General features: G+C 29.4%; 16 protein-coding genes, 3 long non-coding RNA genes and 4 other non-coding genes across 35 annotated transcripts; 13 read left to right on the top strand and 10 right to left on the bottom strand.

Annotated features, from left to right (window-relative positions):
* Positions 1–24,032: 24,032 nt before the first annotated feature.
* Positions 24,033–25,892, bottom strand: LOC149056261 (uncharacterized). The gene is made up of 3 exons (XR_016191428.1): positions 25,689–25,892; positions 25,452–25,620; positions 24,033–24,488 (listed from the first exon to the last, which is right to left on the bottom strand). It is a non-coding gene; the product is annotated as an uncharacterized LOC149056261 (long non-coding RNA).
* Positions 25,893–26,181: 289 nt separating this feature from the next.
* Positions 26,182–36,903, top strand: LOC107161499 (uncharacterized). The gene is made up of 3 exons (XM_015507930.2): positions 26,182–26,824; positions 30,767–30,895; positions 34,853–36,903. Exons 1-3 carry the CDS (start codon positions 26,704–26,706, stop codon positions 35,389–35,391), a joined length of 789 nt encoding a protein of 262 aa, XP_015363416.1. The 5' UTR covers positions 26,182–26,703; the 3' UTR covers positions 35,392–36,903.
* On the bottom strand, positions 36,897–38,600 carry LOC149056260 (uncharacterized). Of its 2 annotated transcripts, none has more exons than XR_016191429.1 (3): positions 38,445–38,600; positions 37,265–37,464; positions 36,897–37,191 (listed from the first exon to the last, which is right to left on the bottom strand). It is a non-coding gene; the product is annotated as an uncharacterized LOC149056260 (long non-coding RNA). The 2 variants fall into 2 exon arrangements; XR_016191430.1 differs by having other exon boundaries at positions 37,282–37,464.
* A 31,333-nt stretch (positions 38,601–69,933) lies between these two features.
* Positions 69,934–73,608, top strand: LOC107161479 (uncharacterized). Its single transcript, XM_015507899.2, has 6 exons — positions 69,934–70,353; positions 70,439–70,871; positions 70,931–71,164; positions 71,246–71,377; positions 71,447–71,733; positions 71,806–73,608. Exons 1-6 carry the CDS (start codon positions 70,343–70,345, stop codon positions 72,374–72,376), a joined length of 1,668 nt encoding a protein of 555 aa, XP_015363385.2. The 5' UTR covers positions 69,934–70,342; the 3' UTR covers positions 72,377–73,608.
* Positions 73,609–74,002: 394 nt separating this feature from the next.
* On the bottom strand, positions 74,003–79,593 carry tos (Exonuclease tos). 2 transcript variants are annotated; one of them, XM_015507905.2, is made up of 10 exons: positions 79,246–79,593; positions 78,078–78,197; positions 77,472–77,733; positions 77,192–77,407; positions 76,863–77,129; positions 76,579–76,792; positions 76,252–76,501; positions 75,837–76,188; positions 74,284–74,450; positions 74,003–74,218 (listed from the first exon to the last, which is right to left on the bottom strand). In XM_015507905.2, the coding sequence occupies exons 1-10, from the start codon at positions 79,404–79,406 to the stop codon at positions 74,194–74,196; spliced, it is 2,034 nt and encodes a 677-aa protein (XP_015363391.2). In that variant the 5' UTR covers positions 79,407–79,593; the 3' UTR covers positions 74,003–74,193. The 2 variants fall into 2 exon arrangements, with proteins under 2 accessions (XP_015363391.2, XP_089081664.1); XM_089225538.1 differs by having other exon boundaries at positions 78,078–78,132; positions 79,246–79,384.
* Positions 79,594–79,800: 207 nt separating this feature from the next.
* mRpL12 (mitochondrial ribosomal protein L12) lies at positions 79,801–80,939 on the top strand. The gene is made up of 4 exons (XM_015507900.2): positions 79,801–80,046; positions 80,116–80,335; positions 80,406–80,537; positions 80,602–80,939. Exons 1-4 carry the CDS (start codon positions 79,988–79,990, stop codon positions 80,716–80,718), a joined length of 528 nt encoding a protein of 175 aa, XP_015363386.1. The 5' UTR covers positions 79,801–79,987; the 3' UTR covers positions 80,719–80,939.
* A 6,724-nt stretch (positions 80,940–87,663) lies between these two features.
* On the bottom strand, positions 87,664–113,126 carry LOC107161482 (proteolipid protein 2). The gene is made up of 4 exons (XM_015507903.2): positions 112,764–113,126; positions 90,593–90,760; positions 89,949–90,065; positions 87,664–89,136 (listed from the first exon to the last, which is right to left on the bottom strand). The coding sequence occupies exons 1-4, from the start codon at positions 112,914–112,916 to the stop codon at positions 89,035–89,037; spliced, it is 540 nt and encodes a 179-aa protein (XP_015363389.1). The 5' UTR covers positions 112,917–113,126; the 3' UTR covers positions 87,664–89,034.
* Positions 113,127–117,300: 4,174 nt separating this feature from the next.
* Positions 117,301–120,394, top strand: cathD (cathepsin D). The gene is made up of 9 exons (XM_015507898.2): positions 117,301–117,612; positions 117,693–117,816; positions 117,885–118,008; positions 118,082–118,200; positions 118,751–118,950; positions 119,071–119,193; positions 119,422–119,569; positions 119,631–119,723; positions 119,834–120,394. Exons 1-9 carry the CDS (start codon positions 117,521–117,523, stop codon positions 119,993–119,995), a joined length of 1,185 nt encoding a protein of 394 aa, XP_015363384.1. The 5' UTR covers positions 117,301–117,520; the 3' UTR covers positions 119,996–120,394.
* A 1,257-nt stretch (positions 120,395–121,651) lies between these two features.
* Positions 121,652–123,442, top strand: Xxylt (Xyloside xylosyltransferase). The gene is made up of 4 exons (XM_015507911.2): positions 121,652–122,260; positions 122,329–122,555; positions 122,616–122,856; positions 122,928–123,442. Exons 1-4 carry the CDS (start codon positions 121,898–121,900, stop codon positions 123,129–123,131), a joined length of 1,035 nt encoding a protein of 344 aa, XP_015363397.1. The 5' UTR covers positions 121,652–121,897; the 3' UTR covers positions 123,132–123,442.
* A 5,822-nt stretch (positions 123,443–129,264) lies between these two features.
* LOC107161497 (uncharacterized) lies at positions 129,265–142,764 on the bottom strand. Its single transcript, XM_015507928.2, has 5 exons — positions 142,460–142,764; positions 141,993–142,160; positions 134,842–134,892; positions 134,549–134,730; positions 129,265–131,488 (listed from the first exon to the last, which is right to left on the bottom strand). Exons 2-5 carry the CDS (start codon positions 142,147–142,149, stop codon positions 131,156–131,158), a joined length of 723 nt encoding a protein of 240 aa, XP_015363414.1. The 5' UTR covers positions 142,150–142,160; positions 142,460–142,764; the 3' UTR covers positions 129,265–131,155.
* A 5,829-nt stretch (positions 142,765–148,593) lies between these two features.
* On the bottom strand, positions 148,594–149,479 carry LOC107161474 (zinc finger BED domain-containing protein 5-like). The gene has a single exon (XM_015507895.2). The coding sequence runs from the start codon at positions 148,986–148,988 to the stop codon at positions 148,608–148,610; it is 381 nt and encodes a 126-aa protein (XP_015363381.2). The 5' UTR covers positions 148,989–149,479; the 3' UTR covers positions 148,594–148,607.
* A 16,655-nt stretch (positions 149,480–166,134) lies between these two features.
* On the bottom strand, positions 166,135–267,005 carry LOC107161473 (growth factor receptor-bound protein 10-like). 5 transcript variants are annotated; one of them, XM_089226438.1, is made up of 11 exons: positions 266,875–267,005; positions 211,187–211,307; positions 210,630–210,786; positions 210,422–210,543; positions 210,241–210,300; positions 208,185–208,316; positions 207,778–207,840; positions 168,601–168,801; positions 168,160–168,518; positions 167,996–168,089; positions 166,135–167,919 (listed from the first exon to the last, which is right to left on the bottom strand). In XM_089226438.1, the coding sequence occupies exons 1-11, from the start codon at positions 266,988–266,990 to the stop codon at positions 167,761–167,763; spliced, it is 1,584 nt and encodes a 527-aa protein (XP_089082564.1). In that variant the 5' UTR covers positions 266,991–267,005; the 3' UTR covers positions 166,135–167,760. The 5 variants fall into 5 exon arrangements, with proteins under 5 accessions (XP_089082564.1, XP_089082567.1, XP_089082568.1 ...); XM_089226441.1 differs by lacking the exon at positions 266,875–267,005 and adding an exon at positions 246,995–247,270; XM_089226442.1 differs by lacking the exon at positions 266,875–267,005 and adding an exon at positions 235,304–235,442.
* pico (ras-associated and pleckstrin homology domains-containing protein pico) lies at positions 257,064–303,051 on the top strand. Of its 4 annotated transcripts, none has more exons than XM_089226436.1 (9): positions 257,064–257,579; positions 284,186–284,321; positions 296,071–296,191; positions 296,528–296,626; positions 296,766–296,816; positions 297,544–297,656; positions 297,923–298,148; positions 298,239–298,414; positions 298,805–303,051. In XM_089226436.1, the coding sequence occupies exons 2-9, from the start codon at positions 284,193–284,195 to the stop codon at positions 300,296–300,298; spliced, it is 2,409 nt and encodes an 802-aa protein (XP_089082562.1). In that variant the 5' UTR covers positions 257,064–257,579; positions 284,186–284,192; the 3' UTR covers positions 300,299–303,051. The 4 variants fall into 4 exon arrangements, with proteins under 4 accessions (XP_089082562.1, XP_089082563.1, XP_089082561.1 ...); XM_089226437.1 differs by lacking the exon at positions 257,064–257,579 and adding an exon at positions 259,407–259,426; XM_089226435.1 differs by lacking the exon at positions 257,064–257,579 and adding an exon at positions 269,047–269,204.
* A 3,899-nt stretch (positions 303,052–306,950) lies between these two features.
* LOC107161472 (uncharacterized) lies at positions 306,951–322,840 on the top strand. The gene is made up of 7 exons (XM_089225254.1): positions 306,951–307,375; positions 316,463–316,626; positions 316,694–316,812; positions 318,148–318,294; positions 318,446–320,169; positions 320,259–320,382; positions 320,451–322,840. The coding sequence occupies exons 1-7, from the start codon at positions 307,200–307,202 to the stop codon at positions 322,383–322,385; spliced, it is 4,389 nt and encodes a 1,462-aa protein (XP_089081380.1). The 5' UTR covers positions 306,951–307,199; the 3' UTR covers positions 322,386–322,840.
* Positions 322,841–328,063: 5,223 nt separating this feature from the next.
* On the top strand, positions 328,064–344,240 carry LOC107161471 (protein hobbit-like). 3 transcript variants are annotated; one of them, XM_089225253.1, is made up of 12 exons: positions 328,064–328,530; positions 340,057–340,243; positions 340,315–340,505; positions 340,577–340,694; positions 340,827–340,969; positions 341,033–341,176; positions 341,253–341,423; positions 341,510–341,629; positions 341,696–341,885; positions 341,967–342,108; positions 342,174–342,338; positions 344,140–344,240. In XM_089225253.1, the coding sequence occupies exons 8-12, from the start codon at positions 341,590–341,592 to the stop codon at positions 344,197–344,199; spliced, it is 597 nt and encodes a 198-aa protein (XP_089081379.1). In that variant the 5' UTR covers positions 328,064–328,530; positions 340,057–340,243; positions 340,315–340,505; positions 340,577–340,694; positions 340,827–340,969; positions 341,033–341,176; positions 341,253–341,423; positions 341,510–341,589; the 3' UTR covers positions 344,200–344,240. The 3 variants fall into 3 exon arrangements, with proteins under 3 accessions (XP_089081379.1, XP_089081377.1, XP_089081378.1); XM_089225251.1 differs by lacking the exon at positions 344,140–344,240 and having other exon boundaries at positions 328,067–328,530; positions 342,174–342,950; XM_089225252.1 differs by lacking the exons at positions 340,827–340,969; positions 344,140–344,240 and having other exon boundaries at positions 328,067–328,530; positions 342,174–342,950.
* A 45-nt stretch (positions 344,241–344,285) lies between these two features.
* Positions 344,286–356,044, top strand: LOC107161487 (uncharacterized). Of its 2 annotated transcripts, none has more exons than XM_015507910.2 (5): positions 344,286–344,609; positions 347,778–347,941; positions 351,379–351,763; positions 353,721–353,929; positions 355,735–356,044. In XM_015507910.2, the coding sequence occupies exons 1-5, from the start codon at positions 344,437–344,439 to the stop codon at positions 355,839–355,841; spliced, it is 1,038 nt and encodes a 345-aa protein (XP_015363396.1). In that variant the 5' UTR covers positions 344,286–344,436; the 3' UTR covers positions 355,842–356,044. The 2 variants fall into 2 exon arrangements, with proteins under 2 accessions (XP_015363396.1, XP_015363395.1); XM_015507909.2 differs by having other exon boundaries at positions 353,718–353,929.
* Positions 356,045–358,772: 2,728 nt separating this feature from the next.
* On the bottom strand, positions 358,773–361,869 carry LOC107161470 (protein LZIC-like). The gene is made up of 5 exons (XM_089226451.1): positions 361,445–361,869; positions 360,814–360,964; positions 360,516–360,674; positions 360,276–360,400; positions 358,773–358,848 (listed from the first exon to the last, which is right to left on the bottom strand). The coding sequence occupies exons 1-4, from the start codon at positions 361,540–361,542 to the stop codon at positions 360,293–360,295; spliced, it is 516 nt and encodes a 171-aa protein (XP_089082577.1). The 5' UTR covers positions 361,543–361,869; the 3' UTR covers positions 358,773–358,848; positions 360,276–360,292.
* Positions 361,870–364,387: 2,518 nt separating this feature from the next.
* On the top strand, positions 364,388–367,610 carry LOC149056259 (uncharacterized). The gene is made up of 4 exons (XR_016191792.1): positions 364,388–364,634; positions 364,771–364,936; positions 367,134–367,256; positions 367,332–367,610. It is a non-coding gene; the product is annotated as an uncharacterized LOC149056259 (long non-coding RNA).
* A 1,528-nt stretch (positions 367,611–369,138) lies between these two features.
* alpha-Man-IIb (alpha-Mannosidase class II b) lies at positions 369,139–529,820 on the bottom strand. Its single transcript, XM_089226720.1, has 6 exons — positions 529,100–529,820; positions 479,144–479,245; positions 432,989–433,161; positions 388,359–388,492; positions 373,111–373,400; positions 369,139–372,989 (listed from the first exon to the last, which is right to left on the bottom strand). Exons 1-6 carry the CDS (start codon positions 529,460–529,462, stop codon positions 370,611–370,613), a joined length of 3,441 nt encoding a protein of 1,146 aa, XP_089082846.1. The 5' UTR covers positions 529,463–529,820; the 3' UTR covers positions 369,139–370,610.
* Positions 424,573–424,645, top strand: TRNAV-UAC (transfer RNA valine (anticodon UAC)). Its single transcript has one exon. It is a non-coding gene; the product is annotated as a tRNA-Val (tRNA).
* Positions 427,769–427,841, top strand: TRNAV-UAC (transfer RNA valine (anticodon UAC)). Its single transcript has one exon. It is a non-coding gene; the product is annotated as a tRNA-Val (tRNA).
* On the bottom strand, positions 436,482–436,563 carry TRNAS-UGA (transfer RNA serine (anticodon UGA)). Its single transcript has one exon. It is a non-coding gene; the product is annotated as a tRNA-Ser (tRNA).
* Positions 443,646–443,727, top strand: TRNAS-UGA (transfer RNA serine (anticodon UGA)). The gene has a single exon. It is a non-coding gene; the product is annotated as a tRNA-Ser (tRNA).
* Positions 529,821–548,781: the final 18,961 nt, after the last annotated feature.

Raw genomic sequence — 548,781 nt, 5'->3', positions numbered from 1 at the left:
CTGCCTCTGACGTGTGGTTCCACAGCTCCTGCCGGCTGCCACTTAAGCAAAGTAACCTCCCGCTCCTGCCTCTTGATGACTGCTACCGTCGTAACTTGCCGTCCTCGATTCTAAACCGTTCTTCGGCCAAAAGAGACATTATGGTACCTACCTATTTACGATTTACCAATGTTTCAAAAGCCTTTAACTATAAATTCTAATACGTCAATATAATATATATTATAAAACGTGTATAATAGTCCATAGATCTCAGATTGTTGTGGGTAGGCACTTATTAAAATTATACAGCATTTATAATTTACAGAATCTTGAATGTATAATCAATCCTTCGGCCTCTCACACTCACACATATATATGTCATACTTAAGGTTTACTTAAGTATTGGTATACCCAGAATTCGTTTATTTTAAACTTCTAAAGCCTTAATCCCTCCACCCTCCGGTGGCATGAAACTGGAAAATGGGTAAGTAGAGATGCATAAAAAATAACAAGATTTTCAAGAAAAAGAATTAGATACATATCGACTGAGAATAGTTATAAGTATCGACTCGTATCGAAGTCTAAGCCCCATAAAGGTCGGTACGCATCGCTTGTATATTGAACGAGTAACTTCTTGAGCATTCAAAATTAAATCGATACGTATCAATACACTCCAATTTCTTCCTTAAAAATCTTGTAACTATTATATAATCTTGTCGATAGGTCCGATCTATACTTGAACAACTAAACACGATAAACACAGTAAAAACACGAATTGTTATTTTCAGAAATATTCAAAATAAAATTAAATATATAGTTACCTACAAATCTACCACCAACCTATATATTTATCAACTGATTATGAAATTTTTTAAAAATGATTTTCTCTGCGATTATGCATTGAACTTTTTCTTTCAAATCCTTTAGGGGAAACTTAGTGTTTTAGATTCTGAACGGAGTGATGAATGTATTGATTTTACAATGATGTGTGTGTTTTTTTTTTTGTATGTCTGTGTACACTACTGTACAGCATAACTAGTCGAAATAATGCTTCAATTTCAAACTTTGGGGGTGGTTTCTGATGTAAAAGTAAATATCCTTGGTGCCTTATATAGGTCAAAAGTAAACATTTTCCAACGGTTTTCAAAAAGATCGAGAAAAACGGAATAAAACAAAAAAAATAATTACAGAAAAACGGGAATTTTTACGCAAAACCAGTTTTCGACCAAATCGATTTATTTATATGGTTGTAATTCAAAAACTAATCACTGTAAATACTTGAAATTTTCACCAAATGTTTATGTTAGTGTTAACTATATACAGTTTAATTTTCTTCAGAGAATTTGTTTTTTGAAGTATCGGTAAAAAAATTTTGGATGACCTTAAAAACTTAAAAATGTAATGCAAGGTTCCTTATGAGTTGTTCTTATTGTAGCTAAAAAAAAATTAAAAATCGTTAGTCACAATTATTTTTTATAAGCGTTTATAGTTCAAATTTTTACGAAATCTGTCGAAAACGTGAAAATTTGCAAGTAATTTTGAAGTTGAAAAATCATAAAATTTTTTGTGTTTATAACTAAGAATTAAAAATACAACACTAAGTTTTCCTTCAAGTAGCTATAGAGAAACTCAAAGCGTCATTATAGGAAAAATGTTTTGAGCGTTTGAGTTTTAAATTTTTATGAAATCGCGTAATGATAACGATTTATCCTCAAACCAGGTATATGATGTATATCTATGATAATAAAAGGTATTATGAATTATGATAACTACATGCAATGTTTTTTGAAAAATTGATTAACCATGCCTTATGCAAAATGCACCCTAATTGAAAAATAAAATATTTGTTTCAAAATAGAATATATGACAATATTTAAATATAATATATCCTAGACTGACAAATCATCTCCGTTCGGAATCGTTTTTCGTATACAATGATACCTATCATTGCATTCAAATCTAACCTACCCTAGTAAGAGGTCCACCCCACACCTAATGTACAGCAGAGCGATATCCATTTTTTATATTTTTAATTATAAGCATAGTTGCAAAATGATTAAATATACTTATAGGCGCACTTATACTTAATCTTAATAGCCCATAGGTATCTAAATATAGATATATATTATACCTAATAGGTATTACCTATAAGTACATTAATATTATACTTATTTAATTAAACTATTTGGGGTGCTAAGCAGTAATATCAAAAAGTAATTATAAGTATCTAAATATAATATACCCATATATCAAATTATCTAAATCCATTCTCTTACCTAAAAAATGATTTTGTTTTATTAAAATAAGACCGAGACGTGTAAAGTACTTACATTTGTACCAATTTATTTATAGATAACATAGGTTTATGTGATAAAACTATCAAAGCATAATCTGTTCAAACTTCTATATATTATGTTTATTCCAAAATAATGGAATGTGTTTATTAAGTATTTAAGTACGAATTTTAAAATAAGACTTTGAATTTCTTCAAGTGTTTGGTTATAAATAACGAAATATGCTGATATATCACATTATATTTTCAGCTGCAGCTCTGTCATGAAATTGTGGTATATCTATATCATACGATCAATTCGCTTTACAGCTGTATTGCAGCCTGCAGGTAAGTATCGAGTGTATCTATCATCATTCGAGTTTCAACAATTCTACGCTATAATTATATATACGTACAGTACATTTTTAAATTGATCAAAATTATGTCGGGCAAAGAGGTGGCAAATCTATGGCATCACGCGTAAAGATTTTGAGGGTACGCCAAATGTTAAAATATGTTTATTGCATATAATATATATTCCAATATTATATAATTACCATTCTTTAAGAGGACGCCACACCTGCATGTGTTGTCTCCGTCGTACAATTGCGTAGCATAGCAAATTTTACGCTCAGCAGATCACGTTTATGTTTATCTCCGTTAATTTAAAATTTAGAGTGAATTGGCCTGTTATAAAAATTAAAGGCAAGATTATTATCGAGGGCATCTCATGGGCTTTTTATTATATTTTAATTTTAAAGCGAGTTATGAGTATTTTAAAATTGTAAATTATTTTTAAATCTAAAAATATTTATAACTTGGTTTAAAATTAAAATATAATAAAAATCCCATGAGATGCCCTCGGTAATAATCTTGCCTTTAATTTTTATAATAGGTCAATTCACTCTAAATTTTAAATTGAAGGAGATAAACGAGATTTGCTGAACATAAAATTTGTTATGCTACGCACTTGTACGACGAAGACAACACATGCAGGTGTGGCGTCCTCTTAAGTATTAATGAAGGATCATTCTTTGCAGCAACTATTTTTCCAATCCAATTTGTATGTTTCTTCCCTTCGATTTTTGCTTGCTTAATATTTATTTCTTTGATATTTATCATTGTTAGAAAAACCTTTTTTTCTTTTGAGAAGACTAATACACTCGTTGTCTGAACTCATATTTTAAAGTTATACAGGTTATGATCGTTTGTACACGACCACGACATTTCGACCAGTAGGTAGTAGGTACAATCTTTATTCACTGATAATCATTTTATTTTATAAGTAGGTATAGAAACGTTTTCACCATTATAATCTTTATTTACTGATAAACAACTGTACAAAATTAAATTTATAAATAGAACAATATTACATGTCATACAATAAAGTGATTTCACGAAGTTTAGGTCCGATAATATTACTAAAGTATAATTTTGATGCAAAAAGGTTACATGTCCAGGACATGTGCCTTTTCTGCACAAAGCCATGTAATTATCAATTTGCAATAATTTTAAATTATTTTTAACGGTGATCTATTTAATAGGACATGTGCCTTATCTGCTCAAAGCCATGTATTTATCAATATTAAATTAGATATGCAATAAAGTGATTTTTGTGAAATATTGGACATGTGTCCTTTCTGCATTTAGCGATTCATATATATATATGTATTGGTAGCGGACGTTACTTAAAATAATTTTTTCCTATAATATACACCATATAACACATATACATTACATTTTTTATGGCACGCTCAAAAAAAAAAAAAAAATGGTAGTTTTGGGCTCATAGAGTTCAAATAATTCCTCCCCCCCCAGTTATAGAATAACTGGTCATAGTAAACAATTTTATTTTTACCAATTGCTATTATACTTTATCTGAAACTGATGGGTAATATGTATACATTCCCGCACTCATTGCACAATGCCTGATTATCAAACTCTGCCGGTAACATTTATAATAAGTTTCCATTTAAAGGTAACACAAAATATTTTATTCCAGTGACCTCAAACTTATGTGATGGGGTTTTTGGATAAGATACAGGGAATACAGATATTCAATTTTTTTGATGAATTTAAAATGTTTGATTGTTTGTGTTTCTCGTGCGCAAAACAGCTTGCATTTTTATAAATAGCAACCAGTGTTTTCAATATACCTAATTAGGGTAGACGACATTTTTTTAAGTCATTTTGATTCTTCTGCTGTCGGTTTAAACGGACAAAATAAAAAAAATCATTTTTATATCTTAACCATGACCTTAAGACTAATAATAGACTAAATGTTAACGAGTTAATATTTTAATTTAAGTCATTGCATTTTTCACGATTATTCTATGATTTTGAAAAAAAAAGCACAAAATTATTGTAAAAAAGCAAAAATGAAGCATTTTTATTTTTTAAAAAAGCAACAAAAAAAAGCATGACTAAAAATTAATAATTTTATAAAACTGAATAAAAAAAAATTTTAATTTAATTTAAGTTAAAAAAACAATTTACTACCATGTATTTAGCTAGGTTTTCATTACTGAAACTGACTCTATTGACCGATAGGATGTTTTTATTTATAGAAAACGAACGCTCTACATCCAATGAAGTGATCGGTGCATACTTCATGCAAGAGGTTTCGTTTAAATCAAACCCATGATATTTAATTTCGTTTGATGAAACGCCACACAGTTTAGTATTAATGTCCAGTAATTGTTTCCAGCCTTTGTTTTTCAAAAGAACACGATTTAGTTTACTCGAAATTGCAGTTGTAATATTTCCACTATCGACCCTTAAACTGTCTGTACTTCTGTAGATCGATAATTATCTATACGTTTAAGATCGTTTCACACTAACGATACCGTCGCGGTCCTGCGATGGATAACATTTAATATCTATATTTATATTATAAATTATTATTGCTGGTTTTCACATTTCTTATTAATTAAATAAACATTTTTTCCATTATTATGGCATAAGAAACATAGGATAAAAATTCCACAGCTATAAAAACTGAAAAAAAGCAAAAATAAATTCGTTTATTTGGAATCAGAATGATGTGAAACGAATTTATATGTAAAAATTAGATTTATATCTTATATATATATATAAAGAAGCATTTGCTTTAAAATCTTAGCCCTACTAATAAGTAATAACGATTAGGTATAATGTGATAAATAAAATGGACAATAGTTTAAGATTATACTGTATAAGGATACAATATACCTAAAGTATAATTTTGATTGTTGTGACAAAAACACTTGATGAAGATAACACTTGTTTTTCTATAAAGGTTTAGTTCAATTCTATTTTTTTAGAAGGATTTATTTCTCCCTATATTGATACAGCATAATATATTAATATGTATGGTAACGTCATATAAGTAATTATTGATACCCATAGATAAATATACATACAATTTAATCCGGATTAGACATTAAAAGATAGATTTTAAATCGTATATATATTGTATTAGTTATTGATCAAGTATTTAAATAGGCACAGGTAAATTTTAATTGTCTCGTATTTAAAGTTTGAACAAAAGAAGATGGATATTTAATATCTATCATTATTGATGTAATGATAAATTTAATGATAGTCAGAACGTAATGTACGCATTTGTATAATATGTACCCTTTAAGATTAATTACTTAATTTTAAGTGTCTATTATAGCTAGCATTCGTATTTATACAATATTTGCTATACGCCTATAATTATATGTAGTATTAACTTTACTATTAGTACGTATTATTAGGTATTACAATTGTACCAAATATTAAGACAATAGAACGATTGCGAAACCTATACTTAAAATAATATTTAAAATGACTACAAGCCATTCGACATTTGAATTTTAGTGGTGGGAAATTAGGTATATAGGTACCGTTTTGCTGTAAATTAAGCGTCTTTTGGGTCACTGACCACTGCATGTAATGGATGATGACGTGTAAGTGTTGAATTTGAATTCTATGATAAAATAAATAATTGTATACGAAAAATGATTATGAGCGAAAACCATCTGTCATTCAATACTACTATAAGTATACTTAATGTTATTGTTGCTATAGAAATAATTTATTTAACGATTATAAATCATAGGTAAGCAATACAACAAATTGAATAAATTTTTTTGAAAAACAAAATTATTATTTTTAATGTCATAATGGTGTGTATAAAATATAATAATTTAATATAGCCAATATAGGTACCTACATGATAAATATCATGTGCCCAATAATAATATTTTCAAATTATAAGAAAGTAACTAGCATCGTTATTCTTTATTTAAATATTAAATTTCGTCCAAATTTGAACTAAAAATAACTATAAAAATAAATTTTCAAGATTTATTGGTTAATGTACCTACCTACGTATAATCTGTTTATAAGAAACCAATAAATTATCTGTTATATGGGAATTGGGTGGAAAATATACTTTGTCATTTTTTTATAATATACAGGGTGTAACAGAAAGATATGACAGATTTGTGTAAGATTTACATGTAAATCTGTCATATCTTTCTGTTACACCCTGTATATATTAATATGTTTAGGTATATTATGTTTAAATTGAAATTATAACAGCAATTATGTACCCATATTTGAAGAGAACATTTTTTTGACATCAAATAGACAATAATAAGCCTAAGTTGTAGCTTTTTTTTTGGTGGGGGTATTTCGATATTTTTAAATTTGTTTACCTCTAGAGAATATATTTATTTACCAATGTGATATTTGCTAGTAAGAAAATTATTTATACTCATACACAATAACGGTTCTGGATATACAATTATGTGGTATACGTGTGATTATACATGTCGTTTAGTGTTCGTAATGCTTCTAAGGCGATTATAACGGGATATTGATAATATATCTAACAGCCGTCTATCCTCTTATGATTTTTTAATCTAATTAGTAATTATTATCTTAGTATCGTATATTGAATAAGTGTTAATATACAACGAAAATATGTTATTTACCGTTTTTTGTTATGAAGATGCCTACGTGCTACGTAGCTACGTTACTAGATAACAGGAAACCCGGTGGTAGTTTCCCAGGCCTCATCACTGTTTAGCCGTATTCTCGATCGATGACCCATTATTAAGCATACTCATTCTGCATGAAATTATATTATGTGTTTATTTAAATAGGTACCTACTGATTTTCGAAATCGTTATTATAGGGCATAGGCAGTTGAACTGTTCCTTATATATGATTTACTTTTTCATTTACCTTACAATCTGCAGTCGTGACTATAATATTGTTATCATTAGGGCTAAGATTTCTATGCATTTGCATGTTTTTTTCCTCGAGTCCAAATTGATTAGTTATCACTTATCAGATATGTCCACGATTTGAATTATTTTCGATTGAATAGAACAACTTTAATTTTGCATATTGTGAACATAATATGCATACGTATAATCCAATAATTATTTTGATTTTTGAAAATCTTATAAATTTCAAATGGTATTAAAATGGAATCGGGTCATTTGTAGAATTGTCGTGAATTTTCATTTTTTGGTCTGACGACCTTCGTCGACTGATAAGGTTCCCTATCCATTATTTTTGTTCTAATTAGTTTCCAATCACCGCGGCCATTCGTATTTTTTATAAAAACTTATTAGATTTTTTTGACTCTTCTAGAAAAATCTAAAATAATACCACTGATGTAGATACTTACTAAATATTTTATTTGATCTCCCTCGTTTGAGTCGCAAAACAATAATCAATTTGTGACTAAGATAATAAAAATAAAAATATATAAGATGTCATCAATTTCATTGAGATAAAAAATGTAGGTGAGAATACAGAAAATTTTCGTATTTTATATTTATTACAAGGATCCTGTGAATAATATAGGTAAAGTTAGATGACTGATTTGACGCACCGTCTAGAAATGTTATCTTACCGAGACTCGTAAACAACGCATGTCTTGCTTGTGTAATAACGACGAGCATGGCTAAGATAAAGCTTAACTTTACTAAACACAACTATTTGTCTATTTTTATATTATCTATTAAATATGTCGTGGTTAATATATTTATGAACAATGATTCACAACATAATAATCATAAAATGCACATTTCAGTGCCTATATATACTACCTACCCAGGTCACCTATTCCTCAAAGATACCAATTAAAAAATACTAATAAAAAGATACTAATTAAATACCATTTAATTTATTTAAAAGCACAAATCTTAGTAAATATAGCTTCTCAAAAAACCTTTCGTACACAGCCTCGCCACTTCGGCATTTGTTGAACTGGTCCTTATGCATAGGTTGTATTATGTAATATAATGTAAATTTTATTTAAGTACTTGAGTTGAAAACTTTTGGTTTTAGAAAATTCATTATTTTTGCAACATATTGTGAAATCATTTTAATGAGTCGAACTGTTGAAAGTAATTGTATACTTAAAAAGTAAATGTTTTATATTAGGTATTTATTACTGTAATTTACTAATTTATAAGCATACAAATATTTGAGTGATCATCATACTTAAGAAATTACCATGTAGGTATGCATATAAAAACTTATTACTATTTAAACCTCTTGATTGAGTATCTACATACAAAAAAATGTATACCTGCATCAACATCTATCGTTTATCATTTCAGTGTAACAAACACAATATTTTTACCAACGTCAATGGATCAATATTATATTAGGCAATAAACTATATATAGTATACACTGCCTGTAATAGTAGTATCGTGAAGTTTGGCATGGGTCAAAATATGTATAAATGAGACCAGTACAGCAGTATACCTATCAGTGCATTGTTTTCATTTATCATTAGTAAGTATGTATCACAATAATAAACTAATTAAACATTAAATTACATTAATTTAACGAAAAATATTGCGCACCATATACCTGCAAATGCTATATTATATCATTATTTATTGCCTATGTTATTATTGTGTATTTGTGTCCCGACGACAACCATATAGTACCTATATATATATGTATACACTGTAGTGCCTTTTTGGCTACTACAGTATTATACTACCCAGTATCGGCAGTATCTATACATTATCACTATAGCTATAGATGAATATAACAATATAAGTACTTATTATACTATTATAGTATTGTGAACTTAATATTATCGCGTAGCTGTCTTAAATATTTGCGACAGCAGTTCAAGACAACATTATGCAACAGTTGAAGAGGATTTCAATCCCGCCCAACCGTCGGTAAAAAAACAACCGGCGACGTGCTTATCTGTATAATATAAGTATACGTTTCTTAGCACACGTCAAACGATATGGTTTGACCGAGTTTTATCGCCACTTAAGTATAAATTGACCAGCTTAAGATCATCCAACACTTCAAACTAGTATCCGTTAATGTGCAGCTATCATATTATATTCGTAAATGTATGTGCAAATCGAACTCGAACCGATGATGGTATAACAATTGATTGAGTTATAATTTGAAATCGACGGACATCAAATTATTCAAATTACAAATGAATGAATTATAATTCGTAAATTGCATTGTTTAGTAATATATTAATATTATATTGATATTATACCACCTAATTCCTAATATAGCTAATAAAATCGTTGAACTTATGACAACACTATACAACTTAAAAAAATCTACAACAATCAACAACTTTAGTCGTATTAATTGTGTATATGCTATCAAGTGGACGCCACACCTGCTGTGTATTGTTTCCGTCTATACGAATGTACAACATACCTAGCAAATTTGTGTTCAGCAGATCAAATACCTATTGTGTAGTAATAGCTTTAAATGCTTTAATAATAGAGTGAATTGACCAATTATTATAGTACGATTAGTACGTAAAAGTAAAAGATTAGAAATTCATCTCTATTTTTTCGTGTTTTTTACGATTTTAAAATTTTTAAGTGAGTTATGAGAATCTTTAAACCTTAATATTTTATAAATACTCATAATTTGTTTGAAAATGAAAAGGTTGTAAACGACTGGTCGCTGATAAGAAAGCACAAATAATATTCTTAACTTGACATTTGATAATATAAGTTAATACTCTGCAATTCCCTATATCATCAAAGATTGGTTACCTATTAAACAAAATTGGAACTGCTGAACACAAATTTTATAGGTATGTAAGTTTGTAAGACGGAGACAAATAGACAACATAACATAATATACAAGTGTAGTGGTCTCTTGAAATTAAAATGTGTTTTTACAAAATATAGGATACGAATCAACTACCAAAACACAAAAACTTTTTAATTTATTTTTTAATAACTAATACGTATAAAAGTAGGTAGATACTATAATATATATATATATATATAATATTCAAACTATATACGAGTTGTCTTTTAAAACAATATAGTACCTACCTACTACCTACTTTATTGCAATCGTGATATTGTAAATTAATAGCTATAAAACGAAATAAATAAAAGAAGTGGACAAGTTGGCACCATCACTCCGTTAAACATAAGGAGTTGCGTGGGATCACTGTAATTGTTAATGGATGTGTTAAATTTTAATTCAATGGTATTAAATCAATAAATCATTGTATACGAAAAACGATTCTGAGTGAAGACAGCCTAAATAGGTTAACCTATATATTACTAACAGTATATTTTAATTGCTAGGTATTAAGTTATTTATCTTAAATATAGGAGCCAGAAAGTTAAATTCATTTTTTCCGAAAACATTGCATTTGAAAATATCATTGTGTGTATATAAATTATAATAATATACTTTCAAAGTTTCAAGTTGTTCAATAATATTTTTAAATTACAACAGACGAATTTGGTACTGTGCCTAACTAATTTAAACTGAATTTGAATATCTGATTTCCGTTCAGTTTTACTTCTTAAATATAATTACTAATAACATCTTATTATACAAGGAATGTTGAATAAAATTTCAAGTTGTATAAGCTGTAACAGAAAATTTTTTTATTGGAAGTTTCTAATGCTTTATAAATAACTCGAAAAGATTTAAAGTTTTATCATGCATGGAAAATTGTCAGATGAGCATTTGGTGAAAAATTGATGTAGTTATGGTTATTCGTTTTTGAGTTATACCAAAAAACAAAATCTATTTTGTAAAAGTTTTGATTTTTACTCCTCAAAGTAACAATTAGATGCACTTTCTTAACAGAAAATATGCTGAAGTAAAACGTTGAAGTATTTTTATTGTCCCAAAAGATGATGACAGACACACTAAAATAAACAACACTCATTGTAGATTCAATGAATTTATTATTCCGTTCCGCTCCGCTCCGCTCAGAATCTAGAATAGTATATATAATCTAAATACCTAATATCTTGGTACCTATATAATATCATTTATGTATATATATTAATAAAATTAATTGTTTTTGCTTTAATACTTTAATCCTACATTCTTACTTCTATGATTTACTAAAATAAAAATTTACATTATTAATTACTAAATATTTAATTATTGTGACCATGATTTTAGATAACAATATTTTATATCATACATTTATATGTCCTAAGTCTTATAACTTATAATTAATAGACAATATTTATGCATATAGGTACTTGTAAATATACTTCTTAAGATAACTAGATACTTAGTACTTACTAAAAAATAAAGGATAAAACCATAAAGGTACTGGTTAAAGGTATACCTAGGTTAAAATAATAATTATGCATTAAATATAAATTTCAGAAAATCCATGTAGCCATACATAAACCTATGCAATATGCATAGTATATATTATATATTAGTATATTAATTTAAAATACTTTTATAAACAAAAACAATATACATTACATAATGCGACGATATGACTTATACCTAAATGATTACTTCTGCATTGTTAGTTTGCAAAGTAACAACTATTCAAGTATAATAAATTATAATTTGATTTTGAAATGAATATTAATCATACCATTTATTTGTTTGTCATAATTGACTCAATTGTCAGTTAGTATTAATAGGGTTATATACCTGCTTATACATGTTATAACAGGTTATTAATATAATAATTTTTCTGGAGGACTTTGTTCAATAAACTAATACTAATAGCCAATCGGTATTTTAAAATTTTTATTCAGTGTGCAGTATGATTATATTTTTTTTTATATTTAGAACTTATCGATTGTATGCATATTGGCTTAAACAGTAATACATAAAATATTGGCATATTGATTTTAAGTGCATAAAAATGTTAAATAGATAAAAACTATCTACTTATATACTTAAGTATAAGACTATAAGAGAATATTAATCTTTATCCAAATTTGTGACATTTTAATAAACGAAAATATATTGATAATAAATTTAAAATACTATTTGTAATTTATCATGTAGCATTGGCCAGCAATCAAAAAAATCATAATACATTAATACCTGCAGTAAGCATAAGTATAATAAAAACAAAGTTATAAACTTAACTATCTTGTGAATATTTATAATACAGAGTAAATGTGATGTATTGTCTTATATAATTTCATTATTTTTCTCGATATTTCTTCATATACCACCTATTTTAAAAATGTATGTAATCAAACTTGGAAGACAAAACTTTGTTTGAATAATTTATTTCATAAAAACAACTTCATAAATTATTGATTTGTTTATCAAAATATTCGGTTATTATTTTTACTATAAAAAATAAAGTTAAATAGTAAAAAGTTAAAAATTAAAAATAGTAAAAATAGTAAAAAAAAAAAAAGTAAAATAGTTAGTAAATATATGTACCAACTACCTACTATTTTAGTGTTATGATACATTTCATAAAATTATGATTTTTTTTTTTTTTATTAAGAATAAGCCCTCGCCGACATCGGCCATTGAGAACAATAAAATTACATTATTTACGTCTATAATTTACAGTATTTACATTTTAATAAGTGTACATTTTTTTTTTTTTAATTCTGTTTTGAAGTTCTGCCAATGAAAAAAAATTATAATTATTATTAACCAATTACCAATGTACCTATTATATTTAATCAATACTATGACAGTATAACCTATTATAATTATTAATTAATTATTATACATTTGTATCAATTGTATCCAAAGGAAAGTATCCATTTTTTTACTATTAAAAAGATATTATTAAGCTAGGTTTATATTTAAAGTAGTTATATGTTAAATATTAACAACAAATAAATAATTAGGTACTAAGTTATATATAGGTTCTATAATTTTCTACCTTAGGTAGGTTGGTATAGTAAATATATATATATACCTTTATAATAAATTTACTAATTAGCAGTTTTTAGTTTTGATTGTTGCCCAAGTATAATATGTAAAATACTAAAATTATTGCTATTTGTTTTGACCCTTGAAATGTATACGCTATCAGCTAGGTGTTTCTTTTTGATTAAGAATAAATTTGCATAATTAGTTATCAGTACTAATCAATTTCCTTTTATGATTCAATTACAGACTTAACTAACAATAATAAACGAATACTTTAGGATGAAATATGCATAATAAAAATAATCAAATCATAAAATATGTTTAATTTACCTACTATTATTTTGTATGGGTATAAGCAAATATTGAAATGACTCAATGTTAATAATATGCTTGACTAATAACTGATAGGTAATCAAAACTATCACCATTTAGGTACTGTTTTATTTTTAAATTTCTTAGATGGAACTTATATTATGATATCGACATAGGTGCTGTTTTTGTTACACGATAATTAACATAAATCGTTGAAACGTTTTTATATTCATTATTTAAAACTCAAAAGATATTTAACAACATCAACATCAATATCAACAAAATATCACAAATAATAATATAGGTAGGTACACAACACAAAATAAAAATGTACAATAAGTTCAGACAATTTGTTTAAGCATAATTTAAAGTACTAGAAGGATGAGTACATAAATTCTAATTTCTTATTATACCAGTACAATGATTGATTTGAGTAGGTAAACTAAAACGATTGGGCATTGAGTGAATGTTTTTTTTATTCTGCGAAACTTGCATAAATTACTTTTTTTGAAATATAGAAATAATATTATATAAATGGATTTAGCACAATCCCATCGAATAACATGTGATGATACATACTGTATTAATATTTAGCAGGTAGTAAATATCTCTTGACTATAGCTAAATTAATTTGCTCCCTCAATCGCTAAAAAGAATCATAGTTAAAAATGTAAAATTATGTAATTATAGAAGCATTTATATTGGAAATATTAATAACAATTTCTTTATTTTGTTGTAAATTGTAATGCATATCTGAGACACTACTTATGTAAATTTCCCATTACGCAATGAGGAATTAAAAAAATATGAATAACTCGCAGTCTGATTTTATTTATATAATAATAAACTGATCGTTGCTCCATCGTATCACTGTATCAGTGACATGTTGGTAAGTTCCTACCAAGTTGTCAGCAAGTTCCTATTTAAATAAAAAGCAGACATTTAAGTTATTCCCCAACTACTTAAAAGTCATCGCCATTTTCAAGTCCACAGTATACTACGCGTAAGTTAGAACATATATATAAATTATATATACTGTTTTGAATAATTAACAACCAACAGAATTTATTACTGATGAGGATTATAAGAATTTACATGGCTCATGTCAATGGCTGTTTATATTATTTATATATAACAATATAAATGTTTTGATTAAAAAAATATATGCACCTAATAATTTGTACCTATCATATATATATATAACTATGTATAAGCAAAATATGTTATATATCAATATATCCCAATAAACCGACCGCCATCATATGATAGAGATAAACCATAGTCCATAAGCGTGCCGTATAGCTGAGAAGATCCAGGGCGCCTGAACTCCACCTCTCTCTTAACCAACATGGGGGGGGGAGGCTGATAAATTTTGTACACAGTGGTGCATTAAATTTCTAATAGCACGGCCGAAGCTATTGAAAACTAATAAAATAAAAATGATAATTTAAAATTAGTAAAATACAATTTAAGACTTTTTGAGTGAATATCATAGACCATTAAAATAATTTTTGAATTTTCTTAAAATTTAGGGGGGGGGGGGCTGAAACCCCCTCAGCCCCTCCTGGCTACGCAATTGTATTACTATACATAATAATTGTATCTTAGATCAGTGCCATCGTTTATAGCCTATGATATAAATATGAACCTATTGGTGTTACTTATTTTCAGGCTGCTAGTCATAAACTGTCAATACTCAATAGTATTTCTATAATGGTGGCCATAGGCACAAATCACTCAAAAATATTAAGGGGGCTTAAGCACCCAAGAAATTTTAGAGGAAGCAAAACCGTAACGGGCTTAGTATTCTCCTTAAATGCCGATACTTCTCCTTATATCCGTCGCATTTGATAGATATCTCTGTAAATAAATTATATTGAAGATTTAAATCAATATTTTATAGGGCTGTGAATTTCTAGGAAAATCTATTTATTTTTTAGATTATTGTACAACATAACTTTCTTAACTCTGAGCTTAAATTAAGTACAAACAAACTTCATCTGAAATCTTTTTTTAATTAATTTTTTTTTTTTAATTTTAGGTCTTTTAAACATTTTTTAGCCAATTTTTTATCTTTTAATACCTACTTTTTTTATATTTTTACAAATCCTATTTATTATAAACTTTTAACTCGTATTTGTTAATTTTTGTTTTATAAGTTTTTATAAATGGTTAAAAATAATTAAATTTATAATTTTTTCTTAACACATCTTAACAGGGGCGGGTTTAAGGGGGTGGCTAAGGGGGCAATAGCCCCCCTCCCCTTGGAACTAAGTTAACTATTTTACAAAGCCAAGTATTATGATATATTGATATATGTATTAATAATTATTATGAAATATCGTCAATCGTCATTGATGAATATGATTATTAATTGTGGATATTAGAATATTTAGGCTTCAAGCTATTTTTAGATTGTTTTTCCAATCTATACCAATAATGTTGTTTTTACCAATAATGTAACTATTTAAAATTTGTCACTATTGTGAAAAAACAATGACTTACTTATGAGGGTCGAGGGAATCAAAAATATAATCTATAATTTTAAATTTTATATAGACTTAAAAAACAACTAACTAAATTTTTGAACCTCTATTAGCCCCCCCCCCCCTTGGTGAGTGATAAAACCCGCCCCTGCATCTTAATAGATTTGTATACGATTATATTTCGAATTAATTTTTCAAGATACATGACTAGTGGATTTATTGAGATTTTAAATATATCTTTTAAGGCAGTGCTTCTCAAGCTTTTTTATTATAGGGCCCCCCAAATTTAATGTAAGAAATTTCAATGTAATTATACTAGGAATATTTAATCACACTGGACATCTATTAAGTACTGCCTTTCTATATCTCTTTCCTTGTGAATAATTGTTATGTCGTATATAGACTATCTTCACCCGGTAGAACTACATGTTCATGAGTGTTAGTTATAATTTAAGATAATCACGAGATTCAGGGTATTAGCATTAAAATTCAGGGTGCTAAGTGTACTTGCATCTTGCTCTTACAAGTGTTTTTTGTTTTAAAAAAGAATGCAATTTATATACACTTAATTCCTATTATAGATACTTGATTTGTACTTACTAAATTGTTCAAAATATATTAAATATTTAAACTAACATAATTTGTAATATTATAGATTATAAACAAATTATTATATTTTTTTAGTGATTTGAATGCATCTTGCTATTTCAAATAGGTAATAGTACCTATTTAATAATTATTCATATTCCTATTACTATGAGTGTATTCACCATTTATAATTAATTATTACACATTTATACTATGTACTTGAAAATGTTATTATAGAACATTGTACATACTTATCCACTTTCAAATAATTTTAGCAATTAAAGTTTATAAATAAACTGTACCTAAATTATAGTTTTCATTAGTAGTATTGTAGTGTTATTCTCGTAATTTATTGTAATACGTAATACTGTAATATTAATATGCTAACATTGCTAAGTATAACTGAAAATAATAATTAATGTTATTTATATACTGGCAACTGGCGTACATACAATAATTATAATATTAGTAACTAACCTAACCTATTAAAATATTATAAGACTTGGAATATTATATTTGCCATTTGGATAGCTTTAAATGTTAATAAATAATACTCACTTCAATGAGTTTATGTCACGTGAATTTTTCCTGAAAATGCTAGAGTTGGGCAAATAGTTTAATAGTTTAAATATTGTGTAAAATACGAGCTCCAAAATACATGATGCTTTGTTATGAGAGGTAAAAAAGTAAAATAAATAGGAATATAGGTATATTTTTATTAAAAATAATTTATTTTTTTTATGAACGTTTGAATAGCACCGCATTCATTTATACAAATACAAACATTTACCTACCTTCTAGTGTATATTATTATGGTGTATGTATGGTGTAGGTACATTTTATAAGCTATTAAATATAAGTATTAAGTATATTTGATTGTAAATCACCAATGACATTACTTTCGTACAACAATAACCTATATTCAAAATTATATTCATATAAGTCTTACACTAGTTTTACATTAATTGTGTTTGTTTTTTTTATTTCCCGATGATAATGGAATTTTTAGATAACTACTATTCAAAACTATCACTTTTTAAGATTTTTCTATCATTCTTGAATCTATTCTATAGACTGTGTTATTAACTGTTAAACACTCAAAATTGCATTAAACCACTTATGTCTTTACTGATATTATGTGGTCACACACTTAAACGCGGTTGCAATACAGTTTACCATCAGTCATCAACAAATTGATAAATCATAGTCCTTATATTAGGTACCTAATGAAAAAAAAGTGTTCGGCACACTCCACAACTCCAATGTTCCAGTTTATTATCTTCTTGGTTATATGTGATCCATTTGACATTTCAACATCGTATGATATATTTATTGCGTATATTACACTATTAAGACGTCATGATACGATATTTGGTACGAAATGTAAAACATAATTTGTAATCATTCTATTGCACTCAAATACTCAATATTAATCGTTAATACTTCGTATCTCTTAATTTGACATACAAATTAATAACTAGTAATGCATATTAGTTACTGTTATAATCTTTAAATGTAAGAAATTATTGCTATCTTAAAAATTCTCTTCTTAATAATCTATTAAATTAGGTGATCACATTAAGTATTTATAATATCTTATAGATGATGGTAGCTTGTGGTTACCTACACAGATATATTATAGGTATCTACAGACTACAGAGTGATCCATTAAACATATCAACTCTCTTGTTCCCTTTAGTAATGAATTTATTCAAATTCCAATTATTGAAATATTTAAATATACTTCAAAGACCATATTATTTTAAAATTTTTAGGATGTTATGTATACTTAAACTTCTGAGGTGATAACAACTTCAAATTTTTTTTATGACATATCGCTTGTTTACAATCAATAATTTAGCAATTAATTATAATTTATTCAAAAAAATAAATACTAGATAGTAGATGTCTAGATCCAATATAATAATATATTTTTTATGTTATTGTAAAACTAGGCTACTATCTACCCTTATATAATATAATAATTGAAAAACTAGGAACTCGTTCGAATTTTGAATTAGATAAATCAAAATTGTCAAAAAATTATCCAGTAAAAAATAGGGTTTATCATTTGCAAAGTATATGTTAATATTACTGCAACTTGTAACAGACTTTTTAAATAGCACAACAAACCTAAAGAATTTTAATGTACGTTCTTTAAGAATATTTAAAATGTCAAAAAAACTTAAATTGAGTAAATCATAATTAAATGAAAAAATGTGAATGAGCATACAGTATATTATTATCCATAATTTTAGCCCTCACTCATATGTATTATATATTTATATTAATATATTATGTATTATATCCTATTCAACACATAAAAAGATTTAACTATACATTTTAGATTTTGAACGAAACTACGATGAATGTAATGGACAATGGTTATCTTTTAATTTTGACAAAATTCAACCACGAGACTGCAAATTATTTTGTTATTACAAATGTAAAAATGTTTCTATTTTAAATTTTAATAGCCAAGATTTTAACTTTCAATCCAAATCAAAAATCGTTCCCTCATTATTACAGTAACCTCGATGTATTAAACCCAAAGACATCACTACTCATTAGTGACAAGACTGAAATACGCATTTCTATGAAATTATAATTTTTTTCACTTAAGTTCGGTAGATTAATTAAATAACTTAATTGCCTTAATTGATAATTTTAGTTATAGAATTTGTGATTAAAATTAATATTATTTGTAGAACATGAATTTTTCCACGATATAAGTATATAGTTATTTAATTTTTATTGATATTTTTCTTTATAAGAATAAAAATATTGTATTAACCGGATAATAACGAGACTGTATTGATAGTAACAATAACAATAATTAATTTGATGTTGTTATTATTGAAAGGTTTATCCCATACTACAATCATTAAAATAGTCAAATTAACATGCAACCAAATAAATAATTAGCTCATGTAGAGTTGTAGACCCAAAACAACAACTATTTACGCCGCTGTAACGTAAACATGTCCTTGATTGCTGTCTACCACACGTTCTATATGTGTATAATGAGTGTATAATGTATATTATATAGGTATTTACTATTATGGCTATATGTTTATATGCATAATATATAAAACTACATACTATAGTAGGTTCTCCTTCATATAACATTTCGCCTTGACGAAAAACCAAAACACCCTACTAACATTTTAGAAAACAAAAACAAAATAAATAGGTAAATAGAAAAATAAAAGCAAAATTAATTATTCATGTACAATATTATTCTAACGCTTAGGTTTGGAAAATCATGTTTTGAATCTGTAAAATATGTTTTGACGTAATTTATTTCTTCTTTGAAGTTATGAAATATTAATTTAAAATATAATGTATTACAATAACAATTCTATGAATATTTACTTATAGATGGAAGTCCAATAAAGGATTCTACTCCCTAGAAAAGAATCGGAGTTCAATTTAAATTACGAAATCAAATTGTTTACCAATTTAAATTTTCAAGTATTATTTTTTTTATTTACTCAAATTGATATTTATTAATTTATTGTTATTTTAAATATTTGCTATTACTGTATTGCAAAATAAAAATTTCGAATAAAATGAATGTATTTCTGTTCAACATTTTTCATTTTTCATTAAATAGTAAATATCTAATTATATCTAATCAGCATTTATTAATATTTTCACAAAATTATGAATCATTTTGCTTATATTTTATATCCTTTATACTTCAGCAAAATCAGCGCACAACTCATAAGTGGTGAAAAGCAAATTCGACATTTTGAATTATTATTTATCTAATGACAAATGAGAATTTACTTACTGAATTGTAAATCATTACCATATAAACACTCAAATTAAAAATGAGCTAATATGTAAAATATAATCATGATATATAACATCATATAATAATTAATATGACACCAATATATATATATATATGTGTGTGTGTGTATCTTACTAATACGACAATAATTAACGATAACTATAAAATTCTAAAGTGTTTCAAAACTTACAAATACTGCGATTATGTCATCATTATCCTAATTTGATGATGATAAAAGATTTAAATATTGTAAGAAAAGTCAGCTATAATTTTGAAATTGTTGTGACAAAACATTTTTTCAGTTTAAGTATATATTTCTTTTTTTATGAAATCTACAATCTATACCACTTTGGCACAACAAGTAAATGTGAAACAGTTAGTTATATACAAATTATTTAAAAAAATACATCATATCCTTAATAACAGTTTAAATATTTAGAATGATATTAACACTACCTATATATTGGATAAATTCTTTAGATTGTTTGTTTTTCACTTTTTCCTTTTTATTATAATTACTAGAAAATTCAAAAATTACAATCGGTTTAAATTTCAGTATGTTGTGACTATAAATGTTAAGTACAAGTGACTTGATTTTTTTTTTTATCATAGAAAGTGTTGAACAAAGAGCAGGTCGTTATTATAATAGCAGGACCACATTAACAAAATAATATTTTACTGAATTTCCTTTATATTTTAGCTGATGTAAAATGTAATGTGAGTAAATACTAACCATTTTTCAGAACCATATCTTAGGAATGCTTTTTTCACAATATTCTGCCACTGTGCTTCAAATTTATGTTTGACTTTATATGTAGGACTTAGATTGTTATTATCGTCACTATAGTTAAAATTGTATATATTATACATAATATCAATCGCGCGCCATTTCCCATGACCCCTTAAAATTTTTATAAGACAACTTACCTCTCTCCTCTTTACACAAACTCACAGAAAACTAGCACCAAAGCAATGCAAAATTAAATATGAAATTTTAATTTTAAAATAATATTAGAAGAATTGAATGAAGAGGTACATATAATTTTAATTTTAATTAATAAAACTATATATTTACCTTCTAGGATATTTTGATATAATTTTTGTGAGTCAATTAAAAGTGGTAGGTTTTAAATTTGGAACAACAATCAGTAAATATTCTTAAAAACTCAATCTTGGTTCATACTTGTTTTTTTATGATGACTAGAGCAGAAAGCGTGGACCCCTAAAATAAGCTAAGGCAAATAGAAGTAGAGTCAATATTACTTATCTTGATAGTTCTAGGTATTATAGGTTTAATGGAAATCTAAAATGCATCACTTAATATGTAATTTTTTGAATTTGTTACTTAGATTTTAATCGTTTAAAAAATTAAATTAATTCATCGGTCATTTGTATACTTAAATTTGGATTTATACATCATGAGTGTTAGAAATATGGTTCTGTTTCAACATAATATACAGTATAATTATATATGTTTTCATAATTTCATTAACTGTTGTATTCTAATCTCTTATTACATTTTTGCGACCTCCAGGTTATACATACTAATATACTATTATATGCTATATTATGATCACTAAGTATTTTAGATATATAGATCCTATGTATAAATATTATAGTACATATATTTATATATCTGTCATAATGTAATAGGTAACAATATCCAGTTATGAAATTATATGTATGATAAGTATAATGCCATAAGGTCATCACATAAATATTTTGTATATTTAACTATCAAACAATACCTTCCTATCGACATTATAATTAATAACATATAATCTGATAAGAACTAAAAATAATACTAATATAAATAATAATAATAATTAATAATCTTAATATATTATATTTAAAAAAAGATAATTTTGGTTTTTATAATAATTATTGGAACATTAGCGTAGGCATTCCAAATAACGGTTATTGTAAATGCCTTAAAGCAGTCAATATACGTGTTGGACAATATGCTTCCATTTTTTAACAGTATTAAGATTTTTTTTTGATTTATTAAAATTAAAATGTTTCAGCATATTATAAATGCTATTACAAGTTTTTTAACGTTCTATTTACAAATGACAATTACAAATTGTGAATTTTGATATTATTAGTTAGTTATTTAGTGAAAATGAATTAAACATGCTAATATTAGAATAATTATTTTTAGTGGTAATTTAATTTTGGTCTTCGTCTTCGCTTGATTGTGATAGAAGAATATCTTGAGGTAGACGTGGTTTTAAAAAATAAGTTTTTAATATACATTGAATACAATATTTTGTCATTAGTCATTACTCATTAACCTTCCGTATTCAAAATTACAACGATTATATTTTATATAGACTATTTTATTTATTTTGTTGTCTACATTGACACATTATACCTACTATTGAAGATATTATGAACGTTTGCATGGTCTTAAGTTACCCTGTCAACCTGTCATCAGTTAAGAATAAAAAAACGGTTAAGTAGTTAGTTGCCTACCTAAACTAACGCATTAAAATGTAAAATGTTTTACTATAATATTCTGTCTGGATATTATTTTTATAATTTTACACTTATCATACTACATAAATATTTTTTATTTTGAGGGATGTGAATATTTCGATACTGTTAGTTTTACTCAGATAAGTTTTATTCAGATAATTTTTATTCATTCGCATATTGTCATCAAATTAAACATACATTTTAATTTCAAGGTTACACTCTGTTCACGGCTGAACAATTTTTTTCGTATTGATCAAGGTCAAATAATAACTTAATTTTTTTTGACTTGAAATAACTATTTATTTGATTTTTATATTATAATCGAATAATAATCGAATATTATTTTTACTCAATTATATTCGATAGTTTTATTTTACCGTCTTTATATGACTTCATATTACAGTTAGTACAATAGCTATTTTTCAATTTTCACTTTAGTTAATTATTAGTAATAATATATATAAATAATATTATTAGTTTATTTAATAGTAAAATGCAATTAATATTGAATAAAATATACTACAAATAATGGTAAAATTACTCAAACTTCAAATAACATTTTTATAATAAAAAATGATTTATGCTTCGGTCTTCGAGACAGTTTTAAATTTGTCTTACCATTCTTTTAATTAATATAACTATAACGAGAAAGCACTTCCATAAATGGTGCATGAGTATGGTACTGCAGTAAAAGAATAATTTAAAAACTAATCAATCCACAAATAAAACATTTTAGTTTTAATAAAATGTTTGTCTACATCTATAAAATTGTAACAACAAAACACTTCTATATATGGTGTATGAGTATAACATTACAATGAAAAAATAATATAAAAACTAATTAATCAACAAATATACGGTATCTGTAGGTAGGTACATATTTAATTCACCTATAACTTCAATCTTGACCTGAATAGAGTATATAGGTAGTTCAGTAGTCGTTTCGTATTGTAGAAACTAGAAATCTTTAAATATGTGTAATAGATGTATACATATTATATATTATGTTTTATTTAATTTAAATTATACATTTAAACTGAATATAATGAAATTTTTACGGTTTTCGTTAACAATATTATTATAATTTAGTTATATTAATTTTTTTAAACTGGATAATCAAATGCATAAATCAACAAATCGAAAAATATTGTAACGTTGGCGTATATAGTTACAGACTACAGCATACATTTAAAATTTTCATTTGCAGGTGTATCCCTAGTTAGCTTTATTGGATTAAAATATTTTGAAGCATACACATAAAATAATAACTCAACTGCAGTTTTGATAAAATAAGTTCATATACTAATTATACAAATTAAAAACATCAATCATGATTGATTCAATTTGCACTGTTAATAATATCAAACGATGATGAAAAACAAATAAGCAAATGATTGAACACCATTACACGATACTTTTGGAATTAATCTTGATCTTGCAGTATCCTAAACAAATACATTCATTAAATCTATAACGTTTGATGTAGAACAAAAAAAAAAAAAAAAAAAAAAAAACAAATAAATAAATAACAAATTACTAATGGGCTATTTCTATATAAAATCGTTTAAGTAGATCAGTTCAGAACGTTGGCTATATACGAATATACACTATAGGATACTATGCATATTACAATTAATATTATTATACTAATATAGTATTACTATACTGTTTAGTGTTTAGCATAATAATTGGAAGAAATATATGCAAAAATGATCTTTCTAAACTCGAAAACCGGTAATATACCTATATTCCATTATACGTTCTAACGATATTGTTTGGCCTATTTTTTTTTTTTAGCAACAGTCTAAAATTCCAAAAGATATATGGGTAGATAGAAATATATACAACTGTGGCAAATGGCACGGAAGTAAAATACTGCTCAACAGAGTGTTATTAATTTATAAAACTTCGACATCGAGATGAATAGTATACAACCAATCGGGTGGAGGGAGATAGGGATAGAGGATTCAAGTCTTCAAACACACCACAAAGCATTTTTTATCAGCTTAATATGAGGAATAATTCACCGTGAAACCGAAAGTATTTCTTTTTAATCCCTTTTTGAATCTACTACAGTAACGTCAAAATAATTAAATATTTAATGTAATATTGTACATCCGTGAGTGATTCTAACAAATTTAACCAACGTCGCAGTAAAATTGATACAAAAAAATCCAATTTAAATATTAACCCCCTCAATATAATATAAAATATATCACATTATAATATTATATACATTCGAGGTGTGTGCGTTATGAACCCTGAAAATGTCCTCACCCGCGGCTATATTTGTAGGTAGGTACTAGGTATGTATATTTTATATAACGTTATAGGATGTAAAATATTTTTAAAAACCAAGTCACTTTAAGGGTGAACGATGATGGAAAAAATAATTATTAAATATTCACTCTGTATATTATGATGTGAAACTTCTTGGATGTGCGTAGGGTAGGTCGGCAGGTGTAAACGATAAAGGTATGTTTTTAGGCTATCGTAAATCGCAAGCGCGTTTCTCCAGTTTCCAATGAGCCGCCACGTGCGGTATACAAATCTTGGTTACCACCGGTAGGCGACCACCTAAATAATACACATTAGTTTACCGCAAAAAACATAATATTTTTCATATTATCATTAATATTGCTTACCCGTACATTGACAACGAAAATAACGTCAACCACAACGAACGTACCTAATAAATAATATTATATTGCAAGTTATTATCGGTAAGATTTCAAATATTATTATACCATAATATGAATATTTTACCGCACGCGTCACTGTCTCCACGACGGAGGTATAGGTACGCCGCCGCGCGGTAATTACCACGTGGTACGCGTACGCGCGCCGACTGTAGTAGTGCTTGGCAGTTGGCACGTCGTCGTCGTCCCGGGTTTTCGACTGGCTTATCTGTTTAATTTGTTCGTACGCCGCCGCTACCCTCCTGATCAACGTGGGCGCGCGCGCGTAAGCCGTACTGAATACGCGTGTACAACCCGCCGCAGCCGCCGCCGCCGAGATAATACACGCGCGCACCTTTCCCCGCGGTTCGTCGCCGCCGCCGTCTGGTAATACAATATATAAGATCCGTTACGCGCATTCACTCGTCTCATAGGAACGACAAGTGCCCGCCGGCAAAACAGTTCTGTTCGTACGCCATAAACATAGTATATAGATAATATATAACGTTTGCGTTTTTCAAGTTAGTTTGGGTCGAGTTCGAAATCGAAACAACCGTTCATTTTGAATAAAAATTTGAGCAATTTTTTTTGTCGTAATTTTCCGTGGACGACGCGCACTCGCAAGCGCCCGAAGTGATTTTTTTTTCGTCGTAACAATAACAATATTGTAACCACGGTTCATACTGATTACTGATACTGTATAATATACGTACGTGTGTGTCGACGACGATTATCACACACATACGCGCACGCAGTGCAGCTCACGACGGACGCACGCACACACGCGGGCGCGCTCCGCGTACTATAGCACCGGCCGTAACGACTACTGCTGCTGCCGCTGCACTGCGACTACGACTACAACTGTTGCTGTACAGTACAAGCCGACACACTGGTGGTGCGACGACATTCGCTCGCCGGTAACGACCATCAGCGGGCATCAGCCGCAGCCGCCCACCTCCGCCGACGATCAGCCCGTCCGAACATGACGTCGCCATCAGCAGCTTCCAGCGCGCGCTGTTACGTGCCCAGATCCGTGATCGTGGCCGTCGCCGCCGCACTGGCGTCGTGCACCGACGCCGCCACAGTGATGACCAGAATGAAAGGTGAGACTCGTTTTTCGATCATCATTTTTCGTACGTCCGTCCGCGTCCTACCTCAACACGTGTTCGTCCGCCGCGACCGGTACGAAAAAAAAATAGGCATAATACTGTATGCCTATTTATTTTTATAATATATAGGTACTTGTGAATTATAATAGGGAGTTACGTAGATACCTATGAAGTTATTGGCTGTACCATTATTCTGTCTTGCTCACCCCGATCGCCACTCGCGGGTCAGTCTTTGCTTGGACAACAACAAATATATTATTATGTGCGATTTCACGAAAACGATAGTAATTGTAAAGGGCTATTACTACGAGTAATTGCATCATATTTTAAATAAATAAAAAAATTCATTAAAAAAAAAAAAAAAAAATGTTTTTTCACACGTCTATCGCCATATTAGTGGACGACATATCAATTTACCTTGGACGATCCAAGTATACGTTCAAGCCGTTATCTGCAGTATCGGCGTATATTCTTAAACTGTACGTGACCGTAGAAGCGTTTTTAGAGTTTGAGACAGTCACTACTGTCTTCGTCGTTTTGATAGTACACAACAGTATAGTAATATTAAACATTACTAAACACGTTATAGGTACGGTCGTCGGCGGTAAAATATTTATAATATTATCAAATAATACGTTATTCGCGTATCAGTCATATTATATTATTATGGCCGACCGGCGCTCGCATCGATAAGAATAATATTATTATCGCCGAATTGAATCGCACGCGTACGGAGAGTTCTTCTGGTAAGCCGAGTGGGCTTGCGTAGACAGTACCTAGTCCGGTTACACGCGTATAAAATTATTATGTTGCAACGATAAAGCGTACCTGTGTACGTGCATTTACAACCGATCGTCGACGGTGGTCACTTTCGCGTAAAATTTTACCGTTTGCCCTAAATCCGAGACGTGTTAATTTTTTTTCGACCGCCACGTATGTGGAGTATGGTGTTTTTTGCCATAACGACAATGGTATGGATATAAATGGGACAAACTACCTTTAATCCAAATCGAACAAAATTTTTTGCCAAGCCCCCTCTCACCCCCACTGACAATTGCAGTAGAGTTGGCGGCAGATTTGGTCCCATTTATCAGTGTTGTTCGTAAAGGTCATAATATTATTCTCATCTCGTCATCGCACATTAATAATATTATATTTTGTTCGAAAAATAAAACAATTACAGCTATACGATAAGAGAACTATACTATTATTATTTTCGCTTCTCGTTGTCAATTAAGCTTTATAACATACGTGCCGAACACACGAGCCTATAATAATACATCGCAGTAGAACAATAACAATAATTGATGCGACACATGTGGCAAACACACAAGCTGGCTATTAAAATTGTGGCAAAAAAAAAAAAAAATGAACACGCTACGACCGCACGAAAACAACCAAACTTTGTAATACCTATACGTCAGCACGAGCGATCGGACGGCGATGGTGCGACATATATTATTACAATATTATAATACTATATTATCGTCAATAGACAATAACTACTATTTTTTTTTGGTGGTGGCACGATCGCGTAAAAAACACGTTGGCTTGTACACTTTGTATGAACGAAAACAACTCTACTACGACATATGATATTGGGAATAACAACAAACAGCATTATTATTGTTATAAATTATAATTATTATTACCTCCCGTGCTTTTGTTTTGTTTTGTTTTTTGTTCTTCAAACAATCAGCGCGGTAGTCGCGTATTACATTATGAGCCCGTATAGTGCATTGGCGCCGCCGTTCGCACGTGTAACGAGGACGACAAGCGTGCGATTGCTATTCGGCCTATATAATATAATTATTTATTATAACGCATGATATACGACTTACGATAATATTATTATTATTTATTCGTGGTGTTATCAGCTATGCGTTTCGAAATCGGTGAGAAAAATTTAACCGAAATCACTCTCCGTCGATCGGCGACGAACTGTTTTATTATTATTATTCCGCGCTCGTTTATGGATCGTCGGGAAGGTGTAAGTTTTGTTGGTACTTCCGGTCGTCGTGTTGACGTGTTGTACGTGATAATAATATCATTATGCGATGTAACTAAGTTATATTATAGAGCTAATACGCCAATACAAGTGTAACACTACTGCACTTTGTTCGAAGAATCGCGTGGTCGCGACATAATAGTAATAATAATAATAATAATAATAATATTACAACGCGGTTGGTGTACGTGCGAGAAAACGAGTTCCGCTTACCCACATCTCGCGCGGTTTGCTACTGAGTGTGTGTGCGTGCGTGCTTACTTGCTTGGTTAGGTTACTCAGCCGAAATCTTCGTTTCTCCATAATAATATTATTATTATCATTTATCATCATTCAGTTTTAAACCGTTCCCTTTTCGTAAAATAATGATTGCGACATAACATTATGATGATATCGTTGTTGTCGTCATCCGTCTGGCGTACCAGTACCATGTGCTTAAAAGTTCCAACATCGTTCACCCTCGTGCCCCATTTATATACGTGGTGCTCGAGCGTCTACGATTTCCAAACGAAACTACCGAGATGATCATAATGTTGACTATAATTTTTTGCTCGATTTCCGTTCGATTAATAGGCACAATACAACGACGCTGATCGAATATTCTCGGCATCTCATGCCCCGCCGATGGCCCGATTTGTAGACATGTAGTATTATTATTTTCACATCGAGCATGTCTTCGTTTATAATAAACTAATACTATAATACACGGGCAATGTACGGACCATAATACCTATTATAACATGTACGGAATGCTTGCTTACCCATCGTGTGTGTATAATGTATAGATCGGTAACGGAATTTCTCGGTTAGGAGAGGCGAAAAACAATCTCATCTACGAAACGAAAAAGTTCCCCTCACACTCACTCTCTCACACTCTCTCTCTCTCTCTTCTCATAATATCTCTCTTTCTCACACACACACTTTTCCTCTCTTTTGTGTCCTCCATAGCTAGGTCGTCGTACCCCTCTCCTTACCCTCGACCAATCCTAATAGACGACGGACAACGCACGTGTCAGCACACGCTGTAATAATATTTTCATGATTGTGAATTAATATTTAACGAAGGGAACAGCTAATACGATATTATCACTGAGATGACTCCATTTTAACAATCCTAATCATAAACATTGAAGTGTGTCGAAATGTGCGGGCTCGACGTCGGAAACAACAACAAAAATCGCTCTTTTTATCGGCGATGGCGTAAAAACGACGCGTCGAGGTCGTCGCATAAACAAACTGCGCGTAGTGTTGTATTGTAGCCGTGCCATATGATGATGATAATATTATTATTGCGCCCAAACCGATCGTGGTCGCAAAAACAATAAATTAATATTATTTTCCAATAAACGGTTCGTTGGCGATACGAGAAACGTGACTGTTGTTGTTGTTATTATTATTCACACCATCGCTGTTGTATTATTATTTATTAAATTTATTTATTACAATATTTATTTACGATATTTATGTTTTTTGTCGTAGATCCCGATCCCGAGCCGGACAAAACGACGCGTACACGCATTCGTCGGTCGCGCGCGCGCACTCGAGGTCGGCGACCTTTGCGAATGATTCACAATAACCGTGATGAACCCCTCTCGCCCCCCCCCCCCCTTCACCGAATCACAGCTGATGTTCAAATAATAATAAAATATCATATCATAGGTATAGCGGTATCTTATAATTTTCGATTGATGTAATAATATAATATTAATAAACAATTATAGTTAAACTATGACGTTTCTGATATTCAACATACCTAATATTAGTAATATTATGTTATTGTTGCGTATCGTGCTATTATAAACATTAAATATTGTTTGTTTTCCGCGTTGACGACGTAACCGTCGTAATCATAATAATATATAATGTGACGTATACTCACGTGCATCGATCGGTTTTACTAAATCGTCGACATTTTTTCTTGTTCGCAGACACTTCGATGTTCAGGTCCAAAGGAGCCATTGACGTGGACGGAAATGCCCCAGCGACAGCCATCAAAAACAACGCCGAAACGTACAACTTTAACGCTCAAAACTACACAAATTCCGCCAACATTACCGGTAAGCATCATCGCGATACGATTATTGTGTAATTGAAGTCTGTATAGGCGGGTGGGCTCGCACTTAGGGCAAAACGGGTGGCGGGAAGAGGGTGAATAAATTAATTTCGGGAATTTTTTCGTGAATATCGTGCGGTGACAACAGTAATCGATTGGAGGTGTTATCCCACCCCTTTGCCTGTCATAAGTCGTTTGATTTCCGCGACATCGTTGTAATTGATTCGGTTGAGAATTGTTACGTTATGCATGGGTATAATGGGTATATATAGTGAACATCGTTTGCACCGATTCCGTGTTATTTCGTTGATTCTCTCTCTTGGAATATCTCTGATATTTACCACGTCATGACGTTTAATATATTATTTATATATTATATATATATATATATATAGACACGTCGTTTTTATTCGATAATTTATGTTTTTGTCTTAAACGCCAAACGGTCTCTAGCCAAATCGTTTGCCTATTAAATAAACCACCTCCTCGGAACGAAATAATAAACAACGGTCAACAAGTGTCAAGCAGCTATCTTACACACACACAAATATACACATGAATGAGTCGCGCGAGGTTTGCGAGCATACCACGTGCCGAAGTCGCGTGTATACAATAACGGCGGAGAATTTTCCTAATTACTTTTTCCGTAGTGAGTACTGTTATTTCTATTACGCCTTTCTACGAAATTATTTTAATGTAATTTATTAACTCTTTTATAACGACGGTCATTTATCGTTAATAATAATAATAATTATTATAACATACATTTTTTTTGGCCTTTAAATCTGACGCAAGTAATAATAACAATTGCCTACACAGTTACTAGGTACACGTTTATTTCATATTACGTTTTTGAAAGAAATAAGTTAATAACTTTAATTGTTATTATGAGTGTGTACCGCGGGTTTACCGGCATGTTTTACTAGTGTCAATAATACCTTTGAGATCGCATGGCATGTGATTTGCGGTGTATCTATATCATTATGATTTATGACAATAATAGTGACGCGCGTGCCATCTGATAATAACAAGGTGACGGTAGTAGGTTTTTTTTGTTCGCAACATACGCAGATTGGTTGACATTTCGCTATAATAATATGTACTTATGTTATTATACCATACATATTATAAATATTTTAATATTTATATCATAACATTATAATTATTACTTATCATATAATAAACCATTCCTAGCCTATGTTGGCTATCTACATCTATTGATACTTACAGAATGGTGTTTTTCGGTTATTCTAACACGATAATAATTAATGCATAGCTAGACTTAATATGCGTACATATTTGTCATGAATTAGATATTTTTGTTTTTTTTTTTTTTAAACGTCGAATTATTTAAATATTTATGTGTCACCCTGTGGACAATTATAATTAGAAATAGAATTGTTCGCAAACATAATTATTAATTATAATATAAGTATACGTTTCCAAAATGTAAAAACAAAATTAACCAATACTCTTGACTCTTGTATATATCTATACTAAACTTAATTTTACTTTATATTACAAATATATGGGCATTACGGTTTCTTATGTACATGTTAAAGTCGAGTTTCATATTCTCGTATTTAGTAAAAAATTACTCTACACTAAAATACCGTTAAAAGCCGAAACACGAAAAATAGTCATTATTTTACGGGCGTTTCTACATATTATTACTATATTAAATCATACAATTGCCATCGATACTGCAATAATATTTAATCCTCTCATTTCGAGTGTTCAATATCGCCCATCTTATCGTCTCGAGATATTATATTATTATACGTATTTATTATAAAATATTATTTGGGTACTATCTGCATAATTTTACTGTTTGTAACATTATAGTCGTTTCATCTATCTAATCTGTTCGCGATGGATAATAATTTTTGTAAAGACTTTAATCCTCTTTGCAAATTTTCGCCAATAAAATCATAAACAAATACTACGTCATCCATAAGTATTCTGCACTCGAACGACTATTATTTTTATTGCTGACCAATATTATATCACCTTAAGTATTAAACATCGCGTTATCGTGCGCACACGTCGAGTGTCTGCGGATTTAAAAACATAAAATAATAATTGCGTTCGGATGTTTCGAGATTTATTCGTGAATTATTTTTTTATTTCGTCGCTGCAGTCCAATTCTAATAAAATCGAACGATGTAATGTTTCACATTTACAAGGGCATCCGGAGAACCAGACAAGCGGCGGCGTGGCTAATATGTAGATTGTAGGTAAACACATTTTGCCAGGTGTGGTGCAAAAATAATAGCCATTAGGCAGGTTTTAAAAATTTCCAAGACCACTTAATACCAACGTAATAATATTATATTCGAACTCTGAGAGAGGTTTATTAGGTAGGTATATAGTATTATAACCTATATGTCGCGTTATAATACGCGTTCCCATTATTGTAATCGACTGCAGCAGATTATTGCGAAATTCATTTGCTTTTCTATAATGCGACAGTTGGACAAAATAAAAATATTATGTTTATAATATTCTTAAACATTTTACGCAGAGTCCTGCTGTAAGATTGCGTTTTGTTTCCGCACGTTCAACCCCTATCTGTATATTATATTTACGTAAACCGGCATTTCCTGTAGACAACTTTGTTTTACTTAAATAATCTATTTTTTTTCGGCTATTAGCAAGTAATGATATAATGTTTGTATATATATTATAAATTAATTACAACAAGATAGGTACCATAGACGTGTTTTATTAGTTATTACCATATTTGATAGTTTTTTAATTACGTGTCATGACGAAACATTTATTGGTTTTTGATAATAAATTGTTAATACGTACAAAACATATATGTAAATATTACGGTAAACTGTAATATAAGTCTATTAAATGTAATTTATTATATTTAGGAGTGCGTCTAATCGACAATAATATTTTAAATCCTGGAGTCGTAAAATTATGAGACCGAATTTATAGTAAAATTTATACTTCATAGTTAATTTTTTCGACTACGATTACACTTTCATCATTATCGTTTCACGCATCTGCAGCAATATGATATTATTATTACTATAGTACACAATATAGGTATATATTTGAAATATATATCTTAATTCTTAATCCGCATTTATGACTGCACATCACGCACTGCCGCGACAAACGACAAATAATACGGTCATTGCGTAATTCTTAACGAGCAACAACAAAATATACAAATCATTATATATACGAACGGTATACACTGTAATATAGTATATACCTACTTCAATGTAAAATATCTGAAGGATTATGAAAATATATAGAACGTAGAATAATCGATACGTAAAGCCAAAAAGTCAAATTCCGTCGTAAAATAAAATAATGACGTCATCAGAGAAATCTAGACTGAACCGGAAAGTCGGAAATACATTATGATATTAATATATTGTAAACAGTCTATTATACACATAATATACATTTATATATTATACATAATAGTTTTTTGATTAATATTATTGGTTCTTGTTTGGAAAATGGACTTTAAAGTGAGTACAGTAGGTGCAAAATTGATCATATTGCTTCTTCCTTCTCCCTTCCACTACCACTGAAACGACCAACTTTTTTGTATAATATGCACAATATATAACGACAAAATCGGGTATTTTGCCTCTCGTGATAATTCTACATCTGATTTTTTTGTAATACTGCTTATAAAATGTAATTGGCTCTCAAATTACTCCAATCGATTTCAATCATCATAAAATATTATAGTATATGTTATCAAAACCGGCGTCGTTACGAAATCGCTATGGGTTCATACAATTTATTTTACCTAGTAGATATCAACCTACTTATAATATATCGTGTTATAAATTATTAGTAATGGTCGATGGAGGCAGGAGGGGGTAAAAAAATCGCCTGATTACTTTGAATAAATCTGAAAAAGATAATATTATAGGTAATATAACTGACAATTTAATAATTATTTTTTATTTTTTTTTTTGAACAGATACGGAAGACGATGAAAGTACGTCCGGTGCAGTGGGTGACGAGGAAGCGCTGTCCGCCGTGTGGTACCTAGCCGCGTTTGGCGGCCTGGTGCTCTTCTTCTTCGTGGTCACGTGCTCTGAACTTTTCTTCGGCAATCCCATCTACACGCGTCGCCCCGTTGAACTTCCGCACGCCGGGTACCTGCGCCGTCACGTGTACGGCATCCGGAACCACGGACAGCACTACGGCGGCAACTACAAGCCCGAGACGCCACCCCCACCATACCACCTGTTCGCTCCACCCAGCTATGACGATACCGTTAAGGGCGGGTTCGGACAGGTGCTGCAGCAACAACAGCAACAACAGCAGTACCACCACCGCGTTCCTGGCAAGAAGCTCGCCAACGTGTATGTGGTGCCCGTGCACGCGGCCACGACCGCCGCTACCGGTGCTACCACCTACGCTGCCGGCGCCACCACCTGCGCCACGTGCACCACGAACGCCGTGGCCGACGCCAAGCTGTTGGCCGCCGTGTTGCCACAGACGAAATTCAAATAATCGTCGTGGCCGCCACCGACACTATATTATACCTTCACATTTCCCATTCCAACATCATTCGTCCCCTCGTCACGTCATCGGTCCACCACTGGATTTTTACCCCTTCGCGGACGGACCGGGACGGAAGGCGACGACGACGACGACGACAACGACGACGGCTACCACGACAAACTACTATTTTTTTTTTTTTTTTGTGTGTCGCACAAAAGAAGACGACGCGAGCGCCAATATAGTAATGTAATAATCAAAAACAATTATTAGTGTATAATATCGATCGTATGATATTATTTCTCAAACACTTTCTCTCTCTCACACACTCTGCCGTCGTGTCGTACACAGGCGCGTTCTTTGATCTCATTTTTATACATATAATGTACATATTCAAACGTTATTTTTATACACGATCACACACACACGCGCGCGCGCGCGTGCGCTCACTACCTTTTATGTGTGTTAATCTTATAAACACGGTTACATAACATTACGATAAACGCGTTATAATGTTATTACTATTAATATTGTTCGTATACGCGTGTAGTGTAATATCATGTTGGTTCGGACAAAATTGTTAATTGTTCCAATATACGATATCAATAAATATTATTGTGTTTATATAATTTAATATTATTCGTACAATTCTGAGTACTTTCCAAAAGTTTTTATAAATTATTTATTATTATTATTGATGTATGTGTGTGTGTGTGATTTTTTTATATTATATTATATACATAATTATTCATTATTTTATTTATACATATACATATACATATATGTAATATACATAATATGATATTTAATTTTATGTATACACCACGCTTAGTATATGATATTAACGTCGAGACCATGAACATATTATATATTGACACAATGTATCATATTGTCATTATGATTATTTTATTTATCGCGTACGACGCGACCACGCGAGTCGGTCTGAACGCAGTGGCGGTCCGTTCGCTACTAATGTGATGAAGGCGCGCGGGGACAACACGTCGTCTACTATGCCGCGCAGTCGAGTCCCCGCGGTGCCGCTGCCACCGGACAACACGTCCGACGCGGCGGCTAGCGATCCACGCCGGACACGATCGACGAGACAGCTGCTAGCGTGTCCCGTGCCCTATCGTTGTCCGGCGTACGTGCAGCCTCGCACATCGTCACTGACCAACTACGCGTTTCCACTATCTTTATATCATAATATAATATTATGTATGTACACAATATAATATGTTTTATTGTTGCATATTTTATATATTGTAAGCAAGGTATCAAGTCACACAACTCGAATGAATATCATTAATTGTTCCCGATGTTCTCGTTTCTGCGAGATTTTGATATTGTGACCTACGTGTTTTTTTATGTATCCATCAACGTATACCGTGTACGTATGATTGTTTTTTTTAACCTATTTTTAATTTACGTGTTGAACGTAGCCTATATTAGGCGATTTCTTTTCTTTCTTTTTATATATAATTTATTTAATAAACACTGTTACCAAACACATTTTTATCTAAATAAGTTTTGTTTTTATTTATCATACCTATATAATATGATTGTATTATTTGTATTCCAATCATAATAAACATTAAAAAGAGTTGAACTGACAGAAACCACGAATGTCAGAACAGACATTGTAAACAGCACGTCATACACAAAGCATTGATAATGATTTGAGACTGTATATAGTGGTGTGATTTGTTGATTTCTGGTTTTACTTGATATACTTGCAGTGTGCGGGGGCCTGCTGCGGAAACACAGTTGGAAGCCTGGTCGATATTTTGTGTGTGTCGTAGTTTTCATAGCCACCTGCAGTATTCAATATTGATCATATACGAATTGATTTTATTCACTGTATATAAATTCAGATTTTTGTTACTACCTAAGGACTGTCATTACCCGACTTTGCAGACGTGATACGCTCAGAATTTTTGAATTTCAAAACTTTTTGAATTTCCATTTTATCGCCAAAAATTTTGGGGATTCTCACTTCATCACCCTCTGGGAGGGAAAAATTCGCTTTCCAACGCTTCAACCGTTATAGAAAACAAAACTTTTGGTCCAGATTTGTCAAAAAATTTCCTGGAGACGTACTTAATTGTATAGTTTATGCCTTTAAAAATCTCGGTACATACTCATTTTATACATCTTATAATATAATACTCTGATCAAGTTAAGAAACTTAGTCTAAGAAACGTAGTCAGCAGCTGACTTTTGCGTATATGGGCTTTAAAATGGGGTAAAACTGGAACACTATCCATTTATGCACGTATTATACATATGAATGTGAAAAATATCGTCACTGCTAACAAAGACGCAGCGTTCAATAATTAAGTTTGAGGGTCTAAACATTTAAGGGGAAGGGAAAGCAAAACGTCTAAATGCGAAGCATTTGGATGAATCGGAATGAAATTTAAGATTTTCGCTACTTCCAATTAATGTTTGACTATCATCGTCATCAGGCAGGACCGTCCAGAAGATGAAAATTACGAGGAGGTTGGAGAGGTGAAACGTCTAAAAAATGCAACTACAACATTTCTACTATGAATAATGTATTTCTTATATGTATATATATTCCGAAATCAGATATGGTTACCTGTACCTTTCATAATATTATGTAGTTGCATATCATAATTATAATAGGTACGTACTTATTTTGAATTTGGCTAATTTAATTATTTTAAAAAGAATACGATAAGTACAAAAGAGTATACTGATACCAATACATGGGCGCCCATTGGGGGGGGGGGATCGGGTTCTTGCCCCCCTGGACAAAAAATAATATGAATCGCTTGTGTATGATTAGCCTTCATCGTGAGAGAGTGAACATAAACAAGGATATTTCCATTCAGGATTTCATTAATTATATGTATGATTGGAATAAAAAGAAGAAATTTACAGTTCTTATTTACCGATACGGAATAATATATTAGATTAGATTATTAGATTTTCTATTTTTTTCTATACTAATTTAAACGTTTTTTAATATGTGAAAATAACATTAAATCTTTACTATCTTACATTTGAGATTTTATTTATTTTGACCCTCCTTAAAATTTTACCTGTGCGCGGCCACCGCCCATGTGCCAATATAAAAAATATTTTATAAATATTGAGTTCCACTCGAATTGTGAAAAAAAAAGAAATAATGAAACAAATGTTATGAATGTTATGAATGTTATGATGTACAATTATAATTATTAATATTATATTGCATATTACCTACTACTGCGGCTTGTAACGAACTAACGAGTTGTGTATTGTATTATGTATATATATATATATAGCTACCAGGCACTTGCTGAGGTTTCGCAAACATTCTAGAATTTTCATAATTTTTGCGTCATTGTTGTACTTCACTATACGAGTCTGTAACATCGTACAACACTAAGTATGCTATATACATACCACTTGTTATAAAAGTCAACTCATAAGATGCAAGTGTGTTTTCGCGAGTCGCAAGTGTGTGAGATTAGATTATCGTTATTATTTTCGTTTTATATTATCGTTAGATACTTATTACTGTCATACTCGACGTAACAAATGTGTCATTGTATCGAAAGAAAACTGTATTTGCCCAGATATAACAATATATTAATACACTTATAATTAAATACGCGACGTGCCAGCGTATTGTGTATTTTATCATTATTTGTATTATAAATATTAATTAATAATAAATGTTTATCCCATCAAACAAATTGATATTACCATATAATAATTATAATAATATTCAAAGAAAAGATTATGAGTCTTCTCAAAAGCCAATGGCTGTGTAATATGCAAAAGGAGCGAATTCTACCAAGTATTATATAGTTATAAATTTATAAAAATATATAATATATATTATAACAGGCGCAATTAGGGGGCTTAGGAGTATTAACACTATTAACATACCAAATTTTAAGATTAGCACCCTAAAATAATAATGTTCGTGTTAATATATTAAAAACTCATTCTTACAAAAAAAAAAAAAAATATAGAACTAAAATAAGAAATAGCATAGCTTAAGCACCCTTAGTTTTTTTTTTATTGAAATTGCGCATAATATGTGTTTGACTGTAATACTGTACTAAGTTAATAAGAAAACAAGTTGATTTAAGTTAACATATTCAACATATTAAAATAAAGTAAATTTTTTATATCAATTGATATTTTCGAAATTATCTATTTACATTTGAATCGTGACTATAACAAATTTAAACTAACTTATATTGAGGTCATTGTAGCCCAATTTTACGTTCTCATTTTAGAAACAATTAATCATATTATATTATTATAAATGAACACTTTAATGCTGTTCATATAGGTACGTGTTATGTTTATATGGAATAAACCAATACATGCAGTATAGACAGCATCACACTCCGAGAAGTCCGAGAAAGTCCATAGACCTAATTTATAGGATGAGGGAATACAACTAAAGATTTAATTTAATTTAAACTCGGTGTTACTAAATATATCATTATTCGTTACCTTTAAATTAAAATATATTTTATCTTATTAGCATATCTTAAGTCATACCCGCCGGTGTTGTCTTTGTCTTCCTAAAACCGTTTCAACTCTATGCATATTCTCCTGTTTAATATAGGAATACAATATTGTCAAAAGTATTGTTAATGAAGAGTAAAGATATTATTGGACAATTTTCTGAATATAATAGCTAGGGCATTTTATATATTTACAATAATTGTATTTTGCTATATTTTATAGAGAACCCAATGAGTATAGCCCTAAGCCCGTTACAAAGTGGATCGGGGAAGTGAATCAGAACAGCATAGCCGAGATATGCGCGTGATTGGGAATAGAACTGGTTGGCTGCAGGTGATGCAACAATTCATCGAAGAAGTGATGGTTATAATAAGAGCAAGTAGAAATTGGAGTAGAAAAGGGCCGAATTCCAAAGTCAAAAGAGTACACCCTGTCTGCCTTTGTAAGTTTTTGTGCTCTCGCCTCTATACATACTTTGTTGATCATAAATTCATAAATATTCATAGTAAATTATGTGATCTAGGGTAGAATGTGATGCGTTTTCTTTCGTGGTTCGTGTAGATACCTGTTATGAAACAAAAGTGAAAAGTAACGAAACCACTGTCTTTTTTCCCCCTTTCCACCATTAACAAACTATTATAGACACCCCGAAAACTGTCATACGCATCGTAGGTATAATGAAATAATAATGCATTGTAAAAGATATAATAGCTATACATGCCTATATGGGTATATGACACGTAATTTAGTACTCAATATCATTTTAATTTTTTTTTATTGAAAAATTAAAGTCTATAATAATTACTAATTATCAATAAATGAGGAATGTGACTGACTAACGATTTTAATCATCATTTAATCATCGATATTAGATATAATATTTCTTTCAGTACAAACTATCCAAGGACTTAGGTCCGTACGTATTGTAACACATATAACATTTTATAGGTGAGTGGAAGGGGGAGGGGTGTTTATTAATTATTCGTTATACAATAGTTTAACTTTTTTTAAATTTTACATTTTAATAAGTAATTTTGAATTAATAATTATTAAGCACCCAATATTTTAATTAAATAAATCGAAAGTAAAAAAAAAAAAAATGTATATTTAAAATATTTATAAATAGCTCAAAACGAACAAAAATATTTTGAAAATGTTATGTTTAGTAATTGCATATATTATTTTCGATGAAAATTTTGTGTTTCAATAGTTTGTTATTAATTTTGAATTGAGAAAAAATCGATTTTATCAAGAACTGATTTTAATTTTTCCGTAAAAATTCCAAGTTATTCTCGATTATTTTTAAAAGTACTGTAGAATTTTGACTTACGGCTCCTAGAATATACCAATATATAATTAATTTGCTACGACGAATCATTTTTTTAGTATTAAGTTTCAGGCATTTTTTTTTAAAGGTATTAGGCAAATTATTATTTGACATCATATCTAAAATTGATAAAACAAAATTAAAAATATACATGGTCTTCTGCATGGGTTCTGATTGAATATTTGTGATGCATACATATTATATTATGATAATACCGAATGGATAACATGGGTGTAATTTTTAATTTTTATCCTTTTTTTTTATATTTTCAACTAAATTCAGATATCCTTCTTTCTTTGTAGTTAAAGTGGTTCTCAGAAATACCCTAAAAAACACATATTATTTTAAGGATGTATAGCCACTGATTCATTTTGCATGACTGCACCAATTCTCTCTAGTCTCTATATCAGAGGTACTCAAACCGTGCTTCGCAGCTCCCAGGGACGTCGCGAGAGTTTGCAAAGGGAGCCAGCCGCGTCAAAGCACCGAAAACCAACATCATACCCAGGTCTTGTATAATTATTATAAATATTATTTGTAATTGTAATCATTATGGAAATGAAAACGACACACCTTATGATGCGACCATATTTTGTAGTTTTATTTCTTATACTAAAGCTACTGTTATACTATCACCCATATAACATATTGGCCATATTATATCCATGCGTTGTTTCAATTTGTTCATAATTGGGAGCCGTCAAAGTATTGTGAACATCCAAAAGAGCCGTAGGGTGAAAAATTTTGAATGCCTCTGCTATATATAATATATATCGTATAGATGATAAACGATTTCGAGCGGAAACTTGCATAATTTATTCCTCTATTAGTAATATTTTTACATTTGCATTAATTGACAATAATTTATTTTTGCCAAAAATGATTAGGGGGTGATTAGTCGCAGCCCCTACGTCTTGCACGTAAGTATGCGACTATATTTAAAATATTAGCTCTCATTGAAATTATCATATTATATTTCCGTCTATATAATGGGAGTGCTCACCACTGATAATAAATTACAATAATAATACATAGGTGCTGTGTGGCACATTTTTGCGGTCGTATAAGAGACTATAGCTGACAAATATTGTAATAAATTTTAGTTCTAAAAAAATATTGAAATGTACACGGCATATTAATAGGAACGACTTGTACGTAATCTGTACACAAGTTTTTTCATAATTTAATATTTATACATATTATGTACACACGGTCCCACGGGTAGCTGATACCCTGGTACAACTATCGTACAATAATGCTGCAGCAGTTCGGTTGACATCGGGTGTCCAAATTGCATTCATTTAACAGTAATAATTATCTTTCCGGAATTCGATTCCATTTTATAGATGTTATGCGTCCCGACCGATTGTTATAATAATAACAATAATAATATGTAAATCTTAAAAGGTGATAAAATGTTCAAAGTAGGCATTAAATAGTTTAGATAAAATATGAAACGACTGACGTCACTGCACCGAGAATCCATCACGGAGTTATATTATAAGTCGCGTGCGTTTGTATTTCCTATCGCGCATATGGCATACCGTATAATACAAATTTAAACAACCATAATATCTTTATTATGTTACATGTTAGAAAATTAAAGTTGTTGTTTGTGTCGTACTGAATAATGAAGATTATTATTACGAAATAAATAATACTTTCGTCGATACATCGGACTGTGAGAAACAGAATACTTGAATTGTTGAGTAAGCATTCACCGTTATATTATATTATGTGGCCATTATATTTTAAGTATTGTTTTAACTTTGTCTAAAGAGCTTATAGTTTTACATATTGTGCACCGTTTGAATTTTTATTCACGACGTGACTGCAGGCCTGCACTGATAAGTAATTAACCTATAGGCGGAGATTTAGTAAAATTTTAGAGGTGTCTCGAATAATTTGAAAAATAGTTAAGTATTAAAATAACAATTTATAAAATTATCACAATATTACGAGTATAATATGCTATAAATTCACAATTTTCATCCGATTATGTGAAAATGTAACATTTTTCTTGGGGACTTTGAGAATTAAGCCCCTGCAGCGACTCCGTACATCCAGATCAATACATATTGTGTGTACTGTAAAATTTGTACATTTTATGTATTTTTATAATATTTTTTTTTCTTACGATCGACGAATAATAATTATGAACACTTGGTAAATCAAGCTTATCCTGAAACGCTGAAACTGTGGTGACGAACATTCTGGAATATTTCATTAAATAAAACACACACCAACTATAATATGACAAGGCCGCATAAATAATATTTTAATATTATACACTTGACGGTCGTAGTATAACATAATATAATCCATCGTAATTATTTGTTACACTCGAATATAATACTCGACGAATAATCCGTAATAAATCAAGGAATAAGTTATTAAATATAAATTAAAATCGGATGTACCTACTCGTCATCAGCTGCAGTCATCACTGCTGCAGTACTGGCTAACCTATACAGACGTATATATTGTACACATATATATTTACAAAATAAAGATATGAATAAAGTCAGAAAATGATAGCCGCGATACTTGTTCGTACCTCTTATTGTCTACGAATGACGATCGTAAAATTATATCAATTACGAATATATTATTTATTAATTAACAAATAAGTAATTTCCATTTGATCGCAATTGTGTTTTTTTAAACTCATTTAAATGTAGGTATACAATACCTGCGTATATCAATAATTTATCAACGTTCGTTATTTACCTATAGGTATATCTTTTAACATTTGGTATAAAATGTATAATCGCGCTGCATACTATTTTCTTGTTCAAGTCGGTCTGCAAACCAATAATAGGTACATGATGAACAACACATACATTTAGATCTTCTGTTTTTGCCAACTCCAACCTACAGCACTTTGAAAATATTTTCAAATGCTATAACTCGCCGTGTTTGAATTATTTTTGAGTTTTTTTACCTTGTTTACGAGTAGAAATGCTGCAAATAATATAAAATATAAAATAACATGGACATTTTAATAGTAGCCACCATTAAATATTTGTGATAACTGATAACTATTCTTAATCCCGTATTCTCTTCGATTGTCCCTCTCTTTCCATTAAGCGTCTGAGCCTAATTACTTCTCTCAATTCCTTGAATGTTCCTTTCAATCTCCAACTCTGAACAAGTCATTATTATTATTATTATTTCTTTTATTCAGGAGGCTGTCTTTATTATCTGAGTCTTTTTGTTCATATAATAATAATGATATGATATGATATGATATAGATATGATAATGATTTATCATATCTTTAGCTATTTATAACTTAATTTTACTATTATTCTACTGTTTTCTTTTTTTTTTCTACTTATTATATTGATTGTTAATACTCTATCGTATTTTAATTTTTGAGCTAGATTTAAAATAAAAAGCTAAAAAAAAAAACTATTCTTAATAGCGACTGCACTACAACGTAATATGAATACTATAAATTCATATATTTTACGTCAGACAATGCAGCGATAGTTGTGAAGTAAAATACACAAAATAAATGATTTTACTTACTAATTACAAGCAAAATTTATAGATTTGAAACGCACAGTTATTTATAAAATGTAGTGTAAAATGTATAATGTACATAAAATATAATCAAACGGAGTGCGAGAAATTTGAACTTATAATATAATTCGGTCAGTACTGCACTTCAAAATAATGTATTAATATAATAATATATTTATATGTATTTATATGGTAACATACAACTATACGTATCACATGTAGTCGAGCGTACCTATAGAGCGTATCAACAATAATATCCTCGAAATTGAGAACAATTTGTATCATTGCAGTGCTATATCGCAATAATTATTTCAAGGCGACCGATTTGTGTTAATTATTATTGTGATTATTCGACATACCGCGAACGCACTACACTACTGTTACGACAATTCTCATTGATTACTTCAATTTCTTTAACTTTCATACATATAGACATTTTATGTAATAAATTGCTATATATTATAATATTAATTGAAGCTTTTTATCAGCCAATTTATGATTCTCATTAGCTTATTGACTGGTATTTCGTTATAAAATAAAATAATATCGTAAATGTTTTTTTTTTTTTTTTCATGAAATACATACATTAATGAATTTATAATTTATTTTTGTGCTGATACTTGTACAGTATTGTCTTATTCTAGTAACGGATTTTAAACTTTAACCATAGTTTCAAAAATTTAAACATCTAAGATAACTATAGAAATTAAACCAATTTTTTTCGTTCTATCTGGATATTAGAACAATTTATTGGTCTCCTACGATTTAGCAAAAAAACTAAAATAGTGAAATAATCTTAGAATAACATTACATGAGTTTTACTGATTAATAAATCTCTGATAATTGTATAAATAAAATAGTGGTTCTTTGGCAGTAGCACTCAGTAGCTGCAGTAAGCCAGTAACTAAGTGAGAGACGAAAAACACAATCACTGCGAGTCTTACTAGTTACTATAGTAACTAGGAAGTAATATAAGTTATAACAATATATTGATAAGTTATACATAGAAGGAATAATTGAATATTATGTAACGAAAAGAGGATTGCCTTATTTTAAATATATTTTATTTTAGAGTTGATAAAACAATAAAAAGATAAAATATAGTAAACAATTATTATTATTATTTAGTTATCGATTGTTTGACTTGTGCTAAATTATATGCATATAGTATGTACAAATTTTAATGATATAATTTCTTAATTAAAAAAACAATCAGTGAAATGTTACGGTGGTGAAATAAAACGATGTTCAAATGGGAACTGACCTTAAAATTGTACGTGAATGCATATACCAGTAGAAACAAATTCCCGATCTGATTTCATGAGAATTCAGAATAATTACCCCAAAAATTATTTCCTGACATAGTTATAGTTCACTCATTCATTAAAAGTATGTATACCACATCTCAGAACAAATTTGTCAAGCACTAGGACCAAACCCACAGGACGTTAAAAGCTTAATCTTATTCTTAAAAAAAACAGAATTGTACAAATTAATTTAATGTAATCATGTAAATACTAAAATACTAACAATGTAATCAAAAATTCGTGTACTAATGGCCTAGTTGTCGATGTATATTTCAGATCAATAAAAAAAAAGTATGTATTTTGTGGTTAGTGGAGGTGTAGAACAAAGATGGCCGACCTCAAATAGTTTGGAGGAAGGTGAAAGCGAAGAAGAATACAATTTAGTGTTTATATTTTAAACTATTTAAATTATAAAGAACCTATACGATATTATTAGAAATGGATCATTAATAATTTCAATTTGTAATTTGTTATTATACTTATTAATTATTAGTATTGAATATAGTTAATAGGTTCAAACTAGTTAGATAATTGTTTTGCGATAAGACATGTTCTTGGTAATGATACAAGTTAGCAATATAATATTTTTAAGGTAGTCTTTATCAATAAATAATATCTATTCAAAATAGGAAATGCGATAAACTAGAAAAAGTCGAAAGCCTCAAAACAGATAAGCACTGTCGAGTATATTTTTGCAGAATAGGTGCACACTGCACATAGTTACACGCATCCCTTTGAAGTCGGTTAATCGTTGACGGCACACTCGTGTTCGTATTATTAATATTTGTTTAGTTTAATTTAAACAATATCTAATAACAAACACACAACTATAGGTAGCTATTCATGTATCTGAAAATAATTATTAGTTATTACTCATAAATGTTTATAGGCAACTAATGAGTAGCACTGTTCAATTAATAATATTTTCGAATTTTATTTCTTACCTACCACAAATCATACGTTTCCTGGATTTTGTTATCAATACTTTAAAAACAGTTGATAAGTAAGTATATGATTTATTCTACTTTTGTAAGCTTGTAACACGCAATATGCCAATACGTCAAGTGTGCATAATGTATTGATATTTAATATTAAACATAAAATTAAAAATAGTGTAGTAACTAGTTAGTAGAGGTACCTATTATTATTTTCTAACCAATAAATTAAGATCTAAGTTTATAGCAGATCTTTGATTCGTGATGATTATGATTACGATGATCATACCGATTGTGCGTAAAATTTCCCGTTTTTCCTTAATTTTTAGTTTGTTTATCTCGATTATTTAGAAAAATATTTTTTACTCTTGACCCCCCTAAGTACTAACTATAGTTTCACTATAGATTCACTTTCTGATCGAAGGAGGTACTGGAAGTCGAAAATTGAAGCACTTTTACTGCCCCAAAACGTGATGACAAACACAAAAAAAAACAACTTACATATCATTGTAAAATCAATACATTCCTCGCTCTGCTCAGAATCCAAAATATTTTGACTCGTGTTAAATTATTTATAGGCATAATATGCAAGTGTACAAGTATACAGTATTTTAAAATTAATATTGATGATAGTATTTTCACTCGGTTAATAAACACGAAAATATAAAAAATATTTCTCGTAAGTTGTTAATGGAAAAAAGTCGAGCTAAATCCAGAATAACTTTTCATGAGTGTTTGAATTTCGAATTTGCTAAATACGTAAAATTCACGAAAATTCGCCTATTATTTTCAGTTAGAAATTCATAATGGTTTTTCTTTTAAATTTAACATTTGAAAATTGAATACAAAATTCTTCATAAGTAGGCAAACTTATAAACCTAAACTTTATCAAAAAAATGTCTTCTGAAAAATCAATTAAATTTTTATGAGCGTTTAATGTTCAAATTTTTACTATATTGGATATTCACTGGATTTTTCATGGAAGGATTTTCCTTTTTTGTTGTAATTCAAAAACGAATTACTGTGATTAACACTTGAAATTTACACTAAATGATTATTTTATCATAGTTCCATATAAAATGTATAACAAACAGGTTTTTTTGTAGTTATTTTAAGTTAAAATTTTGACGAAATTACATTATATAAAACCAAGAATAACGATTTAGTTGTTTTTTGTTGTAATTTAGAAATATTTTTGATGGGTACTTGAAACTTTTAAAGTATATTATTATACAAAAATGTGATAGTATGCAAATAATTTTAATTCAACCTACCGGCTATAATAGTATCTTCCAATCACTAATCAGAATCGTTTTTTGTATATAATGATATTATATCATTGAATTCAAATTTAATGCCAAAACGTCACCCACTTACCTGCTTTTTTTATTTCACTTAATTACTTATGATAACACTTTAGTGATGAAAATATCTGAATACAAGGAATTTTCTATATATCAAAAAATAAAACGTTACAAAATAATATTTAAGTACCTACTCGAACAACTAAGTATAGTTTATCTATAAATTTTAAAAATGATTAATTTTTTTAAATTTTATTTGTACAATATATTTTTTAACGTGATAAACTGATAAATACCTACTTAAATACGTTAAATATGATGATAATCTGTTGACTCTCAGTCGAATTCTGATTAGATCACAGATGGTATTCGAAGTTACGAAAATAATATGTTATCTTAAAATGTATTAATATTATTACAGATTAATAGATTATGAAATATAAATATGAATGAAATTGAATAGCGAATAAAATAATAACATAGGTAGTTCATTGCTCAGAGTATAAGACATTATTATATTGAATTAAAGAATATACAACTACAATATAGGTACTAGGATTTTTATTTGTGCATGTAGCGGTCGGGTCATGACATTGTACATATTATTCTTAATAATTTTATGGCATAATATATTAACATATTATATAATTATATATCAATCATAATATAGAAATATAGAAAATATTAAATAAGTATGATAACTTACTCGAATTAGACGATGAGAATTATATAAGTTTATTAAAAATATATCAGGTACCTCTTTTCGTTTTAATTTCTAATGTAATTATTATAATTTATGTTGTTAGAATATTGGTAATAATAATATAGTATTCATGATTGATTGATTTGTAAGAAAATAAATAACTTATAATATGACTATGTCTGTAGACTATATATAATATATAATAGTTATCAGTATTATCATGTATGATATTATATATGATTATCATATATTGTGATTTTTTGTCGGAAAAAAATGTATATTAATTTATTGTCACATTTCACTTCCAAGTAAATACTGAATTAAAAATGATGATGTGTATATTTCTTCTGTATTCTGTCTATCATAGTATTATACTCGTAATTAGTCATTAACTGTTAGAGCAGTAAAAAATTGTATCAATTTTTAACTTGGACTGTCTTTGAGTAATTTTTTTTTTGTAAATTGGATCTGAATGGAAATTTTCAGTACTTTACAAATTTTTTTAACAATCGAAAGTCTAGAGTAAAAAATTAATTAAAAATGGGGATTTTTACACTAAACAAGTTTTTCACAAAATCGATATTGTTTTTTGGTGTTTCTCAAATGCTATACTTATACTAGAAATTGTCACCAAATATTTAAATTTATATTTTTTGTGCATGATAACATTTTCAAAATAATTTCAATCTTTATATGAGATGTAAGTTTATGACCAATTGAAATTCGAAATTTTTCATAGTTATTATTCTAAAAATGTTGATAAAAAATTGTTTGTTGAATTAAAAACGATGAAAATATAATACTCATATAATTTTTAATTATAATTTATAGCAGTTGAAAATATTAAAGATACACGAGTTTTTATATATTGAAGTTTTAAATGAATTCGTCGAAATCACGAACATTTTTTTATCGTTAATTAAAAATGTATAAAAATGTTTGATTTAAAAAAACAAGATTTCTCATAAGCAATCATATTAAAATCAAAAATTCTAAATACTTAATAAACACAGTTTTTTTTACACATAAGTAACCTATAATTTAGGTCCAAATTGAATAAAATAAATAGTTAAAACATGAATAACGATTTTAGTTATTTTGTCATAATTTAAAATTGTTATTCGTTGGTACTTGAAACTTTTTAATTGTATAATTATAATTAAAATTTCAAATGCAACATTTTCGTTGGAAATTAATTTAACCTACTGTATTATTATTATTTATATTAAATCATATTTTAATAGCAATAATATCATGAGATATACTTAATAATAAAGGCTGACAAACCAACTTCGCTTAGACTTGTTTTTCGTATGGAATGAATAAGAATTTAACATTTATTCTATACTAGGCAATTTTATAAAACAGTACTTCCAATATATTATTAAATATTTATAAAGATAGGTATTATACTATAATATGGAGGAGATGAAGTGCTGAATAAGCTTATTATAATATACACTCCGCATATTATACGGCGTATAGGTATTACTATATGGACATAACAGTTAGACTAAAAAATAATGTATAATATCTGAAAATAATATATTTCAATTGAAGATATTTCACGAATATATTGTCTTATTGTGAAAGATTTTCTTTGTACAAATATGGAGACTGTAAATGTATATTATGATAGTGATAAGCCTGCATAGCAATATATTATATTATATTATTATCTCCAATCTGATAAACCGATAAATGTATTAATAAATTTACCAAAATAATTAAGATGTACAAATTAAAAAGTTAAAAATATATACAGAGTATATACAGGTTGAATCATCTAGCATGTTAAACCATAAATTTGAATAATAAATTATTTATTTAACTTCTGATTTTTGTAAGTTTTTATTATAGTTAAGGGTCATATATTTAATTATTTAGGTTTTTATAACAATTTAAAATTTCCTGTGGTGACACAAATGTGTTTTTTTTTTCAAATGATAACTAACACTTTTTATATATACTTAATTAGGTGATTTTTTTGAAAATACTGATATATCTAAATCAAAATTCAAACGAATAGTTTCCAAGTTATTAAAACATTTATATCATTGGCAGGCCACATATAAAACAGTATACTAATTATAAAAGTCCTTGGATATGGTTTAAAAAAATACTATAAATATGTAGTATGTATTATTCTCAAAGAATATTTACAAAATTATAAAACGTTGATAGATTAATATTTGTTACTAATTAATTTTCAATTTATCATGGTTCAACTATATCTTATTACGCAGAATTAAAGTATTTGAAAATATAGGTCTTTAGATATACATATTTAACGAATTTAAATACATTTATTGTAAAAATAAATAATTGGGATGAAAATATATTTGGCGAATCACCCTGTATATTATAGTTGTTACGTATTTACTATTAAGTTTAATTTTCTATCAAGTATCGTGTTTATGTTAAGTTAAAATGAAAGTTTATAGTAAAATTACATCATTGGTGTTTATTAAAATCAATAAGAAGTTATCTTTAAAGAAATTTATTAGAATCCTTGCTTTAATGTATGACGAAAAAATAGTAAAAAATTGCTATAATCAAACTAATAATAGTTCAATTTTATTACCTATTATGCTATTTATGATATAATTATTTTAGTAGCTACCTATAGCTTCCGCACAATATATTCATGTATTTGAGTGTAATAGTTACTATATAATATATTCTATTTTTTATAAAATTATTTTAACTTTTAAAAATGTTAATTGCCGGCATAGACTTAATTTGATGAGTGAAAAAATTGTTATCTTTAAAATGAGGTATTTTATTTATTGAAAGATTTTAAGGTGTACCATAAGTGCAGTAAATCTAAAGGAGTTGATTCTTGACGAATGTCCTCAGCAAAAAAAAGAATATCAGGACTAGTTATAGTGTATTCAGGGTATTCGGTTTTATAACACTAATTTGGTTTAAACTATTATATTGATCATTAGTCCATTCTTTGCTGGAGTATGGCTCAATTTTGTGGAATCCCATCAAACTAGTCAAATTAATAAAATTGAATGCGTTCAAAAAAATTTTTTGAGAGTACTGGTTTTTAAAACTAATAGAACTGGCGTCTCACTTGAGCAATTATAGCCAGTAAATATAATATTAAGTCGCTTGAAATTAGGAGAAAATATCACGATTTATCTTGGTTGGACAAATTGTTAAACTCATTAATCATATGTCCAGAATTACTTATAGTCAAATACCTCTAAGGGTTCCTCAAAGTAATACTCGTGGGTCACAAATGTTTTATCCTAACACTCATCGAAACAATTACAGTCAATTCGCTCTGATCAACAGAATGCTAATTTTCGGGAATTCTATCAATAATTTTGATTTTTTCATTTTTTCCACAACAACTAAACGAGGTTGAAATTATTGATTTTAAATGTTAATGGTACTTTTAGGCTGCAATAAATTTAATTATTAAATTTGTAATGCCATTTAGTTTTAGTATAAGTTACGTGTATGTCTTATGTTTGTATTTTTGTCTTTTAAGTGTAAAATAACTGTTCTGAGCCCTAATTGTTGGGCGTATTGGTACTTATTATAAATAAATAAATAAACCTACATTTTAATCTTTAGCGCAATTTTTATATAATAGGTAATATTATAGGTATAATATATTATCTATAGATATTAGATTAATAATTATACTATTATAGTCGCAAGGTTCCCATTCTCACTCTTTAATACGACTTCATTATTACTATTATTAAATCAATAAATTATTAAATCATTTTCATATGTAACGTGGGAAGTACAGGGTAATAATATTTCATTACAATACACTCACGAACATTAGTATCGAAAACGGCACGCAGCCATACGTATATCTCCATAGTCCATTGGCAACCATCAACCTGCAATATTAAGTATTAACCATATAATACATAAATAGGTATTATATATTTTATATAGAATTAATCGAATCTATATACATTTAAAACAATCATACATTTGTATTTACCTAACTGTAAAAAAATTTTCACGTTGACTCAATAATTATAATGTAGATCCTATGTCGCCAATGACGCAATCACGAATCAATTAAAAAATCGTATAATACAAAGCTATTAGATTAAAGTTTATACCTGTATTTATGAGTGGTGTATCATTAAAAATGTCGACGATTGATTTTTTTCTTTAGTACATAAAAAACAAGTTACATTCGCCTGACTTACATAATGGTTCAATCTTCAATGCTTTAAAGCATACCTACCTACATAAAAATATTTTTATTTTCAAACTATAGAAAACGTCATAAATCAATATCACAAAAATTTTAGCACCTAAACACCTAATCCGTGAAATATAATAATATGACGCATGAGTAATATAATATGTTTATAACATAAAGATAATATACAATATTTTTTTTTTTAAATCAAAAACAATTTTTTTAAATAAACAAAGACAATGAAAAAACAACTATAAAAATTATGATAACTTGGTGATTGTAAACATCTTAAACGCCTTTATCAGGAATGCATGTTCGTACTGGCATAAAGTTAATCTTTGGGGCACATCTGCCGCCCGTATACAGGAAAAGAAACATTGGCTTAGGTAGTTGGATTGACTTTAAATTTTGAACGTGAATAATGATCATGATTTAGTGATTTAAATCTGTATTTGTATGTGCTGTTTTACGTGATGCCTCTATAATGTAGGTAATAGCTAGGTACATAAGGAATTGGATTATTACTCAAATGCCAGGAATTTAAACTTAAAATTATCTATGTCAGAATTTAAAACATTTCAGAGAATTTTTTTTTTATGGAATAACTGTAAAATCATTAAAATGATGAAGATTTACTAGATCTCTAATACACAAATTTATCAGGTGTATCTATTATAAAAAACTGCTTTAACACGTCAACACAATCATAATGGCCTATACGAGAAAGTATATGGTTTTTTTAAAAGTAGATATATTGAATTTATCAAGTATCAACCATGGTTTTATGACTATTATAAAGAATATTAACTGTTAAGTAAAACCACTGAGTTATAAAACTAAGTAAAAGGATTTGTATAATAATTATTAATTTTATCTGCCTATCATGTTGTTTGCCTTCATCCGTAAATTCAGTATTACCAATATTTTTTGTTATATATAATATATTTCTATATTGATTATAATATAACAGTATTCAGTATATGTATATTTATTTTATCATAGCAAAAATCAACGATTTGTTGATAATAAATGATATAATCAGACATTTACACACTCGCGCACGTGCACTCCGCTTATTATAAATCTTTGTATATCGTGTAAGGAATTTCATTGTAGTAATGTAATATTATGTTTTTATACAAGTAATTATTTCAAAACCAATAACATATTACTTGCATTAACTCTATAAGTACTCATACTCTATAAATGAAAAAAATTTAGATTTTCAATAATTCATCAATAAGACGCGTATGCATTAGCGTTATACTGAACTAATATAATAATTATTAAAATAGATATCTGATGCAATCTTGCAATGTAAATTTTCATTTCGACAAGTGTAGTGTGAAATTTATCTACAAACATAGATATTTTGTAATACTATCAGTTGTGACACGCCTAACATAAATTCAGATTAAATCAATTTAAATTTCTAACCGAAATAATTTACATTTACTGTTTTTTTTTTAACCTTTGATGTACATTTTTAAAATTATTATTGAAAAATAATTTTGATTATTGTTCGTAAACATTTATTTAAAATTATGGATGCGCCATTATATATAAATCTGCAGTAAGCCAATACAACTGACAACATTGATAACCGTAACGTACTAATGTAAATTTAATGACGTTAAACTTTTCTCTTTTGTTTAAAAGTTAATTTTCTATATCCCTCAGACGCTCTTTTGTGACTCAGAACCACCGTTTATCTCTTCATATAAATGTTGGCCTAAAATTATATGTTTAAAGAAGATAGGAATTATAAATATGTTAATTATCAATAGTTATAGACAACAGAATTAAAATAATATGATGAATTATTATATTGTTGTACGGGTTATTCAAGCAATTAGTATTTTGACTATATTATAGTAACAGTAATTTATTAGTCTCTAGATAGGTATATCACATACCTAGTATAAGATAACAATAAGTAACAGTTTTTAATTATTGTTCTAAATTATTATAAGCATGATGTTATACTTTTTGAATCAAATTTAAAAAAATCAAAATTGAATAGCTGTATACATAGCCATAAAGGTCTACCTGACATATACATAATTATATAGGTATTACAAAACTATAATGTGTATCATTTAATAATATTGTACATATTAGTTTAATTATCTTGGCGGGAATTTTAAGCAATTTTGGCTACATAGGAATTAGATTAGAACATTAGAACTACCTATTACTTTATCAATAATTAACATGTATCAAATTCACTTGATTAAAGGTGGTTCGTCTTATCGTAATCAAAATCATTGAACTGCTAATTAATTATATTGCAACAAAATTACTTAGCGAGATCAAAATGACCTATTAGTTTGGTATTGTTGCCCCGTTCACCTTAGATTAAACCTTGTGAATATTGTGGGTGCATTGAAAAACTTACCTTAAATAATTATAACTATAATGTAGGCAATTTACTATATTTAGGCGCATGAAGCGACTCACAGACGCGTAGGTATACTGTGAGTCTGTGAGTCGCTCCGTGTTGTAGATATAATGTCGTATATAATCACGTATAATATGTACCTACTACGTGCTTAAAGCAATGAATGCAATATAGATTAATAATTAAAATACAATATAATGCTAATAATGCATACCAATATACATTTTAGCACAAACCTAAATTATAATGTGCCTGTATATTATACATTAAATATTACACTAGTTAATATTTATAATTTTAAAAATAGTAAATAGATACATGTTAGTGTAGGTACTAGGTACCTATAACCTATTATGTTACATGTCGGATGCCTAAATACCTATTCCAAGAAAAACTGTAAATTATACTAGATAAAGTGTACATGTAGATATTAGGTAGTTGTATTGTATTCAAGGACGCCCACATGCAGATACAAGTTCAGGGAGAGGGACAACGAGAAAAATCAATTTTGCAATAATTTAACTGATGTGTAGATATAAGAATTCCGTTAATTTTTAATTTTTATCAAGTGGTATAAATGTATATAATATATATTAAGTATAGTTAACATGACCATACATCCCTCTTTGGGTGGGACAGTCCCACTTTCAAGCTAAGTGTCCCGCTGTCCCATATAAGAACCTAAAAATGTCCCGCTTTAAGAAAAGTTGACTTATGGTAGGTATTTATTGATCACATATCTCAATCATACATTTATACCATACTTATTATACTACAGTATATACAGTATACGTATACCTACATAATTTATATAAATTGTAAAACGCTAAAATACATAGGTAGTCCACATAGATTGTTGCAGGGAGTATTAAAAGCCATCCTTATAATAAAGATTAACATAAGTCAAGAGATCCATTCATACATAAGAAACAAACAGGCCACTTTAAAGCAGATTTGTAAATCCGACAAATATATAGAAAAATTATATGATTTTCTTATTTGCAGGTGTCCTGCTTTGAAAAAAAAAAATTATGGTCACATTAAGTATAGTGTAACTGTAAACTAATATTATAATTTTTTTTGGGGGGTGGTATAAAGGCTTCAACAACTAAGTCAAGATCTTACAAGTATATTTGCATTTACATTAATTGATATGGTTATGTGTTTAGATAAATTTCATTGTTTACATTGAAAAAGTTGTAGGTTAAGTGATTGTTGTGTCGAACTGGGAATCAAATATTTAAATGATCAGTGAATAAAAATAAACCACATTCATCATTGTATACTATAGATGTCGATATGAATATCACCAAATTATCATACTAAATATTTAAAATAGTATATTATTTTAGTGTGCAATACACAATACATTTTAAGTTTAAAAACCTAACATTTGTTTTTTTTTTTATGATTTTATTTGCTTACCAAATATTTTTAGTGTATTATTTATAAATTTGTATAATATTAATGCATTTGTTATGAAAATTTTTCTTATTTTTTTTTTTAGGGCTTCAAATTCTTAGCCATACCAATATGTATATAATTTTGATAATAAATTGGAGGATAAAGGAATTATTTTATCATAAAATGTTGTCAAAAAAACTATATGAAAATTGTTTCTTTTTTAAGTTTTAGTTTTTTCAATTTTTCAGCTCATGAAATCCTCTGACAACCAGCAATTCCTGCCTTCCTGGTACAGTTGGTTAAATAATAATTTAGATAGTTTTACCTACATTCTAGATTCTACCTGTAAAAATTAAAAGTACCTACCTAAACGAAAATGTATTGTATATATTATATTTATATGCAATAAACAAAGATATATGATGGTAGTGTCTATACGCACTATAGAATTTAGGAATAAAGGGAAGATGATACATTTCTTTGGAGATTTTTTTTATTGTTGCCTTTATGAATATTATATTACATCATATTATAAATCAATAAAGCGACAACGTGTGATATATTCTGACGTCCAACCAGTATTTTGATTTACCTTATTTTAATATACTATTACAGATTAATATAATATACCTATTGACCTGCAATAGATCCCGTTTCGGAACATAATGTCACAGAATATATTTAATCTATTCTGTGATAGTGTCCCCTTGTCCCGGAAAACTACAAACAAGACGCTTTTTTGACCCATTTTTAGAAAATAGTTTCATTTTGATCCCGTTATCTCCATAATAATCCATATTATATTAACTATAATCTATAGGTATAACAGACATGAAATAAAAAAATCATGTATATGAGACAAATAAAAAATAATGTTTTTACAGTTTTATATTGAACTATCGAAAGTTGAAACGAAACTTAATAGTTATAACTTATAAACAGCAGTATATTTATACGACGAATGATGAACGCTAAGTACCAACCAGCAATTATATTATTGACAGTTATAAGCTATAAGTTGTAAGTTATGTATATAACTTTATAGCATATAAAGCATGAGGAATGTTACACTATTTAATTATGATGAACCTACTGGACTGTCAAAGTGTCAAGCAATAACTCACAGTTTTATAATATTGAAATACTGTCTCAGAAATATAAAAATTATTCAACAATTGTCTGCCCTTTTTTAAACATAGGCATGTTTTTGGACTGAGTACGACTTTTTTAACCGATTTTTGCGATGCCAATTTTTGTTACGCTTTGTTTAATGCCATAGAAAAAAAAAATCAACAATAATAATAAAAGAAATTCATTTAAGCTCCTAGCAAAATTTAGCATGCTAATGATATTTTACTGCACTATACCCAAAAACATATATTATTTATATGATTCCTCAATTTTTTTTACTGAAGAAAATTATTTAGTGACCTGCTTTTTATTATATGTACGATTTTTTTTTTATTATTATCAGGTTAAACCAAGATAGACACACAGCCATATAAACAAATCTTTACTACGCTGCGCTTCCGTATAGAAACTCCGTATAGAATATTGATAAATAATAAGAGATTTATGTATCTGATGTTCAATATAGTTTTCTTTGAGTGATATTATCAATGTATACAAATTATACAGTAGTCAATAACTACAACTATCTAAAATATAATTTTCTGACTATAATTTAAATAGAATATATAAGTATAATCTATTTATTTAGATTTAATATCTATTGTGTTTTGTGTATATATTTGAACGATATTTTGCTTTGTGAGGTGTATAGTATGTATCCCTTAATACCTATGTATAATTGGTTAAAATTGAAGCGATATTAAACTAACCAAAAAACAAATTTAAATTATAGGTGGGCACGACTGGCATTATATAAATGTAAAAGTGGTATAATTTAGAAGGTTCAATAATCAATATTGACCCTGTAGGCATGACGATTGATAAAGTTAGGTGATGAATATAGCTAGGTGATGAAATCGAGATCGAATTAATCTTAAACGCTTTGAAAATATGCATATAAAGCTACAAAGTAACCTCAGTAAGGAGTTACGCACTTAGAACTTTTATAAGTTATTAGAAATCAAAAACATGATCTTTGAATTTTGAAACAAAAATATACTTACAAGTATAGGTTCTTATTATAGTTATTAATTATTATTCTTCTTTTTTCTTGAATTTTTGAGTTTTAACATTCAATTGTTTTTATATTCCATTATTATTAATAAAATATTTGTTTTCATTTCTAGCAACAAATCTGATGGCAAAAAAAAATCCCGCAACCGTAAAACAACTAACAAACACATAATAGTAATGACAATAAAGTACTTTCTACTCAATAAAGCATTATAGCAAACAAGCATTACAGGTTTTATACAATAATTTCAAATAATCATACTTTTACCTAATGAACATTGATCATAATATAACATATTATTTAATTGTAATGGAATAAACAAATTTAAAACTACGAAAAACAGGCTTGTTCGTTATGTCTTAAGTCTATTTTAAGATTCACATTCCAGTTCAAATTTACATATTATTAAAAATAACCAGTTTATCTTATACAGTTTATCCTCATACAAATATGCTAAAGGTATTAGGCATATATATATATATATATAAAATGAATACAGTATTTCTGTTAGCTACGACTAGCTCTCTAGATAACCATCATATAAACCATATTTGAATATCGAGGATCTATTTATAAAATATTGTGAAAGTTTTCTTAAGCTTTAATAATCAATAAGTATATATTATTATTATGATATCAAATATTATGAATAATCGTAAAGCATTGCCTATACCATTTAAAACTGGTCAGTGGTCACACATGCACTACAATTTTATACTTATCTAATTATCTATGATAAGCAATATTCTGTGTAATTCATATTATATTTTGTTCGTGCACCTGAGCACCACATATTATACAGTTTAATTCACCCATAGCGATACAAATTTCTATTTTCAAATAAAAATCTCTTATCTATATTTAAAATGGCATAATAGATAATTTTTTGGAAAAATTTTAACGTATCAACCTTCCTCCCTATAATTAAAAATTCGAATTAGTGCGGTTTCTCTGTTGTTGAAACGTCTATGCCAAGGATAATAGTCCTAAGAAAAGGTTTTACGAAAACATAAATTATATAATATAATAATATTATATTAGATTTCGTTGTTATAGTAATTATTGGACAATTTTTACAAATTATAAATTTTGTTTGATTAATATTAATTATTAAAAACCATTTATAGTCCAAAAATTAGAATTTAAATAAATTCTTTATTGAAGAAAAAATGGGGGTAATTACTAATTAGCATGCTTGGTAAATCACTCTGTATATTTTTAATTCTCATTCCTAACCTACACAGGTGACAAACACTGATAATTTTATTCGTACATTAAAATTTATTACCTTCGTAATATCGACTTTTCTTCAGTTTTTCGATAAACTTGCCCGCTTATGCATTGACGCAGCTTCCGTAGTTCCACACACTATTTTTAAATTGAACGAAAAAGTATTATTTTATAACTTGAAAATAAGTGTATGGAAGACTGCATAATATATTGATATATTATATGATATCCAATCTATGAGAGTAATAAGTTGTAAATAGAAAATTATAAATGAATATCAAATGGTGACCTAAAAAAGCAATTGCTATCCCTCCCATGATATTTTTAATTCTTCTATTTAATAAGTACTCGCATTGAGTTAGATAATATTAAATACTTTTTGTCCCAAAATAAATGTATAATATTTTATAATGTTTATTATACATATATTATGTATATATATTGAGAAATTCACTTCGATCCCTGGTGATGTTCTTAAACCACAGCGCTGCATATGAAATATTGTGTGGCAGCTTATAAAAATTCTAAGTACTTTATTATCGTCTTTATCAATGGCCACGTACGAAGATCTAAAAGTTCTAAGGCTTATCAAAAATCAAATATTTTAAAATAACTAAATCAAGACCAACAAAATAGTGCCAAATACACAAATATATTCTGGTTAAAATAAACAATTAAAATATTTTTTAAAAACCAGATTTTCATGTACTATAATTTTAGGTTCTGAGCGGAGCGATGAATGTATTGATTTTACCATGATGTTTGTTTTTATTTTATTTCATTTTTGTGTCTGTCATCACGTTTTGGGGCAGTAAAAGTGCATGCTTCGATTTTTTACTTCAGTACTTCGTTCGATCAGAGCATTTTCCTAAATAATCGGTATAAACAAACTAAAAATTAAGGGAAAACGGGAAATTTTACGCACAATCAGTTTTTGACAAAATCGATTTTGGTTTTTGATGTAACTTAAAAAAAAAGATACATGAAATTTTCACCGAATGTTTATATAAAGTATATTCTATCCACCATGAAATTTTCAAACATTTTTGACTGAAGTTGAATTATTCATAGGTATTTTCAATTTTCGATCATTATTAGTTTTTTTTAAATTAATATCGATAAAAATTTATTTGTTGGGTAAAAAAGCTTGAAAATTTAATACAAGGCTCTAAACATATTGTTACAATACCAGTTGAAAAATAAAATAAATTCGTAGTCCTATTTTTTTATTATAAACATTCAAAGCTTGAATTTTGGCAAAATACGTAAAAATCACAAAAATTCGCAAATGATTTTAAGCTAGAAATTCATAAAAATTTTCTTTTTAAATCTAAGATTTGAAAATGTTTAATAATCTGTGATATATCCTAGACAGATAAACCGTCTGCGCTCAGAATCGTTTTTCGTATACAATGATATGATATCATTGGATTCAAATTTAATTCCATCCATTACAGTAACCCACTTTTTTTTTTTTTTTTACCAGATTTAAATTATTTTTATTTTCAATAAAAAATTAAAAATGTTATAATATAATATGTGTACGGCATGCTTCTGACGCTTCTGTAAATTATGTATAAAAATAATAATAAAATATATTTATTAGAACAAAAGTTATTTCATTAGTCGGGTCTTTCAGTTATAACCTTTTGTATTATACAATATACATTATAAATCTTATAAGACATGGTGGTCAAACAGAAGGAAATAAAGCGGATACATCCAACTCATGACCTTTTTTTCAATGCTCGTAAGATCTGATAGCCATAAATTGTATTTTTATATATTAAATACTGCATATTAAAAAATCAGTCATATATACCTCCACGACAAAATCAGTTGACCACCACTTAAAGGTGATGCATATAAATATAATTAACGAATAATCTTTTTCAAGTCTGTTATGACCAGCGTCAAAGTCTCAGACGAACTTACATATAACATATATTATGTACCTATATTCTCTATATAATATACGTATTCGTGTTTTACCTCTTTTTATTTGGCATCAATGAATTCGATTTCTTCTTACAAATAGTTCGTTGTTATTTTAGAGATTCTTTTCGTTTACTTATCCACAATTCGTCCAAAAAAATACTTTTTATAACAAGGTATACGATTTATAAAATAAAATATTGTAAAATATGCATTAAATGTTGTTAAAATACCGATGCAAAAAAAAATTATTAAAAAATAATAAAATACACAGTGAGAATACCAATAATTATTTCAAAAATTCAAATATTACTCTTTATACCTTCAGATTATATGTTGCATAAAACAAACATCATTCTTTCTTGCGTATTTGATTATAATAAGATTTGACTAACATTCCTCAAATGTGTACCTGAGTATATGTGGCTATGTGGGTTATACCTGAATCTCCACGTATTAAGAGGACGTTTCACCCGCATGTGTTGTCTCCGTCTTACAAGTGCGTAACATTGCAAAAACTGTTTTGCGCGGGAAAGAACAGAGAAAGATACAGTTATAACTAAGAAACGAAATTTTCACCACATAAAAAGGTGAATTTTGTCTGTGCAATATCGTTTTTATTTTTTCGATATCACTTATACAACAAAAATTCTTATTGTTTTATAATACATTAATTTTGCGTTTTTTAAGCATGAATAACTTTTTTTGTAGTTCTGATATCGAAAAAATAAAAACGATATTGCACAGACAAAATTCTCCTTTTTATGTGATGAAAATTTCGTTTCTTAGTTATAACTGTATCTTTCTCGGTTCTTTCCCGCGCGTAAAAGTTTTTGTAATGTTACGCACTTGTAAGACGGAGACAACACATGCGGGTGAAACGTCCTCTTAACGACAGAAACAATTACCAAAGAACATTATATTGGCATGCATTAATACATGATAGCAATAAAGAGGCACACGTTATATGGTTTTGTATGACGGTAACCTGACGGTAAATTTTTCAATGACAACGATGAACTTATATACAAGGACTTGACGCCGAAGAGAGACTAGAGAAATATAGTCTTTGGATGCGTCAATTCCTTTGATATAATTTCACCTGCCATCTTTTGATCAAGTATACAACTTATAAGACACTGTCTGTTTCTTTTGTCATGTGTGCGTCTGTCTTTCTCCATACCGTGCGAGTACAGTTACTTATACATAACTTACGATTTACCCGGTCCTACATGCAGTATAGTAGTATACAGTCTTGACCATTGTCGTAACTAGAAATTTTAGTTGGAAGGGCAAAATTTCAAAATTGATCATATAATAATCATGCATTAAGTCAAATACACATATATAGATATAGTAATAACTAAAGGACTATACAGCACAAATGTCATATTATTATTTTTATTAGCTATCATTATTATTACGAATTTTCATACACAAAAAATGTAAATAAAAATTGTCAACGGTGATTCGTTCTAAAGTGACAGCGTTTTAAACATTATGCGTGATGTCATAAGATCCAAATCTATACATAAAGGAATTCGTTGTTATATTCGAATCACTTATCAAAAAGTTTGATAAAACGATTAAACGACTAAAAACTCTAGAAAAAATCATCAATGTACCTTTATGTGGAAAACAAGTATAATAAACTTCCTATGGTAGTCTGTTCAAACGTGATGCAATGGCGATGGAACTGTATTAGTTGACAAATTTACATCTGCAGTTTTGTATCACAATAATTCATCAGATGAATTATAGTTACGCCACTGGGCCACTGGTCTTGACTCAATAACGTCTCTTGTTGCACATTTAATTTATATTTGTTTATAATTTCATTTGTTTGCACACATCGTATATTCCTATCACATTAAGACATGAAGACATATATTATATACTAATATGTAGCACAATAATTGATACCGATTTATGTAATAATTATATCTAGGACAATTTATTGGTAAAATTATATTTTATTACGTATATATTATACCTACAGCGATAAGCGATTGCGGTGTATGGTGGATACATACGCATCATGACCTGGAGAGCTTCTGGAACATCCGAAGCAAGATTTTAACATTCGGCTTACAACCTTTCACTGATTACACTATTATTACACTATATTATATATATCATTAAATGAAAGAGAAGCATTTTATAATTTTAGAACAAATCAAATAAAGTTACTTTGTATTTAAGCTAAATCATTTTTATTAATCTTTCTTTTAAATAAACTAGTAATATCTTTACATTTTTTTTTCGTGATAAACAAAATGAATTGTGTTTTTTTATTGAAATTAAGAACGTAATATGACGCGGCATCTAGTGTTTTATGATACTAATTCATTGAAAACCTGTACCATGAAACATGTATTGTTCCTGTTACAATTTAAAATGTTCAATGGGTAATAGGTATATTAATATAATCATTGCATGTATTGTACTTGAAATATGTTAAATAAAAAATAGATATTTTTTTAATTAATATTCTGGTGCACAACTCAACAAATTTTTTAAAGGACGCTAACAAAAAAAGATATCAATGCACATAAATCCTAGTACTAACAGTACCTAGTATACAGTTCACGCACAGCGTGTCACAAATTTGCGTTGATTATGGTCATCAGTCCAGGCGTATTAAGAGTCGTGGGGGAAATTGCTCAGGAAAGCTCTTTTTTGGGTGCAGAAAATTGTACAAAAGTAATATAATTTTTTTTATGGGTGAGAAAAGTTACTAAAATTATAAAAAATGTGTACCCAAGATAACAAGATCCTAAATGCACCACTGCAAGTCATACGTTTAGAACTCTGGACTTCTAGAGTACCTATCAATAATTGCCGTTGCTAATATTATATTATAGAGTATCAGTTCATTACTTATATAAGATAACGTCTTATTAGGATGCCACATCCGCATTTGTCTTCAATCTACTGCAGGTAGGTTACCTGGTTAGGTATACCGTATTCTTTTGATGTTGAAGGTATATAGTTATACTGATGAATCATCAGTGATGATCATATTGAATTTTGAATATTTTACACAATTTGTTAATTTTAAAAGTAAAGTAACTAAAAAATACTTCTGACAGAACACTGACAATGGCGATACCTATAAGTTTTATAATTAATAGTAATTCATTCCAATTAATAAGAGAATTTTTTTTTATCAACTCATTTATTAAAACATTTAAAAGTATAACGAAGCTTTAAACGTAAACTGCTGGACGCCATAAGTTCATGATGTTAGTACCTACATTATGTTATGCACTTGTACCTATATATAGACTACAATCAGAAATGAATAATTAATGTATGTGTGACATTAAATAATAGAGTATTAATCTGAATACGTATATAGCCGTATATAGGTACCATGACGTTGTATGCAGGGCCCTGTCCAAATCTTAATCTGACCTAACTATATATATATAAACCAAAATACCAAATCAGTGTTAAAAATGAACTTGATGTAGAACTGTAGAATCATGCTTTAATATAACGATAATTGACCTCGTTGAATTCTAATTCAATGGTAGAGAGTTCAAAGTCATATTATATAGACGAGGGAGAACACGATATTGCAGGTTAATTGATATAAATATTTTATTATTATTGCTAGGTAAGTGTTACAAAATACCTGATGTCCTGATTGTCCTGATAAATTCATTTGCTGATTATTGACAATTGTAACGATTACATAATTTTAAACCATGATATTATATAGGTATAAATAGTTGGTAAAGACATTTTTCTTTTTAATTAATAACATATAGAAATGCTATTATAAAATTTAATATAATACAGCGATGATTTTAAATACAATAAGACTGGTTCAGGTTATCGAATATTCGGCAACCAATCACGTGTTGAAACAGCATATATACGTTAATTGATCATTGATCGTCAACAATTTGCCACAAAATAATGAATCGCAATCAATTTGCCGAACCATAATTGATCGCTAATACAAATTTATTGTTAACTTATTGATCGTAAAGACGTAAATCGCCAATTGTACATCTTATTTGAACTTGACACTGCCGATACTGTTCAGCTAAATTTGATATAACTGAAACTCGTTCGTCAGTTTTCATATATTACTGTTGTAAATTATGATAAATATTATATTTGAAAATCTATATTGTAATCTATTGGGATAAATTATTTGCAACAAATTGTCGTGCAAGAAATTATTTACGATGAAAAGACGGGACACCATTATTTTAGCGTCACTTTTGACATCTAATGTGGCTTTAAAATAAAGAATATTTTTTTCCAAAAAAAATTCTGAATACCTATTTTGTTTTCGATTATGTCATGTTTATTTACTTTAATTAACCATCCTTCAACTTTCATGCACATTTTCTATTCAAAATAACTACGATGTTCACATCTGCTGGGAGTCCCGCCACGGCTCACTTTTACTCAATATTCTCTACTACCCGTAAATATATATATTAAGATAAGTAGATGAAAGTTGATCGCTGTGATATTTAAATGATACTTTTCTTTAAATATGTATAGTGTATACATTTTAAAAACTCTGCACTTTTATAGTGGTTCATTATTCTAGGTCATATGATCTCATTTCCGTCCAAATGGTTAACTACTAATGTCTGTTATACACTTAGTTTTTTAAGATTCAAACAATTATTATAGTTTCAGTGAAATTTTAATAACTCAAGAATATAATACAGTAAATTAAATACCTATCTCATAAAACAAACAAGTTCAGTTTATTAATAAATAGATTTATTTTATACACACAAATAAGAATAGTTAGGTAGTAAGTTATACTTATACATTCAAGTTGTCCGATTTGAACGAAGTATGATGATGAATTTAATGAATTCAAACATTATTTCCAAACATTGAGCGGTTTCAGCAACATTCCGAATCAGGTTTTTCATCTTTTCACTATATGACCATCATATTTTTATTTCATCGATATTTTGCGTGGTCAAATTGGTTTTAAAAAAGAATATGCCTAATTTTAATTTCTTCAGTTCTTCATCACGATTATTATATATATAATATAATAGATTAATAATATAATATATTCGATCGTGAATTGCTGCTTATCTACTGTATTTTGTATTTTCTGAACAGCCTCCAACACTTCACGCGTACTCGTATCGCTCTATATGTTAGTACTAAGCTCATTAGGCAACATTCATTGAAACTATGCAACTGGAAATTAAATCAGAAATTTGTACCTTTTTTAACCTGTTTACAGTTCCAGAAAATATTCTTGTTGTCTCCGTCTTACAAGTGCGCAACATTGCAATTTTTACGTTCAGCAGAACACGTGTAGCTCTGTTAGTTTAAAATTTAGAGTGAATTAACCTCTAATAAAATGTATATGTAAGATTATTATTACGACAAACTCATAGGCTTTTTATCATATTTTAATTTTAAAATGAGTTATGAGTATTTTTAGATGTAAATCAATATTTGCGGGTATTACGTCCTCTTGTGCGTATTCTAGATAGCCTTTCAACATGTTGTATTCCTGTGTTAAGCTCTTTAGCTCAAAACGATGCTGAAAATTTAATTCAAACATTTATTACTATCAATATTTCAAATACTGTCCATTAGATTGTTCTGAAATTATTTGCTTTATGCTTGTAATGTTCTAAATGCTTGTTTCTCTGCTTCACTTTTGTACATTGTACAGTTCAAGAAAATATTGAATTATATGAAGATATTTTTAATCAAAAGGTAATACTCAATTATTGTTTCCAGATCTGTATATTCTCGACACCCGGAATGGCCGAAATCCACAGCCATTTTCATTTTTATGAAATAATATTTTAGATTAAAACATTTAATTCGCTTTTTAAATAAAGAAACATTTTTCTTAACAAAAACTAAATATTTTGTTTTTGAATATAATACCATGTTTATTTCCTTAAATACACCATCCCTTCAATTTTCATGCATATTTAAAATATAAATAATTTCGATGTTTCACATCTGGAATGCCAGACGTTCTGCAACGCCTCTATTTTTTTTTTGTTTATAGGTAAGCACAATTATAATATTATGAATCAATAAGATTAGGGAATAAATGTAATGATTCTGTCTGTGGTATTTATTTATTTTTGTACATATTACATACATAACACATATATTATTTTACGTGTATATGCCTAAGCATGTATATTAATGAATTATGAATTATAAATGTTATAATGCATCGAAAACTTAATATACAATATGAAATAATAAATAATATACCTTTATTGTAAGAATTATATAACTATACAAATATAATCTAAAAAACTAATTTAAATTGAAAAAAATAGTTGCCTAAACTTACATCGATTCACTATAAGCTATTTTTTGAGTTTTCTCTAATCTCTATATTAGCTTTAATGCGAATAAAAATAATTTATCACTGCACACTTTTACACTATGTAAATCGTATCAATATTGTGTTTTTAGTTTTAAAAAAAATTTAATTTTACCTACAATAATTAAATAGGAATAGCTACGTTGGTAGAATGTAAAAGCAAATCTATTATGCGAAATAATAATACATTTTATGCTTAATGCCTAAACCTTAATTAAATCAACTTTTAACCTTATACTTATATTAATAATTATTACTTATTAGTTATTACTTATTACTATGACAATAATTGACTGGAGTTTTAAATATGATGTGTGGTGTCTGCAACTAATTATGATATTTATGATTTTAGCATAAAATTAATTAAACGATATCGTATGTTTATAATAAATATGTATAATATAATATAATATAATATGTTCCTACACTGCATTATTAAATACTAACGAGTAGGTAACGACTAATTAATAATACCTAATAATAGTAATAATAATAATAATAAACTTTGAAATAAATTTGGTTAATCAAAATCAAGTGTAGGTAAGTCTACGAAATACGCAGAATTAAAAGAAACTGAAATTGTGACCTACTACTCTGAAAAAACGAACATCGTACTATACAATCATTTTTACTGCACCTATAGATAATTAATGAAATCTATGAAATTGTACGAGGGATATCATCAGTGGGTAACTTCCCATATCATGTGACTCATGTTATGTTAATATTTATAATATTGTTATCGTAATGACTTATTGTACAAATTACCAATTTGAAATTAGATTGTCTTTTTCTTTATTTCAATAAAAAAAAAAAGTCTACGAAATAAAATTAAAAAGAATAAAAGTATCAACTTACTTAATATTGTACAAAAAATCAATTCTAGACAAGAACTAATATGTTTTCAACACGGATTGTTGTAAATACGATTCAAAAACTTGAAGATTTACCACCTAGCAACATATATCCGTCACTCGTACTAAGCTGTGTTCGGCGGAAACGGAAGTCGAAGAACCTTTTTTTAATTTTTATGGGAACAAATGGGATTCCCGCAGGCCGCGCTATTCAAAATTAATAGCCGACTGGTCGTCTGAGGGGCGTAATCATGGACAAAACGATTACGACTGGCGGGTCACAGTCCGCCAGATGGGGTTGCGCGCGTATAGCATATACAGCGGTGGCAGTTTGTGTGATTTGTCCGGTGCTATATTATTGTGCCATCAGTTTCTCCACCCAGCCCGACAATGGTTGGTTAATACACCTTTTCGCTTTTACTTCTCTCTCTCACTCATTCAGCACTCTCAACGTTTACGTCGATTTTTTTTGTCTCCCCGCGCGCGCATGTAATCATCGTCGCGACGACCCGCCGCCGACTCACCTACACAGTACACAATTAAAATGGCGGAACGTTATCAACACAACAGAAGATGTCATTGACGCTTTCCGTTGTTTACGATGTCTAATCCGATCCACTAGGTAGATAGTTTTTCTGTCCGTTCGGGATTGTTGCTGCACCCAACCGTTGCGCGTTCAACAAAGCCTAGGGACGACGATGCGCGCGCGCGCGTCCCAAGTATTTTGGACTTCTTGCCATCGGACGGCCACAACCACTGCTCGGCCAGCGGCTGCTTCGATTGTCATCTGTGCGTGACCGTGCGTGATTTAGCCGTTTCCCGAAGTCGCTCAGGTATTCGTGTTGCAAGTTAATGTTAAAAAGGTAAGTGGACCAGCGCGCGCAGAACGACATCCGTGGGTGTCCGTCGTACACAGATGTAGTATACTTATATCGTTGTTGTTCCCAGGTACAATGACAGTCTCCAGCCAATAAGATTGGTGACGGACCATCTGACCGAAAGATTGAACCTCGACAGTGCTTGCGCATTGCCGTTAGCCAATTCAGGTTCTGCATATTACGAACCGAAACCGATCAAACCGACGAAGAAAGGCCGACCGGCGACTGGACAAAATATTCGGCTTGGGGCCAAAAAAAATAACCAGAATGACGTGACAACGATGAGCAACAATCTCATGTTTCGAAGTATGTTTTTTATGAACGAAGAAGCTAGACATTTCTTGGCGCCGCCTATACAATTGTCTACAACTGACGGGGAGTATTTCACTCGCAAAACTGGAAATCCAAATTTGAATACACACCATCAACAGCAACAGCAGCAAGCCGTTGCAGCACTCGTCAATCACGATTCTAGTTCTAGTGTTGAAATCAAACCGTTACAAGTGAGATTCTATTTTTAAGCACTGCTAATCAATTATCTAATTTTATTGTAATTATTTAGCCACCGAAAGCACGTCCTCACGGGTGTGAAGAGTGTGGCAAAACGTTTCTAATGAAACATCATTTGTCAACTCACATGCGAGGTCATACTGGTGAGCGACCTCATATTTGTCCTGAATGTGGAAAGACGTTTGCTCTGAAACATTGCTTAAGTACTCATTTGCTATTGCATAGCTCGGAACGACCATACAAATGTTTAGAATGTAATAAAAGTTTTACATTAAAACATCATTTGGTTAGTATTAATGCTACATTATTATAATATAATTATTTCACCACATCTTGTTTATAATGTATAATAATGATTAATTTTTAGGTAAGCCATGAAAGAGTTCACACTCGAGATAGACCATTTGAGTGTCCTGAATGTCGCCGTCGATTTCCTCAAAAACGTCATCTGACTACTCATATAAAATTCCACTCTGGTGAACGTCCATATTCTTGTTCTGTAAGTATTCATTTGCTCTTTTTGGATCTTTCAGAATGATGCTTTAAATATCTGATCAAATGCTTATAGGTTTGTGGTGAGACATTCTCGCGTGAAGAACATCTAGTCATGCATTCAAGATTCCACGGGGGAACACAACCATTTGTGTGCCCAGATTGTGGTGCTGCATTCTTGCGTAAATTTGAATTGGTCAATCATGAACGGCAGCATGGCCGTATACCAGAATCTTGCCCTGCTTGTGGTAAAGAGTTCTTGCAAAGACGCACATTATTGGTCCACGTTAGAAACTGTGGCCTTAACTCATCAACACCAGTACATAGATCTCCTTATACTGCAACTGCGAGCAAAGCATGCCGGTATATATTGATTGATTTTATGATTTTGATAAATTAAATATTGCTGATATTAATGTTCATTAATATTTACAGTGAATGCGGTGAAACATTTGCTAGTGATGAAGGACTAGCACTTCACATGCGATTACACATTGGTGACCATAGTTTCTTATCTGATATTTGTAGTTTAGCTGCTACATTGAAACAAAGTGTACAAGGTGTGTCAAATGGTATTGCCAATGTACAAAATCATCACCAATCACAACATCAATCCGGTGTTGTAGCCAATAAGAAATCTCACTATTGTGGAGATTGTGGCCGTGGCTTTACTCAAAAACATGGCTTACAACAACATCACGTAAAATACCCAAATGCCACCTGTAAAGATAAGCCCTTTGCTTGTCAAAAATGTGGTAAAAGTTTCATGCAAAAAAATCATCTTGTATTACATGAAAGACAACATATGGATCCACCACCATCCAGAAATCGTAATGCTACCACTTCAGCTGTCCAATCCATACAACATTTACAGACTGAACAAGTTGGGTTACAACCGACTCCTCTTCACACAACTATCCTGGGACTTCAGCCAATTAGGCATATCCAATCTGGTAGTCAACCTCAACTTTTAAGACATCCCAGTGAGGCCCATTCAGGGTCATAATAACTGCCTTGTTTTATACTTAGATTTTTTTTTAAAGAAAGGTCTATATTTTCTTATCTAAATTGCAGTTATTCATTGATTTTTCTTGAATTCGAATCCCAAAATATAATAGCAGTGATAGGGGTTTATTCATCAGAGTATACGTTAAAATATATTTTGAATACCTATATGTATTATTTTATGCATGAATGCAAATCAATTTAAACATTTATTTTTGAACTGAAAAAATACAGCATCATCAGAATTTTAGCGTTTGTTTTTTCATTAGGTTTTTTTTTTTTTTACTTGCTCTTCAAGTAATTTATTTACTTAAATATCAATTCTATTTAAATGTATAATTATTTATATTAAAAAAAAAAAAAAAATTAGTTTCATTATTACAATTAGAACTATTTTATTAAAATGTATTAATATTAACATGAATATAATATAATATGTATCATAACTGTATGCTGCACTAAAGATCCACTGACAGCTAAATTAATTTTCAATCCATACAAATTGGTATAGCAAATATTGGAAGTTAATTTTTTTTTTGCAGTTATTCACACGGAAAGAATTTCCTACTTATATATTTGTTTGTCTTTTTGATTAAATATACGTCCTCATGTCAAAAGTACACTTAGTACCAAACATACTATGAGTTTGTAAATGTTGTGATTTTTTTTTTCATACCTAATCAAATTTATTTAGGTAGACTTATTAGACAAGAGATTAATTTAAATTCATTTTTCTGGATCTTATATTAGTGTGTAAAATAAGAACGTATGTATGTATTATTTTTCATTAAATAGTAATACGCATGCATTGAAAGTAATAAGTAAAAAATCCCAAGTTTTAATGGGTGCTACTAATATGATATAAAAATTACTTAAATGATAATTTTATTTTATTTTACTTTATTTTTTTTTACTGTCTTGTACCAATTAATTGTAAATACTTAACATTAAGTAATATAAATATTATATATATTTGAAGCGTATTAAAATATAGAAAAAGTTAGCACATTTTAATTTTTTTTAATTTTTTATGTTTGTAAGAAAGATCAGTTTTATTTATCTATATAAACATTCCATTTGTTGGTCATAATAAATTGTATAATTTTAGTCATATTCTATGTGGGGGAACAAATTGTAATGATAGCTCATCGCCTTATTTAGAGTTAGGGACACTAAACAGTAAATAATTAATATTTAATTTATGTAATATAATAATAACTATATCTATGTAAAGATATAATATGTTTTCTTCATGACAATGACGAGTATTGTTTAATAACACAATTAGAAGGCCGAAAAATAACTATATTTTACACAACTTTTAAGCAATTGAATGTATTTTATTAAATTAAAAAATGTCTACTAATACATCACTTAATTTTATTATTATCAATAAATTGAATTAATGGTGGACAATTAATGTCATAATATAATGTAACAATTACCAACTGAATAAAAAGAATTAGTAGATGCGTACTGCATATTATATTATTCATAAAATAATAAATTGTAACTTCAATTATGCGATGTTTATAAATAAACCGTTTTAGCTAAGAAATTTATAGTGTTCATTTTAGACACTTTATACAGATATCGGTTTAAAATTATCAAATAAACTATAAACATATCCAAGTATTTAATGTTTTATTTGTGATAATCTTTGTAAAAATCTTACATGTATAGTAAATATTAAATAATCTAAATCCTAATAATAAACATTAAAGATAATTAATTAATAAGAATAAGCTTTTGTCGTAATTTAAGCTTACGTCTTCAGTCTTGGGGTGAATAGAAATCATCAATTGAGCATACTTGCTTTTAACGTTTTAATTTGTCACCAGTTCTGTAGAATTAAGCAATTCTAAGTTAATTTTATTATATCGAAATTAATTAACTTCAATCGCTTACTTGAAGCCAAATTTGGACAACAGAGTCTGACTGTTTTTTCCAGTGCTTTTAGATAGTCCAGTCCTTGGATATGAACGCTTTCTCAATTTTGGAGTCACAGTAATATTGTTGGTTTCTTTTGTACTCTGACTACCGAATCCTTCATCAATATCGTTTTCATGGTCGACCTGATAAAATAATGATTTTACTGATGATAGTATAACATGCTTTAATTATAATTTTTTAATTACTTATTAATGACTAATAAGAAACATGTACTTATTTTACGTTATAAAATTCAAATATTTTCCTAAATAATCTAAATATTTTATATCAATAGATGATATATTTTAATTTGTATCCATTTTTGTATAAATGAATAAAGCCATTATGATAGGACTATATTGAGAATTTTAAACCAATTGTTTAAATATAATATAATTTTACATTTATAAATTTAATAGTATAATATCCAATAAAAAATCATATAGATATTAATTATTTCCTAAATACGTTGAAAATTTAAAACATAAGAATAATAAATATTATGTAAGTAGTAGTCAGGACTCAGGACACTATTGGTTTTTTACAGCTACTCCAAAAAATATGTGGCACACAGTCACAATTTTTTTTTTAATTTTGATTGAAAATTAGGAGTTTGTAGCTAACACTGATTAGACTATAAGATTTAGCTGTGGAACACAAAATATTCACTAATACGATAATTAATATTATATTAATTTATAATCAAAATAGTTACCATAAGAGCCAGAGACATAGCATTTAATTATTTTCATGATACAATATAAAACCTAGCAGTGCTATGGAAGAGTATATCATGTTACAACATGTTCAATTAAGAGATTTGAAGGTTCTTTTTTCAACAATATTAAAAAAATAAAAAATGTTTATTTCGGTTTCTCTTATATTTTTGTTTTATGCACATCTCTGCTTAATTATGATTTATGATGACACTTGTCAATGATAAAAACCTAGATATTAAAATTAACTTCTGGATTTTTGTTGTAATTAATAGTAAAGCTAGAACTAAAAATATTTGCTTTCCTTTGAACTATATAATTTCCTAAAATAAACACCAGAAATCATATTATTTACTAGCTTATCTATTAATCAAATAATTCAATTTTTTTTCGATTATTCTTAAGCGATTTTAATTTCAGAAAATCTATAAGAAGAATAAAAAGGTTTAAATGTTATTGAAAATTTGCAAAGGCTAATTTTTTTTTAAATATTTGTAAGTACTTATTTGAGTGTTTAATATGAAGTAATTAGATGCTTATTTTGATGATTATAATTTCTATAGGTAAACAGGTTGTAACCCTGATTATAACATTTTAATTATCACCAAATAGGTTGTTACATGTAGTAACAAAATAATGATAATTATTACTACGCTAAATTTCTAGGGATGCTATAGTATTTCTTATATTAGATCATAGAATAATTAGGTGCATTGTTAATATGTAATCTCTTCAAAAAAATAGTGTGTAACTGTAGTGTCACTATAATAATTAGCGCATTCCTGACGTCTCCATATAAGCTAACATTCTTACTCTTTTAATATCATCAATCACTGAAAAGGTATCATTTGGACTGTTCTGGTATTTTTGTTCCTCATTATGTATTTCTCTATTTGTTACCATTCTATTATTTGAGTAACTCTTCCAACTAAAGGCAGTTTGCGTTTGATTAGGAAGTTTTTTATTAAATGTTTTTGTGTTGACTTCTTCGTTTTCAAAACATTGTGGTATATTTCCTTCGTTAATATGACTAGAATTTAAAGAGGTATTTAAATCATCTTTACTATTTATAATTTTATGTATGGTTATCTTGCGAGTTTTAAATGGATTTATAGATTCTTCTTCATGAACTTCACTTATTTTGGATGTTTGAGGAGAAAAGTAACTAGAAATAAATAATTTTTATTAAAACTTAAGTAAATAAGTTAATAGAATTTTAAAAACTAACCCACTAACTACTTGAACATCTGGGTCTATAACTGTATACTTTCTTTTAGATAATTGTTTTAAAAATGAAGGCGATTCATTTTCTTCCGTATCGGAATCTTGTTTAAAATGTTTGTCTTTAATTTGGCAATCTTTAATGGACGGTAATGGTGTTGATTTATATTTTTCTTCAGTAATAACATCACATTTTTCCAAAATGTTTTCATTTTCATAAATTTCATCAAGAGTATTTAGTATATCATCTTCAGTTACTAAAAAAATAACACACTAATTATTATATATAAATATTATTTATTCTAGCAGTCTGCGTATATTGAATAATAAATACCAGGTAGAAGTTTCTTAATTACAGGTGTTTGATGAATTTGTGATGACCGAGTGAAATTATTGGATACCTTGGGACTTGTAGTGGGAGAATTCTTGACAACTTCTGGTGTAAAAGTACATACTTTAGGGTTATATTTAGATGGTTGGTAGTCTTTTGACCAAATGCTTTTATGACGAGCTTTAATAATTTTATTTTTCACAATTTCATCAGGAATCTGTAACCACCAAATCAATTATCCATTATATAAATAAATTATGTTATCAACGTTATAAGTACATTCTTACTAATTTAATATCGGGATCCCAATTATCTACAACTTCTAAAGAAATGGGATCTATATTTCCTAGGGCAAGTTGATAAGCCTGATGAGAGGTTAGCTTTGAAACAAGCACAGATATATTAGAGTCTGATATATCATTTAATGGTATAATTCGACGAGATAATGGATCGAATACAGGTTGATACTTAAACATACGATCAGCATCCATAAATTGATCACGGTATTCAGGAGGGATTTTAATATTCACAAAAGATCCTAATCTTGAAAGTGCCTAAAATATTGAAATAACATTTATTAACTATCATGTTAAAATTAATGTAAGCAAAAATGTACTTTGTAGATATCTGGTTCACTTGTTCTAGTGATGAATTGTCGAGCTTTAACCAACCCTACTCCAGGAACAGAAGGTAAATAATCACAGCCCGATAGTATACACATATAACGAAATTTATCAAAGCTAAACTCTTCAGGTTGGATATTCATTGAGAGATGTATTTTTTCTTGTTCAATTAATATACCAGCACCATTTTGGTCTAATTTAAATAAAACCTGTAAAAATATCAAACATTAAACTATTTCAATAAATTCAAAGATAATTAATAAATTATTTTACTTTTTTGCAACCAAACAGCAATAAATCTGAGTCTTCTGTAATAACTATATGAGCGATTCCGCTTAAATTTAAATATGCTAATTGAGAATCAGCTTCATATGGTGCTACAATACAATCAACATTAATCTTTCTGCAACGCTTAATGAGGTTTAAAGCCATTTTATGGGTAACATCAATACTCCGTCTTAAAAGAGATGAAGCTTCTTTTCCTTTATCCAAACGCATCAATTCGGCTGCTTTCTTTCGATTTTCTTCTCTTAGTCTAAATAATAATCATTATAATAATGTAAAAACATCATAAAATATAACAACAATATTTAAGATATACCAGTGGCTTAGCCGGGATTTTTCTTTTGAGGGTGCTCATAATGTGTTTACACTGAGTTAACTAGGGTCTCCCAAAAGTTTAGCATACTGATGCGGATGTTTTATTTAAGGTTACTGTACAGCTATATAAAATAATTTTGTATTTGCAGTTATTTTTATAGATCATAGAAATAATTTTTTTTAATTTTCTTAAAATTTTGGTGGTGGGGTCCAAAGCCCCATCTGCATCCCCTCTGACTATGCCACTGTAATATATATTATTATTTATTATATTATTACTTTCGGCGTTTTGATTCAGTATCAGCTTTAGCGGGTAAACGTTGTCCATCAAACACTAAAATTGGTTTAATATTTTTATCTAACAACATTGACACAAAACGCATACAATAGTATACATACCTAAAAAATTTAAAAAATAAGTAAATAAAATAAAATAAGAAGATATTAAATTTAATAATAAACCATTTTAAATTATAAAAAGATCTTTATACATGTCTAGAAAAAAAAATCTTATATTTAAATGTTTAATTTTCCTAATTTCTGTTAATAATAATAATAATAATATAAAATATATGCAGTTTTACCAGTGTAAGTAAAATTATTATGAAGGATTATGATTTTATAGTTTACACTGTTTACAGTAATATTATAAATGCAACTTTATAATCAGGGATAACCAGTGATAAGTTGTGAACCGTAAAAAATAATGAGATTTAATGTGAAAAGCAGTAAAAAATATGATACTTTTTAATTTTTATTATATTAGTACAAATGTTAAGAAGTGAGCAACAGATTGACCACACTTATAATATACCATTTGATTGGGATCAATAGGAAATTAAATATAATTAAATATTAAGAACTAAAAGGGATAGACAAATTACATTACAATCTTAATTATATCTAAAAACCAATAAATTTAATTCCAGCGTTATCCCAGTTAATTTAGTTGATTTAAATAATAATAAATGATAACCTTTTAATCATAGTTAGGCTATGCAAATTAACTATATGAATATTAAAGCATAGTATTTAATGCTGGGTCTACACAGTCTAGTTTATTTTTTGTTTTTAAAAAACAATTTAGAGTGTACCACTATTTATACATATTTTTTAATATAAAATATAATTCTTAATTCTACCCCTTAATTAATTATAATCTCTACAAATATTAATCCCTACAAAAAAAAAAAATGTCATACAAAGTGAACCATACTTTATACCAATCCCATAATGATATTTTTAAAACTCAAAACTTCAGCGCAGTCGAAAAACTTAGTTACACTTCAAGATTATTTTTTAATATGCTTACCAAAATAAAATTATTTAAGCTGTAGAAAAATGGAACAACAAGTGAAGACGTTTTTTAATATCTAAACATTGCTTTATTGAGACAAAAGCTAAAAAATCGGTATATAACTTCAAGAATATTATTAATTGTACTCACGCTTGACTGTCCTCTCCTCTTGCTAATTTCTCAGCACAAGTATATACACCTTTGTGTAACCAGCAATAAGCGTCGATGGCCACAGTACATCCAGAAAACTCCGATATGTTGATGGTCCTCCATGATTTTTCTAAAAGAGGTATCAGCCCTTGAATACCCATGGCCCTTCAAATGTCAATAATTGGTCTTGCTTGCGTTTACTACGTGGCCAACAAAAACGTGAAAATTATTATAAATATAAATATCTCATTCAATATACTTCAATAAAAAAAAAAAAAGCTTTTCTTTTATAGGAGTATTTCAGTACGAAAATCAAAACTAAATAAAAGTCATGTATGAAATTGCTTTTGTACATCGTATCATTTGTTTGTTTCATATAATGTTGTATTTACCCGCCAAAAAATTGATAACATGAACATTTATATTTTATACCGTGGTTAACAATTTACCCAACCAATGATTTGATTGGGTCACATGGACGATATCTTTTCCGAGGTTCAGACAAGGAAATGAAAAATAAAAATTTCAATTTTCGGTGCAGCTGTTCTGCTCTGCTATTGGTATTTGCACTATTTGGTATTGGTATCATTTTAGGTTAGCTCTGTCGTTCTCGTTTTGGAAGACCGAAGATTTTCAATCAAATTTCTTATCGAACTTTTATTTTGAAATTTTGAATATTAATTAGTAAATACTTCTTCAAAATCTGTTATAGTTCCGATATTTCATAAATACACTTGTTAAAATGTTGTTAACCACTCCACTCCGTATATTTGGACGACATTTGCGACCTTTGTCGAAAAAGTACGTACGAACAAATAATTAACCTTTATTGTTACTCGGAAGCTAAACAAATTTTTATTTCATTTATAGAACATTAAGAATGTACTCTGCCGTCACTGAGCCATTAACTGTACCACAGCCAGACGGAACCCAACTAACGAGCTCTCCTAAATTAGAAAAACTGTACACAGAAATCTCTTCATTGACAATGGTTGAAGTGTCACAGTTTACTGAATTATTAAAAGTCCGACTTAACCTTAAAGACGTTCCCATGGGAGCAGTGGTCAGCGCCCCAGCTGCAACAGGACAAGTAGATATAATTTTTAAAAAAACTTCCTAAACGACAATATCAAAATGACAATATCAATTTTTTTCAATAGGATGAAGAAGAAGAAGTAGCTACAACAGTCAAGACAAGTTTCACCGTTAAACTTATGAAATTTGATGAAAAACAAAAGGTTGCCTTGATTAAAGAAGTGAAAAACTTATTAGAAGGCATGAATTTAGTACAGGTTAGTGTTACCTTGAATAATTATGACCATAATCCAGTTATTTCATATAATATTGCAATTTCAGGCTAAAAAGTTTGTCGAAAGTGCCCCTACAGTTATCAAATCAGATATTGGTAAAGATGAGGCAGAGAAATTAAAGGAAGCATTTACTAAAGTAGGAGCTGAATGTGTAATTGACTGAGTTTTACTCATTTGTTATATTTTAATAATATATAATTTATTTTTAATTTCACAAAGTTTTAATGGTTAATGTAAGTAGTAAATATCATGATGTATCAATAAAGTTGTATGTATGATATCCTTAGATTTAAAGCATTTAATACCTGTCCTGTTTTTTAAAGTTATTATGCTGACAATAATATGTGTACATTTTATAATAAAATTGTCTTTGACAAATAGTAACTTTTTGATCAAAATTTAATTATCTCTAAATTTTTTCTAGAACTCAAAGTATAATACACCCGATATTTAATTTATTTTAAATTAATAGAGTAGATAAACATTTCACTTAGTATCTTAAGAAGGTGCTACATATATATTTGTTGTCTCCATCTTACAAGTGTGTAACAGCAAATTTACGCTTAGCAGATCACATTTAATTCTGTTTGTTTAAAACTTAAAGTTAATTGACCTAATTTCAAACATGATGGTAAGAACATAATCTGTGTTTGTATTTGATTTTTTTACATAAACTTAGTTTTTAAGTGAATTATGAGCATTTATAGTTTATGCTTTTTTATATACGCATAACCTACTACAAAATTGAACTATCATAAAAAAAACCCACATGCAAACACAGTTAATGTTCTAAATATCAAGTTTCAATATAAAGAACAAGGTCGATTTACTCTAGTTTTAAAACTAACGGAGCTGAATGTGATTTGCTGAGCGTAGATTTTTTATGTTATATTTGTAATTTAGAACTAGTACTATATACTGAAAAATAACTTATTAAAAAAGAGATTCTATTTGATCCTATATATTTTACTCCGGTTTGAACTTAAAATACAACATCAATAATAAAAAAAGTGGACGAATGAAGTGATACTACCACCCTGTTGTACGATGGTTTTCAAATTGGCCTGTGTAAAGTGTAATGGATCAAGAATAAGTTAAATTTGATTATTGAATACGAAAAAGACTGTGAAAAGTTGTCAGTTTATATGGCTAAGTATAAAGAAAGATATAGACGGAGATTTAATTGAATTTAGGAGGAACTTAATCTTTGTTTACAAAATAAGAAGTTGGAGCTTTAAATAATATTCAATTATTTTAGGAGGTGATTTGAATATTTTTGGGGGACTATGCACCCCTCCCTATAATCACCACTAATAGGAATGTCACTGAGTATGTTTCACGGTATAATTTTTGGTACTATATAAGTACATAGGCGTTCCTACGGGTGCGGCCTGTGCTGCACCTGACATTTCAACCGCACTCCACGTTTTTTTCTTTATCAATAATATTAATTATAATTCATAACTGTTTATAAAAATAAATAAAATTTAAAATTCCAAGTAGAAAAATGGAATAAAATGTTTATTTGTGTGTGTGTAATGTGTATGTATGTATTTATATGTGTGGTAATGATATTGGGAATTTGGGATATAAGTACATACCTATGTGTATACTATAATTTAATGTGCTGCACCTAATGTAAATTCCTGGAACCGCCTATGAATAAGTAATATGGTAGGTTAATTAGTTTTTTAACAAAAACATTTATTATATTATTAATGTTAAACTATTTTAATTGTATACAATATTTTCATCATAATATTATATTATTGTTATTAAATTTTGACTTGAATATCTATCTTGCGTGTTGCCATAGAACGGTGTGAATAGTTTGCCGCATTTCAGGCAATAACTTAAAATGAATCAAAGTGTTTTGAAAACATTACCTATTGTGTGTATAAAATATAAAATATAGAGGTACCTGATTCCTAAAAGCTTCTAATCGCCGAGAAAGTATTTTTTTAATTACAAAAAAATAACCAAAAATTTAATTTAAGTATCAAACTTTATGGTAATACTTCCACGAGGAGGCTTGTACATTCTGTTTATTTACCTGTCATTTATATCAATTTGTATATTATTATTATTATTTTTTTTTACTGTTTATTTACTTCCACAATTGTTCTTATTGTTCATATTTTTGTAACTGATTGAATAAAACATTAAAAAAAAAGTATCAAACTTCAAATATTTATAAAAAAATTAAGTTTATGTATTTTTCAGGTTGTTTGGTTTCAAATTTCAGTAAATTACAGCATATGACAAATCTCATATTGAATGTTCAAGTCTTAACTTTAAAAATCAAACATTAATACATTATACCTACATTTAGCACAAAAAATTCACGAACCTTCTCGATTTTGACAAAATTAGTCAATTTTGAATTTTGATTACACTTATTTTGGATATCTTTTAATTGGTATGTACACAACTTATGAGGTATCTTGTAAAAAATTAAATTTTTTTAGCTAAGTAAAACACAATTTATCGATATTTATAAAAAAAAGAGGGTAAGTCGTGGATGTCGCTCTGCTGTACAGTAGGTTACTGTAATGGATGTAATTAAATTTGAATCCAATGATATTATATCATAAATCATTGTATACGAAAAACGATTCTGAACGGTTTATCTGTCTAGGATATATTATAGATTATTAAAAATTTTCGAATTTTAGTGATTTTTACATAAAATGTTGTCAAAATTCAAACTTTGAATGCTTATAAAAAAAATTGTGACTATACATTTATTTTATTTTTCAACTGCTATTGTAAAAATATATTATGAGCCTTGTATTAAATTTTCAAATATTAGATATAAAAGGAAATTTTTTTTATGAATTTCTAGCGTAAAATAATTTACGAATTTTCGTGATTTTTACATAATATGTGTTGTCAAAATTCAAACTTTGAATGCTTATAAAAAAAAATTGTGACTATGTATTTTTTATTTTTCAACTGCTATTGTAAAAATATGGTAGGAGCCTAATATTAAATTTTCGAATCTTAGATCTAAAAAGAAAAACTTTTATGAATTTCTATCTAATAATAATTTGAACATTGCCGTAATTTTTACGTATTTAGGCCGGTGACACACATGAGAAATTTGTTTCGTGAAACAAGAAATTTATTTCGTTACTTGAAAACGCGTGTATTTAAATAGAGCAACACACACTGTTGTTTCCGAAACGTTATCGCAAAAATATTTTGTAAACAAGTTTCATGATACCAAACGTGTTAATTATTAAAAATGTGTAATTGTTTCATCATTTCACTATATCAACTCCCGCGCAGTAACGACGGAAATTGTAATTAGCTATGTAAAAATATGATAATTTATAATAATTTATATTGTTATTGATTATGATTATATTATAGTATTACACTAATAACTATCTTTTTAAACTATCTTCTATATTATAAAGGATCAGAAAAAGTACAAATATCAATAGGTAATAGTAAAAATGTAAAAAAAAATAATGCAAAAGTTTAATACCTATTGGTTTCGATTTAACCACCACTGTAGAACAATAATGTCATCATCGGACGACATCTTTAGACCAACTAAAATGAGCTGGGTGAACTAAATAGTGGATAGGTGAAAAAATATTTATGAAACAAATTTGTTCTGTGTGTATTGACCATAAAATATGTTTCGCGTGATTCATTGTAAAAAACAAATTTCTCATGTGTGTCACCGGCCTTAGTCAAAATTTGAACTTTAAATGCTTATAAAAAAAAAAATCGAGCCTATGTATTTTTAATATTTTTTAACTGCTATTTTTACAATGTGTTTGAAGCCTTGTATTAAATTTTCAAGCTTTTCTAACCAACAAATACATTTTTATCGATATTTATAGAAAAAAAAACTAAAAAAGTTGAAAAATTAAAATGTCAATCAACAGCTCAAAACAAATCTAAATATTTTGAAAATTTTATCAAATATATAAAATGCCTATATAAACATTCAGTGAAAATTTCAAGTATCTGCGGTCATTTGTTTTAGAGTTACACCAAAATAAGGAAATCGCTAAAAGTGAAATCCAATGTTGTAAAAATTTAAGTTTCAAACGCTCATAAAAATGTAATTTGAATTTCCGGTGGATATTTCTTTTGTGATAAAGATTGACAAACTTGTAAAGAATCTTGTATTAAATTTTCAAATCTTAGATTTAATAAGCGGGTAAGTGGATGTCGCTCTGCTGTACATTAGGCGGTGGGTTGGACCTCTGACTAGGGTAGGTTATAGATTTGAATGCAATGATATATATGCAATGTATCATTGTATACGAAAAACGATTCTGAACGGAAATGATTTGTCAGTCTAGGATATATTATATTTAAATATTGTCATATATTCTATTTTGAAACAAATATTTTATTTTTCAATTAGGACGCATTTTGCATAAGGTATGGTTAATCAATTTTTCCAAAAACATTGTATGTAGTCATCATAATTCATAATACCTTATATATTATCATATAGATATACATATGTATACCTTGTCTGAGGATAAATCGTTATCGATACACGATTTCAAAAAAATTTAAAACTCAAACGCTCAAAAACTTTTCCTATAATGATTCGCAAATATTCATGGTTTTGATGAATTTTTGTCAATATTTGAACTTCAAATGCTAATAAATAAAATTGTGACTATGTATTCTTATAATTTTTTAATCACTATAAGAATAACTTATGAGGAACTTTGTATTAAATTTTCAAGTATTTTGATTGGGCCAAAAAAATTTTATCGACATTTCAAAAAAAAATTGAAAATTTCAGTTGTCTATAAATATCTCATAAAAAGTCAAAATATTTTGAAAATTAAATCATGCAAAGAAAATGCCAATCTAAATAACTGGTAAAATTTTCAAGTGTCAACGACTTATACTTTTTGAAAAATAACAAATATTTAAAATCGCTTGAGGATAAATCGTTATCATTACGCTATTTCGTAAAAATTTAAAATTCAAACGCACTTAAAAATTTTCCTATAATGATGCTTCGAGTTTTCTCTACAGCTACTTGAAGGAAAACTTACAGAAAACTTAGTGTTGTATTTTTAATCCTTAGTTATAAACACGAAAAATTTTATGATTTTTCAACTTCAAAATTGCATTCAAATTTTCATGTTTTCGGCAGATTTCGTAAAAATTTGAACTATAAACGCTTATAAAAAAATCGTGACTAACGATTTTTATTTTTTTTTTCAAATAAGCTACAATAAGAACAACTCATAAGGAACCTTGTATTAAATTTTCAAGTTTTTAAGGTCATCCAAAATTTTTTTACCGACACTTCAAAAAAAAATTCTCATAAAAATCGAAAATTTCAGTTGTCTATAAATAACTCAAAAAAAGTCAAAAATTTTTGAAAATTAAACTTTATTTAGATAACACTAACATAAACATTTGGTGAAGATTTCAAGTATTTACAGTGATTAGTTTTTGAATTACAACCATATAAATAGGGCCCAACATACACGTGCTAAAAGACTCCAACTAAATCTCCGACTTCGTATGCTTAAATCTTTACTAGTGAATAACAAACACACCAACCTTAATATAAAACTACTAATGTATAAATCCCTCATTAAACCCATTTGGACCTACGGTATCCAACTGTGGGGAAATGCCAAAAAATCAAATACAAATCGTATTCAGACTTTTCAAAATATAACATTAAGAAAATTAACAAACTCCCCCCCGTATGTTTCCAATCATACTCTCCACGCAGACCTAAAAATTAAAACTATTAAAGAAGAAGCTGCTATTTATTATAAAAGATTTCATAAAAGGCTTGCAACTCACTCAAATCCTTTAGTCAAAACACTCTCATCATTTGCTATTCCGGGAAATCCTCATTAAAACGCAACTGGTGCAGAGATATACTGACTTAATACCATAATTTAAAAAAAAAAAAAAAAAAAAAGCAATCAATAAACATAGATGTATCTATGAGAAAACTTAATGTATAACTTCAATTTATAAGTGTCATCAATGGGTGGCTGCTTTTATCAAGATATTCATGTATTGTTTTTATATTTTAGCTAATACTCTTATTGTACCCACGAGGTACAGATTGTGTATGTAATAATAATAAAGAAAAAAAAAAAAAACAACCATATAAATAAATCGATTTGTTCGAAAACTGGTTTTGCGTAAAAATTCCCGTTTTTCTGTCATTTTTTTTGTTTTTGTTTTTCTCGATTTTTTTGAAAACTATTGGAAAATGTTTACTTTTGACCTCTATAGGGCACTAAGTATATTTACTTTTACATCAGAAACCACCCCCAAAGTTTGAAATTGAAGCATTATTTCGACTATTTATGGTGTACACACACACACACACAAAAAAAAAAACATCTAGCTTAAAATAATTTGCGAATTTTTGTGATTTTTACATATTTTGTCAAAATTCAAACTTTGAATGCTTGTAAAAAAAAAAATGTGACTGAACTTATAATGTTTTTCAACTGCTATTGTAACAATATGTTAAGGCCTTGTATTAAATTTACAAGCTTTTCTACCACACAAATACATTTTTATCGATATTAGCTTAAAAAAAACTAATAATGATCGAAGATTTTGTCGAAAACTGATTGTGCGTAAAATTTCCCGTTTTTCCTTAATTTTTAGTTTGTTTATTACGATTATTTAGAAAAATATTTTACTCTTGACCCCCCCAAAGTACCAACTATATTCACTTTCTGATCGAACGAGGGACTGAAGTTAAAATTCGAAGCACTTTTACTGCCCCAAAACGTGATGGCAGACACAAAAAAAAATAAAAAATAAAAACACACATGGTAAAATCAATACATTTATCGCTCCGCTCAGAATCTAAAAACTAGGAACATAAAATGTCTAATATGAAAATTCGGAAAATTGAGGAATCGCAAGTGTTTTTGAATAATGTGAAAAAATATCAAGTAGCATACTATTACATTTTTTTAGGAATTTAATATATTTATTTTTATTGTTGATTTTCGTTTCAATGCGAAAACCTTAAGAAAATCGGTCTCCCGAAAATTTATTTCGAAAATAAATATTATACCCTGCCAAAAACATATTTATATTAAAAGAAAAAGAAAAAATATGCTTGACATTAATATAACCGTATGTTTATAATTTTAATAAAATAAAATACAAAAATTAAAATTAAAATTAAAACTAAAAATATATCAGTTGACTTTAGGTATATAATATATAAACTATAATAGGTAGGTATTAAAAAAAAATCATAGTTTTAGCCTATATAAGATATTTGTATCCAGTAAAATACCTAAGCACTTAAGCACATAATTATATCAATATGATTAACAAAAATATTAAATAAATATATATTTACAAATAATTTAAGTATAGTTCAATATTTTATTCAATAATTGTATAAACTGTTCACTGTTTATTAAAATGTATTTGTTCCAATCTTACACATAACTAACAGGAAAACCAAATGTAAATTATTAAATTTCGATGTAATATATATTCTTATATAGTTATATTCACATCATAAACTTAACGAAACAACTGTATCAATATTCATTACATATTTGATATTATAAATTGTGCTTTACTATCTAAAAAAAAAACTTAATAATTTAAACGACGATCGGACGTTTTTAATTCCGATACTTTTTTTACAATTTTCAATCGGACTTTGCGTATAACGGTTAAACATATCATAACCTATATGTAATCATCGTTGATAATAATATATATAATTTACATAATAATTAGGTATTGGTTTAGAATGAAATGTAAATGTCTACAGTGCGTTTGAAACACATGCAGTTAGGTACCAACCGGCACTGTTGGGTTTACAGTTAGGAGATATTTAAAATACACATAAAATAAGGTATTATGTTATATTACACCTATAAATATTTTAGTTCATTAATATCTGTTGTGAAAGTATATAAGCCAGCATAATACTATAATATGTCTATACTCTATATGCTTATGATTGCTCAAGTGTAAAGTGCAAGTACACAAACGAGCCGCGAAGACCGAACTATAAATATTCGAATAGGTGCAAAAAGACCAGTTGAAAAAAGCGAGATAATCTTTAATACTATATTTTCAGTATTTTCACGCTTACCATAATGTAATAATGGGTAAAATCTTGTGCATGCATTTTTACGATACGGTTAGTGTTGTTCATACTCCGAGAAACCCATGTTATGTTTTGAGACTTCACGAGAACATTTCTTAAATATCGTATTGGCTAGTAGCACTTATTGTTAAAATATTTACCTATGTCCTATTTGTATGTTGAATAATGTAATATGATACTTATATTTACGATTCGGTCTACAATGATATATTTCACCATTTATTACCTACCTAATAGAACATTTTGGTTCCATATTAAAATAAATAATGTATTAATAATAACTAACAAGTAATATTATATCGTATGTGTGGACAAATTTATTAATATAAGTTGTAGGCTTGTTTTTCTGTCTGGCGAATATTATTGCTGTTGAACAGTTGATGCAGTTTTCGACTTTTTCCAATCGCTGAATATCAGATACACTCCAGTTCCGTACACAGCCGCGTTGATAATTCCGAACACCTAAATGATTGTGGTGTAGTGAACAGAAAAAAAACAATATTTTTAGTAAGTATATATACCTAAACAGATAACCAAGTTGCTACGAACATTAAATCCGTATTGTTTACGGAATACTTTTCACGGCGAACTTTTTCCGAAAAGTATTAATCTATTTTTTATAATACCTACATCACTTGGAGTGTCGTTAAAAAACATCATTTTTGTAAAGAATTTTTAAATTTTACTGTTGTTATCACCATATTTTTTATTTAAGTTTTATAATTTTTCGAACGACGACATTTACGCATTTTTAATTTCGTATTCCGAAGCATAATATTTTCTGCGAATTTGTATACACAAAAATTATATTTAAAATTACTATAGGTGATCAACACTTATAATTGTGTTTAAATTCAATAATTTTACCAGATACGAGCTAAGCTCAGTAAGTTTATGTACGAAAATTACAAAATTACTTTTATTATATACTGAATATATAGTTTATAAATGCATTTTAATACATATAAATAAATGAGTATCTAAAGTCTTGTTGAGATATTGAAATGCGATGTAGTTCAGCTTCACAGCTAAGGATATTATGCTGCTATTCACAAAATTTCGGTCAGCTATACTACTTACTCCGATTATTTAAACTTCAAAAGTTGGGTACATGTTGAACATAATTATAATTGCTCCTTCGAAATTTAATTTATATGTATTGAAGTATTTTCATAAGAAATAAAATTCTACAAAACTTTAATATTTTTCGACTACTAAGTGTTCGCCTTATGTCAAATTAATCAACCTAATCAATAATCATATAGTACACTTACCCCTGCAGCTATATTTGGGTTCTTGTAATAAGAGTGATACGGCCTGGACCAGGCTGCAATTTGTACGATGAATGCGACCGTGTATAGGACGGTCAATAAGAGCGTGTTGAAGAATTCCTAGAAAAAAATTGATGTTTCGAATTAAAATATATAATTTATTGACAACGAAACCGCGATGGTAACTTTTTATCTGGTAGTAAAAATATTTTGTGTAAACTGGGTACCGATCTTTTTTCCGAATTATCTGACATATTAAGATTATAAGAACCTAGGAGCTAGCAGGATACATTTTTTGTTAAAATCATGTGCCTATTGATCAAAGTATTATATATTATTATTAGAATTGATTTTATATTATATTATAAAATCAATGTTATTAGGCATAATCGCTGGTATCGGTAAAAAATACTTGGGCTAAATTTACAATTGGTCCTGTACTCCTGTATAGTCCCCTACATTTAGCTGTTAATAATACCTATACCAAATCGAGTTTATAATTTACCCAATCCAAATTGAATGGGTATCTAAGGAACTTAATAGAACTTTCAAATACATTGCCTGTATAAATTGAATATTTGCGAGTTTTTTGCAGGCCATGAAGTAATATATTATCGTACGTGTTAATGATATAATAATAATAATACCGTGAGAACCCAATTGATTGGGAAATTGATAGCCTCCCGGATGGAGAGTAGATAGACGAAAGACCAGATGGCCGTCGCTATGAAACTGATGATGACCACGAATAGGAACCAATTGGTGCCCGGTAACCTGGCCGGCGAGGCAAGTGCCAAACATATTATGCCGAGTATCTGAAATTATAAGAACATTTACGTTAAAAAAATTAGTTATTATTAATCGATGCAAAATATATAAAATATATTTATACATTTATAAATTATATTTTATGTATAATAATAGTTATGAATATTCATCACAACGTAGGCATATCATTTTTTTTATTGAAAACTGATAAAAAAAAATTATCGTAATCGTGACGAGAATATAAAATTTTAAGGTGCAGTCTGTTGATCTCATATTATAAATTATATCACTGAAATACATATTTCACGTATATTTGCAGTGTTTAAAACTGTATATATTACTATGTTTAATAGATACAATTATAATTGAAATATGTTTGGATGAAATATCGATTACTGGATGGCTTTCAAAGGAAAACTTTTATTTAAAAACTATAAGCAATATTTTACATCATTTGAGGTAACGAGGTCAAATATATTGCCTTCATATTTTTTAGGATAAAAAATTATATATTCCGTCATTTTTAATCTTTAAGATCTTTAATACAAACTGTTCTACTTTTTTTATGACATTACCTGCGTACATTTTTAATTTCACATTACTAAGCGGAATATTTTTTGGTTTAATAACTTGGTAGTTAGAAGTATTTAAAGATTTGTGAGAAATTTGGAGTGAATCAACACCCTAGATGGGTAACACCGAAAAGTGTTGGTCCACTATTATCTACTCATCTAACCTTTAGATACTAATAAGTTATTACTACTCGTTTTAAATTCGATTTTTATTCATCAAAATACTTAGAAAAATATTTTGTTTTTGAAATTAATAACGAATATTATGTTATTATTCATAAATTCAAAACCCCATTAAAAAATGATAACTATAAAATATACATTTCTTTTATAAAAAAATGTTGTTTTGTATCCACTTAAAATAAATTATGTGAAAAAAATATTTTTTTAAAACGATAATAGTTAACGAAAAAATGAGCGAAACTTCCGGCGTGTATATCAAACAATATTATATAGGCACCAAAATAAAACAAACCCGATCGCCCACTATACATTACACACAGCAGCAACAACTGCTGTTGTACTCACGATGTCAAATTATATTTCGACGGATATAAATATACCTACAATATTATATTACACCCAGTACAATATAATGACGATTTGATCTATTCTAATACACTCAAAATTAGACGAGTACGACTGTATTATTGTAGTACCTATATACAGAATAGGCAGACGCATAAAAAAAAATAAAAACAGAAATCAAGGTCACCCATATTCCTACATAATATTATATATCATATTATTCCTAGATGATTAACCATCGTTTGCGATTTTTGAATACGATACGTATAATATAATAATATCTACACGCCGATAATATTATGTCGTATAATTTATTATTATAGTTCTCAGCGTGCGGTTTATAATCATAATATAATATAGATGAGGACCGCAGCACGTGCGAGCTTGTCGATGCCCACGCCACTAAGTCTTGGCCATGAAAATCGACGAATTTATTCGTCATCGCCAACATCGTTTGTAAGTTGTGGCTATAGCGTTAGCATTTGTATACCCCATAACCTACATACACATAGTTATATTATATATGTAAAATATATTTAATTTATAAATATAAAATATATATTTAATTTTTTTTTAAATATATATTAATAATTAGTTTATATATCATGTACAACCGCGACTGTTGTATATACTCGTATAATCGTATGACCGCACGCGATTTAATAATAATGACGTGATGTCTATAACGATTTTTTTACCGAAAACCCTGCAGTAAACCTAATAAAATATATAATATATTAATATTGTACACCATATTATTATAGAATACTGTGCGAAAAAAATATTATAATGACCAAACTAACCTAAATTATAGTAATAGGTATAAATGTATAATATAATATATTACAATACACGCGTGATAAATATTTTTTATAATTTTATATTCGTTCCGCGTTAAAGTTGTTCATCTAGGGCAGCGCTGCGGATAGTGCGTATAATATTGTATATTTATACACATTTTATTTTATGCGTTTTGCCGATTATACAGCCTGCGTAACACAATTTTGTAGCTTTTGATACGAATATAATTTAATTACTTTGGGTGGTTTTCGGACGGAATAAACAGTCTTAAATGTTTAATGCATGATTTATATATAACACAGTGAACAATAACAGACTACGATGTGCGCACAATACACACGCCACAAACTTTATTAATAAGTGCCCCTGATCGTCCCATATATAGGCTATAGTACCTACGTGTAAATGTGTGCCTTTGGATGTTATTAATGCGATAACTATAAAATAATCATTTATTACCATAAGTAATCAATAATATTTTCACTTTTCTAGGTAATATTTATGTTATCGGATGTTGGTTTTATTATAATATATCGATTGATGCCTTGATGGTGTCCGTTTTTATGGTGGCATCGGCTCATGTTTTTTTGTTAAAAATGTTGTTTTAATATTTCCATATCGTTAACTCCTAAAACTGCACACATTTAATAGGTTAATATCACACAAGTTTTAAAGTTGTTATATCCAAAAACCGCACATTCTTAATTTCGACCCCAAAACCTAGATTAGATGTACACAATAATTTATAATTTATTCAAAAAGAAAAAAAATGTAAAGCGTGTAAAATTTTTAAAGTTTGATTGGCTGAATCTATTACCGACATTTTTAAAAAACTTTAAACGATCTCAATCGGCATCATTATTATGTCTAATTAAAAATATTTTAATAATTTGATAAAACTGCAAAAAACCACTAAATACCTCTAAGTAACCACTGTATATGTATATTGTATACTGTATACCTACACAAGAGACAAGACCGACTAATAAAATAATATCGAGTGGTGACTAAAGTCTTAAAACGTGTTTGCACATGATTATTGCAGTATATCTTATAATCTTATTTTATCTAATCCGTTATTTAGCACTAAAAATAGTGTGGGGTTTTAACCACTTTAAGTTTGGGATATTTTGTTATATAATGACTGAAAAAGTATTCGGTTTTTTATTCGGGTCAAAATTAAAAGTGTACGGTTTTTGGATGCACCTTCCATATATTATCGGTTATCGGTTTTTTATCGGCAGCATATATGCATTGGAGTATCGGATATCGGTAAAAACTAATATCGGCCCATCCCCAGTTGGCTGTTTCACCTATGCAGCGAATATTCAAAAAATAAATGTCTAAATATTATAATCTAAACTTACCATGCTTGTTTAAATCTTATGACTGACGGCAAACCAGTGGCGGTTTATCCCGAAGATGGGCCTGTGTGCAAAACTAAAAAACGGCCCCCCTTCGTTTTTTTATTAAGTAATATAGTTATAGATATATAAATTCAAATTTAAAGTATGAATTTTTATTCTAAAATTATAAAATCTTATGGAAATCCACAAGGTACCTACTTTCCATTTTTATTAAAATTCCAATTACACAAGAAATTAGATGAAATTACGTCATACAAATAAAATAGTGTTGTGGAACGTTGAACAATAATTGGCCCCCTCAAGCCGAGGGCCCGTGGCATTTGCACACATCGCACACATGTATCACACGCCACTGCGGCAAACACTTGCAGTTATTTAATACTTGTAAAGTTCTTTGCTTTTATATATATAACACTCAGCTAGGTTATTTTAAATGTAATTGTAAATGTTTTGGATTGAGAGATTTTAATTTTGTGTATGATTCTTGATTTAAAGAGATTCCTGATGGGAAATATAAACCGTGGCAGATCAGAAGATAATTTAGGTACCATTTTTTAATCGTGAGTGTTGGGAAAAGTTGATGATAAAAAAAATTAAGATATTACATGAACAGAAATAAAATTGACTAGAGATTATATTAATCACACTAACACCGTTGGACAAAATGTCACACGATCTCTCACTATAATTAATTAACATTGACTTGTAGCATGTTTCTACGAATTTGTACTTATTGTACATAAGCGATGTCATAATAATATAATGACAGACGTTAGCGTGTTGTATCATGACACTTTAAAACTTAAAAAATGTTATGATTTTCATGTTGTCATATACTAACGAGTATTTGAAAGTGGCTTCCATGTATCTATATATTTTATATAATATAATATGGTCCTCGCGGTGTATTTGATTTAAACACTAAATTGATTGCGGTCAAGTTCGAATCTAGCCTGATAGCTGAGTGGGTTGACTTTGAAATTATGGCTGTGTCGGAAATAATAGAATAAATCACATCTGGCTTCTTTGAGGAACATAATTATACTCTGTCACAGTGGTGTACACAGATATTTTAAATAGGAGGGGATACATACAATTATTATATATGTATATTTATATTTTAAATTGTATTCATTCTTATATACGTCTATTGCCTATATCTCTATATACGTATAGTAAAATAAAGGGTTTCAACACCACTGCTCTGTTAACCATTTTAATTCTCTGATTTTATTAGTTTTAAAATATTTTAGGAAAAAAAAATATATAATTTTCCCTGTCCATCATTAATTAAATACAAAATATCCATAGTCACATTGGTCTTGCATAGGTACCTATACATTCACCTCCTCGGTTTCTCCACTGATATAATAATATACAAATTTAATATACATAGTGTTATGACTCAATAATAATATATAGGTTTAATACCTATATATTATGTATAATACCTAGGGTAACAATCATACAATAAGCGATGTTACCACTTGAGTACAGGAGATATAAAGCCATGACGGGCACGTTGTTTATACTGCAGCAGGTATGTCGGTATATATTATTGTAATTTATTATTAAAAGACGATACGTCGTGTGCATAATATTTCACTTATCGACCGATCGATTTCATATTATTATTCCCGTCACCGGGGCAGTTTAGTATTTTCTTTTCGCAGTCGCGCATAGTGGTTTTATTATTCTACGCTAAAAAGCGGTTAAAGTACCGTTCGTTCTAGGCACACTATCTGTGATGCACTAATGCAACATCATAAACGCATAAATATATTATTGTTATATTATATAGAAGGACGACGATGTGTGGGCATACATAGGTACCTATTTTTATTTACTATATATAATATTACATAATATTTATATAATATACTGTCCCGCGAGCCGACCGAAAGAGCGGTTTTCAAAAAATAAAAAAATATCCCCGAACAATGGCTATATTGATGCACACGAAACGCATATGGCCGATATGCTTGTTTATTGTTATTAATATTATTATTGCTATTATATATCTATGATGTAATAATGTGTGCACTGCACGACAGCGACGAGGCTCGAGTACGTGCAGATATTTTCCATTGAAAAAAACCGATTTTCGTACATTTTATTATTTTTATATTGCAATATACTCATGTGCACTAAAATATTATACCGCACGATTTTCGTCCAAAAACTGGCAAAGAGCTACGGTTACACCATGTATTCGACGACGTCCTTATTATTATTTTTTATTATTATTGTTATTATTTATTTATTTATTTATTTATTTATTTATATTGTTTTGGTCGTTTCGGTTAAAAAAAATATAAGGCATGTTATAGGTATATCAGAATATTAAGTGGTGTAAAATTAATTATTCTACACGCAGCACTGCAAGTATCTTATGAATTTAACTGTATTTAATATAACAATAATTTGTACATGTCCGCAAAATGTATATATCCGCACGTATACAACAGGTAATTCGCAATAAATATAATACCGTATACCGTATTTCTACAGCATACTCAATATATTATATTGATTCTATTATATAGATGTCAGTGGACGGTGACCTCTTTCACCTTTGGGCTCGCTGCAATCAATTAGATGTCAAATATAATATTATTATTATAGACATAATATATATATATGCATAATGCATTATGCATCGTTCATATAATATTATATTATAATAAATTGCAATAATTATATTTAAATATTATCATAGCAATATAATGATCTTGCGAGAAACACCATTATAAACACCATAACTACCGGAAACGGTCCATGAAATATTCTTATCTCAACAGATGTCGCTAGAAGCAATACTATATGATCATCCCTTCACCAATATGAAGTTGGAGAGCCAGTTAGGGCAGTTAATATAACAAAACATCGGCAACAACTAACAACACATTGTAAATAATTTTTATTAAATAGTTAACCTCGCAGTCAATCGTCAATGACTTAAAATAATAGCTATTAATAATATTTTTGAACCACAAAAAATATCCTTATATATAGGAAACGGTTAGTGTCTTGGAGAACGCATTATTGAAACAATTTAGACAAAGAACGTGCAATTTATTAACGTATAATTATATTGATCCAAACTTCTGACTAGGAAACTATTATACCCACGCTGCCACCATCACAAGACATATACAGATTAATCCGCCAAGCATGCTAACCCCTATTTACTCAAATTATTATTTTTGAGTTTATTTAAAAACTTATTTTTATTCTGTTACATCAAATTTTTCAAAAAAGTTATCCACTGAATAATTTACAGTTGAAAAAGAGAGTTCTCGTTTGAAAAACAGAAGTTTGTATCTCTACAGGATACTCATCCTTAAGTAATAATATATACAATTTCAAGGAATTTGAAAATATATTATGGTCTTTAACAATAATAATAATTTTTTTTTTTTTTTTTTATTAACAAAAATAACATTTACAATCTGTACATAGTAAAATACAATAAGCAAATATGTTTACAATTATAATAGTGACTTTGGATACATGAGAAGGGAAGCTATCCAGGGATAGGACCCTTTAATAATAATTCTAAGAATCAGATTTTAAATAGCTGCATATAATTAAAGAAAAAAGTAGTGAGTACATGTTTGTTGATTACTGATCACCCACTATTTATTAATGTTATAATTTTTTTTTGTATTTTACGGATGTATAAATCTTTGTAGGAAGTGAGTGTAGACAGTATGGCTTTAAACAATTACAACTGAGCTCTGACTGTATTTGGATACACTCCAAGTGCAGTGGCGTAAATAATTAAAAGATAAAAGCTGAAGGGGAGGATGCCGATGCAATACCGAAAACTAATTATTGTATAAAACAAAATTACTCATTAAAAAAAAATAATACCGATAATAATACTCGTGGTAGTACGATTGAATTTTTTCAAACAAATATTAAACTCCCGCGAGATGCTCTCTTCAGCAACCATCATAATTCAAGAGTCTTGACTATCTTGTACAGTTATAAAACATTATTATAATTATTCAAAAAAGAAAACGTTTCGAGTTTCCGAACCACGCAATCCGTGACATGTATTTTTTTTCGCGGAAAAATACGATTTATATATAGCAACTCTTTATTTATTTTGTTGACATGTTTTTTATTCTTCTAATATTGTTGAATTTCTCTTTGTGAGAACGAACCGGAGAAAATGTCGTAGTTGCGTCGGTTTAATTGTCACAGAGAAAAAACCTCCATAATATTCTCGCTGCACTGTATACAATATACATATACAAGGAACCCGATTAAAATTACACTACCGATTAATACGCGCTAGACCATAATTTTTTCCATTATTTTCGTTTTTACTCGACTCGCGGTCATATTCATTGAACACTGCACGCCGAATTTTGTCATAAACTCGTAATACCGCGTCAAATTTAATCATAATATATATTATTATATTATGTTATTATTGTTCTTCAGCGCGAAAGTCAATTTATCTATAACCTATTCATGTACCTATATTTCATACAGGCATAATAATATTAATAATGATATTTTGTTTTGGACAATAGCTATATCTATAGTCCCTGTACTATAAATAGATACAGTGATGAAGTATTCGAAAAAAGTACATAGGTACCTAATTAATATAATGCAATTTTTTCACTCAAAAAAATCGTTAATGTCAACCATAAGTATAATATGCTATTTACCTTCTGGCGATGACAACAGTGCAAATACTGAATCGTGTTTCTAACAACACATACCCAATATAGGCGCGAAAACTCAAAAACGATTATTTTATGGCCCTTATTATATAGTGTTATACGATAAAATAATGTACAATATAATCCCCATTTTTTTCTAATGTAACCTCAGCTGTCAATCATATTTTATCGATGTTTAAATCAACTATTATGCGGGATAGTGCCTACTCGAGGTGACATATTATAATAATATGGAAATCCGTGTTTCGAACATTGTACATAATGTAGACAACAGAAAATTATGCACACCTTTTTAATACTTATACTGATTTTTATTATACGCTGTATTATACAATACGCCATATAGTGTATCTTTCCTTCTTATTTTTCTCGACGATTTCCTGATTCAGTGTTTGACACTACAGTGTACCATTCGTTATGCGCCTATTATACAATATAAATAATATAATATATAGCAGATAAGATCACATCGATGCTCGCGAACCATATGCGGCTCTTGCCACAAAGTTTATAGAGTAAAATTAATTAATTAAATATAAAAAGCATTTCTCAAAAGAAAAATCTCATACCTTGATGTGGATCTGAGTAGTTATGGTCTGTGTGGTGAAAAAAATTAAAAGGTTTCTTAATTTTTATAAAATGAAAAACGTGTCTTTATTTTACAAATATATCCTAACAATGTAGCTCACTTCGAATTAGCTTCTATAATTTGTGACTCCCATAATTAAGGTTAGTGGCCACTTCTGGTATATAGTATATTATTATATGATACGACTGATGCATGTCTATTTTTAGGATGTCCAGAAACGCTGCAAAATCGTGACTTTACGTCTTAACTATTTAACTGCAGATATGCTATTACTATATGATGAGGCCGACGCGTGTAGTGCCATGTTTCCATCGAGCCATTTTCGAAACCCGAATTCTCTTACTACTTTACAATATTAATATGATTTATTGAACGAAGAACTAAGTATAACATCTAAATTATAAGGTGCGTCGTCGTGGCACCCGTAATCGTCAACTCCCCCTTAACATATCTCATTCTTTTTGGAACCCGATATGTATCCATTTTTACGCTTCTCGAAAAAATTTCATAGAAATCATAGAATACCACGAGTATATACCTATAAACGATACAACTATAGATATACTATACTGTGTATATAAATCAAGAACGTCCATTATAAATGGGAAATATATAATATATCGGACAAAATCAATTAATCGTACATGAACATTTTCAAGTATACTTGAAATAAATATATTTATATCGATCTATATATATTATAATTTATAGGAGCTGTGATGAATATAATATTTCGTTGTCTCTCGAAAGACATCGTCAAATGCCTTTTATATATTACACAATATGACTGTTGATTATATTATAATATACACATCTGGGTTGAAATCGTTTATTAGAAATTTCGGGTGTTCAAAATATTAAAGGTGTACGCAGTTTTTGTGCGCACAAGAAGTATTTAAAATAAATTACACGTCCATATACGTCCGCACGTATATAATAGTCATTATTATATAATTTTGCTGTTGATCATTCTTCGATCACCCCCAACCGTATAGAGACTTTTTTCTTAGTAATATAATATGAATTATAAAAATAATTATTTATGTTTTTGGGCGCGCGTACGATGAAAAGTTTCACGAGAATTTAAAATTCGTTCCATTAACACGTCATAAACGTCACATGCATTTTATTTTACACCGACTCATCGCCGTCGTGACACGATGACGCAAACGCGTTACGAGCGATATTCGTATTTCGGTATATAATATATAATATTATTGTAGTGTAATATAATATAAATTATTATTTTATATACGTACCGATGTAATGTACATTATAATATGTTATTATATTCGCTCCGTATAGTGCCATCACACAAACACCAGCTAATATGGAAACGTTCTGTCACGATGGTTCTATATGAGAGTATATTATATATATATATGTTCATGACGTTCATGTACTTAGACGTATTTGCCACACTATAAATATATCTATACAAGTCATCTATGTCATACCCATATTATGCATACTCGGTGCAGCAGTAAAAATGACTATGAAGACTCGACGATTTTTTTTATAAAAACGTACGTATATACATCATACAATTATGATAGCCCAGAGAGACGTTGACACAACCTTTAATAGGTATACATTCGGACGTCAGCGCCAGTATGCCTAACTATGGTACTTACCTGTATTATTATAATAAGCTTTCATTTCCGTGGGAATTTCGTTTATAGTGCATACTGTGTAGGCATAATGGTTGCATATAATATACGAATACTATACCAATCGTGGTACCGATGTTTAATAAATATATCGTGTGATGTGTATATTATAAATTATTATAATATTATTTTTATGTCATCGGTGCGGCATACGCATCCTATCACTTTTTTTAGCTTCTACCCATTCTTTACACTGAATTTCAATAATGAAACAGCAAATATTTATATTACATGATTATATTATATTATTTCCGATGATGACCGCATCTGCCTTTGATTAATAATGTGTTATGAAAATAATAATAATATTTAGAATCGAAATCAACGTTTTTAATCAATCTTTCTTTTGAAAAAAACCTACGATAAAACTGCACAGACAGAAATATATTTTAGTTATTAGGTAAATAATATATATATATATATATATCATAAAGGTATAGGTAATTATCGATTGTTTTTATTGTTTATGTAGATTATTGATATCTTAATATATTTTAACCGTGTAATAATAGATTTAGACCGTGCAAGCATCCGAATTGGTGATTTTTCACTATACTTATATGAGTAATACTACAAGTCATGTTGGCTGGTGCCGATGGGGGGAAAGGGTTGCGGTTCAATAATATGATAATTGACCCGCGAACTACGTGTCCTGAAAGATTAAATAAGTAAATTAACTTACTCTTACGATATATACTTATACTTATACATAAAACACACGTATACCTACTTATTATTATATATATGTATGTGTGGCAGCGAATGCGACCATCCGTATAATATATACTATTATAGGCTCGCATAATATATATGATACGCGATTACACGCGTGAAAAATACGAGTATATAATAATATTATATAGTCCATTTAACGGTATCTAAACAAACGCCGTTCAGGAATACTGATTAAGTGTTGTTGTTTTTTTTATTTATCAAAGTATATTGCTGCAGCTACAGTGACATGTATTATGTATGTGTGTCTGTGTGTATGTTGACATAGGTACTATTTGTTGAACTATTGCGACTATATTATATATTACATTATGTACGGGGAAATGGGAAATTATATCTTATCAACGCCATGCACTGTCAACTGTACAATGAGTTAATAATGCAAGCCCAATATAACATTGTAGCAAGTCACTTTTGACATACCGACAAAATCATACACGTGGACACTGCTATAATAAGATTTATGAGATTTCGGAGTAAAATGCGGCAAAAGTGGATTATCAAAATTAATTTCTGATTTTTTATTGAAGTAAGTTCGCGAGTGTGCTTGCGATAGTTTTTGTGTGGGAAGTCGAAATATTTTTAATCCATAAATCTTTTTTACACAGTTAAATTTCGACAGTAATACAGTATCTATATTCAATTCATTGTGTATAAATGTATTTATCCCATTCACAGGCACAATATCAAAAAATTTTCAGCATACAACCAAAAATGAAAGCAAATAAAATAAATTAATGTTGGTATACATACTTGAATCTAAAATGCATTATACGGTGAATAATTTAAAAAAAAGTAGACTTCAAATTATTTGTATTTTATAAAAACATACAAAAATTATGAATCACATCGAAATATCCAGATATAATTAGCTATATTTTAATATCTTAATAGTTTGGTTTAAAAAATATATTAACTAGGTATCAACTAATCTAATTTCCCTCATTATCCTATAAAGTATAAGGTAAAATTTTATTTAGAAAATATTAATTACAGACCACGGGGGAATGCTTCCATGGTCATGGGGGGATCCTCATACACATACAACTGGTGTAGGATAAATTAAAGAGAATTTCATAAGTATACATAAATACATAATACATAAAATTAAATACAGTATAATATTGTCTACAGTTTTAGAGGGTTTATCAAGATTTTTCAGGTGGCGTGCCCTATTGGTAATTCAACTTTGGGCAATTCATCAAAGGGTTAAGAGATGAGGTTTTACATATTTGCTATTCAAAATGGCTTTTTTATTGGACTATTATTGGAATATTAAATTGTGTGGATGATTATTTTATCGGATGACAGGATGCAGTATACAGACATCAACGACAAGAGTTCTATTTCACTGGAACTTCCGTGGATACAATTAAATAATCTATGTATGTAATATAGACGGATTGTCAGATAGATGTCCGGGAAAGATTCCAGCATATAGCCGCTTAGGCTGCTGTTAATTTCAGGATTAATCGCGAGATCGGAAAGCCACGATGATGATACATCCGTGAATCGTCGCGTCCTATTAACGCGGTGCTCTATTTATAATATTATATAGGATATATAACTACTCGATTTTATGACCGTGCAAGAATAGTATGATATTATTATTATTGTATTGTGCGTATGACGCGGGTGAACCGAATGCTCGACAGGACAAAACGGTGATTGTGATTTCTAATCTCGTCGATATATACTATAATATACATTTATAACCAGACGACGGAAAATTGAAAAAAAAAATCATTTTCACTGATGAAAAACGAACGGTTTGTTGAAATATTTTTACGGGTCGAAGGCATTAAATATGAGCGGTTCCACGCTCGTGCATAATATTGCTGTATAATTTTCCAATTCAAATCTAAAAACGATGAGTAAGTAGCATTTTTTTATTTTTTTATTGTACTCACATAGACAAAGGCTATATGTATTTTATTTTTAATTTAATTTAATTTTTTGGTAAGAAAATCCTCACGGGTAACAGATAGGTATTTACTATTTAGCAGATGGGTAGGCACTTCAAAAGTGAACATTTTCAATAATTTCAATTTTTTTTTTTTTCATGTGAAACATCTAAAGCTACACGCATGAAACATATGTATTACGCCTTTAAAATAAAAAAATAATTTTTTTTTTTTAAATCTGACGATTTTGTTTTTAATTATTCGACGTTTGTTTCTTTTTAATAAAACATCTTTTCAATTTTCATACGTATTTTCCGAACTGCCAGGCGTTCCGCGACGGCTCACTTAAAAAAAATAAAATAATTTTTAGGCCATTTTCTAAAAGTTTAGTATTCTAACTGTTAATATTTCAGTGTAATAATTTTATAATATATATATGAATAAGTCCAGGATGTAAATACCCAAAACCGAATAAAAGTAGCTAAAAATGACGTAGATATATAAAAAAATTACCTGAAAGTTTTTTTTTATGATTTTAGTAAAAATATTTTTTATATATTTTATATTTCATAATGTTTAAGAGGGTAATGATATTACATATGACAATACGGTTAATTGAATATCGTCTTAAGTCTTAACTAATATTCTACAATAATTACGGAACATTCAGTGACTTTATTTTTATGTATACTTATTATGACGTTATTAACCGTGGTTGACACAGCCACAAACATTCTTTTGAAACTAACTACTTTAATAGGTTTCTACGTATCTTCGTCATTTATTTATATAGTGGTTGGTCTCACGAATATATATGTACACAATTTATGGCATATAATATTGTCACATATCCATAGACGATACACGTCTGAGTAACTATCACGTTATTATCATATATGTATTTCTTCAAAGCCGACGATGAATTGTTTTCTTTATTTACAACTATTCCAATTCCATATACATATCGATACATGAATGTATAAAATTATGGCATATATGTGTATATATATATAGGTATATAATATAAGCATTGTACGCGTTGGATCGAGCCACATCCATCACACAGTAAAACGTAACAATTAATATAATTGCTTCGATATAAAACACGATCTCGGGATTCGTCTCAACCGGCCAACGATTTTGTCTGAAAACGTAATTTTCTTATACCTATATATAACTGTTATATAATAACTGTATAATATATGAAAACCAATCATATTTTGTCCAACGTCGTATGACGTATATACATGCAATTATTTGTGTTTTAAAATTATTTTTTATCCAATCACGTATTATATTTTATTCCTCTGCAGCTCAGCAACTTTAAAGTCATTTTTTACTAAATATAGTTTTATACTTTAATGATTTAAGTTAAATCCGCATTATTCGCGGTTCATTTATTCCTACCACGTACCTACGGTGGCGTAAACAAAGTTAAAATAAACTCAGTAGTCGTTTGATTGCACCGAGGTAATGGTAGGGAGGTGAGGGGACGTATGTCAAAGCATATTGCAGCGACGAACCCATATAATAATATGTGATGTATATACATGGAAAACCTTTTAACCGTTAAATTAAGAGAAACTTTTTCTTTAGTTTTTCTAATGAATTGTATTTTTTTTTTTTATTTAAAATTAAGCCGCAACAACAAAGATTATTGGCTGAAGTTAAATTTAACATATGGTGATAAAGGAGGGAAATTTATACAATTCAAGCTTGGGGTGTGAAGGTGTGTTTAGATTAAGTTATATAATTTAGTTAATTTTAAAAAGGTAAATATCTTCTGAGTGTTGTCGGGGTCAGGACCAAGAGCTTCGTAGAGATTGTCAGCTAGTTTGAGGTTGACTCTAACATTGTTGTGTTCACGGCAGAAGCATATGATGTGTTTGACTGTAGGTGTTTCGCCGCATGATAAACAAGGTTCGGGATCCGTTTTAGACATTAAGTGTTTGTGGGTTAACCATGTGTGACCGATTCTAAGTCTATTAAGAATTACTTCTTGACGCCTGGTAAGTGGAGTGGTTGGCCATGGGAAAATGCTGGGTTTGATTTCGTTTAGTTTAGTACGTTGGGTTGACCAGGAGTGTTGCCAATTTGAATTGTATTTTATAATACTGCTGTGATGTTTTTTTTTTATCACCGAAAGTTTATAGTTTTCGACGACGAATGAAGCGTTGGAAAGTGATCTTTTTAACTGTCCTGCAGCTGGTGGTAAAGTGGGGATCCGCAAAAGTGCAGCAGAGCGTATCCTCTACACAACCACACACTGAAATTTATTTCACGGTCCTTACAAAACATAAACTGTTGGTTACATCTTAATATATTCATATTACAACCTATCCTTGCACGACGCATTTTACTTCCATAAAATTGTTTTCGTAGAGTGGTCTGGTTGTTGCATAGATCCCTGCATTACCTTTGTCGTGATCAATGAGCTCAGAGACGTGACAAAAATAATATATTGTCCCTATCGAAAAACACATTTTACCGTTTTATTATTGAAAATTGAAAGTCACCGAACTTTTTTACGGATTGACAATATCGTTAATGTATAATGTATATTGTATTATTCAATAATATTAATCATAATAATAAAATCAATAATTATTATTGTATTATAGTTTATAACAGTAAAATACCCGTAATATTGGATTGGTGAGTGTTATGTAATATTATGTTAAATTTGTCAGAGTAAAAGACAAAAATTATTTTAAAATAATTATAACAATCAATAAGCCAAAAAACAATGCATTTTATCAAGCTCGTGAATCGTCGTATTTCTTGCGACTGTAATAATTATTATATTATAAAGTCATCGTTTAAACAATTCTATACACCTACGCTTGTAAAAATATCAATTTTTTCAATTACCATTATAATTGCGATATGCGCAATGTTTGAATAAGACAGTTAAATGTACACAATTCCAAATAATTATGACAATGTCATTATTATTCAGTCGGAAACCGCTCCCGAAAAGACATAAAATGAGTCGACTATATCGAGACATCGCAATACGCATGCAGAGATAAATAGCTGCCAATTAAATATATGTAAACCACTTGATATGATAATATATGGATGATACGTTGATAAAAGTAAATTTGGTCATTTTAAAATTATTATTATTAGATATCCTATATCACGGGAAGTCGGGAAACAATTTCTATGTAAGTAAGAAAAGTTAGTTTTCAGTTTTTCACCATCAAATTATTTTTTTTTTTTTTTTTTTTTTATCATGAATTATCATGGTAAATTTCAAAGAAGTGGAAAAATGTATTTCCTCTTTATTTTCTGTAATGATCTTTGCGATTTAGGCCGACGTAATATATAATATAATAGAGAGAAACTTATTCACACTTACCCAATAAGCAATGTTGCTTATGATAGAAGATACAATATAACTTAGAACTACACAAAAAATTAATATAGGAATGTATAAGCAAATAAACATTAATATCTACTTAAATAAATTAAGTCAAACAAATAAAAAAAAACAAATATTTAATAGTATGATTTATAGTGTGCACTGTTCACCTTTTGCAGTTCAGCCAATGTATTGAATATATAGAACCTACTATTACTATAATATTGTTAAACGTTGCAAAATGCATGATTTAATATTAAATTTTAATTTACAATGATTTCAAAATATACTTATACCTATTAATTATTATTATTTTATTCTATTTTATTTTGTCTGTCGTAAGCCTCGGTACTCGGCAGCAATGCCAATGGTATTTTTTATTACTTACGAGTATTATTGAAGTCTCGTAATATTTTGACGTTTAACGGTGGTGGTAGGTTAACATTCGAAACGTCAATTAGTTGTTAATGTTATGTTTTCCGTGCAAATCCATATCATCACGACCCCTATGACCGTATATTGTTATAATGTCTATTATTTTATACTTATGCAGTTATGTACGTATTATATATTGTATACCACCTATATGATGGTTTCTGCTTACATGTGCATAACATGTGGCTATATAGTTTTACTATTGTTCTGGCAACCAAAAATGTTCATAGATTAATACACCAAATAGTTAAAAGGACATAGTAGTTGCCCGCATACTAGTTAGTTGGTTATAAACGATAATGTCCATATTATAATAATATGAATATATTATTATTGATGGATATAGGTGTAAAACAGTAAAAGGATTTATGTACTATTTTCTTCCACGACCGCATAGATACAAGGACGCAAGGGTTTTGCAAAAATTGTACATTTTTATTTTTTTCATATAATATATATATAATATTATTATATACCTACCTACATATTGTGACATATTAGCACAAAAAATAATATTAATATAAAGATATTGTTATATTTTAAATGATTATCTACATTTTATTTTAAATTTATTGTATACAACTTTTTTTAGTTGAAAAGTGAATCAGCCGAAAAGGAAAGGGTACGTTTTAGGTCGAAAACGGCCATACCCCTGGTGCAACACGACAATACCTAGACAGTGCTATGAATTTTAGGAGAAGTATTGGCAACATAGTTCCTTCTCCGGTCCTCGATACCATAGGAAAAAAAAGTGCTATGTATTATACTAATGGACCCCCTTATTATTATAATTTAGCCTTCTATTTTATAATATGCCAAAAGAAATATTAATAGGCTTTGTCGTAAAGTTTTACTATATACGGTAAGATGTTTAAGACATGCCAAATTATTATTTACCAGCCTTTTGTTATAGCCGTTATAGGTAATATGTTTAAAATTTTACAAATAAGCATACTTATATTCATAAGTTTATTTATATAATGAATTGAATACTTAAATATTCATAGGTGATAGGCTGTATTGTTATTTTAGTAAGTACGTAAATAAATAGAAACTGCTCGTTCAATTTTTGATCTCTAAAACATCAATATTTTTCGAAATATCAACTTAAAAAAATTCACCCAGTATATAATATTATACATTACACATAATAATACCTATTATACTAGACGCATAATTTATTATTATTTAGTAGGTATATATACACTGTTATAAAACCATTTTTAATGCCTCTCATTTTATCTCATCCTAATGAAAATAAAATAGGAACATATTATACATATATATACACACATAAGGAAGTCACCGAGCGGTGTGGTCCACCTCCGCTTTAATTATTTTTTACTTTTATGCGAACGGGGACCGGACGACCGTCTTGTAATTACGATTGTATCAAATGTTCGTTAACCGGTAGAAATTAGTTTAATTAAGTTCAATTAAGACGTTTAGCCGTTTGTGCATCGCGTGCAAGGAGCGTAGGTATACAATATACATAGCATAGATCATAGATCTTAATAATCTTATCGTACGGCGCCGTTGCAGGTCAGTGTGTCGACGCCAATCATCATAACATTATATAGTGTACCCCGTATATTGTAGTGTTTGCAGTTTACTGCTGCAGGCGGAAGTACAGAGATGACTTACGAATTTACGCGTTATAGCAGGAAACTGAAAAATATAAATACGACCACGTCACCACGAATGCGACAACGTATTTATTAATGAAAACCTTCTCGAGCGTAGGAGTGTTTGCAGCAGCATACTCCGTCGAAAAACACCGTTGCTAAAACGTACAACCCATCGTCGTCATTCGTCCTACTTAAAACTGTGTGCATGTAGTACAACCTAATGTAGGCATGTAGACTGACCTAATAATCATTGATCAATATTATTGTTATATATTTACCGAATACCGAGTGTGACTGATTTTTAAGGGAAATTTCGGAAAATAGTACAGAAAAACATATTACAGACTATTATATAGCGCCTATCTTCATATCTTCCCTTTGAACGAATAATATTGTCTATTTTTATCAGTGTGTATAAAGTGTACAATGTATGCATACAGAGGACAATATATATTGGTATAACACATTATATATTTGAATATTTTATAATAATTTATTTGAATAATTTATAATATTTAGGTTTAAATAAGTAATAATTATGACAGTGGAATGGTATACAGACCTATATGAAATATATTTTGCACCTGTGTAATTAACAATATGTAACTTATAGACAAAAAATGCCCATCTGAAAACATTAATGAGGTGAGTATTATTAAATTCTATATACGTATCTAAATATCTAATGCTGTTCAAAAATAATCAAGTTTACAATGTTTACATGTGGTTTGAAATTTGAATAAACATAACGATAATAAAATATAGGATAGGTAAGCGTCAACTGTAGCGTCATCTGTTTATGTTTGTTCGATGAACAATTGTTTAAATTTTCATAAAGTAACAATCATAATAAAGAAAATAAAAACAGCTATTATATGCAGGTAGCCGATAATTATTATCGCTCTGTATATAAATATAATATATTAACAAGGAGTGGACTTGTAGAGCAGGTATAAATATATAGGTGAACTTTTATTTTTCCGTCTTCCTTCGCGTAGGTTAACTCGTGTAGCGTGCACAACAATATTATTCGTATTTATACACATAATATCATACAAGTTATTCCCCCAATACATGTTGTAATTGCCCATAATTTTGTTTTTTTATTTTACCGCATTCCGTTCGGATATTGTTACTATGTAATGTTAATATCATTCTTGCAGCTGCACCGATCAGGTTTTTAATGGCCCGGAGCTTTGTTGTTGTAATTATTTCATATATCAAGTAGTTTGATCAAAGTCTCCGGAATCTGTATTATGTATGAACGGTTTAAAGCTTAACCAAAAAATCGAAGCAAATACGTAAAGAATAATGAGGGACGATTTTGGTTCAGTCTGTCACCAGAGTACCAGACCATAAGCGTTTGATCGACCGTTTATTATCGATCTCACCTATACGTTTATACGCGGTGCATGGAATATATAGTGTTAGTGCTTAAAGGGTTTACATTATTAAAATTTATTCATGCCCGAGTAAGACAGTTATTAATTATTATTGCGACGCTTTCCTGAAATAATAATATGTTTTTTTAAATCACAATTTTTTCTTTACAAACCAGTGTCTAAAAATAAAACGGTACGTACGTGTCACTTTTTCTCTTGCGTATGTGTTAACATCAGGCAAGTCGTTTGATATTATAAAATGGTGTGGTGCGTTTTCCACATCTACTATAAATTTAATGTAACTAACTATTTCCATATAACAACAATAGTCAATTAAATTCGTATATACATATGTCTTATTACGAAAATTTTGATAATTGTTCTAACGTAAACTAAACGTCTTGTTGTGTAGTAAGTTCAATCGACAATAAAATATATTATTCTATTCAGATGTTCAGCTAAAATATATTATTTATAATATTTATAACTAGGACATATATTTTAGAATGCAGCACAATATGTATGAAGTATATAACTGTGGATACGCCGCAGTGACTCTGTTTTTTTCTTCAAACTGTACAAGAATGGGAATATAGATATTTTTAAAACTCGATATATATTTATATATAAGGATTAAACGATTAACGTAGGTGTTTAGTATTTACAGCTGTATAATAAAGCTATCCAATTAGTTATCACTTGGTGAGTGCAATATGGACCTAGATTTTATCTTTAGATATTTTCTTTTTTTTGGTGTATAATATAATACCATTATAGAGTATACCACTATCTGCTTTTCAGTCCAAACACGTAAATAATTGCAGTATTCGGAAAATAATAAAACATACAATTAAATTTCCGTTTATATTATAATATTTTCATCCATAATGTATAATAATATGATAATAATTGTGTGTATTACTTTTTACAATATGACAAAAAGCTATTGTAGTAGCCTTGTGGAAGTTAGGCGCGCCAAGAATGCTTAAACCTATTTTGATGGGTTTACACGTGGTGGTGGCGGTGTGGGGCTTGGCCGATGGGTGTTTCTTTTTAAGTATACACGCGCGCTCAACAAATTTTATTAAAATAACAAAAACATGAATTCGGAATTGTATACGCATAAATTATAATATTTGTATTAATATTGTGTTTATACTAGTAAAAAATATGTGTTAAACTAAAATGTCAATGCGTATCCAACGTTTCCCTGCTTAAACAACTACAACTATAATCTACAAGTTACAATTGCTTGTATATAATTATATAATATATAAATATATATTATTTTAATAAACCACAATACATAAAAAAAAAAACACAACAGCGTGTTTTGATTATTTTAAACAAATATTCGTGTTTACGGTGTTTACGCTGTAATAATAAACTATAATACTTAAATGATTCATAAGCTAAAAATGTATTGCCAATAATAAAATACCAAACACTCACGATGATATAATGATTTTATTGATAATTTTTATTATGTATAAAAAGTTACGTATTTTTAGCTTTGAATTTTAAATACTTTTTTTAAATCTTCTAAATGTTTCGTTAAATAGGTTTATTTGTTCCTCGACCACAAATACGAGATACAATCATTTTGTATGGAAATTTTTTGAATTATTTAAACTGGATACCATTGTATTTTGTAGTTCTTTACAGAAATATTCCATATAGGTACTGTGCTGTAGCGCTTTACCGCCGCGGTGTGCAAGTTGACAGTTTATCTCTGACTAGAATATCATGATTCATTATTATGAAGTATGGGCATATTATTAAGAACTAAGAAGGACTGTTATTTGTACACATTGTTATTACCTGCTATTATTCAAACGACTTCAACGGTAAAAAACATATTTAATTTCAAAAGTACTTGGGGAAGGATAGGTCTAAGGTTTAAAATATGTCATCCGACAACAAAATCCCAGTGGAATGTTTTGGAGTTCGGTGACCATACAAAATAATAGTTGGTTTTGTGGCTTGGTAAGGCGCGGTCGTACGCTCAATCTGCGGAAACACACCGAGCGTACGTACCGGTCGCAGTTGCTAGCTCCCGGATGGGTGACCACCCGGCATTTTTAGCAACATATCCTTGCCACACATACACAAACACGTGTTACAACCCTACCCACATAAAAACCTACAAACAAATATACAAAAGTAGCCCCTACCGCAACACCCCACACCGAATGGCCTATGTTGCCGCGGGTTCTCCTTACAACAACAAAAAAAAAAAAAAATAGTTGGTTTTTACCGAAATTTTAATTTTAATTTTTTGTAAAAACTAATTATTATAATAATATATAGTTTCCTAATTAATGCGTATCATATTATATTTAAAACGTAAATATATTCATCATGAAACTTACCAACTGCGCCAATTTCAATATCCCCGGCAAGGTTTTGAAATACTTGTAGTTGATTTCAACCCAAGAGAAAATGTTATTGATGTTTCCATTTTCCACTCCAGGTTTACCAGGTTTGGAATCGGGATTTTGAACGGTAACCACAGTGTCCGGCATTATTTAAATATAATTTTTTTTCACGGATTTATTTATAAAACTAATATCGTATTCTTGTACAATATTATTGCGTTAACGTGATATAATATATTTATAATATCAATTATTATGTACCTACGTAAACGTCGTAAACGTTTAAAAACAAATGAGCCCGCCGGTCGTTGCTCGTGTGTTGGCTGGAATTGAACTACTCAACTACCTATTCGAAAATGTTCACGCTGAATTACGGCCAGCCAGCAACTACACAGCTCGTATTCGTAGCGTGGCGTCTAGAGAGGGGCAGTCGTGTATGAACGAGAATAGTAATCTCCGTTTTGGTTTCCATTCAAACAATATTATGCTTATATTGTTTATTTTGTTTATCTTACGATTATATTGAGATATTATTTACATTGTTTCCGTATGACCGTATAATATGTATGAATAATATAATATATAATCATTAAAATTATCTAATATATTTCTATAAAAACTACAAATAAGTGATATAATATGTGTAAGATGTTTTTCTGTATTATAATAGTTATATGTATAAGAAAAATATATCAATTCCAGTCCAAGTGCCCAACCCATTGACAAAAAAGGAAAACGCTTTACGCTAACAAAGCCACGAAATGACTAATTTACAATCTTGTCGAACAATGATTTAATAACATTTTCACATTTTTAATTTTAATCTAATTTTAAATTGTGATGTTTGAACAGATAAATACATAGAAAGTTAGCAACTGTTAAAGCAGTATAAAATAATGAAAAACTATTAAGAGGACGCCGCACCCGCATGTGTTGTCTCCGTCTTTTACAAACGTAAAACATGGCAAAATCTGTTTAGCGCGGGACAATTTTACTCTTTACTCCCTTTGTATTTATAGTAGAATTACCAAAATTCCACAACGCATAGGTAAGAACTTTATCTGTGTCATAGCGTCGTTATTTTTTTGATAACATAAATATAATTAAAGTTATAAGCTTAAGAAAATACATTTATTTTTCATTAAATTACTTAAAATTATTGGTTTGTGCTATCAAAAAAATAACGACGCTATGACACAGATAAAGTTCTTACCTATGCGTTGTGAAATTTTGAAAATTCTATTAAAATATTTAGGCAGAAAAGTTGTCCCGCGCTAAACAGATTTTGCTATGTTATACATTTGTAAGACGGAGAAAACACATACGGGTGTGGCGTCCTCTTAATATTAACTAGTAAGTAATATCTCAAAGAAAATTTGGTCACAAATTATTATATACAATATTTAGTGTAAGCTTGATCAAAACGGTACTAAACAGTAACCTATGAATACTAAATTTCCTTTATGCTTAATACTATCATATTATAAATATTCTTTTCTCATTAAGTAAGTTTCTATTTAATTTATTATATTCATCGTATCAAATATGTATATTCATTTTAATTGAGTTATTTTTACGAATAGCATATGTGATAAACATATTAATTGTCTATGCTCTTTTAATATTTATAACACAATGTAAAGTATATATTAATCGTTGGCACTTAAAATTCCTTTTACCAAATAACAAAAAAGGAATGTAGAAATGCACTGCCCTAATTTGTATAGTATCGTTTACAATGAAATTAATTACAAACTCTTCTAAATAAACTAATAACTACATTGAAGAAGTTTCAAAAATTTAAATTCAAGCATTTTATATATATTTTTAATTATTTCAATAAAATAAAATAGTGTCTTTATTTTAGATACAAAAATATAAAAGATACAAGTGATACAACACACATGTGGATATTTTAATAGTTATATCATTGGTTAGTGCAATAGCGTGCAATAGCGAGCGCTAAGAACATATTCAATTGATGATTCATTTTTAATGTACATTATACATAGGTATCTAGATATATAGGTAGGTTATGTGCATATTATATTATGTACATTTTTTATGACTTAACGAAGAAAATTTGAATTTATGGATTATCAATAATTATCATTGTAGATGTTTAAAAATGATATGAAATGTATTTACTATTTACTATTCAATAAATTATTTTATTATGCTTGTCATCACAACGTCCACCTACTTTGAATCCTTTTTTTGGTGTAAATCGAATTATGTGTTATTACGTAGTAGTGTGGTAAATAATATAATTATTTACTATACACATTACAGATTATAGTTTACCTAAATGATTTTCAAATAAAGACTAAAGACTAAATCTCAAGTTTCCAATAATAACTTAAAATACTTATATGCTCGATTTTCTTTTTTTTTTCCTACTAAAATTGGTGTATTATATCTATAATTTTTAATATATCTATTTTCAAGTATCTCATAAATCATAATGTTATAATAATATTAATTCAATAGTAAAATTATGAACTGGCGTCGTTGATAGGCAACTAATAGTACACCAACACCACTTGTCGGGAAGGTTTATAGATAATATAATATAATTTATAATCTTTGAATCGTTTGTCCATTTTTTTTCGTTAAGGTAACTAAACAAGATGGTAACATAAAATACGAAATTTGATGCTTGCGCCTAGGAGTGTACAAGAAATGAGGATAAACGTATTCGAAATTTTGGCCATAAGCCGATGAATTTATGAGTTAATAGAGTCTAGAAATACTCACCGAAAATCGTTTTAAAACAATGCACCGTCGCTAGATGGTCATAAGTGGACGTCTGCGTTATATGATGGTTTTAAGATAAATGGTAAATGCATACATTAATTTTAGTTGTTACCGTAATTTCTTAATTTATGACATTGGTTAATGATTTATCTTAGTAATAGACAATTATATTATAGACTAAATAAAGTCAAAATTAGCAATTGGACTTCGCGGGATCATAATTCAACGACTAAAACGCATATTAAAAGAAACTATAAAAATGGGTTATGGTTACTTCCGAGTGTGGTCTATAATTTACATTGCATGCGGACCTATTGCACAACGGTTTGATCACTAATTCAAAATAATAGACAAAAACGTTTGTGAAAAACTGAAATCGCTTAGGAATTTCAGATTTACGTAAAAAACAATGATCACATAAACAATTATGCAATTTTTATTTCGTGTCAAAACTGATACCTATAAGCTGTTAGTGAGAGGTAACATTATGTTACTTTTTAGCTTAATTTTCTGATAATCTGTAATTTTACAAAGTAATGTAAGTACCTAATGTACAAAATTAAAAACAAATTTTCGATACATTTTTATCTGTATTGGTAATTAACTATTAAATAAACTTGGCCCAGTTAATATATTGAGTTTGGCATGCTTGATGGACTATATACTTTATATTTTATAGTAACACGAAAAATATTGGGAGTATAATTTACTTGTGTTTAATACATTATCCCTTATTTATAATATATTTAAATATTAAATAGTTATCTTCAAATGTTTTTTTTTATTTTAAAATTATAGGTACTACCTAAATTTTAGACTTATAACATTTTATTTTAAACCTATATGTTTGATGAGATTTTAGTAAAAAACCTTAAAAATGTAATATACAAAATTCCTCATAAGTTTTACAGTTAATTTTTTTAACAATTAATCTAGTGTTTACATTGTTCATGAAAAAATTAAGAAAATTCACTATTTTTTTTTTTTTTTTTTGGTATATATACTATTTTTAATTTTTATACTCAAAGTTTGAAAATGTAAAATAAGTTTTATAAATATAAATTATAAATAAATAAGTTTGTATAAATTATTCAAACAAGAATACAAAAATGTTTAGTTAAAGTCAAATTCATAATTCATAAGGGTTTGAATTTAAAATGTTGACGAAATTCCTCAAAATTATGAATTAATTTGTAGACATGTAAGCAACATTGCGACAAACCATCTCGGCGTTCCCGATTGGATTAATTGTTTTTCATCACATACCTATAATGATTTATAATTAAATTCAAATTTACTTGAACCCTCCTCTAATGTAAATACGCTAATACCCTAGTGGCTTGATCTACAGACATGATGTTTACTGTGGATTGATGACGGTCTGAAATTTGGGTGCATAATATTCATTAGCCCATTAGGTAATGATTATTGATTACTGACATATTGTCAAAATATTTATTTCAACAAACGTTTTTTTAGAGATGAATACATTTCCCCCCCGCGAATTATTCCCAAGTCATGAATAATTATAAATTTATATTATAACAAAAAACAATCAATATATTATGTTACAGGATTTTCGATCTAAACAACCTCGTTGACATTGATAGTGACGGTAACAGAATACAGTCATAAATAGATACGGTGCTGGCATGCAGCAGGCTGATGCATATTCAAGTGCACCGTACAAGACAACAAGTTCATTCGGTCACCGGTCGTCATTACTCATTATCAGTAGCGTTGATAACAACGGATGACTTTGTGCATTGTACACACAACACACTACACTTATAACAACAGACTATCAGTGTTATTATTGTACCTATATAGTTTGTTTTTCGTTCACAATTTTTTTTTTTTATTTTCTTAACTGTTTCGTATGACTTGCATTATTTTCGATTTCGACACACTCTACTACTGCGGTTGTCCATAGTCGTCGACACATTTTATAAATCATATTTTATTGCCACCGCCATTGTGTACTTGTGTGGTGCATGATGAGTGAATTCAAACGTTTATGTCTGCTGTTGCCTACTATAATTGCAATTACAGCCACATTAGTCCAATGCGATGGCGATTTGCTCAGGTAAGTAGTGTTACTTTGGATGATTCACAAATAACGACAAATATTTACTATTTACTCGCATTGTTCTTTTGCTTTTTCAGAGTGAAGCTCCACAAAATTGACAGTGTACGTAAGCAGCTCAAAGAGGGGACTTTTAATTTCTTAGGCCAGCTTCGACGTCGCTATGATCTGTTAAATGCCGAACCATTGTACAACTATTTAGATGTAAGCATTTCATTATTGTCCCCTTATCTATATGTGTTATTTTTCATTTCGATTTACCTTTTTTGCAGGCTCAATATTATGGACCAATTACCATTGGAACTCCCCCTCAACCCTTCAATGTGGTATTTGACACGGGTTCGTCAAATCTGTGGGTGCCATCAAAACAATGTAGTATTTTGAACATAGCATGCAGTAATTAACTATAAATATTTTAATCATTACTAATAATGCTATTTGTTTTTTGCTAAATATATTTTTTTTTTAGTGTTACATAATAAATATGATATGTCCAAATCGACTACATATCAAAAGAATGGAACAGAGTTTTCGATTCATTATGGTTCAGGAAGTTTATCTGGCTATTTGTCTACTGATGTAATTTCTGTTAGTACATGTTTTTTTTTAAATAAAATAACTCTACATAATGTTCTAGAATTATATATCAATTACAAGTATGGCAAGGATTCTAATTTATAATAATTATTTGAATATTATTTTGATTTAATTGCACAATTATTGTAATATATTTTACTTATCATTATTTTTAGGATTTAAATACAGTGATAAAACTTAAAATATACTTAATAAAATAAGATAATGTTAGAGTAACATAAATAAATTTCAGTCATATTTTTACCAAAATCTAAAAACCAAAAATAAATTATTGTATAAAAGAAAAAGTACTGATAGAATGATATAAATTGATCGAATTAATCTTGACCGTTTTCATCATAAAGTAGTATAAGTATTGAGTTTTGGAAATAATTAGTACCTATGGTTTTTGTGTTAATTGCTATCAATATTCTTCTTAAATTTTTCAACAATTGTTTTCAATTTGTTTATTATGTACAATTAATTTTTATGTTATTATTATTTTTTTATTATTTTATATTTTCTTTACTGAATTTAATAATAATAATTAATAACCATTTAGATGGATGGAACTCCAATATCTAATCAAACTTTTGCTGAAGCAATCAAGGAACCAGGATTTGCTTTTGTTGCTGCCAAATTTGATGGAATTCTTGGTTTAGGATACGACACAATTTCTGTTGATGGAGTTGTTCCCCCGTTTTACAATATGGTTAATCAGGGTATTATAAAAAGTGCCATATTCTCATTTTATTTGAACAGGTAATGATGTAATGCATTTTTTTTTAAATGATTTATAGAATTTTCTACATTGCATTGTTAAAAAATCTTGAACATTATTCAAAATATTTAATTTTTTATTATCTATATATATTAATTTAGGGATCCATCTGGTACTCCAGGTGGTGAAATAATATTTGGTGGATCTGATCCTGAAAAGTATACTGGACCCTTTACTTATGTTCCAGTTACCAGACATGGTTATTGGCAGTTTGGTCTAGATGAGTATGTTTTCATACATATTTAGTATTTTTTACAAAACTGAATATTTATTAGTAACAAAAAACTATTTTCATCAAAATTCATTATTTCTTACAGTTTATATTCAACATTATTAAATAATATTAATTAAAGTTTTTACAAATAAATTTTAAGTCAAGTTTATAAATTGCATTTTTCCTTTGATGTATAGTTATTGTTCATTAATTTGTTTTATATTTCTATATATTATAGAGTTATTGTTGGTAATACATCAATTGTGAGCGGAGCCCTTCAAGCAATTGCTGATACTGGCACTAGCTTGATTGCTGGACCTGTTGATAATATTAAACAAATCAATGAGCTTCTTGGTGGAACTGCCATACCAGGAGGAGAATATGTTGTAAGGTCAACTGTTTAGTTATTTTATATGACCTATTATTAATGATGAATGATTGCTTTAGATTTCATGTGATCAAATTGATAACTTACCTGTGATATCATTTGTAATTGGTAGAACAACATTTAAGCTTGAGGGAAAAGACTACATTTTGAAGGTATTTTTTTATTTTTCACTTTTCTTTGATACATTTTTAAATAAACAGCCATTAAATTATTTTATTATCTAATTATTAAATTTTTTAAATTTTTTTTTTTTTTATTCAAGGTGTCTCAATTTGGAAAAACAATTTGTCTATCTGGTTTTATGGGTATTGACATTCCTCCTCCAAATGGCCCATTATGGATATTGGGAGATGTCTTCATCGGTCGCTATTATACTGAATTTGATCTAGAAAACAACAGAGTAGGTTTTGCAAATTGTAAATAAGAGGTTTGGGATCAATATGTGCCATAACCAAACTTGGTTTTGTACACAGAAATGAATGAACTGACACTATGAACGAAACTATGTTTTATATAATTTTTTTAATATTGATTTTTTTAATAATTAAAAATATTTATCGAACAAATAGAACTTTCAGACTTTTAATTTAAGGAACAATTTTAAAATAAAATCATGGGAGTAGGGGATTAGTTTTACAATACATTTCCAACAAAATGTAGAAATTACGATTGACCCCTCTTCCCTAATGTCATAGCCCTCATACACTATTATTCCTCTCTGGCATCAGTGAAACTTTTTATGTTATATTAAAACTAATAATAAATTATTATCTGTACTTAGAATTTATATGATATATAAAATAAATTAATGTATTTGTGATGAGATTAGAAGTATTTTGTATTTTTAAAACAAAAAAATTAACTCAATATTTGTATTTGATATTTTTCTATTGTATCCAATAGTTTTTTTCAGTTTTTATAGTTAAGTAATTTATAACTATTTTCAATAAAATGGCTTAAATTATCATTGTTTAGGACAATTTGGGACGATAAAAAAATGTTATTGATTTGAAATATTTTGTTACAAAAAAGAAAATGCACTTTCGTTTTGAAGTATATGATAAATACATTTGTTTTAAATTCAAAGTTTTTTAAACATTCTAATTGTTATATACATAATAAAGACAGCTATTTGAGCTATTATTAAATACAAAGTCACAATTATAAATATAGATACATTGTTTCAATCACATTATTAATGTATTTACCAACGCACGTGCTTTCTTCAAATTAAACGGCTTGCTCCAATATAGTGCCAAGTTCTTTGTTTACATTTTCGTGTTGACATTAATCCATTTTAATTTCTTGTGCATTCAACACGGAATTATTCTTAAACTAAAGCGAAAACTTAAAGAGATAGACTTTGTCAATTTTACATAATAGGACGTGGGTATGATGCTACGATAATACCGAAGAACATAATATTATATTATTCATTATTATAAATGGTATCAATGTTGATATAAATTGTGTAAACAAATATCTCTGTGAATTTAAATAATATCTGTTCTAATGAATTATATTTTATTTATATTATTTGTTTCTAATTTCTATTCTGATACCCCCCATTTATTGGATAGATTCATCAATATGCGTCAATCTATAAACGAGTAATGTAATAATTGTTTTGTCAAAAGCTATATTTTAACCACAGACAAATATTATATATTATTAAATATTATATCTATGGTTTTAACTCCGGAGATTGTTCAAAACAAAATTGTTATATTAATGTCCTCAAGTTTGTGATTTAGGTATTGTAACTTGTAAGTCTATAATTTAAGTAATTCACACTAAATCGCTGTGTAGTGTATTTCAATAAAATAGTCGTATTTCGCAACCAGCTTGACTAGAAAGTTGAAAAGTGAAAACACGATGAAAGAATAAATATATCTTTAAACGTAGTTAAAAACAAAAATATAGAAATAAATAAATAATTATAAACTGACAGTAAAACTTTTTTTGACAATTCCACCAAAAAGAGGTTGGCAACGCTGGGATATCGGAAAGTACTAAGTTTTACGACAGCAGCTGATGTTTGAACTTTGAATGATGATAACACTGATAAATGATAAAACAATGTAAACCACAAATATAAAATATGTTAAGCTAGTAAATAGGTAGTAAATTCAAAATTAATTATAAATCGTTATGTTATACCACTTGTTCTCTTATTAAACTGTAATTGTTGTTTTGTCTTGCAAATTTTAAACCTACGCTAAGGTTAACAATTTCCGGTTGACTTAATTGTAAAGATTCGTCGCTATTCCTATTTTCTAATATTTGTACCACTGATATTGTAAATTGCAATGCACCTGTGGCATTAATGCGCATCTATGCCAAGTTCATTGTAGCTATAACAATATTCACGATACTGGTGATTTTGTACTTCAACTCAAAGACTGCAATTAATATAAAATCGAAATTATTGTCTTCGAGCCATGACGTGGCGACTACATCACTGGATAACAAGTCCGAATCGAAGGTTAGCATATGGATATCGGTGACAAAAATCGATCGTGGCCACCTTTTGACAAAGTTTCGTAAGTTTTTCAAGTCCCTAATCGGTCATCGTGGCCAGTGTCGTGCTATTTTTGAATTAAATGTAATAACCGATAACGCCAGCCGTCCGACAGTAGATAGTGTAATACACGAATTTAGCAAACAATACAAAGAGACACTACTGAAAGTAAGTATACATTTTAAGTATGATTTTGATTGGAAATTTTGTTAATGTGTGTGTATGATGATTTACAGCTAGTTCATTATGATTTTCAAGACGTTTTGAAAATAGTTGAGAACAAAATTGAACCATTGAAACGATTCTTTCAATCATCGAAAGGATCTTACTACAGTGATGATGTTTTCTATCTATCACCAGCACTTCATCTAGTCGCTCCTATTTCTCTGGAAAAAGCTATTGTAGTTGATGTTGATACAGCATTTCAATCTTCCATTTGTGACCTTTACAATGTGTTTGACAAGTAAACAGAGTTATAAATGCTTTGAATATACTGAAAAAAATAATATTATTGTTATTATAGTTTCACCAGCACACAACTGTTTGGTTTGGCGCCAGAACTATCCCCAGTCTACCATCATATTCTGTGGAAATGGAGAAACTATAAAGGTGATAAGTACAAAACACAACGATACCCAAACTTGAATGGCCTTAACAGTGGTGTTTTATTGTCATATTTGGAGCGGATAAGAAGAAGCGTTGAATACGATAGACTTATCAGCCCTGAATGGATTTCTAGTGTTGTTCAAAAATATCTATTTAAAGTAAGTGAACACATTTGTCATTTTTTGTTCAATGTAAATTATTGATTTATGATTGTTGTTATGATTTTAAGGGACATTTGGGTGATCAAGACTGGTACACTCTGGTAAGTTATGAACACCCAGAGTTAATATACCGTTTGTCGTGTGGATGGAATCGCCAGCTATGCACATGGTGGAAGCTACACGGCTATGCAGATACATTTGACTCATTTGCAAAGTGTACAGAAAAAGTACATTTATATCATGGAAATTGTGATACACCTATTCCACCTTAATAACATTTCTTCTGATCAAAAAAAGTGTATTGGGTTGCATGAAAAATGAATTGATTTTATGATTCAATAAAATGTAATGGACCAATCATGTTCCACTAAACCATGTTTGAAGGACTATTAGCTTACTATTGATTCATAAATGTTTACTAATTGTTCATGCAACTTGGCAATACATGATGTTTGCTATAATGTCATTGAATTACTTGTTTTTGTATAAACTTGAACCGTTATATCTACATAAAATGTTGATTTTTTTAATATAATGTTATTGTTTTTAAATAATAAAATGTTTATTGTATAGGTTGTTTAAATTTGTTTTTTTATTGCATATTGTATTATTGAAATTATTTAATGTCTATTGCAGTTTAATTAAATTAATCTAAAATGGCAAAAGCATAACAGAAGAATAGAAACAATCTTTCATAAATTGTGACATTTGTTGATCGATGTGAACGGCAGATAAAGATTAAAAATTCTACATCATATTTGTTCATCTTCTACATGTTTCTGGGTACCTATTACTTAATTGCAATTATGTCTTATTAGCATTGGCTTATTTCAGACTCAACTTAAATTTTCTCAAAGTGAAATATTTTATATTTTATAAATTTTAGTTAGCTACAGATACATTTTACAAATAAATTTCTTAATATTTGATATTGTATATTTCTTAACAAAATAAATTCATAGTGTAAACTAAATACAATAATACGATAGTTAAACATTGAACAAAATATATTATTTAACTTTTATTAGTACCTATTTGAGGAAAAAGAACTGCAGAAGTGTAATTTTGTATACTTGCTAGTTTCTACTCTAAATACATCAATGCTCTCAGCACCTCTTTAAAAGTTGTATTGCTAATCGCTATGGCCGCCAGGGTCTAAATATGAAAAGTATTAGTTATACTAAAAACGTTTTATTGTCATATTGTACTAGTTAGTATTATATGCAAGAGCATAGAGGGTGCCCAAAAACAATCCAGAAAAAAATTTGACTGCAATTAAAAATTTTCAAAATTCTTATGACCCCTGATTTTTATTAATAGGCACCCATATAAACCTAAAGTGTGCATACCTATGATTATAAGTAACTTTTTATTTATTTAAGTTTTCTTGACTTACAAATCAATTAAACTTATTTAAGATTTAAAATTATGGACATTTTTATAACATATATCAAAGGTCACAATCATAGGCATGCATAGACTTTAAAATTAGGTAATGCTCATCTATGATCCTCTGCCCTCTAGGCAACAATTTTATAAATACAACACATTTAAATTTTATTTTTTGAAATAATTTTTCTGCTTTAGCAATATAAATGACATTTTGAAGCACTCCTATGCATAGAGTATAGGTACACATTATATATTAAACAACCGGGAACGTAGCCAGGATTTTATTACGATTTACGGGAGGGGGTCAAGTTAAAAAAAAAAAAAAATCACTGTAAAAAACAAGCGTTTCTGCAAACTACAAAATATCAGAGTAGGTACACATACGGATATAATAATAATTCAATGTTTTCAATCTAGTTTTACAAATATTATCTAAAATTTTGTTTGGTAATTTAGGTACATATTTATGAGTTATGACAAACATTATATGAGTCATATTATGATTGAGCATAAGGAGCCTCTTCGGTCCACGAAAAATCACGTGGCGTGCCTTGCCAGTTGCCACGCCATGTAATCAGTCACGCCTATGTTCACAAGGTTTGCTAGTTACTAATTAGTAATTACAGTTAGCAGATAACAGTTTAACAGAATGCAAAAATGGTTTTATATACACTGCTTGAACATTATTTATAAATTATAAGTGACTGTATATGTGGCGTACTGCGTACTGTACTACTGTGTGATGTAAAAATATTGTCAGGTACTCCATAAAACCAGCAGTTATATAGTATGAAAACATGAACGCTGGACTACTTGGACACTATTCAACTATATGTTTGAATCTGTTGGGGATGAAAATCTCTTATAAGATTTGAATGTTTGATTTTAAAAAAAGTGTGCACCGTCCAAGTCGCTGATTGAGATGATTTTTGGAACAAAAACATTCTATATACATCTCCTGGGTAGGTAATAGGTATTGTCTAATATTTCGATATTCGTTTATGATTAATCAATTTTTTAATTGGTAATCGGTATGTATAGCCGGTATAGGTACCTACCAATACCAACAGACCAGATCAAAACCATCAGTGACCACCCCCTGGACTCCACTACTCCAGGTAGATAGGTAGGTATCTACTGGTCCACGCCTATCTCGTTTGCTTAAACCAAATGGCTGTCGATATTTATACCAAATCCTAGGCAACTCTAGGTTAGACATATATATGTAACCTAACCTAACCCAACACGTAATCCGAGCAGTTGGTTAGCTATTCCTATACTATTGTAATGATATGCTCACATCCACATATCACGATTGCAAGTTTATTACTTTTATTCAATAAAATAAATAACGGTATAAAGTTGCCGCACGCATATAATAAACCCTATAACTTCAGTCAAATAAACAAGTGCATGCGCGTCATTTATGAGTGTATGAGCACCATCTATGAATGAGCACCTGGTGCATATTTTAACATACAAAGTACGGGGCACTATAGTGTCCCCCAGTGATATTTTAATGCTACCCACTGGCCACTGGTGGGTGATCGTGCCACACTGCCACTGACTAATACATTCTCATAACGACCGATAGGTACCAATGTCAATTATTATGTATAAAGAACATAAAACTATTTTAAGCTTTCGACTTGTATAGTTTATCCTACACTATATAATAAACAATAATAATATTTTATTGAATGCAGAACATGTCACATGCTCACAACTATTTTGTCGGAATTGTTTATATTATATACCTATTGATAATATAAATTATACGAATAGATATAGCTGTACTGATGTAGTGCGAAAATAGTACACGTAATTTTAACGATGCTATCAATTTCTTCGGAAGTCGTCGATCGTCACCGTAAATTGAAGGTTGCAGGGCGTGGGAATAAGGTGCTATATTACAACATTTCTAATTTTCTACATATTTTGAATTTTCGTCCTGTACTCCTGATAGGCGAGGTGACCATACACTGTATAGGTAAATTTTATACAATTGTTTAGAAGTATTCATATTTCATAGCATTGTTCTGTGATTGAAATATCAAATACTTATACTCGTCCAGGGCCGGATTGGATAGTCTCGGCCCTTCGAGAAATATTTTTCAATCGGTCCGTAATTTGCTATAAAAGCCCATATTGGACGAATTTTAGTATTAATAAATAGTAATGATCTTATCCTGTTTGTTGACTGTATACCTAGTGTATACTATTATAATATAGCTGTCATTAAAATGCTAAGTTTCTGGAATCTAAAGAGAGAAGAAGGAAACTACCTGACCCTGCAGAGCTATACCAGAATCAAGAATTTTTTTCCATAGATTCAAACATATAATTTTAAATTTTAACACGAATTTTTTTAAATACAGATACTGATAGAAATATATATACTCTGTTAGTCTGTTCTACTTATTTTATCAAAGTTTTAGAGTACAGTTAATAAACCTATATCAAAATTGTTGAGATAGGAGAGTTGATTTTCTTTCTATGTTCCTCTGGTAGACAATTTTATTGAAGTGCCACCCAGTGAAAATTACTTAAAATATGCTCTGGTCAGCACCATCTATGAGTATATTATGAGCACCACTGCACCAGTCAAACAAACAAGTGCAGGAGCACCTAAAAATACTTCGACACCAGACATTGCGAGCGACAGCTGGGTCGTTTCTTTTTTAAATCGAAATTTAACACTGTTGTTTTCCTTTAATCAAAGTGTTTAATAAAAAACTTTTATTTACTTTATTACGTCGACTGCGCATTCAAAATTTCAAACACAGTTGCAAATAAGGTACCTAAGGTGCATGCGCGTCAATATTCATATACTCATATTATAATTTTGTATATTGTATTTTATTTATTAAATTTTTTATAATTCAATAATTAATATTTTATGATTACGGTGTACTTAAGAGGTTAGAGGAAGAACATTTCCTATGTCGTACGTATGAAGACGGAGACGACACATGCGGGTGCGACGTCCTCTTAATCATTCTGGAATCACGACCTCGAGAACCCTCCGACGATCAGGACTCCTTTTTTCAGAGGATTCAGGAGGAAGGTAATTTCGCAAATCTTAATAACTTATAATAAATTCGGCATTCATTCAAGGCTTGTGTCCCTTGTGTTTGCCTAGCATTTACTTAAACACAATAACTACTATTAATAACAACCTATAACCTATATATTATCTTGTTATTCGTATCAAATTTTTATATTTTTTATCTTACACTCTCTAATTTAATTTGATATAATTTTTGCGTTATTACACTATACACCATAGGTTCTTAATCTTTTCTGGGCCATGGACCCCTTTGAAGTATAAAATATAATCACGGACCCCGTAATAAACGAAATTTTTGTTTGAATTATTTTTTAATGATAAATCTAATACGTAATACTATTAATTACTAAAACTATAATAATATTTTTTAATGTGACACTTGTTGTTGTCTTTATTGCAATATTGCTTTGAGATCTGGGACCGTATTGGACAGAGCAACGCGCAATCGTCTTTAATGTCCAATCGATTTCTCGCTTTATTTTTAATTGTGACCATTGTGGAAAATCCATACTCGCCAAGATAGGTAAGTAGCGAATGGAATCAAAAATTGCATTGCCCTGGATACAGCCTGCTCTCGGATAAGCCTTCGTCAGCGAACACCGCAGTCGTCATAACTTCTATTAGATTGGTTGGTAGAGTTTTTGATGTCAAAGCGTGCCGATGAAGAAAACAATGAGTAAGTGATGATGATCACTCATTTTTCAAGTGGCCGAATGCGGGCAAGACATTATTATTGTTATCTTAAAAACGCTATCGAAACAAATTTATTTTTGGGTTATTATTTAAAAAAATTCACAACTACTCCATGGACCCTCGGTTAAGAACCTATGCTATACACGAACTGGGGTCTCGAGAACCGTGTATTATTTGATAGATACAAATAAAGTATTCAAAGCTATACTTTGCAGGTCCTGGGAACTTAAATGACCTGCGTTCATGAACTAACACGATTGAACTCGATATAGGTATAACGTTTATATAAGGTATAAGGTTTGTTAAAACACTGCAGAATACCTTGATTATACAGTGGACTATAGTCACCTGAGTAACCCTGTTTTTGAGGGCGTAATTTATTATCGAAGATCACGGGATTAGCAGAGTACGTGTTGAAACGATTGAATTATCATGATTTATCTATGATATTAAGTACTAAGTAGGTAATTATTACCTACATAGTAAAAAAAATCCAAATATTAATGTTACTTAAAAATGTAGAGATGACTGCAGATGTCCGATCTATCCTACCTTATACCTTATACATATATAGCGATTCAGACTCGACTGGCTATGCCAATATTATATTATGCTCGTACTCTACCAGTTTCGACGTTTCTGTGCTCTGTTCACCGGGTTAACCTAAGGAAAATTCGCCGAGGGTGACATAAATGACGAGTCAGTTCTTGCGGTTCTCTTTCTCGGCGTTTTCTCTGGGTGAGTACTGCTGTAAATTCTGCAGGCATGCCTGATGGCCTGACTCTACAGAGTAGAATAAAAATAAAAATAAAAAACAAAAAAAAAGTAGAGGAGATAATATTTATAAAAACAAAAAAATTGTATTTTTAAGTATACAACATGATATAATTTTTTTTCGTACAAAAATTAAATAAATAGGAACAGATTGTTCTGTCGTAATACAGCAATACACTTATACATATATATGTATGTATATAAATATATATGAATATTATTTATTTATGTTAATTTATATTAGATATAATAATAAATTACACGTGAAAACGAACACACAGAGCCTTCGACTCGAATGCCATTTTAAAAGAAAATACAAAATTCAAAAATACGTAAGGCACGTTAAGGTACCTATAAAATATGCTTACATAGAATTATTGCTTTTTGATACACTTTTCATGATAATCGTAAACCGTTACGTATCCAGAACGTTACAAATATTCTATGATATTAAATTGAACCTATTTTTATTTATATTATATTATTATCCTAATATTATTCTAATCGAATTTGTTTCTACAATTTGACATTACTCAAATATATATAGCTTATATAAATATAATATTTATAGTTTATATATATAAGTAGGTATGACTACGTACAGATACTAATATAATATCCACACCTAAATATCTGATGACCTACTTAAGTAATATTATATGATATGATTGTCTCGGTTCTATATTACAATACGTAGTATGCATGTGCCTACGATAAAATATTAATTAACTACTTGCTAAAAAATATGTATTGTAATACTAATACGGGTAATGCACCTATACACGATATTATTATAGTTAATAATATATCTATCTACCTATATAATTACATTTTAATAATGTGCGTTATTTGTGTTGTGGAATCTAAAAACATCATACACAACATAATATATTATTCAAAGTCTCACGAAGTTTAAACAAAACAATTAAACATTATGTCGTTGAGTATAAAATTACATTGTAAAGTATATAATTGTTATGCAATATTAGTTCACTCAATTATGGTTTTATGTATAAAATATAAATTCTATTGTACAACAAGAAATATAGGTAATATTTTATAAAATATATAAAAAAAAATCAATTTATGTAATTGAATAAAAAAATGCATAATTATTTATGTACAACATCAAACGAACGGCGTTTGATGACAACTTACAACTTTACGCCGACAGCGCATCTATATAGGTACAACAATTATACATATATAGACATGTGGACGAGCGCGGCGTAAAATTATCTAAAAACTGTTTAAAGTTTATTGGACGGGGTTCACTGATCAAAGGTTTATTTCATACTCCTCATAACACGACTTAACCTAACTTATACACTAATTGCTAACACTATATATATAATATATTGACTACCCTAAGTATCTACAACAAAGTTTTAAGACATAACGTATAAATTAGATATGGTCGCAAAATATAATACTTAAAACACCTATACCCTACATTATATCATTATTAAAAAAAGAAAGATAAAAACAATAACAACAACGAGAACGAGATTTAAGTACTTGGACCGCGATACGAGCGTCGCCGATAATACTGTAATAGTAGTGTGCGCAGTTCGTTTTAAAAAACATAATCATAATAATAATAATAATAATATAACAGTTGAACGAATAATAATTAAACATAGACACAAAAAAACTACAATTAACGCGTTGTATATGTGTGCGCGTGTGAGCTTATTATTCTAAGACTTTGTATCGATAAAAATATTGAACATAAAACGAGATTTTCAAAATTGACAACATCCGACTGATTACCCCTAACGTTCCAGGAACGGTTTCCGGAACCTCTAAAACTACTAAACACATATCACTCACAGATCTAAACTCTACATTTCTTTCTCTCTCTCTCTCAAAGAAAAAAAAATGTTTGTGAAATCAAAATAAATTTCTAATTATATTACCGAGTACAAAATGTAGGTCACGTTTCTCAGACTACAACAAGTTTCCGTGGAATCGTACGCACGGCGGACTACATGTGAACACGACGAATGCAAAAGAAACGACTTAGATTTCGTCGCATTTCGAACGGAATGGTCATCGGAATAGAAATCGTTCGCACTAACTCCGCATTCGTCGTGTTTACGCGGTGCACTGTATGACAGCAGGTGGCCGGAAGTCCGGCCGGATCGTAGATAACAATATCTAAAACACAGTATAATATTATGTAGTTGTAGGTACTCTGCAGAGGCATTTTGTTTCTTCGGCCACGCTTCACTTCATCATGCGGCGGTATTTCCATTTCACCATTCGTGTATGTATTTGTGTATCCGCACCCCGTCGAACATCTATACCAATCCGACACGTCGTATCGGCGACGGTGATTTGCGGCCGGTCGGATCTGTGGTGCGGCTAGGGTGAGTACCGGTGGAGCAGATCCACGTCGGTAGCGCCGTACATCTTCATCGTGGCCGTTGGTTTGCTCAGCACGGGCGACACTTTGCACAGCCCCAGATTATCGTAGCCGGTGAACTCCTGTGTCACCAGCGTGGCGTCCTCGCAAGGCAGCTTATCGGTCGACGAAGTAGACGTCGATGAGACGGTCGTGCGGCTTGTGCGGTTGACGGACGACGAGCTCGCGGACGACGTTTTTGAGGCGTCCGTCGTTTGCGCGGCCATCATGTTCGTCGCCGCCGCCACCGTCCACGGCGTCTCGCTCACCGTATTAACCGTGTTGTTCCTGAACTGCGCAAAACAAAGACACAAACGATTTTTAGTATATACTCGAGTACGGTATAATAATATTATTGATGCACGATTAATAAATAAATAGTACTTAAATGGTACCTATTTCTCGGTTTTGTGAATATTATTATTAAATAGGTATATCTCATGACCCACAACGTTAAGAAAAATTATAAATGCATATTGCAGTATAGATATAAGACAGGGGAAATTTTTAAGGCTAGATTTTCCCCTCCACTTAACAAACCTAAATTATTTATTTAAGTTTGATCGATTACTATATATAAATATATAATTTTGATGTATCAGCCTTTAACATTTTATCTAAATCAGTGTTTTAATAGATCAAGCTATTTATAAATATTAAAAATTGGATAAATCTTCCTTGAATACGAACCCTGTGGGTTATTATAATATAGTATTATATACGCCTTAGAGTAGGCGACAGCAGGTGCACAACTCAGATGGCGTAGTCGTATTTACGGTGGGTATATACAATATATCACCTCCAACTAAAAGACTTTAATTCTATAATTTATTTAACAATTAAAATTACAGACGTGTCATAGCTAATATACTACATGAACGGTCTGCAAGTATAAATAATTAAATTTAATAAAAAAACACAAAAACAATTTAAAAAAATATATTATTTGAACTATTAAAGTTATACCAAGATTCTTATTCAAATATTTAACTCGAAGTTTACTAGTTTGTCCAGGTCCCAAAAGACAACTGAATCACACACCAGAATACAAATAGCACCATACCTGGGATAGTTACTGAGTCATTGGGCGGAGACAAGAGAAAAATGGAAAAATTTCCACAAAAAAACCGAAAGATTTTAATTCATCGTTTATACAAAAATGTATATAGTAGGTATACATATTTTGTAAATGCATACTGTTGTAGTTTTTACTGTAGTTGTCCGTTGACTTGTGGCCTTGTCAGTAGCCTTACGGAAATTAGTGTATAGTGCTCCAAATTTAAAGGATGTATAAGATAATTTTGATATATTTGCACTTTGGGCGCGTGTGCATCAATTTAGGAATGTATGGGTAAAACTATACATGCTGAGATAGACAAATATTATATTTAATAAATATTGCACATAGAACTGTAATAGCTTAAAATGTATTAAAATATCATATTATATATATATATAATACAATTTAATTGTACATGAGCGAGGTGACGAGCAGTATAGTTTTTTTTCATCCGAACGGATTTAAAATCTAAATAATATATACATATTATACATAATATGTCAAATACCACGCACTCATTGATCGTTGTATCTCAAAAACTACTAAACGTACGAACTTGAAATTTGGAATTGTGGTTGCTCTAACCGTGCAGTTAATTATAATACAATATAATAAAATGTCTGCGTCCAAATATTTCACAGGCAGAAAAAATCCACCTACGACTATGGGCATTCTATAGTGCGTACACACATTACACATAATATACATATATATACGTATATACGATTGACATACATATTATGTTAATAACTTATATTTTATATTCCCATTCCCAAACCTATACAACTGCATGCGTTTCGAAATATTATTATACATATACTACACACGGTGTGTAAATATTATGCGTTACATCGGCTTTTTTTTTTGTATCGAAACGACATATATTGCAAACACAACTCAATAATAACCATAAACATCCCGATACAAGAGCATCAGTACAATAATATATCATTATTTAAGTAAAACATATTAAACAACGTACACATAATATGTTATAAAATATGCATAATTATGTATTTATGTTTATTAAATAGTTGTGGCCGAGATAGGCTCGACGATATTTCCATCGTTTTAGTTGTTCTAACGTGTAATAAAATACAATATTAATATAGGTATAATAATAACATACATTTAAAAACTGTTCGGGTATTGACGCATAACGACTACGAGAGTCGATAGACGACTGGAATAAATAATATTTTAATGTATACATTAAAATTGAGTCAACGAGACGTGATTTTTGATAACTTCTGTATGACATTAAAAATCTATTACATATATCCGATCGCGTCTCTCTACCTTTCAGACGTCATATTGTATGTAACCGAACACGATATTTTATAATTTCGTTTGGGTAATAATATGACTAATATTGTATTCCCGCATTAAAATGCATAAAACCTTGTAATCGTTATTAATAATAATATATTATTATTATTTTATTCGTATGCGCTCGGTTTGATGGCATTATACTGTTCGCTATTTTTTTATTAAAATATTATTGTTGTCGACGACATAGCGCTGTAGTGCAATATTCGACTCAAGGCAAAACTGGAATTCGACGTTATTGTAAAAATTATTTTTCGATAAGTTTAATTTTCCTTCATCAATCCGTCGTTTAACTCGTTTTAAAGCATGGTAGGTACGCCGTGAAAAAACAATAACAATAATTACGATTTAACGACCACCCATTATCGGGAGAAGTCTTATATGGGTCCCATTCCGGGACTAGAGGAACGGAAGCTATATAGCTTCAGAGGCATATTATACAGATATGCGTTACAAAAGACCATAAAAACACGATTACTGCAACACATAACACCTACTGTGTATGCATGCACTTCGTGATACTTCATAATATAGTATAATACATATAGATTCGAATGTACATGTAATTACAACAATATATTCCTCCTCTCTGCGGAGGTATAATGATGTGAACGTCACGTCTCCCAGCCAAACAAATATTTTGAAATACATAGTAATAGTAGTAATACATATTACCTGTCCACCGGGCAGAATGAATAACATTCTTATTATATGCGATGCGATATAGAATAATAACAACACGATACACGACGACACACCCTCCTAGAAGTGACGGTATATTTCAGAGGAAAAAAATGGAAGACAATAAAGAGGTTTTTTAATTCATCACGTAGGTATTCTTACTTTTCCGTATACCTATTATATCTATCAAGAACCGACATACACGTCTATATATTTTCGGTTACATTTTTCACGACACCTACGTAAAATTGTACGTAATAAATTATATTTTATTTTGTTTTACCTTTAGAAAAGCCAATTTTTTTTTGAAGTATGAATCTTTCCCTCCGTTCTTGAGCTTCGGAATCTTCCTCTCGCGTTTCCACACGAACGCCAACATGACGGACATTAAGACGACCGCGACGATCACCAGCAACGTCAGCCAAATTATCAACGATTTCAGGGTCTCCAACTCTTGTAGCACATCTGCACACGGATCGGAAAAAATGTACATTTTTTAAAATCAAAATCGAAAATTTCCTTGTAAACACCACTACATTATAAATTTATAATTTAATTGTACAAGCAGACGCTCACCTTGAATGTTACTATCCTTGACATAATGCTTCACGTAGTCGTGTATGTAATCTACACAGGAAAAAAATTCAAAAACGATAAATTAATAAACAGCCGTCTATCGAACAAATTATATTTGTATATGGATGACTGCGAATTGTCGTCTGAGCAGTCGTCCTATATTCAAAACAATGTATTTCATTTTACGCGCCTATTTCCCCCCTCCGTGGGACAGACGAGTGTGTCGTAATGTTAGAGACATCATTATGTAAGAAAAATTCAATTATCTTGCAGAATTTACAATTATTATTATTATTGGACATGTGTCCTCTGCACCGCGGGTACTCGCGTATTCCGGTACGAGTGTCAGATTTCGCCGTGGCCAGCCTTATACCATCCGCCCGCCCGAAATCCGTCGTAATAATATTATTATAATAATATTTTACGCACCGCGTGTTATGAGAATTATTATGAAAAGTAATAGCGTATATGGATATATGTCATCTTATTTCATCTACTCGGATACGATATTTTGGTACACATACGTGGCGACTATCACGTTAGTCTATATATAGATATATATTTATATACATATTTTAGAGAGAGACATAATACAATATTATGTTTTGGGATAAACGATGGTGCTCTATACAGAAGTGACGTACTCTACAGTTACCATACGTGCGTATACCTAGGTATACCTAAATAATAATATGTAATATGTGTGACGTATACACGGTCGAGTTGATATAACGTGCTCAGACGCGGAGTAAAAAAAAACACGTACTTAAAACATAATAATATAATATATATTATATTATATACCTACGGACGATAAAGCACGTTCTGCGACGATGGTAGGTGTAAGAGTAATAAGTAGGTAAGTATATAGAATAAAAAATTTAAAAAAAAAAACGAAATTATAATAAAAACTCTAAGACCGCACAGACGTTTCAAACTTCTGGGTGTAATATCCTATACTGTTTTCTATCTATATGTTCTTGAGCGTTTGTTTGGCCGATTTAGAGCTTATAGTTGCCCCAGCAACACCCTCACGTCCCTCACTCAAGCATATTATAATATGCGGTGGTATATGTATATCATAATATAGCAACACGAATTGCTTTAACAGTAGTCGATCCAATTGATTTCCCTATACATAATATATATAGGTATGTACACGAAGACTTCATCGCTTCGGATATCCGTGTATACAATAAACATAATACGTCAACTATTTCATTTGGGTCAACTAACTGCAGCTGGTACAGACATGGTATAATAATTATACTCGTACGACAACAAGTCACAGCCTGAATAGATGTACACAGTCACGTACCGCAAGTATATATGTAGGAAGACGACGTTGTGGCAGAATTAGGTCACGCGAAGCGGGGGAATTAATATAAAACTTAAAATAGACCTAACGCGCAGGGTGGATTTTTCTTTTTAAAATCGTATTATAAAAAAAAAAAAATACATTAATGCTGATTGTAATGCAGAATAATCTTCTACGTCAGATATAATAATATTATTTCTATAGACATGTCAGATATTCCCCTAAATATCATTCACAACCCGGCCCAGGCATCACGACCTGCGAAATTTAACGAAACGTGAGTAAATTTGTTATATCACTGGTTTCGGTTATCCTCTTTAAATATTAACAATATTGTTCTATTAATTTTCATCTTTTTTTACTATTTATTTTTACTTATCATTTTCAATAATGTAACAATATTGCTTTTTCCAAAATGTCGGGGTGTCTAATACAAGTATTATCATCTTCACCAGTCACCAGGTCTTGTCAAGTTTTGAATACATATATTTTGCTCGTGCATATCCTATAAAAGATGTGATATACTATATTATTATGGTATATTAAGTATCTATACGACTATACCACGGTATGCAACAAAGCAATATAGAATTTTTTTTTATAATTTTGGACACAATGATTTTTAATTTTTAGCAACTATACCTATACAATAAGGTAACAATGGCTACGACTTGCTGCAGCTGTACACATGTTGCGACTAATTAATTTAGACGATAGAACATTAAAGAAGAATAACGATAATATACGTGCAGGTCGAATTTAAGTTAACAAAATGTTTGATCGACATATAGTTGCGAAAAAATAAATTAGGATAATATTCTAATAAAATATATTTGATTATTTGGTCGAAAAAATATCAAAATATTCGATTTGGTCAGTCCGACATCATAGAATATTGTCGATCCGAGACAGCGAATTGACACGAAAATTACGTGTTTTCTTCCGTCGATAATAGATTATTCGTACTTCGTAGTTAGTAAATTAAAACACGTTTCGTTATCACAGATAAATAGTATAATCTATATATTAAATTACAATTTTTTTTTTATCGGCAACGGATTTCAAGAAACGTTAAAATTCTTTTTGTACTAGGTAACTGATATTACAATACAAGGAATACCGCAGACTATATTTTCATATAGTAACATATAGTAATACTAGAAAAATCAAGTTTCTGTACCTACCTACCTACATAATATTTTAATTTCATTCGATTAGCATAGGTTTTTTCTTACCTCATAAAGTCATATACTTATTAATATTATTTTTGCTCGAGTAATGTTTCATGTTATAATTTATAATAGGGAATATTACAATAGTAGCGTATTTCAGAATTCATCTCGGATAGGACTATCTTGTATATTATATGTATTACATAATATGTATACAGGGTGCAACAGAAAGACTTGATCAAAAAAAAGTTATGCTAATTCAACGTTTGACAAAAATTGCTAATATTATATGATATTATGTAAACAATTTAAGAAATATACTCATGTCAGTAAATTCTCAAAAATCATATTTTTAAAAAAATCATCATGTTCCAAATTAATTTAACCAAATAAATATTGGATTTAAAAAAAAATCTAAAAAATAAGCTGCATACCTACTTAGACAAATCTTTTTACCATTGAAATTTTTTTTATAATCAGATTCCCTATTTTGAATTTATCCAAACATTTTTTTATTAAATTAAAATTTTTTATTTTCAGTACTAAAAAACAAACATAAAAAAAATGTACATACAGCGCTAAGGTCACTTAATGAACAAAATAAATAAATAAAAAATATTAATTTCAACAATAGTTATTCCAAAAGTCAGTTCTATCTGTTACATCTTGTATATTGTATAAATAGGATAATAAATTATCATGATGTTATTAGATATTTATTATTATTGATTGTGTATAAAATGAAATCTTATAAGTTATTTCAGATTTCAGTAATTTGTTGTTAGGCTATAAAAAAAACAATAAAATTAATTATAAAACAGAGGTTTATTTTTTTTGCTATGTAGCATAAAATAAAATTACCTTTAATTTAGTTTTATTGTATAAAATAATGTATATTCTATATAATTTATTGTTTTGTTTCATAGCATTGCATGTAATGAATGAATTATTTATGTCTTCTAAAGTTGTACATTTTGAGTTAATTGTGAAAATTATCACGAACATCCGAAAACAGTTATGTAGTTGTGAATTCACGGTTCACAGAATCGGAGTGAAAAATATTGCATGACGTACAACGGACGTTGGTACACAATATTTTAAAAAAACGCACAATGAATTATATAAAATATGTATACTCAAATACTGAAAACCTAAAAATTATTTCAAGTTTATAATTTAAAAAATGAATATAACATAATATTTTTTCAGCGCATATATCACTGCAGATATTAATATTTCTCTTTAATTTATTAATTTCTCTGGGTGTAAAATAATAGAAAACGAATTTGTATTAAGTTTTAGAATAATGTTTCATATTATAATGTTAATAATGTGTTGTGTCTTGAATTATTGTATAAGATTAATTTTCGTATTCTACTTGTAAACTTGTACAAATAATACTTTCTACGCAGTCAAATATTTAAACAAAGTGTTGTCTTAAATAGTCCAATAAACATATTTGAAGTTATTATAATAATCAATTGAATAATTTGTATTTCTTCTCTAATAATACGCGTTTGAAATTGAAACAGTTAATCATTTAATAAGTAAACAGATTTGTATAAAACATTTAAATTAAATCTGTTACCTATATATACTTTCAGCCTATTGGACGTTATGAATTAAATAAATAAAATGTATCATGTAGTTTATCTTTTAGTTTTATTTCACAGTAGAGTAGTAGACGTCAGTGATATTTTTTTTTAGTATGAACTCTAGCTTGGAAACAATTCTACAAGAATGACTGAAATATAAAAATTGTATTATATTTTGCAATGAAGGAGTTCACGATGAAATGTATTTATTGCCGCTTATAAAACGCTTTACTGTGTACGTATCCCAACATAATGTAGACGAAATACACTTAAAAACTTTAAATATATATATCTATAGTGGCAAAAAAACACACACAACTTCGATCATTATTATGTATGGGTATTAGGATATGGGGCAAGTGGTTATAGTAACCATAGCTAATGGCCATGTTAGGGTATTCTACAACTCATAACGGCATAATATATAAAACCATAATGCATGAAAGGATAAAAGACCACAATGTTTTTGAAATCATACATTATAACCCAAATAAATAAGAGTGCAGGTACAATTTAACTATATTGACGAAAATTAGTAGAGCTGCAGTCGTGCCGGCAGACATATTATATTATTACTTACTAATAACACATATAATACTTATAAATGTGTTAAATAATAATAATATAATTTCGTCCAAAATGAATAGTAGAAAAAACAACACGCATTAATCATAACGGACCACAAATTAAAAACATAATACTGCATATACGCCACGATCGGCGAAATGAAAAAGAAAATTAATAATCTCTGTACAGAGAACTTCGGGTCACATGGTTATATATTATCATTGATTTAACAGACGTGGTAGTGGAGTCGTTAAAGTCGAAAAAGAATTGATTTTTCCCACCGTGGCTACAATCGTACTAAATTAATTCCATGCGGCGGCGATCGGTTACCTCGCGGTATCCTACCAGAGGGTTTTTGAAAATTTGAGCCCGCGTCTCCTCGATGCTGTAATATTATTTATACTATTGCGGGAGCATTTGACGTGGGAGTGTGCACCTAAAACATTGTATAGAGCTGCAGGTACTATAAATCATTATTTATTACCTTACAGACAATACAAATAACAATACTGAAGCAGAGGTAGGTACCGAATTCTTTTCAAGATTGTTCTCCTCGAATCATAACCAAGGACATACGAAGAAAAAACAACATAACTCTGTAACAAAGCCGGACCACCAACCTATTTCGCTACGCTACTAAATATATTATATATATTATATTATCATAATATAATATAGATACACCTATGTAATAGGTTTTTATATATATTTGTGGTTCGAGGAGGTCTGCGTCATACATATTTATACTACCTACATAGATTGGTACTAGTACAGATTTACGCGCAAAATCCGAACTTGCGATCGGAATTTCTAGTAATCGTTTGTTTGCTCGTATTATCATATGATACATGACACACGAGTTACACTTTTTCGGTTTTTATTAAACACATATTATATATGATATTAGTTTTATATAGAGCGTGTAGCATTCCAATGGTTTGTGCATATGAATACCTTTAGGTCATTAAACGAATATGGCCGCTTATTGTCTTCTACCAGTGTCCAAATATTATAATTATATGTATACCTAGTGTATACGTAGGTACTATTATTACATAATAGAAAGAGACTGCTCTATAGCACGAACAGGAATCGTTGGTAAAAAAAAACCTTAACCCGTCTTATACGGACGATCGTTTAAAGAATGTGTTGTTTTCAATTTGTATTTATACACCACGATCACGTACATCGTCATCATCATCGCGTCCTATACATATACAACGTTGTTGACTAAATCGACTCGTATATACGTCGCATACGCATATCACTAAAACGACTTATCAAAAATAAAATAATTATGTGTACAAGAATATTATATTATACCTAGCACGAGTCGAACGTTTTAACAATAATTATTTCAGAGACATTTTGGAAAGTGCGCTGAAGAGTGAAGTGAAATCGAAGTGATCTTGTGATGGGAAAAAGTAAAAAACTTAAATGCACTGCAATATCTTATGGAATATAAAGTATAAACAACGGAATATGATAATATTAATACGAAATACGGTAATCCAGGGACCCACCCAAAGGTACTACACACCGATTCCTGTTGATGGTCTTGGCGGTTTTTGTGAGTTTGCAGGAGCAGATTCCTTAGGTCGTGATAGAAAGCGGCTATGGCGGAACATCGACGGTGTCGGCCGCAGAACTAATGAATATTCGTAGAAGCGAGGTAGCGTAGGTAATGTCACACACGCGTGCGGTTGAATACGGCGAATATTATGGTTTATGGACGATGTTCCTGAGTAGAAAGTCGGTGTGAAAGAAATAATATTTTAAGGTTCTCCCCTCGCCTGTACCATCGACTACGTGAGTGGGTTTTTAATTTGTTCCTTCTCCGAGAAAAGGACGCGACTACGCGAGACGTTTGGTGGTTGACCTCGCGCGCGCACAAACGACTGCTGCACGGTCGGCAACCGAATTACTTATTATATATTTTAATAGTAAGTGTAACAACACTATACAATAAGGCGGCCACTTATAATAATTCAAATTGTATAATATTTGACGATAAATAATTATAATTATAATCGTTATAGCAGTCTTGCACGATTTATAAAGATACTATATGGTGAATATGTACTAAAAATTACACTAGAATACGTTTCAGCCATTGCAAGTACACAATATACTGTATATATTCTGCGTTAAAAGTCCGCGATCGTATGGATAGGATAAATAAATTAAAGCAAATTCATATAATATACGTTCCAGTGATTCGCTCCATAACGGAAGACGATAAAATGGCTTAACTATGATGTATGATTAACGCATATTTGGAGCGTAAAATGTATACTTGTGGTCAGAAACGGGCGCGTTCATCTGTGTTCGAGTGCCTAATACGTATCAGTTTTATCGGAAAATTTCAGGTGGCCAAAAAAAGAGTACCTAAACGTTTTAAAATGGCGCCGAATGTACCTCGATCGTAAAGAAAACCTAGTATAGAAGGTCGTCTGCAAAAAGAGCTCAAATGCTCAATAACTATAATATAATATATACCTTGACACTGTTGTTGGCATATTTTGACGTCAAAGTTGTGCGAAGTCTCGTTGCAGTACGAATGGCACGGGTAGCACTGGAGATCGTGAGGCTGGCACATGTGGTACTCGGGGCACTCCTTCTCGCCGCACGGCTTCCTTAGCGACAAGCCCGCCATGACGACGACAACTGAAATATCCAAATAATATCACTGCAAAGATGAGACGACGATCGCGTATCACGCGTATTATCCGTTTAGGTATAAAAATCGTATCGTCTACGTCGCGACGGTCGGAAGTCGTGCGCGGCCGATTGCCGACTGCCGAGCCGACGACGACTGCTGCCGGGAACCAACGCTTTTGGCGCGCTCCGACCGAACCTCAGCCGCCGCCGACGACCAACCGGTTTGGTCACTTCGCCAAATCGTTTCGAAAACAAAACAATTTACAATAATAATAATAATAATAATAATCTTGGATTTCGCTCACCTAACGTCCTACGGCTGCTATTGTCGACGATGGCGGCTGCTGTGTCGCGGTGCCGTAGAGGTAACCTATAGTCGGATGGAACCCGTCAAAGGCCCACATAACCATAATATTATTATTAATATTATCGTGGTGCGATACGAGCGGCGGCGACAGCGGTGTAGCAGTTGTAGAGGAATGTTTTCGCGTGTGTATACACACCACGACCGCTACACTCGGTACTCCCCCACCGGGCGGCGGGTGTCCCGCCGCCGCTCACCGGGCAACCTGCGCAGGTACACACACACGCGACGCGGCCGAGTGACTCACCTTTTTTCCCGAGTCGACGTTGTCGTTACTGTTGCGCGCCGCCTCACCGTCACCAATTATTACTCCTCCAACCGCCGCCGCCACCACCACCACAACCATCAACACCAAAGCCGCATCCGTTCGCTTTCTGCGCCCCCACTGTCGTTGGTACCTGTCCGTCGTGACGCGCCACCACACCTGTAACGACCGAAGACCGGTTTTCGGTGCAGCGGTGGCGACGGTCCGCGATGTTGCCAAGCGGCTCGCCGCTCCGCTCCGAGTCTTTTACTCTTTTGTTTCGTTATTTTTTTATCCGTTAACCACCAAACAATCGTTAAAAAGTACATTTTCCGGTGTCATGCGTAACCGCCAATCTCGTGACGAGTACCATCATCAACGCCAAAAATCTGCTACGAGATATATTTTTACGTTTTCCCTCAATTGGCCGAGATACAGTTTCCGGTGGAGCTCATGAGTTATAATTTATATAACTCTTATTAATTATGCAACTAACATCAACTATAGCTCAATCACAAACTGTATAGATAATTAGCCATCAGTTATACCTATCTTTTTATAAGCAAATGTTAGTTTTTTTTCAAATCCAAATGGGTTGATAATTTATGGAAAAATAATATGTTCTTTTCAATTATTTAAACACGAAGAAAGGTCTTTCCACCTACAACACGCCAAGTATTTTGATTTTACAATTTTTACTACTGCGTCGAACACTTTAGACTATCTACGCAGTACCAAGCGTTGGATATGTTTACCAAAGTGACTATCTGAGTGGAATAGCCCTGCAGGGTGTTACATATCGAGTTGCATCACAAGAGCTACGTTTACTTCTTTAGAACTGTTTTTTAAATTTTTACCCTTAATATTGTAATGTAGAATTATTCTATGATTATCCTTATTCCTAATAAGTTTAAAAAAAAAAAACATTATTAATGGATCCATTTCAATGGGTTCCTACTTAATTTTGCACCCTGGACCAAAAAAAGCCAATCCATCCGACCATCCATATTTGCTATAGCTATAGAAAAAAAATAACCATATATTGAAACGATTTTAAAAATATCTAACTATTGTATCATTAAACATGTAACTTAAAAATATTATGGTTTAAGTATTAAATACTGCGATGTTTGATCATCCTGCACGTTTCGCATCCTCATCACGAAAATTACGCGACCTACCACTTTATCGAGCTGTTATTCATTTTTAATTGTTAACAAAACGTGTTAAGGTGCGATGGCAGAACGAACACGTAACTACTCTACATAAGAACATAACGTAATGGTGTGTTATGGTGCGTCGCGTCGTCAAGGCTACCTCGTCGGTTCCAGAAAGTCTAACGCCGATTTTATTATTTTAATATACCAATCGGTGACCTGGACTGCTTCCGCGGCGTGGTTCGTGTATAAACAACAGCGGTACTTACGCGCGTGTGCCATTACCGCCTTATCAGCATTATAAGTCCACATCATAAGTAACAAATAAAAAAAAATCGGTAATTTGTCGCACGCACATGCGTATAAGTACCTAATTACTAGTACTACTATATAAGTATAAGCTTGATACTTAAGTTATAAGCTCCTCAAAGATGTTTTATTAACTTCTAAATAAGTAAAAATAATAAGAACCTAGGAAGTAGCTCTGGTGTATATAGTAGATTTCGAGTGTTCCTATACATAGCACGTTATTTCCGCCCACCCTTCATTTTTTAATCGCAAAAAATAACGAAAATCTTTCATCTTTTATTGTTATTAATTATTATTATATATGTTTGTATATCCAACGTTGTCAAAATGCTAACTAGGACCGAACTCACAAGATACATAAGGAATATAATTTCATGTCTTAAAAATTCTGAATTGTACAACTTAATTAAAACAAAAAAATCGTAAATAACACAATACACAAATGTACATGTACTATAAGTACTGATGACCAAGTAGTCGATGTATTCTAGATAAATAAAAAATAAATAATATCCTGTATAAAAAATGTATGTGACTTTAATTTAATTTTTTTATTTCCAATAATTGGCAAAATGCATGAGCAATCTTGAATTACATTTTCAAACTTTGGTAGATAATTTTAATAATTTTATGAAATTTTGACTCCAACATAATTTGAACTATTTTTATTAAATTTTAAACGCCTATAAACAAAAATTGTGACTTTGTTTTTTATATTTGTTTGTTTGTAGTATAGATAACTTTTGAGGAACCATAAATTTATATTTTAAGATTTTTACCAGAAAACAAATTTTATCGTACATAAATCGAAAAAAAATTATATATAATAAATAGTAAAATATTTCAAGTATTATATCATGTCTAATAAGTGATTCTATCTAATATTGCTAAATATCAGTATTCGATTTTGTTAAATCTCGTTATTCCATAATTGATTTAATTTTTTTTTCAATTCAAACGTTTCAATTTGTCTAGGTACAAACTATATCTAATTTGAAACTGAGAACTACCCTCAAAGTTGAAAATCTTTGTATTGCTCCAAAAGGTGACAACTTATACCGAAAAAAACATATCATTGTAAAACTATTATACATCCATCGTTCTGCTCAGATTAAAATCTGTCAAGTATAGGTCTAACCGCATTGCTGTATAATTATAGATGTCAAGTCTACGGTGCACCTTGTCATTGAGTAGTTCACTATATAATGGACTTGAATTTGATGATAAATCATTGTAAACAAATACGATTAAAAAGATTCTAATCGGGTGCGACCAGCTACCAGCTTATATAGGTAATTATATAACATCTAAAAATAATTCACGATGTTGACGGATTTTGTCAAAATTTTTAAATTCAAAAGCTAATAAAATAAAATTATGAATATGCATTTTCCATACATTTTAATCACTGAAAGACTGAAAGTAAACTTGTGATTTGTGACGAATCTTTTGTTATATTTTCAGGTCCATAGATAAAAACGTATCATACATATATAATAAGTCTGATAAAAATTCAAATAATTGGAACAGTTTTGAAAATGCATACCTAAATAAATATTTTTATTTTTTAAATGTCAAATTATGGTTATTTATTTTTGAATTGGAACAAAAACAATATTAATTGTGTAAAAAATTATCCACTATAGATCCAATTTGCTACCAGAAACAACCCTCAAAATTAATTATCGTTGCATTTTTCTTTAGGAGTAAAAAAAACATACGTTTGCTTCACTCAATACAAAAAATTATATTATTAGATGAATAAAAAATAAAATTCTTCACTATTCAAATGAGATTAAAATTATTCATATTATAATATACGTATAAATATTTACACGCGGAAACCAGATTCTTCTAGTATTACTTATATATAACTGATAAAAGAAAAGATATTGAATATTCTGGGAAATCGGTTGACAATATAATATATATTTTTATTATTAAATTATTACTTATCTATGAAAACGATACTTATTGTCTTGTACTATAATACTCGTATGACCATGGACTTTGAATATAATGAAGAATTATAATGTATCAACCGAAGTAAAACACGCAACTTTCATGTCATTTTTACTATCTAGTATCAAAAAATTCTCACGACGGATTAATGAATTCGTCGAAGTTCAATTATATACGTACTATATATATTATGTTTATATTATCATCATCATACAGCACATAATAAAAACGCATGTAGTAGTGTAGTACCTACTGTAATACTATTCTATCAGTTATCACTTCTCTGAACAAAAACTTTATTTACATGTTTCGTAAATAGTATAATGTAGATAATAGATATGCACTGTAGCGTTATAGGTTTATCGTATAATACACATGTCGACATCATATTAAAATGTTATAACACATCGTCCTTTAAAAGGCATGCTACAATTTGGCATAAATATATTCTTGAAATTTTGACTAATCGATTCTTTTAAAATCTTAAGTATCTATCTACTGTTAAAAAATCTGCTCACTATTGGCTTAATGATGAACATTACTGACGAATACCTATTAATAAATAGGTAAGGGAGTACAACAAGTAAATATATTTTGCTATTTAATATATACCAGGTACGATAAATATACCTATTAGTATAAATTACTACCTCGACTAATACTGTCTTATGAGTAAATTAAAACTATAAGCTATTAGACAAAACGTGACAAATTTTAAAAATGTGCAATCCGTATTAAAAGTAAATTAATATCCAATAGAAAAAATATTAGGTTAATGCCTTAATGGTACCATATGAATGATATTCGTATGAACATATTATTATGATAAACGACTGTCGCATATAATGAGTAAATAATGAATAATGAGCATAGAGTATTATACATAGTTTATCCCGAGTCTATGGTAAATCAATGGATGATGAATGATGAATGGTGAATGGTAGTTTATGAATCATAACTTAAAAATAAACGCACTGACAACTAACCACATAATATTTTAATTATCATACAACTTAGTAATACATTATTCATTACAAATATTTTAACTATTATGTTAAGTCTAGGTACCTATGTAAGATTTAATTATAATTAATTCAGCAATTCCTAATATTTTACTTTTATACATTTATACTATTATATAAATATATTTATATGTAAGAAAACTTGAACCAATCGTTGAGTACATTTTTAATTACCTATATAGTAAATAAATACCTACTGAAGTCTAGAAATAACGTTGAGGTATACAAAATAATAACAATATTAATTCTCGGAAGTCTAGGGAAAAACATCTTTGTCAATAATATTTATGTTTTTATAATAGTTATGTAAATACGAAAAAATTGCAAGATATTATGTTCTCGGTTCAGCTCTTTGCCTTCTATGATCCGGATGCGGGCCATCACGGTCCGTCAGTTACCGACCGTTGCAGTATAGATCAGTAGACCTATTTTATACATGGTTAATTGGTTATAGACTAAACAGATTAAATAATACATTTTAACAAAATAACATTTTTTTTTATATATACGTATGCATAGAAATATAGTGCTTAAAGTATAAAAATTTCGATTTTTGTACATGTAATCAAATATTAAAAAAATAGTTTACGAGAGTAAAACTTAATGACTTAATTTGTCTTTCTGATTATTGAACCCATGAATGTTTTGCATCCTGTTGAATTTAAGAAAACTACGACACTGCGTAGTATAATGCAGTGTGATATTATCACAGAGTACCTATAATAATAATACATTAGTATTATGCATGCATACTGTGATATAATGCATGTATAGATCGCCGATCGCCGATCGCATCAATCTTCAATATTAAATCAGTGGTTACCTTTATTACCTATTATCAGGACATTACAGGGTTTTTTTTAATGATTTTTTCTGACTGCACAAACTTATTCCCATTGTTGCGTTATAGTAGGGAATTTGTCTACGCTGACCAAACCCTACAGACCATTATCCGTTGAACTATCAGGGGTGGCTCTAGCCTCCCCCCCTCAAAAGCTGTATTTCTAAACAATTGTATACTGTTAAAAACAAAATTACCAAAAACAATCATCGACATTTTCTGAAAATGTCTGAAAAAAATCCTAATCACGTCTCTGGAGCTGCCCCTGTCAACTGTGCTGGCTACACGCCTATACTATACCTACTTACCTACTGTCTACTGCAGCGGTTCCCAATTTTTTTTTGCCACGGAACCCTAATCGATTATACATTTTTTTGCGGAACCCTAGTTTGATAACATAAAATTATCACCTAGTAGTTTTATATTTTTATGTTTGATATGAAAAGAAAGAACAATTAATATAAATGAAAAACAATTATTTTATGTATTAAAAAACATTTACTGTACAAAGAAATACAATGTAACTAAGTGCCTGTTTTTATCAATTTAATATTTTAATGAGAAGAATGAAATTTTTTCACATATTTTCTTAAAATATCACTAAAATTAGGCTTTATATCTGATAATTGAATGCGAAGATCTGGAGCTGCATCAAGTCTATTTCTGTACTTGTTTTTGGTGTAAGCGTAAGCTGAAAAACCAGTCTCGCATCGGTAAGTCGTCACAAACGGAAGCAGAATTGTAATAGCTTTCTCAACAATTGTAGGATATTCATCTTGAAATCCAATCCAAAAATTATTTAGATCAAAATTTTCAGCTCCAAATTTTTGTTTAAGAGAAGATGAACATTTAATATCAATTAAATTCTCATACTCTGACACAGTAAGCATTGATGGTTTGGTATGATCTGCGAATGGATTCTGCAACCAGTTCATGTCCTGTAACTTCTCCGGAAAATACTCTTTCAAGGATTTTTTTAGGCTTATTAAATGCTCATGTATATTTTTTTCCACATCTGAAGTTACTTGCAACTCATTTTCTTTCAGAAAGTCATTTAAAATAATAAAACATTCGTAATTATGTTGATCAACACATTCAATCCAGAAGTCAATTTTGTTTTCAAGTGAAGAAATTTTGTCATTTACTGTAAATATATTCGTGGTTTTTCCCTGTAGGGCTTTGCAGATTACGTTAAGTTTATCGAATATATCGGCCAAGTAAGCCAATTTTATTAACCATACCTCATCATGCAATAAATCAACAAACGCGTCAGTAGATGCAGAACCGGGTTGTTTGGTGAAAAATATCTTAAGCTCGTTGTGCAATTCAAATAGCCTCAATAAAACTCTTCCTCTTGAGAGCCATCTCACTTGTGTGTGAAGAAAAAGTGATTGATGCTGACTTCTTATATCTTCGCACACTTTTTTAAAAAGCCTTGACTGGAGTGGACGTGATTTGACGTAATTCACAATTTGTACAGCTTGATCGAGAACTGTCTTAAGCTCGTATGATATTTTCATCGCGACAAGAGCATGACGATGTAAAACGCAGTGACTGCTACTACATTTAGGTGCAACACTCTTGATTCTTGTTACAGTGCCTTTTATTTTGCCGATCATAGCTGCTGCTCCGTCTTTTTTATGAAAGTTTTGTTTAATTTTTGGACGGTACGCGGAACCCTTGAGGCCCTTCCACGGAACCCCGGGGTTCCGCGGACCACCTTTCGGGAATCCCTGGTCTACTGTATACTGTACTATCTACATTTTTTACTTTCATAAGACTACATCAGGTACCTACTCAAAAACGATATGTAAAAACATATAAATCCCGACTCAGGATAATATACCAAATAAATCATTTTATACTAATGCACTATTTTTAATAATTAAATTAAATAATAATTTTTAAATTTTTTTTGTAAATAAAAGTAATAATACTTTTAAGAAATATTTACTTGAAATACGTAATTTGTAATAATAATAATTGTTTATAAAAATAAAAACAATCAATTGACTAGGTAGGTAGGTACCTAATTTCTTTATAATTTTTGTAATATACTTTTACATCAAATAATAGTCAAAATGATAATTTTTACAGAATCAAAATGCGTCTAGACCACTACAGCTTTTACAAAGAAAAATTGTTAGTAAGTAAAAATACTTTAATTGGTTCAACTAAAGAAAACTTTAAGTTATTTGATGTGTTACCATTTTAGTCTGTATAAAAAATTACTACTATATATATAATTAAAAACTTTGAATCATAGATTATCTAGATCCAAAACACTACAACTTAATACCAGTAAATATAAAAAGGGACATATTCTATACATAATATTCAAGATCTATACAGAAGGGAATCGTATAACTATAGAGATGAAAAAAAAATCAGTTTTAGTTATTTTCAATACTTGAATAAATAATAAGGAATTATATTAAGATAGTATAATTATTATACTCAATTATTATAATAAATTATTAATTTTAATAGAAACATTTTTATTTTTATTTTGAAGTTTACTCATATATTGTTTTATAATATACAATAATATATCCTATCACCCTGAAATTGTTTTTTTGTACTGCACAAAGTAACAATTTTCACTGCACAATTACTTTTCTCACTGCACAAAATGTGTCTCACTGCACACTAAAAAAAACCCTGGGACATTAAATACCAGACGTGGCAGACGTGATATCCCGATCGTCACCCACTTATTACCCCTGTTTAGGTTGTCGACTTGTCGTAACCATAAGTTAGTGTAATAGAGTGTAATACTAGCTGATAGCCACAATGTGTAATGTATACCTATATCTATTATCTATAATGTCTATAATATATTGTATTATGGTCTTAATTCTGTATACCTACTATGTATAGTCGACGACTATAGTATGTGTATAGACTCTCTGACTTTTTATATGTATACAACATGCAATGATTCATTGTTTCAGATTTTCAGTACAGTTAATATTTAATATAAAGCCGTTAATCTTTAGGCACGAAAATAAAAAACGGTTAAAAAATTTGATATTATTTGATATTCGAGAGGCATATAATATGCTTATTTTCGTATACAAGTGATTGTTTTATTCTATTGTTTTTTCATATTTATTAGCGTAGGCACAACATATATTTTAATGTATCAATAAATAATAATATAATTTTGAGTTATACCTGTTGAAATAATTGTGAATCAATAATATACAAAAGTAAACTCCTATAAAATAGTACAAAAATTCTCAAGAATTTAAAAATATGGTCTTTATATATGTGCATAAAAACACAAACAAATCAATTTCTTTATAACTGCATTATTGAAGAAAAAAGAGAACGAACATGCTTGTGAATTACTTTGTATAATAAATATCATACATAAATGTAAATTGCAATAACATTAAAATGACCAAATAAAAAAGGAATAGGTACATGGTTATGTTAAAATATATCCGGATGACATACAAATATTGTGACGGTTTAATTTCACAGCATCACAGACCACAGTAATTATTTTTATTACCTATTCTATATGGTGTATACATGAACATATATCATCTCTGAGATTTGTGTAATCTGACATCTGTATTCTATATTAACTGGAGTTCCATATTATATAGGTATAGGTGTAAATAATTATCAAAATGTATATAACCTAGTATAACTAGTAGTTAGGTAATAGTACCTAATCGTTCAGCCTGCTGAGATAGTAAGTATACGTATGCTTAACAGGTCCGAATAAAACCAGCGAGTAGCTGAGTTAGATTCGGTGTACCATATTTTGATAGATTTTGTATTCAACTTACATCTTCTAATTCAATTTAACGGGTTTTGTACTTCTACGGGTTATCGCGTCCCGAACTGGCCGAACTTGTCTCGTTCTATCACTTATACTCCATGTAATGCTCTATATTATACTTAATTATTATCTATATTATCTATATTATACTTAAGCAATAATTATTGCTACTCTTGCAGATCATCGCTGAAGTAATTCGATTAATATTCATACATTATTATATTGACGTATTTTATTCCAATATACGTTAAACGTATACTCGGTATAGCTATACTAAGTGTCTAATAAGTTCTCTAGTCCTGCAATATTATTGATATCAAAATTCTTCTGCGTATTTCCTTGTTTGGTATTAATCTGTCTCTGATATAGTGATATCGCCATACTTGCAGAGATATACAATGTATTAATAGTTTCCAATATTACCATAAACTACGTAATATATAGCTTATATAGTATAGTCCAGAGGTATTCAAACTGTGCAGCGTCGCGAGAGTTTGCAAAGGGAGCCACATCAAAGCACCGAAAACGGCGAAAACCAACATCATACCTAGGTCTTGTATAATTATTAAAAATATTATTTGCAATCATTATGGAAATGAAAACGACACACTTTACGATTTAACCATTTGAAGTCTTATTTCTAGTCACTGTTATTATCACCCATATAGCATATTTCCCATATTGTATCCGTGTGCTGTTTCAATTTTTTCATAATAATTTGGGAGCCGTAAAAATATTGTGACCACCCAAAGGAGCCACGTGCTGAAAAAGTTTGAATACCTCTGGTATAGTCGTAATTTTAAAAAAATAGTGCAAAAACGTTGTAATCGGCCGGGGAGTGACCACGGCCGTTTATGACCTGTTGATTAAAGCGATTAGTTTCACGTAGAACGGATTAAATAGCAATTTTTTTCGAATACTTACTAAAAAGTGTGAAAAAGAGATGTTGGCCCACAAATCTAAATCTTCAACGGCACTACGCATCTTACTACAGTTGGCTTCAGAGGGTTTAGGTTTCGGAAACCTTATTTAGTATCAACACGCATCTTTCGATCGACGACGCCATTGGACGTAGGTACAGGTGTTTTAGCTATTTTTCGAATATTTAAACACACAACTTGTTTGTTCTCGTGGAAACGATTGAAAAAAAAAAGATTAACTGCTGTGATATTTGTCTATCCGGGATCATACAGTAAACTATCGATTGTTCGCGGAATAGGGTGTAATGGCAACTGCACATGTTAGTCAATTCCACGGTTAATCCAAAAAATACCAATTGCAGAAACAAAATGTTAGTATTTATATTATTAAAAAAATTATAATATGTTATGGGTATTAAATAGTATTTAAAGAAAATTAAATAAATACCCAAATTTTTATTCGAACATTTATATAGTTATTACTTATTACTAATTCCTTTTTTTTTATTCAAGAAATCCACAAATGATTATTTTCCATCTATATATTTAATTCAACAGTTGTATAAGTTAATATATTTATCTTAATTTATTCTTATTGGCTTTTTGTTTTTTTTTCTCTTTTACTTTATATATTCTTAAATCTTAATGAATTATCCAATATCAGAGTCTTTACAGTACTTATATTTATATTTTATATAGTAAATAATATGTTTACTATAATATAAACCGAAAACCCATAACATTCAACAGAATCGTTTTTAATATAAAATGATTTATGTTTGAATTAAAATCCAACACGTGCATTACTTACAGTGGCATATTATACCCAATAAAAATACTACAGGAACAGTATTTAAAAAAATATTTGAGCAATTTACAAATCACAATTTATGGTATAATATGGTAGTACCTGTCATCTGTATGCATAGTATGTACCTATAGTCGTAAACACTTAAATGTTCGACGCAAAAAATCTAGTAATAAAATATAGCAGTAAAGCTACTATAGTTACCTATAAAGTGTTTTAACTTTCATAGATAAAGAACTTTCTTTTACGACTGCTCGGTCTGACCATTTAAAATTATTTAATACTGCCGACCCGTTAATTTCGTCTATACTTTTTCGCTTACAAAGCATTATTTTTTCACCATAAAAACACCACACCCTCGGGAACAGAGAAAATTAGATTTTTTATGTGCGTAGATTTACTGCATAACCCCGAGCAACAAGTTATTAACTTTTAATGTGTATAAATTCGCAATGTTTATTTTTTGGTTTGTTTGGACTCTGGAGATTTTGGTTGTAAAATACTTCAATTGTAGAAGTTTTGATTCTAGTCAGCAGTTAATAAAAAAAGTGATTCTATACTTACCAGACTGTCCTGCAGACTTCAGTATAATGTCGTAAGTTAATTTTAAGGAGATTAAAAATGATTTCCTTACTCCTCTATTACTATAACTACACAATGCCCGGAATCGAGTTACACAAGCAGCTAGTTCTAAGTATAAAATATCATTCATCACTTATACTCTAAATATTAAGATAAGAATATTATGAATATAATCTATTATAGTTTATATTAAAAATATCTATATATTGATGATAATAATATTCATCGTATTCAACTATAGAATGTAGACAGAATTTATTTTAGTACAAGTTTTGTGTTATGAAATTAAACTCCACATAGAATAAATTATATTTAGGTCAGTAAGTTGCTTATTGAAAAATATTCGATAATAGATCTCGATTAAATTTGGTGAAAGGATGTTAAATATGTAGGTAGTTACCACATTACCGCATTACCGTAGACGATTATGTTGTGGCCACCTTATAAATTGTATCTATATTTGACTATGTGTAATTATTATGGGTATGTTAATTTTGTAAATCTAATTTAAGTGAAAATTCCACTAATGAGTGACTTATTTAACCATGTCAATCATGCCTATTAAAATCAAATCATTCATAAAATGTTCTATTATTACCTATGCATTCTTATTAATATTCTTCTTTTTTATCATCAAAATAAAGTCTTATTGATACATCTAAAATCTAAATTGAATATTATTAGAATATTTTTTTTTCGTTATTTTAAGCAACAGTTTATTATGTATGTTAGTAGTGTTAGTACATTACTAACAATGATGGGATGGACTTTTATAAATAAATATACCGATGTAGTGGTAGGGAGGGGGGTGCATAGTGTTAGGTTAGGTATTTGCACCAATTTTTGAAAACGCCTTCTTTAGCCTGCCAAAAATAAAATATTAGCAGCGAATATGACCGAAATAATCCCTTAGAGTATGATGCAGTTTGTCAATGAAAGCAAATTAGGAGTCAATTATTTTTATTATATATATTATGACATTATAGGTATAGTTATATTATTATTGCAATTATTATCTTATATATAAACATAATATGTGTGCTATTTGTATTTTTGTATTTATCATTTAAAACTTTTTTTTTTATTATTATTATTTATAAAGTTTTCCTGACAAAGTCATCTGAACTTAGGTATAATGTACAATTTTTTTTAGCTATTTAACATAATATGTAGTAAATAACTAGGTTAACAAATTACTAATTAGCGATGTACATTAATAGATTTGGGATAGTGTTACAAGCAATGAACGATATACAATAGAATTTTCATTGAAGATAATCTAATTTAGGACGTCATGAGGACGACCACGTTTTAGTGTTCGATTGATGGTGCCGACATTTAACCCGAAATGTTGTGAACCGCTTGCTTTGCATTATTGCATAGATGACAGAAGAAGCTTGCCGATAGATCCTTTATATAATTCTTAATTGTTGGTAAATTGAAGTCGGTGTGCAGCGCATAGTTTCGAACAAACCATGGGGCATTTGAAATCACACGGGAGACTTTGGATTGAAGTACTTGGATTTTATTTATGTGGGTTGAAGCACATTGACCCCAGACAGGGACAGCGTATAGTAATAGAGGACGAATGATTTGTTTGTATAGAAAATAGAAGTAATGAACACTTCCAGCTCAATGATGTTTACCGATTAATGGGTATAACATTTTTAATCGTTGGTATCCTTGTTGTACTTTGGAGGGTATATGTGGGTTACAGGTAAGTTTTTTGTCTAAAATAACTCCAAGATATTTTAAGTTATGAGATCATGGTATATTTTGTCCATTGATTTTTAAGGAATTAAAATTAGTGGGTCTACAAAGTGTAAAAATAACTGCTGTGCTTTTAGTCAGATTGAGAATGGTTTTCTATTTTTTCGCCAATTTTTGTACTTCGTCAAGAATTTAAAACGTACATTATATTATCCTTTAAATTGTTGCATAGCCGTATCATAATATTATGTGTAAATTAATAAAGATAATAAATAAATCAGTTATTAAATTAGTATTTGAAAAGAATTTGTTTTATTGTGTTTCTTTTCAAAAAAAATAAAATGTAGATATATAGTCTGACAATTATTAAAATAAGGATATTAGTATTCATACTATAAAGTAGTTATATGTGCATAGTTGCATAGAAGGATAAATGCACCGGTTTTCCACTTTTACGTCTGTAGTCTGTATACCTACCTATGGGCTAGGTATGTTTATTCTTCACGACTAAACGGCTTAATTGTTGTTTCAAGCTATCGAACTATCGTCGCCTGTAGGCCATTAGTACTTAATTGCCGACTCATTATACTTTGTTGTAATAATAAAGCAACAAAATTAATAACTCCCATTAAGAGGGAAGAATAAAGTTTAAAAATAGCATAAAATATGTTAAATCATTTTATAACTTTGTGGTTTGTTATATTAATAGGAACTGGAACTTAACGTATTTCATATTTTTTTCTATTGTTCACAATCATAGGCTGTCTGTAGATAAATTCGACTTGTAAACAATGAGCTTTATGAGTTATAAGGTATTATTACAACTCATCGAAACCACTATAATCATATTGTGTGCCCAGTATTAAGAAAGTGTTATATACCAAGTAAAATAATATTGTTTAGGTAAAACGATTTCACTATTCATTAATAACCTCTTAAGAGGACACTACTATTTTTGTTGTCTCCGTCTTACAAGTGTGTAACATACCAAATTTACGCTTAGCAGATCACGTTTATAATTCCGTTAATTTAAAAATTAAAGTTAATTGACCTACTATGAAACATGATATTAAGAACGTTATCTGTGTTTGTACGTCGGTTATTTTTACGATTACTTAGTTTTTAAGTGAGTTATGAGCATTTTTTATTTCCATTCTTTATACACGCATAACTTGCTACAAAATTGAACTATCATCGTAAGAAACCACAAATGGTTGCATAGGATTGCGCACGGATGTAGCACATGCGGCCTATATGCTGCAATATTTTGTTTTTTTTGCTTTTCTACGTGCTTGTGATGCAATTGTTGATTATACTCAAGAACTAAAATATATCTTAGTCCGTGGTGCAAAAGGTAATAGATAATAGGTATAGGTAGAGCAAGTCATTATTATAACCACCTTCGAATTTGGACTTGTTAACTGCTGTTCAACTGATCATCTTATTGAAAAAAATCACTGATTTCAATGAGGAATAGTGACCAATATGATGAAATGTTTTATAAATGCCTGAAAATAAGTAAGGAACATGTTATAGAAATTCCGGAAGCCAGAAATAGAAAACTATCCATACAATTAGACTCCATAAAAAACCAACACATATAGGTATCTGTGTCAAAGTTTGGAGGAACCAAAATTAAGGTTCTTACCAAACCTTATAGATGTATTGATAAATGGATTACGTTCAAGTTTTACTCAGGAAAATCTTGATATGATAAATTCTGTAGACAATGACTTATGTTATTGGTAAGTTTAGAAATACATCAAACCAATCTCTAAGAAGAGTATGAAGTACTACAAAAGATATTCTTAATCACTCATGAAGGACTTGTTGCTGAAATAAGGATTTTAAAAAGCATTACAAATGTTCCAGATGGCTCATCATCAAAAGCAGTTTACAATTGGCTAAACTTTTTAAAAGAAAATCAAAGACAAAACGTTTTGTTAATTTTAAAAAGGTTTTAATCTATTGTAAAATCAAAACTTCGAAGTGCAAGAAAGACTAGAACATTTTTATTATTGTTTGTTTAACAAGAAAAAATTAATAAACATTCAAAATTAAGAAGTTATTGATGAATTCAAATCTATGAATAATGAAAGGGAGCGAAGATTATTAAATAAGTTTATAAATATTAACTAAATATATTGATTTTTATAAAAAAAAATTTGGTGTATCGATTAATAAGTATTTAAAAATTAAATTTTAATTGTTAAAAATTACTTAATTGCATTTTCCAAGTAAAAACTTGTCTTAAATACGAAAAATAAATAGCTATTTATTTTTGGTGTTGGCAAATATACAATGAAACTTTTAGTTAAAAATGTACTTAAAATATTCCTTAAAATAAATGTTATATAGAAATATGTGCTGCACCTGATCGGGAACTCTACGCATGTATTACAGTTTTTAATTAATATATACAATGTAAAAATATTTGAATAAAAACATTATTTAAAAAAAAAATACCACAAACAAAATATAACAAAAAATGTATCAAGGACCAAAGTTTTTGATTTATCAAAGTTCTACAGTTCAACTGTATATCTGTGTGTGTGTGGTTCTTAAGTTGTGGTTCATGGTGGTTCTATCTAAAAGTAAAATATTAATAATTATGATATGAGAGTTGTAAAAAAAGGTATTTAAAGAAATTTGATTTGGGGACAGGGGGCCGCGATTTCTAGAAGTCTTCCATCAGGAATCAGTGTTCGCCAAAAATATATGGACCACTGTACAATAATATTACTTAATTATTTTTCTATCTAGTCTTATTATTATTTTTTTTTTGATGGTGAATGAAATAGTATACACTATACAACCGTAAAAAGAAGTGACTACAATTTTTTTCAGTGAAAAGGGTGAAGGTTTGAGAGTTTGAAGTTGGCTCACTATAAGTACCTGCGCGGTGTCACGGGGTCCAGACGGTTCAGTGGATCTTTAATTTGTATATGATATAACTACCTACATTAAATGCACATATGCTGTTATAACATATTATAGAGACGTAATATTGCATAAAAATAATATAATATATAGGTGTGCGAATAACACAAATAATAATCATTTAGCAATATAATTTAATTATAATAAATGTCTAATAATAAGTAATAACTATAAAATGTGTAAATTAATATTTTATCGGCCATTATTTTCATACCTAAGAAGCTTGTAAATATGTAATTACGTCATGTAAATCATTAAAATACGAATATAATAAATAAAAAATAAAAATATATTAGATATGGGATTATATTATATTTATACAACGCTTCATGACGTCTGAGTAATAAAAGAAAAAAACAATATATTAAAGCTTATAACCTTGAACAAATTATAAAAAACACTGAATAACTAAACATTCTGAACTCATACAGAACAAAATACACTAATGTAGTAACTAGTAAGTACCTATATTTTATGACCAGTTACTATAATATTTATTATAAACACCTGGGTATTATTTTAATTTTTAGTTTGTGATCATTAAAACAATAATTAATTGAAATTCAGACACAATATGTATTTCATTCTGAATACAGTCTGCAAATCAGTATAGGCCCTAAGTATTCTGCAGTGAAAGCTAAAATTCGTAGAAATGTTGTGCAGCCGTATAGCTATATAATTAGTATCATAACTTTTAACAGAATTTAGTAACGGTACGGGAAACGTCAAATGTATTAATGTATTACTATAAATTATGGTCATCAATCCCTAAGATGTCATTTTGGGCTATACAGATGACTAGGTGAAATATATTTTTTTCCTAAGAAATCGCCAATATTAATCAATGCATTTATTAACGTAAACATCGCATTACATTCATATTATTATAGGTAGGAAACGGATGGGACTATTTTCCTACTCAATCAAAATATTTCAAAATAATCATAGTTATATGTATATTTGAGTAGTTATGTAAAATATATTACTTACGATTTTAAGCTTGCATGTTTAGCCTGATTTTAAAATCGATCTCATTTTCAAAGAAGGAATTTTCACGGTATAGGTTATCCATCTCAATTGTTGAAGATTTGTAATCGCTACTTATACAGTACATTATTTGCCTATACGTTTAATTTACTAACTTAACCTACGTAATTTAAACATTATGTGTACCTACAAAACATTCAATTTCAGAGTATCATAAATTATTTTTTGAAAAACCAAAAATGCATATTATACCTAGGCAGGAGAAATCTGGAATACATATATTAAATTGATAGATGGGTAGTAGTAGTATATCCATCTATCAATACTTCTTTCAAGTTATATTAGAGACAAATGTTTTTGAAATTTTACGCTTACATAATACATATATAGTTTTATACATATTATACTCATAATCCTAATTCCTAGGTACCAGAGGGCAGAGAGTAATATCGATCTGTAGTGAATGTTACTGACTGAGAATATAAATAAGCTATATATATCAATATCATATTTTTCGTTAAATTTTAACCCCAACTGCGCAACGTAAAGCAAATTGACAAATGATTAATCGATCTTGAAAATGTTTGCGTGACGACTTAAATACGAGCCTTACAAATGCGTGCAACACGTATAGGTACTATGATAAATGGGAATGTATGATGTATGCATAATATGCATTATTGTTGTTTAAACAACTTTAAACGACTTGCACGTGAACAATTTTATTATATAATATAATAATTAATAATAATATAGCGACTAATGTCAGTTTGAAACGAAGGTCATTTTCTGGTATTGAGATAGAATTTATAATCGTTTTGATTTAAATTCTTAAACTTAATGTCAACCTTAAACTCTTATTAATCTTTAAAAAACTGATAATCTGTTGACATTTTATTCGGCTCGCGTGGTCAAGAAAAAAAATTAAAATGTTCTACCGTTCTACAGTGTTGATTTTTACAATTACATTGGTTTTTACCGATATCTGAAATTTTGATGGTCTGTGGAATTTTTTTTGATTCCTAATGCTGCCATTCAGGGCCGTATTTAGGAATTTGACACCAAGGGGCAACAAAAAAATACGCCTCATTAATCATTATACAAAATACAAATTTAAATTATAAAAAAATTAGTCCCCTCTCCTACTCAGCCGCCCGGGGCAACAGTACCCTGTAGCTCCCCCCTAAATACGGCTCTGCTGCCATTAAACAATATTAATTGGTGATCCCTGCAGGTTTGCCGATTATGATTTTATGAAATAAACACCATTTTGATGTCTAAATTAAGACATTAAATATAATTTATAAAATTGGTTATTATGCGTTATGAGTTTATGACTATATTATTTGTAAATTTATTACGATGAACCCTGGCGATGATCATAGGCATGCGCACGGGTTGGGCCACCCTGCGTACCATTCTGTTGTACACATTATTGCCAGGCATATTGCTAAACTTTAATGATAATATTACAAATTACAATTTTTAATGATAGTAATTAAATATAAATTCATTAAAAAATTGAACTCTTTTAAGTATTTTAAAGTATCTTAATCATAATTGGCTTGGCCCACCCAGTCAAAAAGGTCTACGTGCTTATGGCGGTGATGGTTATAAACTATTTTGTAATTTATAGGCATACAGAATTTTGCATAGGCAGATATTTATAATAACCATAGTATTAAACGTATAATGTCAAAACTCATAATGAGAAAGGTATAATGCATTATAATGTATGGGTACTACCGTATTTTTTTATTAGGTATTTCAATATTTCAATAATATTTCTTAGTACTATTATAATCAATCAAATTATAAGGACTTCGTAAGAATCTTATGATTAGATACTTGATGTGCTCTGGACAATTTTAAATGATTCTTAATCTTAAATAGATAGAAAAAAATAGCCCTCTATAGTTAAACCTTATAAACACTAGGTATATTATGTCATCTTACCATTTCCATTATATCTCTGAAATTTCGATAACGATCTAAAGTGTAGTTAAAAAGTTGTATTAGACAATTAAACATAAAACATAATGTTTGCATGTTTTTACAATTATTTAACTTTCAACTAAGCCCCTACCCAGTGGCGTACGCAGGATTTTACATTGGGGGGGGGGGGGGGCTTGAAAATGGATTTACCTAGTGATATCCTTGAATTAGAAACACCCTTTTTTAGATAATATGTAAATATTTTTTTTACCTCTGATTTATTAGATCATATATGTTGTGAAACATAAATATGGTGTACAGAACAACTCTAATACCTCCTTAAAAATTAATAATGAAGATTTACAAAAATATAAGTATAAATAAGTATTCTTATAACTATGAATTATTAGAAATTATTAGTCTCCGGTATAAGGTTATGATTTAATAAAAACTACAATGACTGTAAATAGTGTAAATATATTTTAAACTTATTAGACTGGACTAAATGTATTTTATTGCCCATTTTGTTGTTTAAACATTTTTATTTAGTCCAATCTAATAACTGTAATCGCTTAGATGACGTTTTTGAAAATTGTTGTAGAACTTCCAAAATTACATAGATAACTGATAAGTATAATAACGAAAGTCGAAAAATTATCGGAAATCGGAATGTTGATATTAATTATAGTAATAATATACAATATACTAATAAATGGTATCTTAGTCTGTGGTTGTAATAAATGGAGAAATACACACTTAGATATGTACTATATTAAATCGTCGGTAGATTTAAAAATAAAAACAATACAAAATACGGACAATGGGGGGGCTTCAGCCCGTTAGCCCTCCCTTGCGTACGCCACTGCCCCTACCTCTTATAACTAACGATATTATGAGCTGTGAAAACTGAAAGGCCATTTGAAAATAATCCAAATGATTAGTTGACATTTAATACTTATACATACCTACGGTTTTCGTATATTATATTATGTAATATAGGTAAGCATAAAATAAATGTATTTTGATGCGCAATAGTGAAATCATTTGCATAATTGGAATTTACTAGTAAGCACATTTTCGTAGTAGTTTCGTTAATGTTGTACCATTGTGGCGATGATTGACCTTAGGGCTGAATTGAATTTTCCAAAATATGCCGAAACTCGAGCAACCGATGATACTAATTATTCGATGGATGAAATACAATTTTATTGTTTTCAACATTAACTGTTAGTGGGTGCAGCATAGTCATTTTAAATTGGACGTTAATAACATTTATTAAGTACCTATACATCATGACCTATAGTAAATCACACGGTACACTCTTATTGCGTAGAAAGTCATTAAAAATTTGAAGGTTTGGGAAAATTACTATAAACAATACAATTATATTTTGTTCTTTTGTGTGATTACATTGAACATCAAGGAGTTAAGTACAGGCAATTTGTACGGGCGTGGGTCAGTGCTCAGCAGGACATGTGCACGTAGTGTTGTAAATATCATAATTACAAAAAATGTAGCTTGTGATTTAATATTTAGTTAAATTATTGGGATACTTTCACACGCGCATTGCGCACTAGTCAACGACGTATAGTCAAGTACAAAATGAATATAATTTTTTTTCTGTCCAAAAGTATAGACATTTTGCCAATTTTATCGTATGGACTTATTAATCAAGTTTTCCTATGCAATTTTTGAAATCGAATATAATATATTATAGTCGTGAAGTAAACTTTGATCTTTTCATATTTTAATCAAATATTATTCTTGCTATACAATTTTTACATTTAAAATTGTTGATTTTTTATGAGGAACATTACTCTGTTCAGTGTTGACGTGTTATGCGCAATGTATAAAAGTTAAGTCACGGTGGATACGAAGACCGTGACAACTATTTCGTGCGCAACACCTACACTGCTCCCTATGAACGTAAATTTAAGCTGATGAATAATGAATTATGTCGATTACATTCTGCCAGCTTGGTTCATTTCAATTGAATTAGCATTTTTTTATACGTATAATATATTGGAGGTTATTTGTATGTTTAGTACAATCACTCGGTACGTTGTCAATATACATAATATGTAATATCAAGTTAACGAAGCAATCTATGGCAAAGCCAGGATTATGAAATGAGGAAGGAGGGGGTTAAACACCCAAATCTTCCCTGGCTACGCCACTGGAAGGCGAGTGGAAGCTATGATGGATATTAGAATGCAGCAAGAACACATATTACAAGCAGTCGAACTAGTCGAAGGTAAAGCACAACATTTCTGTACACTTGTAACCAACTAAGTGGGCATTCAATTTAATTAGGTTCATAATTAATAGAGTAATTATTATTTACTCTAAATGTATATAAAATCTATTATTAATTGTCTTATTTTGACAGGGAAAATATAAATTAAAAATTGAGTTAACATTCAATTATTATAGTATTACACCATTTATACTCAATCAATTTATAGTTTTGAAAGCTTGTCAAGCAAATTAAAGATAAAACCAATACTTATAAGTAAATATTTACTTAATAATTATTTATATAGTACAATTTACATTATTATAGTGTATATTTTGTGTTATTTCTTATGCCATTTTGTATATTGCAGTGAAAAGAATTTTTACTATAGAATAATATAGTATCTACTTATTATTACTTTTTATGTAATATAATTTTAATGAGACAATATTTTAACATATTATAGCATTAATTTGAACAAGGAAATTTTTCAAAAATTATAAAGGTTTTTGCTACTTGACTTATAGAAATCATTAAATGTGTCATGTGTGGGAATTACCGTGTAATTTGTACACTAAAAACAACAAATAACAAAGTTTAAGAAGTATTCAATAAGAAATCGTTCCTTCCTTAATTATTAAAATAAATAGTTTTTTAGATTTTACTGCGCAATAATGGTTTTATACTTTTATCAAACATTGGTGTGCATTTTATGTACTTTATTACTACACAGCGCCCTCATAGCACTGATAAAAATGTGCATTAACGGTGTATTGATTATTCCTTATGAAAAACACATACATGTTAAATGTAGTAGTGTAGAACATACAAATTTCACAAATTAACAGTAGGGAAATACACTACTTCTTGATAACTCTTCCTGTGTAAATGTTTGTTGGAGAGGGAGAGAGAGATTATTAACAAAACCTATTTTTTACATACATTTTTATCTACTTATGCATTTGCTTCCTCTATAATAATCAACATAATATATGATACAGTTGTCTTGTTTTTTTTTCTATGAGGTCAGAGATTAGACACAGAACCATCCAAATTTCTTGAAATTCGTTTGGTCGTGTTATCATGCAATACCTTGGACGTAGATAGAAATATACAAACATAGTATTAATATAATACAAAAATAAGTAATTAATTGATCTAACAAAAACTGTACAAAGATGTGTCTACTGAAGTTTCAATAGTTCGTGAAGTTTTTTTATATTTAAATCTAGTATACAAAAATACATAATGTTAGTTATATTTATAAAGAAAACATGCATTGCCAAAAAATTGACATTTAATCATCTTCATCATTGTTTATCGAATTTAAAGTTTGCACAAGACATGTCAGAGTACAGATTTTTTTTATAGTATTTACACGCACCAAAATCACAACAATAAATTATATTGTATTTTCTATTTCATAATTAAATACAATATCATATGGAAAAAAATAATATAATAAAAGTTTTATTTTTAAACTGTCTAGGATTTGATTGTCTATAAAATTTAACTATTGGAAGGGAGGGAGCAATTGTTCCATCAAATTACAAATAATACAATAATATAATTTCTTTTTAAATAATACTTATAAACTAAACATTATCGAATTACAATACATGGTACATCATTAAACGTAAGATATTATTAAAATTAATAAATTAAAATTTTTAATAATCATACAATTTTTTTTCTTCAAAATAACAATTCGTAGGAACAAAAAATGTCGATATACAAAACACGACTATAATCCACATTTTTTTTTTTTTTTTTTGAAACTAATCAAAAAATAATAATAGTTGTAATACTCTACAGGGAAAAAACAAATTAAAATAAATTGGGTCTTTTGTACTTTAATGATCACATAAACATTGACTTGATAATAATATATATATATTTTTTTTTCATGGTTATATAAATATTCTAAACATTAAAATTATTGTGAAAAAGAATATTATTTTTATTGTGTGTATTTATTTAATTGCACTGCACTTATCACATTTGTTTCCACATATATATGACTACAATACCACAAAAGGAGCATGGAATCAACTTTTATAATAATAATAATAATAATAATGTCATCACCTATTGATTGTTTGATATATATATTTTTTACTTGTAATTCATAACTATATAATCAACTTCATAAAAACAAACACACCCATGACATTAATACATGTCACACATATAATGTAGACATTTAGAACTAAAATACAATATGTACATGTATGTATGTAGTAATAACTATATTTATTTGTACATAACATCTAATTAGGTACAATTATATCCTCTGTGTTTTTATATTTTTAGTAGTTGTTGCATAAATGTCGTATTACAATACTGGGAATTTTGTAAACTAATAATTATAACAGCACAAAGATATTAAACACACATACATTCAAATATATTTGTATGAAAGCTTTCATATTTTACAAGTTATATATATATATATCATGATAAAGTGTGTGTCTTAAATTAAAAACAAACAAATAAATATTTAATAATACCTAACGGTAATCCACATCTTGAATCAGGAAAATAGTATATTACCACAGGAGAAGAATTTGAGATCATATCTGTATGGTATATATTAAAATATTAGATATTAAAGTGTTACAATGTGAGTAGTAAAACGGATACAACGCGTTGACAGCTCTTCAGATGAAATACAATACAAAAAGTTAACCAGCAAGTGTTAAAAGTTATCTACCAACCATACCATGCATGTCTCAAAATGTTTTACAAAAATAATGATAAGAATACACGAAAAATAAAATAGTTATTTTAAAAACTATAAAATGATTAAACAATTGTGTGACATACAGATATGATTAAAATGGTATCATAGAGGTAATATGAATTATTACTATTTCAAGAGCTGTATACAGTGTTTACTGTTTATTCATTTTGATATGCTATATTATAGAAGGTAGATACTGTTTGCTTTACTAACATGCATTAAGTATTCAGAGTGAACCATGGTATCTAACCATTTTCTCATGTTAGTTAAATGAGTTATTGAGAAAATAACATGGTCCATTCTAACTATAGATACATATAAACACAATATAAATTATATATATATTTATAAACACACATAATAATATGTAATAAACTACTTTTCAATTTTTTTGTTTTTTAAAGGATCTTAAAAAGTTCTTAATAACAATTATTATTGCTTTTACATTGACTACTGAATACCATGTTAAATAAGTTAAATAGAATATGTTATTTCCATTTATTATTAGGTATACTTACATGCTAAATATTTGGTCTGTCATGCTTAAATGCAAGACAAAAATTATCACAATATAAATATTATATTATTTTAAATGACAATAATTATTTATGATTTTATTATTATTATTATTCTCTCTAATATTACAATTAAATTATAAGTCCTAAAGGTGCTTGATTGAATGTTACGAACTAGTTAATCTAGGAACTGATCGCGCAAAATTATTATATCCATTAGGATTACACGTTAATAACTAATTGTAACACAGAAATATAAAATTTTTGAGTCCGAAAAGTGCAAACGGTAGATGTTTTAACGTTTCAGTCGATTTTTTTACAATAACGTTATAGTACGTTGGAAAATGAAAAAGAGAAAAATGAAAAAGATAAATAATTAGTAATTTGATGGTCGAGATAGTTAAAATACCTAAACTATAGGTATTTTACCTGTAGAATTATGTCATTATTTTATAGGTCACACACCTTTTGGATGAGAATATTTTGTGTCAACAGGAACTGTGTATGTCGTCTGTGCATTGTATTAATGCAAATTTCATTTGGTGACTGGGACTTGGACAACATAATGCATCAGTCGAGTGGGCAGACTACCTGCATTTAATTGATAAAACTCTACTAGTTGTAAAAGGTCATAAAATTTAATCACACCATTGTCTAGCGTAAAACAAACTTGATCGTTGAGTGGATCCATTTGCTGTAAAAATATATTTAAAATTTGACTAATTGTTAAGAAATTATAAGTTTATTAATAAATAAATTTGAATACATACCGTTACAATAGGTGTATGAATAATTTTACCACCACATTTGAATGTTAGTACATATGAACCACATTTACTTTTGCTCTCTCGTATTAAAAACACGCTGCAATTTTTATTTATATATAAGTTAAGATGAATAGTTATTATTTAAAAAATAAATTTGGTGTACATACCCATCTTTGTTCCCAAGTCCATTAAGGACATTGGCAGCTTGATCACGGCTCATGTTTTTATGATACCATGGCTGAGATAAGTGAATATCATTTTCAAGTTTTGTGACAGCTGTTTGAAGGCCAGGAGTTGATCGACCACTAGATCGCCAACTTCGCCGCACACTACCAGTCTCGGCTTGAGCAATGGCAAGTGCTTCTTTGGGATCTTCTACAATTCGACCAACATTTCCAGAAAAGTCCATAGCTACGTGGGACCGTACGCTCTCGTTGGGCAATGGCTTTTTATTGTATTCATATTCATTAGCATCGTTATGCTTTTTCACAAATGATCTGTAGTTGTCTCTTAATTGCTTTCCATACTACATAACACCAAATAGATGTTTTAAGTAAATATTTAAGCGATCAATTACTATTTATTTAACAAAATAATTTAATACTCACTTTCGACAATCTCATAGCGCACATCCAATAAGATTGTGTTGAATGGGAAGTACACGCAATATATTGCTTTATTCCACTATCAGGCACCAAACATAGACAGTGAACTGTAGGAGAGCCAGCTACCTTCTTATTGGTGGTGAATATTCTGAAGTCATCTAGGTAAGCCCAGACTTTTACTTGACATTTATCTTGCGATATAGCCTGCAATAATATAGTAAGACATTATATAGTAAACAATAATTCAAACTAGTCAGGCGGAAACAAATGACACCTAATGGTATTTTCTAAGTAGGAAATGTGGCTATTCATAATATTTTACTAGTTTCATAGAACAGTTTTATTCCGAGAAACAACGACGTACTTAAAATATTAACATGATATTAAGTCAAGACAAACGCAAATTCAGCTAAAAAAAATGTTTTAAATCAGCTATTTTGAATATTTATAAACCTACCTCAACATAAAAAACATGGACTATCTTTGTTAGCATAAGCATAAAATCTATGATCAGTGTTGGTGTACGGATTCATTAAATCATTTATTTTTGGATTTTTGAAAATTCAACATTTTTTGATTCTTAAGTTGTTACTATTTATAAATTTAAAAAACTGAAATCATGCAAATTCTCATCACAGTGTTAAGTAAGAGTGTACCTATGGCATAAATGATTTAAACTATAGTGAAAATTTGATAACAAATTTAACGAACCCTCATATTATGGACTGATAGAACAGTGAATTGAGTAACAAGTACGATTATAGAAGTATTTTACAGTTGTCAGTCAATGTTAATACAATAGAGAATAGATAATGAAAATCCGATAATTCATCGACAGACAAAAATGGATTCTTTTAAACCATAACATCATCTGTGACATAAAAAAATACATTAAATAAATAGGTAACAACTAACATATTATAATATATTTCATAGTTTTTGTAATAAAACTATAGTATCTACTAAAAAAGCATATAAACAGTGTAAAAAGATGCGGATACCACATATTATATTATGTCTGTGTAAATTATATATACAATATTATATGAGCATAGGCGTAGTGTGATGATTTTTTTTTTTGTTTTTTTGGAGGGGACTAGTATTTTTTTTTTGTGTTATCAACGACAATGGCGCAACTTTTCGTTAATTATTTTGCATAAAGGCTAAAATGACTCAGGTACAGAGGTACAGAACATATATCCTACAAAATAATATAACTACAGAAAAATGTTAAGGAATAAAATATAAAAAGGATTAAAGAAGCACATTATTAAACAAAATATAAATAAATAATACACTATAAATTATATGATTATCATATAGGTACATATTTTGTATTTGAATTAAATATAAAAAATTTTTTTTAATTTTTTATAGAAAACGATTACTATATTAAAAGGTAAAACGCCTGCTTTTTTTGGGCAAATATATTAAGAACCTTTTCAGATTTAATATTATTAGTTAAGTCCCTTTCAATATGAAGTAACGATAGATTTTCAAATCCATCGTTAGCGATAACATTTTGTAGCCATGTTTTTATTCACCACATTACTGAAAAAGATCTCACATATGGAAGTATAAAACAGTGAACTTTTACATAATGGGCTAAACAAATTTCTGATGGGAGGCGGTTATAGCCCGCTTAGTCCCCACCATTCTACGCCTAAGTAGTATTATGGATTGAGAATACAATATTAGACAAAAACGATGAAATGATTCAATACGAAAATTCTGACAAAACTATACTTATCGCATTCGCATATATTACAGAATACTATGAATTCTGTATGAAAAAATACGAAAGAGTACCAATAATAATATTTCTGAAAACATTTTTTTGATCTTGTATTTCCAAAATGTTTAAAATACCTAAATAATTTAAACATTTTAATATTGTGTTATTAGTAGAAGAATTTTTCATGAATTATTTCAAGCCAGAAAAAGGCACGTGAGCCCCACAGTAGCGTTAATTTTAGGTTTTTCCCAGGTAATTATTTTTAATATATAAATTATAAAGAATATAATATTAGTTAAATATAACTATAATACCACATTAAAACAGAATCGCTTAGAAGATTTATAATTTTAATTTAAATTATTATAAAATGATATTATTATACTAAATTATTCTAAGCATTATGCAAATACATAATACACTTCAATGTTAATACGTGTAGATTGAATCATTTCAATGATAAAACTATAAATATCATACTTACAATTTTAAAACATTAACTGTAGTTAAAAAGCCAAATCTAATGACAGCAAGTTCAACAATGTATGAAATGATTATTTGGGCAATGGCGATCGTGCCGCGGTTTTGTTCCAAAATGAAGTATTATTAGAATAAACTGCAATTCCTAGGAGGGCTACGCGTTATTATGAAATAAAAAAATGATTCAGTTCCAATTCAGACGAATGAATACAAAACGTTTTTTTAGAGAGAAAAATAATTTTTATTTTTAACACAATATAACTTTCCAATTGAAATTTTCGCGGGCTCATAGTCTGTTAATCAACTTCAAATCAACAGTCAAGAGTGTTTACGATTTTTGATTTCAAGAAAACTAAAAAAGTATAAAAAGTTAATAGGCAGTAACAGAAGAAAAAAGTTATCGGCTAACGAACGACGACGAACGAAGTGACGAGTGACGACTGAAGTAAGTTGTCTTCTCGTCTATTGACAATCGATTATAAACGCTAATCACCACACTATAATATACAACTGTACAAGCCCAAGTATTAATAGTAGACAATTAATACCGGGAACATTGTGATCATGGAAATTGAGATAAGTCATAAGATTTAGAATTTAGATAAGATAATATTCACGGCAAACAATTATTTTTGTCGTACATGATTATCTTTGTACGTATTATTATTAAAATGGATAATTATTATTACGACTCGGGAAATCCAAATTTGGAAATATTCTGATTGTAAATTTTTATCGTTGACTTCTGTAGAGTGTAACATTATACAACGTATTTTGATATTTAATATTTTTTATGCATAATACAAACATACAATTGTGAAGCCAATTAAAAAAAATAAGTTAGTCTAGAATTACGTATATTAACCAGTAACTAACGAATTCCAACACCATTTCCATTGACGCAGCTAGAAATGTGAATTTTAAATAACCAAGAAAGACACACACTTGTTGAAGGAACGGGGTTATTATTAATCTTTACAATAATTATTTGCACATCATTAAACGTCACTAAACTATTACAACGGCATACGATAAAATCGTAAAAATATATCAGTGCCACGGCCCGCGGTTGTGTGTTAAAGCCGTTAAAGGTATAGGAGTGGCTAGGCAGTCGGAGTACAATCAAAATGCATTGTGATCAATCAACTCCAAGGACGAATTTATGACGCATTGAGACTATCTATATCTATAAAAATGGCGCGCGCCGGTACGAGTGCATAACGATTCATATACATATATAGTTATAGTCACCAGGTCTCGACGTGTTACATTATACTAATGCATGTGCATGTGCATGTGCATATTGTCCGAGAGAGACGGACGGAGATTGATTACGATAGATAATAATTTAATATAACACGCGTAGTAATAAGACGTGCCTCCCCGCCGGTTCAGCGTAAGGCACATTTTGCAGCGTTTCGTCTATTACGCCGAAGGTAACAAAAAACTTATTGCTTACAACAGAATTATTATGATCTCTTGACGACCGCACAGATTTCATCGAGGTCGCCTCTCGTAAGTAATATAATATGTATAGTTTATTAGATTTAGACGGCGGCACGTTTTTCATACTATTATTGTGTTTAATTAAAATAATATAATATGATATTATCAATCGTGCAACTTCAATATAACGCAAATACGCAATGCACCGATAAGTGGCCAAGTCTTATCAATATATAGAAAAAAATTATGTTGAAACTCGAGTAATTAAAGGCTACAAGTTTTACCATACACCATACATACATATTCTACTATCGCCAGACATAAAATATTGAACACGATTTTTGTTTATTTTTATTATTTAATTTTCTAACACGTACAGGAATAATCGGAAACTCTGACTGTATTCTGAACATACATTTCAAAAATAGGAAGTTATTATTATTCTTGGGCCAACTCAAAACAATTGAACACACAAAGAATAAACATCAGCGTGGTAAATGTTTGAAATTATATATTTGATTTAAATCGTCTAATATTGCCACGTCGTCGGCAGATAGATCCCGACAAAAAATTCTGTAATGTATGTATTTCAAATTTAAGATTATACTCATTGTATGTAAAAAATACAAAATAAAATAATCATATCTTCTTCAATCAATTTACCTGTATAAATAATTTGTTACATGGATTTAGTGTAATGGAATGGGTAACTACCGTCAATTCAATAGTGTATAATTGTATATACTATATTATAATATTTGAGTTTTAATATTAAAGTAGGCAATAATACGATAAATAATATCGAATGTATACCTAACAAAGACCTCAATATGTATGAACCGCGTGTAATATAAATAGTAAAAAACGCGATAGCGCAGGTATATTATATTTTATGTATAAAATAGGTACCGTAATTGAGATAAGTAGCAAAAAATGCCGATTACCTGTATGGCTGTATATTATATACACTGGCAGGCAATAAATTTACAAGATCAAGTGAGTACATTTATCAAACGAATGAGGACTCTCAATAATTAAACAATAAACCCATCGATACAATACGGTGTCGGGCGGTAGAGCAGTGGCCCGTCTGCCATGTATAGTAAAAAAAATTTACAGAACCAATAAAAAATAACGGGCAATAATTGTTATGCAATCGGACAAGCACTCGAGGTGTTAACAAATAATATAAAATATATTATCGAACGCGCGCGCGCACACACACACACACACGCTATAAACGTATACCCGTGCATTGCGAATGTAAGATTTCGAAAAGATAACCACGCTTCAGTCGTGTGCGCCAAGTATGACTTAAGTATATTGTAATAGCGGATATAAGTGATCAAACCAGAATTTTAAGCAATACGAGACGTAATCCCGATTAACCATCATAGTTAAACTCATATTTCACCGGAAATAAGATTTCATATTAAATTTCACTACTAATTTAGTATATCTTACTACAGCTTCTTTTACTGATCATTTTTATTAAATAACTTGTATAAAATTACAAACAGTACAAACCACAGTTTCGACTAATATCTTTTTTTTTTTTTTTTTTTTTTTTTAATCTAGAATTTATACAATCTATACTACAAAAAAAGTACAATAAGCATAATGTATGTTTAATTAAGTGTAATAGCTTGAATGTCTTGAGAGAAGAAACCGTCCAGTGAAGGTTCGACTAATATCATCTCAATTATTTAATTTCATATATTATTTTGAAGAAAAGTGCACATTATTTAGAAAAATTAAACGAAATTCAAATGACTGTTGAAGTTTGACTTGAAACTCTCAATTACAAAATATCTGGAGATGCATATAGATACACCTTGCGCACATTCAAATGTGACATGTCACCTATACGAAAAACATGCGTCGTGGTTACGATCGCAAAACTATTATTACTCAATACGTATTTATCGTCTTCATTCAACACCCACATCCTGTATATTAATCTATAGTGCGCGTCATCAACCGCGGGTCCCTCTAAACATTTTACAGCACAATAATTATCATTGTTTATTACCCAATTAATTATTTTGATCGTGTGCGGAGAATCGTAACAGATATATATTATACATATACATACGAGTGAAAAAACACGTGGTCGGTGATTTTAATTTTAATTTTTGATAGGAATTTTATACAATGACGATGATTCATTCGCAAGACCTTCGTGGTCGTTGGCAGTATTACGAGCGATCGGTTTCTCGATAGGCCTCTAACTCTATCCGGCCATAGACAATAACATACTAGTATTTTTCACATTAATAAACCCACTATTTTCGCTCAACGCTTTCCTCAGCTAGTGGGCGATCTTCAATACGATATGCCACGTTCACAATTTATAATAAATATGTGTGTGAGTGTTCTTGCGCAAATACAATGATACTGTGTTTGAGTATTTTTAATTTTAAGCTATCCAACAAATTGGGTCGAGAATAAACATAGTAAAAAAACTGACAACAGTTTTTTTTTATTTCATTTAAATGAAACTACAAATTATAACCTCATTTATATATATATTAATGAAAAAATATTGAATATATTTTTACGAAATTATTTGAGAGAAAATAAAAGTACTTATAAATTAAAATCTTTATCTTTACTTCTTAAAATATCTTTACCAAAGTAATGATGCGTTCCGGCAATAAAATATTTAAATTAAAGTTGCCTAATATAAATTAAGACAATTAAAACAATTTATAAAGCTACATTTATAAATATATAGAAAATTATTTAACATAGTTCAGTTATATATTTGTTATTTGTAATAATTTTTAATATTAATGTCATCACATTTACTTATTGTATTATTATGTCTATAGATTGTAAATGTCTTTTATAATAATAATAATTAAAAAAAAAGCAATGAAATAAAAATCCTTGGTATCTAGATTTTTAAATTATAAATATAGTATACTTGGTACAGATATTCTGTATTATAATGATATATAGTTTTAAATTTTAATTAGCCAAAGAAGAATGACGCTTCAACAATAATTTGAACAACTGATTTTTAAAACAGTTTTTTTAAATTTACTATTTACAGAGATAATACAGATATTATTTATAGAATAATGTACTAATTCGCGATATTAACGCTATTGAAACGTCAAACATTAAGTTCATAAATTAAAAATAACTGTAAATAATTAAAAATTATTTTACATTACTTAACTTACATACTACCTATCTCTATTCTCTATACACGATTAAGTGATTGATCAATAAAATCTAAAAAGTTATTTCATTTTTTCCATTTTTTTCCATTATTACCTATCACAAAATAAATATTATTTATGAGATAAAAAAAATATTCTGCAACAAGATTTAGTCACATCAAGGTCTTCCAATTTCATTAAGCAAGCTTCTTAAATACCGAACGTGTTGTAAAATATTTTAAAGAAATTCATTTTGCTTGTTGTTTTAATCACCGTTTGTCTTTTACATTATGGGCTATCATATTGTACTAAACTTGAAATAGTATTTACGCTCGAGCATACAGCAGAAAATATAAATTTAACATAAATTTTACTGAAAATCTTAAGTAAAATTACATAAAATCATATTTTTACTAAGTAAATAACAAAGCAAACATATCATAATCATTCGCAAGATCATTTGTTAATTAATGATCATCCAAATTTAAATGTGTTTATAAAATGTTTTAATATTTTAATTCAAAATTTTAAAACATTATAATATTATAAGTCTGTTTACTGAAACAATATTAGATACTCTCTTCACTATAAGATAATTTTGGTTTTAATAGGTAGCGTAAGTTGTAGAAGTTGCATATTATTCTATATTTTTTTGAATTATAGGAGACCAAAATGAATATCCATGCTAATATGCTATACAATGGTGAGTTTAAAAATCAAAAATTTAAAAAACATATTTCGTCGATTTTAGGGAAAAAATGCAGATTTCTCGATTTTTATAAACGGATATTAAGCATATGCAAAACATATGTTTTTCATCTTCTAAAACAAAATTAAACTTTAAAATTTTTAAACTGTGTATTTAAACATAAAATTTAATATAGAACTCAACATTATTTAATTATTTAATGTATTTTGTAGTTCTTTATTACTTAATTAGTATCGTCATAGTCGACTATCAATTTAACTACAACAGTGCGATGTGCTGATATGTATCTTTATGTCAATCTCTATTGCATTAATGTAATCTGAACTTAGCGAAGTTTTTAAATCAATAAAATATCAAAATGCTAACAGTTTTCCAGCATGTATAAAATAGTATATTATGAATTTTGAATTTTTATGAATATTATTAATTTTTTTTTTGCATATATTTACACATTTTCATTCATATTTCATATTTTTTCATTTTAGCTCCTATATAACTTTCGAGTCTTGATAATAGGTATCCTGTTTGAAAATTTAAATTAGAGATTAAACAACTATTTTTTTCCAAACAAGATTATTCGTTATCATTTAAGCTCTATGTTTTTGATATACTCATGGTCTATCCATTATATATTATCTTTGCATAAATTTTATGTTACATTAGGTATATTCATTTAATATTTACTAATAAGCTTTGTACTAGACATTTTTAGTTTAATATAATTATAATATTATGCCCAGCCATGTTATAAAATATCTCTGAACTTTATACAAGAATTATAATGATTGATAAATACTATATTTTGTATACTTATAAAAGAAACAATTTTTTTCAAAAAAGTAAATACAATAATGCAACAACTTTTTATTTTTTCGACGGTCAATCGAATCATAATATTACAAAAATAATCTGAGAAATACAAGAGCTTAAAATTACTAAAAAAATTTACGAAAAATTAAAACCATAGTTTTTTATAAATATTATATAGTTTAAAGCAAATTAGTAAGTAAAGAAACGTTTCGTCGATTAAAAGCAACATTTAATCGTATTACAGTGTTGTATTCGATTATCTGTATTTAAATGGAAGTAAACGATCCATAATCATCAATGACAAAATTTAATTAGCCATCCACAAAATGGCACAAATTGACCAATCTACCTTGAAAATTAACATTTGTTTGAGAAAATATTCTCTTTATTCAATCAAATGACCACTTATTCCCTGTATGCTACGAGTATAATATTGTTTTACATTTTGAACATTTTAATTTAATTTAGGTAATAAAATATTTATAATATGATGATTAGTATTCGATAAATCATGCATAGATAATAATTAGTAGTTTTGAAATACGATAAATATAATCTAATTTTATGTATTATGTGTTAATACTTTAATAAGGTCAAAATTGCAAAATGGTTTGGTGGAAAAGATCACTATTAGGTAGTACTACCTACTGCTTAATGGAATTTGGATGGCTTTATCAACAAAATAAAGTTAACGAATAATTAGGTAATTATCTACTATGTTACACAATTCTATTACTATAATACTGTTCGTATTAGGTACTAACAACAATATCATTGTATTAGGAATAGCATTATATTATGATATACTCAATAGTAATAGTTTGTTACAATAATAATGTGATACATATTTTATGTCTTACATATTATTCTGTTTAACACTTAAATATCGTATTTCCCAACTATAAAAGAAACTCTTGAAAGGAACAATCACTATACCATATTAGCAGGGACCAAAATACCTAAATTGTATAAACACTTTTCTTGTAACGTACAAATCACATCCTAAAATAATATCAGAAGATAAAGAAACCTTAAATCGATGCTTTTTTTATTATTGATTTTACAAAACGTCAATAATAATTAATAATACTTATCGGTCCCCTATAACTTTAAACTTTTAAACTATAGTTTATAAGTATAACTTCTATAATAATGTACAACCCTAAATAAGTAAAATAAATAAAATAGAAATTAGAAATACTTAATTGATACAATTTTTTATCAGTTCTGAACTCTCGAACTTAATTTTGGTAAGATTAATTAACAAATATTCAGAAATAATAACTTAGTAATACATTGCTAAGTTAAAAAAACCTATCTTTAGTCTTGATGGAAACTAGAATTTTGTCATTAGTTATTTCAGGCGCTTCTGGAAAGTCTCCTTGAAATCGTAATATTAAAATAAATATAGTACTAGATAAAATAATTGGTTAAGAGGGCGCAACACCCGTACTATTGTCTCAGTCTTACAAACGCGTAGCATAACAAATTTACGCTCAACAGTTCAAGTTTTACTCAGTTAGCTTAAAAATTAGAGTGAATAGACTTATTATGAAACTTGATGGTTAAATTTTAAAATTTGATGGCAAGAACATCATCTGTGTTTGGTTGGAAATATTTTTACGATAATTCAGTTTTTAAGTAAGTTATGAGCATTTTTATTTTACAATTTTGAATTTAATATACGCGCATAACTTACTTAAAAACTGAATTATCGTAAAAATATTTCCAACCAAACACAGATGATGTTCTTACCATCAAATTTTAAAATTTAACCATCAAGTTTCATAATAGGTCTATTCACTCTAATTTTTAAGCTAACGGAATAAAACGTGAACTGCTGAGCGTAAATTTGTTAATATGCTACGCGTTTGTAAGACTGAGACAATAAATACGGGTGTTGCGCCCTCTTAATAAATGTAAATTTGTAAATTTCAACACGACATACGGTCGTACGGGTATTTAATATCCAATTTAAAAAAAAAAAATCAAAACGTTAGTAATTAACTAGATATTCAACTACATAATACTACATAATCAATAATTATTTAAATATACAAAATTTCAAATTTTTTTATTTCAGATATTACTTCTACACATTCTTTAATTTTATACTGCACATTAAATTTTTCGAATTGCACATTGTATACACTAATGCACTATATAAGTCCCTGCATATTAGCATGTTTGGCCTTATCTATTTGGTACCTAGCTGTCTGCTGTTTGCGTTAGCAGTTTTCAATAATAGAGAATGAGAGACATACGCACGCGCGTACACACACACACACATATACTTGTATATATTTGTGAAAGTATCCTCATGCTACCGGCTACAAGACAAAAGCAGTGGTTGTGTGCGCATATATAGTACAGTACACCTTCACTAGAAAAGTATAGGTGGAGACAGAAATAATAAATTGGTGGTCTTTTTTATTAGGTTCTAACCGCAGGTTAAATACGTCGCAAATAGAAACAACAACAAAAAAAAAATTGTAAAGGAAGGAGTGGTCAAAGTTTATTTCAGCTCGTGTGTATTACATAGAAAATTATAGAGGTGATAGAACAATAGTGCTGGCTAGAATAGGATTTGATGCAATGTAAGTTTCTAATTATTATCTAAATAAAAGTATAAACAAACATTCATGTACGGTGTGGCTAATATATCGACTCCATCTTGATAAAAAAAAAGTGTGAAATATATCAACTAATAAAACAGAAATACAATTTGGTAACACCATCGGTATTTATTACGAATTATTTCCTGATGGAATACAATCAATAAAAATAATATAATAAAATACCGTTTTATATAGTTTTAACAAATTTAAGTTTTTGGTGTCTTTGACCATTTTAATAAATTTATACAAATGAAAAATTCACGAGGATATTTATTACATAAAAATTATTGAATCAACAATAACCAAATATTTATATTATTGAAAGTTCAGTTATTAGTTTTGTTATATAGTTTATAGAAAACCAAATTTTAATTGTCTACTGGAGGAAATAAAAACAATCTCTACACAACTGTAGGTACAATAATAGTTATTTTGATATCAGAATACATTCTTAACTCGGATCGCCAGATGGAGGAAGTCCCCGCATATATTCGTAGTCTATAAATCCTAAACTTTAGTGCATAAAATCTAGGTGTAGATGAGGAGAAAATAAAAATATATTGTATTTATTATTTTGTGAGAGTAGTAACTAGTAAGTGACGATTCCAGTTTCTTTTTAATCTGCGAGGAGGCTCATAAAAAAATGATTTAAGTGCTTAAATGTTTAAAATCACAAAGCGTTGTCTGGGAAACCATTTATAGTCTGAGCTCAGAAAGTAGTTACGAGAATATATTTTTAATTTGAAATAAAAACCAAGATACATCATAAACGGAGGTTTGGTGGTAAAAAAAAAAACCTTATTTCTAATTATAATGATACAATCTTCTTTATAGATGGTTATCAAGCTGTGCTTGTATTTGCAAACAGGTTACATTAGCGATTTGACACTTAACACATATTATATCTGTTTAATATACAACTAGGAGTAGGTAGTCTATTATATCTTAAATGATTGCTCAGAAAATAAAGATTACCTATTAATAATAGATGACATATTATGTTTAATACTAGGAGGATAAGGATGCTCTAAGCTAACCAAACAACAATTAAAAATTCGTAGTTATGCATACAAAAAATATTATATTGTATTATAACAAATTTAAGTCTCACTAACGTTAGTTGTTAGGTAACCCTATATTTGCGGCTATGACCTTTAGGCTTTGAGCTATATTTTACTAGATTAGTGATAAGAAAATTTTAATTTACTGCAAAAAATATTTTAATTATAATATAGTTTTTAAATAGGTAATAACATATATTGTTCCAACTCCAAAGGTAAAATAAAATGAATTGGTTTCAAATAACACTTCATCAATCATATAGTTAGAATCAAAGTTAAAATGCAAGAATTAGAGTTTAGCTTACATTTTCAGTATTGATAAACTGCTAATAAAATTTATTTACATACAATTGGTTAGTGAATTTAAGCTTTTTCCATAATATAATATCGTCGGGAAAACTATTTTTGTATGGCTTTGTTAGCAAATAACACGACAATAACCTACATTTTCCTCGCAGGTTAACCGTTAAATAAAGTATATTTTATTGTTTTATTTTTTATGTGACATAATTTACCACTATACCACCACCATTAACGACCTATAGGACAAAACAATTTGTTACTAAATTAGTCAAAAATGTCTTTTAGTCTCACAGGTCATAACTATTGAACGTTCTTAAACGCAGCTCTCAACCAAAACAATAAATCTACAAAATTATGTTAATTGCAGAGGTTTACTTATCTCTTTCTGGATACAAAATCAACTCGCGTCAAAATTGTACGCTTTAATCGATTTATATGTCTCTCTCTTTCTCTTTCTTACTTCCAATATAATTTGTCATCATTACGTGCCTCGCAATAATTTTTGGGTTAGAATAGATTTTCATTCGTACACAAAGGAAATATAGTTATTCCGTAGGTAGGTCTGGGTCTTTGATATCAGAAACATCATAATAATAATAACCGTACAATTTTTTATTTTATTTTTTACTTATATATATATATATATTTTTTTTTTTTTTTTGACAGCTTACTCGCCAGTATCGTATTTCGATATTGCTTTAAAACATAGAATTTGCGGAAGAAACTCGATAGTATATTATAATGTCATACAAGCTTGGATATATAAATTACATGGCCGTTAACATTATAACATATAAATGAAACTCGTCATAGAACCGATCGTATATTTGGTAAAATATTTTATAAATTTCGAATATTTAATTTTTTAACAATACCTACATAGACATGGTACCTAAAATATTGAACCCGTTGGCCGTTGATATCTATAGTATTATGTACATTGTAATTGATGAAAAGGTGACTAACCTAAACTATTGAAAACCTCGGTTCACCATTATCGTCTCAAGTGACACACTAATGAAACGTATCAAATCATAGTAGGCACAGTAATATTCAGACACAATTCGTTATGACACGGATTCGTACAAACCGCTCAGATATCGTCTACCTAGGCGGGAGAATCGCGTAATTTTACGCGGAAAGAAAACACGAAAAAAAATTGGGTCGAAATTTGTTTATGCAAGTCGTGGTGATTGACGTTATCTACGGACATCCGATCGAGGGAAACACCGAATGCCGATCGTCGTGTGACAAATATTTCATTTTTTTTTTTTTGTTATAATATGGATTGTTACTCGGCGAGAACGGAACAAATTTAGGCGATCGACGGTGTTGGTCGGGCGCTTGTGCTTCAGTCGGTCAACACCTACACAATTCGCGTGGCCGTGTAGCGCGCTACTAACGACGACGCTTTGGTTTGGAAACGACGTGAAATAAATTTCGCGACACGAATCGCAAAGTGCCTCCGATACCTATTACTGTGCTGTAACATCGCAACTCTCGGCCGGTCGCTGGTCGTAACAAGTGGGTCGTACGTACCTCCTACTCCTCTTGTTCCTGGGCAAACCGTTGGCGGCCGCACTTGGCGAAAAGTTCGGAAAATTCGCTGGCGATCTTCACGTCCCGTACATGGCGTGGCGGTCGGATTTAGCGGTTGCCGACGACGCACGGAAACGCCGGCGACTGACGTTCCGCCGGGACTTGTTTAGTTACGGCAGTTTAGCGGTAGCAGCGGCAGTATTGGTAGACGATAGCAACACAATTATAATTAATATTATTGTTGTTGTTATCGAGAAGCAACGACGACGCCGAATCAGCTTGGTGGACGGACGCGATAAGTGAAATACTGTAATATATTATATTATTTTGTGTATTTCGCGACGGCACGCGATTACAGCGGAGGCGGCGACAGTAGTACGCGGCCGGAGACGACGACGACGATTGGGTTTTGAACGCGGCGGATCGGCATCGGGGCCGCCGGACGGACACTTACACAAAGGAACAGCTGATATCGAACGGATTGGGCCGTCGTCGGTACTACAGTACTGACGGTCGTGGTGGTGGTGCCGGGCGGAGGGGGTGGTGCCGGCGCTGCTGCTCGCTCGCTCGCTCAGTGCTCACTCACTCGATGGCTGGCTGGCGGACCGGCCGCCGGTACACCGCCACCACCACCGCGGCACCTCCAACGTCACAGCCGCCGCGCGTAACGGTTGAATTGTGCGATCCCCTTCGTCCTCACTCACCACCAACCGACCGGCGCTGCTGACGACGCACAGCTGAATCCAGTGTGGGCGACCCGCATACGTACAATTACCGTATCATGCGACCGACCGGTTTTTTTAAATTTATTGTTTCGTCCGTTTGTTTGTTTTTTACGGGTCGAACTCCACAAAAACTATAACTATTATAATTACTACCGTTGATTATAAATAGCAGTATATAATACTATTTATAATCAGTGTATTCGACAGTACCAAATACATCACAATAAAGTATACGAAATAAATAATACAATCGATTGTAAATTATTAAATTCATAATCAATGTCATTAGGTACGTTATAAACTTTGTTCGGGATCGACATCATACACGATAAATATTATAGCAAATAAAAATAATAATGGAAAAAATTATTGAAAAAAATACTATTCGGTAACATGTAATGGAAGAAACGTACAAGTTCTTTCTATCGTTTAAACGTAAATTAACTGTGTCGATTGAGTTGAAATATTTTAAAAACTAACTATCGAAAAAATGAGAAGATGAAAATTTCAATTGCTAGATGGATCATCTTCACCAATAATAATTTATTCTTAATAATATCATTATATATTTAAATTATTATCTTTAATGGTCTGAAAATCATTAGGCAATATATTACAGTCGAGTCTCGATTACTCAAATCTCAAGGGGAATAAAAATAATTTATTATTCAAGTTATATACAACAAATATAACTTAAAAACACTTCAAGGGGCAAGAAAAAAAGTTCGAGTTATCGAGTCTTGACTGCAGTATATTTTTTCATAGTGTTCATTTTTTGCATTTTGCATGCTATACCTATACCTATACCTATACAATACCTAAAAGTATCAATAATATAAAAATTAAATAAATAGAGAAGGCATTTCCTCTTCAAATACGTAGATATTAAATTTCTGAATATGCGTTATTCTAATATCTAATTAACTAATAAACATTACCACGCATATTATGTAATCGTCCTTTCGAAAGAATTTATTTTTAGGCGAGTTTTGAAGCAACACAAATAATGATAAAATAATATTAAAACTATATTATAATTTATATTATTATCGAATCCGTCAATTATTAGATATTTTATTATTCACGCACTCGAGACCGATCGCCTATCCGATTGAATAAGGTCGTATGATATGGCCATTGACGATATTATACAGGATGTCTCGTCGATCATTGTGCAATTTTTCTACTAAATAACATAATATACCTCAACCTGATTGCTGAGTAACCAATGATAATTTATTAATGTAACGATAAACGATTTGAATACTAAAAACTTATCTTAATATAACAATTTAAAAAATATAAATACCCAAGTATGATCACATACAAATGAGCAATATAAATTTGAAATCTACCAATAATATAATGAAAACAAGAATTCATTAATTTTTTTATTTTGAGCTTAGTAAAAAACCAAATACTATATTAGTCTATCATAATAATTGTAAGTGCGACTCTCATACGGCAATATTCATCTATAAAGTCACCATAATACGTTTCAAAAATATTATTAATTGGAAAAATTTTACAGACAAAGATAAACTCGGCAAAATATCCTAAATAGGAGTTTCCTTCCCACACACACACGCGCGCACGCGCGTACGAGAACTGACATGCCACAATAATTATTATATTTTTGAAAAAAAATTTGCGGAGCGATTCACACCAAACATACGTCAGCTGCGCGAGAGACCACAAAGGCGATTAGCAGCGCGAATATTATACATGTGGGTCGTATATGGTACGCAGCAGATGGCGTGTATTCGGTCCGTTTTCCATCCCTAAAACGGAATTTGAAATTAGTGATGACGTGGGTGTCGTGTTATAACGGGTACGTGGGTGTATATAAGTATCCTGCTGCAGCAGCCCCGTACCGAATCGATGATTCTAATACGCCGATTAAAAATACCTTCCTGCAACCCGCGCAACGAATATCTTAATCTCATTTATAGACGATTTGAAAATTTCACTTCTCAAATGATTGCCAGCCTGCCGTTTTCGGAATAGTGAACAAAATTAAGCATAATTCAGTTGTTTTAAATGTTAGAAAAAAAAAACCATTAGTTTCTGTTTTAAGATTTTAGAAGTTATGTAAGTATATAGAGATTAAAATATGTGCACTATATTATATTATACATATTTTGACCATAATAATATAATCATAGGTATTTTATATTTCATTATATAATATAAAAGAATTGTACAATAAATAAATATTATTGACAACAACTACAAGAAATGTCATTAAATAATAAGGACTGAGTAAAAAAAAAAAATAAACGTACCTATATTATAACATTTTATTTCATCATACACTATATTATAGTGTTGTTTCCCGAAGCCTGTGAAAATAATGTAGTTAAGGATTTGACCTGAAATTCGGTACATATACTTTGGTCGATATTATAATTAGGATAAGACACATACAATTATTTTATATAAGTATTGATACAGTAAAATAGAACTTCGTCAAACTCCGAAAACAACTCGACTATTTCACAAATATTTTAATCGGAATTTACAAACATCTACATATACAGTCTCAAACAAGAAACAACTTCTAACAAACAGAGCCACTCGGGCAGGCGTACTGCAAAGCAATTGGGATATTGCCCGGGTAGTCTGCAGCTTAAATAATGAGTGGCCCGAAGTTCGGCTTCAGACACTTTGTTATTTTTTACGGTGATAATTTGGATGTTTTATTACCTATGTGTTTGGTTGAAATTTAATAAAATATGGGTGGTAGATGTACTTGGTACAATAATATAAATGGAGAACATAGAGCGGAGAGAATGTGTGAAAATATTTTATTTAAAATTACAATTATTGATTATTGATCATCATATAAAATGATTAGGCAGTGCAAACTAAAAAAAAAAAAATGGCCACTGACATTTTCAAGTCTGATTGTCGATCAGACTGTTTTTTATAGTCACGGTGTAAGTCTCTAATAATATAATACAGTGATGTGCTTAAGTGAGACTAAATTCCGGCAAAACAAGTATATATTAGTTTACCTGTGGGCCTATATGATCACTTACAGTCCGACAAATGCGTCTCCCGTTTTCTATAAGGATTACTAGCCAAGAGCAACTCGTGAAGGTAAAATGAAAATCAGTCACTTATATTATTCATAGATTCTTTGAAAAAATAGACTGTTATTCATATTCACCAATATATACTGCAGGTAAGACCGTTATTTCAAATTTATATTTCCTTCGTATGCATAATGAGTAAATGAGTAAGTAGAGACTATATAATATAATAACTACTATATAGTATAGCTATCTATTTAGCTATATTAACTGGCGTTACCCGGGGATAAATGAAATCGAGATCCACTTGCCACGGATAGTATAAAAAGTAACTTTTTAGTCAATTTTAACTTTGGTGAATTCGTCGCGTTACATAATGAGCTGTCTACCCATTTTTTAGTATAAATATCATTATGTCCTATACGTAAATTATGCGTTTCCCTATATGATTATAGACGCAACTAGATGGGGAGGGGGCTTATCCATCCTATGAATATAAATTGGATAATATGTCACGAAAAAAAGTCTTCTTCGATAAGGTATAAGATTGTTGAATAACGAGTGGGTATGCTGAACCTTGCTCTTTTCTATGGTTTGTACTCTAAATAATAATTGAAAATAATGTCCTTATTATTGAATGCATTAGTAATTATCTTAAAAATTCATCAAATCATGCAATAACATAATAAATACTATATAGGTAAGTATACGAGTTGATTTTTTTATATTATATCAAATTGTTTATGAAAAGCTAAAATCATAATATTATAATATTAAAATATTTTATAAAGTTGTCCTAAAAAAAAAAGTAGGTATGTACTTAACTATTAAATGAGAGTTTTTATTGGCAAAGTCCTCCAGTAAAAATTAACATCAAAAACATTTAACAACATTCGTACTTATTTAATGAATTTAAGAAAATCAAAGCACTAATAAGTAATATAGTGTCTTAGTATCTACAATACCAAGTGGAGAACAAGGTTATCTTTTCTCAAACAATATTATACATTTTAATCATAGCAAGACGACGGATTACAATTATTAAACTAACTAAACCTATACAAAATTAGTAATAAACTAATAACACACTCACTATTATAATATATTGGCGATTATTATTATTTATTATTTGTCAATTTGTCATGAACTAAAATTTCGTCATATTGATTTCAATATAATGATTGTTCAACACGTCTACTAGTCTAAACGTTATTTATACTTAAAACTAAGAAAAGTAAACATTTATATTCATCACCGTAAATAAATTTGAGCAAAGTAACCAACAATAGTGTTTCATAATATTTATTTAGCACATTAATATTTTAAAAAAGAGGTAATGAAAACACAAAGAGTTTTTAATCGTTATGTAAAATTTACTGAGTTAAACGTAATACTATCCTAAATATTTACCAAACAACTATAACTCCTTGTAATATTCATGCACATCATTGGACAAAACATGTAAGATTATAATTTAAAATTTAGACAAATCCAATTCAAATGCTTAACTATTGCAGATAACCATAAAATTCAATATCAACAATACAATGTTTGGCACTGTAATATGGTATTAGGGTATTCAGAATTCAGATTCTCTAAATAAGTGTTATTCATTATAAACACCAAACGCCTCTTTTAAATTTTAATAAGAACAAAAAAGTAAGTATACGATCAATATTAAAAAAAATTATTATGTGTATAAAACATTGAAACTCGGTAGGTATAAAATTGATATTATTAAAATTATTCAATGGAAAAAAATTTTATATAATATGGATAATATTTTTCGAAAATATTAAACAGATTATATTATAGTGCATAATAAGGTACCTATTTAGGTATACTGTGTATGAAAACATCTGTTTTTTTCTATAGGTATACCATTGCTTAATGTGTTTGAACTACATTTATTGCTATAGCCCCAACACTTCAATTTCAAAAAGAGTGTTCTCATATTTTATCACAATTTAAATTTAAATAGTAACAAAACAAAATACGAAATTAGTTTCATTTATCAGAACAGAAACTGGTTGCAGAATATTATTACTTTTAAAATCAAATAATGATATTATTTTACAAATAAATTACTAAGCTTATTTACATGTACATTGTATACAAAATGTAAGTATAGTTTATATTAAATGATATTCAGGCAGGATATTCGAGGAAATTAAATTCATAATAATTCATATTGATTAAATAGGTTTGTATTAAAAATAATGTTAATGTTTAAATCACTTAATATTATTGTAACGAGATTGTTATTCTTTTATTTTTAAAATAAAAACTGTCTCGTATTATGTATCAAAAAGATAAGGCGGGTTATTATACTATATTTAAAGTTTATAATGCTTCAGCAAAAATTCTATGCAAATTTAATTTATTGTGACTTAGTGAACTATCAACTAACGCGTGCAGGCATGAATGAAAGACTTATAATTACAACTAACAACTGATACAAACTAAAAATAAAATAATCTTTTACATGCCAACTAATTACATTTTTAAATTAACGCAATCATATTATAATAGGTATATTTTAGAAAATACCTTAAGATTATAAATTTTTTATAATAAATCATACATTTGTATCGAAACATACATAATACAAATACAAAAATGGAACAGAAGTAGATAGAATACAAAACGTTTTTTAATCCCTTTTTAATGTTTGTAGCAAATGAAACAAAAAGATTGAATAGTTTTTATATTGTTATATTTTGTTTACATAAGGTACTGTTGTATACCTGGCGTCCTGGTGTAGGTATATCGTACAATATGTATGCATCGTTGTTAAATAATTAAGTGAACATAAAAAGAGCAGGGAATTAAAGTCCATGATACAGGTAATTAGAAGAACGCATATATCAACTAATATCTTTCAAATATTAGTTTTTTAATCGATTTTTAACATCAATAAAATATTAATTACATTGAAAAAATCCAAATAAAATGTTTAGACGCATATATATGATGAGATCATATAACAAAACTATTCTGATTCCATATACGAAGTACCTATACAGTCATTACTGTAGTCTGCGGAGTTGAATTTGATGAACACTATAGAACCTTTTGTGGTTTATATAAGTATAAATATATGGTGAGGTATATATAATAAATGAATGCACTGCGTTAGATAAAAAAACCTAATAAACATCATTAGCAGATAAAAAAAATTGTGGTGTAGAAATGATAAAAAAAAAAAGTAATAGAAATAGTTAATATGAAATAACAATCATTATTATTGCCAGTGGTGGTGGTATACACCTGTATGGCTGTATAGAGTATAATGCAGCAATAATGCAATATCACTTGCATGTATAATATTATATAAAACTATCGAAGATACAACGTCAAAGTTTCCCATATACTTGAATCAGTCAAATCACATATTAGTCATAGAAAATAACTCGGAGGCTGCAATATGATCATCGCGGTAAGTCTGAAGTCACCCCATATAGTATACCCATGCATAGAAATATATAATATAATAAATTACGAAAATTATGAAGGCACATACATAATATAAATACATATATATGTATACACACAACTCATTTTTCTATATTCTATTGTTTGCCCTATAAGAAGAAATGATGGACATTGTCACTCAAAACCGTATGTAGGTTTATACTTAATAATAGAACGTTATAATATAACACAACTATTTAAGTTAAGAGGAAGGAAAGGTCGAAGGGTATGCATTGTGTGCCGTGTGGTATCCCCAACGTTTTATTTTTTATATTATGTAGTATATTATGCTTGTTGCTTATATACGTCATTAAAAATTGGCATTTGAGTAGTACGCGGTTATTATTTGATAGAAAGTAAAACTTTTAAGTATAGGTACCTGGTACACGATTTGAAAAAAAAATATATATATAATTATTATAATATACTCTCCCCCACGACATAGTACTAATAATTACGTAGCCGCTAAAGCAGGACTATTCAATCACCCGACTACCCAACTTATGTTCCGACAAAATTTCTGGTACACGAGTTGTATCCCGCGAGTTTTATACAAGTTGAATGCTGATAAATTCTAATTGATTTTTTCATGCACAATATTGTTATAGACAATAATATTTCAATCTGATTTTTTTGTCAATGCGTGATTATTTTTTTTTAATTTAGATATATTAGTAATGACTAGCGAGTATTACAAAACAATATTTGTTATTAAATTCATATATGTATATGTAATTAATATTGAAATATTATTATAATGATTTGTATATTAATTGTAAACTTTTTATTTATATAAGCTAAACGAAACTCGTGTTAACTAAAAAAACTAACGGACACAATCCAGTATTTGGGACACAATTCGTTTGCAGCCCGCAGGGATTTAATTTGGGGAAGGAGGGGACCCATAGTCCAAGATGCAGTGATAATTTTTGTGTTCGATAACACGCACAATAATAGTCGCTGCGTGTAAGCGGGCCTTTATTTAGGCCAATGGGGCAGGGCGAGGCCCCTCAGCTCCGCTCAAACCCGCCACTGTACACTGCTGCTGCAGAAGAGTTAACGAGTCACCAAATTACCATAAATTAGGTAACTAAGGTAACTTAATATATTATTGTTTATTGATATTAAATTTATGGATACGGCATTGTATAATATAAGAATCAGTAAGCCGACACAACATAGTTACTGCATAATAGTAATACATAATATTATAATATCTTTCCTCTGTAGTTGTAGAAATGTTATATTATAGTTCCTTTATCGCTCAGAAGCTTTTGTGCGAGTGACAACCATTGTTTCTAGCTCAACCGTTATGTTGGCTTATAAGTGTATTATGCTTAAAGGAAATAGGATTGCCGTATCCATCATGCATGTTTACAATACCGCAATATGATTATATTGTACAGCTTATGGTAATAACTTTCATCCCCCTTTTCTTTTACTTTGATCCTATAAACGGCCGTATAATATTGACTAATTGTGCCGAACGCATTCGTTACCATCTATTATAAATACTGACGAAGACAATAAAAAAAAATCCAGCACTACGTACCAGAGCAATCGCGTAAAGGAAAAAATGTCGACGACGATACGTGTTCAACTGCAACGCACAGCAATAATGATATCTCTTTTCCCCGCCAGTGTTATATATTATTATTATAATATAATTGAACCGTCGTCGAAACAATGTTGCTCTGCAACACTCGCAGTGATGCATCATTAATTATTTCACAATGGCAGCGTTTAAGAAGCGGTTTTTTTCCTTCTCCGCGATAACCCCGCAATCCAGGACAACATTTATTCAAAGATAAATCACAGACAAGCTCGAGATTTTTTGACAACTCGACAGAATAATAAATCGCCAAAAAGTGTGCTTCGCCGTCACATAATAATAATTGGTCGAACGGCGGAGTGATTATGTATACATACCATATATATAGACTATTATAGTACTATACACACTTTTTAAAGTTCTTTGTATAGTATATAAAGAATATAATATATATATACATCCGAATTGCTTACGGAGAACTGTAAGCACACGCGTAATACCTACACACTCTCAATTTTAGGCCCTCGGTGCACTGTTGCAGCAGCGGTGGTGCACACACACGAAGTTGTACTATGACAATGATTTACTCTCGGCGTATAATAATATCATCGAGGAAGGGTTTTGCATTTCGGACGGGATTCATTCGAGTGCACGCCGCCGTAGTATATATATGTACCAATACTGCATCACACAAGTTAATCAAGGTTAAGACCACGTATACCTATTACCTATATACAACATTAGTATTAGATGACCTCGGATGCGTTTGAACAGCGCGGAGAGAGGGAGAGAGAGAGTGGGCGAATGGGCGAGCGAGTGAATGGGTGATGGTGATACCGACGAAGCGGAGGGGAACAAAAATTGAAAAACTCCCGGGCTATACGCACACGGACCCACAGGTAATTATTGGTGTGGCATAATATACTACAATATATGCTGCAGCAGTACTATACAGACTGTCAGAGACACAGACTAAGTTATACTTACCATAATATCTACCTGTCTAATATGTCTATATATATATATGCAGCACAAACTCACATTCGGGCCGGGCCGTGCGTATTATACAAGGGCAATGAAACTAGTTCCACTGCAGTGTGTTATGTTCATTAATCTGCATTTGCTCCGTGCCAGAATAAATGAGTTGCAATTTCTTTTTTTAACTTGCTCGCGCATCACTGTTTTCCGGTGAAAAAAAAGCTCACGCGTCAACGACAATTTCGAAATCCGCAACAACGCCATTGCTAATTGTAATTTATTATATTGTACACAATATACATATACTTGCAATTTGCATTTATAGAGGTATTCGGTAGGCTGGTCGATTTCCCGCGACGATACTGTGCAAAAAAAAAAAAAACTCGACAAATAGGCACAGCGCCGTAGTAGTTGTATAAACGATGCAAGTGAATCGAAAAGTTATAAAAACACAAAAATATCCTAAGTTATGTCTACCTATTATTGAATCTTAACGTCATTTTTGTTTTCAATATAATATACAATTGTCCAAAATATTGAGTGTAAATACATTAAAAATTTCACCTTATAAAAAATATACAGAGATTATCCATTTGACGTAAGACATTCTCATTATTATTTCAGAAGACACATATTATACGGTATGAAAATATTTATTTTATATAATTTGAAGTCGTCTCAATAAACAGTCGGGGAAAAATAATAATAGATACTTTGATAGGTATATATTTATTATCGTTACTTTTTTTTAATTTTTACTCGTTCGAATGACAACATGTACATTTTATATTCCGAACAGAATATTACCCGCAGTATTTCAATCTATAACAATTGAATTTCGGATAAGCAATTTATTTGTAACATATTAAGATTATTTAAAGTATAGATGAGTGGAGTAGTGAGTATAATATAGTGACTAATATTTGGCATTGTACCTTAAATCTTAATACCACTCCATACCGCTCAACTAAACTTGAAATACTTATTAAGTAATAACTAGTGAATTAAATGTCCGAAATATAATTTTCATGTATTGAAGTAGATATACTATAAAAAAAATTTACTTTAGAATAAGGAATTAATATTTAATAATGGACGTTATCGTTAAAAAAAGTAAAAATTTAAAAATATAATGACAAAAAATGTGGTTTATAACGGCTTAAAATAATGCAAAGAAATATTTTAAAAACATTGGTATACTATTTAAAGTAAGGAGAGTTTAACGTTAAACAATCACTTGGTATTAAATTCTTATTTAAATTATCAAGCAGTATAAAAATAATAAAAAAATATTTTGTTCTTCTTTACTTTATTCAAATATAATTAACGCGCTGTATTGATGACATACAAATAATTTTTGTAGTTATGTATAATATGCAACTGTCGATTAAACTATCACTGTGTACATTAAAAATTGCAAATTTGCAAAATGGAATTAATTCTGCATATCATACTATACATATAATATGTAACCGCTATATTCACATATCTTGCTGTAGGCATACAGGTCACAATATATTATAACAACAATTATAACTATATTTTATCTTTCTATTGATCATTAAAAAAAAAAAAAAACTATATTAGAATAAAGGATTTAGAGTTTTCAAGTACGATTTTACGTCGAGTATATAATGCTGTGGGGATGAAATATTTAGGACTCCCCAATAGGGCAATAGAACACGCGCAGTGACAAAGAAATTAGCTCTTTGTGGTAGTTGCATTACTAGAAGTGGGGAGTGGTTCTAACAGTGAAACGACGTTACGCTATATTTTTCAAAATAATGAAGTTGATTGATTAATCTCAGTGTGGAAGAGTTGGGCGAAATAATTGAACAAATAATACTATGATATTGTATTTATATAAACGATTTTGAGAGAAACCGCAGTTGTACAGTATATTATTATAATTAATAACGGGGCACCGAGTAAAAGTTGTTTGGTGTTTTGGTAATTAGGAGTAAACCTTGCAATAATTGGATGAAGATTTTTACTAGGGATAGATTATAGGGAAAGCTAAAAAAAAATAATATAATATTTCACGGATGACTATGTAGATCTTATATAAAAATGTGAAATATAAAAGTTGCTCAATTTGGACATTAAAGTTTTATTTAAGAGGGGTGATTTTTTTGTTGGCATTGATGAGCATTTTAGGAGCCAAATCTTATCAGGCAGTTTATATATAATATAAAAACTGTCAAGTAAAAATAACCAAAGAAGAAAAAGTACATACCTACTGCAATGGATGATATTGTATATTGAATATAGACAAGTCACTAAAATATCTATTACTGATCGAAAAATGAAAATAGTCCACCTCAACAATAAAAACCGGGGAACTCGATTTTGCTAAATATTAGGTTAGGGAAGTTTCGGGTAAACCTCATTCAATGAATATATGTATTATAATTTCAGGAGGAATATATATATTGAATACAAAAAATGATTCTGAGCGAAGAAGACGGATGTATTAGTATCTTTAATATGGATACTTTATCTTATTTTATTATTATATGATTAAAATGTATTTTTAATTTTGGTACAGGTTGAACTAATTATTTCTAAAAATTACATATACGTTTTGAGCCAATACTGACGATGACGTACCGTGTGTAAACTATCATGGTATAAAATATAGCTTAAGATTAGTCTAAATATTTTGAAAATCATATTCTCTGTAAAAAAAAAAACATACGTTAAGGTAAAATTTTTGAAAACCCAACGATAAATATTTTTTTGATCACAACAAAATAACTAAAACTATTCAAAAGATATCATTATTTTTGGTTCTATTATCTAAAATTTATTGAATGAATTATTGTTAAAAATGATGTCAGGACTTTGATATTTTTCGATTGCTATCATATAAAAACTTTTGAGGAAGAGGAACTCAATAATATTTTCAATAAACAAACATTTAATCAACATGAATCTAAAAAAAAAAACTCCCAAAGAAAGTATAAAATAATTTAGAAAAGTATTGTGATTTTATTACTTTTCAACAATGTATTAACTATTAACTATATCTAGATGAAATACGCTACAGAAATCCACCTTTAATATTTGAACCAAATTTTCTATTCCAAATTAAGATGTAGTACAAAAAAACGTCACATCAAGTGAAACCAATACTTTTCTATAGCTCCACTTAAAATATAAAATATACATAATTATAAACATAATTATTTTTATTATTTAATTGCATGAATTTTTAAAATAAATTTTGCATCAACTAATTAGTCGTACTTAATTTTACACATTCTTCCACGCGTGTGATTTATAACACTTAATAATATATATTATATATAATACATGTTATCATGATTTCTAAACGTATTAAAAATTATTTATTTAAGTAAAATTGATCAATAATAATAAGAAATATATAAATGTATGTAATTGGAACTATATGCAGTTTCTATAATGCATAATAAAGTAGCATGTACAGTAAAAAAAATATTAATTGTTTTACCAAGTTTACATGTTTTTTAAATAGTAATAATAAGATTTTAAATCATCTTAAATATGTATTTCTATCACTATTAATTGTAACGACTAATAAGCGATAATATTTAAAACCACCTGATGGAATCCTATACATTTATTCCTTACTTTTCCTTTACATATATTACATTAAATTACCTACAACTTAGAATGCATATTTTATCATTAAATTAAATCTCAATGTCTTCAAATAATAGCATTTATTATTGGCAGTAGAATGTATGTCTTATTGTACACTGAATATATGGCTATTCTTCCCTCATAAATAATTACATATAACTTTTCTTTGTTTTTTTTTAACCTTTTAATTTAAATTCAACTTTAATACTTAATTTTTATTTATACTATTTACTCCACAAAGTAGAACAAAACACAGATTCGTATAACAAATAACTGTTTATGCTTTATACATGACAAGTCGTTCTGATTTATCTAAAATTGTTGTTCTACTTTTATTAGGCGTTTGAATAACACAATAATACATGCAACACTTGATAACTGATAGTTTGAAGAAATTTTATATTTTTATATCGATCGTATAGGTGTATTATTACAGTTACAATAGTATAATTAGTATCAAATAAAAAATTGCTTTCTTGAAAAAAAAATTATTATGAAGTTTTATTAAAATACTATGTGTTTCTACCGTATGTGTAATATTAATTTTAAAATTTGTTATCATTTTATTTATCGATAATTAAAGGAAAAATATTTAAATATAGTATCTATGAAAAATAAGAATCAATTCTGTTCATTACGCATGACGAAATATGATAGGTATATAATTCAGATCTCAAATAGTATTGTAGAAAATTAGTAGTATATAATACATCTACAGCTAGGTTACAGTGCATGCCTTTATAATTTATATGCCTAGCTTTTATTTTAAAAATAATGTTTAATAAATATTAATATACGTGATATGATATTTAATATTACATTATTCCGCAGAAGCTCTCAATTATTTTCATAAATTGTACATTTCTGATACCTATTAAATAATTATCATATATTTATAAGGCATGTATAATGTATATCGCATACACACTTATATAAATTATATATTAAATGTAAAAAATTCATATTCTATAATAATAGGTATAAAATATAGATATGTGCTTCTAAGTTATGATGTAATGACCGGATTTCACATCGGTAGGTAACACAATACAGTGAAAAGGTTTGAAAAAATATCTTTGAACTTTTCTTAAAACCAATTCGATGACAAAACGGGTTCATTCAAGTGAGATATGTTAAACTATACTAAATGATGTTATTTATGGAAGAGATAACAAGGACGATAATTTTTAAGAGTTCAACACTACTTTAGGTATTGCATTTTAGTATTACAGTTTCATTATAAAAACATTGCAGCGTTACACAACCTAATATGACATTTTATGTCATATACTAACATATTATAAAGAAACTTACGAACATTTCATACTTGTGGATATGATATAGACATAGATTGAGAAATAAACAGATGTTTGGTGAATTTTTAATGAAAATAATTCCTTCATATTTCTTTAAAAATTAAGTGGTTAGTAATTCTTTTCGAGTTAAAATGTGCATATTAATTGTGCAGACATAATTCATTTTTACCGTCTTTTAATTTTTGATACAAAGTAACCTATTAATATTTATTTTTGTTTCTGAGCTTAACTATGAATGTATTGAATTTATAATAATTTTCGCTGATTTGTGATGATGTGTATAACGACATTTCAGACTTTTTTAAATGATAATTTTGTTGTTAACATTGTTTTTGAGGGTAAAAAAAGCTTACAAGGTTTTTGGTAAGTTTTTCATAATATAATTAAAAATATTGAAAAAAACCTATTCACAATTTTTCAAAATATATGTAATATGTGTTTTTGGGCTTTATACAACTTTATTATTATCGCGCCAATTTCGCGTGGTATATTACAATTATCGAGGTTGAATCTATAGCAATAACAAATGGTTAATATTATCAGGTTATCATATAGCTTGACAATTTAATACGAAATTTCTACCAAGTCATTTAAAAAGGCTAAAGGTGTATTTAATGTTATATTGTTTATTTTATTTTTCCAGTTAGATTAAATTTTTTTTTAAATAATAAGGAGTTAGTATTTATTAAAAAATTGTCCATCTTTGGTTCGGTGACAGTATGGTATTAGTGGCAGATTAATATGTAAGGGCAAATGAGAGAGGAATTTTATGTTAATGCATTTAGTATATTACATAAGGCACCTTTGAAATAAATAAATATGTTAATATAACATAATATTTTACTTTACCTGGTATACCAACACATACATATTTCGTAAAGTAATCAAAAAAAGTTAGTTATAGCTATAACATATATAAGTATAAGTGAGACTCCGTCGTATTAATATAGAACAAATGTAAGGTGACACACACGTTTGGGATTAATGCAAGTCAATATCTGAGAGAGCCAAAGAGGTCTAACCTCCTTAGAAATTTCATCAATATTTTCAGTCACAAATAACTAAAAATTGAACAAGTTTTTCTTTAGTTTCTACATATTAAAAAATTTCGGATCCCCACTTCCCGAATTCTTTTTGAGTTATATGGCCTTGAATATATGTTATAGGTATATATAATAATATAAAAATATAAAACTGTAATGGTGTGAAAAAGTATACAAATTACAAATCGTCCGACAAAAAATACAATTTATTATTGTTCCTTAAAATATAAAATCAGGCTGAACAAAGTAGATACTCGTATACTCGTAGAAAATTACCAATGCATCATCCTAAGTACATAATAAACTGAATGGGGTAAATTAATTTTTTTCATTTTTTATATACCTGCATTTTTACTGCATACATTACCCTCGTCGAATCACGATAAATTATGAATATCATGAAAAATGCAAGCATATATTACGTGCACGATACACCAGTTATATAATTAAATTAATCAACACAATTTTAGGTGAACATGTGAATTATTATTATAATAAGACATGTTGTAAAATTAATGCTAATTTTGATATTTATTTATTTCAGAGAAAATTCAAGTTAAATTGCACACGAATAAATTGTAAGCATAATATATAGGTATGTATAATAAAAATAAAATGTCTATTTTAAAATGAATACATATTTTCAAGTTAAATTATAATTACAAATAATGCATATAAATGCAATTATATATCCTTGATTTCAGACTACGCTTAGTAGCGGACGTACCAATCCAAATGACGTCAGAATTAACATAAGAAAAATCTAAACTTTTGATTCGCATAAATATAGGTATGTATATCGATATATAGTTAATAGTATATATATATATAGTATATACATACGTTGTGTATAATATTATAGGTACATATTATGTGAGTGGCTAAACCAGGATTTTAATTTTTATAGCGCTTCAATTCATTTTATTTTATTTAAAAATATACATTTAAAATTTAAATATCATGTTGAAAATTATGATAATACCATATTAATTATTATTTATTACCTTTAAGTTGGTAAAATAAAAACATTTTAAATTACAACTTTTTCATGAACATGTATAGGTACTAAGCTGAGAGGGAGTGCGGAAGGTATTGTGCCAGGACCCGGATTCCAACCATTCGGTACGACACTGACATCATGTCTTGTATCTTATATAATATAGATTATTATGTAAAATGATTCGACTTTGGTGAAATTTGACATTGTTCGATAAATGTCAAGCTGCATTTTTATAAATTTATGATATCCAGGTCGTTTATTATATATACAGTATATACAGTTATTACATATCAAGCATTATACTGCAATATAGGTATAAATTAAATTTAATAATAATAGCCGTCGTATGTAGTATCGTCCGGGTGGAGCTTTCTATAACATTGCACATTTTAGAAACAATTATACTCGATAAGATAGTTGTTTTATATTGTTATGAATGCAATAAATAGTATAGTTACCTATAACACTATTGTATAGAAAATATAAATAAAAAATTATTTATTCGTATACATTAGACTTAACTAATAAATAAATTTCAAAATTTTAGTTTCCAAGGAAGGTAGGTTATTGTTCAAGTCGATATTTTCAATACAGCAATACATAAAGCATATATATATATAATTATAGTTCATTATTTTGATAAAAATCTAATTATTTGACTACATATAACAGTAAATGTTTATTTTCATCTACTCATCTAGAGTCTAGAGTAAAACGGATCATACGTGGCCCTACCTATATTTTAGGAATAGATTTTTTTGTTTTAATTAAGCTCATTAGTCATTATACATTAAATATGAAGAGGAAAGAGTATAGGTACGCATCTCTTTAGCATGTAGTAAATAGGTAGGTACATCCATCTTCAAACACACACACACACACACACGACACACACACACACACACGCACATCCGACACACCACACTGACACTAAACGCGTGTACCCGTGGATACATATATATATAAGTAGTTCAATAGTTATACACGTATGAATTATATGTATATATATACATATATAGTAACGTTATACCTCTGAACATACAATAATATATGTACAACACGACACGTAACCCCGACCTTGGTACACTAGCGAAATCACGATGTGCGTCCGTCCGTCAGTGCGGATGCACACACGAACACGTATACCTACATAATATTGTGCCATGTATATATGTATGAGTTATATATATATATATGCAGCGCACGCGAACGAGCGACCGAGAAGAGCGTATCACGGTGGCGGGCAGGTGTTGCCGCCGGCCCAGCAAACGAAATTTTTTTTTTCGATGACGGCGCGGGAATCGCTGCATAGGTATACAGCGCGTACATAATAGCAGCGTTTCGTGTACTTATATATATATATAGTAAGCGTACAACGCTGTCGGAAAGAGAGGCGTAGGAGAGGAGTGCGACGTTGCCGTTACGTATATTATATGCTGCCGCCGCTGTTGGGATGCTGACGCCGCCGTCGAGTGAATGCATATTATTGTGAAAGCGGCCGTTGACGCGGCGCGAGGCTTATTGCACATCGAACTAGAGTAGGGTCTTCCGGTGGCGGTGGGGACCGAGAGAGCGGCTTTTGTTGCCGCGCGGCCTTTTCGGCGGAGGGCGAAATTCCGGACTAGGAGGCATAGGGTAGGTCAATAATACGTTAGCCGCGCGGCGGAAGCGTGATGCAGGCCTATACGTGGCACGTGCGTGCGTGTGCGGGACAAGACCTACCCGGCCGCGCACCGTTCATACCAGGACAACGGAACCGCGGGCGTCTAACCGGAACGGGCGTCTAATCCAACAAGGGCGGAGCGCAAACAGCTGTTCGGGGGTAGGCCTGAGTAGGGGTGCTGTACGCCACGTGACGTTTCTTCTTTGTCTCGCCGCCGGCCGTTCGTCGTTCCCCCTCCACCTCTACGAGCCGCTGCAAGCAAACACTGTCCGCGAATAGTGCACCCTGCCACCCTCGGACGGACAACGACACCCTTTCCACGTAACGTAGAATGATAAGTATAATAACAATAACACGTCGGCTGATGATAAACGCACTTAGCGGTTCCCAGAGGTTTTTTCTATATTTTTCTACATTATATTTAGCGGGCCACATCACGCATCGCAATTTCTATTCGGTTTCGTTTCGAAAGGTTTTCAACACCGACAACGATGATATTTTCTCATCCGAAACTATTGTATACCTAGCGGTCACGACGACGCCACGACTGATTATATACAAGTATAACCCCTATGTTTCTATCAGACGATACCTATTATGATTCAAGTGATTCGAGTTGTACGCGTAACAACCCAAATATCCAAAATAACTATATAATCGCCACTCGAATATTCACTTCAACATACGCCTGCACAGTACACACAAAGCACAGAGTTAGGGTAGTTTCACCCTCGTTTCAAGACGTAACCCTACAGCTTTCCTGACCAATAAAATACTGCTTGATAATATTTTTAGTACAAAACGCTTAAAAATTCTACATCAGATTTTGGAAAGAAAAAAATATAATTTATATTTTGTTATGCATATACAGATAATATAATATGTAAAATACTATAGATACCCGAACAGTATATTGGCTTTTAGGTACTTACAAAATTTAAAATTTTAATCAAATAATAAATTCACATGCACTAATTTAGCATTAAAAGTAACAAAACATCTGTAAGTACTAAAGTACGTTCATCAAATCACACAACTGTAGGTACAGAAGACAGAAGTATTAATTTGTTCAAAAACACTAAAGTTAGACAATGTTTGGTTTACGTTAGTATTTTCATTGATTTATTTTAACTCGACGATGAACGGTGATACACAATATCGTGTTAAAACAATTCTATATGTTCTAGGAATAAAAGTTTTGTTCAGACAATAATCGTCATAATAAAAATAATATATATGTCTTTGGTTCTATTAATATTATGGTTGACAAATGTAGACTATTAATTATTATATAATATAAGAGAACGTCCAAGTTGTTCATGAATATGTTATTACTTTTTTGAAATTAGTATCGAATAATTAGTTGTTAATTTCTTATAGGTAAAAATAATAAGTAATCATTTAAAACATATAGGTATGCTTTTATTTGTATTGTTTTAAGTAATTTTCAAACAAAATATCAAATTAAAGACCCCATTGATAAAGATTTTTTTTAAATGTATTCGCTTGAGGTGCAATCAGAAAAAAATGACAAATGATAAAATAAGTTATCGGAAATCTTGCGGTTAAGCTAATAAGCCTAATATTTAAATTTTTAAAGAAAATTATATTATAATATTATTATTATTATTTTCTACAATAAGCAATATTCACAAGATTTATACAAAATTCAAAATTATTATTGAATGATATACATATATATATACACATAAAATAGTTGCTAAATAATATTTATTTAAAAATATTATTTCTAGAAATTTATAAGAAATATTGGGGGCATAATCACAAAACATATTATTCCGAATGGATGTAGATACTGCGGATTTTTTCTATTGGGAAATAATTTACAACAATCGATAAAAGATTGTGTAAGTAACATATAAATACGAGCTCAAGTTTAATATTAGGTAGGTTAATTTAATATCAAAATGGCTTTACCTTAATTATAGTCCATATATAATAATACATATAATGCTTGGAGAGAGGCAGACGTGATTCAAGATTTATTTATTATTACTCATTAAGTCTTATACAGGGTGTTTCACTCAGCATATAAAGAGTGTTCTGTAGTAATACACTAATACCAACTTCTTTTTGTCAAATATGAATCAATTCTTTTCACTGTAAATTAATAACGGTTGATTTTTTTTTTAAATATTGATAGGTCCTATTTAAACTAAAATTTGAAGGAGTTTTCAAATTATTAAAATGTATATTGTTATATAAGTACTAAGGATAATATTTCTTAAAATTGGTTTTGAAAAAAAAAATTAATATTTAATAATAAGGTAAAGCTACCCATCAAATATTTAATACTGCATTTTTTTTAAATTTTAAATTTATAATTTTAAAATCACTATAGCCCCACACTTGATATGTTAATCTTGATGAACATTTTAGAAAAATCATATAATTAACAATTAACAGCAAAAAAAGGTGATTCGCATTTGAAAAAAATAAGTTTGTAATGACTCTTTTAACTGGTACAAAAATCTAAATATTTAAAATATAGTACTAAGTAGTAATTATTATGCTTGAGAATTCCAAAAATCAGAACCAGAAAATTAATAAAGAAAAAATTATGAATTACCCTGTATATACGATGTATAATTTTATTCTTCTCGAGTATAATTTCGACAAATTCTGGGTACAATAAAGATAGTTAATTTTTAAATAAATCGCCTGCAGCTTCATCCAATATAATATATAGGTACGTAATAACCCGTTTTTCGAAAAGATTTATTCGCGGCACGTTTATAAATCGGACCTCAGGAAAATCCACTGAGAATTTCCTAATTTTGTAGCCGATTGTAATTTATGCAAAAACTTCACAATGATTCAAAAAGAACCGTCATGGAATCAATAGTCATTGTTGGATACTTGGATTGGAGGGTCATATTGTTTTCTCCGGCTTACCGCACAAAACGTCGGTAGCTGATACGGCTAAATTACTTTTACGCGAAAAAAAAACTTAAATTTTACATCGTTTTTTTGTGAAAATTTGTGTAAATTCAAGGTTGAAAAACACAACTACGGTTACTAATAATCGATCGGAACGTTATTATGTGATTATTGAAATAATAATAATACATAATAATATATCTGTTATTCTGTTTCAATGCATATATGATACAATTTTGTTTTCATTCTAAGCGGAGAAATGTATATGATGTATAATATGTATTAATTCTACATTGAGGATTTTATTCTGTCTAAATCCACTTTTTGTTGTAGAAAAATACACAGATTTTTACTTTGAGAGAAGTTTCTGTTTGTACTTTGAAAACGAATAGGTAGCTTTAGAGACTTAAAACTACCATATATATTTATATAAGTATTTTCTAAAGACATAAAAAAATATTTTGGTTCTTTTTGATTTATTTATAGAAAATTTGAAACTTTCGATTTTGTTTTATCTCATTCCACTTATTTTCGATAAAATGTTGGGGAGCAAAAAAATTTAAAAAAATGTAACACAAGGTTCCACGCAATAATTTAAAAATGTCGAAAATACATAGCTAATATTTTTTTTTAAATCATTTAAATATCAAATTTTGACAAATTCATTAATAATTTATATATACCTTTATCTCCGCTCAGAATCGTATTTGACTGAACACAATGATTTATCATTGATTTTAAATTTGACACATCTATTACAGTAACCTACTCAATGACGAGGTAGATTATTCACCTACTACCTAACAATAATTTTAAAAAAACCAATAACTCATAAGTGATTGCTGATTAGTGATTATAACACCATAATAAAACGAGACACATTGTTTATTTTTAAATTTTAAATACATTCGTCAAATTTGTTCAAATATTTATTGATGAGTATTTTTTGATAAAACAAATTTATTATTACCTAATTTTCCAATACATCGAGCATGTAGCACGCCTCTAAATGTTATAATGGAGGAATACCGTATACGGATTTATGAGCAAACTGGCAACGTCTCACCATAAGTAATGTGTCAATCAAAAATTACGTTTTGGTTCTGGTTCACGTACGCTGTTGCCAACTATTTCGAAGAGATTATTACTATTATTATTATTATTATTATTATTATTATTACAGTACGTTGATAATAATTGACCGAATTTTTAAGGCCAAAAACCGTGTGGCACAGGCCCAAGTTATCTTTCACTATTTTTCAGTTAGTTTTTGTGACATTGTCAAGAGATCCAGCAAGTTGACACTCCTATTTTTTTGTCATTTTTCATTTTACATAGAAATAGTAACCTTCGTTAGAATGTATATTTATATGTATCAATGGACAGTCAAAGGTCATAAAAAATTTCACTACCATTATGTTACAATATATTTCTGAAATTTATATAGAGATCAATCTATGAAAATAAAGTATTTAGTCAACTATTTTTTTCAAAATACTATTATACGAGTAGTTCAAGCGTCCATTAGTTAGTAAAATGTTAAACCTACTCTAAAAGAAGATTTTAAATACACTGTTTTTTTGATACCAATTTCGTTATAAAATAAATGTTAACAATCCAACAACTTAACACATCAATAACTTTAATAGAAATATAATTTCAAATTCTTATATTTTATTGAAATAGAAATCAAATAATGTAGACTTTAGCCTGTATGATAAAAATCATAATATATTTAAGTATAAGAAATTTTGCAAAAAAATGTGTGTAGGTAAAGAAAACTAGATAAACTATAGCTTATATTTTATTGGTAATTCAGATTAATCTGCACATATTCAAAATACGGATTATAGGTTTCTTTACGTCATTCAACAGCCAGTCATTAAAATCTGATAAGATAAATAATAAATAGTAACAGTAAGTGCTAATTGTTTTGGATTATAAATTATTAACAGTATTAACACATGTTTATATGGTAATAAGGTATTACATATTATAAATTATTTATGATAACATAAAAAAATTGCTAGAAGTTAAAATGACCTCATTGTTGATTACAACAGAAAATATAGAAGCTGAGCATAAAAGAAATAATAAATGGAAATTACTTAATTTGTTAATATTATGATAACGTAATATGTAATTTATGTTTACTGTGGGTTAAAAAAATAATCAAATTGATTTTGATAAGATATGAATAAATTATAAAAATAATGTAACAAAAATGATGAAAAACCACCAAATGTCAACATTGACTTCTAGTACCTACTTAAGCAACATTAAATTTAATAGAAGTATAAAGTATAGCGATAGCTATAGGTGGAGATCCTGTAAAATATAGAGGACCTCGATAAATATTTTAATAAAAAAGTTTTTAAAGGGGGGCTTTAACTTCAAAATAATTATTTTGGAGGGTCTTGTAAGCCCCCCTTTATCTCTACCTATGCATACAGCCACCTAATTGCCACATTATAAAATTAAAAAAGTTAATATAAATAATAAACTCGTATAAAATATCGCAGTAATGGTATAAATATTCATAAAAAGAAAATAATGGAGATATTGAATGCACCAATATACAATACCTACATGTATCATATTTCATACTGCTAAACAAATAATTATTGGTACAATCAGTAATTATTATTGATTACTTAAATTATAAGTTTCTTATAAATTTTAAAATAAATAGGTAACAATAGGTATTTGAAGAAATTGCCCTGAACAATTATGTTGAATGCATACATAAATATTAAGTTATTTGGAAATTATTATATTATTTGAAAAATTGTTAGCTTTGATTTAACCAAGTGAAATGGTTTCTGTTATCTATGATAATTAAAGGTACCATCTCAAGGCTTAGCAAACCCTAACCCTTAGCACTCTACTAAGAAAAATGTAAGCTCTTCTAAAGATTAAGTATTTTTGTTTGCCAAAGTTACTACTCAAAGTTAAGTCGACGAAAACATAACAGCATACTAACTATTTTTTTAGATTTATTTAGAATTATTTTATTTGGTAAATTTTATATATCTTGTGTTTTTATGACTAATAATCTATATCAATAACACCATAATTTTAATATAAAATATTATCTTATTTTATCGTCATATATTATATTTTTTTTTTTTTATACTCAATAAAAATACAATTTTTTTTTATTTCCATAGTTGTAGCTTATTAGATTTTTGTTATTTAAGTATTAATTTATTCATTATTGTAACAAAGAATAAAAAGGTCAGAGCAAAATATAATAGTCATAGAAATATCTAAATTGTATGATTTAATAATTTGGAATTGATTTAAAAATATACTTTGACTTAAAGATTATACTAAAATAAATTAAGTATAAATAACGTGGTTTTTATCATTATATATTATGTACAATTGTAGAAGTAATATATATTTTAGAATTCAATGATGTCTAATACCTCCTTATACAATTATATGAAAAATCACCAAATACTATAACTACAATTATTAAAGAAATAATTATTTAAGGAATAATTAACAAATTATTTGTAAAAATTAGAATATTAGATATTTTGAATAGTAAATATTTAGTATGAAATAACTTTGTACTACTAAGTTATACACAACCTACAAATTTAAATGAGTTCATTACATTGAATACAATAGAGATGAATAATTTTAAAACAGTACAAAAATGACAAATTATATAACTCTATCTTATGCACATTTTATCCTGTAACAAAATCTTTACATAATGCAATTATTTTGCATTCGTAAATTTTATTTTAATATTTTCATTTAAAATCTCATTATTTGAATGACATTAAAAATCATCTTTCTTAGTTAAGGATTGATAGTAAATGGATATAAATTAGTGATGAAATGACAAGTTTCCTCAAACGAATCTCAAAACAAAATTAATGGTAGAATAAAAATAAAAATGAAAAATTAATATTCATAGAAAAATTAATTTTCTATTATTTAACTAGTATTAACAAGATGACTGATGTATTTTATCTTACCATGATTACGTCGTGTAAGTAGCTCATCCCATTTTTCCCAATGGTAGGTACTATGCCTTTGTGCTGAAAAATTATAAACCATATATCATTTATATAATAATTACTATGCAGTGGTACCTAATGAAATTAAAAGTGGTAGTACATAATATAGTTTAATTTTCCCACCTACCCCTTCACTGTTTCTGAAAAACGGATTAGTTATTTATAGATAATTTAATGACCTGTGTTTAATCAAATTATAGCAGAAAGATAAGAAATTATACTCTATTAGTATATTTATCCAACAATTACCCACCTAATTTTTAAGGGAGTTTAATTTAACTACCCGAAATACATATTCAGTGTCATAGTTATAATGTGTATTTAAAATTATAAATCAATTACTATAAATGTTATTAAACACTTACATTTGATGAGATATAAAGATTTTTATCCTTAAGCAACAAAACTGTTACATCCCAGAAAGGTTTCTTTTTACTGCAATCGTACACCCATACTTGGCCAAAATGTAGCGGACAGGCATCACCATTGAGGACTTTCTAAGTATGATAAACAACAATAATATGGTATTATTTACTATTATAACAAATCTGAAATTAGTAAGTAATTCAATATTTTGAACTATTTATCAGCATTAATTAATAATCTAAGATCTAAGCAAATACATATAAATTTTAATATTTGCCAAGAAACTATTTGAAATTTAAAAGTTGACAAGTATTAGAAAGAAATATAACAATGTCTTCTATATCTATGTTTATTAAATACCTACTTAATTTATTAAGGTTCAAAACATTTTCATCATCAAATACTACAGTTGTACAATATTAACCAATACTATTGAGATATAACTTAATAAAATAAATAATAAAAATGACATCATGATTAACGTTTTTAATTCAAGAAACCATTTTATAATTTTTAAAGTAACATGGTATACACGTGGAAATCATGTAAATACAATTCATTACTTGGTAAATATTCAATAATTTAAAAAAAATAGTTAAAAAGTAAAATTAAATTAAAAAAATAGAAAGTAAAAAGCTTTTAAATATGGACAAATTTAACAATGCTAATTTAATTTGAATCAGATTGTTGTAAAACACATTTTTGTATACAGACAAAATTTTTAAACTATTGTATAAATATTAAAAAAATAATTTGTTTCAAATTTCAAGCTTGGCATTATTATTTATTAATAATGATAAAAAAAATGTACAAAAAATACAAATTAAACTATTATTAAAAATAAAAACAGATTATGTTCAGTTGATTTACTAAAGATAACATTTTAAATAAATAATTCAACTTGGCCTCAAATTGATGTTCTGAACTTGGCTGAAGATCAAATAATTAACATTCTGATTTCTGATTAAGAACAATCAACGTAATAGGTAGAGGGCTAGAATAATAAATACAAAAATTGGGTTGCTCCTCAACCTCTTACATGTCTTAGATTGATTATAAATAACTTAAAAATTGAAAATACTAGGTCAATAAAAAATATGATACATTTTAAATAGTTACCTATATTATGCAAAAAAGTAAAACTAGATGAGTTTAAATCTTGGAATTAACACTCTTATTTTTAATAACCCAATTTTAGTTTTAATTATTTATTTTACATTTTAATATTTACATAACACATACATTATGATATAATTATTAAAATATTTAATGGTAGGTATATAGTGTTTAAAATATATTAAATTTATCTAGATTAAACATTTTAGTTAGGATTTAATTTTAATATTTATATTTATTAAATGAGATATATGTTCCATACCAATTAAAAAAAACAAAACTTTTATATCGCCAAACTCTGAAGTAAATGAAAATATATTTTATTACTTTTTATTTTCATATCTTCCTTATTTCACTAGACTATCTACTAGAGTTGCCAATTACTAATTAGCCAGCATTTCATTTCCATAGACTTAAAAATCACATAACTGATAGTGTAAACCTAATACAGACCTATAAAAATAATTCTATCTGATCAAAAGTTTTGACAAGAGATTGATATTATATATACTTATACATATACATATTACTAAATTATTGTTTTTATAAAATTGGTTAGCAGATATTACTGAAATGAATAGTATAATCTTAATGAATTCAAACTTGTATATATATTATATCATGAGTTATGACATACTATACATGTAATTTTATGTACATTTACTGCAACGTAATATTGAATAAAAATTCATGGAATATTATCTTTTTTACTTTGGATGGGTATTTTTCATATTAAAAGTTAGCAACCTTACTACCAAACTATGTATTTACCTAATATGCTTTTGTCCTTTGAATTTTTTTTAATAAATTGATACTTATGGAAGTAATTATTTATTTTTCTATCTCGATTTTATATAAATTTAGATGTTATTAACAGAAAAAATAATATTTTTATATCTTATATTTAGTTTTAATTCAATATAAACAATATTAAATTACCTCTATAAGTTTGGCTTCTTTTTTTTTAGCAATATCCAGAGTTTTGTAGAGAGAGAATTTCTATAAAAAAAATATTAATCGTTAAAATCATTGAAAATACACATATATGAGATGGGCCTTAAGACACTTGGCTGGTAAAAAAAATTATTATGGCCCACACTATACTTGGAATAAAATTTACTTCTGGATGCTTGAACATGTGAAACATTTTGTTGTTTAGTTGGAGCACCAAAATTCTGTTCTTTCCATTCTTCATTTTATGGAAACACGTTAACACTGATTCGTGATTTTCTAATGTTCTCTCTTAACAAAAATGAACAGCATATTATTAAGTACACCCAACAGTAATAGACAAAAGTTAAACGACACAACTAAAATTACACAATTACCTATCCCTTCGTCCTTCCAGAGTTCCACTATTGACCAACCAAAACATTCGCTGAAAAAGTCTTTGCCTATCTGAGAGCATACTTCTTCGGCTGTTGTACTCAGGGTAACTGAAACTGTTTCATATGTACCATCAATATGATAAACTTTAATGTCTCTCTGAAACCATCGAATTCACATGATTAATTCAATAGTACTTACTTATGGTACATCATCAGGGGCAGTAGAGTACAGTATTTCAAGTGCTTTCAGCTATATCAAAGTTTGTAGTAGGTACGAAAACCAATAATGTGCAAAAATTGTTTAACTTCAAGAATACAGTGTAGTTGTTGTTATTAAATAATAAATATTATTATTATGATAGTAAATATTATCATGTTGATAACATTGTTTTCGAAAAAACAATTCATGGAAGATAACATACAATTGGTAACTGCATTTTTTTTTTTTAATTTTAATTGCAACTAGATGATACCTAATTATCACTTATCAGTTTACAATTATCATTAAAATTAACTGTGGTTCAATTGGAAATAATTTGAATATTATTGAATCTTACCGGAGACTTAGGGATGTCCAATTGGTCATCTGAATAGTTTTCATTTTCGAATTGTGCGTAAGGCAATGACGACGACATGTCAGAGTTGTGATGAACCGCTTGTTTAATCAATGACCAAATCCTGTAAAATTAAAATATCTATACATAGTATTGATAAAAATCATCATTGAGTGTTACGTTAAAAAGTACGTAAGTATAGTAAAAGTAAGGACCCAAAGACACTGCAGAGTAGCTTAACTAACAATAACCGTTGTATTATGTTAAATCGTATATTTATATTTTGGCATCACATGTCCGCAACAGACGTAGGTCGTAGGTGAAATACTTTTAAACAGTAGGTATTTGGAATGAATACCCAAATGCTCATAAAAAATAGTATTCGTAATAATATCTTATTCGGACCGCCCATGACTGCACGCCATCTACCATTCGTGTATACTGAGACATATTATGCGTTCTTATACTGACACGTCTGACACTACAGTAGTGTAGAATACCATGGTATACGTGATCATATAACTACCACTCGTGATAATATTACCGGTCAGGGGAATATGGCAGGGGGCGGGAGCTATAACAATTTATCACTTATAATAAGTGCACGGAAACGAAATGATCTATTTAGCTGGTTAATGGTTAGTAGAAACACTGCGATAATTTTCCAAGAAAATTTTGTCAATTGCTTCTATACATGAAAACTTAAAAAACAAGCAATTTTTACCGAGAAACTCAGTTTCATCAGTTTGGAGATCAATCCGTACACCATGTACAAGCATCTAACCTACAGGGTGAAACAAGCAGCGTATGTATGTAAATCGATTGTCATTGTATCAAAGTACTCCAAAAACCATTTTGCTTTAGGATAATAAATTTCAAAAATATATATATATATTTTTTAAATATTGTTTTTCAATTTTATCAAAATACCTATGTAAAAATGTCCAAAGAGTTCAAAATTTTATAAAATTATCATTGCAGACATTTAAATGGACCATCCTGTATACATTTATACCAAACATGTGTTACCGACCAACTGTATAATACTATAAAATAGGTATATAATATATATACCTATATGCGTAATATTATATGCGACATGATACGGCTCCATAAAGTGGCGGCGCAAACGAGGTTGTCACGAGGTTGTCATGAGGCTGTTTAAATTATTTTTATTTTTTCCTGCACCTGCCGTCCTTATTTTGGTTATACTTAATACTTATGCTTATACCTGAGACACTATACACCAATAGCACTTACACATTAGTATTGTATACACGAGTAAATTATAAATTATAATATCCGGATACAAGTATCTATATCTTATTATAATTTTGATAATCACAAGACTCCAGTCTCTTATAGTCATATACTCATATATATAGATAAACACTTATGTATCTTCTTTGAATTTTTTATTATTTATTACATCACGCAACACACTATACAATATAATGTATAAATAAAATTTCAGTCTATCGTGCAATCGTAAATATAATGTGTAATAATAGTTATATTATCCAGAATATATAAAATAAAATATAATATTCCTTAAATATTAAAAATAATTATCATGTTATACTGCATTACTGCAGTGCAGTCGTTATAAGAATACATTGATAATAATTAACTTATTTAATACCTACCGTGGACTAAAATGTCTTTGTCAGTGATATCACTATACCTACTATTTATTACTAATAATCAACATTTGAAATAAACGAATTCTCGCGAGAATACTGCGTTATTGGCTTATTGCGTAAGGAATATAATATAGTACTGTCACCACTTTAACCTGGCCAAGTGGCAAATCCTTTTGAGCAATGCATCCATTGGACTTTTAAAACCAAAATTTTTTAGATATAATAATATTAAGTTAAATTCACTTATTTGAATTTGCTTCACCGTATAACACAGACTTATATAAAATTAGAATACCAATTATTTTACTTACCACAAGATTTATAGCCATTTATTATTTTGTTATTAAAATAAATATATAATATACATTATGTTTAGACATATACAATATTACAATATTATCTATCATATAGATAAAGTAGATAATAATAAAATAGTTAATACAATAATTCGATACAATAGTATCTATAGAATCTTTAATGCGTATATTATACAATAACGTGTCATTGATAAATCATTAATTCTAAGAGAGTATAGGTAATAGGTATATTAAAGGTACCTACTTATAAATTTATACTTCATAAGTTATTTATGATTTATGGCATATGGAAAAGTATTGTATACCTATAGAAAATATAGAAGTACCTAAAGACTAGTATATATATATATATATAGTTTATAATATCTTTCAATTGGTATTAGAAACATCAGAAACATATTATGTATACCTACTTAATTTATTATCATAAAACTATATTGACATTTTAATAATAATAGTATTAATTTTAACAATTAGTTAAATTTGAAAGAAAAGTTAAAATTAATCGTTGGGTAGTAAAAACAAACTCTTTTACCAACCTGACTATCAATTTCGGGTAGTATCGAACAGGGTTTAGGCTTTTAGTTAATGAAACTTCCCCTCATACATCGTGGTAAGGAAAGTGCATTTTTTTACTGATAGAATTTTAATTAGTATGAGGCCAATGGTTAATCCGACACTTATGGGCGCTGAATTTATTTTAATAATGAGTGTGACTAATACATTTCTTAGCACCAGATTCAAATAATTTGAGTGTTAAAAAACTGATACTTAAACAGTAAAACTTGATACCAACATAATTAATATACATATATAAGCTGGGTGTATCACATAATATTATATAAAACAGTTCAGGTAATGTGTAATAAAATATTTAAATAGATAAGTATACACAATGAATAAAACGATTGAACTTATAGATACCTACAAAGATTTTGTTTCGGGCACAAACGTTTATTTTTATTTTACAAATTTATTATGTATATTTGTTATCCTAATAATTAAAATACTACACGAGTACAACAATATTATACAAGGCGTCAAGGCTCAGTGTTTTGTATTTGAATAGGATAATTTAATATATGTATATTTTTAAGGTTCACAGCGAGGAATATATTGGTTTTCAATGACGCGTGGTTTGTTTACGAAAATGTGGAGAAGATGTAAACACCCTTGGGGAAGTAAAAATGTTTCAAGTTTCTGGTTTCTGACAAAAAATTGAATCTAGTTGCAACTTTGTTAAAAATGTCTACTACTTTTAAAATAATTAGGAATAATCAAAATATTTACACAGTCAGTATTTGAAACAATTTCAAGACTTTATTATATTTTATTATTATATTATATTTTGCTGTTAAAAAAAATTTAAAAAAAAATAGGTGTAGAGAATTGGAGCTTTGCAACACTTGCAGTTTTCGCCAAATATTCATAACAGTACTTACTATACATACACAGAAGTCATAATAAATTAAAAATATTTTTTATTTTATTTTTTATATTTTTGATCATTTTTGATATGTTTGTCATTTGTTTTACAATCAAAACATTTTATTAATGATTAAAATGTTAAAAATATTATACTAGGTTGCAAAATATTGAAAATACGTAGTGAAATAACTGAAATTTCTTTCAAAATCACGAAAATATATGTAATCATTTAGTAGGTAAAAATGAATAAAATGTTTAATTTTAAAAATTAAAAATTTAATAGGTACAAGTTTCTCACAAGTTTTCAAATTGAATTTAAAAAAAAAAAAAACCTATGCAATTATTTATATTTTATATATTATAAAAATGTTATTGATCCTGATAATGACCTATCTGCAATGACGAAGTTTATTCGACATCTATATTCAGCAAAGAAACTTCCCTTATTTTTTCATTGATTTCTTTTACTTTTTGGTCTAAATATTTTATGTCGTGTTTCTCATATATGTAACAGTTATACACATATACTTCAGAATAAAATGTAATTTAAATTTTAAATATACAATTGTTTTATTATTATATAATATAGATAACAATCTATTCTTCAGTTTTTACTTTTAATTTTTATACATTTTTTAAAAATACCAGTTACTGCGCCACTCAACATAATATGGTTTGATTATTAAATATTAAAATACAGTCATTTACTGATAACCTAAATTTATTTCAATCAATACAAGAAAAAACAAACTCTAATAAGTCTATAAGGAAAACCAAAAAGAACCGATTATATAATACGTTTGATACCTATTGTGATATTTTAGCATTTTAGTATACGCATACATAATTTTATTAATACAGAACCTAAGCATATTTTGGGATTTTTCAACTTTGCCATCTATATTTAGTTTTGATAGGTATTTAGAAAAATGATAGTATACAGGGTGAATCATAAAGCATGCTCAGTGCTCACCCCTTATCCCTTTTTTTCTTTAATAATGAAGTTATTCAAAATCTGATTTTTGGAATCTTCAAAATTTTAATATACTCAAAGACCATATTTTCAAATTGTTGAAATTTTTTGTACCACTTAAGGAGTGTCTTGTGGCTATACAAACTTTTTTTTTTCAAATGAGAATCCTCTTTTTTATTGTAAATTATTTAGCAGATAATATTTTTGAAAATTTTGATGTATAGAAATCAGAAAAAAACTCGCAAGTTCTCGGTATCTGGTTTATAACAAATTGTCTACCCGGAACATCTCTAATTTTGAGTGTATCCATAATATTAGTGTATGATTTGGAATTCAATCTTTTATATAATGTATTTTTGTGACATTATAATAGTGACAATGAGTATGAAGAAGTTAAGAAGGAGGGTGTGTGATTACTGATTACAAATCATGAATGTAATATGTAATGTTTGCGATTTGTCACAGGTTTGAAAAACTGTTTATATGATGTTTTTATGGTATTTTAAATTACAATGAGAGCTTACAAAGAACCTAACATATAATTTAAAGCTTTTTAACCAAAAATAAAAATGTTTGAAAGTCTAAAAGCTATAAAAATGATAAATATTACTTTTAAGTAAGTTATTTTTTTAATAAATAAAACATAAGCAAAATAATAAAACACCTTGTCCCAATTATTTGCACGTATGCTGTAATAGGTAACATACAGCCAAACATTCGTCTAAACGAGTATTATAGACTCACACGCCGGTTATAATGGAGTCATTTTGACGGGAAAATCCAATCAACACTGGATGTATTTTTGTCAAGAGTTAATTAGGTAGGTACCTAGCATATACAAGCAATTTATTACTACTTTATTTTTTATTGAACAAAATTGTTTCCGTTAAATATCCATATATTATTTAATAATTATAATATATATATAAAATAATGGCTGAAATCTCAAAAAAAAAAATTAAGTCAATAGGTATAAATTTTTAATTTTTTTGGGGCCTTTCCCCTTATTAATTAATTCGGTTAATGAACTCAGATAGTCAGATGATCTGATCCCGAAGAGAGTATAATAAACAGCGCCCACTGTATAATTTATAGTATTTATTTAATAACCATTTGTAGATGTTATTTATACATTAAGCATATATAGAAATACAACCATGGTTTATTTTAAAAGAAAAAACAGTTTTATTTAAATTTATAATATAATATGTATATGATCGTAATGTATTATTAATTTCGATGACCTATTTTGGCCTAGTATATGTATACAAAGTTTGCTTTTTTATTCTGACTACCCGTTGGTTATCGTCAGTGATCCATTTTATACACATTATAATACTTTTCTTTGCGTACGAAGAAGGTTAGATAACCTTTATCTAGTCATATTTAATTAATCTTCGATGGTAAAATTTTAATTAATGTTAGTCTTATTTGAATTTTTTTTTCAGATTCTTATCGTTTGTGATAAAGAATGACGGATATAATGATTCTATAATGTCATACCTAAATGTAAACAATTTTAATGGCAGCACATAACGCACATTTCACCGAAACGTTGTTAGTGTCAATATGGCCGATATTGGTTGATTGGTACTTTTTCAGTCCAATTAATAAACGTCAAATATGATCATCAAAACCTTTGACATATAAAATATCTTTAAGAATTCAGTAATCAAAGTAAAATTATTAACAAGGTTCCTACTACAATCAGTATCCAATCCTAATACATAAAATAGTCCAAACAATGGTTGACAAAAGATGTTTAAAAATGTTTTATACTAAACAATATAGATGTACTATAAGTATATTTATATTATTCTGACACATAGATATAGTTTTTAAATCTTATATAACAATAGGTACTAAATTTACTTACAACATGCACTATATTCTATTAAAAATTTTTTTTTTAATTGTTATAGGTGCATTTTGAATCAATATATAATTAATGCTCGTAACATTTCGTATGATATTATAATATTTAAAGTCAATACAGTCAACGAGGAAATATTAAATAGGTACTAAATATTCAGTTACCATAGATTATAACGATTACCTATACTCTACTCCGTACATAATAATATAGCCTTAAAATGGCATGTGTATTATAAATTATATTAATACAATTCCAAATGTGTCTAACCAAACTTTAAAAAAATATATGATGTAAAATAATGCGTCCCATATTATGATGATATCCATGATGCATATACCTATATACCTATAACATAAATATAATCTATATATAGGTGGTAGATTTTATATTTTCGAATCTTCATTCTTATATTCGACTTACCAAAGATATAAAATTAAATATAATAGTTCATATCGTACAGCCCCGTAAAAATCATAATTTTTCGATTATTTGCTTTCTGCAAATAACAATTTATTAAAAAAAAAAAAAGGTGTGACAAAGATTCAGAAAATTAATTAATTTTTTTATTTTTACAAGTAATTAACAATCTGTATTAATTATACTAGACACAGTAAAAATATGAAATCAATTAAATTAAATTTATAAGATCACGACACTACTTATTATTACGCTTCATACGTCTCGTATAGGATTTCCAAGTATTGGGGGAGTGGCCAAGTTTTTCATTAATTGGTTTGGGAAAATAAAATTAATGTTGGAGTTTTAAGAAATTATGTTTTTATAGTTAAATTTGAATGCAAATTTGTAATTAATGTGGAAAAGTACGTTGGGATACTCGAATTGTATTATAATATATTATATAATATATATTATAATGTTATAAAATTATTCTAAAAATACAAAAATGTATAATACTTATATACATATTATATAACTCAAAACTATAAAAAAACCTCTGGCATGAAGGATGGTTTCTGAAGATACTAAAGATAGATGTATTATGTACTGAATGCAAATTTATTAAAAATAACTGCATTTAAATTGCAATATTGCATGTCGATAACTAGTTTTTCAAGAGTATTTAACTTCGAATGGCCGTTGCATATATTTTAATTTATATACTGAATGAATAAATATAACTAACAACTATTTTTAATTTACGTGTAATCAAATTCAAATGTACATTAACTATAATATAGTCATAATTTTAACGATGAAGAAATGAACATTTTTCTTAAAAAATCATACGTAGGTATTATGTATATAAATATCAATATTCTATATAATTTATTTTAAATATACCTTTTATACATGGCTATACATTATTTAGGTATTATAATATGATAATGAAACTCGAAAAATGTAGTTTTGGTGAGAACAAATTTTGTATAGTTTTATATAAACAATAAAATATGATTTGTGTTTTAAATGATAAAAATTGACAGAATTATTATCCATAGTAAGTAATAATTATAAAATTATAAAAAAATTATAACTATAGTTTATATACCTAATTAGTATTTAAAATACACCATTGTTTGTATACACAACAATTCCAATAGTTTTTGTATTTCAGATGTGAAGAAAGACGTGTGTTTTCTGAAGTTTGTTTTAGTATCAAATGCACGTATTCAATAATCCATGTATAGAAATAATCATAATAATTCTACTTCTACATAACAATTATAATTCAATGTGATTCACTACACTAGGAAAATATAATTAACTCTCTATGATAACAAACTTTAATACAATGTAATGATTTTGGTTTCTTCATCATTTGATTTTTAAAAGTCTACCTACATCTATATATTATATTAATTCCATAAAAATGATAATATATAAAGTAGAAATAGTAAAATACTCTGAATACTTATCTTTGCTCTTCAGAAACAAAACTAAATTCGTTATTACAAAAACTAAAGCGTCACTGTTGGGACACTTCAAAGACGGAAGCTTTAAGGTCAGCGGAAGTAAAGCCATAAGATTATGAAATAGCTATATAGATGTATATAGGTATAATCACGCGTGCACGCGTAATGACCACGGTTATCTTTGTGGATAATGAATAACACTTATCAACCGTATGAGTAATACAAATATAGATATTAAAAATAATTTAATATATATTATACTTGATACTAAATACTTGGCGAAATATCCGACATTGTCATAATTATAAACCACCGTCATTTGTTCTCTCGCTAAACAAAACTGTATAATATGCTTTTTTTAACGCTTATTACTATAAGTTCGGCGAACAATAATAATTATAAAGCCCCATTGTGGCATTTGCAGTGTTGTGGAAAAAAAATACTACTTATTCGGTCTAAAATATATACACAATAAAATATAATATGATGATGAATGGTTGGTGGCATATACCTATATATACTGCAATTTACAGTCTATGTGTATTACAATAACCAAATACCAATAACATATTTTATGTTATGGTTATACTTATATATGACAGCGTATAATGTATATTATAACTGTACTTCAACATAAAAAAAACGAACTTCGAGCCAAAACTTTTTTTTTTTCTATGGTATCGAGGACCGGAGAAGGAACTGTGTTGCCAATACTTCTCCTCCGGATTCGCAGCCAAAACTGCAATATCTCAACCATCATCAGCAACTCAAATTATTTCATTCAGTGACCAGTGGTGCAACTAGGGTTAAAATTCTAGGTGGGTTACAGCCCTCCCCCCCCCAATCAAAACTATGAACTCCACAGTCCCAGTCTAAAAATAGATATATTCCTGTTGATATATTTTATCAAAGGTAATCGTTATCTCTTATCTATTTTACTTGAACACTTTTTTAAAATGATATTAATAATAAAATAATAATATTAATTTCTTTTTTTCCAAGCGACAAAATTGAAAATAAATTGTACGTGTATTATTTAAAATCAATAATGGATATTATTTGGGGGTAGGCTGTCATAGCCAGGGAGGCTAAGCCCCACATAGTTGCACCAATGTCAGTGACATCTACGAACGCTAATAAAGTTATAACAAATAAATGTCAACAGAAATGGCCCAAAAATGAACACTTTACTACACTAAATTAAATCGTATTAAATACAACACATACAATTGGACATTTCCTAACGAAGTTCACAGAAAATTCGAAGTCATATTAACTATAGACTCAGAATTGGTCACTCACAAATCTCCCAGAGTCTTCTAATGGCCAAGAAAGAACCCCCAACGATATGCACATCATGTGGTGTCTATAAGTCACCGCATCAGCTATATCCTTATACTGAATGCCGAACATGCCACAATATCCGAAAAAGTCACAACTTCTCCGAATCACAAGCCTAAGTAAAAAATAACAATCACCCTCAATCCATACAACCAGCATCGTCCAATTCATTACAGCCGTCAATCTTCAAATCAAAATTTAGTTGACACTTAGACTAGGTTTATACAATATATGTAATTCATTATTTTCCCTCTATATATAAATAAAAAAAAATAATATTTTGTTAATGCTGTAGGTATATGGGCATTCGACGGTGTCCGGATTTTTTGTACGTCGTGAATTATATTATTATATACAGACACGCACTCAGACGCGCACACATGTTATCCGTAACCTGCAAGGGGTGATGTGTACGAGGACTCTGGCTGCTATTTTTAAGACTGTCAGTGTCGAGTGTCGAAATTTCATCTGGCGTATTATTATTATACGTATAAAATAATGTACCACGTATAATAATAATATGTATAATGTATAATACTATAATACACACATTTATTTTTACGAAATCCCCTTTTATATAATATACCAAATGACAACGTGTAACAACATTCAGTCTTGTGTCTGTAACATGCTGAACAAAAAAATGTCTATGTGATATAACAATATTATAACTCAGTCCACAATTCCATATAATACATCCAAACGGGCTTATATATATTATATATTATATATGTGTGATCTGGTAGAAAAAAGCAACGTCTTGCGAGGGATTAACGGCGTGTGACCCGCGATGTGTATAATTATGTTTTTCTTTTTCACATTTACTGGACGATTGTTATTATTCCATAATAATATAATTGTGTTTACGGTTTTGTTCCGAAACGGACTAGATTGTTATATTATTGTTATGGATACACCGCCGTCTATACGCAACACTGCAGGCTACAGATATAAATTAGGTGTGATATAAAATACAAACGTCGTAACTCGTAATTCATAATTGAAATCAAGTCATTAAAATAAAATAATTACATTCAATCATCATGTTACATACTTGTACGTACGTTTTTGATCGATGAACTCTTGGGATTTTTTTCCCTCAATATCTGCGTTTCGCATAGCAGTGGGACTCGGACATAATAATTATAATGATACCTACAATTATGCTCATTGAAAACGACTTCCAATTATTATACCCTAATAATAATAATCGTGTATTTGACCTTTTTTTTCTTCACTCGTTTATTACAATGGCATTGAAACATATAGTGATTGTTACGCGATTTTTCGTTTAATTGCACACCATTACACTAATATAAATGTCGCGCCTATTAGACAATAATTTAGCGTGGGCAATGCTTCGTATGAAACAAATCGAAGAACATATCGCCCTATACGACCTGGCGCGAAGGAAACAACATAATAATAATATAACATATATCTATACATCGTTATTTATTAAAGACGATCGTTAGGGCATTCGCGCAAATGGCCAGCTATTTGTCATTTCGTGCGTTACGTACACAACACCTGAAATATATTATTACAGTGCGTCGCAGATCGCATTCGCAGTGGTTGTCTTTTTTAAATTTACATTGTTATATTTGGGTAATAGTTTTTGTACATCGCCGGCAGCCCGGCGGGAAAGTATAGTAAGTGCATGTTGATGGTATACTTATAGAACTGTCGTCGGTCTAAAGAGAGTATACAAATTAAAAACAATAAAAATAATAAAACGTCTTCGAATTACAACATTATGAATCGTAATTATTTACTACACACTACGCGGAATAGCAGAAAAATGTCATAAAAACCGCCGCGATTCTAACAATGGATTTTTAACCATTGAATAATAATAACTATAATATAGCTGTATAAGTATAACTCGTATTATGTAGGAAATATAGGGATGTGTAAGCCTATTAATTATACGATTTAGCCAAACCTCTATATCATATTTGCGCGACGGTACCTATAACTCTTTCTCAGAATAATGATAATATAACGACGTGCATAAGAATACGGTTAAAAAAGAACACCGTTTCGTTAAGAAAAAAAAAACAGGAAAAATTATAATATATAAACCATTTTGCAATATCATCCGGTACGAGTTTTGTGGAGACGGCAGATATTAATTAATTAAAGGCCTGATATGTAGGACGGTGATGATGTGATTATTATCGTTTATAATACGCCTAATAATAAGATGTATTTAACATGTAAATGATGGATTTTCACGGTTGATGTGAGCACTCGCAATGGTGCAGGTAGTGGCGTAGTGCAGCTGCATGTAGAGTGCAGTGTGCAATTTCTGTACAACAAACAACTACACAATACATATATGATATATGGGCAGCAGTGAGTGTAATAAATTATGTATTATTGATAATAACCGTTAGACGGTTCTCGTGTCCGAAAGAAGAGAAAGGCTGACCGATTCAGAGGCGACGGCCCAAACTGGGATACATATATATATGGAAGGTTGGTATTGTGCATCGCAAGTCCGATGAAAACAGAATATCGTATTAACGTCATATATAATAATAATATATATATAGAGAGAGGTACGCCTGCTGTGCCTATAATATGGGTGAGATTATCTATCGAAAAGCGATGATGCTTACAAGTCGTGTGCAGGTGTTTCCTTTTTCGGTGTATATGTAGGTGATAAACCGTTAGTATACCGCTAAGAGGCCGAACAGAACCTCGCAAGGTTTTAGAGAGAACGAAAGAAAGAAAAACGCAATAATTGTTATTATATATATTTATATATAATGTATTGATGAATTGACAATTAATCACGTTGCGACGTTTTGTGGGAGATGGTTTAATCAATCTATAATATTATATTATATAGGTATACGCCTTATCGACTTATACATATTATTATTATTATTATTAATCATTATTATTTGTTAGGTACCTACTATCATTTTTATAATAATTAGCCAAAAACGTATAAAAAATGAAAAAGGCTTGTATATTTAATAACGTAAGTCATCGTCAGGAGTTTGGAAGATCACGATTTTGATAATAATATATTATATTATAAATTATAATCATATTATTTTTTGGTTAAACATCAACTACAAAGGTTATTAGCTTTAACAAGAGTATTAAATTTGTACATTATTATATATTATTGTACAATTCAATTTTAATCATATTATTATATTAACCGTATTTAGTTTTATTTTCTATTCGATTTCATCATATTGCGAAAAACGCTGCCATTTTACAATTGTGAATAATGCGGAAAAATGATAATAATAATTCATATTAATGTGGTATGTGGATAATTGATAAGCCTACGTACCTACGCGTAAACGAGAGCAGAACCTACCTATTAATATCGTAAAATAAATTTTATGGTTTGTCGAAATCGGCCTTTTAACATTATTATCATTTATCACCGTAAATCCATAACCTAACCTAGTTATTAATTAAATTTATTATAATACGGTGCCTACATAATTTTCTTGGGGAAATAATCGTTATCTCGCAACCTAATGTTAAATAGTTTTAATTTGTGCGATAGCTATTATAAAATTATCTTTGTAATACCTACATAATAATAATTATTTAACATGTCATATTAATTAATGTTATGTTTTTAATTATTTATGGGGCATGGTCACATGTGCTCGCAATTATAATAATATTATTATTGTATCGGAAATTATATTATTCCGATTTGAATAGTTACGCCTCCCGAGAGGTAAGTATAGTAAGTACATAAGCTATTTATTGTCACACTTATACAACTAGGTCGGTACAAAAACTAAATACTTAAAAGCTATTATTTTGCGCATAATATAAAATATTGTTTGCCTATATACAGTGTAAAAACGTAAGTGTTAAAATCTCGTTAAAGTGTCAATTTTATCGCTTATAGTTTCGATCGCTTGGCGTTTATAGGAGCAAATTGTGTTTAACCAAATTGGGAGGGGAAATAAAGCTCTGCAGGTCTATATAGATACTCTATTATGGTGCTTTAACGTCATAGAATGTACAAGTCATCATAGTTTTTTTTTAGGGAGGGGGGCTAAGCCCCCATCCCTTTTTATTTGCACCAATAGCCTCGCGCATCACCTATATATATATAGTATACAACTATACTAACGTACCTACCTGGCTGAGGGAAGAGATTAATTCTAAACACCATAAATCAATATAATTGCAATACTTAGGGCGGAGCTGATGTACTACAATAACGTGAAATCTTGTTAAAATTGTAGTTGCATAACCCATATAACTGTTGCGAAAATAAATGACATTTCGACGAATTAATTTCTAATGTTCAACACACATACTTGAATTCTAAATAATAAATGAATATAAAAAAATCAATTTTAATATTATGTACGTTAATATATTTATGTATATATTTTTAAATACATGGTTGACCTTAAAAAAAAACTTGTATCATTATATCAATAAAAATAAATACAACTTTGAATAATTTTTCAAATGACAGATAAATTAGGTAACAATTTAATTTCTTCCAAATGTTATGTAGTATAACTTATTATTTATTAATATTATTACATTTTTTTTTTTGTTATTGAATTAAGGCTTCGAAATCTATGTTCATTAGCCTGAGTGTTATTTAGTAAGTTTTTAACAGCAGGGGTGGGTACTATTGGTTAGAACACGTGTATATTTAGAACACCTGGTGGTCACCCATCTGAGAACTAGTGACACTAGTTGATGCTTGACCTTAGAAAACTATAAGGCCCCAACAACCACGCCATACCAGGCCACAATATTATTATTAGTGAGTCAAATAAAATGTAATAGACATGTGTCGTTAGTTAATCGCATCAATATAATATATATTTACACATTTATTGATATTACCCATGTACCTATACTACACAATATTTGGATCAAAGTACCAATACCATTTTGAAATTTCATTCAATGAAATGCAAAGAGTTAGAATTTGAGTAGTAAAATTATTTTTCGTTAAAAATTTTAATTTCATAGTGTAGTTATTTGATTTAATGACTATTGATTTGAAATGAATAGAAACATTTTACATTTATAATATATTTTATGTACCTATATAATAGGTTATAGGTATTATATAGTATTGCACAAGTAATAAAAAACATAAAAATGATTTAATTTATACCAAATATTGTTATAAAATAATTTAGTAATCGAAAATTGTACAGTGAAAATGTGACTAATTATAAAAATAATTCATGTATAACCTCGACACGGAAGTATAAGCCAATTAATAACATTCACGTGGTTAATAAAAAATGTTAAAATATCAACCAATAAATTAAATTTGAAATTGCTTAGATTGCTTAGAATTAACTATAGGCTTAATCCTAATCAATGGTTGAGTTATGTATCGTATAATTTATGGACTAAACTACACGAAGTAGTCACATTGATAACAACTGTATATAAAGAGTTTATTAATTTAATTTATTATTCTTACGACACATCTGACAGTTCATTAATCTGATGTCGAAGACAATGCTATTGATATTCATGTTATAATAAGTTGTAGCTATATTAACATTTCTTTTTTTTACCGTAATAATTATTGTTAACAATTAATGATATTTATTTTCTACGTGTTTAGAAACTATTATAAGATTTTTAATTTTTATTGAGATATATAAATGGTGTTATTTCTTACTACAACGATACAAGTAATATTCTCAAAAGAAAATTTATTGGACGTTGATTAATATAAAACATTATAATGATTAGCATATTATTGTTTAATATTATATGAACACTCATGATAGATTACATTTTTCTATTGAATATTAAAAAAAAAAAATCATAAATAAATTCAAATCAACGTCATAATAATATGTAATATATCAATCTGATATTATATTCAGTGGAATTCTGATGACCCTATAAGCTTAGGGTAAGCAAAAAATCAAATTATTATCGAAATACGAATAATATATAGGTATAACAATGTACAGTGTGTTATATTTGAAGCAGGGCTTTGCACCGGAATAATTTTTTCGGATTTTGGGTTTTGGGTGTTTAAGGAAAATTTTGGTTATTGAATTTGGGTGTTTCGGGTTAATGGACTTTTCTGGTTATGGTTAAATGTAAATTTATTTGGGTTAATTATGGTTAATTTAGGTGTTAAAAAATACCCATGTTTTATATCAATTAACATGAGCTTTTCGACGCGAATTTGGTATTGTACTTTTATTTTATTTTTAAAGCAAATATAATTTTTAAAAAAACATATTAAAATCATACTTACCATTAAAAAGTCATTTTTTTACAAAAAACAGTTCTTGTTTATTATTTATTTTGATCAAACATAATTTTGTTGTTAGTATTGTTGAATACAAAGGTTAGATAACACAAATATAATTATTTAATATTGTGAAATAATATAAAACAATGATCTAGATTCTACATCTTTAGTTGGTTTATATTTAATATTAATTCATTAAATTTATATTAATTTTTCATATTATATTCTGTTGTATTTGTAGTCTGTACACTGTATAGACACGTTTGGCACTGTAAATTATTGTGATCACAAGCATGGATAAAAGAATAGATCACAAGTCATGACTAAACGCAGGTCACAAGCAACACAAGCAAATAAAGGTAATACACGAACTTGTTTAAAGATAATATCGTCGAGAATTAATAATTATACAGTTGCAGTCAATATCAATAGTCGATACAACATAATATTATTATGTTATGTTTTATTGATATAACGATTATAACGCCAACTATTTTCTTATCTTCTTATTTGCGTAAAATACATACGAATTGATATGCCACTCATTTCTTTGTATTTAATAATAATTCGGGTTTTGGGTTAACCCAAATATTAATACTGGTTTCAGGTTAATTCGGGTGTTAATTTTTTCATTCAGGTGTTGTATTATACTGGTTTGGTTTTGCAAATTTATTCGGGTTAATTGGGGTTTCGGGTTTTGGGTTTCGTTCAGGTGCAAAGCCCTGATTCGAAGTGTAAAGAATATATTTTCTGATTTCTTGATGATTCATTTTATGATAATAAGGCTTGTTGAGAATTTCGATTCATCGATATCTTTATATTCGACTACTGTTCGTTTTTATTATTTGCACAATAATAAATATGATATTTCTTCCAACAACGGTTATTTGATTACATATTTTTATTATTATACATATAATTATATAACTGTGTTCCGCACCACCAATTTATACTTGTTAATGAACCGTCTATGAACATCAATTAATTACTACTCGCCTACTCTGGTTGCTAATGAATATTGATCGTATTACCAGTTAGATAGGTACTATTGATGAAAAAAATTAACATCCTCCACCCGAACTCTCAGACACTTATCATCGGTTGTAATATGTAATGCAATTAAATATAGCATATTATGATGATACGTATGCAACATTGATGATTAATATTATATTATTATGGAATTATAATTCAAATATTTCTAAGTAAAACTCAAACATATTACCTAACCATTGATTTAACCTATATATACTATGTCCCCTTCAATAAATTATTACTAGCAATAATAGAATCACTAATAATATACACGAGTCTTACAATAATACCATATTGAATGATTTGAAAAATATTCATTTTTACTAGGTATTTAGGAGGATTCGTTTAGTTATAGACTTATACAGTTATATAGTATTATATATACCTATATGTATAATTACCTAAATAGCAATAAATTGATATGAATACCATGGGCACACAACCAAAAGATGCAAATCGCTAACCACATTTTTTGAAAATCCTCTTATATGATTATATATATATATATATATACACTATAGATTAACTATCAATTATCTATAATTCAAGATCACCAACAACAATTTAAACATATTATTTGGATTTTGGAGAGTGATAGAGAACTTAAAGGTTCTAAATCAACGCAATTTACATACATATTATATAATAGTGATCCAAATAGAATCGTTCGGTTCTTAACTTTTAACTATATATAGTATAGAGGCCATTAAAACTTTTACAGTCAAAATAAGTACCTATGTACTATTTCATATTCATATCGATTATAAGTATATTGATAATAATTTGTTTTTTAATTTTATTAAAACATTATTTTTGACTCTCGGAGATTACAGAACAGGTGCAATTAATTATATGACAGTATTAGCACAACACCTATTGTTAATTATTGCACATTTATCAACAAAATAAAAAAACCATTAAATAATAAAACCTTAATATTATTAAGATTTTAACATCTCGTTACTTCTTTTGTTTCCCTCTTTTGTTTTTTATAATTATTCATTTATTTTAGAACAATAGAGCAAAGAGCTCTAAGTGAGAAAAAAAATACATGCATAACCAAAAGGTTCTATTTGCTGAACTTGTTGATCCTTAGCTGAAATTTTCTACATCATATAAGTTTTGCTTACCAACCCATATACAACAGAAATTCCGGAGAACTCTGTTAATTTTTATATTTGATAAAACCATTAAAAATCATTTATTTTTATTGAAGGAAGATATAACAGTTTGATATTTAAAATTTCTCTCCTGAATCATTTGATATTTTTTGTCATTTTGAGATAACACTTTTTAGTTCTGAGCCCACGGCACTGTTTATCAGCCGATCAAATCTCTGCCCGTCTTTCTCAAGAACTCTTTGGTTCGAGATCCGTAAGTACATATAGATGAATGTAGGACGATGTTTATTTCGAACGCGATGCTGCGAGCATGTCAAATAGGCGAACGTGTTTGGAGATGAAGTTAAACGCGGAGAAAGAAAAATAGAGATAATAATAACATCTCATAGATATTCGTGGGCCGTGATACTCGTTCGCGTGTGCTCGAGCCGAAGCTTATAAAAATAGAAGACATATGTATATCGATATAAAAAATCGGATAGGCGCCAAAAAATAACGGTAAGCATATAATATAACATAATAATCTCACAAATTTGAAATATCACAAATGCTTAATTTTATAAATTGTATATTTTTTTTGGCTAGCAGTTTTTTACGAGGAGTGTTTTTTTTCTGTAGATTGTAATGATATGATATAGTTTCATTAATTTACGGACGCGTTCTAAACCAACGGTTTACATACTTTTTTTAATAATAAAAACGATAATTAAAAACTGTGACCGTATTTTTTAACATAAATGGAAAATTAGTATAGTTATACACTTATACTAATATACAATTTGAAACTACTGCATGTGATTAATTATATTATTGCTGTGACGTCATGATGGTATATATTAATTATAATATTTCACTATTTTAGTGTAATACAATAATAATTTGTTTGCTATGGAGTTGGTGCCTACCATTTATAAAGTACTTGTATGAACGAAACTAAACAACAACAAAATATGTATTACTCAAAAACATTAACAAATCTAGGTAGGTACACAACGTATATTTTTATTTTAAACACAAAGTTCACAATCCTTAAAAATATAGTCATTTTATAGTTATAAATATATCTATGTTATTCCATAGCATTTAAAACATATAAGCAGTCAATATTACATATAAAATGCATTTTGAAAACCTAATGACCCTGCAATATTACGTCATTAAATGCACGATATGATCACATGGCCAACATTTAATATATAGTTGGAAATCGCAAACAATATTTGTTTTATTATAAGCTTATTAGTTATTACTCTCGACGGCGAATTTCGAGTCACTCCCAGTTGACTGCCAATATGCCAATAAGCAGATCGAGTCCAATTTGTGTATTTACTTTTAATGTTTTTAATAAATTTTTACTATTAATAAAATTTTTTTAAATTTTAATGTTTTTTTAAATATTATTAATTATTATTTTACAACTTAATACCTATATATAGTAAGAAATTTCTTAGAATAAATTGAAGAGCTGCTTTAACAACAAAACCACTCCATTTTGATAAATTTCAGACGAGAAATAAAAAATTGTATACAATTTGTTAGAAATTTCCAATACAGAATTTATTAGTACCTACCTATATTTCATTCTGTACGAGATAGTAAGTGATAATAAATCAAGAATATAAGACCTTGATAATATTGTTGTCTCAATTACCTATCATAGATAATATATAATGGATAGGCCATCCCTATACTAAACACCCATGGGGCAGCGTTCCCAAAGTTCCGGTATGTGCCCCATATATACTATTGTTACCACTAGTAACCACAGGTAACCATTTTGACTTATCACTATCTACTAATAATTGTTATCAAACAAATAATAATGTTGAACATATTTTGTCGTTTATTGTTTGAATTTAAAACATAAAATATTGAACATCTAAAATTTTAACAGAAATACAGTAAGTTTACAGTCGCACATTCTAGTGACGGTTGTTACCACAGTAGATTACAACCAAATCACTTGTTACCTAAATACAAATAATAATTAATTATCATATGTAATTTTGAATTAATTTATATTTTCTTATATTTCATATTAATAATATTATATTGTCGTGTTATGGTCGTATCGTTATTAATTTCCATTTACCAATTATAAAAGCACCTACTGGCTAAAATAAACTAAAATAATTATTTTGTTTTAAATTTAAATAAAAAAGAAAAAAAGATTTGTTCATGGGATAAAAAACTTATTACCCCGTAACTTATCATTCGGGAACGCACGGAGAAGGCTGATGGCCTATCCATTATATATTATCTATGATGTATACTATATATATTACCTAGTGAAATTAAATTCTTAACATTGATAACTACTTGCAATTGTCTAGCAGGTGCATTACTTTCAATATATTTTGCTTTATGTTTATAAGACTTAAACAATAAAAATTTGATCAAAGCTTTATGTTATTTAACTATTAAAATGTTTTATTGTATTTAAGGTTTGAAATATGAAAAGAGCTATTTCAAACTTTGCGTTGCACTTAAACTTATAATCGTCAACTGCAATATTGTCAACAATTCTACGAAAAATAATCAGAAATGTTTGTTTGTTTTATGGAGATTATTTTCTTTTTTATTTACGTATATTTATAAGTACTGGTTTTGTAAAAAAAGAGGAGTTGTTCGGTTGTTTGTGCGTAGACCGCAATTTTAGGTGGTCCGCATACTTAATTTTTAAACCATCGTTGGGGATCTGATGGCTCACAACGAGGTGCAGACGCATAATATTATATTGTTTTCTATTACCTAGTAGTACCTATACTACCTACACCAGCTACAAAAAATGCCTATTATTATTTATTAAGCGTTCCTTTGTCGCGTACGTGATCAACTAAAAACTGTTTAAATAGATATAATAAAAACAGTCAATATAGCTAAAGGTGCCAAATAGCGATGTTGTATACATTATTATAATTTTTTAAACACTTTCGAAATGTTGACGTTTCACATGGTGCCTATAAAAAGGTACAATAATAATTTATTGTATTATTTTACGTCTATCGCTGCAGACATTATATGGCAACCGAAACCCAATTAACGACAAAACATTACTCACACTGCGCGCGTAGTTAACAATATTGCCTACACAAATATTGCACACACACATACGCTGCACATATGCCACATGGGTATAATATACATATTATTGTATTATTACATTATTGCATTGTTTTGGATTTTTGGAATATTACGTGTGCTAAGTGCGCGTATTATACAAGATTATTTTCTAGGTGCGGTATAATATGCACATTGCAGTGTTTCACACGTACGATAAGCGACTAAAACTAATATTTTACCTATTTTATAATAATATAATAAATATCGTGGTATTATTGCACTGAGGTTCGTGAAGTTGGATCGTATAAGACGCAAGAGTGTATATAAACTATTATAAACGACCAGGCCGTTTGACCTTGAATCAATTTAGAATTTTTGTTTATATTTATTATGCGCACATAATATATAGTATACTTTGAAATTCAAAGCGTACATTAACTTCGCACAAGCGACACTAGAAAATTTAACAGGGCAGGTCAAATTATGAATATGAAAAAATAATTCTCATTACAAAATGAGTTAATTTTAATTTTAATTTAAAATTTTATGAAGTCAGTACCTATATGTATTATCCAGTCAGTATATTATGCAAGTCCATAGCTTAACTGGCCTGATCCGTAATTTCGTCTATAATTCACTTCCGTATACAACACATGCATTATTTTAGCTCCGTTTATTGTAGATTTCATTATCTCTCATTATGGATAAACAAACAGCAAGATATTATCAGGTACGCTAAGAATCCAACTCGAAGTACCTATCGACCTATATATTTTAAAGAAACGTTCCAAGTCCATTAGAGCTGCAACGATATGATCGTATAGGTATTTCTAACGAGAAAAATTCGATTGCAAAAACCACATTTTTCAAGATTTTAAGAACATGCCCACTGCACGTGGCTTGGAATTGAAAATTATTGGTAAATACTATCTATAGTTTATAGTTTTATATCACACGTTTATGATAAAATAATATATTTTGAATACTTATTGTCCCCATCACGAGTGTGTTATACCAAAAATATATTCTGGTGCAGTCGGTGTAGTGCTTTAGCCCTCTATGGCCTCTATAATATGTTATACTCCAACTGTTTAATAATTTTAGGGTCATAGTTACCTATTTCACAACGTTTAGGTGTATATTATTAATTAATATTATGTAAAATGTAATTATTTGTCTTTCTGAATTTTTTACGTCTACGCTGTAACCGCATATTTTATATGCTGCTTATGTAATTATTATGAGGACTTCTATAGATCACAATAATTATTAATTACAAAGATTACTTTCATCAAATGCTGAAAACAGAAATCGAATAAAAAATAAATGAGTTTGCTCAAGTTACTATATATACCTATAATTATACTATTTGTATTATAATATTTATCATGTATTTATATGATAAGCCATAACCGACTATATTATTCTAAACATAAAAATATAGTTTCTGTTTTCTTTCATACAAAAATCTGTGTGTTTGTGTCGTTTGTGCACGAATTTCATGTTGCATTCGATTGCCGAACGAAGAAAGCATATCATTATGAATTATGATACACAATCGGAAATAAAAATGTGATGTGTTTGTTATAATTTAAATCATTCATTATAATTATGTTTAAACATTGTTCGTGATCTTTTTCATATCGAATACGATATTATATCCTGTACCTAGCCACATATAATATACTGCACTGAAACATAATCATTATTTATATTCCCATATATATGATTTTATGATCACCACAAGCTTGTTTTTTTAATAATAAACGAAAAGTTTGTTTTAGATTCTGTTGTGGTAAAATAAACAAATAATAACGTGATTGGTTCGTAGGCAGTACGTACGTAGTATCAATGAGTAAATAATGCACTGAGAAGAAAAAATAAAGTTGCACATTTAGAACTGTGCAATTTCACATTTATAATATTATGCGATATTCTGATACATTCATTTACATGTTAAAATGTTTTTATAGCAAAAATAGTTTTGTTATATATGTTAATTACGGTTTATGGTAGGCTTATGAATTATGTTAAAGATAAATGTGTCAGATATTAATCTTGATGAATCTAACTTCTAAGTATAAATATAAATACAAACAGATCTTTTATTTTATTCTGTATACGGACTGTTTATAAAATGCAATCTCACTAATTTTATCTTTACAACACATCAGTCGGCACTTACAAATTTATATGTAAATGTAACTATGTAAGGTAATAAACAAAACTTATTTAGATAACGATTTTTCATATAAATTAAAATCGAAATCGTATAGCCTTACCCCTTACATCATCCAATAATAATGATCTGAGACCTGGGTATTAGCGATTAGCCCCTTTATACTTATACATTTTATACGGTTTCGATTTCGGCCATGTTGTGTATCGTAAAAAAAATCACGAGACTAAAATATAAACAACACGCGTGTAATCATGATATTATGTTTAGAAACGGTCATTTGTGCATAAAAACGTATTAAAAATCAAAAATCACGCAAACCAAGTCTAAAAGCAAGCGTGTTAATTAAGATAAAAAATGACAAAAAATAAAAATAAAAACAAACCAAAAATAACTATTGCCGTAATGCAGTTGTAAGTACTTACGCAATACGTATATACCACTAGACGTCAATCAAACACTGGAATTCGGTCGAGTATTAATAGAAGCACGAGTTTATTGAAATTGAAAGTTTTTTACTCGAACATTATAAAAAGAAAAACAAGGTAACGCAAACAGGAGGATGATGAGATGTAGATAAGACAATTGAGTTATACTAAATATAATGTGAACGAAAAATCTTCACCATAAAAAGCAGCACACAATGAAAATAAAAAACTGAAACATACACATTTTTCACAAGGACCATAAACATGATCCAAAAACAATAAAAATTGTAAATCTAGTCATTGGAGATTTATACGAATATTATTACGACTTGTATTTATTTTTAAGTAAAAGTAGGCTAGTAACATTTAATTCACTGATGTCGAGCATCAACAGAAAAGTAAAATAAATAAATAAATAGTGATTGTAGTATAATGATGCGTCGAACACGACTACACGACGACGACTGCAAGAGCGCACGATTTAAAAATAGAAATATCATAAAATAAAATATTATAATGTATATTTATAATAAATCTAAATGTTTGAAAATATATTTTTTATGTACTGCGCATTATATTATAATATACATACCGGAACGGAACGGAAGAACACTGTAGTTGCAGTTACACCGCCGCCGGAACGAACCATAAAAAGTGCATCATCGCTCGTTAATGTGTATAATGGCCGAGGTACTGCGACGGATATTATAATAATAATAATATTATTATCGGACCATTCAGCCTTCCACTCTCGGCATAAAACGATCAGCAGACGTGGAATATCACCGCTGCGATATGTGATATTATGTTGGCTGGTGTTGCAATCTGCCCCGCCGCCGGACCGACATATTATTATATTGCAATATTATTATTATTGTTATTTCGCCGCACGGTCAATACCAGCGATTGGCTACCTACCCGTGACCGGTCTCACGGCTCACACACATAATAATAATAATAATATGCGTAGGTATAATGATATCATTATATTATTTAATTAAACATTATCCATCGTACCGCGCGCTCGTCGTGTATAATATACAGGTAAGTATTATATTATGTATTCGTCTAAAATGTCAAAATTCCCAACTATATATTATACCCCCACAAGCATTGCTTTATGGGATGATTTTAATTTTAATATTATGTTGCTATTAAAAATTTGATTTAATCGAAATGTACTAAAATATAATACCTATAATATAATAATAATAATATGCATATTTCACGTACGCGTCCATTATTCATTCACATTTCATAATATATTAATTAAAATATGACGTCGACAATGTTATTAATATATAATAATGATAGAAATCGATAAGTCTTTAATAATATTCTCGTTAGTTAATTTGCGCGAGAAAATCAAATCATCACCTGCAGCGGCTATAGCTGATTGCCAGAATATTAATCGTCGCAAAAGGTTTAGGTCCTTGACGTTGTAGTTTTGGTCGAAGCATGATGGCTATGAAAGAATATAATATAATGATGTGCATTTAAAGACATACCCACTACATAGTGATGTTATATTATGTATCTAATATTGTCGTAAATAGAATAATAATATGATCCGTTGATGGATGAAGTTATATACGTTCATATGAAGTTCTTAATAGTGTTTAGTGTTTACATAACATATAATAAATATATTATACTCGAATCGTTTGAAAGAAAAACACAAAATAAAATATTTATAAAATGTAAAAAAAATTACTAGTGTTGGTTTCAAGGACCCCCGCAGAAGTAAATTTGGGGCCCGGATTCATAAATTCTTCGGAACCCATATAAATATATGGAATTTAGCATTTTATCTTTGTACGAGTACATAATAATTTCTTTTTTTAGTTTATTTAATAAAAATGTTTGCTAACAAATTAGAGTAATTCCAAAATCCAAATACAGCTAACATTTTTATTCTTATAAATTTAGCTTCATAAAAATAAAATTTAAAAACAAATCAAAATTTTTCTTTTCTTTGTAACGTTAAGTTTAACTACATAGTTTAATAATGTATAGTAATGTCATATAAATAATAATAAACATGATCGAGTATCCAATTTTTGTCGGATAATTGAGGAATATCCGCTTTTGTTTTTCATTCGTAAATATCATTATTTCCTCTCCCTGCAGATATCTACACAACAATAACATCACTAACATATATTATGTTCCGCTGTACAATATCATCCAAAATATACACTGTTGCGGAACCTGTCAACGAGAGCAGCCAATCCATTCATTAAGTGTTTCCGAACCAAAACTTTTCGACATAACGCTACCCGCGGACTACACAGTGAAAAATCGTATATGTGCTTTAAATTTTTGATATTTAGCAGTGTATTACTATACACCGCGATTATTATTACCTATACGCCTTATACATTTACGCGCCCAACAGATTTGGTGAGAACACTTGTGGTGGAATAAATATTTAATATAGTGCGATGTCGTTCTGATTTCAAAGTCAATCGCAAAACACGTGTGGTCTGGATTGTGTGGCGTCAGCCATTTATATTTTATTCTCGTCGATCTGGACGGCGGAGCGAAATCGTTTGGAAACGTGCGATTTCACCGAAACAAACGCCGACCGGAATATAGTCCTGCGCCAATCGTTATTCCGTTTTACTCGATTAAACCCTCTCGACTGGAGTGCTGCGGCAGTATATAATATGTATATATATTAAACTCGACGAGAGCCATATACCTACGCCGACGAAGACTGCTAATGGAAATTTCGCGTGTAAACAACAAAGGCGTGGCGTCGCGTAAAACCCATTTGCGTTCCGACCAGTTTTTCGGCAACGCAATTCACGGAATTAAAATAATATATTATAATAGTAATGGAATGTACAGCGAGCCGAGTGTTGGCGCCAAACAGAATACCAACAATTATATTATGTATACATAGACGTGAATTAAATAGGTACTTATATATCGCGGTAATGCGACGACGATTCGCCGGTAATATCAGTGAATATCAGACTCCTCGTCGAGTCGAAGTCTTCGATAAAATCAAAGTCAAAAAGAATATCGCACTCGTATTTTATTTTGTTTTTGAGAGTTGCCTACACGGAACGCCGCGCGCCGTTTTTTCGCATATAGTCTTGTCGGCGCAATGTTTGATCGTAATAAACGCCATTCACGCCATAATATTATTATTTATTATGATGAATATCGCGCGAGTTCCCCCTAACACGTAGACCAGAACACTGTCAGCGTCGCGATTTGTTCATCTAACCGTCGGCCGGACGGGGTACGCGCCGGACCTCACCGTGCGCATAATATATTATTGCGGTTGAAAACTTTTTTTCGATCTTGTTCACTGCCCGGCCGGAATATAATATATATACCCGTGTACATGGAGGGTCTCCCGTAATCGAATTACTATCGTGCTTCGGATGTATAATACTGTAAGGACTGTAGACTCGCGTCGGCGTGGCATATAGTTTCCGGATTTGCGGGGCCCAGTTAATACATCACATATATATATATATATATTTTTTGTGTATGGCTTGATGTGTATTCTGACAAAACGTCGTGTGTACGATCTATATATTACATGTATATATATATATATGCGCTGTAGTGAGCAGTGACGGTCCCGGGAACTTCCTAATAGGATATATAGCTAGTCTGATGGGGGACTGCCGCCGCCGCAGTGGTGAGTCATCGAAACACTTAGCCGAGATCTTCTGTGCCCTTTGTCGTCGTCGTCGTAGTCGTTTTCGAACGATATTTCGTTATAATAGACTGAAAAGCTTTTCTACCGTGAACAATGACGACATAAAACAATAATATATAGGTATAGCGGGGAGTATAGGGTCTTTAACGGTATATTTCATTTATTTGGTTTTTTAAATTTTTAATCCAGTGTTCTTCACTCTAAGTATACACTTTTAAACATCGATTGACTTGTACTATATTTATATATGTATTACATATATTACGCCACAGCTGATGTGACCCACGCGCAGACGAACTTACGTCGAAGTCAATTTATTTATTCGCGTCTATATGAAGCGTATCTTCGTCAACCGCTTTCATTTATAGTTTCTATACGCTGTCTATGAAGTTAGAATATTATATTTATAATAATGTATATTCCTATAGGAGTAGAGACTTTCTCGGGAGTGAGTCCTAGACGACACGTGTTTGCGAGGTTTGGGTTTATTCAAGCACCATAATATTATTATGCGGTTTAAACCTATATACACAATGCACTGCTTCCTGTTTGATGTAGAAATTTGATTTGTTGACTTTCCAGTTTCCAATATGGATCATTCATGTGTGAAGTTGGCGGGATTCAAACAAATAAGTTATGGGGATTATATTATAGGTACACCGAAAAATTGACGAATGTATATATTGTATAATAATCACAGAATATGATTTAGCGCAACGAATAATCGTGTACGGCCTATTATATACTTAAGTAAACTTTATTTCTTATTGGCCTCACGATTAATTAATTAATTTTATTCTTTCGAGACTCGCGTTTCAAGGAAATTAAAACTGGTAATATGTATGTGTAAACAGAAAAAAAAACGAATACATTTTTAATTAATATAGTATTATTATTAATATGTTATATTTTATCTGGTTTGTACAATAGAATAGTATACATTTTTCTATATTCTATTTGAATTTATAAAAAGCATAATGTGAACAAATTCAGGTCACCACCCACCGGCTCAAAAAAATTATAATATATTGTTTAGTATACATAAGCTACGTTGGTTAGTAATCTCATATTCATTTTTTTTTTTTAATATTATCCATCGAGTTAGTTAATCGAGTAGTTTAAAAAAAGGATTATTCTTACTGTACTCTTTTTTACAATTACTATTTTAAGCACTTCCTTATCTAAAATCTATGATGATTGAAGTATAATATATAACAAAGGATAATATACATATTATATCGATTATGTTTTAAGACATGTATAATGTATTCCAAAATGTATGCCTTATATGATCTAGATACCGGAAAAAACTGTTCACCTAAAGCGTTGCATCAATAAAAGGATTCAAAGAAAAATATAATAATAGTTCTAAAAAGTCAACCGATAAGAAATATTTATGAAAACATAAGACATTGTTATTTGTTGTTAATTTTTATATTATAGTAACACACTATGTGGTTTGTATATATAATAACTAATAAATGCATTATATACATTCTTTTACATCTACAGTTATTGTTTAGTTTTGAACGACACGTTTGTCAAATGAAATGTTCATCTTTATGCTTTCCCGTTGTGGGATAGAATGTCAAGAATAAAATATTATACGTGATCATAACATATTTTGTAAACGTTTTATCTTGAATGTGTATAATACAAGAGTAGTATAACATATTATAGTTTTTTTTTTTTTTTTTTTTTTGCTTTACTTTAATATAACATATTATAGTAGGTACCTATTATCTTCATATAGTATATACTTATACGAAATTCGTCAATGTTAAACTTGTGTTAGCGTAATGTTCCGAATGGATATATTTAATATTAATAACAGCCATAAATATGAAAAATATTTCAAATAGAATAGAAGTATAGAACATATTCAAATATCGATAAACAAAAATTTAAATGACCTTGATGGCTTAATGTATTTGAAATTCACACGTTACTTCCTAAACATGTTTTTGAAAACAGTATACAGAAGACAGAACGATACATATTAGATAAAACATTTTTTTTTAAACATTTGATAATACCAACAGATTTCGTGTTCTTATGGATAAAATATGGGCGAAAATATTTAAGAAATCCAATAGTTAAAAAAAATACAATCTAATGTGTATGGGAAAATGGTAAATTAGGATACTAGGCATTGGGTATTGTATTGTGGTTATCGATCGCGGTTAACGATTTTGTTCCACAGCGTAGTACACAAACCAAAACATTTCCCTGTTTGTATTGTGCGTGGTTTAAAACTTAAAACTATTCACTGAGACAAGTTAGGAATGTGGACGATGAATATTACAATCAAAATATAATTATACTCTCCTTGATCAATGATCATGAGCTTTTTAAAAAAAAAAACTAAATGTGGAATATAATAAGAAGGAATATTTTTGTCGATAGTTATTTGTTTCATTGTTCATGAATATCTAATTATATAAAATATAATATAAATATATTATATTATAGTGTTATTATCGTTGTTTTACTTTTTAATAAGTAATTGCAGTAGACATTGCTATTAAAGTAAACATAATATATATTGTATCTAAACACTCTGCAGTCACCTGTATTTGAAGTTGTAGAGTCTATTAGCTAAAAATCAAACTCGTCTTGTTTTTTATGCACTCAAAGATTGTAGCGATGTCGTCGCACTATATAAAAAAAAAACCACTCATAACAAAAATTTCGAGACAAAGAAATATATTAGATTGACAATCTGGTATAACCCATCATTAAATGTACACTCAATAATTATAATAATAATAACAACAACGATAAAAATTATTATTTACATAGATGTATGAATCCCATTGTTCTCTATAGTTGGAAGTATATTTTGGCATCATATTTTTATCGTACCTATAAAGTTTGTTACAAAAAAAAAAAGAAAAACGGAAAATCAAAAATATAACTATAAATAAATGGAATTAAATTTTTTTTTTTATTAATGTAAAATAATATTATGTTAACATTTTTATAATTGTACAATATGCATACCTATAAATAAACGTACAGAAAAAAAATATGATATTACAGCTTTACTGATAGGTATAATATTATGAATCTCAATGGTCTATGTTGCCTCGGGACAAATAATATTAATATGAATTTAGAAAATTAAAAGAGAAATTATTTGTATATTCAAATGTTTATTTAATAAATATTAGGACTTAAGTTTACGTTGAACAAAAGAAAACTGTAGACGATGTTTAATAATAATATTTTTTAAACATATTTTATTTTATATTATATTAGTAAGCTAGTAAGCACCATAGTTCATTTTCAACCACTAGGCCAAAAAATAAAATAAAATAGTATTTATTATCTTGATATTTTATCTCTAGGCACTGTGTATTATACAGTGTACAGCAATAAATAAATGAGCCTTATTCCGGTATTATTATAAACAAAAATAAACACTACATTGTAGTGTCAAGGATAAATCATTTCAAATCCTAGCAATCGTGATTAAAATATACAATATTTTCAGATTCAATCAATTTAACTGAATATTAGGACCACATCTCTTCAGAATTTCAGACCTAATCCATTTCCAATCACAACAAAAATGCTTTAGGTTTCCAGACAAGCTTTAGAGTATCTTTTTTCAGGCGAAGCATATCATTAAATATTATATTTAAAATGTTAATCCTAAAAACCAGGTTTATTTTAAAATCATGACTCGCCGTATCGATCATCGCAATCCAGATTGCTATCGGTATTTGGTTTAAATTTTTAAAATGATTCGGTCCCGATTTGATTGTAGTATAAACATTCAGGATTTAAGTAGTGTATTGCGTATTTAGTGAAATTCCAGTTGTCACAAATCGCTAAAAACTTGGGAAACAAACCACTACCAGCAAAGGTATAGGTTTCAAGTATCAACTATAGTTACAAAGTTAATTTTTTTAACTTTTTTTACTTACTATAAGTCAGTTTATTTTCTAACAAAGATTACGCCACGAGGGCATCTGTTGTATCCGTTTTACAAAAGTACAACTTGGAAAATTTTACGTTTACAATAATTCGTTTTACTCGGTAATCTTTAAAATTAGAGTGAATTTACCTCTTATACAATTTAAAGGCAAGAGTATTAGCCAGAGCATCACGGAAGATTTTATTGATATTTGAGTAAGTTATGATCATTTTAAAAAGTACTAATCCTCTTAAAATAATAACTTAACTGGTTTGACTATTATAATAATATCTTAGTTTTTTCCTGTCCATTTTTAAAAACAATAGGTATATTCGTATATTGTTCATATATTAATGATATATTGATGTATTAACATATAGGATCATGTTTAAACTTATCAATAAAATATACTGAAGCAAGAAAAATGTTCAATTTATATTTAAAATAAATTTGTGCGATATTCAATTGTAAATAATTCATAAAAACCAACTGCCTATGTAAGTAATATATTATTTTGTTTATACATCATATAAACTAATGGCCTTATGTTATAGATCTATACCTATATTATAAAACTAATTGAGGTCAAAATAATAAAAATTAATCAATTAGTTATTTATTTAATTATGCTGTGCAACGACATGGACTAGACTTTCTAATAAGTACATCTAGTATAACTCTATTTTCAATTTTGGTCTATGAAAATCAATTTTAACATAATTTATCGTGTTATAATAATATAGTTTTTGCCATTCATTCAATCCTGAAACCATAAATCGTTGTGTACTCATTTTCAACTGTACCTACTTCATTCTCGAGGCATGAATTAAACATAGACTGACATAATATTATACAGATGTTTATATTTTTGATAGCCATCTTCTCAGGAACACTGTATCATCTCCGTATGTGTTACGTATAATATATGAAAACACACCGTTTAGTGAGATATGTAAAAACGTTTAATTGTTGGTAGTTAAAATTTACTTTAAAATTTATCTCAATAAATTACATAAATTAAGTTAAGGTGAATGATAAATCAAATTTGAAAGAGTATTTTATTATTTTGTAATATTCAAACAAAAAATTAAATTAAATTAAATTTAGGCATTTCAAAACACTATATTTCATATTTTTGTATTCTCTGATTATGTAATAGGTATATTTCTTAACTCGTGAATTCAATAACAACAAAACTTAATGAATATAAAATAATTATTTAAAATATTTCCCATAGTGAATTTCAATTGATTAATTTAATAAATTATGGTTGTGACTAATTATATTTTGTTTGAAGTTCCAACATAACATTATAGAATCCATTAATCCTCAAGATCAGTAATAGATTTAATATGTAAGTATAGTATAACGGCAAACAACGACGAACACTTATCGTGAATGCATAAAAGCGGATTTTCTTCCAGGTTTCTCAAGTTAAGTTCGCAAATGTTTTCACTAATTCTTAACATTTTTAATCATTACTTATTCAGTACGCCAGTTCAAATAACATATGACGTAAATCGATCGTTCCTCCTTGAATCTTCACATATTTAAGGCTTAGTTTGAATTATGACTTATTATAGAATAATAAAAACTTTGTTCGTGTTGAAAATATAGCCGCTAGATTCCAGAAACCCAAACTGCGATTGTAGTAATTGACACATAGTATTACGATTAAATGCAAATATCAGAATTTTGTGAACGTTGAGCTCAACTCACATTTCTCTTGACCGAAATTGCATTTTCAAGTGTATATTCGCCAATAGCCTTATTAACGCAATACGTGATACGATGGTTATCCATTAATAATATGTGGTATAATGAAAATCATAGTTAAAGAATAATGTCGACGATAAGACTTAGTTTATGATATTGATAAAAAATGCTGCATGTTTGATGGCATAAAAATGAATGTTTGTTTCGAAAATTAAATTTTCATCACTAATATCATACACTTATAATCGTTGACAGTTTTCATATTATTTTGCATGTATATCATGAGGGTTTTAAATTACCGCACACAATGCTTCGTATGATGCTACTAATAACGTGCACATCAAATTTGATTAAATAATTATTTGCGATAATTATTGTTCGTCGATATGTTTCATGCGTAGCTGTTCGCCAATTATTCTTGGTTTATCAAATGATCTCGTCAGCAATTATTTAAATCACAGCATGGCACCTGTTATAATAATTATGTTCTAATCGAATAAGATTTTATGTGAAATTTTTAGAATTTAAATGTCAATGTCTAAGATTGCTTTTGTTTTATCCACGTTTGATGTAAAATTATGTCAGTAATTGTTATTATTAGCGTTCCTTTATTTTATTTTTTAATATAATTGACAAATTAATTTAATTTTAATTTAAAAATTTCTAATATATTCTATATATTATATCTCAGAGAAAATATTAATTTTCAACCTGATCAAATATCGTACAAGTCGATCATCTTTTTAAAAATTGAATTAATTTTAATTAAAATAATTGCTATATTGGCAGATTGGTTGTATTTTTTTCATTAACATTTTCATAATACCTAATTATTTATTAGCCACGAAGATGTTTTGATAAACTTGTATGATGTATTTTCTGTTATATAAAACTTTTGCCGTATGGTTGCTGGAAATAACTTGAATACAATTTAAGTGCCTTATAAATAAAATAGATCTATATATTTTCTAAAACCTGAGACGTCAGTTCATCAGCTTTTGGTCTAATTTTAATTTAAATTCTACTCATCTAATCATATAGTCTATAATACATTTTTTAACGAACGCCAGAAAATTAATATAGACTTTAGGTCATTTGCGTTTCTAATATTTAACATTAATGATTAATTTCAAATTTATGATGGACATAATGCAATCAAAAGACATTTTCCGTGAAACATTATTTAAAATATCATATTGTTTTATGAACAGTATATGCAATTAACAACCATATAAGGTAGATATTATGTACAAATAATAAACAAATATTATTTGATAATTAACTATAAGTACACACTAAAGTACATTTATAGTGTTAAATTAATGATAATACGATAATAAATAATTATTATTTGATAATTTACTATGTTATAAAATTAAGAATATAGTGTAAAATTAATAATTATTATACACAAATAATAAACAGTAACTTTGATAATGTGAAAAATTGTGTAAATCAATATCCGATGTCAAAACAAATTTAATATTTACATTTTTATTGGTAGGGTACCTACCTATATCGTAAATCAAAATGTGAAAAAAGTCATTGTCATTCGATACATGGTTATCACATTTTTCTCGAGAACAGATTCTGTCTTTTCTGTTAAAGATTAAATGGTGACCAGATAACAGTTCCGGCTATTTGAGGAAAGGTGGCCAACTGGTGGCTTCAACACGTTTTCGTGGTTTGTGAATTTTAAGGTTATGAACGTACGCCCATAAAAATTCCAATCTTTTTAAAACATTTCGTAATGAACAACATGACTAGCGAGCTAATAATATAGCGTTCTCCGAATTTCTATACCATCCCATATTCAAATCATTCATGTCAACTTAATCTAAATTAATAATTAACTTACAGTTTACGCGCAATATCGAACGTGAAATATGTAAAACACCTTCGTGTCTCACAAAGTCACAAACTATAGTTTATACATATCATTATACTCGTACAGTCGTACAACTATAGTGCTAATACCTACGACGCATACAAAATTAAATACAAATCAAAAACTATTTATCGATTTCGTAAATGCTGTGTTAAACGTCGATAATAATGATAGTGATTAAACTATATAGACTATTAAAGTATTAAATATAGATAATGTTCTTTTTACGGTTGGTAACACACACAGACACACGTCATAATATAATATTATGTCCACATAAAAGTATCGAATTTCTTTATGTATCAATACGTTTTTTACCTTAGTAGATATATAACTTTCACTAATTCGAGATAACTTTTTTATAAAAAATTTACATAAATACAGTCAAAACTGTTAAAATCCAAATATTGTGAATGTTTTAATGATAAAAAAAATAAAGTGTTTTCATGCAATGATGCAATGTTTGAGTAATTAAAAAGAATGGCAGTAACTTTACATTCAAACTATTTTAACATCATGTTGATGAATTTTTAGAAATAATATTAAAATAAAAATAAAAATCACACGATATTTTCGCAGTCTGAATTAAAAATTATCATGTTAAAATTGACTTTTAATAAACGTCTGAAATATATATATATATTTTTTTTTGTAAAAACCAATGTTAAAATTACATAAATTATATTTTTAATCGGTCCTCGTGACGCATTCAATTTCTTACAAAGTGATATAATTAACTTATCAGAAATAAAAATAAAAACTCATAATTATACAATAATCTATATAGTTCCAATGTTTAAAATATAATTACACTGAACAATTGCAGAGTTCAAGTTACTTTTCACATCGTTTAAAAAAATTTCATTGTAAATTTAATTAAAAAAATTCAAGTTAAATAGTTATTTATTCTAATTTATGATTATTAAAATAATGTTTAAAATTTAAAAGTTGACAGGTACATACATTAGGTATGCTGTAATGCATATAATAAACAAAATTTTGTTGATTTGAATAATCAATTTAATATAATGAGGTGTTTTTAGTTTCATTATGAATAATAAATTATAATACAGACCTTGCCGGTTTCATTGTGTATGCAGTGTACTTTACTGTATTACCCGTAACCAAAATTGTTGTGACAAAAACTCACGACTCTAGTACCTACTGATGTAGTGGTACTTTGTATAAAAAAATATCACCAATCCAAGTAAAGTAAAATTATATTATTACTAAATACTATGTTTGAATGTACGTAAATCAAAGTTATTAAAACGAAAAAAACATTTAAAACGTTTTCAAAACTAAATATTAAATATTTTTAAAAAGAAACTCATGAAAATACGATTAATGCTAGAGGGCCGCTACTAACGTACTGGCGTATACGACAGTACTGGTTCGAAATATGGCCGACCGGCGACCACATATTTTGTAGGCTGCTGCATGCCAGTAACCACTACCCTAGATCGCCTGGTTCGCTCGGTGGGAGAAATCACAATAATAAAGGCGACGTGGAAGACGGGAACGTGGTTAAGCATTATAATATTATACTACTTGGATGAGTTGGATTACTATAATATAACGCCAGCGACCATGACAGTTTTATTATCTTTATTTTTGAAACTGTACAAACTGCTTTCTGTGTCGAAGGCTTATATATAAAAAAAATGTAAAATAACAACCCTACATTAGACATTTACTTCTGTACTTGTTGTTTGTATAAAATTATTTTCAAATGAATACTACCTAAAAATAAAAATGTAAATTTTATTAGGATATACATTCACAAAAAACAGAAAGATATAGTTATGATTATAATTTATTTAGTCATTTAGATATAAACATTATACAAATATTATTTAAGTACTTGATTAAGCAAATTTTTATTGAAAAATAATTATTGCATTTTTCTGCATATATGAGTCGTAGAAAAATGTAATTAAAATATTTTCAAGTACCTACCTGTTTAGTACGAATTTATTCAGAATTATCTATTACATTTAATGTTTAACCTAATTTGTTCAAATTAAATTTAAAAATAATGAAAACTTTTTAAAATTGGGAGCAGCATGATGGTTGCTTATAAGTACCCATTTTGTTATAAAATTATTACATTTCACAAAGTTAAAATTTTCATAGTTTTTCGAGTATATTATTACACTTTAAATCTCGAAATTTAGAAAGATATCTTTAGTTTATTTTGTATTGTCTTTCATTATTTCTATTAATTTGGTAGATTTAACTAATTATTGTCAAAAACATTTCATCAAATTTACAAGTGAATACTGAAATAACGTTGAATAATGTGTATTTGGTTGTGGTAAGAATAGCTTAAATTAATCAAAGTATTTTGAAAAACTAACTTTCTAAAGTAAATAATATACGTATACGCAAGTGATTGAATATATAATGATGTACATTCCCAAAACTCTAATTTTAATTAGTAATTACGATGACAGTGCAATCAAAATTGATTTAGATAAATGTACTAAATGATGTTTTTAAAATTTGAAATTTAATCGTATATAAAATAATGGTCAGTATTGGCAATATTTAAAATTGCTTTAAGACAAAAATAAATATGTCATCATCATAAATTGAAGAAATAACTAATACAAGTTGAACATTCAAATGTTTATAAATAGTACGAATCGTGCCAAATATTTGTATAGAAAATGCTTAAAAATACAAGGTAAACACTAAATACTATTGAAATGGCTTTAAAGTATAAACTATAATTATTTTAAAGTTTTAAATTTTTTTACTGTACAATTCATTGTACCTAATAACAAAATAAACATTGTATTTATTGTTATAATTTTTAACCTTTTTGAATGACCCCATACATTTTTAATTTTATATTCTTATGCAGAATATTTTTTGATGTTTATAGCCACATAAAAATTATGTTAATTAGTTATTTATTTAAAATTTATATGAGCGGAGTAGTGGTTTATGATGGAAGATCACAGATGGGAAAATACTAAATACTGTTCAAAATGTTGGTCCTCTACACCCAAGGTTTTTAGGTTATAATTTATAATCTGTAATCTAAAAACCTTGCACTACACTCCTCATCATAATTCTAAATACGTATAATTATAATTAGCTACCAATTCAAAATTCTATTTTTACAAACCAAATTAGTGAAGTATACCAAAAAATATTGTGCTCTGAAACATGGATTTTAAATAATATTGATTTTTCCAATTAATTATGGGTTTAGACTTTAAGGACTTTTAGATAGCAAATAACAATTATATACATTTTAGTTGTTAAAAGGACATTATAGCCGTATAGCCCCACACAAAAATTGTGAAATCAAAGTTATAAATGATCATATATATGTCGTATCACACAATTCAATATAATAGTCCGAAGATATAACTACGAATTTCTGAGACTCAAGTCCTAGTGCTTAAAAATGTGATTATTAATAATATTTAATTCTATACATGAGAACATTACATGTATTATAATGATAGTAATAAGCAATAACCAACATATTACAATCGAATAAATAATAGGTATGTCTACCGTAGTGATAAAATATAATAATTTAGAATTAGTAGTATAATAATTATTTTAAACACAAAACATTTCTATCGATAAAACCGATAATGAATTTTAAAAACGCATTAAATAAAAAAATAAAGTACTAGATAGTTATTATTTAGGTCGTTAAGATCATTTAGAAAAAATGATAAATGATAATTTATATTAAAATATGATAAAACACTTACATACAGAGTGATTCAGTTAACACGCATAATCTCGAAAAGTATTATTGTTTTTAAAAATATTGTTAACGATTTCGAAAAAAAATTCAATTCTTTGCAATAAAATAAAATTTTTTCTTTTTTTTAAACAATTAATATATTTTTCGATAAGGTGATAATTCACTGTTAATATTGTTATATTAAGCTTAACCTAACATAGGTACCTATATAACATTGTACTCACTATTTAGTATTTAATATTTATAATTTATAAGACATTTAACTAAATGTCTTAGGATTGAAAATAGATAATTAACTGTATTAATCATATAGGTACCTTATAACGTACCTATATAATTGATATAGGTATTAAAGTTTAAATTAAACGGAATCTTAGTTATTTTTTATTAGAAAGTTGTTGTAATAATCTATTAATTCACCATTAACTCATAGGCCATATATCAATTACCTCAGTGCTGGAGTCAGGAATTAATTATACATATGTATATATAAGTAGGAACACTTATTTTTATGTTATTTCTACTTTTAATATGATTAAATACTCCATTTAATACCAATAATATGTGTATAAATAATAAATTGCTGCACAAATTTTTTTAAACCAGATTAACATTTGATTACATTATTAGTCTCAAATAATACTCAGTAATTTGTCAATATCCCAATGAATACCTACTATTTATTGTCAAACAATCAACCGATTTTCATTATAAGAGGACATACGCTAGTATATCATCAATTTTGTTTCAGTTTAAAAACTTATACAACATTGCCAATTTGTGTTCAGCAGTTTATACTGTGAGTATAGTAAGCTTTAATAATACATTAAATTGACTTATTATGTACATATTAGTGTATTTTTAGGATATTTTTAGTTGTGTTATAACATATAATTTATAACATTATGAAGAAAGATATAATCTACAATCTACAGAGCAACACACATTAATGCACTCACTACTCAGTACTCAGTCGGTTAGTTGACATTGAAAAATGTTTTTATCATACCTATCATAATAAGTGATAAACTGATAAGTGGTGACACAGTAATAGTAACTCTGTAGGTATCCAACAGACAATACCTACACCCGGCAAGAAAAAATATTGATAATTTTCTGGATCATCATTGGGCGTGTTTTGCATGTTTTCGCCAAAGTAACGAAAGCAAACGGTTAGTAATATTAAGGCATATTATTATAAAGTTTGCTAATAAACAGTTAACAGTTAAATAGTTTTGACATTGCTTGCGGTACCTCCGGGAATATGCACATTTCGTTATATCTAAAAAATTATTGTCATTGAATTATTATTTATTAATTATTATTATAAACTAAACAATCGAAGATTTCTGAATGATAACTGATCACCTGTATAGGCATTAATTTTATAATAAAATTATAAAATGTATCTACAACCTACTTATCAGTTATCATAAAATCAATAGTATAGGTAATAATAGTAAAGCTTTGAAAAGTGAAGTTGCGTGTTTATTTAAAGGCATTGTAGCATCATGTATTTGGGTTCGAAATGATGACGACCCTATATTCAAATACCAATTAACTCCGAAAATGTTACAGACTTGGAAGATCATAGCGTGTACGTAAACACATACGAATATATAATAGCTAATAGATATGCATTATAGAGTATTACATTTTAATTTTTAAGTCTATTAAAAGTTTGTTTCTTTGTTACTAATAAAAAGTTAAGCTTCGAATTTAGTTAGATAATATACCTTATTGGCGTAAAATAATTATTTTAAGTATAAATTATATAAATATTATATAATATATTATATTTATATTATATAGTATTATATTATAATACTATTTTGTATGTAATTTTATTTTTGATTACGTTTTCTTTAAATTCAAGTCGAAGTACCTTCACTGGACGGTTTCTTCTCTCAAGACATTCAAGCTATTGCACTTAATTAAACATACATGATGCTTATTGTACTTTTTTTGTAGTATAGATTGTATAAATTCTAGATTAAAAAAGTTTTCTTTATGCATATTCGTATCATCCTTTACATTTTTCAAATACATTTAATTGCGGGCTTTAGTAATAAATGCAAAATATAAATTAGTTTTATGTGGTTATGTTAAATTTGACATTTGTATATTTAAATTAAAATATTTAACTTTTATGGCATGACAAACAATATGACAAGCCCTGGTAGTTAATATTCGTTTTCTATTTGATTAATGAGTTTTATTTCAAGTATATAAATATATAATAAAAATATATATATAAACTCAAAATAGTTGATTATGATAAAAAGTTTTCTGTATATAGGTATAGAGTTTATATAGTTTTGAACATATCTTATGTGCACTATCATCAATGAAAAATTCAAAAACCTTATTCTATAACTTGGTAAGTAATTAATGAAAAAATCAGTTTAAATTATGCTATTAATTTACAATCAACATAATATTAAACTTAAAATTAAAAATAAATGTTAAAACTCCTTCATTATTCCATTCCCTTAAAAAGTCTTTGATTAATTATTAACTATGCAGCTATTATATTGGATATGCCAATATGCCATAACTATATATCTCAATGATGAAGGTATCTAAGTTTTTAAATCTTTGCACAACCGTTACAAAAATAAATGAATTGTTGATTGAAATAGCATAATATTTATAATCTGTAGAGTTTCTACCATCTGCGCCAAATGTATATGCTGTATTATTTCTTTCGAGGAGTTGCACAACATTTTAAGTAGTTCACACATGAATTCGAGTCACATTTTAACTATTTTAAAATGTGTTTTGAGTTAAAATCACACAGTAGCTGTTCATAAAGAACAATAATTTTCTCAATAAATCAGTTAATACTGATTTACTTAAATACGCTATACAATATTTGAATTATTTAAATTTAATAATATGTAATAGTAATGCAAAATATTGTGCATTAATAATAAATTGTATTTAACAATGAAACAATCATGCCGGGTTGCACAAGAATATAATTAATTTAATGATTTAAGAACATTTAATGGGCAAATTATGGACCACTAAATAATGTTTGAGGTATCTTAGCTCAATATTGATGACTGATTCAAAATATGTTTAATAACTGTTCATGAAACCCGACTGTCGTAATTAGTATTATACTTTTATCATTAATACATATATATAAAGGATATCCATACAGCTAATAGGGACATAGTCGATTGGATATGAAATCTGTACATTTATTTATAATATTATACAGTTTCAAATATATCCAAGCTTTAAAATAGTTACCATTTGTCTTACTAAGATTATTTTTATTTTTAATATTATTTTATTTTATTCCTTATAAGCTATAGTAAATCTTTCTGTTGATATTTACATGTGTTTACATTTTGTTGCTCTACTCTGCCATACAATATATATATATATATATATATATATATATATAGATATAGATACGGCATGGTTTATTTGAAATAATAAATTATTATAATATCTATAAAGTTTAGAAGTATGTAAGGTAATGAAATTATATACTTACTTAAGATGATTATGATTATTATTGTGACTTAAAGTGCATCATTATTTTAGGAAATAGGTATAAAAGTAATAGTAAAATATTAGTTACCTATATCTGGCACTGCACGAATGTGCGTGTGCACCTTAATACACTTTGTTATTAATAATTTACCATCTATAACTTTGGCATTTAGATGCTCACTAAATAGTTTATAGGTAAGATATGAGCTTTGAATACTATACCTTGTGATGATATAATATTATAATGTATTCGCAACAGTTACTATAAAATAGGCTTTGAAGGCCAAATTAAAGCCAAAAAGGTAATAAATAAATAAATAAAAAATTATTAAATTATTATATTAATAAAATATTTTGATTACTGCTATTGTACCAACAGTAATAAATAACACTGTTTAAGCTCTGTATAATATTATAGTGGTTTTGAAGACATGATAAAAAGAAAAACAACATAAAATATGTCATAAAATTCAGACATGCACCCTTTTGCCTTATTATTATTGCATAATATTTTTATTATTAAAGCGATTTGAATCCATAGTGAATATTTTAAAATCACACTATGCTCCTATGAGATGGCAGACTATATTTTGACGACAACGATGTATTTTCATAATAACGTCGATGAGCTGATAAAATAAATACATTCAGTACGCACGTATAATTTAGTGGATTATAAATTATAACATAGGTATTAAAGGTACGAATTCCGTTGGCATAATAATGATGTAATGTATTCCAACCAAGATATTGCGCAGAAAATAAGAAAACACAATTGGTCAACAATTTAGACGAGTGTTTGTAAAAAAACAACCCAGAACTATGTTATAGACATGATTTGTTTACGAATAAAACAAAGTGAATCGGTTCGTTTTGTGTGAATGTATCACAAATTGCCACAGCGACAACAAAACGGCGCAAAGCACAATTTAAAATAATCGAAAAACTGCATTCACTGCACAATGCACATATAATAAATATAAGTTATAAATATTATAATAAAGAGAATTCTACAGATGTGATTCAGAATGATAGGAAAAAAACACTTTTTTCCTAGTATTTTTAATTACATAATATGTGTAGGTACTTATATCCTTATGTAATGCAATTAACAATTATTTTTATTGAATTTAAAAATTTCATTGTAACCTAGACAAAATCTATAACCCCGAAATTTGAAATATCGAAACACTGAAAGGTGGAGATAAATTTTTGGGACTGAAAGAAAGAATTTTAAATAACAGTTTATATTTTAACTTCAGAAATGTTCGAAAGAAAAATCAGTGGCGGTTCTGACATTAAATTTTTAAGGAGGTGACAATATTATACTTTTTTAAACATATGTAAGCACGAATCTCTCAGTTCTCAAAACTCATTTATTTTGTTTAAAAAAATTTTTTTTTAAATCTGTCAGGGGACTGTTATTTTTTCTAAAAAAGACCAGCAAATGTCAAAAATTGGATGAAAATAATATAATATTTTGTAAGACATAAATTCAATTGTTTATGTCTTACACTTTAGATTGTTTATTATATTGTTTAAGTACCCATTATACTGCAGGAAGGTTTTCTAAAATGCAATATAGTTAGAAATCCTACTCGTTATTTGAAAAACACAGATTCAAGAGATATCTTAGGGCCCGGGACAGACTGATCCAAAGGGCCCCTTTCTATTTAAATTTCATTTCAAGAAAATTAATATTCTGAAAATAATAAAGCTGATAGCTCTTAGTAGTATAATAGTCTAGAAAGTATTGGTTATAGTTTTTAAGTTTAACTAAGGTGGCTCATTTTTTTTTTGCATAGACGCATCGGGTCTTATAAGGGGATTTGTGGTGGACAGTTTTTAAAAAGTTCTAAAGTGAGTCTTGTAAATAATGTATACGTAGTAAGAAGAATGGTAGACAATTTTTGCTCATTTGTATGTACTTTTTGTCTATAGTATCAATCATCGATCTATAATAATGCGATAATATTCTAGAAACTGATGTGAATTCGTTATACTGTTTACTTGAGATCGGTCAGTTCACATTTAAAGATTCTGATTTAAATTCTAAAAAATCAATGTTTGAAAATTCTGAAATTTTCAAACTAAATTTATAGTTGTTGTGGGGAGGGGGTAAAATTTGGAAATGTTGACTAACCTCCGGTCTCAAGTAGATATAATAACGATTTAAAATCAGTTTTTAAAAGTATTACAGCATAACTAGGTCGATCAGTATAATGGACAAAGATTTGTATGTTTTGGCTAAAATAACTGTCCACCACTGATCCCCTTAAGGTCAATATTGACCTAGCTAGATACCCCTCCACTCACTCGTAGGTGGCACTTGGCTCCAAATTATTGACCCATTTTAAATGATACCTAAGTTTGCTTTCTCAATATTTTTTCTCGGGGGATAACTGTCTTTTCGTGACCCCCTCCCTCTAAATTCCACCTATGACCCCTTTAAAATGAATGATATATATTTTATACATAATATTTTATGTTGGGAAATTCATATTTTATCTTGTAATACAGATTACTTTTGATATATTTATCATCTACCTTTTAATACTGCAGATTTTTACAACAAAATCAAATCGTATATTTTTCTGTTTAATAGTTATATGGTCTGACCTCTGATTTATATTTTCAAAAATAAAATAGAAAACCAAAATATTTTCGATGACATTTTTTTCCGAAATTCCACATAACACTGTCATATTATGTAATCTCTTTTAAGTTATTCACAAGATACCCTTAATATTATTCATTCATTATAAGTTTTGGGTTCCAAAATAAAATCGTTTATATAAGATTAAATAATATGATTCAATGTCTACATAATTAATATTATAATACTATTTATGTTTTAATCATTTTTCATCAGAGGATATAAGCTCACTGCTTCTCTCTCTGGCCTATGCTCAACATAGACAAAATGCATTTACACAGAATCATTTTTTTAAAATGTTTTTGAGTAATCGTAGAGTAAAATTACCCATTAAAAAAATGACATAGAATAATATTCCTAAGGGTATGATATTTAGTTCTGTAAAAATATTGTTTCAAAATGGTTTAAACAACATTTAAATTTAGAATTTTTTAATTTAAGTCAATTACAGATTCAAATGATAATGATCGGTATAAAATTGATACGTCAAACTTCAAAAAATGTTATCCTTCTCTAATTTTTGTATGAAGATCTAAGATCATGTTCTTAGACGCTACTACTGTATTGTTATAACTTAGAATTTACTCATTCATATTTCGATAAATATATGTGTTCATTATTCATCCATATTCTATAATTTGTATGATTCTTCATTTTGTGTACCAACACTTCAAAATGTCAAGAATCATAATTTGAATAAAATCAAACGTTAAATGAGAAAACAGGAGTTGGTGAATCACCCGTATGGCCGTATACATATAGATATTCGTAAATAGATTTCGGCATCACGGTTTTTTCTATCAAGAATCTCGACCGGAAAATATTGAATTTCCGTCACTATATGCTTCATTCGGAGATCTATTATCCCCCTTCTCCCTCAGTACTGACGTCATGACCGTGTCGTCGAGAATGCGTCATTACGTCATATTATTATTATTCACCAGCGGTCGGTCGAACGGTCTGTCGCACGGTCGGTAGACCGCGACGACGATAGGACGTCTCCTCGTCGTCGTCACCGCGGCTGACTCATCGGTCCGACCGACGATGTCGGTCGTGCCGGCGGGAGGGCGGGCAGCCGACACCACTGCCGTAGTTACCATCGCCCGCGGATAGGTGGCGCTCCACCTCTGCCCGGTCGATTATTGCGTTAACGTCTACGACGGCGGACGTCTGCGCCGCCGTCGCCGTGCCCTGTCGGATGTTATCGGCCGCCGCGCTCCACGACAATCATGCGGCATTGTGCGTTCGTTGACTCATCCTGTATATCATTTATCGTCCGCGACCGTGCCCCGGTACTCGGTGGTGCTATATTAGTGTAGCTAGCAGCGCCAGTGATCGGTCCGGTGTTATCACCAATACCGTTCTTCTTCTTGTTGTTGTTGTTATTATTTATTATCATTGCAGTTTTCTCATACGTTACCCGTCTTTAATATTATATCGTATTATTGTTGTCAGTTTTCCTCGGATGAGTAAACACGGTAGGCGCAAAAACGTGTTCGAAAAGTCCCGCGTAATTCTGCGTATTCCTAGTCATTTCTAATGCCATCGAAGTTTGCGTTTTTCAAACAGTTTTTCCGATGTGTATCCGTACGCACGCCGCGGATAGGCGTTTCCGCTCGCATCACAGTCTGTGCCCGCTGTAGTGGCATTTTATCCTTTTGATATATTATCATTTCAGTTCTGCAATCCAACCGTCGTTTATTATAATTATTGTTGGCGGACGTCGTGTACGAAGACGAAGAGGCGTCTCCGATCGCGGTAAGACCCATTCTTTTTTATTTATTTATTTGAATATGTATTATTTTGACTAATTTTGTGTGTAACTCACCTCGTTGTTTGTTATTTTACAATATCGATATTTTTTGGGTGGGTATTGTAAAGCGCTCAATGATGAAGATAACTGGTATTTGACGCAATCCATATTTGTTACAATTAATAATAAATTTGAAATTATGAAATTAATTTACGTACAAAAAGGAGGATCAACACACGCGTTCTAACAATTTTACGAATAACGACCAAATATAAGCTTCGGCTATACTATATAGTAGTTTTACCAGTGATCGATATCGATATAAACTTAAAAATACGAATTCGATTTGCCGAAATATTATACTCGTATAACTTAAAAGTCCGTTTATGCATTGCATTTCAGACGGCTAATCAATATTTTGGTATTATTTATAATCTACATTAATTGTAGCCCACAGTGCCCGAACAGTCGATAAAAACCAGAGTAAAAACGTATGCGAGTTGTTTTTTACGCGCCGACAACCACGGGGATCTCATGACCACTGTGGTTATTGTTTTACATTCGAATCGCTCATTGCTGGTCAGACTACAATAATTATAGTATACAATTATGATTTAATAAAGATATTATAAAACGTTCAATCAAACCGCGAATTACTCACAATAACGAGCCGGGTGTAATGCGTCATATTATTATGGTTTAAAAATATCCGATGTTATAGTACATAATATGGCATATTGTAAACGTGGGATTTCCGTCTTTGGTGTTATACTCGTTATTAAATAATAATACGATCTTAAAATATGAGAAAAAAATGACGATCGACTGGTTTTCACTTTTCATATTAAACTCACAGATTGAGCTTCAGAGGATGTCTGCGCACTATTTCGATTCTCTCTCTGTCCCAGGTGCAACATAGATTAAAAAATGTAAAAAAACATAGAAAGAATCATAAAATTATGTTTTTGAATAATCTTTAAGTAAAATCAGCCATTACAAAATCGAAAGAGATTAATCACGATTTGTCTAAATTATGTCTCAAAACATTGTTTAAATTCACAAAATTCACAAAATTTACCAATTTTTATTTTGAAAATCGATAACTAGGCCAAATAATAAAATCGATATGTCATACCCTCAAAAGTAATATACTACATAGTTTTTGTAATTTTTTAACCTGTCAACTACCTGCTCGACTACCTGTAACTACAGTAAGTGTTGTATAATTATATGACAGTAATATGACAGTGCTGCAGCCGTGTAAACCCGGTTTTAGGTTATTCAAAAATTATGAAAAACGATTTTAGATGAAAGCGTTTTATCCATGTTGCACGTGAGTCTGAGAGAGAGAAAAAAATATTGCCCTGACATCCTTCTATACAATGTCATATAGTGTTAAAAAAAAGACGAAATGATCGACTTCACTGAACTACTGAAGTCTGAATGCCAATGGCTCATTTTCTCGTGGCCCGTGTCACCGGACGTATTTGTACAGTAAAACCGATTATCCGCGGTCCTGATTTAACGATATTTCCAAGTATTTGTGCGTGCGTACTGTGTACGTCATGGTGATGGTAATAATAATAACGTGCGCCGTATAGTACGTTATTTGGTATTCCATTATTATTGTTTACGACAAAGACTCGTGAGTTCTTCGGCGTTGATGGTGAGGTGGGCGGGAGTACAACTGCGACCGTCGTCGTCACCAGTCACCGCTACCGTGGTCGCGCCGCACATGTGTCGCCGTTGTCGGCGGCGGCTGCGGCGTCGTCGGTCTCAATCCCTTGTCGTCGGGTGACTGTGTGTGAGAATAGGGTTTTCGTAGGGGAAAAGGGACAGATCTCCGCGCTTGGTACGTATTTTTATCATTAAAATAATATTTTAAAACGTGGTAATAATGTCGGCGCGACGGGGTCAGGTAGTCGTCTGTTCTTCTGGGTATATGTCGGACGACGGACCAAAACTGGTTTCGCGCATTTTCTCTTGGGACGGTTTATAGATCGTGTTCACGCGATATCGTCGGATAGTCGTCGGATAGTCGTCGGAGATAATAACCGCGGCGGCGGCGACGACGGCAACAACGGCTGCACGACGACTGCGCGACGCCGCTTGCCCCTATTGTCGAGAACGTGACGACGATAACAGCGTGTGATCGAAAAAGGCTGAGGAGGCGGCGACGACGGTGGAAAAAAGTCGGACGTGGTTTGACCACTTAGGGGGACGGGTGTCCGAGGTCGTTAATCGTTAAAATACCATAATAATAATAATAACTTTATATTGTCTATTATACACGCACAACTTAGTACTTACTATATACTATACACCGTGGTTCATGATTAAGTCGGTTGTAATGACCACTACTACTGTCCGCATCATATGAAAGTATAATACGCGGTCGTCGATCAGCGACGGTTGTCTCCTCTGGTGCTGGGGTGTGGGTGCCATATTGTCTTCATCCCCTACACCGTTTTATACCCTTTATAGTACCCAATTATTGTTGTTCCGTTTCTTTCCGCTCCGCAGTAGATCTATACTAGATCATGCGAGTTTATTATTATATTTTACTATTTTAGTCAATATTCGAGTTAGTTGCGTTTATTTTAAACAAAATCATATTAACAGATTGGAAAATTCTTGATGAAGAAAACCGTGGTCGTCAATCAGTGGCATCCTCCGAGAGTGAAAGGGTGGTGGCAAATATTGTCGTATTTCCTTACCGAGTTTGCTCCTTGTACCTAATTCGGCTACAGCCAATTATTCCGTTTATTGAGTTTATTCTAATTGCAATAAAAAATATCGTAGTTGCAGATCTATACGAGATCGTATGAGAATATTACATTCTAGTAAATACTGTCATTTTTTTATTTCACTTGTCGTTATTTTTGCTTATTATTTTAAATTTTATTTTATAATTAACGGAATGTGTAATTCTTGGTAAAAAATAAAAATGAAATGATTCTCATTATTTGACGGTTCGTCGTTCTCCGGGTCGGCCGTTGAAGATGGCCCCGACGACAACGATGATATAATATCTCAGTTTAAACGAACCGTTATCGCGCGTCACCAGAATGTGACTGTCACGGTTATTTTAATGGACAATAAACAAGTCGTGAGGCGTAGAAATAATAGTAGTAGTAGTTGTAAATTGTAGTAGTAGTTGTAAGTTGTAGTAATAGTAATAGGAATCCGGTGGCCTCGAAATTAGAATTCACAGTCCGCCAGTGGCGTAGGCAAGCTGCCGCCGCCGCCTATTTTATTCTTCTTCTTAGGGACAATGAGTTGAACTCTGTCCAAAAATTCGAAAATCCTGATGGACGTGCAACAGAACGGCCAAAAGCGGATGCTGATCTCGTGCATTATTCACTGAACTATGTTCACTCAGACACGTGTAGTGCGCTGCTCTACGCATCCATAATGTACCACCCTGCCGCCGCCGTGGTGAAGGGATGACGGTGATTAAGGTGGCGGGCCTCGACAACGGACAAAACTCCTATGGGTTGACGACGGGGGGAGAGAAATTGTCGGCAATTATTAATTGCGAGAACGCGTAATTACAGCAGCAGGCGCCGTCACGTAAATTCGTCTAAATTCACCGAGCGAGAATTGTGTCAAACGTAACGTACATATTATATTATTATTACTGTTGTGCCGCACAGACATCATTGTTGCTATATATAAAATATAATAATATACTTATAAATGACAGTTTCTCAGCCTATTATCGCCGCCATTACTTCAGCATACGTAATAGAAATAATAATTTGGTTGCCGAATTACTAGTTTTTTTTCGCACTGTTAATAATAATAATATGTAATGAACAATCGTCACAGGGCATCGATTACAGATAATGGTTTTAAAAATGAGTGTTAACGAATTTCATGAAGAAGTTCTAAAAAAACGGTAATTATATTTCCATCGCTTAGATAAAAAAAATTGTATAAAATATGTCGTCCTAAATTGTCCTATACCTATATTTTCCGGATTACTTGAATTATCTTAAACATCGAATGCCATTATTATTGCATTGTTATGAATTATACTTGACGTTAATTCGTTACACTCACTCTTTAATGAATTCGTCGCGATTTCTAAGTCGGGACTTTCTGCTATTTTCGTGAGCTGTTAGTAGTGTAAAAATCATAAATAATAATGTCTTCCAAGGTTATAACCTTTTTGTGAATTATTTGAAAAATATGTTGAATTTTGAATTAACGGATTCTTTCTAAAAAGTTTTACTATGAGATCGTAATTTTAATGTTCTCTCGAGTCTTGACGCAAATGTCCGAGATTTCAAAACCGTGGCTATTCAAATTTGAAATTTATTACGAAGATAAAATGCCTATATCTATAATTCATTTTGTTCCCTAAACGTGATAATATAATGTTTAAAAATATTATTCAATAAAAACTGGCTATAGCCTGTACCACAGAAACATAATTTTTCTTGAGTGTTATAACGATGTAACATAACCAAAGATGACGCCATGTTATTCATGTATCTCTACACTTCTACAGTTTATTTTACCGATTGAAGTACCTTCCAATATTAAGAATTGTTATTGATTTTATGTCAAAATCGAACTGATATCGACCATATTGTGCTTACGTACTTTCGCAATGACGTGGTTGCACATAGGCGCAAATAGCGTTTGAGATTTGGGGAGAGGGCTAAAACCCAACTTAGATAATATTGAATAAGCTTAAAACAGTATTTAGGAATTTTTTTGGAGGGATTAGCCCCTTAACCCCCTCCCCACCTTATTTGCGCCTATGTGCGGTTCAGTCATTTTTTTAATTACGATGATACCTAGGGTCTAATTAATATTTATATGAAACCTAACTTATAAATGCTCTTAACTAAATATTCAAAATAGGTAGTGCCAGGGGTTGCTTCTTCCGTCATATTATTCATGTTATATAATCTATTATCAAATTTGCTTATTGTCCTTTCGAACAGATTGTAAATATGTTGTAAAAAAAAAAAAAAAATAACAAAACCTAGGACCTAAGGGAAAATTACTAAACGGTAAACTTTTACATTTTAACCCAATGATAATTCGAAATATGTTTAAATGTAAATTTATTTATTTATTTACTTTATTTACCTACTTTTACTTAATTTTTTCAAAACATTGTTAGATATAAAAAAATATAAATTAATTACAATTCATATGTTTTTTTTTTAACTAAGACGAATCTTGAAGAATTCAATGCCACTTCTTAAAGCAGATTGTTCAACGTATTTAAAAAAAATGTATGTGTTTAAGTATTTAAATTAATTTACTTATTGTATCAATTGAATACCAATTGTAAGTATATTTAAAAAAAAAAATGTATTTAAAATAAAAGGTATAATAGTTTAATTTTACATGACAGACTTCCATGGGTATTATAAATAATTTGTTTATTTTCAAGTGTCAGGAAACATTTGGTGGCAGTCAGTATATAGCTTATGAAATACTATAAGGGGCAAGGGTACATCAAAACGTTTTAATTATTTTTAAGTGGATTGATAATATATTTTCTACAGTCTCAGAAATTTAAAAATAATACAATACCGTGGGATAGCATATAGAGTTATAAATATTTCTTCACTTTGAATGAAAATTGTAAGAGAAATAAACCATAATTTACACAAAATACTGTTGTAGTATCTACCCAAGTATAATAATTTACATATCGTCTTAAGTATTTCTTTAAATATTATTTTGTTTGTGTTTTATACGATAATATAGTATAGTTGTTATATACATTTTGTAAAGCCAAGTCGTATTTATTTAATGATTTAAAATTCGGGAAATAGTAATATATAAATTCGTAGATAATAATATGTATATTGTGGCTATATTCTTAAATAATTACATGAAAATACGAATGATTAACTTTTTATCGTTTATTGACATTTCTCTCCCCCTCCTGTTGATTAATCTGATTAAATATAAAAAATTACATTTAAAATAGGTGATATACCAAGACGTGTAACTAGTGTAAGTTATATTTAACTATGTATATTTTATTTTTGATTACACTTTGTTTGGGAAAACAATACGTCTTTACGGATAATAAAAAAAAAACATTTATATCATTAATTTAATTGTTTGTGATTATGATTTAAGAGCACAGTCTCAATGTTAATTATTTAGTTTGATATTTTTGACTTTGTACGTATAATTGTGTAAAGTTTTTATTTATTCATATGTAATTTTTGTGATTCGTGAACACCATACGTCAACAATTAATGTCGTAAGTCAGATGTAATTTATTTGATAATCATATAATTTATCACCCAAAGTAATTAATTCCTAGAAGAAATATTGTTTCTTTATTAATTATTGAAAATTATTTTACCATCTATTTTGTATTTATTTTACTCGTATTGTACATCAATCAATTATTTTATAAATAAATGTGACTAAATAATAATTAATATATTGCCCTCGTCTACTGTTCTGCAGTACTGCGCCTGCGTCCATTAACTGTATAAGGCCAATTTATTTATGCTTTGTATCTTCTGGATATCGTTTTTTGACCCTTCGTATGCTGTATAGGGATTTCTAAAAATAAACTGCTCACATTTTTTCTTTTATCCCAAGTTAAGATTTACTGTTAAATATGAAGAATATTCCTCTGTGGGTTTTATCCATCATAATACTGTTTGTTAGTTTTAAATTTTCGAAAAATAAGCATTGTGTTATGATTTTTAATGTAATTGCATTCGCGTGGGAAGGGGAAAATATGGTTACTTGTTCGGAGGCACAATGGGCTCGGTCTCCGGATTCTGTGGCGCCAGACGAACATAGCATTAACGTTTCGAATAGGTGTTTAGAAAATACATAAACTCACATAAATATGCATAACTTGCCCTCTTCTTATGGTCTACGTCGTTCGCCTGAATATTTGTAAACAATTTCACCCTAATTTTTATATTGTTCATAAATGTATATTTAATGTTATTCCGCCGTATAGCAATTATTATTTATTTAAAACGCTATACGTTATATTTTATTTGGTTATTGAGCGTTTGATGATTCGTAAAACTTTACGTCTTAATGTATTAACGATGTTTGAATTCAGCTGTGGCATTGTATTATTATTTAAACGATAAATTGATATGGCACTATAAAGCGTTTGTATGTAAACGTGTATACATTAATGTTAATGTACTGGTTGACGTATGCTGGATAATAATATTACTATGTACCCAATGACGTACGTATTGAAACATGATGATCGACGATTTTACCGAGTTTATTTACTCGGCCTCACTACAAAGTACTTGTAGTGAGATTTTGGTTTTTTATGTTTTATTTTTTTTTTTGTTTTTTTTTGTCAGCCATATTTCACTTTGGTTAATTGTAGTATAGAATACAAACGGGAATATGAAAAGAACAATATTTTTTAATTTTTTTAAAAAGATTTTAGTTTACTCCACGGTTAGTTGTGACAATGGTTATTGAAATTTAAAAGGGTAACTCCGGTGTCTTGGGAAAGAAAGATATAAAGTGGGTTGTGGCTAGCAGGAAACGTGGGACGTACCGGAAACGTTGTGTCTTGTGTATTCACGGCTGCTCCTACATTACATTCAGTGTTGCCAAAACATTTAAAAATAGAACTTTATTTTTGCGAAATGATCATATGTGTGTACAAGTATAATTCAATATACTAGTATAATAGTATAACACGATTACTTAGTTCATTTAATAATTAATACTTAATAACATCGATAATTAAATAATTATAAGTTATGGAAATGCAATAAAAAATTATGATGGGTACATCTTGTGTTGAGTCCCAACTTATTGAAATGCTGATCAAAACTAAAATTAAATTATTTTTCATAAATGGGATACTGGAAACACAGGTTATTAAAAATTGCGATTAGCTTGTGATTTTTGTTTGTAAACATTCCTGGAATGGTGTAGTGTGCAAGGAATGCTAAGTCACGACATTTGAGAGATTAAATATTATCAATTTTATATTTTATCAAAAAATTAAGTGCGCAGTATAAATAGTATTATTGCGTTATATTTTAATAATAGGAATTTTTTATCATTATTGTATAAGATATCTAAAGTGTTTACCATCTGATATAAGTTTAGCCACGTGCGTGACTTGGATACTTTTTGAATCATTCTATTATATTATCAGCCATAAATATTAACGCCTATAACTAATAGAAATTAATATATGGAATAAGATACAATAATATATAAAATAAGGTACAAATAGTATACAAGTTAGTCATCACATACCTATATTTCATAATATTTTGTCATGTATTGAACTTAGTTAGGCCGCATTTTGGAGGTTGGGGGTAATGGTGACCACTTTATCGGGCGCCAAAATTGTTTAAAATTGAAATTATCTTAATAAGACATAATATAATAAATACTTAAAAATTATTATATATTAGTAATGTATGCAGTTTGAAATTTAAACTTATATTAATATATATATAGCTATCAGTGGTTAAAAATCATTAACATACAATATTAGCTCTTTTTTTACGAATTTTCTGTGATTCAATAGACAATTTAAAATTAAAATTATTAAAAAATGCCCTTAACTATAAAGCTCAAAATTTGATAAAATAAAAATAGGTAGGTATTGGGTATACCTACCTAACATTAACAATAATTTAACTAATAACTAGAAGATTCTAAACAATAATTATTTAATTGTATTGATCAACAGTTATGTACCTATATTGAAAAAATGGGGAATGGAAAAGAAGTTCCGAAAAAAAGTTAAATGTTTATAAAATTGGAATATTTTTAATAAAACTGTCTCTAAAATTTTTTTAAAGCTATAGTCCAAAATATTTATTCAAATTTATACAATGGTTTGTTTTATTAAGTCTATGATATATTTTTATTTTGTAAAAATATTTCTTACAAGTCATCCAAGTTAGTGATATATGTATAATATATATTATTTTTTATTATTTTAAATATATCTTTTGTATTTATCAGCTATTATATAGTTACATAATTATTAGCTACTGTCTTTATAAAACAGAGTTTTTCCCTTGAGACTTATTTCCTTGTGACTTTTTTCCGGATAATTTTTTTCCTATCATCTAAAAAATATGTGTATTATTATTATTATTATTATATAATTTGCATAATTTATAATATGTTAATAATATGATCCATAAAGTATATAAATATATAAAAAACGTATAGTTGTCGCTTATCTATATTTAGAAATAAGATAATCATCTAACATGCTTAACTAACTGATCAATTACCAATTTATATGTTGAAATAAATAGATTAATATCATATTAATTTCCTTACCTTTTATCCATCCAACAATTGATTGACCTTTCTTTTGTTGCCGATTTTTTGATTTGTAACACATCCTTGGTCAATTTGTTGTTAATTTGTTTATCGATTAAATACGAATGAGTCATATTATTTAAATTTACATAGATTACTTTTGAGTCTGCAGTAATGAACTTCTTTATTTACTTTATAGAACTTAAAATAATAACTTCAATACACACCCTAGACCGTCAACGTAGGTACTGAATAACAATATTCGTGTCCACAGTGTAATATTGTCAATTGATACCAATCATTATACCTATTACAGTTTTATCGTTGGCTATTTTCAATTTTAGCGATAATAATATTTTCTAATCAGTTTTAAGTATTATGCTATATTATTATACTATATAAAATAATAATTCCTATAAACAATATATTAAGTGCAATGAACATGCATTGTAGTATCTTACTATTATGTACATATTTTGTTAAAAATTCAAGTTGAATATGCATTCAAAATTGCATGTTCAAATATTTCACTTTTATAAAATACCTAATTTATGTTTTATATTAATCGTGTGAATGTTTTTTTAGGAAAAACAACGTTAAATACAAAGTTAATTTTTTTTTTTTTTATTGCACGTTTATAAAAGTTATTCTATTCATTTTTGTTAAATTGTTTTGTGATAATTATTTATACTTAGTTTGTACCAATAGATTAATATTAATAAATATCATATTTATTGAAATGAATTGTTTTTGAATCTGTAAAAATGTATACCATTTTATTTAACCATATTCTTACCATATTATACCTACATGTTTTTCACATAATTTCCGTTGAAGTTATACTATTACGTTTTTATAATTTATAAGGTACCTATACATTATTTAAGAAATTTTTTTCCCTTTAGTCATGATTCATGATTGCTAAAATATTTTTATTGAACTACATTTTATAAGTATTTGGTATAATATCCTGAATTATTATGTTAAATGGGCTTTATTTTGACATTTTTAAACTGTTGAAAAGTCTTGTCAATGTGATACTTAAAAATTGGAATACACTTTTTGGTATTTTATGCTTAAATTTAAAAGCAATGAACATATTTTAAAAATGTAATAGCCAATAGGCTTAGATAGTATTAATAGACCATTAAAATTTATTAGACATTAATGCTTATGATACGTTGAAGTATCCTAACGTAAAACGTTTAGGTATATAATGAGTTTGGCAAATCCCGAGAAATTGTTCAACAAAGGCGCAAATCTATTGTATATGTTCAAAAACGATTCTACGAAACAAACAAAAAAATAATAATAATAAAATTATTTAAATAAACATGTTTTTCGGCTATACGTTTTATTTTATTGTACAATCCACATGAATGAATTTTTCATCAGGTACCTATGTGGCTATGTAATGTTTTATTATTTAAATAGATTTTTTTTCACCCTAAACGGATTTCATAATATTTCTATATAATTTTCTATATAATATTTTAAACTGATTATTTACTTATTAGTACCTCTATAATAAATATTAATCCAAAGTCCAGTTAAACGTAGTTTTAAGTAGTAGGTCACTGACGTGTTAAAGGAAATTGTAAAAAAAAATGTTATTTGAGTAATATTTTTCGTCCATGAATTTTCATAATTGTGAATGATGGCTAATTTAAAACTAATTGTGTCTGTACTTAGTAACATACCTGTTAAATATATTGTTAATATATTATACAAAACTAACCAATTAAAAAAAATTAATCATCAGACGCTTCAACAACAATTTACATGATGTGTATTTTGTCTTTATTAGCTAAACTAAACCTAATAGGTTTCATAATGCTATGAGAAAAAATAAATGTTGTGGCTAAGTTTGGGTAATAGTAGTTTTAAGGTATGATTATCAACCTCTTATATATTGAATAACAATATTTTTTTCATCGTTAACCAAATTAAATTATAAAAACGAAAATTAGCAGTGTACAATTGGCTATCTTAATATTACTATCAAAATTATGAGAATAATAATAGCTTTAGAAATAGCAATAATAATAATAATAATAATAATAATAGCACTTTATCCCCCAACCATTTTTCTATCGCAAAGTCCCACTCGAGACACGCTTATATTATATTATTATACAACAATTTGCGTGTGAGTTTTTACGGTACGAGCTACGGCGCGACTCAGCGGACCGTTCAGTATATAGTTAACGTTCGCGCTGACACGATATGTCGTCCATGTAGTGAGTGCGTTAACACATTTTTGCTCGGTCGTGTTTAACGGTGCGTGTAGTTTGTGTGGTTTGCAAAATTATTGTGTTTGCAGTATTACCATTCGAAATACAGAATAGGTTTGTTACTGTTTTTGGATAATTTGTCATTATTGTTTATTGTTATTAACATCGCGCATATTGTATTGAAAAATCAGAATGTATTAGGTATATCACCATATTACTATAATTGTAAATTTAAAATTATTTACTGCCTTTGCTGGACAGATTCGAAAACTACATTTTCGTGAACCAGATGATGAGTATTAGTTCACTTCGTATTGCGGTTTGATGATGGCTGTTGAATTTAATTTTTCTCGTGATTTTATATTATATTTGCAATAGTTGCGTTTTTCATCTTTGATCTAATTATTTGTACAATTTACAATGACAATCCAAAACTGTTAAAAATCTTAAACATGATACTATGCAAATGTATTTATCATTGTTCATTATATTATATACTTGCGACCTGTACCTGTCCTGATTATATTTAGTTTAACGTACTTTTTTTAAACAAACCAAATTCCGTGTTTGAAGAATAAATTAAATATATGATACTAAATTTTTTATTTATTTGATGATTTAGTTGAATAGATAACTTATTTGCTAGAATGTTATTAAAATGCGTTCAGCTCTGAATGAGGAAATATACAATTCATATTTTGTAAATTTGTACAAAGCAAATTAATTTTACTGAAGCATTTTTAAAAGACGATTTGTAACAATATTTCATAATTTTACATCATATTGAATTTTGAATTTTGAAAATACGTATTTATTTTCTAGTCATAATTAATTGAGCATTCATTCTTTGCCGCAGGTGTATAAAAAGAAGTTTAGTCGCTTACTTGTAAATAGTTGCTTAGTTTTTTATTTATTAGATACAAATTGTATCTATGTAATTTTTTATTTATTAGATACAGATTGTACCATACAATGAATATTATTTTCTCTGTGAAATATTTGTAACTGAAACTGAGAATTATTTTACAATACATAAAGGTTTGATTAATGTATAACATGTTGTTTTGACGCCCAATGACCAGTGCTTTCGCAGATTTAATAAATAAAAAACAAAATACCTAATAAATAAGGTATATGCCCGTGTGGTAATGAAGTAAAATTACAGTTTAAATTATATAACATGAAATAGTCATGTTCAATATTATGTTGCTCTATTGTAATAATGATATATTATTTGTTATGTAATGTACCATCACACTATTGTTAGCTGTGCCTAAGACATACACTTGTAATTTCAAACAAAATACAAATAATTTGTAATAATACATCTTTATTTTACGTTATATTGTTGGGGAATTAATCTAATTGAAGTGGTTTCATGTTGCGTAATGTAGGCTATTTAGAATGTCACTTATACTTTTTTCATATTTAAGTCTTTTCGGATTATATCATGAGGTTTAGGATATTAATTTAAATGGTATTGTTCAATAGGTGTGTAATAGAACATTCCCCTTTGGTAATTATATACAATATCATACGATACCTAACATTATAATACGTTTGGTTACTGGATTGATATCTCTAGATGGAAAAATTATCTAATAAGTATACAAGTTATAACCAAAAGCACTTATTCGCATATTCAAGAATAGTTTTCCAACTTAATTAACATTTAAAAAGCTATCATTACTAAATTGTCTAATATTCTATTGCGGAAGTAATATTCGTATTATTATAACTTATTGGTGATGTAAAACAAAAATACTATAGTTTTTGCTATTATTACAATAGTTCTAATCTAGGTTAGATATTGAAAGCATCACATATATTTTTTTTTTTATTTTTTTTTTAATTTTTTAAGCGTTTGTATAATATGACGTAACAGTTTGTATATCTTGACATTACATAAATGCATATAATAATATGATAGTGTTATGATCTATATATTTGAATGGAAAAAAAAAATAAGTACCAAGCGATGTTATCTTACAAAGATTTAACTATTTATTTTGAAATAATTTGAAGTATTTATCATTTCATCATCAAAGTAAATGTGCACTCAGACTTATATGGCCAATAATTTTATATTATAAATTAAAGAATTGATTAGTGAGCCAATATATTTTATATAGCATTATAATCGTTTTAAGTAATAATCTTAAAGTCATAAATTACTATTTCTGTGCGCCCCATTTCCCCATATAAACATAAAATAAATGATCAGTTATGTCAGGTTCATTATATTATTGTATAAATAAATATAAATAAATATATAAATCTTTATTATTAATTATAAATTGATAGGTACAGAACTACAATTTAAATCCTAAATGTAGGTATTTTAATGTATAAAATTATAAAAACACACTATGTTTTGGAATTTTTGTCTGAAAATATTTATTTTTTAAAAGTGTAATTTAAAAAATTGAAATAACTAATTTGATAATTTTATTTCAAGAAATAATGAAAGATAAATTTTAAACAAAATTATAGTTCATATTATTGATGATTTATTTATTATGCAAAATTATAATTCATATTTATGATTAATTATAATTCAAATTGATGATTTCTTCACACATACGAATATTTAACAAGTGAATATTAAATAATTAATAATAAAACAAATAACTTTTAATTGTTTATGCTGGGTGTTTAAATTGACTATTAATTGTTTTAATTATTGCACAAATGTACGCATTGAAATAGTTTTAAAAATCTGATAAAAAAATAAGTTAAAAAGTTTTTTTGCTGTAACGTAAAAACACTGTATAAAATAACACGATAAAATATTTTGTATTAAATGTATTTTAACTGTATTAATGGTCTATACTAAAATATATTGTGGTGGATATGTCTACACATAGTTTATTCTGATAGAACAATTATTTTTTAAATAGTAAAATCAATTTTTTATAACCTCGTAATGTATATTAATTATTATAACGAATAAGTTATTGTCATTAAGTTAATCATATGTTTTATGGTTTATTCTTAAATCCATTTTTTGTATGTATAATACTGTATAATAAATACGTAAACAATGCGGTCAATTTGTAGGATGTTTTTGTGCTTCAATTGTGTCTGTTCATATGTAAACAAACGTGTATTTTTATGTATTCATTCACGTATAAACTGATATTTTAAGGTCATGAAACCATTTCGCACTATATTCGTTGAGATACTGTCTTAAGAGTTTTCACAGTTTAAAAAAAAAAATAACATGTTAGACTTTTGTCACCTATGTATAGTTGGAGAAGGGTGACGTCGGTTAAAAATTTTTTCATAAACCGTCCATAACGTGACTCACGAGCTTTGGCCTTCCATGACTTGTTTTGCTTGTATACAGATCAACGTTAGCAATAACAGACGATACCCCAAGAAAAAAAATTAATATATATATTATAACAATGAGTTCGAAACTTTTTTCTTATTTTCATCATCTACATAAGTCTCAATATAATTTATTCGAACATGTTAAGAGCGTGGGAAACAATCATGAATAAAATGAAAAATTATCATAGTATACATTATTTAAGTGTTCTGTTAATCAACGATAATCCTGATCCTGAAAAATAAATCACTTAGTAATTTAATATTATTATATTTTCATTCACTTAGATCTATGTGAAAAAATAACCTATTTAAAATAATTGTATTTTAAATTTTAATGCTTTTGTTATATGTATACAATAATTTGTATAAACAATAAAAATGTATTATATTACTAAGTGACTATTGCTAAATCAAAATATTTATGACAAATATAGTGATCGTTATTCGTCGTTCAAATATATACCTACTTATGGGTCATATTTAATTGAAGAACAACTGTTTTAGTTGAAATTTATTAATATCGTTTGTATTTTAATTCTAAAATGTATTTTTTATATCATATAATATGTCGACACCTTTTTGCTTCATAATCACAATTCATAATTAACAAGTGTTTAACTTATCGTTTCACAAATTTATTATTATACAACCGTTAGCTAAAAATAATAATTATTTTGATAGTTTATAATAATTAGTCCATCAATAATCTATCAACAAAGAGTAGATAATATCAAGTAAACCAGTTTCTTTGATAATTTGATACCTTGAGAACATTATAGTACATGCCATGTTTTATTTTAATAATTTATTCTATCATGCCCTAAATATTTATTCTTAAGTAGGTACCTATATAATATTATAATCAATTATTTTAATATATATTAAAAAGGAATGATGAAATCAATAAGCTTTTATTATAGCATCAGTCCATGTACCTACCTACCTATATAGTTTAGATGCATAATATTTGTTAAATAACGAATAACTCGTGCATTGTAGGCTACCTTTTTTTCGAACTCTTCACGATAAATGTACGGAGATCCCGAGTAACGATTGGCTTTCGATTGTTGGTAATGTTGGAATTATCGAAAGAATTTTAAGAATGTAATCTCGAGCGACTTGTCGAACGTCGAATCGATTCTTTTCAAAAATTATACAAAGCTGTTTTTCTATCACCAATCACTTAACAGATAATCGGTTAAAATGTCGTGATGCTCTTTTGTTTCAAATAAAACCTCTCCATATATAGTGTAATAGGTTTTCAAGGTGAGCAGTCTGTTTTAAAAATGCACTCGGGAAATCCTACAACTCGCACTCGCATGTTGTTGACCCCTGTGCATGTTCGTTTGGACACCACTGAGCGCACACCATATGTTGTTCAGAATCCGTTCCCCCGCCTCTCGCGTCCTGTCACCCAAACCGTTTGTAGTAGGCCACTCGCACGTCTCGTATACACAGCGCCTGTTTGAATTATCGGGCACCGATGGCAGACATCACGCATATGGGCCTTCGTAATAAGCTAATATACATGCAACTTTTTAAAATAAATGTCGTCTCCCTTTTATTAAGTCTTTGGAATATAATTTTAAACATTTAAATTTAATCGTGTCAACCCCATCGTTGGCCATCGCCCTAATCGCCGAACTGTCCGTATGGTGAAAATACGTTTGGCTTATTCAATTTTGTATATTTAAAGCAAAAACTATTGGTTCTATAAAATACTAAACGTGCTGTGTAACGCTTATTACGTAAACAGACCTTTGACTGAACTCGTGACACCCAGCAGCTGCAGGTCACTGTTGCAGATCCTGATCAGTGGTTCATATCATACACTTATCGCTTACTGGGAGGTCGCCGAGACGTGTAAAATTGTGGTCCGGCCGAGAAGAACGGACTCCCCATGGTTTTGGGTCCACTGGTCTCGGCGGGCATTACGCCTATAAAAACTGGCCACACTTTCTATGAGAACAAAACCGTAGGTGTCACATGCCAACTAAATCTGATACAACATGTGTTCAACTCGTTCGATCTCGATGTCTTATCAATGCACATCCAATATAATATGTATGCATTTTTTCAACACTCTTATTTATAGAATAAACACCGTTCAAAAATAGAGTTAATAAAAATGTACTCCGGCAATAATTTTTACGCAGTAATCTCCATATACTTCATAACGAATATCGAAGACCGTAAAAGAGTTATCCTTAGTATTTTAAAAATTGTAATTAGATTGTTTTTGGACATGTATCAAACGTTGATTACAATTTTTAAGCATTTTTCAACTTCCTTTTCGACGTCCATAACCTAGTTGCGTGTTATTTCAGATTATTCTTATCTATATGATATGTGGCTGCATGGTGTTTATTACATGTTAATAATTGAATACTTATATAATATGTACATTTCACTGTAAAACTATACTATAAATTGGTACGCGTTTGGTTTAGAATATAAAATTACATAAATTTTTTTCAATGAACGCACTTACTTGCAATAATATAATATCATTCCGTACAACATACAAGAGTTTAATAGACAATAATGGCGAAACGTTGGAGCATGATCATATTCATTAAAATTAATGTGCAATTGTCATGAAACCGGCAAAAGACAGAAGGACACTTCAGTGGTCACGTACATCCTACATCCTCTCTATTTTATTTATTTTTTCAATTTTCATTCCGGATATTAGAGTCAATTTTAATAAACCACTCGGTCTGCATGTGTGTGTACATTATATACTCGTCGTTTAGGGTCTGTACAGATTATCAATAGCATAATTATGGGTCACGAAACCGCATCGTATATACGTATTACCTTTGTGGGCGTTTTGACACGAGTGCATTTTAGTTGAATAAAAAAACTCCCACTTTTATGTCGATTAAGGTTTATGTTTAAATGAAAATAAAATGTTTACCATCTGTTCAAAATTAAATGTTTGAATACGTAATGTAAGTGGGAAGCAAGATCCATAGATTGTAATGATAATTTCTATTTTATTTTGGTGGCAATAAGCACAAATAGTGTAATAATGTCCATCAAATGGTCTTTAAAATAAAATAATTGTTCAAGTATGGGTACGTATTATATAATATATGTATATATATAGTAAAATGTGAATTATATAGTTTTAGATTTTATTTAACCAAATCAAATCAAACTACTTGCATGATACATAATCTTTTTGTTTTGTCGAATGTCATATATTATACTCTTATGAATTTCAGCTAAGAATAATTACTTAGATTATATATTAAATAGAAACTTTTAGCTTTATTCCACCAATAATCGTTGAAGAATTTATCTTGTTTGTCGTTTCAACATTCAAGATTAAATTTTTAATATTTTACGTATATTACTCATAATTTTTAAGTTGTGTACTTGTATGTTGAAACAACAACCTTTTAAAAAACTTGAAATATTCAACTGTTTTTATTAGTCATCGTTAAGCTGTTCTGTTTTTTGATAAAATCATACTGTACAATTATTAAGATCATACCTGGCTTCCTATATTTAAATATTAGGAAATATGAACACTCTAAAATAACGTGACTGATGTTTGTTCGTTAAATTTATTATGTATATAAAGTTATTAAGTACATATATAGATATAATAAGACTTTATTCGCGTCCTATATATTCTATATAAATATGAAGTATACTTAATACTTATGTACAATGCGCATATTAGTTCTATTGTTCTTTTGTACACGTTGGGTAGATACTTAATATTGTATGACGATAAAATATTTGCGGCATTTGTGTCTTTTTTATAAATAAATGATTAAAATAAAATAACAAAAAACTGGTACTTATTGTAACTTTTGTTTTTAGAAATTGTATTAAATATTTAAAAAAATGTATAATTACATTTCAAATTCATCATTGTAGAGTAGTAGATATATACTGTTATACTTATTCAGTAAAATAAAGTAGGTAGGCTCTCTCCTTGTTTATTTAACATAGTGTAAAAAATATTATTCTCCTGTTACCTTCAGTTTTGATATTCTTCCTCTTCCGTAATGTTATTGGAAAATGTGCTGTCATCACTTTCCGTAACTTTTTTCGTGGCGTAACATTTCTTCAGTCGCGTATTTTTGCCAATTCTTCGGTCCATCTTCGTTCATGCTCCTCAATTTAAATTAATTATTATGTGGATGCGTCCGTTAATCACTTTGAATTGAGATCCAATGTTCACAGAATATAATAATAAATCGGATAAAATTATAATAGGTATTGGTATTGCCTCGTAATAAACATTACTAAAAGTTTTCAGTTTTTACAGAGGTTTTCATGACTATGTATCGTATTCATTATATATGGGTATATAATATTATATAGTTTTTATATACTTATAAGCGTATTCAGTAATATCATACCGTTAATTTTGTTTTTGTTTTTGTTGGATGTGTTAAAACGTTGGTCGCGAACATGTACACATAATTAAAAATATATTCGTGATATATGATAAGTTTTGTTTGATATAATATGACGGTAAAAGGTGGAGGGAGGATGCGTTGTAATGAAATTCTAGGAAAAAATTGTTTAACCTACGACTCGCTCATATATGTACATAAAATATGCATATTCTCAAGGTCATTACGTGAGCCGGCAAATAAATTTAATTCGAATTTTATAGATAATACATTTTCGACTTTCGCTCGTCGTTTTGGCGTCAGCATATAATAATAACACCGTGTGTTCGATTGCAAGTCGTAAATTACGCCATCATTGATAAGAGACGTGTAATCCATATTAAATTTAATTTCTAATAATTAAAAAATAATTATAATTACTGTCCCGACGACGACGTTGGCGTTGACGTGCGAATAAAAATGCTATAAGGATGCAATAGATTAACATACTTACTTGCGACATTAAAATTTTGTATTAAGAAGTCAAGTGTAGTAGTGCGCGCAATGCAGGTGCACTACCATTTTTTGACTCTACTGTATATGTTTTAATTATTATTATAATACATGCAAGTTGTTTATTTTTTTATAGATAACATGTGCACGTGTTGTACCGGTTGAAAAGTTAATTTGTCCAATATAATTTACACCATGTACAATGTATAATAATAATGCAGCGTAGAATACTTTAAAAAGGGCGTTACAGCTTAAATACTATAAGGCATGTATGACATTACATATAGATGTGTGCTCGCAGTAGAATGTTTTCGCAAACAATGTTTTGTAACGACGACGAATACACCTACCGCGTTTAATCGCGCGTACAAAATAATTTATATGTCTTTTGGTAAACACTCGTGTTTAACATAATTTCTCTGTAGCAGCGTTCGTATACTCAGAAGCAAACAGTTTGGGTAGGTACCATAATGTCATACATTATTTCGTTGATATTGTTTTTTTAGGGCTGTATGCTCGTATTATTTTTTTTCGGTGGATATAATATAATGCATTATGCATAACAATGGCCCGTTACTCGTTGTTGATTTGGACACTAGTGGCGCTGTAGGTTTTTGAATATTTGAACATTGAACCGTGTGCGCTGGAAGCATAATAATTTTGTTTTTTTTTATCGTTACACCGTAGACTGTTTAATGTGATAATTCGTGATAAAAAAAAATATATATATATATAGTCATGATATATCTATTTCCGGCGAACAATAATAATTATTTTTTCACGGCGATTAAAAATTTCAAGTAATAATAAAGAATAATCGTTTGAACAATTGGGCGCACCAACCCTTCATTGTGCACGCGTGTCGATTTTTTAGATTTTGTACTATACGGTGATAATATTATTAATTATACGGTATATACATTGTAAGTACTCAGCTATGGTGTATTCAGTATAATATATAATACATAACGGATTTATAACCGGTCTCGACGACTATGGCAAATTGTATTATTTTTGCGCGTTAGAATATTTTTTTGACGATAAATTATTCGAAATTAAATGTACACAACCGCATTTACCGTTACTATATTAATAATTGCGATGTGTGCGAATTGTATAACAAACGCTTTTCAAAAATTTACATTTATGTAATTCATTAAAAATAATACTTTACTATAGGTATTAAGTACCTACGTATGTAATTATCTTGAGAAGGGTATGAAGCGCATATTCTTATTTTAACATGCGAGCACGTGTAGTGTATTGATATTTAATATGATCGGTTATTTAGAAAACATTTTTCATATACTGCTGCCTAATTAGCTGTTATATATAATTCCAATATAATGTTCTGTACTTATCTGTTTGCTGTTTGCTGAGATTGCGGTTTTAGCAAAATCCTGTTATTGTAATAAATAATTATTTAATTAAAAGCAATATCGATTTCACAATAGAAAAAATTCAGACCAAAGTCCAAATTCGACATCTGATAGCATGTTGTATTTTTTTTTTAATCATATGCACGGCTCTGCTGGTTTCATATTTAATGGTGTTTTATAACGTTCTCTTTGTCTTATGCAAATGATTCAGATTGCATTCCATGTACAATTTTAATTACGATATTTACCTATCTTCTATTTCAACGATACTAAAACTTAAATAGGTTTCTTTGAACGAACACCAAATAAAGCACTCCTGTTAAGAACCGCTGTAATAAATTATAATCTTTCAAATATGATATTCATATTCAATTCTGAACGAAAATATGAGGCTATTTTTGTTTTACTTTGATGTGAGTTTGATATGAAGACTTTTTAGACTTCTTTATGCAATAAAAAACCTCGAAAGTTTATATTATCTTAATATGATGGCCAGTTCTGCGCTGTTTAAACAAACCAGATACAGATGTTAAGTATTTTAGAAACTTACTTTTTTCAAATTCTTGGTAATTTTAGAAACTGTCGAATACGACTAATCAATCTAATTTTGTATATTGAACCACAGAATATAACAATAAAAAATTGAACTTAATAATAATTTAGACTGTCAGTTAAAACATATTGGTTGATTTCACGTATTGTACTTGTATGTGATAACATTTTTGGCATGGCAAATAAATTGTTAGTGTACATTTTTATGCATATTATTATTGATTAGTTATTTGGAATGCCTTAATTAAGTATTGATTTATTTATATTATTGTTATGTTCACATTTAAAAAACGAAATGTAAAAAAAAAAAAACGTTTTTAAAATACGATGGTCTCTTATTGTTTTTAAAATTAAAATAAATATATGTATATACTATTACCTTGTTGTGACAATGCAAATGCAGTCTGTATTTTTCAGCATTTAGATCTTCAAAATATTTGAATATTACGTAAAGTTTTTAGACGTAAAATTTAACTCGAACTAATAACAAGGTTTAACTTTGGATGTCATAACGCTAAGCGTTAGTAGCAATTAAAGATAATGCAGGTATGCTAATTTTAGACACCACCTTGTTTTGGTATATATTATTTTATAATATGATAATCTTCCATTTGATTAGTGTTGTTAGCTTAGTTTTCGGAATATTAATGTGCGACTTGTGCGAGTGTTCAGTGCGTAAATCTTATAAAATTATTGTTAATTTTATTCTCGTAACAGATGCTATTAAGTATATTAAATCCATACAAGAGGTAGCATTTTAGAGCTGAATTATGTATAATTTGTTATAGTATTTACTATTTATATTTTATATTTTATTGCCATCACAGGTGGGAAAATTAGACCTTTAAGCTACAAACTCAACATATTAAATCAATTTATGAATACGAAAAGGGATGTATAATTTAAAAATAATAATAAGTACAGATATTAATAAGGTTCATTCAAAATATATTACGGACCACTAATTACTAATAAAACTACTAGACTCTCTAGAGCAGGAGTCACCAAATTGCGGGCCTTGCACAAAAAATAAAGTAACAACCTATAATATAATTATATGTATTATTTTGTAAATTTATCATTTTTATTAATTGGTGTTTTTTTATTGATTTAATTAATAATTTTGATAGCCCACGAAAAATGTCCACATTTCTTATATGGACCTTCAAAAATAATAATAACTTGCTGTAGGGTATCGTACTAGCTACCCACCACCCACGTAAATAATTATAATATAATGGTATATTAATATGTTATAATTTATAAATAATAATAAACAGATAATTATCGTATTTACGGTGTAATATAATATTATGTATATTATTATTACAGTGAATCGTCATAGAATATTTAGTGCATACATTATATACAGGGAGTATCAGAAATACTAAAAAACATATATATTTTTGCTACTTAGACGTACAAATTATATGTCTAATTAGTAATTAATAATTCAAGAAATATATATCCATGTCAAGGAACTCCCAAAAATAATATTTTGAAAAGAGTTATAACGCATAACATTAATTTAGGTACTTAAAACTATTTATATTTGAAAAAAACTACTTGAACTTAGATAAATGTTTTTATCATCAAAATTGTTCTTATAAATAATCAGTTTTATAAATTGGCTATGTTGAAAATTTAAAACAAATTTAAAATTTTTATTTTCAATACTAAAAGAAAGTACTTACCTAATTTTTTTTATATAATAAGTGTAGCATAAGTGACAAAAAATAAATAGTAAAAATAAAAATATTAATTAAAACAAAAGTTATTTCATCTTCCTGTTACACCCTATATTGACGTCAACTGAATAGGGCCAGCAGATATAGAAGGGATACATGATACATCCTGTGTGCAAAGGGTGCCAGTGGTCCTTATCTCAGCTGTAGTCGAGTATATTATATTAAGGAGGGGACCCGCGGGCTGTTTGAAGAGTCAGTCTATTGTTGTGTTTGATTCCAAGCACCTTCGTGTCTATCTGTACCATATTGGTTTGCTCTTAAAACATTTACATCAGCCTTACATTTATTTTTCAACTGAAGGAATTCTCTTTAAAGCGGTTCAAATTTTGAAATACATTCATGTCTTAAAATATTATTTATCTCTATTCCGATGCCGGCATTTATTTCATAAAGTGTAATATTATTGATTTGTCTTGTGATGAAACAATAATATTTTTTATTATTTGTTTGCTGCAATTAATGTAAAAAATTATAATAAAATGATAATAATATTTGCTACGATGTTAACAGTTTTTTTTTTCTTGAAAACAATCGTAATCACTAATCAGTAATCACCAACCAGTGTTGACCGACGAATTCCGAGCTGACATGCATTGTCCGCTTGTAATGATACCTAAAGTGGTGTTACGTTTACATAATTTCTGACAGAATTGTTGGTCCACAGGCCACGTGTCGGTAATGTGTATATACAGTGTGATGTGTGAATTCGGCCTTGGGTGTTTGCCTTGGTTGACGTGATAAAATATGAGCCCACATGGCCACATGTCGATGACAGGTGAAGATTATTAAACCACCAGAGGGCGTTCGGTGATTGATTATCAAAATTTAAAATATAATTTGGTTCGTCGGCCAACATAATAACAACTATACAATATCGTAACGTCCGAGTTCATAATAATAATATAGTGTTTGGCTGTAGTTAATATATTATATGTATTATGTGAATCCAGTGCGTTCCTATTTTTGGGCTGATGCATCTATATTATTATTATTTTTATTAATATTATTATTATTGTTGGAATCGTGATTTTTTCACGTGACAATAAAATACATGCGAAGAGCAGTGCTTCCAAATTTTTAACACACAATGAACTCATTCCTATTGTTCGTGGATTTTGGTCTTTGGATATAATATTGATTGTTGGGTGACTCATGTGTGTACAAAGTATACTGGCACTGAAACATACAGCCGTCGTAGGAGAGCGGTAAAGCATGACTAAGACAGGATAATACTATTCCCTTGCAGCAAACATTTCAATATCTGTTTGATATTTACATTTGTATAACATTTCGAATTTTGATACGTATTTAACGGCCGCTTGTAGCTATTGTTTAAGTATTTTAAATTATAGTTGAAAAAAAAGAAAGATTTTATTATGAATTTATATTAATATATTATTATGAATTTTTGGATGCCACCGCTGTGCCATATCGTTTTGAACAGTTCATTATTTAGTCCAATTTAGAGGGTGATTTCAATAAGAGATATTACATTAGGCCATTAGGGTCAAGTGTTATTTTGTGCCGTCAGCTGTTGTGGGGGGCAATCAAAATTACACTCGTGGTAGTAAGGTTAAATATTCGTATAATATTAGTCATCCCTTATTGTTGTTTTAAACAAGTTTTTGTGTTTTAACAAGCACGGGATGCGTTTGGCCTTTGTTTGTCAATATTATCTTCTGTACAAAGTACACTGTACGTATCCACCAATTACCATCGTTATAAATAATACAGGGTGTCCCGTGTGGATTTACCCATTGCGATATCTGCCGAAATAATGGTGATATTGAAATTCTGATGTTGTAATAAGACTCACAGACATAAGAACTACAATTAATTCATATTTTAATTTATTTTAATGTTTTGGTAAAAAAGTTAAAAAATATATTTTTATATTTTATTATTTCTAAAAAAGTTAAAGATAGCCATTTTGTAGAGTTTATTTTTCTTAAAATATTGATGTTTCAAAATTTTATTTTCATTAATTTTCTGATTTTTAATATTTTTTTTAGTTTCGAGAAAAATTGCGAATTATTTATCACCATAATGTTATCAAACATGTGACCCACGGCGCCGCGTGCATTGCAATACGGCCGGTCGAATACCTACTTTCCGTGTTCCTAATAGTTATAAATTTATAATCATATTTTATTTCTTCAAAACTAGAAAAAGTATTAAAAATCAAGAAATTAATGAAAATAAAATTTTGAAACGTTAATATTTTTAGAAAAATAAACTCTATAAAATGGCTATCATTAACTTTTTTGGAAATTATTAAATAAAAAAATATATTTTTTAAATTATTTACAAAAAATTAAAATAAATTAAAAAATGAAATAATTGTAGTTCTTATCCCTATGAATCTTATAATAAAACCAGAATTTTGATATTTCCATCATTAGGTATTTCATGAGATATCGCAACGGGTAAGTCCTCGCCGGACACTGTAACGTGTCTTAAAAAAGTTTCTAAACGGTATTTTTATTTTTTATTAATTTGTTAATATACATTTTTTAATTTTCGATTTTCGATTCTCAATGGAGTGAAAAATGTATTCGAATATAAATAAGTACCATAATGATAAAAAGCATAAATGAAAATATTTTTAAAATTACACATACCTAGTACTTTTATTTAATCAGTGGTTGAGTGCCACGTTTGGGGAAAAGATAACTTTTAATTTTATTTTTAGTATAAGACACATTTTAGACCAGTACCGTTAAAGTTAATGATCGAAAAAGATTTTCATTAATTTGACCTAAATGGGTGGTGTAATTTTAGATAGGAGTGAGGCATAATTTTTTAAAAATTGGTCCCTTATTAAACCCTTAATCTAACAAAATAAAATAAATTATCTTCCTCAAATAATAAAATAATTTGTACACTGGTTAATATATATATAAATATACTTTAATAAAATTGTGCTCTAGAAAGAATATTATTAAATATCTATATTTTGTCTAAAAAAAAGTTGTGGATGATTTGTATTCTTAAAAACCTAATTTTTTTCCAGAATTGAATAAACATTTCTTTAAAATCAGTCTTGTAATTAGTACCATATTTTAGTTTGGCATGGCCAAAATAATAGTCCAATGCTGTTTTGTCCGCGTTAAAAATTCAATTATTCCCCATTTACCGTCACAGTCGCTTATTATCATAACGTTTTATGCTTACTTGATTGAAGTAAAATGATGTTACCATTATTGCAGCGCTGTAATGAGACCATATGAGGGCAATTACGACGTCGATTGTCCAGCGGACTCCAATTACTGTGGCGACTCGGACGAAGAAGACCCAGAGCGATTGTTAGACGTTTGGCTTGGTGAATTGGACTCGTTAGCTTCGGTAAATATATATAAATTATAATAAATACATGCGCCGTTTTGTTTGTGTATAGTGTATACTGATTAATGTGTTATCCAGCAATGTAGAATGTAGATTGCTCTAGGAGTTTGTTAATTTTTGCGCATTATTTCTAAAGATAAGTGATGTTCTATTAAATTATACTAAACAAAGAGACCGCTGGGGATAATATATTCCTATAATGAATGTATTCAAATTCTGATTTTTGGAATTTTTAAATACATATTTATCCAAATATGTATCCTATGGAGATATAAAAATTGGTTTTCAAATGAGAACCCCACAACATAATTTAGTGACTAATTATGTTCAGGATTTGAAAATAAAGAAGTTTGTATCGTCTCGTGAAGGAGGAGGACACGACCCCTTCAGTAGCACATAAAATATTAAAATATGGTTATAAGTTTATTTGAAAATTTCAAAAATCAGAATTAAAAAAATTCATTATTAAATGAACACGATTAGTGAATAACCTTGTATATTATATATTATGGTTATTTGGTAGATACTCGGTATAGATTTAGATTTGGTGTAGTCTGAATAATACTCAGAGTACTTACATTTGAAAGAGATGATAAATCATCGCATTCAAAGATGATTCTGTAGAGGGGAACAAGGTATATTGTTTTGGTAATTGGAAACTTTTATAAAACCGTGTATTTTTATATAATGTAGAATGATTTATGAAATTAAGTTATATATATATATATGGTCTTATGGCTTATGCGTAACTTTGTATTCAAATTTCCAGTACTAATATACAAAACACGTGAGCCTTACAGTTTATTAACTTGCGCAACTTTTCATTTTTTTTTTGGTTACAAAACTTAGGAAAACTACAACTGTGAAAATAAAATATATTTCCTTTTAAAAGCGTTACCGTCATAAGTTACACGCTAAATGCAACTGTTGCGAAACTTTCATTCTTTTTTTTTATTTAAAAAATAAGGCTTCAACATCAAAAATTATTAGCCTGATCTTTCATTCTATCCAGGGGAAAAAATGACAACTATATAGTATAAACACAATAAACTGAAAAAAAATAAGACACGTCATTATAAAAACAAATCACCTTCTTCTCGTCGATCTATAATCTATAAAAATCATATGCATATATATATATATATATATATATATATAACTTATAATATAATTACTGATTGATTCATATTGTTATTACTATTATTAATTTATAATGGTGTTATAGCGTGTAGATTGGGTGCTTTTTAAGGCGTGACTAAAATTGATGTTTCGAAATGCTATAAAATGTGAATGATGTTTTTTTTAAAAACAAAGTGTAGTTCATTATGTTTTACGGTTTGGGCGTGATGCGACCACCGCTATATATAATATACACTGCGGCAGCAAGCAACAACCCTCCAGTCCCAGAAGACGCCTTATTAAACGGAAATAATATTATATAACGCTCGGATCTCGTTATATATACATTTATCCATACAAGTATTTCAATACCGCAGTCTGTCTAAAATAATCAAATCAAATGTTTTCGGCGGAGATTACAACGCGCGTGACCTAAATATTATTATATTCGTTTTGCGCGTCGCTAAAACGGATTATTGTGGTACTCCAATACCTACCTGAAAATGTATAAAAATTGGCCTGTAATGTAATTGATAAAAAAATAATTGCAGTAGGTATACTCCTAAAAAAAAATACTTTCATATGTATTAAAATTGGAAAGACTATGATTATGAACACTCATTAATAGAGTTTTAAAAATATGAGGTCGCGGATTTTTAAAAAAAAAAACAAATCAGGCATAAGATGAAACAACTGAAGCAGCTAAAAAACTCGTCCCGGCATGTAGAAAAAATAAAAATACGATTATTAAAGCACCGCAGCTTGTCGAATGTAATATTTTAGTTATTATAGATTGAAGTTCAATTTTATATATGTGGATGACTATTTTAAAAATTAAAAAATGATAATTTAAATTTATTGAATACGTACCACTGCTCCGGTCCAGGTACATAAAGCATTCGTTTCCCCTCCCACCTAAACCCATTAGCAGATTTTTTATTTTAAATATTTATTTTACATAATACCTATTATAATATACATCAAAAAAACGCATGAAATATAATATAGTGTATAGTATATAATATTTTATTATAATATGTTACACGTATGCGCTATGATCGTATGTCATGCAATATAATTTAAATTTAAATAATAATAAAAATAAAATAAAATATAGCTACCTAACCCTTTCACTATAAGTTTTATTTATGCGGGAAGTATTATTTTACCTAAAAAATAATATAATGTATCTACTACACTACGTTTACATGAAAAAAAATGCTATTGGATGTGTAAAAAATTAAAATAAAATTAAAAGATAGCAATCATCTTATTTCTGGTACTTAACCTAGATTAACCTTTTTTTTTATTATCACCCCCTGCCCCCGTCCCCTAAATTATGGTTTTCTTCCAAAGCATTGTTCTGGCACGAGTCATCTGGTCCAAATAACAGAATCAGCAGCAGCAGCAACAACAACAATAACATCATATACCTATGTATATACGAATATATATATAAGCAGTTCGACGACGAATGTTATGTATTTTTCTCTTTCTTTTTCTCTCTCGATCATGATCAACAAGTCCGTCACGCTGATGTTGGGATTTCGATCGTCAAGGACGACTTTACGGGCCACGTATGTCGTACCTATATATATATATATATATATACAATATTGTACGTATATATATCTAGGTGAGACCCATAAGTATGTGTGTACGGTTCGTCAACAGATGGCATGCGCCCTTATTACGGCAGAAGCGGCAGCTGCAAACCTATCCTTGCCCCGCGCCGACGTGTGCACTGCACGTGTCCGGGTCTTCGGGGCAGGTGGCGCGTGTTGTTGTATTAGTACGACGACGCTCTGCACGATGATGAGCGGTATACGCGCGACTGCACCTGGCCAGGTGTCCTGCGACGGTATATAATGTAGGTACATGATTTATACTTCGCTTACCCCGTATGCCGCGCGTGTGTGTAAAATATAATATATATACCTACTGGCCGGGTCAATTAAGTCGGCGAGATGATGACGGTCAGAAAATTGATGCGGCTGCCGGACGTCTTAAATCTGTTCGGCGAAATCCGATCTGCTGTAGACTCTGGATTTGATTTTTGTCCACCTCGTGATTATATAACAAACAGGTCAAACAGTATCGACATAATATATTACTGTTCGATATAATTATTTTAATAATATAGGTATGTATAAAACTATAGTAAATATACCAACTAATAATTAAAGCTCGGACGTTAATGACCAACATTTCATGAAAATATGCATTTAAAAATGTCCAAATAAGTAGTTGTATATACCCATATATAAAGTATAATTAAACACATTGGTACCTCTTTGTTCAAAAAATATGTTCAAAAAAGGGTTAGGTAGTAGTAATTTAAAAAAAGTACATACATACTCTTTTTAATGCTTACTAAAATTACTTTATCACAATAAAATACACAGCTATTAAATGTGAAAAATTATTTGTGATAATTTGTATGTAAGCACATAGAACTCAATACGGAGGAAATACGTATATTATACATATACTTATAATACGATGGATTATGAAGGCTCCACCTTTTCTTTTTTTGACGTTTATATAATTCTGTTCTGTTCTTGTAAACATCGATAAACTACATATTAAGATTGTACACAATGTTGGTACTTTGGTAGTGTACTTTTATGCATTATTGGTTATATATTATATTGTTCGCCGTTTTTCGGCTGAATACAATAAAGACACGTGTGACACATCCCGAGGATATGAGATCACCCGCTGTACAACGACGTAATATTGTTCGAAGCAGCGTGACATTATGAACTTGGTCGATTGAAAAACATAAATTCTTGTTTGCGTCGTTTTCAAAGACCCCAAAATACAAACCATAAGAAGTATGGTTTAAGACGTCCGTCCCTCCGACTGGAACCACTACTGTATAAAATGTTACGGCAATTTTATTTCATTTTGATTATGAACACGACAATGAAATATCGGCGGTGGCGTAACATTGTTGCAGTGTTACAATAATAATATGTACTTACTGCGCGCACTCGAAGCACACTTGACACTTCATAAATATATCATTAAAGTAAGGCATATAAAATTATGTAATGATGTTCCATAAACATTCAATTAAAATTCAGCTCCGTTTAACTGCCACACATTTAAATGTATTGATTATCTATACGTAGGTATTACGGGTAGAAAGTATATGTCATGTGTATCATAACGGTTTCCTAATAACTGGTTTCGATCATAACCATTATTATAATAAGGTTTTCTGAAATATCGTATACTTGAACAAAAATGTGTATCCACTACTTGCTTCGCTCACCTCTACATTGCGAAGATAGTGGCAATACATGGTGTTCTATACATTTTAACGTGAAGGGTGTTTCGAAGAACTGAGTTCAAACTTAGAAATTAGCCAAGATTATTATGGAACAAACGTTGCACAAACTCATATTTGCATTATTTTCTTTGCACCCGTTTTTTGAAAATTCGTCTACGTTTGTACGTGTTGAAAATATTGGCAAATCATCAATGGCAAAACATTTAGACCACTTCTTTTGCCGGAAAAAGTGTATTTCTGTATAAAACTTTACGACATATTTTTCTAAGGTTATGTTATGCATTATAGTGTTGAAGAAATATCGACTAATGAATAGAGTAGGTACAATGACTACTACATTTTGCATTCCACTGCAGACATAAAACCATCATCGTCATTTTAATATGTGTACCAGAAATATTTATACATATATATATTTATACGTCAATTAAGTTTATGTGTTTCTAGAAATAAAAATAAATAATCATATGAGCGCATAATTTAAAACGTACTTAAGATGTGCAGCAGGTCTCATGAAACACGTTTAAGACTATTTTAAATGATATAATATCAACTACACCACTGTTTAACTTTTGATGAAATTTAATATTAGCCTCGTAGTCTTGGGTTTTAATAATATATACGAGTAAGTGCTATTTAATGAAATTTACGGTGATAATATCTTAAGGAGTTACAAAGGATGATGGAACTTGTATTGAATCTATTCCAAGTATCCGTCGCAACACATGCACCACTCAAAAATGAAGAAGAATCAGAGTTTTATCCTATTAAAATCCTTTTAACTTTTAGTATTGTAGCCTACAATATTATATTATAAAATAAATTGCTTTTAGCTAATGAGCTTAAACAATAAATTAGAATACAATTCAGTTTATTTTTTAATTTAAACTTTAGCAGCATTACGTTATATTAATTAGGTTTTTGTTACATTAGAGTAATTAGTAAAAATTATGTTAAAAACAGTGAACAAAGTAATGATAAAATAAACCGAGAGCGGTGTTGCACTTTATGAGCGTAACTAGAGTTTAGTAGTCTCGGAAAACCCAGGGAAATTAAAAGGTCTTTACTCATCATTTAAAAATACAAAATCATAAAAGTAAACAATAAAATATTTAATTAGCATATTTTTCATTCTTCTGTAAGCACATTTAATATTTTGTGATTAACTTTGTAAAAACATTTGGTATTTACAAAACCATTAATTAAAAATATATGTATTTCATAAATGTGTACGACTGTCTCTAGAAGTGAATAATTTTAAAATATCAACATCATTATTGATTAATAAAATTAAAATATTTTTTTCATTGGAATATCGATAAAAATAAATCAAAGCCCTATGACATGTTGTTGAATGGAAATAAAAACTTTCGACTATGCTGAAATTATTATACTGGACTATCTAACTTCAGTGTATCTCCGTTATATTAAAATGTCTATGAAATTTGTATTTTAATATCGTTGTATGAATTATTAGTGTATTGTCGGATTTCTTTTGTTTAACTATGGGTATATTAGATCTCTTACTAGAAAATGCATCGAATAAGTAGACAGTATTTCTGATTGAGTTTACATGTTTTGTCATCGTTTCAAACAAATAAAATCTGTAGCCAGGAAGGCAGGAAATGTGTGTTTATATTTATATTTGATGTACTTGTACATTTATAGATTATTTAAAATACATCCATAGTACCAAAATTATGGTTTTAATTAATTGGTTTTCAATTGATCGGAATCCTTATCATCGTCAATAATTTTTATATAAATATATATATTTTACACTCATATTTGGTTTAGGTTTATATTGTTTTAAATTTGTTGAATGAGGTGACATTCAAATCAAAATTAAATAAATCGACACAAACCAAAATGTATTGATTATGTATTAATGTTTAAGTTTTAATTATGTATGTTACGATTATGTATTTACATAATTACAAGTTTATTAGAAGAGTATGCTTTACATTTGCGTGTGCCTAGTCTATATCGTTGATTGTGTTCCTAGTGTCAGGTTTGAAATAAGAATCCATTATATTAAATACTCGAAGACCGCTTTTTTATATCCAGTCTTCTATTTAAAGTAGTAGTTGGGTTTTGTTTTTATTTTTAACAAGTTCGTTATTTTTTTTTTTCTGAGAGCTAATATAGTTTGAAATTTGTTTTTCGTTTTTTGATTATTACTCAAAATCGTTGACTTAATTTTTTTCAATATGAACTGCTGTTTAATTTGGAAAAACCAAGGCCACGCCACACACGCCGCGTCATACTGAAGAACTAACTTGACATATTTCCTCTTATCTCATTCGCGTGACCATGTGCATTATATTATATAATACATATATAATATAACGATATATTGTATAGGTGTCACATTGTATGCGTAAATAGAGTGGTTATCGGCACTCACTAGAGCTGCAGCAGTTATCGATGACCGCCCGGTTTTCCGGTTTTCGCACGCGCCTTGCTTATTTTTATTTTCGTATCAGCCTCATAAACTGCGGCATTCCCTTGCTCCACCTCCCCATCGAGAGCTCACTCAATAGATTGTGCTTTAATATTACAATAATGTAGTCTTCTAATAATCATTGTTGTTGTATATACCAATTCCATACGATTGCGTTTTTTTTTCGCACTATCGCGGAAGTCGTCGTCGGCACGCGAGTTCGCACATATATCTCTCTAACCTACTTGCAATAATAATAATAATAATAATAATGCCATGTGATAATATCATGTGTCTGCCCACGCGTGCAGTGTTTGTACACATCTTATAATAATAATAATTATTATTATTATGTTCACTCGGTCGCACAAATCACAATAGCGTGTGTGCGTCGTCGTTAAAAGTCCAACTGGTTTATGTCGTGTGTGGCAGTCGTCCTCTGCGCGCCAACGTTGCAACCTGTGGTGTCCGACATTGCGACGGCCCGCGGACGATGGCGCCTGAGTACACGAGTATTATTAATTCTCGTGTAGGTACCTATCTCTACGTTTGAAATAAAAAACGTAAAATAATAATAATAATAATAATATATGGCCGACGAGACGATCAACACACACGGCCGCCGCCGAAGCCGTCTGGTCTGCCATATGGCGATGCCGAATCGCAAAAAAAAAAACACACAGTTTTCGAGATTTGTTATTTATCGAAATCATTGCGCTTGTGTCGCATAACATGCCCAGGAGGGCGAATGATGTCGGGTACGATGACGACGATAATAACAAAAATACGATGGAAAAAAACCACAGGTACAGACGGCGCGCGTAAACTATATTATATACTATACATAATATAATAATGGTAGTGTTTGTATATATATATATATATATAATATATTAATATATCAAAACTTATATACATACATTTATATGTATATAATAGAGGTATACACGCGTAGGTACATAAACAACACGACCTAAACGAGTTTCGGTGTCGGGCTAGAATCGGATTTCGAATATTATTATTATTACTCGCTGCATCAGCGAGAACATCTGCCACCGATCATCGATCCTCTCTCTCTCTCGCTCTCCGGATCGCTGCTGGATCTCTGGATCTCTGGATCTCGACGTTTCTCTGTCTCGCCGCGGCTGGGTATATTGTGTTACGGCGAGTGTTATACACCGAGGAGAGACACGGCCGGGACATGTGTTTGGCGCGCACACACGCACAAGCGCGCGCGGTCTCTTCGAGATTGCACCTGGCGGACCCGATCGTATAAGCGCGCGGCAGCAGCTGCTACGGTCCCGGGACACCCGGTCGTCGCGTTCATCCGACGACCGGCCACCCATCCCGAGACCCGGAATCAGTTCTCGACCGTCGTCCGCGGAAGACTCATCGCCGTCGTCATGTTTTCGTGCAAGACCCGGTACGCTTGCGGCCGGAGCCAGCAACAACACAGCGACAGCGACGAGGATGGCAGTTACGGCTTTGGGGCCGTGGGCAACAAGACCAGGGCCGCTGCGACGGCCGTCAGTGGTGGCGGCCAATCGTCGTACTCCGACGAAGGCGACTATCACATCTACGGCAACCTGACGTTTGGCTACAAGCCGATACTGAAGACTCGGCTGTCGAGCGCGGCTAGTTCGGTGCGCCGGCGCGCGCCCGTCAAGCGGACCGTCAGCTTTTCCGGCGTGCACCGGTCGCCGCCGTCACCGCCGTCGCCGATCAGGCGGCGCAACAGCTTCCGGCCGCCGCCCCCGTGTTATTCGGTGGCCGTGCGCCGGGCCTCCAGTTTTTCCGCCACCCGGAGAAACGTGGCCGAGATGATCGCCCAGAGGCAGCGCATGCCGTTGCCCGGCGAACACGTTTTCACTCCACCTTTGCCGCCCGTAAATAATCGCGTTTTCTCGCCCGCAAACCAACGCGTTTTTACGCTTCCGCCTTCGTTACCGGACGAACGACGCGACATTGCGCCACCGACGTCGCTTCACACCAGCCGGGTCATCGTCGACGTGCACAAGACGACTGATCGTCCGGAAACGCCTCTGACCGCGGTCGCGCCCACCGTAAGTACCTCGAACGTCGCTTTAAGCCTATAAATCTTTGAATTATCTACAGTGAACTTCTTCGCGATGAGTCTTGTCGGAAAAATAATCGTTACAGTATGGCGTATAATTATATCACATCGTCTTAGTATAGCTTTGCCGTCTTCATCGTTATTTTTTTTTAATTATTACCTATACTACTGTTTTGCTGACAACGTACGTAACACGACAAGAGTGAGCACGTAATGTGTGCACCGCTCTTTTCCTTTTCGTTCATATACATTTCAATAGCAATGATGATGACGATGATGATGATGATAGTAATACAGTACTTACGCATATGGAAGGTGGGCACCACGCCTGTTGCGTGCTCTCCGGTGTTTTTAAATGATTATAGTTGTGACAATTGCATTAAAGTTATTGTTATTGTATAATATAGTTGCTGATTTCGTAGTATATTATACGACACGAGAGCACGTATATATCATATTATATAAAAAATTATCGTAGCCTGGTGGTTGCTTATTACTGAATGCGTATATTGTATATAGGTTAATAAATATGATGGTATTCCACTGAAAATAAAATCATATCATATTATTGTTATTATTATTATTATTCAACACGTCGCGGGACGATAATCTTAACTCTTATACCTATAATGTAATAATTAACGTCTTATGTATCTCTTCGCGTGTTTATTGTTTACCAACGATTAAACGTACAATTCGTACACAAAATATATAAGTAGAGAGATTGTTATCAAACCGTTGATAAGATTTAAAGAATGTTCGAGATCTATTAAACTAAATATTGTTAACCTTGCTGCAAGTTATAGGCTGGATAGAAATCAAATTTTATAGAATAAGGGAGCCTATCGAGGCGTTCTGTGTACAATACTGCATAATATAGGCTGATTTGCAAATTATTTGCAGAAGTGATATCGAGGGTGGTCGAAATTTAATGTTAAAGTCCCAAGAGATGATGTATGTCGGTGACGGCTGTACATCCTATTATAAATACAATTACGCCTATCTAATAACATCAACCACTGTAAATAACGAAAATACCATATAGCTCACGGCAAAATCCAGGACTAGGTAATCAACAATTAATCAAAATGTTTTATTGATTACGCGAGTCAGATTATAGTTAAAATATCAGATTTACGTTAAAAATAAAAATATAACGGCGTTGGTTTAAAATGATAATAACCATGTTGTTAAATTTCCGTTGAAAATACTTTCGTTCCACTGCGACTGGTTGCCGTTCCTCGATGAGATGAAAACTGATTTTTCAGTGCTCCGATTTTTGGTAAACACAAATCGATTAGAAAACCACGTAATCCCGTATACATAGTCGTTATAAATTATAATATTATTATTAATATATTATATGAATTGACTGTCCTCTTTCGAAAGCAATATTAAAAATATTGTATTGTATAATATGCGCACGAACTAATTAGTCGAATATTGGGTGGTTTTTTTTTTTATGGGACAAGCAAACATTTTACTCATTATTATTATGCATCGCGTATATTATAGGTACGTATGATAATAATAACAATCATCGTAATACGGAATATATTATTATTATTACAGAGGACGCAAAGAACAATAGCGCATATTAGTATATTATACATTAGCTTTGGAGTCTTAAAAAACGCATAATAATAATAATCGAGACAGTTGGGTCAACACAATGCGGTATATGTGCGGGGATCATTGTTTCGTTTTTTAATTGAAAACATAATGTTATTTTTTATTTTTGTAATAAAACGACCGTGTATTAAATGCATATTACGTGTATGCGGGGTTGAGTTGTATATTAACGAGTATTGAGTAAACTTTTTTCTATATATAACTAACGCGTTGTTTATAGTATCGATGCTTATATACAATAACGCTGATGGTCGTCCGTTTAACGCCTTTTGCTCGTCGTCACAACGACGATAAATTAATCAAAAAAATCGCGTGAGCAATAATGTAATATTATTATTATAACGTGTACACTTCTTTAACTGCGTGTTATATGATATATATATATATATATATATATATATATATATATATATACGTATTATATGTTCGAGAATAAATTACAATAATTTTTAAACTGTCGCCGTTTAAAAACTTATAAACAGCCATCGCCGCCTCACTGTCGTTATGAAAAGTGTAAGACTTGTGCGCGTGGCGTCGAAATAATGGTAATAATATATAAACGCAAATGATTATAATTTTATTTATGAATATATTATATATAGTGTTTATCATTATAATAATATTGTAATATTATGCACATAGTGCAGTGATGAATTATAATATTTTAAAACTTGCAAACGTCGACGAGATTTGCGTGCACGCGAAACAAATGCGAACGGTTAATACTATAATAATAGGTAACCATCGTATCGGAAAAATAATTGAAAAACGTCGTCGTATTTCAACCGTATGTGCGTTCCTAGGTAGGAATTTCGTATGAAATATAATTTACAAACCTGAGGGGCGGATTCGTTCTTCGACCGTGAGGGGGAGCAGCCGCGTTTCTAAAGAAGTTTTGACGTCACACGAACTACACTGACTAGATTGTATAGTAGTAATAATATATTATGTATTATATGAAAACCCAAAATGTCTGAGGGTTGTAGTCACCCCTCGCCACTTAAATGCAGGTGGCTCATCGTGTGTGCGCACAAATCGAAACGTACCGCACACGCGTATTACCGTTATCATGTATATTATATAATTCAGAATATTTGTTCGATTACGTTCGACTGATGTTTTATTTTTCTATTATCGTAATATCAACGTGTAGTTATATCATCGTCTGTTTTTTGTTTTGTAGAGTTTAGACAAAAGCCCGTCCAAACCAGTCGAAAATGCTGTCATTTTGAAAGCGCCCAACGCCACGGACATTGCTGGTCAGCGGATGGACTCTTATAGATTCTCGATGGCGAATTTAGAAGGTAAGTCGATGAAATCATTGTTACAATTGATGTATAAATTGATGCCCTGTCGGACACTTGCTTGTCGCATCACTATTATACGACTCAGGGCTCCCTCACAAGGGGTAGGAGGGTCAGAAGGACCCATGAAACTGATGGGGCTCATCGTTCATGCAAATAAATACTTCAAAACTACTTCAAAATATATTAGAAAAACGTTTGGGTCCCGTATTTAGTTCTGTACCGGGGTCAAATATATGATGTGGGGTGCCTGATACCACCTACTCACTATAAAATGTACAAGAATAAAAACTGCAATGTGAGTAATAACAATTTTGATTTTTTTTCGCTTTTCAGACACTCAAGACGTAGACTTAGACGCAGTGTTGGGAGAGCTATGCGCGCTAGAATCCCAATACCAGAGCACGAACAGTCTGTTGGATTCGGAAAAAATCGGTACGTAAATCATTCCAAGGTTTTCGTCGTACGTTTCGCGTTAACATAAAAATTTAATATAATATTATTGTATATATATAATATATGCAATATGAAAATGTAGATGAAAATAATAATGACATTCAATTGTTTATCACAGATTACAATTCAATAAACAGGATGCTGTCAAATTCAAATCAAACGGGGACAGGTAAAAACCGTCATATATATGTTTATGTTTTGAATATATATTTTCTGTTATTGTGTTCAACCGCGATTTATTCATACGTATGCTGCAAACAACAACGACAACAACCCCTTATCGTCATGATTATAATACTCCGGCAGACATTTCGAGTTTTCCAATTGTGCGGCAAATCACAAAAATCTTTTCTTTAGACATTTTTTTCCCTCGTCTCTTGGTATAGGTACCATGCTAGGTAGTGCCCACATAGCCCATTATTATTTTAATACACAATAATACCGTTACCGTTCCAATAGTAATAATAATACGTCGTCTGGGAAGGGTCAATATCACTATAATATCAGAAAAGATGCACCTGGCCAATATAATATACGGTTGTTACGCGACCACTATTATTCTATACTCCGGTCCAACAATCGCGTGGTGTCGTTTTTGGCCACGGTTCAAATGGTAATGAATCAAAGGCGGTTCGTGACATTCTGAGTGGAAAGCCCAATTCTTTGGACTTTACCCAAATCTGATAATGTTGTATAATATAAATCGGGGGAATACCCTTCTATAGACGATAAATCGCGCTTCAGTCTGATTTCACTTATCCCTTTTTTCTTACAACATTTTTATCCCAATCGCGCCACAGTCTACACAATATATATTTGAATACACATAATTTTTGGTACATAATACATATATATATAGGTAATCAAAGCGTTATAAATAAATTGAATTTTTCTAGTGAGGACAGATAGTCCGGACAATGATTCCGCGTTTTCCGATTGCGTATCGTTGTTGTCGAGCAGCGAGAGTTCAGCTTCGAGCGGCACTACCAATCACTCTGCAGGAAAAAAAGTATGTTATATTATTATTATTTTTATTGTACGCGGTTAATCGTTTTGATTTATAATATATATATATTTACTGTCGTTACCGATATTAATGCATTTTAAGCATATTATCGTCGACTGTCATCCGACTATATTACGGTAGTATTATAATATAGAAGTGGATATTATCGGTTATTATTATTACAATAATTTATATTATTACGCTTTGTGCCGCGTCGACGGAATCGTTTTAATAATAATGATCGTTATTCGTGTTTGTTGTGCTCGCAGGAGTCGTCCAAAGCGGAGAAAATCCGTTTGGCCCTACAAAAAATGAAGGAGGCCAGTGTGAAAAAATTATTCATCAAAGTGTTCAACGACGACGGCGGAGCGAAATCGTTGCTGGTCGACGAGGGTATGCGCTGTAGTTATGTGATGCGATTGTTAGCCGACAAACATCACATTAATCTCGGACCGCGCTGGGGGCTTGTCGAACATCTGCCTGACCTTCATATGGGTATGTTGACAAAAAAATAAAATCCAAATCCATACTTTTGCAACACGTGTTAGATTTCTGTTTTTTTTTCTTTTTCTTTTTTTTTTTTAGAACGCGTTTACGAAGAACACGAATTGCTGGTAGATAATCTAATGCTGTGGACTAGAGATTCCAAGAACCGTTTATTGTTCGTCGAGCGGCCCGAGAGGACGTTAATATTCGAAAATCCGTCTTTGTTCAACACCAGCAATCAGTCGCTCAGCCACGCGACTAGTAACTTTGCACAAGTAAGTACCTACACGTTAATTATTACTGTTGCATATTTAAAACCTAACAATAGTATTTGAGAAACATCGGTCACATTTGCGCTAAAAACAATAATTTAAATTATATTCAATTTTCCTATTGGTATGGTGAAATTGAAAAAAAAAAAATTGCTAATCGATTTATTTGACCTGATCTTCACGAGGTGCGTGACTCGCTTTGAAAAACAAAGTTTTTCAATTCTTCGATTATTTTTACACGCCAATCATACGGCATTTTAGTCCGTAAGTCGCGATGGTAGCCCTTGACAATGCCCAAGTACATACATCGTAATGGGTTACCATCACTCATCAGACGTAAACTGCTGAACCTTAATTTTTTACTGAACCGTACCGCTATTTGTTGTTCTACAGGAATACTTTTGCAACGGCGGACTTCCGAGCGTCGAGGGCCCGCTGTACATCAAGACGGACTCGAGGAAGGGTTGGAAAAAGTACTACAGCGTCCTCAGGGCTTCGGGGCTGTACTATTACAAGGACAAGGGTTCGCGGTCGCCGAAGGACCTCGTTTGCCTGGCCACGTTCGACGTGAACCAAGTGTACTACGGCGTGGGCTGGCGGAAGAAGTACAAGGCGCCGACTGAACACTGTTTCGCCATCAAACACCCGTGTCTGCAGCAGCCCAAGTCCACCAAGTACATAAAGTACGTGTGTGCCGAGGACGAGTGGACGCTGCAAAAGTGGATGTCCGCCATACGGATTGTCAAGTACGGACAGCAGCTGCTCGACAACTACGAGTCGGCTCTGGCAGGCGGAGACGGCGGTGACCCGACACAAACGTCGTCGATGTCGATGTCGGCGCCGCCATCGTCGTCCGGGACGTCCTTGCGTCACAACGGTACGATGGGACGTGGGTCTGTGGGACTCGATGACGACGACGCCGCCGCCACCGCCGCCGCGTTGATGCTGGACGACACCGAGAGCGGGCTGTCCTCGGATTCCGGGGGTTCGTCATCCGGTTGCGACGTTGCGTTTGAATCCGATTATCCTCCGTGCGGCACCATCAAGCGGAAACCTCCAAAACTGCCACTGACGGCCACCACGCGTCAGCTCACCTGTTCTGTAACAGAGACGTCGGCGGCCACGGCGTTTGCCGCGGCCACCGTGGCCGTTAATCAACAAAAACCCGTCAAGTCGGTCAAGTTCGCCGACCACCACCAGCAGCCGTACCAAAATCACCAGCAACTGCAGTACCAACAGTACCAGCAACAGCAGCAGCAGCACCACCACCACCACCAACAACAACAACAACAGTACCATCATCACATGCAGCACCACCGGACGCCTAGTCTTGAATCGTTGCCGCCTCCGCCTCCCGAACTGTTGGTCGACCACGATGGCCATGACGACGACGACGAGCTGATAAACGCAGTGCCGCCACCTCCACCCAAGCTTCTGTCGCCGCCCAGCACAGCATTTCTGGCCGACCTTCACCGGGTCGTCTGCAAGAAGTGGCAGGTGGCGCAAAAGTGCAAACTCGACACGATGGCCACCCCGCATGAAGTACTCGGGTTCCGGGACCCGGCGCACGGGCTCCAGACGCAGTTCGCGGACGGCGGCGCGGCCGGCAACAGCAACGCGTACAGCCGCGAGGCGAACGTCAGCAACTGGGTGGCCGAACACTACGGACCCAACAACCTGTACGAGAACGTGTACCCCAAGCAACATCAGCAGCAGTCCGGTCCGGGCCCGGCTGCTTGTTCGTCGCCACCTCCACCTGCGCCTCCACCGCAACAGCTCACGGCCGCGCCCCAGCATTTCCGGTCCATCAACAAGATCAACAAGCGACCGCCTCCGCCGCCGCCACCGAGATCCGAGAAGACGCAACTCACCACGGTCGTCTCGTAACCGTGGCCTCTCCCCCGTACTCATTCCGTTCGTTTTTCACATCCGCTTTTCCGTTTTTCTCGCGTTTCCGACCCGACGCGTTGGTCGTATAGAGAGCCGTTTTGTCGCTTCGTGTACTATGCCTACTCATATATACTATTTATTTTATTATTTTGTACGACCGAACTGTGAACAATTATTGTTAGAGATCGTTTCTTATTTAATCGGTTTATAGTAATATATAATGTTGTAGTAATTCCGTTGTAGTCAATATTGGGAAAATCAAACCGTGTTTCTCCTTGACGGACGGCCAAGGCTCCGGGGTCATACTATGTGTTGTGACGGTTCGGTAGCCATAATGGTCTACGAACGCATATTACTGAAATTGTATGCATTTCTGGTGCCCCAAATTAAGCTCCTTGTTTTAAATGGAAGGTGTCGTAATATCATCATGTCTGTCGCCAAAATCAAGTTCAGGTGTTTATAATAGTTATATGTTTCAACTTATGTATGAAATTTTGAAAGTTTAATAGTTAATATAGTTAGTAAATAATCGAAAATACCATAGACATTTTGATGTTTAACTTTATTCTTTAATTAATTATAATATTATGCCTACGGATAAAATACAGTTCAAAATGGTACATATTTAAGTTTAAAAATTTGTGGTGGAAAATAATATAATATTATCAAAATATTAAATATGGTCATATTATAATCTTTCATTTAAACATTGCGGCTAAAAGTTTTAGCTTAAAACCTATAATAAGATCCTAGGCTAATCGTTTTTGTTTGTGTCGCCGCGGTCGTTCAAAGGAGACAAATACGGCGCATAGCGTCTTCCCTCACATCTGTGTTTTATGTTAGTTTATTAATTTTTCTTTCTATGAATAATATGTTACTAAAAGACTGTATTTTTATTATTTTTTTTTGTGTTAATATTAATAATCATAACTGTTTATATACCTTTATATTATATTCTGTTTATTCATAATGGTATTACAAACATAATATTGCAGTTCGGATATTGTCGTCTTTGTTGCAATAGTATCGTAATTGGTGCTTAATTTATATATTTATATAATAAATACATGATAATGTATTGTAATTTGTTTACATTTTTCTTCATATCACAATGTTATGTTACATGGTACAGTGATTATTATTATTTTTTTTTTTTTTTTGCTGCCCAAGTCTTCGACAATTTATCTATTTATTGTACATTAATTTCCAAACATTATGATTTATGATTATGTTTTTTTTTTATATATATTATATATAACTATAATAATTATAAGTTATAACAAATAAAGTAATTTGTGACTTTTTTTTATTATATATCGAATGTTAAGTAATTTTTTTATCATCGCCAATGATGTTGAAGTTCATATCTTCTGATCTCTTAGGAAATCATATTTTGTCATGAGTTCATGACTTTGTATGCTGCTATAGTGATCAATGCCTAAATTTAGATTTATTGAACACTGTGTCAAACTCGATTTTGTTCAATGTGTTTGCATAAGTTCCAAATTAATTATTGATTAAGTCAATCGATATTTTGCTTTATATGCTTCTATTTTAAGGGTGTTATAGTATTTACCGATAACACTAAATACTTCACAGTATAACATTGGTTTTTTTAACTCTGTACTTAATTTCACATAAAATGTGATGAATAATTTTTAAATTTCTTCAATCTGTTCAAGCATAAATAGTTCAAAAGACCATCTTTTTATACTTTTATAAATAAACAAAATCCAAATTGTTATCACTTAACAATTTTTGACAGCATTTTTCAAGTGCATTAAAATAAACCTTGTTATATTTATGTACTAAAGTTGTAAAAAAATTTGTACTCTTTAATACTTAAAAAAAAAAACAAAAAAATCCTAATTACTATTTGATAATATTATCATTTGATTTGGCTCTAATCATGATAGGCTATGAAGTATTAACTTAAAATTTATATTTTGTTTAAGAAATTAATTATTTATGAACGTTTAGCAGAGAACATTTAGACTGTTTAGAATGGTTAAATTATTATTGAAGTTATTATCTAAATTAAATTTAATGGTTTTATTGCTATGAAATATTTTTATTGAAAGAAATTATTAATATTAAAAAGGTATAATTTGATGAATTTGTCTTAAATAATGTTTTATAATAATGTATCACATTATTAAATATTATAATGAATTAAACCCAATGACATAGCCTTATTTACATGTGTAATTCTAGTTTTCAAATCTAATGTGTCACATCCCAAATTTCTCATATATTTCACATGATTTACAGCTAGATTTTAATATCTACATATTTGTAATTACATGACAAATTCTTTGTAATAATTAGAAAAGATCTCAATAGCTTTATTCAATGCATAGTGTTCATTTCTCATAATTATTAACAAGCCTCCATAGAATTAAAATTGTTTTTACTTTCATGTTTTTTTTATTAAACTTGATAAACCTCGTACCAGCGCAAAACAATCTAAATGTTTTTAATGAAAATTCAATAGTTTAATTATAATTATTCATTTAATAATATTGAGAAATTTTAAAAGTAGAACTGTTATTATTAATTGTTTTATAAGCACACAACATCCCAATAGATGTAGGTAAGTGATGATGTAGTGAGTAGAAACTGCTTCACATTTGTAATTCCACTAAAGTTAATTGAATCTTTTTTATTTCTATTTTAATCAGTTGTGATTCAAAGATGTATTATTTTCAATTTTGTATTATCAGAAACAAATAAACCGTATTTATATGATATTTTTTTTATATATATTCTTACGTCCTTTATGACAATGCTTGTAAATACCTATGATGTATACTTTTTTTTTAATGAAAATGCTGTAACTTGTTTTGACAACATATTTTATACACACAAAGTCAAAAATTTTAGAGAAAAAAAATGCGTTTTTCATCTTTATAAAAAAGATTAATAAATTTATATTATTACCTAAATGTTTTCTATTTTCATTTTTTGAAAAAACCTTATAATTGCCTATTCAAAACCCCTTATAAGTCGTTGTAATGACTATCGAATACTCAATGATATGAATTCTTATTCATACAAAGTGCATAAATGTCATAAATATTACATCAAATAAAACAATATTATGTTTGTTAGTAACGTTTTATAGGTACTGAGAGATGGTGATTTGGATTTCGGAATCAAATAATATTATTAAAATTAAGGGAATCGGTAGTGAGAGCCGGTTTTAAGGAGTTCGAAATAGGCAATATTCAGTTAGCACGCATCTGGGTCTTGTGAATGTGTGCGTAGTAAGTGATCATGGATGTGTGTAAAATAAATAGAAGAGCGTGTTCAAGTCATCCCTACGGCGTCCACCCTACCGATTGATTGATACCTAATAATGTTTAAAATAATATTTACGAAAACCGATCTGAATTCGATATATGTATATATAATCTACCTTGAGATTGGTCACTTAATGGTCAGTCCACATTTTAAGATTTCTGATTTAAATTCCGAAACGTCAAGATATTTAAAACAAATTTAAAGGTTTTTGGTTAAGGGGAGATAGAATTTGGGAATATTGAACTGGCCGATCTCAAGTAGGCGCAATAACAAATTCAAATCACTTTTCAAAAGTATTATCACATTATTGATTTGTGATAGAGTAATTACATTTTACAGGCATCATCATTATGATTGGTACCTACTTAAGGGGGCCTGCTCGTGTGTCTTCATTAAGGGGCAATATTTAGGCAATATGCAATTTCGTTGCCATCAACTTAGGGATTTGTGTGTTGGTCCGATGATTAGGTCGTCATCTATGATGATTCGCATGATAGTGATTGTATGCGGATTAGGTTAGGTTAGGTTAGACGGCTGGGTAAATCAGAAATCTTAAAATGGTTACTGGCTGATATCAAGTAGACATTATAACGAATAGATAGGTTTTCTTCAATATTATTATCGCGTAATAATCATTATAAAAATATCGTTATAGGTCAATCGGTAAAGTAGACAAAAAGTACATAAAAATAATCATAATAATTTGTTTATCATTCACACTCACAACTTTGAAACGGTGACTTGTATATTATGCGCTTGCGGGAGCACTGCTTTTTTCTTTTATATGCGGTCACACACAAAAATAATTATTTATTTTATACTATGCACACATTAACAAGTCCCGTATGAAAGCGATTTGAAAATTGCCTAATTCTAATCCCTTGAAAATTGTCAGCTACCGATCCCTTAAATTAACAAAAGTTCAGGAAGGAAACATTTTATAAATCCATAAATATATATATTCGCTAAATAACCTAAAATAGCAGAATGCACTTTAAGAATTAAAAAAGTCTTGTCAATATTGTAAGCAAATTATGATTTTAACTATAGTACGGGAGCTAGGGTTACACATAATTGTGATGTAGTTAAACTTTTTTTTTTAGTTAATTTTTTGAAAAATGCGTTTAGAAATAGGAAATTTAACTCTCAACTTTCGAAAACTAAGCTTTATTCCAATCATTGTTGTAACTTGTGATTGTTATTATCGTAGTTATAGCCTTATATAGGCACATATTAAGTCTTCCGAGTTTATTTCTATCATCACTCGTATGTTGTGAAGTTCACTGTTATCGGTTCCGTACACTCGAATCACGAAAAATTAAAATAATAATAATTTATAATTAGATTTAGTGTTATCACTAAACTTTACAATAAAGCTGTGCAGATAACACCGTTTATTTCGACCCCCGATATTAATTATACAAAACAATTACTAAGAATCAACAACGCCCATAATAAACATAATGTAATATTATTATTTAAAAATATAAAGTTGTACTTTGGTTTCGTAATTTAATGTTGTTAATATTGTTTTTGTAGATTTTCCCAATTCTTACTGTCTCGATTCAATCATATATTGTTTTATTCTCTTATTTTTGTCGTGAGGCTGTCTAGTATAATTGTGTATACTTATACTGTATTTGTGAGATTGTTGAGGAGATGTCATATAGATATAGTTACCGTCTACAAGAGCTAAAAAAATAAGTCGTCTTGTTTCCTACTTAAAAACACGTTGTGTTGTTCAAATAATCTAACTTGTATATACCTTTTTTTTCCGTTCCAAAAACCGGAAACGGGTGGGAAATGTTTAGCATAATACGGCCGCCCGGTCCCGTATCGTTTATTCGCCGTCAATTATCGTAGTTATTTTACATACGCAGGGGCCTCTAACCGACCCGAAAAACTGGCCTCCGGTCCACAAAATAATAAAGTTTACCCTAACTGTCCACCCGCCTGTCTGGAGCGCTCTGCTTCCTCCTTTAGCCCATGTATTGTCTCCACCATCATGCCAAACGCGCTATCCTCTGATTAAACTTGTATAATATACCTATGAATAGTGTGCGAACCTATTGTAGCAAATGCACCATCGCGCGTTCGCCGTCGATGAAGACTTGTTCACGCGAATTCATATTTTTTAAACCCGAAAACAAACATAATCACAACTTTATAGTTTTTCGGTTCATATGCCCGTATATAGGTTAACTATATAGACTTGAAATAAAAATACCTACTCATTACTCAATACAATATTATTATTATGTTCAATTATTTGACGTTTCGTTTTATTTAAAAGACATTATAGGTATTATGGCACCAATATCGAATGCTACGAAATGGCAGCGCGTGAGTCGGATTTCGATCACACTTTTTCTGTTATAAATTAAACTTTTAGCTATTTCCCCATGACTGCGTCAGTATTGCAGTGTATATATTATTTTATTAAAAAGTCTATTGCCGTTAAAACAACAATACTTCTGAACTTGGCAATACGGTGCGGCACTATTAATGTTACGATGATAATGTCCGAGTCGGAAAAATAGTTCACCGTCGGGTGAAGGCTATACTCAAATATTAATGGGCTCACGAACGGTAAAACGGTGTCGAAAATCGAACCGATAAAATATTATCTACTTATTATTATGTTATATATAGGCGAATATTATCATCATTTTGACCGTAAATATATAGCTTAATGATTATCTTTATTGAGTCTGATTTGAATTATTAATTACATATTACAGTACGCTATAAAATGGATACGGTATAGGTATACCATACACTACTAGTATGCCTATATTACACATTAATATGGTTTTATGATAACGAAAAATATAATATAATTTTTATAAAATTAATTATCCATTAAATGCGAACCGATTTATTTATTAATTTCGCATATTCATATAGTTACTATACATATATATATTTGATTAGTTATATGCATGTATGTATATATGTGATGTATATTACTAAACAAATTCGATATATTGAACGGCTCGCGATAAGGTTATTATACTAACACTTAACCCATGATGGTCTACTCCGGGATCGAAGGTCGTATAATTATATTATATCGTGATTTAAATAATTGTATCGGTCGCAACGACATATTTTTCTCTGTCTCTGTCCCGGGCCGGTTTCTCCGAGCGTGCGACTGCATCGTTCACTAACATTTTTTTCATCACTGTTTGTTTTCGACCGAAAATGTTTGAAAGGTGTTTTTTTTTCTTCAAATAGACTGTGCAACAGTATTACCATTATAGCTGTACGTATAGTATTAAAAAATAGTTATAATAGTAGTATGTATAGGCATCGAGTCTCTTCGGGTCAAAACTAGTTTCACGTCTCTTGCACTATTCGCAGCGGTCGCGATCTGCGGCGGCGGGGCAGTGGCGCTAGAAAATAGAAATACGACTTCGTAGGCTCCTTCGCGTTCGTCGGTCAGACCGGTCAGTGTCCGTCACGGTACCGTGCCGCAAGTACGTACTCGCCGGCGATCGTCTCCTCGGCCGGATACGGAATTCAATATTTTTTCATCTCGAACACCAATAATTATCAGACTATTGCGGGCCTCCGTTTTTTTGGACGCGACATAATGACGTCTTCCCGATCTGTTTCCACGCGGAAAACCATGATCATCGCCGTCGCGCTAATCGCTGCTGTTGGTTCGACTGCCGTCGCCGCCGGATCTGGCGAAATGTGCGTACTCCAGAAGAACGAAATCCTCGAAGAACACAAACTGAGCACTCTGGAAGATATGTTCGGCGAAATGTGAGTACATTTTATGCGTTTATGTAGGTAATTTATTGTTATAGGTATATACAGTGTTTTAGGACGGAGGTGGGAGGGGGCGGAGTACCTCATCAGTCGGATTCTTATTAAAAAAAAAGAATGTTGCGTATTCCTACTTGTACCTATAACCATATCCTATTCAATAAAATATTTAAATCTTTAGATATGTACTTACGCAAATATTTTTTTAATACTTTTGCACCCCCCGCTCACTAGTTTTTCGATTCGAGTACTGTAAATACCACCCTAATAAAACAATATATATTTGTAAAAACGAGGTATAGGTAACCGACAAACGCGATAGATAATACAAGTATAGCCAGTATAGGTATATCTATACAATACAGACGCTTGATGAAGTCACGAATCGGTGTACACGCTATATTCACAGCAGCAGTGATAATTTAACGATATTTGTACGATGACCTTGACGTTTTAAAATAGAAGAAATAAGGAAAACATAATTCCATAAAATGATTTTGAAATACTTGAATATCTAACAGTATGGTTTTTAGTTAAATTTATGTATGGAGTATCTAATGGTTGATTGCGGAATTTCGGCTATTAAGGTATATTATTTAAATACCTACCTAAAAGTATTTTGAACAAAAAGTAGTAAGTGATGGTGATAGCAGGACCTTACCTATACATTAATGAAAATTAAACTAATGATACAAAAAAAACTACAGAACATCGTGGAATAATAATTTTTATTCATGATTACATTCAGATAAACATTTTATATTCATACATAATAATTTACATATTTCCAATTTGATCTCGTGGATTTAAATAACTCTATATTGAAATATAAAGGCTTATGACCATGGGCTAATGGCCTATGTGTAGATTACTGTATATTTAATTTTTATTATTGATGTTATCTTTTGACTATATTTTACACTACGTTATACAATACAGTTAATTTAGCATCTGCCTATGCCCTATATCCTTCATAAATTACAACATCAAACTGATCACCCACGACCAATATTAATTATTGAACATAAAAAATAAAAACGTATGCCTAGTTTTAGAGGTATTTTATTCAAACTCGCGAAACTTAAATAGTTTTGGGTAACGGTAGATATACTACCTACACACTGATTTAAGGTCCAATACTACGTGACCTATGGGGAATTAACCGTTTTCGCCAAAATTTGAAATCATTAATCCCGCAATAGCCCGTTTCTGCCAATTTAAAAAAAGGTTCGATTACAAATAATTTTAATCAACCTTTTTTAATTATACTTCTCGGTGTAACTAAAGTTAAGAACTAAATTAACTCAGGAACCAAACTATTTCCATTATTTTACATAATGATAGCTAACTATTACAAACGGCTGTTAAGATCCGTATATTAGGTAAAAAACTCATTATCTTTTCAAATTGATTGTTAAGTCTGGCAACCCTGTTTCGTATATCGTAATGTTACAATTTTTTTCATAGTTCCATCAGAATTTCGTCTTATAGTATTTCTTAAATATTCCACAAGTATTGGACATTACATACAACCCCGTATTTCACCTTTATACATGTCATCGGATTATCGGCCAGAAATGTTATCGGCCTTCGGTCTTTTAATTATTGAACACATGTAATTTAATTTCCAAAAATGTGCCTATATAGGTGAACAATAGTAGATGTTATGTTGAATCAAAACATAAAAATTCACATGCATAAAATAAACTCACATGAAAATTCACAAAACAGCGCACTCGAATGAAATCGGAACTATACTGACTTAGGACATTAAATACAAGTATTAATAATTGTAAGTATTGGAGAACAAAAATAAAATAAAATAAAATGCACATAATGACAATAGTCACAATAAAGAAACCTGTTAATCTACACAATCTTATTGGTAGGTCGAGTAACATTTGTAGGTCACATGTTGGACCATTATCATAGTTTTGTATTTTTCATTTAAAATCAAATAATTTCCAAAATAAATTGGGCAATCAACCACTATTTTGTTTAATATATTATTATTATTGTGGGTATGTGGGTATACTATGTGCATCAATGTATGCATACACATGTGCACACCTTATAGTTCTTTTAATGTTAAAATCCCAGCCCCGTTTGGAACAATTTCACAATGAAACTTTCAGGGACATGGTTTTGTTTAATTAATATGTATTCACAAATAAAATATAAACTTTAAAATCCTTTTAAATTTAATTAATTTTAATATATTAGATACAAAATTAAATTAAATGCTGTGCATGAGGGTAAGTACTAAGTATTATGCAAATAGTTCAAGCCCATTTGACGATACCACAAGAAAAAAAAAGAAAAGATACAGAATTAAATACAAAATTCATAGTGAATACCAATAGGATTAATGCTGATAGATTCATAAAGAACATTAATCAATAGAACATAATCAAATTGAATATTTTAATTTAAATTATATTTGCTTGGAGATATGTTTGGTACGTTGCCTTCTCTTGTTGTGTTTTTTTTAAATTCTAATTCTGATTCTACTTTAAGAACGAAAACTAAACACATTTTAAATTACATTGATTGCGAATGGATTCTATCATTCTGAATATTAGTTAAGGAATGATGCATAATTGGTTTATATAATAAACTGAAAATATAATAAATAGTCTTATAAATATCTGGAAATAAACATATTTATATGTGCCTATATATTCTGCTGTAATATACTAATACTACTCTACTTAGTAGAGTCTACTAATATACTAAGACTAAGAGACTATAAAAATATGTTATATCACATATAATAGCCATCAATAAAAAACAATACAATCAGATAAGTTTAGGTTAAATTATATAATAAACGGTCGTCGGTGGCAAGATTATTTTATAATAATAATTATATTATATTATTATTATATACAACGAATTTTGTTTTTAATGAACTAGACCAAAGCAGATAACGAATTTGGTATCAATGTATCATCGATGGTTACGAGTAGCAAGTGGCTCTAATAATAATCCATAATAATATTGCTGTTGGTTTGTCTCTATTCTGGCCTGTATGTATATAATGACGAATTATTTTATTATTGACGATCGATAAAGAAAACTTATCCGGTCACTGAAGCACTATAATCGATCAAGTACCCAAGTAGTTACTCGGTCAAGTGTGGGTTTAGTAAAAATGTAATGTCGTTCAGTGTTTTAATTTTTAAGTTGGACATACTGAAACACAAATTCCTGAATACCTACTGACAAAAACAAAGTTGGTATGTTTGTCGTACCTATATCGTATTCGCTGGAAGAGTAAAAAAACAGATTTATAATAGGTATATTTTTATTTTTTGCGCATACAGTGATAATATCATATATTATGTGTTATAAAACAACATCTTAATTTACTACGATTTGACGCTGATCTTTAGAAATCTCATCAGAAATGTTAATGAGTTCAATATTAAATGTAAGCAAACGTGTTTGTAGTAGTTATCGGTTATGTAAGTTTCTATAGTTTCCAATGACAAAAAAATAACTCAAACGTGAAATTCGAATCGAAATTTCTTGAGAATCAAAAATGCATGAGTTGATCTGATGAGAGGTCTAATTGAAAAAAATATCAACTTTTCCACCCTTCATTTTAATTAATGTGTAATGATTTCAATACTCCACAAATAAAAAACATGAGCAATAGCTAACGACTGTGCTAACTTCGAAGACGTTCTAAAACATCAAAAAATGTATCATTAAAATCTATACACGAATATTTCGATTTATATTATACTTTTTTTTGTTAATATATAATATTATAATTTATAATAATTTGTTATTTATACAGTTATGTAATTTTTATATAACCCGTACTTTTATTTATATAAGCACAAGTACAGGTCAGTAGCCAGAGCATATCTTCAGGCGTGAAAAACTAAATTTTAAGGAAGGGGTCAATAAAATACATAACAATTTAACAATATAATACCACCACATAGGTACATGAATTTAATATTTGTTGGCGGGGATGAGGGTAACGATTTAGGTCCAGAGAGTAATGCCTACCGCCATGGCTGCTGCAGGTCTGGGAACCTATACGTATTATAAATTATAAATTATTATATTATATTATTATAGTTGTATACACCATGTACCTACATGATTTATTTTGTCTAATAAGAAATCAATTTTCCCTTGAGATTTAATATTTATATTTTTAGCACAGTATTATAATATAGGTAAAGGAAAACAATACATTCATTTGGATACATATTACTGTAGTGTGACTATATTATGTAAATATGATAAAAATGCAATTTACATACTGGAGCTATAGTATGTTGTATACACTTACCTTATAAGTTGGCAGGTATATTATAATAAAAAATAGATGTTTAAAACTAGTTTAACGAGTATTTCATATAGGTACATATTTTACATTTCGAAAGGTTGCTGGTAGTTTGCCTATAGAATATATTTATATAGGTACCCACTGTACGTTATAGAATCTTATAGGTATCAAAGCAGAATATTATTTTAAAACAGCATTTTCATATAATAATACGCCTAATATCTGTTCAATAAATTAATGTGACGATCATGCTTTCATCCAAAAATAATATAAAAATGGTTTTAATTCGTATACACTATACACGTTAAAAGAGTATTATTATGCATTAGTTTTTCATCGGTTACTCGTAAGATTAAAATAATTTAAAACTTACCATTAATTAAGTACTTATGTGGCTATGTGTAAAATGACTAAAATGTTAATTTGGTTTAACCATCGTTACATTCGTATAAAATACAAATATATATTTCACTTCCTGCATCTATGTACGAAAATGAAACGAATCATTTCATTTTTATTACACTGATATATTTAGGTTTCATAAGGTTGTGTTTTGTATACATATTTGTTTCTATATCATCATAATAATTTAATTTTTTATTCATTATAATCAAAAAATGTTTCAGTACACACTACACATGGTGCTATTACAAGTAATTATTTTATAATAATGTTTACGTTTACGTTTCAACATAATTATTTATTTAATTTGTATTTAATTTCGAAATCATATACTCCTCACCATGAGGCTGATGTACTCTATAATATATATTATATATTATATATTATATAATATAATAGGTAATAATAGTATACATATAATTTGATACGTCTTGAGTCCTTGGATATTTAATTCTCGCAATTCTAGCATAATTAATATCTTAGGTATTGGAATGAGCCAAGTCTTGCTGTGGATATTTTACCTTATTCAAACGTAGGTAAATAAATTGATGAGTAGATGGACTGGTAAAGTTGGCTTGTCCTCAGATTATTATGCATACTTTAAAGTCAAATAATAATGTATAATAATGGTGCTATATCGAACGTATTAATTGTTTTATTCTATATATTAATCATAAATAATTTGTTATCGTATTTTAATACCTATTATTAGTGGAAAAAATATATTTTCTATCCAGTTTAATGTACAGATAAAATCAATAACTATTATATTCATTATAAATTTAACTTAAATTTGTTTTAAATAATATTGATGAGCTATAAAATAAGATATTACTCAAAGCAGATAGTTGATAAAATTATGATTTATACGCCTATGTTAATAAAAACATATTATCATTAAATGTGTCAGTGTTTAAGTTAATACAATTTTACTGTATTAATAAATTGTAGTAAGATTGAAAATTTTACAATACGTAATAATTTATAAAATCTACAAAAATCTTAAATGTACAATCAGATCAATAAAATTATATAATTTATAAGAAATATACAGGGCTATCCATTAATGCATGCCAAGAGCTCTCTTAACCATAGGTAGTATCAATCAAGGAAGTTTATATTTTTCAACGCTTATTTCAATAGAAAATATTTTGTTATTTTGTTACTCCGTTAGTATTTTTTGACATCGATCAATATCAATTGCTGGCTTAAAATTGTTTTTATACACGATTTGTTAATAATACTATATTACTATAATCAAGTATCATATAAATGAAAAAATTAGTTAATAAGAATACTACCAACTATTAATTATTTTAATCATTATTTGGATTCAAACTGATAAAACAGGATTTACAGCTTATTAGCGTCTCATCGATACCTATTTATAATCAGTGTTGGGATTAGATAAGCACTTTTTTATCTAGATAAAGATAGGGCCAAAAGCCGTTCTCTTAAAAATGATAAGAAAAAGAAAAACGAACATATCAATTAATATCTCATACCAACCAAAACTAAGGTAAATATTCCAAATAATAATTTAGTATCAGTCAGTGTAAAAGCCTGTGCTAAGATATTCTAATAAATTAATGCTTTTGTTTATAATAATGAGATAAAAATTATAATTTTTTGCTTATGTTTTTGAACTTATAAATAAAGTAATATTATTATAATTGCAGGCCGCAGCTGTTGGTTAACGCTTAAAAAATATTATTTCAATATAACATTAATTGAACATTGCATGAACGTTAATTCGTGACATTGTATACAGTATGGCACTTATATGTATCTTAATACTGAATATAAATACATATTAATATATTATTACATAAGATGTTTAAGTTTTATAAATTCAGTTAGGGAATTTATGTTTCAGTGTTGGTATACATGATTTGTACAAGTTTTTCTTTTTTTTCTTAGTTCTTATCAGTTGTAAGAGAACGGCTACCACAGATATATAGAATATATTTGTTTTATTTTTATATTTATATTTATATTTTTAATATATTTATTCTATATATCTGTGACGGCTACACACTCATAAAGAAAACAGGGCAAAAATGTATCTAGATAAAGATAAAAGATAACTCAATTTAAATTTAATAGATAAAGATGAAAGATAAATACATTATTATCTAGATAACAAAAAAGATAAATTTAATTTTTTTAACACATTGAAATTCAAAACATTTTAAGAGTACACCTTTGATACTACTTAGTACTTCAATATTATATAAACATCGGCTATATGAGTAAATTAATGTTATCAGTAGACATTATTATTAATAAATAACTAAGGCATAATTGAAAAAAACATTTTTTAAATTAAGTATAAAAATCAAGAAAAAACTACACATTTTACACGATTTATAATAATGTAATGTAGGTATATTTGATCACCGTGTCCGGGCCCTTAACGAAAATATCAATAATAAAATATAATATCTGTAGGTATAATAAATAACATTATTATGAACATATTTTTTTTTTACCGAGATGACGAGAGTTATCATAAATATAAATTGACAATCAAAATGTGTATTATATTTTTTTGTATAGAGATGAATTTATCTAGATAAATTTATCTAGATGAATGAATTTTTTATCTTGGATAATTATTAATTATTTAGATAAAATTCAACTATTTATTTAGATAAGATGAAAGATAACTGAATAATTATCTAGATAAGTCTCAACACTGTTTATAATTATAACTAGGGCAAAAGATTTGTAGCACTTGCTTATTTGTTTTGCACAGTCACAAAAGTAGCAGAGTATGAAACGAATACGTTTTATAATTCTACACAGCTAATTTGGAAATTTTTTTTGTATAATATTAATGTATATTTTGAGTCATTTTTGTTTTTAGGGCGTATTTAACTTAAATCAATTTTTTCCATACTGACATTTTTATTTCAAACAATACAGTCAAAATGTTTGGATAAAAAATTATTAATTTTTAATTTTTGCTGTATACCTAATATGGTTTTTGGCTATTCACGTCAATTTCACGGACACACGTATTTTCTAAAAGCGCTTGCAGAGAAAAATGATTTTTACTAAATTATGATTATTTTTTTTTTGTGTGTGTCAGAAGATTAAATATAAAATTAAGAAAAATGTATCTTGTTTATTTGGCTATGATCCAATATATATTTAAATTATGTGATTGTTTTACATGATATTTATTTTATTAATAATTTTAAAGAAATGTTTAAAAGCATATTATGGGGTTTTTAAGAGCATAAGTGTTTGCATATGGAAAAAAATGTTTATAGTATAACCATAATTTTATATAAGTACTTATTACTTGTAATTTAGAATTATTTTTATATTATTATATTTGTTTTTGTTAGGTTTTACTACACTTTTTTAGTTTTTATCAGATTTGTTTTCTTTATATAATTTGTAAAAGGGTACAATATGATACGGGTTAAGATACCCGTTGATATACAACACAAATAAATGAATAAATATTTTAGATTTTTTTTAGAGCTACAAGTCCTCTGTCTTAATTATAAGTATAGCCATTAGCAATTAATTAAAATTATAGAATTTATATGTGTTCCCTCCATAAAAATATCGAAGATTAACACCTGGAAACTGGTGAAATTCTTTTGAAATGTATTCAAAAATATTTTAATTGCTCAAAATAAATGTTTCTTAAAATGGTTTAAAATCTTACGATGTCAACAACTATATAAATTACATCATACAACTTCTTCTTTTAAGAAATATGTAGGTAGGTATGCCGAAAATAGGTATGTCACCTCAGGGGCCACCATTCACCAATGCCTACATATTTGAAATTGAAATTGAAAATTATGTATTTTATTTTATATACAGACAAAAAAAAATTACAACCTCACAAACACTATACGAAAAAACGAGATTTCTCCATAAATGGCAATGTCGGAGTCACGAATTTACAGAAAATTATTTTATATATTTATGTAAATCTAATTTCGATGTACCATATAAATAATTCATACTTGGCAATATATAACTATTTAAGTTAAATAAACTAAGTCAAGTATAAATTCTGTAATTAACTTATGGCACAGTAATTATTAATTATGCTGTTTATTTTTGAAAATAACTCATTTTGTGAATATTCTAACCTAACGCAAATGTTGAAATATCGATGTAAATGCATTTCAGGATGTGAAAAATTCTTTTTGACGAATATTCCGTAAAAGACATTGATTATATATAATTTAATTTTGTTATCATTAAAAATAATAAATAATACTTATTTTAATTGTATTGTTTTGTCTTATCGACATTTATCTAAACATTTGAGACGGAATTATAAATATGCTTATAATATATATTATGTATTATATTTTAAATATCGTTTTTTTCCCACACAGACTAACAACTGAATCGAATGAAAATATTTATGTCGTAACAATATGCCGTCCTGTACCGGAAATGCTCTATGATCCCAGAAAATTGTCTGGCGCTATTAAATTGACGCCCGAAGGGAACACGGTCAATCTTGGACACATCAACCAATCCAACGTCATCGTTAAAGGTTTGGTTTAATTTACTGTTTTAAATTATTACGTAAATATGTTTTACCCTGTTTATTACGTTTTTAGAAAATAGTATTGTTCTTACATACGTCAGTGGTGATCGGGATAGAAATGTAGAAGATACATGCAAAGGTCTAAGATGGAAAACGCATCTGACATTCTTTTGTGATCCGTTGGCAATTCACGTAAGTAATGATTTGGGATTATTGATTTAAAATGGAATAAATCCAACAACTTCTGAAACTGATAGTTCAATTTAAAAATGAAATTACAATTACAACAAATACACTTAAACTATAAACATACATAAATAATTAATATCAAAAAAATAAATATACTTTTTATAGTATTTATAAAAATTGATTAGATTAATATTTTCAATCAAAACCATTTATAGCTCTCTTAAATTTTAGTTTTTATATTAAATTTGAATATAACTACGTATAGATTTAAACCATACATATAGGTAGTACATCCTATAAAAATCTAATCTAACTTGATCTAGTTGATAGACTCATAGTGTTCATACAGCATGTTTGATATAACGTTTTTAATAAGAATAATGAAAATACGTCGTAACATTGCAGATGTCAAGCAAACTTATAAAAGTTATAATAATGAAAATGACAGGGAAACTCAAAAGTTAACCCTTATTATTTATAAACTTTGAATGTGTTTTAAAAAATATAAATTTTTGATTAGATATCTATACACGAACATATTTTTTGTTTTTAAATAATCAAAAACCTAATACAGTAATACATACTTACCTATATTTAGAATTTATTTTTTAAATTTTAATTGGGAATCTGCGTTTTATACTTTAAATTGTATTCGCATAATCACACGATGGAAACTATATACATTATCTCATATATAGTTTAAAAATTGTAAAGTATATTTGTACTTGGTACAAGTTTATAATAAAAATTGCGTATGTTTTTAGTTGTTACCTATATATAACATATAACACTGTTTCAGGACTTAATGTAATTCAGGAAACGGTAAAAAAATTATACTTCTAAGATTTTGTTATTTCGACAATATATGAGTTTTCAGTAAATTTCACTTGTGTGATAAGTTACACAACTTTTGCATTTATTCAGGTAGGCTTTCGTTAATTAAAATACTATTTTATATACTATTATTACTTTTATCTTTTACCCGTCATAATTGTTTATAGTTTTTCTATAATTTCATATCATTAGTGGCATGTAAGCATTCCGCTAAACTATTATATCTTACATAGTTAAATTTTACATCATAATATAAAACATCAATCTTTGACCTATACCTATGATCAAAATATTAGTTTTATAAAGAATTAAAAAACCAATTAATCAACCTATACATTTTTGAAAATTCAACACATTGAATGCAAGTTTTTTACAGTAGTTTTTAATCTCATAATATACTTATGATTTTTTCTTTAATAAACCTTGTTAGTCTTTTAATATTGTTTTTATAACACATCAGTAGGTAAGTTTTTATATAATATAAAGTACCTCATTATGTTCTAGGATATTTTAACATTTATTAACGAAGATCCTGATCAACCAGAACTATGTCAAGTATGGTTTGAAGTAAAGACGTCGAAAACATGTAAACGTCAGTCACATTTACCATTAGCGATTATGGGAAAAGATTTTTCTGCTCTTAAAAATCAGGTAACTACATCTGGAGGTAAAGGGATATAAATACAAAAACCTACAGTCCCAAAACCCAACAGTACCAACCAACCTACAGCTAATATAGTGTCAGATGCCGAAACTTAAAAATAAATAAATAAATTTTAACCACTCGTAATTTTTGTTTTAGACTGATCATGAAAAATTCAATGTGAGGGAGCCAACTAATTTCAATGAAATACCTTCTAGGAAAAATCCGTTTCATTACAAAACGAGTAATTTCAATCAGAATAGAACATCTTCAAACATTGAAAATAAAGAAAAGCCTAATATAAATGATTTAGACAACAAATTTAATAAATCAGTTAGTAATGAATATTTTAGTACCCGGGATGAAAATAAAACAACCAATGAGGAAATTAAAAATGGTAACTTAGCCGAAATTATTTCAAAAGAACAGGAAAAACAATCAGGCAATGAAAATGAAGATAATTATTTAAACAAGTATAGGAAATCACTCTACGATAAAAATGGAAAGGAGGAAGCTAAAATAGATAATTCAAATACCAATACACCTGAAGACAAAATGTCAGCAGATCATATTATGAATAACAAACTTTGGATTAAAAAAAATATGTCACAATATGAAAACAAAGAACATTACTTAAGTAATAATTTTGAAAATAAATTCACTTATTTCAAAATTAATAACACCGTGCCTAGTAGATCGTCTAATAAAGAATACAGTTATCCAGGAAAAAATGAAACTATTGCACACTACAATGATTTAAAAAAATATCTCGATCAAAGTAAAAACTCTGAAGGTAAATATGAAAATTCAGTTATAAGTGAATCAGATAAGTATAATGAAAATAGAGATGGTAAAATAAATCAGGATGTTCCGGAAGATTCCTCAAATAACGATATAAAATTTAAGTACAAAAATAATGAAAATATGGAAAAAACTTCTAAACAAAAAACATTTGAAAACAAAACGTCAAATAAAGAGATGAATGATTCCGGTGATAAGAAAAAACCTTCAAATAATGACAACATTTTGAATCGAGATAATTCGGAAAAATTTAATTTAAATAACAACTCACGTACTTATAATAAAACTCCGTACTCGGACAACGGAATTAAATATAATACAACCAACGGAGGAAAAATAGTCGATGTTTCATATCAAAGCCAATCGAAAGATAACAAATCGATTGCTTATGATAACAAGGCGCCAGTCGATGTAACTAAAGAAAATATAGCAAATCAAACGCATTCGCAAAACAATAATCCTGAGCCCAAGCCGTTTCAAAAAAATGAAACCAATGTCAATGGTTCAATAACCCAGAGTACGCCCCGTACTGACTCGACGACTGAAAATAAACCGACGGGTAGTGGAAATAAAGTTGTTGATGCTAATACTATTAATACGAAAACACATAGTACAAATAATGATAATCCAACGATCGACGCAGATGAAAAAAATAAAATGAAAAATGATTATAGTTCAACTAGTATTAGTGATGATAACATTATTGCTGTCACTGTTGAGCCCACGAAAACTAGACCAGCAAACACAATGGTCAATGATGATACTAATGAATCAGATAAAATAAATAGTTCATCCACTGAATCGCTGGTCAACAGATCGTTAAACAATATTAAAACTAACAATAAACATGAATCAAACGGTACAGTTATAAATGAAATCAATAACGTTAACAAAAACCTACAGCCAGACCAATCGATACCTCAACCTAGCGCACAGTCATCCAATAATGATGAAAACGATACTATAAAAATGACAACAGATAACACAAATGAATCAGAAAACGGTTTCAGTTTCGGTAAATTATTTTCGAACGTTTTCCCTAACGGTATACACGTATCTGCAGCTACAATTATTGGAGCATTGTATGTATTATATTTTAAAGTTTATGATAGAAATATGAGTAATTATAATTTTATATTCGTTTTAATATTCCAATATTGTTATATTACAGAGCTTCATTGACAGCTGTTACTGGAGTAGTTGGAACAGCCATAAATCGTTATTATTATAAACTATCTGGCACAGATCAAATTCCCTTCAAAGGAACATTCCAATCTATTTTTAATTCAATTAAAGTATGATTTAAAAAGTTTAAGCGACGCTAACATTTTTATGTTTAAAATTAATTTTTTTTTGTTTTTAGGATATTATAATATCATTCTGCTGCTGTTGTCGTCGTGGTGGTTATGATGATTTAGAAGCACCAAATTTATCGAATGAAAAAACACCACTTTTACAACCCAAATTTAGTATACCAACACCGCAAATTGTAGACGAAACGACTCAAAAATCCAGTGATGGTGGTGACAATGACGATAGTAGTAGACAAAATAGTAATAATGAATATGGCAGTATGTCAAATGAAAAGAAATCTTCAACTTCTGAAAGGAAACACCGTAAAATTAAACGAAAATCGAAGATTTCAGATAGGAATGATTCTACTACAGAAGAAAAACATATTAATATTGATAATGATTTGCAAGGAAAATCTATAAAAGATGTTATAAGTGGAAAAATTAATAAAATATTCACTGAAAAAATCAAACCAAAAATCAACAGTATTGCTGAAAATGTGGGGAAAAAGGTTGAATCAACGGATGAAGTTAAGAAGGACTTAGATATAATAACTAAAGAAGCAGCTTTGATATCTAAATTGTTAGAAAACGAAAAATCATCAAAAAATACTGATGACGTTCGGTCGAACGAGGAAATCAAAGCAAAAAATAATTCAGAAAAAGCTCAGTCAAACTTAATTGAAACACAGAATTCTATAGTTCAAGAAGAGATCAAAAGTACAACGCTTGACGAATCACAACAGTCACCAAACGTTGAACCTTTGAATGAAGTAACTGTTTCACAATTACCAGTACAGGGTCATCAACAAATTGAAAGAAATGAACAAGAGTCCGACTTGAAAATGAGTGACAGAGTTACCGCCGATGAATTAACCAAAAGTACAAAAAATAAAAATGATATTGTTATGAAAAGTAATATTGAAAAACTTCAAGATACCGTCATTACGTCTCCCACAGACACCATGACTAAAACTAACAAATCGAAATTAAAGTTCTTAGGACTCGAAAAAGAAGATGAAAATGTGCAAAAAGTGGTAAGCGACAAATCCATTGAGTCCGATAAAAAGATTGATAATGAAGAGGATGACGTTGAAGTTATCGAAGAAATTATATACGTCGACGCGACTGATGGTGCCGAAGATGAAGAAATTATTGAAGAAATAATAGAAACTACTACAATCGAAGATTCACCGGACGAATCTTCACCTGGTTCGGGACACTCCAAAGTCACAGTTCGGACAACTCGTAAAATATCGTCATCTTCGTTACCTGGAGAAGTGAAAACTATCGAAGAGACCGTGGTCACTGACGGTATACCCGAAAACGAGAAAAAACTGCGTGGATTCCAGGTTGGTGTCGGGAAATCCGGACTCAGCATGAGCGTTGGCGAGAAAAATATGGAAATCGGTAAGTCTGGAATAAAGTTTAACCGCAGCAAAAGCAAATCACCGAAGAATGTAGAAGACGATGAGACCAGCAAGCGGGACACGAAGTCTCCGGAAAAGTCCAAGAAATCAATGTCGTTGCCAAAAATATTTAAACGGTCGATCTCTCAACCAGCGGACGACGACATACAAGAAATCGAAGAAGAGTCTGCGTCAAAGAAAAAATTGTCCAAGACAGGTTCCGGCTTGATGAAATTGAGAAAATCGCCATCTAAATCTACTGTAGTCCTGAAGACTGGTGATATCACGATGGATAAGGATGCAATGTCAAACTTCATAGACAACGAACGGAGTGCGTCGCGTTTATCGAATGTAGGACTACAAGGCGAATTCGATTTAACCGTCAGCGATGAAGGTGTTGCCGCCGCGGTAACAACTTCCGAAGGAAAAGATGCTGCGGTTAGCATAAAAACCGTCGAAAAATCTCCTAAAGATTTAGTGTCCGGGTCGGATAGAGACCAACAATCGACCAAAAATACTGAAACCAAGTCAAACGTCAAACCCAAAAAACCAAAAAAAGACAAAACGAAATTAACAACTTTAACACGGCCGTTTTAAATGTATTCAAATCAAAGGAATAGTTTCAAGCTTACCGTGTAAGAAATATCATTGGTTCTTTTGTTTGTTATTTTTAAATATGTTTATAATAAATCTTTTCGGTCAAGGTTAGGTTAGGTTAGTTAGGTTAAATGTCAGTGCGTGCTATATCGGTCGGAATTTCAAATTCAACATATATGCCACTGTAAAATTGTTAATGTGTCCAATTTTTTTTATAAACTCAACATTGATTTATACTGAAATCTGTTTACTAATTTTAATTCTGTAAATTTATAATTTGTTGTTCATTATTTTCTTACAGTTTACTTATTCTTTCTATAAAAATTTACCTTTAATCAAAAATTATATTCATAAATTCAACTGTTTTATATAAGCATAACTATTAATACTAGTTTAATATATTCGTGAATAAAATGTGTTTTCTATTATAAATATTAAAGTTTTTAATAAGAACACTTTTGTTTTATAAATATATTTATTATGAACTGTATAAATGTAGTTGGCTGATGGCTTTCAAGTCTTGGAATATAATCTTAACTATTTCTGAATTGATTTATGAATGAGCCACATACAAACAGCAATAATACATTTATAGTGTTGGGTTGATAATAAGTATTTATTTCATCATATAATACAAAGAAAATATTTTTAACATAATAAATTATAAGTACATATTTTAAAGATGATTTATCGATGCAGATGATAGTTATAAATTTAATGATAATAAACGTGTAGCTCAAAGTCAATTTTATAAGTCGATTTTAAATCGTCGAATTTGATTAGAATCACAAATTATTGTGTTCATTGATTTATTTTCGTTAAAATGTTAAATACTATAAATGTTGATTCTATATAATTCTACTGATCGTGATATTTCTCCAATAAAATCAATTAGTTAATCTTACTTTAAAGTTACATACCATTTCATACTTACACATGCCTAGGAATATAATATATTATAAAATATAATTAAAACCAGTAAACTAATAAAAAACTACGGATTTATACCACACGCCATGTCCGCGGAAACAGGATACGTACTCTTTATCATTCATACCTTGTAAATAATTTTCAATTCTGTTTTTTTGGGACATTCAATTAGACAGATTGATCATTCATTTCTATGAATTACATTTTTTTCAATTCACGTATTTTGTGTATGCGTAACAAAATTTCATTTTTTACAATGGAAACCCCTACTTTCAAAACCATTTTTTTATCAGCTGTTTTTTTCATATAATTTTGATTTATTAATTTTTATTCTAAACCCGAAATTAACTTAATTAGAGCTAAGCATTGTAAAAAAAAATTAATTAATTAATTAACTAAATTTGATTTTTTTTTAGCTGTATTTATTTTTCCTTCTAATCACCACAACACAATCAAGCTTGTTATTATTATAAAATAAATAAATGAATCACTTTTTATGAATTAGTGTTTTAAATGATTTTATTATTAGATATCATGGAATTTTATAATTTATTATAAATCATGATTTTTCAGAAAACAAAATTCTAAATTCTAACTTGTTATTTCTTTTAAAATCTAAATCCAGCCCTAATTGTGAGAACTTTGGTTTTGAATACAAGCTGACAGATCAAAATTGTATAAAAAAATGATCTATCTGAAAATAGTATATTCAAAATAACGGTTATCACTAAAAAAAAAAATTAAATTGTGTTGCGAATGCGCAAAATTCATTAGTTAAAAAAAATGTAAGCCGTAGAAACTTATAAATGATCAGGCTTGTCGCTTGTATACAAAACATTGTTTATTTGTTGCTTGAAATTATTAAAATGGTACTTGTTTGTTATCGCCCCGCCAGTACACCGTATAACATTTATCTCCCCGCCATTCTTATTTGTTATCGCCCCGCATATAGTTATTGTGTTTAGCTCATGATAGATGATCTATTTTGGGAAATATTTTAGGAAATAACTACACTTTGCGAGACATTTTATATCATACTAATATAATATCAAATAAATAATAATATTATATTAGTACGTTGCTGGCTTAATAAAATGTAATAATAAAAAGATATTTCTGAGTTCTGGCTTCCTTTGTAAATTTATATTATTATTTTTTTAAATTTATAATTGTAATACATTTTTTAATTTTAAATGGCCTCCTTTGTAAATCTATTATAATAATACATTTTTTTATATTTTTTTATTGTATTATAATATATTTTATTTATGGCGGGGCGATAACAAACAAGTACCATTAAAATAAGATAATGATTATTATTAAAATTTACTAAATGCTTGAAATTATATTTTAAAAATATTATAAGATTAATTATAAGTTATTTCTTATTTATTAATTATACCACGAACCTATTCACACTGTTCTTCAGTATAATATGCAATTATTTATCATTGAATTCAAATTTCAAATTTAACACATATTATGCCTAAATACAGTGCCTACTCTGAGTGTGTGTGAAGTTGGCACCACAACTTTGTGCTTCAAACTTCCAACCTTACCAAATTTTAGCAAATAATTTGCAAAATATTTGCCGAGGTCGGAAGTTTGTAGCACAAAGATGTGGAGCCGACTTCACGCACGTCTACTCTGAACGATAAAATATAGACATTAGGCACATTTGTCAACTAATGTACAGCAGAGTGGGTCTAATCTAATCGCATAATATACCATATAATATTATGATGAAAGCTCAAACAGTATTGTGAAGGTACGTGAATGAAAAGTTTTTATGAAAACTACTTCTTTCATCTTTGTATAGATTTAATAATCATATATAACATTTATAACTCAGTATTATAATAGATTCCGAAGTAACTAAATAATCTACCGGATAAGTATATATAATATTTGACTTGTAACTTAGGTACGAAAACCTAGGTATCTACAAGTTTTTATCTGAATAAATCACCCTCAAAGCTGAAAATACATGATGATTTTAAAATCAATACAGAAACCGTTCAGAACCTTAAGTTATGAAATTTGTACTTAGTGGTAACGTACGGTCGTCTGCTGCAGTCACCGTGTTCGGCGGCACCGATATACACATTAACATAAATAAATAATTATCGGCCGCGCAGGACACGTGTCCGACACGCGCCCACTTGAAATCGTCGACGACGTTTCCTATTTATTCGTTTTTTTCCACGCTGAATCTGCGACGGACACAAACGAATCCGCCTGCACTGCACCCTCTCTCTCGGCACAAGTCCTCCGCAAACGAGACCTAACCCGCGTTCGATCCTGTTCGACCAATCGTCATTGCCGTCGTCGACTTGCTGGCAGCTATATTTATCGCCTATATATTAATATGTTGTATTATTATGCAGTATTGCAGTACATGGACGACTGCAGAAACGCGTGACGAGATTAAATCGTTTATTTTCGTCGCAATGTCACCAGCATTAACCCTTCAACAACCCGAGCACCGGCCAATACCCGCGATTACGCGATGCTGTTTGAACTTTTTGAGTGGCTATCAACAATAAAATAATATAAATACTATAAATATAATGGCTATACCCCCTAAAATAATTATCTCAGTCAAATTTTGTTTTTTTACATTGTTTTGAGTTTCAAAAAAAAAATATTTATATGATACTATTATACGTTCATGTGTCAAAATGTTAAGGTATATATTAATAATGGCTGTTGAAAAAAATATTTTTTTCTTTATTATGGTCTGGTCGCGATTATGTGAAGTCAAAATTGGGTACCTGCTGAGTGGAGTGCTCGTCTAACTAAACTTACTATTACTGCGAGAAAAATGTATGGTGTCATTGGTTCTCCACCCAATCTCGGGTCAGAAATAATTTTAAAGAGATTGCTAAAAAATTTACTATAAGAAAATATATCAAAACTAACTGCAGCTAGTGCTCTGTTTAAACCATTGAAAGGAAATTTGCTACGTAGTATTCGAAAAAAAAATAAGTGTACACATTATGCATATTAGCATATTATAATATAGTTTGACATGAAGTTTTCAGGACAATATTTGTTTTCTCTCTCAGGCCCACGCTCACGCAAAACATAGATAAAACCATTGATTATAAATACTAGTATTTATAAGTTATAAATTATAAATAACTAACCTAACCTATAAATTATAACCAATGATAAAACGTTTTCAACTAAGATCATTTTTTTATGATTTTTGAGAAACCTTAGAGCAAAATCACCTAGTTATTAAAAAATTATAGAGGATAATATTTTTGAGGGCATAACATATTATCGTTTTTAAATATTTCATTATCGTTTGACTTTGTATTCGACTTTCAAATTAATAATAAAAATATTTTTATGTAAATGGCGTTTAAATTATAGTTTGATGCAACGTTTAGACAAATCGATATGTCATTATTCCAAAAACATTATTCTTTATCGATTTTGTAACGAGTGATTTTACTCTAAAATTATTCAAAAACTAAAATAAAAAAAAAAATTTCACGAGGATCTACACAGAGCTGAGAATACAAACAGTAAACATATCCTCTCAATTGGTACGACGGTTTTCAGATGTGTTTAATTATACCTATAATAGTCTGTGAGCACATCTAAATACCGTGGGTACCATCATTCGACCGTTTTTAGTGCAATCCCGGTTTTAAATATTATTGATATGACGACCATACATCTTACACCCGAGTGCAGAGGAGGTCGCGTGCAGTAGCAGAAATTTATTGTTGGAGCGCGTGCAATGTATAATATTTGTGTGTGTGTGCACTGCTGATTCGTGTTTACCATTCCCATCGTGTCTGTTATGTTTACACAGTCATCGCGGTTGACTTCAGGTATACATTTTATGAAATTCAATTTGGCCCACACACGCAATACAACAAGGCTGGAATGATAATACCGAGAGAAAACAAAAATATACAACGAAACAAAAACGGATGGGTCGTACCTATCTGCAACATGGTTATTTACATCGGTATACGCAAAGCAGATACCCAAATACATATAGGGCGCGTGCGTCAAGCGGTCTCCCCCGAAAAGGATGTTGTGCAAATATTTGCGCCTCGGGCCCACAAAACATAAGCACTCATCACACGGTCTCATCACAATATAATAATAATAATAATAATAATATCCGTTGTACCGCGGTGTTACCACTAACCGAGTGTTGTTGTGGGAACCCGCGACGACGACGACGGTGCAGTGGTTTAATGGGCCGTCACTAATACCGGGCGGTCGCCATTCATTATATTATACGGCCGTGCTCGTATATATTATCATATTGTGTGCATTGCAGACTGCAGTCCACCGATCCGGTCTCGTTCTAATTCGGCGCGTGTGCTCGTCGTGACGTATCTCAAAAACCTACCCTCGTGTGTGTGTGTGTGTGTGTGTACAATGCGGTAAATACGAACAATGTCGGTAGACTTCAAGCACACACCCTTTCGGGAAAACGAAAATAACACACACACACACATGCCGTGCTGCTGCGGAGGACACTGTTTCGCTTTATTGCAATAAATAAATGTCACGCGGAAATATTTTACCGAACCGCGTGTGTGTAATAGTCGCGGAAATGTTATACATTATATTATATTATTATCGTACTACATTTTATTCTCCCACGTGCCGCTCTTCGTCGAGTGTGTTTACATACCGCGTGGTCCGACACGCGACTTTTACGAGTCGTTTTCGTCATCGGCGCAATGCCACCGTCGATTAATATATTATACGGCGTGTTTGCCGTATAGCCCGCACGCACGTGGTATCATTATTGTCTCTTTCGACAAGTATGAAACATATTGTGTTTAGGTGTGTTTTGTGTGTACCTATACGTATATTGTGGACTGTGGTGCTCTGAGGAACGAGCGCGCGCCTTTTTGTCGTGTAATCGCGACGGACTTTGCAGCGAGTCTCGAGAGCGCCTCCATCAACCCCCACCCCACAGTTCCGTAAATCCACCATCAATACGCACAATTAATATGTTACAACTTTGCGTAATTTTCATCGTAGACATAATATTATTATTACGTCCAAATGTCCAATCTTTGATATTTCTGTAATTTGTTTATAGATCGAAACGAGTCATTGGCCGAATGGAATTTAGACATACTAGCTAATTATCGAACTGAGGCTGGGCCACGTTTTTGAAAACGAAAAATCATTAAGATAAAGAAAATCCACTCTACACGCACACACACACGTAATACCTGCTATTATTATTTATTGTTAGGTAGCAAAGGTATATAATAATATTTAGAATTATCATGTTTATACGAGTGGAACATTTTGTTCAACTAAAATATTTTTTAGATGTCTTAAATAACAATTATAAATTATAATACTTACAGTACAATCAATGATTGTATCCTTGATCCCTATGAAAATTGTCAAGAACGGTGTGACTAATTAAGATGGTTATCAATGGGTGGGCCTGAGGGGGTTTATTAAACTTTAACCCCCGGGGTTATAACCACTCCTCTTCGTATGGATTTTCTTGTTAATTTTTCTGATATTGAAACGCTTCGATGAGATTTTCGTGTATTAAAATACGAGTATACAGTTTATTCTTTAAATATTTTTTTTTTACAATGTCTAGAGAAACAATGGATATAATGTAAGGAAAATTGTTTTTCATTACTTACTTTACCTACTTTGACCCATTCAGTCATCGCCCATCGGTTTGATTCATAGCAAAATGCAACAAAAAAACTTCATTGTTTTTCGCGGTCACGAATTTCCCGTTCTTGTCGTCCGATTGCGTCATAATGCGGTTTCCACAACTAGGCCCCACTCGACTGGGAGTGTAAATGTCTTACTTGTTTATAATTATATAAATACAAAGATAAATAGATCACATGATCTTCCTGCTAACCCACTTGTGATAAGCATTGACAAACATCTTGAGGTCGTTTCAACGAACAAAAAAAGTGGGCAAGTCGTAGATGTCGCTCTGCTGTACAGTAGGTTACAAGTAATACAAGTGGGTTACTGTAATGGATGGAATTAAATTTGAATCCAATGATATTATATCATTGTATACGAAAAACGATTCTGAGCAGAGACTGTTTATCTGTATAGGATATATTATAGATTATTAAAAATTTTTAAATCTACGATTTAAAAAGAAATTTTTTATGAATTTTCTACCTTAAAATAATTTGCGAATTTTAGTGATTTTTACGTATGTTGTCAAAATTAAAATTTGAATGCTTGTAAAAAAAATTGTGACTATGCATTTCTTTTATTTTTAAACTGCTATTGTAAAAATACTTAAGGAGCCTTGTTTTAAATTTTCAAATCTTAGATATAAAGGAAATTTTTTTATGAATTTCTAGCATAAAATGATTTACGAATTTTTGTGATTTTTACGTATGTTGTCAAAATTCAAACTTTGAATGCTTATAAAAAAAAATTATGACTAAATATTTCTTTTATTTTTCAACTGCTATTGTATAAATATGTTAGGAGCCTTGTATTTAATTTTCAAACTTTAGATCTAAAAAGAAAAACTTTTATGAATTTCTATCTAAGATAATTTGAACATTGTCGTAATTTTTACGTATTTAGTCAAAATTCAAACTTTGAATGCTTATAAAAAAAAAATTGTGACTATGAATTTATTTTATTTTTCAACTGCCATCGTAAAAATATGTTAAGAGCCTTTCATTAAATTTTCAAGGATTTCTACCCAACAAATACATTTTTATCGATAATTATAGAAATAAAAACTAAAAAAGTTGAAAAATTAAAATGTTAGTAAACATCAGCTTAAAACAAATATAGGTATAGGAAGAGATTCGTCTAAACGTCTAAATACTAATTCAATATTTATTAGATTAATCACATAGTATATAGAATTATAGAGTATAGACATATTAAATGAAATATCTTTAATAACTTTATCTAGGTATACTTATGCATCTATATATGTTACCATTGTTACCTACCGGAAATGTTGACATTTAGGAAATTATAACAGTTCCTAGGAAATGTTGACAATTCCTAATAGCGGAAGAAATAATATCATTTAGGCAATGATGCAATATGTTATATTTTAATCTGTCCAATTTAAATATTACTTTTATCAAACATAACTATTAATTACCCTGCTATTACTAATAAATAATCAATAAAAAATCAAGTGTTGTCAAAAATTATTTTTTATCACTTTAATTTGTGTAATTTAAGCTTTTTTACATTTTTACTGATATGACTATACTTTTAATGAAACACATAAATGTTACGATAAACTTATTATGCGATACCCACGCGGTAGCCATGACATTTTCCAATCAACCATTTTATCAATATCAATAATTTACCTTACTGACAGTATTGACAGTAGTTGCAGTATAATGATTAATGGTTTTTAGTATTTCACCATTGTGAGTTAGTTATCGTTATAATAGTTATATTGTATAGCCTGTTTACATAGCCTGCAACATCATAATCACCAATGTCTTCGTGTGAGAAAGCGATGCGTGATAACATTGCCTAATAAAATACGGAAATGATGACAATCATTAGGAAATTATATAATTCCCTTCCACTATTATAGGAATTGTCATCATTTTCTAGGAATTGTCAACATTTCCGGTAATGTACATAATTATTGGAAAATACATTTGGTGCACATAATATAATATATTATAATTTATCATTGGTCACATTTTGGAAATGGGACAGCTATGCCTGATACAAAATATGTAATTAGGTTCAGTATACCTATATTAATTACGTTGTCATACTTTAGGTATTTTTATGTATTCTAGGTTAATTTTAAATATGTTAAGCATTATTATTATTAATTGACATTCATTATATAAAAGTTGAAAAAATTGAGAAACGAATTGTTTTTAATAAATCTGAAAAAAGTTATTTATTTACTAAATTAATAATTTTTAATTAAACACTAAAAATATAATATAATACAAAATAATATTATTATTATTATAGTGATTTATTTAAATGTAGGTAATTATTATAAATGTGTGTTTTATGTGTATTCGATTATATTATAAATATTAATAATGTTCATGTCCATGTCGATTATATTCCAATAAAAATATTGTTATATATTTTGCTATTGGATAAAATGAGTATTAGAGGTACTCTGAAAATTACTGAGTGCAATAATAAATTGGTCTATTGACCCAGAAAAGACTGACGGCAGTATTGTTATACTGACCAAAAAAATGATCGCGCGCAATGAAAATGTCACTTTAAGCGTAATTGATAATTCTAGGCCTCAGAACGGATATTATTTTGTTAGTTGTTTTGGATTTTTATTACATATACAATCTAATAAATGTTTTTAAAAAACCTGAATATAAATTAAAATTAGATTAATATAATTAAAATTAAAACGATTAGTATTATGACAAATTACTTTGCAGTAAAGGTCTATTAGCCTAAGAAAACAGATTCGTCGTAATATAATATTATTATTATACTATTCTATACGTAATTTAATGAAATTACATTTTTGTTGTCATTCTCCCTCGGTAAGACTTTGATAAGTTTGTGGGATTTACGAGGGAAAAAAATGTGATTACCATCGATTATAAAATTTGTGTTTATTGTATTATTTTGATAAAGCCGGTCCGACCGCTGACGTCGTCTTCTGGTCGTGTTCAACGAACCGACCAATTGTTGTGTTTGTTTGTGTCGCGGTCGTCCGCCGGCCGAATTGCATATTATTATTATTGTTTTCCTCGAGGGCTGCGGCGGCGGTGCGTCTGGAACGTATGGCCGCGGCGCGCGACCAAAGTGCCGTGTGCGACACGTGCGCGTTCGACCGACCGGACAATAATTTTTCGTAATCCCTCGGGCACGTTTTACTCGGATCGAGAGCGGTTTTTTTTTTTACTTCAATCGTAAGAGACCAACTAATATATATGTATACATATATGCACACTGTACATAATACAATATTAAATAATATACGCTATGACCGCTAACCTAATTTGCATAATATTCGAACGCGGACGGATACGACACGAACACACGTACACCACGGTCCAACACCTATACCAGCGGCGGTTGAATTCGCGGATTTGAATTAATTAAGTTCTTACAATATTGTAGATGGAAAAAAACCGAACGACGACGACACGGCACACACATCATATTATTATGGTTATTCTACGAAATGATTGACAGCGACGTCCGCCGTCGGTGTCGATTGTATTATATTATTATAATACCATAGATATTATATTTATTCGTATATAATATTATAATGTTATACTTTATTAGCGCGAACAACGCTCACGCGGACGGACGTTCGGATTTTCGGTTTGGTCTGCGGTGACGTTATCAACCCGATACCCGGTATCAATAATACAGTGAGCGCACAAACCGACCAGAGTTCATTATATTATTATGCAAATCGTCATTTGCACTTAACAGTACCCTCGCCATGTCCCCATTTCTGCACAATTCGGGTCACTATACCGTAAATTACAGAAAATTGCTGTATGATATATTGGAATCAATGGAATCTAGGACAAAATATCCAAATTTTTTCGTTTTTACGTAAATTAATAGATCACACTTTACTTTCTAATAAAATTAACTCAAATATCAAATTATTTAATTATAAAAATATGCCTAATATATAATAATTGTATAAATATAATAAATATATTATATAATATATAAATTACGTTAGTTGTAATAATATCACAAAATATACTGCACACACATTAGTCAAATAATATACTACACTATTTTCTAAAAATTAAGAAAATCAAAAATTTACTAATTAGTAATTACTAATTATTACGAATTGTAAAATAAATTACATTAATAGTAATAACATCACAAACTATACTGCACACACAGTTGTCAAACTCCTGCGTTGAGTTTTTAATTGTAATTGATATATGTCTATATTATATATTATATATATAACAAAGCTCGCCAAGCTCAGCTCATGGGTCGACGCGCAGTATACATACACGCACTTTTTTTTAAAAATTATTTTTAATTTTTAGAAAATAGTATAGGTATTTTTTAGCAAATGATTTCTGTATTCATAAAAAAAAATTGTTTAACATTTTATTTTATATTTTTTGACTATTTGAGACTATTTAAATAATTTGACTAATGTTTGTGCTGCAGTTTATTTCGTGATATTATGACTACTAACGTAATTTATATATTTAGGAGTTAATTTTATTAGAAAGTAAAGTGTAATCTACTAATTTACGTAAAAACGGATAAATTTGGATATTTTGTCCTTTTGACCCATTAGATATATATAATATTTTATATGCAGATAAATAGACGCATACGAGTATAGAAATTAAGAACCCATCATATAAGATGATATACTTCGCACTAAATCTTAACTTATATAATAACTGGAAAAAAATTGTGCGTAAAGATTTAAGTAGTAGTAGGTGCGTATAGTTATCATTTAAATGTATAGTACTATAGTGTGTACCTGTATAATTAAAACTACCTAAAACATATTGGTGAATAATTCAAAATTAATATCAAAAACAGAGAGTCACGGAGACACTTAAAAGTTAGAGACATGGAGACATGTAGAGAGTGTTCAAAAAGTTTCATGCAAACCCGTTTGAATGATTCTATCACAATGTGCGATCAACGTTTATTAATTTATTATAAAAAATAAAAAACACTTTCAAATACGTTTAATAGAATTTTCCCCTAGCGTTTTAATATAAGTTAAATATTGTTAACCATTATGCCTGTAACCCTTTTCAAATTATTACGCTTTTTTACACACATTGTTGGATTTATTTTTGAAATAATTGACATGCAAGGGTTGCACGGCTTATTTTTTGCAATTGACATTTTACTGGCATAAATATATTATATTTAGCCATGTACAATATGCTTGTGCCTTTTAAATGTTAAAAAAAATAATAGTTTTGTTGTCGTTTTACTTAATATACAATTATTTTCGAAAAAGTATTCTTTAAGCGATCCACCATTTAAACATAATTATGTACTATATATTATGTAATGGTATCGTATCATGTCACTGATTTTAATTTATTAGCAATAGTATAAATAATAAAATTTTAAATTATTTCGTTATTCATAAAAATTAAAAATTAAAAACTCCGTTGTTTAATCATTATAATATTTATTGATGTAAGTATATAATATAATAAACAAACAATAATTACATAGAATTAAGCTAGAATTAATTTATGAATTGTGGACATTCATTGACTTCATATACCTAAATGATTTTGAAAATAGCAATATGCATTTTTATTTAATTTTTATTGATTATACTCGTATATTTTTTTTTCCCCAACGATAAAATAACGATACACTCTTAACACTCACAGACAATAAAAGTCGATAACTTTGTAACATCGTGCCTTTGATATAATATATAATAACAATAATTTTTACCGATAATAATTTTTTTTTATTAATTTGTAAATAAATGGATTATATAATAATATGTATAATAATAATTAATTACATTTATTTTTTTAATTCATTTATATTTTTATTATTTTTAATCAATATAAATCTAAATATTATATCCTTATATAAATAACTTAACTTAAGTAAAAATATTTACTAACTACCAATTTTTACCCGGGACTCAACTTACCTACTACCTGTTTTTCCCGGGATCCAATTTACCGCTTTCCAAATGTACCAAACTTATCTCGGACTCAATTTACTTAGCCCCCAAGCCGCAGCTGGGCATGTATATGTATCGTTTCCGCCAAAATTTGAAGTGACCGATTCTGCCATCGCCCGTTTCCGCCAATCTACCAGCTATGGTAAAATTATTATAATTATTAATAATATAATATATTATATTTTAATATACTGTATTAATTGCAGTATTATTCGTATTATTTTTAACTTGAAGTAATTGTATGTGGTATATAATATGATAACATTAAATATTGGAAAATATATTTATAAATAATAAAGCAAATAATAAATACATAATATTTTGTCATAGTTTTAATAAGTACAATAATAAAGTAAAAGTCACTTATTCGTAAATAGATACAGTAGTTGTATGGAGTAAAAAATGTTCTTATCTGTAGTTTCAGTCTTATCGATTTATGAACGATGATTCCATATTTAAGTAATATATATATATATTTTATACAGTATGTATGAATGCCTAATATATATTGTATGTATGTGTGCATTTAAAATTGACACTATCATAGATTAATGTGTACAACTATCGCTTATCGCTCATTTGTATCTAACATTTCCTTATGTACCTACTACCGCATCATGTTTTCGTAGTTTTAGTGAACTGAAATTAATTAAAACATTTTTACGATCCACGATGAACCAAAACACTTAAAATTTATGAACTATGAATAATAATAATTATTATTATTCCATAACATGTAGATTGGCGGAAACGAGAATTGAACCTTTTTTAAATTTGCGGAAACGGGAGATGGCGGAATCGGTCATTTCAAATTTTTGCGGAAACGGGCAATTCCCCCGCAGCTACAGTAGTTAAGGTAGTTAATGTATAACTTCTACAGATGATCATTAAAAATAAATATAAAATCATAATCATTAATCGGGATTCCGTCGTTTACGTTGCTATTCGATTTAGTAGTCGCACCACCGATCAGAAAATTCGAGCAGGGTATTTTGCGATCATCAATTTTCGCGTTGCAGGGCCGATCGCGGGTTGTCGTCGTCAAAATTAAAAAAAACACCAGCTAATTATGAACAACAATAATAGTATGTATCGGCCGCGGGCTTCGTACGACCGGTAGAAAGGAAAAAAATCATACAAAAAAAAGGGGTGTGCCCGGTCGAAATTCGACATGTACATAATATAATATTATATGTAAGTACAACGCTGCACGTGGGCACGTGTAAACACAAAATATAATATATATATAACGTTATAAATAGGGTAGTGGTAGCCTATATACTCGACGACGTTCCCGCGCCCAATCTTTGTTTACCCTTGATGGATTTGTTATTATTGTGTTGTAATACGTGTTTTTTTTTCACAGTTCTCTCCGTATTCCGCCATAGCGTCGCGCTTCCCTGTTATTATCGCGTCCAAATTAGCCGTGTCCGTCACATGATCAAAATAAAATAATATTATATATTACGTTATATAATATTATGTACGGGAGGCAGTCGCGGTCCACCCGTGCACCCGTGCACCCGTGCACGCCACGACCACCGGACGACGGCCTGATTGCCGTCGGGTAAGGGTAGGTGTGTGCGGGCTGTGGGGTGGGTGGGAGCAGGAGCGCCGTCGACGAAGAGTTTTACCGTTTTGCCGCCCACACAACCCGTTCTCGGATGCCGAAATTGTTTTTCTCACGGTTCCGCATTATAATTATATAGAATCACGTCATATTATATATATGGTATATAGTATTATAGTGTCTAATTAGTTATTACTGTAAGTCATCACCGCGCTACGCTTACGATTTCCGTTTTGGCAGATTTTGATCACACCACCCCGCCGCTTCAAATGCCGCAAATCGAATTTAAATCGAATATATATAATATAATATGCGTGTATGTACAGACGATCTGAACGGGTGCCAATGACTGGATTAATCCTCTACGAGATTATCTGTGGTTTTCACCGAATTTACTTTACCACGGAAAACAAGTTATTTTATGTTATTTGGCCTAGGGCTTTGAATTTAATGTACAAAAATACCTTAAAAATTGCATTTAAAATTTCAAAAAATGTATTTAAAATGTGAAATACAATCCTCCCTCCGCTTAGAATCTAAAATGAACTTAAGGTATTTTTTGATTTAATTTTTATATTTATATTGATATTAGTATATTATGTACATAAAATGTATTTATTTAATAAAAAAATATTTTTTTTAAGTCGAATATATAATTTTAACTTATCTGTAACAATTGTCTTATTTTATCAAATCATTATCTTTACTTAACCCATATACAGATTGTGTAAATAATTATATTTATATCATAATTTTATGATATTTCATCTATGGGGCTTCGTTTGAAATTCTCACATCATTTGTAAAATAATATTGTTTTGCAAATGATTCACTAGTTCTAAACGAAAGAAATTTGAAGAAGAAAGACGCTAGACGAATTAAAAAATGACATTCTTAAGCTATATAGTCTTATTTTAGGGGTACGATTTACCTATTATAAGCAGCTCTGTCGCTATTTTCAGAATAGTCATAATTGAGATATACAACTTGTCTTGTTTTGAATACCCATTGGTTTGTTGATAAGTATATAACCACAATTTGGGCTCAGAACCATTATTTTTCGATTATAGCACAAACAAAAAATAAAATACATATGGGAACATATATAATAATGCGCTTATTTTAATATTAATAGGTATACCACTATAATTTTAATCTATGATTTTAACTTAGTTAAGTTAAATGGAAAAAATTCAAAGTTAGTTATTGAGTTACCTGAAATTAATGTTTCGGTGTGAATATACTAAAATTTTGACAGCAAAAAGGCGTATCAAACATTTTTGACACTTGAGTATATTAGTTTGGAAGACGTTTAAAGTTATTTGGCTATGTATAATTTGAGACATATATCTAAAGAATCTAGAATCATAAGTAATTTTTTATCATTGATAATTTATCTGCAATGTCACCTAGAATTATTATTTATCTCACGACAATATTTAGGCAAGGTAGACATTTATTAAAGTTTTGTAGACTTTTTTTAACTTGAAAAATTATTTCACCCAAATTATTTATTTAATAAATATCTACTTTTCTTAACACTTTTAAGTCCATAGTGGTCTTACGCGGTATGTATATTTATGATGTACGATGTATGTCAGACTATATTATACTGTATATTGTTGAAATATTTGCTCATTTATGAAGCTCGACTGCGTATTTGTGCTGTATATCGATCAACTTCTGCTGCAGTACTATATATCTGATTGGTCGGTGTGCGTGTGACAGGTCGATTCGCGAACTGTGGAATATTCGCAACCGCCCTTTTATACCATCCGACTTGCGTACATACCGCAACCACTATATACCTATATAGATATAAACTAAACGGGGAGTTTATTTTATGGTACCTAAGTGTCAAACGCACAACTTGTATAGTATAGGTGTACCAATGCTTACAGCCCTCTCTTAAAACGCGCTCTCTCTCTTCTCTTAATATATCTTGGTAAATCTTTTATTATTTTTCTTCAATACTATTTATAATAATATAACATGAACAATTCGTAAATCGAATTAATATATTATTAAACTTACAAATATCCATTGTTCAGGAAATGATTAACTATTAAATATCGATTGATGAAGTTGATACAATGTATAACATTAAACAAAAGTCATTGAAAAATAAAACAAATAATAAACAATATGTTTAATAAGAGTTCTGTTTTATGTCATATATTGTACCTGTATAATAATATATGATTTGAATCTACTAAACAAATTGTAAATTATAAAAATGTGCACATTTGTATCATACTAAAACTAAATCCTTCATTCGTTCCTAATAATTGTAAACTAGCCAATATTTATATCATAAATATTTCTCAATCATTAGAACTAAGTTGTCTTATATTATTTTTCAATGACATCTAGATATTTTTATAAATAATAAAAAAATCAAAAATCAAAAACACACATCATTGTAAAATCAATACATTCATCACTCCGCTCAGAAATGAGAATCTAAAATAATAATAATATGTGTTCACCAACCAAAACTGAACTTTAATTTAAAAATTTTTCTTTGGTTGACATAGTTTTAAATTTAAACAATGATTAAAAAATCAAACAATAAATTATAGATTTTATATATATTCTTTACTTATTTATTAAGAGCAGTATTCATGTGACATTGTGATCACTTACACAGATTCACGGCGCATGGACATTGTTAGATAAAAGTATAACATATTTTGTGTCCTCGGTGCCATATGTCACAGCCTTACAAACCACAGTCATTCCAATTTGGTTAGGTGCAGTTAGATAACATAAGTTTTTTTAAATCTTAACCAGTAAGTCATTTTTGTAACTTTTAAAAACAAATTTATACTTATTCATACTATACCCTGTTTAAAAATCTCTTTGAAACATGTTTTTTTTTTTTGGAAATATGGTATAATATATAATGCCTATAACTTTCGAAGTTGAAGACGTATTAATCAATTTAGGAATGGGTGATGTAGTTTGATATCAACAAAATTTTCAAACACGAAGCGAGACGCACATGATAAGTGATGGTAACTGGTAATAACTATAAAACGTTGTACCAGGTATACCGTTAATATCAACAGATTAATACCAAATGGGAGAAAATCAGAGGATATTGAAATAAAATATTATTATGATTTATTTTACTTTATATCTATCAATGACATTATTTGGTAGATATACCATAAATTATAGACTTAGGATAAGATCTAATAAGATCTATTGATTAATGACCTAAATAAATATTTGTAATATTTAGTTGAATTATGTGATCACAAAGCAATTATTAAATTGCACATCTTATACTTAGCCTCTAGTATTGTCTTCAAAAGAAATTATTATTATTATTATTTTTTTTTTTTATTAAGAATAAGCCCTCGGTGACATCGGCCATTGGGAACAATGAAATTACATTATTTACATCTATAATTTACAGTTTTTACATTTGAATAAGTGTACATTTTTTTTTTTTTTTTTAATTTTGTTTTGAAGTTGAAATTATTATTATAAATATGTTGTTTTTTTAGTTAAAATCAACTTCACCTTTACCAAAAAATAAATTGTTAATTTCACAAAATAGTGCAATGGATGATATTAGTATAATTTTATTGGTTCAATTTTTAAATGTTACAACAACATGTAGACTTGGGTCAGAATGTGCGTCAGTTAGTTTAAATAAATTTAAACTAATGTTTTCTTATAATCCAATTTTAAGTTAGTATTTATTATATTAATTCATTATTTTATACTAATATTTTATTCATTGAATGTATTTGTTTGACTAGGAAATGAAAATCATGATAAAGTGTTTGGAAATTTGCATATTGGGCTATGTCATAGGAAATGGACTAGTGATTTGATGTTAGAAACTGTACGTTGTTGGTTAAAACCATTTACAAATACTGAATACAGTCCGGGTATGAAAAAATGTCATTCTTGGGGTACACCCTTATTTATTGGCCTAGTTTTGGTACAGGTAACTAGTTAAATTCTTATTTTAAGACTCAATTTATTTATTCAGTTTTTTTTTTTAAAATTAATTACTAGATTAAAAATTCTGTCCCATCAAATGCACCTAGACTTATATTTTACTTGATACTGTACGCTTAGAATGGAGTCCACCACTTGCTCAGTTTATATTGAGGACACATAATTCTTTACAGCAGTAAGTTATATATTATATATTTATTCAAGACACATAATGTAATATTTTATTAAATAAAATAACTTTTTTCTCTTGTATACTGATTAAAGTATTGAATTATTTTAATAAGTATCTATTTTAACCTTTCTATAGAATTGTTTCTGCTTTGGGGATAAATTTAAAATCTGAAAGTAATCAATTTGATATTGAAGATCAACACTTTTCATTATTTAAGATAATAACAACTAGTATTTCTGTAACAAATGCAAATGTTTTTCTTATTGCAGATAAAAAAAGTTTGTTTTTATTCTACTAACAAAATATACTTATAGCAAATTTATTTTTTATTTGATTTATAGTTTGTGTTTTGGTACGTGTGGATACTATTTCTGCAGACATTGGAACTACAAGAATAATTTGTGCAATTGAAGGTTTTAAATGTGATTATTTAGTACCTACCAACTAAATATCATTATGTTTGTATATCTTCTGACGATGCTAAGGTATTATTCACTTTTATAAATTAATTAAATTCCGAGAAAATACACATTGTTAACAATGATATAACAACTTATATAGAGCTGGTGGCTTCACTGCTTCACATTAAGTCATTAAAATTGGAAAAAATTCTGGAATCTAAAGAAATATTAATTGAAATCAATGAAATATTTTAATGTCGTTGGAGTGCAAATGTTCACCTTAAACTATTGACTATTTTTACAGACATATCTGATCTGAAAAATAATTTGGGTAATAGTAAAATTAATTAAGAATAATATTTTCTTCTATAAATATACCACCATTCTTTTAAAATTTAAAACTGAATTTTCTTACAGGCATTAGTTCTATTGAAGATCCAAACAAATCAACATTTGCCGACATTAAATTATGCGTCAAATCAAAATTCAAATTTTCAATGAAAGTTTCTTCCTCTCATTATTTATTATTTTCAACTGGTAACACTTATATACAATTATTTTGCTTTTAGAATTAAAATTTGGACATTTTGATGTTGTTTTTAGATAATTTAATGTATATTAAACAAAATGGTAAGATGCGTCATCTTGAAAGCAAAAGTTTTAAAGTTGCTGTCGATCAGTATAACATATTTTCTATAAAAGGTTTTAAAATGTTGAAAACAAATTTTAGTAAGGAAGTGCAAGCTGAGAGACAAAATTCTGAAGGGTTAATAACTGAAGCAAACAATATTTGGTGATTAAAAAATATAAAAATAAATATATTAATATTTATTTACAACATTAATATTGTTATTTTATAAAAAATTGTATTTAGGGATGTGACTATTGAAAACTTAAAAATGGTATTTCCTTATGGTTTCGAGTTTTACAGTATTTTTCAAGGTGAATTCATTAGTATTGTTAAATGGTTAAAATTAATCCACGAAAAACCACTTCCTAGTGATTTAGTTCTAAAAGTAAATTAACAATAGATAATTGAATTTATTTGAATTTGATATAAATTAAATATAATAAATTACAGGTTCAAGAATTCATTTTTGAATTGAGTGATGATGATTTTGAAGTAAAGCTCAGAGATAACTATGAACTACTTGAAGATGAATACAAAGAAAGTTTAAAACGTCAGAAAATGCTTGAAACTAAAGTGTCTGAAGTGGTCAAAGATCGTTTACCACCAGCTATTAATGTAATACCTATGTTTGTAATTATTATTATTATTTATGCGAGTAATTTGAAATATAAAAATTGAATTTAGGGCAAGTAGTTTACGAGATATATAGGTATTTAATGTTTAGATGAGCGGAGTAGAGTGGTACGGGGTTACCCGCCACATATTTGTCCACTACTCTGCTCATCCAAACTTTAAATATTTATAACTCATAAACTACTTGCCCTAAATTCAATTTTTATGTATCGAAATACTTACAAAAATATTCTGATTTGGAATATAAAATTAAAACTACATGTTGTCATTCAAAAAAGTAAAAAACTTAAAAAATTATAGGGATGAAAAAATGTTAAAAATATAATTTTTTAATAAAAACATGGTTTTATAAACGACTTGAAGCTATGTAAAATTATATTTTCAAAAACATTTACACTTTTGGAAATAATGAGTGTTTTACGCCCCATGAATCATCCTGTATATGTATATAATATGCTATTTTTATAACCTGCATGTCAGGAATTAAGACAATTTTTAACCGCAAATTATTTAATTTAACAAACAACTTCATAATTCAAAATCACTTTATGTAGCAATTGTTATTATAAGCATAGTTAGTAGTAAATCTTAAAATCAAAAATTGTTAAAATTAAAAAAGCTCTGTTGTTGTTTTAACCACAAATATTATTATACTATTTAACAATTTATCAAGAGTAAAATTAAAATTTCTATGATTATATTAACAACAATTGCTTGTCGGTTATCAAAATATTGGATGTTAAAATGACTAAACATGGAATTGTTAAGTTATTAATGTACCTATAACCTATATAATTTTAAAGTTACATAACAAAAACTTAATTTAATCGTTCATATACTTAGAATACATTTTTTTCTTCATTTCAAATATAGAATATGGTTAACAATGAATATACGTAATAGGTATGTTCTAACAATACGTAGTGTTAGTCTCAAAATTCAATACAACAATCCAATGTTGTTATTTAATATACAAATCACAGTTAATTTCACATTTATTTACTTAAAAATTGATTGAAACTGTATGTGTGATACGATTTTCAAACATCATGGCCCATTTATAGGAATATTTTTAAAGAGCTTCATGTTGTATTTTTTGAATTTCTTACATAAGTATCGATCACCTTATGGTTATGATAATGAATATCACTTGCTAATAATTACATCCTAAAACCTTTATTTGTTGCAAGGTTAAAATTTAAACGCAATACCTATTTAATGTAGTAGGTATGATATTATTCAATTCGGGGACACTTGCAAATAATCCAAATGAATTATTATAATTATTTACTTAAAGTCAATCGCAAGTCATAAGTTATATTCAGAATAAGAAAATTAGTCTATGTGCATCGAAAACTTAAGCTTTTAAAATGAATTTTTTGATTGTAAACACAATTTATAATACCTCAAAAAATGTTCATTAACTTATTACATTTCTGAAAGAATTCCATTTAATTATACTGCATAGATTGTTAGGTATATGACATAATTATATACAATTAATAAAATATGAACCATTTATTCTTTTTATTCTTGTCGATATTGTGATGAAATAAATAATAATGATTTTTATTTAACATTATTTCAATAAAACATGGGTACATCTAATAATTACGAGCTTCAGAAAACATTCGTTATACGAGAATATTTAATTGTTTTTTTTTTCGTCGCTTGTTATAATTTGTTAATTATTCAGAAAAACTAGTTATTTTTTGTTCTTCCGTCTGACTATAAATTAAAGGCAAAAATTGAAAGAAATAACCTGCAGCAGTCGGGCTTTCAGTTACAGACACGATTAATTCTGCAGAGGGATGGTCCGCCATTTTCCCGTGAAACGCTATAGCTCCGCCCAAATGGGGTGAGCTCTAAACGCAAAGGGACGAGCGTAGGTTTTAAATAGATCTCCTTTGCCGACTGACGTTCAGTTAGTCGTTGGACCTAGCTCGCCAAAACTGGGCAGATTTGATCTAGAAAATTAACAATCTCAATTGAAATTTATCACTTGCAAAATATTTTATTTAATGTTTTCCCAAATTGCAATTTATGAGACCTTCCAAACAACTGTAATACCGTTGTTATTATGAATCATTCGATGGCATCGACGCCGGATATGCACAACATTTACGATTTTCATCATCATCACCACCAACAGCAACAGCACCAGCAACAATCACCCGATTTGCTCAGAAGTGGAGGTCACGTTGTGACCACTAAAGCTGATTCTTCATCCTCGTCGCCGTCACTCTGTTATAAGTAAGCATATAAACAAATATGGTTACAGATTTCATTGTAACTTATCACATTATATATTATAACTAATTGTGGTCAATTTAAAGACGTTGAATTATTTAGACGATTTTCACAATTATTATGGTTTATACGTTTGTATAAAAAAATATGTTAACATGCACTGTTTATTCTAACTTGTAATACAAAATAATTTAATTGAATATACATAGATACCTATTAATTAGCACAATTGAGATTAGCTCATTAAAATTATATCAACTTATATAACTAGTAATATTAATCACTTTGGAAAACATGTATACAAGGTAATGATGTTCCATAGTTTTGGAATACTATAAACAAAATTGATACATCGCATTAAATAAATATAGTTTTTATTATTAATATAATAAATTATAGCTAAAATAGATAGTGAAAATGTAGCTAAATGTGTTGAATATATTATAATGTTTTCTAAATTCGCTGCAGTGACTTATTAAGATTAATGACATAAGATACAATTAATTATTAAGTATAATAAATATTAAAAATAAATTATTTCCCACAGTTAATTTCTAATGAGCAACAATAATAACATAAAAAGTAGAATTTATATTATATTCTTATTATTTTTACCATTCTTAAAATGATATTTAAATAAAACAACATCCAATGATGTGATGAAATTTAATTTCCCTTATTAAAAATATACAAAATTTTATTACAATGAAAATTAAACAATAATCATATGTTGCATTATAATATTAATTTTTATATTTTCTGTACAATATTATAAAAAATATAAAACCCAATAATACGTCCATGTAAAAAAGCAAAATCATACAAAAATTCCAACAAGGATTAACGCCTTCTCATTTTATGAGTCCCTTATAAAATCTGTTACCTTATACATTTTAAATGAGATATGTTTTGTACAAAGATTGACAAAACTAAAATAATGAAATACCTGAATAACTATATATTAATAAGACTCTAAAATTGATAACCTTAAAAAAAAATTTACCTAGTAAGCATCTAAATAAAACATAAAAAATAAAAATTATTTGTTTTAAACTAATAGAAAATGATGTTTTTTAGATTCTGAGCGGAGCGAGGAATGTATTGGTTTTACAATGATGTTTATTTTTTTTATTCTATAAACACTTTTTCTCCTTCTAAACATGCTCAAAAGTATCAAGTGTAGCGTCTTTTCTGAAAGGCAATGTTCTTGAGCTGGTACTTTAAAGAGGTCATTTTTCGATTTTCGAAACGGTACTCGAAATAAAAGTGGTTAAAGAAGAAAAAACATACGATTTCACAATTTTATAATATTAAATAATTACGGACAAAGTTTTTTTTTTTTACTGCCACTTACAGAGGCACCCGCAGATAGGGGGTTTGTTTATTTTTTAATAAACAAAAAATCATTGTGCACATGGGATTCATAACTTTATTTTATAAAATTTTGGCGTTCATAAAAGCTTGGATTAGTAGATTACCTACTACACAATACAAAAATAACATTTTTTATCTTCTTAATTCTACCAAAATAACACAATGTTGTTGCGAATACGACAATAATTACCGGGAAACCCAAAAAGATATAGAACATAATATATACTCATTCACTCATACACTGACATACCGTGTGTCTGTGTAGTGTATTTTGAACTAAATTTCAGACGTTTATCATTTCTATAATACTATTAGATTCATATTTCATGCAATATTATTAATAATACCTATGTTTAAAATTGTATTATAATTTGTAGTATTATACATTTTTTCGTATTACATTTGGAGTTATGTTTATTACGTAGATGTATAGCCAAATACATAATAATGTGAATAGGCATCAGACTACCTATGGGAATATATAAAATGCATTTAATTTTGCACCCACTGAGCTGATTTTCTGCGGGCGCCCCTGTCCGTTCAGAATCGTTTTTCGTATACAATGATATTACATCATTGAATTCAAATTTAATACCATCCATTACAGTTTCCACTTGTAACCTATTGTACTGCAGAACAACATACACTTACTTACCCGCCTTTTTAAATTTAGAAATCTATTAAATTCTTAATAAATCTATACAAAATTTATCAAACCTTATACGAAATAACTAAAAATTACTTTAAAAGTAAAAAATGTAAAATAAAATTATTGGCTATTCAGATTTACATGCAAATTAAACATATTTGTGACCATGAGAGGGGATAGTATAAAAAGTTCCAAAAAAAAAATGCATCAACTTCCGCATCTTTAAAATTAATTATGATTTAATACATTTACTTAGTGTACCGTGTACCTACACCTTATTGGAACTACAATAAATTACACATAATACATAAAGTCCCCTTTTTCAGTGGTATTTCCAGTAGTCTGTGAGCCTAATTCACAATGAAAAATTGTGAAATAAACATTTGATGAAAATTTAAATTAGTTATACGTTATACCTACGATATTATATATAATATAGTATTATATAAACACAGCTATTAAACACAAAAACAAAAAATCGATTTTTTCGAAAACTAATTTTGCGTATAAAAATTCCCGATTCTCCTAAACAATATATATTACGACTTTGAAAACTACTAATAATAATGTTGACCTATAAAAATGTCAATTAGATTCATTTTGTCCACCACAAAAAATACAGAAGTTGAATGTCGAAGCATTATTTCGACTACTTACGGTGTACACAGAGACACACAAAAAATAATATACTCACATAATTTTTGATATACTTGAGTATTGGACTTAGACATGATTTGGAAATTTGACTTAAAATTTTTCTCAATATCTACAAGTAACTACTGTATCGTCAATACCACCCATTCAAAAATTTTACATTTTAGAAGCCTATTTTTGCATGGATACATAATAACCAAATTAAAATTGCATTATTGTCGACTATCGGTCTATAATCTATACATATACCTACGGCCATCGAAAGCACTTATCAACTATTATAAATGATTTTATACTCGTTGAATACCAGCCATTTAATAATAGGTTTGCTTGGATTTTTCACTCTGTGTGGTGTACATTTGAAAAATGTAACAGCTCATATATAGCTGTTATCTCTCCTCATAATTCACCACTTATAGTTACCAACGGGATAGTATTCGTGAACAGAATGCCCAGGATGCGACTCTAATCGTTATTGTTATTTCTGGTTTCAGTAAGACTTCGACTTTCTCCCAAGATTTCATGTTGGCCAACGACTCGTGTCAAACGCATCAGCAACAGGACGGCGACAGTTGCAGTGACGGAGAAGATTCAAGTCAACCTAGTTGCACTTACCGTTCTGTCCACCACAGTTTCGTGGGGACTTCGATAAGACAAGGTAAATATTCATAAACGGTAGTTTTAATCAATTTGATCAGATAAATTAAACAAACGTTAAATTTTACTTAAAAAATATGGATAATGACTGCGTGATAATCAATTTTTTGAAAATCGACATAAACATAAACATATTTTATATTTTATTGAACTTTACACGAACGTCGTAAGTGCCTATCATATGCACACTCGGTATAGTTTTTATGCACCCGGGCTAAGTATCATATATTATATGATATGGTTTATAACCTAACCTACTCACTTTTTTTAGTGTTTCTGACATGGGAAATTCCCTAGATATAAATAAATCAATACTCTTGGGCCTTGGCAAGTTTAAGTAAAATAATGAAAGTCTTATGCGGATCACATATGATACACAAGGCAGTAAATTTTTAATACTAAACATATTTAGAAAAAACTTAAAACACTCTGTAAATTGAGTTATGTAACCTTAAATAGGTAACTCGAAATATTTTAAATACATTATACATTCATGTGGTCTAAGTAAACCTCAGTTTTGCTTCTAGGTTACCGCATCAAAATGTACCTATTCTTTTTTTATTATATTAATATAAAACAAATAACAAACCATTGACAAATTCCCTATTACAGGTTCAATTTGATTCGATTAGTAGTAAACACACAACCATTGTTCACGCAATGTCATTTATTGCCCTTTTTTTCAGTAACTTTATACTTATAGTACAGCTCTATAATGTGCCTCATCACCAGTGACGTTTAATATAAAATTATACTTAGAAATAAACAGAAAGCATGCTCATGTTCGTATATATAATTATCTTTTGTTCTACTATATCTATTGTCGTCCTCATATTGTTTTTGAAAAAAAAATTCACATATCATATATCTTATTGTTAAGAACCCTACTTATATAATATTATACATTCTATATTTTCGGCACTTTGATCGTCCATTTGGCGCAAGAGTATTGTTTTACAGGCTTACAGCCCGTATATGATTTCTTGACTCCCTCTCATTAAGAATTGGGCTATTTATAAATTTAGAGTTGGTAAATTTGACGCTGGTGTTGAGTGTTTATAGTTATATCACTTATCAAATTTTCGAGCTAAGTTTCTCATCTATTGGTGTGCATAATATGCCTGCAATGGAAATACAAATTTTTTTAATTAAAAATGTAATAATAAAAATAATATCATGATATACAATCACATATCATGATATTATTATGGAGTTCTGGTGCATGCTTGGTGTTTCTGTGCGTATAATACTATATTACTATATGATAATTAAATTGTTAATAAAATCAATGCTGATTTGAGCGTATCATTAATCGTTACCGTTTATCTCCGAATACACGATAGTCACCACATGATATTACGAGTATACAAGTATACTGGTATAAATGTATAAAATGATTACAATTATATATTTATAATATGTGTTGTCTTAGTGTATAGTGTAAAACTGTATTATAAAACAAATGAGGTCCGTTTCTCCAGCACTGCCACTTTCGAATCTAAATACCAAACCATGATAGTATTTTGTACTTTTTTTTTTGTACAATTTTGTACAAACCCCCTCCCCCCTAACACAAGACAAATGATAAAATAAACAAATGATGAAATGAAGACGAAAAAACAATCGTCAAATAATAAATATTATGAAAAAAAAAATTGATATATATAACATATTATATTATGTAAATATAAGTCATCGGTAGGAAAAAATTTTCATAACTAGTTAGAATAAGGTTGTTAATCTTCTATGTTTATAACAATATAATACAAATTTGATATCAGCAGAAATACCGTTATGTTATTACTTTATTAGTTTGGTATTTTATGTTCAATTTTCCTATGATCAAATTTAAAAATTCATGAATGTTATCTGTATTCCTAAGTTGGCTTTTTTACGATGTATTTAAATTTGCATGCAAATTATTAGTTATGAGTATGTAAGATGAGTGAGATTGTGAGATAGGTCTACTAAGATATTAAAATCAAAAAATGTCCGTATCTATGTGTATCTCGCATTGAAATTGAAACACCGTAAAAAAGTCTTGTACAAACACTGGTAACATTTTCTTAACTTTAAGGTTGAATATTTGACTATAATTTTGACTAAGAAGGTTGATTTTGCTGAACGTAAATTTACTGTATTGATTTTAAATCGATAGGTAAGTGTGCACATTTGTGGTTCAGTGACTAGTGAGAGAGAACAAAATATATAGTGCGTTGAGTGCTGACAATCCACCGTAAAGCTTAAAAAGTAAGACTATGAGGACTCTATTATGTCACACTAGATACACCAAAAAATGGAGATTTTCCAAAAATAATTCGGACTTTACTCTTTTTAGTTTTTATCGAGTATACCTATTGAGTATCTTCAGACATGAAGATTATGTTATTTTCGGTAGGTAACAACGGTTACGGTAATTATCTAATTATGGTATACCGCGTGGTATCCGGTACTCTTAAATGATGAGTTTATGAGATATAGATATAATTAAACAATATAATATACCACCGTCCACCGGTAATTACCAGTATTGAGTATGTATATAGAAAATATCACCAATCATTGATGCCATCACCTTATTAAATTATGAAAATAATTTATAACATAATATTATTTAGGGATAGTCTGAAGCCGATACTTCAACCGAAATAAAAAAAAAAAACCTATCGAACTGCATAGTATCACAACTTATAAATGCACAGGTTAGGTTATCAATATTAAATAATCACTTATTACCATTTATTCAATGTTTTTACTTTTCTAGGTAATGTTTTTTTTTATAGGGTATCGGTTTTATGGTAGTATCGGCTTTGCTTTTTTGCCAAAAATGTCGTTTTTTAATATTTCCATATATTATCAGGTAACGGCAGCATACGTTGGAGTATCGGATATCGGTAAAAAGTGCAGGTATCGGCCCATCACTAATATTATTGAGTGTAATATGGTTATGCTATATATTATCTATTATCATCAATCATAACAATATTTTTGTTTATTTTAATTTTTTGTCCTTTACACGACAAGTTAAACCGCCAAAGTAAAAGAAAAGAACATTTTTAAAATTCAAATATTCACTTACACTGTCAGAGTAAAGGGAACTCTATGACTAACCCATTTTCTATAGGTATATACTATATATGCAATGTGTGATTAAATTTTGTTTTATATTTAAAGGAAATTTTTGAAAAACAAGTGTTAGGATAGTATAAAGATACTCTTATAAATTCATTAAAAATTCAATACAATACGCGTTTATTATATTTCCGGTAATAAGCACAATTATTTATCAACGATCTGAAAATTTCAAAATAATATAACATCGCGACAAACAATTTCAATGCTATAATCAGTTTTTTTCCTTTACTTCGATTCCTGTCCGTATGAAAATGTGAAAATTGCTGGATAATAAGTTATAATAATAATTGTTTTTGCTACCAGGTGCTGACTTGACGTCGTCAGGTGGTTCAATGGGTCGGCAGAATATGGTAGGGGTGGTAGCGGATGGTTACTATGGTGCGGGTAGCGGAAACCACGGTAGTGGTAGCGCGGGCCATCATCATCACCACCATCACCATGGTCACCACCATCATCATAATAGCAATGGAAACGGTCATAATCATCATCACCACCATCATCACAACGCTCCGGCAGGAATGGTGGCATCGGCGGCGATTGTGGATGCGCAAGGGGCGGGCGGCGTCAGCGGTGGAGGTGGCGGGTACAGGGTGCAGAGGCAAGCAGCCAACATACGGGAACGTAGACGAATGTTGAGGTCAGACCTGGCGCCGACTCGGGCAGCGGATAGGCCCACGCCGGTCAAAATGTAAGACCCTGATACGGCGCATGCGCGCGCGCGAAAACACAAACGCCCGGGCGGGTCGCATTCGGAACGGCGCGGCCGATCATATTATTATATTTTAAACGACCAGGTCGAAAACTTTTAGCCTACATGCTCTTATAAAGGAATTTTTACGATTTTTACAATTCGCTCGCGAGTCGCACACTGCGATGTATACAATAAATACCGTTTAGATAGGTACCATCTAGAATTTAAGTAAGATATATGATATTGTATTGATATCCTATAATAGTAAACATATAGGTCAAAGGCAGAAATTCTGAAATAATATTTTCGTGTACCATATATTATGTGAATTACGATTCACCCATGCACCTACGACCAACCCATGTCCTATTCAGTATTAACTAGGTAATGACTTGAAACATATTATATACCATATACGTATTTAGATAAACCGGTATAAAATAGTAAAAACCTATTTATATTTTGTTCAATCAGCGCCACAGTTAGAATAATTATATTGGTCATTTAATTATTTTTCGGGGTGTCTGACGATGGCATTTTTATGACACGATATTTTCATAAAAACAAAGATTTATTATCAATTAATTTACCGTACCACCTTGTTGTCATTCGTGAACCAGCAGTGGACAGTGGTCCGCTCATAGAAAAGAGATACTTAACAAAGTTTCAGACCGTTGTCTAAGAAACATATAGTGTGAGTGTCTTAATTAAATTTTAAGACAGTTTATACATTTTTTAAACGCTGGTACTATGTAGTTTAAGAATCTAAAACCAATTTAATGTCAAACCATTTTAACGCCATCATATAAACGTAGTAAATATAAATGTCTGTTATTGTCCAAATATCTATTAATCTTATCGAATAATTAATAGTCACATACTAAATTATTGCTCAATACATTTTAAACAATGCAAAAAAACTGATGTTATATGTTTCCCGTCTACATAAGCTATAGTGCTATACTATTAATTATGAAATATTGTATATACGCATAATAATTACGTTCATATAAGAAAAGATGCATAATTTTCTACAATTTGTACACCACCTCAAATGGACCAATTAATTTTTTTACAGGTAATAAATAATCATTAAAACAGTCGAACCGTTGTCAATATAAACCTATTTCCAATTTTTCCATCATTTTTATATCGAAATTAAATTTGGTTATAGTAGATCAATGTATAATGCATACATTAAGAGAGAACTCCCTTATGTGTTGTCTTCGTCTTACAAAATATGTAAGATATATTATATCAAAAAACTATTTTGCGCGGGATAGAACCAAGAAGGCTATATTGTAGTCGTAAACTTGTAACCAAGAAACGAAATTTCTTCCACATAAAAGGGAGAATTTCGACTGTGAAATATCGTTTTCATTTTTTCGGTATTGAAGTTACAAAAAAAGTTATTCAAGTTTGAAAAACCCAAATAAATAATGGATTTTGATACAATTAGACCTCGTATAAGCTATATCGAAAAAATAAAACTGTATTTTTGAGATAATATTCTCAACTATATTGTTTATGAATTTGGATTCTTATAGCTATCACTACAGCACGAGTGGTTCTATCCCGTGTAAAACAGTTTTTGCTATGTTAAACATTTGTTAGACATAAGACAACACATTTGGGTGTATAGTACTGTAAGCTGTAGCGTTCTCTTAAACATGCATATTGTGATTTATCATAAAAGTAAATATTAATAGTAATAGTTAAATCGTGTAAGTGTCACATAAGGTGTTGATCATTCGTATTCGAACGACTGGCATTGCAATATCTGGGGCAAAAGACTATATTAAAAAAAAACTATATACCTATATTTCTATATACCTACCAATTATAGGTGCACATCGAGTGTCCGTCGTCGTTTATCTCGTACACCGACCGTCGACGTTCACACCGCAGTATAATAATATAATATTATTATAATTAATCGTTTGGTGTTTAGCAGCATCAACTCGGCGTTCGACGAGCTCCGCGGTCATGTGCCCACGTTCCCGTACGAGAAGCGCCTCAGCAAGATCGACACCCTCCGTCTGGCGATCGCTTACATTGCGTTGTTGCGCGAAGTCCTGTCGGCCGACTGTGACCCACTGACCTATGTCCAGCGGTGTCTAAGCGGAGAGCGGACGCCCGAACGTGCCGAATGGAATACCAGTGGTTAGTTTCTATAATATAATAATTCACTAGCTAGCTGATTCTAAGGTTGCCAATTTTTAATTTGGAAAATATACCGGCACATGATAATATTAATAGGGTACCACAGAGTTCTAACACACATTAACATACGACATCGACATGGCTGCAGGTACCTATGTAAATATACTAATCATACTACCTACATATAAAAATATTTAAGTTGACTATCAGTGTACACAAATATTGAAATATCTAGACTCAACTCTGAAGTCAATATTTCGTTAAGATTATACGGTTTATGGTCACTTGACGGCAATTTCTGATAACCAATTTCACAAAAACTATAAAATATTAATTAATTTATATCAAACTCTCAATCAAATGGAAATACCGGCTTTTTAAGTTTATGTAAGTGAAATACCGGTTGGTTGAACACCCTATAGCTGATCTCCGTGCAACTCGTTTATCACTTAAATTACCAACTCTATATGATTTAAAAATTGTGTTTAATTCGTCGTTGAATATAAGCGGCGTAGTTAGTGATGTTCAAAACTCCCCATAACAATTTCCAGTGGAATTACCTTTAATTTAATCTCCATTAAAGATTTTTAACGGATTCATATAAAATACAAGTTTAAAATTATATTCAATCATAACATTTTATTGCGTTATTAGCTTTGTAAAGATGAAACAATTTTTAAAATTTGTACCTATTAACAAATTGATAATTTCTTATTCATCCATACTGAATTGTATATAATCTGCAATAGCAATTACCTATATAATAAACAAAAATATACTTATAATTATTATTATATCTGTAATTTCTATAAAAAATCTCAGGTTTGCTGTAAAAATATTAATGGCCATTTTATCATGATAGATACTACAGATCCACGGAATAATGTAGCTTTCTGATGTTAGAAACATTTTATAAATCGATTTATTAGTTCCAGAGATTAAACCGAACAAACGGACAATTTTTCTTCTTTGTATTATAATATAACCTTTTTGACCCCTATAGAGGTTAAATTTTGAAAAATCCTTTTTTACTGGTTTTTTGCATTAAAATATGAACTTACTGGTTACATGTCATACTCAGTGATTCCGGCAAGCCGCTAGGTGATTATGAATCACTCAAGACAAGTCATTATCTATATGAACATAATATAGATAATATAAGAGGCGCCTAGAACACAAAAGGTTTAAGTGACATTTAATAAAATTATGAATTAAGTCCACAGCTAAAATACTAATTTTCCGTTTTATTTGGTGGTAAAGAAATATAAGTGAATTATTTGTTTTGTTCTGAGATCTGGTATCAAATCACTTAATCTCCAAATAAAAATGATATCTAGATTAAAACTTTAAACTCCATTATTACAAAATTCAAATAATGTCACTTAAACCATGTAGTTATAGCCCTTGCATTCTAGCCTCTGGGTGACTATTAATTATTAGTTATTTCTAAAACGTCCCGCCAAAGGACAACCGGGTCGATAGCGAGGAGGCACGGGGAGATACGTAGAATCGGCGTGTTCCCCCACTGAACAAAGTGGTACCTACCTATTAGGTTATCTTATTATGGTTTAAATATTCATAATTTCGATTTTCGAAATCAATCAACAAGCTATAATTTGAAAGTGATTCGTACATAAAAATTCCTAAATATTAATAGAATGACGTCTTGTAGTAGAAAAAAGAACAATATATATTAGTGAATTATTGCTATTTTACGTTTTATTGTCATAAGTAGCTATGCATATGTACCTGAGTTACCTAAAGTGCATGCGATGATGAATGATGATTTTTTTTTATTTCCGCAGATCTAACAGCCAGGCTTTCGTGGATCAACTGGGAAAACTTGGGCGTGAATCCCAACAGACGAGGTGTCTTGACGTCTTATTCGATTCCTGACAACGTCAACAATTAAAATATGCTGACAAGTTAGGTCGTTTAAACCCGTCGCCTTTGTACATACTAGTAAAATGTGTATATTATTTCCGTTTTAATAGTCATTTATTTGTTCGTTGTTAATATTTAATTACATCGATTAATGCATAATTAGTTTTAATATTAGGGAAATGTGCAATAAGTACTTTCTTGGAAGAAAAAAATGAGATTGAATTTTACAGACGTCTTGATCCTTATTTTTTACCTAGTACCTACGACCTACCTACGTGATTACACACAACGAATTTTCCATATCGACTATTTATAAGGAGTTCAATATAGGCAATAACCAAAATCCTTGGCATGTGTATCGTAAAATAAATCTTAGAAGTTCTAGCAAGCGAACGCCCATGTCTTCATTAACCAGCTATGGTAAAAAAAAAAATTCTGGTTTATGAGGACGTCTTAATTGCATGTACATACTTATATCAAATTTTTGAGGATCTAACCGATAAAACTAAATACTATGATAAGTACAGTTTAGATATAATCTTTTTCGAAAAATGCATTCATACTCTAAAAAAGCGAGTAAGTCATAGATGTCGGTCTGCTGTACAGTAGGTTACAAGTGGGTTACTGTAAAGGATGGAATTAAATTTGAATCCAAGGATATTATATCAATATCATTGTATACGAAAAACGATTCTGAGCGGAGACGGTTTATTTGTCTAGGATATACATATTATAGATTGTTAAAAATGTTCAAATCTTAGATTTAAAAAGAAAACTTTTTATGAATTCCTAACTGAAAATAATTTGCGAATTTTCGTGATTTTTACGTATGTTGTCAAAATTCAAACTTTGAATGTTTGTTCTATCTAAGATAACTTGAACATAACCGTAATTTTTACGTATTTAGTCAAGATTTTAACTTTAAATGCTTATAAAATCAAATCATGCCTATGTATTTTAAATATTTTTCAACCGCTATTGTTACAATGTGTTAGAAGCCTTGTATTAAATTTTCAAGCTTTTTTACCTAAAAAATAAATTTTTATCGACATAAAAAAAAAAAAAAAAACCGAAAAATTAAAATGTCAGTAAACTCCTCAAAACAAATCAAAATATTTTGAAAATCTTATTAAATATATAAAATGCCTATATAAACATTCAGTGAAAATTTTAAGTATCTGCGGTCATTTGTTTTAGAGTTAAACCAAAAAAAGAAAATCGCTAAATGAGAAATCTATAGTGAAAATCCAATGTTGTAAAAATTTAAATTTCAAACGCTCATAAAAACTTAATTTGACTTTTTGGTGGATATTTTTTTGTGAAAGATTGACAAACTTGTAAGGAATCTTGTATTACATTTTCAAATCTTAGATTTAAAAGGCAAAATTTTTACGAATTTCTAGCATAAAATAATTTACGAATTTTCATGATTTTTAGGTTTGTTGTCGAAATTCAATTTCTTACAACTATGGACCACCTGTTAATAAATTGCATTTTTATTACCCTACTATCGATAAGCTTTTTGACATATATTTAACTTATATTGTACAACACCAGTGTTAAATATTAATAATAATTCTTTTATTTTATGATAATTAATTAAAATAATTTTTAAAATTGTTCTTTTTTTCCTTAGTCTTTTTTACAGATTAAACAGTATTCAACCAAACCTTTACATAATTCTTAAATTTATAGAATCCAATTTTAGAGAAGGTCGCTGGGCTAATTTAAATATAGATGTCAGTAGGGAGTATAAATTTAAAACTCTTTTGTAAATTAATGGATTTATAGTTGATCTGAGAGCCAAGAAAGAAATTATTGGTTTCACAATACCTAACGTGTTTTTAGGTGTACAAATGTTTGACTATAATGTCAATGGTTTTGGTATTGGCTTGTTTTTTTTATTTATTTATTTATAATAAAGTGTTATTGACATACAGGGACATAAAATTGTTTGATAATATAATAGAAAATGTAACATATTACCTATTTAATTGGTAAGCGTAAATTATAATTACAATATTTACAACAAATTACAGTAATTTACATAGATAAATAAATAAATAATGATACAAGAAAGAATAATTAATTGATACTGGCTATTAGGTGGTAAAAATTCCAATGTGACCTTTGCTGTTTTAGATTGACCATAAGCTTAGGCATGGACTTTATAACCTTGCTAATTATTACTTTTAAGTTGTATGAAATCCTAAACGAATAAAATTAATGGCTATTAGTCAAATGAATAAATTATGAAATTTAAATTAAGTAAAGACATAGAATTGTAACTGTTCTTTGGCCAGTGAATCCTACGTTATATTATTAAATATAATAACATATCACGAATATAACTACTTCTATTAATAGTAGGGCTTGGAAGCTGTAAGAGTTGCATATTATTATATTTACGCTTAATTTATTGGAACCCAAGCTGGAAATCTGGGATATAAAATGATGAGTTTGAAATACATAATTTGCTTAATATAGTTTAATGTAGGTATTTATTGTTACCACAGTCTAATATCAGTTTAACAACGGCGCAATGTACATAATATAATCTCCATCACGCTAAATTCTGAAGAACCATCTAAGATTTCATAACGTTATAATGTACAACAATTAAATTCAAATTATATTACTATATTTTGTACAGTATAACAGATGGTTTTTAAAGTGTAATTGGTATTTCTAATACGGATCTAATAACACTTTTTTTTTTATAACATGGAATATCTAACCAAAATAAAATATCAAAACTAATTTTATTTCAAACCTGATTCTCAAATATTTATAAGTAAAACATATTAATACATAAAATACAAGTCTTATGTCATAATACAGTTAACTTAGGTACTTGGTATTCAAGCAATGTCAATCACCACTAAGTAAAGAAAGTAAATAAATACACAATTTATTATTTAAAAAATACTTTTTATTCCCATTCAGGTTATTGGTAAGTGTTTTATAATTGAATATAAACATTAAATATGCCAAGTTTATGTTGTAGTTATATCATTTCCAAAGCATATTGTAATCTATAAAATAAAATATATTATTTTTGTGTGCATAATAATTAAATCAATGTACTGATAGTCAAAACTTAAGTATTGAGCTGCCAATAACTTTTATTTTCAAGTTCATGCAAAATGATTGTATTATCATAATTCATAACACAAGTGTTTTCTTACAACTAAATCTTAATACACTAATCTTGAATCCAATTTTGTTGTAGTAGGGAAGTTGGAAGGAGATATATTATCCAAGAAAATATTAGGATTCTTGTAAATGATATTAAAAATTATAATTTTTTTTTTGAAAGAATCTTTATTTACCAATTAGAGACTAAGTTAATTCATTACAGAATATTTTTAACAATGTCAATATCTAATAGTTTATATTGGCCATAGTATTCATTGGTAATATTTAACAATAATAAATTATTTATTAAAAGGATAAAATTTATTTTATCAATTAGTTTTGTTACTTCTTTCACTTATTACTTGTTACTTCATAAAGTTAAATTATAAATATTAACAATTAATAAGATAATGTAACGGTAACAGCCAACCATATGGAATTTCAATAAAAACTCAATGTATTATAAACTATTGAAGGCTATGATGAAAATTCCTACATAACATTAGCTTAAATAAAACGTAAAAATAACTGTTTACAGTATCACTTTTGTTAATTGTACGACTATTAATATAGGTACTTTTAATTTCATAATTTTTGACCAGTATAACAGGCAACAGTTGTTCCCAAAATCATTTTTCCACTGTTGGGAATGATAGAATGTAATTTACATACTTATGAGCATTATTATTTGAATGTATTTAGAAGACAATAAAACTTGATAACAACTGAAAAAGAATTCAGGATATTTAAATATAGGTATTCAAGATTTTTATTTATAATATATTATCGATTCCAGGGCATGGTAACTATTTTTATAGGGTCCTACAGCCCTCCAATGTAACTTATTAAACATTGATCATTCCCTCGACCACATAACAATAAGGTCAGGACATTAATGATTTATTCATATTTTTTATACAGTCATGCATATCGCTAAGTTTGATTTGTGTGATATAGAATCAGGTTTATTAAATTTAATATTGCATATTTTTTGCACATTAAGGGGTTAATAGGAATAATTGCATATTAAGAAGAAAAAAACAATGAATAAACAATAATTTCAATGAAAAAAGTTTAAGGTCGCAATACGTATGTGCAAATAATTTCTGTAGATGAATGAAGTTTTCCTTCTTACAGAAATGTATAACCTGACAATCAACACATGGTCTGATTTGAAAACATAAAAAAATTGACATTATTCAATAGAGTATTGTTATAAATGATATATTTAAATTTTTAATGGTCATAAATCATAATTATCCTAGTCTTAGCTATAAATAATATGTATCACATTTATAAGATTAAAGTAATGGAAATTTCATACTTAATCCATTTAACACATCACATTGGTGCACAGCTATGAATGTTTCTTATTTCACTTCTAATAAACATTTTATCTTCATTTGTCAGCTCACAACCAAGACATTTCAAAGCACATAATACTTCAAGCTGTTATGTATGATAACCCATATATGAAACAATAACAGTAATAAACTAAATTTGTATACCTACATCAAATATATCAAGTATATACTTTATTTATTCTTAGATAAATAAGACTAACCTTTTGTCGCTTTCCTTCCATTAAGTTCAATTTACACAATCTTATATCGTTTTTAATTTGTTTGCATTTTTCTCTGAGAGCATTTAGTTCATTTTTAGCAAACATTTTGGCGATCGACGGAGTTTGAAATGTTTTTGTTATAGATGCACAAAAAGATGCCTGTATATAAGACATAAAAATTATACAGTTACTTGATTGGTTGATTAATGTTTATTTCTTAAACTAATGACCTAACAAATATTGTAATATGGAAATGAGTACTGTTAAATTAAAAATTTAAATTTAATTTAATACTGACCAAACCCATTTTGCCCAAATCACTATATACAGACGCATCTATAGGTCTATCCTCACATTGGAGAAGATAGATTAATCTCATATCAAATTCTTTAAGTTGTTCACGAGTGTCATCTACCAATTCAATATATCCATCATCAGTCTTGTCACTTCTGTAACATATTATCATTTTATTTTCAAACAAACAAAATAAAGTATCAAATACAGCCAATACAGGAATAAATATTTTTTTACACAATAGGATTTCACCATATTAGTAGGTACCAAAAAACTTGTATATCAGCCAGTTACTTAGCAAATAAATCTAAATGGTGTGTTTACTTAGGTTAGGAAAACTCATTTATTTATTTTATGTATATATTAATAATCATGACATTTAGAGGCACACTTAAGGAGGCCTTACACCGGTGGCTGAGAAACACTGCATTAGATATTTAGAAGTGATTGAAAAAATATTTAAATACTTCCAATTTACAACAAAAATTACATCAGGGGGTTAAAATATAAAATCAATATTTAGAAAACATTATAATATGGTTGGACCAAAATGCGATAGTATGCCTAACAATATTTAGGTACACTATAGAACTAGTCAGTATTATATAAGATGCTTAGATGCACAATAACTTTACCTGGAATTCGTTAAATCATCAATTCGTCGGTTTATATGTTGCAACTGATCTTTTAAATGATTTCTTAACTTTTCGTTTTCCTTGTTCCGCTTGAACATTTTGATCGAAATATTGAATATTAGATTTGTAAATCGATATTATACGAGGAATCTGTTGTTTTCGTTTTTCAATCTTAAATATTAAGACACTCCTTGAGCAGTAATTTAGCATTCAGTATTTCAGCTTAGATCAATTGCAAACCACATGGCACATAACAATGCAAATGTAAACAAAATGGCGTACCGACGGGGGGGGTTTTAGGGGTTTAACCCCCCCCAAGTAAAATACGAATAATGATTTTTTTTATGGAATATTATATTTAGGCTAGGATCATATTATGCGGTTTGTCGGTCGGTCACTTACCGGTGGTTTTAAAAGGTTCCGTATATCGGTCTAGTATTATATTTTCAATGATGTTCAAAAAATATGTTCTGATTGGGATGTTGATGTTAAAATTCCACGAAAAGTTGGCAGGCAAGTACACCGTAGTAATATTGAAACAGATTCACCTGAAGTATATTTTCGTGTTTCAATATTCATTCCATTTTTAGATTTTTTTACTACCCAAATTCAAAAACGTTTGTTAGATCATAAACAAATTTTGTCAAGTTTTCACTGTCTCTTGCCATCAAAAATAAATAATTTAGAATTCAAAAAACAATTTGAGACTGACATTGTACATTTAGTACGTCGTTATGAAAAAATCGTTAACTGCAGTGAAGAACAAAGTATCGGAGAACTTAGATTATGGTGGAATTATGTAAGCCAAATGAATGACAATCTTAAAAATGCCCATTCAGCTTTACTTGTATGTGATGAAAAAATATTTCCAATTATACGAAAACTTTTAGTTATTCTTGTTACTCTACCAGTAACGACGGCCACACCAGAAAGGACTTTTTCGACTCTTCGTCGTCTCAAAACCTATCTACGAAATACAACCGGAGAATCTCGCTTAAACGGATTAGCAATGCTAAATATTCATCGGGATATTGAAATCTCAACAGACGCAGTACTAGATGAATTATCAAAATCATCGAGACGAATTAATATTAAGTTATAACTTAATAGGTTAGTGTTTTTAGTCCATAAAATATACATTTTTAAAAAATTTTAATGTGCATGTCTTTAAATATAAGAAGAATACAATTGTTTAAACATTTTTTTTTTTTTATATATGTATATAAAATATGGTAACCCCCCCCATTAAAGAATTCTGCGTACGCCACTGAAACAAATCCTATCCTAACCACAAAATATCAACAGTTATGGAAGAAATGCACTTTACCCGCCCTTCGTGAATTTCAAAAAAAAAATTTGAAGACGAAATTTTCAACGCTGGTTTTGAAAGTGTTTGATTTTTTTTGCGGAAACCATTATTTTGGAAGTTATAGATTTTAAAATTTAAGATTTTATGGTTATGCGACGCATGTACGCGACAATACTTCCACACGCAGCGTCCACGAATTTTGATTTTTTTATTATGTAGTTTAACAAGTTAAGAACCGGAAAATGGTAGTTGTCAGAAAAATGATAAGAGTGGTTACCCGGCGGTTAAATATAATGGTTATACGGCAACAAGGGTGTTGCCAACGTTGTAAAATTAAAATGGATTTGGGTGGTACTAACTATATACCACTGGTTATATTTTATGATTAACTTACCATGAAAAGGTCAGTATGATTTCTACATAGGAAATTTCCAGTAATAAAAACTTATTTTGCTCTATATTATACTATGATTTCTACATAGGGAATTTCCAGTCATAAAAATTAATTTTACTCTATATTTTACCTCCATGTTATATTGTATTTAATATGTACAAATATGCTATATTTATGAAGAATCAGAGACATATTATTGCTATCACTCATTGGTACCCGTTAACATTTTTTTTTTCAATTTTCATAATAAACATTTAAAATTTTTAAGAATTGTTTTTTTTTCTTTAATAGGTTCTAAATAACACAGCTAATTTGCTGATGAAAATTTGGATGGTTAAGTTCCAAACAAATTCATTCTATGTCGAATGCATCTAATAAAATCTAAAAATTCAATTTTAATAATTCTTTAACATTCAGAATGCCACAATTGTTAAATGTATTAAAAAATTTATTATTTATTACATAATTTTATTTAATCTGAGGTATAGATTATAGACGTATAGTGCTAAAAAGTAAAAACATTTTAAATATTATGTAAAGATTTTGTCATCAGTGATGTCTATATGAAGGCTGTAATTATTATTGCGATGATTTTTTTTTCACGTTGGTATCACTGCTGGTTCACTGGTATAAATCGTGGTTAAACATTCTTATCATTTTTCTGACAACTACCCTGTACCCGTTAAGAACATGTATATAATTGATAAGGATAACTATATTTAATGCTTAGGACCTAAGCCTTAGGTTAAAATAATTAAAAATTAAAATTCAATTTTTTTTATAATTATTGTTCATTGTTTCTTATCCTACTCATAAAATAACTTAACAATCAATACAATTGACACAAGAATGAGGTGGAGTGGCGTATTTAGGTGGTTGTAAGAGAGGGCAATCGCCCAGGGCATCAAATTTCAAGGGGTATCAATTTTTTGTTTGAAAAAGCTTATAATTATAATTTATAGTTCTTCATAATAAGTTATTTGTGCTTACTGCCTCAATTATTATATAGATAATAGTATAATACTCGACCCAAACACGCGGAATTTCAGAAATAAAAATTGGTTATTTATAAAACACGATAGCGGTTGTTTAGTATAGTATGTTGTATGACTTGTATGTATAGTTGTAGCGATCGACTTTATCTGTGATGTATATTGTACATATTATCAGGAAATTATTCTATTGGAAATTCAGAGACACCCCGAAACCCGTCAGTCATCAGTCGTCAATAAAACCTATTTTTACTTCGACGGCGCGGCGGTCGGCGTATCTATTGTACTATTTTGGCGACTATTAAATATTAATTACGCTGTGGACCTGTGGTTGCCGGTTGCTTTTACTATATAGTACGTCCGTGCTCCGTGATATTGTTTAAAATAAAGCGTCCCTTTATACTAAAGTCTACATCTTTTATTCTTTTGTGTTTTGTACTTAGGCATTCTCAATATTCTGTGCAATCACTGCAATCTACTTAATATTTATACACGGTATGTATTTTTAAATTATTTTATTCCTGGCAATATAATAAGTGTTATTGGCAATATAATATATAATATAATTTGTAAAATATATTTATTTAATGCTTCTTACTTTTAATTTCGTTAAATTGCTTTTGGTATTCAGATGATTAAAATCAGTAGAATGCAGCCTAGTGATTATAGTAATCACAAAAAACCAAGAAATAAAAAAATTGAAATTGCAAATGTTATGGCAAAAGTTCCTTGCATGAACTCTTATTTTAAGGCTAATAACGGCAATAACGTGTTAAACAGCCCAGAAAAGACGTCAAGTATGTTATACTTTTAATATTAATTACTTTCATAAATTTGCGTCTTTAGTATTCAGTACTGAATTTCAGTAATCAATTAATATCATAATTCATATTTTATAACATACGGTTAGTGCTGACTGCTGATTGTTTATTTTTTTACACCCTTAATTAAATTACCTACTTATATTATTAATATGATATTTATTATTAAAGATTATATATTATATTACTTTTTTACATTTCTTTATTCATAGAAAATGTTTATTGCTACATAGTATATAGTTTGCATGACATATTGCAAATTTGCAAACTAATTTATATAACATTTTTTTATGCACTATTACCTATTGAATATGTTATTTATATTGTTAATTTTTCACTTGGTTAATCCAAAATTTAGATAAAATATAGTATTTTCCATTTTCTATACAATTGTACAGACAAAGACATTTGTCATATTATTTGTTACATTTTTTAGTTAATTGTTTTCATTTATTAATTAAATTTAGAAGATATTGTCAATAGTCTTATTACAGCTAGTTCTCACTTCTCAAACGGGTGATTTAACAACTCCTAGTAACTCAAATTCATCATGCTATCGGTAAATGATTACTTTTATTTTAATTATTTTACGCTGTTTTATCAATTGTATAACAATAACATCATATTTTATTTATTTATTTACTTCTTTAGGAAAGATATTAATTTGCACATTTTAAATTATGATAATTTTGTTGATGATCTTAGTTATTGAACAAGCAAATCTTAACACTGACGATACTTAAATTAATACATTATTAGAGTAATTTTCTATGAATACCATGCGATGACATGGTCGGTTGCTAATAATAACTAAAGGTAAATAAATGTTAAAATTTTGGGGGCACCAAATTATATTTACCCTGGGCATCAAATCTCTGAATACGCCACTGGTGAGGAGATGTAATAACGAACAAATAAAACGCGCAGAATTGAGATATTAGATTAATTCGTGAGTGTTCATAATATTATTGTATTTCATTCGAATTTAGAATGTTCACTTAAACAAACAGGCAGACATATTATACCATTGATTAAAAACACTAGTGTAGTAGTGTTATAACTTATAAGTGGATTCGGCACTCGCATGACGTGTTATGTCCGTCTTCGAAGTGCATAACATATCAAATCTTACGCTCAGCAGATCACGTTTTGCTCCGTTAGTTTAAAATTTAGCATAAATTTAACATATGTAACTTAAAAGTACCATGTTAATCTAACGCACCCAATACTCTTTTTATTATATTTTAACTTTAAAAGCAAGTTATGAGTATTTTAAAATTGTAAATTTTTTGTACATCTAACAATACTTATAACTCGTTAATAACAATGATAAGACGATAACATAATTATTAATTTTCATTATATTTATAATATTATGTTTTATTATAATTAATTAAATATATAATTATTGAGTAGTAGATTAGAGACAGTAATTGATTAATAGTATGAATATTCTGTCATTAATTTTTTTTTTTTATGATCTTTTCAAAAATTTATATTTATATTTTCTTTAAACTCATGTTTCCACTTCTCAAATTCTCATTGTATAAATGATGTTAAATTAATTATTAAATATTTAATTATGTATAATTTTCTGTAAATGTTATTTGTACCTTAAAATATTTTGAAGTTCAATGTGTCTAATATCTCCCATATGCCTAATAGTGTGTACTATTAGATAATTGTTATACTAACAAATAATATGTATTTAACTATTTTAATTTAAATTTACAAATATGTAATAAAATATAATATTATAATGAAAATTATTATGTTAATGTTTTATAAATGTTAATAAACTGTGCAAGTTGCCAATAAGGGGTTATGTATAGGCAATATTATATACGGTCAAAAAAAATGTTTTTCTCTAAAGATCCATTCTTCGTAAGCACAGTTGTAATATTGGTTGCCTACCTATTGCCCCTCATTGTTGCTGTTTATTTTGTTCATCAATGATAGTACCTAATCATATTCTTCGGAGTTCAGACACCTAATGCAGTAATGCCTAATATGAAAATAATTTAAACTACCAAAAATATGTTAGCAGATAAAATATCAGCAGTAAATGTATTATTAGTTGTTACCTTAATGTTCTGAGTAATAAACATCTATATTGTGTTCAGTTCATTTCTTTTTTTCGATTTAAAATTAAACAATTTGATTTCTATTAAAGTTAGATCATTGCTGAACCTGGAGAAAAATCAACGAAAATCTCACAAAAATAGGTTTCACATGCAGTCGATGTGACAATTGCTAAGAATCATTTTGATTTAAAACATGATTTTGGTCCATACGAGTAAGTTTTTTATTCCATGTTTTTAAATGTTAAACAACATAATTCAATGTATGTATTTATTTATTATTGAATCAGTTATCAATTGATGGACGAAAAAGTCATGTTGTTGCTATGAACAGGATTAAAATGCATGATGTGAGATGTAAATTTTATGGAAGAAGTGCACTTGTGAACCTAACCTACCTTTGTCCAATTAAAATCTTTCAAAAAACTTTTTTGAATCCTCACAGATTCAATTCATTAAAAACACGAGGTGCCGTATCTCTACCATTGTCCATTTATATTTAACATAAAAAAGCGAGTAAGTCGTGGATGTCGCTCTGCTGTACAGTAGGTTACAAGTGGGTTACTGTAATGGATGGAATTAAATTTGAATCCAATGATATTATATCATTGTATACGAAAAACGATTCTGAGCGGAGACTGTTTATCTGTCTAGGATATATATATTAAACCTATATTAAACATTTTTAAATCTTAGATTTAAAAAGAAAAATTGTGATGAATTTTTAGCATAAAATAATTTGTGAATTTTCGTGATTTTTACGTATGTTGTCAAAATTCAAACTTTGAATGCTTATAAAAAAAAAAAAATTGTAACTATAAATTTCTTTTATTTTTCAACTGCTTTTGTAAAAATATGTTAGGTGTCTTGAATTAAATTTTCAAGTTTTTCACATAAAAAATAAATTATTATCGATATTAATTTTAAAAAAACTAATAATTATCGAAAATTGCATATGCCTATAAATAGATAAGCTTAAACCAAAATTTTTTTAAATTGCATGGTGCATAGAATATACTTATAGCATTCGTTGAAAATTTCATGTATCTATGGTCATTTTTTTAAAAGTTACATCAAAAACCAAATTTGATTTGTTGAAAACTGATTATGTGTAAATTTCCCGATTTTCCCTTAATTTTTAGTTTTTTTATCCCGAATATTTAGAAAAATATTGAGAATTTTTTTACTTTTTACCCGCCTGAGTACCAACAAAATTCACTTTCTTAGCTAACAAGGTACTGAAGTCGAAAATCGAAGTATTTTTACTTTCCCAAAACGTGATGACAGACACACACAAAAAAAAATACACATCATGGTAAAATACTAAAATCAATACAACATTCCTCACTCCGCTCAGAATCTAAAACAACTGAGCAGTATGTTGTTACAAATTATAATAATTATTCATTAAAATATTAAATAAATAATATGAATTACTGCATGAACACGAGGACACGAGTCAGTGAAGTTTAGGAAATTCGTTTTTACAATATAACTAAAACGATTTGTAATAATTAAATTAAAACTTTCTTAGAAAAAAAAATTAAAACTCTCACGGTAGTTTATATCTAAAAAATCGAAATAAGGTACTGATGAAGTGATGACTAATGAGTTTCTTATATACTATTTTAAATTTTGTTAAGAACCACTGAATGCTGTTTATAACATTATTCTATAGATGTTGTAGTATTAATGTATTCAGCTGTAAAATAATTAAATATATTGTAAACTGATACGTGTGTGACAATAGGTGAGTATAGGACTCCCTCTGCATACGACTGGTCTAAGGAATCTGCTGAATAAATCCTTTTGAACGGACGACCAGCTCGTATGCGGAGACTCGCACACGTAGCAGACAGTCCTTGAGTAACGCATTACCATTACAGACCATTTCAGAGTATTCATTTTATTAAAACATTATAATATTAAATAAAGGACATAATTTTGAGCCAGAGTAATTTCGTCTCGTTACTTTTTATTTGTTACGGAGTCGCTATAAGTGCACATCCACAACAATTCAAAATTCGTCGAACCGCCGATAATATATTAAACATTTCATCTTAGTTCTCAGCAAAAAATAAAATAATATGTAAACAGTTTCTTATGAACAATTTTTTTTTATTATTATCAATAAACACCGATCCATTTATATTATATCACAATTCCTACATCCTAAACATAAGTTAAAACAATATGGGTACACATGGTTAACACATGGGTATTTTTTTAATATTTATAAAAATAACATACAATATCATATATATTACACTACTTAAAGTAAAAATTACTTATTTGTATATGAGTATATGACACACCTAATTTCCGTTTATCGCAACAAAAAATGAAACGAATAATACATAAAAATAGTGCTCAAACTTAATAATATTATCATAATATTACCAAGGCTACAATGTTAAAGCAAAATAATAAACAAACACAATAACTTTAAAATGAATAGAAATTAGTACATAATAAAATAATTAATAATACATATTATTAATTTTCATCATTGAGATTTGCATAAGACTTGTGACTAGAAATAAAATCATTTCCATAGCAATTTCTAAAAGTAAAAAAAAAAAAAAAAAAAAAAAACAATACTATAGACAACATTTATTCAATATTATTATTAATGTTGTGCACTTGTGCAGAGATAATAATAATAATATTATAACGACAACCGCGTTATTACATTTGATTTGATATTTTTAGTAGTTTTCAACAAATTTTAAATTCAAAATATAACATTATAGGTATACAATAATAATATAATGTTGCGAGAAAATAATATACAAGTTTCAAGTTAACATATTATATATATATATATATTTTTACAAACAACGATAACGCCATACCTAACGATATTATAATCGCTTACGTTTATATATATAGTACAATAATTTTGTTCAGCTAAAACTTTGAGAACATATTTTGTATTCACGTTTCGTTTTTATGCTAAGCGCCTGACAGAAACGAACTTCCTTGTGCCGAAGAGTTTCGTGTCAATCCCCATATTTCTATAAATAACCATCTGCCAGCTGAACTTTTAAATTAATACCTTAATGTACAATACAGCCCAATTATAAAATATTTATTTATCGTAAATCTATTGTATTGTGTTCCGATAAGTGATACGATAAATGTGGGTAATTGAGTAAAACAATAAAAAAATTAACATAATATGATAAAACATTAATTATAATTAGCAGTGGTCACAGAAACGATTAGTACTCAAGGCCGTATTCAGATCAATTTTTTCGAGGGTATAAGGATGGGTATGAAATATTATTTTTAAATTACACTGATTATAATAATTGTTAACATAAAATGTTTTATCCAAGAAAAATTTCGAGGAGAGAAGGGGTTGAACCCTCCCTTTCACAGGTTCGGCATTGATACTCATACTGTATAAAAGTACGTCATATAATTATAAATGTAATATTGTCGATAATACCAGTTTCCGTTATTGTAACTGGGCGCGAGGTTCTAGAAATTTGATGATCACGGACAGGAATTATTACAAAAGTATTATAACATTAATTGTGTGTTGTGTGGGAGGAGTAATTCGTTCAATCTACAAACGTCACGTTGAACACGGCCAACTCCATTGGGGCCACCTCCACTTGGTCAAGTCGGTCGATGTCGTCCATCGGATGCATACCGGTGACCGTGGTCCTGGCGATCTGCAGTCGGTCGAGTCCAGCGAACGTGGTGCCTACATCGAACACGCCCCTGTCCCGTCTGAGCTGACAATCGGGTATCCGGTAACCCTTGTCCACTCGACAGTCGTAGCCCTTCCGGTGCAGTACCATGAGTGCAGACGGCGACGGGAACTGCTGGAACACCGGATCGGTGTTGGTCCGGAAGTTCATCAGGTGCACGTCACACGGTACCGGCCTGTCGATCATGGACAGACCGGGGTGGAGGTGGTGTTCGGCGTCCGGTTCGACGACGAACACGTCGGCTGGGTACAGCAGGCTCTCGGACAGCTGGTTGGCCACTAGGCTGGGGTTGGACACCCGGTCGCCACCCTTCGAGCCGCTTCTGTCGTTTGACACCGTCTCCAGCAGTATCCAGTATTTTGTTAGCGTCGGCTTATTGTCCACCACCCCCTCACCCATACCCCTCGAGTCGTCGTACAACGTCCGCCGGTCCAACATAAGCTCAATCCGGCCCGGCTCCCATCCAGCGGCACCTTGAGCGTGGTTCACCAGCACAGTCAGGCGGTGCCGGTCGTCCTCGATGTACGCGGTCGTCGTGACCGGATAGTAGTTGCCCTCGATGCCCACCCGCTTTACCGTCACCCGCTTCTGCATCTGAAACCCGTTGGAGTCTGTGTAGATGACCGCCGGTTCACCGTTGACGATGCCCGACGACAGCCTCATGAACAGCTCCGTCTCCCGGTTCTTGGGCGGCTGCTTGAAGTCCACCACGTTCTCCACGTACAGGCCCTTGCTCTCCACACCCTTGCTATGGTAAAGTCTCGCCCTGTGCGTCACTATACCGTAGACGACCGTGATCTCGGACGATATGGGCCCGGACGTTATGATCACTGTCGACGGGCCGGGATAGTCGTCCAGCACCTTCTTCTCGGTGTCCCGCAGGTTTGGGTCCGGCATGAACAGGTACGCGCCGCTGTGCAGCTGTGCCGCTTGATAAGCCGCGAAGTCAATGTTCACGTACTGCGACACCCCCGTGCCCTTGTCCACGATCGAACTCAAAAGGCCAGTCCTGCCATCGAACAGCACTTGAAGGTGATCGTTCTCGAGCTGCACGTCGCCGAGCCTCAAGGGGTTAACGGTGAACACTGAGTGTCCGCCGCAGTTTTTGCAGTAGACCAGTGCCAGACCTTCCGGGTTCGGCGCCTTCTGGACGGTGAACGTGGTCAGACTCAACGGTTCCAAGACTGCGACGAACAGCAGCTCGAAGCACACTTTGGACATGGTCAACGGCTGCTCGGCCGCTTCGCTCAGGTTCCACACGGGGTTTATCTGGTGCCGGACGACTGACCCATCGCTGTCCACCACCCTAACGTTCGGTTCCGATACCAAAACCTTGACGTGTTCTGTTTTCCGACGGCCAAGTGGGTTGAATACAATCACGTTTCGGGGTCGAGACTTGTCGATATTCAACGCCAGCCTGTACGTCGGCTGGTCGTACGTCTGACGGTCACTGTCGGGCACCACGATTTTCGAAGACAGCGGCGCTCCCGAGTCGCCAGCCTTGGACAGCAGACACTGCACTGCGAAGCTTTGGATCGACGCGCAGTTTTGGATGCCCTCGAACAGCTTCAGAGCATAGTCGTTCATCACAAAGGACTTGGACGTGCCCGTTATGGCGTCGTGATGCTGGAATAGCGCCAAGTTTTGTCTGGCCCGAGTCAGTTTCTCGTAGTTCCGCTCCAGCAGCCTGACTGTCTGGAGCTTCTTCCGCCGGGCATCGTTGACGGCAAACGTGTACAGGATTTCCGTCGATCTGAGCTTGCTCTCCAGCTCACGATCCAGCACCTTCCAGTATGGCCGGGTCGTGTAGTATCCGCTCCAGTAGGCCGGACGGCCCTCGGAGAACACGTCGCTATAGACGAAAAAATCGCCACGCAACGTGGGGAACTGTCCGTCGCTCCTCTCCCTTAGTGCCCGGAAGAAATCCGATGGCGTGCCGAAACCTACTTCCGCCCCGTGGTATCTCTCCTTGTTGGCGTTTATGTAGTCGAACAGCTTCATGTAGTTGGTGTACTGCTGGTCCCACTCGGTGTCGTGGTCGTACCGGAAGTCGTCTCCCAGCGGTATCAGAGCCACGTTGTACGGTGAAACGGAAGCAGTGCGACCGTATTGGTCCATCAGAACGTCGGCTTTTTGCTTAACGTTCTGGTCATCTATGAAAACCGCGAGTTCCGAGTAATCGGTGAACTCGCCGGGCACCTTTCGAAAGTCGTAATTGATGCACACCTGCAGTGAAAATAACATTGTAAACACTCGTTAAATATTAAACGATAATAATATTATCGCAAATCAGTAAAAATGATAAACGATAATATTGCAGATAGGAATAAGATCTCGTCTCACATACCTGCGGATGAGGACCGCAAGAGCCTCTTATCGAGTAAATGGAAAACGGCATGTTATGCACCAAAGTGTCGGTGTGACCGGACCGATCCCAGTTCTGCCTCCACATGAAATCGCCGTTTTGCGTCCGTGCAAACCATTCCTTCCACGCGTAATGCAAACGCTGGATGACTGTTCCGCCGGTGATCTCAGACTTTTTCAGCAGATACGGCACTGTAGGACCGTGCCCAAAAGGGTCCACTGACCATCCGGTCTTGATGTTCACTCCGAGGTTGTTCTTCACCCATTGATGACCTACACGGGCAAACGAAAAACACGGTAAATACTAATGACTTATTGTTTTTATAAATATTTTATAGAGATACGAAATTGTAAAATATTATAAGCGTGTGAAAGTGAACGAGTAAACGACGAGTATTACGAAATTCCATCGAGTTTGTCGTTTTTTTGTTTAAACAGTTTTATATTATTACACGATGTCTTTGTGTGCGTGGGACCAATGCCGTTGATACATATTCAAGTACATCAAACTTGATTTATCTGTGGACCGTTTTTTATTCTACTTTTTTTTCATTAAACGTTGTTGTCGTGTTTTTTTATTTTGTCTTTGTTGACATCTGAATGTGAACAAAATTTAATTTAATGACTAAAATAATAATGTTCTCTTTATACTCTGTACAACTATATTGATCTTTGTATCCAATACCTACTACTATATCGATATAGAAAATCCGTTTACAGATATCTCTTGTCACAGAAAACAAACAAAATAATTCTGACACCTATGTCAGGGATCGTATCACAATCACAAATTATTTACATACAGATAGAAAACACATCAAACACTTTTTTTTAGAACTTCCCTTCTCACCCGTGTTATTTGGTATTTAACACTGTCTACGATTTGTTTGTATAGTTATTTTTATATTATTATGAGTGATATATAGCCAAACAATGTTTCATTAAAAAAAGACTAGATTAATAATAAAACATATTATTATTAATGCTGTAGGTGTATGGATTCCATATACTATGGAATCTAGAAGTTATATGAAAATCAATTTAAAAAAAAAACTAAATTAATATTCATCATCTATTAAAATATGTTAAATATTATTATTTCAACACAAATGGTCGTTAAAATACCATAATTTGTTTTATGTGTAAATGCTCAAGTGGTCATAAAATTAATTTTTTTGAAACAGATTTATAATCAATTATCGATATAGGTACACATACATATAATATTATGTATTTATAATAGTTATAAATGCCTAAAACACTTTATTGAAGGTCGAAAAAATATTACAAATCTAATTTACTGTGGGTACCTATTCAAATGTGTAAGATTTAACTTTTTTTTAAGCCTATCCGTAGGTTTTCTTGAAAACACGATATTTTGAGCTAAGAATATTTTCTAAATCATCGGAATAAACAAACTAAAAATTAAGGGAAAAACGGGAAATTTTACGCACAATCAGTTTTCGATAAAATCGATTTTGGTTTTTGATGTAACTTTAAAACAAATGACCATATATACATGCAATTTTCTCTGAATGTTTATATAATATGTATATTCTATCCACCATGCAAAATTTTTGACTTAGGTTGAATTATTCATAGGTATTTGTAATTTTCGATCATTATTAGTTTTTTTTAAATTAATATCGATAAAATTGTATTCTTTAGGTAGAAAAACTGGAAAATTTAATACAAGGCTCCTAACATATTGTTACAATAGCAGTTGAAAAATAAAATAAATTCATAGCCACAATTTTTTTGTTATAAGCATTCAAAGTTTGAATTTCGACAACATACGTAAAAATTACGAAAATTCCGGGGAAAATTCGTAAATTATTTTATAGGTACTAGAAATTCAAAAAAAAATTTCTGTTTAAATCTAAGATTTGAAAATGTAATACAAGATTCCTTACAAGTTAGTCAATCTTTATCACAAAAAAAAAATTTCCACCAAAAAGTCAAATTAAGGTTTTATGGGCGTTTGAAATTTAAATTTTTACAACTACATTGGATTTTCACCAGATTTCTCATTTAGCGATTTTTTTTTTTTTGGTGTATCTCTAAAACAAATTACCGCAGATACTTAAAATTTTTACTGAATGATTGTATAGGCATTTTATATATTTAATAGGGTTTTTCAAAATCTTTAGATTTGTTTTGAGCTGTTTACCGACATTTTAATTTTTTTTTCTTTAAATATCGATAAAAATTTATTTTTAAGGTAAAAAAGCTTGAAAATTTAATACAAGGCTTCTTATATATTGTTACAATAGATGTTGAAAAATAATAAAAATACATTGGCATGATTTTATTTTATAAGCATTTAAAGTTCAAATCTTGACTAAATACGTAAAAATTACGGCAAAGTTCAAATTATCTTAGGTAGAAATTCATAAAAGTTTTTCTTTTTAAATCTAAGATTCAAAAATTAAATACAAAGCTCCTAACATATTTTTATAATAGCAGGTGAAAAATAAAAGAAATATATAGTTACATTTTTTTTTATAAGCATTCAAAGTTTGAATTTTGACAACATACGTAAAAATCACGAAATTTCACAAAATATTTTATGCTAGAAATTCATTACAATTTTTCTTTTTAAATCTAAGATTTGAAAATGTTTAATAATCTATAATATATCCTAGACAGATAAACCGTCTACGCTCAGAATCGTTTTTTGTATACAATGATATAATATCATTATTGGATTCAAATTTAATTCCATCCATTATAATATAGTAATCTACTTTATAGCAGAGTGACATCCACGACTTACCCGCTTTTTTTTATTTATGGTGTTATAAGTAATCATAGGGTTATATAATATAATATTATTGTCGTTAAAAAATGTTGATTTGATTTTTGGTGTTTGAGTAATTTTATATACTTTATTAAATGTTTTATTGAACTAAATGATAATGTATAGAGTTAATTATTAGTAACTACTTATTTACTAATATTATTATAGGCATGAATTATTTATTGAATACGTGTTTGTCGATAGAACTCAAGATTTAATTTTCGAATACAAATTATTTACATTTATATGAACCTATTAAAAAAATATCATAAACCCTGCAGAGCGTTGTCACATTATTAAATTATAATTTTAGTTATGGTAATGGTTCTAGAACTACCACTATTAAGAATTATTCGCTATTACCATATATAATTATGGTATTATCACGATGCACATTTCACACATACACACAGTTTAATGTTATGTGAACCAACAATACCGAATACTCATCGCATGTTTTTCTTTGAAATAAAACAATCGTCAATAAATTGGAAATAAAAATGCATTTCAAAAGTGAGACGTATGGACGAATAACGCACCTCGCCGACAGTTTCTGGCGGGTTTATGACTCAATAACGTAGTCACACAAAACTCGTTAACAAAGTTCACGCACGTAATAACCTAGTTAAATACGCACGTGGGGCAGTGCAGTTCGCCGTCGGTATATACGAAGTAGTATACCTATAACGTGCGGTGCAGTTTTTATTTTCGACGCGTCGCGTGCCGGCCGTGAATTTCACCTAATTTAACACAACAATCGCCGTACATACGCACAATAATAGGTATATAGTAGGTACAGTTGATCGACGATTTTCTCGAGGAGGGCTTCCGTGATCCGATAATGGATTATGGCCTCAGTTCCGGTCTTAATTAAGCACACACACGCACAAACAATAATATTATAATAGGAGCTGCGTTTCTCGCAATTATTATTATTCTGCGCCCTCGTCTCGCAAACCTGCGCATGCGCACTATCAAACGCACAATAATAATATTATATAACATAATAATAATATATTATAATATACTCGTTTCAGACACTCCCTTTTCGCGTGTGCATATTCGTATATAATAACGTCGAACGCAACTCGACGTTTTTAACAAGCTTCGGAAGAGCTTACTCGAGTGTCGTAGTAGTAGAGAGATTGTGCGTGCGTGTGTGGGTGTGCGGGTGTGAGTGTGCCTATACCTGCGACCTGCCTCGGAGGGTCCTAAAACGCAACGGCTGCAGTCGACGGCGTATTATGATATAACATCACGAACAACGCACGTAAATGCAATGGGTAGTAGGTACTCGTCGCTTTGCGTCCCGTTGAAGTACGCGTGTGTTCGTGAGGTTATGTACAACATTATACTATTATATACCTACTTTTGAAAGTGACGAGAACGATCGCATACGTACACTGTACACAATAACATAACTATAACGTAATGTAATAATAATAATATCATGTACCCGCAGATACGAATAAATATTTCTCGTTGCGAGAGATAAGTTTTGCCGTTCGGTTTTCCGTATCGACCGTCATCATTGACGATTCCGAGATGGACGAACGGGACCCAACTCGACGGTTGACCGATCGATAATTTATCGTACGCATGGTACATCTTATGGTACCATAATAATACCTGGTTACATTATTATACCTTTATAAATATTAAAAAGTATAATATGTATAACGTGACCATGATTTTTTTTTCAAATCGGGACACCTGTACTTTTTAATAAGAAAACCATTTATTTTACGTAAAATAACAATTTCTTTCATTGAAAAAAAAAAACATTAGTTCTTTATATAAAAATGACAAATAATATATTAATAACAATAGACTCCCAACAATCTATGGACTATGGGTTTTAGTGTTTTACAGTATATCTGTATATATAAAATATGTAGGTACCTTTACATATACTGTTAACTGTATAAGTACAGTATAAATTCATGATTGTGATATATTATGTGATCAACAAAGACCTACCACAGTCCACAACTCGACTTTTCTTAAAGCGGGACATTTTTAGGTTCCTTGGGGAACACTTATCTCGAAAGCGTCCTGTCCCGCACAAAGCGAGACGTATGGCCACGTTAAATATACAATATGTCAGTAAATACTAAATATATTTAGGTTAGGTTTGACTGGTGGCCTTAGGGTGCAGTGAAAATATTGCACCTAAATGGACGGGCCGGTATCTAATTCATATAATATGTTATTTACGAATTCCGTAAAATTGATGGGTACTTACTTATATATTGATGGCCAGACGGTAGTGTACATTTTTCGATATTTGTTTTTGACTAATGTTTTGCCTATACTCTGGTGGTCATGATTTTGTCAATGGAAGGGGAGAGAGGATATAGCTATTATAGCTGATTTTTTTTAACATGTACAATTTAATTATTAAATATTATATTATTTATGATTAACAGATATTATGCATTGGAAGAAGAATAAGAAGATCATGTTGGGATCTATTCTATACGAAATGCCTAGAACACAAGGGGTAAAATATATTATTTGTATTTCGTAATAATCGAGTTCAAAGTTCTAATCTAGATTCTAAATGTAATTTTTGTTTGGAGTTAAAATGGATTTGCTACTAGATCGCAGCACAAAACAAATAATTCATTTATATTTATTTACCACCAAATAAAATGGAAAATTGGTATTTTAGTTGTGCACTTAACTCAGATTTTTTTAAACTCCATTTAAACCCTTAGTGTTCTAGACACCTCACACTAAAACTTAACTCATTCTCAACTACCTAGGTATAATAATAACGATACGCGTTACCAATAGTTTTCGTGAAAACTATATATTTACTAAAAACTATTATATTATAATATAAAACCACGCTATAGTGTTAAAAAATATATTTTTATAAGAATAATGGATGTGCTTTAGATAATAGAATGCGAGTATATACAGAGTATTTCCGACATTTTAATGACCTCTCCTTGTTTTGAGCCACTTGAACCGCTACGTGTAGCATGCGAGTGAAGTGAAACTAATGATCTGGTTAATATTATACCTATGTTACACTTATCAGGGTGGATGGGTAAAAATAATTCTACATTTAAAAACAATGTCCCGAGCACCATCAAGAGAATAATATCAAATTTAGCCACCTAGATATGATGAATTATTACATGATGTTATTAACACGAGCATTGTATTTAAGTACATAATAATATTACCACCGTAACCCGTGCCACAGTATAATATAAGCGGATTAAAACATTGCTATTGTACCACCTATCATTGTGCACAATTTACTGAATAATTTTTCTCCGTTAAAATAATCAACGTTTTATTTGAAGCAGTGATAAATTTATAGTAAAATTATTATAATAATATGATATCATTACACATCAAAATTGGGCACCATATAATGTTGTGTGGGATTTGTTTATATCTGTTATCGCATATTAGTATATTACAGCCCACAATCTAGTGTTTGAAAATGTCATCAAATTTAAAATTGTGAAACATTTCAGAATTATGAATTTTTTTTTTCAAGTTTTATTTTTACGTATAATTTATTGTTATAATTTACCTTTTGAATATAACGTTCTCTTAATCAACAAAGTTTTTCATTGACTGTATATTAATCAAAATATTGTTAAATCAAGCAACATTTTCATTGATAATACTCGTACAAGGATATTTTGTTTAATATATGTATAAATTATTTATTCTGACTATTTTATTATTTTATTTATTATTTATGTGGAGGTGAATGGTCAAGAATTATTTTTAATTTTTATTTTGAAGGAAAACGGTAGATCGTTTTTAAAAGAAAATGGCTACGGTCGAATTATTCGACCATCTAGCAGTTTTATATTATAATATCTTTCTATTATGTTCATATATGATATTTGTTCAGTCTATATATTATGATTACGGCGCTATATTCTTATATAAGCTGATATAAAATTGTGATTCGTCGTTCCGGTTGCGATGATTTACTCGCAGGAACATCGCAAAGAGTTTACCATGGAATAATATTTTGGGTTCATATATAATATATATATATATAGGTACACAGATGCATAAGGTGGTATTTTTTGTTGAACAGGACGGAATAGCGGCGATCCATCATATTATTATTATTATTATTGTACTCGATTACTCGAACCGATTATCTTATACGTTACAAAGTCATAACTCTCTCTTTATCTATAATGCACCGTCTCTATACACATCACGCAATGGGACTGCGTCCAAAATATTATATGAATAAATAATAATCCTCCGAGCAGCTGACAAATCGTACATTGAACTACATAATAATATATATGTATTTTTTTTTTTTACTTACTTATCCGGAGAATCATGACTAGAGAGACGTGCTCACGGAATCGCTACATAATACTAATAATAATAATATGCATATACATATATGTATATTTTTTATCACGTGCGCGTATGACCGAGAAAAGAAATTATTCTGAGACTGTCGCGGTGTCGTCCTCTAGAGAAATCACTTGCGGCATAACTCGTGGACCGAATTAAACGACCGTGCACCACAGCAATGTTGCAGTTAAACACAATATAAAATTGTCTCTGTCACCGATGAATATAATGTGTAAATCTCCGACTTCCAAGAAAGCGCGCGCGAGAGAGAGAGTAAAAGAGAGGAGATGTAATAACGAACAAATAAAACGCTCAGGATTGAGACATTAGATTAAACAATGATTAATTCGTGAGCGTACATAATATTATTGCATTTTATTAGAATATTTACTTATACAGACAGGCAGGCTTATACCATTGATTATAAACATTATAGTGTTATTAGAGGACGCCACACTTGCATGACGTGTTGTCTCCGTCTTACAAGTGCGTAACATACCAAATTGTATGCCCAGCAGATCACGTTTAGCTCCGTTAGCTTAAAATTTAGGGTTAATTTACCACATAAAAATTAAAGGTACCATGTTTATCTAGGGAACCTCATAGTCTTTTTATTATATTTTGACTTTAGAGCAAGTTATGAGTATATTTTAAAATTGTAAATTTTTTGTATATCTTAAAATACTATTATAACTCGAGTTTAAATTTAACTATAATATAAAATGCCCACGAGATGCTCTAGATAAACATGTTACCTTTAACTTGTATAACAGCTCAATTCGCTCTAAATTTCAAACTAACGGAACTAAACGTGATCTGCTGAGCGTAAAATTTGCTGTATGTTACGCAATTGTAAGACGGAGACAACACGTCATGTGGATGTGGCGTCCTCTTAATTATTAGGTATAATCAATGCTTTATACATAATACATGACACAATAGTCGTATCTGTATATAGAGTGACGTAATTTGGCTATGTTTGTAGGGGGGATAATATGTTTTAACATTTTACCTATACCCCACCACCATAAAAAAAAATCAAAAGTATTTATTATAAGCACCTTTCAGAATTCAGAGCAATATATTTATGTACACATGAGACATGGAATAAATTTCGATTAATTGTACAAATCGATAAGTTATTTTTAGTTCAATAGGACTACGAAAAAATAGTAGGATAGGATAAGATATGATAGATATGACAATAGTCCTTAATCTAGATAAAATAATCTGATAATCTTCGAGCGTCGTCGATCCACTATAAAATAAAATACTTTACTGCTCGGGATTTATTTTTGCACCACTACACAATGCATAAACAAACTCAAAACATATACAAAACATATTGCAATACTGCAATAGTGATACTTATAAACTTGCGTGGCTGCATTTAAAACGAACTAGGTACGAAGTATTTATGTACAACTAGCATAAAGGATTTGTTTTTTTTGCATTATTTCTATAAAGTATAAAATTTAGACTATTTATAATAATATTAATTCGCCGAGGTATTTGATTTCATTATATATTATTATATATATGTATATTAAAAAAAAATAATAATATTATTAGATAAAGAAGTATATAGGTGAATGTAGTTAACCAGTCTTCAAAAAAAAAGGTCATGGGGGGGGGGGTACGACACCCAAATCCCCCCCCCCCCCCGTAATTACGCCACTGTAAGTATATAATTCGATATTATTATTTTATATCGTTATATCTTGTAAGTTTACTCGCATGTTTCAGTGTTTCAGTGTTTGCAGTATTTATATAGACTTAGCTATTATATCCTACACTATATTATGATATTATCAGCTGGTTTATCGTTTCTATAAGCGCGTTTTGCGTTCCACCATCTTGCGGATTTATGCGACATTAATATTATATATAGTGTTGTTATTGAACAATAAAAATACTATGTTGTTGATCTATAAATTATTATATTTTTGCTAATCATCATTTTACTATATCAGAACCATTTTTTTTTTTAATTTTTTTTTTTTTAAATTCTAAATTTTACCATCTTCATCTGTTTGGTTGTCCTATAGATTACTCCGGGTACATTATTTATTTATTTATTAAATATAAACGCGCGTGAGCTCAGGTTAGTGGTTATAAAAATTGTGGTGTAATATTGACAAAATATTAAATACTGCATAAAGAAAGCGCGGAACATAGATATACAAGTGTAATAGATGATAAAATCAAAATAAAATGAATAAAAATAAAAAGTATATATTCTACGGAAAAAACAACGGATCTCGTTGGCTAACTTCATCATATACGGTTAATGGGGTCGTTTATTAAATAATTTGTAGGGCAATGTGGAATGACGAAAGTATGTGGGTTGCGGGTGCATTTAACAGGAATTCTGAAGATAATTAAATAAGAGGAGTTGTCAGAGCCCGATAAGAGGTTATTAAGAAAACCAAGATTATGAGATCGACGACGGTCAGCTAAGGAAGATTAGGAAATTAAGGAGATGGTGAAGGATAGTATAATCATGAGGGGTGCAGTTTACATTCAAAGTATTATTAAAGAATTTATGCTGAACCCGTTCGAGCTGTAAACAGGCATTACATGCATATCATTGTATCATATCATCGTATGCATATAATCCGCTTTTTCCGCGGACAAACATCACCATGGTCATACTATGAAGTATTTAAAAACACATACCTGCAATTGTTTACGACTCCTATACGCTTGCGTAGTTGGACTACTTACTACTTAGACTGCATAACAATGTACTTGCACTGTTAAAACACGTTTAAGGTAGTCATCTGCACATTTCTGATTTTTGGAATTTTTAAGTGTAGTTAAAGACGATATTTTTGAGTACTTAGATTTTTCACAACTTTTAAGGAGTACCTATCCTGTTGTAGCGATACCAACTTTGGTTTTTCAAATGACAACCTATATATGTTTTAAAGCAAAATGTTATTCAGATAACTTTTCTGAAAATGTTGACATATTGCAATCAAAATTCGAACGAAAACTTCCAGAGTTATTCTACTTGAAATACTAAGGAATAAGGATAAAAGTCTAATACTTAAATACCTACATTTAGTACCTAACCTTGGCCATTTAGTAATAAGTAGTGATTATTAACAGATATTTTATTTTTATATTGTATACCGAATTATAATTATCGTATCCATTTACAACGTAGGTATTTAAGTATTAGACTTTTATCCTTATTCCTTAGTATTTCAAGTAGAATAAGTCTGGAAGTTTTCGTTCGAATTTTGTTTGCAATATGTCAAAATTTTCAGAAAAATTATCTGAATCAAATTTTGCTTTAAAACATATAGGTTGTCATTTGAAAAACCAAAGTTGGCATCACTACAGGATACTCCTTAAAAGTTGTGAAAAATCTAAGTACTCAAAAATATCGTCTTTAACTACACTTAAAAATTTCAAAAATCAGAATTTGAATATATGCATAATTTAAGCATAAAAATGGGGTGAGCTAATATAATACGTTTCGCCAAAACTAATTACAATTGCTTTACACCACACCACCACGATCTGTTATCACTTATAATTATAGATAATTCATCATGTATTTATTTATATACTACTGGTAAATAAGAATTATTGATTATACAATCATAAGTATTTTTAAATAATATCATGCAATTGGTTCATTTCCATCACGTAAAGTTTAATTTTTACAAATTAATATTGCAAGGTGTATCAATATAAAATTAGAACAGCACATATTAGTAACATATTTATAGTCATTAATTATTAGTATATTGATAACCATTCTCAAAACTAAGTAAATTTTAGATTTTTACTTTTATAGATTAGACTGACGAATTGTGCAAAAAAGCTGCAATAAGTATCTATAGAGTATCCGCAATTATCTACGAGATCTTATTTTGTATGGAAAATTCTAGAAAAATCTATGCACTGAGATTCAAATCTAAAAGTCGCAAATGTTATCTCGCTTGTTTGAGTTTCACAATCGATAATCGTTTCAAATCGTCAGTGTTCGACGCGTCCTCCGGAAGAAGAAGGAACTGACCGTCACCGTTATATAATCGAACATGAATATCGTATATATGATATGATATTGTTATTAATTATTATAATATTATAATATAACTAATATAAGGACGACCACGTTTTGTATGATAATAAAAATAATAATAATGTACGAATCCTCGCCAAACACACGCCGAAAGCTAAAATATATTATAAGTAATAACAATAACTCTTTGGGGCTATATAAGTATGATTGATATTATACTGTTACACCCATAATATAATATTATTATTATAATATACGCACCGACACACGCGAAAATATTATACACAATAAACATAAATATATATATAGGTACGCTCAAAAAGCCCGCGTGTATGTGCATCGTGCATAGCGAAGAACAATGCTGTGGCATAATAATAATATAATGTATGGCTTTCGATATAATATTTGGCACGTCAGAGAGGGATCGCTGTGCATAATCTACTCGTTCGGGTTATGCAAACAACCCCTTACCAAAACTGTGGGGAGGGAGTTTGACGAGAGCAGAATCTCGGCGGAATAATAATATAACACATATTATATTATATATATATATAGGCTTAGGTACGCGAGATCAACGTAATAATATTATAGGTGTATAATATTATTACATTAGGTCGGTTACATTTTGGTCGGTGTGGTTAGGCGTGCAGGGGAGCTGCTAGCTGTATTCGTGATTAGTCTCGACACGAAGATTTCGTGAACACACACATTATAGGTAGGTACATAAAGCGCAAGGGGTGTCGTGTGTGTTAAAAATACACGAGTCTGATATTATTATGACGTGCCGAATATTATGTAACAATAATGACGATATGCGTGTAAACACGTAGTTGTATATACACCGTCATCCATCACCCATAAAATTCACGGTCTTATGATTTTGCGTCTTCGTCGTCGTCGTCGATGCAGACGGACAGGTTGCAGCAGATTGTCGTGTAACTACTATTATGTTTATGGCACTTACTTATATGGCAAAATATATATATATGCCTGAACTTTTGTATATAAATGCCTCAATATAATAAAATATTATACGCATAATAATATCGTCGTTATTATTGTTATAATTATTTCTATCGCCACATAAAACCACGCGTGTATGACGAATATTTAAACTCCACGTATTATTATTAATATACCTAATATTATTATTGTATGATTGAAGATATATATTGCAGGCTTATAGGTAGATAAGTGTATAATTAACGATTATTCGCCAATGTATACAAAAAAAAAAAAACTAAGTCTGATAGAAATATTGTAATATCCATATTTATTATTTAATATTATAATCCACCGGTGTATGCGTATCTTTTATTGGCTTTCGATTCGGATGAATGATCGTCGCTAGTTTTTGTGTTTATATTATTATAATAAGTGTATAAAGTGTATTATATTATACCATGCAATGACATAATGCCTAATAATAAAGATGACATTTTTTCGACGGATATTAAACAAATATACGTACACATTACGTATAGGATTCAGTACCTAGCGGATCTGAAGATCATATGAGGAGGGGGCGAATTGGTATCATAGATTGATAGGTAATAACAAAGACGTTACTGAAATCCGAATACATATTTCCGATTTTCATATTAAAAAAAAAATACTTTTTTTTTATCAATTATTTATAAATTTAATGTTTTAGCTAATAGCTATGACTTATGAATTTCATGTTTTTATCATACGGTGCTATAATTTAAGTAAAAAGAATTCCCCTGGGAGGGGTAATCGCCACGTCGCCCCCCCTCGAATCCACCACTGATAGGATTATGCATTTTAATCGAAGTGTAATTGATCAATGCTAATGTCCTATCTCCCAGCGAAGTGAGCTGGTAAGATCGAAAATTAAATCTAAACGACCCCTAAGCCATTATATCCTACGCGTTCGTCGAAATAAGCGGCCTTGTATACGTATATATAATGATAAACGATTTTTTATTGTATATATACTGCAACGATTATATTATGAAACATGTATAAATAAACGAAACTCTAATTTTTCACCTCCACCCTTCTTTATTATAACGAAAAAAAAAATGTAACCAAAACGCTGTAGCAGATTATTTCCCATTAATAAAATAATGAACGCGAATAAGTGATTGCACTTTGTAGAGTGCGCTCCTCGGAGAAGCCTAACTAACAAAGTGCTGTTGCCGTCGTCTGTTAGAGCTGTTGTTCGGAAAAACGAGTAAAAAAAACGTGTTCCCACCGTTAAATAGGGCGTATTACAGCAGTACAACAGTTAGTAATATTAATAATGGGAAAAAAAAAATGAACAGAGTACCTACTACCTACTACCCTACCAACGCCACGGCTGTGGAATAAAGGTTCGAGTGGAACGACAACGAGAAGACGGAAAGCTGGAAATTATTTGAGTTATTAAAAGCGTACTCAAGAAGACGGTAATAAATTCATCGTCCTTTTGTTCATTTATAATATATAAGTCGGGGAACAAACGCCTCATTGAAGGCGATGTATAATTGCCTGCAAGTGGGAATCGTGAATTCGTGACCAATAAAAATATTTGATTAGAGGGGGGAGGGGGAGTAATCATCTCCGAGCTCCAAGTCTTTGAGGAACGCACATTTAAAATTGTACAAAATACAAAATAAATATATACCGAAATAAATGTAATAAAGATTGTGTGAAAGCGAGGGTAATATCGGCCGAACTGCTAATATGTATATACAGTCAACTCACGATATAACGAATTTCAAGGGACCGAAAAAAAAAATTCGTTATATCGAAAGTTCGTTACATCGAAATTCGTTATATCAAGAGAATATACCAGTCGATTGAATTCGTTATAACGAGATTTAAAACAAAAATTCAAAATTTAAATCAATAAAATACAAATACATATGTATGTACATATTTATTTAATAATTTTATTATTCGTATACATATGTATAAAATATATTATATTTTGCGTAGAGCCACTAATCGACATAAGTCTTATCTTAATTGCGATACTGTACTTGAGTGTACTATCGCATGATAATCATCAGAAAAACTTCGTAATCTATTATGTGGTAATAGCAACATACTTATATAACCTATATACTACTTAAAAATATATAAAATTTTCATAGAGACATGTATCTTATCTTAATTAAAATTAAAAATTCGTAATAGAAAGCTCAAATTTATAAAAATTCGTTACATCGCGAGAGTTTTGATCAAAAACGCTTCGCTACATCGAGGGGACATAAATACATTACATTTGTTCGTTATAACTACCGCGATATTTTCAAGGGACCGGTAGTTTTATTCGTTATATCGAGATTTTCGTTATATCGCGAGTTGACTGTACATTTTTTATACAAATCTGATTAATGCAGCTAATCCATCACTTGACCGAGTTATTTGAGTTTTAAAACAATTAATTAGCTTGCACATAATCATGTAAATTATTTTAAAACTTAAACGAGAACAGCGTCTCGAAATTATACACAGTGCAGAACTTAGATCTTAGATGGATTTAAAGTGCTGGTAAAAAGTGTCCAACGTATATAATAATACAATATTCATCGGAACATGAAAATTCTAATATCCATAAGAATAAATAATAATTGTTCTTGGAAAATCATCAAAATTGCGGATTGAGAAGACACGAAAATGAAGAAATCTTTGTATGTGTATACGTAGAATTATGAAATAAATAAAAATGGAAGAAAATCATTGGAAATCAAATTTGAAAGCAATTATTATTATAAGTTGATATAATACGATTGATGTGCTGTTCGAGTACATAAAAGGAGGGAAACTCTTTTCAAGGTATTGGACGAACTAAATATATACCGAATTATACCTTTATATAGTATGAGGATCAAATCAAAGTGGAGAATGTTGAGAGCGCGACCAATATCGCCGTGCACAATAATAATATAATAAGTAAATAACTATAATAACTGCAGTGATGAAGTGTGAGTAAGTATACCTGTTATGTTATATATATATATATGACGCCTCGTTGTACGCGTTTGCACTGTTAATGCAATTTCGCAGAATTATATTATTACATTACCTTCGATCAATTGATCCAACATGGCATAGACGTGAGTTGTAGCTTCGTCAGTCATCACCCATCCCCCGGTAGTGATCTCCAAACGTCCTTCTGCCAGTAACCGCTGGACCACTTTCTTTTTCGTCGGATGAGCGCTGAAAAAGTACAATAAAACAGTAAAATAACTATGCGTATTACCGATACCGCGACTTGTCGTTTGAAAATCAAGTCGTTTTATACGCCTGTATATTTTTTTTCTCACAAAAACTATACAGATTAGTGTAGTCGAAAACTTATCGAAAGCGCACAGGCTTGCGTTTTAAAGTTTGAAAAAAGCATTTAACTTTTTTCACAGCATCACCTGCTATGTATATTTATTATGTTTACAAATTAAATGTTTGTCAGCAAAACAGGTTTTTGTTTAATATTTAGACACGATCGCGGTACTTACGGAATTATAAATCGTGATGAGATAAATTGAAACTATTTTTCAAAAACTGTCACGAGCAGTGATACTGTGATACAATTAACGCTTGAAACTTCTGTATGTACATTGGACGCACGCTATACACAGAATGATTCATAATATTATACAACTAATTTTTGTATTAAGAAAAACTTTTTTTTTGATATTTGATATTTGAAAAAAAAAATGTATTTATACATTTCGGTTGCTTTTGTTTATGACGTGTTATAAATACTCCATATTGACACTGTGTATGTATTGTAACATGTTTTAGATTCCGAACGAAGTGATGAATGTATTGATTTTATAATGGTGTTGTGTTTTTTTTTTTGTGTGTGTGTGTCTGTGTACAGCATAACTAGTCGAAATAATGCTTCAATTTCAATTTTAGGGGTGGTTTCCGATGTAAAAGTGAATATCTTTGGTGCATTATATAGGTCAAAAGTAAACATTTTCCAACAGTTTTCAAAAAAATCGAGAAAAACAAAAAAAAAAATGACAAAAAACGGGAATTTTTACGCAAAACCAGTTTTCGACCAAATCGATTCAAAACCTAATCACTGTAAATACTTGAAATTTTCGCAAGATGTTTATGTTAGCGTTATCTGTGTATATACAGTTTAATTTTCAAAAATTTTTGACTTTTTTGTGATATTTATAGACCACTGAAATTTTCGATTATTATGAGAATTTTTTTTTTTGAAGTGTCGGTAAAAAAATTTTGGATGACCTTAAAAACTTGAAAATTTAATTCAAGGTTCCTTATGAGTTGTTCTTATTGTAGCTTATTTAAAAAAAAAAATTAAAAATCGTTAGTCACAATTTTTTTATAAGCGTTATAGTTCAAATTTTTACGAAATCTGTCGAAAACGTGAAAGTTTGAAAGTAATTTTGAAGTTGAAAAATCATAAAATTTTTTGTGTTTATAACTAAAGATTAAAAATACAACACTAAGTTTTCCATAAGTTTTCTTTCAAGTAGCTATAATGAAAACTCGAAGCATCATTATAGGGAAAATTTTATGTGCGTTTGAATTTTAAATTTTTACCAAATAGCGTAATGATAACGATTTATCCTCAAACGATTTTAAACATTTGTTATTATTCAAAAAGTATAAGTCGTATATACTTGAAAATTTTACCAGTTATTTAGATTGGCATTTTTTTTACATGATTTAATTTTCAAAATATTCTGACTTTTTTTGAGGTATTTATAGACAACTGCAATTTTAAATTTTTCTGAAAATTTTTTTTGAAGTGTCGATAAAATTTTTTTGGCCCTTTCAAAATACTTAAAAATGTAATACAAAGTTTCTCATAAGTTATCCTTATAGTGATTAAAAAATTATAAGAATACATAAGCACAAATTTTTTTTCATTAGCATTTGAAGTTCAAATATTGACAAAAATTCGTCAAAACCATGAATATTTGCAAATTATTTTGTAGTTCAAAATTCATAAAATTCTTTGTATTTATATCTAAGGTTAAAAAATTCAACACTAAGTTATACATTAGTTTTGCTTCAAATAGCTACAGAGAACATTTGAAGCGTCATTATAGGAAAAATTTTTTGAGCGTTTGAGTTTTAAATTTTTATGAAATCAGGTATATGTATATCTATGATAATATAAGGTATTATGAATTATGATAACTACATGCAATGTTTTTGGAAAAATTGATTAACCATGCCTTATTCAAAATGCGTCCTAATTGAAAAATAATATATTTGTTTCAAAATAGAATATATATATATGACAATATTTAAATATAATATATCCTAGACAAATCATCTCCGTCCAGAATCGTTTTTCGTATACAATGATACCTATAATTTCATTCAAATCTAACCTACCTTAGTCAGAGGTCCACCCCACCACCTAATGTACAGCAGAGCGACATCCACTTACCCGCTTTTTTTTTTTGATGATAGTTGAATGAGCTTTTTTTAATATTGTTACCTATATACAATTACATTATATTATAGATACCTACAGTAATTTTTTTTTAAATATATCATTTTTTTTTTGACGATAGTTAGATACGCAATTTTTTTAAATATCTTATTTTTTTATGATAGATAAATCAGCTATTTTTTTTTAATAGGTACTGTTATATATAAATACATATTTAATATAAACTGGACTTTTTAGGTTTAGGACTTTTCTACAGCGGACTTTTTTACCCGGACGATTTTACTCCGGAATTTTTTACCGCTATTCCTGAAAACACGACCAGTGACCACTATTTGCTACTTTCGCTGACGTTACAACCATCACTTCAAAAAATATAGACCTATAACCTCTAGTAGGTAGTAGTGCCACGGAATATATGAAATACCGGGATATATGAAATATATAAAAATATATAAATAACCCGCTTTAAAAAAAAAAAAAAAAAACATAAAAATCGGTGAAAAAATAGTGTAGTCAGTTTAAAAGGATCAACATTATATTACGGACTTCATCTTGTGCTGTATTTATAAGATTATATAAGATTATAATATTATTTAGCTCCAATACGCCTTTATTATTTATCACACGATGATATCAGTTTACTTTATTTCCCGTGGTGAATAAGACGAATTATTTAAGTGATTAAATTTTATACTTCTTTCGGGCTGAAAAAGTCTTGTTTCAGATTTATTAATCGCAGAAAACGTGTATATATTAATCGGGCGAGCCATAAAAACAATTTTTAAACAAAACTTTTGAACACTTTCGTAAATTGTTAAATTAAAATAATATATGAGACGCGAGGATTTCGCAACTTTCTTCTATATATTTGCATTTTGATTCTATCAATATAGTTTTCCAGTTAATATAGGTACAAACGTTAGTGTCACACATATCAATATCAAAAACGTATTAAGGATTTCGATTTTTGAAATATAACTAGCTGTTATTCTTTTGAAATGATAATCACGTACAATTTTTAATTTATTCCATTATTCAGTCATATTTGAAAACATATTGAAGTGAAATGAGAATTTACAAAAATGTGTGAACATGGATTGGATTGACCTTTTAAAAAAATTGTACCAGAACATGTTACAATTTGATTTAATTAATAACCGCACTCCTACTACCATAAAAATTACAAAAATATATTTTATGTTTAAAAAATATTAAACGACGTGTCAAAGTTGATTTAGGAGACAATTAAGCACGTACAATGGTTTTTACATTTCGAGTTTTTTTTCGTGTGCTGCAGCAGCATTCCATCAATAATATATTTTATTAGTGTCGAACTTTAATGGATGTTTCCAATTAAATAATATTCGTGTCAGATTATATGGGTACCTGTGTGCGTGTATACCATATAGTACATATAATATATGGTCATGTACATACATTAATATGTATTACATAATTATAACACCTCGTGGACATATAACATGTGATAAAATACAAATGTTATACTATTTAGGTAAAAACACGATTTCTTGTTCACGTGGAACAACAGCATATACAGATCTTGTTATAATTGTACAGAAAACAATATTGAAAAAACAAAAGACGTGAAACAATCGATTTTTCGTGTATTTGACATATCGGCTTAAATCTTAATATAATTCATATAATAAGTTTTGTTTTTCACTGTCGATTTTAACCCCGTCTTCTAAATGTTTAAAATTAACCAATTTGTTCGGAATATATATATATATATATGATTGATGAGATAGTTTTTACTTCAAGTGCATATAATATACAATCCGTGCAGAACTAGTTCGACCAATACATTATAAAAGTATGTATATAATAGGCGCGAAAGATAGGTTACTAAGAGAAAAAAAGCTAATCCACTATTGCACTCGTGGGAACAATTGTGTATTTATAGGGCGACCTCTATGCCTATAATATATATATATATATATTTAAGTTAACCACTCAGTATAAGTTTCTATCCGGTGTGCGGTTATTTTTTCCTCTCCGAGAAGAGATTTATTCGTGCAAAACGCCCGCAGTAGTTTTTTCACTATGCTTTTAATTACTATACAGCACCTAACGTTATATGTTTCGCTCGAAACGAGACGTACGTCGAAACGAGAAAATCTTCGAAAACCTTTCCATGGCGATTCTGACGCTCATGTTTTATATAACAATATAAACGATGACTCATATTTAAATTATTACTATATACGTACAGTCGAGTGATGATAACTCGACAATCTTGACTCAGATTTTTTTTTATTCCTCTAGAAATTCTTATGACAATTCAATTAATTATATACTGGTATCTCGAAGCGAATTTTCATCCTCCTTCAATTTCGAGTTATTGAGACTCAATAATTGTATACTGCTATAAGACGATTTATCTCCAAATAATATAATAACCACGAATATTGAGTCGTGATGTAGGCCAAGGCTTTTGAACACTATATACGTAGTCATATATATTTAGTACAACGTAACAATAATAATTTCATTGTGATATTATTATATAATTATTTTTGTGTCCCTAAAACACAATACACTTTGCAGCAATATACTCATTGTGATGATGTATGTTTTTGGTCCATTTTTTGAAATTTTAGTTGCTGCTTGTGATCTTTCGATTTTGTATTATATTATAGGAACCTATACGCAGTCGTTATATTATTTGTTCAGGTGTGCATTTCTGTTGTGGTTGTCGGGCGTATAAATGGCTGAATTAAAATAAGTAATTCAACACCCATTAACTGGTCATAAAATATCTATACGTATAATGTATGCGCATTTTACAGACGAAATGTCACCATGCATATTCGTTATAGTTATAGTGTAACAATTTGTATTATAAGTACATTGAACATAATAGATAATATTATATATTCACGGAACACTTCCTGAAATATTTTATAATTATTAGTAAACCGTCATTCACGTTAGCTTAACGTTTTTGAAAACGCGAACTCATAAGTAAAGTTGTCAATAATAATTTTTAACTGTCGAAAACGACGAAACAAAAATCATTCTGCTTTCCGTCTAATCTGCACTATACTCGTATAATATATGTACACGTCAACGTCGTGCAAATGAAGTGGGCGCTGATGTACAAATTCCCGTATCTATACACCTATTTTGTCGTGGATTCCAATATTTTAAAATCTGAGCGCGTTTAAGATAACATATAATAATATTAATAATTAATATTATTCATTCAAAAATCGTATTTCTTAACGTTACCTTTATTTTATTATTAACGATGATATGCGCGCAAAACGTTGTAATAGTATTGATCTTTATATTATGTATATGATGTATCTCGATGAACGGCTGCAACAGGACTTCCACAGTCGATTGACAATAAAACGACTTAAACACCCTATAAAACCTATTGGTACAACAGGCGACTGCGATCTGTGAATAATAAAATGTCTGAAAAATCGCCCGTTCTCAATCATTTTTAAATCCGCTCTTATCACGAACACTTGCATGCGGTGAGCGGCGTATCAACGCACAATATAGCTGCTTTCGACGGCTGAGCGTTTTGAAAAATTACACTTTTATACTATCGCCACCGCTGCCGCGTTATATAGGTTAAAACGATACTTATTAGTTATTACTTACAATAATCATTTTTCGTGAGTGCATAGAATACGCGTATCTCTTATGGATACCATGCGACCAGCATATTGCATATATTATGTACATACACCCTCATTTTGAAACCGCAAATTCCAAACGAATTATTAATATTTAATAATGATTAGACTATAATATTGACCGTAACAGTCGACCGCACGTGTGTATAACGGTCGAAAAGGTATTAAGGTACGTCAAACCGACACCAAACGGCGATATATCTGATTATTATTATTACACATTTTAGCTGGTATACAGCATATACCTACAACATCGCCGTTCCACAACGTAAAATCACAATTTATAATATAATATTATTATTATCGTGTCCTAGCTTCAATGTGTGCGTTTCAAGATTTAAATTCTAATCGAAAATATTTATGTGCTTCATAAAATAATAATACGCGCGTATTACGCGTGCGTACATAATATAGGTATAGGTAGGTATGTTCTTTAATCATTATTTATGCCCCTTGTGCATATAATAATAATTATCTTATAATCGAATCGATGTATCGATTTACGAGATATTTGATGTACCTACGCGCGATCCGCGTCTCAAATAGCTGTAGCTGCAGTGGCTTAGAGTCGTGTCAAATGTGATTTTTTTTTAAATTCTTTTATTTTTTTAAATCGAAACGTTTTATATTTACATATATATTCATTAATAATGTTTGTACAACGTACTTACGTGTACCTCTGTGATATTATATTATATACACATATACCTACACGTATATAGCGGCAGCCGGACCGGTACAAACGACGTAATTACAATAATATCAATGCCTATCTACTATAAGCGTGTATTGCATCGATTCAATAACGCTAGGACTTAGAAATAATATTAATCACGTTGACCTGACGGATTATTCTTTAAATCTGTATTAATAACCGGCTAAACTCGACGATAAGAAACGCACAAGACATAAATACTGCATAATATAATAATATATTATAAATATTTTATTTTACGCTATACATAGGTACGCACAATATAGACGCGCTTAAAAAAACGCGAATCATTTATTATTTTATTAAATAATCGTATCATCATATAGGTACCTATACTAAACACTCCAACGCCAGTGGGCAAAACGATCTTAAAAAGCGACTGAACACAATAATATGATTATACATATTTTATATATAGGTCTATATAGCGTCTATAGTTCTATACCTACAGCATTTAAAAGATTCATAAAATATAAAATATGAAGTAGGTAGATGCTATAAAATTATGAAATATTTCAGTGAAACTATTCACGAATAATTAAATTATATTTTAGAAATATAAAGGAAACATTTTATCGTATATTATTGTTACCAATATATTATATAATAGGTGTATATTTTAAAGTCTTCATTCTGTTTTTACCTCATTACCAGGCGGCTAATTCTAACCATACAAAAAAAAATGCAAATATGTAGGGACTTATCATTCACTTCGGTTATTCATTTACGCATATAGATAACCAGCTATAAGTTAGTACGAAAACCATCATCTTCCAAAATCAATTAGTTTTATGATATTCTGGTTTGTTTTTTTATTTAATATAAAAATGTTAAAATAGGTATGTATATGGTAATAGCTGTACAAGTCTAAAAGTAAAATAATAGAAACAAAAATGTCGACAAAATATAAAAACATATTATAATATAACATAATAATGTATATATACCTAATCGAGTAAAAAACTAGATATTTTGAGGTTTTATGATATTTTTTGGGTTTCAAACGTGACATATTTTATTATTGTAGGTACCTATATATAAACATACAGGTAATAAAATAATATATACGCGTGTTTTTTATCTGGGTGTATTAATATGACTTTTTTCTAATCGATTTTGACGTGGCTGATTAACGCTTTGTTTATTGTTACAGAAACGCAAATCAAACAATACATTTTACTGAAAATTGTTATTAATTTCCCAACAAAATTTTACAAGTTAATAGACTAGATAGGCACTATTCCACTGCTATTCTACTTACCCATAAACATTTCTATTATGACTCCTCAGATTTCCTTGCGGAAGAACAAATATGCATATGCTACTATCTTAAAAATATACACGTGGCCTATACGTTTTTCGTAGAGAAGTAATTTATCTATATATAATCGGCCAAACTAATATGAAATAATAATTTCGCACAGTATAATATTATACGTTATATCTGCGCAGTGAAAGAATTTCGAGGCGAACGCGATTTCGTCATAACATAATACGTGTATATATTAATGTTCCGGTAAAACATAATTTAATACTTCATATTATTATGTATAATATTAATATTATTTTTACGATCATAATGATATGCAACGCACGAAAATCCGGTCTGGATAAAAGATCTCCTATAATACATTTGTCATTCTACGACAGCCCGAGTCCGTTATAATAATATTATTATTATTGCGCGTTTCGACCAGCCGTACAATTCTTTGCACAGATATTGTGAATAATTCTTCGGAATAATTGGCCGACATATTAATAGACCTGTTATACTTTTTATATTCACGCGTATAAATGATCCAAAACGAATTTAATTTATATAATATACGACGTGTAGTGTCTCTAAAACGTATTATTATTAGTTCCACATTCGCGTTTTAAACTACTTATTATATTATATATTGTATATGTGCGTTTATATATTTTTTGTCACGTATAAAAAAAGTACGATTTATATATCGTATACCTACCTATACTTTATAATAGTAAGTTATAAACGCTGCGGCGTTATAAAAATGTAAATTTTTTTCCCTTCAACCAACTTGTTTTATTATTATTGTTCATAAGTTGTTACGAGCGAAAAAAAAAATCGACCGTCGAGCAATCGTATAATTCGTAGGAATGCAGTCAATATATCTGCAGCAATACGTTCAATATAATATATATAACATGATATAATAATATTGGACAACATTGGATTCATACATTGGATAATATTTCAATATTTTATGTTTTGAAACACCATCACTTGCATTCGTACAGGCCAATACGGAAGTACCTATATGATGTGCTTGTATATACCGTATATAATATTATGATTCACGATATTGAAAAATCCGTCCCTGAATTGCAACGAGTATTTAAAAAAAATGTTTGCGGAACCAAAACGACCGGCTTCAATGTGATACATATTAAACGGAACTCACTCGTCAGCACTCGTCATTTCTACGTAGGTAATAGCTGGCATATACCAATATCGATTGTTAAGTACCCATGTTATAGTCAGAGGGAAAATTCTCAGAAATATCTATAAGTTCGAAGTTTCGGAGTGAAGTATTTCTCTACTACAAACACTGAACCTCTATAACATCATACGTAATACACGTCTGGACGAGGCGACTGGTTGAGGGGCAAAAAAATATATATAATATATAATAATATCTTACGCAAATTTCGAGCTGTAGCAGCTGCCGTTGTGGCGTTACATGCGTAAATACGTCATAAATGATATGCGGTCGCGGTGGCGGCTGGCCATTAGTCGAAAACGACGCGATTTTCAGTAACCGATAAAAAATGAATAAAAAAAATAACAATATCATATATTATATTATGATATATGCTCAGACACACACACAGCGTCCGCGTACGTTTATTACTGCAGAGGGTGCCGTCGGTGCCACCGCTGTCGAAATGTCAATGTCAATTTTTGGTATTTCGGTGTATATATATAATTTATAGACGGTCTCACATATTTTATACATACGTCACATATAATAATATGTTAAGTGTATAGAAGTTATGATAATTTATTATAGCGAATAATGGGGAGCGTATATTATCTTCATAAAACCAAAAACTCATCGCGAGTGTAATCTTAGGTATATATTATAGTTTATACATCTTAATACTTATGTATAAAATACAATGCATATCTATACCCGATAACTATAATACTACTTGATTTTATATATTATGAATTCTTGTATCATGAAATAAAAACTTATCGGTACCGATATTTTGATCAAGTGCTTTATACTGTTTTTGACATTTATTTTAATAACCATAATCATACTTAAATATGTTGAGTTATATAATATATTCAATAAACCGTGAAAGTTTTTGTTACAACTATTATGAAAATTATACCTAATAGATGACTTTTTTTTTTAAATAATTAATAATTGAATATAAGATAACGTCATGTAACATGCACACCTATATGTATATGCGTGAATAGGCTCTCACTGTAATAAATGTTTTTATGGCCCTTATAAAATGTTTTTTTTATATAAAATAAATATTTCTATTAATATTTAAAAATTATAAAGATCAAAAAACGGGCCCCTGAACGGCCTGAACTCCTGGTCTATTTATTCTATCCTTATGAGGGCTGTGTGTGTAATATAAATATTAAATATGGATAGTGATAAACTCATCAATGTTCCAGTCCTTATATCCTATACAAAGACGAGTATATGCTTGTAATAGAGACAGGCTGGTCAAGTGTGCCTACCCATATCCACTGCAGGCTACTCATTCCTCATCTTACGTATACCACATTGTACATAATAATATGTAGTACATGAGTTAAATAAAATCGTACGCAAAATTCTGCGATAGCGAATGATAAACCGAAAATTCATTCAAATAATAATAATAAAAGGTTGTACGTGAAACTGCAGCAGCAGTTGTAATTTCCGGGAATTCTGTCGTTGCGTGTACATAATTGGCAAGTGTATTATATTATGGTGACAGAATACGAAGAAAAGCGTTTTCGTCAGTTTTTATGTTTCGTCTTTTATCTCTTCCGGTGAAACGAAACTGTAGCAGCGCACCACTTCAGTGTAGGTACTCGGCGCCGCCGTGTCGCAAATAGTGGCTGGGGCGAGGAGACGGAGTCGGCGACTTATTGGCCGGGAAGGAAACTCTCGTATTTATTATATGATATTATATGTATATACGTCGGTTTGGATCGTGATATTATGACGCTATTGTATTTATAGACAGAGCGAGACGGAAATGTATGCTTACAATTTTTTCGCAATACATTTCAATAAGCCGCGGTGCATACAAAGTGTTCATTATAGAAACGCGTCGTATAACGGGCGGGTTAAAAAAAAACAAAATCTCATTTATATATATATAATAAGCTCCGACGCGCGGGGGGTATAGCGAATATCGCGAGAAAGAAATTCGTTTATTTTTTCTCCGCCAAAATATTAGTTGCCGGAAGAAGAAAAAAATAGTATAAAATAAAAAGAAAATACAAAACGACGGTATCGCACACGAACACCACCGAACGTAATATCTGTATTGTTGAATAATTCAGGCCTTCTAATGAAGACATTAAAAGCTCACTAAATAATAATATAATATATACGGCCCTACCCGTTGCAGCGGGACATATCGTAGCTGGCGCGTTAACCTTATATCCGGGAAAACATAAAATGTACGATTTTCTTTTCCTTCATGCGCGGTACACCACCACCAAAGTTAATGAGTTTTTTTACCCTCTCGCGTAACTGGTGTTCTCGTAGTTATAATTATTATGTCGTTAAACGTTTTGGCTTATTTTCTCGTTTGCTCGGGAAGTTATATGTTTTTCGGCCGTCGCGTGCTCACAGCAACTGCAATAATTATAAATTATATATTTTGTTCGTATCTGGGATCCGACGATATCTCGGTCGACCCATTTTCTTCGTCTTCGAAGCCTCTATAAATTACTATTATTGGCCGACCACCACACTGGAGTCGTGCGTGGACAGGGTGTGGTGAACTCACTCGCGGTCATAGAGTATCTGCACACGCACAACTGCACTGCAATACGAATTATATGGCAGCAATAATAAAGTTATCTCGATTTTTATTTAACCCTCTAAAACAACACGTCCGTTTCAGCGGTATTTGATGTGCGCGCCGCGATAATACAATAGTCTTCGCTCGTCGATATATTTTCCCATTATTTTTCCTGTTTTTCCTATTTTTTCTTCTTCTTGTTTTTGGCGTCAGTCCACACTGCCGCCGCCGCCGCGCACACATATAAATATAATAATACGCCTAACTGTCCATCCCCGCGAAGTGTGTGTGCGCGATAATAAATATAATAATATGTTTTGCATCTTCAAATAATATGTAAAAATATTCAAACTAGATTCGGCGCGCAACGTAATCGCGACATCGCGCGCCAAACACACCTCATTTGCATGTAATCTGCGTGAATTATACAAGCCGCGTGCAATGTGCGTATATATATATATACCTACCACTGCCGACACTGTCGATATACATATACACATGCCGACAAGTGAGAAGAGAAAAAAAAAATTACAAACACATTTACCCACACACTTGTAGATAACAATACGAACGCGTATATGAGAATGCATATACGCCGCGCCGTATTATAATAGTCACACAAATTCGTACGTAAGTTTCGAGAGTTTTTTCTGCTCTTCGAAATGCAATAGGTACAAGACTATACCTAGACGCTACACATAGGTACATATATAACCTGCACACACACATGTGTGCGTATATTTCACCTAACAAACGGAATTTTACGGAATTTTGTTTCTAATTTCGTTGTGATGCTCTTTTCCGTATATATTAAAACCAGCGAACGACGATGTGTCCGTTTCTAACATATTGGATTAAGTACTGCGTGCAAGGGAAGGGGGTGGAAACTAGCCAATGCTATATATAGTTATGGTAGGTACCAGCTATTATGTTCCAGAATCATCTGATGAATTTTTTACACCTATTGTGCGTACGATGGTATAGCACGCGTATACTACGTTATAGTAGTAGTTTATATATATAAATATATTACATATATATGGTATAAGTATATAATAAAAAAACGGCCAAAATTTTTCCATTTCATGTCGTACACGGCACGTCATATAACCTAGGTTGATACTGCAATTGGAACTATAAATATGCTTAATTTTTTTTTTAAATTTAGAGTGAATCTCTTACGAAAATTAAAGTTACTATTATTATCTAGGTTTTCACAGAGGCATTTTATTGTATTTTAATTTTAAAGCGAATTATGATTATTTTAAGATATACAAACTATTAACAATTATAAAAATACTCATAATTCGCTTTAAAATTAAAATATAATAAAATGCCTCTGTGAAAACCTAGATAAGAATAGTAACTTTAATTTTCGTAAGAGATTCACTCTAAATTAAAAAAAAAAATAATAATATTACCTTTAATTTTAATACGAAGTCAATTCGCTCTAAATTTAAACTAACGGAGCTAAATTGGAACTGCTGAGTGAAAAATATGCTATGTTACACACTTGTAAGATGGAAACAATAACACATGCGGGTGGCGTGACGTCCTCTTAAGTTATTTTTTTTTTTTTTGATAGATACCTCTATACCTATAATAATAATAATAACATGAAGTCTAACTATTATTGATGAATATACAGTATACACATTATACACTAATATAGTAATATAGAACAGTGGTTCTTAACCTTTTGTAGAAAACGGACTCCGGATGATTATTTTTAGGAATCGTGGACCTCCCACCAATTTTGTGTCAAATACTTTTTTTTTTTTTTATAAAACATCTCACGTGATCATAAAATTATAGTAATTATTTTATATTACAAATTATAGGAAATAGACATATTATGTTCATCTCTTACGAAATAAGATATATTTTATATGAAGAAGAAAAAATTTATCCTAACATTTTGTAATAATTCACTCATGTCACGTATTGACTTATGTCAGGTGTTAAGGCTATATAGGCTATACAGAATCGCTGATATAGAATATAGATTTTACAATGGATATCAATATTTTTTTATGATAACATTATTTTATCTACCTACTTTTTTTAATTTAAAAATAATATTTACACTTAGCTGAATGATGTATCTGCTATCCAGCATAATTGTATTATATTAAAATTTATTGATAAAATAAACATACTATATTATAATCTCATTTATTTCTTACCTAGTGTTGGGGTGGGTCACGTAACCAACAAGCAGTTAATTTTTGGGTATTCATTACAAAAAGGTTGGGAAACACTGACCGTTTAAACAGGTACCTACATAGTATACTATAATATTATGTTGACCACGCGATATCATCATATTATATATATATATATATAATCCAAATATATATATTTGGATTGCATATACCTATGTACATACTACATAGCAGCTTTATATTATTTACGTGGAAACTATATGATCTGCAAGTGTTTCTATATCATATATGGTGTACGAAAAATTATAACAAGTTTATGAATTTGAAACCGACTCGGGTATACGTATAATATACAGCCGTGCGAGTCTTGACAGATTATAATTTTTTTACGATATAAATATATATAGGTAAATATCGCATAACATAATACACATAAATATGTAATATATTATAACGTCTTACACAGTTTATGTATGTTTCATGGTACGGACAAAAATGCCTTTATAGCTGATACATATCGCGTAGGTATATACACCATGCGTGTATAATATTATTACAGGCCCTCGATGCAGTCTCCGTGTACAATAGTGATGCATAAATCGTGTATTAAACTATAGTACATAATAATGTTTATACAGGGTGATGGTTTTTTTTAGCTCACTTCGTCTAGAGAATACATGCTCAAAGACAACATATTGTTCAATGTTTTTATGGCATGTATAATAATAGGACAGCCTAACGATAATAATACGAACTCTTACGCATATAACTTTTTTTTACTCTGCAAAGTATGGTACTCGCTCGGGTCCAGTTATACTACACTCAAAGAAATACGATTGGTAATTTTGACAATACATAATTATCGATGCTTAATAATATAAAGTTTTTCTCTAAGAAAGAATTTTGTTTATTCTACAAGATAAATATTTGGAATAATAATATAGTTTTATTAATATGATTATGGTGTATTGTTAATTATAATATTTCGAAAAATATACTATTATTTTATTGACAATACAAATTGTAAAATTGATAATTTACCACCGTTGATTCTACAATTATACTATCAGTGTGATAAAATTATTTATAAGAATGAACATGTTACATGAGTACTGTTGATTCTACAATAATGTAATCAATTGGATAAAAGTCTTGTCATTTTGAAAATTAACTGTACGACTCACTGTCAAAAACTCAAAACTAACTAGCACGTGTTTCCTCCCGGGTTGTTTAATGTTTTTTGTTCAAACGTCATCATCGTTTTCAGTTTTTTTAAGTTTGTTGCTCTAGTTTTCCGGACTTGAAACATATAACAGGTAAGCAATAAAATGATTTGTTTTATTTGTGAAGCAGTGGTTAATAGTTTGCACGCTTTGGTGACTCACTTTAAGATCATTCATGTATTAAAACCCAATAGCACCTATACTTGTTGTGAAGCATTCTGCTCTCAGTCATTTAATTGTCTGTCTTCTTTCAAAAGACATGTATTAAAAAAACATGTTTCTCAAAATTCTAATAATATAACATTACTACATAATGAACAGCATAATGTACTTGATATTGAAGTTTCAAATAGGTTAGGTTAGGTTAGGTACGCAAATTGTTAAGCGAAACAGGATATTGTTTGAAAATATAATGTATGGAATCGAAATATGAGCGAGTAGTTTCTGATAAAAATGTATTAAAAATTATTGCTTGAATAAATATTAAACGCTTATTTTATGTTTTATATTTGTATATAAGTTTAACCGCACCATAACCGTAATGGTTCTAAACGTCTAAATCTATAAGACAATATTATATATTTATATTCAATTAGGTATTTTTATTCTATAAAGTGGAACAACTCATAGCAACTGTTATAGAATTTCGATTTCGGGTGTATCGATTTTTTTTCAATAACAAATTGACTGCATGTCTGCATGTATATGGTTCAACAGATTCGTAAAAAAAGGGAAATCCCTACCGCCATTGTGCCATTGTATTGTGAAAAAAAATCAGTATCACCTGTACAGGACATTCGTGTAAAAATCCCATAGTATTTGCGACAACAATATATAAGGACTTTGAGTGTTCATGCGTGAAAACGTGCAGGATTTGAAATGAACATCCGTCGTTTTAAGTGATGCATGGCTTAACAATTCCAAAAATCAAAATTTCAATAGAAAGTTTGTGGTCCCAAACACATAATCTAAAAACCCGTGCATACGATTACCCTAGCTTTATATATATATATACGATATAATGTATAATGCACTCTGCTTATAAATATAATAACGAAACGCACGCACGCTGTATATACACGTTGTTATAAAAGTCGTCCGATAATGTTTCGCGGTTATATTATATATTACGAGCTGCAGAACCATAGGTTTTCGGTGTGTACCTGTAAGCCGCGAGGTGATTATATATGGTCGCTGTAACATGTACTGGGCGTACACCGGACAGGTATATAATATATGTATATGTATATATTTGTGCACGAGTGGTTTTTTTTCTCTTAGGCGCAATGATGCAATGTTAACATATAACTAATTCGGAAAGGTCGCGAAGGTACTGAATATTATACGAAAGCAGCTCATCCGATGATGACTGAGAAATGCACACCGTGCTTTGATCCGCGAGGCGTATATACAGGGTATGCGCAATAATCTACAATTATTATGATTTTTTTTTTTTTGATGATGAGAGGGTGATAAAACACTTGTCAAGGTTACCGCTGATAAAATATATATATAATATACAGAATGCGTCTTTATACATCGAAAAGACGTATGAACACGTGCTCTTGAAAATATCTTTTAAACGTAATTTGAAATCATTAAAATTGTAGAATAAAAATTATTTTTTGCCATTATTATTTATAAAAACTTTTTAAAACGTTTCGAATGACCTTAGCATACAGTTTTAATTTCATATATCTAAGTGAACTATTTTTCTGAGAATTTGAATATTATGCGTACCTATATCAACAATTTCGTACGAATACTATATACCTAATAAAATGCTATGAAATTAAAAATATATACCTATATTATTATTAAAAACAAGTAAATTATTTAAAAAATTATAAAGAATAAATGAAGTATATTTTCAAAAACTTTATTGTTTTCGAGATGACTCGTGTGCGTATTTCTATAACCACTATTGGTAAAAGAATTAGTGTGAATATTATATATTTGATTTCGAATTAATTTAATTATAATTAATAATATAACAACGCGGTGGTTTGAAAGATGCCATCATCGCAATTCCATTCAATTTGTTTCCATATTACGCACCGCGGACCGGCGGATGCATTAATCAGAGGCGTTTTAAAATTAATTTTTGCGCTCGTTTAGTGCTGCAGTGGTATATAATTATATGTATGCGTAGGTAGGTAGGTAGATATATGTAGCTGGTATTAGGTTTAAACCGACCATCATACCTATGTATTTTAATAACACTGTTGCAGAGCTAGTGCGTTTGCCCGGTATGTGAGCTGCGGTATTGAAACGACAAAAGAACATAATACATATAATATAATGCGATATGAGATACACACAATAATAATATAAGAGCTGGACAAACGGCGACGTTGACCTTTCGTTTTCCTTGCACGCCAACGAAAAGGAGTGAAAAGAAATGAGGAAAAAACCTACTATAGAACGATTTGAGACGTTCTGTGGGCGCGTTTATGCGTATAATTATTATTTATCACATAAATCGGTATATATAAAAAGGAAAAAATGAGAGAGAGAAAAAATAACGAGTCTTGTCTGTATGGCACGACGCGACGATATACCATTAACAATATAATCCATCACACGTGGTATTTTTTATGTTTATTTTTTTTAAATATATATATATATATATTATTTCCTCTCGTCAGTATTTTTTCTCATATATCGCGACGCTCGTACCAACTCGTGGAGGATGTGACTGCAACCGACTATTATACAACTTTTTTCTATATATTCTATCGTTATTTATTCGTTCAAGTCCAGTAACGACTAAAAAAAACTCGACTAGAAAATAATATATATATAAGCGATAATCATCATTATAATAATTATGGCGGACGAGATGATGCGGTAATGGAGCAGTGGTTCATGAGATCAATATAATAATAATAATATATAGACACTAAAATATAAGACGGCGGTGTGACGTTCTCGCGTATAAGGGTCGTGTTTATAATATTATATATAGATACCGATTATTATAATATATTATAATGGTTAGTGCAATATTTTATGTACCCATTTATTTCGTGCAACGTTTTAAACTGCAGCCCACGGTCATCGCTGAATGCACTATTGTAGCTGCAGCATCAGCCGCGGTTGGTATCGTAGTTAATGCGAGCGCGATGTTTGTGGCCAAGATATTTTACATGAGTACACAGGATACGATAATTCTATTGATAATTAACAGTGGTAGGTAAACACTGCACGTTTATTCCTTCCCATCCGATAGGCACCTCTTTCATTTTGAAAACATTACTGTACCCTACAGAGAAATTGAGTAGGCACCACCGGGTATTATACGTCGTGGTGTGTGATAAATTATCATTGATAATTTTTTTGTCAAACGAGTGACATTTTACACAAAATAATAACAATTAATAAATGCACTTAAAATTGACCATTACCTTGAGTCATTACAAATTACAATATATATTATATATGTATATAATATGAGATTATTCAGTATTCGTGCCATAATGTCTATTTTCATCACTTATATAATAACATGTAATTGCTAATAGTAATTAATCACTAATTATTGTACAAACGATAATTTAATATTAAGTATAAAAATTACTAGAATGTGTAACGTTTTATTTGACCTATACGCGTATACGGTCTACCCTGGGCGAGTTGGGTTAATCTATATAAAAATAATAAATCGGTAGAGACAGTATTTTATCATGCAGCTGTCACTTATGGTTGCGCAAAATTATACGGGTTATTCGATATATATTTATAATAAATATATTATTATATAATATTAGACATAGTTATGCTTATGATTTTTATTTACAATAAAACAATTTCATAGATACAATAATTTTTGTATACATACTTCTCCCATATTTCTCTATGGTTAATATTATAAAGTCCTTTAGAACGCGAGGCCCTTTGAGGTGCGAGGCTGTGGGCAATGGCCCACACCGCCCACGCCTAGCGCCGCCACTGTATTTATTCATTATTTATTTCGTGGTGCACAATCGAAATTCAAATACGTTAAAAAAGTCGACTTCGTGGCAAACAGCAGTCTCGGATACAGTCTATAGCAACCAATAGACTATAACATATTGGTACACCTACAGAACGGCAATATTATTATTATTATATGAATAATATGTAAGACACGATCGAAAAATGTGTGTTTGAATAAAACATTTAATAGCGCTCGAGGCAGTTAATATAATAAATATTTACGCGTAGATGTATATATCGTGTGGCGAGTGTAGATGATCTGTAAAAATAAGATTGTGTGTACACGTTTGTAGTCGACAAGACGAATTAAAGCAAATTCCGTGCATAAATAATATTATAATATTGTAGCTGCTGCTAGGGCGTCCACACGATATTCTGGATTTCTTATTATATTATTACTATATAGCAGTAACCTATGGCTTGCCACTAATGAGCAGTAATAAAGTCAAAAAATACGGTCGTCAAATCAATAAAATATTCCCTTCATGAACGTATATAATATTTTATTTTAATCAACGATAACACTACAGCGGTGATGACTGATATAGTAAATTGATCATGGCTAAAATAATATGTAAAATAATGACGTCAACCAGGTTGTCTCAACCTACTAAATGTGTATAAATTTCGAAAACACTACTTAGCTATATATACTGCTCAGTGATCCGTGCATTTTATCGAGTCAAATAGGTATACGAGTTTACTAGATATACGTTAAGGAGATCCAGATTTACGAATTCGTACAATTATAAATATCGACTTAACATCTATATGTAAATGTGTATATATTATATATTTTGTACTTTCAGATATATTAAATTTTGTTTAAAAAGCGACTGTTGTTTGAAAGTTTTGATTAAAATAAAAAATACACTTATATATACAAATTCGGGTAAAATATTATACTAAGACCTTTAAAACACACAGAAACAAATAGTTTTACTACAATATTGATTAAAATCAACAATAAGCATCACATATTCATATATAAATATTGACGAAATTCAAGAAGAATTAAGAAGTTGTTGATACGAAAAATAAAATCGGTACCTAAACGGAAATGACAAGTATTGTAAAAATCAGAACCAAAAGTTAAAAGAACAATCCACAAAATGATCTAAAGAATTATAAAAATGATTGGGCTACAAATGTATAATAAACAGTTGGTATACTTATTGATGACCATCATATATACGGTTATACATGTCCTATACGTATGGCATCCAAGTACCAATCAAACATTTATTACACAGAATATAACGCCATTACAACAGAATGTTTCCATGCAATACGTAAAAGGAAAGCAAATAGCAACATATCCAACCTGGCAACCTGCACTTATACGAAATCCCGAGGCGACCTCAACTCGAATGAACCAATAAAATAATATATTTTCTAAAACGGGCTTACGAGCGCAGCTCTTTTCACCCCAAAACGACTTTCCTTTTTTCGACCAAATGTGATTAAGTAGTCTCTTCTATAGGTAGTCTCTAAAAATATTTGCACTTTTCTCGACCATCGCAGTATTACATTTAACATTTTGGGAAGCATTGGCTTTGAATTAGAATAAATATCTAATATTTATTAATTAATTTAATAATTATATAATTATATATTTTAACAATTGAATTTTTGTGTAGTCGATTTTCTTATGTGTTTTGAGCCCGTGCAGCGGCACCAATTGCATTATTTATATCATATCCCCCTCCCCCCCCCCCCCAAAAAAAAAGATCAGCTTTTATATAATGTGCAATATTCCTAATAACAAATATGCTAATAAAGTTCAAAAGTTTCGCGCGAAACTGTGTAAAATTCAGTATAGGTATTTAAGTTCCCAGCACGCGCACCGAATTCAATAGGGAAATTATGCAGTCGACTTAATAATAATTAAATTTGTTATATTGCGCGTCTCAACTCGTTAGTCGTTTCGTTTACATATCATAATAGGTATAGATATCGGAGTTTGGTAGATTTTTGAAAATCTATCGCACATTTGCTGTTCAGTATCTTCGGTAAACCTATTTATCAATTACAGATAAATCAGTTGTTTAGTTGGAATTTAAGCAGCCACTATATCTATTATTATTATTGGCAGGTAGAAATAAAGTTTAACCTGAATTTGGAAAATGTTCATCCAATTGTTTTAATACACCTACGCGTGTATAATATACATAATGTAATATAATATATATATATATATATATATCAGTGGCGGATTAAGCAATTTGTTTCATGAGTGCGGTTCAATAAATATAACACATAGTGCTCGTATAGCACATATCGGTATCAGTTTATAAAAATAATATTTAACACATAACCATTAGTAATTTAAATATAAAAACGACGATTCGACGTGCAGCCTCATATTACGTAATATCTTTTTTACCTAAAAACTGATTACAATTTATCTAAATAGTATATAAATTCTACTGTTGAAGTAAAATGGTTATTATTATTTCAATGCAATTTTGCAATTAAAACTTATATACTTATAAAATGTTATTATTTTATTTTTAAGCGATATTTTTAAATTAAACTTAAAAATGACGTATCAACCCTATTTTGGAATTTTTCAACCCTTTTGTGGCACGTAAAGGGGTTGAGTAATCACGACCAAATTTAATATAAATTACTTACTCATAGTAAAGAACAAAGTTGGAGGGTAAGATATTAAAAAAATTATTATTTTTTTTCTCGTATAAATAAGGACCACCCTAATATATATATATTACAAAAACAATTTGCTTTGCTTTATTTTATATGTCTATCGATCACTGCAAATATCGAGTATTACAATTTCGATCATAATTGCAGTCGTCGTGGTTATTTCAATTATTTTAATAAAAATACCCAATCGATAATAGGAAATTTGGTTTTAATTATCGAACTAGAGTTTATTTCGACAAAAGCCGTATCGCCTTGTCACCTCCATCGGCTGCAGATATAATAATATCGGTGCCGACTGCCGAAGATGACAACGTGTCAACAATCTCAACATAGTTTTTGGAATGCATTCCTATTCCTATTATTAAAAATAAATTTATATCATAAAATAGTATGTCCGGTATTTTGCATACTCAAGTACTACCTATACACATTATATACAACCTCACTCTGGCTAGGTTTTGAAAATTTTATTTAAATGGAACAGGGGTTAAATAATTAAAAACAAGAATTTGACATTCTATAATCGGTCATCAGAAACTATTTATGTTTTAATAATTATTATTGACATGCTTTTTGTTCATTTGTAGCAGGCATTATGCATCACCTACTCATAAAATGTGTTATATTTGTACTATGAATAATGATGTGCTATGATTATTAATTAGTTAGATAATATTTCAGTAATACTCAATTAAAAATTATTGAATAATTTTTATGATGATCAATATAAAATGATAGTTAACATATTTCATAAAATGTATTCTCCCCCTAATCTTTATTCTTTATATTTTTAATCAACGGAAAGTACACAGTGACATCAGGAAAAAGGGTAATTTAAAACAGCTATTGATATCACGAGATCACTATGTTTATACGAAAATAGTAGATATTTTATGGTGTGTTTTTCGTTCAATATGTTGTGTAGAGAGTAAAGACTATTATCTATTACAAAAGCAATGTTAAATTAACGATAAATGTGACATTTTATATAGGTAAATTTGAAAGTCGAATTATACTTTATACACTTGGAACGATAATGGACAAACTTTAACTTTTAAGTTACATTTAAAACATTTTATAAACGTGAATTATAAAAAAACATAATATACGTAATTGATCGCAACAACTTGTCATCATGAATTCATGACAACTTAAATATTGTTGTGTGTCAAATGTAGGATTGAATATTATAATATTTTCTTTTGTTAGGTTTTGGATATATTAAAATATTAAAATTATACATATTGCCATGGATTATAATATTTTTTTTTCAAGCGATTATTATTTTTAGGATAATAGAAATATTATTACTTCAGACCAGATTATTCTACAACAAGTCCCGTAATTCGAAATTTCGTATTTTGAATGAGTAAATAGTAAATTAATTAAATAAACATAATATACATAAACGGCGTATTATAATGGCAATATGGTGACAAAAGTAGGTTGTAAATTGTATTTAATGATGGTGGTGGTAGATCGATAACGTTGTGTTGCAACTCTGACGGTTGCATATTATTATTATAATTATTTATTTTTTCACACAAAATTAAAAAATCGCCAATTTATGCACAAATAGCCCATATAATTGTAGCGGTCAAAAAAAAAAAAAAACAGAGAGTGAGACCAACAGTCCGTTATTTTAATAATAATATCATTAATAATATTTTCATTTGAGTGTCTATAAGGGAAAAAAACGCAAAACGTATTATTTTGTTTAAAATATTAATAACAAATTCCAGTGCATTATTATTGTTACACGTCACGGAACCGACCGCCGCGATCAGGAACTCGTGTTACGAAAATCATTATGAATTATTTGTATCGTCATTAAATACGATTGTTATGACATCCGACGACAGTCTTTATAATATACCAACCTATAGTTATCATTATTATTATCAAGTATGGTGGTATTAATTTTTTTTCTTCTTCCAAACAGAATGAAAAATTGTCCGTTTCCGAAAATATATAGCTTAATATAATATTGTCACCGGCTGTGGAAACGGGTCCGGCAGTGATAATTTGTTTAAATTTTGAGTAATCGCCATTGCAAGACACTGCAACCGGGATGAGAGGCGTGTAGTGTAGACCTGAAGACGCGCGGCGGTCGTTATACGTTAATGCCGTTAATATATTTTCATTTGAGTGCCACCACTACCACCATAAAGGTAAGACTTATTATTATTATTATTCTTTTCTGTAGTTAGAAACCGTCCCGCTGACGAACGGAACAAATCACCGGACATTTATCGCACGTCACCACAACCCCGTCCGATAGGAAGTACAGAATATATATACGCGAACTGATAGGACACCCATCGTCGTACGATGAGAAGTTTCGGTTCCTTTTTACTCGTCCTTGCACGGAAACGAAAAATACCCTCTCGACAGACCGTGACGGATCTTCCATCATTATAATTTACGAACTGATTCGACCGAGCATGCTCACCTCCCGTTTGTCTCGGATTTATTCCAATTCTGAGTGTTGTGATTTTTACATCACTTAAACACTTAAAGACTTTAATGTTTTAAAACAGCTGGGTATATCTGTATAAAATATGTTTTTTGTACAATATTTAAGGATTTATACAAAGATCACCATGATCCATTGTGGTTCGTTGATATAAAAACAAAAATAGAAATAAATAATTTTCAATGTTTCTCATAATATAACTGTCGAAAATAATAATAGTGGGAACTATGTATGTACCTATTGGTATGCTATATACTCATTACTCATACTGAACATATAAGAATACATAAAAGTACTGACCGATATTTATTGTATAGGTAATTAATACTGACGTTTAATACCTATAATATTATGTTTCGTTCACAAACGAAACAGAACCAGTTTATCATGGATTTTTATTGAAAGTTCGAGTTGCAGTGTTTATGTCCGCCGTACGCGCATTATTATCGTTTAAATCTGATATATACGTATCAAGTTATCAAATAACTATCTATAATTACAATGCATTTTCATTGAAATCAAACGAAATAGGTGTTTACATGTATAACATTCGATATCAAACATTTGAAATATTAATTTAGGTAATAATAATAATAATACATATACATATACATATAGATATGTCCCGTAGGAATTCTTCAAGTTATGTGGTAAAGCTGCACGTATATATATATAATTCTATATACAGAATAGTTGTACCTATATACCATTATAGTTTTCATTGTTTCGGCGCTCTAAATTAGGAGGTGAATTCTCGTGGGACGATCGTGTGGTGATGCGATGTGCATACAACGCAGCAGGAATAATACATTTTATCTGATTCCTCGCCGGCAATATGTAGATTGTTTGTTCTAATTCGTACGATAAAACATAACGAAGTGTCTAAATGGTTAACTATAAATAGTAACATTAAGATGACAAGTACTTAATATACATTATTAATTTTCGAATAAACGTCGTGTAGAACGTATAACAGAGGATTCCTTACGAGTTTATACCGACACGGCATCACATACGTCTTAACAATATTATATTATACATTGTATGTATGTAGTTTATCTAGAAATATATTACAATATTACTATTCGATCAAAATCTGATTAATCGACAAAAAAAAAAAAAAATACGGTAATATATTGTCTGTACAAAGTCAACAACCTGCAGATGTTGAAAACCGACCGCAATGTTGTTTTCATGAATTTACCACGATGAGAAACTATACAAATAGCGCTGCAATGAATCTAAGCCGAGAGGGAACATTGAAACCACAGCGGTCTTGAAAAACAATTTGTTTAACATTGTTTAATTAATGCCACGGGGAGCTTAAACGAAAAACTCGTTTGTCACTCCGAACCGTTCGTTCTAAACTCTAAAGGTATCACTTGTATAATATAAATCGGTTTTGAGAAGTAATATTTAAAATTTGTATTACACGTTGGTGAGTGGGGGGGGGGGGGGGGAAGTTATGGTGTTCACTTCGAATCTAGGAAAAAACTAAAAAGCCAGCTTAAAAAATTTATAGTACGAGAAAAAATGACACGGAAAATAATCCACTCGAAAATAATCCATAGACAAAAACACAAACCTGTTTCTCTGTTAAAACAAATATTTCTATTAAATTTTGTTTACCTAATTATATTAACTATTGTTCTATACTTCTATAGTAATTGAGTTATAATAATATGTTATTTAAGCTTATACCAACATTTTTTTTTTTTTTTACTGGGACACAAAAGTTGTATAAATAAATATATTAATTTGCTATTGCTATTGCTACTATATTTTAGTGAATATTATGAAAGAATAATATATTTATTAATTATTCCTATATAATAATACATTACAGATACATTTGAAAATACATTTCACCTTTTTTTCCTGTTCAAAAACCAGGGACGGTTGGGAACTGTTCATCACAATACTGCCACCAGTTTCTGTGTCGTTTATTCACCAACATAGCAATTTATATAAAATTGGGGGCCTCTAATTACCAAGAAAAGCTTGCCTTCGGCCCACAGAAAACAACACTTTTTACCCTACGCGTCCCCTCTCACCTGCTAGACGCGCTCTACAGCCTAAAATACATTTCACCTACATAAGAAACTAGAAATTTAACTTTTTTAACTCGTGATTTTATATTAAGACTTATTTTACTCGATATACAAACTTTAACCAAACCTTAACTCGTTGGTTAGCAAGAGGTAATCACGTTTGAAACGGTATAACAAAATTAAACTATTAATCCTTTGGGCCAATCATTAATAATAATATATTGATATAATTTGTACGTTTGAATTATCGTTTTTCATGAATTTTTATAATATTTGGTTATTCGTAAATGTTTTTTTTTTTTAATTTGTTATCGTTGTTATCAAATAGTGTTATTACTGTTATTTTAATAAGTTTCAAATAGTAATATTTTTATTACTCGTTAAAAAATAAAAAATCATACATATTTTAATAGGTGCTCATAATTTATCATCTATCTTCCATCTGTGCTACTATCTATCGTTGTTTATTATATTAGGAAAGATATATATTTTTTTATAAAAGTTTAAGTTAGTACATAATATAATATTATGATGCATCGTTATTCAACGTTATCTTAAGAATAAAACGTCCTTTAGGAAGGTATTTGAGGAATTTTAGTATTTCGAATCCCCTCGATTCCCAATTTATCCAATTATATATGTCACTACAGCCATGCATCTGTCACAATAATAATATAATAACCTTGCGGGTTTCGAATACCTATATTTCCTATATACCTACAACTCGAGACAACTAATACGGATCGACGACAATGTGCAATAATAGTATTTAATGATTATACGCCAATGCAGGATTAAATCAAGGTTTATTCTTCAATACTAAATTAAGAAATAATAATCACACTACGTCAAATTTTTTCTTTATCATACGTAGATATGTTTTTGGGTTAGGTACAGTTTTTTTTTTCAGATCGATTTTTTGGCAAAGGTCGATTATAGGTACTTATATAACTACTATTTATAATAACGTTGGCGCCCGAAAATTAAATTTTTAGTCCGCTCATTTCATCATTTAGCCTCTCTTCCTATGTTATAAGTCATATATATATATAAATATATAATTAATAATCACGCTTATAGACTTGATGTTCCGTCTTCTTAAATTATTTATATTATGTAAAAAGTTACAAGCCGTGGAGATAAGTTAAAAAAACAAAATGGGAAATAAAATTCGTTATATATTCGAAGTCATTGATTCGTCGTTCTGCCGCGGCCACAGTTTAGGTATTCATGTCCATAAACTTGTGTTTATTACAACCGTTTGTCAAAGGCCAAAACTTTAAAAATCCAATTCATTGCCACATGTGTGCAGTCCCGTCAAGACCCAAATGCAAATGAGCTCGGAACCGGAGCATTTGAAGGGTAATATTTTTTTACCTCCATTCCGGCAGTTATATGTGTACAGCTGATGTCTTATTTACAGTATAAATATAAAGGTACCTGACGTTGGACTTAACAGTTTTATCTGCTGCTAGATTGTTTTATTTTTTTTTTTTGCAAAGCTGCAAAGTGTTTTCAATTCTCCTCTTAAAATGCTTTCAAATAAGCAAAAAAAAAAGTATATATATATAAGACCTATACTTTTCTCAAAACAATAATATTGCAGTATTGTCGTTTCTGAAACTTCCATTGTTTATACATTATATATATATATATATATATAATATATGATATATAGTGTACATCGAATACACTAGAAAACCACAACGAGTTTAAGTATCTACTTTGATAAAATTAAAACTTTTAAAATATTTAATTTTAATCTTTTGTTTCCGATTTAAAAAAAAAAAAAATACGCTATCGCCATCGCCAGTGAATTATATTAAAGTGAAATTTCAACAATGCTTTGGTTTTCTTTTTTCACATTTATAGTGTCCTTATATCGGATTATAACGGCTGAATAAATATAGTGTGACAACAAATATTATTACTTAATAACTTACCAATAATATCTTTATGTTTAATAAACATTTTTAATGAAAAATGTTGGTTTTGTTTAAATTTATTCAAACAATAAACGTTTTATTATCTTTAGCATATTTTAAAATAAATTATCATAGTTAATATTATTTATATTCATTTCTGTTATAATACGATATCATACTAATTAGTAGTTAGTAATTTTAATACTTTATTATTATTATGTTATATTAAGAAACTAACTGAATATATCTCAGAAATATAATTTTTTCTTTAAATTGAAATTCATAAATTTATTTTTTTAAACTGCTATATGTTTCAAAGATTTTATAAGCTAACCCACACTAATTATCATTAATCATATATACAATATTTTGTTTTCAACTCTACACATTATGCATCTATAAATAGGCAATTACTATAATTAATTAATGATGAATACTGGAGTTGCGTTTTAAATCAGATTAATAGCAAATGGATGACAAAGTCAATTATAATTTGAAGATAATTTAATTTAGAACAAGCATTTGTGTTATCATTATTTTAAGTAGTAATATACCTAATGCCCTATACCACGATGATAACACGTAATAATAATTAGAATATTAAAATTTAGGTTATATAAATATATTTTAATTTATGGGCTTATAATAATATGATCGTGCTATATCTCACGTCTTTATGATATAATAGACAATAAAACAAGTTTCCTTGACGTTTAATTCATAGCATTTTATGGCGAATATCTTTTGTTTATAGTTATAGCAAACGTTAATAATTTTATTATTGCAGAATGTAAGTTTACAAATAACTAAAAGTGTAATTTATAAACACATTTTAATATTTTATTATATTTTATGTGATAGTAATTTTGATATTTTGAATTATAGTACGACGTCTATTCAGGGTTATTCTTATAGCATGCTCATCCCCATTTCCCCCTTAAATAGTATATTTATTTAAACTTTGATCTTTAAAATTTTCAAGTATGCTTAACTAAAGTCCATATATATATTTTTTTTACTTCTATTAAGGAGTTTCTTGTGGCGATACAAACGTGTATTTTACAAATGAAAACCCTTTTTTACTGTAAATTATTTAGTGGGAGGTTTTCTCGAAAATGCTTATGTATTTAAATATTCTAATAGTTCTAATGATAGAGTAGTTTCTGAATTGTTTAATGTTTATACTAAGGATAATTCTAATAATTCTGAAAAAATGGTTTTATAAATTATTTAAGCTGATGAATAAATAGTAGTGACGAACATTTTTAAATCATCTAAGCCCCATATCTACTAAACCCATTACCATAGACATTAGACATTTGTCATCCTAAAGTACACCATGCTATGATATATAACTCAAAAAACTACTTGCTCGAATTTTGATTCGAATACATTAAAATTCTTAAAAAAAAAATAAAAAAATATTTGCTGAATAAATAAAAGCAGGGAAGTTTCTATTTGAAAAAAAGAAGTTTGTACGGGCTTAAAGTTTAAATTGTACAAAAATTGTCAAGTGTTTTGTAATATAAGGTTTTCAAATCAAATCCAAAATTCAGAAGTTGAATACGTGCATAATTTAAGCGTAATAAACATTAGGGTGAGCAAAAAAAAAAATCACCCTGTATACTGAGGAGCTTATGCCTTTATAACAATAGTATGATGATAATGTGATGATGATATTATGAATCACGCGTTTTAACTCGAAACCTATATACATATATATGTGGGTAGGTAGGTACAGTCGCAAGAGCGGATAGGAATTAAATGTCATTAATGGTGACCATTGAAAAGTTTTAGTTTTGCGTGTATATATTATATTATCACCATATATACACTCGATGGAAGTCGAACACCAAAAGCAGCATACACATGACCCGGGGCTCAGAAATAATTGTTTAAACCCACTGGAATTAAAGACGGTGGTATTATGTATCCGCGGCAGTATTGAAATTCAAAACGTATAAAACTTTTACAGGCTTGTTTTGACGCATAATGCATACTTCAAAAGTTTTTAAGCTTATATGAGACTTATACACACCGATGATAACTGCGCGGGTACTATTATTCCTTATTTTCCAAATAATTAACATATCTATAATATATATATATATATATATATATATATATATATATATATATATATATATTTGTGTGTACAGTAAAAAATACATTTTTTTTAATTACTGCATTCAACTTAAAGAACATAATTATTGTACACTATTTTATTAAACATATAGTTATATGTTGTAGCCTTGCAGGTATAATAATAATATATATTTTACGAAACTGTAATTTCAACTTTGGTTGATATTTTGAATTCGTTTCATTTGAAGTCATATTGCATACCAGACCAGCTAGTGCCTATACATTGCGCAACTCGGGTAATATACAACTGCGGGTAATAAGAATTTCGTTCTCTGAAAAGTTTCCTGAGAAAACGCAAATGCAACGTTGGTATGAATACAACGGATAACGGATAAACATTAAAAATAATTACTATTATATCAAATTATTCATAACGATTTATCTCAAACAATTCTTCAAGACGGCTTATTTGTACGTATATATTTTATTATAAAATATGTAATGTAAATAAATAAATAAATATATATATATATATATATATATACTCCCAATACTTTTGTTCTACTCGCGCTTTCTGTATAATATTATTATTTGTTTTCACAATTAAAATTTTATAATTTTAAAAGAATTCATGGATTTTAAGGCCGTGTAATCGTAAATATATTCAATAGACGTTTAATCAAAACTTTGAACTTTTGACTAGAAATTATCATTTACTATTTACTGGGAATCGCATATACTTATCGCCCTTGTGTCAGTGCTGATTTCATTTATTTTAATATTTAAAGTGGAACTATATTGACGCTAGTAAAACATTGTCACTTAATGGACAAACAATAAAAAAACCGTTAGGTTAACAGATGGTAGACGAAATTCACTTCGCGACTGCAGAATTATAAAATGTTGCCAAGCGTATATTCCATTTAAATTATTTCAGGACGAATAATTGCTTTCTTGACGATGTTCGGACTTTTTACTATTAAATCATGCTATACAAATTGCTCATACTTCTACGTAGCACCTAACTTTGTACCATTTTACCTTATACACTTATATAAGATATAACAATATTACAATATGATATACACCTGTCACCAGTGTCGCCTATATGACATTATATACGGACTACAATAATAGCAACGAACAGGGCTCGGTTTTAAATGCCCATAAAAATATTGAAAAATATTTGTTCAAAAAGTAATTATTAGTGACCTTCAAATCCTAAACTTACATGTACCGAAAACTTTCCATTATTGACCACGTATTTTTCAGACAATCCAAATAAATTTGTGGATCGTTCTATTGTTGAAATCAATTTACCAGCTATTGTGTTGTTTTTGTACAATAAGTGTATTTATATATTTTTTTTTGTAATTTTAATATTACTTATTTAGATAAGTTAAAATTACCTAAAAAAAAAAAAAAAAATGGCCTTTATTGATTCAGATTTTTTTTTTTAAGCAATGCAAAATTGCAAATATTTCTACCAGAAAAAGTATTTTAAATTGTTAACACAATATTGTGATGCCGTTGTGAGCACAAACACTATGGACGTTGTATCCAATTGGTAATATCTATAATAATTGACGAGTATATAGCACTGCTAGTAAAACAACTAATGCTAAACTTTATACCTGAATCTTATAATCATAATATATACAACTCAATGGTGTTTAAAAAGATGAAAAAAAAAACTCCCGCCATAGTTTTTAGCACACGCATTAACCGTTTGTTTAATTATGTATTTTGAGTTATTTTTATTGTATATAATATATTATGTGTTACGTCATAGGTAAACAAAATATTTTAATTAGGCAGCACGTTTTAATTATAATATTATGTATGATGTGGTGTTTGACGTTAAAATCAATTCAGAAATTTAATAAAATGTATGTGTTTGTGTATTATAGTATAAAATATATTAAGGGCTATAACAAAAATACCAAACCTTGATTCAAGCTGATTATATGGGTACCTGCAGCTGTTGTAAAAATAGGTACATACCTATGCATGTTTTATAATACAAATTATTATTGTAATATTGTTATTGAAATCACAAGTATTTAGATTTATCAATAGGTACATTATTGCTTACGAATAATTTTGTTAATAGGCCATCGCTTTCTATTAGTTTAAATAATTAATTAAATATAAAATACAAATGTTTTATTAATCTGATTTTAGTATTCTATCTCATTGAATTGGTTTAGGAAATTGCTCGTTATTCATTGAATGGCGGGCAGGACAATAACACAATACATTATTTCGGATTTGGGCGTTTACCTGCAAAAGTCAAAACTAAAATAAATCGAAAGTTTGTTTTTGTACAACTGAAGGAAATATTTTTTGAAGAAATATGGTCGGAAATAATGGAATTGATTTTTTTTTTTGTGAACCTTACCAACAGTTATTAATAGTTTAAAAAAAGAAAGAAAAAGTTAGAGGTATCAATATACAATAACGACCATGGACAGACTCGGTTGCAGCAGGTAGCTGACCCACGATTTTTCTCTTAATATTATTTTAATATTAAATTTGTACAACTAGTTATTGAAATTAATTATTCACAAATAACAATAACAAATTATGTACTTATACCTAACCGGTTTTATGCAAATGTATAAGATCTTCTTTTTTGTCTTATATGTGTTAAATTATAGTTATGAGATTGTGTTGATATCAATATTTTAAATTAACTCAATAAATAAAGAATAAAATGAACCTAGCTGTTTTAAAGTACATATTATATAGTTGGTTGATGCTACATGGCTGACCTACAGCACAAAAATCTTTGGTAACATTGCCATTGATTACATTGGTTGGGAGATATTATTCTGCGGTAGGTAATTAATTAAACAATAGATAATTAAGCAGAATATAAAATAAAAAAATGATGACTGGCCGTTCGTTTCTTGCTATTTCCAGTAATATATTAATTGGTCGTTATACCATTTTACATCACATCCTCGTAAAATCTACCGAACAAATAACAGACCCTGTGGCCGTTACACGTTATGGGGAATGTCCGAAGTCGTCAAGCGTTGAGGGTCGTATCTCGTTTGCGGTTCAAATTGTTCGCAGCCCTATAAATATAATATAATGGAACTAACATTTATTTTTGATATTTTATACATAGTATTGTCTGAGATGCGTCGTTAATGACTGTACAACGTAAGACCTCGTAAAAGAAAAATTCGTGTTCGTATGTGGGTGTGTGTTTTAAGTACCACGCTACTATATAGATATTTTTTCTCTGCAGTAATAATTCAAGAGCCATAGTTATATTTTTGGATGATATATAGTGCAGTGGAAAAATATCTAGTCGCATGCTATATTTTGTTAGAAATTTAGTTTTTGATTTAATTGTTATTATTGGTTTGCGTATCGATGGGTATAAACAAAGCGTAATGAAAATCGGTTGGAAAAAAAAGGTGTACTCAGCCCAAAACATAGGTATCTATGTATGGTGAATTGGTGAATTTATAATAATTTTGAGTTTAATTCGATTGCTGCGATTATAATCTTGCCCACCGAAGTTTCGGAACGTTAGCTAGGTACTGGTTGTCTAGTATTATTATGTATTTCAAGGCTATATATACATACATATATATATATGAATATAATAAGCATTTATTTCACATCGAACACTGACTATATTGACGAGAGTATTATTATCGATTGTATGTCAGGCATAATGATGTAAATAATCTACCTACGGGGTGCAGATATTATAATAATATATACTCTCGCATCATCACCCGCCCCCGCCCAACCCTGTTGTATCCGACGCCTGCACGACGGCGACTATATGCGACGGCGATGATGACGATCGAGGGCCGCTATATAGGGTTTAATTAAAATACGTGAGGTCACCCGAATTTATTTGCTCGGACGGATTTTCAATTAAACGGCGTTTGTCCGGCCGACGACGAATACGACGGAACTGTGTGTACAATATTTACCATCATCGCTGCCGACGCAAAGCCCATCAACAGCCACCACCCTATACAATATATACCTACCGTCCGATCGACCGCACCGTATGTGCACGCGATATGGTCTCCACAAATGTAACTCATACACACACACACAAACACGCGGATTGGATATATATCATGTACAAATAAAAAACAAATTAAACTATAACGCGTGGGAATATGCTACATGGCGACACAATATAATATATACGCCGTCGTTTTACGCTAAATTCGCAGTTACAACAGTGCGTTGTAGGCGTATCGAGACGAGACTGCCGATCACTTTTTTATTAATTATATCGAAATATCTAACCGGTTCTGTTTGAATTTCAAAGTTTTCCTACGAAAAGTAACTTGTACCTTCCCGTAGATGATAATGCGGCGTCATTAGGTGGCGGTATAGGAGGGGTGGCAAAGGGTCCGTTCTGGAAGTATAGTCCGTGCATTCGAGTTGGATCCCTAGGTAGCACTAGGCATAAGCACTAGGATTTTTTTCGGCTACTATACGTCTGCACTAGTTGGGTCCGGGAAGAAAGTAAAAAAGTATTTTAAGTAAATGTACAATACAAATCAAAAATATTAAAACTGTTTATATTGACGAACACTTATCATTTTTCTAAATTCACATGACCCATTGTTAGCTGATGAACAACATTTGACACACAATCACACAATTTGTGATTCTGAAAAAATAATAAATAAGCAGGCATTGAATAATAATTTAAAACTAAAAGCTCAGTACGATATCTGTGAAAAACCGTCTAAATTATATTACATTCTGAATTAATAAATAATGATATAAATTGTAAATACATTAACTCATTTATCACGCGAGAAAAAAATTCAACCATATATTCCACAAAATTTAAGTATAAAAAAACCATAAAAAATGAGTGACCCAACTAACTGCATGTACTTATTAATATCACTTAAACTATTATATTGGATTATAAGTAAAATTCTAATATCTCGTCTCAGCTAGGTGGTATTTATTTATCCTGCTGGTATACGTTTGCCAACTGATAGTGGAATATTTTTAATGTAGTAAAATTTTATGCGCATATTATTATAGCCAATATAGGTTGGCACCTATCATATACCAACCTATAATTTATTTGGCATTGCATCTACGTAATTCGCCGATGCTGATCATACTGGTCATACAATTCACTCTTAAAATTAGCCGCAATAAAAATATTTCGATTTCTTTTATTTTGAAAAACGTTTTCGGGATGAAAAGTAAAATTCACAATTTATTTTGCACCACACTAGTTAATCCAGACAATTTATTCCGGTAAACACGATTGTGCATATTAGGATATTTTACGTGACGTTGTCATATTCACATTTACATTGCCGATATTTTTTAATTTATTATTTTCAGATATTATTAAACCAATTATTATTATGATACCAAACTTAAACGAGTCGCGAGCAGTGAGCGGAGCCCAGCTTTATCGTCAATGACACTGATTAATAAATTAAAGATGCACATTTTTGATAATTGGCACTAAAAGTAATACAATTTGTTATCAAATTAATTTAAAAAAGAATAATAATTAGTGTTTTAAACGAGTACTATAATACAAAATATCTATATCTATATTTTTAAATAATAAAAATTAATGTTTAAAAAAATTTAAGTGAAATGCCCATTTACCAAATAATATGACCATCAATTTATCAAAGACTTTTAACTCTTATCACATTTTGAATTATTATAATTATTATTTAAAAAATATTTTTCGTATAATGCATATAGTTAAAAACTGAAAATGACAATATTGTAGTTTTTATGCTCAATCGTGTTTTAACGATTCATTCGGTGTTCAAATTTAAAAGATCTATATAAACTCATGTTGACCTCATATGTTACGATATGTTAAATCGGCCATTCCACTCAACGTGGTTCCGTGGTGTAGTGGTTATCACATCTGCTTTACACGCAGAAGGTCGCCAGTTCGATCCTGGCCGGAATCATTAAATTTTTTGTCGGTTATGTGCGAGTTCCATAATGGTATTATTTCAACACACTTTTATAATGCTTCGCTTTTGAATTATAATATTCTTATTAGAATTTTTATCGAATTTTAAACATATTTTTCTTTGCTTATGTTGTTCAGAATACTTTATTTTTAATTGAATTTTACCTTTTACGTGTAGTTAAATTTCGTAAAAACGTGTACAATTTGAAAGTGAGATATTTGCTGGCGTTTCACTCAAATATCTTGATGGCGTGGTTAACTATTACTAAGTTAAAATTTGTAAATTCGTTAATTTTATTCGTAATACACTGTTTTAAAATTGATACAAATTTATTGGAGGGGATGTATAGTCAAATTAAAGTGCAATTGAATATTTTTTTTTTTTTTTAATAATAATAGCTAGGAAGGTAAACAAAAATTAAATAGGTGCGTGATCGAAAAAATTATATAAATAACAGTGGGTAAGTAAAACCACGAGTATACAATGTTATGATAGTGTTATTTAACTTTATGCGAGTTATGGCTATTGACTAATGTTGGCGTTACATAATCACATCTGCCTTTTAATCCTTTGAGCAGCGGGATCAAATGTTTAGGTACTTTTTTCTTATTTTCAAAGTTTTCATTATTACAAAGGATGAAAATAACAAAATTACTACCAGGATAAAATTGTTTTAAATGTATTTTATTTTTCAATATTTTTTCCTTGTACCTACAACCGCGAAGTGAATTTACTTTTATATAGAACTAAGTGCTTTAATGTACACTACCTAATACCTTTCACCTATATTATGTATTAAGTTCAATCTACTTGAAACTATCTTATGGCCTGAAAAATTGTTTATAGAAAAAGATTGAAATAATATAATATAATACATTTTATACCATATTAAAAGTAATAGGTACATTCCTCGCTTTGACCAGAATCTATAAAATATAGTAAATATACCGCTTAAGGCTTAAGCAATCAACTAAACTGCTAAATGTATTATAAAAATGTGAATTCTGAATGGAACTGGAATGTACACCGATAGTTCGTTTATATATATATACCAAAGTACTTATTTATGCGGGTGAGCCTATTGTGTTTTTTTTTTTTTTAGAATCACAATTCGCTAAATAAAATCCAATTGAAAAGTTTTATTATTATTTATATATAGTATATACCTATTATTAGAGGTGTAGTTGTTTAACTATTAATATTGTAAAGTTGACTGCAGTAGTTGTTTGAGTGCTGAAATAATGATAACGCTTTCGATTTTAAATTGATATGATTTCCTGCAGTTAATCAAAATACAAAATAAATGTCGTATTATGCAGTATATATATTATATACAGTATACATATTATAATAATGTATACATCTAATTAAATCAATTGGTTACTATTTATTTGTGAAAACCTATTAATAACTTATTATCTAGGTGGCTATATAGATACCTATATAATTATTTGGCCAAATTTTAATAAAGGTACGGTCTCCAAGGCGCGACACGTCGCGGCGACCGGTCGCGGCGACATGTCGTCAATATCTGTTTTTATAGAAATCGTATTATCTGGTCAGCAAGACGCGACAGGTCGCGACGTGTCAACTTTTGGTCGCCGCGGCCGACGACAATACTACTCATGGAGCAGTAGGCAGCGACACATCAAGACGACGCAATGTCGAAATTAGTTTTTTTGCCATCTGAAGACGAAATTTTAGTTGATGAAGTACAAAATAACCCAATTTTATATGATATGAAACTCACAGAATACAGAAATATTATCACGAAAGATAAAATATGGAAAATAAAATAGAAATTTTTAAAATTAATTAAAAATTTTAAATAAAATAGTTGTGACTGATACGAAAAGCAAATGATAATGATCTCAGTGACTCACCAGTGGCAAGATATCTATTGAAAAAAATTCAAAATTATTACTTCGATAGTTGGATATATCGATACAAAAAATTAAAAAAAATTATAAATACCTTAATTTCACTGCTAATTTTTCTGCCGGCAATATTGGATTTTTAACTCGATTGGTAGGTTCTACATATAGTTTTTCTTCCACCAGAGATAATAAAAAATTGAATTGTTCATAATTAATTCGGGAATACTCTCGAAACTTAACTTGATTGCTCATCAAATGTCGATTGATTAAAATTTCAAAACATCCTTCAGTTTTACGGGTTTTAAAGATATCATCAGTTGTTTTTCTTTTTTTCGACGTCAAATAAGAAAATGAACTAACCTCATCGTCGTCCTCATCCATCAATAGCAGAGTTAAAATATTATTATTATTAACAATTAATTTATCCATAGTTTGTAATTTTTGAATTTAAATTATACTTGCGCACTTGAACAGATTTGAAACTGAACTGCAAATATGACTGTTGACTAGCCAAAAACAATAATTTTACTGTCGCGACATGTCGCGGTCGCGTTTAGTAGACCACATTCGACGCGGCGACCGACTACGAACATTAGTCGCCGCGACCGGTCGCCGCGACGTGTCGCGCCTTGGAGACCGTACCTTAAGATAAGAAATCTTCGTGTACGGTACATACAAGCAGATAATATATTACATTAATATACCTAAGCGTACTTATATGTCACAGGTATTTATCTATTAAATGAGGCTACTACCTACTAAAGTATTATACCAAAGTATAATGTAAGTATTAAGCAGTGATATACTGTATACATGGGTATTTCCAAGAGGAGGGGGAGGAGTTATATAATAAAATATATAAATTTTTGTGTAATTATAAAGTAAAAAACGAAAAGGGTGAGAGGTTAGGGAGGTACCCCCTCACCCTGACCACAGAAAAGTAAAACACTTGTTTTCCCACTGAGTTACTGCTGGTGTTAAACTATATCTCAAAATTATACCTAATTATATCGACTTAAAAAAATTAGTTAACCACGGTTGCATACATCTATACGATAAGTCGATAATATAATATAAACAACGAATTTTACTTAAATAATAAATATATTATGTAAAATATCGATTTAAAATGAATGTATTGAAAAAAATTAAAAAGTTACTAATATTATTAAAATATTTAAAAATGTATCATTGTATAATGTGTTTTAAATAATGACAAAACCTACCACTGCTTCAAGCGGGTTCCGTGGTGTAGTGGTTATCACATCTGCTTTACACGCAGAAGGTCGCCAGTTCGATCCTGGCCGGAATCACAAATTTTTTTGCAGTTTTATTTTCATAATTTACGCGATTCAATGTACAACTAATTTTTATCAATGCACTTTATTGATATAAACTTATGATCTAAATTATTTTATTTCATTAAAAACGTATTTATAGATTAGTTTTTAGGATAAAACTTTTTTATATTATTATTATACATCATAATTATAACAAAAATCGTCAAATCCATTGCTTGCATAGAACAAAAAAGGAATAAAAACAATTTTTTAGTTTCCGATATGTCAAAAAAAACATCCGCCGATATTCAATTTTTTTCCAACGACTTGTTAACAATCGGTTTCAAATGTAAACGCGACAAACACAGCGTCTGCACTCCCAGATGCACTCCTTTAGGAATACAACTGAGCGAGGCCTAAGGATTTTCGTTTTTTTATTTTGCATGTCGTCAAAATAACACTTGCGTTCTATGACCACATAGACAACAATCTAGAATGCCAAAGTTCAATATTTATAATCGGACTATTAAAAAACGAATTCATTTTTATCGGCGCGATCGTAAAATAAAATCGAATGAAGACGCAAAGTGCAGGCGCGAGTGGGAAAAATTCTCATCGCGTTTCTAAATAAACAACTCGTGATGATATTATGTACCACATCGAGTATAATAATATTTTAATATAATGGCCATCGTCTAGGCGAAAAGAGAAATATAATATTGTGAGTCGAGTACACATATTGTGCACAGGCGGCGATGGTCTAGGGATTTTGACGTTGTCGTCATGCAGCCGGGTTGGATTTAAAAATAATAATAATCATAATCATATCATCGTGCGTAAATGTCTTTTCTTTTATTAGAAAATAAATTTTTACAATCTGTATACCAAAATGATACAATAAGTAAATTTTATCTTATAGTATACTATATAGGCGTGGTGACGACGTGATAGAAGGGAAACATCCATTGGCAGTATTTGGCACCACTTCAATTATTATTATTCTTTAAAATTTTGTTTAATCTAGAGTGAATCTAGAGTACGTAATTTTATAAATTTGTGCGAAACCGAAAGCGTTACTATTAATTCATCGTGCTGTGGCCGGTAAGGCGGTAAAGTATAAAATATTGTTATATTTTTTTTATTAGAATAACGTTATTATTATTTATTATAACAATCTCAATATCTCATCCTGCAGTGGTTTTTAGATTCTAAGAGCAACAATATAAATAGTTCATAATTTAAAATTAAATTAATAATTTATTACTTACTTACAATGTCGAATAAAATCAGTAGTCCCATGACGTATTAATTGGTGCTATGTATATTTGCATGGAGTGTGAATACTCTCTCTCTCTCTCTCTTTTAGAAGCCACCGCTTCTGTTTACAAATAAGCTATAATGCTTCGATATTATACGGTGTATGAGTACACTCGTTGTTTCGAAAAGTTTTAATTATTTTTTAAATATTATTTCTTTACGATTTAGATGTCATAACATTTTTTGTCGATATTTTAAGTTAACGTAATCCACATTAACTCTAAAGTTCAAATGTTGTCATGGAATTTGATATTCTTTAAACGTAAAATAACGATTTCTTCGCAAAAGATTTGTGTTATTCCATTGTATTGTAGGTAATTCAAAATATATCAACCATATAACGTATAAACTTGAAACATTTTACTGCTACTTAGGGAATTTGAAATCAGTGATTTTCAGTATTTGTCTAACACACACGCGATATATAGGATCGTGTCCTTTGCCAAACGCACTGATTGATAATATAGTGAAGAGGTATAAATCATTTAAATCCTTTAATAATCATTTTCTATACATAAAATATACAATATTTTTTTTTTTATTTAGAACTTTCAGTATACAACTATTATAGTTCGACGATTACAACAAACAATAAAGATATGATTTACAATAGATTATAGCTTAGGAATTATATTATAGTATATAATAGATAATTAGGTAATTAGATAAGAATATATACAATATTACAATACAATTTAAAAATATTTAGTCTAATATTTCAAGCTGTATATTTTATGGCATTTGAAATATTTGATTTTATTTTTGTTACCTATATTTCAATAAATGGGAATACGTACAAATGCTTTTTTGATCAACAATTTGAAAATGTAAAACAAAATTCCCCTCATAAGATCTGAAATCACTACAATTATACAGATTGTCAGTGGCAGTGGCGGCTTGAACTTTTTTTCCCTCGAATCACGTTTAATATTTTTACACCACCCACCCTAAAATATAGTTATTAGTTATTACTTATTATTGTACATTATCTGCTGAGTACACAAATTATATTTATTATTTATAATTTAATATTTAAATACCAACCTGCAAAAATGGTCCAATCTACCTTTTCCAACTATAAGACCTACCCACCCAACCACCCATTAATATTTTTGTGAATCACGTGATTCAAATATACTCCCTTCGAGCCGCCACTGGTAAGTGGCGTGTCATACATATGTGTGCGATGTGTGAAAATGCCACGGTCACTCGGCTTGAGGGGGCCCATTATTGTTCAACGTTCCACAACAATTTTTTATTTGTATGACATAATTTCATCTAATTTCTTATGTAATTGAAATTTTAATAAAAATGGAAAGTACCTTGTGGATTTGCATAGGATTTTATAATTTTAGATTAAAAATTCTTACTTTAAATTTGAATTTATATATCTATACCTATATTGTTTAATAAAAAAACGAAGGGGGGCCTTTTTTAGTTTTGCACACAGGCCCATCTTCGGGATAAACCGCCACTGCAGATTGTGTACCGTGGCGCCGAACACACGAGTAGTTCAAGTAGTTCAATATAGAACTGACTGCAAAATTGGGCGGGTGGGTAAAGTAATAGAGTATATACTTCCTAATCTTACTGTTATAATTTTATTAAGCACAGGAATGTCATTAAATTATGTACTTATAATTAGTTAAGCCTGTTTCTCGATCGTTTGAATAAGGATGGGAAGGTCAATCGAATTGTTTCAACTGCCCGTTTCAATTTCATTCGTCGCCACTGGATATATATGTATAACAATATTGAATACAGATAGTATACCTATATCACAAAAGGCAATGGTTATATGAATATGATACATTTACTTTGTGAATGCATTATTATACAATATGTATAATAAACATAAGCTTTCTTTTACGGCGTATCTAACAATATAATTTGATTTAGTTGCACGTAGAAATAAAAATGAAATACTTTTTATACTAAACATAATATTTTAAAACGTAAAGCTAGCGTTTTTACCAATTTTATGGTTGGTTAAATATATACTTATTATTCGTGTGGGTGTATAATGAAATTTTTTTTCATAACGCCATGGCAATCTGCAATGTTTATATATATACATACATATATATATTATATATATATATAATAACTATTTATAGTAGCTAGGAAAACGTAAATGATAAAAGTTAAAATGAATTATAACAAAATACAATGTACGCAACTTGATTTCGGTTTTTTTGATTTATGTACATTTCCATTGTAATTGTTAATGAAAAAGCAAATAATAGTTCAATTTGTATTGCCCAATGGCCAATCCAATACATTGTCGTTATTCATATGCTATTTTTAAGTTATAAGTTATAACGGGCTACAACGTTTGTTAAAAACTTAAAATACTTTATGTCATAATAGGGATATTATATTAATCATTTTTTTATAGAGCTAAATTATTTGAAACGTTATTTCACATTTTGCTGTAATAAATCCTAATGTATACTACGACGGCCCTGCATAAACGACTGAACATAAAAACGATTTAATTTTCGGTCCGAAAATAAATAATAATAACTACATTAACACCGGGCAATGTTGTATAATAGCGTAACATAACATATTATAGCCCATAAAGACGCACATACGACGAATAACAGCTGTCATTACCGTGGCTAATGTCCGAGCATAACTACACCGTATATTGACAGACAAGATCAGAAACGGAACAAATAAGTGTTCGGAAATTTGTCAACAAATACCCATCATAAATGTTATTATAATGTCTATCATACATGTTATAATGAACACTGACAAATCGTGAACTTGCGCAAGGTAAATCAATAGAAACAAATTTTTCGGGATTTCCTTATTATTTCCATGAAATTAAATATAGTGAAAACTCCTTTAACGGACACCTCTTAATAGCGGACACCTCCAAATAACGGACGGAATTTTGGGAACGGTGAAACGTGTACTCACTGTAATTCCCCTCTTAATATCGGACACCTCCAAATAGCTGACGACGTTTAAACGACCGAGAGTGTCCGGTATTTAGAGGTTTCACTGTAATATCTATGCGCAATCACTGCTTCAATTTCTTAAAGTGAAATTTTAAATATTTGCGACCTTGCAAACTATAGCAATAGCAAATTAGCAGACGGTCAATAATATTCTAATATTTATTTATATTTTGTACCTACAGTGAACGGTTAAAATGTAAAGAATTTTTCGATTTTTATTTTTTAACGTTTAAGAACGAACCATTTTAAATTTTCTCATACAAACTGTAGTCTGCACTGATACTGTTACTATGCGCAAAGTTTGTCTTGAAATTAAGAAAAAGTATATTGTATATAATAGTTACATATTATTGGTAGGGTACCTAGTACCTGCATATTAGTTTTCTTATAGTTTAGGTCAAAACGTTTTTAGAGATATTTCCTGCAGGATGACGATAAATGAATCACACTGAATACATACATACATATATATATATATATATATACGAATTCCTCCGACATACCAGTCAGGTTAATAAATAACAGTATTGTGGAAACTTTTGGTGATTAACTGGTAGGTACCTCGTACCCATACCTACACACATTATAGTGGTGCAGTGCACTCGGTGATAGGTGCACGACGAGGAGCAGGGTCACTCGCTATTCGCCTAAGCACCGAAACTTCAACTGCGATCCGTACTCGAAATGTCCAGAGACAAATGTTCAGTTTTGTGTCGGAGAACCGGACGAGACGACGACGCATATAGGTAAGTAATGGGACGTGGTGTACACGCACACATAATAAGATTAATTGCTTTAGGCCGTATATAAGTATAATGCTGCAGCGCATGTTGCGTGAACTCACACGTGGACCATATATTATGAGTTAAAGTATTGTTATGAACGACGTACCTTTCCCACCAGAGCGCCAAAAACGATATTTCCGACCAAACGAACGTCATGTGTTTTAATACTGCCATTTTTTCCACCATGTAGTTGAGCACTTTGCTCGTCTGCAAGTGATAGTAGCCCTCGAACGTTCTCAGCCATCCCGGGTCGTTATGCGAATGCGGCACTACGATGATCTGGAAACGTAAAAACGGAAACGAAATTAAAATACAGAATATTATTAATTATATTATAATATACACAACGACAACAATATATAGTAATGTAAAATTCTAATAACATAATGTTTAATAATAATAAAAAAAAAAACGGATGAAAAATACGATGCACCCCGCAAGAGGTATGTGTGTGAGCGTGAGAAAGAGAAACCTATGTATAATATTTGCATAGAAAATATTATTATTATTTTCTTCGGGCTCTTTGTGTGATGTCAGAAACTCAGACTCCTTAAATCTGTGAAAAAGCCCTTATCATCTAAGAACACACAAATCGCTTTGAGCGCGAGTACATTTTTTTCTTGTATTCACTGTGCTACCGGTATATGTTCTAACTATATATTATATTGTATTATATATATATATATATATATAAATACACTTAAAAAATTCTTTAGATCAACTTTTATCTAGTGAACCTTTATAAATTTGTTTTAACAATAACACTTTGAATATCAATGAATATAACGACAACATTGGTGTCCGCTGTGTTAAAAAATGCTTACCAACAGTAATATTAGTATAGATAAGACATAATGTATATCTATACTTTATAGGTACATTACCTATGTAGAGTTTCAGAAATTCAGAAGCGTTTTACCGCAGTGAACCATTGAATATTGAGTATAATATTATAAAGTACGATGAGTGTCTCAACGACGATCGCAAGATGACTATTATTATGAAATGCATTTATAATTATTATTATTAATTGTCTCTTTTCTTCGATTTTTTAAATATTTCATTCAAATAGTACCTATCTCAACAAAATATAATATAAATAATATTATGTATATACTTATATATATATATATATATATATATATATATATATATATATATATATTATATGACTGTCCATCTTACACGGCGAACGTTCATCCGAAGAGAAATAGATAAACCACTTAATAGTTATGACTTAATGAGTATACCATAATATATAGTTTATATACCTATATACCATACCTTTATACATATATGTAGTTTGATATTCGTTACAGAGAAAGCGGTAACCCAGCCAAAATTCTTAAATATTTATTGTTATCTGAACAAATATAAATGCTGTAATACTGTGTAATATTTTTGTGTTTACCAAATATTTGCAGAAGCTTTTCAAACGCATTTTCTTTCATTTATCGTTGCATAAAATAAAACAATAAAAGCGGTAGATATTCAAAGAAAGACCAGTTCGCGCGCGTGTTTTATATAATTAAAATATTATTTTGTCGGAGATTTTTGGAGTCTTCCTAAAAGCCATGATGTTTGATGCGTATATATATAGTATTATATACATCCGTTGTTTGGATTTTAAACAAATATAATCATCGAGTCTCGAAAACGGAATTAAGTCTCGGGCGAGCCACAGAGTATGAAAAAATTGCGAATAATATAATAATAATGATAATAATAATATATTAATATATATGTATTAACATAATAATAACTCGTTTTGCGTGCCCGCAGAAACCGCTGCGGGTACTTATATATATATACATATAGGCTTATGCATGTACCTTATGTACCATCGTATATATACATAATAATATAATAATATAAAACAAGCGCAATTTATATTTCCATATTATAATCAAATGATTGCACAGTCCGCAGAGCAGCCACTCCGCGCGCGGGCATGCACATAATAATATAATAATAATAATAATAATAATAATATCGAGGGATGTTAATATTATTCAATTTATCAATTAACTGAAACCATGATGGAGAGCAAATCGTCGTAAGGATTATAAGGTTCCGCGATGAACGAGTCGCAGACGGCTCGGCGGCGTGTTATATTAATCAATGCAAACAAGTGGATTCAGATCGCAAATAATCAGTACAGTTTACGCATTTAAACACAATACAATTTATTATTTATTTTATCCAACAAAATCGCACGCCATATTTCCATCCAATATACGGCGACGCGAAATTGTAATGCCCTGCCAATATATATATAATATATATATACCTAATATACCTATTATTTCTCACCGTCTATACCGGCCGTTCTTTCGCATTTATGTGAGCGGATATTTCACACAGGCCGCGTGTGTGAGTATTTCTCTCTCGCATTTTTTTTTTTTTTTGTTAAGTATATTTAGATTCGTAATTAATATCGTATTTAATTACAGCGAATTTTTTTATATGCTGTTAAAGGCTATTAAATATTATATAATAGCTCGAAGTTTTCAAAACCATATTATATTATCGTCTATTATTGTTAGGCAGGTCGTATCCATACAATATAGACCTATAAACTATTAGAATAAGTGTTACAGTAATACAGTATGTCAGCAGTACGCCAGTACACCATTTATTGCTATCTCTCTCCGACCCACACGCAAAATAGAAAATTTACGTTTAGCAAAACCTACCCTGTCTTGTTACTTATGATGATATTACAGCGGGTTCACCTATTTTCTGACTTTAATACGAGAACATATTACCCGTGTAGGGACACCGTCGACTATTTTATAATATTTTTATTTTTGTGTAAGTTATGAAAGTGAAAATTATTACAGCTTAAATATGTTTTTAAATTGTTTAAAAATTAAAACATCGTAAAAAAGCCGACGAAGGTAAAGTTCTTAGCTTAAAATTTAATGATAAGTGGATTCACTTCAATATTAAAACTAATAAGACAGGGTTGGTTTTGCTAAACATAAATTTGCTTTATTTCTCGTGAGTCGGAGAGAGAAAAAAAAAGTCAAATTACAACCTTTTATAATATTAGATAATGGAATACACAGTATTATGTTATTGGTATGATATTTTATCAACATTTTAATATTATTATTAATATAATAATTGTTTAGTAATCATGGTTACCAAAAAATTTGACGACGCTTAGAATCGTTTTTTGCAACCAATTTTTGACCCGTACGGCGACCTACTGGGCATGAGAATGGTTACCTACAATAACTTTTTTTTTTTTTATAAAAATCCAAGTTTTTCATTATTAATCAAAAGAGAATATAAAAATGTGTATTATAATAATACTGAATTGAGTAATATGCTATATGCATCTTAACGTAAACATAGAATACTAGAATAATAGCTGTATAATAAAATAAAATATTACGTAAACCTATTTAAAATTTAAAAGTTGCTTATACGTATATCGTATGAATCACACTTCTATAAAAAATTAAAATTAAAAACAATTCATTTAATCACTTTATCAATAATTTAAAAATAAAACTTTCTCTAAGTTTTTAACAAATTAAGTATGATATAAATAAATGAAAAAAGTGCAAAAAATTTTTGTTCACCAACTTCGCTGTGGACAGGGTTCGAACCTGTGCGGGCAGAGCCCATTAGATTTCAAGTCTAACTCCTTAACCACTCGGACACCGCAGCGGACGATAATCTACTCAAGTTCGATATCATTTGTAATCGTTATTGAATATAGTTAGTACCTTTAAAAATTTAAATAATTAATTTTTTTCGTTAAAAACTAACCCTTTATCTAAAATAAACTTATGCTATATTATACGGTCAAGTGCAAAACTAATATATTATATTGTGTTACTGTAACTTTTAAATATTTAAACAATAAAATTTAAAGAATCATTTTTGAAATTCTAATACTCATAATGTTGATATTGGACAAGTCACCATTTTTTGGCCTGGGAGGGGAAATTTTGGATCGAGTTCCACCCATTATATTGTGAAATAATGAAATGAATATTATTTTTATTAGGTTATACCTATTATACAAGCTAATAATACTTATAAATTATATTAAAAAATATTTTAAACGGAAATCAATCCTAACTATAATTATTGACCGAATTGTTTTTGAAATGCACTAATAATTTACCATGTAGTGCTGATTGCTGAATTTAAAACTGAAATGTGTCGTATTGAATAATATGAAGAATCTAAAAAAAAATTAATATGATTGAATGCAAATTTAGAGATTTTAAATCACCTTATAACATTATAATTCCGGAAAAAGAGAAAAACACATTTTCAAAATTGAATATAAAATATATGTAATATGTATACATACATAGGATATATAAATGTCATATATTTATAATAATAGGCCCACATTTTATATGCCTGTATTACAACTTTTCATTACTGTTTGAAGATTATTATAAACTATGAATATAAAGGTAGGTATACATATTAGCTATATAATATGTATACTAATGTCTTATGTTTACTAGATATTTTAAGTCTTAATAAGGTTTAATATCCATCGTATTTAAAATACACATAAAACGGTATCGTAGAATACGTGATTAATTGCTATAAAACGTTTGAAATTTTTTACTGGTTAGGAACATAATATGAAAAATTACAACATTTACCTCTCATTTTAGTCTTATATGGGTAGTGAAGAAAATGAAAATATGTTGAATAATTATTATGATTTACATGGAGCTTTTGGGTTTCGGACCACTTGATTCACGTACTGCGAATTTGCTACAAAAATACATAATTTTGAATCAATTATACCGATAATACTCGTAATATATACGACACTGTGATTACCTACCTGCGGAAACATCATGTCATTTCAAGGAGAATTAAACTAGAGAAATATATTCATTACGAATAGTCATGAACTTATGTTTTTTTTTTCAGATATAGACTAGTATTATTATTCTCTGATGTAATATTATAATCAAGTAATTTAGCATAAGAAAAGCCAATGGTCCTGCTGAGTGCTGTTGAAGATTAGGATTAATAAAAAAAAAAATAACAATAATGTAATATTATATATATATATATATATCTTATAAAACATAGTATACCTATATACCATAATAATCTCATAACTCGTATTAACATATTATAATATTATTATAATTTATACACAGTTGTACAATATAATATAATAATAAATTAATAACATATAATTATGAAATTATACAATTAACTACACATCACCGGTATGAGTAATACGACCAAAAATATTAAAATTTATGTAAGGTATATTCATATTATTAAAAAAATTTCAGTTGATTATGAGTCATGTTGAAAATATTAAACATTTCGTGTTTCAATAACATGTTATGACTTAAATATATTATCATTGAATTACGTTTACTTTAACATTCATTATTTCAAAAGTAAATGAATTTAAAATGAGGTCAATTTTTTTTGTTTTTTTGCGCATAAAAAAATTTTTAGCGTAATAGGTACTTTACGTTATAACTTTTTTTTTTAAATCAAATGATTTTTACTATCCGCACATCTTATAAGTCATTAGAAGTACCTAAATTAAATATATTCCTAATATTATAATAGAGATTAATACAAGCAGGGAAGGTTCTCATATATTGGCGTATTTAATAAAAAAGAAATATATTTACGATATTTACTATCTGTGATCAATTTATACAATAAGTACATTTTAGAATATTCTGTACAAGGCATGTAGACTTGATAAGAAGGGATATCCAGTGACAACAATTCAATACTAATTCTTTATTTTTGTTATAAATTATAAGAAAGAATACGTATGTGTGACACACATACACAACCGTCAAATTATAACGAGTAACGACTATAATTAATTGTGTGTATACAGTCTATGAGGGGGGGATTGATCTCCCCCCGTAAATACACCACCGATGTGGGTGTGTGTGTGTGTGTGTAAGAGTGTAAAGTGTATATAAATATATATTATAGTATTATATAGTTTATATTATATGACTTGATATGAGTAACATTTATTTTATTGGTACCTATTTATAACACACGTGATGTCTACGAATATGATATGGGTTGATACTTATCATGTGTATACATATTATGTACCACGTGTACGGTAAATAGCTGGTACTCGTGGTAGGTATACAATCATATAATAATGTGAGCAATGAGCAAATAATAATATTATATCTCAATAAATAACACGGTTTTATTATACATATCATCGAATAAATGGGATGTGCTTGATGAAGAAAAAAAATGCGCATACACACGAAACGCCGCTCCTATATCGATTCTTTTAATATTAACACAGTTTTAAACGTCACGTACCTGCTCGGCGTGTATTCGCACATTATCAAAGAATATACCAATAAATTTGTGTGTTTTATTGACCAACGGTGGTTTGATTAATAATAAATTCGGTTCATGGAAAACCAGAAAATATACGCGATTTAAGATGTACAGTATTATATGGTCTACAGTATAATATAATATAAACGCTGTATTATATGCATGCATTATTTTTATATTTTTTATGCGCCACCAATATTATTACACCAGTCTGCGTTAAAATATTAACAATAATATAATAGGTATGTCGCCCATACAAAAACATTATAACACCCATGTACGGCAATGAGTTTTCAGAAAACGTATATACATATTATATCGTTAAAAAAATCTAATTTAGGTGAATTTATATGAAAATATAATGTAAGTATATACCTATAAAGGTACCTAAACGTAAGGAACGAGTTATATTCCCGAACAAATTTTTTTCTTTATGTATTTGCATATATTCAATGTATATTATAAAATTATCCTCGCCAATATAAATATATATTATATAGGTACAATACAAATGCGAAAATGTGACTAGAATTAATTTTCAAGACAAAACCAATAAAAAATACACAATTTTAAGTAAAGTTTTTCTAAACTTCTATCATTTCCGGAAATAAGACGTTTACCGTAAAAATTATATCATGTAAATAAAAACCTAGTTTTTTATTTTTATTGCATCACATGTATACATTTTATAGCAGCTATTTGTATAGTCGTGTATAATATTACAATTCGCAACAAATAAAACTAATATAAAATTTAATTTATAAAAGACGTATTCTAACGACGAAAAACTAAAAATTTGAAATATATTATATTGCTACAGCTACCTGCGTATAAAAAATGTATTATAAGTAATGAGATTATAAAATATTACATATAGGTAGGGCAAAGGACTTGAAGCATTTGCATATTTGTTTTACACAGTCACAAAAATAGTAGAGTACGATACAAATACATTCCATGCTTCCACAAAGCTAGTTTTGAAATTTTATTGTGCATATAATTGCATATTTTGCGTTTTTTTGGTTTTTAAGACATATTTAAATATTTTACACTTTTATACGCTATTTTATAGTTTTTGAGACATGTTTAACTTCAATCGATTTTTTCCACTGTAGCATTTTAATTTCAAACATTCAGTCATAATTTTTGTATAAAAATGTATTCATTTTTACATGCTTTTCTTTAACTCACAATTATGTTTCATTCATTCATTTCTGTTGTCATCAAATCTTGCGAGTTCAATTTAAACCACTTCTACATGACCTAGGAGGCTCAAATTTTGTATGGAAGTCTAGGGTCGGTGACAATACATGACCCCGTTGTCAATTCTTTACTTGGACAACCAGGTCGCCGATGACGGGTGTACCTGGAGGTCATCTCCAGAGCGTAACAAAAAAAAAAGTGCTTGCATATTTAGAGCTTTTTTAGAGCTACTACAAGTCTTCTGCCCAGTGCACTACATTTAGGTAATAGATTAAAAATGAGAAACACGATTTTTTCGGTCATGGGGGGGGGGGGTTTAACCTTCCCCCCTTGCACACGGGCCTGGTTATAGAAATACCTGACAAATTAAATATCCCATAAATATTTAAACATATTTTTTATACATAAATAACGTATCGACGTTTGCGCTACAAGTATACGGTTTAACATAAAAAAATATTTTATTAAATTCTTTTTGGAAAAATGTCGATGGTAAAACCGATTAATAAAGTCGAGTATAGTTTATTTTTACAATTTTTAAAATATTAATATTTTTAGAGCATAATCAATTAAAAACTTTATGACTTTTTTCAAAATATTCTTTTGTGAATTTCCTGCATAAGAGTATTTCTTAAATAATTTATTATCCATACAATTTTCTTAATTTTTATTATTTGATTGTCGTTTATTAAAGATATTTAGCTAATATAATTTTTTTTCAGGTATTTCTGTTACACTCTGTATACAAAGAAGGTTTTTGCGAATATATAATAATATACTGAGTGTCCCCGAGGATTTACCCATTGTGATATCTCCCGAATTAATGGATACATCGAAATTATGGTTTTGTAATAAGATTCACGGCGAGAAGAACAACAATTATTTCATATTTTAATGTTTTGGTAAAAAATTTAAAAGATATATTTTTATATTTAATTATTTACAAAAAAAATTAACTATACCCCTTTTGTGGTTAATATTTTTGAAAATATTGACATTTCAATATTGTATTTTCATTAATTTCTTGATTTTTAATTTTTTTTTTTAGTTTCGAGAAAAACTGCGATCTATTGAACACCGTAGTGTTATCAAACATGTAACACGCCACGCCGCCGCCGAGCGCATTCTCGTACGGTCTAACACTTCCTGTGTGCCAAGTTAAAATCATATTTTATTCCTTCGAAACTAGAAAAAATATTAAAAATCATGAAATTAATGAAAATGAAATTTTGAAAACTCAATATTTTCTGAAAAATAAACTACAAAATGGTTATAGTCAATTTTTTTGGAAATAATTAAATTAAAAAAAAATTTATTTTTATTTTTTTATCAAAACATTTAAGTTAAATTTAAAAATGAAATAATTGTAGTTCTTATTTTTGTGAGTCTTATAACAAAACCAGAATTTTGATATTTCCATTATTTCGAAAGATATCACAATGGGTAAATCCTCGTGAGACACCTGTACACAACGCACATACCTATAGTATATGAACAAAAAACATAACGTGAAATTAAATTGTGTGACACTGTACATAATATGACAATAAATTAATGATACTCGAGTACTACACATTCATCTTAAACATTTTAATTAACGATTCAACGAGCATTGGATGTATAAATATAAATTAGTAATATTGACACGTTTATGTGTTAAACACATTAGTAGTATGACCCCTAACAGTACCTCCACTCTATATTGAATTATTTGAATTAAATGATAACATGTGTATAGTAGCTGCAGCTCACAAAGTCACAAGAGTTCATCGAGTTATGCGTTTATTACCTGTTCCCGTGCTATTTTATGGCGGCCAAGCAGTGTAAGGATTCTATAAATGTTCAAATATTCTAATTTTACAATTCTGGTTTCTTGTGATGCGTCCGAACTCATAACGCCATCAACGTCACCCATACCGATAATGATATTATAATGGCTGGTTATGCATATTTTATTTTATTTATGCATATTTTTGTATGTATTGTGACAGCGATATAAATTTGTTTTAAATTACGACGAGACACCATAAAAATTTAAAATGTGATATTATTATTAAAATTAACAATTTCTGATTATTTAAAATAATTAAGGTGTTTAGTAATTTATAACTCTTTTGAAATTATTAATATACAGCTTTATAATTATATACCTAATATTATTAAACATAAAAAGGTATGTGAATAAAATATTTTTGCCTTTACTGACTTATTTTATTCAACGGACAATTGAGTAACTTTTTCTAACCAATTTTTACAAGGCTGATTTTCGTAACACATTATTTATTGCCATAAAAACACATAACAAATTTAACATTCATAACAAAATGTTGCATGCTACTTGATATTTTTTTTCAATAAATCTCACTGTTCTGGTCAGGCTGTCATTGGTAAAGAAATTAAAAAAATAAAATAAACAGTAAAAAACCTTTAAAAAAATACCTTTGTTCTAAACTCTAAATTCTCCATCCTAACGATTTTAAATTGGGATAGAAAATCTAAGTATAGTGCAGTACTCACCAAAATATATATGATACCCAAAACTAGAGTAGAAATTAAAAAAAAACAGAACCCAACTAGCACTTGAGGAAGATTATATATTATATATTTGGGAGACCATTATCACCTGTCATAATAATATAGCCTAAAGGTATAATCCTAAGGGTAAGAAACATACCAAATTACCAACGAAAATGAGTTATGTAGTTACCTAAAGTGTTATGATTTATTAATTATTTTACTATCGTTATTATTTTTAATTTTAATTATTAATTTATAACTGAAGTATTATAGGTATAAGTGGAAGTTATTTTGGTCTATAGTTTACATTATTATTAACTCAAGATTAATGTCACTAATAGTTGCAGGCAGCTGGATTTTCGTAATTACAATACTCCATGTCTGACGTCTGTTCATGGATAACCTTTTTTTCTGTATGACACTATGACACATTGACATGTCATACGTATCACAACATAAATGTACAGTGTGCAAAGTACCTATTAAGTTTTTTTTTTAAATATTAATAACAACAACAATAATAATAAAAAAATATATTAACACCGTTAGTTTGATAGCAGTTTATTAAAAAAATAATATTGTTGTTTTTGATTTTCTGTGACAATTTATAAATGGATTAATGTTTTAATTGTTTTAAATATTATGTTAATAATAATTTTTTATACTAACAGACACTATTTCAAGCAATTTTACCATCCGCTGCGGTGTCCGAGTGGTTAAGGAGTTGGACTTGAAATCCAATGGGCTCTGCCCGCACAGGTTCGAACCCTGTCCACAGCGAATTGGTTCCGAAAATTTTTGCAGTTTTTTTCAGTAATAAATTTTGTTTATTTTATCTGCTGTTAAAAACTAACAAAATGTTTTAATTTCAAATTATTAACAATACGATTAAATGAACTGTTATATATAAAATTGCGAATTGAACATTTTTATTTTTCAACGCAAACAATCTATTTCCCTGCTGTACTAATATTTTAATTATTTTTACCATTTATTATTTACACATTATTATTATTATTACGACCGTTACAGGAACCTATAAATACAATATATATATACTATTTTATAAGAGCAAGTCATCGGTATACGATTATTCACGTATGACCTACTCGGATAATGCGCTTACAACATATAAACACCGATTCAGATGTGTATCGGTCATTGTTTTACGACATGTACAAAAATAATATATATTATATGACGTATAGTACGGATATAAATAAAATCGTGCAATACACATCGGAAACTCGTGATAATATTTAGGCAAAATTGACATTTGTGCGTTAGTTTCGAATCGGTGTTCGTTATATCATAAATATATATATAATATATATTACATATATATATATGGTATATTGGTCGGATACTCCATAATATTATAATATGTAATATATATATAACATGAACGTACATATATATATGCGAATGTAACGAAATTGAACATCCGAAACAAAACAATACATAATAGGTATCATATGTATGCAATAATTTCGAAGTATATACCTAGTACATATTATTGTATATAATGTATCGGTGATGTATATATATACGCTGCTATCACATTTTGTACGTGACAGCTGATGACGTTTCGGATTCATAACGTATCTTCGTTATTGATTTTTTTAAATAGGCAAATGCTCATAACACTGCAGCAATCTTGTTGAAACATAATGTTCAACGATGGTATGTTGAGCGATAATAATAATATTAATATTAATACTATAATAAGTTTTTAGTCTGAATGGTATATACAGTATTATTCAAAGCTGTTCATAACAATGGCGTAAATCGTAATACATTATAATATTAGATTATGCTCTATTGCGCATAATATGTAATATAATATGTATATGATATAGGTAATATATAATGAAATAATATAATATATAATAAATTAATATAAAAATATTTACGAAATAATAATTCTTAAAATGTTCTAAATGTTCCAGATATATTTTCATTGGAAACGTTTAAAAACATTTAAAAAACAATTATATAAAAATATTCGCTACCATTCTACCAAATAATTTAATAATATTTAAAAAATATTATCATTACCTAAATTAAGAGTGGGATTAATATATTATTATAATATAATATTTTTACAGTATTCGTAGTAGCTTATTATCAGTCATAATTAATTATCACTAGGAGTTGCAGGTACTTATGTTGTTATTATTATTATTTTACTATACCGTTTTCGTTTATACTTCCTCACGAATTTTACTGTCCAGTAGAAAGTTTGGAACTGTTTAAGTCTTTGAGTGCGTCGATAATTCGTAAATATGACAGTAAAAATGGTTCAATGACTAATGAAATTATAAGAACAAATAATAACACAATATAATTAAAATTATAAAATCTATAGTTAATCTTCTATTTCAAGCTGCAACCACGGAAGACAATCCACTGTAGCAATCTCCACAATCAAACCGACATCAAACTTTAAATTGATTGCTTTCCCTTTTCTTTTTTTCTCTCCATTCGCAAACAACAAAAACCTATTATGTGGAATTTTATTTTTATCTTGACGTATCTATGACGTATCTTCTATTCTACTTTTAGGTTAGTAACTCATGATTAAAAATTGATCAATCTTTACACTTTATTATTTTCATTTTTTACGATCATATTTATAATTACTTTTAACTTTAATACTCACTATAAGTGATTATTTATTTGTGTATACTCACAAAATATTACAAAATATTTAATTTTGATAAATTTCTAATTAATCTATCACTTACTCTAATCAGCTTAATCGTATGTAGTCAAATTAACATTCACGTCGAGAGGGATGAATTAATCACTAACTTTATAAAGCAATGGTCCCGTCTATCTTTCATTTTGGTTGTTGGTATTCGCCTCATTATTGATCATGTTTCAAAATGTATCTAGTATCTGCCTACATTCCGAGGAGAACCTGGCCATTTTATTTACGCGTGGACATTTTTACCAGATACACCGTGATAAACATTGTACATTATTATACATTATCTGGACTGAAGATAAATATTATGAGAGAAAAAAAAAACCATAAAAAGTTGATTGTAACACAATGTTACAATAGATTTGAAAACTCATCTTTCGTAAATAAATGAAAAAAAAATTTCCATGCAAAGTTAATCGATAAACACAATTAAAAAAAAAATATATAATAATATTATTACATTATATCATATTGTATTAATACCTACTGTAAAAATGCATTGTAAAAGGTTCTTAATAAATAATAACTAAATAATATTATAATACAGCTGCAGTTCATAATGTTTATATAGATAAGAGGTATATCGTCCTATATATACCATCTATACTGTAAATTTATTATGGTAATACGGTGGGTATATTATTTTTTAAATCGTATTTTCAGAAAAATATGCTATATAGATATTTTATTGGATACAACTACTGATATACCTATTGTATAAATATTTTTATTTTAGTATTAATTGTTTTACATTTGATTAGATATATTTTTTTAAATAAAACCATTTATATGTATTAATAATAGCATATGCACACAATTACAAAACGACAGGACAATGAAAAATGAAAATAATTTAGCGAATGTGAATTCCACAACAAAAATATTGCATACAAGGTTTATTTTTTATTCATATTTAATTAATATTTCACAAAACTTTCTACCATAATTTGAGTATATAAATAGATTTGATTTTATTGTTATCATAAATACATTAAAGTATCTGAGAAATAGGTCAAGCAGTGCTAGTATTTAATTTTGACGTGACATCACGATAGGTCCTTTTATACTTATTATTAAATTATAAATTACCAAAAAGAAAAAGTAAAAAAAAAAAATAAACGGATTTAGTCGTATTTTATATTTTAAAAATTTTGACACATAAATGATGATTGTCAAGCGCATAAAGTGAAACTCTACTAGAGCCTAGAGGCTTAATAATATCAACGTAATACCTACAAAACGAGTAAGCCATGGCGTTTACGACTTTTTAGTTTTTTGGTTTATTTTATTGTATTAATATAGATACAGGTAGATATATTGTAATCAAGAAAAAAAAATTAGCGAAGCAAACACGTAGTTTTTTTAAAATACCTACACATAATAACATATATTATACTATATTATAATATAGTGTCAAGTCAAAACTCCTATCATGGAAAACGAAAATAACGTTGTACAAAGTTATGATTAGACCGGTAGCACTATACGCCTGCGGTGCATGGGCAACAACAATGACGGACGAAAATAGACTAGCTACGTTTGAACGGAAGGTTCTTAGAATGATATTTGGACCAAAAAGAAATGCTCTGGGGGACTTCGAATTAAGAACAAACCGAGAAGTAGAAGAACTATATGGTGAAACGAATATAATTGGAGTCCTTAAGAGTAGTAGACTGGGATGGGCTGGTCATGTATGGAGATCCGGAGGCCCCATAGGATTGGCCACAGACTGGAAGCCGGACACAAGCAGGCCGAGAGGACGACCCAGACAGCGGTGGAAAGACAGGATTGCAAAAGATGCATCGAGACTGGGAGTGAATGACGGAAAAGAACTAGCTCAAGATAGAGATAGATGGAGGCAAGTGGTTGTTGCGGCAATGGACCTAAATGGCCCGTAAAAGCAAAAAAATAATAATATAGTGTAAATCATCCATATAATTGTCGTTGTATAAAGAATATTAATTTGTTGGTTCATTAAAGACGAAGTGAAAAAAATAAAATAAAATAATTATTACGTACTCGCTATCGTATAACCTCTGGCTTTTTCTTTGCATATATATATATATATACATATATGATATCTATGCTAGATTATTTGCATATTTGCATATTAAACTAAATAATTAGGTACTTTATAAAATAAAAAATTTAATATTCAACTATAATATTAGTATAATAATAGTCATCATTAGTATAAGAGGCCAATTGGTTCAGATAAGTTTTCAGATCTTTTAAATGTGGGCCCCACTGCGGACAAAGTCTGCGCACGCCAATGTCTATCATATATTTATTATTTTAATTGCAGGCGAGTGAGTCGCGAAAACAGTGTATCCGACGCGCGCAAGTTACTGCGAGATGTTTTCGCGATGTTTTTGTTTTCGGCGTATGCTCACGACACACAATAACGAAATATTATAATAATAGTCCGTATTATGGCCGCATGTTATATATATATATATTGTATATTTTTATAACAATATGGGCAGGTGCTCTATGCATATCATTATTTCTTATGCATAATATTATAATATGATGGCCGTGTAAACAATATATTATTATACAAAGAGGACGGCGTGTGTACAAAAGTATGTAATATAACAATATATATCATGACGCGTACATGTGCAGTTTTGGAGAAAACGCTTTCACTGAAAAACCGCAGAGTAGACACCTCGGATAGTTTGGATGCATGAAAATATTATTATTATTGTTATATATCGTGTACGGTGTACGTCTTCTGTATGATATAATACAAGCGCAGTTCTGTGTTTTCTTTCGGAAAACGTGACCGGCCTGTCACCGGGGATCTCTCAATGTCGGCGGCACAGTTGAGTGTGCTCGGTTGGGCGGGTACGCGGGTGTTCGTGCTATGTGTGTGTGTGTGTGTGTTGTATAGCAGTAGCGAGTGATTGGGTATGTTGTTAACACGAGCAGACGCGCGCACACGCACAAACACACGCGCGCGGTGCTTAAACTATATGCTCGCCGCAAAGAAAATTTTCCCGCGAGAAGACACGTTTTATTATATAGATATAACAAAACCTAACCTAAAAAACACACACACACAGACACCAGACACACTCAATAAATGTATACGATTTTACAATATTGTGAACTCGGCCGTCTTCGAAAACAATAGTAGGTATATTATACAAAATCTGCAGACGATGGCGGCGGCGGTGGCGCGGTGCATAACCTAGTGTACCTACTTCTGCAGTTATTATAATTTTTAAGTCGTAATTATATCATATTATCATCTATGAAATTATAATAAAATTAGAGTTTGAAGTATGAAATATTTAACTTTAAAATATTTCATTACGTGATGAAATAGTTCACAAAAACGTGAAATATTGAATTTTTCTTTTATAAATATTAATTACGATTATTTATCATTGATAATAAACCAATAGCGACATGACGTATTTCAAGTTTGCCCCATAACTCTTCGTCAGACGTAGAATGCTCCTTTTCTTTATATAAAACTTTGTTGGCACCAAACAGGAGGTCTTTCAAATTCGAAAATATGAAGAAATCATTTTTGTTCAATGCAATAACTATTTAAAAGGTAAAATATATATAATTTTAATTATATTTAATTAAATTATTTATATAATTTATATTTCTTTTATAGATCTTGCATACGACGAAGACCAAGATTAGTCAAGATCAATAACTCATATACTCATGCTAAGAAGTAACAATACTAATATTTAAACTAAAATTCATAAAAAAATTATACTTAACGAAAAAAATAAAAATAAAAGTTAAATTTTTGTAGTTTTTTTTACATATTTTAAGAATTTTTAGAGCGTATTTTGTCAGATTTTAGTGCATATATGCATGCATATTTAATAATTTTTAAGTGCATTAAATTCATAGCCTTGTTTATCAATGACCTAATATAAGTTATAACCAAAGAAAATCGTCACTAATGAGTAGCTAGTAATTGTTTTCTCTATAATGTTTTAAAATCATTAAGTTGAGTTATGACAAATATACGTAGGAATATAACTTATATAAAAAAAATTATTGTTAGTAATACTGAATTATTTCAAGCATTTAAAATATTTCATGAAATGTTTCACAATTTAAAAAAACTAGCAAATAATATATATACTAGCATATATATGCTAATACCTAATAAATAATAATATATTATAAATGAGAAATCATGATCGGTATACGCATCGCGCGGACGACGACGTGTCGAAATCGCTTTACCAAACCTAAAATATACATCGATACTTGCTGTCGTGATGGAAAATATGTTTTTCAGTTACATTTTAATTCGTAATAGTTTTGTAAGTGTGTACAGGACATATGTCCTGGTATAGTATTATATGTCACACTCTACACAAGTCATCATTGTCATTAACACATAAATATATTAAAATAGTTGTGTATGTCTAAAGAAGTCTAAAGAAGTCTAATATAAAATAAAAATGCATAGCCCATCAGTTCCACGTTTCCGCCAATAATTTAGTTTATTTTTGACCTGCACTCGCGAACCATTATCATCTAACCGCTTCTTATCCTAACGGTTATCTACGTGAGTTGGCACGATCAAGAATCAAGATAGGTATCGATTCGATAGGACTATAATAGAATAATAATATAATATTCGTATCCCGGAGAGAACAAATAATAAAAGACAAATCATGCTCAATGATCACATTTTCCGACAGGTGTTAATAAAATGTATAATAAAATTATGGTCGTGTGTTGGCACTTTCTGCAGCAGAACTTAAACAAGTTCGCGAAAGATCGCATTATAATAATTATTCACGATGTGCACCTCTGAAAATAAAAAGGCGATAGCGAAAAACACTGCGCTACGAAATTGTCCAAAGGAACAACCTATAGAGATATAATGCATACGTAGCGTATAAAAGTACTACTTTGAATCGTTCTAATTTCGAAACGGTTATAGCTATAATATTAGGTACCCATGTCCTATATTAGAAACCTGCCGGTCACGATGACCGTCATAAACAATGGCGGCTGAGCTTTGTGAGAGGGTGGGTGGGTTGGTAGTGTTATTTTGTCCCGCAGCCCCGTGAACACCTCCGGGGAAAAACAGATATGACGGGTTATATACGAGTCCGGAGAGACGAACATCGCAATCTGTTTACACACATACAAAAACAAAAAAAAAATGGATGTAATAAAAATATACAATAATAATAAAAAAAAAAAATCAAAACGGCGTACTACATATCGAACGTTGATGTGTGTTTCCCCCGAGATTTGTGGAAAATCCTAGTCAATAAATCCTTAGTATTTTTTAACTACTTCTCCACAACATTGTCATTGGTACGCATCATCCACTCCCGACGTTTTTATGTCTCATTTCTCCATAATTTTCCTTCCTCCCTATTTTTTTTTAGTTTTTCATTATTTATTAGTACCAATTATTGTATATTACTCTTTACACTACATTTTGTAATTATTATTATTATTGCACCTCGAGCGTAGTGCAAACATGTTAAAACGAGTCAATCTCGATAATAGTTGTCGATCGTTGGAATGACGTTTTTTTTGGATTTATAATACACACATATATATAATATATATATATTATAGTTGTGCTTTTAATGTACACGTTGATCCCGTGATTTGTAAACACAAAATATTGTCCTTTTATTATAATATATGTTTAACAGCACTCAGTGCGGACTGCATTAAGTCTTGAGTAGTCGAATCTCCACCGTATGACAGCTGACTCTAGTATTGATATGATACTACATATTTTTGGTTTAGATAAATATATATTCTAATAAAAAATGTACGACCATATTGGGTTTGAACTACGATCGGATAATTCCTGGGAACGTCTGAAAATCAACTTGGATCATACAGAAAATACTTATCCTTGTAAGAATTTAGAAACTGCTTAACACAGTTTAATCAGTATAATTGTGTAATAAACTAATCCATATTACTTACTCTAAACATAATTAACCCTTTTAAATTTTTTTCTGTTTAAAAATATTAACTGTACCTACTTAGTTGAAAACAGAAAAACTATATTCTCTATTCATTATACTAGAATTTTTTTAAATCACTAAAATATATTATAAAATAATATAAGTAGTTACATTTATGTAAAAAATACATAAATCAAAAAACTGTTTATAATATAGCTAGATTTTAAAATTTTTGGGAATATTCTTCCTGAGAATTTCCGGAAGTGCCAACCCTATTTCGGAAGGGGTTTCATAAAACTATACAAGATACTTAAGCCTTGGAACAGATTACATAGTTTATGTTTAAAAAAACGTGTTTGATAAAGAATGACCCATTGACGCCAAAAACTATAAAACCATATAAACTTTATACTATCTATATATAGATCTTTTTTTTCATTGTGGCATCACTACAAGGGTACCGAACTGTTTCCACATAACTTGACATCCATAGCATCACAGAACTTGATGGCTTAACAAAATTGAAAAAATCCACGTAGAAAGAAAAATTTTTTATTAATTACTCAAATTTTAAATGTTTCTCAGCATCAATAATGTGTTATATATTATTGGTCAGTAATTATATGTAGTAGGCACATAATATTTTCATATAATATACTATACCGGTTTTATGATGTACAATAATTATAGTACAAACTTTAAACCCAAAAAAAGAAAATATAACTTTAAAGATTAAAAAAAATACATAAAATGCCCTAAAATTGTTAAAAAAAATGACCTTTCAACCACTAAATACCGAAAAAATGCAAAGTTAAATTTTTACTATATTATATTGAATTCTGTATGATGTAAAGACGATCCCTCAATGTACAATGTGCATTAAAAGAAAAGATGGCAATGCATTAAGTTCCGGTTCCTAATAATTATAATATATTAAACGTTAGATGGTCCCGTTAGAAAGAGCCAGAGTATACTCTTCTTAGCATGTATTGTATAGGTACTAAAACTAATTGTAAATGCATGAATTTGAGGCTCCATTAGGGTGCACAATTTGTGAACATTATTGGCTAAACATGAAGTGGATAGATATAGCAGTATAATATATGACTACAGTAAAGTTGATCAACCACTGGAAATCAATTTTCCTAAAGTACATATTATTCTATATCATAGGTATTGTGACTATAAACAACAGTAGCGAGGTATAGTAATATATTTAGAACACCTTGGACGCCTGCAGATGGAGTTAATAAAATTCATAAAAAAAAATTAATGTTTTATTAAATGTAAATGATTTCATGTTTTCGAAGAAATAATATTAAATAATATTCTTACAACGGGTAGGAAGAGAGAGAGTAATAGAGGAAAACAGATTTTGACGAGATAAGTCATATATGAGAGTACTTGCGTTATAAGTGAAATTTACGTGTATAATACAAACGAACAATTGAACTCGATCAGATTGATTATTTGATGTGATGAAGACTTTATAGGTATACTCGCCATACTTAACAATGGATTACTTCATCGATGATTAGAGTCAATCCTATTATATGCCTATTGGTATTCTTGGACGACAAACCATTTTACCAAGTCTTAACGTTGAAAGTCGCGAGACAAAGACGAACCTATAGTAATTTGTAATATTTAAAAATTTTAATGTATAATTTTATAACAGAATCGTAGCCAATTTTTTTTTTTTTATAATTTTTGACTTTTTTTTAGGGGGGGAGGTACATCTTTTCCAATAGTTTTTGTATACTTATAATACTGATCACCTGTTTCTTAATGAAACAATTGTTGATAAAACAAAATTCAGTGGAGGACATTTGCCCTTCAATGCTTCCTCCGCGGTTACGGCAGAAGACCCATATAACACTCAGGTCCGAGCGAGTGTATGTCTATTTTGTGTTGCGATGAATTATGCTTTAGTGAAAAAGTAGTAGATAAAATCAAATCTATAACAGTAGATAATTTAACTCAATACCTTCTGTATAGTTTACGTCGAGTGACAAATACTTACGCCATACAATATATATTAATACATTTATAATATAATATGTTATCATATAGACAAGTCATATACAATTAATGAATCAATTAGACATGTTTTCGAATTATGTGTAGGTACCTGCGTACGCTCGAATTAAATATTTAAACGCATTTGAGTGCTTTTAATGACATGACCTAAATGTAGCCTGACACAATATGGTACAAACTATACTAAATTATTGAACATTTTCCAGTGTTTAATTACATTATTGCATTATTAGATATTATTATTATTATTATTATTCGGTGTGATTAAGACACAAAACGTCATGGTAAATTGAATATAATGGTAACTCAAATCAAAATGTTTATTCAATTATTTCATAAATATAATAATTACTAGGAGATTTTATTATTGTGATCAATTTATAAAAGTTTACTATTCCTTTAACGTATAGCGTAAAACACTAAAATTTAAGACCAGAAGATGATTTTAACACAAGCTGTGTCCGTTAACGATACAATAAATAATATGGTAAAATAATATCGGCGTTTATTTTACGATATTACTTAACAATTATCTACAACAATAAACAACTGGAAAAAAACAAACATTTTACGAGAAGTATTTAAAAATTAATTTATATTTAGCATGAAAAAAAACAGCGTCAGGGATCAGCTAACGTAGTGGTCGTATAATACTTCTCGCGTAACTACGTTTAAGATTTAAAGTTTCTCTGGGGACATTTATAATTGAAAAATAAAGCAGAGATAAGATGGTGGAGAATCTTTTGCAAAACATTATTATTGTATATATACGCAAAAAGGTTATCGTCGAATAAAATGCTGAAAACGGTACGACGATAATATAATAACATTAAACTTTCTAAATTCGCTCTTATATCTACATTATTAAGAAACATATTATAAATCGCACGTTCAAGTCGAACAGTTCGAAATGTTGCTCTGTCGGTTTTGTGTTCGACACAATAATTCAACATAAAATAAATTATAAAAAAAAAAACTATTTGTCATTCGCGTGCAATATTAAAAGGGTACAATAAACATATTATAGGTACCTATCAAGTGTAAGTATATAAGCTTACCCAATAACGCAACTCGTTAAACACTAAAAAAATCGTAAAACAACTGTTCAGGACACGCTATTTTCGAACAGCTTATGCTAGCAGACGATGACGTATATTTTTCTGTAGCAGTACAAAATGATAATATTTAATCGATAGTACAAAATATGTGCGCCAAAACGTTTTGCTTTGAACGATTTAAATATTGTCATGGTTAGTCGATGCGGACTTTTCTGGACATTTCTGGTGGTGTTGAAATGTTGGATTTGGTTTGTCGATTGTCGACATAGTACACAATAGTACGCGGTCGGAATAACTGTACAGACTGTACTGGACAGACGTCTATATTATTATCTCAATTCAAACATATATTTCAAAAAACGAGTGGACGCGCGCTGAGGCCCAATTTGTGTCGTGGAGACAACAAGTCTGCAGTAGTGCATGTATCATACATAATATATTACACATTTATACACTTCACAGTACATTATAATATATATATACGTGCGCGTACGTACGAAAAGGACGATTTTCACCTGTTATCCTGTCATCCTGACGTATACAAATTACGGCGTCCGTGATAGGATATAAATATAGTAAAAATAACCGTCCTGCTGCAAGACCGGTTAAAATATTATACATCATATCTAAACGCACGCTGCAGCTGCAGGTGCTATTTAAAATACAAATATAAAATATATATATTTGTGTGTATATAATATTTATTCATATATATATATATATATATATATCAATTGTGAAAGGCTGCAGTAGGACGTCATCGCGTGGTCACGATATATATATTATTATATATTATTGTAGATACGCGGGCGCCTTGTACAGGCCGTTTAACGGGTAAAAAATGTGCGGTCTGCCGTTGTCATAATATATATACGAGTTCATAATATAATATATGGCGTAGTACTGCGTACTCGCACAGAACCTATACAACCCGAAACCGAATCGGGTTCTACATACATCTATTTAAAACGTAGGTATAAACCATGATGTCGGTATATAGATTATACAATAAAATAGGCTGCACGTTATACGCGCAACTGCAGCAATCAGATAGAACACGAAATTATAAGTATTATAATAATACGAGTAGGTTCTGGTGCAGCGTATAACGACCAAGACGTCTTGTGATGTCAGGACTTGATGCATATGCGCGCTGAAATGACTTTTGAAATATTACCACGCATATTTCGACTCGAGAAAAACTGAAAAAAATATGTGATTGAAATAATATACTATATAGTAGGAACTTCTCTATATAATATATGCAATAATATTATGTGTATAAAAGTCGGATAAAGAAACGATTCTTGATGTACATTTCTAGTTAAATATGTATAGGAGCGTCTATAAATTGCAGTAGGTACATACATGCATGATGTGATCCACACTGACATATATGCGCATGCGAGACGTGGTCTAGTTAGCTGCACCCAGGGGGGATGAAGAAAAACTGCAACGCTTCGAGAGAAACATATTTAGGAAAATATATAATATGGACCTGATGTGTATATAGTAATAACTTGTAAAGACTAGAAATAAGAACCAACGAAAACCTGCGACAGTTGTACAATAAAACGAGTTTATACGTCAGAAAAAGAGGTTGGAATGGGAATAAGGACACGTCTGGCGAGCCTCTACGTTCATTATTATACGAAAGTCACGAAAAACAAGATAACTGCCGGGAAGAGACCAAGAGACAGGCCTCGGCAGAGCGGTATGACCTTGCAGTGGAAATATATGAAAGAAGATTCAATCTAATATTGATGGACATGGAAGTGGCATTGGATAGAGAGAGGCGGCAAAGTAAGTATCTTAGAAGTAGCAATTGTACCAAGCATGAAAAAACGGAAAAATGTACACACCAGTGATGTGCATGGGAGAACTGCAGATAAGTACATACATATATTATACTGTTGGAATTTTAGTAGAAACGTATATTAACACAAAAATAATTATCTTTTAAATAATTAAAATATGACATATTTCGGAACGCGAAATCGCTCAAACCAAAAACACGAGTTTATTTGTTCACATCGTATTAAACAGCGCTTTATGATGATGCCCTATGCCTTTATTGCGCGGACTCTAAACAGAACTGAATGACATTATTTTAGATTTATTGTTTTTCGCGTAATCGGTTTCACATCGTACGTCGTTGAATAGGCCGCCTATGCACCCTTTCCCGTTCTTTAAGCCTTAACTTTCATGTTTGTGTTATTATGCTGTATATATATTTCGTATTACAGAGTAGACAACAAATTTAAACATATAAATAGAAACTATAGATAGAAACACTAAATTAAATAACAAAACATAAAATAAGCATAAGCTAAACTATACTAAACTATATGTATATAAATAGAACTCAGTAAGACAAATGGTTACTGCAGTTATAGCTATACGAGGCACCCGAAACGATAGATTTTTATAATTTAATGTGCAGATTTCGTATTCAATCAACTGCATACCTATATTAGCTGTATGGATATCATTTAGTGTTTTTTTGAATGGGTGGATGGGACATTCGGTTACTATATACATTTTTTGCGTATCGTACTCACAGTTCAGGCAGGAAGGAGTAGTATGTAGTTTCCGTTTGTACACCATGGCCGTAGGATAATTATCATGTAAACGATAAAACGGAAAAACACGTTGCAGGTCCACATATTATACAACTTGTCCACAAAAATCACTTTGCAGTTACTCAGTTATTATAGTGATAATATACTTATCTATATATTGCTCAGTACTTACCCTATAGACACGTTTTTAGATTGTGTTTGCGGGACACGAGACTAAATCATTATAGATCAAAAATTCCTATGACTTGAGTTCTTTTTTTTAAAACTCGGTACGCGTGACAAAATGCAATTTTATTTTTACTGCGTACGCCCTAGCTCAGGGGTTCCTAACCTTTTTAGTTGCGCGGATCACCAACAACGTAAAAAAAAAAAAACATTAAGGCCCACTTACCTAATATACAGGTATAAAATATAAATACATACACAAAGGACGATAGAAGAAATATACTAAAATATTATATAGATATTAATAAAATCACATAGAAATCTCGATTTTAATTCCAATTAAAATGTTCTAACCCTCGGCATGGACCAGCGTCCGCGGCCCAGTACTACATTCATCGCGGCCAACAAGTGGGCCCATGGTCTATGAGTTGGGAATCGCTGTGATCTAGCAGTTTACGTGAGCACGCTGTATGTATAATTTCATCTACTATACACACATATTATATATATAATATTTATCGTGCAAAGTTGCAGATTATTATAAATAACCGTCGCGACGACATCCGGAAATGATGCTGCTAGGAGTTAAATTTAATAATAATATATTATAACAGCTGAATATATAACTGTCACGTACGCCGAGCGACAACCGTTATCAATCGCCAAACCCGTCGCCGTCGCAACCGCAGCTGCAGCAATTCCACCGCCGATAAACAAGTCGAGCCAGGCACATGCACGGTATTATAGGTAGGTGCTTATTTTATTTTATATCACAAACATAATATTATGATGATGATGATCTGATGCATATAATAGCAACGTGTTTCGGTGAGACTGAGTCGTTTTTGACCAGTTTAAATCAAAGTCTTATCTATATTTTATACATCGTATTAATATATTATGTTTATAATAATATAATATATTTTGTAGATATACAGGGTGGTTCATATAACGTAATACACTAGATATTTCAAAAAGTATTTTTTTTTTTTTTTTCATGGTTTTAAGTCGTTATATATCTATGTAGGATATTAGAGATGTTACGAACTGTTCAATTTTCGAACCGAACCGAACTGGAAATTCCAAATAATCGAACCGATACAAATATCTAATAGTTCCGTTCGATAATCGAACCAGAGAAATAAAAATAAAAGTCGATGGAGTAACGGCTAAAATTATAAATTATTATTAAATAATTAATAATTTATAAATTTATATATATTAGTTGTTTAATGTTTGCTTGTTTTAAATATTAATGTTTTTCGCTTTTTCTTATCAGTTATCATCATATTAATAATAAAAAATAAAAAATCTCATGCATAATAGTTATTAACTAGGTATTAAAGTATTTAAGTAAATAGTAGTAAAATCTTTATTCAATAATTCTGAGGTATAGTGGCTAAATGATAAATAAATAAATAAATAAATATTAAATAAAATAATATCCAATTTAACTTTTAAAGTTCGGTTCGAGTTCGATAAAATATTTGAAGAGTTCGGTTCGGTTCGGGTTCGATTAAAAGTGTGTAGGTTCGGATCTGTTCAAGTTCGGTTCGACCGTTCCCGCGTCGTCGTCGGTTAAAACGGAAAAAAAAAAAAGGTTCGGATCTGTTCAAGTTCGGTTCGACCTTAAATATTATGGTTCGTAACATCTCTAATGTATATATATTTTAAAATAAAAAAAAAATTTTTGGATGACAGTTTTAATTTCATCTTCGAAAGCAGAATATTTGATCGGGTATTTCAATAGATACAAATCGAATTTAGAAACAATAATTTATGAATTATAAGTACATATCTAAAACGCAGTTTATAGTGATCATCCCGAAAAATGAAAGTCCACTATATTCATGTAAATTTTGAATGAATTATAACTCATTTTTATGTATTGAAATACTAAGGAAAATATCTTGCTTTGTAATATGAAATTAAAACCTGTGTTGTCACACAAAAAGTAAAAACTTAAAAAATTTAAAGTCAAGATATATTAACAAATATTTTTTTTCTTTTAAAATATTGTTGCGATTAGAATATTCATGTTTATAAAAATAGTTTTTGAAATAATTAGTGGTTCTTGAACCATAAAATAAATTATAGTAGCATATAAAATGTATATAAGTTATACGTACACTACCTATTTATATTGTATCGATGCGTATATATTATAGTGGAAAAGTAAAAATATCGAGTAAAGTTAATATTGTATTATTATTTTGGATTCTGTACAGTTAAACAAGATGTATACATTTTATTCAATATTATATAGTGGTAATGAATTGTCACCGGCAATCTTAATACCTAGCTGTCCTTTCATCTGATGAATGTTATATGTTATAGTTATAATACTATTTACTTGTTATGAAATTCCAATATGTTCAATTTTTCCACCAATGAAGGACATACGTGAGATACAAAACTTTAGATAAAATAATATAATATAATAGGTATTATAGCGAAGTGAAAACCAATTTTTCGAGTAACAATATAACTACTTTTGTATATAAATAATCTCGTTAACGACATATGCTAGTATTGATGCTGAAAAGGAACTCGTTAAATATATAGATATATGACATATGTATATATATAGTCACCTTAAAATAAGAAACCGTATATATATAGACGTTAAGCTTAAGATGTTCTTATTTAATAACGTTAATGTTCATTGCCTCGAAATGTGGTCGAAGATTACGAGTTACCCGATATTAGATATATGTAGGTACTTAATTTACCTTCGACGACAAAAAATATATATAGCACCTTCACCATGTGGTCCTCATTTATGTACATCGATCATTTTAATAAAATACACCGCTAATTAAATCAAGTATATAATTAAAATAATATTTTTTATAATTTTAAGCACATTGATAAAATGTAGGTATTAAAAAAACTATGTTCACAATTTTATTAACTGTTTAAACTTTAAAAAATTTTTATTTTTATCAGAACGGGTAGTTTACTAAAAAATAATAATATAGAACAGAAAGAGTTAATATTTACTTTATAACTCTGTGATATTATTATAAAATATTTATACAACAACGGAGCTTATGGAGATTGTTAATTGACTTTGATACTCGAAGATTGACACGTACCGCGTATTTTGTCGTCATTGAAAAACACGTTATAATTAAAAAAATTCTCAAATAGTGCTTTCTTAAAATAATAACAATTTACCTGCACAACTTTATAAATTACAGTTTTAACTTAAAATAATTAGTCATTTTACATAATATACAATCATCGTGGATAGCGGCGCGAGTAGAAATGGAAATTGAAAATCAATCTACTAAGTGACATCATTAATTAATGGACAATGATCGTTATTACACTTCGGTCTGATATAACATCGAACATCGTAATATAAATAATTATGATAAATAATAAATTATCGTTTCTTTATGAGTCACTATAGTATAATGGTTTTAGTATTTTCATTGAAACGTTTATCTTTTCACTCAACTAATTACTATTTAAAAGCCAGCATCACATGTTAATATCAATAATTAATGCTGCACCAAAAAATATTAACTGAATGTGATGAAAATGTATTAATACAAAACATAGAGTCCTTCAGTTTTCAAAAAACGTGTTAAGGTATCTTCAAGGGAACTAATATTTTATATGGGTCACCTAACCTAACCGTGATAGTGTTACATGTAGATGACGATAAAGTCGTGTGGACGTGTGGTGCAAATATAATGCTATATTCATCAATAATATTATTGTCCACGTGTTATTAATTATTATTTATTTTATCGCCAATATATACGGCGTCTACTCTCAGCAAAAACACCAATTCAATTTACAATTTTTTTTCATTATATTCATTTAAACCACTAATTGTTAGTATAATCTTTAAATACTGCATTCTTGTTTATATTTGCTACAGTAACTGTGGGCTGATAACCACAAGATGTTGAAGTCTTTATGTTGTAATAATAATAATAAAAAAAGAAAATAGTACGTCTATATATATATATATATGTAAGTATTGGTTAGAACACGTGAAAAACCGACAATTTACGAGTGTAAACAAGGTAAACGGTGCCAACAAAAAGTCGAGTGTCGTTGCCCGCGATATCCGCCCTCAGGATGATTTATCCTCAGCGAACATACGCGCACACATTGGCAATGATGATTCACCAAAATCAATATATCATGCTTCATAGAGAAGTATTTTTTATTTTTATTAGCTTTTTGTATAACTATTTTAGCTCAACAATTATAATAGAGTAGTATTATATCATAAATTATAGTACTTATAACTATTATATATATATATCATTATAGTTATCCGTCGTCAGTAGATATTTTACACACGAACGCAATGAAAACAAATTTTAAAATGTAAGTAAAATACAATAAATCATACGGTTTGACATAGAAAACATTTTCAAAACGTAACACCACTATACATGTCGATCCATGAATACCTAATATTTTATAATAAACATTTAGAATTTCTTCAATTTTTTTGATCTAAGGCCATACCTTGCTCGCCCCTAAGTCCAGTCGTTTTCTCAACAGACAGACTTACTGAGCATATTATGATCACCCCTGCGCCCTTTCCTTAACAGTGTATTTATTAACATTTTGGTTTTGAAATTATCAAGCAAGTATTATAGATATTTTATATGGCACAATTAATGATCATATTTTCAAATGCTTAGATTTTGCATACCGTTTCAAGGAGGGTCGTGTGGTAATACGATTGTCGATTTCTTCATTTTTATTTTTTATTTACTGGAAACACCCTTTTACTATAAATTGTTATAAATTAGCTGATTTATTTTGGAAATACTTCAGTGTATATAAATCGAAATTAGAACGGGGAGTAATTATCGAATTACTACAATTAATGTTTTAATGAAATTAAAATTGATCAAATAGGCCATTATCCAGAATCTGATGATAACATTATAACAAATATGCAACTAGATGTAAAAATACAAATTGTAGAGGAAAAACACATGTGTATTGCATAAAACGTAAAGAAAATTTATGTTTCGTTGTAAAAAAAAACTGTTTTACAAAATTGCATAACAAGAAATAAACTAAAAACTTTTTTTATTTTTCATAAATTTAGGAATACTATTGTTATATATTATAAATGATTTTTATAAAAATTATTATAGTATTTACTGTTTTGCTATACCTACTTATATTATTCAGTTACATATTATTTTAAATATTTGTTTTAATAATCAGTTTTTTTTATAAATAATATATTAACATATCTCAATATTATATTATAAATGTTAGTTACCTATATTATTTAGTGTTTTTTTTTTTTTGTTATAAAAATGGTAATGATATATTGATATGATATTATTTCTGTTATACCTTTATTATTCAACTTAAAAGTTTGTTCTGAGTGCTTTTATTATTTTTTTTTTTCATAAGGAATCTTATTATAAAATATTTGTTTATTATAAATTTTTAAATGGTTTTTTGTTATATCGAAAAAATGTTATTATATTTTCAATTTATGTATTTTATATGTTTATATTGTTCAATTACATTTCACTTCTAAACCAACTTAATAACTTTGTTGTCATTCAATATTTTTCCACCGATTCATAACGGAAACCCCCCCCCCCTTTTGGCAAAAATTGGTAAAAATGCCCCTAACTTTTTTAAATTAATTTATGATGTCCTAAATATAAGGTTTCTTGATAAAAATATTTTTTGATCATTTCATAATTCAGGACTGAAAGGGTTAAAGACAATAATATATCCCTCATTTTCTCATTATTATGTAATTTATGCTTTTAAATAGAAAATTGATGTAACATTTAGAATTTTAGACTATGATAAATATTAAACCATTAAAGGTACTAAATATATTTTTTTTTTAATGACAAAATATTAACAGATTTTAATAAGGGACCACATTTTTGTATCGCTTCAGCTCCCCATATCTTCCAAACATTTCATCCTGCAGGACCAATAGTTAAATACCTAACTAAAAAAAAAAAATACTCGTTCAAATTTTGATTTTGATATTTAATATGGCAATTTTCTTAAAAATTATCAAGTTAAAACAATAATTTATGGTAAAAATGGCTGTTCATATGAGAATATAATATGTGTATCCCCGTTTGGACACGTTTTCTTTAATGGCATATAACAATAATAAAAGCAATTGAAAATATAATTTTTAAAAAGGCGTGCTTAAATATTCCAAAAATCATAATTTCAATAAATATATGACATAATAATAAGGAAACACTCCTCGATCCGACTTGATGAATCACTCTGCATAGTATAGCATCTCCAGACTTTTCGCATACGAATTGCACCTTTCAACAAGATACGGATTGTGGACAAATGTCGTAAATGAATTCAATTCGACGTTATTGGTGGGATCAACGGATTTACATAACAAGCGTGAAGCACGGGCGTGAGTAGGACTTTTACTTTTATTCCAGAAGTGAACTCTGATTATACTATATACAATGTATATATATTAGGGTGGTCCTTATTTGATTATTTGATTTTTATCTATTCCAATCATACGCCCTTTTCTACCTTTCTCGCGTTGTGCTAATAAGAATTTTTTGTCTTCATCAATTTTAATAATTTGTAGAGCATTAATGAGCAATATCAAATAAATCTGTTAATCGGTCTTTAAATACTTCTTCTTTCTTTATTTGTGGTTGGGATCTACGCGATTTACCTTTTTGTAAAGCACGCCAGTTCATATATTCTTTTTCTATTTTAGGAGTAATATTATAGTCATTCATGGACCATGGTTGATAATGTTGATATCCTTGCACATTTCCAAAAATATAATAATTATTGAGTTAAAACGGATGAAGACTCTTTAACTGTTTTTTTATCATTCCATATTAAAAACAAGAGTCTACGCAGAATATCCCCGTTGAAGGAAGCTTACTATCAGTAATTCGTTCTAAAGGCTGCCAAATTAACCATATATCAGTGTTATGTCGAGTCGTCATAACGTTTCAAAACGTATATTCAATTTAGACGTTAATTATAATTAATGAAAACCCAGTAAAATAATTAAATAATTAAATAGTTAAAAAGGAATATACTTAATACGTATTGTACTTACAGTAATATTTGGCGATCTCTTCATGAGTGCGGTTCAATAAATATAACACATAGTGCTCATATAGCACATATCGGTATCAGTTTATAAAAATAATATATAACACATAACCGTTAGTAATTTAAAGATAAAAACGACGATTCAACGCGCGGCCTCATATTACGTAATATCTTTTTTACCTAAAAACTGATTACAATTTATCTAAATAGTACATAAATTCTTCTATTGAAGTAAAATGGTTATTATTATTTCAATGCAATTTTGCAATTAAAACTTATATACTTATAAAATGTTATTATTTTATTTTTAAGCGATATTTTTAAATTAAACTTAAAAATGACGTATCAACCCTATTTTGGAATTTTTCAACCCTTTTGTGGCACGTAAAGGGGTTGAGTAATCACGACCAATTTTAATATAAATTACTTACTCATAGTAAAGAACAAAGTTGGAGGGTAAGATATTAAAAAATTACTATTTTTTTTCTCGTATAAATAAGGACCACCCTAATATACATATACAGCTGTTTATTCGAAAGCGATAGAATTTTTGTTCAAAATATTTGTGTTCACTATGTTTCTTTGCTTTTTTCAACAATACTACTGGAAAGCGAAAATAACTACTCCAATCGAGTGCTAGGGCGATTACTATCCGTTTTCAATGTATATATATATATATATACATATTATACCCAGAGCATTGCTGCAGTGGTGTGAAATGTTCGGTAACGTAAAACAAATATCAAAGCTCGTCCTCGGGGAAAAGGAAAACCAAATCGTTTTTAATCAGTCAGCGACCTAAATAAACGAATTTGTTGGGTGTAGATGAGTAAGTCTTTGTTTAAACGCAAAGGAACTGTACAAGAATCAATAATAATAAAAATAATAATAATAATAATAATAATAAACAACAAATAAAAAGCCTCATAGCCCATTGTGAAATTAGCTGGGTCACTCATATAATGTTGAAATGATAAATAAACTTATTAGAAACCTTCGCAGGACCGAAATCTTTCGTCAACCGAAAACTTATTCAATTTTATATTTTTATCTGTGATATATTATGTTTACGTCCATTTAGTCTTGGAATATTTTATAAACCCTTCTTATTATATTATTATACTTTGACGAACAATGGTGTATGAAGGAACCTCTATAGTTGTAGTGGAAATATTTTATAGTAATCAGAAAAAAAAGAAGCTTTTCGCGATGTGAAATAATCATGATCAGCGCCATACTCGCGTTATTACTTACAATTGAATAATATCAATAATTCCAATCTTCAAATAAAAATTCAGTTAACACTTAGATTTAGTATAAAATATATTTTATTCATCATTTCCTCTCAGTAATCCCAATGGCCCATGTTGCCGAGGGCATAAATAAGTAAAAACAAAAAAATAAATAATTTATATCGAACAAAAAAAAAAAAAATACATAGTAAAAATAGTAATAATAACTCATGTAGTATCGAAGTACGTGATATAAATATATAATCATATACCAATAGTATTTTAATTGCTAAATATTTTTATAGGCATATCACGACGTTCGGAATAAAAATAATTAGTGATTTCTGAATCAAAAAATATCTAATATTAATTTTCTATCTTAGGGTTATAGAACAGAGGTATTCAAACTGTGCGTCGCGGCTCCCAGGGGCGTCGCGAGAGTTTGCAAAGGGAGCCACATCAAAGCACCGAAAACCAACATCATACCTAGGTCTTGTATAGTTATTAAAAATATTATTTGCAATCATTATGGAAATGAAAACGACACACTTTACGATTCGACCATTTGAAGTCTTATTTCTAGTCACTGTTATTATCACCCATATAGCATATTTCCCATATTGTATCCGTGTGCTGTTTCAATTTTTTCATAATAATTTGGGAGCCGTAAAAATATTGTGACCACCCAAAGAAGCCACGTGCTGAAAAAGTTTGAATACCTCTGTTATAGAATATAAAATGTAATTACTAATTATCATAATAGTATAATATGTATTAAACTATAAACTTTTACGTAAGTTCGATGTCGTACTAGGTATATGATAAAATAAAATAAAATGTCGATAAAAATTTTTAAATTTTAATAGTTCGGTCGGGTTCGAAACACTGCTTTGACAGTGTTCGGTTCGACACCAAAAAATCAGGTTTGACCCATCACCAATAACATCAATAATTATTTTATGTCTGTGGTACGAACTATGACGTTATCGCAACGTCACACGGTTGATTAAAACCGTTAACGCGGATTCGTGAAAACTAACAGTAATAATATGTTAGTAGGTACATAACATTACATTCATTGTGTACTATCTGTATACAATGACGTGATAATATTGTGTGTGTAGAAAAAAAACAACGATTTTTTAGAGAGTTTATTTTTTTGCTTTTGATTATCGTCATCGTTATACCTACTGCGGTGACATCCGCAAGCGCGCGAGTATAGTATTATAATATTAATACATATGCGATAAAATTGAGGGCGATATCACTGAACCGCGGTATAATAATAATATGTATTACGACCCGGTGATGTGTACAGAGTGGACCACAACGGATGTCCCATTTTTCTCGTTGAACCGTGACCCCAGAGAAAACTGGAAATCATCTTGGCGGACCACCCTGTAGTGGTGTGCGTATAATATATAATAATATATAAACATTACATAGCTCAGCAACGGCGCCGGTCGTGTGGTAATTTTATTATTATTATTAGGTTTGTATAATGTGGCAGCGGTAGTTGTGGTGATAATAATATTATATACCTACGTAGTTAGAATAATATCATTATTAACGTCGTCGTCGTCTTCGTTTTACGCGCTAAACGCTTTGAGGGTGAGGGGAGGGACAACGCCACCGCGTTCATTAAGTCATATATTATATATATATATATAAATATTATGGTCGCGGTTATATGGTACCTATATTAGCGACACCGTTATGGCGGGCAATAGGTACACATAATATTATACATTTCGTTCGCGTGTTCTATACCCATTGATTTTATAAGATTGTGCGAACCCATAATATATTACCTCCTATAGGTGTAATATAGACGTTGCCACCGTGTCACTATAACGAAGTTTCATTTTTTATTTTCATCGTTTAAAAACAATTGGTACGTCAATTAAAATAAACAAATAAATAAAAACTAATTGGTCGATAATAAGGCTTCTAGGCGGTGCCTATAATAATAGTACCTATATTATGTGATTATGAATTTAATTTTTAACGTAAAGCAGCGTATTATTATATTTTTTAACACGTTACACCAATTATGACGTATTTATATTATAATATATAGGCGTGTAAACGAAATCAACTAAAAACCGTTTTGTCCAACCAGTTGACAGGTAACTCCCCTGAAAGATACTGATGTTTTAAATCGAAATATTATTATTTCGAATAGCTACTATGTACACAAGCACGATTAAAAAATTAAATAAATAAAAAATTAAAATACACTTTATTGTAAAATTAATTCGTTCATTGCTTCGCTCAGAATCTAAAACATACGTATGAATATGTATTTAATATTTTGTATCCTTATAAATTTTCAAGTTTTTAATTTTTGAACGACGATAATAATATTATACAGTTCTAGTTTCATCTACGAAAACAGAATATTTGTCCGAGTATTTCGATACACAAATATTTAATTCGGGACTTGTATCCGAGTTGTAGGTATGGACAGTTTATGAGATATAAACTTATCTAAAGTTTACATATATTTAAAATTTAGAAGGGTGACGGAGAGTGGTACGCAATAGTATTGCAGGTCCACTACACCCCGCTTATCTAAACCTTAAATGCTCATACTCATAAACCACTGGTCCTAAATTCGATTTTTATTTTTTATGTACCGAAATCAGAAAGACATTAATAGTACAGGTGTGTTCGACATATTATGTACTAATATAAATAAACAAATAGGAAATATAGAAATTTCCTTTAATATTATATCCTCGGAGGTTTTCACCGGTTTATCCAGGCGTGCGTACACCATGTAAATCATTAAGGCGGCACTTATATAACAACAACAACAACAACACGTGAAAGACCGAGATTTCAACCAACTCCGTTATTAAGATTATAAAACCTCGTTAAACGTCGCAGTGATTCCATTTAGAGCGTTATTTCGTATTCGCTTAAAGTTTTCTCGTGATTCAATAGTATAAGCATTCTCAATGCAGCGCCGCTTTTACTACGAGGATAATAACAATATAATACACAGGCCGTTTTGAAAATTAAAGCTAACACAATACGTACCATATAATATTTTATGTATATATAACGTGTACTCGCATCTTACATAATAATATAACGTGTGATGAGTATATAATACGGTCGTTGAATATATACCATTTATCAAGAGCCGCGTAGCCCGTAGGTATAAATTTAAACCACGTGAGTACGTCATAATTCAAAAGTCTCAAAAGTGCACTGGCTTAATTTATATATATATACGAATTATATCTGTTCTAAATACATAACAATTTGAATAAATAGTGTAATATACACTAATATGGTTTTAACTATTACTTGCGATAAATATTTCAGCGAGTCGTATTTAATGATTCTATACACCGATAATAACAATAAATTCGTCCAATATACAAAATATATTATACGTCACCGTTCAGGCCATCTGACGGCACGTCTCCGAGTTAAGACGTAATTTAAACGATTGCAGTGACTGGGGTTCAGCACTTCAAATATCAAAAGACATAATATTACATATTGTACTATCATTATAGGTATAACATATTATGTGCTTAGAAAAATATAGTAAGACGCGGCATAGAGCGACTAGACGCAAAAATATAATAGGAAATACGTCGTAATAACATTATATAATAATATTATGTTACTGTGCACTAAGTGTCAAACGCATATAAATATATAATACTATATGCAATAGTCAGGAGTAGCAAACTTGCGGCTCGCGTATTATTATTAAAAAAAAAAAAAAACAATATTTATTTATTAACGATAAAATTATATACAAATTATAAAATGTACTTATAAACATTTTGGCTCTTGATATCATTGTATTTATCTACGTGGCTCGTAAACGTATTCATGTTCAGGGCTGGGCCGATCAATAGCAGCGCTCCCGGCAAAATAAAAATTTGCGCCCCCCTCCCTAGATTTTAAAATTTAATTATATTTAATTTTGCGCCCCTATTCCTCCATAGTTTTCGCCCGCCTCGGCCTGGCACTGCCCATGTTGGCCACTCCTGCTATAGGCTATCAGGCGATGATGTTCTGCAGTCGGAGGGTAAAAATTAAGGGCTGTGGGTTCAACGTCGCCGTCGTCGGTGCCGAAGCTCTTTGCGAGTTTATACAGCCACCACGCATATCTGGTTATTACCATCGTGGCTCTCATTCAGCAGCAATCCTCGGCTGAAAGCTCTTATTGACAACGCTAAACACACATTTTCATATTTATTTTTTATTCCCGTCCTATTCTGCACACATACGACATACCCACACACCCACACTCTCTCTGACCCATACTCGTTCGACATGTTACTATCTCTCTCTCTCTCATACATATATCGTCTTCGTTCGTTCCCGAGGGTGGATTTTACGTTGATCTCCTGAGACGGCGGCATCGTTTCATTTTGAAACGTGTTCGTACGCGCCGGCAAAGGTGTGTGTGTGTAGTGTGTGTGTGTGAGCGTTGTTATTATTATTATGTATACGTATACACAACACAACTGATATGCTGTATATTATATACATGCATATACATTAAATAATAAATTCGAATAGACGGTGGAAAAGAATATATTATTATATTATATACATATACGCTATAGTCGCTATACGGATATATACACATAACTTATTGTATTCGTCGGAAGAGTAAAAAAAAAACGTATACAAATATATTATATTATATATTTATATAAAAAGTATGCAAACGTACCAATGTGTGTGTGTGAACGGCCACTAGAGTACGATTAAGCGATGCCGTCGACGTGTAAGGAAAACATAATAATAATATGACGTGTAATGTAGGCAAGAAAAATTATTGTTTTATCGTTCGCGCAGTGGATTCAAATATACAGAGCGATTGTTTCACAGTTGTGAACCAAACAATGTATTCTTATAGGAAACGCAAAGAGTTTTTGATTTTTGATTTTTAGAACACAGACTGAAAATCATATAATAGAAGTCTGTAAAACATGTTGTCGGATATATTCTTAAACGCTGGAAAATAAATGGTTTAAAATGTTTAGTGTATCTTTAAGATGATGAGTTAATATTTGTAGATGGTTATTAATGAAATAAAAATAATACAACTTGAATTTGGCTAGGTACATACAGAGAGAGGCAAACGGTTAGGTTAGGTCAAGATGTCTCTTGACATCCACTCGGTCGTTATTAGTTTAGTACTTCATTATGCTTTATTATATAGTCAGAGTCAGTTTTTGTTCGAGTAAAATCACTTCCGGATATACTTTGGTTTCCGGTTAGAAAATAATTATTATAAAATTATAAAGGTATCGAGAAAGAGAAGTTATTATGGTCAATCAGTAAATTTATTGGTTATCACTTTTCTGTGTGACAATAAAACAACCACCTTAATGAATGTATGATATTATATAAGGTATATATGAACCACGGTAGTGGTTACTATATACACAATCAAATTAACAAATATATATTATGATACCGAGTGACTATGGTATTAAAATTAATACAGCAACAGCATGTACCTATATATAGATATAAATTCTTAAATAAACGATTCAATGAATTGTGGAAAAAATAATTAAATTGGGCGATTGAAATCTAAGTTGAATTTAATATATATGATCACTAAAAGTCACATGCATCGTCACGTCTTGTGATTGATCGTTTAAATTAATCATCAAAACATTTATATAATGTATTACCTTATTACTAAAAACAATATTTGAATAATAATACATTTTGTTTCAAATTGAATTTATTTAACATTTTATTACGATGAAAATTTTTTTTTTTTTTATTTGTTTTTAGGGTTAAGGCTTCGACAACTGAGGTCATTAGCCTGGGGAACTGTAGGGGAAGGTACTGTAGGTTTTTAACACGAGGGTTTTTTTTGGCAGAATTTTGAATGGGCACCCATAGGTTTCTGCCATGCCCGGTTGGGGGGCGGCAGCCTCTCTCCAGACACCGCGAAATGCCCGAAGAGCGATGCTGCCCGTGACCGAGATTCGAACCGGCGACTGCGTGCGTCGCAACCGACGCCTTAGTCTGCTCGGCCACTCCACCCCCCAAGAAAATTATTATTTTAGACGATTTTTTTTTTTTAATGCGATAGCGTGACTTATACAACAATTTTAATAAATATGTAATCACAATTTTTTTCAAAAGTAGGTACTTACAACATGAATATCATAAAAATAACAAGAAAAACCGAGATCCACTCAAATTATAAGTTCGCAATCAGTCAACCGTGTATGTGTATAACCAACTGGAACAGTAGAAAAAACTAACACTCATGATTATTTTCAATCAATTAAACTAAAAATGCATTCAGTTTTTTTTTTTTTATGAATGTATACCTAATGACTAAATGTATTGAAAAAATAAATATCATACAAAGCCCTGTATAATTATATATTTAATTTGATAATTTATGGTTAATTTTTTAAATAGTTTTAATATTTTATGTAGGTAGGTACATGCACTACGTAGCTAGTATTATGAGAATTATTGTAGCTACAGATAATAGTTTAACCATTTATCGATTGTATTACTTAAAACGTGTTCAATGTTATTGATGAATAGTATAAGGTTAATTATAAATGTGTTAATTATAATTGAGTACATTTTATCACTTATTTATGTAGAAAATCTTTTTCCGTTTTACAATACCCGCACAAAACTTTTTGCACTACAAAATTATTCAGAACGCGCATTCTCATTATTAATTAGCATAAACAAAATAATTGTCTTAAACTGTTAAAATACATCACATGAACAAAATTGAACCAAAGCTGAAACACTTCGTGAGGGTAAATTATGTTTGGTTATTTGAGAGAATAATAATCATATTTGATACATCGTATATATCTCATACATATATAGAGGTAAAACTAAGATTAAAGTGAATAGGTATGTAGGTATAATAATAGATATCGACGTGAAGAAATGCGGTGAGAATGGTGATAGATAACTGCACCATAATATATAAATATAGCATTTATATATATATATACTGCACATATTGTATGGGAGTGATTGAAGAAAGAAATGGGTAAAAGCGACCCGGTAAAGTGAAATAAAGGTAGAAAAAGATCTTTACAAAGTATTATCCCTTTAGATTATAAGAGTATTTCACATCACAATAAGAAAAGTATATGGATTACAAAAATAAAAACATAATATAAGAAACTCTCTCTTTCTCTCTCTCTCTCTCTCTCTCTCTATCTCTCTCTCGGTGTAATATATAATATATATATACAGAATCTCTTCAATCTCTCAAAATGACGCCCTCTGAACTTTTTCCATTCTATGTCTCTGTATATACGTAGCTGGTATAAATTGTTTAGGCGGTATTGTCACGTCAGTGGTTGAAATATCAGCCGGGAAATATACATAAAACTAATTATAAGTACTAACAAATTAAAAATAATTCAGTATAAAAAAAAAAGAAAAACAGTGATGAACTGATGACAGTGCAACGAAAACAATGTGAAGCAGTGACGTGAACTTACGCGAAATGGCCATCGGAATATTATATTTAAATGGAAAGAGCGATCGTTCAAATGTCATAATAATAATAATAATAATAATGTTACACGAGATATGTTATAAAATAATAGCCTTATAAAATCGATATTTCCATCGGTACGACGTGTGTTATTATAGTGATTGCATTAAATTCGATATGATTGAGTTTTGGACGTTTTGGTATGTAATATAATAATATCATGTTATATCAGTTGCGCTGTCTAAAACTCTAAAGCAATTATTATTTGACTCTGAACATCGATTTTTTTTCGGATGAAAAGTAGTTAGATATCTATGATAATAATAGTTTTTATAATATTATTGAACAATAGGATACGCATAAAATAATTTATACACTATAGAGAAAAGTAGTTTGGCTTTGGTATAAATAACCACCGCTGCAGTAGTTAAGTTGTAAAATATGACGAACAAAATCACAAAATCATAATATTATATTATAATAATATGAAAAAAAATAAAAATACTTTTATGTCCAAACTATCTAATACGATGCAAAGAATAAACGCACCGACATTATTGTGATTGAAATGCAATTACGCGCAAATTGATTCGATTTAAATTATTCAACGAATATTTCAAGGGTGGTTAACCGAAATAAAATTGAAAACTCGTGATTTTTGGTACTGTTTTATGAGGAACGGTTAATGAATTTTATTTTAATACGAAACGCGCTCAAAACTTTTTAATTGATTCATAATAATGACAAGAAAATTTAATGTTGAATTCCAATAAGTTTTAATACATTGAAAAGGTCATTGAAACGTGCCATGTAACTAAAATAATAATGCCAAAAAAATTTCGATAAACTAATGTAATACAATGATGTATTGGTATCTTAGGTAGTCACTATAAATACTAACCATCCAAATATCAACAAAGTGGTGATCGAAAATCATTATATTAAGCTCTCTGTATGTAAAAGCCATAGAATGTAAACATAATTTTATATATTAATTAAATTTTCATCATTATATAAACAAATAAATTTCCCGTACTTTTTTAACAGAATTAATCTATTATTCAGATTTTAATTTTTCTAAAATTTATGCGTTCCTATATAGGTGCACAATATGTGTACAATTATAATATAATGTTCTCATTATTTTATTTTTAACAAATGTACCTAAGCTGTAAATAATATATATTTATAATGATTTATATTATATTTAAAAATAATAACAAGTCTGGCAATAATGCTGTTTGAGTTGTACCATGCAGTGTTAGCGACGATTAATTTACACTAAATACTAAATATACCTACACGAGTTTTTGTGTGTAAAATCGTAAATTGTTTATGTAACACACCCGCAGTATTATACCACCCGTTTGCAGATTTAATAATAATAAACTGTTTATTATAAACATAAATCATACGCGTTAATTAACGGCTAACGCAACAGAAATTACCTAACCATAAATTGTAATTAAATTAGAGTTGAAAAAACGTACCGCGTTTTATCCATCTTATATAATAATATATATATGTGCACAATTGTATCAAATTTAATAACACAAAGCACCAATAACGTACATCAATATATAATATTGTTTCGTTGAAACCTGTTTTGTTATTTTGTGTTCCTAAATTTTTTTCAATTTGTTTCACATTTATCGGCTATAAAATATAGGTACACGTAATTTAAAAAATTATAAATTAAATAATATTCAAAATAAGGTATTTAATGATTGAGCCTGCAGTTGAGTAGCCGGGGTATAACGTTTCCATGGCACCCGTCACCCATCAGTTGGTTCAACAGGGCCCGAGTGTGGTCATACAATTTTTTGCTGGTCGCAAATTGCAGTTATATGCTCGTAATAAATAACATAATACCAAACGATTTTCGAGTCCACATTTTGACCTCAGGGTGCCAATCCTTCTCGTAAATCTTTATTCTACTCTTCCTTGTGTGATCAAACAACGTTTTGAGTCCGATACATTTTTATTCCGACTATACGACAAAATCTCTGATGACTACATATACCATATACATTTCGATATTTTTGACGGATAAATATTTTTATTAAGTCTCGAATTTAAATGTCTTTAAAAATATCGAAAAATGCATTTATGTCCTACAAAAGTGGCAAGGAATTGACACAGGATTTCTGCAAATATCAAATTAATTCTAAATTTCTGAATCGTTTTATTTAAAAACCAGATTACGTTATGTCGTTTTAGTACAATAGGTACCTGTAGGTATTTATGCAATATTTTTAATTTTTTTTCTCGTAATATGATTAAAAATAGGTTTAAAAGTGATATAACAATAAATAATGTCGTAAAAAGTTCAAAAATGCACTTAAACATCGAATACCTCGAAAAATGGCTAAAAATTTGTTGTTGGCATTATGTAGGTATGTGTTTTCATCTAATGTAAACGTAATTTGTATGGAGTCTTGGATAATAGCAGTTATTAGTTATATATAAAATATAAATAAATATAACTGGCTATAGTAGTTTTACGAAGGATTGTTTTAAGTCGCAAATGTTTTGATATAATATTTATTTTATTTTATTTAGTTTTTATAAAACAAGTATTGAAGTATTCGCTATAAATTCCGACTCAACAAAATCTCTAAATAAAGGGTTTTTCGTTATCCCAGACAAACTAAATTGTCGATGGTCAACGAATGACAAAATATAATATCATAATGACTACATTTATTGTTTATAATATGTTACGCAGTACGTGGTTATGACGTTACAAACCTGTTATTTGCGGAATACAAATAATTATATTCGGTGGAATACATTTTCACCGATCGAATACTATATATGACCTGCACAACATTATAATATCTATTCCCTTATTTTTAATCATAATACGGAACTATGTGTGATTTGTTAACTGCGTTTTTTTTAAGTCACAGTGAATTAATAGGTATATTATATGCATGCGATAAATTTTGTTATTACTATGTGAGTCTATGTCCGAGCTAGGTTTAAGCAGAGTTCGAGACACATATTATTTTATATGCTTTCTAAAATAATATGAGGTGACATTTCGTATTGCACGATTTTTACAAACTTGTAAATAGAAAAGTCATCATGAAACTTTTATGCCATTTGTATATTTTACTTTGTAAGTATTTAGATTGAAAATAATACTAATTTGCACCACTAAAACAGATAGTACGATAAAAATTAAACTTGTTAAATATGTTAGCTAGTAGGTATGGATATCAATAGACAATACAATTAATAATATTAAAAATAATGTTTTCGTTACATTTTAAAGTACATCGAAATGTATAAATAATACATATTGAAAAAATAATTAATCATTAAGAAATAATAATATTCAAAATTGAATTCTAATAAAGATTTTTTTTTTACTGTAACTGCTTTATTGATTTCTAAGCCCGCTCAAATAACGATAAACACTATCGTGTGGACACGAAAGGCATTGCTCGACCAGCTAGGAACAAAGATATAGTGCGTTAGGTATGTGATATTAAATTTGAAAACGACCGCACCTCATCGCAATTGAAAAACGGTCCGGGTGAGTATCGGTTGCTGACATTTTTCTCAACTTTTTTCGCCCGAAGAATTTTGCTTTGTGCGAATAGCTTAGGAAAATTGTGCTGGGAAAATCGAAAACTTACCACTTCAAAGTAGGTACCCTCTTTAAACTCCAGATGTAAAGATGTTATACATTTATTATACTGCAGCATCATGAAACTTAGTGGACATTTATTTTATATGCGCGGCAATAGAAAAGGACAAATAAGAATAAGAATAATAAGAATAATATAATGAATTAATGACTTATAATATAAAACTAAACATCACCGTAAGACCAATACTCATCTGTACCTATTGTTATTTGCTTAGGTTAGGTGTTTGATTCTTGGAATTTAATAAGTTAGAATGAAATGTGCATGTTTATAATAACCTGTTTGATAAAATATAAAAATACAAAATACATAAAAAACCTATATGTGATGTGTATGGTATCACATAATATTTTTTTGGAACATTATTTCATACGCGTATGGCGGATAATAATAATATTCTTAGGTTTCGTACGAGACCGCTTAAAAATCGTATTTTTTGGAACAAATGTCACAGTGATTTAACAGTCTCTCCGTCTGCGCAGAATGATACGAAACCACCGTACTATATGATTAATATTATTTCAGAAGAAATGAAAAAGAAGTTTTGCTGTAGTTTTAGACATTATAAGACGTGTCCTCCTCCTGTGGCAACCACAGACACACACACACATATATATATATACACACACGCAATAAACTGTATACGCGTGTGTTGTACCATATTATATAATATGTTCCCGTTTAAATTATTTCCTGTGCCTTTGCAGACTATATACACAGGTTTACATATAATATGTAATATATATAAATTGCGTATACGTACGCTGCACACATATTATATGTGTGGGCAAGGTACGCGCATGAAATATTTTCGTAGTTGCGACTTCCGCGCGCGTGGCGTAGCCATATTATATATATATATATTATATTGTGTCGGACCAGTAAATCCTATTACCGGAAAACGAAACGTGACGACGAAAGGAATAATTTTCGTACGAGTTGACGGCACACGGCGGGTAAAATGAAAATAAAAACATGAAAAATATAATAATATAAAATATTTGCGCGGTCGCCCTGCCGCCGCCGACTCTACCCGAATTAACTTCTCGAGCGGCGGCTGTAATTTGTTTTACCCCACGGCCGGGCGGGTGCGTTACATCGGTTAAGTATAATGCTGTGATGTGGGTGAGTGAGGTATAAGTGGACATTTTTATTAACGGAAACGAATAGGCCGTAGTAAATAACCAATTTCGTGGGTCACCTGACACCTCCTCGTCCGACAATCCTCCCGCGTCCAACAACCATCACTGGCCAACTGCAGTATACTTTAGTTAGTCTATACGACTCTACGACCCCCTTAGGTCCCGGGGTCACTGAAGTGAGTAATAGTAATAATAATAATAATAATAGTAACTTTGGCACAATTATATTTGGGTTTATGAGCGCATTAGCAAGCGTATAAAAAATATGAAAAAAATTGTATAGTTATAATATTATTATTGTGCTCCCTTTATTATACAAACGACTGCCATGGGAATATTATTTTCAACGATTATTAATAATAATAATTAGACGATTTTCTTTCGAGTAATTCATATACCAATTTATATATTTTAATATTCGAATCACTATAATATAGGTAATAGTATTCGGACGGAGGGTAGTTATTATCGTTTTGATTTAACGAGAATAATATAATATCTGCAGGAGTACGAAGACGGAGATTTTAGTATCAATAACCTGACTTTAAAAAAAAAAGTAACATTTCAGGAAACGTGATTTTAACTATTATGGAAACGAGTGTAATATTACTGATAAATAAATTTAATTTGGAAAAATATCAAAATAAATAAGTGCTTATTTAATTTTTTTTTTTTTTGAAGTCTAAGTTTAGAACGGTTTTGAATAAATAAGTGGGCGTTACTATGATGCAATTTGAAAAATTGGTGTGTTTACTGTATGGAAAGTTGCAGGTATTGATGATGGAAGAGGAAGGATTTTCTTAAGTAGTTCTTTCGACTGAAATAGCGTGACAGTACCTTACTGGATAAATGTGAACATCATGGTAACAGAAGTGGCCTCCGCAAGTGGAAAGGGTACACGACGGACTGGTGTATAGTGAATAGTGATATTCAGCCCTGAATGTAGAACGCATGTAATAATAATAATAATAAAAACTTTGTATATATACCTACGGAAAAATTCATACTCGTCACACGGCGACATTAATAAAATATTTCAGACATTATATTGTGTTTCCTTTAAAATGGAGTGTATAATAACAATACTACGGCGGTTTTTCAGGACTTACCTTGAGTGGGAGTCGTTTTTTATTGATAACGTCTTCGTGGAGTTTCTTGTAACGTTCGTCGAAACTGTTGTTCCAATATTCTTTACTTTTCATCCAATAAGGCTAGAAAAAAAAATTTATATACATTTATTACATTGCACGTTTAGACATAATAATATGTATATATTGTATTATGCATATTATTATGATATTTCGAAGTGGTTTTAATAATCAAAATATTTCATGTTCTACTGTTTAATCGTTTCGTCTAGACAACCAATATCCGGTCTGATCCGTATAATACCGACCGTTCTTTAAAACCACAAGAATCATAATAGTCTATAAACTATATTAATGTAACATAAATGCGGAGATTTGATGACATTTTAGGAGGGGGGGGGGGTTAAATCTTTCTTTACAATATAAAAATGAGGTTACTGAAAAAAGTTCAGTACTTTTTTTTTCGAGGGGGGCTAACCTCATCGTCCTCATCTATATATATATTATATACGACCTAGCTACTTATAGTTAAGTCGACCTTAGTGACTATTATAGCAATATGCGATTGTATAATATAAATTTAAAAATGTTTAAAAATAGTTGAAGCCGTTCACTGGATATCACTTATAACCAATTTTTTTTTAACCGGGAAATAAGGTTGTAGTAACACTAATAAAATATAATCTCTCTAATGCGACCTAAAATAACGCCAATATGATTCACTTTACGATTATTTGGTCATAATTCAAAAGTTGCAGTTCATAACGATTTTTGTACGACTATTATTTCACAACGAAATGCATTACATTTTATTATCAAATTCATATCAAATTAAACGGCACGTAACAATAACATATTATGAGCTTTTTACCTCCGCTAGAATGTAAAACTATTCTTAAGTTGTACCCTACCGAAATAATCGTCAAACATTTTAAAGTTATGATGAATGATAATACAAATGGCCGTCGATATACAACTGCGACACGAACGAGCAGTTATTTAATTGTAATTTTTAACAGTTAAAATAATATAACAATATATTATAAGGTTAAGATCATTGGTTTTAAACTCAAATTACCAACGGGTCACATAGGAGGATTATACCATCAAAGGTTCATGGGCAAAACTATTATTTTTTTTTATAAATAAATTAATAAACTTAATAAAAGATTTCGATAAAAAGTATTAGTAATAATTATTAAAACTTTTTATATACGAAAAAATATAATTATTATATTTGATTGTATATACATATTACTAGAAATAACGATACATCTATAATAAATATAATCGTTGAAATATTATTGAAATTGTCATTTAGATAGTTTTGTCGTCTTTTGAAAATATGTTGCTGTGTTGACATTTCTTCGATGTTAATTTGTGTTTCTTGAATATGATATTGTTTGTTTTGCTTTAGTATTTATTAATTTTAATGAAATCCGTCTGGTTTTAAATTCACCGATGTTTATTTATCATTATAATAATATAAAGTACACAGTTTCAAAGCAAAAATATACAATTCATAATTGTCAAAAAGTACCTTTGGTTTAATTGTTAATAAAAAAAAAACTGATTTACATATTTTTTGCCTTGCTTTTTTAGAGTTTAATTATGTTTGTCTAATGGCATTTTTCAAGGTTTTTAGACAAAATGTATGGAGTCGTTGTTTAACTTTTAGTTTACGATGAGATATTTTAAATGTTTAAGTAATTTGTAGTGTACCTACGTTTAAATCCGAGCCTTGAATGTATTTTATTAAACATAGTATTTCTACAGTTAGTTTATATGCGTAGTGTAAAGTAATGTAATACCTACAGTAAACGTATACGGTATACTACTATATATATATATATATATATATATTTCTAGTACTTACAACGTACCTATAACGAATAACAGACATTTTATTTTTAATCAGTTGAACATAATTAATTTTAGTTGCAATATGTTTCTACTATTTGAACGAATTCTACATAAATTATAAATTTAAGATTTAATATTGTAATCAAAATAAATTCATATTTATGAATTTTTACTCATTGATAATTTGGTTTATCGACTATTTTACAAAGCGTACTACAGAAAATATTATAATATAAATATTATTATTTTAGGGCTGGCGAAATTAGAATTTTCTAATGATCGTTATTCGATATGAACTATTTTGATGAATGTTATAATTTAAGGTATAAAAGCATTATACTAGCATGTATTATAACCATATAATAATAGAAAATACCAATAATGTATAAGCGCAAACAATGTATCACATTATTCATAGACCGGTGTACCTACATTTTATTGCAATATAAATTAATGCTAGTTTAGTGTAAAAAAAAATGTACCAAAAATTTCAGTATAGTGGAAAGTGGATATAAATAACCTACTATATACCTGCCCGTAATATTATTGACAAATGCCTAAAAAAATAGGTATATTGAATGAAATAATTTAGTATTTACCATAAAATGATTTTTAAGTATGTTTAAACATAAAACCAAATTAAAAAATAATTAAATTATATTAAAAAATGCGTTTGATATTTTTTTTATATGCTTTTAAATAATAAAAATTCAACTTATTAAATTACATTTTTGTTTACCCAACTACAGAATGTCATAATTCCGTACACAACAAATAATATATTATACCTATATTATTGGTATATTCCGAGAAATCATTGTTTGGTACTCGTCATTTCGAAATTTTAAAAGTATTATTTAATATTGTTAGATATTATTTTAAAGAATTTTTGAGACTCCGTTAATTTTGCTTTCATATTCCGAAGTAGAATATTTATCCGATTATTTCGATTTTTCAAAATTTAATTTGATTGAGTAGTAAAAGTTAAATAATTATTAAGAATTTAGACTAGCGGAGTAGCAGTGATCCAACATTTGGTAATATAAGTGTGAAATGAAGTAACAGAAGATCAGAGTCAATGATATGAGTGTAAGTTCATTTTTTAAATAGTTATTTTGGTTTACTAATCCGTGCGTCTTCAAACCTAAAACTAACTGACTAGCTATTTGAAATTTGAAAAATATTTGATTTTAACGATTTTTCCAAAAAATTAAAACAAATATTGTTTTTTATTTATGTATTTGAATCAAATGTGAAATCTTCATAAATTGTGAATAGTTATCACATCAACCATATTAAGGACTAAAAATATTTTCTATAATAAGTTAATTTATAGGGCGTGACACGCAGCATCAATACATAAAATATCAACGCGTTATTGAAATGTATATCATTTATTCGTTGTTTTAAAAGCATATTGGGAATAAAAAAAAATATTCTTTAAAAAGTTCCGATTCCCATCGGTTCATTATGTATGGATGTCTGCGAATCAATACGACGCGCGACGGTTACGGGCTAACAAACAGTAGGTTTTTGGTGGACCATTTTGGTCGGCCAATTCAGTGAATTCTTCACTCTTTATTAACTTTAAAAAATAATAACAATAATAATTTTCCAAACAAAAAAATTTATCATATTATATCAATAATAATATAGTAAGCTGATTAAATAATTCAATTTAGTTTTAGTGCCAAATGTGTTTTCTTTCGGTTTCCATTGTTGTGCATTACGCTTGTATATACTGTTTATAAATTATAAAGTTGGCATTGTATACTTTGTTAAATATTTGGCGAGAAGAAAAGAATTAACTTGGTATATATTTCGGGTTACCGATCGAGAGAAAGATAGAAAATCGTATTTCGAGTGTTATCTTTTATTAAAAATAATTGACACACTCACACAAATGTACCACCTACATATTATTATAAATACAATAATAATATCATAAAATATTTTAGCAATGGTTTTTACTTCTTCGAAAAACATAGGTGTGAGCTCTAAGTGCACTAACGACCAACACAGCGACAGCATATTAGGTATTGAGACGTATTTTCGCATAAAATTTTTGAAAATATCTACACCGTCACTTATTAGGTTCACGAGCTGCCACCGAAAACAACCGTGCAAACATCGATCAGTATTGTTATTATGAATTGACCTATTTTAAAAATCGTATTTTAAAAGTCTAATTATTATAGAGACTACGAAGTTCTCTTCTAAAGTTTTTTATTTTCTAAAAACTGTCACTATGACTTATGTATAATATGATTTGTAAGTTATAACGGAATACTCACACGCTATAAAAGTATTTATTTAATGTAACTTAGGTTGGCCAAGAAAATTCAATGCAAAATGTTCGTAACGAAAAAATGAATTTTTGTAAATTTATTTAATTTAAACATTACTCGATGAGCGAGTATTATATTATATATTATATATAATATATATTATATTTTAATATTACTATTCGCGAGAAGTATTGGGTTGGTATATTGTTTTAAATATTATACTTTCTAGGGCAATGAAACTTAAGTACCGCATTTACTCAAACAATTTTCGGAAATATTTTATATTTGATAATTCAACAGGATGCTTATAATATTTTATGTGCTGCGATATCGTATAGTAAATATTATGAGAGATGTGGTACGCTTAAAATTTGTTATTAAACGTATAATACGCATATATGGCGCCGCATAGCAATCGATATATGATATATCTCTACGCGTGCACTCTTGAACAATGTGAAATACGAATATATCAACATGATAGACCAAAATAACAAGCAACGGCTGACTGAAAACGCAATTTTATGTATTATAACTGCAATCGAATGAAATTGGCACGCGTTGCGGTACACAAACATGATAATAATATTATCATACATAATAAGTATTTAAACTGAGTTTGAACTTTATCACGATGATTAATCACTATGTACTAAACATTTTCGTCCAATCAAACTACGATCATCATCAGTTATCGATTTTATATCATTATTCACAGTGGCGTAACTGAGGTTCCGCAGATCCCATGTTTCGGGGGGGGGGGGGGGGGGTTGCAAAAATTAGGGGTATTTGGTAAAAGTAAATTGAATTTCCTCAAAAAGAAAAAAAAGAAAAAAATGGCTTTTTACAAATTAAAAGTGTTATATTATGTTTGAAATAGTCAACTATATGAAAGGAACGATTTCTGAACTTTCGACAGTATAATTATATCACATTTTATATAAATATCACTATCCAACAAAAAACGGTTATGTGCAGACGTGACCGTCAATGATGTGACATTTTACTTTAGGAAAATCGTAAGAATAAATCTTCGGCGCTTATTTTCTAGATATAGAACGTTAAACTACGTTTGCCTAACTCAAAACAATGTAGATAAGATATTCACTATAATATTATGTTTGTACTGTGTGGCTTTGCATGTTGACATAACACATAGGTAGCAGTGGCGTATCTATGTATTTAAGCATAGAGGTGCACCTAATTTTTCGGGCCCCTTATAAAGTTTCAGTTGCTACTTGTTGATTAGGCCGATTAGGGGCTCAAGGGCTCTATTTATAAAACACAGCTAAAGGGCCCTGGTGCAATGCACCTCCTGCACCCCCTCTAAGTACGCCACTGATAGGTAGAGGTATTCGTTGAATATAATAATAAAAATATAAAAAATAAATAATAAAATAAAATACTAAATTATTATTATTATTAGACAATAGTAATGTATTAGGTATTTATAACATATATTATACATGTAATATATATATCGATTCTTGTTTTGCAATATAATTTCATAATTATTGTAATTTTTTTTTTTATTTTTTTTTTTGTAAGGGGAACCCGCGGCAACATATGGCCATTGGGTGTGAGGTGGTACGGTAGGGGTTATTTTTTTATATTTGTTTGTAGGTTTTTAAGTGGTTAGGGTTGTAACACGTGTTTGTTTATGTGTGGCAAGGATATGTTGCTAAAAATCCCGAGTGGTCACCCATCCGGGAGCTATCAACTGCGGTCGGTACGTACGCTCAGTGCGTTTCCGCAGATTGAGCGTACGACCACGCCTCACCAAGCCACAATATTTTAATACTATTATGTACTGCGATGGTCATAATAATATGCATCAGCTCAGTGAATATTAATTCAACTGACATTACAGTCGGTTTTACACCTGACTTAAAATTAAACGTAAAATAAAGCCAGATGAAAAAAAATATTTTATTGAGAATTTATCTGAACTTTATCTGAACAATATAGGTATTATTATATAAAATACAAAGTGATTATCACGAACTACTCATTATTGATTAAACAAATAGAAAAGTTTTTGAAAATAAATGTACATGGCACCTTATCATTTAAAAAATATTTTTTATTTTCATTTTTTTAAAAAGTTTTTTACTCTTTCGAATGACAACATAAAGTTTTAATTTCATCTCCAGAAGCTATATATTTTGCTGATTATTTCGATACATAAAATTCGAATTTTTAACAAGTAGTAAGTAGTTCATAGGTAAGTAATAAGTATTTGATGTTTAGGCAAGCAGAAAAGTTGACCAACATATTATGCGGGGCAACCGCGTACTCGTATAAACTTTAAATATAGGTATTTATAACTCATCATAAACTAATTGTCCTATATTTGATTGTTATATATTGAAAAACTCAGAAAACATTTTCTTTTGAAGAAGAAATAAAAATTGTAAGTTGTCATTCAACAAGGTAAAAAACTTCAAAGATTTGGATAAAAAACAAATTAAAAAAAAAAGTAATTATTTCGTGATGACATGAAACTATGTAAAAAAAAATATTTTCAAAAACTTTACTACCTTTTGAACTGTGTCCTTGTTGAATGAATCATCTGTTGCCTGTATATAATAGGTCTGTTAATGAAAATGTATTTCAATTTAAATTATACCTCTAACTGTATTCATAATTTACTGAAATAATTAAATATAAAAATATAGAATAACATAAACACTGCAGTAACCGCGGTCGTAACATTTTCTAGTTATAAATAAATAGGTACTTATTAAAAACGTATACAAATATTTAAATCAATTATATGATATTAAATTATTATACTAATAAATTCAAATAAAATATTTTCGATAAATATATAATATCAAAAGTTTTGATTCCGTACGAGCCGGTTAAAGTCTCCTTTAATATAGTTTATGCTCTATGATTTAACTTCATAAATCATGTTAAATATGTTTGTATAATAATATATAAGCTGTGGGTAAATTAATCATTTCCAGCAAATCGAAAATAGCTTATTGTTTGAATAAGACGTTATTTTCAAAGAGACTTTTTTAATTGATTTTAAATCGTATTGACGTCAAAACTAACGGCGTGGACAAGTATATAAACATATATATAACAAATTGTTCGTGTTAAATCGAAAATAATAAGACGTAAAAAAAATTAGCTTAAATAAAAGCTCTATCACAAGCGCCGACTCGACATCGAGACGTCTAATTTCACTATAGCTCATTGGAAATTTCCTGTACCGTATTTGTCTTATTTAAACCTTTCGCTGTAGAACTCTGTGCAACAACGAGTGGAAAAATAGCAATATATTGTTATGAACATAATATATTTTTGAATGATTGTTAGACGAAATGGCAGTGAAATATTTTACAACTGCGATATTTTTACGTATATATATATATACACACCTATACTCGAGGTTCTGAATATCTATTAATTATGAAGGTGGGTAGGTACGCGTGTATCGTTAAAATTGATAAATTAAAACATTTAACTAAATGTAAATATTATAATATTACTTTCTGCTATTTTTTTTTTCATTTTTTAAAATTAACACGCGGTAACAGCTGCAGAACACGAACGGAAATCATAAAATCCATTTGACAATCTATATATAATATATAATATATATATCACATTTTGGCAATTATTCATATTGTAATTATATTATATTATATTATGTATTATCATCGGTTTTTTTTTTACAAACATTTTTCATTATTTCGAAAATCAATACCATTCACAATTCACTCTACACAATATAGCCGTATGAATAATAATTTCACGTTTTTTTTTCTCGTATTCTATATAATAATGTAATAGTTACAGTAGAACAAAAACCGTACGATAAATCAGTAAAATGCATCCGTTCGTATGACGTTTGATTTAATTCGAAATAATAATAATAATAATAATAATAATATAATAATGATTAAGAGATCTTTTTATTTGATTTTTTGTTTTACATTGCACCCATAATATAATATTATATTATATTATGTATAATACCATAGTCGCGGTGTCTTCCGGGTTACCAGCTGCAGAATTCCCGCGCGATAACCGAAAATCCCGCTCACCTCGGCTACCCTATATTATATAATGTAGTTTTATTGATGGTATAATATCTTCGCGAACACTTTTTGTCAATACACTAGGTATATTATATCTGTCATACTTCGAAAGTGATAGAATGGGTATAAATTGAGTTTCACACACGCACATTGATAAGTTTTCAAATTTCATCTACATAGAAATGGTTGACAACAATTCTACTTTCTAGAAATTCTATCAAGACGAAATGAGTGCGTTCTTTCTCATGTTAATGTACATGTGAACAACAACACAGTATAGTGTACTATTTCGTTCGGTTTGGCCGATATAAATAATTTAATCATTAAAAATTATTCAAAATATTTCTAGCGTACATCAGCTTGCTGAAACTACTCGTTAATCGGTAATCGAATGTAAAAAAATAGGTAAGCATTTCAGTGGTGGATGTTTGTCCATCGTCCCTTCGGTCCTCGTACTGGATAGTGAATTTTACTGTATTCGATTTGAATGCAATGATTGCATTCGATAAAAAATGATTCTGAGCGGACGAGAGAATCTTATTTATTTAATTTTATTCGTTTCTATGGTGATAAACAAAGCGTTATAAGAACAGCTTAAGAACGATTTATATAATTATAATTTATAAATATCATAAAAGTGAAAAAAAATATAAAAGAAAAGAAAAAGCTCAAATGTTTTGAAAATTTTACCATGTCTAGGTAAAGATAATATAAGTAAACAACCCAAATTTCAAGTTTTTACGAATTTTTTTAACTGAATTACAACAAAAAAACTCTCAAAATTAAAATGTCTATAAATAGCTGAAGAATGGCTAAAATTAAACTGTATGGAACAAGATCCAGAATACAACAAAAAATATCTTGTGTCATGTTTCATTTGAAGCAATATTTCGTCGTCCCTAATTATTTAATATTATAAAATCGTGAAATCGTGAAATCGTACTTTTTTCTCCTATAACCGCTTTTATTTCGAGTACCGTTTCGAAAATCAAAAAATGACCTCTTTAAAGTACCAGCTCAAGAACTTACCTTTCAGAAAAGATGCTGCACTTGATACTTTTGAGCAAGTTTAGACGGAGAAAAAGTTTTTACAGAATAAAAAAGAAAAAGAAATAAACATCATTGTAAAACCAATACATTCCTCGCTCCGCTAAGAATCTAAAAAAATATGAATCTTTTATTTGAAATCAGATCTCATGACATAAATGTCTAAGGAAACGCTTCTCAAACTTTTTTCCACCATTTTGTGAATCCCAAAATAAAAATATTCTAACCTAAGAATAAAATAATAATAATTCGTGGACCACAGTTTGGGAAATACTGGTCCAAGACAAATGCAATGTATAAACTTTAACGTGTATACTGTGCAAATGTTCTAACTACAATCAGTAATTTAAATATTATTCATTATACTTAATTAATTTAACAAAGAGATAATAGATATTAATCGCATTGTTAAACAATATTAAAACAAAAAAAAAAATATATATATATTTTAACAAATAAAAGTAATAAAACCGTTTGATCGAAAATTATATCATTTCATCAAGGTATGTTCTATTTTTATGTACCTAGCGCTTTGGTAAAAAAAAAGCTGTAATTTAGTGATCCGACTGCAATTAGCTGTATTCAGTTATATTATAATATGCTATTCTGTGCTATGCATGTACACTGTACACATAACAGTATAATATATACCTATTATAGCTGATATAATGTGCATACCAATACGGCGAGTGAGGAATAAAAAAATAATAAATGTGCGTCCTATGGTCGTTGAATATTTCACGTTTTACGTGATAAAAATGAAATTCGTAGTCAATATCAAATTATGGGCGTACCGTTTATAATATTATATACCAGCTCGATACCGTGATGTGATGCCGTGTGTATTATCAGAGAAATGTTGCACGCACCAGGAAATATTAAAGCTATCACTAATATTGTTATTTTTTTTTTTTTTGCAGGTGTTAAGGTGGCCGACAAATTAACGAATTCCGTCGAATTCCGATAATCATCTTTATTAGCTTGCGTCTGAACAATATTATACTTACACGGCCAAGGTTGACTGGCGCAGAAGATGAATTTACTGCCTACAGGGCTCGGACTTGGACATGTATATGATGATATATAATATTATTATGTCTCCTCCTCCCAGTTATTCTGCCAGAAGGAGGAAAAACGTACTCAGGCATGTATTTAAGATTATTATATGTAGATGATTAAGTGATTTTCATAAAGAGCAAATTAAAATCGTCTTGAATGTGATTTATGGTCATAACTTATAACCATTAACGATAAATCTATCACGATTCATCCTGCAAATAGCACTGCACAAATTTTCAATACACTTCTTTTTTTCAATAATATTAATGAGAAACCAGTAATTAATTACTAGTATTTTAGTATATTATTGCACTCCAATACGATGCTATACGATACTTATCTAAAAATCTAAAAACAGTATTATACTATATTGTTAATCGTAGAGGTAGGTATATAACATAAATGCATATTTATATAAGTCATTTTACTTAAATCTCACTAAGGAAAATAAATAGTCATACATTTTAAAGTATAACATTTTACTAAAAGTGATAAATTGTATTTTTAAGAAGGACATTTTTTATACCTACTTTACTTTTGAATAGCAATAATGAATGTCAAATAATAGTAAAATATGAATTTATATACATGTGCATTTGAACGATAAATTTGTTATTTGATGCTAAACATAATAAAATATACGTTTTATTAAAAAAACCAATGTTGTTTTTATTAAAAAACTAATTTTAATAAAAATGTTGTTTGTAAAAAAAAAATTTACAAGTGTAACAATATGATACGCAAAATGAGCTTTTTAAAAATTATATGGTTAGTCGATTTTAATAATATGCATTTTAAAACTATTTAACTCATTTCAAAAGACAATTATAAATTAAAAAACGGATGGTAAAAGTCCTAAAAAAAAATGTATACTTTGAATTGACCATAATATTATCGTACTTAATACTATCATCCAATATTATCAACTATCCATTAATTGAGTGACTAAATTAAAACAATTATGAATGCATATTAAGGTATGTATTATAATTGGATATAAAAGTATTGAATCACTGGTGGTATTATTAATTTTTATAAATTATAATCAATAAACTATTGAATAAATAATAATTAAAAGTAGGCTAATGACCATCATGATTGTTCAAACATCAACAGAAAATTTATTTAATAATAAGTAAACATTAACGTAGGAGTGTATGGCAATGGAAATAAATTATTAATAATTTTTAACATTTGCTAAATTTTTAAACCATCATTTTTGGGATGATTAGTTTTAATTATTTTTATTCATAAAATGTCTTTTTTTACAAATTTATAAAAACTATATATTTGTGTTGACTGCTTAAAATATATAGGTAATATTTCCATTTGCTGTGCAAGTATATTTTAAAAAATACAAGCTTCATAAAGATTTTACAACTTTTGAACCTTTTTACTATCTATGATGCCCCGTGGTTTATTTTTTTATAATGTTCTAAAAAAATACATATTAGATCAATCTATAAAACCAATCACACAGCTAATAATCTAATTTTTTTTATTCTATTTTTTAGGCTAGTACTAAATATAATAAATATATTTTTACAGTAGTTATAATTGAATTGCACAACCTTTTTATGGACTAACGAGTTAACATTAAAGTTGAATTGATAATTTATTAGATACCTATGTGAATGTTATCAATTTTATTATTGTTTAACTTAGGAAAATTTAAGACTAAAGATACAAATTACACTGCCTATGCATAAATTGGCTTTATTTTTCCAATCGATTATTATAGAATAAAAAAAATTATTTCTATTATCAATAATTTTTTTTATAACGCATTTATTAATATCTTACCGAATTTTTAAATCGGAAGTTTTTGATAACTCATAATTTAGTAAATTCACTAGAGACTATTCAGTATATAGTATAGTCTCTAAGTAATTATTTAAATAGACATTTGAACTTCCCACTCAAATTAACTAAATAGAAAATAATATGAGAATTTATATAAAATAATAATAAGTAATAACCAATTTTTCGATTGTAGCTATATATACTATAGCACAATTTATTAGTACACTTATAGCGTATAGTACCTACCTACCCACTTGTCCGGTGTAACAACTTGAACATTATAATATTTATTTGCATATTATACACATGTAATTTTACCGATGAATATTCATATTATAATTTAATAAAATAACATTACAAAGGTTGATATCTTGATTGAGCCAAGGACACAAACAGTTCCGGACAGGATATACTAAAGCCGCGGGTGCACTTATTGTATTACTTAAAAATTTGTCGATCGAAGAGTAGATATAAATCAACGCGAAAATTGAAAAACACCGTTATAAGACCAATACCCTTGGTGTATGGTTTATTCAGAAAGTAAAAAAAAAAGTTTTTATTTAACGTCGAAAGACGTATCGTGGACTGTAATATATTTTTCCTCGTTGAAACGTTCGTCATCGTGAAACGTCGAGAAAATCGCGAAACACCGCGAGTGCGTGTTATGATTACTGCAGCCACAGCGTTGAACTCGGAAACACGCCAAGTACAATCATTTCGAATTTGACTCGACGCAGAAACATTTATGTCTCACTGTGTTATGACGAACGTGTCTCCGCCGTAGCGGATCAAAACGAAGAACGAAAACGCAACAAGTCTCTCGCGAGCACCGCCGCTTATGAATAATCTAATGATTTCACACAACACCACGCTGTATACATTATACATATATTATGATATAATATGTGTGCACGTACTGTATGCCTGCTACCATTCGAGCGTCGTAAGTCGTATAACCGTTGTCGGTCAAAAATCATTGTTGAACGTATTATAATGATTTACATTTTTCTTTATATTTTAGATACGGTTCGGTCGCAACTATAAAATATTCACGCGTTGTCTTCTTAAACGCTTTTCGAATACATATTATCCGATCCGTACACACACACACACACACACGTTTGATGTAATAAAATTACATTCTTAAAACACCGCGTATAACACGGATAGGAGGGCTGGAGGAGATAATGAATTCCTTTGTTTGCGCGGATTATTATTACTGTCTATTCATAAAACTCGTTTAATTATATTCAAACATATACGCGGCGTTTAAAATAAAATATCATATATATATATGATGGTATATATAGTGTACATATTATATATAGGTACCGAAATCGATTCGAACGATTTGGCCGGATTTGGATACAAAAGTAAACATAAAATCGGTGCCCGACCGTGGCGGTGGCGAGGATGACGGTTTTCCCGGGAGAGCTTATAGATATCGCGTTTACCTGCCACTCGAAAAAGACCTTAGGTTTATTATTATTATTATTATTATTATTATTGTGGTTCAACCTGTAGTATCCATATATTATATATATATATTATATACGTTAAACCGACTAAGCGACCTACGTTAGGTATTAAAAAAACGACTACAGAATCCGGGAGAGGTATTATTCGGTATATATAGGTACCTCTGGCGTATATATGTATAGGTGACGTAACTGTGCGCGAGTGGCTGGCTAGAGAGTGACATATTAAAGACGTGGCTAGTATTTTAACCATATATGATATTATATATCTTTCTGTATTATGGTCTCGATCGATTTACTCACGATGAGGATAATCTATATCTATACATCTTTTTATAACCATAAATCGTGATTTATGAACGCGTCGGGGGAAAAAAAACGAGTAGCGCGCGGTGTATAATCAAAAAATTATTTATTATAAGCGAACCAACACGGACGGACTACGCGCGTGTAAGGTATGGTTACATATCATTATACAATATATGTACGATTGCTGCTGCAGGTGTTTAATTTTCCGTTCTTGGGTATGCGAATATACCTAGGTATATATACTGACGGAAGAATACATACATATGCGATATGCATATATATACACAGGTACATTCCCCGAAACAACTAACTGTGAACAGCACGCGGTCAGCGGTGTACCTATGCAGCGATCTCGACGCCATTTTCCGGAAGCGACCATTTTTTTTTTTTTTTTACAGAACTCTAACCGTGCACGGCCTCCAATTTATGCACACTCTTGTCTTTTAGTGTGTGTGTTTACTGTTTGAGTGGTATACAAATGCCGTGTGGCGCACTTTGAATTTATCCACGAGGGAGTGATAAAATAAAAATGTCAAGGCCCATACCCGTTTATTGAGATTTGAATTATTCATCATTTTTTTAATTTTTAATACAAATTCGGAGGTGTAATACACGAAGTTATTATTTTCAAAAATAAACCAGGTTTTTCTTAATTTACATCAATCTATGGAACCCATATTTTTATACAAGGCAACCATATATATAGTATATACGCATAATACAACATGATATACAATAATAATAATTGGTATAGTTTTCAAGAGAAAACTAACTGAACCAGAAATTATAACACATACGTATGGAAATATGGAAAATAGGTATATATTTTCAACAACAATGAAAATATAGTCTCGACACGTAATTTTGTCTCGTTTATGCAATAGGTTTACTTAATTGAAAGAAAAAAACGTATCCTAAACAACCGTCCGTTAGTAAAAAAAAAATCAGTGTGGTGGGTAGGTGAACTGCAATATATTATTATGATATGCCTTCCCTGCCACGTAAATTTTGACTCTGATGGATAGTATGACGATTAGGTTGTTACTGCAATATCGCATAGGAGACTTGAATCTCATCGTTTTGTTATACTTTATCGTTCCATTGACCTCGTAGGGAATAGGGATGCGATGTCGTTGTTGCAGAAGTCTTGAGATTCCGATCGAACCGGACGAAGCACTTGATGGTATAGAATCGAAATAATGTCATAAATTGTGATATAATAATAATATAATGGAAGTAATATATACGCGAAATCGGTACACGACAACGACGACAACTGAAGGTCTGTATAGTTTTATGCATAATTTCGTACGATTTATCTGGAAACATAGCGACGAAACCGTAGTCGGAATCTTCCCTAGAATACTTATATATATATATTAAAAATTAACATTAAGTCTCGTTTGCTGCATAGCATAACATTAACGAATGCCGAGTACATTATATATAATGCTATACATATAATGTTATTTTAGTGTACATTCAGTCTAAGGGTTTTCGAGTGGCGTGCAGTTTACTATATATATTATATACCTAGTTATCTCTAACCACAACTCATAATATATATAGTGCCTATAAGCATCTCGTTCGGAGATTTCGTATAGAGCCGATATGCACAAGTTCCGCGAATAACATTATGTATATGGTCTGACCCAGCGGTTCTTTAGATTTTGGTGATCATAATATAGACCAGCCGATGGAATACTTATAGAAATCATGGACACCTATCAATTTTTTTCTGAATACGATTTTTTACGAAACATTTCTTGTTATAATTATAATTATTGTATATTACAATTAGAAATCACCAAGGTTAGGCCAGTCAATGAAAATAATTAACTGTGAAAAAAAATGTTAAATTAAATTAATTTGTTATTAAATATTATAATAATTATTAATTATTTTAAATTAAATTGCCTTCAGTTAAAGTTAAAAGTTGACAAGGATTTAACTTTAAAGTTTATACGAAAAATAAAATTAACTGACCTCAGTTTAAAAAAAAAATAATTTTTTTCAAACTAGAATACTTGTAAAACACATATAATACCTTAAAGTCATTAAATACCCTAATATTTTGGTTTGCATAAACATTTACCAGGACGTTTAACTCTGTAAACATCAGATTATTATGAAATTATATTATGGTATTAGAAAAAAATTACCAAATTAGAAAAATAGCCAACAAATTTTCTGTAAGTTTCACTTCCGGATGATACCAAAATAAAATAAACTTAACTGCACAATTATGATATTTAACTATAAAAATTAATTGAATACAATACTAATCTTTACTGAAAAGATAAAACCGAAAGATATTAACTAGATAGTTGAGTTAAAAGTTCAATACGTCATTTAGATATATTAACATTTTAATTTAACAAGTTAATGTCCACTTTTGCAAATCACATAATTAGGTACCTACATTAAGACATCATTAATATTTATAATTATTTTTATCTTTCATAAAAATATAATATTTTATTTTTAGACGGAGTTACCACAGATCCCCAGAGGGTGATGGACCACAGTCAGCCACAATAGCTACTGGTCTAAACTATATATCGCTTATACATATGATATGTATATGCGTGTGTGTACTACGCGGTGTACACAAGTACAGAGTACACTCTATGACTAGTTATTTATCCTACTCAAATACCCTACACTACATATTTGTGAGTTTTGTTTGTGGGACATTACCTTCGGTTCATATATAAATTCTAATAACAAACAATTTTTTAACTCTTGCATTTGCGCGTGTGCAACGGCTTAACTTTTTCTGTGTACCTTGTTTTCGTCAACTCGTGGTAATAAAATATTATGAACACGACGCACATCGACCTCGGCGATGACAAATTTTATGTACATACGTTAGATACACTACATAATAATATTCTTCAGGATACAGGTCGATAAAAATATTCCGAGTCGATGTGGAAACATACTCACTGCAGGAAACGACGACGTGTGCGCAATCGATTTCTGGACGATCGCGTCACGGCCGCGAGAACAATGAGATATTTACGGCGGCAGAGGCGGCGGCAGCGGCCCGGAGGATTCGAAACCGGCGTGACAGGACCCAAGGTCACCTTGATATCTTATCAGCTATTTAATTACAGAGTCATTAAATATTAAAATCGATCATAATTATACGCGTAGTATACCGCCGCCGTCATAAAATAATAATCGGTCGCCGCATGTTAATTCGTCGTGTTTTTTTTTTCACGCACACAAGTATATATACACTGCACACGATCTGTTTCCCTTCCTTCGTCCTGGCTATGCATCCCGTCGGCCAATCGTCATTCGAAAAGTTTGCGATCACTCGTGCGCAAAGCCCGCGACGTTGTGTTCTTGTTATTATTATTATTATTATTAAGTACCATAAATCGCTACAACGTACCTGTATATACCTGTATACATATATAATTATAATTTATTCGATGCACACAAGTACAGGCACACCTGGTGGGTATGTATAGAACAAATAAATAATACGTATTAGGTACCGCACGCACGATAATATTGTATTGGCGTAAGAGCTGTGTATCGAAAGAAAATGGCCAAGACTCGAAAGCTAAACGTACAATATTACACCTATTATGTTGTTTAGTACCATCATATTCTAATGTATAGGTATCACGCTGTTTATTTGCTTAAGGTCGAAAAAAGGTTTTCGCATAATTTTGGTTTGGATAATAACAAACAATCGACATAAGTATACATCTATTCGTACATAATATGGCTTAATAGTATGTCTTTAAAGGAATTTTATAGTTTCGCGGTCAAAAGTTTTATAATATTTAACAACTATGAGCAGTGGCTTATATGGAAACCAATTTCGGAGTGAGGGGGGAGGTGTTGAACTTCCAAAACCCTCCCTTATCACTGACTATGAGTACGAAAATTCTACGATCGCGTTCCCTTCATAATATGCCTATTAAGTATTAATATAAAAATTATATTATAATTCTTAACATATAGGTTCCTATAAAATATCAAATTTCCCATTAGGCTATACATGTGATTTCATCAAGATTATCTAACAATAATAATATAAATAATATATTATGTATAACATTGTATATACTCCAGTGTACTTATATATACTGTACATTTATATGTACGATTTGATCGGATTCTTTCAAAAGTATATTCGCTTTGTGATAAGTAATTAAAATAAGAATCGAAAATATAGAATATGCAAATAATATACGCATGTTTATGAATTTAAGATAACCATTATTATTATATGTATATATTTTTCCTATTCTTACTTAAATTAATCATCACAAAAAGAACATACTTTTAAATGAACAAAATGAAAACCAAAAGTTTCCAACTCCCCCCCCCCCCCAACCACAAGTCCTTCACGAAACAATAATGCAAAAACAACGGTCAACAATAATATTAAGTATTATTAATTCAAAGGAAAACATTTTCCAAAATGTTTCTGCCAGTCACGAAGGGAGAAAATTAAATTTATAAATTAGATGTATAAAATATGCCATACATAACTTAACGAACAGTGGCGATGGCATCGCAAAATGCAGGTGGTCAGTGGCCGATAATTTTAAGGAGGGGGGCTGTGGTTTTTATTTATACTTGTCAAGCTCTTGGGAGGCCACGCCCCCTCCCCTCATTTGCTCCAACCGCCACGGCGACGGCGTCGTGTTTAACACTATAATCTGTTAAATGATCAGAGTATAAATTATATTTTAATTCTCTCAATACACGTAACAGTAATAAGAGGCTGTGGCAGTTATGAATATACTAAATCTCAATAAATGCAGAATGTAAGATTAGGTTCAGATACGATAATTTGAATGCACATGTAAATGTTATCTTTGTGTAAAATATCAAGTCCATTCAAGTTTTGACTAATACCTATAGGTATCCATTTTTAGATTCTGGGCCGAGTAATAAATGTGTACCTATTGATTTAACAATATATTACGATGTAGGTATATATTTTTTTTTGTGTTTACACATACAAACATTACAAACAGGTATAATAAGATACCTAATGGCTAATATCTACCAACATAATGTGTACCCACCTTCACGTTTTATAGTATAGAAAATAAATGCTTTGATCTTCAACGTTTTGATAAGAAATTGGATTTAGTTTGTATTTTTCAAAGGTAAAAATGAAAATTAACCATGGAACTAATTTCAGTTAAAATCGAATTCGACTAACTGTGAAGACTATAGACATTTTCTTCAAATATTCATATAAACACGTATTTACTATAGACATCATAATTTATTCGGAATATTTGGACAAAAATTTTGTGTTTTATTTTAAAGCTATTTTAAATTTTTACTTTCTTAGTTTTTATTTTTACTTATGTTTGATTACATTTTTTCTTTTGAGTAAAAAATTCTTCAAAAATGAATACAAGTTTTTTCGTTAGTTGTTGTTTCAGAGATAAAAATATCAAAAATAAATCACAATTTTTTTTTTATTAATCATTCAAAGTTAATGATTTTCTGGAATTCAACAAAATTACAACAATTTGCAAAATATTTTGTTGTTGAAAATGTTTAAATTGTTTTTATTCATTCCTAAGTTTTGAAAAATATGTAATACAAGGTTCTTCATATATTTTTCTTAGAAAAAAATAAGAATAATTGAGCGTCACAAGACTACCCCTATTATATTATTTTTATAAACGCCAGAAGTTAAAATGTTGACGACATTAGATATTTACACACAAATTAGAAAAACAATTTCTCATTAAATGATTTTTATACAAAGAATATTATTAAATATAAAAATATTCATCACAGAAACATTCACTTTAATCAATGAGGTTGTCAAACAATTTAAACTAAATTTACGCTCCCATTTAACCTATATTATAAAGATCGAAGGTTTCGAATACTTTTTGATTTTTTTTTCCTGTAAATATTGATAAAAATGTTAAAAAACTTAGAAATATTATACAAGATTCCATATAATTTGTTATTAGAGCAGTTAATTATATTTAGACTACCTTGAATCTTTAGGTAGAACTATTATCTTTAGAATACTGCAAAGTTATATATAGCTCAAAAACTAATTATGATCATTTTTAGTTTCATACGTTAAATTTAAAAAAAAAAAAATCTGCTAAATAATAATATACGAGTATATTAGTGGAAAAGAGGAGTTCTTATTTGAAAAACAGAAATCCCTTAAATCAGATTTTAAACAACCGTGTTATATTAAAGAAAAAGTGGGCGAGCACGTTTGGTAAATACCAGCACCCTATATGTATACTACTATTATAATTAATAATAAAATAAAATAAAAATTCAACCTACTGTATTATCAATTGTAAAATGAGTTACTATAATATCAATATAAATGTGTAATACAATTCGCTTAGTAAGTAATACACGGTTGAGTGTTGTCTGGTCGTTTCCATTCAGAACCGTTATTTGTTTGCAATGATTTATCATTAAATTCAAATATGAAATAATGTCCATTACAGTGACCTACTCAATGACGAAGTACCAACTTTTCTAATTTATTCATTATTACCGAGACCTTTATAGTATATTAACCATATTAGTTTTATAAATAATATCAAACAATTATTTCTATCACGACCACTGCATGAAAAGCGTATTCAATGGCCACGTATACCTAAATCATTAAGGAGGTACATTTTTTTTACACCCCGAAAATGACATAAATGTTTTTTTTTTTTTTAATTTGTTTGTCACTTATTATGGCCATGGGCGTGCTCTTTTGAATTATTTAGTTGAAATTACATTTAAAGTGTCCCATATACTAATTTAAAAACATAATTAGTCATTTAAAATTGTTCGAATACAAAACCAAAAAATAATTTATGAATTTAAAGGGTAGAAAATAGAAATGTGATTAAGTTATGTGGAGTTTTTAACAAAAAAAAAAAAATATATATATATATATATATGTATACCTACATATATAATAAAATAATATTATTTCGAAGAGGCAAAAAAATCAAAAGCTTTAATTTTAACGTTTTTGTCCTTACGTGTACGGTTTTCGTGCAATTAATGCTCGACAATTTCGATTCACTCTTATATTATATTGTCACACAAGACGAATTGTTCAAACAATGAGCTCGTTAAGGACAACAATTAGCCAAAGCCATAATGAAACGTAATAAACAATGAACTGTGCCATTTTGAACTGTTTAAGACGTCAACGAATAGATTACACGCAATTATATTATATTATATTTTCGAATAAAATAATGTGATACATAAAGTGTTGGTATTTTATAAATAATATCACGCAATACATATCGTTTCATAGAACGGAATTTATCTAACGAAATCCTTCAAAGGTTAGCAGCACTTTAGCAGTTAGCTCTATCTTAGTTACGGGGTACCAAAGTATACTGCAGTTTATAATTATTGCTTTTCCGAGTTACGTTTAAAGTAAAGTCTCCGGTTGCGCATAGAAACTTAACTGCGATCATCTGACAATACAGTCGACAAATTTTTGTTTGGCAAGGTATGGGTAGGTCGGAGTAATTATATTTATATATTTAGCGTATTTATAACAACAAAAATAAATCGTTTCCAAGTAGTAACTATTATTTCCGTGATTTTAATGATGAGCGGTGATGCTCGCAGTCTAGTTAATAATAAATTAATAAACCTATATATACCTACGTTTTAATAATATCTCGCCATTTGTTGGTATAGTTTATGAAGTTTTATTTAATTAATATGAATATATTGAGTTCAACAAATAATTGTTATTATTAGTTCTTATATAACGTATTTATTTTATGCAATTATAATAAAAATGTTCACCTTACGTAAACTTTTAAACATTTATCCCTAAATTTTCATTTAAGTAGGTATGAGAAATTTTTTAAACATTTGCGTTTTGGCATTAAGTGTCTAAACAAATATTTTAAGCGGTAAACCCCTTGAACTTACTAAGTATAGATTGTAAGTCATAAATACTAAATACATTATTTTTTTTTAAATTGCATAATATTTATCTTCTACATAGTGAATGTAAACAATTTTGTTTGAACATTTATTTTTTATTTATATATATATATATTAAGCTTTAAATAATTATAAATAAAGTGTATTAGTCCAAAAATATAATCCTGCCATATCACTTAGCGAGATTAACAATAAATGATTATTATTATGGTGTGAATAAACCACCATGATAATCGTTTTTTGTAAATGTACACTAATACATTGAGAAGTTTTTAACATTTTAATTTTTTTTCTCATATAATATATTTATAAATTATGATTATGGCCATGGTAATTAAACGTCAAAGTTTTCATTTTTTTTTATGCACAAACACAACTGGTTGAATGCGAGTGCCTATACCTATATAATATCGTACGATATCTTTTATTAAATTATACTTAGGCTTGTAACAACTTTTGACGGTCATAATACAATATAATATGTATGTAACTGTAAGTATTAAATATTGTTTTATAAGTCTAACTCACGTACCCCTTGCCAATATATACTCGTATATTTGTAAAAAAAGACAACAGGTTAGCAAGTGTTTTAATATATTATTTATGAAATCGTTTGTATCCTGCGCAGGTTAACGGATATTGCGTTATTTTGTCAGAATATTATCAATTAATATTAATTTAAGTTATAACAACACTATCATAATAATAGAAGTATTAATTTATAACAATACCGCCGCATAATAAAGTCGACGTAAAAGGTTTTAAAATAATTTATATTAAATACCCAATATCGTTGCAAAGTTGCAAGGTATTTTTTTTTATGCACGCAAAACGACCGTTGGGTTTATATATTTTTTACGTCTGGTCTGGACGAACACACAAACACATACACACACACACGCGTTTATATTATAGATTACGCTCGGTATAATGTACGTAATAAGTTGTCCAGGAAAACGCGTTTTTTTTTTATTCCTAAAGAAAAAAACCGCCACTTCAGATCTTTGAGCAATGGTCTTATAAAATAATGTATTGTGTACGTTAAAAAAAAAAAAAAACGAACAATCAAAACTAATGTCATCGGACACATGATCGCAACGTATAAATATTAGCTTTACTTACGACTTATCTATATCTATATATATATATAGGTCCTCAAAAGAAGAAGAACGTTATACGTTTTTATTATTACAGAACTTTTTTTACGGACACATCGCACCATTCGCACCTAAGCAGGCGAAATCAAAAAATCCGATTGCCCAACAAATTATCATCGCCGCGGCCATATACGAGTCGGATTCCTCCGCGTGTGGGCGGTTCGGGAAAAGCAGCACCAGTGCGGTAAAATATTATACGGACATCGGTATTTCCACGAAAATTACAAGTAATAATATGTCTTGTGTTTTGTATATTTAACATAATATTTACGGTATAAAATAAATATCACGAAAAAAAAATCAGACAGTATCACGATTATATGTATTATATTCGCACGACTTTCACGCGTAGAGTCCGTCGCCAGACAAGTTTATTAATTTATATACCTATATATATGTATGTATATATATGCATAATATAATATCACGAGGAAAAAATGTAAATGCGCTGAAAAATCGATATTTTATTTTTCAGTTTTCGTTTGTTTATATTGTATGCAAATTATACATGGGGTTTCTATCACACTACTACTTTGCAGGACTCATCCGTATACACACGCTGCACCCGTCCACCAAAATAATATACGTATATGTATATAGGTACACATAAGTACGTGGTTAATGAACTCGTCCTTTTCCGGGTAGTGCCCTTCTGAAACCTTAAAACACATTCGACTACACTATATTTATATATGGATGCGACATATTATAATAAAGGAGAATAGTATAATGATTCGAGTCTGAAAACATTTGCATTTCTAATTAGCCATGATTGTGGTATTGTTATGTGCAGTTTAAATCAAGAACCGTGAATCATTATGGTATAGTTATTATTTTTTTAAATTTCAATACGTTTTTGATAATATATATACCAGCTGGACTAGATTAGAGTGATTTCTATCCAAAATCGCACACATTTATACAGTATATTATAGTGTTCACATAGGGTAACGCTGCCGCCGTATATACCTACTCTCAAAATTGTCCTAAAATAGCATAGTTATCCTGCGACTATACTCTGAAACATACGACAAAAAAAGAAATACGTAATTTAAAAAAAATTATTTTTACTATATATTCTAAATTAAAAAAGTACCTATATTAAATATAAAATAATATTGGGTTAATCGTAAAGGCATAACAAATTAATCTTGCAACAATCGTAGTCGTTGATATTTCCCGTAATCGTCGTCGTCGGTCTTTTATTCTACTATATGTGCAGTATGATTTGTTTAAACAATTCATTTTTATAATTTTGTTTTGATATGTATATTAAAAATGTAATTTGGTAATTTTTGTTTTGGTTGTCGATAATTAAGCTTCTCTCAAATCTAGTTTTATCGTAAACAAAAACTAAATATCTATATTTTGGCGTTCTTCGACGTATTATTATACTCTGATAAAATTTGATAGGAACATCACTGCATGTATATATTGAAATTCAACAATTTCAAACGAAAATTCATCGACGGCGGCGTGACGCGACGATGGGGCAAGCCGTATAGGTGCTATAGAGACTAGAGACCGTTGCTGTCCAGGTTTAATATTAAAAGTGTGGGAACTAAAATGCATATTATTATTAGTATTATTATTATCATCTAACAATAATAATCGTCGTCGTCAATGGATGCACACACCCCACACGTATTTCGTCCATCTCGTCGACAGATATTAACGGTTTCACGAAGACGACGCCACAGCCGAGCTGCAGCGCGACGATAATTCGACGTTGAAAATGTACAGCATAATAATAATAAATAAAGTTTACGCCTCACACTCGTATACTATGAAGTATCCATGTGAGTGTGTGTGTGTGTGTGAGCTGAGTTAAAAAAATAATAATTGTATATATATAGGATAATGATTATTGGTCGTAGGCCTCGGGCTACGGACACGAGACACTATTATAATAATATCATATTATATGTGTACGTTGTGCGAGTGTGTGCGTATATATTACGTACCATTATTATATTATTATAATAATAATATTATGGAACATGGGCTCTTGTGTACGGCTTTGAAAAAAATTATGTTGTAACGAGCGCCAATTATATTGCGATACGGTATTGATAATAGTAATGAAAAGAAAAGGAAAAAACTATTATTAAATTATTAGCGTTTAAAAATAATATAATGCGCTCTGAAAATGTCCAAATGTTGTGCTCAAAATAACAAAACGATTTTCAGACGTCGACTGTCGAGTTCGAACGCTCGGAGGAGCTATAGTATCCGCAGTTCGCATTTTCATAATATAATATATTTTTTAATTATGCGTAATATTGTGATGATAATAATATAATAATATCGCGAATCGTACAGTACGGCACGCGTCGACTAACTATGTACAGCGACAGATATTATGTACATTATACATAAATAGATTATATTTTATTGCCTTTAAGGCGTTTCGAAAAATTACACTATACACGTCTATACACGCGATACGATTTTGGACGTAAAAATGCGTTTCGTGATATTATTATTTTAATATTATACCTGCAGACAAATAAAAATAATTATAATTATATTTATAATTATTTTTATTCCGTTAGTAAAAATATTATTATTATTTATAATAATATAATACGTATAATCAATTCACAAAAAAAAAAAAAAAAACAAACGTATACTTCAAAGGTTATGTGTATAGTCGTACCTACGCCAATAGTGAGTTGCGACTATATATACACTTGCCACATAAATATTCCCAGCTCATATGACCGTCCAAACTTTTTAGAATAAATCTTCAGTATAGGTAATGATTGAAAAGTGTAACTATAAAACGTCATAACTCTTTAAAGAATAATTCACCATTTCATAAGCGGTGTCTGGTTAAACAAAACTTTAAGATTCAACGTATTTTTACTGAAGATTATGTTAAACAGTTAATTTTTTGAAAATTGTGACACCTACATATTTAAATCAAATTTGAACGAGTTATTTCTAAGTTATTAAAATGTTTATACTAATAATCGTTAATATTATATGTAATATACAATTGTTCAATTAATAAAATGTTTATAAATTATAATTTTAAAACCATCATTGCCACTCTCCCCACCATATCTCCAATCCTTTAATCATGCTTTTTCATTGTTATCATACTGGATTAGTGGATTACACGAACAATTTAATAGTTCAATGAAATGTAATAGACTAATCATGGGTCGCTAACTAAATCGTGTTTAAGAGACTATATTAGCTCATAATAGATACATAAATATATTTTGAAAACAAGTTTAATATCTTCACATGGCACTCTTTGATTGTTGTGAAAAATCTAATCATTTGAAAATATGGTTCTTAAGTAGGTAAAACTTTAAAATATTATTATTTGAACAAATTTATCATTGCGGCGGAAAAATGGGATAAGCATTAGGTATACCGAGCGAAGCACACTGTATGTTATACGTCGTGTATTTCAAACGTCGTTGTGGGTAATCGAAAACGAATTTATATCTCGCTCGGATGTCTCTTGGACGGCTAAAAACAAAATACAATATGCTAATATACAACACGACTAGTCACGAGCCATGTAACTGAATACATTAAGCGATTTTGCCACACTCGTGGAAATTATTTTATTGTTATTCGCGTCATATGGGTAGGTACAACAATACAGGTGGGTTACCGATGTATTGCGAACGGAAAGCTGAAAATAAGGAATTATTATTGAAAATGGTTTTCAGTTCCTATAGTACACCATATGAAATATATAATATATAATACTTTTGTATTGCCTTTGTTTGTGATATAATAATTTTATTTTCATATTATATTTTATGATCACCGTAAAAGATCATAATATTCGCTTTTATCTGAAATGTCGCAAGTCGCAGACGATGTGGCACTGCCGCAGTCGTATTATATACAAATATTATTATAAAATTAATAATACGTTATATTTTATTTTGTTGTAGGTCGTCAACATAATAATACAATTGGCTTTTCCGACGGCGTGGCCATCACGGACGATGTTAAGTCTAAGCCTAAGCCTAATTCTAAGTCTAAGCCTAAGCAATACGTTCTACGTGCAAGTTGCAGTTATTAGCTTTAACTTAATAATAGCTTATTAGTAGAAGCAATAGGTATTATAATTTTATGAGATGATATTATAATATAATAATTTTATTATACATGCGATTTGTTTTTCGGAAAAATTAGTTCAACTTACTGTATAATTAAATTAAGAAATAAATACTAATCGCAATATAATACAAGAAAACCTATGATATAGGCGCAAATCACTGGGGGCTAAGTGGGTTTAGCCCCCAAGTCATAATTAACCTCCCAATCTATTAGTGGCCCATAAACTATTAAAAATGTAATGTATAAATACTCAGGGCTAAGCCCCCCCCCACCAAATTGAAGCAATTTGTGCCAATGGATATAATATATATAGACTAACCAATGGTTCTAAAACTTCTTTTTTCGGAGGTGCCATTTTTTAAGGAAAATTGAGCCACGGAACCCAGCTGTGAATATCACGAGAAACATAAATATTTATTTAAAGCTTATTATATTCTCATTGATAATTAATTTTTATAATTTTCTTATACATTCTAAGCAGACGCAGTCAACCCTAAATTAACAAATTTTTGTATTTAGGTATAAGATATTTGGAAAAATATTTTTAAAACAAAAAAACTATTTTAAACATGAATATTGTAACATAGTAAAGATTATTTTAGTTGCAGTGTTATCAGAAAATTGTAAATCACATGTTATAAAAACCAATTTGAAATAAAAAAAAAACAAAATAAAATTTCAAAAAATTGTTAAATAATTTTTTATGATCTCTGGTGCCCAGTTTAGGAACCTGCTGGATTAGACTGTCTATATAACATCGTTTTTCGTAAACATTTTACCAAATCTTAGTTTTGTTTTTTTTTAAATACACATTACATATTCAATGTCAAGGTACATTTGACACATTTAATTTAATGAAATAGAAACAACATCTCAGGTTTTATAATGCCCCGAGAATTACGACTTTATATTATTTTAAAAGTATGATGTGTTGATGTGTGTAGTGATTTTATTTTCAGAGCAGCTGAAACAGAGCTGATGGAATTCTCATACTATGAACATAAATATTTGAGAATTTATCCTCCGCCAAAATGTTAGATTATTATTAGATTTATTAAATAATCACGATATTATGTAGTTCCATCGATTCAATCTAAAATAATCCTATTTTTAAAATTAAAACGGCTTGTTTTTTCAACGGAATTCAAACAACAATTGTGCAATATTATGGACATTTTGCACCCCGCGATCCGACCACAACTTATAAAATAATAATAAAAATATAATATATCCGGATACGTATACTAGGATCCTACCACCCGCATGTGATGTGGGTGTTGTGAACAAATTTAAGTACCAAATGATTACGGATTTGCTATGTTACACGTGTAAACCTATTATATTAAGTCAGCTGATACGAGACATCATGCGGGTGTAAGATTCTCTCGTTGGAGTCTTATGCCGTGACGAATGGCGAATACTAATATAAAGTGACTTTTTTTTAACACAATGAACCATAGACGCTGTTAAAGTCTTTTTTTCGAATTTTTATTTTTAGTACATTTAAGGTAAGGTATACTATTATTATTATAATACTTAAATACGAATTGTTATTTTATTTTCACCCTTACGTCTATCGCCAAAACCACTACTAACTTTTTGTTTAAGAAGAAACCCATATTTTTTTAATATTGAACGAATATGGTTTAATTTTATTAATAAGCGTTTAAAGTTTAGTTTAATGGTAATAAGAGATACCCCGCGGAATTATAGTATTATAGCTATTTTAGTGCACTAGGACCGACATTATAAAAGCTTTAAAACTTTGCAGTAAAAAACAAAGTTTCAAATAAAATTATTAGGTAACCTGTGATATTACTCTTGGTGGATCTTGTATATATATATATATAAAAAAAATGAATAATACTTTTCAGAACAACGAGTTTATTACGCTGTTCAACAATATCTCTGTATATATGCTCCACAACACATTTGTATAAATTTTAATCTGTAAGGAGAAAGTATATTAAAACACAGAAACAGAATTCTTAAAATACCGTATTGAGCTTCACTACAATGCAGTTATATTAGATTGTTAGCTATACTCCGTTATATTAAACGACAAATTAATATCATTTTATATCTATAGTATTTTATTATTTATAAAAAGGCAACTACAATGGTAATATTGTGTTTGTGTGCATGAAAAATAAATCTAAGCCGATGGTGGTCCAAATGTATGTTAGTCGTGTAATAGGTGTATATAAAATATATGATATGATCGTCGAGTATGTAACAGACGTAATATTATGTTCAGCTGGTAGGTATATAATATCAAGGGTGGCCAACTTGTGGCTCGCGTCTCTTAAAAAAAAAATCATATTTTTTATTAACTATAAAATACGATGAAGTTATAAAAATGTTGGATTTTGATATCATTGTGTTTATCCATGTAGCATATATTATAATTTGATATACAATAATATTATTATTCGAAATCTTAAATTATAATTATGTTGCAGTCAATGCAGTAATTATATATACATATATGTCACTATTATGTCTCGATGTGTAGTAGTGTGTACCTACATCATTTTTTCGACGAACAAAATAATGTGGACCGATACTGGTTATGGCTGCAGATAACTATCATATATTAACGCGTCGGTTATCGTGAGTTGATTTTCTAAATAAAGACTACACAACGTCTATTACCTGCTACAGTATTTAAATGTATATTATGTACATAATAAAATGAAACATCTTTGTGGGAGAAAAAAACATGTTTACGTGTAGCTAATAAGTATAATCTTTGAATTGTCTGTCGCCGTTATTATTGTATTTTGTTATTGTATTACTAAAGTTCTTGACAAGATAATTAATTATAATTATTATAAAAAAATAGTCCTACGCGTTCGAGTTGACATCTAGGTCACGGGATTATTATTTTAATACAGAATATCTACTTTGATATTGTATACAATTTTGTCTTCGAGACAGTGTGTTTTATTATAATATTTTAGTGTCATATGATATTATTTAAAATAAATATATATAATATAGTTTAACCTAACTTAACCTAACCTACTTAACTACTCGAATGAGAGAGCCTTTACACTGCAGCAGTAGGTATCTACCTATAGTATGTGGTTTTTTATGTAATGTTTGATGCAGAAAAAACTGTGATTGGTAAATTATATATAAATATCGAAAATGATAGCTAACCGAAATAAATTGTAAAACACATAGGAAATTAAAATTTGTAACTTTAATACACATATCGATATTAACGAGGTCGTTGCCTTTTGGACGATGCTACTGCAGTATAAGGTATACTTACATCAGTAGGTGGACTTTGATGTATATATACTCGAATTAATACGTAATATATTATTGAGATATATTTTGATTCATGAAAATTCGTTCGATCGACTCCTTGCCCGAATTTGCATTAGTAACGTGATGCTGCATTATATCATTGTGAATAAAATAAAATTGTAATTTTTTCTTCGAGTGTAAATTATACATATATATTCACATACATGCCAACTAAATGGTATATATGCGAAGTAGTTTTATAAAGTTAATCTCAATAATTTAATATCGAGTCTTATAATATAATATAATAATTTATTAATATACACATGAACAATATCTTGACTTGAGCATATATTAAGCACTCAAGTGCATTAATCAGTCGAGTCAGCGCATTCGTGTATAAACGCATATTACTTACGCAGTTCTTCTAATGGCATTATTTTAAATGCACTTAAGAGCAATGTATCAATTCATAATAAATGTAATGTATAATACCACACCGTTAATATGAGATATAGGTACCTACACCTAAATGATTGTGTTTAAATACAATTTTTTTCCTTCAAATAGTTATATAAAATGTGTTACGAATAAAAATATTATACAGGTATTTTATTTTTATTCCGCCGCCTCAGCGTTTCTAAAACGTCATGTGTATGTTATTTAATGACGTATACGTATCGGCGCGTATCCTTTACCCCTCACCACTCTCAGAAATTAGATTTTCGATCTTTCGATTACGCGTTTTAAAATTCTATACGTTTGGCAAGACTATCTTTATTATATTAAACGTATAATAATTGAAGAAAGACCATCGAATTGATTAGTATGGGATAAAATATTAAAATGGTATAATATAATTTTTGCTCACTGCTTAGTGCCTACGCATGCTGACTGTTATTCGTTTGAAACACGTTATACTATATAACATAAGTTAGAGATTATAATTATACATATTGATGCCATGGAATGATGGAAGTCGTAAATGTTGAGTTGAAACTTGAAATGAATACGTAAATAAAAAAAAAAACAAATACTCGCGTTCTCAGAGATTTGTAATTATTACTGATCAGCGACTGCTTAAAAAAAAAAAAAAAGATAAAATAAAGTATTGTGACCTGCGCTAAAAAAAAAAAAAAAAATATGAAGCGTTACACCTATTCGTTATTTATTGCTGTAGTTTTGAAAGTTTAGCATGATGTCGTCCAAACATACGGAAGTGGTGGATGATATAAAAATATAAGAATAATATTAAAAAGGACGTAGATACAATATTATATGTTTATACAATGAAATACACTACCACGCGCACTCTATATACGTACAATAGACAGACGACATACATAATAATATATTATTTTTTTAAGTATATGTATACTCTTGTATATTATTAATATATATACATACACTGTACCGGTATATATATGTAAATATTAGTGCCTATAGATAGGTACTATAAATACAATTATATCGGCTATATCTAATCAGTGATAATATTATTAAGTCATGATGGCCTCTCGAATCTATAATAGAAATATAGGTGGAAGAGAAAAATATTTTATGGGATTACATTTAAAACGTTGTGCTGATATAAGCGGTATATAATAATATGGTCATGCTATTACCATAATACAGCGAACGGAATGTTGAAAAAATACTAATTATTCGTGTTATGGCGGTCACGGTGCAGATTACATTAAAATAATGTTGTATTATTATTACTTTTCACGTGCAGTCACAGACGAAACACCGTCGTCATTCAGTACCTCGGTACATAAACATAATGCGTTAGGTAAATGGACATATTTTGTGTAAGAAAAAATAAAATTCGCAGGTTTATCTTTCCGATGAAAATAATTAACTGGTTTGGAAGTTTTGTCGGACGAACGACGAGACAACGTCGGGTCGTTTCGCACAGTAGTCGTGGATCGTGCGCGTACCACTAACGAATATTATTCAAATAATAATTATTATTATACGACGCAAAACGTGTGAACGTGAAATTGGCTCAAGTGTGTTTATTCTCCTGGATATTTTACTATCATCCTTCACCTTTACGAAGAAACAATTTGCTTCCAACACGTAACCCAGCACAAATAAAACGTACCGTGACATATCACTGACCCTATACCGTAATTGGGTGTACAAATCTGCACTTACGAAACGTACGTGTAGACTTCCTCGTTGTTAGTAAAATACTATAATAATAACATTTATTGTGATCATACTGTACGAAATAATGATGTATTATACTATGGCGAGAAACATACATTATAATATTATGATTAAATAAAAGCTTAGCGACAATAGGACTGCAGTTTATCATGGGTTTAATAATAATATAATGTTATTGTCATTATAATAATTACACCTATACTGTGCGTTTCGTTTGTCATTGTATCATCGGTAAAGATAAAAATTAATGAGTCACTTTTGTAAAAAAAACTTTTCATCATTATGTCGTTATTCCAGAAGTTCGAAACATAAACATTTTATAGAATATTTGTTTAAAAAAAAAAAAAAGAAAGTCAACTCAATATTTTGTGTTTATGTTTATTGTTCATAAATCCGCATATATATGGACAGCCCAAACGAATAAAAAAAAAGGACATTATAGTTAGAATTAATAATGGCTAACTTCCAATAATATGTAGTCTACTAAAAACATGTACTGTCTAAAAATGTCTGCAAAATAACTTTAGGTGAAACTAAAAAGCCTATTCAGTTATGTTTACGACCAAGTCTATGCAGTCGTCATTATAATAATATTATTATACAATATTGCAGTAACCATTGCAACTATCGCGTTTTGCTATATGCAGATAAAATTTCAATTTTAGAGGAAAAAAAATATTATATAGATTATTATAGGTATAACAAATAAAGGGATTTTCATTTTTCAGTGATTTCAAATATCGCGTGGAAATTCAGTTCTGAAAAATTTAACAATTAAAAACGTACAGTCGTTTGTTTATCTTTTGTGTCCTTTGAGCAATAAATCCTTTAATTGTTATTTTAATCAGAAACTACGGGGTATTGTTGTGTATTTACTTTTATAGGTAAGTTCTAATAAGTTTAATATTTAATGAGATAAATACGATAAATCTTTTTAATCTCCCGTATTTGTGAAACCAAAAAAGGGTTTTTGATTCAATGGTACCTATTCCACAAACTGACACGAGATTATTCTCAAAGTTTTTACTGTTACCGTCGTGAAACGTTTTGTATATACGGCGCATACCTACTTATAACAATATGGTTTACAGACCGCGATGACCGATGACTTACGGGCAAAATATGTATACTCCGGAAGTATAAGTTATATAGATACAATAATATAATACGCGATTCCTCCTCCCACGTCATTTATTTATACGATACGGTCTCTGGCTACTAAACGTAATGTGTATTGTATAGTACAATATTGATGCGACACGCACAGGTCTTCGACATACGAATAATGTGTCCTATATATACATATACATATAAGTACTATTGTCAGATCCCTAAGATTAGTCCACTTAATCGACCGAAAGCTTATACTATTCGGATATGTGTATATATAAGTACATATATTATATTGTATACATTAGTATAAATCGTACATACCTAATTCCTATTGTCCGTATGCTCGATTTGTGCACGTAAATAGGTATAGACTGTAGAGGTTCAGCGTGTATCATAATATATGTGTCAGCGCTCGACATTGTAATTATATAAGTCGCTTAAATTGTTTCGATATCGTAAAGCAAATAAAAAATAACTCATTTAGAAAAAAAAATCGTACTATTATTCAGAAATTTCGTCATATACTTGCAGGGTACTTAAACATAATTCGATTCTGTTTGTATTACGTATCGATGAGTGACATAACTATAATTTATGGTAGGTACCGACTGGGTATATACAAAAGTTTCTCTGAATAAGTTTCATCAATTCGATGTGTTCCCGAATAAGTTTTGCGTAAAAATTGGATAAAAATCTAAATCAGCGAAATAATATATATATATATTACATATAGAGGACCCAACGCTGACGGTTAGGGTTTCGACATATCTTATTATGATTGAGTAATGTAGTACAATGTGTACATATCTATCGAATTGTATACACAATTAAAAAACGAAATGGGTATCGAAAAATTATCCAACCATTGTTCTATACCTATTCTATGATGATACATCAGATAAATGCGTTTGTAATCTATAAGAAATGCGCCACGTGTCGTTGAAAGATTAAAATCATATTCGCAAAACTCAGCGTGTGTGTTCGTTTTATTTGGTATTTTTCGCGAAAAGAACGCATATTTCGGCAAAAACAAAATAAGGTTAGTTAATCGTTTCATACAGAATTTCATACAGCATGATACACAATACACAAATTATTATTATTATTATTATTATTATTATTATATTGATATGCCATGTGCCATTTGCGCAGTAAATGTATTATACCTATAATGCGTAGGTACAATAGTATACATAGAACGGAAAAGTTTCGACAAACTTGAAATATAAATGAACACAATTGATTCGGTCCATTAAACTTTAAATCTAGAAAGTACTTTAATTATAGAAAAGAACGTTTGGATGACCGACACGTAAAGATGTGTATATTATCCATTTATAAAAAACAGAGTACCTATATACTCAACACCCGCTCGCCACCTCATACCTAAACTCTACGAATTTCCCAACTGTATGAATGCTTAAAGTAAATTAAGTAAAATAACCCTTTTAAAATATTATTTACAATAACTAATGTTGTACTTATAAATTGGACATCTTTGATATATTTTAAGACACGCAACGACAAATGATAGTAATTAATCAAATGTATTTTGAGTTTAAGTAAAACTTTTGTTAAATTGACTTCTTGTGATTTTTTTACTTTACGTATATAGGTGCGTGGATAATTAAAGGTAAATGGAAAAAAAGGTACCAGATTGCACTCAAATATAAATTAGTAAATTATTGGAAAAATATTATCATATTATATTTGACAACTACAAAAGAAAAAAAAACTATTAAATACGAATACAAATTAAGTATAAAGCGAGCCGAACAGTGCTGAAAAATCTGTTTTAGACAGTGTTCGTGCAAGCGTATTACAAATATCAATTTCATCACAACTTATCTTTGCAGACTATACGGAATTCTGAGAATATATTTTATAGGGGCACCTATACATATATATATATATATATATATAATATTATTATAACGTATTTTGATTGGTTAGCAAACTTGTGCAAATATGCATTCAGTATATTATTATGCAAGTAAAATCCGTTCAACGGAAAACTGTCACCGACCGTTAAAATGAAAAAGCTCTGTGCATCTGTGCGTGATACCAAACTTTGCCGAATTAGCAGGTATACCTAATGGTACATAATATAATATGTGATATGTATATTATTGTATATACGCACCAGCACGTGCACATTGTCACCACATGGTCATAAATGTGCAATATATACGACTTATGTAATACATAATAAGTTAGGTACAATCGATGTAAAGGAATTTCAATGCTATAAAAGGAACCTTTTAATAATGTTTGGAAATAGTCGATATTCCAACACACATAGTAAATTTACGTTCAGCAGAACCCATTTAATTTTGTAATTATATAATTAGGGATGCAACTAGGATTTATTTCCGGGGTGCAGTGCGTGGGTACTATAGATGGGGCTTATAAATTTAAAAAAAAATACACTTACTTGGAGAAATTGCAATGAAAATTATGCAACTACATATTATTGTTATACTTGGGAATCATAAAAAAAAAACAGTTGATTTCAGGTGTGAGGGTTACAGGTTTACGCCCCCAATTATCCATTTGGTTACGTCATTTGAATATATAAAATTTATCTGTTATTTCTTACGAGTATAATGTGTCGACTGCTCGTCACAAGTTTTGAGCATATTTATATCGTAATATTTTACATGGGTATGATCATACAATTTTTTTTTAAATGGAAGAAACGACACAAGTCATGTCCTTAACTTTAAAATAAGGATGTAATCATCAAATAATATCAAAATAATAAAAGTACCGTAAATTTAAGCTAGACATTTACAAATTATATGCACATTTATTTCACTGGTATAGACGGTAGTCCTATACTTTTTTTTATTATCACTTATATAAATTTTTCTAATTTATGTTCTAGTAATATAATATTTATTATAATTTTATTTATAAAAAATGTATGTATCATTATCATGTTAATTAGTTACAAAATACAAATTATTCAAGACTTTCTAATTCCCACTACAAGCATTGCTTACAGATATTAGTTATAAAAATTGTTCTAATACTAATATATTATAATTGTCATGTTTATATTAATGTTTGAAATAAATAATAATAATGACGAGCCGTTATCTCTCTTAAATGCCCGCTTGTGATGTTCACTATTGGGTGCATTTTTTCGTCAATTTAACAGTTAATATAATATATGTTTTGGTATAATATTATTAACAATGTATACATGTACATATTAATAATATTATGACAAATTATTAACTTTTTTCAGTGACTCAAATATGGTTGAAAATATAAAATGTGATGTACTGTTCGACAATAGCGCCACATAGTACGCCTCCGTTTGAAGGGTGTAAAGCCACGACGATAACAATCTAGCATTATTATTATATTTTATATTGCATTGTATTGTATTGTATTGTGTAGGGGGTGGGGGTGCGCTGGAGGACAAGATAAAAGCTCGGACGAGAGACGAGGCAAGTGTCTCATTGAATGAACTGCGCGAGAGACTATATACGCATATTATATTATATTATAATTTATATAACACGACAATATAGATATAGTACGACGTACTTAAGAGATTTACGGATCGAGTAGAGGTACGCGTATATATATACGATTAATATAAGAGATCCTCCAGTGATAAATATGTTATGCATTAAAATGTTGTAAGTTGCGTTCGTTATAGAGTTGCTGGGTCGGTGAAGTCATTCGACTAGCCCGTCATGCATCCTGCTGCTATGTGCATATATGTTTTTAATAATATTCAATATTAAGTTTATCTTTCGAACAGTTCAAGTCATATCTAATATAAAATATTCGAAAACCGATTCGAAAAACATGGAAATTAATAAACCAAAAAAATAACAATTGTAAACATTACTATACATATTACGCCATTGATCTGAAAGCCTGATAAAAAATATATCATATTTTTAACACGTGCCGCCTAATTATTATATTATTCGTAATGGTTAGGTTAATCATACAATTCGCAAGAATTAAATGAAATGCGCACGAAAAAAACGAATTTACTATTAACATGCAATAAAACATTATAATATTAAACACAGACATCGGTATTTTCGATATTGTATTACAAATACGTTGGAAACGAATAAAATTGGAAATATGATACAACAATAAAAATTATATTACTTTACACAGCGTCGATGATGTACGATGAATTACAATAAATTATATTATAATATGTTATATTAGTTAGAAAAAATCTTCGCAAAAACGCAATAACAACATTTGTACCTACCAAGGATTTACATTTGTGATATAATATCAGTTTAACAAAAAAAATTTTTACTTGTGACCATTTGTTCAACATTAATGTTATTTGAAAAAAATAAAAACAATAATCGTTATTTTTGCTTTTTATAGTGTGTATTTTTTGTGAAGCGTGCAATTTACGTAATATCATGATAAACAAAATAAAGCACTTAATTAAATTAAAAATACAAATATTTCGATCAAGATCTTTTGTGTTGTATAATTATATTATAAAATGCGATATATAATATAATATTTTTTTTTTTTTACAGGTCTTAAATTGTTGTAATTTTAATTAAGAATGCGTTGGTATTTTAATAAGTACTTTAATGAAGATTTAAAATTACATTAGTATTTTACTGGCAAAAATGTGCCGTTTGTTAACAACAAAAATCTCACAACGATTTTATTATTTCTTAGGTAAAAATATAATACATTATTTAAATATTTTACTTTTCTTTTATATTGAAATCTATTTAACATTATGCAATGGGTTATAAAATACTATAACACCACATTGTATGTTAAAATGTACAAACAATGTATTATAAATGATTATATAATATTTATGATATCGAATTATTTACAACGTTTAGGTGAAGATTTTACTGATTTGAAAACTACAAAAAGAACTCCAAACTTATAGTTTGCAACAGGTTGTACCTTGTACAGCACGTTTGTATGGTTTAGTTGTAATGTTATCATTGATAACTTATCAACAATAAATAAGTGAAATGGTAATCATAATTTTTTTTCTCGATCAATGTGGTCATCTATATAGACAACTGATCAAATATATTTTCAGCGTTAAGACAAATATTTACTTTTGCGACAGATTATATATATTTTACTTATGACTTATAACTGTGTATAATTAGATGATTCTTCAGCATACAAATATTATACTTACACAAAAAATGGTCCTAAAAATAAGTTGATTATTAATTAATATTTATTCGTTTAATAATATTAGAAATTATATACGGTACATCACAATATCACCGTCGACATACTCGTATTATTATATATTTTTTTACCGAATGTAAACAATAACTACTATCGTCATAAACTTCAAATATTGATAAGTTTATCGTTTTAATTTTGTGATATTCTATCATTCTGGGTAGTTTTTGGCATCTAGCTGACTTCGTGTCCATATTATGCATTATCTCATTAAGTTTTTTTTTTATCATGAATTTCAGTTTAACTTTCTTCTATGCTCTCTGCCTAATGTGTATAAGAACTTTAACATTTTTTTCCTTTTCTTCTGATCAAAAGAGAAGTGAATTTATTTATTTCTCAGGCCCTTTCGAGCGATTTAATTTCCCAAGTGCTTACCTATGTTTTCTCTTATTAAAAGTCCATCTAAAGGGGAAATTTTTAAGTGTTCACAGCACCACCGTCATCACTGTGCAAGAAAATAAGTTTCACTTTACCACTGCAGTCTGCTGCAAAAACGAGCTGCAAATGTAAACCTTTATTCATTCAACCACGACTATATAATATTACGGACTATACATAGATGACGTATACTGAAGTACTTATTCTTTGTATTTTTTCTCTCTGCGAATTTTATCGTCTCGTAAACGGATAAAAACTAAAAAAAAAGCTCTATCTGCTCGATCTCACTGATCAAAAATATGTGTGCCCCGCAGAGGTCTATTTAGTGGAAGAATTTGAATACCTACCAACCTAATACAATATATAATGTTTTACGACATCTACAACAGTACCTATATGAATTAAAGTAGTTGTAGACAAGTGAAAAAAAAAATTCTATGGTAATTGCCATTCCACGATGCGATATCTCGTTCGATTTTTTTCCCTTCCGCCGCCGTCATCGCATTATAACTATATAGGTACTTTGATCGCCATGAATAATGTTAACGACGCGCATATAGACTATAGTGTTTAATATTTTTTCTATATAGATTGATCGCTATAAACAAAGACCTTTTGCGTGTATATTATACATATAAATGGTGGTTTATTAGCGAGAAAATCATCGTTAATAAAAAATTACCTCCATATTGCCTCACGCGGGAACTATACTACAATACACGGTAAAAATAGAATATCACGTATTATTATTATTATTAATATGCTAAAACGTTTCCAAAAGCTTAAGGGTTCATTCGAAAATATCTTTAATTATTAATTATACAGTTTAATAACAATAATTACGTTTAATTACCCGTAGTAAACATAATAAATTATGGCAAAACCATAGCTCAATTATTATGCACTTATTACGTGTATATATATAATGTTAATATGCATAATATTCTACTATTATTAATGTTATTATTATTATTATTGCACCACCGACAACCTTCGTTCGTATCTTTATGTTGGAATTTAACAACGAGAACCTTGTATTATTGTGGAAAAAACAAAGATACATATCAAACTAAACATTTTATTATATCAGTAAAAAAGTTTTTGAAATTACATGCAAAGTATACAAACTTGTCGTTGGTATTTTTATTTTTTATTTCGACGGATAATTAATAGAAATTAATACCTAACACCGTTAAGCCTTTTTGCGTATTGAAATTCACCCAATGTAATGCTTCTTTGAAAAAAAATCAAAGTTGGAACTTATGAACGTTTTTAATAATTTTCAGTGCTTATAAAATTATAATAATATCAATACTTGACATTATGTCATTATAATAGTGAAGATGATACTATTCACAGTTTATTGAAAAGCGTTCATAAAAATACACCGCAAAACCGTATATGAGCAAATCAAAAGACGGTTTAATGACATTATCCTATTATATTGTGAAAATATTATTATGTTTGCACGACAATGCAAACATTCTTTAACCGTATTTTATTATTAAAAGTTTCGATAACGTGAGATAGATATTATATTCAATTTTCTACAATAACGACTTTATTATTATGATATGACACGATACAGAATAATTTTTTCGATAAGTATACCTACTTAAAAATTGAAAGCGTACAGTAAGGCGACTAATGGATAGAAAATCGAAATACATGTGCTGTGAAATCGCGGGCTTTTCCTCGGAATTTCGATGACCAGCTTATGGAAACCTGGCGGTCACCAACAGCAACCAAAAACATGCGTAAATAATTAATTATTGCACACTCCAATAATGTTTGTTGAATGTTGAGTGACAATGGTACAAAACGAATTATCGTATTGTTGTTTTTGTTATTATTATTATTATCATATTCACAGTTATTTTGAAAAATTGCTAACCTAAAAAATAAAAGGGAAAACTTGTTAAAAACTATGATATTTGTATTAGCACGAGTTTTTTATTGAAACTGATTTTTCGTAGGTATATATTATATCTCATAAGTTATATGACTGCTATGAGATAAGTTTAACTATTTAATTTATTCAGAAAATTATATTTCTAAAAATTTCAATAAAAAACCTTTTACATAATTATTTGTTACAGTTATGTATGATCAATTATGGGATATCAAAATATCGATTTGAATAATCATTCAAACAGCAATATTTAAATTAAAAATACGGGTCAACTAATTCACAAGTTAGATATTTAATGAATTCGTAATTTGTTAACCGTCGTTTTATCTTAAACTTTCAAGTTTTATCGCATATTTTTTTAGTTTTATAGTGTTATATACAATTTTCTTAAGAATTGTACATTTGTACCGATTTCATAATGGTATTAATTTTTATAAATATGCAATATTATACATTATTGTTAATATTAAATATTATTGTTATTAAATGTCTGTATTCCGCATTGCGTGTTATGATGTATGTGCTTAATTAAGTTACTTTAACTTTTTATTGAACAATTCTATTTAATGAAACAATGAAACAATGATTAAATGTAATTACATTTTTGGTTTCTTCTATTTTAGTAAATTTTTATGCGCATAGGTACTCAATAATAATTATATTATAATATTTATTATTTAATTATTTAAAAGTTAATGTAATTTGGATTTGATTAAAGCAAATCGTTATTTATTAAGTTTATATCAATAAAAATCAGTCAAGTTAAAAATTAAATTTAAAAAAGTTACCTAAGTTAAAGAGTTAAAATTAATTTTAACATTTTAAATTTTTAAATCTTATACAGACTTGCATAATATAATATTTAATGGCTATTGTAGGTAGTCGTGGTTGAATATAGAGGAGCGATTCTAAATTCTTTGATTAAATTTGAAATATAAATTCAATAAACTAACGTACCATAGATATCTGATAATTGTATGCGTGCACTGTAAACGTACGTCTTTACTTTAACCTTACTTTACGTCATTCCTTTGGTGGAAAAATTGATTCGTGAAATATCATATGTAATAGTGAACTCGAAAATTGTTAAAAAGTTATTTATTTATGAATAAACAAATTCGAAAAAAGAAGTTTATATTTTTTGAAAAAACTATGCTCATGCCTAGAACCCTGCAATACTGTTTAATACGTTTACTTTTGAAACATTATTATATATTTTTATTAAATCTTTAGACTTTTTGTATAAATATTATATTCAATTATATTTATCACTAATTATACATATCTATTATAAGAAAATATGCGATATTATACATTTTATATGAACTACGTCGTCACTTTTTAAGGGATTGAAACACGACGAAAATTTAAGCCAATTTTAGGGATATTTTCACAACGGGTATTAAAATATCTAATGAATAATTCGTTGTTATAGACGGTATAATTATGATAGGAAGTCGTGAAGCTTGTTAAGCTTATCGATACCATAAAAATAAACTGCAGGCAGACCTATTTACGATATAAAATTTTAAAAACAAACGTTTGTTTGAAAAATTTTTTTTAACTATTGTTGGTTATTTTATTAGTACTTACTATTTTATAGATTATTATGTAAATAACTATTAATGTAATTTAAATCTGAAAAATCATGCAAATACGATTATAGGTAAACGCATCTAATTACATTAAAGCTTCAGCTGCACAATATCCACGCGTGATTTATGTAAGCATTTTTTTTTCATCTTACCATTAGTATCAGATAATATCATTGAGTGCACGTATTAAACACAACGAGTTTCATTAAGCAAAGTGTAATAACGAATTACGCGTGATTTCCAGATGAATAATGGAATTTAATCGATTTTTAAGATGAATATAAATTTAATTAAAACAAGTAAATATTTGAAAAATGATTGACACTTTATTGAGTGCTACTGATAACTTGGCTAGCACACAATTCAGTTGCAAAAATAAAAATAAATTAAAAAATACTGATAGGAAGGTACGTGTGTGGGACGTTGATTGCGTAATGAAATGTTATTGTAGTCGAAATGAATGTCTGGATAACCGCGTAGTTAGTTTAGATAGGTAGTGGGTACCTACTATAAAGTGGTACAGACAATTTTATCGTTTTTATTTAAATACAAATAAGTGATGATCATTTTTTTTTTTTATGCCATTCGTCCTGTAAAGCAAACATATATAATATTATGTATTATTAATAATATTAATATGACATCGGGTTGTACGAAAGTGCATTAAAACATGTAAGTAGCAACGACTACAGTTAATTCTTATTGTATTCAGTGATAAGTGATTTATTTTATGTATTTCAATATAAATACAGGTGAACGCCATAATTGTACATGTAAATGTAAATTTGAATATCATTAAGAGGATGCCACGCCCGCATGCGTGTTGTCTCCGTCTTACAAAAATGTACAAGGCAAATTTTTTTTCACACAATACTCTATTTTACTCCATTGTACAATTTAAAGGTAAGATTATTATACTGGGAATCTCGAAAGATTTTCTCGATCTTCTTATTTTGAAGCAGATTATAACAATATTTTGAAATTTTCAATAAATGTACAGAGTTTAAATGCTCATATAATTTGTTCTGTTATTATATTTATATAATATCAACAAAAAAAAGCTTTCGAGGTACCCTGAATAACAATTTTACCTTTAAAAATTATAATAGGTAAATTAACTCTGGCTTTGAAATGTCAGATCAGTAAAACAGATTATTGTGAATATACAATTTGTTATGTTAAACGTTTGTAAGACGGAAACAACACTTCGTGTGGGTGTTGCCGTCCCCTTATACGAAAATGTTTCATTTAAGAGACATTTTATGGCATCTATAATTGTGTCAATTGTAATCAATATTGCATAATAAATTATTATAATATTATAATATTAATAATATTATAATCTAGAATATTTAATTCTGTCACGATATTCATCGAGGTAATTAATTTCGACTGATTAAAATAATTAATGCGATAATATTGATAGTAATTTAATATCGGCGAGCATTCGTTTATTAAATAAGCCAATATCTGGGTGTTAGGTACCTACCTTTAAAAATAAAATACGACGGTCAGACATACGGACAGGCCCCTTTGACGTTAAGCCGACCGCTCGAAGACAAATAGAATTAAAATAAAATCAATAGTAATAATTATTTGTTGCGTTACGGGAAATGCGGTGGCGTATGATGGAAAAACGGAAACCCCAAAAATTAGACCTGCCACCCGTATATATATATATATATACTTGTCAAGGTTTATGCCCGGATTTGTGTGTATATACATATATACAGGTACTGTACATAGAGGTATTTCCGTGGACGCGCGGTAGGTTAAGGCGAACACAATTTGACTCCAGGAATAGTGTGAAACACTCCACACCTGTCCGGAAACCTTTATAATCCTGTTTTCATTACAGTCTGAGTGAGTATTTTTTTATTATTATTATTAATATTTTTACATTTACCCCACAAGCGCACTGCACAATGCGTGTCCCCAGATTCGACGTAATTATATTGTGCAGGACAGTCGTGTACTGAAACATCCCGAATCGTAGAATCGACAGTAAGAATAGAAGCCTATAATAGGACACCATGGTGAGCGTTCGTGTTATAGGTATGCGGCGTTCGATCCTTCAATGATTATAATGCCTACTCACACTCCACCCCGCACACCACAGTTATATAGATTAAATTAGATGGTGGTGTCATCCCTATAAATATCTAAGGCGGTCGTCAGGTGCAACTGGAAATGTCCGTGAAAAGGTCCACAGACAATATGCCGGCAAACATCGCCCGCGCACACAACCTAACCGAGACGCGTCGGCGTCACGAGGGTTTTGCAGCGGCGGACGTCGGTAGATATTACAAGGAATTGATGTATAAACTTGGTGTTTTTTGGGGGAAGAGTGGTACAGAGTGAATTATTTTTGTGAGATTTAATATTTTAAATGAATACTATTATTTATGTGCTCTATCTTGCGCTTCTTTTTGTGCCGATAAAACATCTTAGGACACCTTATGGCCATAATATAGGTAAAATAAATTGGCGAGTTATAATAATAATTGTTATTCTATTATAATAAACACATTCTACATAAGCATTAAATAAGTACCTATTTTAACATTTTAAATCACCTTTTTTCTCGTTTTTCTATTCATATCATACATATTACATATATATTAATTACGTAGGTATATATTCAATTAGCCAGTGACCTACATGCGCGTGTACTCATGTATAGTTTCAATAAACTAACACGTCAAACTACATTTAAAAGTAATATAATATTTAAATTTAAATTAATATTCTCGTTAAACCATATATAGTAAATCTCGAAACTTTATTATTATATAATATACCTATTTTAATATTCACGAGTTCTCACGAAATAACTTTATATACGAGTAGTTATTTACACGTGAAAGATCAATAAAACGTCAAGGAGCAGTAATATAGTTCTAGATAACGTTATAGATCGAAAATTATAGTGTAAATATATACTTAATAGTATATACGATTATGCGTTTAACTGATCACAAAAAGTAGTCGATTTTTGTATACCTTGTATGATCAGCATCTTTTTTTACTTCTAAGTTGATTTTCACAAACGATACAAAAGTCACCAATGCTTACTGGACTTAACAATTGAATATTATATACTTCCTACAGGCTTCAACGATGCACAACATCGTATTGTTGCTTCGAATAATGTATCGAAGACCCATCACAGACACTGCACGCCCTTTGGCCACTTTTAACATCATTTTAGAGTTTAGACTCCTAAAAAAGTGTATAAAAGTCTATAGAACAGTAGCGAGAAACAATAGTAGGTAATATCAATGAAATTATGTGGCACCTATTATTGTCATTAGACTAAAATCGAGTCGATGCATATATATATGTAGACAGATTGAATCTATACGCGAACGGCACAATAAGAGTATGAAATAATGACAAGGGAGAATGAAAATTTTGGATGAAGAAACCACCCCCTGAAAATTAAAAACTAAATATATATATATATATATATATATTATTTTTTTAAATTAAATTAATTAGCCCCGGCGTCTATTACCATTGACATAGAAGGAGTTTAAGTATTTATATATTATTAAGTATAATAAGTTGTAAAAATATTCTTAATACACATAGATAACATATTTTTCAAAATCAATCGTATACGATAAATAGTTTTGTCAAGATCATATTCTATTGATTAAACATTTAAAAAAAATATTTTAACGTAATTTTAGCCTTATATAAACCAACCATATTGGCTAGTTTAGTGCTGAAAACGTGAAAGAGTGTATTATATAAATAGATATAGGTATATACAATAGAATTCTTCGTATGAGCATATTATAACGCTGCAGACTATCAATCATAATGATAAATAGATCATCAATTCTAGTTCAGTTTTAATAATAATAACCAACATTTGGTAACTAAACATACTATGACCTACCTATACCTAACGTACTTATTGGCATTTAAGTGTTGCTGAGAAACTGTCACCGTGTCGCCTATAGCTAAGATTCATTTGAAATTATTCGAAACAATGCACTAGGTTATACAGACGGTTATAATAGTATTTGTCGTTCGTGTTATCTGTCCATGATGTACAACATGTTATTGATTTATTTCATCCGGTAAGAGACACGGTAGCCACGAGATAACGTTTTCTTTTATTTACCTCGGAAGTCGAGATGATGCGGAGGACCAATCCAGGACGGTTTCAATCGAATTTTATATAGCGATAATATTATTATCATGTGTATAGTGTATATAGTAAGTATATTATGTGCTATATATGTATCTACCTAAAATATCATATATTTTTCTATAGTTCTAAGTAGCTCCAAAGTAAATAACGAGTGCCATGAGACTGAAGCACAACACATCAACTACGATGACAGTGAATCGATCAAAGATGTAGAATTCTGAATTATTCATAAAAATATAAAAATAAATTGATTGAAGGTGCTCAAAACGATAATGGTTGAGATTTTCTGAAAGGTATACTGATTACCGAGAACCAAATGAAAGTGAACATGGACGCGCTAATGCAGCAAGTGAATATTGTTCAGCTAGTAATATAACAGTAGGTTGTATAATTTCCTGGAACATTTTGAACAAAAATACTTTTAAATTATATGTAAGAGCTTCAAAGTTAAAAATAACGCAAGGAATATTTTCCAGGAAAACTAATAGTAGAAATAAAATTATTATTAATATCATAAATTATTCCATTAAGGGCCATTCTTACAATGCTCGGTTAGTGCCTGATAACACTAACCGGAAGAATTTATCATGAGTTAACCGATAGAATTCTACCGGTTAGTCTTAACCGACACTTAACCGGAGATTGTAAGAACGGGTCTAAAATTCATAACTATAAGGTCCTACACAGAATAGAGGCTGATAGAGTAAATAAGAATATACCTATTATTTGCGTTTTCAAATTGAAACAACTACCAAAGAACCTAACCGGTATCAATACGGTATTATATTTAAACTCTATGTACCTATTCATAATATTCTAAATGCGGTAGTAGTCGAAATTTGAAATAAAAAAAAAAAAACACTATATTCACTATACTAAGCTGGACTTTAGCTTGGAATGCAATTGCTTTCTTAAATATTTCAATAGAAAATTAAAACATAAATAATATACCTATCTTTTACCAATAATATTAATAATATTATACTAATCAACATAATGTGTGTAGTTGCGTGAAATGTAGTTTTTAAAATTAATAATTACACAAGTATCTAATTTATTTTGTTGGACTATATGTTGTCTCGTTATATTTAAAAAAAATATAATTTGTCAACAAAAAATATAATATCAGATAAGTGTAACATTTTACAACATAGTATACCTACTCAAATGTTTAGTCGAAAAGCAAGAAAATATAATGAATCGCATCACTACACACTAGGTGTATTGTTACTGATACTGAACGACTTTCATACAATTACAAACATAAAGAAAACTCCGAAGAACACTGTTAAGTTTAAGTTGGCGTTAATACATTTGTTTTATTATGTGTGTATGCAGTGTACAAAGCGAAGTACAATATGACTATGAATAGTCTACGCGTGCAACTACACACACTCAACATCAGCTGAATTGAATGAAAAATTCATTCGTAACTAATACCTTTCATTATGAATCGATACCAATTATACATTATTTTAAAACTATTTTAAATTTTAATTTAAAATATTGCCCTAAAATATTTGTCATCGTGGAACAAAAAAAAAAAAAAAAAATTGCGCGTTAAGATAATATTAATAATACGTATCGTTTGGACCATTTGGTTCAATTATTGATTTATTTTACTTTCAACCTTTGGATTCGTTTTTGACAATAATAATTAATAATAATTGAACATACCATACAGTATAAAAAAAAAAAACAGATACTAAAATACTGCACATATAACGAGAATAATAACGATTTTGACTTATATATGTTTTTCATAAGACTATAAACATTTTTGATTCCTAACGAATCGTCAACTTGATCTACATTTTACTGATTTTGGTACTTATATTATAATAATATATACGAGTCACCGACTAAGGAAAGATATTAAGGTCCCGAATATATATTTATTTATTTACTGACGATATGAAAAATCAGCGTTTTCTCTTTGTTATCTGTGCCGTATGAATCGTATGATGCGCGACTTCATGTAGACTTTAAAATATTATATGTATATAAGTACACCACCATCGCCTATAACTGTATCGCATACACAGCAACAGAAAATATATTATATATTTTATATATATACAATACACATATAAGTCGGTGGTATAGCCGTGACGTTACGATAAAAAATAACTTTCGAACGTAAGTAAATAATATCATATTATATAGTTGTACCTATAGGTACATCTACATCTACAACTGTCCTATTTATAATGGTTGAAATATTGAAGACTACTGCATGACTCGAGACTATTACATTTTGTAATTCATTACGCTTTTTTTATAAATGTACAATGTACGTATTCATAATATATATAGGACCTTATCGAACAACTGTACTCGTTGACGAGAAATATTTTGTTAATATTGTTGATATTTTATAGGAATGGTCTAGTGTGCATTTGCTTATTATTATAATTATTAAGATTTTCAAACCGTTTGCTCCCAATAAAAATATGTTCCACCAGTGTTTATATAGGTGCAAGATTGACCATGGTGCGTAAATCATTTTTACACATTGATAATATTGTATTCTTTTTTATAATACAAATAGAATATCATTATTACGTATTGCTTTTTGATACAATAAAAATACATTATATAAATGTTAGATCCTTAGACACTTGTTCATGTAAATTTATAATAATAAAGGTACAAACGAAATCGTAACAAATTTCATATAAAAAATAAAAATGGATTATTCTTACAGACTGTTTGTTCTCATTTAATTCAAATCTGAACTTAATAGTATACCTACCTCTTTAAAAACTGATAAAATTCTTATATATATATAAGGATATATAAATTAGAATAACAATAACTATACTCATCGTCTGTCATTATAATTTCCGAAAAAAAACCCATACGAAATTTGCAAAAACTAAAATATATCGTCTACTCAACAATAACTGTTTTAGATAATTTAAAAAAATTTTTTTTACTGAAAATAAGGCACTTATCCATATAAACAATAACATTTTCAGATCCCCAGAGGCTATATCAGCTAATCGTTCCAAAACCCAACCACTACCAAAAAAGATTTGATATCAGACTTACCTGGAATTCGAATCGTGAGAACTCCGCCACCGTATCAATGGTAGTGTTGGCCAATCCCAAAACCGGGCATGTGTCTCTGTCCACGGTGGCCGTCATCGGCGCGGCCTGGTGTTGTAGAGCAACGCCCGGCCGCTTCCTGTGTACTGACGGTGCGACATCGTTGGCTGCCGAATCGTCTTCGGGCCGCTGTGGCCACTCAATAGCCGGTAATAACGCGGCTGGCTGTGGCCGGTCGTCCACACGACCACCGCTTCCGACGCCGACATCGGACGTCAAGCCATTGTAATAGAAGCCCAGCGTGACCAGCGTGCTGAGAGCCAGCACGACGGCCAGCAGCCGCTTGGCCACTCGACCGCCGTTCATGTCCACGGTTCGTGTCGGAAGACGGCCACCATGCGTTTCGGCCGCGGCAGCAATACTGCTATCAGCGCGTGGCCGGGAGAAGACGGAAGACGACGACGACGGCCGAGCGATGTTTGCACGTGCGAAACTGACCCGTGCACGTAAATAATAATATTATTGTCGGTTTGTTATTCGGTTAATACGCGTTTTACCGTCGGATGATGACGATTATATTATTACGTATCATAAATAAAAATGTATACTTTGTTATTTCAAGTATCGCGACGTTAAATTTTCGGTTTGAAGTCGACGGATTCGATAGGACACTACGCGACGCACGAGAGACGACCGGACGGCACACGTTGTCGAACGAGACTGAATCAACGCCACGGTCGCCGACAACGACCACTGCTAACACGAATACGGCGGCGGCGTCGGCGATGGCGAGCCCCCACGGTGAGTGCGTGTGCGGTTTGGACAAATAACCGCCGCCGTGGACGGTTTCTGCCGGTCGTAAGTCCTTTTAAATATTTTGTATATTATAATAATGATAATAATATTATAATAAGTATCATTTTTTTTCCACGAGGTATATTCCCGTACGTATAATATTATGTCACCCGCTGAGTCTTACCTCTTCCAGCACGACCCAACAGCTGATATCCACGTCTTAACTGAAGTACGACGCACGTTATATTATAATAATATAATGTCGTATTAAAACGACATTGACCAAGTATAGGTATGCTATACCTATGACAGATTAATATACAAAATATCAAATTTTGTTTCACGTTAGAAAACACGTACCATGAAATAAAATATATTGTTAAAATCAAATTGACAAAAACCACTAGAACCAAATAAGAAAATCCTCAAAAATCATAATTTGTAGCATATTATATTTCGTTTCAGGATTTTCATTTATGTAGAGTTTTAATAAATGCTTTGTGTTTCTGTCAGGTTCTTGCTATAAGAGGGGTGTGCGAACAAATTAAAATAAAGATTTCAATTTGTTCGTTATATATTTTATAATATTATAATATTATATCATGAAGAAACAGTTAGTTAAGAATTTTAAAATCTCCAATGCTTGCATTTCTAAAACAACGTACGTATTATTTTAAGTTTAACTCGTTGGTCGTCACGGCATTCAATATACTATGAAAATCAATTGATATAAATCAATAATTTATTATTATATAGATATCCAATCTCAATCAACAAAAAAATAAAGTCATTTGAATTTCTTTTTTGGATGCCACACACATATTTTAGAAATATATTTGACAAAACGTCAAAAAATATTCAATTAATTTATTAATATTTAAGTTGATAACTGAACTTTGGGAGGAAACTATAATTAAATGACATAATTTATGATGAAGAAGCTGATAGTAAATTTTTATTTTCTAATGAGGACAAAATTGAGGAACAAAAACGAAACAATCTATAAAATATTGCAGTAATTATTGCTCAACTGAAGAAAACAGATGTAGCATAATATACTGACTACTGCACTTATGTGACAAAGTTTGATTTTTTTCTATAAATATATTTTGTTGAATGAAAAACCATCAAAACTTCAAATTAATGAATATCAGAACATGTAGATATACAAATACAGGATATTTGGTTAGGAAGCTGTTAAAATTAAAAAAGTATATAATTGAACGTAAATATGTCAATGATGCGTTTGTAAACATAAATTTATCAATCCTCTAATTACATAATGTTGACATTTTCTTCAAAACATTAATTTGTACGCCATATTCTAATGTAAGCGGTAAAGAGGATATGAGTACCTACAGTGTACACTCATATTATATGTATGTGTATGATGTATAAATTGTAAACATAAATGATTTTTTTATACATAACTTTTACTAAATAGCTTATTTATTTATTTTTATTTTGAACATAAATTTTGTGCATTAGAAAATTGAAGTAATTAAAAACATAATAACTGATTTGTATAATTAATATTAACAATGTAGGGGTTTGTGATATTGCCTCGAAAGCCCTAATAAACGATAATGCAAGAAACATTTGAAAACATATAGTGACCCGTGGTTTTGGTATGAGTTAAAATGTATTAAAAATTAAAATGCATGTAAAATTTTAATTTATTTAGACATTAAATAGAATTGCCAAATACGTACCTAACTCTTGTTTGTTACTTCTTGTGAATTTTTAAATTATACTTTGTTATTTCAGCTGTTCTTTTATTGCATCGATGAGTCGATGGCATAGTGTAGGTATGACCCGCAGGTGTGTAATGACTACAGTTTAATACGTACGGTACTCATTCAATAGTTTTAAAGAAACTATGTCATTTGAATACGCTTATAGACCGTAATATATAGGTAATATTGTGTCTACTAAATTTTAGATTTTAAACGAGTGCCGGTGAAACACTTGAACAAGCAGCTCGCATTCTCGATCGTTGGCGCACGTGGTTTTATTTCCGTGCGATGCCTCGTTCTCTTAAAACGGAGTAGGTATAGGTAGGTACAGTCAACCAATAATGGTAATATGACCAAAACGTTAATTCCAAAATATCGTCAATATTTTTATAAAACGAAAATATATAATATTATCATCGATCTACATGTCGAATGACTCACAATTCAATAATTTGGTCTACAGAGAAAAAGTCACTACCTAGTTAAACCTGTACGTACCTATATACTACATGAGTAGTGCAGGTATATTCATAACGAGCGATCGCGGGACTACAAGTAACAATAATAATGAAATAAAAAAACATTATTACTGTTAAATAAAATCACCCTTACCGCCTACATTTGAAAAATTCATAATATATGTCATTATTTTACGTATATAATATTATATAATGTTTATATAGGTTAGGTTAGGTATATTCATATATAGGAACGCATGAATATCATCGATAAACAAAAGGTTTTTATATTCAGAGCGAACAAAAGAATGATGATTATTATTGATTTGAAACGGAAAAATGAAACGCAGTTGATATTACTGTCAGGGAGGTAAAATTTTTGAAGTATTTTATTTTTTAATTATCCTTTTATAGTTGGGTAATTACAGGAATTGCATGTGGCATGTCCCAGCGATTGTTTATTTCGATTTTTTTTTTATGTCGAAGTATTACGTATATACAGACATTAATACGCCCTGAATCAATGATTTTTAGATAACGTTAAAACATGTTTGGACTTAGAACTATATGTTTATAATTGTTAAAGTTTTATGGGAAAACAACGTAGGTACGATGATGGTGATCCACCGACTAAAAAATATTTGAAATATAATTAATTAATTTTTAACACATGAAACTTGTCATTTTGTTATTATTTAATACTAATGTACATGTACATAGTACATGTACAATTTAATAAATTGTTAAAATTGTCACTTGTAATCGATAGTGACTACAATTTGAACTCCTGCCAATAAAATATAAAATACAAAATACCTATAACAAGCCAGTAGCTACTACATCTGATACTTTGATATAAATACAGTAATAAATTCCACTACATTTTATTGATATATTTAAGACACCTTTAAGAATTAATTGAAGTAATTTTTAACGCATATACATAGATAGAAAAAAAAACTATTTAATAAATTTCAATATATTGGATATTTACATTATAATTTTTTTTTAAATGTATATTATGCTTCATAAGATTTCCGGAACTAAAAATATACCAGTGAGCGTTTAATTAAAAGTAAAAATGTTATAGTGATTCTACCAAGAAAGACAATAGGATAAAAAACAGAGCAGTGTAAGATTTAGTTAGAGTTGCAAGTTTCTTAAAATTACAAAGAACCAGCAATTAAAGTAAATACTCTTCGAATAATGATAGTGTCCACTGTAAAAAAAAAATCGTATTGTATATTCCTTGTAATGGTGTCACCAAATTATTTTACAGTTACCTATTATATAAAAACTTAATGAGTAGTAATTAGTAAAATGTAGATCATTCATAAATAGATATGAACCATTTTAGTGTATACTACAAAATGAACATTAAAACTATATGATAATAATATGAACTAATAAATTAACATTGATATTATGGTTGTAAAAAATAGAAAATATAATATTGTCTAATTTTCGTAAAAGTATTTTTTGTTTTTTATTTTTATCAACAAGTAAAATAATTTTGATAAGAAAAATGTGTAACGCACGTCGTGCATATTAATCTGCTCGTAAATCAGTTAGAATATAGCAACGCGTGAAGAAGGCACAACGTATAAAATGGAATAAATTGTCTTTGTTACATACGTGGTATTTATATTATACACAAATAATAAAACATTTTATAGCTAAATAATTATTTTAATAATTAATAATATTTTAATATTTATATAATCGTTAGATAAGTTTAAAAATGTCATGTCCACCTAATGATTATATCCTAGTGATTAGTGACTAGGAAACTTAATATGTCCTCTGAATGTAATTATTGAGCTAAAATTATAAATAAAAACTAATAAACAAAATAAAAATTTTATTTCCTCTTTGACTGACTTTCGTCATTACTGTAATAATATTTGCATCTTTGATGGTGCCGTCTTCTGTAAAATTGATCCTCTTTTCTTAACGAAGATTAACTTCAAAGTTCTTTACTTTCTACTAGTGAAAACACTCGGTTCAACTTTTCTTTCTGCTCAAACAAAAACCTAATAAACATGATACGTGCATGATGACTAAAAACTCACAAATAAAAAATATATATTTATTTTTCTTAATTTAATTTATTGTCTTAACATAGGTAATTACCATATATTTATATTGTAATGCTTATTAATAACCTATATATTAAATAAATGAATAATGCCGAAGTAGAAGAAATGTAGAGTAAAAATTGTACGAATTTTATATTAAGTCCTATAAAATAAATACGTTTTATATAGGTAAACAATAAGCAATAATCAACTGTGAAGGAAAACAATTTACATTGCAATTCATGCTCTGATTAGTATAATATTATTTTAGTAGCTATATTCATAGTATGATATATATAGGCATTGACGTAAATAGGGACCTCAAATTAGCAAGGTTTTTGAGTGGGAGGGGGTGATCCGCGTTCAAATTTTTTATGATGAAATTCAAAACAATCATTAATTAACTATTAATAAAAACAATACTGTACAATTCTATACGGTTATATTACTATCAAAGCTCATTTAGAAATAACTTGTTAAAATATTATGAAAATAATATGAAGGTATCAGCTATGACAATACATTTAGCATACACTTTCAAATGTATAGTATATACGAAAATCAAAAATCAGTATTCATCGGATGTTTCATCTGTGTATCGTTGTCAGAAGTGGCAAGTGGATGAATGTTAATACAATTTCTAACGCTAAAAATTTTAAACATAATATATTCTGCACTAACAGATAACAAATTATGAATGATTCACATAAATACAGTGAATTAAATTTACTAAATTTTATTGGTACGATTGTAATATTTTTCAGCCGTCAGTCATTACTCATTGCTGTAGAGAAAATTCAATGAAGATTTGTTGCCTGAAATAAGATATAGAGAAAAATAAATATATAGGTTGAACAATATCATTGAAATTACGTATGGAAACTGTTATGTATAACAAATAACTAACTATATTAAATTATAACATATTTTATGATTGTATTTTTTTGCATATTACATAGGTACAATGAATCATAAATTTAAAATATCATAAGGAGAGCTGGAAATGGCTCCGAGTAGGGGGTTAGGCCCCTCATTTCATTAGCCCCGCTATTTATGTCCGATTAATGATTTATGTACACTTTGTGCAGTGAGAAACTCTCCGTTTGTTGTTTATTATGTATCAAACAAAGCAAGATATTGCGTTTTTTTTTTTTTGCTAGCACGTTAATTTTGTCAAGGTCCGAAACTGGAATTAAAACTGATAATTGCTGCAATGGCATCCAGAGTCATGGGTTCCTATAACTACACACGTCCTATGAAAAAAACAAAAAGAAAAGAAAAATAATTACCGGTACTGCCTTCCATCTGGTGTACCTATATATACACTATTGAGTCTAGACATAACATATTATTATTATTATTATAGCTGATACTCAGAAAAACGTCTTTTGGTCAATAATTATATCATGTCCGTCTAACTGAGGGCACTACCATGCCGTGGTGCTTCAGTAGCCATAGATATTATATAATGTCATAATTAAAATATCCCTTATTGTCTATAATTTTTATTTTTTTGAAAATTATTTTAAAGCTTCAACATCTATTTAAGGTTATTAGCTTTGCTATTTTACAATTGTCTACAATTATTTACAGAAATCTATGTTGTCGTATCTCATCTAAATAATAAAAAAAAATATTACTGAGGTCACACGCGTTCCATTGACATATACAGGGTGTCCCGTGAGGATTTACCCATTGCGATATCTCACGAAATAATGGTGATATCGAAATTCTAGTTTTGTAACAAGACTCATAGGGATAAGAACTACAATCATTTTATATTTTAATTGATTTTAATGCTTTGGTAAAAAAGTTAAAAAATATATTTTTTTATTTAATTATTTCCAAAAAAATTAAAGATAGCCATTTTGTAGAGCTTATTTTTCTGAAAATATTGACGTTTCAAAATTTTATTTTCATTAATTTCCTGATTTTTAATATTTTTTTTAGTTTTGAGAAAAATCGCGAATTATACTGTATAAGTAATGTTATCAAACATGTGATCCACCGCGCCGCGCGCATTGCCATAGGTACGACCGGCCGAATTCTTTCCGTGTTCCTAATAGTTTTAAATTTCATCAGTCGATAAAAAACATTATTTAGTAGGTATTTGCCTATACAGATTTAACATATACATTATTAAATAATGTAAACAATAAAAACGTTGTATCCCAATGGCCTATATGTTGCCTAAGGAAAATGTTGTCAATAAAAAAAAAAAATTATTAAATAATCATAGAAAATATTATTTAACAATATTGTAGTGGAAGACCGAATAATGGAATGCTCGTTTTCTACATAAATTATTATCTGACTATTCTGACTTAATTGCATACACTATACTGCTTATTATTACTGCTATATATTATGATGCCTACACATACTTACCTATATGTTAATAACACAAATATAATATTATGATACCGATGCACTTGAGATTTTAATTTTATTATTCGTTACATTAATTCACTACGCTTGTTTGCTACAAAATAACAATATACATTGTACATTTTAGGGAATGTGTTGTACTGTTGTTCGTATACGACCGCAACGTGTTATGATTTATAAACATTATTATGGTGTACATTGCATTCTGTGGCTACTGGTTACAAAGTGTGTTTATAATAACTAATGAGTTGCAAAGGCTCGGACCGAACTGACCCGCGTCTGACCCGGCCCATCCGGTCTTTAAAACCGGACAAGTCTTCTAAACGCAAATGTCGGGACAGGATATAATTTATTGCCCCCTTTCTTCACCAAGTTTTCGGAATATACGATTTATCAGACTTGCGAATCACATGAAAGCGCGTGCTTGCACGTTAAATTTCGCAAACTTTTTAATCATCATAGTATAATACGAATGAAATATGAACTTTATATACTTGCGAGTATTGTATCAGAAATAGGTCGGTAGGTCGGGCACGGGCGTCGTTGATAGTAACAATGCTTTGATAATTTAAAAATAAAAAAATAAAATATATATAAGTAAATAATAAGCACACGACACAATAGTGTCCCCAAAAAATATATGGTTTTTAATTTTTATTGTTCGGGTAGAGAGGTCGTGCTGCTGTAGTGATACGAAATTGTTCCTCTCTCGTGCATCATTCTTGTATTTTAAAACAAAAGTTTAAATCAGAATAAAGCTCAGAACAGTTATCGACGAAACGTTATAACGTTATGACGATTTTTTGACTTTCTACATACTGTAATTAGTAGTTCACAATAGCGCGCAAATCGCTATATAAGTATAATATATATACACACACATATAATATATATACTGTTAATCGTTTTTAGATTAAAAACAAATATTTTTTCAACTAAAAACATTATCGCTCCGTCGTGTACGTATTATTAATATATTTATGTTGACTCGGCAAAGTTAAAAAAAAAATGTATATAAATATTTATTTAATTATCATGATTCTTACGGTAGCGATGTCATGACAGCATATTATATTTCGTTAATTCTAATTGTATTATAGCGATTTAAATTATTTATTTAAAAAAAGAAGAGAAACGCACATTTGAGCCATTATATGAGAGTATCATTAAGGTGAATATTTAAAATATTTTAACATCAAAATTCCCATTATTCACTTAAGTAATTATCCTTATCAAATAAAAATATAATATATTTAAGGCTCGCTGCAATGTTTTGAAATGATTTAAAATGTAAGTTAAAATATGACATATATTTTGTATTCAAAGAATACATTAAGTCGTATCGTATTATGATATAAACAGTCAGTATTTAACGGTTGTGTTTTAAGTACGATTTGACAATAGTTAGTTTTAAAATTGTTGATGTCGATGTTTAACAAAAAATTCATAAATAAAATTTAATGAACTGAAAGTGACCAAACAATAATAACACTTGTTTAATTTACATACTATTATTGAAGAGTTTTTTTTCTTTAACAAATTTATGTTTTTAAATAGCTTATTTGATAAAAAGATTAATAAATAGTTATATTAAAATATGTTCACCAACTGTTGTCACATTCATCATATTTCATTAAATAGAATATCGCCCAATTAAAAAAAAATGAGACAAGTACAATAATAATTAATCAATGTAAAAATATTAATTTAGTCAAACACAATATGTATATTAAATGAATGTCTGAAGTTCGAAAATTCGAGAAATAAACACCACTAAGAGAATCCCTACAACCAGACCATAGGTGTTTGGAGGGGGGAAGCTGGGACATTTCCCTTCTCGATTTTCGGCGTGTTTTTTTTTCTAAGCTGAGAAAATTCTGTGCAAATTGAAAAAATTAAAAAATTCTCCTCATTTTTTTTTTTATTTACATAACCACCCCTAGGAAAATGTATGCGGGTGTCTATGAATTATACACCTCCAGTAAAATATTAACATCATCATCAACTTTCTAAAGAAAAAATATCCATACAACTTAGCATAAGCACTAATTATAATGTAAAATAATACTAATGGCCTATATTATCCGAAGTTATTATGATTCATAAAAAAATAGATTATATAATAGGTTTATTATGTTTGATATTTATGAATGTGTTATGTTTGTATGTACCTATATGTACTGGCATTCGCTTAACGTCAATGTACAATATAATAATGTTATACCTAATTTATTCTGTTTATTATTATTATTAAATATTATACATTATTACATAAAACCAGTTAGAACTTATTGAGTTTTTGACACTTACATCTAATGGTCGATATTGTTTTCTTAAACCTTCTCCATAAAAAATATTTGCGTTTTGCGAAACTATTATATACTTATAATAAAAAAAGTTCCTAAACATAATATATAGTACCTAAAGTATTTATACTTTTTTTTTATTCCGCCTATTGAGTTAATGTAAAACTTTTTATTGTTCTTACACCACCATGCGGCTGAAATAAACTATAAATCGTACATTAATCAAACTGTTAATTTTGTGCTTAAAATTATTATGTTTAATGAAAAATGTTGAACTGTGTGGAATGAGTGATGACGTGCGGGTAAGCGGTTCAACGTGTTTCCACGCCATTTTGAAAACTAATAAATTTCAAATGGAACGAACGATAATTAAGTCACTCGCCAAACTCCTCCCATGTAACTATGTTTTAATTAAATTATGCACGTGTTTTGTATTTTCCGGTTGTTCGTTTATGTACCTAATTATATGTTTTTAGATGTTTAGAGATATTTATTTGATTGTGTTAAAAACGAGTTAATGTTTAATTTCATAAAAATCTAAAAAAAAATAAATATAAGATTACATTGCGCTTGTTTTAATAAACCGCATCCTACTTTATTAAACATATTACTAGTGTTCCTATTGAAATTTTTTCAAAGTGTTTAAGATTTAAAAAATTATCTTTTATGCTATGATAATTAGTATTCACGAGATCGTATATGCAAGAAACAATTAATATTATTGTACATGCTTTAAGGCAGTTGAAATTTTTTGTTTTTATAATGTTAATTATTAAAGTATACCTACACGTCGGAATCGTGAATTAAAAAATTATAAAGAATATCATAAAATAATGTTAAAATTGACAGAACAGAAAAAATCATAGTCAAATTTAACCTACCATTTTAATCTAACATACCATTTTGGACGGTTACGAGTGAGGAGGGAGGGCCAACTACAGAAAATCACAAAAATTCGCAAATTATTTTAAACTAGAAATTCATGAAAAATTTTCTTTTTAAATCTATAATGATTTGAAATTTTTAATTATCTATATATAATATATCCTAGACAGATAAACCGTCTCCGTTCAGAATTGTTTTTCGGGTACAATGATACCTATCATTGCATTCAAATTTAACCTACCATAGTCAGAGGTCCACCCCACCCCCAATGTACAGCAGAGCGATACTCACTTACCCGCTTTTTTAAACTGACTACTCTCTAAATTAGATTTTCAATTTTTTATTGTGCACCTGAAAAAATGTAAAAAATGTCCATGTATGCATGTATATTATAATATACTACCATGCATTGGTGACCCTAAATAATTTAAATAAGTTTATAATTATAATATATTGGTACTTAAGACTTCTAAGTTAAACATAGTAACCAACTTTAACATATTATTCAGTAGCTGATTTTCCCACTAATAGGTAACTATAATTTACGAATTCTAGATAGTTTTAATTTATTTTACATACCAACATACCTAGTTACGTTTATGAACTTAGAGTGTAGGGTGTATTGTGTATAGGCATTTATTAAATTTAATTTAAAAAGGGAAATTAGACGACTATAATTTATTATGATAGGTATAAACAGTAAACATTTGAGTACTTATCAAACATAATAGAAATATTTTTAAATGGTTAAGAAATTCCTGTGGATGATGCAATAAGAGCAAATAAATGAAAACTTAAAGGTAATAACATTTTTTTAATACCAATAGTTTTATTTTTTTACTTTTTAAGGAATCCATATAGTTAAAAAATAAACGAATAAATCAAAAACTTAGATACGGCTTATAAAATTATAAGTACATATATAATATATACATTTATGTTATATATGTACAATATTTTCAGTTTCCATTGAACTAATGGCAATTTTAATAGGTAACCTATACTTTTTCTGTTTTATATTATTATAAAATGCCCTTTACTAAGTAATTAATTAGTAATTTTTGGTTATTTTTTCATAATATTATATAAAATAATTTAAGTAAGTTGTAAGTTGGATAAAAAAGGCTTAATATTTTGAGTTAAGTTAAAATTTTATCAATATAAATTAAAAAAAATCATACTTGTCATAGACAATTATTTAGCAAATGTTTAATAATATGTAACCATCAATAATATGTGTTTAAAAACATATTTGCTAGAATAATACAAGAAGTTAGGTATTCATAAATATTTTAGTAGGTAATAGAAATAAAATCTTGAATATAATATTGCCAATATTATGTTTAATAAATTATTAATACATAATGTAATATATTATAAAATATGCATCAAAACAACTTTATTAATATAAATTATAAATATATAAATATTGGACTGTTCACTCTGTGAGTTACCTTACGACATAGTTTACCATTCAATACAATAATTGTACATAGCGTATAGAATAAAATAATAAATATACATAATCATGATTGCATCATATTATTTTTTCTCTTCTGTGTCACCATGCCCCTTGGAGGCTCTTGTAGTCTTGCCGTTGCCATGCACAGTTTTAATACCTCTGCTATACTGATGGAAATTAAAAAGGAATATTTTTTAGAAAATCTAATCCTGAAGCTCAATTTTATTTTTTTTGTCAAAATATGTATTACTGGACCTAAATATAGTTGTTTCTCAAAAATGTTTGGATTTAATTTATGAGTATCGAGTTTTAAAAATATACTTAATCAATACTAGCTGTAAACGATTTGTATTACATCCTTTATAGTCAACTCACTAGGTACTCATTAAGTCTTTTGTTAATATTTTTTGAGAGGACGCAAGTAGTGCTCAGTCATATTTATTATACGAATTTAAATTTACCGCTTTAGCTTACCTTCATAAATCATTGTCTTATAATATTATATAGATTATACTGACGTAAGTAATATATGTATAACGGGTATTATATCCACATAAGACAAGTTTACCCAGTATTGTTTGTATTGAAATTGAACTGATTTAGGTTAGGTTAGGTAAACTTGTTCAGAGTAGTAGAGTACATTATAACAATGTAGGTGTAGGTATTAAACTTGCGTAAAACGTAATCTATTATAATAGGATATATCTACATTGTACACGTATATCCATAAATGTGTGATCACTGATCATTTAAAAAATCTCGAAGTAAAGCCTGTGTAGTGTTTGACAATAAGAATTTAGAATACTATAAGAATACACAAGTTATGATTCATTTTAGATTCTGAGCGAAGCGATGAATTTATTGATTTTATAATGATTTTTGTTTTATTAGTTTTTAGGTTCAAATGAAGAAAGATATGATAAAAATTGTGATGAAGATTGAAGCATGTACAAGTATTTAAAAAATATAATTATAATATATGGTACAGAGTGATTCGGTAAGCATGTTCATTCTCATTTTTTTTCCTTTAATGATAAAATAAAATAATTAATAATAAAATTTTGTAAATTTCTAAGTAAACCTAAACAATTAAAAAGTTTTTGATTTTTTTTCCTATTTCAGGAATTGCTCTGTAGTGATACAAACTTCCGTTTTTCAAACGAGAACCCTAATTTTTTACAACAAATTATTTAATTGATAATATTTTGAGAAAATGTATGTACCTACCAACAAAATTCAAAATTTCAACCAGTATTTTCAGAATTATTTAAATGTTTGTTCTAAGGGTGATAGTCCAATAGGATGGTTTTCGTTTTAAAAAAAAAATCAGAAATTTATGACATAACAAGACACTCATTGAGTATTACAAAAAATTAAGAAATTAAATAAAATTGTCTGATTATATTTGAAAATTCAAATTATCAGAATTTGTATAGGCATCTAATATCAGGAAAAATTGGATGAACATTGAATATCCTTGGTAAATCAATTTGTGTATCTTTAAATTTGAATAAAAGCCATTCCTTTAAGAACTTATCAATCATCATAGTAATTATGTTTTCTAAAGGACTAGTTTTTTAAAAATTATTTTCGATTTAGAAGGAAATAGATATGACTCAAATTGGGAAAATTTTTAGACATATTTTCTGTTAAATAAACATCTGCTTGATTCAAATTTCAATATACCTATTGGCTATTGCGTGACTTACCGTGACTTATTGCTGTTTAACTTGAATAATCGTAATTTTCTAGCTCAAAGCGTTTTCGGAAATCTATACTAAGTGCAAATTCTTACAACTATTATTATTATTATTATTTTTATTATTATGTTGAAATGCATAGGGAATTCTAGATCAAATGATTCAAATGCAAGACTATTAAACAACGCATAATATTCCAAATTTTACGAATGTTTTCTTTCATGAACTTACTTACCTATAATCATAATAACGGATTTGAAATTGAAAAAATAATCTAGTATGTTTGCCTTTCATACTTCGGAATTTTGCCTATAATATGACATTTCATCATCCGTCAATTCCCTAGTGTTGAAACAGTGTTATATTATACGCACTGATTAGTTTATGCCATTTTTGTTAGAAAATATAATGTATAGTGCTTTTATGCATTCATGCGCTTTTTTTTACTCAAACATGATGTTGGACCAGTAATAAATACATTTAACTCATGTTTGATTTTTGTATTTAAAGACGAATTTATTTGGATGGTTACATAATTTTGCAATTAGATTCTTTAAGTTTCAGTAAGTAATACTTATTAGTTGTAGCAGGTAGTCAATTATCAAAATAGTAAAAACAAAATGATCGTTTTTATCGTACCTCGCAATTTGAGTTGTGCAAATCTTGAGTTAATTACCTTTGAAAATCGTTCAATGGCAGGCCTTTCTGATTACATATTATATTTAAAAAAAATTTTAAATAAAAATAAAAAAATTTTATACATAAAAGTTTGTTCACAGTTATAAAAATAAGTTTAGTCATTATGGAGTTTTACTTTTTTTCCGAGAAGAGTTTAGTATACAAAAGACAAGGAAACAGACATATTATGAGAGTGTTAAATTTCGTAACAAAGGCTCTCTTTGCGGTGACGTTCATATTATAATGCATTAAACTTTGTTAACAAAGCTTAATTAGTATTCCCGGTCACCATCACGCAAACTGTGTTTTGAGTAATTGCAGTGAAATAAAAGGGTTACAGTTTAAAAGGATTGTTGTAATATTATTGTGTATATTATTCATAATATAATTATATATCTATGGGGTGTATACTCTCGATAATTTACATTATTTTATTGATTACGTAATCAATCGTCTAAATGGACGTGTTTCCAAAATGCAGGTATAATAGTTTTAGGTACCAAGCAAATATTAATTAAATAATATCACACATTATCATGGATATGATGGGTTCGTTTGCATAAATATGATGAGATTATAGTTTTATACTTAATCCATATTTTTATAATTTTATCGGTACGTTCACGAATTGCTTTTTTTTATTAATAAACAATTCAACAGGCAACAGCTATATGTGAACTTACGGATAACTGAAAATTAAATTTAAAAAAAAATTATATTTCAAACAAATCATTTATTGCTCACTGCATTACAAACGCTGAGAGATACTCAGATATTATTTTTCATGTTAATATTAATACCGCCAAAACTCAATACAAACGCTTCCACCTCAAACTTGCAAATCACCGAAACCCCCTCATCCAAAACCTCTTTTCACGAACAATCCCGGGTGACCCTGTCCGACGTTTAAAACGTAGGTGGTTTCGTGATCTATTAGTTGATTAGTTGACTAGCTCACTAATCACAACTATCTCGCCATGAAGTGCTATTACTGAATAGCTTCTTCAACCATGCCAACCACGTCCTACTATATAACCCTCCATTGTGCTTATTGTACATTTCTGTTAGGTACAGATTGTACAATTTAAAATAAATATGTTTAAAAAAAAAAAAAATATATTAATAAAAAAAATATCAGCTAATGTTTTTCCTAATAATAAAAAAATAATGTACAGGCTACTTTGTAAATTAAAAATACACGAAACTTAAAGATTCTTACTATCAAAATATTTTTAAATGTTTGAAAAACAAATATAGGTTACTTGTTATACATCATTTATACATTTTAAAAGTTATACGTCGCTTGTACAAGGAATGTTGAAAATAGCCATTAGGAAGTATTTGCATTTCAAAATGTAAAAAACAAGTTTATACCTTTCAGAAAGTAAAGTGCCTAGTTACATACGGTGTAAGCATGTATAAGTAAGTAATTCGTTTTGAAAATTACATAGGATACTATAGGTATCTTTAAGTCACACATATCTTTTAAAATAATACATGGACATTGGACATCATTAGTATTTTCTCTCTGAAATTTGCTTTTTTATTCTTAAATATTTTAACAAACTCGCTAACGTAAAAGCTTACAAAATTATTTTTATTACTTATAAGTTATAATTTTTAATACCTTGGAAGATAATTTTTATTTTTAATTATTGTAGTAATTAAAAACTGTCATAGTTTTATCTTTAAGTCCAAGAATATATTTTTAGAATTCACAGTTTTAGAATCTTTATTTTTTACTCCCATTATTTTTTACGAAACACTTTTCTTACTATACATGTAATTCAAAAAGGTTGTTGTTGTGTATATGTATAATGTTATACACAGCGCTTTATATAATAATTATAAAAAAAAATTATAATTGGTCTAATTAATGACGCTTATAATATGTATAAGGATTCCCGCGAGGATTTGTAAATTCAAATTGGAAAGATAATTCAGATTCTATTATATACCAACTACTCATTACTGTATAGTAGCATTATATTGTTTAACGTTAACTATTTTAGAATATTTACTCGTTTTCAAATAAAATTTTTTTTTATTTGGAATTTTAAATGTACCCAAAGTGATATGAATTTTTAATCTTTACTACGACATAAGTTGCGTAATATAATATAATATTTTCAAATAATCAATGGTAACCCACATTTTATGTTTTCCATAAAATTATTTTTCTTCAAAAGTCTATATTTGGATAACTATACAAATACAATGTTCAACTATTTGGATAATTTAACATTATAATATTGATAAAACTGAATCCACTTCATATACGACAATACAGCAATCGTTAAAAATCAATAAAATAATATTGTCCTGTTTCTATTTTGTCAAAATATAATTATTAAAATATTGTACCATACACGTTATTTAAATTCATTAATATAATTTACAAATTTCTCAATTTCTTATATTTATAAAACAACACAAACTCAATATAAATAGTTTTTTTCATTATTAAATAATATATATATTATATATATTACTATAGTATTTTGTTGGTTTAATTGTCATTATATTAACTAAATATTTTTTCTAAGTTGTGAATAATCGTTTGTATTATTGTATTTATAAAACAAATAATTAATAATGTGTGAGAAAAAATCGTAATAATAATAATAATGGAATTTAATTTTAATCAGAATTATTATTTATCAAAAATGTCATGTTACTCGTGAGTTACGACACTTAGAATTACATTTATCCACGTTATATACATTACGAAAATATACTTTTACTATGAAATGTACGATTATAGATCACAGGACCTTTTATTCGAATAAATATTTTACTAAAATATGTTTCAGACAAAAGTTTAAATCGTAATATATTCAACAACTACGAGTATACAGTAGTTTCATCATAGTAAATATTGTATAAAAAGAAAATAATAAACTCCAGCTAACACGCCGTGTTTCTCAGATTGCCATAAATTATATTTATGTTATGTATATGTCTGTTTGTCTTTGTTTTTTATTATGCTGTTTTTTATTTCCAATTCTTAACTGAACTAAAAATATATTTATGTTAGAGAATAGAGAATATTGGATGATTTAGAAAAATATTCATCTTTAGGAACCTCGTTCTTATAGATAGTTTAAACATTTTACTAAGTTTAAATGGAGTAGATTTGTGTATTATAGTAAGTTCTTCTAGATGGATTAGTGATTGAATGGTTGTCTTTTAAAAAGTTATTTTTCAAAATAATCTCATCACGGTTTTCTAGAAAACCAAAGGACGAACAACAAATCGAAGAACATAATAAATATCTCTTTTCATACTTCTTATTTCAAACAAATTAATTACTAACGTTTTAAATTATTTTGACTTTTGAGAGATAAATATTATAACAGCTTTTGTATGATTTTACGCTGGTCACGTTCGAGTACGGTTGGTAGGTACTTGTATAATAGTTGTAAGTTTACTTTCTATACCTGTTCATTACTGAGTCTTCGTTTATAAAAATTAGTATTTAAATGTCCTAAAAAACAAGAAAAATCCTTTAAAAATATAGGTACTTCTTAATGCACTAATACAGGGGTCGCCAACCAGTCGATTTTTAGAGGAATATTATTGGTCAATCGTATTAAACATTAATTATTCCTATATTGGTTAGGTATACTCAGTAACTACTTCTTTACCTTTTTGTTCCTTCCATTATTGTATGTATTATTCGTTTAGGCATTCATTCCTCGTCCATTCTTTGTACATGACCTTACCATCTTATTCTTTCCGCTGTAACGCATTTTACTATATTTTCTTTTTTCAGATTTGTCCTATTTCGATGTTATTTCTTAACTTTCAAGTCCAATAATATACCTTAACAAATAAGTTGTCGAACAATCAACATTTTTAATGTAGCTACTTATTCTGAAAGGTTCCTGTACTAATAATATAACAAATTACAAGGACTATAAAAAAAATAAAAATAAATATCTTTAAAAACTGTTGTATAAAAATGATAAAACCTAAATTTATATTTTGTATAAAGTATATGTATGATTATGGATGTTTTAGATTTTTTTAGTTGATTAAGTCTTTTAATGCAAAAGGCATTATTGTACAACACAATTGTATAATTTTGCGTTATCATGATTGGTAAAAATCTTAAATAAAATCTAATATAAGACATGTATAGATAGATACTAGGATACCTATCTGATTATCTGAATAAATGTTTGCGCAAGACGGAAATTTGTATTTTCAGACCATTGTACAGCCACCGCATTTCTCTGATATTTACATTATTATTAAATAGGTAATAATAAATTATGCAATTAAATTTCTCGTGATATGACGGATTAAATTAACACCCATTCAACTAATTTCTTTTTAGTCTGATAATTAACAGTGTCAAATGTTGTCAAGTTTTGTATGAAATTTTATGCATTCTTATATAAAAATATAAAATACACGAAAAATGTACTCGAAGTATAAAAAATAAAAGTTTCATTTTTAAGATTTTTGTTGTATATAAAAATAACTTTGTGCAGCTTGGAAAACGATGTTTTAGGAAACACAGAAAAACGCTGTTTGCATTCAAATAACCTTCTTAATGATCGTTAACTCCTGTGTTCAACTCGTGATCAAAATATCTACGAAGTACACCATACTAATCATCGCTAATAAAATATAATTAAATAGTTGAAAATGAGAAATCTTTGATGCCGGGAACTTAATGATATAGCTAGGGAACCACTCATCCGCTAGTCATACATTTTTTTTAAACGATGAAGGTAACAAATCTACTTCAACTCTCACAGGTAGTAAAAGGATAGGTAGCTCACACATGCATTTTTCAGCTCACGAAAAAAAAATTTTATTTATATACTCGTATTATGAAATTTCCGGTGGTTACTAACTCATAATAATAATAATAATAATAATAATAATAATAATAATTTCGGTGATAATTATATTTTTAATAATAATATTATTTTCGTTTTTATTGTTCACTAATATCGGTTGAGTGTCCGACTGGCACACGATTTGTAAAAACAGCGTTCATATTGACGTGCATGCATGGTGAAACGAAGTTACAATATAAACATATAATTATATATTGTGTTGACGACGATTCTGATTGTTTTCATCATATTATATTATATTCCTGTTAGTTTTTTTTCATTTGACGTAGTACCGTGTGAACACCAAAACATTATAAATAATTATCTATTAGGACTTGTGCAAAAC

This window comes from Diuraphis noxia, unplaced genomic scaffold (genome assembly GCF_037042655.1).
Source record: "Diuraphis noxia isolate RWA-SAM2 unplaced genomic scaffold, SU_Dnox_SAM2 contig0004, whole genome shotgun sequence".
In the NCBI taxonomy this organism is placed as follows: Eukaryota; Metazoa; Arthropoda; class Insecta; order Hemiptera; family Aphididae; genus Diuraphis; species Diuraphis noxia.
Note: the sequence above shows the minus strand (reverse complement) of the source record. Positions and strands in the feature narration are given on the sequence as shown.

What these genes read in the sequence shown, in the direction of transcription:
- LOC107161472 (XM_089225254.1), top strand. Translation starts at nt 307,200, where the DNA reads ATGACGTCTTCCCGATCTGTTTCCACGCGGAAAACCATGATCATCGCC. An exon ending in ATCCAACGTCATCGTTAAAG is followed by an intron (nt 316,627 to 316,693) that starts GTTTGGTTTAAT and finishes TTACGTTTTTAG; the next exon opens with AAAATAGTATTGTTCTTACA. An exon ending in GCTACAATTATTGGAGCATT is followed by an intron (nt 320,170 to 320,258) that starts GTATGTATTATA and finishes GTTATATTACAG; the next exon opens with AGCTTCATTGACAGCTGTTA.
- LOC107161473 (XM_089226438.1), bottom strand. Translation starts at nt 266,990, where the DNA reads ATGACTCATTCGTATTTAATCGATAAACAAATTAACAACAAATTGACC. An exon ending in TGGACATCCCTAAGTCTCCG is followed by an intron (nt 210,787 to 211,186) that starts GTAAGATTCAAT and finishes CGATGGTTTCAG; the next exon opens with AGAGACATTAAAGTTTATCA. An exon ending in TTCATACACCTATTGTAACG is followed by an intron (nt 167,920 to 167,995) that starts GTATGTATTCAA and finishes ATATTTTTACAG; the next exon opens with CAAATGGATCCACTCAACGA.
- LOC107161499 (XM_015507930.2), top strand. Translation starts at nt 26,704, where the DNA reads ATGACGTCGCCATCAGCAGCTTCCAGCGCGCGCTGTTACGTGCCCAGA. An exon ending in AGTGATGACCAGAATGAAAG is followed by an intron (nt 26,825 to 30,766) that starts GTGAGACTCGTT and finishes TCTTGTTCGCAG; the next exon opens with ACACTTCGATGTTCAGGTCC. An exon ending in AAATTCCGCCAACATTACCG is followed by an intron (nt 30,896 to 34,852) that starts GTAAGCATCATC and finishes TTTTTTGAACAG; the next exon opens with ATACGGAAGACGATGAAAGT.
- LOC107161479 (XM_015507899.2), top strand. An exon ending in TTGAAATCAAACCGTTACAA is followed by an intron (nt 70,872 to 70,930) that starts GTGAGATTCTAT and finishes GTAATTATTTAG; the next exon opens with CCACCGAAAGCACGTCCTCA. An exon ending in TTACATTAAAACATCATTTG is followed by an intron (nt 71,165 to 71,245) that starts GTTAGTATTAAT and finishes ATTAATTTTTAG; the next exon opens with GTAAGCCATGAAAGAGTTCA.
- alpha-Man-IIb (XM_089226720.1), bottom strand. Translation starts at nt 529,462, where the DNA reads ATGAACGGCGGTCGAGTGGCCAAGCGGCTGCTGGCCGTCGTGCTGGCT. An exon ending in TCTCACGATTCGAATTCCAG is followed by an intron (nt 479,246 to 529,099) that starts GTAAGTCTGATA and finishes TTTTTTTTCTAG; the next exon opens with CCTTATTGGATGAAAAGTAA. An exon ending in AAAAACGACTCCCACTCAAG is followed by an intron (nt 433,162 to 479,143) that starts GTAAGTCCTGAA and finishes TTACGTTTCCAG; the next exon opens with ATCATCGTAGTGCCGCATTC.
- tos (XM_015507905.2), bottom strand. Translation starts at nt 79,406, where the DNA reads ATGGGTATTCAAGGGCTGATACCTCTTTTAGAAAAATCATGGAGGACC. An exon ending in AATTAAGAAACTTCTACCTG is followed by an intron (nt 76,502 to 76,578) that starts GTATTTATTATT and finishes TTATTTTTTTAG; the next exon opens with TAACTGAAGATGATATACTA. An exon ending in TGATTGATGATATTAAAAGA is followed by an intron (nt 74,451 to 75,836) that starts GTAAGAATGTTA and finishes TTATTTTATCAG; the next exon opens with GTCGACCATGAAAACGATAT.
- pico (XM_089226434.1), top strand. Translation starts at nt 292,585, where the DNA reads ATGTTTTCGTGCAAGACCCGGTACGCTTGCGGCCGGAGCCAGCAACAA. An exon ending in TGACCGCGGTCGCGCCCACC is followed by an intron (nt 293,245 to 296,070) that starts GTAAGTACCTCG and finishes TTTGTTTTGTAG; the next exon opens with AGTTTAGACAAAAGCCCGTC. An exon ending in CGACTAGTAACTTTGCACAA is followed by an intron (nt 298,415 to 298,804) that starts GTAAGTACCTAC and finishes GTTGTTCTACAG; the next exon opens with GAATACTTTTGCAACGGCGG.
- LOC107161474 (XM_015507895.2), bottom strand. Translation starts at nt 148,988, where the DNA reads ATGAACTGGTTGCAGAATCCATTCGCAGATCATACCAAACCATCAATG.
- LOC107161487 (XM_015507909.2), top strand. Translation starts at nt 344,437, where the DNA reads ATGAATCATTCGATGGCATCGACGCCGGATATGCACAACATTTACGAT. An exon ending in GGGGACTTCGATAAGACAAG is followed by an intron (nt 347,942 to 351,378) that starts GTAAATATTCAT and finishes TTTTGCTACCAG; the next exon opens with GTGCTGACTTGACGTCGTCA. An exon ending in TGCCGAATGGAATACCAGTG is followed by an intron (nt 353,930 to 355,734) that starts GTTAGTTTCTAT and finishes TTATTTCCGCAG; the next exon opens with ATCTAACAGCCAGGCTTTCG.
- LOC107161497 (XM_015507928.2), bottom strand. Translation starts at nt 142,149, where the DNA reads ATGGCGGGCTTGTCGCTAAGGAAGCCGTGCGGCGAGAAGGAGTGCCCC. An exon ending in ATGCCAACAACAGTGTCAAG is followed by an intron (nt 134,893 to 141,992) that starts GTATATATTATA and finishes TTTCCTGTGTAG; the next exon opens with ATTACATACACGACTACGTG. An exon ending in AAAAATTGGCTTTTCTAAAG is followed by an intron (nt 131,489 to 134,548) that starts GTAAAACAAAAT and finishes TGTTTTGCGCAG; the next exon opens with TTCAGGAACAACACGGTTAA.
- LOC107161471 (XM_089225252.1), top strand. Translation starts at nt 341,590, where the DNA reads ATGAAAGTTTCTTCCTCTCATTATTTATTATTTTCAACTG. An exon ending in TTATTTATTATTTTCAACTG is followed by an intron (nt 341,630 to 341,695) that starts GTAACACTTATA and finishes TGTTGTTTTTAG; the next exon opens with ATAATTTAATGTATATTAAA. An exon ending in CTAGTGATTTAGTTCTAAAA is followed by an intron (nt 342,109 to 342,173) that starts GTAAATTAACAA and finishes AATAAATTACAG; the next exon opens with GTTCAAGAATTCATTTTTGA.
- LOC107161470 (XM_089226451.1), bottom strand. Translation starts at nt 361,542, where the DNA reads ATGTTCAAGCGGAACAAGGAAAACGAAAAGTTAAGAAATCATTTAAAA. An exon ending in GATGATTTAACGAATTCCAG is followed by an intron (nt 360,965 to 361,444) that starts GTAAAGTTATTG and finishes AATATGTTACAG; the next exon opens with AAGTGACAAGACTGATGATG. An exon ending in TGGAAGGAAAGCGACAAAAG is followed by an intron (nt 360,401 to 360,515) that starts GTTAGTCTTATT and finishes CATACATAACAG; the next exon opens with CTTGAAGTATTATGTGCTTT.
- cathD (XM_015507898.2), top strand. Translation starts at nt 117,521, where the DNA reads ATGATGAGTGAATTCAAACGTTTATGTCTGCTGTTGCCTACTATAATT. An exon ending in TGCGATGGCGATTTGCTCAG is followed by an intron (nt 117,613 to 117,692) that starts GTAAGTAGTGTT and finishes TTGCTTTTTCAG; the next exon opens with AGTGAAGCTCCACAAAATTG. An exon ending in TACCAGGAGGAGAATATGTT is followed by an intron (nt 119,570 to 119,630) that starts GTAAGGTCAACT and finishes TGATTGCTTTAG; the next exon opens with ATTTCATGTGATCAAATTGA.
- Xxylt (XM_015507911.2), top strand. Translation starts at nt 121,898, where the DNA reads ATGCGCATCTATGCCAAGTTCATTGTAGCTATAACAATATTCACGATA. An exon ending in ACAAAGAGACACTACTGAAA is followed by an intron (nt 122,261 to 122,328) that starts GTAAGTATACAT and finishes GATGATTTACAG; the next exon opens with CTAGTTCATTATGATTTTCA. An exon ending in TTCAAAAATATCTATTTAAA is followed by an intron (nt 122,857 to 122,927) that starts GTAAGTGAACAC and finishes TATGATTTTAAG; the next exon opens with GGACATTTGGGTGATCAAGA.
- LOC107161482 (XM_015507903.2), bottom strand. Translation starts at nt 112,916, where the DNA reads ATGCCGGACACTGTGGTTACCGTTCAAAATCCCGATTCCAAACCTGGT. An exon ending in TATTGAAATTGGCGCAGTTG is followed by an intron (nt 90,761 to 112,763) that starts GTAAGTTTCATG and finishes TTATAATTTCAG; the next exon opens with ATACTCGGCATAATATGTTT. An exon ending in CAATCAATTGGGTTCTCACG is followed by an intron (nt 90,066 to 90,592) that starts GTATTATTATTA and finishes ATTTTTTTCTAG; the next exon opens with GAATTCTTCAACACGCTCTT.
- mRpL12 (XM_015507900.2), top strand. Translation starts at nt 79,988, where the DNA reads ATGTTGTTAACCACTCCACTCCGTATATTTGGACGACATTTGCGACCT. An exon ending in CCCCAGCTGCAACAGGACAA is followed by an intron (nt 80,336 to 80,405) that starts GTAGATATAATT and finishes TTTTTTCAATAG; the next exon opens with GATGAAGAAGAAGAAGTAGC. An exon ending in AAGGCATGAATTTAGTACAG is followed by an intron (nt 80,538 to 80,601) that starts GTTAGTGTTACC and finishes TTGCAATTTCAG; the next exon opens with GCTAAAAAGTTTGTCGAAAG.